Source organism: Drosophila nasuta, chromosome 2L (genome assembly GCF_023558535.2).
Source record: "Drosophila nasuta strain 15112-1781.00 chromosome 2L, ASM2355853v1, whole genome shotgun sequence".
Classification (NCBI taxonomy): domain Eukaryota; kingdom Metazoa; phylum Arthropoda; class Insecta; order Diptera; family Drosophilidae; genus Drosophila; species Drosophila nasuta.
The window spans coordinates 24,373,384-24,950,099 of NC_083455.1; the positions used below are offsets into that span (position 1 = coordinate 24,373,384).

Here is a 576,716-nt window from a genome sequence, read left to right on the forward strand (position 1 = left end):
ATAATATAATATTCTCTATATTTTGTCATTTATTAATCGTTTTTCGTTTTTCATGTTTTGCTTGTTGTTGTTTCAGTATGTTTCTATAATAATATGTTATAATTAAGAATCTTCATTTCATCTAAATATTTCAGTTATAATAGTACAATATAATAATTGTTAATAATATATTGTTAAATTGTTCTCATTCATTCGGATGTTCTTGAATTTAACACTTGAATGCGCTGTTCTTTCTGTTCTACACTTTGTTTTTTTTTTTTCTGCTCTATTCGGATTTTTTGTTTTTTATGTTTTTTTGTTATATCTTTTCTTCGTCGTCGTCGTCGTCGAACATCAATGATGATGTCAGTAAATGGTAATTATGAATTATACTTAAATCATTTCAATTCGTGACTCGTTCGTAATTCTCATTTGATTAGGTTTTTTTTTCAACAAATTGTTTTTGCTTTTTTTATTTTACTTGTTTGCCATTTGTTTTGACTTTTCTTAAGCCTGGGTCAGATTGTATTTTGTTTGAGATTATTATTTAAGACTCGCTCAGCTTCCTCTTCACTATCGTTATTCATTTTCATCATCGTCTTCATATATATGAATGTATGTATGTTAATTATTGATGTATTTATGTGTTGTCCGTAAGTAAATAAAAAACAAAACTCTAGGAAAGCTAAAATCAATTGTGTTTGTGAGTGTCTGAAGTATTTGCTTTATATAAATCATGATTATGTCTTAGCCCATGATGATCATCGTTGTCGTCAAAACATAATCTCAGAAACAAAGTTTTACGTATTTAAGGGTACAAACTTATCTCGTAATATTCTCTTCACTTCCGTCACGTGATGAAAACCTTTTAAATGCATTTTCTGTCATTCATCTGACGAAACTTGTGCGTAAGTACATTCATATATTATAAGTATTCAAAATAAATAAAGAAATGCCGAAGTTCCATTTTTCTGGGGTATTTGGGTTAATTGGACAAATCTACAAAGAGTGATTCATATTCATTTTCGAATGCAACACTTAAATGCATTTTTCGGTTTTAGGAACTTCTTAACAAACAATTGCATTTCAACAAATTATTAATTATTTAGCTTCTTACAATAAATATACAAGTTTTGTAGAAAATCATTATAAAGTGAGCTCAACTAAATCGGAGAAAAAACTCGTTTCGACAAAAAGTAAATACCTCATTTAATATAATTTCTCATTTTCGTATGTTTTTGTTTTTCTTCTTTTTATGTTTTATGTTTTTGTAGCTCAGTCTTTTTACTAACATTTTTGTTTTGCTTTTGTTTAATTAATTTGTTTGGAAAGTGTGTGTGTGTGTGTGTAGAGTATAATAATATATATAATTTGTAAGCGTTTGACGAACTAAAGAGTGTCTGTCTTCTTATAGAGTGCGAGAACCGACTCATTCAAGTGGTTTCTTGGTTTTTGGGCTATGATATCGAACTGCAACCCGAGATCCACTAAATCGTATCGTTTATATATATATAATGGTAGTTAAATATCTTTATGTATCATACAAAGTACAACTCAAGAGAGGGATTCCGAGTAAGTTGAGTGTGTGTGTGAGTGTGTATTGTAGCTCTATAGTTGCTTGGAAGTACCGTTCATGTGTCGTCTGTTGTCTACTCGTAAATATCGTAACTTATTTTGGTTTGGTTTGGTTTTGGTTAAATACAATATTTATATGCAGGTTATTCTATTACTCGTTTTTTCATTTTGTTTTTTGCGCTACATATTCAACAATTTGAATTTAAATTCTCAATTTAATTTCAATCTCAATGTGTCAAATTTAAATGTACCTTAAATAGTTTTGTGTTATAATTCATAACTTGTCGCTTCTTCTACGTATTTATCCTTGCAGTTGTGTTTGTGTCTGTGTTATGGCCAAAATATATATATTGATTGATAGAGAAAATCGATTTTGTGTTGTGTTTTGCTTGGAATGAAAGGTTATTTATTTGATCATTGCATGTCGAGTATTTACAAAGTCTCATTTATAGAGTAGTTATGTTTGTTTCTGTATGAGTTCGAATATCGTTTTTTGGTTTTTTGCTTTTGTTGCGTTATAAAATCTTAACATAATTATAGAAATTGATTTCTCGCAAGTGTGTTCGACGAAGTAAAATGCATTGATTACGATTGCAAGTTTTAATTAGCAGGCTACTTACAAATTAAAAAACCAAACGCTGTCGCATTCCACTCGATTACCTGAGTGGAAATTGTAATCGTAGTCTAATTTAAAAAACGATTCGATTAGGCATTTCACACAATCTCTACAATAGTTTCGCTTGTCATGTGTCAATAAATAATATATAGTAAATTTAATGCTTAAACCCTAATTAGTAGGTATTTCTCTTCCTTTTATAATTATGTTTATCCGTATGTAATGCCTGTTAATAATACTATATACTATATGTAATTAAATATATATATATATATATTATGTATGTATATATATATTTTTGTTTTGTTTTTATTTATTTTATGTAAGAAGCACTTGAATATATATCGTTTTTAATGATAAATGAAAACTTGAGTGTGATCATAATAATAATAATAATAATAATGTTCATTTTGTTTGACATTTTGTTGTAACTCTAATTTGTTAATGCCTTTTTTTCTTTAGTATTTCTTTTGTTTGCTAAATTTGCAATATGCGCTCGCTACAATTGATTTCAATACATACATAATTAGTTAATAATCATTTTCATTTTCCTTTTTCTGTGTGTTTATCAGAGAGTTAAAAATCTTGTCCATTATCTTAGATTGTAATCTTTAAAGTATTTCATTCATCATCATCATCGTAATCATTTGCTGCTGCGCTTCTAAAAGTTGCTGAGTTGATTTTATGATTTGTAGTATTATTATTATTACTATTATTATATTTGTTTTTTTTTTCTTTTGTTATAGTTCTTTATGGCTGCTGTCTCAAGCTGCGTTTCTTCTCACTTTCGTTTTCATTTTGTTGTTGTTTAAAAAGCATTGCGAGACTTTGTTTTGTTGACTACTAAAGTATCTAATTAGTTAATTAATTATGTACTTAGTATATGCATCATCTATGTATGTATGTATATGTTTTTTTGTTTGTTTGTATATATAGTTAATTACTCTTTTTCCATTTGCTTCTCTCGGCTGCAGGCATACTCTGTAAAACCTTTTTTTTGTTTTGTTTAATTGTAGCTTGAGTCTAAATTACACCACACACAGCAAACATATGTGTGTGTGTGTGTGTGTGCGTGTGTGTGTATATGGTATGAAAATGTAAAGTGTATAAAAGTTAATGATCTGATTTTTAGTTCGTATATATGTACTTAGTATGCCGTTATATCGTAATCGTAATCGTAATCGTAAATGTAAATGTTTTGTAATGTAAATGTAGTTCTAGAATTCAGTAGAGTCGCTAGTTAATATTCTAAGTGTTGTTTTCTCTTCTTCTTTTTCATTTTTTCTTTTTTAACTGTTGCTGTTTGCTTATTTCATATTAGATTTACGTGTTTGTATTGCTTTTGAAGTACTCGACACATGATTTGATTCAAAGAATGTGAAATGAAAAGTTGAAATCTGGAAAATCAAAAAAAAAACTCGGAATTTGTCGACGTCAATTTATTTATTGCAATATAGAATTAAATAATATTCAACTTAAATGTAAATATTCTCTATTTACAGTAATAATAAAGTAATTAATTTATTCAACTTAAAATGTGTCTTTGGCTCTCGTAAATGCAAATCATTTTGAATTATATATTTACTCGTATGCTTTTGTTTTTTTTTTTTGCCAGAAGAAATGTTTGCTTAATATTTTCGAGTTTACTGGATTTTGTTTTTATTCTAGTATTAGTTGATTTTTGTTTTCATTTCTTTATACATTTGCTTTGATTTAGATATTACTACGCTTTCGTTTTCGTTTTCATTTTGCCTTAATATGTGCAATGCAAAATCTTGTCTCTTTAGCTTATTGCTGCTCTATTCTGTATTCTGTTTACCGGGTGTTCCTCCTCCTCCTCCTCCTCCTGCTTCTCCTTCTCATCCTCAAGCTTTATACAAAAGGTCCTTCGTTCACCCCTCTTCACACTTCGAAAGAGAAACGTAATATTAACGCCCTAAATGCTAACGATTACTATATTTGTATATATATATATATCGATTACTTGTAAAGTCTCTATAGCTAATGTTACGTTATGATTTTCACTACGTTTTGATCGATCACTTTATAAGAAATTTCTCGCTTTTCTTCAAACAACAAAATCGTGAACAAAACGTGTTTTTTTTTTGTTTTCTTTTGCAAATCTCCCTCTCTTTATGTACACTCAAAAAGTTAAAAAAGCCAATTGCTTTCATCTCAAATAAGAGTGAGGGAAATGAAAAAGAGATATTTCTGAGTAATATATCGGATGCTATATAGACTGGGTATATAGTCTTCGGTTAACCTTTTCGTTTTTATGGCACATTTCGCACATACACATTGATCTGTACAGTTGCTGCTATAAACACTCTGCTGTACAAGTTTTTCTTTTTCTTTTTTTTACAAGTTGTATACTTAGCTAGTTCAAATGTTTATCTATGTATATAAGTAGAGTGATTAATAAGGGGATTAAGTGTTAAGCATTATCAAATCGAAGGCTGCAAATCAAATTGACAAATATTCCTATAATATATATTCTTGTTCCTTGAGAACTTTCAAACAAAACAAAGCCTGGCCACTACCAACACAGTTAAAGAGATAGAGATAGAGAGGGAGAGTGGGATTATTCCTATTCGGTCTGCTATATATGCTATATAGGTATCATGTGTGGATCATCTACTTCTCTTTTGGATTTTGGGTTTCAGTTTCTAATAAAGTCAAGCAATGTGTTGTAGTTAATAATGATGATGAGTAAGCTGTTGGCAGTTCCATATAAGCTTAGGCATAATATCGTAAATCGTTAATCGGTAATCGTAAATCGATATCGAAATCGAACGTGAAATCGAAATCAAAGCAAAACAGGAGCAATATTTCTCTGTCTCTCAACTATAAATGGATTGTATTGTAATTTCATATCTTAGTAATTTTACAACTAATTTGTTTGCTTTCTTATTTTTTGTTCTTACTATTTTGGTATTTTACTTATTTGTAAATCAGTAATAAGCGTTTCGTTTTTTTTTTGTTCTTTTCTTTGTTTTTGTATTTTCTTAACTTTTGCTTTTTTGTATATTTTTACTATTTTTTTTTTGTTTGTTTGTCGTCGTTTTGTTAAATGCAAAAAATTGTATGTATGTCTTGTATAATATTTTGTATTACGAGTATGTTGTGTTTTTCTTCTTATTTCTTTCTTTCTTTTTAATATATTTTCTATTTACAAATTGCATTTTTCGAAATCCCTAATGTTTCTCGTTCAAAAACTGTACAATAAGTGTAAGTGTATGTGTTCTAGTTGTATGTATATAGAGTAATATCGTGTAAAATATGCATGCCATCTCCGATCAGACCATTCCTATAATGTCCTTTAACAATATAATGCCCTTTTTTTTGCGTTCCTACTTAGCTGTCTCGAGTTGATCTCTTCGCTTCTTAGTTTTCGCGTATAATTAGCAGCTCTCTCGGTATATATAAGTATATATAATATAATATAACTATTTTTATAAATCCTGTGTATAATTCTCATTGTTATTAATTGTTTTTGCAGTTTTTTCTTGGTTTTCTTATTGTTTTCTTCTTCTGCTGGTTGTGTAGATATATCATAAATCTGTAATAATTTCAAAAATTTGCAAACTATTCCCTTTCGATTGTGACTAAATGTTTAGTTTTGCCTGCCGTATGGGGCGTATGCGCGATATTATATTATCAAGTATTGTATAAGTATTGGGAAACACCTACACACAGCGATAAACAGCTACAAATGCATGTAAGTGTGCAAGTGTGTGTGTATATTTGTGTGAGTTGTCTATTAGCCAACAAAATGAATAAAAACTGTAACTTGCACTTGTATATGCACCTAGATCTCATGTTGTTGTTGTCAGCGAGCCATTCCAGCAATTTGATTTTATACTTTCCCTTTTTTTGAATTTCCCCCAAAGGATTGCTACCTTGAATCGAACTTAAAAGTGTGACCAGATGTAATGATTATCGGACAGGTATTTATGAATTTGATTTATACTTCCCCATTTTTAGATTTTCAAAGAGTTGATACTCAAATTTATCCGATAAGTGTGACCAAATTTCATGATTATCGGACAATTATTTATGAAATGCATGCATACCTTTCTCTTGGAGTTTTCTTCAAATTTAACCAAAAAGTGTGACCAGATTTCATGATTATCAGACAATTATTTATGAATTTGATTTCCTGCAAATCGAACCAAAAAGTGTGACCAGATTTCACGATTATCGGACAAGTATTTATGAATTCCATTTATATATTTCTTTTTGGATTCATCCCCAAAAGATTGCTTCTCAAATTGAACCAAAAAGTGTGTCCAGAGTTCATGATTATCGGACAACTGTTTATGAATTTGATTTATATCTTTCTTTTTGGAGTTCCTTCCGATCCAACCAAAAAATGTGACCAGATTTTATGATTATCGGACAAGTACATATTCATAAAATACTAAAATATTGCAAAATAATTCAAAAGTTGGTAATATATCGATCCAATTGAGACAACCCCCAGCTATAACTAAGAATGTTATATAGTACTGTATATAAGTTTGCTTGTTCCTGTACAATTCTAAATGTTGTTTGGCTTGCGTGCTAAGTTTGCTCCTGCCTAATAATTGCCGTATTTTGTAAAGTCGCATCTAAAATTGGCAAAAAATGAACAATGCTCTCGTATTAACTGCAAATTTGGATGGCTATCAAAAATCGTGTTTCAATGTGTGTGGGGGAGAGGGGGACTAAGAGTGTGTATCGCAGGCTAATGTTAATTTACAGAAAGTACAATCTTCACAGACGATTGTTACTATCGATATTTACTATCGATACATTTGTTTGTTATGCATAGTTATTCTATAGGTTTTGCTGTTCTTGCTACGATTGGAGTTAGTTGCTGTAGTAGTTGTAGTAGTAGTTACTATTTAGGAGTGAGTAAAATGAAATGCGCTTATTTACCGATTTTAATACATCTCATTCTCATCCCAGTCGACGGATTGCAGGACGAGCTTATCGAGTTCCTTTGAGTCGCCGTTGCTGCTGTTCCTTCGCCTCCGCTTCCGCTGCAGATGCGCCCACTTGCGATTGAGCTGTGCCATTTGGGGCGTGGCAAACATGGCCGCAGCCGCAGCACTGAGCTTTGTGGGCGTTATGGCATTGGATTTGGGTGTGCCCGGACTCATGCTGAACAGCTCGCGATTGCCAAAGCGAAATTTGCGTGGCGGTGGCAACGGCGGTGGTGCCGCAGAACTGGAGGCAGCACCCAGAGGAGTGTCATACGGCGGCGGCGGTGTAATCATGGCCAACGATGAAGTGTCCTCGACATCGTCATCCAATTCACCTTCATCCACATCCTCATCCTCTTCACCGTCATCGTCATCGTCGTCGTAGTCCTCGTAGTGTTGTTGCTGCAGGCGGAAGGCGGCGGCATCGGACTGCGAGTGAGCGTGACGAAAGAGCGGAGGATGAGGAGGACGCGATGTTGCAGCGTCGTACAACTCGTAGGAGGGAGAACGTGGCATGGCCATGAAATGATGCTGGACAGCGGTTGTTGAATCTGTGGGCGACTGCGGCTGAATGGGTGTAACAGGCATGGACTTGGCTAGCTGTTTGCTGGTAGAAGAAGCCTTTGCGTGTTGCTGTTGTTGCTTTTGCTGCTGTAGCTGGAAGTGTTGCTGATGTTGTTGCTGTTGCTGTTGGGGAGGTGAACCAAGGGGAGGTGGAGGAGTTGGCGCCTGGATGAGTGGCATCGATTTGGTGTTACATATCAATCAATCACGGTAAATGTAGCTGCAATTCTTGGGGCTCTCCTGCGGACTGGGACTGCTGGATGGCGGCGCTGGACTGGAGCTGCTGTTCGACATTACGGGCGATGAGCCGGAGCTGGAATGCGGCTGCTGCTGTTGTTGCTGTTGCTGCTGCTGTGGGCTATTTGAACGGTGCTGAGTTACTGCAATATCGAGAAACGAGAGAGAGACGGTCAATTGAGTTCGCTTGCCACACACACACACACACACACACACACACACACACACACACACTCAGGCATGTTGCAACAAAACACAAATACAATATTTTGTAGCATATGCAAATACACAAAGTCTATACAGATACAGATACATAATGCTAAGACAGATAAGATACACAGATACATTTAATGTGTAATCTATTTCAAACATTGAGCTTGTTGCAACATGCACAACACACACACACACGCACACGTACGCACGCATACACTGCAATACTCGTTAAAAAATATAAATTTAATAATGTAAATTAACTTTAATTGGAATGGTTTAGAATTTGGACTTTGAAATTGAATGCAAAATGAAAGAGTATTCAAATTTCGTTTCTTTCGTTGATCAAATACATATAAAGAGCAACAGTCAAAGACAGAGAGAGAGAGAGGCAGAGAAAAAGACAGAGAGAGTGAGTGAGAGAGAGAAAGAGATGCCGAATTGTAGAACAGAGCAAAAGGATCGTGATTGATCGGGTTCTCAATTTCAGCCGTGTGTCTTTGTGTGTGTATGCGTGTGTTACACCACTTTACAATAAATAATTCAAGAAATTAAAATGAAATTGAAGAAAGAACAGAAAAACTTACCGATACCATGACGGGGCGGCTGTCTTCTTGCGCGACCAAGACTTCTGTTACGTGTGTTTGTGTTGTTTACAGCCTAGGAGTAATTTGTGATACAATCGTTTATACGCTTTTAATATGTATTTTACGCACTAAACTTAAAACGAGGCAAAGTTTAAATATAAAACAAAACATGTTTTTTTTTTCTTGCAATTTTGCTCTAATTTCGGTTGCACTCTAAGTAACCAGCTTTAAAGATCGGAATCGGAATTGGAATCCAATTTTTTTTGAGTTAAGTCAGCCCAGTTTATCGGACGGACTTGAAGAGTAATTTAGTTTCGTGATATTCTGATCTTTAAATTGTGAGTTTGATTTTATCGAATTATTAAGGTGTGTGTGTGGATTGGATTTCGTGTGTGTGTAGTTCGAAACGTTTCTCTCTTAAGGTGAGTAGCAAGCAATAAACTGATAACTGAATAGCATTACAAATGAATACGAGTATTACGAATAGTATTTAGTAGTAGTAACTAAGTAGGTAGTAAGTTGTTTAGTAGTTGATCTATGCATCATTGTTGTGGAAGTACAATTATCATTTTAATCATATCATATCTAAGTTCAAATGCACACACACACATTCGCTTATACTCTGGCTAGTGGTGGGAGGAAGAAGGTGATGAGTTATCGCAACAATTATCGGATGTATCGAGTGTATCGAGAGTGGGCGCCCATGCAGAAGAAGAGACAACCTAAAAGAGTCCCAGACACGCACAGCTCACACACGCGAAAAGTGAGACAGAGAGAAAGAGAGAGGAGGAAGGAGAGACAGAGACAGAGAGAGATACATTCGCGCACATCGTGAGGCAGCAACGCAGCGTCGAGTTGGGCGCGGGATGGCTGACGGACTGGGCTGACTGATCGATAACATTGCTATCGATAACAATTCAAATCGAACTGTTGTTGTTTGTTAAACGCGCTCGCTAAGTAAAATGCAAATCATAAGAAGGCATTCCAAAAAACGTAATTTACAAGAAACTCGTGAGAGGCAGAGAGAGAGAGAGAGAAATCAAATCAATTCGTTAACTGTGCTGGGTGTCGATTAGAAGTAGTAGAAGTTGAATAAATTAGCTAGATTCGTGGGTGATCAAACTCAATTTGCAGATTATCATAATAGTTAAAAATTTTTGAAGCAAAATGGTTTTTTGTTTTGCAAAATTACTTTTGAGTTTCGAATTTCAGTTGATCTCGAAATCGAGGGTATCCACATTGCAGCTATCGAGCAAATTGTTGTTTTTTTTTTTAGCCGTATTTTTTCGTTAAATGAATAAATAAAATGGAATAAATCAAAATAGAATAAATAAAAACAGTAGTAGAAGGAGAAAAGGAAAAGAAAATTAACTAAATTTGCTTTAGTTATGCGTAAGTATTTACCATATTTTGGGTAATTAGTCCCTGACTGGTTTCAGCCGCCCCACTCCCGTCTCAAAGGTAAACCTAATGGAAAAAGGGAAGAAGAAGAAAAGATAGATAGAGTTTTTCGGTATTTGTTGTCCACGCGACAGTTGACAGGTTTGTTTCTTGTGTAATGAGAGTTCAGCAATAGTTCAGAGGTTAGTAACAAAAGTTGAGTGAGTGAGCAAAAAGTTGAGGTGTATCTTTATACAGCACAGATTTATTCGAAACTATACAAAATGCTTAGAGAAACGCCTGCAGAGATTTACAAATCAATCGAAGAATTGGTGTATTTCTAGACCTTCAGCCGAACAACGTACGAGAATTAATTTAACGAGTACAACAAGTAAATGGAATAAAACCCCAGACAAAATTCAATTACGAGTTATCAATCAGCGAATCAGTTATATATGGAATATGATTTGTATATACAAAATGGTTGACGAGTATTAGGTTTAATTTCATGGACATGCGAATGGAGAATGTTTGGTTAATGGTGGAATTTTAATACACACAGAGTTACATTTAGACACAAATTTGAAATAAGTGAAGTTTTGCTTACGTTTACATTTTACATTTAGAATTAAAAATAATTTGATAACAATAATTGAAAGTTGAAGAAAATGAATAAGATTGTATAAAAGTTTAAGATAAATTTAAAGATTTTTGAAAATTGCCTTCCAATATTCAATAAAGATTTAATGAAACTAAATCTCGAAAAAATTATGAAATAAGAAAGAAATAAATAAGATTGTAATCTAAATTGTATATGAATTAAAAAATTTCAAGAAATCATTTTAAATAATTCAGTAAGGTTTCTTTGAAAATGAAAGTTGGAAAACAAGAAAAAAATAAAACTATAGAAAAATTTAAGATGAATTTAAAAGTTTTACAAATTCCCTCTCAAAAAAATGGAAATATTCACTTTAATACGAAAAAAATAAATAAGATTGTAGAAAAATGTTGGATGGATTTCAAAATCTTTAAAATCCTCCCTCAAAATTCAACTTAATGTGTTTGAAAATAAAATGAATTTTAAAATTTTAAAAATAAGAGAGAACTAAATAGGATTGTACAAAAAATTAAAGATGAATTTACAAATTTTAAAAATTCCCTTTTAAAATTCAATAAATTTTCTTTAAAAATCAAAATACGAACTGGAAGTGGTTTTAATTTTTTAAACTGGGTAAAAAACATTTAAAATTTAGCTAGCATACATGATAAATTTATCATTTAACTTTACACAAATGTTAACAATAAAGAAACTTAGCTTAGTTGAAAATGGAAGATATGAAAAGTGAGAATTTACTGAGAATTTTAGAGAAGCATGCAACTAAAATACAAATGAATGACATGATTTTAGCGACTGGTGATGAGTGCGACTTAAGACTAAGATAGACAGTTAGTTAGACAGATATACTAATAGATCAGATACTTTAGTAGACAGACACTCCAACATACAGATAGAGAGAGACACACACACACGCACACGTAGAGCACAACAAACACAGTTGAAATGTGAGTCTAAGAAATACACCAATCGACGATTTAGTGAGAGATTTCAATCAAATACAAGCGCACCACAAGGATTCGTTATTTTGTTTTTTTTTTGTTTTTTGTTTTATACTAAATGTCAAAATGTCAACAACATCGAAAAGAGCTCAATGGATACGTTAAGATTAGATTAGTTTAGTTAATAGATTTGATTAGAGATTAGTATACATAAGTAGTACGATAAACAAAGGAAATGATAAATGAGAATAGTTGAGAATTGAGGAACAGGCAACAATGGAAAATTCACGACTCACCTTCTTGACGCTGCGAGTGGTCGAAAAGCCATCGCCGCGTCTATAGTTGTCGCCCTGCAAATGAAAGTTGATTAATAAACAGTTCTCGAAAGTGGATTTTGTGGCAACTTGTTGTTGTTGTTGTTGGACTCACCATCACCTGGTGCGAGCGCAACGTGCCAAAGTTGTCGCGTCCGCGATATGTTTGCTGTGTGTTGTAGCCATCGGGTTGGAACTGGAAGAGCGTCTCCGAGTTGGGTCCCTGATGCATCTGGTGCATCGGTGGCTTCCTTAGCGTGTTCTTTGGCGAGTGCATCTTGTTCTGCGGCGGCGGCTGTGGCAGCAACACCGGCTCCGCATACGTCACCTCCTCCACCTGGGGCAGCAGCTTTGGCTCCTGTTGAATGCGGCACGAAGATGGGAAACTGAAAGAGATGGCAATCATGAGTATTGAGTTCTCTTGAAACTTGTTCTCAAAGTGTTTACCTGTTCACATTCTGACGCTGCTCAAAGTATTCGTATTCAGTGTCGGGATAAGGCAGATTGTCGTCTTCGTCCTTGTGGCAACGACGGCCACAGAAGTAGCCTGTAAAGAAGCCCACAAGCAGCGAGAATATCGAACCAGCCAAGACGGCCATGACGAGAGTTTCCACCGTGTACTGTGCATTGATAATATCTGCAGAGATTTGTGGACCTTCGATTAGTAAATGCGCCAAGACCAGAGATCGAATTGATCAAACACAGCGAGATAAAGTTGGTTTCAGGGATTGAACAGCGAACCACAAATGTTGGATAAGGTGTGTCCATATGTGTGTGTGTGTGTGTGGGAGTGTGTGTAGTTATGTGTGTGTACATATAAGATCCATTTTGTAATGACATCAATAAACATCCAAACATCGAAAATATTTAGAATGGTTTTTGTATTGGTTTTTTTTTTTTAAATGAAATGAAACAAGAAGAAGAGAAACAACATCAACGAATTAATACGAGGAACAACAACAATGTTTTCTTTATTTATATAATAAATATAGAGTTTATTATGTACAGAATGGTATTAAAGTGTGGAAAAGTGTGTGAAAAAGCTAATTAGAAATGTGCAGAGTGAGTTTAAATTGAATAGATTGAAAATATATAGTTTAAAGAATAAATAATTATGAAAGTAATGAATGAAATTCAAATGGAAATTGCATAATTCAAAGCCACGTTTAAAATACAATCAGCAAATAAAAACAGAGTTCAAGATAAATATAGTTATGGTCGAAGTAAGGAGAGTGAGTGCAATAAAAAATGTAAGCTGCATAAAATGTAAATATGTTTACTGTGTAGCTGCTGCATTCAAGATGATAACAGAGCAGACGGACTAAAGTGCAAGGTAAATGTTGATTGAAATTGCAAAGCATAAAGTGGCAATATGCAAAGAGACAGAGACAGAGAGATAGAAAGAGAGGACACTCGAGGTAGCACCTGGTGTTATGTTGCTGTCTGCAGCGAGTTAAATGAAAATGTGATTTACAAAATGACAACAGACTTGGTGAGCATGATAAAAATACGAGTATTTACAACAAGAAGACAAAGTGAAGCTCATGCAAAAGAGAGATAGAAAGAGAGACATGCAAAACGAAATTGTTTTGAACTTACCTTCAAAGTTCTTATCGATGTTGTCAATGATTTCCTGATCCTTGCTCTGACGCCTCGAATCGAGCAAGTCCATGTCATTGCGGAAACCTTTTTGTTCCCCCACATTAGCATCCTTCGAGTTGATTTTACCTGAGCGGAGAGAGAGAGAGAGAACGTCATGAGTTAGTGCTTTAATTTCGATGGCTGGCAGTTGAATTGGCCATTTAACTCACCTGAGGGGCATGCGGCATGCTGACCCGTTGCCACATTCTGATAGAAATAGTTCTCCTCGAGCCAACGTGGCGCGCCATGCGAGCGACACTTGCCAGCAATTTTATCCCAGGCACAATACGGATCCTGCAATGCGACGCATTCACTGTAGGGAGAGAGAAATCAGAGTGTGTGAGGAGGTGTAAACATATTGCAAATTGTGAAATGTAAAACGCCATAAATGCACATCAAGTGAGGAGAGAAAGCGGGAGGCAGACGGAAAGCTCTTCAGTCGACGCATGAAAGTCACGCAAATTGTTACATGAAATAAAAATGGCATTGTCTGCTGCAATCTGTGCCTCTTCTTCACTCTTCACTCTTCACTCTTTCCTCTTAGTTACGTTACTTACCTGCAGCTGGTGATTTTGTCATTGTGACATCGATGCAGTTGTATGGCTATCACTTGACTATCTGTCACAATGATTAATTTGCCATCGTCGTAGCTGCCATCTTTCGGTTGATCTGCAAAATTGCGAATTCATTTTACAATGCCAGCTCGTTACACGTTTTTCTTTTTAATTGAGTTCACCAACAGCAACTGCAACTGGCTTTGTTAACTCCCTCTTCCACTTACCGTATTGCATGGTGCGCACAATTTCCAAATTGCGAATCGGTTCGCTCTTGGGCAGCACATCGATCTCCTCGATGACCACTGAGGTCACTTTTTCCGCCGAGTCTGCTGACTCGGCATTCACTGACTTGATGATTTTGCCATGATCTGTAAATGTGAAATGCACAATTCAATTATCAAGTAAGTGCTGTTTAAACACTTTTCACTTTCGTTACAATGATGGAATGGAATCAATATTGAATTATCATATGTACTTAGAACATAAATATTAAGTAAATTAGAAATTCACTTATCAAGTATTCGCAAATGCATTTCAAGCGCTTTAAACTTTCAATTCAATAATGGAATTAAAGTTAATCGAATTCAACATTTAATTATAAAGTAGACTTTCGTCTATAAATATTAAGAATACGCGAGGTAAATGGATTTCTAAGTCTTGTAGCTTTGACTACAATGATGCAATGGAAGTTAATAGAAACTAATATTGGCTAATCAAGTATACTTTCGTCTATAAATATATCGTCATGTAAATTTGACTTAAACGCTTTTTCGGAAATGACCAGAATTTAACATTCAATTCTGAAGTATTCTTTACTATACAAATATCATGTATACGCCACTTTAATGCAGCCTAAAATCTTTTTGGAAATGAATAGAATTTAACATTCAATTATCAAGTATGCATGAGAATATAAATCTTTAAAATCTTTTAATTTCTACTACGATGGAAATTAAAAGAAATTAACAATGAATTATTAAGTATTCGTTAGTTTACAAATATTAAGTATACGCCAGTGTAGTCTTCACAACAATAATGAAATGGAAGTTAACAGAATTTAACTTTCAATTAGACTTAAGTTTACAAATATTAAGTATACGCCATGTAAGTTTCATTTCATATATCTTTGCAAATTAATAGAACTTCACATTGACTTTTATATTGACACATTGACAAATATAATATTAAGTATACCTATATTGAATGCAATTCAAGCATTTTTCGGAATCTAAAAGAATCTAACATAGACTTATCAATACTAAAAATATCAAGTATACGCCAATTAAACCCAACATAAACTCTTTTCAGCACACACTGCTGATTTCACAGAGTATGCCAGGTTTATGATGCCTGGCGGATAACGAACGCATCCACAACAATTGATATCGCGCGCTCTGCGCTGTCAGAGCAGATTGCCTCGTGCAGCCCTTTGGGCCCATAAAGCTGTCTGTCTGCCTGAGTTTGATAGCATTGAATGCAACTCACCTGTGCCAACGAAAATCACATCATATGTCTTGCCGCCGGGCGTTTTGATCTGGGCATCGACAGCGATTTGTGTGAAGCGATAGCTGCAAAAAGAAATAAAACAGGTTAAAAATGTTTAAGAGTTAAAGTCAGTTAAAAGATAAATAAGACTCAGCGGAGTGATTAGTAAAATAAATCATCTTGAGCGAAGAGATTGGCTTATAAGAGCTGAAGCTGCGGATTAGCTATCAAAAGAACTCATCGCCAGCAGCAACTCGAAGTGGAATGGAAAAGGGAATTGGATGTGGATGTGGAAGTGGAACCACAAACAACATGTCAATGCTGCTGCCAGCTGAACGACATAACAGGACATTCTCGATGGGCGGCTGGTTTTTTGGTTAGACACCATTAATAATGGACAGATACCGAGAATGGCAGCAAAGCGAGGCGAATGGCAGCAAACCACAACAGCGGTAGCAACAACTGCGGCAGCAGCAACAACCAGAGAGAGAGAGAGAGAGCTGCAACAACAATCGCATTTATATGTAAAAACATATTTGAACGAACAGCAGCAGCAGCAGCAACAACAGAAACAACAGCAAAAACATGTGAAATAAAAACGGAAATTTCTCTCTGATTTCACCACAAAAATGTTGGACGTTTGCCTCGTTGCTGTTGCTGCTGTTGCTGTTGTCCTTGTTGCAGGCAACATTTGTGGCTGTGCGCTTGGCTGCCCTGTCTATTGTTGCTTCCATGTTGGTTTTTGTGCAACTGTTTTGTGTCCGTCTCCGTCTCTGACTCTCTCTGTGTGTGTAAGTTGCTGCCTCGATTTAAATGCAAATGCCCGCAATGGACGCAGCAACAGCAACTCCAACAGCAACAGCAGCTGGATCTCCCTCGTTCTCTTGCTCGTTGTTTTATTGTTAATTAACAAATCTCGTTTTTTGAGTTTTAGTTATGTTGCTCAATTTTCTAAATGGCAAAAGAATCGCATCGCTTTTTGCTTTTGTCCCTCCCGGGTCGGAGACTCAGTTTAAATGGCCTCCGCTTTGTGATGACTCTTTGCGGTTGCCCTCGACAGCAGCAACAGCAACAGCAACAACATCAACAAAATATATGTACAATAACTATATGAACAATATGTGAAATGTAAAACAAAAGCAGATAACGGATTGAGCGCAGCACGAAAGTTGCATTTGTTTTAGCCAACAATGAGCTCACATCACAAACACTTTTGATTAGTTTTCACATTTAGTTTTAGATTATTAAATTTATAATCGGTGGCAGCCTAAACAATTTCACACAAATAAATGTCATTTTAATGTATTTGAAAACGTTTTAAACACAATTTAAAACTAAACATTGAAGGTGCAAAAGTTATTTTCAAAATCAAATTTAGCAAGAAAGAAAGGTATAGTCGAGTTTTGTGTGCTCGACTGTGAGATACCCGGTATCCATTTTCTACAAACACACCAACTTTTAATATCGCAAAGTACCGAAAAAATACTGATACCCACTATCCCACTATTCACTAAAACCATATAAAATATACTAAATCAAAATACCGAAAATATACTGAATGCCCGAAAATACTGAATACCGAAAAAATACTGTGATCCGCTACCCATTTAAAAAAAAACATATTCTAAAAAATAATCAAATTAATACCGAAAAGTATTGAAATATGCCGAGGCTGTATTTGGTATATCGACTTACTATTACATTCAAATATACCAAAGGGTACAAAAAATACCGAATTAACAGACAAAATAATCCACAAAAATTACTGAAATATGTCAATGGCTATATTTGGTATACCGATGTAATACTACATTCAAGTATATCTTGAATGCATAAAGTTCCAAAAATACTAAATTAAGAGACTATGCAACAAATGTATTTCCTTGATAACTTCTACAATTTTTATGCAATTATAACCAAATTTTCTATAGTAATTATTGTATGTACCAAAAATCGATTTACGGAGAGACGCATAATACCCTTCTACTCCATGAGTTCCGGGTATAATAAATATTAACCCGACAAAAGTTACCCCAAAATCATGTTTAAAAATCTTTCACATATTGCTGACTTGAAATAATGCAATGCGCTTAAATGAACAAATAAAATCTGGCAAATAACATTTCCAAGTGCTAAGCTTAAGAAATATGTGTCTGGTTTTATGAAATATGAAAATTTAGCTTGAGCAGCTTATTTTTTTGAATATTGTAAAAGTTTAATTTGATTTGCAATTATGTTTGTGGTAAATAATAACCGAGTTGATGTGAGCTTCAGTAGCATTTAAAACAATGCAATTGAGTAAAGAAAAAAGAATGAAAGAAGAAGTTAAGCTGGCAACAAAAAGACACACTTTTCTAATTGCTTATGTCTTATGTGAATCGCTGATGTTGATGCGACAGAGACAATGACAGAGAGAGAGAGAAATGCAGCAATTATGTCTGGCAATGACGATGATAAATAAAATATTTAATACAATGAGAAAGAGAGAGAGAAAGAGAGCTCTGAAAGCAAAGTTGAGTCGGCTTATAAATTAATTCTCGGAGACAGAAAGTTTGCTGGCCGAAAATTACAAAATGCTAAAGGCCAGCACACAAAATGGAATTGGATGGAGTCGAGACACATGAAAGATACAAAAAACAAACAAAACTAAAGAAAAGGGAAATAAAAATAAGCATACACAGAAAGGGACACTTTTTGAGGGAGAGTGAAGTTGGCCAGTTGTCAGTTGGCAGTTCGCAGTTCTCGGTTCTCGGTTCTTGGGTTCAGCTTTCTAACAGCTGGCAATTGAAACTTGCACAATTTTTGCCAAGTTTTGTGTGTCGCTCCGATGAGTTTGGCCAGCGACAATAGCAACAACAGCAGCAACAATAAAATAGTCTAGGGACATGGGTCAGAAGTGGAAGTCAACTCTATTCGCTGTGGAATGAAATTAGTAAGGCAGTCAAAGAGAAAGAGCTGAAGCTGAAGTGGAAGTTGGAACTGAAGCTAAAGCTGTGGCTGCAGCTGGAGGGCAAGGACATGCATGATAAAGGCCATGACAGTAAAAGTGGCAGAGAGAGGTAGAAAAAGTTGACCGATAAGATAAGCGCAGCGAACAACACAATTGTGGCTGGCACCTTGGTCAACCAGCTGGCAGAAATCTGCTGAGTATGGATACTTCCGGGTCGACCAGGAAACAATTTGTTACAGAGCCGAAACCCGGAGTCGAGTCTGGAGACTGGAGTCTGGAAGTAGGAGCTTCTTGTGACCCCGGCGACTTGCAACTTGAAGCATTTAACTTTTGTCGAGATGCTGAAACTTTCAAGTTTCCCTTCGGAAAACTTTGTTAGCGGTGGCAACTCTAGGCCAACCAGCCAGCTTTAGTCTCGCCATCTCGCTTGGTCTGCCATATGCAAATGAGTATCCTGCGGTGTGTGTGTGTGAGTGTGTGAGAGTGTGAGCAACTGCCAGCAGCTACTTCTGCTGTCCCTCTCTCTCTCTCTCTCTCTTCGCAGCTCGTTTCTGTGATTTATTTATTCCCTCAAACACACATTCATACAAAATGGCTGCCGGAAGTGGCTGCTGATTCTTCTTCTTCTTCCCTCTGTTACTGCCAAGCTTTTGCTCAAATAAAATTATAATAAATTTATGCTTCAGCAAAATGCCATAAATTTTGTGCATTTTTGATTTGATTTTGGCATTTGCGTTCAATAATGCCAGAAACAGGCGACCAAAAACCCCAAACTCAAACTGAAATTCGACTCCAAATCGAAGTCGAATTGGAAATACAAACTGAAACAACAACAACAACAACAAGAACAACTACAACAACTATGGCAACGACAGCTTCTCAACCTCGAATCAGTTGCCAACAATGTTGGTCGCTTTGTGGTCTTCTTCTGTGCTTTTGGGGGCGGACTTTAACCTTGATTAATTTATGTACATTATTTAAATTGCAATATAATATTTGATAAATGAATTTGCAATTGTTCAATGACGAGCTTAAAGGCTTTCGGCTCGTCAAACTACATTTAAATTATGAACAAAGCCTTAAAACATAGATAGCAACAATGTTTAAAAGCTTACTTTACAAAAGATTAGCGACAATAGCGCAAATTGAGGGTGAAATTGTCAATAAGAGAGGTATTTGTTGAATTGAATGAAATAAAGCTACTAATCAAACATAATAACAAATGATTTGTAGCTCAATAGTTTATTGACACCTCCAAGAACCCAAAGTTTATTCTTGGAAAGTTTTAAAAGAACTGAGGAAGCATTGTCTAAAGAATACTTTTTAGTAATCATACTCATTAATTGATATACATATAAATTTAAATACTCTTTTCTGCCAAATTTAGCTAAGAATATTTTAGTATTTTAGTTAGCAGTTAACAGTTACTGCAAAGAGTTGACTGTTAACAGTTGACTGTTAATACAAATATACTAAAATGTTAACTATCTGTTAAGTGCTGCATTGTCCTTTGCTGATAGCAAAATTCCTTTAAAGTCCCACAAATTCAGTTGCTGAACTACAAATTTTGTTCGTTTATTCGTAGAATTCTTGGAAAGCTGTTAATAAAATTGTACTAAATACTTACAAATTTTTCTTGATATACATATCTCCCATTAGAGTCTAGCAAATTGGTCTGTTATACTACAAATTAAATCTAAATTTAATACCTATATAAGAAATACTTTACTATGATACTATGATATAAAAACAATGCTTTGTGGATAGCCATTAATAATCAGTTGATAAGAATTGTACTGCAACATTCCTGTTTTAAATTCCCTATTAAAGCCTCTCAAATTCGTCAAATTAAATTTTAATTTAGTATCTATTGAATGAGGAATACTTTAATTTATAAAAATGAAGAACAGTTGTTAAGAATTGCATTCAAATACTTTCACACTCACTTCAGAAATTCCCTCATACATTAAGACAAATTCGTGTGCTATACCACAAGTTAAATTTTAATTTAGTATCTATTGATTGAGGAAAACCTTACTTTATAAAAATGAAGAACAGTGGTTAAGAATCACACTAAATACTTTCAAACTCCCTTTATAAATTCCTTCATACATGCACTGAAATTCATCTGCTGTACTACAAATTAAATTTTAATTTAGTATTTATTGAGTTAGAAAGATTTTACTTTATAAAAATGAAGAACAGTTGTTAAGAATCGCACTAAACACTTTTACATTCCCTTCTCATATTCCCCCTTTAAAAGCCCCACAAATTCGTCTGATGCGCAAATGCTTGGAACAACTGTTTTTGCAGTTGTAACTACATCTTGTGCTCGTTGCAGTAACTGCTACTGTCACAGTTAACAGTTAACAGTGCGCAGTCTGGTAGTTACTGTAGTCACAATTTAGTTCTTCATGTTGTTGTTGCTGCTGTGCATGACCGACTTACGATTCTGGCTTGCCAAATGCAGCAAGTGGGTTGACATATAAATTTCAACAAAAAAAGTCAAGTCTGTCGTAACTTTTATGCACAATTTTTGGTGCTCTTCAATTGTGTTTGGCATGATTAAATTCGGATGCGTGATGTGCGTTTCCCGCTTGCCAAATAGCCACAATGAAAAAAAAAAGGAAAAAGCACGCAATGAGTCAGCTGCAGCATGAATAAGTGGTCATATACACAATGAAAACCCCGAAGCTGTGAAACTTCCCTCTCTCTCTCTCTGCTCTTCTACCCGCAACCACTTCGCTAATGTTGCTCTCGTCTGCACTTGCATTTTGTTGTGGCTGAATGTGTGTGCTCATGTGGAGAGAGGGAAGGGGGAGAGGATGCTCTCCCTACGTGTTCCATATTTCATTCTAATTTATTCAGTTGTGCATACATATTTTCGTTACGGGTTGCGACTCTCTCTCTCTCTCTCTCTCTCTCTCTCTCTCGCTTGGCGCATCCATGCGATTCCTTCTGGCTGGCTCGGTTCGTTTGGTTCAAACTATCGCTTGACTGCAGCAACTGTAGCAGGTGGCTGCTCTCCTCTCCCCTCTCCCCTCCTCTATCATCATCCTCTTTCTAGTATGATTTACTCTTTAAAGATGCCCTCTCAAGTCATCGCCCTCAACTCCCCGTAATTGTGGCTCAATTACATGGAAAAGTTGCCAAATTGAATTTTTAAATTTCCACATGTCTGCCTTGAAAATAATTTATGAGCATGCAGAAAAAGCCTCGACTGAGGAGCAGCTGGGCAATTTCTGATGGCTATCAGCAGGTTGCCCTTGCTTTAAGCTCTTCAGCATCAGACTCGATTGTCTGGCCAAGGCAATTTGATAGACTCGCAGACAGACGGACAGACACGGACATGGACCCAAAGTCTGGCATTGCACAAAGAGAATTGTTGTTGAAAAATTAATGCAAATGCTTTTTCACTTTGCATATTGATTGCTAATTGATTTGTTAATGCCAAATGCGGTGGACCACACAAAAAGCACAAAGACTAAACAACCTTTGATTGCATTACTTTCTACAGCAACACGAAATTTCACAAAATATAATATGCGCAGCAATTTATCACTTAATAACATCAATAATAACAGAAAAACTTTAACTCCAAACGAAATGTGGTTAATTTCCTAAACTTGAAATTTTCTACCATAAAATTTGGTTTGGTTTGAAAAAACTTTAACATTAACTTAGGCAATAGTTATGCTTTCTTGTTATTGGTTAAAATAAGATTTAAGAGTTCTTTGTAAATACTTTTTCCTCTACAAAATGTTGTATTATGTTCCTCACAATGATTTTTTTAGTGCATTAATTAGAAAAGTCAAAATTAGTCTATGCTTTCTTTTGTAAGATAAAACACATTCACTTGTTAACTTCATATTCTTACTATTCTAATAAAGTGTTCCTTCCACCTATCATTATTATTAATATTTAAATAGGTTTATACACCATCTTGGCCATTCTATTAATTTCTTTGCTGTCACTTCTTTTTAAAAATAATTCATATGCTTTCTGTTGTGTAATGTCTTTATTTGTTTCCTCTTGCTTCTCTTTAAATTTTCAAATGATTCAAAATAGTTGTTATTGATTTAATGTTGCTATCAAAATACTGTTATTAATATTCTTAATTGTTGTTCTTACTTCTTTTTTTAATTTCCAAAAACTTTATATTTTCATGTCTTCTCTTTAAATTTTGATAATTCATATGATTTGTAGTTGATTTCAGTAGCTATCAAAATCTTACTATTCACTGCCTTAATTTTGTTGTTCTTACATCTTTTGATACCCTAAAATATTAGGGTAATAACTCCATTTTGTAACTCCCGCCAGCTATCGCATGGCAACAAATTTGTTATTTAAATGAAATTAGTTGGATTGGTTCGTCACGTACTCACTCGGCAAAATGCTGTGCAACATAAGCCGCAGTTGCAGTCGCAACTTTTTGCAGCGCACACTCACAAAATTTGCGCCCCCTCTTTTGCCACGCCCACACTTGGCCCCGACTATAGACTGCAGATAGACTACAGACTGTGGCTTTGGCTTTGTGCAATAATATTTACATTGCCGCAACATTATTCGGGGCAACAGTTTTGGGCTACTTTGCGACGTGACCGTGCAGCAAAGCAACAAAACAAGTCGCACCCAAGGAGCACAGAGTAGAGAGGGAAGTAGGTGGTGGGGGAGTAGTGAAGTAAGTACTTACATTGTGCTCGTCCGCACGAGAATCGGCTGACCGAAAAATGCCGGAACATTCTCGTCCATTAGTGAATGTGTTTTGATGAAATTTAATGTGGGATCCGGAAGTGTTCGTGAATCATTGTGACAGGAGCCGGGTCGCGGTTCAGGAACCTGCAAAAAGACAACAGACAGAGAGAGACATAGAAAGGGAGAGAGAAAGAGAAGACATATATTAGTGTTTTGGCTATACACAGAGATATCGTGACTGCAATATGGTTATAGTTATGGTTATATGCATGGTCAGTTCGCAGTTCCCTCCGTTCCCTTTCCTTGTCTTTGTTTCCTTTCCTCTTCGCTGTCTTCCCCTGCTTCCCATCCATTCCTTTCCCTTGCCTTTCCGTTCCTTCTTTTCCCTTGCCTTCCCTTCCATATGCTTCCCTACCCTTCCCTTCGCTTTCCTTTCGTTTCATTCCCTATACTTCCCTCCCCTTTAGTTCCGTATCCTTCCCTATCCTTCCTTTTCCTTCTGTATCCTTCAGTTCCCTTCCCTATCCTTCCCATCCTTCCCTATAGTTCCCTTCCCTATCCTTCCCTTCGCTATCCTTCCCTTCCCTATCCTTCCCTTCCTTTCCCTTTCCTTTCCCTTCTCTGGCTTTGTAATGTGAGCTGCAAAGAGTGTGTATAAATTGCATTTACTGCTTGCTCACTAGACCCGTAACAAATACCCGTACACAACGTTCCGGAAATTGCACAGCACGGCCAAGTGCAGCCGGACAAAAGCAGCGAGTGTCCTTTGTGTGTGTTGGTATGTGTGTTGTCCGTCTCGGTCTCCGTCTGTGTGAGCTTGCTGTTTTGGCAATGATTTGGTTTATGAATCGCCAGCGGAAAGTGCGCGCTCAACTGTTGACTTGGCAGCTGTCTCTGTCTCTCTGTGTATGTGTGTGTTGTGTGTGTGTAAAATATAAAGTCAGCATTCATACGTGCAACTCGCGCAAGGATATCCACGCTCCTTTCCTCCTCCACCTCTTCCCTTCTACCGCTGTCTGTGGCTTCAAATGGGCAGCAAAAAGGGCAAAAGGTTCTGATTTCTGCACTGTAATTTGACTCTACACATTTTGACAGTAATTGGACTCGACGCTTTTCGCTCTCATACACATAACTGAGCTACCAAGAAGCGTCTGAAAAACTTTACAGACTTAAAGTATTCAGCTGAAAAATGTCATTTGAATATGTTTCTAATTTTGTTTGCTAGTCTGTTAAATTGTTGAATTTAATGTGTTAATGAAATTACTTCTATATTACAAATTTACTTTGGTCTCCTTTTAGCTTTACCTTTATTTCATTTCATTGAGAATTTCATTATATCTACAATGTTTTACTATTTGCCTACGCAAAATTTTCTATTTATATTGCTATAGAACTGAAAATTATGTAGACTGACTTAGGTAAACAAAGAACCCAAATTAATAAGGAATTTGTATATTGAACAAAATGCCAAATTGAGTATTACTACATTATCGAATCAGTCATTGTTTGGTATAGTTAAAAGTAGTAAAAGTGTGCTCAACTATAAGATACCTATTTCTAATAAAGTATTAATATTAAAATATACCAAATTAAGATACCGCAAAAACCAAAAAAAATACAAAAGGTTATATTTTGTATATTGATGTAGTACTACATTCAAAATATACCATAGACTACTAAAAGATACCAGTACTAAAGTCCGTAGTTGTTATTCATACAAAAGTATTTCTTAAATAACTTTTACAATTTCTATCTAATCGCAACCAGGATTCTTAAATACTATAGTATTGTATGTACCAATTTTAGCTATAAAATTACGCTATATAGCTTTAAGATATTCAATATATTGAAAGTCTATGCTTAACGGTCAAAGTACCTCAATAAATAAATTCTTTCTTTAATAAATTAAATTCAAAACTAAGTATTACAAACTCAGCTTTACCTATGTATTTTAAATCCTGTTGAGTGTATACATAATTGGCATTAACCTAACAAGATTTTCATATTAATTTGTAGTCTATTCTATTCCCCTTTCTTACAACACTTCTCTTAAATCATTCCCTCTTTAACATTTCACTTGAAGAGCAATTCTTTTAAAGTTCCCTCAACTCGAATCGCAACTCTTTAAAAAGCTCAAATGTATTTATAAATGTACTCGTTGCTTTAAAATCTCTTTCCTTTTGAGTTGAAGTTTCATTCAAATGGCATTCAAACAGCTTGGCTCTAGTGCAGTTTAAGTGTGATATTAAAAGTTTTATACATTCTTTTTCGTGTTCGTCTTGTGTTGTGTGTATAAGAACAATTGTATTTTTTTTGTTTTTGGCCAGAATGATATTCAATTTCTAATTTGGCTTCTGCCCCGTCAAGTAGTTGGCCACAAAACGGAAAAGCAGAAAGCAAATCGCTGGCAACATGTGCAACACTCACATCCAGACAGCAATCAACTCACAGACGTCGCTAACTGCCGTTGAGAGCATTCAGTGTTCGGTTCGGTTTTCGGTTTTTGTGTGTTTAGGTTGGCATTCGTAATTCAAATGCAAATTTTTGGCAAAAGAAAAGTTCTTTCATTCCGGCCAAGGCCAGAACAAATTCGTGTGGCCATAAATTGTGGCACAGCTGCGTTCAAGTGTTGTTCCTTGCTCCCTCTTCATTCACCCTCTTCCTCGCATTAACCGTAACCACATATGAGTTTGAAGTAGAAACGTAGTCGTTACTCACCTTGGCGTTATTCACTGGCAGCCAGTTGGAATTGATGCCGCTTTGCTCCTTGAACTGTCCCTCGAATGTGTCGGCAATGTCCTGTAGATTACAAAATGGGAAGACAGAAAGTAGAGTTTAAGATGATGGCCCGCTGAGAAGGAGAAGGAAAGTAAATCGTAATTGTGCACTCACCTGCAAGGCGAAAGCACAAACCGCTGAGCCGGGAATTGAATTTGTTGGCGTATTAAAAACGCCGTAAATCAATTTGGAGCTCATGGAGCCGTACTGTCCCTCGACGAGATTGCTTGCCGATTCTATAAGAAAGAGAGAGAGAGAATAAAATGTAGTATATATATAGTAAAAGGTAAGGTATATACACAGCAAATCAAGGCCACTTACGTATCTCATTAAAGTAGAACGGATAGTCGCCCGGTATGGAGCAATTCAGGCGAGACTTGAGGAACGAGGTCCAGCGATTGCGGAAACGATGCGGGCCGCCTTTATCCCATTTGCAGACGCGTGCGACGCGCGAATAAATCGCCTGAAATAGCATAAAAGATAAATATTAATGCGCAGCAGGAGATGGAATGTGGAAGGTGGGTGGAATATCCATTGATGTGGTCGTTGGTCGTTGGTCGTTGTTGGCCGGGTTTTCCCTTTTCGGCCCATAAACAAATAGCCGGCCAAAATCCAAAACCGATAACTGTATTTGGCGACGGACCAAAGCCAAAGCCAAAGCCGGAAGTGTGCGCACGAACGCAACGCAAACACAGGCAAAATGGCTGCCCAATATGGCGGCATTAGAGCGGCTTTCCTCCCTCCCTCTCCCCTTCTCTCTCGCTCGCTCTTGCCCAATTATAACCACATGCATTTGTTGTGTGTAGAAATTGGTTTTGGTTTCATATTTTACATATTCAAAAGAGCGAGCGAGACAGAGAGAGAGAGAGAGAGTTCGATTTGATATCGATTGATTCCAACACTCACCTTGCCGCAGTTGATGAATTCCACCGCCGTTTCCCGAAAGAAGAAATACACGAAATCTCCCTGCGTAAATGAGCTCACAAAATTCGGCGCTAGAGAAACGAAAAAAAGACAAATGTGTAAATTGTTAAAAAAGTTTAGTCATAAATCGCATTTATAGTACTCGTTGGCTGTAAACATTTTATAGACCCGCTTCGGTTTTTGTTTGTTTGGAATTGGGATAGATTTATGAGCAACTCGTGCCGATGACAAGACAATCGATAACAAGCCAAGCATATCGAATGCCAGTTTACGATTCAAACATGTGCCATAAAGTTGAGTTATAGATTTCAGGATTAACATATTATGCGCCATCGTAACTATAAAGTTCCAACTTTCGGTAATCTAATCAGCGAACGATATGCGAGATTCGATAAACAAATTTACGCACGCATCGCGCATTTGAAATTTAAATGAATTTAAATGAAAGTGTGAAGTTTAATCACGAAAGACTCCAGAGACATTTTCTTTGATTTTGCTGGCTTTAAAGTTCTTAATTTCCCGGTACACGCAACACGTCGCAAGGCTTCTTCATAAAGTATTCAGGAAGCGCGTAACGAAGAGACAGACGGGGAAGGGGAAGGGGATTGGGACGGGATGGGGGAATAGCAAAGGACTGGCTGGCATCGGATCGGACAAGCAGTCGAAGCTGTCATGTCTATTCAGTTAATGGACGTCTGCCATATGAAAATCGAGGCAACGCGGCGAGCACTTGAAATATGCAAAAGGCAACCGCACTTTGCCTCTCACCTCACCTCACCTCACCTCACACGCAATACGGCATCATCGTCCACGTCCTGATTGCAGGACACACCGATACACTCGGAGAGAAACAGCACAACACAATCAGACTTAATTCAATTCGCAGTCAAGGCATTTCCAACTAATATATAGAAACCACACACACACACACACACACACAGAGAGAGAGAGAGAGAGAGAGAACAGACAATACTCTCACAACAATAATCATAACAGAGCTCTGACATTTTCAATTACCAGAAGTGCTTCACTACAAGCTGTAAAAGGAAGGAATAATGGATGGAGAGAACTTCTTCAGCAACAACTTACCATTGAGACTGAGGCTATCATATTGTTCCGTCTGGAGAGGCTCACGATAGATAATCGGATCACTGCCACTGAAATCGGCTACAGTGCCTGAGTATAGTTCGTTGTCTGTAAGCAGAAGAAGAAACGAAAAAGACAAGTTTTTAATAAGTACTGTGAATAGTTAAACAACTTAAGCTTAAATGTAAACAAGCAACACGTCAAATATAATATATATTAAATATAGATTGTGACGTGCGACACTAAAATAGTAAGAAAGCTGCAGTCGAGCGTACCCGCTACAGTATGGTATTATTCTTTGAATATACCGAATTATTATACCGCAAAAATGCCAAAACATAGAAAACTCTAAATTTGGTATATTGATATAGTAATACAATCAAAATATATCCTAGAGTGTGGTATTATTCTTTGAATATACCAAATCAATATTCCCCAAAAATACCAAAATCTGTATTTGGTATATTTATATAGTACCACATTCAAAATATGCCATAGTATATTGTATTATTCTTTAAATATGCCAAATTAATATACCACAAAAATACTAAAAGCTATATTTGGTATATGGGTGTGTTACTACGTTCTAAATATACCATAGATTGTGGTATTGTTATTTAAATATACCAAAATCTATATTTGGCATATTGATATAGTACTACAATCAAAACATTTCCTAGAGTGATAAAATTCGTTGAATATACCAAATCAAAATTTCGCAAAAAATACCAAAATCTATATTTGGTATATGGATATAGTACTACGTTCAAGACATACCATAGTATGCAGTATTATTCTTTAAGATTGTCAAAATAATATACCACAAATATACCAAAATATAGTAAAAATCTATATTTGGTATATTGGTATATTACTACGTTCTAAATATACCGTATATTGTGGTATTATTATTTAAATATAGCAAATTAATACCGAAATCTATATTTGACATATTGATATAGGACATTGAAAATATACCATATGGTACGAAATATACCAGATTGTTAATCAAAGCTACTAAGGGCCGTAGTAAGAAGGCGTTTTACTTTATGCAAAAGAATTTCTTAAATAAATTCTAGTTTTTTTTAGAAATTATAAACGCTATAGGTATTATTGTAATCAAAATCCAAAATTCTGTTTTACGCTAAAAATATATAAATTGGTTGATCATTTGGTTCAATTATCTTAAAAAAGAAAAATGACTCCAAAATCATTGTTAGCTCTACTTAAAGTGCTTATCAAGATTCATAAGATTCATCTTTACTCATCTTTATTTAATCTCATCTTAACTTAGCAAATTTGTTTCGCTTAATTGAAAACGCAATCAATAAAGCTACGCTTCCATTTCCATTTTATGGCACAAACAAATTGCTGCTTAAATTATTTATGCATAATCTAAACGCCACGTTATATTGGCTAATAAATGTCAATTATGCATCGCATTTTATTAACTGTAAATGATGTTTTTTTATGCGCACTTTTTGTATCACATTTGCAATGCAATAAACAATTTTCGTTTTTCGTACGCTTTTTTGCTTTTTTGCGTGTCAAGAAACTTGTTTTTTAAGAGCAATTTGTGTGTAACTAAAATATGCAAAAGACTGAATGAAATTACTTATTGCTGGGCACATTTGCTGAAACAATAAAATTTTAATCAATTTGTTGCACATACGCACCGTTGTGCGGCCTACGAAAGATGAGAAAATGAGAAATTTGTGCGCAAATTTAATTAAGTTAAACGACAAACACAACAGCCAGAGCAACAACAGCAGCAACAATAATAACAACAGCGAAACTTTTGACATGTCTCCGGCGACATTGAATTGCCTTGCGGCCAACAGGGAACAGTGAAGACTTCTCCCGCCTCCTTTTGGTTGCCGCCCTCAGCCCAGACATAAGATAAATGAGTTTTTTTCAGCCTCAACTTTTTTACTTGCCTGTCTCAACTGCTGTTGGCTTTGGCTTTGGCATTGTCAAACTTCAATTCCAAGAGCCAAAGAAATATCAAAAAAAAGAAGGAAAAAAACGAAACACAGCAACAGCAGGCAGTAGCAAGTAGATCGCGAGGCCGGAAATGCCAAGCAAGCTGGCAACGTTGCCCGCTTATTGTCTGGCCGGAAATGGCTTTGCCTTTGGCTCGAAACAACAGCAACCACGCCCCCGCCTTCCTCACCTACTATGTACATCGTCGAGTCACAGTCAGTGTCCAATGGAGCTCATTGCGAGCCCAGCGGCTCAATGACAGAATCGATTTCTGTTGTTGGCTTTGTGCGCTCTGTGTGCCTTCAGGGCGTTTTTGGGCAAAAGTTCGAGAGCAAGCCAAGTACACAGCATTATCGCTGCATCTAAAACTCGAAGAGAGAGGGAGAGTGACGGCAAATGACACAAACAGAGACAGTGACAGCGACAGATGTAAGCAAGCAGATGTACAATAAACAAATCTTGCAGCATTCTATACACATTCTATACACACATTTTTGCATATCGTTTTCGTTTTGGTTTTTTCGTGCGCAGTCAGTCGTTAGACATTTGCTGTCATTGCTAACCATCAAAAGTAATTTCAAATCCCCCCCTCCTATTCTATAAAATTTGTGTAATTACTCACACTCAGAGATGCGAAAGCAACAGAGAAGAGAGAAAAATAAAGAAAACTTTGACAATAAATTATCTTTTTAATTTATCAACGTTGTTAAATACAAAACAAAACGTTGCTTATTATCATCACTAGAAACATTCTCTCTAATGTGGAAAACGTATTAGAAGCGTATAGAAGTTTGGTATTTTTCAACCCGATGATCAACATCCTCGATAGTATAGTGGTTAGTATCCCCGCCTGTCACGCGGGAGACCGGGGTTCAATTCCCCGTCGGGGAGATGTTCACAACATTCTTTTTGTCCACTTTTTTTTAATTTTTAAATTTGCATTTTATAAGTATTTAGTTTTTATGAATATTTATTAATTGAATATAATCTAGTATTCTAATTGGCTATGCTAATATTGGTTTTACAGTTCGGCAAAGCACACTTTTCTGCATAATTAAGTATAATTTGTGCCACAATGCATGCCAAGCATTTAAAATTTCAATAATATATTCAAAATCCAATTAAAAATGTTAATATTAATTTAAAAAAGTAAAAAAAAAAGATTCGAAACATCTCTCCCCGACGGGGAATTGAACCCCGGTCTCCCGCGTGACAGGCGGGGATACTAACCACTATACTATCGAGGATGTTGTACTCTAGTTGGCGTAATAGATAATTTACGATAAGACTGTGAAAAAGTAGAATTCTAAAAGCGAAGAATAAAGCAAGAACTACTAGAAATAATAGATTTGCATTATCAAATCTAAATTTAATCTTATCGAACTTTCAGACAAGCTGTTGTTGAAGCAGCTCAACAATAATATTCATTACCTTTTCTTTTCTCCCGACTATTATCGGATAATCAAACAATTTTCCATTAGGATAAACATATCAGAAATTGTTAAAAAGGCCCCACAAATGTGAAATACTGACAGGAGATAGAGAAGGGCGTTAAGCCACATGGATCAGAGCGTGGATTTGGACACATAAATGCCGCAAACTGTCCGACAATTTATGCAAAACTGTGAAAATTGCATAATTATGAAAAGCTTACATGAATTTGAATTTGATGCGTGCATTATAATTTCATGTTAATTTTCGCGTGTACACACATTCCACACACACTTTGACACATACACAGGTGGAAGCAGGGCTGGATTTTGTGGTGATTGTGGGCGTGAAATCTGTGTGCGGCAATCGATAAAATTTACAACATCGCAATTCTCACGCACGCAGCTTTGCCACGTGTACACAGCAGGGGACGGGAGGTAGTGGCTAGAGAGGAATGAGACGTACTCGAAAGTGAATATAAAATTTGAATTACGTGACAAGAACGCAACAGAAAGAGGAAACTAAAAACGCCAACTCTCTCAAATCCAAAATGCAAAGCGACAGCGAGGCACATTAAAAATGTCGTCTGCTACAAATTAATTTTGCCACTACCGCACCGCCCCCCCAAGGTGGCCATAACGCACCCGAGATCCGGCCCCTTCTTAATGCAACAGCGACTGTTTAAATTAAGAGGCTGTAAAAGTCACGCGGTGAGTGAAAAGTAAAAGTAAAAGCGGCTCCAACTTTGCCGCCCGCGGCATTTTCTATAGAATTTTCCCATTCGTGTGGTGGTGATAAATAACGAATGCTAATTTTCTATCATGGCGCAATCTGTGTGTGAGGGAGGGGGCATCTAACATGGGCCAGGTGAAGCTAACGGCCAATAAAAACATTTGCTAAATATGCGCAAAGGAAAAGGCGGCTCACAAAGAGAGAGAGAGAGAGAGAGGGAGAGACGTCACTGCTTTAAGCTATGCTTAGAACTTTAAGTTTAGTCATTAAACTTTTTTTCGTCGTTCTTGAAAATGGTCAGAATATGCAAATTTCACAAATGAAATTATGAAACGAGCCATAACAATGCCCCAACTCAAATCTCATGAATTCATTTCGAAATGGAAATTATCTTGAAAATGTAAGAATTTTTTATATAAAGATTTGACTAATTACAATTGTGGGAATACATAGGGAAATTCAGCATAGAAATATGTTGGGAATATTTATGTTGAAAACATAAGAAATTTTCTAAAGAATAGGAAAAAAATATGTCGTAAATATTTATGTTGAAATTCTAAGAACTTTTCCAAATATTTTGCTAGTTACTGAAGTGAAATTTTGAGAAGTCAAGAAGAAATAAAATAAAATTTATGTTGATTTCAATATATTGGGGTAATATTTCGTAAACATCAGGCTGGAAATGTATTGGAAACATAAATGTTGAATATACAAGAACTTTATCTAGTGATTTAACTATTTTTATGTATTTAATTTTCTTTAAAATTAGTATAGAAATATGTCGTAAATATTCACGTAATTATTTAATATATTGTGATAAAATTTCATAAACATCAAGATAGAAATATGTCGCAATCATGTATGTTGGAAACTTAAAAACTTTTAAAAAATATTTAGCTAATTACAGAAGTAAAATTGTGGGAAGTTAAAAAAGAAATATAAAAAAATGAATGTTGATATCTTTTATATCAGGACTTTTTGCTGAGGATTTAACTATTATTTATGTATCTATTTTCTTAAAACTTATTGTCGTAATATGTCGTAAATATTCACGTAATTATTTAGTATTTTATGATAAAATTTCATCACAATCAAGATAGAAATATGTTGCAATCACTTAATGTGAGGCCGAATCAGAAATGTGATTTAACATTCCAGCTAGTAGATTTATGCAATAATTGCAATGTTGTGCATGCTCAATTGCTGTCTTGCGGCAGGCGACAACCCTGACAACCCTGGCTGACGTGCGTGTCAAAGGCCAATGGCAACCCTTGCCGCTGGGGCCAACTCGTTGAGCTCGTTGAGGTCAAAGGGCAATGCAAAATTTATGAATCGCAGGTAATTAACAATGGAAATGCAATTTACATCGCGGCCCAAGTTGCCATTGTTGCTGTCGTTGTTGCTGTCGTTGTTGTTGTTGTTGGCAGCTAACGAGGCGCACAATAAACACAACTACCCCACTCTTCATCTCTCCCTATCCCTCTTCCTTTCCCTCTCACTCTGTTTCTCTCTTTACACTGTGCTGCCAAAGTTTCGCTGGCAATGTCATAGTTGGGGCGCTTGTCGCTGTCGCTTGTCACAACATCGACAGAACACGAAAAGTTGTGCAACTCTCTCTCTTGCTGTCTCCCTCTCTCTATCGCTCTCTTTGCTGCGCTATCTCTGTCTGCTGCCCACGTGCAGCTTTTCAGTTTGGATCTAATTGGTTTTTCTTCTTGTTGTCGTTGGCGTGTCCTCGTTGACGTTGTTGTTGTTGCTTTTTCCTTTTACTTGTCGCCATTGTTTCGTGCAGCGCCGTTTGCTTTTATTGTTTGCTCATTACCTGGGCGACCAGCAGCAGCAGAAGAAGAAGCAGTAGGAGGAGGAGCACAAGCAAGAGGAGGAGGAGCAAGAGCAAGAGGAGGAGCAGCTGCAGGCTGGCAGCGTTGCCACCTTGTCCGCATTGCAGCAATTGCAGCGCTTAACTCATTTTAAATGACAATCTAGCGTGCAAAAATTATGCACACTTCCCTTTCCCCTTCTTCATCTTCTCTATACATAAAAGTCACTTTGACTAGGTTTTGTGCAAATATTTGACCGACTTTGTGTCTGTGTTTGAGTCTGCTGCAAGTTCGATAAACCCTTAAAGCATGTTAATCGATAACGAGCATGGATAGCAAGAGCGGAAAATGCTCTTTAAACTGTCGACTGGCATCGAAGAAGGCGCAACACGAAACGAAGGCTCATCGCGTTGACTGCGGCAATTTGCATATTTTTGCATGTTCTAACATGCAGCACAGACACACACACACACACACTCACACATACACAAGGCAAACTAATACATAAATTACACTCATTTTCAATGACAGTCAGGCGAGTGTTTAAGCACGCGTAACTTTATTACATGCCACATGCCGCAACGTTCGCGCCACCAACCGACCAAAAAATATGTGAGAAAGGTGCAGTTGAGTGTGCTCGACTGTGAGATACCCGACAAAGCATTCTTAATAAACGCAGAACAGTCAAAAAATGGTATTATCGTTAAAATATACAAAATGTATATAAAGATATAATACTAGAATATACCACGAGGCATATTTGGTATAACTGTACAGCATTATCATGAACATATACTGAATTAATATATCGGCAAAATACCAAAATATAAAGATATGCAAATTTGGTATAAAAGAATACTTCATCATTCAAATTATACCATAGAGTTCAAAATATGTGGTATAACAATATACCAAAACATTCAAATTATGCCATAGAGTTCAAAAATATGTGGTATAACAATATACCATAACATTTAAATTATACCATAGAGTACAAAATATACTATATAGTATAACAAATATACCAAAACATTCAAATTATACAATAGAGTGAAAAATATTCTATATACATATTTATGTTTTCTCCTTCTTGTAAGCATTTTCTGTCGGCAGTATTTCGAAAATACCAAAAAGTTTACAAATATGCATATTTGGCTTAACAACTTACCAAAACATTAAAATTATACCATGGATATAATTGGTAAAACAGTATAACACATCATTGAAATTATAGAAAATAGACTAGATATTATAACAATATACTACAAAATTTAAAATAGACCATATAATTAAAAATATTTGGTATACAAATATACTAAAATATTAAAATTTTACCATACAAACTAACAAAAAAGCTACTTATAAGCATTGTCTTTCGTCAGAACGTCATAATACCCCTTTACTCCCATTGCTTAACGGGTATAAAAACCCCGAACCACGAACCAAAAACTAAAACCTGAACATGGAACGGAGAACTGAGAACCGGAGCAAGCAACGCCAAAAGGTTAGGCCCAGGATATGCTTTGGCCGTGTTTTTGGGACTTGTAACTCGCCGCGCTCGCGTTTTAAATATTTTATGTAAACATATTTTTCGGACAGGTTTTTGTCGTTGTGCAAGTCAGAGGGAGAGGGGGGAGGAGGTGGAGGAGTCGAGGGGTTGCTTTATGCCACTTTAATTACGGGACCTGCGTGTGTGTCGAGTGTAAAGCCGTTAGTTAAATAGCTCGTTTAGGAATAATTATGTACACACACACACACACATACACTTACACACATTCGTCTGGCACAAGTGCAACCTTAGTCCTTCCCTCCCTCCTCCTCCCCTCACACACACTTCAGCACAATATCCATTTTAAATGGCAAAGCAGGTGGCAGATACCAAGAGGCAAGATTGAGGGGCAAAGAGAGGAAGTGAAGGCAGCTCAATGTACTGCAAATTACTTCATTCGCAGTCGGCACACTTAAGGGGCGGGGCGGGGCGGGGCGGAGCGGTGGCGAGGCAGTGACTAATTGATGGGCTGCTCAACGACAACATTAAGCTGAAGAGACACCAGCATATTATGGCTTTAAAATTACATCTAAATAAACTCGCGAATATTATTCACTTGAGTTGGGTTTTCCCTCCATATTAAGATCGACTTATTTAAAAACTCAACAACAAATTTATTGCGAAGCAATTAAAGTGAATGAAAAACAACATTTCACTGGCATTTGAAAACGGTCTGTAAATTAATACGAAATTCAAAAGGTCAGATTGGAAATTAAATAGAATTTACATTTCTTAAAAATATATAAAAAGTATCTAATATACTGCAGCTCTTCGGACTTTCCTTAAATAAAAAGTATCTAATATTCCGTCATTTGAATTCATCTCTTTTTTACTGAAGAACTTTTCCAAAATCTCTCTAAAGTAAAATGCCAAAGTACTTTTTTTCATTTAACTATTTCTATTTCTAAACACTCTATCGCACTTTTTCTCATCTAACTATTTCCATTTCTATTTATTTAAATATTTGCCAAGTCTACTTGCTATTGAACTATCAAGCGTTGCTTTTCAATTTAACTTCCCAGACTGTTTTTGCATGTGTCTTTGAGCTTTGTTTGCTTTTCTTTCAGTTGATGCTAGTTTTTGCTCTGCCAGAGTTTTATTGTCCTTGTGGCTATGAATCCTTGTCAAAATTTAGGCCTGCATCCTTCATCATATGTCAGAATCTAAGCCGCAGTCGGAGACTCTTTCTCTTTCAGTCTGGCACAATTTGTTTAAGGATTTAATGATTGCATCATGTCTAGCCTTGATCCAGTTTGTTTTTAGGCTTCGACTACGAATTGAGGCTAAGGCTTTCTCTAATTAATCGCAAATAAACTTGTGTGCTTCGATATTAATTACGATGGCCTAAATTTTCATTTCGCATGCCTTAAGTATACACAAAAATATATTTGAAGAGTCGGAGATTGGCTTGAGTCCAGTTCTTTGGCTTGTTTCTGGGTCGCAAGGCCAATTTCGGTATTGGGTGTTATCATTTTTTTTGGTTTTTTGGCTCTAATTACATTTCACTTTGGCAGCGATAAAAATGTGCAGCCCAAAATGGAATTATCAAAGCGCTGCAGCAGCTGCCAACTAAGTTGGGAGAAGAGAGGGAATTTTGTGGCGTGGTCGCAACTTTTGGCAACATGTCTTCGGTTGCCGCATAATTACCGACTTATGCCTTGGACAGAACTTTCTTTTGGCTTATTGTTCGTTCCAGTTCTTCGTTGGATCGTTTATGGGGGGATTTTGCAAATTTTGCAATTAGCTTAATTTGCTTTTTATTGGCGCACCACAATTATCAGCTGTTGGCTTTTTCTGTGTGTGTGTGTGTGTGTGTGTGTGTGTGTGTGCGAAAATCTGTTCCACTTTTTGCGACAATTTCCCAAACCAAAAACGGACAAAATTGCGTCTCAACTGCAGCTGTCTCTCTTGCTATCTCTCTCTTGCTATCTGTATCTCCATCTCCCTCTAGAGCTACTTCTTCGACGTTCGTTGCTTAGAAATGATCAAATTAAAAGTTAATGTCTTGGCTTCTTGCCGTTGTCGAGCATAAAACAAATCGTTTCAGATTTTCAAGCTAATGCCCAATGTTTTCTAGCTTAAGCAATGAAAATGGACTTTCTGGATTCACTTTATTTTCGGATGCTATTTGCTTCAATTGGCCAACAACAACAAAACAATAATAACTGCGATGTTTTTATCGATTTGATGGATGCCAGAGAGACGTCCAGAGTTAAGCTAGAGTCAAGCAATTAAGATATTGCATTTATTTATTGCCCCCCAATTTAATCTTTTTCTAGTTGGCAAAACTTGCAGTTTTTCAGTTATGGAATAAATCCAAAGATATGGTTGATGCATTGAAGTATTTTGTGCACTTGTTTTTTAGATTCATTTCTTTTCTACACAGAAAAAACAAATGTTCTAAAATTAAGATTTAGTACTAAGAATTTTGGTCTCAAAAGTGCGTCAGGAACATGAAAATTCTAATGTTAGAAAAGACAACTTGATTTAAAGACAATTTTATATAAGACCCAAGTTCTTGTTAATAATACAAAAAAGAATCTTATAGTTTTAGGATCAAAAATAATAATATATAATATTATTGCTTTTTTTTTTAATCATTTTTATACTTTGCCATTTTATGATGCTTTAAAATATTGAAATTTAGTTTTGCTCCCATTAATTAAAAACCCTTCATTGCTTTAAACAGCTAAAGAGCTTCTCAAACTTGGGGATTCTTTTAGTTGAAATGTTATTTTCAATTGATTTTATACTTTTATTGATGCAAACACTATTTCACTTCGTGTTTTGTTTAACAAAGTTTTAGTTTAAGTAATTCTTATATATTTAATTTCTTCTTTTCCTTATCAAACTTTTACTATAAATGTTTTTATATACTTTATGCTTAAACCTTTTTAAAACACCGCCTAATGCTAACTATATAAGCGCGGTTAAAGCGCTCGTCTAATACGCTAAGTAGCTAAAGTTATGGCCATAGACAGCGACAGCGGCAACGACCGCAAATCCCGCATAGACAAATGATATGGTGTGGCAGCCCTGCCACAGTTCTGCAACCCTGCAACAGTCCCGTAGCATCCCTGTCTGCGGTCCCTTAAACAAATGACTCCACTTACACCGAACAGAGCTTATGCCACTCATTTATTTTGAAATCATTGTGTTTGTTTATCATTAGGCTCGCTAAATTGTGGAGCTCAACCCTGTACGGCGTTCTTCTTCTTCTTTTCTCCTTTATCCCCCAAAAAAAAAGAGAAGAAAAAGGCAACACTTTTGCGCTGTTGTTGTACCTTTCTCTATGGGAGCATCAACTGGTTTATGGCGCACAGTTTGATGCTCATTAAGGTTAAGTCGCAGCGCAACAACCCTCAGAATGTTGTGCCACACTCAACGGCAGCAGCATCCACTTGACTCCCCTCCTCCTCCTCTCTCTTCTACACACTCTTTTGGCTTGCCTCTTGAGAGGCAACGAATAATGTGCAACATTAAAAGTTGAGCAACTTGTTTACGCGACAGTTGCGGCTGTGTTTCATTTCTCTGCTGTTCCCTTTTAAAAGCCACCCTTCTCTAGTTCAATTTCGGCAATACACACACACACGCACACATACACAGCGAGACCACACACGAAATTTGCAGCATACATTGCGGCGCTGCAAAGTGAATGCTCTGACTTCGACTTTGACTTTGACTGCGGCGCCTGTCTGACTCGTGTTTTTGTGTTTTCCAGCATTTTCACCATTTTGCTGCGCATTTCATAAATTATGAATTAGTTTCTTTCATAACATAGTTTCGCCTTTCCTTCTTCTCTTCTCTTCATCTATTCCCATCGTCATCGATATTGATGTTTTCCTTGAGCCTTTTTTGCTTCGATATTAAGTTAACCTCTCTTTTTGTTATTCTTGCCCTCAAGCTTGGGTTGACTGAACCCGAAAACTTTGCTGTGTCTGTCATCTCAATCAGTTGACATGCTGAAGGTTATTGTGTTAGATGATTTTCAAGGAGCAGCTTACAAAACGCTTAGATTAATGCGATAAGCACAAGATGCCACAACAAAAGTTGTGCTAAAACATATTTCATATCGTTTATGTTTATCTATTCAATTTTGTATACTTTTAAGCTGTCGCATAATGAGACTGAGCGAAACTTTTTCGCTAAACTGACCTGATTCAATTGCAAAATTCTTGGCATTCACTTTGCTTTCTCTCTTCTCTCTTTAGACATTTCGAAATTGACCCAAATTGATGCGTCAATCATCAGTTGAGAGAAGAGTCGTTAGTTGTCTGCTCTTCTTTACTGCTGCTTTGTATTCTGTTTATCTAGCACTCATTGCCACTGCCAATTAGCTGAGCAAGCACATGAATCGTGAGACATTCGAAATCCTTTTAGCTCGAACATCAGTCCATTTATCCTTTGTTATTGCTATTTCAACTCTGAGTTTCTGATGTGTTGTTTCTTTTTTCGCTTTTTTCTCTCTCTCTCTTTTTTTTGGGAGGGGGGAAATCTAACATAATTCATATGCCACAAGCAGGATAACACACGGTGGAAGAAGCAGGTGAAGCTGCTGTCTCAGCTGCCTGAATTGGTTTCACAGAGTTCTTGCCGCATTGTTGCTGTGTACTAAAGTTTAGTGTTGGCAAGCGGACAATACAGGATTCAAGTGTGAAGCACTCGAAGATACCCTGTACTTAAATGAACGAATGAATGGAAGGAAGAGGTTCTGAGGTTGAAATAATGCTGTTGAATGTAAACTCACTTTGCTTCAAGAAATGAGGTATCTATGTATTATATAGCACTACTTTCCTTAAAAATGTTTGTCGAATGAGTCTTAAAAGAGGGAGTTTAAAAATGGCTTTCGAAAGAATAGAGGAATAGAGATTCAAAGAATAGAGATTTGTATAGAGAGAATAGAATAGACGTGTATTGAAAGGTCCTTTATGATAGAAGCCAAAAGAGTGTCCAAATTGTTATTATAGTTTTCTATTGAACTGCTTTTCGAATATGAACACTTTGCCTTAATAAAAGTGTACCAAAAGGTCCTATAAGTCAAAAACTAAATATTACAGAAGAGATATAAAAATGTATAAGAAACACTCCAGCACTGAATAACAGAGAGTTAAGTCTAGATATAGACAATTATTATAGAAATATTTATAGGAAATACTCTAAAACATAACAAAAGCCAAGTGAAGACATATTTCTAAAGATGAAGAAAGTGGTTTGAGTGTCTAGCAGAGTACTAAAGAAAGATAGTTCAGTATAGGGACCAAATTAGAAAGAAGAAAAGGTATAAAAAAGTGAGTAAGAGTACTGAAGAAAGATCGTTCAGGATAGAGACCAAATTACAAAGAAGAAATGAATGAAAAGGTACAAAAAAGTGAGAGAATAAAGTCAAGACACTTTGCTTAAGAAAAAGCATAGAAAGTGGTTACTAAAAGTTTACTTTAAGTATTCAACAATATCTCGCCATTAGCTTGAAATACTTTAAAGAAGAAGTTTTATACTTCACCTTATTTAACAGCTAATACACCCCAACTTGAGTTGTGCTTTAATTTACGTGTTTGCAGGGTATAAAAATATGAGGCAAGACAAACATAAAGCAGAGCAGAGCAGAGCAAAGCTGAGTTGCCTGCTGTGTCGCCTGCCTAAACATACTATAAATTACAAGCGGGTTGCCATAAACACACTCACACATACTTTGGCACACACCCGCACACACAGACACGGGAGTACACACACTTTGACACACACTTGAACGCACATCCTGTTGAAACAATGCGGGGCAAGGAGCTGCCACGGCAACACACAGAGAAAGAGAGAGAGAGAGAGAGAAGACACGTTTCTTGAGCCTGGCTGATGCTGCGTGTTGCTTCCTTCCGTGCGTCCTTCCTTCCTGCACACACGCAGGACACACACAACCAGAGAGAGGCGAGCTTGTTAATCCATCTCCTACTTCCCCCCTCCACTCTCCACCCTCCTCCTTTACCACATTTCCCTTGGCTACTGTTTGCTTTACAGCTTACGCTTTTAATACCCATTTCTTCGACATATGTAAAGCGACCAGAGCCATTGCTCAAAGCGTTCCTTTCTCACAGACTTCAGACTTCAGGCTTCAGGCTTCTCCCAACTCTTCACTCTTGAATGTCCTTTTTGAATGCTCATCTGTGTTTTGTTTGTGGAGAATGCGTCTATGAATCATGAAGACCCAAACTCCTCTTCTCTCCTCTCCTCTGTTGCCTCTGGTTACTGTAACAAATGTTTGCCATGAAAGTTTACGAACCGAATGTAATTAGCCCCAAAGTTACAAAGGATACTCGAACATAATAGCTGAACTACAACTATAGATAGCATCAAAATAATAGTTAATATGCTCTAGATCATAATTAGAGCGAACCAAACACTTTATGACCTCCTTGACCTGATTTCTCGACATCGATTTGATTATTAAATGCAGCAATTATAAAATGGGCAATTTCTAATGATAATTACTTTAGTTCTAACTGATCTTTTGTGTGTTTTCTTATAGTCCAGGTCCCGTTTGCTATTGTTTTATTTAGTGTTTCATAAGCTTTCTACCCAAGTTCAACTTGTCTTATGCTGTTCTTATTCTATTGTCCTTAGCTGTGCTCATTTCAAGAGCTAATTGTTCTTGTTAATGTTTTTGCTTCAAATTAAAAATACAAAAAAAAAAAAATACATTAAAAAAAGGATAGAAGAGAGTAAGAGAGAGGGAGGTACATTCGTGCATTGTCCGTAAAAAGGGTCACAAGATGTGCTTATTTTTGTCCTTTGCACTTTGTGCCGCATTTTCGTTTCGATGCTGTTGTTTGTGTTTTTTCCGCCATTTTGTTTATTGTGTTTAGACTTTGTTTTCCAGTTGATATTTTACAGCAGCCGCATTTGGCTTTTTTCCACCAGCAAACAGCGGTCACTCTCTATGTGTATGTGTGTGTTTCTGTATTCTTTTTATGCTTTTACTCGGCGCAGTTAGCCGCTCGTTTAAACTCTCGGCTCTTAGCTGATTTCATTGTTTTTAATGAAACTGGCAGTACTTTCCCCTTCTCCTTCCCTCATCCACGCCCTCACATACTGTTGTTTGTTTTTAGCACTCGCTTTGCATCGTATCTCTCTCTTTTTCTCTGGTTTTGCAGATAACGCGCCATTTGTTTTCCTCTGGTTATTCGCTTAAGCCAATTTAAGTTGGCTCAAATAAATTAGCTGTATTTTACTCTTAACGAGCTCAAAAACAACAACACCCACAGTAATGTCTACAGCACAAAAAAAAAACGAACAACTTTAAAGCAAATGTTGAGGAAAAATTACGCTTAATTATTATCTAAATATGACTTTGGGACTCGTTCTATGTCGGCTACTTATGCACCTCATAATGATCTCAGTGCCCGGAAACAAATTGGCTATTTGGCTGCCAAGCGAACAACATCCTCGATAGTATAGTGGTTAGTATCCCCGCCTGTCACGCGGGAGACCGGGGTTCAATTCCCCGTCGGGGAGAGATGTTCAATCACTTTTTTTAAATTTTTAAATGAATTTTAATACCTTTTTTTTTTAATTTTAATTTGTTATTCAAGTGTTAAATGTTTAAAATTCGTTATTTCTAGCATTAATTATATTTAAAAATTTCATTTTGCAGCAAAGCATGATTTCCTATGCTATTACAGAGTATCAAATTAAATATTTTACTAGTTGATTAAATAAATTATTTTATATTTATATAATATTATATATAATTTATGAAATGCAATTACAAATTTAGAAAATTTCAAACAAAATATAAATTTAAAAATTGTAAAAAGTAAAAAAAAAAGATTTGAACATCTCTCCCCGACGGGGAATTGAACCCCGGTCTCCCGCGTGACAGGCGGGGATACTAACCACTATACTATCGAGGATGTTGAACTTGGTTGGTCAAACTGCCTTCTTATAACAAAGCAGTTCGAATTCTCACCCCGCACAAACAGAATTCAACATTCAACTGCTTTACATATATGACTCAGAGCAAAAGAATTTCCCAACATATGAAACTAGGCAAACATTCCGATTACTCCAATGAATTTACCCAAAATATAAATTAGAATCAAGAAAGTGAAATATAATGTGAAAAGTGCCTAAAACGATCTAGTAGATATTTAGAAAAATTAAAAAAAAGTGAATCTAACATTCTCCCCGACGGGGAATTGAACCCCGGTCTCCCGCGTGACAGGCGGGGATACTAACCACTATACTATCGAGGACGTTGAACACTGTATGTCAAATTGCGTTCTCATACTCATCCCGTTCTGGTTCTAATGCTGATCATATCAGATTTAACAGCAATAGCAACAACAACATTGCAGCTTTTGTTCTTCCGGGGCTGTTGTTATTTCCGTGCTCATTTAGCAAAAGTTAATGAGTTTCTGCAGCAGCACAAATACAAATACAAGCACACACATACGAAAACACAGATATACAGATACGGATACACATGGTACAACAGACAAGCGCTGGGATATCATTTATTTAACTGCTGCGAGCGTTGTCCCAGTTTTCACAAATGCCTCTCTTTCACTCCCCCCACCCAACCCCTCTTCGTGTATCGCGTCAGTGCATATTCTTTGTATGTTGCTACGTCGTTTTTTCGTTTCGTTACGTTAAGTTCTTTTTTTTTTTGCATTTTATTGTTTTCTTTCGCTCTTGCAGTTCATTGATATTCATTTTGTATGCCGTTTGTGCCACGCCCATATGTTATCTGTTGCAAAGCATTTGCATGCTACGAGTCGTCGCACTCGCTTTACTTTAAACTTGGGGCGTTGTTTGTTTGTGCACTTGAACGCATTTGCAGTGCAATTAATTGCCAACAAAAATAACAGTTAATGCGATTTGCGTTTCAATGTTTGTTCAGCAATTTACAAAATAATAGAACGCAAATGTGCTGCATACTTTTGGGGGTATACAAATAAAACAGCAAATAGCAAGCGCGTTTTGTTAAAATGTGTTGCATACTTTTAAGCGGAGTATAAAATAATTGAGTGGGAACAATTTTTGGTGGTGAACCTAGCTATTAAAGTGAGGTGAGAAGTGAGAACAGTTGCCTGCAAAACTGATTTAATGCGTTGCATACTTTTGGGGTGAATAGTTAAATCGAAAATAGTTATTTCAAATATTCAATATTTCAACTCAACAAGTATTTATATGTGAAATCTTTACATAATTCATGCTGCTTTTAATCTCAATTTCCTATTAAAATGTTGCATGTGCTGAGGGATTTTGTTGGCATGTGTGTGCTGAATAAGTTTTGCCTCTAGGCACATGACGAAAAAGGTCAAGTTGCTGCCACAAATACACAAGCACACACACATACATATAACCTTTCCGGTCATATGCAAATGCGATAATGCGCCATATTCCCTCACGGGCTTCAGCCTCCGAGTTGTCGGGCTTTAAAATGCCAAACAACGGCGACGCGTCCAAAATTGGACCAATTCTGGTTTTTTGTTGTTGTCCCTGTCACTCTTATTGTTGTTGTTGCTGTATATGCAAATAGCCAAATGGCAAAATGGTTTGTTGGCCCATCACATTTTTTTTCTTCTTTTTTTTGGGAACTTGTCCTTGTCCAGACGTACGTTCAGTTTCAATGTCCTTCTGGCCCTTGACATTTTCGGACAGCCTTCCCCCTCTGCTCTCCTCCCCTCCCCACACCGCATGTCGCCTACGACAACGTCGCCATTCGTCAGCGTTTTAATCGCGTCTGTGCATTTGCTTGGAAAAGTCTAAAATTGAACGCAAGTGATGGCAATTTGTACGCTTCGCCAGCGCCTCCCCAACGAAAAGGGGCGAGAAGTGCGGGTAGGGGGGAAGGGAGGGGTTTGAGAATACCCTCCGGGGGCTTGTGCCGAAATTAATATGCGTCGCCTCTCGACCAGAGAGGGGGAGGAGGGGACACAGAAGAGAGGACACCGAGGAATGGGTGGAAAACTTTTTGCCAAGGGATTTTCCCGTTAGCTCTTTTCGCAGCTTTCGCTTTTCCAGGCGGCAGCGTCGGCTCGTGATTAATGTGGCAAATGCGCACTTATAAATTATTTATTACTATTGTTCGCATTGTTCTGTGGGGCGTGCACGAATCGGTAAGACATTTAAGCCAATATTTTTTTGAAGTGAACCCAGAAAAGTACAAAACAGAAACAGAAAGAAGAAGAGATACTCGACAAAAGCTGCTGGCAAGTGATGTTTGATGTTTTAATAAACGTGGCGTATACTTAATATGCAAGACACGTAAACTAGATTTGCATAGGAAACGCAGCGAAAACTGTGTCAACGATAAATTTCGATAACTTCGATAACACAACAAGATGCCATCACTAACTGAGTTATAACAGCTAATTGTTATGGCAGCAGTGAGAGTGTTGTTGAGAGAGAGAGAGCGCGCGACAGTGAGAGTGTTGTTATTGTTCCCCAATGAAAACTGCGCCAGCGATAAACTTCGATAGTTTCGATAACACTAAAAGCTATCATCACTTAGTTATAGCTGCAAATCGTTGCACATTTAGTGTGTATAATCAATCAATATCAATGAAAGTAATTTCAATGAACACTGTATAATCGATAAATTTCGATAACTTCGATAACATTTAGTCAGCTCTTTCATAAACCAATATCAAGAGATTCGAGTTGAGTCCGTTTCCCTCATTGAAAACTGTATCAACAATAAACTTAGATAAATTTCGATAACCTCGATAACACGAGCTGTCATCACTAAGTGAGTTCTTTCAGCTAATTATTGTAGCTAAAAATGGTCGAACATTTAGTCAGCTCATTCATAATTAAATATCGAGAGAAACCCGTTGTTCCTCAATGGAAATTCTCTGAGCAATAAGCATCGATAACTCCGATAACACTTGTTGTCAACACTAACAGTGTTCTTTTAGCTAATTTTCGCCCATTTAGTCATCTCATTCATAATGCAACATCGAGAGAGAACGAGTCGCGTCCCTCAATGAAAACATTAAGCCAATTAGGCGACAAAAGCGAACAAATTGTCCTTTTTTCTCCCATCACCAAATGGACAATCGGCAATCGGCAATCGGCAATTTCAATCTCTATTTCTATTTTCGTTGACTGACAGTCGAAAGGACAAAAAACGAAAAGAAAGTTTAGCTTAATTCTTTATTGGCAAAGTTTTTGTATTATTCTCAATGTCTATCTCTTTCCTCTTCCCTCTACTTTTTCTCTTTCTGGCTGGCGCAATTGAAATTTATTTCGCATGCAGTTTTTTAAATCGAACAAAAATAAGTGCCTTCCGCCAATATTGTAACGATGGCCGATTGAATGCGCCTCTGAATACAATTGTGTGAATGTGAATACGAATGGAGAATTGGGACTGAGACTGAGAATGGGAGTGGGAGGGGGAAAAGAGACTGAGGCTGGACAGCTGTATTGCTGGGGAAAAGCAATTGAAAACTTCATCATGGTTACAACAATATTTTCACAGCGAAATTGGCACAAAAATGTTGTCCACGAACTTTTGCGCTAGCGTTAGAAAAACTGTCCTCCCCCTTAGCAACAACAACCTGTGCACAAAAGAGTGAAAAAGATGTTGAATGATAGAAAGTACCCATCAAGTGCCACGCCCACAAATGTCACGAACGAACGAACGAAATGAAAAAAGTAAACCGAAAAAACCGAATTGATAACATTTTCATTCAGTTTAGCTGCTGCTTTCTTTTCACTTTGTTTCGCTTCGCTTTTTTTATGGCTGCTCCGCTTGGGCCAATTTGTAATCTAAACAAGATGGCGGTTGCCACAATCTTCCCCCTCTCCACTGCTAAATAACCAAATCCTGGGCGATAAATCGACAGGCGAAAAGCAAAAAAATGTCGATTTAATATTAACGCCATAAAACGCAATCAAAGTGAAATCAAAACAAAAGAGAGAGCCTGCGACTTCAGCTTCAGGTTGCACAGGACGCCGGATGTGGCAGCTTGTTGATGATAAACTCTTATGACCCACATTGAACCGAACGAGCAGAAACAGCAGATGAAAAACAACAACGAGAGCAACAACAACGAGAGCAACTGCCTCAATGGACGTGGCACACATGTCGGTTGCATCCGCCGGAAGTTTGCCGCAACACTTGCCCCCACACACACACACACGCACAGATACATACACACACACACCCACTCCCACACTCGCTGCTGTAAACATATGACCACAAACACTTTGAAGTTAGTTATAAACGTTTATCGATATTATGGCACAAGAGGCGCCAGCTTGTATTTGGCCCTGGCGCAAAACTTTTCGCTGGCAGCCCCTTCCCCTCTTGTACTTCCCTCCTCCCCCCACCACACTCTAAGCTAAACTTGTGTGCAGACAATGAAATGCAAACAAATCACGTTGGCGAAACTTCAACAAGCCGCGAAGAGCGTCGATTTATGGGCGCCAAGTGGAAATATTATCACAACCAAAAGCAGCGTCAGCTGCAGCTAACGCTAGAGATAGCAATGGAGAGGGGGGGGAGAGAGATGGGGAGGGGAAGCACTGAGTGGCAAGAAGCCAAGCACACACACAGTAGAGTTAACAATGTTTGCCGTCAGTTGGCAGTTGCCAAAATTGCATGTTTACTGCTTGATTTTGCCAGCTTCAAAAACTTGCATAATTCTGCATCAAATTTTGCAGAGGAGAAAAAGAGAGAGCGAGAAATACATAGAGATATATCCATATATTTAAAGAGAGAGAGAAAACACTCATATAGTTGCAGTTATTTAGTGATATTTTTAAGCAATAAATACTAAAAAAAAAACTGCCAAGCCAAAAGTGCATGAAACTAAGCTAAAATAAGTTGCTAATATATCGGGAAATTCTCTGGCGAAAAATGTCGCATGCAACACTTTTCACCATGAAAAAAAGTAAGTAAGAAAACTACAGTCAATAAAAAGTAAAATAGTGTGGAATTAATTTAAAAACATACCAAATTAACATACTGCTAAAATACTAAGAATATATCAAAGGCTATATTTGACTTATTGGTATTTATTTTCAAATATACCAAATTGATATACCTCAAATATACTAAAAATATACCGAAGGGCGTGGTAATACATTAAAAATATACCATAGAGTAAAAAATATACCATACTGCCAGCCAAAGTAATTCATATCCGTTGTAAGTGCGGTATTATTTTTAAAATATACCGAACAATATACCACAAAATACTAAAAATATACCAAATGCTATATCTCATACATATATGTATGTAGTACTATATTCAAAATATACCAAAGCGAGCAAAATATACCAAAATTATTGTTAGCCATCTACCTTTTTTTCTTCCAATTCTTCTTCTATATCTTGCCTTCTTCTCACACCTCTTTCCCCTCTATATCTTCCCCTTCTTCACCTGAATTTATACCTGCCCAATTTGCCCTCAATTTCATTTGTTGACTTATGCAAACAATTGAAAATTTAGTGGCAAGGAAAAAAATGTCGCGGTTTGTTTGGCTGTCATCTTCGCAAACAAATAATGCAAATGCCACGCCCACTTCTCACGCAGTCTTCCCCACACAAAATGTTATTGCTGGCAAATACTGTCATAAATTTCAATAAAACGCTAAATAAACACAGCAAAATCAACGTCAACAGCGACGCCCCGAACAGTATGCAAAACGAATTCAAAAGCCACAACGCTTTCCCTTCCTCGATTTCCCCTCTCGATCTAGAATCTACTTCGAGTTTAAAGCGTTGCCAAGCAGCTCCTCAAACAAATATTCAAAATTGTTACAATAGAAAAAACACAAAGAATAGAGTAGAATTGAGTGTGCTCGACATGCAGATACGCTGCTTAAAGAGAAAAGTGGGAACTGAAGTGAAGTCAAGTAAACTTTTTAAGAAGGTATTTCCAAAAGCAGCAAAGATGAAGCTTAGTCTTAGAATTTAAGTACAGGGTGTTTAAAGTAATTAAGAAAATTATAATTGAGAGATATATAACATAAAATACATTAGTATTTAATGTGCTTTACAGTAGAGTAAAAGAAAGCTGTTTAAACTGATAACTCTGCAAAAGATGTGACAGAAATAGTCTCAATGTTAGATAAAAAAAAGTATTTCATAATAAGTATAAATTGTTCGAATAATCTTCAAATGAATGAACGAACTTTGGAGGTCAAAATGAGCACACCAAAAAAATCTATTTTCAGTTATCAAAGTTCTTGATTTCAAAGCTGTTTTTCTAAGTTAGCTTTACAATTGAATTCACAAGGTAATACAAACTAAAATCCTTATATTTTGAGCTCTAGCTTTCGCATTTCTAGATATATTTTTGCAATATGAAAAGTGGGTATAAAAATAAATAAAGTTTGTTCTAATAGCTCTTCATTATCACTATATGTATTTAAAGCTAACTTTTTCTGCTTTACGATAAATTGTATAAATTCGTTTCTAAGTTAACTTTTGAATTTCAAATCAGATTCAACATACCCTTCGTTGCTTTACTGCACTTACAGGGTATGCAGTCAGTGTGAAGTGAATATAAAATATGATTTTATTGTGGCATATATTTTGCATTCAACACATTATTCAGCGCGTTGCTGTCAAACAATAGCACTACAAAATCTATGGCACCCCTCAGCGTAAACAAAGGAAGAAGGAGCAAGGACAACAGCTAACTAGAGTGGAGGGAGAAGCGAAGGGTGCAACTTCCTCCATTCCCCTCTCAAAATAGGTTGACGCATGACAATTTATATATGCGATTGCAAATCGAATGCAGCAAACAAATACTCGCATTCACATTCAAAATATTCCACATATTCAGCACTTTTGCGGTTGCTAATTGCATTTTTGCATAGTCAGACTATATATAAACAATAGGTAAAGGGAGAAGGAGAAAATTATCACTCACCCGCCAGCACTGAGGTGGAATTGTGTCGTGGATCGTAGGGACACACAGCCTGTCCATTCTTGGTGGCCTCCAGCGTGTAGTTGCTGTCGTTGATCACATACGTGTTGCACATCGGCCGAAACGAGTTCGTGCCACACACAAACAGACGACCTGGCGACGGCACCACCATGATCCGAATGTAGTTCTGACAGGCCTCCTGCAAAGGTACAAGAAAATTAAAGAAAAGGCATTAGTATTGGTAGAGAAAAGAGGAGTGAGAGCTAGCCAGGTAATTTAAAGAGATATCTTAATATTATCTTAGTATTAAATATTGTAAAACTTAAATTAGTTACAACTATTATATTCCGAGGAGAATCAATACTTTAAATTGTGTTTTCTTCCTGCTAATTGTTACACTTGTAATGAAAATACTCAAATACTTGTAGTTAACAAAGAATTTTTTATAAACTGTATTTCAACTAAACAACAAGGAAGAAAACCACAGTCTGGTATGCTCGATTGTGGGGATACCCGCTACTCATTTTCAACAGAAGCAATAACAGTGCGACGTTGTTCCCAAAATATACAAAACAAATGCTAAAATATACCAAGTTATACCAAACAAATAATCAAATAAACCAAATATATTTACCAAACAAATAATAAAATGTGCTAGATCAATATACCAAACAGATACTAGAATATAATCAATCAACATACCAATGAAATACTAAAATATATCAACTTAATATACCAAACAAATACTGAAATATACCAAATCCATATTCGGTATATTTTGTTGTGTGTGGTATATGAATTTGTGTATTTGAGTATATGGATACTCAACATATTCTGAAATATACCAGATCAATATACCGAAAAATACTAAAATATATGCCAAACGAAAACTTAAATATACCAACTATATATACCAAACAAATACTAAAATGTGCTAAATCAATATACCAAACAGATACTAAAATATACCGAATATATATACCAACCAAATACTGAAAATACAGTACTAAAATATGCCAAATCAATATACCAAACAGATACTAAAATATACCGAATATATATACCAACCAAATACTGAAAATACAGTACTAAAATATGCCAAATCAATATACCGAACAAATACTGAAATATACCAACACTATATACCACAAACAATAAATTATACCGAATCCATATACTCAACATATTCTGAAATATACCAGATCAACATTCCAAAAAATACTGAAATATACCAAACAGATATACCAAACAAATACTAAAATATACCCAAACCATTCTTGCCATTCTCTTACTTTTACCCTATGGGCAGCGCATTGAATTAATACCTAAAATATTTAACTATGTTGTATTAAATTTTATGAAAATAAAATTGAAATATATATTTCAAATATATATCCAATCACAATCACAATAACTTCGAATAGAAAGCAGACTCTTTTGTCTTTTAATATTACATCTTTAAAATGTAAGAAATCAATAAAATAGTTTCCAGCTGCTCATATTGTTATATTAATATAAATTGAATTTCCTTCATTCTTTTTCTTACACCAAATCTCATGTTCAGAGATGAGAAATCAAAGTTTTTATCACTTTGAGAGCTAATAAAAATGTGTAAAACTGTTTTGTTGCACAATATTAATAATTTGTGTTGTGGTTGAGTAAAACGGCGATCTAATTTCGCAAGGAAATGGGAAATGCTACTGCAAATGAGAAGAAAGTGAGAGAGAGAGAGAAAAGAGGGAGAGAGAGATGGGGGAGAGAGAGAGCTAGCATATGCATGTGTTCATCAAAAACGTGCACTTCCACTTCCGTTTGCCATTTGCCATTTGCCATTTGGCCTAAATATTGCAACTGCTGCTGTAGTTTGGCCTGCTAACGAGGCCGGAAAGCATCCGCCAGAACTAGCTGGCAACAATCTCAGCATGTGTGTGTGTGTGTTTAGCATAAATGTTTTGCAAATTGAAATATTTAATGCGTAACAAATACACTTAAAAAGCAGGAAACAGCAGAGAAGAGAGTGGAGAAAGGAGAAAGGAGAAAAGAGGCAGGCAACTAACCAACTTGCAACTCAATAAATATTAAAAGGCAATGCTCCCAGTTGCAGTTCACCTTTTGCACTTTGCCATAAAATACGCATACGCAGCGTGCGTCTCTCGTTGGCAAAACTTTTGCCAGCTGAAAGTGCACCTCTCTTTTCCTCCTCTCTCTCTCTATCTATCTCTTGCTCTCTTCGCACACAACGGAAGTGCAGTGCACTGTGTCATGACAAATGATTTGAAATATTCCCCGGCACAGAAGCATTTTCCATTTAACTTCTCTCTCTCTCTCTCTCTGTCTGAGTTCCTGCTGCTCTTTCTGTCTGTGCTAAAATATTTAAATATTTCGTTTGTTTGCCTACTAATTTTGCACAATTTACCCTAGGCACAACACAGAAATAGAAATAGAAAACTGAATACAATTCATGCGCATATTTAGTGACGTTCGGTTTCAGTTCTTGGCATTTATTTGTTGTTGCACAAAGCCCCAACTCCCATCCCCAACTCCCATCCCCAACTCCCATCCCAACCCCAAACTCTATGCCACATTCCCTTTTCACTATGTACCACATTAGTTTTCCCTTAGTTTTTGTAGCTACAATTCGCAAATTTAACACAAGTCTTTAACTTGAATTGAAAGCACAAAAAGTGAGAAAAGAAATGTGCAAAGCATAGTTTAATAATTAAAGAAATTGCAAATAAGTTTTATGAATGGCTCAACGTTAATATTTTGCTATTTTTTTCTATTGAATTGTTAATTGAATAAAACATTAAAATTTCACATAACATAACTTAATTGATTTTAAATTTCAGTTATTCATTCATTTAAAAAATAAACCAAAAATATTTGATGTTTTTGTTAAAGTAATTCTTGATTGAATAATATATTAATGTTGCACATAATTAGTTCACTTTTTGATGTGAAACTAAGAGTAAATAAATAATGTTTTTAGTAAGCATATTAATTGCAAATAACTAGCTCAGTTTTTTAATAAAAATAGAATCAGATTAGCGCAACTAAATATATTTTACTTTACTTCCCCTTAAAGTAATGTAATTGAAAAGTTTATTGATACAAAAACGTGGTTGAATTTTAAAATCAGAGCAAATAAATATTGTTTGAGAAATTCATTAAGTTTTGTTATTTAATGGTTTTATATATTATTCAATAAAGAATTATTAAAAAAAACTTGTATAAATCTTAATCATTTGCCTTACATTACAAAATCAAAACAAAGCTACTCATGGTCAATATTAACTAATTATTTAATGTGGAAACATTTTAAGTAAAAGACATATTTTCAAATCAAAAATAGAGCTATTCAAATTAAATCTTAACAAATTGTTTAATGTAGAATCATTTTCCGAATAAGCCTCTATTTATACCCAATCAAAAACTAAGCTAGTTATGCGCAATTTTAACATTTTAATCAATTAAGAATTATTTTATGAATGACCTACGAACAACCATATAAATTTGCTCTATTTCTTTAAAGCAATGTAGAATCATTTTAAGAAAAAACCCCAATCAAAAACAAAGCTATTTATGTGCAATAATAATCAGCTATTAAGTTACAAGTGGCAAACAGCAAATTGCAACCTAATAAAAACAAATCTTGTGCAACATTTGTAATTTGTAATTTCAAATTTCTCTCGCTTTTTTGGTTGGTGCAGAAAATTGTATTAAAATTGTTAGCTAGAAATAATATATTTATGCAGTTAGTTGGAAAGTAGTTTCACTTTTTGTCTCTTTCTCTTCTAAGCTTTTGCATTTTATTTGGTAATTTCGAAATTTACTCTCAAATGATTTCATAATTTCAGCTCTGGGCTGCTGCCTTTGGGAACTGAGCTGAGTTGAGTCAGAGTCAGACAGACAACACATTCCATTTCATTTTGTTTATTGTTTTAAATATTTAAACTGTTTGCGTTGCTGCTTTGTCGAGTTCTCGTTGTTCTCGTTGTTGTTGTCGTTGCTTAGTTTGCGGTTTTGCTGTTGCCAGGCTGTTAGTTATAGAGTTGTTGTCATTGTTGTCCTAGTTGTTGTTGCTGTTGCTGCCTTGGCTTGTGCAGCGTTTGCGCATAAATTTAAATAAATTAACAAAACACATTTTACAACAATTACACAGGCATGCGGCAATTTGGAATGGGGTCGATTGTCTCTGTCTCTGTGTCTGTGTGTGGAAAGCAAACTAGGAACTCGGGACTGAGGACTGGGGAATGTCACTTGTGCTTTTGTTTGTTGTACTTTTCATTATTGCTGCTGTTGTAATTAACACAGAAGCAGCAGCGGAGAGGACCAAGAGAGGGGAAGAGGAGAAGGAGGCGCTTTTAGCATTCCTGCGAGAGGAGATTGCAATTAAGTGTACAATTTATTAATTTGCTCTCTTTTGGTAGCTGCTGCTGCTGCTGTTTATTGTTTTAGCAGCTCTCTTTTGTTTTTTGCTTTACCTCATAATTCATTTTACTGTTAGTTGCACCATTTTTTTAATGCATTGTTCTATGCAAATTTATGCGCATTTTATTTAATTTCATATACTGCAATAAACTGCAATTTATGTACATTTTATTACATATAAATACTGTTGAGTATTTGAATAAATTGTAATGAAAAAAGATAGAACATTGAGCTTTGAAATAATATCTAAAGAGTGCGGTATTCATTTTAAAATATACCAAATTAATATACCATAAAATACTGAAAATATACCAAAGTCAATAATTGGTATATTTTGAATGTAGTATTATATTATTATACAAATTATTCTAAATATCTAAAGAGTGCGGTATTAATTTGAAAATATACCAAATCAATATATTGTAAAAATACTGAAAATATACCAAATGCAATGATTGGTATATTGATATAATACTAGATTCAAAATATACAAGATTGTCAAACAATGCAATTGCACTAAAGAGTCTGGTATTTATTTGAAAATATACCAAATTAATATACCGTAAAATACTGAAAATATACCAAAACAATAATTGGTATATTGATATAATACTACATTCAAAATATACCATAGAGAGCAGAATATATACCAGATTGTCAACTAAAGCAATTAATTGCCATTCAAAAATAGTTTTTATATATTTTCTACAAATTTTATAATTAAATACAAATACCAAACAATATTTGAATTAAACTACTTTATTAACATTTAAAATGTTTTATAAATATTTAGTATATATAAATACTGCCCTGCAGGCAACTATTTTATTCAAAATCAAATTTGAAAGCAGCAAAGAGAAAAGAAAAGCTTTCAACATGACATAATCTCAGTTGTAGCAAGCAAATAAAGTAAATTTGGCATTAATCACGTCGACAATGGAAATTTGTTTGTCAGCTTAAAGTGTACCAAGAAATGAGAAGTAAGAGGTAAGGGAGAAGGGGCAAGAGGTAAGAGGCAAGGGCTAGAGGCAAATGGAAAATGTGGCAAGCAGATATGGCAAGAAGGTGGACAAATGTTGTCCAATTTGGCAGGCAAACGTTTTGGAAAATGATCGGAAAATGTTTCGAGTGTGCTGTCAGAGAGCAAAAGGACAGGACAGAACAGGACGAAACAGGACACATCAATTTGAAGGCATACGCCTACGGTTAGCCGGCTTGAAATGCGACTTATGTAACTTTTGACAGCAGTCTCTGCTCTGTCTTTCTCTTTGCAGGTGGGCAACAAATTTTGTTAATGATACGCAAACAGAGAGACAAGTTGGAACAGAACTTTGGGGCCCTTCTTTTTTGGCAAATGAGTTGCGCAAAATTGGAAAGCATTTGCATTTAATAATTTGACGGGCAACATGAAGAATGAATGACAGGCAAGTTTTTCATTCGTTTTGCAAACTCAAACTTGTGTAAAGTCTCTAGCAAATGAGCAAAAGCCAAGCACATTTTGTGGCTCATTTATTGAACCAAAATAATTAGAATGCCTTGCAGTCAATTCAGTGGTTGACCAAATGTTGAATTGTTCTTCCTTTATGGCTTCATCATTAAGCTGGCCAGAAATACAATTTCTCATTCGAGGCATTGTTCATTTCATTTGCGAGTGCGGAAGTGCTTTTAATTTATGCACAGGTGACCGGCCAACAACACTTTCGACTCGCATTCAGATCGACATCCTAGTCGGAGAATCGACCACAAAAGTGCTTCGACTTCCATTCATCCATCCATTCATCCATCCATTCATCCATCTAACCAACCATTCAACTATCTGTACTACAGTTAAAGGGGGGGTCAAATCACTCATTTCGTTTTGACATTCTGCTCTGGTATTTGGAATTTCATTAATTCTGCTAAAGCCGTTTTCCCGTTTTCCCGTTTCCCCTTCTCCTTTCTTTGCTTGTGCGTAATCTGTTGACCTCGGCAACGATTCCATTTTTCCTATCCACACACACTTTGTTTATTTACTTTTTTTTCTCCTTTTTCGTTTCTTTTGGCCGTAGGCTTGACCAAAAATTTCGCCTGCCATTCAAAATTAATCGTCTGTTTGTCTTTCATTTGTGCATCGGGGGAAAAATGCTTGGCCAAAACACAAAACAACAACAACATCGAGAATATTGTTTGGCCTAAAAGGTATTTTATTTTTACTCTTCTCGCCCACCGCCGATTGACATTTCGAATGATTGATTTTAGTTTCCTGCGGGATTGCAATGCCCCACAAGTAAATATACTGACTGGCTGGCTAGAAAACTAGTTCAACTATATTAATTGAGCTCTTAATATGCAAAGAATGCTGAGTAAATAAAATACTAGAAAAGAGGCGGTAAATAAAGACAAGCATGAAAGCTACAGCTGAGTGTGCTAGCCTGTGAAATACTCGCTACACATTTTCAATAAAACCTTATTCTATAAAATATACCAAAATAATATACCGAAAAAATGCTACAAAAATGAGTGGGGTCGACTGTAAGATACCCATTTTCAATAAAACATGTTCTGCAAATAATAAATAAAATATACCAAAAATACTAATATACTAAAATACCGGAAAATACCAAAATATACTGCATTATATATCGATAGTATATTGATATTCCATCTTATAATCAGATAGTCGGCAAAAACAACTAAGAATAATAATATACAAAAAATACTCAAATATACCGCAGGATATATTGGTATATCGATATATTTCTGTCTTCTATACCGTAGAAGAGAAAATATATCAGATTGTCAGCCAAACCAATTAAGGAATTATAAATTCCCTAGTTGTCATTACACAAATATACCGAAAATATACTGCAAAAATACTAAACTATATGGAAATTTATTTATGGTATATCAATATAGTTTTATCATCAAAATATACCAGATTTTCAGCCAAAGCAACTAAAGAATCATAAATATAAAACTCTTTTTCCTTTTGGGGGTATAAAAATGTGGCATACGCAACGTATACGCAATAAACGAATGAATGAAGCACATTAAGTATACGCCACATACACTTTAAAGTTGCCCACACGAAAATGTAGTGATTATATAATATTTTACCAACCAGCAGCAGATAATTGTCATCAGTTTTTTTTGTCGCATTTCGATTTTTGTCGAAACACAATTAAAATTCTACGCAAATATTTTGCAGCATGCAAAGTTTGCGTGCAAATATTTTGCTGGTGGTTCAGCGTGTCGCTTGGCTTAAATAATTTGATCAAATATTTTAACTTGGTTTCATTAATTAATTCGCACCATGTGCACACATACACACCCACCGACACACATACAGAATTCACACAGTAGATTGTTCTGGATAAATGGCTGACCGCATTTAATGTTCATTTTATTTGACCATTTCAGGATTTTTGGTTGTGGAGGTGGAAGTTGCCTCGGTTTGACTCGAAGCTCTCTTCTCTCCTCTCCCCTCATCGATTGCTCATTTCGAGGAGTGGAGTGGCGGCTGGGGGCGTGGCCCGAGGCTGCTGTGGATTGAGAGAGTGTCAAGCGGTTGCTTTTTACCGCTGTTTACGCAAGTTTAATAAAACATTGCGGCAAATAATAAATCAATTAAAAATTTAAAACAAGGTTTCAGTGGCGACACCGACAACGACAATGCAAATATGTGTGTGTGTGTGTGTGAGTGCTCAGTGGTGCAGCTATAATCACACTTACATACATATATTCGATTCTGAGAGTGGAAAATCCATAACCGTAACCGTGATACGGCCAATGTATAAAGCGCTTTGATAGCACAACTTTGCAGCATCCGGCGCTCATTTTTTTCTTCTTTTTTGTGTAAAATGACTGCCATTATGGGTTTAAAATAAACAAGGAAAGTCTACTTGATATTATAAACTATGCCATACCCTAAAGAAAGCCTTCGTAACTGAACAAAGTAGGTAAATAAAGACTTAGCTTTAAGACATCCTATTGTTAAAAAAGCAAAGAAGCTGATTTAAAGTTAACTTTTTCTTTAATAAAATTATATGGTATTTAAAAAGCTTTACACTTTAAACATATAAGTAACTATCTCTAGTAGTTAGAAACCCACTAAGATTTAAGTAAAAGTTCATTATAAAAATGTTTCAGATTTACATTTAACTAAGAACTTACTGAGATTTGTCTTTAAGTTCGAAAAATATAACAGAATAATATAGAAATTTGTTATTAGTAAAGTATATTTATATATTGCATAGTTACTTGATTTAATCATTAATTTCTGATGAATACTTGAAGAGATTCAGAGATTTTGTAGTAATTTTTTCTAATGTAAAAGGAAATAACAACAAATGTTGAGCAAAATCTTTAGCAATTTTAGATCCGATAAGATATATTTCTGAGTTCGTTTTTAATAAAGATATTACATTATTTTCTACCAAATATGTACATAGATATCCCTAGTTTTTATATTTTTAAACCGCTTATTTAAGCTATCGTCATTCTTTTATATGAACTCATTAAGTGTTTTTTCTTTAACAAAATGTTTTACTATTAATTTTTTAAAGTGACCAAAAACTTTACAAACTTATCTATTATATCGTTATCTTGTCAGTTCAGCATCTCCTTTGTGCTCCAACAAAGTTTACAGGGTATTGAAAGGAAAACAACACGAGAGTTCGTTCATTTTGAAGGCGCGTTATTAAATGAACAGTTTCTTCTTCTTCTTGCTATGTGGATATTTCTTTTTTTTCCACGCTCAACAAATTTTACAACCATGAATTTTTGTTGTTTTTGCTGTAGCAACACCGGTCAAACAATTGGGCCTTAAAATATTCAGCGTAAATGAGAAAAGTTTTTTTTTCGGGGCGTTTTGTTTGTTTGCATGTTTTCGTGTTACGGTCGAAATTATTTGCAGTGTTGCGTAACGCGACGCATTTAAATGAAATGAAATGAAATGATGGCGGCCAACAGATTGTTTAATAAATTGCCAGAGAGAGAGTCTTAAATTAGACTTGCAACTTGCAACGCAGTCTGTAATTTGGAAAAACATTCAACTAAGCTGCAGTTGCAGGCATAAATCAAAGTTTTTTGGCGGTCAGTGTTGGATAACGCATCGCGTGAGTTGTTGTTATAGTATTTATGGAGGAATCGTAATTGCATAGTGTGTGTGTGTGTTTGTGTTTGTGGAATGCTTTTAGGCAGTCGCCCAAAAATCGCTTTGCGATTAGCTTCGTATCTCTATTAGAGGCCTAGTTGCAGCTGAAATTAGCCAAATGCCAGCTAATTAAAATTGTAAATTTTGAACTTTTCATTAGAGGCAAGCAGAAAGGCAAATGCCAAATGACCAGCGTGCACGTCATGCCCCACACAAGAAGGTGGCAAGGTGGCAAGGTTGCAAGGTGGCACCCTCTCACTCTCTAAGGCTAATTCTTTCCTTTTAGGTTGCTATAAATAACAAGGCAAAGAAGGGGGGAGAAAGGAACCAAGTCAAGTGAAGCAAATTGAGTTCAACAAATTACACCTGCTACGAAAAGTGTTTGCAGCAAATGTTGCAGCGAGAGTGTACGTTGTTGTGTTGTGTGTGTGGCAACAACAAGTGTTGCTTAATTACGTCAGCGGCAGCCAGAAGTGCACTTGAGCATGCAACGCGAGAAGAAGAAGCAGAAGAAGAGGCGGGGCACAAGAAATGCCAGCATGTCCTTCATTTCTCCTTGCCATTTTGCTTAGTTGACCGGAAACGGAAGGCGCAAGCCAACAACAACAACAACAACAACAATAGAAAGTAGCTGCTGCCAAATTAAACCCGAAATCGTTTGGTATTTCCATTAACCAAGATAGTCAACAAAACAGAAAAGAAAAACAAGAAAAAGAAAAACTCTTCTAAGCAACTTCTTTTTGTGTCGCTTTTAGCACTTTTCCTAATGGGTCAAAAAACTGGGCTAACAATGCAAACAATAAATTTATTTCGATTTCTCACAAAAAGAACTTGCATAAATCAATTTCCCACAGAGAGAGAAAGAGAAGAAGTAGAGAAATGCAACGGAAAACATTTTATTGCTTTGTTTTTCTTTTAGTTCGCTTTCTTGGCTCACAACGGAAGCATTTTGCCCCCAAAACAACTTTCAACAAGAAAAACAAAAGCAACAACAACAACCACAACAACAAAAAAGAGAAGAGACACGCAAAATACAAATTGCATTGGAAATTGAAATGAAAATTGAAATTACCATAAAGCCAAATGCCGAAGCTGAAAACTTTATCGATATTTGCAAATATTATACAACACTTTTTTATTGCAGCTGCCAAATTGAATGATGAGCTCTGATTTATAGCCACGTTTTAGTTTTGGAAAATGTTAAATCGCAATCGATTTCTGCTCTATTTAAATCTGATTGATGGAAAAAATAATTGGTATTCGGTTAAGTGCAATTGATTTTTGATACATTTGACCAAATGCTAAAAATTCAACTTTTAAAATAATCTATGAAATCAATCATTTAAATATAAAATCTTTGTTAAATTTATCCATGATTTTGGCATTTTATGGATTGTTTTCATACTTTATTAAAAGAGGAAATATAGATAACTTGTATCTTAAACCTTTAACCAAGTTTATTGGTGTGTCTCTGGTATTAAAAATACCACAAAGAAAATATCTTTACACCATTATGCATAATCTTTAGAAAATATACATTGAGAAATTAAGTGAAATCTGATTAGTATTTGAAAATAAACCAGAAAACTAACATAAGTTCTACGAAATATTTGAATTGCGAATTTCACTTTACTAAACCAATTACTATTTTCTTTTTTAATACCAAAAATACCAAATCGCGAATTTCTTTCTTTATGTCATTACTTTTTCTAGTATACCAAATATACCAAATCCCACATTTCACTATACAAATCAATAGAAATACTATTTCCATCTTTTTTTAATGCCAAAAATACCAAATCAATTTACTAAAAAATCAATCGAAATACTATTTCCACTTAATTTTAATACCAAATATACCAAATCGCGAATTTCACTTTAATGAGTACACTTTTAATACCAAATATACCAACAAATCAATAGAAATACTATTTCCATATCTTTTTTAATACGAAAAATACCAAATCCCGAATTTCACTTTACTAAACAAATCAATTGAAATAGTATTTCCAATTAATTTTAATACTAAATATACTAAATCGCGTATTTCACTCTAATGATTATATTTTTAATACGAAATATACCAAATCGCAGTTTCACTTTTCTGAACAAATCAATTGCATTTCTTTTTTATTACCAAATATACCAAATACCGAACTTCACTTTACTAAACAATTTAATAGAATTATCACATCGTTATATATTTTAATACCAAATATACCAAATCGCGAATTCCACTACACTAAATCTATTGAAATACTAATCATTTACCTTCTTTTAATATCAAATATACCAAATCGATAGAAATTCTATTTTCATATATATTAAACTCATCTATACAGTTTTATGACTTTCTGAACCATTCATTACTAAATAGATTTAACAAATCTATTTAATTATATTCTGTTTATAGATATGCTTTGAATTCACTCACCTCATCTTTGCCCTTGACGAGACACATTTTGGTATCATCCTCCGGCGACGTCCATATCAGACGTTGCTGTTCCGCTAGATCGTGTATGCTTAAATTAAATACGGTATTTCTGAAACATAGAGAGAGAAAGAGAGAGATAGGTATATAAGTAATAGATATAGCTATTTATACAGCATTATTGTGAAATTAATTTTAGCAAAAATGCACGTAAAACGTTTTGAGTGGTTGAGCGAACGCTTGGTTCAGCTTGCGGTTTTGTTAATTAAAATATTAATTAAAATTCATTTGACCTTTGAGCCACAATCAAACACGCCTCATGCTGGGTCAGCTTGTGCTTCTTGTGCTAGAAACTCAACCTGAACCCTGTGAACCAGTAATGCGAAAATGTATGCAAAAAATTCCAAAATTCTCGTTAATACAATTTTGCCCCACACACAGACACACACACAGGCAAACGAGCTTAACGAGTGTACGTGTGTGTGTGTGTGTGTTTGTGAGTTTTAAACCAAAATATTGTGGCACAAGGGGCGGCAAGGCGAGACATATGAGGTAAACAGAAATTTCATAAAATCAACTCATTGATTATTGAAACCACAACTACGTGAGTGTGTGTATGTGTATGTATGTGTGTATGTGTGGACAGGAGAGACTGTGTGCATGTGTGAGTGCACTTTGGTCGAATATTTTATGGCTGCCGTGTCATGCGGCAAAATGAGACTGAGAGGCAATCGAAGTCAGGCCACCTACGAACTGGGTAACAGAGAAAAAGAGAGGGGAGAGAAGAGTAGGAGGAGAGGCAACGACAGCAACCTTATCGAAACTTCCGGCGCTTTTTGGGTTGAATGCAGCAAAGAGTGCGGAAAATTTAAAATAAATATGTAGTTAACTTTGCATAGAAGCAAAGGCAAATTGGCAGAGAGGGAGAGTGGGGCCAAATGATGCGGTTAAATGTGAATCTCTCCCTCTCTCTCTCTCTATTTTTTGCTTCTATCGGTAACAAAGTTCCGTTATGCCAAGCAGTTGTGATAATATTAAGAGACCCTTTTCGCTCTTCAAGTTTCAATTTGAAAACAGCAAAGCGAAGTACAGCAAAAGATAGGGAAAAAAGGGAATGAATCATAGCGTGTGTGCTAGAGCGAGATGAAGTGAAAGTAATTAGAGTGGCTTGCTCGCCGCATTTAAAAGTCTCTCAAGCAGCTTCTGATTGCACTTTGCACTCTTTCTGTCTCTCTTTCTCCATCGTGCTTACCTTTGGCAATTTAGTGCTGTGCACATGTTTATTGAAGCGCCCTCTATGTGTGACAAGCAGAGAAACAATGTTTAAGAGCTTTGTTGGCGCTCTGCCATTGCAATGTTATCCACTGACGTTCCCAAAATGTGACACTCCATGTGTGTGTGTGTGTGTATGCGTGTTTGCGTGAATATGTGGTGGCGTGACCAATGCAAACAGCGTGTGGAGAAAAAAATTGCACATTGTCCACTTTGTTAGGTAGTCGAATAAATGCATGTGATTGCAATGCGCCCAATGTACCAACCCGGCCGCAGGGGAAAAAGCACACACTGCACATCACAGCACAGCACAGCACAACATAGCACAACACAAACTCTCTTTCTCGCACTCACTCTTTTCACTTGCCATTGTTTGGCAATTATGCAGCGCGTTTTAATTATGACAACAGCGAAACAAGAACAACAACTACGATGCAAACGACAGCAACCACTGGCGACAGCAAAAGCCAGCTTCAAACGATGCGAGCTCGAATGCAACCCTGTGGTTTTACAGTTAAGTTTGTTCGCTGCAGTTTACACTTTTGTTGTTGTCAGCTGCGTATAAATATAAAATGTGCTGAGCGAAATTAGCATACAAGTGGAGTGGTAACGAAAGCACGCTGCAGGTGGCGCTTTAACGTTGAGTGCCAAAAAAGCATTAAACGAAAAAAAAAAGTGGAAGCGAAAGGGAAGCAACGACAAACACACACATAGTAGAGCTTAAAATGGTTTTACTGCTTTTCAACTTAAAGAGAATACTTGTAGATAACAACATGAGTCAACCACTCTTTTGAATTTGTAATAAGATTTTTATATAGCAGCGACATTGTTTGACAAGTTTAATCAATAGAATATAAATGATAAGATCAAGCTAATAGATAGTTGTTGACAGACTTTTAATTGTTAAGACTAAAATAAATATTAAGCTACAATTTTAAGAGATTATTGCTGCGGTTTCATTATGGAAATTACTTGCAGCAGACTTTCCCAGTTCTCCGTCCAACCAGGCACAACTCTCTTTGCATTTGTATACCATTTATCTACGTTAGGATATTCACTAATCTTAAAATCCATAGCTTCGAAAGTGGACACAGTAGCCAGCAATGATATATCAGCAATAGTTAGAAGGTCACCAGCGGCATAAAGCTGATTCTCCAAGAAAGTGTTGAGAAAACCAAAGGCCGCTTCCACTTTCTTGTATTGCTCGGGATCAGCGGGCTGCTTAAATCGGAATTGAGGCACGTAATAGTCGGTGAAGGATTTCATCAAGACACTACAATCGAAATGCAATCGCTGATTGACCAACGCCTGCTGATGAAGATCTTTGGGGTACAGCGAATCATCTTTGCCGTACTTTTGCACCAGATAAACGAGAATTGCACGCGATTCCCATAGAACAAAACCATTGTCCACCAAAGTGGGAATGGTGTGTTGTGGATTGATCGCTAAGAACTCTGGTTTAAGAGTGTCACCAGCTGTGAGACTTATGCGCTTTAAGTTAAACTCAATGCCCAGAGCTTTGGCTGCCATAAGAACAGCTCGGCAAGGCGGCGAAGCAGGTGCGTAGTGCAAATTCATAATGTTTCACTTGCAAGTTAAGAGCGTCGACTAAGTTTAAGAGATAACCCTAGCGTCTTTTTATAGCAGCGGTTTGTCAGGCATTTTTGCTGGTCATCATTAGTTGCAACTCTCTTCGCATATTGTGAAATTCATACTCTTAAACTGTGTGAAGACAAAACTACGCTAGAGCGATAAAAGCTGTTAACTTATCGCCAGAATTAAACATCACAACCAAGTTCATAATAAATAGTGAATGTAGTAATACTAATAATTCTACTCTACTAATTTTTGTAACATAACTAAATACATATATGCTATTATCGACATTACTCTTTAAAACGGACCAGCAGAACAAACACAACTAGAAGTGCACATTGTGCCCCAGTTGGGAAGACTGCTTAACGCACACAAACATACTAATGCAATGATATTTACGCACTTGCGAGAAGAGCACAGCTAAACAGCAGCCCAAGGGCAGAGCAGTGCAGCGATAAAGATAAATGCAGGCAGGCAAAGAGAGTGTGTGGAATAAACCCTACAGCGAATGAACGGGTGAACGAGCGCCATAGAGGTGAATAAGAGTGAGAGGGAGGTGTGGAGTGCATGGTACATACATATATAGAACGCATTTGGCGTAAAAACCGCGCTCATAAATATTTTACACACGGCAGGCAGCGGTGCATTGTAGTGGCTGTAGTTGTTGTTGTTGCTGTGCCTGCAAGCAGTGCAACGAGGCAACGATTATGTAGGATTTTCACTGCTTTGCACATGTTGTGTTGTTGTTGTTGATGATGCTGTTAGTGATGCGCATTTAGCTGCATTGCAGTTGTTCAACTTTTGTAACTTAAACGCAATTCACGTATACGTAAAGAAGTTTACGTTAGTGACTACACACGTAAGCCAACTAAAGCAGAGTTGTCGATAGCTGCAATAGCATTAGAGTTTATAGACTGCATTTAATTGAATTTCATCCACTCTTTTCCATATTTTATTTGGCGAAGCAATTAATCCGTTTAGCTGGCGAGTGTTATGCAAATGCTCTTTATGCATTCGAATAAAATGTGCAAAATATCGGACGATTTATTCATGGTCCACAGAAAACCACGAATCATCGACAGACCGCAGAAATATTTGCAACATCAAATGCCTCGTTGCATTTCGATGGTCGAAGTGCTCACAGTATTTGCCTGATTTGCCTAGTTATCGCACACACACACACTTGCAAACACATACGAACACTTTTTGCAATCATGTGAATTCAAGTATATATGGATCTATTATGGGGAAATGGGCGCAATTCACATTTTTAAATATTTAAATTGGAATGTTTGCGCCAAGTGGCATTTCAAAAGCCAACTTTAACAATTTTTATAAAAATGAAGAAATGAAGAATATAAATATATATTTTATTCCGACACATTTTGTGACCCATTCACATGATTTTGCCATAATTTTGAAATAATGTGAAGCAAGTCATCGTTTTCATTACTTTGTTTTCGCGTTTCGAAACATTTCTTGGACCCTTTTCATGTTTGAAATGTTTGCAAAGAGCAGCAAAACAAAAGCCACATGCACATAAATAACGGCATTGTGGTTGACGGGCTTTCAAAGACGTTAAAACTGCACGAAGGAGAGAGGAAGAGTGAGCAAGCGAAGTAAAGGCAATGAAAGATGCCATAAAATAGATTGAGGCAACCTTGCGGCATCCCAAAAACAAATAAAATACGCCGCCATTTTGTGGTTTGACCCACAAAAAAAAAAAAATAAAAGTATCAAGTAGACAAAACACAGCATCGAACAACAAAGAGAGTGAAAAGTGAAGAGAGGAGATAGAAGAGAGAAGCAACAGTCATAGCGAAACATGCAAATTGCTCTTACGACGCGTTGACGTCGCAAATCTAGTCACAGCCTCCCTCAAGGCGAATGAAGCGAAATCGAAAGAAGAAGAAGGAGAAGAATAAGAAGAAGCACCCTCGAATATAGAATGACCTTGGAAATGTATCCAACGCGTTTTGCTCATCATTATCCCAACACAGAGTTATCTGCCTCTGCTCCTGCTTTTGCTTCGCGTGTGGCCAATAAAATGCGAAATTTATTATGCACTGCCATATTTATTACACTCTGCGTCTGTGTCTGTGCATGGCATCCAAATACGATGAATATAAATTATGCATTTTTTCTTCGCCCTCCAAATCTGATTAATTTTCATATTTTTTCATTTTTTTTGCTCTGCTGTTGCTTTCGCTTTTGCTTCTGCCATTGTCACATTTTGAGGAGCGCAAAAAAAAATGGCACATTATATGTGTGTGTGTGTGTGTGTTTTTCTTTCTTGAGAGAGAAATTTAAGCATCATTAGCGCCATTTGAATAATGTTGATAATTTATTTGTTATGCCACTTATAGATTATTTATTAGCCACAGGCCAATAAAAAAAATAAGCACTGCATTATGTACTATATAAAATACATTTTTTAACAGCATGCTCAGCAATTTGTTTGTAACCTAAACTTAACAAATAATTGCATATTTGAGTTACTGAAAAAATGGCATTTCAATTACGATTTTCTTTGACATATTTTACTGTAATTCGAGTGTAAACTTCATTGAGTAAATGCCGTGTCAAAGTCAGCAAAGAAAATCTCAGTAATATTGATGTAAGTTTAACACGCACATGCATATTCGCTTTACGCTCTCTCGGTTATTCTAACAACTCTCTCTCTCTCTCTCTCTCTATTTCATGATGTTAGTTTTGCTCTCTTTGTTACTCTCTCATCTCTGTACTTCCTAAAACAAAATTTGAGCGAAGCGTTCAATGTTGATTATAGGTGGGAAACTATCGATAATGGCTGTCGATATTCGACGATAGTCAATTTTGAGCCATCGATAGTGTCATCAATTAACACTGATAATATCGCTCGACATATAAATTTTGACGTAGTACTGCTTATATTACAAGTTTTTTGTAGTTTGAACTTTTGAAATACCTTCAGTACTCGCATATTTGGAATAGAATCCTCAATAGCACCATCGATTGTGCTTGGGCCACTATCGAAAGTGTCTGCTTCTATCGATTGTGGGTCGATAGTATCGTCTATATTATTCTCCTTCTCTAGTCTTGATCGATAAGCAAAATAAAACGGACGTTCGAGTTACGAAAAGACATTTCAAACACTTTTATTCAATCCTGTGCCTCCCACAATATGTTTGAAATTTCTGCTTCTGCTTTTATTTCATTAACAATTCACATTGTTCTTTAAAATATTTCCCGCATTTTGAGCTTACTTTTCTTTTGGCTAATTATAAAAGCCACACAGATTAGCTACGCTTCGCAAACTAAAGTTTTGTTGACCAAAATTTGAAAGTTGAAATCTTGCTCGCAATTCGATTAGTAAAAGTTTTTTTTTGCAAACAAAATAACTCCGAATGCAGTTGCCAAACTCAGTGACAAATCTCGCTCACAGAGTTGCTTGCCACTTGCCACAAAAGCCAAGTTGCAAGTTGTGTTTGCCTGCCATGAATTTCTCACCTATTTTTTTTTCGTTCGTTTGATGCACGTGTTGCAATCGATTCGCTTGCAATTGAGATGGCAAATTGCGGCACTTTGCGAATGTGATTCATGGCGAACTGTGAGAAGCAAGCTGAAAGCTGAAAGCTGGCAGTCAATGCCAATCCCAATCCCGGTCTGAAACTCAACTCTGCCATTGCCAGTCAACTTTCAATGTCACACGTCATCAAACTTTGCGCTACTTTGGCAGCAGTTGCACACACAGGCTGAAAGCATTTCAGCTTCAACATCCCAAACACCTCGCTTTCTCCTTCTTCTTCCCTCTTTCGACTTGAAAAGAAGTTGACTTTGGTCGGGCACATGCGATTTGACAACCTTTGTTCGATTTGTTCCCTGCTGAATTGTTCCCTTCCCCACTGCTTCCCTTTTCCTGCACTGCTTGCTCTTTCCACACGTTTGACGACCAACTCCAACTCCAACTCGATCTCGAGGCGCTTGCCTCAGGCTGACATAACGGTAAATGGCTTTTCTGCATTGCCAAAAGCTAAGCAAATCAAGCATAATTTTTGCCTCCATATGGCAACGCCTCATGTGCTTTGCCTCATGTGTTGCTCGGCAACTGGACAAAGTAAAATGTGACTTGGCACTGACTCCTTTTGTTTCCTTCACTCTTCACTCTTCCTTCTTCTGTCTGCTTCTCCTTCGTGCCGTTGCAGTCAATGCACAAACATTTCTGGCTTGCCTAGCTGACATATCCATTTCCCGTTTTTATTAGCAGCGATTAGTCAACAGTGTTCCCACCTTTTTTAATATCCCAAAGCTATTTTCCTAAATTTCTTTTCTTTTTAATGTTGATTCCTATCTAGTAAAATCTCTAGGAATGTGATCAATAAATATACTTTTTGTAAATTGACTTTTGGATATTAGTTAAAAAATTAATTGTACTATTAGCCTTGCCACTTTTTTATTATTCCATCTTTATAACATATACATTTCCCGTTCTTATTAGCAGCGAATAGTCAAGAGTGTTTTTTAGCTTTTCTAATATCCGAAAGCAATTTCACTTCATTTCCTTTCTTTTCAGTCTTGTTCCTTATCTAGTAAAATCTCTAAGAATGTTTTTTAAATGATATAGTTTCTGTACAATGACTTTTAAGTATTTGTTAGAAAGAGCAATCTTGTTATTAGGGTTGCCACCTTTTTATTGTTCCAACCGTATAATTTTTTTTATTTTCTATTCAATTTTAACGTCTAAATATCTAATTCATCAGCAGTAATTATTACATTTACTCTAAATATATTGGCCAACCAATTTTAGGTAAAGCGTTGCCACTTAATTTAGTCCATTGTCATCCTAAAGTACACTTCTACAACTTTTGCATATTAATACATATTATTCCTCATCTAAAAGCTTATGCATTTCATTTCTAGCAACAAATTGCAGGGTATCTGCTTGTCATGTCTGTTGGTCTGTCGCATTCTTGGGCAGTGTTGCCACTTAATCTCTGTCCATTTCTAACACAGCGTTGCCACTAAATTTACTCCTTGTCATTCTAAATTACGTTTCATTTGCTTTCTAAAAAAATATAAATTATTCCTTAACTGCAAGTTTATGCATTTCATATACCAACTAACTCCAGGGTATCTCCCAGTCAGTCACATCCCTCTCATTCTAGAGCAGCGTTGCCACTTGCACCCAACTGATGCATTCATTCGCCTAGCTGTCAGTACCATTGGTCACCTTCCCTCTGATCCCGTCTCTCCCACCGAGTTGGAATGCTTCTGTTTTGGCATGCATCGAATTGACGGTTTGAATTTCATGTTATTGACCGACGTTTTTCTTTTGAGCCTCCCTCTGCTCTCCCCCCTCTGCTCTACCTTTGCTCTCTCTCTGCTCTCCCTCTGCTCTCCCTCTGCTCTCCCTCTGCTCTACCTTTGCTCTCTCCTCTCACGTATTTTGCCTTTGCTTTCCCATTCCATTTGTGATTCCCTCGTCAGCACTCAATGCAAGCAGAAAATGTCCAAACTGTCAAATGCCAAAAAGCAAAATGTGAATGCGAGGAGTTTCCAGCTTCAGCTTCAGCTCCAGTCTGGACAGAGAATGCAGCTCTGAGCTGGAGGTTGAGATGTGAACATTTGGCATTCGGCATCGGGCATCGGGCATCGCCAGCATGCTCCAAGCTCACCTCTGGCCATATGTGTCACCATCTCTCTCTCTCTCTCTCTCTCCTCGACTGACCGCCGGCAACATGACAAAGCGAATTGCTTTTGCCTCGAGTCCAGTCCAGCATTCAGTTGCCTGTTACTCTCCTATTCCCATTCCTATTCCCTTTCCTATTCCTATTCCGATTCCCATTCCCATTCCCTTTCCTATTCCTATTCCGATTCATAAGCATGATTAAAAGTCCAAGTACAGCGCACTCAGTGACTCAATTACCCCAAACTCTTCTCTAAACTCTGTCCTCTCTTTTGGCTACATAAAATATTAGCTACAGGTCACTCATTTCCAATTTGTCAGGCTTTGCTCGCATTTCCCGCCCCAAAAAGAGAGCTTTTAGTCGCATCAAAGACTGCTTTCCAGCTTCACCTCTGCTAGATTTCTGATTTCTCGTATCATTTGCAAAACGTTTGCATATTTTAAGCATCAAAATTCGGCACCAGTTAAAAGAGAGACAAAGAACTTGTCCCTTTTGCTCGTCGTCGTCGTCGCAAATTCAATTTGCCTAATGAATGCAATATTAATTACTTACAACAATGAAGCTCAATTCAGTCTCTGATGATGCTCTTTTCTCCCCTTTTGTGCTATGCTAAGTAATGCCTCAAGCTGCTATTATTATTATTATTATTATTACCAAAAAGTTTTGCTGGCATTTGCATAAAACGACAAAGGAAATTTTGAGCCCAGCATGCGAATAATTCATCATCTCTCGGATGTGACTGCAAACCACACTAATTAGTTTAACATGTTCAATCGACTTTTTCGCCAACAACATAACGAGTTGTTGTTTTTCACAAATCGATTGACAAGTTGAAGAAAACTGCATCCTCATTCAAGTGATTCAAAATTCTCTCTGACATTTTACGATCTTGAGAGAGTAGTGTAAGAGGAAGTGCATAGGAGAGAGAGGGACAGCTATTGTATCAGTGAAAAAAGAAGACAACGATAGCTAAAGAAAATGAGAACCTTGGATAGTAATTTTTTATCTAAATCCAATATGAAGTTATCTACAAAATCACAAATCAACATTATAATAAATTCCATTTCTTTAAGTCTTGATATAAAAAGTATGACTATCTTGAGAGAGATTAATTTATGATGTAGTGCACAGGAGAGAGCAAGACAACTATTATAGCACAGAAAGAAAGCTAAAGAAAATGAGAACCTTTGTTAGGAAATGATTGATTATGGATAGAAATTATATACCTAAATCAATAATAACAAGTGAATCACAAATCAGCATTATAATAAATGTTATTTGTTCGCTTCTTCACTAAAGATATATCATATTAGAATAAGAAAAATGTAACTTTAATAGGTTATAATTTTTTCTAAAGAAAAAGATAACTGCAGTTAAGAAAACTGAACTATAATTAGTTATAATTTATCTAAAGTAAAACTATCCTTTCAGTAAAAGTAGTAATCTTTCAGCCTATTATAATTAACAAAAGATTTTATTGAAGTTCAAGAAAAAGAAAGAAGATTACGTCTTTGTTATTAGTGTTTGAAAATATCAGCTAAATTTCATAAAATCGTAACTTAGAAATCCTTTGACAAAGTAATATCGATTCAACACTAATTTCTCAGCTGCAATTTGCAATATTTTTCAAGGATCAAAGCCATCTACACAAATTTGCTGTTGTGAAAAGAAGACAGCTATATGAGCTGCTAGAGATGACAGTAATTGTTAGCTAGAGATGGCAAAGTAATTGCATGACACAGAGTTGCCAAGGCAGCCATAGAAAATTGTATTCCACACATTGTGCTGCTTTTATATACAATATATATATTATATATTACTATAAACATGAACTGGCATTATCTAGGATGCTTTAAGAGGCCCCACTGACATCATTGATGCTCCATTGTGCTGACACTTTCGTCTAAAAATTGCCATCGTCCTCTCTCTCTCTCTCTCTCTCTCTTTCTGTCATTCGCTTTCAGCTGTCGAGTGGCAAGGTATCAGAGAATGAATAAAGCTAAACAATGCCCAGTAGGCAATAGCGCATAGTGTGGCAACAATGGAAGCCTCTTCTTGCAACGCCTGCTATTGTTAGTCTAGATGGAGAAGAAGGTGGAAGAGGAGAAGAGGGGAAAGAGGAAGAGAAGCGGTAGCGTGTGGAAGGACATTTGTTTCACAATTCAATCTACAATCTGCAATCAAGACGAGAGCGAGCAAAAAAGCGAGAAAGAAAGAGAAAGAGAGAGAGAGAGAGAGAGAGAGAGAGAGAAGCAGAGTGTGCATTGCGTTGCAGATTAAAATCAGCCAAGGCCCGAGGAGAAAACTCAGCGAGTGGAGGCGCCTTGATAAAATTCCACTAAAAATTCATTTTGGCTAGCCGCGAGTTCCATGAGGTATGCAACACACACAGAGAGAGAGAGAGAGAGAGAGAGAAAGAGAGAGAGAGAGAGAGAGAGAGAGAAAGAGTCACATAAAAGCGCGTATAAATCGCTGCAAATTAGCTGGCGATTGTTGTGCACACACACTAACACACACACACACATACAGAGGCGAACGGAAATGAATTTGTGGCGCAAAAATGATTGTTGCACAGTTGCACAAAGGCAAGCGAACGAAAGAACGAATGAAATGAAAATGAAATAAAAGATGGACGCAACAAAATCGAGCATACGACGTGTGTGCCACTTTCCCTCTGTCTCTGTATCTGTGTGTGTGTGTGTAAACGAATTTGCGCCACGCCAAAGGAAAATTGCATGCAGCAAATTGAATTGCCCAAAACACTGCACAGTGGATCGCAAGAGGAAATTAAAAATATATTGCATACAAAGTGATATTTCCAATTTGAAGTTTAATTTTGTCGTGTTGAATTTTGAGTACATCATGTTTTATACACAGAGAAAAAATGTAGAATGAAAAGTGCATTGCAAATCCTGATTTCAAACTTTTTTGATCTTACAAAAAACAGCAATCTTCAATTAACATTTATATGCCAAATTTGCATTTTAAGATTAAAAACTTATTCGAGAATGTTTTATTCTAAATTGAAAAGTAAATTTCAAATCCTATTTTATGATTTTTTCGATTTTAAAAACAAAAATTAATCTTGAAATAAGATTTTTAGGTTGCAAAAATCTTAAATTTTAAAATTCTAAAATTTTTTTTAAAGATTTTATGCTAAATTTCAATTTAAAGATTAAAGTGGTCATATTTGAAGATTAAAACGTTGATTTAGGAATGTTTTGATTCTAAATTAAAATAATGATTGCAAATCTAGATTATAAAAATGTTTAATCTTGAAAAAAAAAAGAATTTTTTTGTTGGTCTCTTCAAGTTTGAAATTCCCTTCGTTTGAAATTAGAATCTACTTTCTTGAATATTTTATTTTAAACAATTTAATTGATTTAAGATTTTACTTTCTTGGTTCAATTTTGAAATTTTTACACTCTTGCAACAATATTATAATCTTGAAAGTTTCAATGTTGGGCAATCTACAAATTTTGTAGAATTTAGATCTTGATTCAAAGCTAAAATATTTTAATTCAATTTTAATATCAAACAATTTTCATTAAAAATTTTATTCTTAATTTTTGCACGTTTTTTCTTTCAGTGTAGGTGAGTTATCTAGAGACTGTAAATGAATCAATATTGTGCAATTTGGTTCCACTGTGCAGCAGGCTCGTTGCATGCTGAAAAAGACGTTAAAAGCCAAAAAGATAGGCCGACATATGCCATAGAGAAAGAGACACGGAGAAGAGGGAGAGAGAGAGAGAGAGTGACTAACGTTGAAATGGGTTTTTTTTTCGTTTAGCCATTTTATTTCCGCCTTTGTCGCCATTCATTCGATTGCCAACTGAAAGTGGAGGGAAGAAGGGGAAAGGGGGAACGACAACAGCTGGCGGCACATTGCGGCAGACACACACAACACACACACACACACTCGCACATAGAATATGTCGACTTAATGTGTTAACCCAATTTCCATGTGGCAAAGCCCTCGAAAATAGATCAGATAAAGACAAACGACGAAATCCGTGAATAACAAATTTAACGCTGAATTACGATTACGATTACGATTACGACTCGATAGCGATTACTTGCCAGCTAGTCAAGTTAGTCGAGTGGCTTCCAGGTCGAAGTCAAGTGGCAGGAAAATGAGAAAATCTTTTTCCTTTTTCTATTTTTGGACAGGAAAAAGCCTTCTTCAACTGATTTGCATAAGTGAGTGAGACGGGAAATGAAGGATTAAAGCGACTACTGCAAAATGCTGATGACAACGACAAGGACAACGATGATACTTAGCACTGAGACGTTGTCGTTGACGTCGACAATTAGATTGCATTTCCTTGCCCGAAAAACTTTTGCCATTCCAACTCGAGTTTGACATTGCGCAGCAGAAGTTTTGCCCATAATTAAAAAGTGCAGTTCCAGCTATAATATCAAAATGAGCTCGTTATGTTTGTCACTCAATTTATATTTGATATTTCAACAGTTTGCGACGACTCAATTACTCTCTGTGTGGTTTGTAAGAGAAAATATTGCTAAGCAATTGAAAGCAATTTTGATACCAATTCTGAATCGCATAGCATTCCAATTAGAATATATTTTACATACAACGCTAGCTGACCATGAACGCTAGGTGGCGTTAGCTCGGCATCAATAACTATGAAACTGGAAATTGTGGAAATAGTGGCAAATAATGCAATGTTTGTTTTATAGTAAGGAAAAATTAGTATTGAAAAACTAAGAATTGCGTATTGTGACGAATTTTATGATAGTGCTATGCAAAATTGTAAATTAACAGCTTATTGTCAGCAACCAAAAATATTCTAAGAAGAATCTATCCACATACAATGCTAACTGAATATGAACGCTAGATGGCGCTAGTGTAGCATCAAAAGCTACAAATTCAGTGGAAATGGTATAAATTAATTCAATGTTTGTTCTAATGTGATAAAAAATTAATAAGATACTACAATGCTTGTTCTGTAGTGATAAAAAATTAATAATGCATAAACAAATTTAACAAAAATAAAAAGTTAAGTGTTGCACATTCGAAGAATTCCGTATTACGTCGAAATTTTATTATTAGAAATACTAAGTAAAATGAATTTACGTTTTAGATTAGCAGCATAAACCGAAAAAAGTTATAAATAAACAAATTCATTCTAATTTCAGTTTAGAATGAAGTAGAATGCTAGCTACATTTAGAAGTTTGCTTTTAGACGAGGCGTTGATCAACATCCTCGATAGTATAGTGGTTAGTATCCCCGCCTGTCACGCGGGAGACCGGGGTTCAATTCCCCGTCGGGGAGAGATGTTTCAAACCTTTTTTTTACTTTTTTAAAATTTGTATTGATTGCTAAATACTTTTTTTAAATTTTTGAAATAGTTTTATTCAAAATAAACTCAATTTGTAGTTGGCAAAATATATTACTTCACATTTATGTTAGTATTGCTTTTTTAGTTACTTTGTCATAGCTATTTTACTAAAATTTGTAAATTTTGCAAAAGTTTCTCCTTTTAAATTTGCATTTTGAACATCTAAAGATTCCTTACTTAACTCTTTCCACTTGTGCTGCGTATTCAATCAATTTGGGCATGATTAAATTGGACTCAATGTACAAATAGAAATGTGTGGGAGATGGCAAAAACCTGATTACCTGCACAAATTTGTGGCCTGTTTTCTCAGCCATTCTGCTTTTGAGAACATTGCTCCCTATCGCGTTAGCTGCTGTTTTTGGCAACTTAACAAATTCACTTTGACTTTGCATAGCGAGAGCAGAGAAAGAGTGAATGCTGCTGCTGCCTGGGTTACCTGACAGACTCGAGTGTGTGTGTGTGTGTGAATGTGAATATGTTAAAGGTAGGGCAACTTATTCGTTCGTTCGTTTGCTTATTTTGCTTTTCTTTTACTTTCCGTTTTCCCATCATTTCATTTCTACTGTTGCTGTTGCTCTGTTTTTTTTTTTTGCTGCTGTTGCTGTTGCTTTTGCCTCTACACTCTCTTTCCTCTCTGTTCCCTCGGTTGCCAACATTGTTCATGACGTTTCACATGCAAAACGCGTGTCACATTCGCATTTCCGCCCTGTCATGCTAGTTTAGTAGGGTGTGCTGTCCTGCTCCCACCCATACGCATACGTATGTGAGTAGGTGAGTGTGCAACCCTCGCTTTTTGGCTTTGCCCCCCGCTCTTGTGTTGCCTGCCTGCCTCTTTGGTTACTTTGACGCTCTTTCTCTCAGAGTTCGCCTAAGTGGACCTGTGTGCGTGTGTGTGTGTGCGTGCACGTATGCGTGCCTGTGTGTGTGTGTTTGCGTATAGTTGGGTCTCCTTTCGGAATGTGTAACTTGTTAAAAATCCATTAATCACGTAAGTGGCAACTCTGGCAAACGACAAAGCCAGCATACAAATGCGTTCATGCGTGCAAAAACTCAGCTAGCAAAAAGCCGACAAGCTCTCCCCCCACACACTCTCTTCCTCTTTTGCTCTTCCTCACTCTCTGCTGCTGCTGCTGCTTTGCTCACCAATACTAGTACAACACTAATTTGTATGCGTGTGTTTGGCGCTCACTTAATTTTTTCTGGTTTGCTTGCGTTTCTGTTGTGTTTGCATTTTGCTGGCTCATTATGCTCCTCACCCCCCGCTCCCCCTCTCCCATACTCTTGCTCTCTCCCGCTCTCTCTCTCTCATTATGGCATCACTCACACATTACACTGCCTCGCTACACACTTCGTTCATTACGTTTATCCAACGAAATAAGCAAGCCGGAAATTATGCATGTAATTAAATTTACAACAACAAGTAAATGGGAGGGAAATGGCAAAAAGAAAATCATAAATGTTTTAGTTGGCTGTCGTAAATTGCATTCTCGTTGTTGCTGTTGCTCGACAAGCGTTCAAGGAGTAAACATTAAACATTCGAGAGACACACAAAAAAAAAAGAAGAGAAATGACATAAATGAATTATGTGTGAACAAAAAGCGTAGCAAACACTGCAAAAGCAAATCCCGTTAGACAGTGGCTGCATTTTTAATTGCCAAATGCGTTTTTCTCGCGCTTTTCCTTTTCTGCCTAATTCATTAAACAGCAAAAAATAATCGAGTAGAAGGAAAATAATAGATGAGGGAAGTGGCAAACTGAATGATTAAGTCAAAGTAAATTGAATGTAAATTGAAGATTATAATAAAGAAAATATTCTTAAAAATATTTATTATATTTTTTATTATTATTATCTTTACTTTACATTCAACTAGCTTTGAAATAATTGTTCTGTCGTTCTTGGATATTGATTGGATTAAAACTTTTCCCTTTGTAAAATCTAAGAACTGTCTTTATATATATTTTTCATAATCTATCAATTTCATTTAAATCCATTTTTAATAGTTTAACATAATTTCAACAAAATTTTAATTTATAGAATCGAATAATCGCCATCTCTTTTGTATAACATTTTTTTTAATGGGTTTTTAATAATCTGTTCTAATCTATAATCTATAATATCATTCAAAGCAAACTTTGCTATACTCAAGTAACTTTTTGAGCAAACAAAATAAATTGAAAAATCAAGCAAAAGCTGTGCCAAATTTAATTCCATTAGCCAGAAATCAAGTTGAATTTTAAAATATATATTTTTTCCCACTCAAATTATTAATTGTGTTTGCAGTATTTTGTGCTCTTAATTTGCGAAAATGGAATTATTATTTGTATTAAGAGCAGCTCGCCACAAGCTGTGGCTTAGTTGTGTTTGGTGTGATACTTTTTAGTCGAGTTAAGAGGGAGAAAAGGGTAAAGGGGGGCAATGGGAAATATTAAATGCAACGATGGCACAAAACCGCACTAATTGCGAAAACCAAACCAAACATTTTCCCTCAGCGCCTTTGAAATTTCATTTTGTGCCACATTTCCAAAAATGCAACGAGTGTGCGTGTGTGTACGTGCGTGTGTGTGTGTAAGTGTGTGTGGCTTGAGCGAAAGCCGCAACAAACACAAAGCAAAGAGAGCAAGAGAAGAGAGCGAGAGAGAGAGCGAGAGAGACAGAGTTGAACATAGTCGAAGTGGACTGCCAACTCGTGTTAATATTAAATTACCAAAAACTATTTGCAATTTTTGAAAGTTTTGCACTGTCTGCTGCATCTGTGATGGAGGGGAGAAGAGAGGAGAGAGAGAGAGAGAAGTGTGTGGCGACGTCTTGTCTTACAAGCTGCACGCATTCCTTTGGCACAAATTCCTAGGGTTCTTTTTCCATGCACAGACACAAGAACAAGACGAAAGAGAGAAGAGGTAGAGAAGAGGAAGAGTAGAAAAGCGAGACACACACAAGTTTATTATGTCTGGTGCTGGGCAAGCGAGCCGGAAAGTATGCAACATTTTAATATGTGTGTCAGCTGGCGCACATTTGCATGTGTGTGTGTGGAGAGTGTGGAGACTGAAAAGTCTACTCCCCTAGTCAGCCGGGTTTTCCATTGTCTATGTCTGCATATAATAAACCTGGCAAGCAACAACATTCGCAGCAAGCATCTTTTGCGGTTTTTCGTGCCCAACGACAGAATTTACAATACGCTCCTACACTTTGTCAGCTATCCCTTTCCCTCACTACCTCCTTTTAACCTCCCCCTCACCCCTGTTCATTACTTTTGTGTTGTTGCTGCTGCTTCTTGTGGCAACCCTTTAAGTTTACCACTTGAGGCTCAGCCCGGCTTCAAACTTTAGCAGCCCCATTTTCTTCTCGCTTTCATCCCCCCTTTCACTCACTCCCTCCTTCTCCCTCCTTCTCTCTACCTCTCTCTCTCTCGCTCTGTCAACCTTTCATATCTTGGGGGCACCTGCTGCAAAGTTTTCGCTCAACGTTTTTCTTGTTTTTCTTTTGCCAGCACTGCAAAATCAAAGTTACCACACGCACACGTTAGCTTCTGGCTCTGACTACCTCCTTACCCTTCCCCTTACTCCCCCCCTTACTCCATGTTGAGTTGCTGTCTGGCCTTGCGAACTTTTCATATACTTAAATTAAATACAATGTGTGCGAAAAGTAAATTGAAGTTTGCTTTATGTGGATTTTGCCTTCGTCTCCGCTGCATTTTCGGAGTTTCATTTAAAACATGTTAAACAAATGCTGACGACGAGGCTTACACAAACACACAAACACATTACCTACATATATACGCCCAAAAAAGTTGACATTACGAAAGTCCCAGGTAGAAGGTAGAAAGAGAGAGGGCGGTTAACTTGTTAAAGGCTTCAACTTTGAACTTTCAACTGTTGCCTGCCTGTCAAGACTTTCTGCTTTCACCCCACCCACTCCTTCGGTGTGATTGCAACGCGCAGCTTAATGCCAAATTCAGAAAATTCTTACGCATAAAATCCTTATATGGGAACGCCAAAACTTTTTCGGTATGGTGTTCAAGGTTTCCTGGTTACCTATTAAGTCTACGTAATGACTTCTTTCGCTCCCTCTCTTTTCTCTACAATGTTTCGCCAAGCAAATCGCAGTTGCTCAAAAAGTTGAAAACGCCTTTTGCTTATGTGGTTGTCGCATAGGAAAATATGTTAAGCAGCCCTTAATTTCATTAGAACAAACTAAGGCACCTGCTAAGTAAGCGTATCCATTTGTGGTTATCAAAGTGACTTTGTTGCTTAGAGTTCTAGAGCTTAGAGTTTGAAGTGCCGAGAGCTTCCTCGCCTATTGAAATCCTTCTTTTAACTCCTTTTGAGGGACACATTTTGTATTTGTGTATTCATATTACTCGTAATTGCTTACTTAATATTCAAATGAATTGAAAGAGAATCATTGAACAACTTCGTGTGTGAAGGAAAGTAATTCAGCATAAAAAAAAATTGATTCTAGGGAGAGTGTTCTTTATGAGTTCAAGAGATACTCTTAGAATATTTACTAATGATTCTCACAAATTAATTTTTAGTAAATCAAAACTTTCTTCAATATATTCTTCAAGAGTTTAAGAGATCTTCTTAAAACGAGTTCAAAAAAAAACTTATGCAATTTTTTCAAATATTTTTCAAGAGTTAAGAGCTCTTCTTAGAATATTTACTAAAGATTACTTGGAGGGATGGCTGGCAACAATGCTTTACTGAACCCTCTATGAGTGGGATGACTGAGTAGGATATGATAACATAATTTTCAACGGGTAGCAGATCTCAGGTACTAGCGATCCTATCTGGGGGCTTTGTTCCTTGTTTTACAGGTTCAGTGGAGACAAGAAGCAAAGTCCATAGTATGAGCGGTGAAGGATCAATAAACTTTCTTAGTTTCTTAAACACATTTTAAAGAAATTGTTTCGTCTATAAACTATTATTATATTATAATAATGTAAACTATGATACCGTCTTCATCAATAGATGAAATAGATGAATATCTAAAGTGGAATATTTTTTAGCTATATAAATTCCCATAGTACCTCCTCAACTTTTTCACTTATTATTTTAAGATTAATCAACAAGTTTGTTTCCTAAACTTCTTCAACTATAACTTTTAGATTAATCAACAAGTTTGTTTCCTCAACTATAACTTTTACATTAATTCACAAGTTTGTTTTATTTTTGAGCAATAAATATTTCTCTTTCTATGAAAAGTGAACGAATTTTCCATACCTTTTATTGATCTCCCAAAAATATAATTTTCACATTGCCACCTTCCAATTCCTTTCTTCAAATTTAATACTAATTGGTCCACCACTAAAGCTTAAACCGTTTTATTTGTTCAACAATTTACAAACAAACTGCCCGTAGCATAGAAAACAATTCAAGTTTTGAGACAGCCACCATGGCGTATGAGCAATGCAATTATAAAAAAAAACTTTAATCAGAGTCTAAACCACTTTCTATAAAAGCATAAAACTCATAAAGTGCAGCGCCAAAGCAAACTTTGACTCATATTCGCGGCGCCTTCTCTGATGAACAACACAAAAAAAATGGGGCAGCGGAAAACAGAGAACTTTCCTTTTGGGTCCTTTGCCGACGCCCTCTCGACATGGAACAAAGGCGTCGCAGGAAGCAACAACAAAGCGGAATTAAAAGTGAAAAAGTAGGCGGCCAGTTTTGCAGTTTTGCAGGCCAAAAGGCCTCTTGAGAGTCCGCAGCTCAGACGCAGCGCTTGCGATTTGGGTTGAGTGGAGCACCCAAAGATGGAGAGAGGGGAAGAGGAAGACACACCCCTGGTTGCAAGACGTTTCCAGTTGCAAAAGACAAAAAGTAAACTCACCTGGCACCGATGAGCAGGCTGTTGCCATCCTTGGTGACGAGCTTGAAGTGATCCACGACACTCTCGTTGCCCAGAAATTTCAGTATATCATCGGGACCTGCAAAGAGAAGAAAGTGCAAATTATTAAAAGCTTGTAACAAGTAAGAAATTTACAGTCGAGTGTGCTCGACTGTGAGATACCCGCTACCCATTTTGAATAAAAGCAACATATTGCGGTATTTTTTCAAAATACACCAATAATACAAATGTACTAAAAATATACCAAACGGTATATTTGTTATATCGATATAGTACCACATTCAAAATATACCATAGACGGCACAATATACCAGATTGTCGACCAAAGCAACTCAGACCCCTAGTAAGTAGGCGTTTTTGCCCATACAAAAGTATTTCTTTAATAACTTCCACAATTTTTATCTGATCGCAATTTTCAGAAATAGATATTATACTATAGATATTATTGTATACACCGAAATTCGCAGCTGTAGCTTGACAAATTACGCTTGTTATTCGAATTTATTTATTTCTGAGGGCGGAGGTGGGCGTGGCAAAAATTTGAAACAAACTTGATCTGCGTGCAAACATAACAAATGCTGTCGAAAAAAGATTATAGCTCTATCTCTTATAGTCTCTGAGATCTAGGTGTTCATAGGGATAGACGGACAGACACACAGACGGACAGACGGACATGGCTAGATCCTCTCGGCTGTTGACGCTGATCAAGAATATATATACTTTATAGGGTCGGAGATGTCTCGTTCTGCCTGTTACATACATTTCCTGTCGGCACAAAGTTATAATACCCTTCTACCCTATGGGTAGCGGGTATAAAAAGTACTGAGAGTTGGAAGGGGAACATTTTGAAAGGGAGGGGCGACGACAAGTAAATGCCTAATTAGGCAATTAGGCGGCGTTAAAGGCGACAAAAAAAAGGCAGCTGCAAAAAAACAGAACAGAAAATGAAAAACGAAATGCTAAAGAGCTGAAAATGGCGCAGAGCAGGAAAACAATGCAGCTGCCTGGCAGTTTCCTGACGAGTTGAAGTCGAGAGTTGAGAGTTTGCCTCCCAGAGTCCTGTTCCTGATATGCAAATGCGGGCGAGCTGCACAAAGGATTGCCCGTTTAGCAGCGAGGAAAAACAACAACAACAGCAGCGAGAAGAAGAACTTGCAAAGTTTTTATCATTTGTTTACTTTAGCCAAGAGAGAGTCGCATTTGAGTTTTTTAGCGTCTGGGAAAACGCAACCAACCGCTGATAGTTGTCAAGCTGTCACAAGCTGAGCCACTCTCTGATAAACTAACTCACAAAGGGTGATAGCGAGGGGGAAGACCCGAAGCAAGGGGAAAGCGACTTAACAACAAGTGCTGCTTCGCTTAAATCTCCCTGGGAGTTGTGTCGGTAATTATACTTATGCCAAGGTGTTTGTTTGGCCAAGGGATACTCATTACTAAAATAATGGCATTTTGCATTCAGCGACAACGACAACGACAACGAATGCTTTTAGTCTAACCAAGTTTTTCGCTTTCCCTTCCAGGTTCTATTTGTGCTTTTCTTGCCACAACATCTTTCCTTCTGATATCTTTAACCTTTTTCCCTAAACTGAAACTGTTTTCCCTTTTTTTAGTTAATCTAAATTAGTTCTGCCTTTCTTTCAGTTGACCAAGTAAATACTTTTAATTATGAAAATTTCTGAGGAAACCTGTGTCCAAGTAAATTCTTTTAATTATTAAAATTTCTTGAGGAAGCCTTTTCTCTTAATTATTGAAATTTCTTGGGGAACCCTTTTCCCTCTTTTGTTTGGAGGATATCTTAATTAATTTTTGCATTTTTGAAAACGTTTTCTTTCAGGTAAACCAAATATTGAGTTTTCCGGGAAGGTTCTTTAAATAAAAAAAAATAAATATAACGCATTGGAAATATATATTTTTAACTCTCCATGAATTTTTTGGTATGAAGTTTTTAAATAAAATAAATGTATATACTAAAGTGGAAATATTAATGGATTTTTTGTATTCTGTTCTTGAAATAAAATAAATAAATATACCAAATTGAAAATAATAATTGATTTTTTTTTGTATTTTGTTCTTTAAATTAAGTAAATAAATGTATTACAATGAATATATATTTCGTATTCATATTCAATATTCATTCTTAAATATTGTGATACAAACATTTTTTAGTATTATTTAATATCTTTTTGAGGTTAACTTGCTTCCTTTGTTCTAACAGTATTTGTTTCTTAAATTTCAGAGATATTTTTTTAAATAAACTGCTCTAGCTGTTCTTTAAATAATATACTTCAATATATCACAATTGAAATAAGAATAATGTTGGTATTTAAATTCCTTTATATGTTTAAAGCAACAAATTGTGTTTTAGTATATTTTTGGTATCTGAATTCATTGATGCGTAAAATACTACATGTATTTGTTTCTTTGCTAAAGAACTATAATTTGAGTATTTAATTTGATTGTTGTGTTAAATACTTCAAATATATTTTTGTATTAAATTCCCTTGATATGTTAAATACTACATTTATTTGTTTCTTTGCCAAATAGGTATATTTTTAGTATTTCATTTACTTGACTTGTTAAATACTACAAATTTATGGTTTTCCTTTGCTTACAATACTTTGAAATAATATTTCTGCTTCTTTCTTTTTATATTCTTCTTCCCCTTTTCTTTCTTCAACATTTCCTTGACAACATCGCGAAAAGTTTTAGCATTAGTGCAAGTGAATTTCTTGGATATACACAAAGATTTCTTCTTTAACCATTTGCTTGCTTTATTTTATCAACTCGAAAAGTCTTTAGCTTCTGCTTTTATTCCTTTATTCTTTGCTTTCATCCTGTTTCTCAGACAATAACCCTTAGACAAAGAAGAAAGAGAGAGAGAGAGAGAGAGAGAAAAACCCGCATCGCAGTGTTGTGGAATCATTACGGATAAAGTAACACGCCCTTTGTCAGTCCCCTCATTTGATCAATGATGTCGCAGCGAACTTTTTTAACCCAGCTTTTAACTTTGACTGCAAGCGGTCAACCACAAAGAGCGAAAAAGTTTTTAGCGTTCCTTTTTTGCAAATGTTTGTGTGTGTGTGTGTTAATGCCTGAACCTTTCACAGCGATATATGCGCTTTTTTGGGGGATTAAGGAGAGAGGGGGAAAGGGTTACATGGTCAGCTAGATGCAACCTGGTTATAGAGAAAGAGAGAGAGAGAAGGAGAGACTGAGCTCGTTCCCTTTTCACACTTTTCATTTCAATGGATGCGCCGAAAAAAAAGAAACGAAAAAGAGAACAACAAACGAAAAACAGAAAAACAAACTTGAAATTAATGGGCGGAAAAAAAGCTTTTATTCAGCGAGCTTTTCAAATAGGACAGGCCTTTTGTTTGCATGACGTTTAACGTGACACGTGGGACGACGTGTGCACAACTGTCTGCCCGATAAGCAGAGGGAGAGAGCGGGATGGAAGAGGTTGGAGAAGGGGAAGAGAGGGTCAGAGAGTTGCTCAAAAGTACAGCGAAACTTTCAACACACACACACACATGCAGTGGAGATAAAGCGACATTTTTAATTTGGTGCTTTAATTAAAAGCAACAAAGCTTTGTAACAAAAAGCGAGCAACGGGAAGTTGCGACAACAACAACAAAAACGAGACAGCTGCAATCGTAATGAAACATGCAAAAAACACCGACACACACACACACAGGTGGGAATACAAATTGGGAGATGGGAAGTAAGAGAAAATCTAGATAATGCTGGGATTACTAGCGAAATCAGCTTGTGGAATTGCAGCCACAAATATGAGTAGCACTCGAGTGTTTACACATGGAATTGATATTTTTTGGGAGAGCAAAAGGAGCAAGAAAAATTAATGTGGGAATGTGAAAATGTGCTAGGAATTGACCCAGACTAAAGGAAAGCTAAAGAATGGAAGAGAAATAAGAAGCTAAAAGCTAAAAATACTGAAGTTATTACTTTACTACAAAATTTAGTAATAGAATAAACTTGTGTCATATTTCTGAAGTAACCAGCGATCAAATGAAAATTGTAGAAGTTATTAAAGAAATACTTTACATACATGGCAAACAATCTGGTATATTTTGCACTCTACTTTGAATGTAGTACTTACTATATCAATATACTAAATTCAGATTTTGATAAGAATTGTGGTATATTTTTACTCGATGGCATTTTTTGAATGTAGTACTTACTATATAAATATACTAAATTCAGACTTTGATAGACAATCTGGTATATTTTGCATTCTATGGTATATTTTGAATGTAGTACTTACTATATAAATATACTGAATTCAGACTTTGATATACAATCTGGTATATTTTTACTATATGGTATTTTTTGGATGCACTAGATCAATCTACCAAATATAGAACTCGGTATATTTTTAGTATTCTTGTGGTTTATTAATTTGGTATATTTTTAAAATTAATACCACACTGTTGAGCAACCTCGACTGTTACTTTCTTACTTGTTTTATACATTAAGTGAAAAATAAATACTTTAAAAATAAATTGTTTTCCAATTTTAATTTATAATTTACTTTCATAAAATACTCAATGATTTTTATTACAACAAATATTTCTATGAAATAGAAAACTTGAAATAAATATTCAGTAATTTGTTAGGCAAATAAAATGCTGTGTGGTATTTTATGCCATGTAAAGTTTATTTTTCTAGAGCACTGTTGCTGAACAAGTTTCAGTTGGTTTGCTATTAAAATTCAATCATTTGATAACTATTTAAGTAAACACACACTTTTTGTGACCACTCTCTGTCTCACTCTCTTTCTAGCTATCTCTTTTGCCCTAGTTATCTCCCTCTCGCTTGCTCTACAAACTTTGTGTGTAGGCCACGCTGCAGCTAACTTATGTTTAATGCCACCGCGGGCCTTTTGACCGACCCCGGCAAACTATGTAAGCCCACAAATTGTAAGCTAATATTTGTTTTACCTACATCTACAACACGGCAACGCACACACACTAATACACACACACTAGCACACATAGAGAAGGACTCTGCTGGGCAGTAGCAAACAGCCAAAAATTTCCACAACCCAAAATCTAATATTTACCTTGACTTTCAAAATGTATGCGAGACGGCAAAGTAAACTGCAACTCGACACGTTCCCATCCCGAGGCAGCATCGGGAGTAGAAGTTATTCCCCAACTCGCCCCATGTTGCATGCCCCCAACCTCGGTTTCATAAAGCAAGCACTATGTATATATATATATAGTATGCTATATGTATTTGAACAAAGGCGCAGCAGACCGTACTGAATCCGCCAGACGATTCACAAAAGCAGCGGAGCGGATTCCGAAACGCAAAAAAAAGAAAGAAAAAAAGGGAACAGAAAGGAGGACAAAAAAGAACCGTTGTAAAGAATATAACCCGACGAGAGAGAGTCTATCACTTTAATCAACTGACTGTCGGGCCTCTTTTTCTCTGTCTGCCTCTCCAAATTATGCAAATTCAACGAAAATAACGTAAATTCTGGCATTCGAAATCTACAAATGCCGGACAGCGTTCGCTCTTCCTCTTCCTCTCCTCCTCTTCTTCCTCGGAAGGATTTTACACTGCGGTGACAACGTGTCCATGTTTGACTTTGTTCGCAGTTCAAGGAACGTGACAACGCAAGCATCCGGCGACTTATGATGGACCAGAGGAATTTCCATAGCTGTTGTCCTGCTTAAGCACAAATTACCGACTCTCTCTCTCTCTCGCTTTATATGAAAGCTGATTATTAAATATTTCTTAATGAATTTCACAAATATTTCTCGACATCTTTTTTTGCACTCGCAACCGCAACATTTGCAAGCGGAAGAGGAAATATTTACCCAACAACAAAAGGAATGAGTGACCAAGCACAACATAAATAAGGTGGACACTCGAGGGAGTTTGCAACCTGTCTGCCTGCCACACCTTTAAGAGGCTGATAGGGGAGAGAGGATGGAAGCAGGAGAAAACAGACAGTGTTTATTAAAAATGCAAATACTTTATAAATGCAAGCAAAATGCTGCACTCCTCCGGAGAGACAGTGAAAGCAGTATGGACGAAAAAAAAATGTATACTAAATAATGAAAGTCGCACTAATGGAAGCAAAAGGCAACTTGAAAATAAACTACAACAACTTGCTGCACAAGCCAAACAGGATGCGACATCATTTCTCCCAAGGCAACAGCTCCTCAAGTTCCATGAGAGCTGCTCATGTTTTCGCCGGAGAGAGAGAGAGAGATTGTAATATTTCTTTTATTGCATACTTCAAGAGTAGCGCATTTAATGCCATAATCCAAATATTACGTATACGTCAACTGGTGACGAACTGAATGCATCAAAATGTGCAAAAGATTTTACTCTTTCTTCTGACAAAGTTAATAAAGCATTTAACTTGAATTGAATTCGGAGAAATTTAACTAAATTTTAGCATATTTTGATAGTAATAAATGTCGGAAAGATTTGATTTTTATTAAGGCAAAAGTAATAAAGTATTCAAACTGGATTGAATTCGGAGAAATTTAACTAATTTTTAGCAACTTTTGCTAGTTATTAATATAATAAAAAGAACAAAAGATTTTACTCTTTCTTTTGACAAAGCTAAAAAAGCATTTAGCTTGAATTGAATTGACAGAAATTTAACTAATTTTTAGGATTCTTTGAGGTAGTAAATGTGGAAATGATTTGCTTTTTCTTAAGGCAAAAGTAATAAAGCATTGAATTCGGAGATATTTAACTTATTTTTAGAAACTTTTTTTAGTTATTAACAACCGGTGACGAAAGGAATCCATAAAAAATGTAAAGATTTTACTCTTTTTTTGACAAAGTTAAATAAAGGGTTTAAGTTTTGTTGAATTGGCGAAATTTAACTAACTTTTAGAAGATTTCATTATTTATTAATAACTGGTGACGAAAGGAATCTATAAAAATAACAAAGCTAAAAAAGCATTAACCTTTGATTGAGTTTACAGTAATATTATTAGTTTTCATCAGCTTTTTGATGGTATAAATAATGCAGCTTTTTGCTAACAGCCTAATAATATCTAAAGTAATAAAAAGGTAATATATATTTTTAAAACTATTTTAAATTATTAATAAGTACGTTCATCTTAAGAAAAATATGTTGTGAAGTGTTTTGATTTTGAAGAATCATTTTTGTTATGAGAAAAAGTTGACTTTACAAACAATTACAATATTATTATTATTGTGATTAAATTCATTCAACTGTTTACATCTTGGAGTATTATTTTTTTTCAGAAATAAGTCCTCCTCAAAACCCAAAATTTTCTGTAATACTAAGAGCTTCAATTGCGATTAATATTTGTGATTGACTTAATCGAAACTTAAGCTGCAGCTGTTCATATTTCTTTTTCAAAATCATAATAGCTGCCTTTAATATTTTTTCTACTTGCTTATCCGATTAAAGATTCTTGCAAGTAAATCCATTTATTTGGACTTGAGCAAAAGCAATTTGGTAAGCCGCTCTTGAAGTGCGGTTATGCCCAGCGAGAGATAGAGAGAAATGCATGACATGGAAATTGTATAGTCGAAAAGCAGAGAGGAAAAAAAGAAAAACACTGACACACACAGGGAAAAAAGAAAATCAAGAAGAGGACTTCGCATGCCGGAAAACAAAACGCAGCGATGCGTGAAAAACATTCCACGACTTTTGCAACGCCATCCAGGGAACATCAGAGGAGCAACTTCCTGTCTCTCTCTCTCTCTCTCTCTCTATCTATCTATCTCTGTCTCTCTGTGTGTTTACTGTCCGTGTTGTGTCCATGTCCATATCCTTGGACACCATCCCTCTCATCTGCCACTTTTTGGGACCGCGTTCAATGGGAAAAATCCCCAGCCGAGATTTGCATTTAATTGAAATGAACGCCGAACGTCAGCGACGGCGGCGGCTGCCATCAAAAGGCAAAACGAAAGCCAAACAGCAAAGTGGAAGGGAGAAGGGAAAAACGGCATCATTTAGAGACGAAATGAAATCAGAAATCGACGCCGTTCCACTCGTCCTTATCTCTGGAAGCGGTATTGGCCGCAGGCTTATCACAGCTCTCTCTCTCTCTCTCTCTCTCTCTCTCTCTCTCTCTCTCTCTCTCTCTCTCTCTCTCTCTCTTTTTACATCTCTTTCTCCTTCTCTTTTCCATTGGCAGTTTGTTGCACTGTTTGTTTGATTTGGTTTTGGTTTTTTGGCTTTAGCTTTTCATTTGTTTTGTTTGCGTGTTTTGCTTTTTCTTTTATTCTTTTGCTGTTGTTGTTATTTCCCTTTCCAATTGCCAGACTCATTCTCATCATCTGTGAGAATCCTCCACTTTTGGTTGCTTCCATTTGCATCTTGATAGCACACAGCTTCAGGATTTACTTGCAACACCTTTATGGCACTCGGACTCGGTGGCTCTTCACTCTCCACTTGGTAATTGTCTGCTTACATTTGTGCTAACTGATGGAATGCTCAAGGATAAGCCGCAATATGACAGCGACTAATGAAGAGAGTTATTGGAAGAACTAATTGGGATCACAAAGCAAGAGGAAGAGCAGGCTAGCAAATCGAGATTTGTCAGGGATATTGAAGTTGGGAGAAAGGGAAAGTTTTTTAGTTCAATATTGAACTTATGGTAAAATTATTCTTCAGAGAAAAATATTACGAAAAACTGAATGAACACTAAACTCACCAGTTCGGTATTCAACATGAATGTAGAATACAAAATTGAATACAGTATTAAATCAAATGAAAACGCTACAGTCGAATGTGGAGTGTTGAATTATTTTTATAATATACCAAATTTATTAATTTAATAATTTAATATATCAAAAAAAAAAAAAACTAAAATATACTAAGAGCTATATTTGGTATTTTAATATACTACCACATGGAGAATATAGACAATTGTATTTAAAATATACCATACTCTAGATATAAAAAATACTAAAAATAAACAGAAAGCTATATTTGGAATATTGATATTGAATTATTGTTTGAATATACCAAATTAAAATACCAACAAAAAATACTGGAAATATATCGAAAACTGTATTTTCTATGGAACATTTTATAATATACCAAATTAAAATACCAATATAATATACCAAATTACACCGAAAGCTATGTTTAATATATTTATACACCAAAATAAATATAAATATATATTATAAAATATACCAAGTTAATATACCAAAAAATATTACAACTAAGCCGAAAGCTACATTTGGTATATTGAAATACTACTGCATTCAAAATATATCATAGAGTACAATATTTGCTAGTAAATCAAAATTATATTATTGTTGTAATACGTATAAGTCAACTTCCTTCGTAAATAAATCTCTGATTCTTTTCACAAATCACAATTTTCCATAACAAGTGCGATAAATTTAGTGAAATTAGCCCCGTCAGTCACATCAGTGGCAGGAAATGCAGCACACAAGCATGAAAGTTAACTCAATCACAAATCATCAATATCAAAACGATATTTTATTTTATTCGCCAGAGCATACAAACAATTGGAGCAAATCGAATTTATGCCCTGAGTGATGAAATGTTTGCAAGATTCGTTAATATTTCAAATAGTTGCCAATTAAATGCACTTTTGCATTACAATTGCAATGTAATTGAAAATGAAAAAAAAGATAATTTTATAGAAAAACTACTGTAAAAATAGGCATAAAAAAGTGATAGAACTTAAATGAGAATCAAATCGAATTATTTATGTAATTGCATTGAATTTGCGGTTTCCGGTGCTTGTTGCACATAAAAATACATGATTGCAATAATTAAGAATGCTCATTTATAAAAATTTGCACAGAAGAGCGAAAATTTTGAAGTAGTATATTATATATATTTATTTTCTATCTTTTTATCGATAAGTTTAATTAAAAATGTAAAGTGAAAATAGGTTTTTATGTATCAGTTAAAGAAAATATTCGAAGCTAAATATATAGTATACTTTTTAGGGCTTTTTTTTGCATGTTCAATTATAAATTCAAAGCAAATGTTTATTGACTGTATGTGCTCTATAAAGTTTTTATTGACAAGTTAAAAATTCACTCTAGGAATTTCATCGTGAAGCTAATTTAAAACTGTAAAATAAACATATATAATATAAAATGTACTCAATATGATTTTTATCTGCAAGTTAATCATAAAATGTAAATCAAATAAATATATTGTTTTTTTTATGTATAAATTTAATTGGAAATGCAAAGCAAAATATATAGTTTACTTTAAAAGGCTTTTATCTGTAAGTTAAATTACAAATTTAAAGCAAATGCTTATGGATTGTACTCTATTACTTTTTTGATATTAACAAAGAAAGTTGAAAATGTAAACCAACTACATAAATAAAGTTGAATGAAAAATGTAAGGTTAATAATTTCAAGGATTTTCTCCAAGTTAAATTAAAAATGTAAAGCAAATATATATTGAATGTAGTCTTCAACTATTTTATCGTTAAGTTAAATGCAAAATGTAAGATAAAGAATTTCAAGGATTTATCTGCAAGTTAAATTACAATTGTAAAGAAGTTATATAGTTTGCTCTATAATTAAATTCAAAATTTAATGACAATATTTAAATATACTTTGGAAGGTTTTCAGTTCAAAAAGTAAAGTAAATATATATCTCTATAAGGTAATTCGAAACTTAACTCGACATCATTGATGATGCATTTTCAGTGGCGCGCAACACGCCATCTGGCGGTCATTTGCTGCAGCATAACCTTATTGCGAACGTGCCTTGTGTAAAATGAAATTAATCGGCATACGTTAAGGAAAAGCCATAAAAGCCTTTAAATTCATTTAGGCTGAAAGTGATAAGGGAGCGAGAGGGAAGAGTGAGACAGAGAGAGAGAGAGAGAGAGGGAGAAAACGCCACAGCGAGTATTCGGGTCTGCCGCATGTACTGCGGTTGCCACACGAAATGTGACAGGATATGGACTACACGCCATTTATGCAGCAATTAACGCAACTTACGTCAAGTGGTAACAGGCGCAAGGAGCGTAACGAAGTCAGAGAGAGTCCTCTCGTTGTCCTGCTGCTTCGTATTTTATGCACTTTTAATTATTATTGTATTATTTTGCATTTATTTACGCTCAGTGCAATCATCTACAACCCTTTGTAAAGGCGATCCGCCTTCACTCGCAACCCAGTTAATGATGAACAACTTCTGTCAACTGTGGCAATGGCAAAGAGCGAGAAAAAGAAGTGAAAAAGAGCTCTCGCTCTCTCACTCCCGTAATGACAACAAATTGTCGTAACCAATTGCCAGGTGTTTTATTTAAGAGCCAAGTTAAGTTGCTGGAATTTCTCAAGCGCAATGCGTAATGCGAAACACGGTTGCCAAAGGCCAAAGACGCAAAAAAAAAAAAACGATATTATATTGATGTTAAAAAGTAAATTTAATTACATTTCGCTCTCGTTCTTGTTCTCGATCAAATGCGAGTAAGTTTCACAAGAGTGTCAATATGCTGTTAAGTGTGCTTAATGCTGTTTTCTTTGTGCTTATCCCTGTCAACTCTCTCAATCGCTTTCCTTTTTGTGCCCCAACATTATCCTCATCCGATTGCATGACGCTGCAAAGGTCAACCAGCAGCAGCGGGCGAACAACTTTTATTGTAGGATAATTGATTGTAATACTTAATTCGCATGCTGGGTTAATTGCTTTTGCATTTTGCGACACTGACAACTAGAGAAAAGTTTCTTTAAATTCAAGGTTTTTTTTGGAGCTGCCAACTTACTGCTCTTAAGGGGCTGACAACTTGCTAAGTGTTCTTATTAAATTTGAATTTTACAACTCACGTAAGTTAAGCAATTATTAAGGTTTATATAATATATATATTTTTTTTGGAGCTGCCAAGTTGATGCTTATGAGGGGCTGACAACTTGTTAAATGTTCTTAATAAATTTTGAGTTATGCAATTATTAAGGTTAATCTAATCTATAATTAAATGTATTTGGAGCTGCCAACTTACTGTTTGTAAGGGGTTGACAACTTGCTAAGTTTTCTTATCAAATTGTACAACTGAAGTAAGTTAAGCAATTATTAGGGTTTACATAATATAGAATTCAATGTTTTTTTGGAGCTGCCAACTTGTTGCTTATGAGGGGCTGACAACTTGTTAAATGTTCTTATTAAATTTTGAGCAATTATGCAATTATTAAGGTTAATCTAATCTAGAATTGAATGTATTTGGAGCCAAATTGCTGGTTGTAAGGGGCTGACCATGCGATATTAAAGCTATAAAATAATAATATTTTTCTTCAATTTAACAGAATTTAGTATGTTAAAGAAATCACACAATGTAATATAATATTTAGTTCGTTGGAGCTGCCAACTTGGTGCTTATGAAGAGCTGGCAACTTGCAGCCATAATTTACTTTTATTTAACACCAACAAATACTCAAATTGTATTCTGCCTTTTAATGCATATTTTCATTCTCGTTTCGTTGTTTCTCTTTTACAAAAATATTCAGACAAAATGCTTGAAACACCTTCTGCTAATAGCTGCCTTTAAATTTGAATAATTCCTCAGCACGTTCCTCACTTTTGACATTTTAGTTCTTAGCTTTACTCGGACTGACCTTCAGTTGTTCAGTTGTTAGAAGCCTCTTTTGATAAGTGCTGTTACATAACACTTTTGCGCCTCACTGGCAAAATGCATATATAATATATACGTATTTCTTTTATTCAAGCTGTGTGTGCTTCATTAGGAGCTCACGCCTGTATGACTTGCTCTTCAAACACAAGAGAGGGAGAGACGAAGAGAGAGAGAGAGGGAGAGAAACTAAATGATATTTTCGGCATGAGCTGGCTGAAAAGTCTGCTTCCAAAATATCTATGGCGAAAGGTATTTTTTCGGTAGGGACAAGCGAGGAAGGAAGGGAGGGAGGAAGGTAGCGAATGTCCTCTGAGTTGTGCCTGCGTTTGTCTGCTGTCTGTGCATAATCCAGAGCAGTAGCAGCAGCATTTACACGACGCAGATAAGATGCTTTACATGTGCCTAAACAAACACATCACACAGAAGAAGGTAGAGGAGCCTCTGCTGCTGCTGTCTGCTCTGTCAGGTGCACGCAGGCAGCCAGTGTGTGTGTGTAGTCACAACTGGGCCAGTGAGGCATGCATGAATGAATCGCAAACAGGCAGACGAGATAGATGGCAGCAGCACAAGCAGACGAGATACGACTGAGAGACTAAGAGACTGAGACTGCGACTGCGAATGAGAGCCAGGATATGCCAGAATGGACGCAGGTGTGTGTGCATTAAGCACACGCGTCACTTATTACACTGACAATGATATGCGGCCCCAGTCGAGGCAAATATGAGTAGCAAAAGAGCCCGGGTTCGAGTCCCGTCCCGGGTTTGGGTTCGGGTTAACAGTGTCAGTGGGTGTAATTGATCAAGCTCAGGCACTTGAGCCGTACCTCACACACACACGCAGACACACACGCAATCAGACAATGACTTGCATTGCCTTATAAATTGGCGCAACTTTAGAGAAGGCAGAGGAGTTGGGTGTAGTTAAAGGACCAGGAGGCATGTGTGCCGCTTTATGAGCAAGAGATGCACAGCACGATATACAACATATGCTCATAATGAGTTGCACTGCACTGCGAGAAATTAAAAGTAAAGATTTTCGAAGCAACGCCCAAACAACAATAGAATCTTTAACTAAAACGAAGTTTATAAAATGAAAAAAGGAAGCATTTTCTATAGCTGTACTTGCTATAATTAAAAGCAACAATAACAGCTGGAATTTCATGCAAATAAATTTATAATTTTACATTTCTTTTTAATTATTTATTATATTAAAAAGAGTAAACGCTGCTAGTTCATTGCTCTTCAAAATGTACTATTTGTGACAAAAATGTACCACATTTATCAAGCAGTTCAAAGGCTTCAACTCAAGTGAGAGCGTACAATTTTTTAAGAAAACCGAAACTTTTAAATTGTTAGCAATTAATAGGAATACAAATGCCAACATGAGTATAATTTTCTAACAAAAAGTAAAAATCACTTACAATAATTTAAGGCAGTAATATTAATAACTATAAGAATATTCAAACACGTTATATTCTCAACAAAACAAATGTATCACTCATGACATATGTATGTATGAATATGTCCCATGTTAAGCAGTTCAACTGCTTCAATGCTGATCAGCTCAAGTGACAGCGCAAGCAGATCAAGCAAAACTGTCAAGCAGTGTGCACTACAATACAAAGCTGCCTGCTATGAGTGTAGCTCGTTGTTTGTCACTTTTGCAACTAATCAATTAAAATGCAACTAAACTGAAGTCTGCACTTGATTAACAATTATTGAAAGCAGCCATATATGCAGCTTTACGAGTTTCTCTCAGTGTGGTCGTGGCTGTGGCACGTGCTAAAGTTTATGCTGCTACTGCTGCTGCTGCAGATGATGAGTATGACGATGATACTTTGTTCGTGTTTAATGATGCCGTTTGCCTGTCAACCCGCAGCAACAGCAGCAACAACAAGAAGAGAGCTTCCAGCAGCGCCTTAACTCGTGTCTTCCCACTGACATGAACATTATCATGTAGGTTATGTCGCAGCACGCTCTCTGGCTTTTCATCAACTCGAACCCAATGATTGCCTCAACAGCAGCCCGAAGCACGTCACTTTGCTGTTGTCGTTGCTGTTGCCGTTGCTGTGTTGCAACTGCTGCTGATGCTACTGATGCTACTGCTGCTCCAATGACCCATAAAACGAACCCCCATTCCCATTCCGTGTGTCCGGACGTGAACAACACTCGCTCTGCTTTTGTGGTTCACGTGGCACGCGCTCGAAAAATAAAGCGGGTCATGTCAAATCGAGCGATGCTTCTCTCTCTTTTTCTCTTTACCTGGTTGCTAGCTTAGTCGATTGAGTTGACCCTAATGAAATTGAGCATGGAACGGGATTATAACCCAAAGGATTACATTCTCAAATAGTTGCACTTTAAGTTGACCAAACACAACAAACACATTTCAATTTAAATCATGTTTAGTTTCGTGCTGTTCAAACACAACACAAATCCTCGATTTGTCTAAACATCACAACATTGAAAAGCCTCGGCTCTTAACTTGTTTAGTGACAAGAGAATAAAAGAATGAGGAAAAGGTTTCATCGCTTTGTGGCCACAATTGAAATCGTCAATGTCATCATTATTATCATTATTTTGCGCAGCTACTTTTGACTTTTCTCCACTCAATCTGCAGATTCATAGTCAAACAAAACTTCCTCTCAATCTGTTTGGCTTTGCCTGAACGACTTTGGTTTTGATGCTGGGTTTTATTTATTTAAAGGCACAAACGAAAAGAAAGAAAAGGGGGCGAGTGAAAACCCGATGAAGCCCAAAGTCTTAAGTGCTGAAAAAGCGTTCGCTTTGAGTTCTCTCTCTCTCTCTCGCTCTGTGTGTAACGCTATTCAACGGATCCTTTCATAATTTTCTGTGTGATGCCGCCGCCGTCGTCGACATTTTAATGCTGAACGAGGGGGGCAAGGACTTGTGGCAGGTTTTCACAAGGTTGAAGGCCTTTACACACACACAAAAGACTTGACTTGGAGGGAGGGGAAAAAAAAGAAATAAAGTAAACTGAATGTAAAGATAAAAGCGCTCGCGGCAATGAAACGGAACAAAGACAATGATGAAGATGCTGATGCTGGTGCTGTGGCCAAAGCAACATTTCCTACCAAATGGAAAATGGAAAATCATACAAGAAACGCAATACGCGAAAAAGCAAAAAGAATTCACTGCTGTGGTTATTTATCATCGCTGACAAGCAACGGAAGTTCAAGTACATTCATTATTTGCATACAGAACTCTACTTTCCTTTCTTTTTTTCACTCTTAAAAGAGCTACTAAATAAACTAGGAAAACAAATTTTAAGTTATACTTATCGCCAGTCAAGCAAAAGGGAAATATTTCATCTAAATATCAAGTATACGCACCTGCAAAGATAGGAAAAGGAAATTGCGAAATTAGTTAAAGACGTAGTCATAAATTAAATTAATAGACAAACTTTAAATACTGTTATTAAGCAAAGTTTAAAAAATTGTCAACATTTTTATAAATCATCAATAAAATAAATTCAAATTATGCTATTAAAAAATGTTTAATGAATTGTCAATATTTTCATAAGTTTCTATTAAGAAATGTTTAATAAATTGTCAACAATTGCTTTGAAAACCTTTATCAATTTGCTATTTCTATTCTTATTTATTTACTTGCCGCAAATTGAATTTGTGTTGCAGCAATGTATTCATTGCTTACGCATATATCATTCGTTGTTTTATTGCACAGCTTAAAATAATCGAATTGTCAGCTTTAAATGGGGAAAAGGCAAAAGGAAAAGAAAATGCGACGTTCCTCCATTTGATGCAGTTGCTTTTCTTCTCCTCTCTTTTTTTATCACTGTGGCAATTTATTTGCTAGTTGCAACAGCAAAGCAAACATGCAACAACAACACGAATTGTTGCAACATTTTGAGAATGCCAACGACGAGGACGAAAAATGGCAATAAAGAAGCCAAAATCAATGGAAATATTCGCGTTTGGCATAAATTCACTTTGGCCCCGGCTGCATGATAGTCCGCCTCCTGCTCTTCTGCCTCCTCCCTGTGGACCACGCCCCCCTCACAGTGTGCTACACCCACAAAAGCAACATTTGAAAATAAAACTTTGTAACCCAGATTCGGGTATTTTTTTCTCTGTGTGTGTGAAAAGGGGAAGAGAACATTCCAAATGCTGCTCTTCAACACATTTTTGCAGCTCAGTTTTTGGTGTTCGATATTTTCCAGCAGCAGGTGTGTGTGAGTGTGTGTGTGTGTGTGTGTCGTTTGCATTTCAACACAGCTGCAAATGGCGGAAAATGAGAAGCCAAAGGAAACGCACAACCAACAACCAACAACAACAACAACCAAAAGAAAAAGGGCTCGGAGAAGTTTCATTGTTAGCGAGCCAAACGAGAGAAAATACTGTGAAAAAGAAACATTTTTCGGACGCACTTTTTTGCAATTCTACGATTTCAAACGACCCTTTCGGACATGTGTGTGTGTGTGTGTGTGTGTGTGTGTGCAGTTAAATATTTTATGAGCTTTTGGCGAGTGTGTGTTGTGTGTTGTGTTCCGTTTGCTGGTCGTCATGTTGCACTCGCTGTTGCCATCTATAAAACAAAAAATGAGAAAAAAAGGAAAACAGAGCGGAGAAAAACAAAAAACAAGCAACAGCAGAAAAACCTGCACAAAACTTTTCTGTTGCCGTTTCCTGTGTTTTTCTGTTATTGCCGCCGTCGCTGACTCTTTTCCACCTTTTGCTCATTTCGGGGCAACTCTCGCAACTGTTCCAAAACATGACCCACGGCAAATTTATTGAATTCTCACAGAACCACACAGCCACAGCAGCCAGAGCAAAAGCAACTTAATTTTCAAGTGAAACTTTGTTAATGTTCGCCATGTGCTCCCAAAAAACAAACTCGCAGACATTTTCAAGTGCCGAAGGGCGCAGCGACAACAACAATTGCAATAAAGTTGCTTTATATATTTATGTTGTTGTTATGCTTTGCCAAAAGTCAAGCGAAACTTTATTGCAATAACACAAAAAAATATTAAATAAATTAAAAAAACGAATGAAAAAAAATTCTTGTCAGAAGTGGGATTCGAACCCACGCCTACAGAGTAGACTGCGACCTGAACGCAGCGCCTTAGACCACTCGGCCATCCTGACTCTTGTCACTTCAGCGTCAAATGCACAACAACAGCACAACGCTAACGTTTCGATTCTCAGCAGAGAACACATCATAACGCACGCTAAGCCAATTACGTATGCGCAGGCAGTGACGTCAGACGACGTAAGCAGCATAAGCGACATGGGACATGGGAAAAGAAGCAGTGCTGAGAGTTATTTTTAGACCAGGGGCGATGTTAAGAATTTTTAATGAAAACAACAGCACAATATAAATTAGCTGCTGGGATTGTAATTAATAAGTTTTAAAGAAAATTTGTGGGGGATTTTGTATTTCAATTAATGAATGAGACGGGAAAAAGAACGAAATTATTAATATGAGTGAAATATGTAGATGCAAATTTGAGAGTAACTTTCAGAAATTTAGAAAAATTTAGTTTCTTTTCAAAGCTTTGCTGCAATTTATTAAAGATTTAGCACTCTTGAAGACTTTTAAAGTGCCGTCAACTAAACAAACTACAATATAAAGTATGATAAAGAGGGAGGAGGGAGGATGTGCGAGTGAGAGGACAAATCAAAGTCAGTTGCGCAGCCAAATGGGTTACATTGTTCTAAAACAATGAAATACACACCCACACACATACACATACGTACACATAGACTTTTCCGTATCCTGGAGACGCAATAGCGGAGGCTAAGCAACAACATGCAATAAAAGGCAAAAGTGGGAATATGTGCCACAGCGTTGAACAGATGCCAACGACCAACATATATATGAGAGAGTGCCACACACACACACAAACACACACCTACACACACACATGCCACCCACAAGGGAGTCCACTTGAAACTTTTGCGCTATTGTGCCCCCAAGCGTCATGTACTGCGATTTTTTTCTATATACATATATTACTCTCTGCTCTCTGCTCAGTGTGTAGACGTTTTTTGTGTTTCAGGCTCAGTGAATCTTGGCCAGAAACAGAACAGAACAGAACAGGCAGCCAGAGTTCCAATGGCCACTCCACAATACAAAAGGCCTCAAAAAAAAAGAAAAAAAAAGCAGCAAGCAAAAATGTGTGTATATGAAAAATGAAAAGCCATAAAGAACTTTTTAAATATAATTGCTGTTGTTGATTCTCTGTTTTTTCGTTTTTGTTAAACCCCATTAAATTTATAAAGTGCTTAACAAAGTTCCTTTGTTCTTATTGTATTAATTTCAGTTCAGTCCCTGGTTCCCAGTCTCAATTACATTCTCTTGATTAATAGTTTTATTGTGTTACTATATAAAAAGCAAACTCAATTAGTTGTATTTTATAAGTGGGTCATTCATTTGGTGCGAAAAATTCATCAATTTCATATTGTCGCCGCCCCGAACAAAAGGAAATCGATTTAAGCCGCTTTTTTTGTTGCTCAATTCGATTAGATTGGACATTTTTTTTTTGTTTTGGTTGTTGTTTTGGAAATTTTGAAATCAGCTTATGCGCTAAATGCAATTTAATTAGGCAAATATATATTTAATTGGTTTTAGTTCTGAATTTAAATTGGCATCGCATGCAAAAACAACAGAATTAATACGACTGTGCTGACCTCATCGCATAAATCCATTTAGTATACGAATATATATATATATTCTTGATGATGATAAGTATCAACTGTCGCGACATATCTCGCTTGATGCATGACAATGCGGAATATCTCGCAATGAAAGCAATAAACTTGTGCATAGGTCTAATGACATTGGCAAATGCACTGCTTGCATACGTGTGTGGACTGCTTGACGCGATCGACACGTGCAGTGCACTGCTTACGAGCAGCACTAACGAACTGCTCAGTTTATAAGACTTTTCAAGAAGAAAGAAAAGGAAAGAAAGAAAGATTTAATCACTTTAAATAATATACCCCATCATAGCTTCATTTTACAGGGTACATTCTCCGCATTAACAATCATATTTAAACACTTTCTTTTTACGTATTTATGAGCGCTAAGTTATTGATGCTGCTGTCAAAAATATGTATAAAAACTATATGAGTCAGCTATGGAAACTCTGCAAGTTTTGTGAATTTCGCAAACTATGCGAACGCTTATCATCAACATGAATAATGTCGTCTTCAAGACTAAACACGCTGTCTGCTTGGACCAACGAAGGTCAGCTGTCAGATTAGAATGTATTTATTTATAGAGGGCATGTTTGAACAGACGTTTCTTTTGTGTGTGTTCGTTCTATGCTCGCAAAAATTTCCAATTGGCAATTTAATCAAATGTCCCAACTTAGTGCGGCCCCCCTAACAAAATACACACAAGAAAACTTTGACCAGGCGTCAAAATTGCTCAGATGATGTTGGGGGGAAGGGAAGGAGAAAAATAGAAGAGACCGAAACCTGAATGGAATACTTAAAAACGGTTCTCCATTTTCCATTTTCATTTCATTTTCATAATTTTGCCATTTGGAAAATATCTCACGCATTTGCAATTATGTGCGGATTTTTCATTTCATTTCATTTCATTCGCTCATTTCTTCATTTCATTTCATTTACGTTGCGGCCTCGCGGCTTTCGACCCATTCAGAGACCACACAGCACAGCTTGTTACAGGACCAACAACAACAACAAGAACAACAACTACATCAGACATATTTTGTTTACTTCTTTTTTTTTGGGGGGGGCAGCTGTTTTGTTGTTGCACATTTATGCGCAACCGCATTTCAAAAGCAATAAATTCAGCTGCTTTGCACCGAAAGTTGCACCCAGCAAAGTTTGCTCATTTGCGCGATTTTGATTTTTTCCTCGCCCAAGAGAGAGAAAGAGATGAAATAAATTAAGAATTGCACACACACAACACAACAAAACAACAAATTAAAAGTATAGTAAACTTTTCATTGCTGCAGGCAACAGCAGACGAAGGGAATAGAAGCACAGAGGGGGAGGGGCGAAGTAGTAACGCCCAAGTAAAAACATTCAATATTTTAATAAAAAAACTTTTTAGCAAAACATCGCGCATACAATATAAAGTAACTAAGCTGAAGCAATTAATGATGCGAGACTAAGAAAATACCCTGTAAAGGCAGAAAAAATATAAATTTCAAACTATCTATTTCATTTATAATATAAGCAATTTTCAAAGAAATTGTGTTATTATAACTTTAGAATAATGTATATCTTATGGTTTATTTTTATAAGACCTTCTTTGATTTTCATTTTTATATTTTATCAATATTTCTCATTTATAATGTAAGCACTTTTTTGTGAAATTGTGTGATTAGAACTTTAGATCAATATGCCGATTAAGGGATATTTTTTCTATTTCCTATTATGTTTTCAAATAAATTGATTTTTGAAAATTAGTATTCTTTGTCTTTTCTATACTACTACTTCCTCGTTTTCTAATTTCAAAGAAGCTTTTAGCATTTAAGCTTTGAGTTATTTTGAGTAATGAATGTTTAATGAGTTTTAAAGAATTATTGTAGAGAATTTGTATTTCAACTAATTAATGACAATGAGACTATTTATATGATTAAAAAGAAAAATTATTAAAAAGTACTCAAAATTATAGAGAAAGATTAATTCTAGCTTATAATTTTTCTACCTTTGCTTCTTAATTTTCTAAATTTAATAAGACTTTGCATAGCTATTTTTTTACAGGGTATCTGGCACACATTTTTACAATGTTCTTTGGTAAAAAATACATAAATATTTCACACGCTTGTTTTTATTGAAAAACAACCTAAATAACAAAAACAACAACAAAAATGTGTTGTTCCTGTAGAGTTTTTCTCGAAGCTCTCGTATTTCTTTGGTTTTGTATTTGTTTTTTTTCTAATCTCTCTCTCTCTCTCTCTCTCTCTCTCTAGACCCCTTGACAGCTTGCTTGTTGTCGTGGTTCAACTTGCTGTTTGCTGTTGATTTTTTTCACATTGAAGTTGTAGAAACAATTTTCATCGTTTGCTTCCGAAAACGAAAATTCCTTTTCCGAGTTTTGCCATGAAAATTAATTGCGCATTTATTGTGAGAGTGCAAAGGCAAGCAGCCGAGTTCTTTACAACTCGCTGAGTTTTGTTCTACGCTTTGTTATGCATTTTCCCTGTGCTATTCTTTTTTCTTTTCTTATTTTACTCATAGTCTATTTTCGCCCCTTGGCTTTTCCTTTTCCACCACCCCCTTTCGCTGTTATTGCGTGCTCAATAGTTACGTGTAACTGTAAATAAACGTGCCCCCAGCTGTCGTTGGACTTTGCTATTTTATGCGTGTTGCGTACACGTGAAAAGCTGTTAACGATCATGAGAATGTCCGATCGTAAACTGTCTATAAAATTAGCTGTTCTTAAGACAATAATTTGACTAAGGCAAAAGCTAAACAACGCGTTGGCTTAAAAGCTTAGCAAATCAGCGAAATAATTTCGTATCTATTATAAAATGAATTCTAATACTATTGTTTTGCAGCCTCAAGGTCGAATTGTTTTGACTAAGCTTTGTACTATGGAATTTAGGAAAAAATATAGAGCTGAAAATATAATTAAAAGCAACTTTTAAATGTAAATACTAAATAAATATAAAATATATTATGGAAAAGCGACTTTCAAGTTAAGAAAAAAGAATTTGAAATTGAAAATAATAGCAAACTTTTCAACTGTCGAACTTAGCATACAGCGGAAATCTTTTGGAACTTTACGTTGATCAGTTTTTGTCCGTTCAAAAGATCGGAAATCGCTCTGCAAACAATTTGTGTAATGGTCTAAGGAAGTTGCTAATGATCTAAGAAAGTTCTTCATCCGCGAAAATACATGAAGCCTTGAAGTTCAATGCCAAATATGCAATAGCAAGCCTATAGCTAAAATTAACTTAATGAAATACACTTTTCGGCAGCACATGAGGCGCAACATGACCATGATGATGATCATATCAGAAGCCGGCATCCGAAAGTCAACGACGTCGTCGGCAAACGCGCGATGTCATTGTCAGTTCAAAAACATTATGATACGTATACGTATTATCGGAGGAAGCATAGAAACAGCAACGCTTCAGCTGCTGCTGCAAGCGAGTATTACACAATATGAATTTTGGCTTCTGGACTGTTGCACTTATCACAAATTCAATTTTGAAGGCCAGGTGGGAGAAGAGAGAGCAAGCGGAGAAAGCAACTGATAAGCTGTTCGGACAGTGTCAACTGCACATTGCGAATTAGAATTTCTTTTTTCTTTTTGTTGGGTATTGGCTATTTTTGGACACTCGGCTGATATGAAGATTGCACTGGAGCAGCCAGCGACAGTTTTGTGTATAAAAACCCGAGATGCAGCCTGATCAAATCAACAGTCTTTAGGTGTTTGGATCTTGAGCAGTAGCAGCAGAGCCAAAGCAAAAAACCGGAGCAGTCAACGAAATTACTCAAAATGAAATTGACAATTGTCCTGCTAGCCCTTGTGGGCTGCGTGGCGGCCTTCAGTGTGCCGACCTCGTCGAAGGTGAAGGTGGCCGATGCTGCGTTCCTGGCCAAGCAGAAGTTCCTCTTTGAGATCGTGCACCGCATCGAGGATCCTCTGATGTTCGAGGAGTACATCAAGCTGGGCGGCAATCTGATTGTCAACAAGTCTGCATACACCGTGAGTCCACACAAATAATACTTCCTTTCTTGCCTTCCCCCTCTAAAGTGAGGACTTCTCCCCTCATTTCCACTAGGAATTCGACTACTACATGGAGAAATTCTGGGAGGCCTACAAGGTGGGCGCCCTGCTGCCTAAGGGAGAGTTCTTCGGTGCTCTGGTCAAGACCCATCACAAGCAGGCCTGGGGTCTGTTCAACTTCTTCTACTACGCCAAGGACTTCGAGACCTTCCAGCACAACGTCGCATGGGCCCGTATCAATGTCAACGAGGGCATGTTTGTCTACGCTTTGACTTTGGCCGTCATCCACAAGCCTGAATTCGAGGGCATCACTTTGCCCATGATCTACGAGATCTTCCCTCAGTACTTCTTCAACAGCAAATTCGTGTACGCCGCTGAGAAATTCGACTATGATGTGTGGAGCAAGTACGTCATGTACGAGAAGGAATACAAGGACATCTTCTACAAGGACTTCACCCAATACCACAACTCGCCATACTTCTACACCAAGGACTGGAAGACCTGGCAGTGGTGGAAGATGATGGGTCTGGATGAGGAATTCTATGTCAACGACAAGTTCTTCCTGCGCGAAAACTACGCTCAGTTCAACAAGGATCCCAAGTACGCCGAAATCCTTAAGGGAGTGCAGGCCTTCTACATGCCCGTCGACTACACCCGTGACATTGACTTCTTCAATTCCGAGAGCAAACTGAGCTACTTCACCGAGGATTTGGGCTGGAACGCTTACTGGTACTACCTGAACATGGACTACGCCTTCTTCCTTGATGGCAAACAGTTCGGTCTGAACAAGGATCGTCGCGGCGAATGGTGGATCTACAATGTGCAACAGATTCTGGCCCGTTACTACCAGGAGCGTTTGGCCAACGGCTTTGGTGACATTCCCGAATACTTCTGGTACAAACAGGTCGAGTACGGCTACGATCCTCAGCTGATCTACTACAACGGCATTGGCTACAGCTACCGCAAGAACTACTTCGAATACGAGTCATACGGCAAATTCGACATGCTCTACCAGATCCAGAACTTCTTCGACCGCATCTACAATGTGCTCGAGACCGGCTACTACAAGACCGCTGACGGTGTTGTCTTCGATCTGCACAAACCCGAGGCTGTGAAATTCATTGGCAACTACCTGCAAGGCAATGTTGATACCTACGACAAGTACTTCTTCAACTACTACTACGTGCTGTCGCACATGTACTTCGCCGATGTCGACTACTACGATTACGAGGTGTTCCCCAACGTCTTCCTCAACTTCGAGACCATGATGCGCGATCCCTTCTTCTACACTTTCTATCAGAAGTTCACCGATGTCTTCTACAAGTTCAAATACTACCTGGGTCCCTACACTCATCAGGAACTCTTCTACGAGGGCATCAACATCAAGAACGTTGAGGTCAGCGAGCTGGTCACCTACTTCGATTTCGTGGACTTTGATGCCACCAATCTGCTGAACGACAAGATGACCTTCGTCGAGGGCAAATACGTCTGGGACAAGGCTCTGCTCGCTCGTCAGGCTCGCCTCAACCACAAGCCCTTCAACTTCGAGTTCAACATCGTGTCCGACAAGGTGCAAAAGGGTGTTGTCCGCATCTTCCTGGGTCCCAAATTCGACGAGTTCGGCCGCACCATTCCACTGAAGTACAACAGCCAGAACTTTGTGCAAATCGACAGCTTTGTCTATCCCTTCGTTGCCGGCGAGAACAGCTTCAAGCGCAGCTCCAAGGAGTTCACCTGGACCGCCGAGGATCGCATCACCTACACCGAACTGTACAAGTACGTCATGTTGGCCAGCGAGGGTCACTACGAATTCCCCCTGGACATCAGCGAGCCCCACAACGCCTTCCCCGACCGTTTGGTCCTGCCCCGTGGTTGGGAGTCCGGTATGCCCATGCAGTTCTACTTCTTTGTCTCGCCCTATGCCGAGGACTACGAGCAGTTCTCCAACTTCGACTACACCTACTCCTCTGGTGTCGGATCTGGCACTCGCTTCGTGGACAGCAAACCATTCGGTTATCCCTTCGATCGCTCTGTGGATGAGTACAGCTTCTTTGTGCCCAACGGTTACTTCAAGGATGTCAAGATCTACTATCACGACACCTTTGCCAAGTACTTTGAGCAGAAGTACGCCAACTACGGCTACTTCGACTACTCGGTTGAGTACTAAATGTCGCCCCCGCCTGCGTCTTAGCTCCTAAGTTCTCTTTAAAATGTTTCAAAGCAAACTCAGAAAATCAAACCAAAAAAATCAAACGACCTAAAAACGAAACGATGAAGACCACAACTTAAAAATAAATAAAAAAAAAAAACAAATTTCCAAGTGTTTTTAATAATCCCAGAATCATTTTCGTCTAAGGAATTACAACCATGGCCTTCAGTATAATAATTCAATAATCCTACATTTACATTGCCGAATAGTCAGTTGAGGAAAAACATGGAGAAAACTTTCAAAAATAAGAAAGATGTTTTGATTACTTCACAAGAATCTTTTTCAAAGCAAAAAAGATGAAGCTCAAGATTTCAGCAAAAATAGTCCAAGGTAAGAATCAATGTATTCTAAAAGGTTTTACAAAATTATGGAGAAGACTATCAAAAAGTTTTGCGAATGCTTTAAGCAAATGTTCTAAGAAAAAAAAAATGATACTTAAGATCAAAAATAAACAAAATATGTTATCATATACTTATTGCCAGTCCAAATTAATATTTTAAAATATAAGAAAAAAATTGCTAAGATTTTAATTGAAATGAAAATATAGAAAATAAAAGTAAAAAGCTTCCCCTTTTATGATTGAATTTTGAAGATTGTACTCAAATTAAAAATTCATAATATACTTCTTTTTCCAAATTAGGCTCTTAAACTTGAACCCATTAGTAAAATATACTAATTTTCTTATTATCAAATCCAAATCTCTTTAAGCTTGTTAATATTTGGTTCACTATAAATATTCCTTCAACTTGCGTTGCATTTAATAGAGCTGCAGTTGTTGCAGTGGAGAACGTGCCATAAAAACCAATTGAGAAAGCTCTTGTGGATTGACAAGTCGCGTGGTGGCAGCCACTTGCTGCTGTCGTTGCTCCCCAACTTCCCTGCTCTCCCCCTTCCCCTCCTCCACTCTCTACTGTAACTGTCTCGCTGGTTGGGTGGATGTTGGTTAATGTGTCATTCGTACCGCAAACTGTGGCAACGTCGCTCTGATTGCATTCGAATTGAAATCAACCGCAAAAACTAATAATAAAGTTCAAATGTTAAATGTGGCCGCTCGAAAGGAGCCAGCGGGGAGATGTGGAGGGGGAAGAAACGCAGTTATTACGCAGCCAAAATGGATTGCATCCCCCTGCTGGCAGACAACCCCGCTTGAAAATTGAAGCATCCCCATTGGCAGTTCGATAACAATGCGGGCGCGATACTCGATACTCTCCCAGTTGAGGGAGAGGAGGGGAGCGATAGGCAATTGCCCATTGCGATTGCCATGCAAATGAAGTTATGCTCTGTGGCTTTGATGTGGCACCCTCCTCTCCTCACTCCCTCCCCCTTCTGTCTCTCCACCACACAACGCAATTAAATCACACAAGACAGAGGCCGCCGCCAAAGCGTTATCTGAGTCGATGTGGCAACCTGATTTGGTAACGATAATTTACAGTTATGCCAGCGCTGCCAGCCCGTTTACTGATGCCTATCGCATCACTATCATCCTCCCCCTTACTCTCCCTTCTGTCCATGCTGTGCAATCGCATTTCGTATACGCATTTGCATTTGCAGTTCTCGTTGCAGTTGGCAAAACCAGCAGCTGATTACAGAGATTGCACATTTGGTCGGTCGATGCCATGAGTTTGGGTTTTGGTTTCTCTTCTATTTTGGGTTTTAGGACTTCCCCCCTCTCTCTCTCTTTCTCCCTCTCTCTCTTTACTCATGAGCCTAATGTTGTTTGCTGTGTGTGAAGCTTTGTTTATGTGATTTGGGTACTTCACTTCCCCTCCCTCCATTCCCTAACGTAGTCGTCCTTTTGTAACTGACGCCCAATTAAAATGCAAGAAGGGCTGCATAAGTTTGCTTTATAAGTCGAGCTGAGATACGCTGTAGGGCATATTTCATTTGAAATGTGAAGACTTGCAACAAAATGTGAGACACAAATGTGACAGCAACGCAAAAACAAGCTAATAGAGGAAGAAGCTGATAATCTTTTAGACATTATTTTAAGTAGAATAATATAAGAATTAAAAATAATTAGATGTGTTGAAAAAAAAGCAAATATTTCTCTTTTATGTTCGTAATAAGAGCATCGAGTTATTTGGTTAAAAACATGCAGAATTTTTCAATATTTCAATGAATAAATTTGGCAACCATTTATATATAAATGTTTACAAGAAAAAGTGGGAATATTTCTTATTGAAATTGTCACTAAATATTAGATGAAGAAGAGAAAATGAAATGGCAACCTGTACTATCCAAGAAGTAACTTCATACAAAAGGTGTAAAAATTCTTGATTGATCAAAACTTGACTTGCAATGGGTTGAAGAAAAAGTAGTACTTTTCTGATTAAAAATATGAAAAAATGGTTGCCAAAAAATCAAAGTTATTTGACACCTTTGCAGTCTAAAAACTGATTAAATATGGCAGAAATTAGGGTTAAAATTTATGGAAATTTTGAGTTAAAACTTCGAAGAAGCAACTCAGTTTTATACCCCACAAATTCAAGATTTGAAATTTAATATAAATTGAGAAAATGTGTTGCATCAAAATGAATTACAATTACACATCAATTCTGACTGTCTGGTTATCCATACACGCATTAATTACAAAACTAGAGAGAGATAATGGCTTTTCTGTAAGCAAGCAATTGTAACTCAAAACTTCTGCTCTGTTTAGTTTAATGTTTGATTGCCACTAAAGTTGGCATTTAATGGAAACGTAATAATATCAATAGCAAATTAACTATGAAGATGGAAACATCAAGTTGTCGCACATTGTTAAAGTTAGAGATGGCATTGAATTTCCTCAAATGGGAAATAATGTGACCACACACTACTGAGCAAGGCATATTTTATGGGCCCAGTTTCATTTTCATTTCCCCAGGAGAAGGAAAACCAACAGCAGCAGCAGCAGCCGCCTGGCAACGACGCTAATCAGAAATAGTTCCCCGATGCACGCTCGGTTGTTGGACATGTACTTTGTGTCTACAATTTATTTGCTTCATTTTAATTGATATCGTCGAAGCACAGACAGAGCGAATGGAAGAGAGAAAGAGAATCGAGTTGGCTGCTGCCTAGTTGCAAGCTTCTTCGCTTGTTATTTGTAACAATTAATATCCAATATCTGTGCGTTGCCATCATTAGTTTTTAGCAGCGCCCAGCGCCCAACTGTCTGACTGCTGTGCTCCTCTGGATATTTCACTTAAAGCGAAGGCAAAAAAGAAAGAAAGCTAAAAGTAGAGTGTGCTCGACAGTGAGATACCAGATACCCATTTTTGAAAATATACTATACCACAAAAATACTAAAAATATACTGTATTTAGTATATCCGCTACGTATTTTGAACAAAACAAAAATAGTGCGGTATTCATTTTGAAAATATACCAAATTAATATACCACAAAAATACTGAAAATATACCTAAGGCCGTATTTAGTATATCCGCTACAAATTTTAAATAAAAGAAAAATAGTGCGGTATTCATTTTAAAAATATACCAAATTAATATACCACAAATATACTGAAAATGTACCTAAGGCTGTATTTAGTATATCCGCTACGTATTTTGAATAAAAGAAAAATAGTGTGGTATTCATTTTGAAAATATACCAAATTAATATACCACAAAAATAGTGAAAATATACCTAAGGTTGTATATGATATATCCGCCACCCATTTGATTAAAAGCAAAATACTGCGGTATTAATTTTGAAAATATTCGAATTTAATATTCCCCAAAAATACTGAAAATATACCAAATATTCTTTTAGGTATATCGATACAGTACTAAATTCAAAAGATATTATATACCAAATATACATAGAATTCGCCTGTTACGTACATTTCCAGGAGTCACAAAGTTATAATACCCTTCTTCCCTCTCGGTAGCGGGTATAAAAAGAAAGCTAAACTACGATACGACAACAAAGTCAAGGGAGAGATAAAAATATATATGTATGTATGTACTATAGAAAAATGGCAGTCTCCTTGTTGTGTCAGCCATTGATGCTGCATTTGACAGACCATTTATCATCGCACTAATTGTGTATCATTAAAAAAAAGGCGCTGCTCTCGCTGTTCGTTGCACGCTGCGATGCTCGCTCCTCGCTGTTCGCTGCTGATGTTAATCCATTGGAAAAACAGCGTCAGTCGGGAGAGATGACGACGACGCCCTATCGATGAGCCAAACCCAAACCCAAACCCAAACTCCAACTGCAAAGTGAAAACCCAGACCTTAGCTGACAATGGCAGCGACAGCGACAACAGCCAGTGACAGTGATAGAAATCTGTGGCAAGCAGATTAAACGTGTTCGCCAGTCAGCGAAAGGAGGCATTGCCGACTAATGGCACTCTACACACAACAACAACAATACACAACAGCAGTGGGCGAAGTAGCTGCTGCTGCTGGAAGGAGGAAGCAGCAAACAGAAGGAGGAGGAGGAAGGAGCAGAAGCAGTAGACTTGTATTTGTCGCTGGCAGGCGGGCATTGTAAAAGTCAGTCATGATTATCGCCACTTTGCCATCCGATACAAAAAGCGAACTCAGCGGTGTCCCCTTCCTCCCCTTCCCATTTCCCCTATAACTACAATGGACAACAAACTAATTCTGGTGAGTAAAGTTTATGGCAAAATAAAAAAATTGAGGGAGCAAGAAAATATTTGCTTTTGATCACTTTAAACTTGGCGGTTAAACAAATACAGATTAATATGCACAACTGTCATATTAGAGGTTGATTTCATTAAAAATTTAGCATTAGAATTGCTTTTGCTGCACTTCGATAAATTACTGCATATTAATAATCAGAATATATTACTGTGTATTGTACTATTTCATAGTCTTCGCTTAATACAATTTACAACATCTCTACCTAGGAAATGAAAAGTTCTAGACTTTAATATATGAAACTGAATTTGCTCTATCAATTTATAATATATAATATCGAAGTTACAGATTTCCAAAAATAGACGATCTAAACATTGATGTGAAAATGTTTGTATTGAATTAATTAATTTCTTTGAATTAATCACAAAGTTAATATATTGGATATGCATCTGGCAACCTCTCTAGTGTTTATCTGGGTAATCTGTTCATAAGTATCGATAATTCAATATCAGACTTTTCGAAGTTATAATCTCTTCTAATGTAGAACACACATAAACACCTAAAATTTTGTATCTTTAGTTAAATGAATTAAATATTCAATTTTACGCAAGTTCCTCCAAATGTTCTCTATGTGATTTTTATAGAGTAAAGGCGGTGTTCAAACTTTCTACAAGCTATACCCAGTACAGTACGTAATCTCCCCGATTCCTCTCGTATATTAAGAACAGAATTCAACACAAATCCGATAACTTAAATGCCTTCAATTTCCTATTACTAAAAGTTCTTTCTAGTTGTTAAAAATTAGAGTTTTCCTCTCATCAACTTTCGTTGACAAATCCCTCAACTTCACTTTCTTTAAAGGCTTTTGTGACTTGTTTTGCTGCCTAAACTTGCAGTTAGTCATAACTATTTAAAGTGCTCCCCCGAGTGGAGTGTGGAGTGTTGTCACAGCTGACACAGAAATGTATCGATAATTTGTTAGCTGTCAGAGCATCTGTCATCTCTATATCCGGCCAGCTTGAAAACGAGAGAATTGAGGGCAACAGATGAGAGCGAATAAGCAGAACAGAGAGAGAGAGAGAGAGAGAGAGAGAGAGAGCACTAATGAGAAACGTGCACGATGAGTTGGCGATAAATGGCCTAAGAGTACACAAGCGAAATCGCTGATAGTAGCACTCGTTTACAGTTATCCACTCCACTGCCATTGTTGCCGCCTCCATGCACAAATACAACAAAAGAAAAAGAGTGAGAGAGAGAGAGTGGGAAAAAAGAATGCACATAAACATAATAATAATAAAAATTCAAAGCCTTCCAAACTGGCAATGATGATGGATTACAAGCCGTCAACTGGCGCTCACCCTTTCCCCTTTCCTCACTCCCACTGTCCCCTCACCCTGTGCTTGACTTCTCTCTTGCCATCATTTCTCAAATGCTCTGACTCATTCATTGTGTGCGCCTGATGAAAATGTTAATGTCGTTGCCAATCACTTTGTTAATCCGTCCAGTGTGGCTTAGTTGATTTAGCCACCCGAAAAACTCTCTCTCCACCTTCCTCTTTAGTAGAAAATCGAAAACAATTAAGCACAGCTTTCCACTCTCTCTTTCTCTCTGCTTTCTTTCTCTCCTCGTTGATGAATCGCCAAATTACAGCAGCAAATCAAACTTGGGAGTCGCAGTCTCAGTCTAACTAAAACGCAAGTTGTCACGTAATACATACTAATTAATATTGATATTTGGCTCGGCAGAGTTGCCGCGTAATGAGCCCCGCCCACCGCCACCGCCCCCGTCCCAGCTCTCATTATATTCTAGTTTTGTGCTTAGTAATGACTTTTTGATAGCATTCGCAGCAAGTCGAGTCAGTGAGTTAACTTTTACTCTATGCTTTATGCCAGTTATGAAATTGGAGCGCATAAACTCGCTGTTAATTGAAAGTTCGTTGCGGAGGCAAATTAAGATTTAATGAGCTGAATGACAGCAGTAGTTGAAAGGATTAATTGATTGCAAATGTAGAGCACAACACAACATACAACGCCCAGCACAATTATTATTGATTCCACATCGCATTACGGATTTGTATCACAATTTCCATTATAATTTAGCATATGAAAATTGTCGGCGAAATATGAAATTCATTTACACATTGTTATTACATTTTCAAGTTAATTCCAAATGTTGATCAATGATTTAAGGATAACAAATCTTCATTTCAGGCGATTTCAATTGAGGCAAAAGAGAAGTTATAATTGGTCTATCGAAATAATGGATTTGAATTACAATTTCCAATATTAGTTTGGCACTTAAAATCTTACAACGAAATATAAATTTAATTTACACTTTGTTGTAAGTAAAGTATTGAATTTACAAGTAAATTCTCCCAGCTTAATTTTGCTTTAATAAAATTGTAAATTACATGCAAAAACTTTGGTAGAAAAGAGAAGCAAGAACTTATCCATCCATCTAAATCAGGCCATCACAAAATATTCTAAACATTGTTTGTATTAATTTACTCATTGCTGTATATTGTTAAATTACCGAGAAATTTCTCAATTCCCTATTATTAATTAAGGAAAACATATTATTAGAATCGTCATCACAATTTCCATTCTACTAAATAGTTAATTCATTTATGCACTGTTGCTAAATTTTTAATTGACTTTTTATTGGTTTAAAAAGTTGTTGATTTAATCTTAGAATGAAAGAAAAGCCATTAATAGGCCAACAAATAATACCCTAAGGAATGTGTTAATGAATTTATATGGTTTAAATCTAATCCTTTTAATTTTTGGCAAAAGAAATCTTTATTTTATGCAAGAATATAGAAACGAAAACTATTAATATTTTCAACTGTTTTATATGTCATCAACTAATATCATTAGGGTAAATATATCAAGTATTTTTATTGGCAAAAGAAATTTGTAATACATACAACACTTTTTGGAATAAAAACTAGGAAATCATTTTCATCGATTTTGTAGGCCATCTAACTAATAATGTTTCAAACAATGTTTCGTGCTGACGAAAAATTCGACAACATTTGCCAATAATTTTGTGTGCTCTTCATTTGAGTGCAGCAGTCATAAATAGCTGTGATTTATCACGCAAAATGTTTCGACAGCTCTTGCAATTAGTTTGAGTTTCAGTCAGTTTGTCTGTCCTTCTGTCTTTCAGTGTGTCTCTCCTCCAGTCGACGTTGCTCCATTTTAATTAGTTATGTTTCGAGCATTTGGCCATAAAGCGAATGACAGATCAAAAGGAAATTCCCCATGTCAGGAGGTCATAATTACATTATGACTGTGTGTGTGCAAGTGTGTGTGTGTGTTTCTATGTTGCAAGTGTGTTGCAAATTAAAAAGCCCAACACGTTCCACAACAAGCACAGCAGCATGTTGCTAAAGCAAAACAAGAGAGCGAGGGAAATAAAATCGAATCGTTCTCGTTCTCATTCCCATTCTCGTTCCGTCTGAAGTTGTTTGTGTAACACGCTCGTAAAATGTTGAAGCAAATGTGCCGAAGGATGCGTGCTGGCAGAATGCATTTGATTGTGGCAACACGCCCCAAAGTCGATAACCATGTCTATGGCTACGGCTAAGGATTGTCTCTCTGGGTCACACAGTCATAAAAGCCAAAGAGGGACAAGGGCAATAAAAGCATGAAATGTGCCGAGTATCCTTTTTGTGTATACTGATGCAAAACAATTTGAGAGACAACAACAACAAAAAACAACAAAAACTGATAACTGCTACAAATATTTAATGAAATCAGCAACCGTAGAAGAGACGCAAAAACGAGCATAACAAAATGCAATTGTTGCATTATTAATTTATATTATGCGCAATTGTTCAGAGAGAGAGAGAGAGAGACAAGACTCTGCTGTGTAAAAGTCTGCTGCTGTTCATGCGGAAAATCGGTAAGGAAATGAATGGCAAAACATATATGTATGTGTGTGCGGAGGTGGGCGCACACACAACAACAACAACAAAGAAGATAAGCAGCAGGACGTAGCAAAAGAGCCAACCAATTTTGCCAGCCGCAGAGCGAACAATTTTCCAGGCACACAAGGTGAAAGAAATGCGGTAATAAAAACAACAATTGAACACAGTTATGATTGAAGTGGAAGTAAAACACACACACACACACAAAGGAGAGAGAGAGAGAGAGAGAGGAAGGCAGGAAAAAGTCGGAACAAAGTGGCAGGCGTCGTCATCAATGCGGAACTATGCTGAAGCAGAAGCAGCAGAAAGGGGATGAGTTCATGCCCCATGTGACTGAAATTGTGGGATAACCACTTCACCACTTCACCACCACCACCAACAGCAGCAGCAGCAACAGCAGCAACATCGACAGGACCTTCTAAAAGGACACGCAGCAGCAGCAGCATCCCTTGAAAAGAAATGCTGAAAGCTGCTGACGTTGCTTTTGTAATTTGTATCGATCGATTTTGATGTTTTGCTTCTTCATTGAGACTGAGCAACGAGACAAAAGAGACAGACAGCTGAAGCTGAAGCTGAACCGAAGCTAAACTGAAGCTGAATTGAACTGCGTTCAGTTAACAATTCGTACGTGTTTACACGCTAAAAAAAACTTGCTAGCTACAAACTGAAATGTTCTTAGCACTTCATATCGATTAGCATAACGAATTAGATGCTTAATTCACAGTGTATCACATCTCTGACAAGAATCACTTGAGATATTGACTTCGTCAATGGCACTCGAGAATTGTGCAATCAATAACTAGCATTACACAATATCGATTGCTTATGGGCTGTGAATATGTTACTTGCTTTTTATTTGAGCAATATTTGAGCTGCTGTTTGTGTTGGCAAAACAGCAATTTGAAATCATTTGAATGATGTTAAAAAGCTGCAACTTTGGGCAACAAATAAGGTGCATTTTTAAATGTAATTTTAGTACAAACAAGTTTTCAATAAGAACAACATAAATGCTGTGAAAATATAGAAGAATTTTGGGAATATTTTGTATAAACAGGTTTTCAATAAGAACTTCATCAATGTTGCAAAGTAGATCTCAGGGAATATTATGTACACAAAACAAAAGAGGAAAGAAAAATTAGTTTCCATTAAAAAGGAAACTGAGTTGACGATCATCCTATTTATGTTCATATATGTTTTCCTTATTCACTGAATTGCGATTGCATATAAAATAAAACAAAATAATTGAACAACCTGAAGTAAAAGTTTTATATTCCGCTTACTGTTTGGTAATAAACATTGTTAGAACTAAATGGTGTTTTTCTACAAACACGAAGCTTGAAATTTTTTATAAAAGAATTGCTATTTCAGAGATATGGTTGAATGGATAATTAAACTAATTGAAAGAAAGAGTTTTAATTAAACGAATAATCAAACTATTTGAAAGAAGATAGCATATATGTTATATATAAATGTGTCGGAAATTCGTAGGCAAGCAACGAAACAAATTCAGTGTTATACAAAATTCGATTCATTTTCTAAAGATGTGGAAAACCATCAAAGGTAGTTTCTGGTAGATAGTTGAAAGACTGTTGTGTTGCTTTTCTATACTGTACTGTACTATACTATACTATACTATACTATACTATACTATACTATACTATACTATACTATACTATACTATAATATTACTATATTTATCTATATTATAACTGTTATAGCTTTCTTTTCTAGAGTAATTTCATTCATTCATATAGCTTTTAACAATTTGTAGCAGCGCTTTAAGCTTGGTTTTTAATAGTGTACTATATCTACACTTATCTATATTAAAGCTTCTCGAACTTCCTTTTCTATACTAACTACATCTATAATTATTTATATTATAACTTCTAAAACTTTCTTTTCTAGAGTAATTTTATTCATTCATTTAGTTTTTAACAAATTGTAGCAGCGCTTTAAGCTTGGTTTTTTTATGGTGTACGATATCTGTACTTATCTATATTATAGCTTTTCCTTTTCTATACTAACTACATCTATTCTTATTTATATTATAACTTCTATAACTTTCTTTTCTCGAGTATTGAATTTCTAAAAATTGCTTAACTAAACTAAAACTTCTTTTACAATTTCGTGCAGTGTATGTGCTGTAACACACAGGAAATGTAACTTTCCGACAATTATGAGAATTCCCCTTTTCCTCTCTATCTCTTTGTCTGTCTTTGTGTGCGTCACGTGCGTGTGTGTATTTCAGATTAAACTAAGCGCGCCCCCCTTGAAAACAACAGAGCGAACGAAAAAGTTTTGTGGCCTTTGGGGAAAGGCTGTCCAAAATTTCGAGGGTTAGACTGAGACTTTGATTATGTTGCTTTACCATTTTGTTGCTGTTGCTGTTGTTGTTGTTAGTGATAGTGTTGTATGGCCTGCGTCATTGTTGTTATTGGTGCAGAGCTGCAGAGGCGGCTTACAGTGCGCAGCAACATTATGCGTACGCATTGAATGAACGCATTTTGCCTGCCCCCAAGCAGCACCTTTTCCCCCCTTTCCCTTTTCCCTTTGTCCTGGGTTTCTGTTTCTATTTCTGTGTTTGCATTTGCAACTAAAGCTCGGCGAGAGGCAGGCAGCCAAATTGCGGTTTACTATTTCAATGGGACACATCATCATCATCATCATCATCGATATCTGCGTGTGTATGTGTGTGTGTGTGTGTGTGGTCAAAATAATTGTTATTGTTACTTGAGCAGCGTCGTCGTCGTCATCGCATTTGAAGCGCTGCAAACTCTGAAACATTATAACGTTTTGCGGTAATGTGATTAACATGCAGCCAAATCTCCCTAATGACCACCTTGTCGACTTAACAGCAATGCCAGACCCCAAAAAGGGGGCGTGGCAGCCCGCTATTGTGTGTGTGTGCCAGAGGCGGAGCAATAAGCAAAGTTATTAAACTTATATATGAATGAGCAGACAGAAGTATGTGTGTGTGTGTGTGTGTGGGAGTTCCTATGTGTGTGTGTGAGTGTGTGTGTTTGTGTGGGTGTATGTCCCTCTTTGGATGTGTGTTGTGGCATCATTGATTGGCATTTGTGGCCGCTGCAATCATCATTGGCAGCAGCATCGACGTTGTTTGTGCAACGCCTCGTATGCGTAATATGTTTGCATGCGCATTTTCATTAAAAATAATTTCACTGCACTTTTCCTCACTACACTGCTCGAGTAATTGCAAATTAAAAATTGCTTATTAAAGCAGAAACCTTCCCCATTCTCCCTCTCTCTCTTTCTCTGTTTATTTCTGCCGTATAATTTGCTCGGCTGCGGTTCAAGTTCCGTGTCCCTGTCCGTGTTCGTTGTCCTTTGGTCGCCTGGCTGTCTACAGCCGTATAAAATGGCATGGCATTTTGCTGCTTAATGGCCATTAATTAAAGTTGTAACAATGGCATTTCTTATTAGCCCATTGTGTGAGCGCCAGGCATGTTTCTAATTTAATTTCTTACTCAATTTCTGGGGCGATTGTGCATTTCGGATTTCATTTTGACATATTTACGGAACACTTTTGTACATACCTGCAACGATAAGAGCACATAGTAAATTTGATTAGAATTACAATTGTTTAATAAATTGCAAATGCCGTCGCATTTCGCCACAAGCGATTACGAATTAATGAAAAGCCTAAATTCTATTGCAAAATATATTATATGTATATCGAAGAGCGAGAACAAGAATGAGAACGAGAAAATTCATTGCATTTGAGCGGCTTTTCATAAATATTTACATACAATTTAATTGAAGCGCAATATGTTCTTTGTGGCTTTTGTGTAACATAATACACTTGTATATATAGTATAATGGCTAATTCGCTCTGTTCTCTCAAATATGACACAAGTAATAAATTTTCAATTGGCATTTCAATGAGCGCACTTCGAATACGAATTACTTTGATTACTCGCAATCATATTAAGCGGCTTTCACAAATGTTTCTCTGCCTTGATGATAATAATAACGCTGGAGTGAGCAGCATTTATAATTTTTACTTTGCTTTTCTTAGTATTTTCCGTTCCTTTTATGCTGTCAATTGCACAAGACATTTGTAATTGAATTGAAATATAAATAAAAATAAATAAATTCAATATGTATAAGTGGAAACTTTAAATAGAATAAATGCGATTTAATTATTTTAAAAATTTAAATGTAGTCGAAACTTTTACTAAGCTGTTAGTTACATTGTTAACTCTTACATTTCAAATTAAATTAAAATAGGATTTGAAATCACTTAATTTAAAACAAAACAAAGTATGCAGTGCTCAACTATTTCAAAATACTACAATTTTCGTTACTTTTTCTGAGCTTTATGTTAGTTTACAGTGCATTCAACAGACTGTTACAAAAATGTAAAATAATACATTATGTTATGTTAAGCTGCTCCTGTTTAAACTCTCAATCCATTTACGACTACTAAGAGTTATTGCATCAAATGGTTTTAGTTGATGCGTTGAATTTCTCTTCACAATTGTCTAAAAATGTTAACAACATCATTCATTTCTCCACTGTCTGTTAGTTTACAGTGGCAAAACTGTTTAAACATGATGTTAAGCTTATGTTAAACTGTATGTAAACTGTATGTTAAAACTGTCTAATGATGTTAAGCTGCTGTAAGTTAAACTTGGAGTACTTTCACGACTTCTAGGCGCTACTTTATCAATTCACTATTATTTAAAAATGTTGATAACTTTTTTTTGTTAGTTTACAGTGGAAAAACTGTTACATATAATAATCAACATTATGTTAAGCTGCTGTAAGTTAAACTTTAAGCACTTCTACGACTTCTAGGCGCTTCTTTATCAAATAATTCACTATTGTTTAAAAAGGTTGACAACATTTTCTTGTTAGTTTACAGTGGAAAAACTGTTACATACAATTATCAACATTATGTTAAGCTGCTGAAAGTTAACTTTTAAGTACTTCTACGACTTTTATATGCTTCTTTATCAAATAGTTCTACTTAAAGAACTTCAATATTGTATTTCTTAAAATGTATTTGATATCAAAATGTTAGTAGCCAGCATATTTTCGTCACTTGGACATTTGCTGTGCGCTGTAAAGCGCAATTAGTGCAGTTTTGATGCAAATCCCTCAACACCAAAGCCCTTTAGACTTATGAGCATGTCACGAACTTGCCAACTACCAACAGCCAACAGCCTGCTGACTTGGCCTCGTTTTCGCAGTTGCTGTCCGGGGCGTGGTCGGTGCGCTTGTTGGCTTTGATTAGGCTGCTTAGCCTGATTTGGAAGCGCAAAAGAAGCTCAAGCTGAGTGCGATCCTGATGACTAACTGCTGTGGCCAGCAGCTTGCAACACACACAGCACAGATGCTGCCACAACACAGATGCGTTTGGGGCAACTGTGTGTACACTTTGCTGCACACACACACAAGTCAGTCTTGGCCAGGCTAACGAGCAGTCGAGGGTCAACATTAATATTTGAACAACGTACGTTGGCTACGCTCGAGTCATTTTTTTTGCCCTTCTCTCTCTCTGCTTGGTTGTCTTGCTGCTGTTGTTGATTATTCAAGGATCAGCCAAACAAAGCACATGGCATGCCATCTCTCTCTCTCTCTCTCTCTCTCTCGCTGCTCTACTCTGCGGGTCTTCTCTCGCTTTGGCTTCAAGCATTTTTGGAAAGCTGCCAAATCAGCAAAAAAATGTTGTACTCTAAAACAAAAAACATTGGCGCAGCTGTGCATCAGGGCGAGAAGGCGTGGCAAAATATGCGGCGTACGTGTTAAGTGGCAAACGTTTTTCAGCCCCAGCAAAACGCAGAAACGCAGCATCGCAGCTTCAGCTTCAACTTCAACTTCATCTCACCATCCATCTGTCTGTCTGTTGGCTTCTTCTTCAGCAGCCAGTTTGTCAGTGAGTCGAAGTCAAGTCACGGGCTTTTTGCCACGCATTTGTAAACTTTATAAATCAGTTCGTGTCGAAGAGAAGCTGCAACAGCATCAGCAGCCAAAAATATTTCGAGAGCATTCCCTTAAATTGCATACTTTGCGGCATGCCACGCTGATTTGATGGCCAGCGTGTGCCGTTGCATTAAATTTCCTGACTGATTGATATGAGACAACATACGAAGCTAACAAACCAGATGTGGCAAACTGAAGAGAGGGTGGAAAACAACACAAACATGGGACTACATAAATATTGTGCAAAGATGACAAGTCAAAATCGAATCATCATCAAGAAAAGAGTAGAGTAAAGAAAGCTAACATAAAGTAGTGGAAACGAAATTTATTTCAATGATTTATGGTTTGAGTTTGCTTATTTTTAATTTAGATAAACTAGCGAATTTCAAAATGTATTACCAAAATTTGAAAATGTATTAGATATGCTTGGCTTACTTTAGTTAATAAATTTATACTGCATAAAACGTGGCTCTTAATTTATATAATAGAATACGAAAGCAATTGAATTGCTTCTAAATGTATTTCCAGGTTTCATTACTTTTGAATTTGTTTTGCTTACTTTAGTTAATAGATTTATATTGTTGAATATGAATCGATGCATATGATAGAATATGAAAACAATGGGAAGTTTTTTAATATATGCCTACTCTAAGACATGCTGCACTTAATTTATATAATATAATTGGAAAGCAAACGAATTCTTTTCAAATGTATTTCCATGCTTCACAGATTCAAATGTTTTGCATTCTTTAGTTATCAGATTTTGTATTCTAGCATATGAATTGTTTTTAAAAATATTTCCCTGCTTCATAGTTTATTAAGTAGTTATGTAAAGGAAACTACACTAAACTAATAAGAAAGATATATATATCCATGATTTCTGGTTTAAGTTAGCTTGCTCTTAATTTAGATGAAATAGAAAATTCGAAATGTATTTCCTGGCAACACAGTTTCTTATATCTTTGGCTTACTTCAGTTAATAAATTCATACTTTTAGATATATTGAATAGAATAGGAAAGCAAATGAATTGTTTTTAAAAATATTTCCCTGCTTCATAGATTATTAAGTAGTTAATAGAGTAAAGTAAAGGAAGCTAGACTGAACTAATGAATAAAAATTATATATCCATGGTTTCTGGTCTAAGTTAGATTGCTCTTAATTTAGATAAAATAGTAAATTCGAAATGTATTTCCTAGCAACACAGTTTCTTATATTTTTGGCTTACTTTAGTTAATAAATTCATATTTTTGAATATGTTGCTCTGAATAGAATAGGAAGGCATTATTGATTCCAAATATATTTCCAGGATTCCTTCTTACTCTTGTTGATATATTTCCACTCTAAAATATGTTATTCTTAATTTGTATAATAGAGTAGTATAAGAAAACATATGAATCTGGTTCACGATCTGTTCTATTTTCCATTATATGGTATGTTTTAAATGTAGTACTATATACTAAATATATATAAATTTATTCAAAATATGTAGTGGGTACCTCATAGTCGAGCATACTCTACTGTAGCTTTCTTACTTATTAATTGAATGCTTGTTTACCTGACTTCGAAGTTCAAGCAATTACATCTAGCTCATTTTAAATGCTCAAGCATTTTTTTAACTTCAAGTGTCGTTTACTTGACGGCCAGAGAACTTTTTCGCAAACTGCTGTCAACTTATTCAATAACAAAACGTATTTCTTTTGCAGAACAGAACAGAGAACAGAGCAACTGCCAATCGTGCAAATCTCAATAGCAAAATGACGAACAGCAACAAGAAAAAAAAAAAAAACTGAAAAAACTTTGCTGCAGGATGCGAGATGCAAGAGATGCCGCCACAAAACACAGAACACAGAACGCGCAACTGTTGTGCAATCGTGTCAAATATTAAAACATGAAATAAATATTAAACGTGCTGCAGAGTCAGAAACAGAAACAGAAACAACAACAGAAACTGAGAAACTGCCGAGCACAAGAACAAGAAATCAACAACAAGTTTTTTCTTGTTGCACAATAAGTTGCAAAATATTTACAATATTTTTTATTTCTGTTGCAGCAGCAGCAGTAGCAGCAAAACATTGTGAATCAGAAAAGCAACAGCACAAAAAACATAGCTAGAAAAAAAAACACTGAAAACGACTGTTAGAAAATATGGCAAGAGATGCAACGATGCGGCAGAGTGTGAGAAATGAGCATAGCAGCAAAAAACTGTAAACTTATTTTCTTTTGCCTTTGCCTTCTAATGGCCAAAACATAAAATGGCTAACGAAGGAACCGAAATACAACTGTTGGCAGTAAAATAATAAAAAATCATATACTGAAAGAGAATTTAAATGTTTAAATAAAATTTGACGTATAGATGCAATTTTAATATATAAATTTTATGCCTATAAAACTTAAACTTGAATTCAGTATTTATTTTATGTTATACTTTTTCTTGTGGTTTATTTTATGTTGTTCATTACTGTTTATCTCATTCGATTTTCTTTGCTCGTTTTTCTTAATTAAATTTGCTGCACAAAATAGAATTTAGAATTTTTTGGAATATATTCCAAATATTGACTACATTTTTAAGCTTAAACTCAGTATTTACTTATACCATATTTTGTGTTGGTAATTCAACCGTTTACCTGAAGGCAGTTTAAAATTATGCACAAAAATTTGTATTCTTAAAATATATTTCAAATGGAAACGACATTTTAATAAAGAAGAGTACAAATTTAAACTAAAATTCAGTATTTATTTATACTTTATTTTGTGTTGGCGATTCAACTGTTTATATAATTTCAGTTTTCTTTTGAAACATTGCTGGTTTTCTTAAATAAATTTGCTGCACAAAATAGAATTGAGAATTTTTAGAATATAATATATTCCAAATACAGACTACATTTTTAGCCTTGAACTCAGTATTTACTTATACCAAGGCAGTTCAAAATGATGCACAAAATTGTGTTTATATTTAAAAAAAAAATATTTCAAATTGAAACGACATTTTAATAGAGACGTCTACAATTTTAAACTAAAATTCAGTATTTATTTATACCATATTTTGTGTTGGTGATTCGAAAGTTTATCTAATTTCAGTTTTTTTTTGCTAGTTTTCTTAATTAAATAAATAAATATAAAATTATGTTTGTATTCTAAAAAATATATCAAAGATAGACATAGACATTTTAATCTTCAATTCAGTATTTATTTGTACCAAATTCTATGCTGTTGATTAAGCTGGCAATATGTAAATTTCATTTTTATTTGAATTTGCTGCACAAAATTGTCTTGGAATTATAAAAAAATATTTCAAATGTAGACGATATTTTAAATTTCAATATGAATTTAAAGTCAGTATTTATTTATACCATATTCTGTGCTGCAGATTAGAGCGTTTTTCTAATGCCAGTTTTTTTTGCTTGAATTGAACATTTTTATTATAGCTCTGCTCAATTTCTACCGCCCATCACTGATTTGTAGTCGAGGTGGAAACTCTTACTTGAGTTGACTTCAGCTTAGATGTCGGATTTAAGTGTTATTGTGGGCAATTTGATACTTTCGATTGAGCAACAACATTTGCTTGTGCGTTCAACTGAAGCGTGCAACAAATACGCAAAAATGGCTGCCACAACACACATATAAATTGTGTATCTACGAGTGTGTGTGTGTGTGTGTGCGGTCGCCGTCCTCAAAGTTTTCCAGACGCCTCGAAAACAAGTTGAATATAAATGATGTTGTGTGAACTAAACTCTGAGTAGAGGAAGAAGAGGCATGTAGAGCCGGACCTGCTCTGATAAACACCAAAGCTAAAAGAGCTGTCTTGTCTTTCCTTCTCCTTCTCCATCTCCCATCTTTATCTCCTTCTTTGTGTATAGGGTTATTTATTTGTATGCGTGCCAGCTAAGCTGCTGCATATAAAATATCCAATATAAATGGGGCTAGGCAAACTTGAGCCAATAAAAAATAATGCTCACAAACGCTACAGCATTTATAACATGCTAAAAAACACAGAGCAGAGAGTAAAATCTGAGCAAGAAACAGCTTCAACTATTTGTTGACAATTCTGTGTGCGGCATTTGCTAATAAAAGTTAATGTGCGATTATTTGCTATAAACGAGAAAAACTGCGTAAACACATAAATAAATGTGGCGCTTTAAAGTGCGATTTTATCCACCACTGCGTATACGTAATATTAATGCGTATGGATTATGCGAGTAATTCACAATTGACATTAAAGCCTGTCAAAGTTGATTAGTGAAATGTGTAATCCATGTTTGAAAAGTAGTGTAAAAGCGAGTAAATTGACACAACAGCTGTTTATCGCACATATCACGTATACGCACCTTCGTCACACATTAAAACTACCCTTGTCTGGGCTGATGATGTAGTGGCTAACCTTTTGTGCTCATACAATATAAAGGAGTTAAGCCCTTGCCTTCGACCATTAAATAAATTAAAAGCCAAACAACATCGATTTCAGAGAAGGGAAATAAAAGTAAAATATTGAATTGCCTTCGCACAGACTGCTATTGATTAAAGTTTCGCCTAGACAAAGTGGGCAGAGAAATCTCATTCAAGCAGCCACTCGATAGCTATGCAAATAGTCTTCTGCACCTGCAGTGGAAAGAAAGTTTTATGCTACGTTTTAGAATTTCATTAGAGAGCTCGCGCGATGCAGACAGCGAGTGACCAAGGTCCATGGTCATCCATCAAGCTGAGTTCGGGTTCGGGTTCGCTGACCAAAAGTCAGCAAGGAGTCCTGCTTGGGGCATGCATTAGCAATAACTCTCATTATGCCACACACTCTCACAGAATCGTGTTGTTGTTGTTGTTGTTGTTGGCCAGTCTGGCGACCCATTCAATCACGCTATCGCGCCCCAGCATTTCAGCCACCGACAAATTGCAAATACGTATGGGGATTTTCAATGAAAGTCCTCGGCAACTTTTCCTTCCTTCCTTCCACATACATTTCTACGCTCTCTCTTTCTCTCTCTCTCTCGCTGGGAATTGGATTTTGCAGGAGGCGCAACATTATTCGTTGGGCTGCAGCAAAATGGATAAGTGAACTGGGACTCTGGGACAAAACTTCGCTCGCTTTCTATCTCTCTTTCTCCCTTTCGCACTTTGCCATTGCATTTCGTGATGAATGCGCAAAAGGCAACTCGCAACTAGAGCTTCAACTTCGCTGCAGATTCAGATTCAGAGTCAGCTTCAGCTTCAGCTTCTCTCTGGCGCCAGCTGTTGCCCAGGTGGCCTCGGTTCAGCAGAGTTAGAGTCACACCCATGATGCTTTGCGAGTTAGAGCCAGATTAGCTTTGCTTTTGCCCCAAAAAAAAAAACCGAGAAACCAAAAAAAAATCACAAAAACCAAGTGAGAACTTTTTGCGTTGCAGCTGTGTGTGCAAATTTGCAGCTGCAACGTCATACTAAAGTTGAGTGGCATGTGGCAAACACACACACACATACACACACTGAAATCGCTAATCAAGTTTTGCAATTTTTCAAAAATGCATTTTGACTTTGCTCCCTTTCTCACCCCAAAGGCCATCCACAAAAACTGGGTTAGCGTGTAAAACTATTAAAGTTACTCAGCACTTTTCCCCCAAACGCAGCAGCAGCAGCAGCAGCAGCGACTTAATTAAGTTTCTACAAATGCAATCACAGCGCAACAGAATCAGCATCTAAATCGGAATAAGTATCAAAATGCGCCGCAAACTTTGTGCCAGCTCATTTCAAGGCTGGCATTTATTAGGCGTATCAAACAATAAGTCCTGATTAAGTATGAACTTCAAACTTAACAGAGAGAGGAAGAGTGAGAGAAAATTGTTGAGAAACTTGTAAAAATAAAGCAGGAATTGAACAGCGGCTAAGCTATCAATCAAAGTGTGACAAAATTAATCATTTAAAACGAATTTTCGAAATGATAATGCTAATTATAATTGCTATTACTATATTCTATAATGTATTTTGAAATGTATTGAGCAAGTATTTAACTACACTTGAGCTTTTTTATAGCTCATTACTGAGAATTTGAGAAAGGCATTAACTACACTTCAACAATAATCCATAACTCATTACTAAGTAAGTAAATATGAATATTTATAATTGAGTGCAATAACCAATAAATTTGATGTTTACTACAAATATTTGGCTGTCACTTTCGCATTTTTTAGGAATGAAAAAAACAGAATTTCACCAGTTTGTAATCAGCATTGGAATTCTTATTGTACAAGTAAGGAAAAGAATTTATTAAGAAATTAACTACACTTAAAATAACCAAAATTTATCAAAATATATTATTCAATTTCTGCTTTAATCCATAGATTTTCTTTGCTTTAATAGTAATCTTCAATTTAACGATTTGCTCTTTAATTTGTCAGCTTATTAAACATGCTTGACAGTTTCCTTTTCTCTTTATCTACTAGCTTAATAAATTTATAATTATTAAATAGTATTGATTTACTTCTTTGCTAAAACTTTGTTTGAATATCTCTTCCCTTCATTGTTAACTACCACAAATTTTTAACTCTGAACTGCCATCGATTTACTCTTTACACATACATGATTGTCTGTTTTTTTTTGTTGTTGAATATTAACGAGTAGAAACCTTTAATTATTAAATGATAGCCATGTAGTATAATCTCTTTCTTCTTTTAAAATATGAACCATCAGAAAACTTGAATTATGAAATGCTCTCGATTTACATTTTAAAATAAATGATTGTCTTTTTTTGTTGTTGAATATAGAAATAGAAACCTTTAATTATTAAATACAATCGATTTACTCTATTCTCATTTTAAAATATTAACCATTAGAAATCATTTGTTATTAAATGCTACCGATTTGCTCTTTAAAACTTTCCGTTTATTAAAAATTCTCAGCTGTTTCTCCTCATCTCCGCTCAGTTCACTTTCACGCTTTTCGCTTTTTTTAAATTAAATTTTCATATTGAGCAAATTCAAATGCTTCGCTTGTCTTTGCCAGCTGAATTCAAATGAATGTATCCGTTTCTCGTTCTCATTTTCATTCTCGTTGTTGTGCTCAATATCTATGCTGCTGCCACATGCGCCTAAAAGTCTGCAACATATTTGTGTTGTGCTGCACAAACCTCGTATAACGTTTACCTGATGCCTCGCATTCTCATATCTCTACGCTTTGCTTTCTTTGCTTGGCTCGTCTCTTGCCTTATCTGCGTTTTCTTTCTTTTGCTTTTTTTGCCAGCACTTAAATGTGTTTGGTTTTTGCTCAACGCAGCAACTGAAGCTGAAGTGTTGTGCTTGCCACGCCCCGTTCCTCTTCTCTGCTGCTTTGTTTTCATAAAAAATTTTCCATCGAAATGAGCAGCATGTGTTGTGCCTGGCATCTCTTTTTTTTTTGCTTTCTCTCTGTTTATACCCGCTACCCATAGGGCAGAAGGGTATTATAACTTTGTGCCGGCAGGAAATGTATGTAACAGGTAGAAGGAGGCATCTCCGACCCTATAAAGTATATATATTCTTGATCAGCGTCAACAGCCGAGACGATATAGCCATGTCCGTCTGTCCGTCTGTGTGTCTGTCCGTCTGTGTGTCTGTCCGTCTGTCCGTATGAACACCTAGATCTCAGAGACTATAAGAGATAGAGGTATAATTTTTTGTCGATAACATTTGTTATGTTTGCACGCAGATCAAGTTTGTTTCAAATTTTTGCCACGCCCACTTCCGCCCCCGCAAATCAAAAAAAACGAATAACAAGCGCAATTTTAAAGCTAAAGTTTGGTATATACTATAATTACTATAGTAGTTATGATTTTTGAAAATTTGGTTCCGATCAGATAAAAATTGTCGAAGTTATTAAAGAAATACTTTTGTATGGGCAAAAACGCCTACTTACTAGGGGTCTGAGTTGCTTTGGCCGACAATCTGGCACATTGTACCGTTTATGGTATATTTTGAATGGTGTCCTGTATCGATATACCAAACATATCATTTGGTATATTTTTAGTATTTTTTAGTATTTTCGGTATATTTTGAAAATAATACCACAATATTTGGCCCTTATTAAAAATAGGTAGCGGGTATCTCACAGTCGAGCACACTCGACTGTAACTTTCTTACTTGTTTTTATTTTAAAAACAATTTTATATTTATTTTTTTTTTTTTTGTGTTTTTTGTGTGCTGTGTGGCGCACGGCTACTTGACTTTTGTGTTGCCGGTAAAGTTTGAACTTTTCTTGTTGCTGGCTGAAGCTGGCTTTGTTTTTATTTTTGCTGTTGCTGTTGCTGCTGGCTTTCGCTCTGTTGGCCTTTTACGAAATCAGCCAAAAGTCGTTGAACGCTCAGCCCCGAAAAATGGCGCAAGCCTCGTCGTCCGACATTTATGCGACGTTCCAACCAACAACAACAACAACAACAAAAATACAGAACACAGTGCCAGCCAGGACACAGGACGAGAAAAGAGAGAGAGAGAGAGAGAGACGGAGACGAGACCAGCAGAGGCAGCTGTCAAATATTAGTTCTTGTTAGTGGTTGTGTGTGTGTGTTGGGGCCACTTGCTGCCAGTGTGTCTGTGTGTGTGTGTGTGTGTGTTGTGACCAACATTGTTGGTCAACACACTGTGTGTGTCCCCTCTCCGCTCCCTCTCGCCTCTTCCAGCTTGTCCTTGTCCATTCATGCCGTTATATCCGCAGTCGGCTCTGTTGTAATTTTTTTCTGCTCTCTGCTGTTCGCTCTCTTCTTTCTCCCTCTCTTTGCCCGCACTTGTTATAATTGTGTTTGCGTTTTTCAGTTTCTTGCTTGCCTCGTGTCGACTGCCCTTCCTCTTTCCCCCTCTTGGCTGGACACACTCTGGGGCACTCATCACTTGTTCGCAATGTCATAAAATTTTTGCTTGTTCAGCAGCATTCTTCTGTCTACTCGACATTATGCCACGCTCCCTTCTATGTTATAGAGTGGAGAGTGGAGAGAAGAGAGGACAGTGGAGAGTGAAGAGTGGAGAGTGTGCACTACACTACACTACACACTCTACACTGTGCCACAGTGTTTGTGCTGTGTCGCTCTTTTGGCTCAACATCTTTGGCATTTGGCTTGCGGTACTTACAACACAGCTGCCCTGCCACGCCCCCCTTCCTTCTACTCCCCTCCCCGACGACCATTCACTTTACTAGATTGAACGTGGAATGTTTGCTGTAGTTAGCTGCTGCTTCTGCTGGACACATTGTGATAGCCTGTCTCGATTCTGAGCTGTCGATGTCGATGTCGAGATGTCGTTGTCAATGTCGCTTCTAGGGGGCAAGGGAGGTGACATCAAGCTGCCATGCTGCCAATCGGCCAATCTGCCAATTCACACAACCTCTGCGTTTATATCTGCATCTGCTGCATGGACAGCTTTAAGCAGCATATATTCCGCCAACTCTGTTTGCATAATGAAACTAGAACTCAGATGTGAACTAAGTCAACATTGGCGACCTTTAGATTGCACCACTTAATTAAGCTTATCAAACAAAACAGTCAAAGCAATGCTACACAGTTCAATTTCTAAGTCTTTTTTTAATGGAAAATTTGTCTTTATATTTTCTTCTCAACTTTAGATTACCTTATTTAAATATAATCTATAAGAAGTTTTGATTTTTTCTTAAATAAACAACAATCCTTTTCCTATTAGTTAAAACTCAAATTCAATCAAGATTTTAAATAAACCTATAAAATAGTTCGTTTTTTAACCAGTTAGTATGCACAGCAAAGAATATGAAATTTGAGTTCTTAAAGCTTTTTTCATATCATTCATAATAATAATATTAAGTCTATGAAAATAAATACAATATGAATTCCAAGTTACTTTTCCCTTCCTTCACATATTATTATTCCCTCTACTTACTAGCAGTAAATCTATGCAAATAAAGCAATCACAATAATATATTTAAGACTTCTAAAATTTACATACAAATTTGAATTTTAAATTCACAAACTTTTCTTTTATTTCAACAGCTTCAACGTCTGCAATTAAATCATCCAAAAAAATGAGAAAATATAATGTAAAATTTATATAAAATTTGAATGCTAAATTCTTATTAACAATTTGAACTCTTTCCCATCATTTACTTTCTATTATTTCTTCTGCTCGAGACAATTTCTAGACTATAAAAGACATGTGACAAATTGAACTTTAGCATTTGCTATTAATTGAATGCCACATTGCTATTTTGAAAGCCTCATAAAAATTGTATTACGACCTAACGAACTTGATTGCGTCTCGAAAACAAACTTTACAATTTGTATTATTCATGTGGAAAGCGTTTTGGCAGCATTCAATTTAGCTAACATGTCGTTTGCTTTAATAAAGCATAAATGTGATATAAATATTTGACACAAGTGACCTTAAAACTTCCCAACAAACATTGCAAAAATGTCAATAATAACAACCGCAAAGCAACTTTGAAGGTTGAGAGCAACAGGAGAGAGAAGTAAGAGATAGAGATAAAGAAGAAGAAGGAACACATCTGTGAGGATTGGTCAGTGCATACTTAATACACATTTCATTAGTCATTTGTCCGCATGGATCTCATACTTTGTGTGTGTGTGTGTGTGTGCTCAAACAAATAACTTAATGAACCAAACACACACAGAGGCAAAGTGGCCCTCAAACTCCAGAGACAAGCCCACATCAAACAGTTAGTGTTATGTTAACCCTTTTTTTTTTGGACAGTGAACAGAGCAACGAAAAAATACACAAAAAAAAAAACACCCTTGTCATGGGCGCTTTAATCAGCAAATGGAAAAATATATATGAAAAGGGGGCACAAAAGTACAGAAATAAATGCTGCATAATTTCGGTTGAAGAAGAAAAAAAACAAAATGTATGCAACCCAAGCCATCAAATTTAACAATTCCTTTTGCTGGTGAGTGAATGTCCTTCGCTTATCAGCGTCGCAGCAGCAGCAGCAGAAGCAGAAATATATATTTTCGCCCTTGTCTGTTGTCGCTTAAAAATCTAATTTGAAATAAATGAACTAAATATGCTTAACACGCGCAGCGCACACCCACACATACACACACACAGACGCAGTTCCCTTGTCTCTTGCAATTGTTGTAGGACGAGTCCTGTGAGCTTCCTTCCTGCTGCTCGCATATGAAATAACTTTTGGTTAGGTTTTCACTTTTTGCGCAATTCAGCCAGCGAAACAATTGTTGCCGCAAACTCAACCCCAACACAACACACACACACACCCGCACACACACAGCTAAAGTGTTTTGCTGAATTGTATGGCCAGGCTGATGAGCATGTTGAGGATTTTTAGGGCGTGCGCGTGTCTCGGCTCCAAGTGGCCAACATTAAGCGCAGCCAAGCGAGAGGAGAGAGTGGAGTGGAGAGTGTGTGTGTGTGGAGAGTGGAGAGACAGTGCAGACATATAAGAACGCCCACTTTGGGTGCGCTGGGCCGCAGGGCCACATAAGCGCATTTGCATGGAATTTTAATAAGGCAACACAAAAATATACTATATGAAATGTTCTTCGCTTTCTTTTTTATTTGGCAGCCATGTTTATTTCTTTCTTTCATTCTTTCTGTGTGAGCGGCAACAATAAGTGAAATATGAATACTGATGACAGACCATCATCATAGACAGACAATCAAAGAAATGTAACCATTCATGCTTAACAGATAAGTGCTTTAAAAATGCGCAACGCTGATTTACGTCAACAGCGGAAAGAACATTGTAAAATAATGTCGAAAAATATTGATTCTCTTTTGAAAACCTAAAGTGTTCAATTCTGCACAAGTGTACTCGACTGTGAGATACCTGATACCCATTTTCAATAAACGATATTCTAAAAATATACTACAATTATACCACAAAAACACTAAAACATACCGATTACAATATTAGGTATATCGAAAATGTACTACATTCAAAATTATATTCTACATATAATATATGTACACCAAGAATATACCACAAAAATACCATTGACTATATTTGGTATTTCGATATTGTACTCTACAAATATACCAAAAATATGCCACAAAAGAACTAAAACACACCGCTGGCTATATTTGGTATATATACACTATTCCAAAAAACACAAAATATACCAGATTTGTCAATCAAAGCAACTAAGATCTGATTGAAGTAGACAATTTTTGAAATATAAAAGTATTTCTTAAATAACTTCTACAATTTTTATCCAAATTTTCAGAAAAAATCATCTAGTTCTAGCTTTAAAATTACACTTGATTATTCTATACTAAGACAAGTGCTTTAAAAATTTGCTTCGCTAATATACTCAGTGGAAATAAGATTGCAAAATAATGCCAAAAATATCGATACCCATTTTATAACTTAAAGTCGGCAATTCAAAAACAAGACAAAGCCATTAATTGGCCATAAATTAAAGTTAATGTGCTGCTGTTCAGCCCAATAAAAGCAAACTTAATGCCAATAATGTTCACAGAATGAAACTACATACAGCTTAGCTGAAACTAACTCCGATAAAGGCCATAAAAACCAAGAAGCAGCAATACGAGTAGTAAATCAGCAATATTTAAAGCGATTCAAGCGCCATAACACTTGATGCTAATTTATTGCACACCCATGAATACACTCACATACACTCACTCACAGATTGTCACGCTCAAGGCAGCAAGCAAAAAGTGTGCAAAGGCTTTAAAGAAATTTTCATACAATTTTTTTGCAGAGCGTAAAAACAAAACAGAACTGAACCTGATTACCAAATGGAAGCACAACAACAATAACGTCAACTGAACAAATATTCAGTCATTGTACAAAAAGAAGCAGGTTACCAAGGGAGGGAGGGAGTAGGGAGGGAGACCAGCAAAAAAACGTGTTGACAATGGCCAATGGCGAATGGTTTTTCAGCTGGCAAATATTTTCGGTAACAACGTCAGAGAGATGTCAATTGTTTTTTTGGCCAGCCATACCCTGGCTTTGTAAATATGCCGAAAGCACCGCAATGAAGTTGTCCTCTGACAGTCAGAGACAGCTACGACAGCTAAAGACTATTTACAATGCAATGAAAAAAAAAAAGAGTAGAAGGGATTTCAATTGTAAGTAAACAGTGAGCTAAATATTTTTATATAGGTTTATAGAATGTTTTAAAATAAATGAGTGAAGAGTATTGATTATGTCAAAATGAGGTCATTGAAAACATTCCGTACAGGACAAAAATCGAAAAGATTTCAATTAAGATTTGCATTTTCATGACCAGAACTGCTTTAATGACGACAGATTTATAGAAAATTAAAAAAAAAAAATTACTGAAGAATACTGATAACTTACAAATTCTTAGGAAGTCATTGCAATCAATAACTTCGTATAAAAGAAATCTAAAAGAATATATTTTGATTTGTTAAATCTTTAATAAAAATATCTTGTTTTCATGACCAGATCTGTATTTTTGATAAAGCTCTAGAATGCATTCTTTATATAAATTTTAAAGTAGCTAAATACTTATATAAATATACTATATGTAAAAAGTTCATTCTGGAACTTAGTTGAAGAGATTAGAATTAAGACAACTAAAAAGATGCTGTAGAACAACTATTAGAACAACGTAATGATCGTTAACTCAATGTCATCTTCGATTAAGTTTTCTAATTTATACATCTTAAAGATTATATTTTAATTTGTTAAGTCTGACATCTTGACTGACGACTCTTATACAAATTTGATTCAATTTTTAAGTAGTTGACTATTATAGGGTTAACCAATTTTGAGAATAATAAAAGCAACTTTTAAAACAACGAATCGATTTGTATTCCTTTAATGTCATTATTTATAGAGATTTCATAAAATTTTTGTTAAAACTTTAATCGACCAGTAGATAGTATATCTAAGTCCATCACACTCATCTAATTCTAAGGGCGTTGCCTGTTGTTGTTTTGCAATTTGGTCAAAAACATGAAACGGAACGCGACAAGGGCACAAAACACAACGAAATGTTGATGCAGGCGCCACCATATAGGTTCTTCCTTTGCCCTTCTCCCTCTGTCTCTCTTTACAGTTATTTTCACGTATTTAGGCTCAATACAAAAGGGCAGAGCTTGTTACATTTCCGGCCTGTAGAGAGGAAGAGGAGAGAGAGAGCTGATTCTGTTCTGTTCAACAGGCACCACAAAAGCCACTCCACACACACACATACAAAAGTCTCGCATGAATATCTGTCATGAGCTTGGTTTGTCGTCTATCTCTGCCTCTGACCTGTAAATCACCTTGCTTACTGACCACAACTAAGTTCACTCTTTTCCCTCCTCTCTCTCTTAGGCATTTTGCAAGTTGTCAGCAATGTTACCCAAAAAAAAAGAGGCCATAGATTAAGCGCCCAGTGCCCAACTCCAGCCACATGCAACTAATAGTTTTTCATTCATATTTATACAAAGTTCTCTCTCTCTGGTATTTCGCATACACAGGGTCATCAGCTTTTGTCTGCAATATTTCAAAATAATTTCCAGCCAACTCTGTGTCTCCTTCTCTCTCTCTCTTTCTGTGCCATAAATTGCACAAAACGGAAATGCTAGCAGAACAAAGTCAGCCGCAATGACAACAGCAGCAACAGCAGTAGAAGAAGAAGAACAGAACATTCAGTCAGTCAGTCAGTCGAGTGGCTGAAGTGGACATAAAGCAGTTGGAACATCAGCCGTAATAACCCCGATCTCCCTCTTTTTGTGGCTCTCTACTCATAATTTCCCAAAAACTTTATTGACGACCATTCACCAGAGGCTTTGGCTCTCCATTGTGGCCTGACTTGTTGAGGCTATCATTCTTCGTTCTCGCTCTCCTTCTGAGTGTGTTTACTGTACTATATATTTTCGAGTTGTTTTTCTGGCACTTTAATTGCAGTATGCAATGCTTGACATTGCTTAGCATAAGTTAATCTGCATTCAGCAAGTGCAAATTACATTTACTATAAGGAAAAGTTTGAATACTACAAATATTTGTTACAATTTGCATTATTCTATTTTATTAACTTTTCAATGTTTCACTTTAAAATCCTTTGCTTAGAAAGTATGAAATTATTTTCATTAAAAGTTTGACATAGTTTAATTTATGGCAAATTGTTTTGTTACACAATTTAGTATTAAAAAATACTAAAAATATTATGTACTATATGCAAACTAGTAATGTATTTATTTATTTTATTAACTTTGCAGCCAATTCACAGTTGACACTTTAAAAACTATTTTAATACTTTTTCATACTTTACTTCAGCCCAAATATTTGTGTTAAACAATTTAGTATGCAAAAATACTAAAAAATATAATTTAATATATGAAATCTTGTTTTCTATTTTTCTATATTGTCAGACAACTTGAATTTCTTTTCATTAAGAAAGATTGTTCTAGCTTACTTCATCACAAATATTTTGGCTACACAATTTAGTATTAAAAAATACTAAAAATATGATTTACATTTTGCATTTTTCTATTTGATTAACTTTGCAATATTGTCAGCCAATTCACAACTGACACTTTACATATTGCCACATAATCAACATTTTTCGCCTGCACGTAAATATTATATTTTACTTTTGTTATCGCATCGAAGTGTTGATGCATTTCAATGTTTTTCTTTTTTTACTTGAAAATGCAAATATTTATTTAATATCAAAATGCAAACACATTAAAGGCAGCTGCTGAAATGCAACTCAAAGATATTTTGCTATGCAAGTTATTTTGCGAGCTCAATTAAAAAATTGACTAGCTTTTGCATTCTTACGCAAATTGAATAGTTCATCAATCATGCTCAAGAGAGAAGAAACTCACATACCTTTAACACTCTAGAGTAAATACCAAATGAAAAAGCAGCAAAACATTTACAAGAGTTACAAATTTCCAATGCTGCAACATTTCTGTGGCTTTGCCGTGTGCAGACAAAAGGCGAAAGGCATTTCCAATATCCAACACAGCCATCAATTATATGCAAGCAAATGTATCTTTTGCTTTTTATTTCTTTCAAGAATTTAAAGCACAGTTTGACAAATATTATTTTTTTCTAGTTTGCTAGTTTGCAACAGCTGTGCAAACATTTGGCAAACATTTTGCCGTACACTCGTGTACGAATTTCTGACACAATAAAAATAAATTCTAGCTGCACAGTCATCGCAATTAAAAGTTAGTAGACCCTTGAATTTTCAGATTTGCATTTGCAATTCCCAAATAAAATCTAAATTCGTTTCACTGCTGCAACAATTGCCATTGCATGGAATTCACAAAAAAAAAGGAATATCAAATAAAATGTTTGTTACGAAACCAAATGGAAATTCAGATTTCATTCAAGGTATTATTTCGGCACAATCTGATAATATTAGCTGTTAATTACAAGCCAAAATCAACATTCAACACAAAACAAAACAAAAGAAATGAAAGCTCAACAACACAACTACAAGATAAGAAAGTAATAAATATTGTTGAGCAGAGAATTTCAAATAAATTTTGCTGCATACTTTTAGGCAACCAGACTCTAAGGTGTCATTTATTATCGATTTTAATGACAGCTCATAACTCTTTCAAATAAATGTATTGTTTATAGAAATAAATATATTTAAGCCAAAAGACTGCAGATCTGAGAATGTGAATGAATGGATGACAATTCGCTTCCCATATTCCGAAAATATAGCAATTAAATATATACAGCAAAAATATTATATAAAAATACTGAAGCCTTTATTTTGTATATCGATATAGTCGAGGTCGGAGATGCAAACTATGTTTCAAAAATATGCCTAATAAATAATAATATATTCAATAAAACTATATTCCGAAAATATACCAAATTAATATACCACAAAAAATATAAAAATACTGAAGGCTATATTTTCAATATCGCTATAGTACTATGTTCAAAATCGAGGTCGGAGATGCAGATTAAAAAAACCTAATTAATATACCGAAAAAATACTGAAATATACTGTATGCGAATGTGCTCGATTTTGAGATATCCGCTTTCCATTTTAAATAAAACCATATTCCGAAAATATACCGAATTAATATACCGCAAAAATACTAAATATACTGACAACTATATTTGGTATATCGATATAATACTAAACTCGGAGATGCGAACTATATTCTACAAATAAACCGAAAAAATACTAACATATACTGAGGTTAATATTTGGTATATGTGTATGTTACAAATATGTTTTGCGTTCATAAAGTTATAATACCTTCCTAACCAATTGGTAGCCCTTATATAAACACTAATAAATAATACATACAAATTTAAAAGAATTCAGTTTTAACTACCAAGTTTTATAGTGTTAACTCTGCTATTTTAATGAATAACCATTTAACAAACAACTCAACTATTTCAGTTCACATATTGCTTTGATTTTCAATTGCCACTTCAACTGCTGTTTTGCTGCCATTTTCTTTGCCAGCTTCCACTTTAATCACTACCTTTTGCTACCACTTTTATTCAACTGGTTTTAGTTGCTCACGTTACCAGTAATGCGGTCATTAATTATTAATGAAGCACATGCCACATCGTGTGTGTGTGTGTGTGTGAGTGTGTGTGCACTTCAGGCACAATTAAAGCTGCTTCAGATTTCTTCTTTGCCACAATTGAAAGCCGAATTTCCTAATTGGCAGCGCGTTAACTTAAGTCTCTCAATATCAAAGTGTAATTGAAGCAGACTTGTAACATTAAGTAGCTTTCAATTAAGTATAATATTTTTAAATGAAATTATAAAATAAGAAAAGATACAGCCGAATTTGCAAATGTGACATGTATTAGAAAAAAAGATGAAGAGGCAGCGTTTGTTGCCCCCAAAAAAAGCAATTGGTTGGATTGTTGCAGCTGCTGTTGCCGATGTCATGCAAAAACTCAATAAATTTTGTGCAAACGATTTATCATGAGGTTGATTACGAAAATGCAGACACACACACACACACACACACACAGGATAGGACATAAGACTCTCTCGCTCACTCGCTGGTTGCATGCATAAAATAATATAGGAATATTATAATAGACATGGCATACAAAAGCGCCATTGCCATTTTTCACATGTCAGCGCATTGATTTGCAGTTGTTACACAAAATGGCGTCACGGGGCAGCACGGGGTACCGTTAGTAACCCACTAATGGATTGTTGCCAGTCATTGTACGTATACTTAATGGATGCTTTTGGGATCACTCGGGATGAAACGCCTCTCTCGACTCTCTTTATGAGTTAACCTCAACCTCAACTCGAACTCGGCATCGAAAAGGTTACAACAGAATTAACATAAATTGTGGCGTGAAAATTGACAACAGCGCGTTCGATATGAATTTCAAATGAGTGGGGGGAGAATTTTGAAGTTTTGTGCTTCCATCTTAAATGAAGCCATTAACAGCAACAGCACGTGAATGCCATCGTCGTTGTCGTGATAACAATTTGAATATAAATTAATTTATTAATATTTTATAATCAAGTTGTGTGATGCTACAATTCAAATCGCATTGCATCGACTTCAACTTTGAGTCGTGATTTGCATATTTAGTTGAGCAGAAATTGATGGAAGCATTTGGCACAATCTCCGGCCGTATTATTAACTGCATATTGTCAAGAGTGCGAGTGCGAGAGCGAATGAAACTCGGCAATGTTCTTTGAAATTTAATTTACTGTGTGCAGCAGCAGCAGACACACATTTCCTTTTACCTCACTTTTGGCCAGTCAGACAGACAGACATTCCGACAGCTGTCGGCCATGTTAAGTGTAAGCCATGGCAAGTAAATTAATTAACTTTATTGTCCGCATGCTTCAGAGACGCTTCACAGTTTAATTTGATTAAAGAGCTAACAGCATTTTATACATTTCATTATCAATTTGATAAGAGCATTTATCATTTTTCGGCTGTCACAAGCTTCAGCTTCAGCTTCAGCTTCCTTCCGCCTCGAGCGAACAGCAAAAAAGACTTTCCTTTTGCATATGCTTTTGCAATTCATAATTTAATAGTCTTTTGGCTAATGGAGTGATGCACAATGCTCGAGGAGTTGGCTTAAAATAATAACTGATTGTCTGTCAATGTGTATAACTAAGTTCAATTAAGAAATGCAACCAACAGAAAACAGAACACACATTGCGTATACGCAATGTCTGTCAATTTGCACTATTATTAAGCCGTTTTTAATGCACGAAGAGTATATATAAATTAATGAATGGATGATAATGTTTATCTGGTTTTCATTATCGCAGTTAATGCTGATTTCGCACCCACTTAATTGGATGTAAATACTTAGTATATATACGACAAAAGAGTATATTGTATATACTGAATACGTATATAGACTGCATGGAAATGCATTTTCGAAAGCTTCGTGCAGCTATCTCATTTGTATGCACATAAATTGCATTACGAATTGACGCTTTTGCAAAACGCAAGAAAAAAAAACTAAGGATAAAACGAAAATGTCGCACAAAATAAAATAAATTAAAAAACGCGCGAGAGTGCAAAGCGAACAAAAAAATTCGCTGAGCAACGCGTGTCCTTGCCACAGCTCCTGTCGCAGCAAATAATAACAAAAGGTACACGAACAAAAATTAAATAAAAAATGCACTACCCCAGAGCACCTGAAGCTAACTCGTCCTGATTTTGATGTTGGTAAATTTTTGTGCATTTATCATTTTGGCCATCTGCCCACTCTCATTCCCAGGCATCTCTACCATTTGATTTACTCTATCCGCCACGTTTTTTCCTTCAGTTTCTTTCTTTCGTTTCCATTCTGCTGTCGTACACTTCCCGCTTGATTTTCACGAATTATGTTTATTGCTGCATACAGAGAGAGACTGAGAGCGAAAGAAGTCTGGGATAAGAAAAGAAACGAATGCAAGGGAAGGCGACGTCGACGCCGGAAAATTGAAAAATGCTCCAAGTTCACTTGGCAAACAAACAGAACAGCAGCAAGAGGAATTGTCGATACGTTTGCGAAAACAGAACAGAACATCCAATTGATGATGAATTGATTTATGTTTGCGTATTCTCTTCGTCGCACTTTGCAACACCTTCTTCACAACCACTTCCATTCTCATTCCAATTCTCATTCTCATTTCCATTTTTGCATTGCAAACTTTCAATTCTTTTACCTTTTTTTCTATTTCGCTTTTTTCCACTTTATTCAATTTTACCTGCAGCTCCCCTGATTGCATGCTGCATTGCAACGCGCTGAGAATTATTTGGAAATTGATTCGCCCTTAAATAAGCCAAAAACTCGGAACGCTCAGCTTTCTGCTGAACTACGCAAAAAGTTTCAAGGCTGCGAGTCGAGTTTCTTTGCTCTGGCTTAAGAATCAAATTTGATTAATTCCTAATTGGTTTTAAAGTTTCTTAACGTGCAAATTGCATCAACCAATTAGTCGACAGCTGACCAGAGAAAAAGAGAGAGAGAGAGAGAGAAATCCCTCACTTTATATTTTTAAATTCCATTCTGGGGAATGCTATTTACGTCAAAGCTCGAAATATTTTATTTCCCAAACTGCGCTGCTTACAAATACAAATCTAATACGTAACATTGTAAAATTTGCAGTCATGAATTCTAAATACTCTTCAAGTTTTATATCAGAAAATTTTGTAATGCTTCAAAGGGTTGAAAAAACAGAGTTTTCAAATATTATATAAATATTTCCGAACTAAATGGCAAACAGAAAATATTGAATAAGAGTAAGAATTTATAAATTATTATATTGTATAAGAATTGTCATAAGAAATGTTTGTAGCTTCGGTTTGATGCTATATGTATATATTTAAAAATTGTTATGTATTTGATTTGTAAACGGATGTTGGCAATCAAATAATAATGAAATAAAGAATATTGACTAAGAAGAGAGAATTTTGAATTAATTATGTGAATTGAACAATTTGAAAATATAAAATTAACCTTGGAGATCGAAGTGCTTTTAATACTTCTCATAAATATAATAATACTATTAACATTATTATATTTTAAAAAGTTCTATAAATATTGCCTTTATAACAAAACTGATTAAAAATTCGATAACACCTTCCATAAAAAGTTCAGCAAGAAAGCAAACAAACTCATTGGAAATCATTTAACTAATGAATTGCTGTCGGGCTGCTGGCATTAATACTTATGACAGAAGTTAAGCAGAGAGTATACTATGGACCGATGATGTAAAAAGTATGTTTTGAATTCCAGCTTGAAGTCAGCACGTTGCATTGACAAGTGCAAAGACTAACTAAGAACTTATGCAAATTTATTTTACGCAGCGCAACGTGTGGCGAGTTGTTAATTGAAAATGTTTATAGCGCAGAGAACAAGTTTGAATTCTGAAGAAATCGTCAGCCAGACTAAGTTGATTGCCCCGGCTTGGCTTGGCTTGATTGAAAGCCAGTTTTAATTCAGGTAATTTTGTTGTTATATTATTGAATTGAATGCAAAACGTCATTAAACTGCGAAGCTTATCGTTAGCTGCGGTGTTTTCCCAACCTGCCGAAGTGCATGGGGAAATTCTAGTTGTAATCTGTAATCCGTTCAGTGTGCGCTCTGAGGGTAATTCCCTATGATAATAGTTGCACTTGATAGACGATGCTTGTAAGTCGTCGTCGTCTATCGTATAAAAGCATCGAGCACTCAACTCAAAGGCATCAGTTCAACTGCAACAGTTCTACAAATCAATCTACAAAGAAATCCAAACAAACCAAACACCCAAGCAAAATGAAATTCCTATCGGTTGCTTTCCTGCTCGGTCTCTTGGCTCTGGCCAGTGGTGAGTCTCAACTACGCTCTGGATTATAACTCAAGGAATAGCTCACTAAACTTTTCACATTTCTCTCTCTTCCTTGGCAGCCACTCCTCTGAATCCTGGCAATGTGATCATCAACGGTGATTGCCGAGTGTGCAACGTGCACGGTGGCAAATAAAAGACGCAAATATCATTTTCAACTATACAACTAACTAGAAAGGAATACTACCTACACCAATATGTTCAAGATCAACGATATATAACATGTACATACTATTTTGACTAACAATTTGATTGATTAAACAATAAAAACTCATCATGTAATTTATACTGCAGCCCAAAAATCGAATTCTTTTATAACTATTTCTCTTTATTTTTATTTTTTTTTATTCCCACTTTAAAATGAAGCTGATCTTACTAAGTAAAAGTATTTTATTTAGTATTCATATAGGCAACTTAAAGCGCATCTGCTCATCTAAAAATAGCAACAAAGTTGCTGTTGAAAATGACTAACTTGCAGCTAATCAATCAATAGACAAACGATCTATTGATCAAGTTTCAAACCAGCTACAAATTGTACTGCGACTGATCTTAGAGTCTGCTGATAATGATAGCTGAGAAGAGAGCATTTGAATAACAAGTGAGCAATTCTATAATAAGCATTGTTAGCAGAGAGAACTTGAGAAGACTTTGTAGCTTATACGAATAGCTCAACAGACAAAGGCAGCCTTGACATTTGATTGATAATCTGCGATGCTACAACTACAAATAATATAAATTAAAGGGGCGACTTGTTGCCCTGCAAATTAATTGACTCAGACAACTGTAACTATAGTCGATTTCATAGAAAATTTTAAAAACAATTAAAAAATGATGCTGCATGTAAATGCTTTGGAAATTGGCTCAAACAATTGCAACTAAAGTTTATATTATAGAGAATAGTAAAAGAAGGAATGAAATTTGTAAGAGTATAACTCAGAGTAGAATAATACGATTGCTAAATAGTGAAATTCTTCTCTCTAAAAGAAGGAATGACATTTTAGAATCATAATAACTCAGAGTAGAATAGTTCGACAGCTTATATAACATATATTATATTCTTCTTTCTTTGCAAATTCATTCCCTAAGATGAAAAGTAACTACAATATTTTAACAGAATGAATGAAATTTGAGGAGTAAAATAACTCAGAATACAATAATTCGACAGCCAAATTGTTAAACTTTTCTATAAACCAAAATTCATACTCTACTGCTCTTTTCTGTATTTCTCAATGAAGTTTGTTAAATGAATATTGGCATTTGGAACTATATTCGGCATAAAAGTGTATACTTGTTCTCTTAATAAATGCATTAAGCTCTATGCTCTTGTGCATAACTCGCAGATATTATTAACAAGTTTAATTGAAAATATGCGCTGTCATTTTCGGCCATAACTGACAAGTGAGATACGTTTGCAATAATCGATATGAAAATGCAATATGAATGCTACTTGATTTGTCTGGCACTTTACATAGATACATTGTTCCCCGCCACGAAAATGCAATTTTATTGTCTGCATTATAATACATAATGTGCACTTATTATGCCACAGACAAAACTACGCAACACGCGAGAGTCATTTATGACAATTTTTACCATTCATTTCATTTCATTTCATTTGTGTTGATTTATTAGCCTTTTTTTGGCTGGCTTAATGTTGTCTCCCTCTCCTTTGCACCTTTTCAAGCAGCGACACATTTTAAATATTCCGTTTTAAATATATATATAATATTAATTATATATGTATGCTATATTGTGTGGCACAAAAAATTTAATTTCATTATGTGTGCACACAGAATTCCAACTTATTTAAGTGCACATAAATCTTAATTTATTTTTGCGGTGGCGACAAATTTATTTACAAATGCGTAATGAAATCAAAAAGGCTGCCGCCAATACTTGTGAAATGAAATGAATGCATTATGTTGAAAATTCGAGTGCAAATTGGCAAAAATTTAAATACCTTTTAGTTGTAATCAATAGTAATTGAACAATTGTATTTACCTGCAAAGAGAAGAAGAGAAGAATTTTTGTTAGTTTTATAATATTTCTAGTAAATCATTTGTCATTGAACTTAAGTTCCCTTTTGCCTTTGTGCCAGCCACAGCGTGAAACCGCAAAAGGGTTTTGTGCCAAAAAAAAAAAAGAACTAAAAGAGAAGCAAGTTGGATGAGCAGCCATCCATTGCAAATGCCAAGTTGGAAATCCCGAAAATTTCAATACCAAAAGAAGCCCAATGCGCATAATTTTGCTGCGGCTGTCGTCGCAGTCGTTGCTGCAGCCCCCTCTAGCGGGCAGCAGCGGAAGCTACCTACTACTGCGATTGCATTTCATTTTTAGTTGTGCAAAGAAAGCAGTGCAAAAAAAAATGCAAAGCAAATGGCTGCAAACAAAATGGCGGCAGGCACAGCAGGCTGGCTGCCAAAATGTTCAAAGAACGAGAGAGAGCGAAAGAGAGAGGGAGATAGAGAAGTAAGAGAAAGAGACGGATAGCGAGAGAGCATGGCATAAATTTCATTTTAGCCACGTCGCTTGTCCATTTCTCTGGTGCATTTCACGTTGTGCTTTATCGCGTAATCTCGACAGCGCGTTGGCAACTCTGGCTTGCCCATTTTTTATGGCCCGATGATGATGTTAATGATGAACGTACAACGCAACGGCTGCTGCAAGAGATGTGCGAACTGTGCGAACTGCTGTTGCTACTGCTGATGCTGCTGCTGTGGCAGCTTTGATGGTGCATGCAATTTACGCTGCAATTGTTTATGTGACGATGACGATGACGATGAGGATGAGGTCGACGTCGGTCAAAGGACGCTGTAAAAAGGTCCCAAAAGCAGTTTGTAAGCAAATTTTTGGTGCACTAATTACAGCGTATGCGAAAATGCTTTAACTCTGCTTCCTTCCAGCTCTCTTCCCTCTTTAGTTCTGTTACCAACTACCCATAGAGAAGAAGGGTATTATAACTTTGTGCTTGAAGGAAATGTTTTTAACATATGGCATATTTTGAATGTCGTACTTTATCAATATTCCTAAAAAAAAAAGCCCTCGGTATATTTTTGGTATTTTGCGGTATATTATTTTGATATATTTTACAATTAATACTGCACTATTCTGCTATATTATTCATCATTGTCAATAGCTGAGACATTCGATTTGCCCATGGTGACAATTCGGTATATTTTGTGCTTTGTGGTATATTTCGAATGAAGTATAATAACGACATGCCAAATACAGACTTTGGTATATCTTAGTATTTTTGTGGTATAATTTTAGTATATTTAAAGAATATGATTTTAATTGAATATAAGTAGCGGGTATCTCACAGTCGAGTATTCTTCACTGTTGTTTACTGTTTTTTTTGTTGCACGCGCCGGAAATGCTGCCAAAGGCAGCTGCAGACAAAAGGCATTTATGCACTCTCTCTCTCTCTTTCCCGCTGCCTCTGTCCATTATTGTTGTCTCTTTTAAATGGCGGCGCGTCGCCATTTTGTGTTTAGAATTACAATGGCGCACGGCGAAAGCGTCTCTGCGTTTTGCGGCAGCTTTGACGTTGACGCTCGAGAATCGCTTAGTGCCTGCATATGCTTGACTCTTTTACCCAACTCTCTCTCTCTGCTTTTGCTTTTTGTATTCCCCATTGCCTCGTTGTCTGTTTTGTGCACTTCCGCTTTTGCCTGTCGCGCAGACACACACACACACACACAGAGACAGACAAAGTTATTCACACACACAGCGCCATAAAGTATGCAATAACATTTTATTGTAACAACTCGTTAAACGTAACAAAACAAAGCAAGCAAAAAAGAAAGAAAGGCAAGCGAAGAAGAAAGAGAAAGAGGCATAAAGTTACTCACACTTTTTTGCCCACTGTTAAGCCTCAACCTCAATCCTTCGGGCCTTTTGCCTCGCATTTTCATTTCTTGTCCCTGTTTAGCATAAAATTTACTGCACCACGAACATTTGACGTTTACGTTTGCCGTCTGCCCGTAAATCCTACTAATCAAATTTATTACCCAGACACACACACATGAGAGAGAGAGAGAGAAGGAGGGAGAGAGAGAGTGGAAGGGAGAAAGGCAACCACAAGCTCATTTCACAGCAGGTAAGGCAACTGACAAGCTCTGGCCGCTTTTCCAGCCAGCGGGCAAACCTGGACAGAGAGAGAGAGAGAGGGAAAGAGACGGACGAACGGACAGCTGGCCACTTCAAATGCCTCAGCAATATGCATATTAAATTTAATTAGAGCGACGGTAAACATAAATTCAGCCACTGGAGTACAGCAACAACAACAACAACAATAAGAACAACGTTCGTTTCGTTCATTGCACGGCAAAATGCAACAACAGCAGCAACAGCAGCAAGAAGAACAAGAGCGAACAAAAGGAGAACAAGCAGCAGCAACTACAGCAAAGAATAAGAAGAGCTACAGCAGCAGCAGCAGCAGAGTCTGGCACCTTTTCATTTTATACAACTAACAGATTGTGTCCTACTCCAGCTGCTGCTCTTGCTCCTGCTCCCAGCTCCTATTTCACCTTTTTGCTGCCAGAAGCAATTTTTAGCCAAGCGCCAAAGCATTTGCCTTTTGCCTTCAAGAGGCGCCCTGAAGTGTTCAACTGGACTTGAGATGGGTTATTTTAAGTTGCGAGTTATGAGTTACTATTCAAAAATTTAAGGCATATATTCTTTATATACCCTGTTGTTGAAACGAAGGGTTCATTAGCTGGAGAGTATAACTTTTAAAGAGGATAATTAATTAACAAAATGTGAACAGAATGTAAAAAAGAGCTCAGTACATTAAAAAGAGTTCTAATCACTAGTAACTTATGATTTTATAATATCACAAATTAGATTATTCAGAAAGTAAAGAAATGCTCAATACATTTAGAAGAGTTAGTATACCGCTAAAATACTAAAATATACCACTCGCTATATTTCGTATATTGACATAGTGCTTCATTCCGAATATACCATAAATAAAAGCAAAAGTGTGCGGTATTAATATTCAAATATACCAAATTAATATACTACAAAAATACTAAAATATACTAAAGGCTATATTTGGTATATTGATATAGTGCTGCATTCCGAATATACCATAAATGAAAGCAAAACTGAGCGGTATTAATATTCAAATATACCAAATTAATATACTGCAAAAATACTAAAAATATACCGAATGTTAATTTAGTATATTGATATAATGTTATGTTCGAAGTATACCATAAATGAAATAAATATATGAAAATTATATACCGCACAAATACTAAAAATATACCGAATGTTATATTTGGTATATTGATATAGTGTAACATTCGAAATATTCCATACATGAAAGAAATATATCAAATTAATATACCGCACAAATACTAAAAAAATACCAAATGCTATATTTGGTATATTGATATAGTACTACATTTCAAATATAACATAAAAAGCATAACAAAGTAGTATTAATTTTACCGCAAAAATACTAAAATATACCAAAGACTGTATTTGATATAGTGATATAGTACTACATAAAGTGAATAATATACCAGACAGAATTAACTTGCTTGCGGTTTTAAATTATTGCAAATTGCACAATTTCCACACAATATAAATTTAATGAGCTTAAAACAGCATTTAGTTGCCCTCACTATTGAATCATCTCCTTATCGAGCTTTGCACCTAATAAAAATAATCCTCTGCCCTAGTTTATTTCATTTCAATAGCTTACAGTCTCTTCTCTCCCTCTTTGGCTTATCCTATTAGAGCTCTTTGCAGTGCATCTTCTCCATTCAGTGCTGAAGTGTGTACTCCAGTTGATTTGATTTAAGTAATTTGAATAACTTTTTAATTTAGTTGAAGTTTGCTTGCTTTCCTTGACCAGCTGCAGATTGTTATGACACCTAAGAAAGCTGTGCACAAATTTCGTACAATAAACAATCAAATTAAATGTGCACGCATTTTATACGGAGGAGGGGAGAAAAATGATGTTAATGAAATTAATGCCAAGTTTGAGTCAACTTGACTTACCTGGCGGATTATGTTTAACTTTTGTTGCAAAATCGAAACTTTTACAGCGGTCGAAGGGGAAGTTTTCTTCTTTTCGGTTTTATTATGAATGAAGTGACCACTAAAAGACGCAATGAAAGGCATTTCATTTGGCGCATAAAGTAATACTTTAATCCATAGTCGAGTCGAGATGTTTATGACAAGGGTAAATGAGAGAAAAAAGAATGAGAAATGACCTTTCATAACCTCCAAATGAGCAGGCAGTTTAGCATTCTGTCTAAATAACAATTTAATTATGAACATTCTCTCTCTCTCGAGCTCGAGGACAATGCGCCAGTTAAATTCAAGGACAAATTATGGCATAAACTTTATGCTGCCCATCGACTGTGCCTGTGGGATAAGCTAAGAGCTCATTAATGTCACATTCATGGCAAAGCCCGTAAAAAGCATAAACCCGCCCCTCAAAACAAATTCTATCAGAGCTCAGCCCAGGGACCCAAAAACGCTCACATACCATTTTAATAGAGTGCATAAAACAACACACAAGCTCACACTGTGCATGTGTGTGTGTGTGTATTAGTGTGTTTCTGTGTGTGTTTCGATGTTGTTGGTAATTAACAAAAATCCCCAAAAGCGGCAGTAAAATAATCAAAATTAGCCAAATTTTCCCCATTGCCGTTGGGATCATGTTTTGAGGGCCTCAAATATGACTTTCTCCCTCTCTCTGTTTTATACAACAATTCATTTTAGTGCTGATATGGATTATATATACAGCATGCATACATACTTATTCATATATTATATATGGAGATTTGATTGAAACGCTTTTTAATCTAGCAATATGTTGTGTGCATTATGATTATGCATTAACTGCGGGGGAATTAGCTGTAGCTGCAAATAATTTTATTTCGTGTCGGAAATATTCCACAACAATTTCAAATAATGCATAAATTACAATGCATATGATTCAATGAAAGTAGTTTAGTTCGAGTTTTCAATGGGCATTGAAAATGTTGAAAAATGAATATGAGAATAAGTTGTATTCGCACACAGAGAAAAAAAAATGTAGATTGTAAATCTTGATTTAAGATTTTTCAAATCTTAAGAAAAAACCATCTTGAAATAAGATTTTCAAGTAAAAAAAATATTAAATCAAAATTTCTGTTGTAAATTTTCATTTTAAGATTCAAGAATGTTGTATTCTAGATTGAGATGAAGATTGCAAATTTTAATGTAAGAACTTTCCGATTTAAAATCTTGGAATTCCCTTTCATTAAAATTAGAATCGATTTTTTGTTTGTTTATCTAAATTTACGAATGTTTGATCATGATTTAAAATTTCTTTTTGGTTCAATTTTGAGATTTTTCGATTCTATATAATCTTTTCCATTCCATTATAATCTTGAATTTCAAGATTCTTTTTTTTAAACTCACATCTTAAGAAACCTCTTGGTTCAATTCATTTTAGACCGATTTTTCTTTCTGTGTAATTAATGTTGGAAATTTCCTTTAAAACTTTCAGTATTTACTTTTTGTCATAATAAATTATCAAAGAATTCAGCTAACAAAGCTACCAAAAATAAAAAAAAAAACTTTCCCAATCTGATCAACTGTTATGCCTTAATTAATTCTTTTCACACTTCTTGATATTTCTCCGAAATCGCAGTTTTATTTTGAACGTCAAATAAATCTTTTGTCATACCCAGTTCTCCATTAATTTATCAGGCATTTAAAGGCATTCTCCATTCACACAGGTCGAAGGCACAAATTGTGACCGTTTTGTCATAATTAAGTTGCATTCGAATGCTACAATGGACGGCATTTCGTTTGTAATTATTGTCAACAAAAACACGATTTTATCTAAATCAATTTAATGAATGCCAAAGCCTATGCTGTAGCATGCAACATGCTGCATCAGCATCATGCTGGTGACACAAACACATCCCGCATACAGCTCTAAAAATACCACCCAAAACAACAGAATACAAAATACGGAAAACTCTCCCTCTGAAAGCAAACAGCATACAAAACATTCGAATCGACAATGCAGAGGAGAAAGAGAATCAGACAGACAGAAACGAAACGAAACGAGACGAGATAGAGACAGAGACAGAGATACAGATGAAGATAAGAGAAACAGAAACTCAAATTAAATTAAAATCTTTCAGTTTCAATTACGAGTTTTTGTGCCACTTCAATTCCAACGTACAAAACACAAATTGCATTCAAAATGCATTAAAAGCAATTTGCACGAAAATTTGCATAAAAGTAAACGATAAACGAGAGGGGAACGGACGAACCAACGAATGAACGAAGAGTGAAAAAGCAAAGCGAGAGGAGAAGATTTGTGGGGGGACAAAAGGGAAAATGTTATTTTGGTGGAAAGCAACGAAATTATACGCTATCAATTATAATGGCAATGACAAACAGCAAAGGCAACACATTGCGAACCACCAACCAAGGTGAAGATGAAGAGTTGCAAATGAAGCGACCGCCCACCTGCTGCCCTCCTTCCCCTCTCCCTCTCTGGGGAGTTGTCGCTGTCTCTGCTGCAACTCTGACAAATTGCATGTTGCATTGAAAATGCGCGCATGTGTTTACAAAAACACCAAATCGCAACACGTGTGCAATGCGGCAAGCTCAACGTCAAATTACCCTTTAAAATTAGCATTGTAATATGTAAACTAAGCAGATGTTTACCTAAACATGAAAGGTTTTTTAATTAGGTTTCAATTTAAGTAAATAATTGAAACTGATTTCCATAAATGAATTATTAACAGAGCTACAGTTTTGAAAGCAGTCTATACGAAACATTTTCCTAACAATTATATTAAGGAAAACATTAAAACGGGTATAAATTTATGTTAAGAGAATGTTAACAGCTTTATAATTTTAAGAGAATGTTAAAAGAATGTTAATAATAGTCATAGAGCAATTTATTAATTGTGATATGGAAAGCATACAATAGATGACATTTCATATTCAATAACTTTTTGAGTCAAAGCGAAATAATTTGCTAAGAGAATGTTGAAAATATCGACGTTTTTAGGATTCTGCTCATAGTATCTTTTTTTTAACCACATGATAAATGGATGTTACAATTATGTAAGAATATAATTATTGACATTTCCACTCCAAAATATGCAGTTAAGCATGTTAGTAACATATTTTTCACTTTCAATCTAAATATGCAGAATTACAGATCACTTTTAAATTACGAAACATTTAACAGTTCTTTATTATAGTGAATGATAGTTTCATATCAAAATATGCAGCTCTAAAATTAACATAATGTTAAGAGTAGTCTGTTAATGACAGTTCTATTTTACTGACAATCGGAAGAAGCAGAATTGTAGATCAGTTTTATATAAAGGTATGACATTTAACAGTTCAAATTATAATAAATATCTCACGCAGTTAAACTCAAGCCGAATCTACCAAAGTATTAAACCCTTTAGAACTCTACAAAAAATGTATTTCAAGTAGTTCAACACAGACAAAGACTACAGAGAAAGGGCGAGCTGATCGCTTGCCTTTCAGCTTATGCAATATAAATACAGAGGACACAGTCATAGATACAGCTGCAAGAAGAAAGGGAGAAAGAGAGAGAGAGAGAGTAGAAAGAGATTGTGGCTTCGACTTCAGGCCCATCATCCATATGCAATATGGGCCGGGTTGGTTGGCGATGAACAAAGGGACGCTGTTGGTGGTGCGACACGGACACGGACACGCTTCAAAGGTGCAAGCGATTGCACTCAAGGCGTCACCCAGGCGCAAATGCCTCCAACTCTAACCCCCAGACTGACAGACAGACAGAAAGACAGACAGAAGGACAGACGGAGAGCAGAGCAGACAGATTGCAGTTGCAGTCAGCAGGCGCCTGGCATGCTGCTGTCGCACCACCACCATGCAACACCACCATTCCACACCACCATGCCACACCACAATGTGTGTGTGTGTGTGTGTGCTGCATTCAGTGGCAAGCTGACAACGACAACGACAACGTCGAAGGTGTTTGGATTTTCAGTAATGTGTTGCATAGACACAGACGCCATTTACGCCTCATCCCCCTCCTCGTTGGCTGGCTGCTGCGGCGACTCTTCATAGAGCATTGAATTATTGCCTGCTGCATGCTACAAATCAGCAACAACAGAGAGAAAGAGCTTTGCTATTGCAATTCGTCGCCGGTGACCAAAATCGGTTGCAATGCAGCAAATGTGCGAATCGCTGCTTAAACAAAATGCTGAATCCACAGACGAAGCTTTAAATGAATTTACTCAGTACTTTAAATATACTGCAAGTATTACAAATATTGAGTAAAAACGGAAATTGAACTTTTAATTACCATTCATAATTTTTAGATTCCAGATATAGCTTTAAATGAATTTATATTAGAACATTTTAATTCTACTTTTGTCATTTATAATTTAAAAATTCAAGACAATGCTTTAAATGAATTCATTCAGTACTTTAAAAATACTGTAAATATTAGAAATATCTAGTAAAAAGTTAAATTTCACTATTAATTATCATTTACAATCTATTAATTATAGACAAAGCTTTAAATAAATTCAATACTCAGTTCATATAAATTATAGACGAGGCTTTAAATGAATTTACTCAGTATTTTAAATATACTGCAAATATTATAAATATCTAGTAAAAAGTTAAATCCCACTATTAATTGCCATTTATAATTTAAAAATTATAGACAAAGCTTCAAATAAATTCAATACTCAGTACTTTATAAATTATAGACGAGCCTTTAAATGAATTTACTCAGTATTTTAAATATACTGCAAATATTAGAAATATACAGTAAAAAATTAAATTTTTACTATTAATTACCATTTACAAGATTATAGACAAAGCTTAAAGTAAATTCAATACTCAGTACTTAATAAACACTGCTTTAAATAAATTTACTCAGTATTTTAAGTATACTGCAAATATTAATAATATATTGCAGAAAACTAAATTCCATTTTCTATTATAATTTATAATCTCAAGAAACTTCACCAGGCTTTAAATGAATTTACTCAGCACTTTAAATATACTGTAAATACTAAAAATATATTGTATAAAATTAAATTCCATTTTCTATTGCAATTTATAATCTCTAGAATCTTCACGAGGCTTTAAATGAATTTACTCAGTACTTTAAATATACTGTTAATATTGAAAATATTTAGTAGATCATAAAATTCCACTTTTAATTACCAATTACGTTAAATTACTGAATTACGATTAAATGGTATTTCTACAAATTTTGCACCTGTAAATAATAGATTTCGTTCGAAGCGAAAATACCATAATTTTGTTTAAAATTGGGCCCCCAAAATGTCATTCACCTAATTGCCAATTAACCCAATTATCCAACTAGAAAATGTTCAATTTCGCATTCATGATTAACACTCACAATAAATGTCATTTAATGTGCGCAAAATAAATATTATTTACTATTTCTGCAATCTACGTTTTCCACTCCCCTGATTTAATGTTATTCTCCATGTTAGTTGCTCAAATGGAATAAAAGCAAAACAACAATTGGATTTGCTCAAGACCTTCGCCTTTGTTCAAGTTTATTCCTTGCTTCTTTTCCGCCCCACGTTGAGGCGAGACAGAGAGAGAGAGAATAATCTGTTAATTGGAGCGTGAAATTAGCAATTTTATTGATTCGCTGCAGAAGATTTATTTGTTTCAGGCGGAAGAAAACACGCAGTTGTGTTTTAACTTTCAGCAGTGGAGAAGCAAATTGTAAAGTTTTTGCACGAGAGAGAGAGAGAAGAGTTTGGAGAAGTTTTCGATTAGCAAAAAAATGTATTTTGAATAGCTTGCAAAATGCGGATGTGCACTTCAATTGATTATCTAATCAGAGCTGATGCATTCATGCATAATTTCTGCATACGAATAAAATATATAAAAATAAAATAAGAAAAGGAAAAGCTTTTTCCAATGAATCCACAAAAATGACCAACATATTTTTTGTACATTTCGGTATTCACCCACATAAATCAAACTGCAGTAGCTTTACTTTTTTTTTTTTTTTTTTCATTATTTTAAAAGCGGATTACAAAACAACTCACAGATGTGTGTCCCTTCGGGCCTGTCGCTCCGAACAACATGAAAATGCCTCCCAGCGATATTGAATTAAAAAAAAAAAATACAACGAAAAACAACCCCCAAATAAAAAACAAAAATAAATCGTTCATATTACGTATACGCCACGTATGTGTATTGAGTCTCCCATCTCTCGTCTACAAATATGCAACTCAGCAACAAAATACTCGTACTACAACTTTTTTGTTGCTAAGTATTATGTATTTCATTTTGGCATTGCCGCAAACACTCCAAATGCATTTGCCATTCCTCCATGGAGCTGAAGCTGCTTCAGCTCCGGAATGAGGTTGAGGCTGAGAGGATACGAATAGTAGAAGTATAGCCAGCCAGCTATTGTGGGGGAAGCTTGCAAGCCGGAAGCGTGGATTTTTAATGTACGGTTGCTGCTGTTGCTGCTGCTTGAGAGTTTCGCTTCGCCAATGCGAATTTAGACACATGTTTCTCGCATCGCATCGCAGTTTGCCACACCCAAGGAACAGAGCTGAACAGGGCAGAGCAGAGAGTGAGGGCGTGTTCCACATATCAAACGTCAACATTACAACGAAGCTCTCTGCCATGTTGTATTCATGTAAACGAGTTTTATTGCAATTCTTCTTTCTGCACTTCTACTTCTTTTTTGTTCTTGTCTTCTAAATTAAAACAAACTGCTACAAACAACGCAACAAGCAACATTCTAAAGTTGCAAGTAAACAAAATGCTCGAGTCAATATTGGGAAAAGTAGTGGTGGAAATCGATATGGCAAATATTGAATGAAATGCAGTGAATCAACAAAATGTATTTCGAAGAAATAGGAAATGCGAATAAAATGAATATTTGTAAATTTCAAAATATATGTAATATCAATTTTCAATTAGAGAATATTTCTAAATGCAATTTATTGTGTGAATAAATTGGAGCTCATTTATTTGCAATTTGAGAATAGAAAAGATAAATAATAATAAAGATAAATAATAGAAAAGATTATAGTTCTATTATTTTAACAAGCAAGATTTTCGCTGTTAAAAAGAGTATTTCATTTTAAAATAGATTTTAAAGTTTAACCTACAATTTTGTATTTATACTTTAAAGTTGAAAAACGAATTCTGAAAACTATTAAAAATGTATTCCGAAGTATTTTTGTTTTTCGTTTCTTTTCTTTTCGATTGTATTTCACATGACTTGCTAATGAAATCTTAAATATATTTACAACTATTAAAATTTTTTAATTTTCGAACTTTAAATACATTTGCAGAACATTTTTTTAAGAAATGCTCAAAATAAAATTGTTTAACTGAGCAAACTTTGTTGATTAAAATATGTAAATTCCATTCCCGTATTTCATTTCATATCTCTAGCTAAATTAGTCCCTAATTTATACATAGCTATCGCATATCTTGCATGCTTATTAGAAGCAACGAGCTTAGGGAGGAGATTTGCTCCCCTTTATTTTGTATCTGTGCCGCATTAAATTACGTGTACTTAACGTTGCTTAGTCAAAATGTCGTGCAAGTAAATTAACTTGGGAAAAGTTTCACCACTTGATTGGCTGCTTCAACTCTGATTTGCAACTGAGTGCGGTAATTGCAACCGAACACTCGCAGGTGAAACATGCAACTCTGCAACTCAGCTGCTGCTGCCTGCCGCATGCGGCAACTGCCACTCAATTGACACTATTACTCTTATCACGACCACGTTTCTTTCCTCTTCCCCTTTCGCTTTGCTTATTTTTGTTTAAATTAAATTCTTTATTTTCTGTGCGCTGTGCTGTGCGTAAATCTGGGATGCAGCACAGCGCAGAAGCATTTTGCGCAGGAGCGAGCGTGAACTTAATCCCAGCGATGAAGGAATGTCGTGACAAATAGTTTTCCTGCCACGTTGTATGCCTCGCTGGCTGTCAGGACGTTGCCACAGACGAACTTCCCCGAACATATGTAGCAAAAATTGCAACAAAAGCTTTTTCGACACACGTAGCCAGGCAGCTCGCGATTTTGTCGCCGGCAACTCGAAACAAGATAGCAGGCAGACACGTCGGATGCGTTTGCATCTTCAGTCGCTTTTGTATCTCTTTTAAATGTGCCAGAAGCGGCAAAAGATCTACCGGTAGGCAGGGCCACAATGCCATTTACATCAGACAGACAGACAGCGAGACAGACAGGCGAAGAGTCGGATAGCTGCTGTAGCTGGCGGATACAAATGTATCTGTAACTGCTGTCGGTCTGTGTAGCTACGGGTAGATACATTTACCTCTACCTCAAACTCTGTGTGTGTGTGTGTGGCATGCAACAACGCCCCAAAACACTTTTGTGGCGCCACGTCACAGTGTGAGCGTGTTTACACTCAAAAAATTGTTCGTTTTATAGCAATGCATGCGGTTGCCTTCGGTCTTCGGCTTCGGTCCACGCCCCTTTACACAAAAAGATTTTCAGGCACTCGTCGTTGTTAAAGTTTCTAGTAAAAGTGTAATTAGTCTTTTATACACCAAACAAAACAACACGAGATTCAAAATTCAAATGGAAATGGAATTAAAAACAAATAAAACACATTTTTGTAAAAGATATTTTAATGGACTCACAGAGATAATGATCGACTGGAGACCTATCGAATTACAGAGCTTACTTAAAACACACTTTTGTGTTTGTCTCACATCAAAACAAATAAGACAGCTGAGTGTGCTCAACTGTGAGATACCCATAGTGAATAAAAGCCAAACAGTGCGGTCTTAATTTTAAAATATACGAAATTAATATACCACAAAATTACTAAAAAAAAATATATATATATATACCAACAAGTATATTTAGTATATAGATATATTAGTATATTAACAATTTACGTGCGACATTATTTCTAAAATATACCAAATTAATATACCACAAAATTACTAAAAATATACCAACAGGTATATTTACTATATCGATACAGCAATATATTCGCAATATACTATAAATTACGACATCGTTCCTAAAATATACCATATTAATGTACCACAAAATTACTAAAAATATACCAACAGGTATATTAAGTATATAGATACAGTAGTATATTCACAATATACTATAAAGTGCGGTATTACTCATAAATATACCACAAAAATACTAAAAATGCACCAAATGTCACATTTTTGGTATATTGATATAGTACTATATTCGAGATGAACCACAAAAATACCAAGAATATACCAAAAGCTATATTTGGTATATTGGACTGCATTCAAAATATTCCACAGAATGCAAGATATATACAAAAGTATTTCTAACTTCTTCTTATCTAATCGCAACCAAATATTCAGGAATCATAAAGAGTATAGTTATTATTGTAAATACAAAAAATCCTTCTGTCTGTTTCATATACATATTTTCTTCTACCCTATATGAAGCAGGCATAAATATCTTGAGATATTTTTGTATCTTTTACAGAACAGCAAACAATTTGCTTTTACACTCTCCAAATGGCAATTGCAATTGAATTCAATTACTTAAACGCAACTTGTGTGTCAAATTTCGAACAAAACAAATATAGATATCAATTTTTTGTTCTTATGTTCTCTATCAGCAAAGTTGAAACAAAGACAAAGGCTTAGAACAATGCAGCAGCAGCAGAAGAAGCGGTGGCAAAGTCAAAGGGCATTTTGCAGTTGAAAGCGTAGAAATGCGCTTAAGAAAACTGTCAATAAACTTTTCATATTCGCTTCATTGCACTTGGCAGCCAGCGAGAGCGTTATGTATGAATGTATCTGCAAGATAAAGCAGACGGAGAGACGAACAGACAGTTGCACATGGTGCCACAAATGGATACACAATGCAACACACACACACACACACGCACACATATGCACACACAATGTGTGTAACATAAAACTTTGCTGGTAATTATTTATACAGCACCAGAAGAGAGCATCATGCACCCGCATGCTATTCCCACATGGGATGCGCCATAAATTGAAATACGCTGTGAAGCTGTGAGCGGGGGGAGGCAAAAGTGGGGGGAAAGTATGGTATCTGATGTGAAGTTGGTGTGAAAAATGGAAAGCATCCATAATCTAATTTAATCATTATCACAGTTGTCTGCGCTAAGTGACGTCACATGCTGCAAGAGGCAAAAGAAAGAAAGGGGCGAAAAAAATGCAGACAAGAAAACTGCAATCGAGTGAACTTGACTGTAAGATGCCTGTTAATAATGTAAGCATATAACTTAGGAGCGCTGTCTGTGAACTAGGTTAAGCTAGCTGTGTGGGGTTTGCGAGATTTGTGGGTTTTTGTAATGAAGGACAGTCAAAAGACAACTACGAACAATAGGAGTTGCATGTTTAGAAATTAAATAGGTACAAAATAGATGCATACTTTTTATTTCAATTATCTATAAAGAGATTTAATTAGTACAAGTAACAAATAGTTTCATAAAAACCCTTCTAGAATATAGTATATTAGAATCAAATCATTTAGATGTGACGATTATTTTGAATATTTTAGGTAATAGAAAGATTAGTCTCACAGAAACTAGAAAGTTTGGCTTATTTAAAGAAATATTCATATTTATAAAGCTAGATAAACATAACTCTAACTGGAAATATAAACAAAATATAAACAGTAGCTTATTTGCTAAAGATCAAATACAAAATATTCTATTTCTTTTACAAAACAAAGAAAAGGGTTTTATTTTAAAGAAATCTGAAAAAACAGAATAGATTGGCAAATAAACCGTACTTCAATAACAACTTATCAGACTATGAAAAAATACACACTTCAAGAGTTCAAATCAGCAATCTTTTAATATGTGGAAAGTCTTACTCTTTTAGTCAACAAATTATACATACTTTAAAAATAGACAGCAATCACAAACATGACTTTAATGTCAACTTATCAGACAGAGAGGCTTATTTTGAAATAGAGTACGCTCAAAATTGAAGATTATTGTCTCCTCATGTCAAGAAAAGCATTACTTTTTTTAAAGCTGAACAGACGGCGATAGAAAGACGACTTTAATAACAAATTTTCAAACAGAGAGACAGATATAAACAATAAGAGTTGCTTATTTAGAAATGAAGTACGCACAAAATAGAAAAAGTATTGCCACAAAACGTCTAATAACTTGTCTGTGTAGCCTCGGAAATCTTTACTTTATTTAAAGCCAAACAGACGTCAACACAAACTCGACTTTAATAATAATTTAGCATACAGCTTTCGCCACTTGCAAAAGCCGGGTATAAAAACCTGTCTGCAAAATAGGAAAAGTGTATTATTGTGTAAGAAAAATCGCCTGGTACTTGACTTTTCCAGCAACTACAGCTACAGAAGAATAGGAAGTCAGATGGAGTAAAAGGAGAGGTAACTGCAGCTATTTCATGCTACTTTCATGCAACTTTTGTTTTTGTCAGCAACGAACACACACACGGATACACACAGAGAGAGAGGGAGACACACACCATTGCCATTGCTTAACTGTTGTCGTTGTCGTTGTTGTCATTGTCGTTGTCCTTGTGCTTATTGTGCCACCATGCACACACAGCTCACAGCTCAGAGCTCAGAGCTGAGAGCTGAGAGTGTGGTGCTCGGTGCTCGGTGCAGCTCGACTTTCCTGTGTCTGAAGTTAAGTGCAACTCTAACATTGTGCACCAGAGATAGCACAGCTTTTCATTGTTGCGCTGACTGCTTGAAAGACTTAATTCAGCGCTCGCTTACACAGGGGCCAATTGCCAACCAACCTCCTCCCTGCATCCCCCCATTGTCATCCTCAAATGTCCAACCCCTGGCCCAAAAAAAAAAAAAAATGATGGAAAATAGTAGAAAAGCGCCCTTAGTTCAACTAACCGACTCTATTACGCAGTGTGCTTGCTATTTGTTGCTGCCGCATTCAACGCAAATGGCGGCAACAACAACAACAACAGCGAGTACAAAAAGTGAGTGCACTTCTTCTTCACCAAAAAAAAAAAAACGAAATCCTGCCGCGTTGCGAGTCAACTTTTCATGACGTCCAAAAAGGTTAAGCTGCCACAAAAAGCGTTCGCTACGTGCAACGGTTGCAGTTGCAGCAATGAAAGATCCCGTCAAACTTTAACTTGATAAGCTCTTGAAATAAATTGCAGCATAAGGTGAAGTTTTCTTTATAAGGTCACCTAGGTCCACACATAAAAAAAAAATACACACACACATCTCAAGCGGATGGCTTAACTTTTCACCCATGAAATGCGATACGACAGCTAAAACTCAACAGCTTACTAATCGTTGGCAAAAAATCAAATCGTTTACTTCCTTAATTGACCAGTTGAATGCGCTGAAAATTTCACAAGGGTTGCAATGAAATTTTTAATGGGAACTAAAACATTAATTAGACTAATCCCTAATGAAGAAATTGTGAGCTGTAACGAATTGAATTTAGCATGGGAATAAAAGACTACACAAATTACCTATTCTCCGCATGAAACTTTCTAGAATAACCAATTCGTTTCAACTGCTCAATTCCTTCTTTAATTTAAGATTACAAAAAATGTATCTACTTTACCAACACGTAAGCTTCTCACTTCTCAAGTCAAGTTTTTACATACCTGTAAATAAAGAAAAGGTAAATAAATAATTAGTTAAGGTCTTTTCACTCAATAAGCAATTAAAGTATTACAATTAAAGTAATTTAAGCTGTCTATAAAAAAAAGACGCAGCTACTTCATTTGTTCAACTCGTTTTCGAAAAATCACAGCCTTAGGCCAATTAAAAGATTCGTTGCCCAGGCAAACTCCCCATTTCCAACTCAAACTAAACCCTATAATTTACCACACAATGGGGTGCACAATAAAAAAAAGAAAAACGAAACAAAGAAGAAAAAGAGCCACAACAAGCTCAAGCAACCGGAGACCGCAGTCAAGGTAGAATGCTAACAACAATTGTGAGCTATAATTACGAGTAAGTATGCCTTCAGAAAGAGGTAAGAAATCAATTATGCACATTGACTGTTTACGCACTGCGTTAGGAGGAGGAAGAAGAAGTGAACATCGTAAAGGGGCACAACAAACAACAAGACATGCACAATGACCGAGAGAGGCGCGTCGTTGACCTCGACCCTTTTGTGGCTAGACCCTAGAATGACCCCAGACAGCGTTCGCATACGCCTCCGCATTAAATGCTAGCGTCAATAAAGTGCTGTCTCTAGTAATTTACGCATCATTAAGCAAGAGAAATTAAAAGAGGAGCACAGAGGAGAACACACAAATGCCATGCACCATTACGACCAATAATAAAACAATAATAACAACACAACAGCAAAGCAACAACAGCAGCAGCAAAATGTTGTAATTAGGCTTATGAAAATTACAGAATGTTAGCAAAAATGTACAGCGTCAGCAGACTAATAAAATGTTCCACACACAAAGAGCGAGAGAGGAAGAGAGATGTCCAGACAATGCTGTGAAAGCAACACTTTGCCATGTCCGACACGTGTCCAATTAAACGCCAATGGCGTTTGACTCCATTGTGTGAGCTCTATTTAACTATCGATAAGTTTTTATACCTTCTCTTTACGATTGGGTAGTTTTATTATTCGGCAAGGTTGCACATTTCATTATTAATAATGGTCTTTGGGGTCAGCAAATGAATACTTATTGTGCCTTTATTTTAGTAGGTTCTTTGAGCAATAGTTTGAGAGTGATTCTTTTCAACTATCGATAGTAAATAACGTAAATTTATTCAAACAGTTTTCAAACAAATTTCACCTGAACTTCACACTACATTTTTTTCTACATTCAAATCTCAAAAATTCGCAGGCTTCAAAAGAATGTAATAGCTTTTAACTCAACGTTTCTCCTGTTTACTATCGATAAATTATCGACTTGCATAAACTAGTCTATTCCAGTGTAGCACACATATTTTCTTACACGCAAATCTAATAAATTCTCAGACTTCAAAAGAATGAAAAATAATTTAATTGATCATTAACTCAGCGTTTCTCATGTTTACTATCGATAAATTATCGACTAGAAAATTCCAGTGTCACACCTCATATTTTTCTACATTGAAAACCTAAAAATTCCTAGAATTTAAAAGAAATTAATATATTTGTATTTATCATTAGCTTTTCTTTCTTCTGTCTTTTCTTTTACTATCGATAAATTATCGACTCGCACAATCTAGTCTACTCCACAGTGCTTTTTTCAGCTGACTCATCAAGAAGAGACTTGTTCGTAGTGTAACTAGAGGCAGCTCAATGGACGATTAATGTTATCGTCTTGTCTCACACATGCCACAATTATTCATCCACTCACACTCTGGCCCCCTTCCCCATCCCTTCGGCTTGTACTTGTTTAATTTGTATGTATGGACGTGTGTGTGCGCGCTTGTTGTGTGTAAGTCAAATGTTTACTTGGGTAATTATGATTTATTCGGAAAAACATTTCTTTCAAAAGCCGTCAGCAGCATCTCGCTTCGCTTCGCTTTCTGCACTCTCATTCATTCATTCGTTCATTGAGAGTGTGGGTGTGGTTAATGAAGCGGCTTTCTTACGCAGTAGTCGTAGTAGTAAACAAACGCATGTGGCAGCCACACACACTTCACGCACACACACATACACTCGAATGTCTTTTTGGGCCAACAGCAAGTGGGCTTGGTACGACAAAAGGCTAATGTCCCTTGGTCGGTTGCTCTGTCGTCGGCTGCTTCGTGTTTATCTAAGTTAATTACAGCAAAACATTTTTAGGATCGTCGCGTCGCCGTCGCCCTCTCTTTGTCCTCCCATTTTCCTCACTCCGAGTGCAGCTGCTGTGTGCAGGCTGAATAACAGCCTTGTTTAAGGGTCCACTAGCTACCACTTTACGCATGTGTGTACACATATACATACATATGTATGTACTTTAAGGGTGTATATATCGGTTGATATATGCGTGCATGTGTGTTGGTGTTTACGCATGTTCGGGCGCGGACAGTTCCGCTGATTAATTGCTGCTAAACACACACAAAGTGCTGCTCAGACACCGTCCGCAATGCATAAACAAGTGCGAGTCAACTCGACAGCCAAAGACCCCGTAGGCAACAAGTTATGAGATGTAAGAAGATCCATAAACCATCTCTCATAAATTTGCATATTTTTGTTTGCAACTTGAATTCCTCTCTCTTCTTTCTTTCTTTTCTAATCTCATTATATTGCAAATTTTGTAGTCTTCTGATTGTTTTGTCTTCTTTATTTTTTAGTCTGAACATTTCTTAAACAATTAGTTTATCATATTCTAAGATATATATTTTTAGTGGCAAATTCTTCTCAAATTTCTTGAATTAAAATAAATTCTTACACTCTATCTCACTCTCAAATTCTTTTCTAATTTACAGTCCTTCAGAAATTTGTAGTCACAGTTTCCTCCTCTCTTACTATCAAATTCTTCTGTCTTACTTACAGTCTGCAAATTTATATTTACAGGCACAGTTTGCTAATAATTTAGTTCTCTAAATTCTTAACTAAAATTCATAGTCTTCCCTAGTTTGCAAACTTCTTAAATTTGTAGTTATAATCTACCAATTTAATTCACTTCTTAATTTCATATTCTTCAAATTTGTAGTCTGCTAAGTTCTGAATTTTCCAGTCATAGTTTCAGCAATTGCCAAGACTCTTATTATCATATTCTCTTCTGCTCTAATTCCCTCGCATAGTCGATTTCCCATGGTGTCTGCGTCAGTCATTTGCCAATTAATTTGTGTCTAGGGACTAATTGTATTCCCCAGTTGTTGTTTGGTGGTAACTAATTAGTAAATTATAGAACTAAAAATAGAACTAATGAAACCATAATTAAAGACACTTGTTAAACACGTGGTCGAGAAATAACATCTAAAAAAAACTTATCAAAATAAATTAGGAAAAGCAACCAATATTAAAAGCAAACAACTTTTGCTTTTTTCGGTGCATGAATCATGTTGACACACGAATGTTGACTGTAATGGATTGGCCGTGAGTGCAAATCAAATTCGATCAATCATCAATCGATCCAAAAAGGTTACACAAATGAACCATTGAACTCTTAACACAAACATAACAAATGAGAATATCAAACCAAATCAAGCAGCTGCAACTAGAAATCTAGTTTATTGGAGATGGGTACAAAAAAAAAGCAAGAAAAAAAAAAGAAATGTCAAATGGACAAATCAATTTCCCGAACGAAACTCATTGCTTGATTTAATCAAGAAGTAAATTAAATAGTTTGGCTTTAATTGAATGCCCAAGTGGCAGCTATTATTATGTGGTAACAATGTGTTGCAAGTGTGTGTGGCACGCACCAAAGTCTGACAAACACGACTACCTCTCATCAGCAAACGTCGACAAGTTGTCTGGCGGCGCCATTTTCGCTGTTTTAGCTTTGAACTGCAACTCAAAGAAGAAAAAAACGGCAACATTCAAATGCAAGTTGGAGGCAAGGCAACGCCTGAATAATTTCCGCCTCTCACTCGATGCGAATTGATTGTCGAATGACGACGTAGCAGAACAGACGGCAGCCAAGACAGTAGTCAGACAGAGAGACAGACGGACAGACGGACGGACAGTTTCTCGCCCGGTTTGGCTTCAATTGTTTGCTAGTTTGTTAGTTGGCTGAACGATAAGTATCTGGCTGTGGCAAAGGGAGAAGCAGAAGGAGGAGAAGGTCTGGACCTTGGGCATTGGGCATCGCGCAATGGCATCCACAATCCGGCTGTGCTTCCTCGCTCAATGAATAAAGAAACAAACAAACAAGAATTTTGTACGCTTGACTGCATGTTTGCATGAATGAATGAATGAATGGTTGGGCGAGTGAGTGAGCGAGTGAGTGAATGACTGCTTGGTGGTGCAAATGGCTGAATGAATTGTCGGTGGGTTGTATAAATCAACTTGGCGTTTATCTCAAAGCAAATAAGTCAACAGTGAAGACGGATAGCGAATGCAACGCCATGTGAATATCGTCATCATTCCGAATGTGCGGCATCTTGCCACAAACTCAACTCAACTCGAGACTCGACTCGACTGAACTCTGACTGGACTGGGCTAAAATGTTGTCCGCTTTTGGCGCTGACATGTGCGATTTAGTTACGCTCGCCAGCCAACTTCAACTTCAACTCCCACTTCCACAACTCGCTTTCAATGTCTGATTGCATTGCAGACAGACTGGAGCCGAAATGGCTAACAATGACTAATTCCATACACATGTTACTCGACGAACAAACCAACAAAAAAAACCAAGAATACAGTGAGTGAATTAATTTTTCAGACGTTGCCCAAGTTAAGCAAACAATGCAAATGAGCGTGTTACGGTCTGCTGCTGCGACAAACACAAAAAAATTGTGGAGCTGCCAAATTACATTTCACATTGCTCAGAAAAAGTGTGTGAAAAATTTACATGTTCATGTTCAGCTGACAAGTTGCAGAGCTCAAGACATCTGTTAAATTGTAGCAAATTGTGGTCAAATTGTAGTAAAATTGTTTTGAATCAGTTGTATAAAGTATAACGAATGTTTTTTTTGGTATATTTTAGTATTTCTGGAATATTACGTAGATAAATTGTTAGAATAGAATAAACATTTGTAGAAAAGAACAGAATATTATATCGATATACCAAATATAACATATGGTATATTTTAGTATTTTTGGTATAATAATGTGGTATATTTATGGCATAATTTTCCAATTTTTAAAGTTGTTTTAGATCAGTTTTTTATATAAAAAAATATAACAGAGCAGAATAATATATCGATATACCAAAAACAACATATGGTATATTTTAGTATTTTTGGTATTTAAATTTAGTATATTCTTGCCTTTTCTATTTTCCGGATTTATGATAATCAAATAAAGAATTTTCTCATTTAATTGAATATAAATATATATAAATATATTTTTCGTTCTTCTATAACGTCTCACAAAATCTCCATCTCTCCGTATATCGATATACCAAATATAACATTAGGTATAATTTAGTATTCTTGGTATTTTAATTTAGTATATTCGTGCCTTTTCTATTTAAAGGATTTTTGATAATTAAATAAAGAATTTTCTCATTTTATTTAATAAATATATATATATTTTTCGTTCTTCTATAATGTCTTACAAAATCTTCATCTCACAAAGCTTCGTTGTGCGTTTAAAACTGCCAAGTGCATGCAATCAGTAGTGCAAGTACATAATGTTATTTCAATATACAAATTACCGAAATTTTGCATTTGGGCTTAACCGATATTTGCCTTTTGCAAAGGCTGTGTAAAATGAGGCGACAAGTGAAATGAGGGAGAAACCAGCAGCTTAAGCATCAATCGACAGACGTCTGTGCTGCACACACAACAAGTAAGAAGAAGGAGGAGAAGATAGAGATACAGATAGACAGACAGACAGAGAACAGCCAGGATATGGATGCAGAATGTAGCTACAATTATTTGCAACAATTTGACAGCTTATGTTGTATAATTGAAATGTGATGATTCAGGTGCACACGACTGAGTGCGTCGTCAGCTGCTGCTGCATCTACCTTAGATTGAATATAGCTAAAGACGAGAGAGAGAGAGAGTGGGATTATGTAGAGAGGAGAGTAGTCTATTGAGTGTGTGTTTGGTTTGGTTTTGTAGCAAGACCGCAAAGCTCGCTCGCTGGCATGTCGGCAGTAGATACAGATGGAAGTATCTTGCAGATACACACTCCACACTCTATACTCTATATATTGAAGTGGCAAGCAAATGCAACAGTAATTCATCAATTAAACTCTGCCCTTATAAAATTACCGATATTGCTCACACACACACAGACACTCAGGAGTACACAAAATATGCAAATGCTGCCACGTTTTCGAGGTCAGGTAAGGCTTTTAGCTGTTGCTGATGCTGCGGCTGTTGTTGATGCTGCCTTCTCTGCTCTCATCTCATCGATGAACTGTAACTGCTGCCAAATGTGCGGCTTTGGCAATTTGGCAGCACAAACTAATCGATGGCTCAACATTTGACCAGACACAAAGCGAACAAACTGCATCTCCATCGAACATCCAACATACATAGAAACCTGCACGCATGTCATAAATGATGCACACTGTATCTGAGAGTATGCATTTCTCCAGCATTCTCTGCTCTCTCTCTCTCTCTCCTAGACTTCGACCACTGCCACTTCCCTTTGCCACTTCCACTTGCTACTGGCTGCTTCGGCTGCTGTTGCACCATGTCCAACTATTGCACATGGCCAAACGGCTTACTTTGCGGCCGGTGTTCGTTTGTGCTGCTCTTAATGCGCTTTTGCATTTGCATTTGCATTAAAAGCAGAGCCACAAGCCGGGACCAGGCCTAAAATGATGTACAGTGGGGAAGGCGTAACCAAAAAATGGACAGTCTAAGGAAGTTACACTAAGTGCAGTAAAAAGCTGCAGAATATCAAATTATTAAAGTTGATTTCAACAAAGTGAATAAATAACATAATAATTACTTCTGTATTATAGATTTCAGTTTGAAAACATAATTTGATTAATGTTGAAACAATGTGTTGAAGGTTAAAATATTGTTTTACAAATTATATTGTAGAACGATTTGAATGTTAAAATATGTTTTTACAAATTATATTGTAGGAATGAGACATTCTCAATTTAAGTGATTTTTCCTGTTTTTAGTATATCGATATACTAAATATAACCTTTGGTATATATTAATATTTTTAATATACTAATTTTCTTGTTTTAAAAGTAAAAAAAAAAAAAATAAGCAAGTATTTAATGAAGCAAATGCTGTCTATAATGCATTGATAAAGTATAAGAAATATACCAAATAAAAATATTAGAGAAATTATACTAAGCGATTAAATGATGTCAGCCAAAATTTAGTCACAAATGGAAAATAATTTGATGTGTGATGTGATGAAATAGAAATTGTACTGAATGATATTTACTAAATAAAAGCATGATATTATAGATGTGTTATGACTGCTTTTTCTGTTAAGACATTTTCATTAATTATCATAAAAAAGTGTTAAGTAAAGAATTAAAGTTTATTCTACAGCATTAATTATGAAGCATATAAAATATGTGACTCATTTAACTACCCAAAAACTACAGCAGCTGTTTTGTATCAACGTTGTCAAAATAACACATAATTTCCAGCTTATGCCCACTGTAATTCAAAGAATCTGACAATTTAGCACAGACACGCACACACACATAGAGACAGTCTAACACACCGAGACACACACACAGGGAAAAGGCGCCTCGTTGTGCACCACATTGCTTATTTAATGAGATTAACGTCCAAAGACAAACGTCATGTGCATGTTAACAGTAGCGCTTGGACGGTCCATAGCCACAGCAAAGTATCTTTCGGATACGGAACGTTGCGGTTCGCAATGTTCTCAACTCAGAAAATGTCCATGGACAGTTGGCAGCTGCCTCTGCTGCTGTTGCTGCTGCTGTTGTTGTCAATTGTGCTGGCCATAAAAAGGCAGAAGGCGGCACATTAAAATTCTAAAATGTTTTTGCCTGCCTACTGAATGGAGGAGACTGAGTTTGGGGCTGAGGATGAGGCTGAGGTTGAGGCAGCGCACCATAAACGGGTCGGGTCACTGCCAGTCGAATCATGGCCAGAACAGAACACCGAACCACAGACAGAAATGTCATCGCTTTTTATATTCCCTTCTTTTCTTTTTGGGAAGACCCATTGAAACTTGACTTCAAAGCAAAAGACCATAACGACGATGCTCTCCAACGATAATGTCTTTCGAGGCTGTCGTGAAAATATCAGCAGCATTTGATGCACCGCAACAACAACACAAAAAAAGGAAATAAACGACGCATCCTTGACCGAGGTGAAAAGTGAAAAGCTGTCAGCATCGCTGCTAGAAAAAACTGACTCGCTGTCAAATATATATATTTCTATAAGCATTCATCCATAAAAGCTAACGAGCTGTAAATTATGAAAACGCTTCGAGTTCTGCTTTGGCCGTTGAAATTAAGCAATTTCTGAGCTCTTTTTTTTTAGTTCTGTTAACGCATAAGAATATAAGTGAACTAACGAGGTGATTTCTCGATTTTAGCGGTTGCTATAAATATGAAATAGTTTGGGGCGAAAAAAAGAGCTGCTCTTAATGCACTGCAAAATGTCATGGGCAAAGAAGTAATTAAAAGAGCTGAAAGACAAAAAGTTGGAAACAAAAGCTGCAATTTGTGAGAGAAAAATGTGTAGTAATTTTTAATTATTATTGCAGATATTTTACTTTAAGAATTAATGGAATGGAAGCTAAAAAAAAATATAATATTAAATTCAATTTGAAAAAAGATTTGAATTAAAAAAAATTTATGAAAATATTTGAATGGTTGAAATAACCAAGAAAATAGTGTGTAATTATTTCAAGGATTTCTACTACAAAAATGATTTCCTTAACTATAAAATATCGAAATTATCAAACTCATTTTGCTGCCTCACAAATTTCAACGCTTAAAAGAAGGAAAATGCAAAGACACCACATTTAATTTACATTACAAGATACGATTAAAGCTTAAATGGAATTGAATTAAGTTGGGCTTTCATATAGAGCCCAAACGCAGTTTAGTTTAGCACGCGTTGCGTGAAACGTGTTTTTCAAGTAAATTGAAATGAAATGAAATTGCAATACGCCAAATGAATTAGCCATGTTTCGCAGTTTCAATGGCTGTTGTGTTGTGTGGAGTTTATGTGGTGTTGTTTTGCTGTTGCTCTTGCTGATGCTGTTGCTGATGCTGTTGCTGTTGCTGCTGCTTCTGTCGACCCAGTTCGTAGCCACAAACAAACAAACTCAATTACTGGAACAACTATTCTTTTTATAATGCCACCCACAAAAGCTTTTGCGCTTTAAGCAGTGCAAATGGCATCCTCTCATTTCCCCGACGAACACAGCAAATTGTAAAACGTTTTCATGAAGTGCTTTGGGAGAAAGGCAAAGGCGAAGGAAGGGGATGAGGATGAGGACGAGCTAAGAGCTTTTCATTAACAGCGGAGCAGGACATAAGCCCGCAAATTAATGTAATGACACAAGCCACCCACACACACACACTCACACTCACTCACACACACATGGGCAAACACTTGAATGGGACTGTGGACATTCTAAGCGGCTTAGGTCAAAACTCGTAAATGACTTTCAAATCTAATCTACTTTAAAACGAATGCTGAGATGCTCCTTCCTTCCTTCCTTTTAGGTAAGGTAGTTCCTCATGTCACATCCCTTCAGTTTGATGTCCTTTCAGGAATCATCAGTCACACACACACACACACACTCGAAGGGCAGCCATATTGAAAAGCTTCTGCTGATTTGCCGATTGTCAGTGCGACATGCGTACCAATAATTCATCAAAACAGAAGGCGCCTCCCAGACATGAGGACATCAATGCTTCAGTTGGGAGAGAGAGAGTAAGACTTCTTCCCCAAGATTTCGAGACGCGTTAGCTTTCAAGCATATTTTTTTGAAGGCCTTCGACGTGGCGGCAAATTGCGTTGCGAAACGTTCTTCGTTCGACGCGCGGTTTCACGTCGTCGCCGCAAAAACAACGCCTGACTGACAATGATGAATAAAAGGCGATAAATCTGGCCCAGAAGAACACCAACAACAACAGTAGCAAGAAAAATAAACCAACAACAACAGCTGACTAGAAGAAGAAACTGCGCGACGGATTTGCGCCAAGCCAAAACAGAAGGTACGAAAACGGGAACGGAAAGAAAGATATGAACGAAAAGGGGCAGGGGCAGAGGGGGAAAGGAAACGTGCCACTGTTCGTTGCACGACGGAAGTTGGCAAGACGGAAGACATTTGTTTCAAGCCGAGCTAGACTAGGCTTCACTTCGCTCCGCTTCGAGATGCGATGCGATGCGATGAGCTGTGTTTGTTTTTGGGCCACATGCCACATGAGGGGGCAAGCATAAAGCGGAGAAAGGGGAAATGGGGAGCCGCCTGATGACGTGCGCTGATTTGTACAAAGTGAACGCGGCATGCATGGGTTGTTGCCACTGCCACTGCCACCGCTGCTGCTGCTTTTCCTGCCTGCTGCTGCTGCTGTTGCTGTTGCTGATGACAGCAATGACGACTTTGACAGCGAGGGTTGGCTCAACAATTCCTTTGTCGTGGCTTCTGTTACAACAATGATGAATGAATCGCGACCCCAAAAGACGTTTCAATTACGCACATGTCTTCATACAAAGCGACACACTAACGATGCTATTTGCTATAAAAGGCTTTAACGATAGGCAACTACTTGATAGCTACGACTTTTTAGATATTTAGATAGGCAAGAGAATTTTTGGATAATATATATAATTCAAAACAACAAACTGATAAGTCAATTAAGTAAATTTCATTCTATAAAGATAGCTAAGAGGTAAAGGTAAATTTCTGGATTCATTCATTCGATATTTCTTAAGAGAAACATACAAATTGAATAGTAATCTGATTATACGATTGAATGAGACTCTTTTTGAACAATCGTAACTATCTTCAAAAGAATTACCCTAGATCTGTTGATTTGTTCATTTATATTAAGATTAGATATGGTTCAATTAACCGTAAACATTTAGGGTACTTCATAGCATTATTATCAAAATCTTGCTTATGAAACCAAGAAATAAATCCATTGCTAAGCCAGTCTTTCAAAATTTCTTAAAGAAACTGTAATTTTTCTTAATTGGGAATGTCACCCAATATTGTTTTGTGACTATTATCTCTTTTAGCAATAAGTTACTTCATACATTACTACCAACTTTTATACCCTACACAATTTCTGAGTCACACCCCGTTTGCAATCAGCACTTGGTTCGCTACAATTGAAAATGCGAATCGCAAACGAGCTGCAGATCATCAACAACAACAAAAACGACAACCGCAGCAACAAAAAAGTATCGCCTAATGTCCATCATTGGTATGCTGGCAATAAACCGAAGCTCAACAATCATAGAGAGTGGCAACACAATAGCATTGGATTAGGCCAACGTTGAAAAGGCATCGACAACAATTGATGCCACAAGGAGGCGCAGCGACTGAGTCAGAGAGAGAGAGAGAGAGAGAGAGAGAGAGAGAGAGAGTCAGAGTCAGTGAAGGAAGTGGATGACGATGTCTTTGGCTTGGTGTGACGTGGGCGCCAATGGTGCAGATCATTAGCGTGGCTGCCACAACAGCGTGTGGCACATAACAACAACAGCAGCGCCTGGAGGCAAAGTAACCAAAACAGCGACTAAGACAAAGCTTGATTTATGTTTTATGGTCAGTCAACATTAAAAATGTTATTGCTGTCGCCAAGTGTTTATTATTTTAATGTGTCACTGTGTGGACGAAGAGTGGCAGGAGTGAAGTGGCAGCAGAGCGAACTTCAACTAGCTGCCCCAAGCTCGACTGTGAGATACCCGGTACTCATTGTGAATAAAAGTAAAACATTGTGGTATTAATTGTAAAATATATCGAATTGATATACCGCAGAAATACTAAAAATATACCAAAGTCTGTGAATGGTATATTGATACATACCAAATTAAAACATACCAAATTAATATACCGCAGAAATACTAAAAATATACCAAATTATATATTTGGTATATTTATATAGTAGTACGTTCAAACAAGAAAGCTACATTCGAGTATTATTTTGAGATATACTAAATTATTATACCAAAAAATACTACAAATATACCGAATTACATTTTTGGTATATTTGTGAAGTACTACATTTTTTGAGATATACTAAATTATTATACCAAAAAACACTACAAATATACCAAATTATATTTTTGGTATATTAATTCAGTACTACATTGAAAATAATACTCTTCTACCCTATGAATAGTGGATATAAAAAAAGTTTCCTCTAGTTTACTCCTCCAAGAACTTTGCCTCACTGTGCGTCACTGTTAACTGGGCTAACTCTAGGCCAAAGTGAGAAGAGTCGGTGTCAACGATATGCGGCAAAGCAATAAAAAGCAGCAGCAAGCGTGGGCCTCAGTCCACGGCAATTGAAAGCGTTGCCTGTTATTAACTTTAGTTTAAGCTGACCACAACACAAACACACACACACATAGACATATTAATGGGCTCAATTGAGCAACCAATAAAATAGATGACCAAATGTGTGTATAATGCTGTTCCTCTTCGTTGTTGCTGTTGTTGTTGTTGTGGTGTTTTACTTCATGGAATTTATATCGCTCAATTTGTTAGGGCGCATTACAAATGACGAAGGCATCGTTGCTATTTCAGCTCGGTATCAGATGCCACAATGTCGATACCACAAAATTTACGACACCAAAATGCAGCAGTCTAGTTTGCTACACATGAAACATATGCCACATATAGCTTCCAATCTTATCCCCCAATTGTTTTATGAGTTCTCTAATAGAAAAAACTTTGATTTTTTCGAATGGATTGGAATGCAGTAGAAAAGCTGGCATTAAAATTTATAAGAAAAATGTATACTATAAACCATTAATTGAATTAAAATATCAAAAGCAAATTAAATTAATTTAGAGAACTTTATTATAAATGAAAAGGTAAAGTTTCAGACTTTTCGAAAGACTAGAATTAATAGCTACAAAAGTACACAGTTTTACACTTGAAATAATAAATTAGGAATATAAAAAATAATTATAAATTTAAATACAAACTTCTTATATTGTTTGAGATAATTTATCTAGAAATGTAGATTTCTAAATAAAGATTATCAATCAATAGAAAAGCTAAGCTTAATACTTATTTATTGTAAGAGTTATTTTCTTAATACTTTACTAAGTCAATCAATCAATTAGTTTTCCAAAATATTAGGAAACCTTTTTGGTAAATATGTTATTAAAAGCGTCTGCTATGATATACTTTAATCGGATTGTACATGGCTTATAGCTAATTGCATGATAATAAGACTTCAGCACTGCCAATTAATTGTGCATACACTCATCCTTATAGACAACATCAAAAGAGACAGAAATGCAACAGCTAGAGCAGGAGAAAGCTAGCATAATGGAAGCAGGATTTGCCTGTTGGCAATACGAGCTTGTTGCATGCAGCTTGTGTGTGCAACAGACTCATGCAAATCTTTCACCTGCAGCAGCAACATCAAACCAGCATTGATGGCGACAACAGCGACAACAGTTAAGCAACTCATTTTCCTGTTAATTAATTTAATTAGAACATTTGCCCCAACCTTTATATAAATATATTTTGAAAAAAGAGAGCAAACATGCCACGTTGCAAGTAACCACTTAACCCACTACGAAAGAAAGTTGCAACCTCTCCAAAAAGCAGCGTCGAGTTAAACTTTTTTAATTGCATTCAATGTAGCTGCCAACGCTGAATGAATAGTGGAACTTTGAACGAGAGAGTGAAGGAAAAACGAAGCCCAACAGATGATGACATTGCCAAAGTTCAGGCTAAGGACAACTGCAGATTGTGTTGTAGGTCTCGCGTTGAATTCCTTGCTGTCATTTAATGACATTTTCATCAACTTCACACAAGAATAAGAAGAAGAAGAAGAAATTGCCACCCGAAAACATTCCTTTACCACTCCTCATTATCATTATAATTGTCATGCTGATTTTGCCCTCTCGAAAACTATTTGCCAACACATCGCGCTCTCTCTATTTTTTTTTTGCACTTTTGTTTTGCAAAGTTGGAGCCAAAAGTTCTTCACTATTGTGATTTGTATGCGAGTTGTTCGCAGTGTCGTCGTCGTCTTCACATGGCACATCTCAAGTAAATATTCCTTCGGCGTGACTTCATTTTTAATGAGCAATGCCAGGCGCAAGTGTAAGTAATAAAAAGAGTGCCCAGAGAGTGGAAGCCAAGGAATGTCGAAGTTGATGTACGAATGACATGCATAATTACATTTCAATGCTTAATGGCACTCAAGCGCATCTCACTCAAAACACACCAGAAACATCGCAATAACAGTCACTTTAACACTTCAAAATTGTCTCTCTAGTCTGTTTACAATTCAAAAGGCATTTCAATCGCACACACACACTGAGATACATTAAATGATATTAAAGTGCAATCAATTAAGTATTCCTCAAACAATTCCTCAATCACTTCGATGGGAATAAAAGAAATCAACTTTCAATGCAAGTAACTAAGCGACAACTAAGCAAATTAATAAAAGGAATAATGAGATTGAGGATAGAGATTAGGGAAAATATTATGTATTAAAGAAATAATGAAGTAATATCAAAGAGTAAAACAATGATTTCCAAAAAAGATTAATTAATTCAAATTATTATTCAATGGAATAAGTAAACGGTTGAAGGATGGAATTAAATATCACTAGAAATTAATTAGAATTAATATTAGCTTTAAGCACTTTAAAGTTTATATGTAATAATGAATATAGAATATAATATTGATATGGAATAAATTGGCAACCAATTCTGAATAGTAATATTGCTTTAAAATAATATATATGAGAGAAAATATTTAAATAACTGCCAAAGTAAAGTAACAAAGATTCAAAAAGCAAACAAATGATTTCAAGAAAAGAAAAATGATTGAATAGAATATGCATATTCAATAGATTTGTAAATTGTTATTGAATTGAAAAGTTGTGAAGACTTCAACAAATGTAAATGCAAGAAATTTATAAAGCAATGAATGATAATGCTGAATATATTCTGAAATAGTTGTAGAGAATGCAAATGTTGAATGCATTATGATAAATAAATGTAGATAAATGTAAAGATAGATAAAGATAGATTCATTGAAAAGTGTAATTAAAGATTCCACATTTTTCAATTTATTGTAGCTTTTACAAACCATTGAATATTTTATCATCGCTTTCATTTAGACTCCACAATCTTTGAATTTGTTGTATGTATTTTACAAACAATAGCATATTTAATATTCCCCATCGATTCAACTTAAATACCGACTTGTCAGTGGCAACCTCGTTTGGAGTCCACACTAAAATGCAAACAACTTTGTTTAATTGCAGTCATCGATAACAACGCTGCTAACCAGCTGCACATATTGTCAATCGATCCATAGTAACAATTACAAAGTCAAAAAGTAATGGAGAGGGAAGTAAGGGAAGTAAGGAAAAAAATTGGAACACCAGGCATGAGTTGCACACTGGCAATTAATTTTTAATTTGGCGAGCTAAAACAAACTTTTGCGTGGCGAGACAATAAGTTTTGATGATAGACTGACTCCTCTTGCTTTGGAGGGGGGAAACTAATCAGCAACAGAGTGCTGAGGCGCGCACGTGAAAGGCCAAAAACAAAATGTACAATTATTAAACTTTTAATCAATTTATCAATATTAACTTTTTACTTGTGAGCGCAAAAACTTTGCCATAGCGCACACAACGTTTTTTTTTTTTTTTTTTTTGTTCTATGAAGGTCTTTAACTTTTTCATTAGAACAAAGCAGAGACGTAAAGAGAGAGAGAGAGAGAAAAGTGTAAAAATGGAAGGAAATTCGCTTCAATTTTTGTCGTTACGCCATTTCAATTACTGGCCAGGCGCCAAGCCAGGACGATCAGTGGCAAAATTTATAGAGACAAAAAGCTGGAGACGTCGTCGTCGAACCAGAACAAAGAGAATAAGTAAAATGTGCGCAGTGTGTGTGTGTTTGTGTGTGAGTGTGGACGATGGCGACATGCAACTCATTTGTCGAAAAGGGTCCAGAGCAGAAGCAAGAGCAGGAGAGGAAGGAGAGGAAGTTGAAACTCTGCTGCACTTGTCGTATTACTAATTTCCCTGGTGACCATGGGGCACGAGCCGTTGCCCGTTGCCTCGTTGCCTCGTTGCTTGACTGCTGGCAGAGCCATTGAACTCGACGTCAGTGTGCATCTTTTGGCGTCATCGTTAAACGTTCAATCTAGCAGGCAATGCGGCAGGTTGCCAGGACGCTGCTGCTGCTGTTGCTGTTGCAACCGATGTTGCTGCTGTTGCTGCTGCTGCATCAGCAACATTGCAGTTGCAACTTTTTGATTAACGCTATTATGAGCTGATTGTTCAGTTGACCCAGGTTAATGCTCCAGCGCCTGCTGCTCCTTTTTCTCCCTCACTTACACACACACACACATCATGTCGCCGCCTGCTGCATGGAATGTCCTTTTGCTCGAGGACGAGAACGGGAGTCTACCAAATTGCACTCATGTGTGTAATTTATTTTCTCGGCATAAAAACTTCCTAACCGGAAAATGAGCACTCAATTAAGAAAGCCGTTTAATCCATGAAATGCTCCAATTGCACCACGAGTGCGAAATCCCAAGCAAGCCAAGTATACTCTTCCCTTTCCCTTTCCCTTATCCTTTACCCTTACTCTGATGTCCTTCCCTGCTGTGCCCAACGACAACTACGACGACGACTGGTCTGTAAAATTGCTGTGTCTGGTAATTGATAGGGTGCGCCTTTGGATTTATTTAAAGCACATTGCAGCGATTTGGAATTCCCAGCTCAAATTACATGCCAAATGCTTCAAATTCTACAAGTATTTTAAACACAAAATACTCTACGAAAAAGTGCTTTCAAAGTGAGTGCGAATTTATGCGGGCTTTAACGCTATTTAACTGCATGTCATTTGTGGGAAAGGGTATTGAAAGTGTACCCACATAATAACAACATTCTTTATGAACCCTAAAAACTTGATTGCGAACAGATGAAAATAGTAAAAGTTATTCAAGAAATCATTTTGGTTAAAAATGTGGTATATTCTGTACTTTATGGTATATTTGAAGTGTTATAGTATATCGATATACCAATCATTATACCAAATATATACTTTGGTATGTTTGAAATGTAATAGTATGCCGATATACCATATATACACTTTAGTATATTTGAAATGAAATAGTATTTCGATATACCAAATATAATCTTCGGTATATTTGAAATATGGTATTATATTGATATACCAAATAAAGTTTTCAGTGTATTTGAAATGTAGTTGTATATTGATATATCAATTATATACTTTGGTATATTTTAATATATTAATTTGGTATATTTTTAGAACAACATCGTACTGTTTTGTTAGTTTTTCGAAATGGGTAGCGATATATTTTGTACTATATGGTATATTTAAAATATAATAGTATATCAATATACCAAATATATACTTTGACATATTTTAGTATATTAACTTGGTATATTTTAAAAACATTACCGCTTTATTTCGCTTATTTTTGAAAATGGGTAGAAAGCACACTCGACTTGTTTTATTTCTTTTACTTTTAATATAACAGCAACTAACTGAACTGTTTATCAGTGTTTCCGCATCTCTACTGCACACTTCAAGTTCTTCTTTCTACCACTGCTCACAGTTCAGCTGTCTTTTCCACTTCGGTACTTCTTTCACCTACTTCCACCTGCTTCTCTCTAATCTAAGTATATCTAAAAAGTAAAAAAAACTATCACGCATAATTCAACAGGCAATGACACTGACTAGACTATATAATATGGGCAGTGTGCGTGCATCGTGTATCGATGATCTTCCGCGCAATTTAACTTGAAATTGAGCAAGGTGGAGGTGGCGAGGGAGAAGGGAGAAGAGGGCGACTTGAAATTACGTGAACTTCCGTTGCAGCCAATTAAGCGAGCAAAACGTTGGTCAGACCCCCAAAGGGAGGCCACACTGTACTTTGACTTTGGACAGCCCGAGTTCATTGCGACAATCGCTTCCTGCCTGCCAGCCAGCCAGTTAAGTTGGCCATGGCCACAGAGAGAATATAGTTCCAATGATTCTGAAGCTGTTTCTGCTGAATGTTCTTTACTTATTATTTTTTTTCCAACGTTTCCATCGAAGAGTTGTCTAAAAATAGTTTTGCGACGCGGCGACGCCATCATTAAAACTGTCTGCAACGTGTCGGAACAGCAAACATAACTGTTAATTGCCATTTTCTGTGGAGCTATTCCAAGTTCCCATTTTCCTCCGCTACGTGTGTGTGTGTGTTGCTGCTACTCATTTTCATATTTCGCCGCATGCGCCTCATTACAATTTAATTCACAATGTAATTGCAGTTGTGCGCGTTTGCCGAAGCTCTGAACTGAAGATTGTGGAACTTTTGTCGTCGTCGTCGACGTCGTTGTCGTTGTCGACGGCACTTGACACGCGCCTCACATAATTTCCCTTCACATGCGTCTTATGTGTGGCACACAGTTTCAGATACTTGTACTTATATGTAGCTTCCTTCCCCCATTCTCTCCCTCTCTTTCTACATATAGTAGTATATCATGCCTTCTTCCTTCCGTGAATTTGCATATGCATTTTTGGTAGTCGACGGAAATGCGACAACTAAAAATATTACGTCTGACATTGGATTTCTTGGCTCCGTTGTTTCCTCTTCTCCACCCTCTTCTTTCCTCTCTCCCACTCTCTTTCTTTTGCTCTGCCCATTTGCATATTACTTTTATTCAAATTATATTAAGTAGGCACAGTTGAGACCGTTATGGAATGGCATCTTGAGAAAATTGTGAATTCATAATTCCTTTGGCGGCAGCGGAATTTCGTTGGACTTATGAAAATACAACTCGAGTGTGTGCCGCACACTCAACTATAGTGCTATATCAACGTGTACTTGATATATTAATGTATATATAGTGATGACATTTTGTAAGTCGCTTTTGCTTGTCGAAAATAAAAAGCAATTTAAATTGCAAGAGATCCACAAAGCAAATTTCAACTTTAGCTCATCAAAATTGACAAATCTTGTTTGGGTTTATGTTTAAGAATGCAATAGACGTTAATTCTAGTAATAGAGCTTTGAAATTTATTAATTTGAAATATGAAATCTAAAAGATCTGGTTCAGTATTTGGTTTCGAATAGGAGTACGAATTTGTTTCTGAATTTGATATATAAAAACTTTCAGAACGATCTCAAAAGTTTGACAATTCTGTTCAAATAATAGAACTATTCCGTTTATTCATTTTAGCTATTAAATGTAATATTTCTTGTTTAGCATTAGACTTAAGAAACTTGTTCGAATAATGTAACTGTTATATTTAGTAATCTTAGATATACAAATTGACAGATCTTGATTTGTATTACACTTCGAAAAATATTAGAAACCTGCGCGAACAATATTAGTATTTTATTTCTGAATTTTATATATTAAAACTGGCAGTTCTTTTTCGGCATTTCGCATTAAGAAAGACTGCGCAAATATTCTATTTCTTCATTTTAGCTATGAGAACTGATAGATCTTGTTCAGTTGTTATTTAAGCTGAAAGATCTTTTTCGGTATTGGGCTTAAGAAATTTAACAAGACTCCTCATTCATTTACCTATAAAAACTGATGTCTTTTCCAACATTAGTCTTAAAAAAAACTAATACAACTATAGTCTACAAATAAAGCTCAAAAATTCATAAATCTATCTCTTATACCTCCCCAAATTTCTTATTCAATTGGAACTCCTTTTTTTCTTGAGCTGCATTAAGTTGGCATTACATTATGCCAAAATTCGAGTAATTTTCTTGGCCAGCAATATTTTTGTGAAGCATGTCGCATCGTTAACTCAATCAAGCACTCTAATGCACAGCGAAGTTTTCTTCGCTAAGAATACTTGGCATTACCCTAATCGAAACTGTCTGAATTTTCCGCACGTAGCGAAAGGAGAAAATCAGCATAAGCAGCGCAATGTCTCCAAAATGAAGTAGCCCCCAAACAAGTTTGTGTGTGTGGATGTGGATGTGGATGGGTGGCAAAATGCAGCGCCAAAGTGCCACAAAACGATCAACGCTCAACCGCCCACTTGATAGAAGTAATTTCGGAGTCTAGATGTGGAAGAGTATTTCTGTCTCTCTCCCCTCTCTCCCTCTACTCGACTGCTGCTCCTCTCGACTGTTTTGGCCAAGTGCTGTGCATTTAAATGGTCGTTTTGTTGCTTCGCCTAATGACAACCACTTGCGGCTGTCAAATGCAACTCTGGGGCGTGCCACGCAGCGTTGTAATATTTTATGCGTGTGCGGTTTAAAGTGCCAAGCAAGCAACGTCGCAACGTCGCAACTGTGGCAGCTTTTTTGCTCTTGCTTTTGTTTTGGTTTTTGCGCGCTGGCCGCCAACAATGGCATATGAATGCATTACCAGGACACACACACATTCCCTCCCACTCTCATCTCTCCTTGCTGCACTTTCATTTTACTTGGTCACAAATGTCCTTGTCGTCGTCTTCACAGTTGCAACAGCAGCAGCGTATTGTGTCCCTGGCACCTTCTTTCCTTCTTCTTCTTCTTCTTCTGCTCATTTGGCAGCATTTCTGTTGTTCGCTGTTATTCTCGTCCTGCTGCTGCTGTTGCCACTCGGCGCATTCATAATTTGCACATTAACCTTATTTTCCTGTTATGCATGAGTGCGAAAAAATTGTCACCAAGCCCGAAGGTTTTTACGACTCGCCTCTGATGGATTTTAAATGAACTTTAACACATGCCACGCGCTCAAGTCCTCGCCCTACTTCCTCTTCCTCTCCCGCCTCTCCCTCCTCCACATTCTTCTTTATTTTTTTCAACAAAATGGGCGTTGGCTAAGTAATTGGTTTTTCAGGGGGCAGTCCGCACACACACACACACACACACACACACTCACAGATTACCTTGAGTTGGCTCTGATAAAGCAGCTCAAGGAAACCTTCACTCAACCAAATGCAACTAATCAACAAGCGTATTTTCTCTACTTAGAAGCGCGTCCCAATGAAATACCGAATGAGTACTAAACTCGAGTTATTTAGTGATTTAGGGAGTGCACCGTTTATGGCTAAACTTTAGAGTAGAAGACTAACATAATATAGAAGAAAGTGAATAAAGTTTATAAAGAGAAATATAGCAAAGAAAGGTATTAAATATCATTATACAAAATGTTTCCAATTTCTCTTTAAATATTGCAGTTTATATAGAAAGATATTGCTTAACAAATAAGCAAGTATAAAAATGACAAATTTGTTGAGCTACTCTTTGAAAATTTGAGTTTATCCAGAGAAATATCCCAATGAACATAAGAGTAACTAACATAACATGTATAAAACAACATCTTTTTCAATATTAGAGTTTATATAGAGAAATATCACGGAACATAATCAAAAACAAGTGAGAAAGCTACAGTCGAGTGCGGTATTATTCTTGAAATATACCAAATAATATACGGCAAAAATAATAATATATACCGAAAGTCATACTTGGTATATTCCCTATACTAGTACTACATTAAAATTTCCTATTTTCCCTTCTTTACATTCTCAAAAGAATTTATAAAGAGTAATAAAGAGCTTCGAATTGTAGAAATATCACAATCGAAAATAACCGAACAATTTATGAATTATTAAAAAAAAACTTTTCTTTGAACATTTATATATAGAAATATCGGAAAAGAACATAAGAATATCAGAATCAAACTTGATATGAAAGATTGGTTGAAAAGATCTATAAATAAGATCTCAAGTATCACAGTTCAAACTCATAATAAACACAATGCCTTAATTGTAATAAAATGAAGAAATCTTTTGTTATAACTTCCACATTTTATGCTTTAAGAATCAGACATAAAATTCCAAAAATATAATCATATTTTAATTGTTAAATTTGGGCATTAAAGTTCCAAAAATAATATGCTTTTGCAGCTTAATATAAGTCTATAAAAATTTCTTCTCTAGCAACACCTAATGAACCACTTTTCACAAACAAAATATCAGAAAATTCTTCATCATTATCATCAAAGTATTCCTTCCACCTATTTTAACGCTGTCATTATTTCTACAATATTAGAATACTTGTATTTCTTGACTAACATTATGAACAGCCTAGTTTTCTCGGTTGAGTGCGGCATATTTGAGAGGCCATCATTTGAATGTGCTGCGATTGCTTTCACCATAAAAGCTTTCTCCGCTTTGGCCATATCCTAAGTGTTTCCTTACTTTGGCGCACGTTTTCTTCTTCTTCTTCGGCTTATCTATTGTTGCCAAAAACTGACTGGCCCACATTAGCAATTGTGTCAGAGCCTGAAAGACCGAAGCACGAAGACATTTGCAGTCTGCAGTTTGTTGTCTTGGTATGTATGTATGTGAATATCTTGTTATGCATTCATTGGTATCTCTTGCATTTTCTTTATGCATTTCTTTAGCAGTGACACATTCATTTGAATTACTTCCTGCCCGGGCAATGAGTGGGACCACCCAACAAAAAAAACGAAGGAAAAGACGCTTGACTCCATTTCGTTGGCTCATTTATAAGCAGCACATTTGCGCCTGATGTGACTTGTCTCAAACCAAAAAAAAAGAATGAAAATAAGGCTCAGGCTGAGAGCTGCAAGAGAATGCAACGCCTGCCAGAAAGTAGGCGTGGCTTGCGGGTGGGTGGATGTTGTGCACATTTTTAGTGTGTGCCAAATGCACATTTAATAACGTAATTTCTGAAGCGTGCAAAAGATATTTTTAGAATTTAGTTCTTTTCTTCTTCGTCTTCTTCTTCTTCTACCGGCAACTTTTCTGCTTCATCTTGCAACCCAAACTGCAAACAAAGTCATATATACATACATATATAGACTTATTTATGTGTGTGAGTGTCGCAGCAACTCGACGTGAGGATGTCGCACAACTTTTTAGCCAAATTTGCATATGCAACTGACGACGATGATGACGTAGCCTGAAGCAGCAGGAATTACCGAGTGGATGGCACTAGAAATAGCTGCCAGCCAGTTCTCAACTGTCCCCCTTCCCCCTCGCTCCCCTCGATCCCTGCTGCCCTCGATCCCTTACTGTATATAAAAAGCTTCGCCACTTTTATGCAAATAATGTCTTCCAGGAATTTTTGCTATTTATAGTTAAGATACCAAACGTGTGGATGCCTGATATCTGTGAAACTGTGCACTAGTAGTAGTGTCATATGTGTGTGAGTGTGTGTGTGTGTATCTTCTTTACAAGTTATTGCTTCATTTATTCAGCAAGTTCTTCACCTTCGCCTCCGTTCTGACTTTGGCAACTATCTATCTATCTATTTATATACTACATAGAGCAAGGTTAGTCATCTATGTATCCTTGCGCTTTCATTCACTCCCAGCCAAATTACATTCTGCAGCAAACTATTAAAGTTTTTGGCAGTTGATTTCGCTATTTTTTTGGCTCTGCTTGATTAGTCATAATTTAGATTGGCATTTCCATTAGTCGAGCTTGGAATTTATTACTGCATACCATATCATAATTTTGAGTGTAACTTACCTAATTCCACATAGAGTTTTGGTCGTATATTCTCCTGCCAGGCACTTTGATTACCAATCACGAAGAGTGTCAGTAGTAGGAAGACTTGCATCCATCCGAAACTTTGGCTCAGTGTTTTTGCACTTTGCAGATGCATTTTGTGGCTTATATATTTGTTGTTGTTATTATTGTTATTATTATTTATTTTGTTGTTGTGGTTACTGTTGTTATTTTGCTTGCTTTTATTTACCGAGTTGTGGAAATGAAACATTTCTATTTTTGCATAAATTTTTACTTAATTTCCTTGCTATAAATATTTTGTTGTTGCGGTTTTTGTTTTGTTTGCTTCTGTTTCTGTTTGTTTGCTTGTGTGTTTGTGTAACGTAGGGATTATATTTAATTTATTTACTGCCTCTTATTTACTTACTATTTAAATGCTATTCATTTGTGTCAAATATTAAGTATTTATTTTAATTTTTTTGTTATTATTTTGTTGTTATCCGTTTCTTATTTAACAATTTATTTCCTTTTAACAAAGTTGATAAAAACTGAGCGCCGTTTTTTTACTTTTTTGTTTACTTTACTTTTTTGAATTATTGTGTATAACTTTTAAACAACTGACTGCGGGAGTTTTAAGTCATTACTGAAAAGAGAGAAAGAAAGAAGGGGAAATTAGTTCCGGATATATTTTAAAGATTATTTAATAAATTATGATCCAGAAAAAATACTTATATGAATAATTTTGATATTTACTACTTAAAAAAGTTCGCATCTTTTTATACTAAAAATTTGTAGAAAAATAAGCGGTTATCTTAAAAATAAGATGTGGTTAAGAATTATTTAACAGTAGTATTTTATACCCGCTGCCCAATTATTGCTTTTGGTATAATTTAGTGTTTTGTAGTATATTAATTTAGTATATTTTTAAGAGCGAAGTCGAGCATACTCGATTTTAGCTTTGTTAGGTTTTCAATGTGAATTAAATTAAATTAAATTCTACTCATACCATATTTCATAAATGTAAAATCATAAAATACTTTCTATAATTTACAAATAGTTTAATATTTTTATAAACCCTCTAAAATATTTATTATAAATTATGGTAGAAAAAAGTCTTCAAATCAAAATCTCCAAAAAGTCTACAAATTTTAGAAAGTATTGGATGAATATTTTAATGATAATTAAATTGAACTCTTCCTTGAACATAAAGAATTGATTTTTTCAAGAGTACTTCTATTAGAAAGATATTTACTAGCAGTCATATATTTTATTAAATCGATTGTTTAATAAGAGAGAAGTACTCCGCTTAAAAATCATTTAGAAATACAGTTGAATTACTAGTTTTTTGATTGTGCATTAAATTGAAGTCTCTCCACTTGAAGCTGGTTAAAAATGCGATTCTTTGGCTGATGTTGATGTTGTTGCATGTTAAATTCAGCGTGCCTACTTTCAGGCACTTTGCACTAAACTAACAATGCAACAAAAACAAGCCAGAAATGAATGCGGCAAACACACGGCAAGTGGTGAGTCAAGTGGACACTCTACTTTAACACTTGCTGTTCCACTTGGCTTTCTCCTCGTCTCCCCCTCTCTGTCTATCTCTCTTCTTACGCCTACTCGCATTGTTGACATCATAATTAGAACGCACCTGCCTCAGACACACACACACACACACAGAGACAAACATACACACGCACACACTTACAGTTGAGTTGAAAACAAATTGCGCTGCACTTTTGTGCCCTGCTGCACAGATTTATGACACCGCCACCGCCACCGCCACCGCCACAGCATAACCCCGTTTTCCTATGCCACAGACCCCAAACTGTTGCACCACCTTTCCCCTCCCCCTCTTCCTCCCCCACACTCTTTCTTTTTGCAATGTATGTGCCACATTTCTTCATTTCGTGCCACATTTTAATTCGCTTTGGGGTGGGAGAATGTTGAAAAACTCATTAACTGTGCACGCTACTTGGCACCTTTTTTTATTTTTCTCTGCTTTTTTTGCCAGTTGCTTTTTTTTCCTTACAATTTGTTCTCACTTTGCCTCATTCGCTCGCTTTGTTCGCTTTGCTTGGCTTGCTTTCTTTACTCTGCTTTGCTTTCCTTCTGCTTTTTTTATACATTTTTTTAAACAATTTTCTCTCTACTTCACAAACCCCCCTCCCCAATCTCATTTCCCCCCACACAATTTGTGGGCTAAGGTCGACAACTTATCTGCATGGCAGACATTTGTGAGGCATTCTAAATGCCCCAACGAGTGTGTGTTTGTGTGTGTGTGTGGTAGTGTGTGTGTGCACACACATGATTGCACAATAAGCCGATTGGTTGCCACATTAAATCGAGCACAAAATTTATGCCAGACACATTGGCATAATGCGCAATGCAATAAAGTTAATTAAAAAAGAGTTTCAGGCACACAAAATCCCAATAACTGTACATACATTATGCAGCGCATTTAAATCAATACAACAAAAAATAGTAAACAATCGAAATGTAAATGCAAAAATGTGCACAAAAATATTACACATAGAATCTTGAAGTTTTTACATTTTACAATGTATTTAAATCAATGCAAATATAAAATGCAACAATTGACAATTACAAAGAATGTGAAAGTTTCTGCATTTTACATTCCATCTAAATCAATACAAAAAAGAATTAAGCAAACTCTTGATTTAAATGTTGTAATCAAATTACTAAAATTCAGAATTAAAAAAGAAAGTTACAGGTAAGATTACTCGACTGTGAAATACCCGCTGCACACTTTCAATAAAAGCAAAACAATGCGGTATTATTCTTAAAATATACCAAATTAATATACTAAAAATACTTCAAATTTTTTATATCGGATGCTATAATTGGTATATCGATATACTTTTGCATTTAGAATATACCATAGAGTACAAAATATACCAAATTGGTATATCGATATACTAAATTTGGAATATACCAAAGAGTACGTAATATACCATATTGGTATATCGATATACTGCTACATTTGGAATATACCATATAGTACACAATATACCAGATTGGTATATCGATATACTATGTCATTTAGAATATACCATAGAGTACAAAATATACCAAATTGGTATATCGATATACTAAATTTGGAATATACCGAAGAGTACGTAATATACCAGATGGGTATATCGGTATACTGCTGCATTTGGAATATACCACACAGTACACAATATACCAGATTGGTATATCGAAATACTATTTAATTTAAAATACAACATAAAGTAATGAATATACCAGATTATCAATTCACACAATTATTTCTTCAATAACTTTTAAAATTTTTATCTCATCGCAATCTTCTACTTTATGAATAACTTTCAACTTTTAACTTGCATTTAAATGAATGCATAAATGTACAATCAAAAAATGCACAAAATTAAACATCAAATCTTAAAGTTTTTTGTGCAAAATTAAAATATATATATGTATGTGCATATTTTTATTACATGCTCGTATTATAAGATTATGCATTGAGTGTTTCTCTCTGCACAGCACAAAATAAAACAAAAAAAAAGCGAAAGAGAAATGCAGAAATGCAGTTGAAATTGCGAAAGCATAGCAAACATTTCAGAGATGGCATTAAAACGGCGAGCCAGGCATTTAAAATGCTGCCTGCAAATAAAGCAACAACAAACAAGCAGACAGCAGTCCCCCCTCTCCCCTCTCCCCCCTCTGTTAACAATTGCACTCGTTGCAGTCTGCGGTTCTTTTTGGTCAGCAGCATTTTCTATCTGTGTTTGTTTGTGTGCTTGTGTTTGTGTGTTTGTGGACTTAGTCCCGGGTGCTGTGCAAATGGTAACCCAAAATAAATGCAGCAGGAATATGTCAAGTGTGGCAAGCACACACACACACACCTACACATTGCTGAGGCTCAGCTCATTGCGGGAAACAACAACAATAACAATGGCTCGAGCTTCTGTCTCACAGTCTGAGCCTGATGCATTGCAGCATATTACTCAAAAATAATGAAAAACAGCTGAAAACTGTGGAAAACTGTGAAAAACTTCAGTTCGGTTGATGGCAATTTTGTGATTTCACCACTGTTAACACTCATCATCAGCGGCGCCATTTGTTTTGCGGCCGCCATTTTGTTGCAGTTTACAAAATGGCCGCTGCGGCGCTTTTGCCTTGTTTCGGCTACTCTTCTCTCTGTCTCTCTGTCTCTTTCTACGTGCAGAAATCAACTCTTAATACACAAATAAATGCCGCATTTCCATATATAAATACAAGCATGTTTATATCGTTTGCATTTTGCCCCCCTCTTCTGTCTGTCTACAAAAATATTTATGTTGCAAATCTTTGCGGCTTTAACTTGTTGTTGTTCCCTCTATCTCTCTCTCTGTCGCAGTCTCTTGTTTTATTTTTTTTGTTGTCTTGTTTTGTCTTCGTCGTTTCTCAGTGTTTCGTGACTTGTTTGTCTTGTCTGCATATCCTGCAGCGATTTTTTCGCCCCTCTCTCTCTCTCTCGCTTTGTTCTCAAGTTTGGGGCTGCAGTCAAGCGACGACAAGGAGCGCCTCTCTCTCGCTGTCTCCCTCTATCTCTGTATATCCTTGTAAATGGGATTTGTTGCCTGGGCCGTCGCGTAAACTTCTCATTTATTAGCTTTATTTCTCTTTCTCTCTCTGTGTGTGTGTAAAAATATTTTACAATTTTTGTAAGCTTCATATGTGTGTGTGTTTGTGTGTTTGTGCGAGATCCTGGCACCAGGACAAACAGATTTATTCGTTTAGAAAACGTTGTTTCCTTATCTTTCTTTGTGTTTGTGTTTTATGTCTCTCTCCACAAATTTTTTTTTTTGCCTTGCTTTTTCGGCTAGGTAAGGCTGAGAAAAAGGGGCCGCTGGTACTTGAGTAAATAATCATAATGGAATTTTTAAGGCTTATGACAATTTAACATGTAACCTGTATATATATTTCTTTCTATGTGTGTTTGTGTGGGTGGGCCCCCCTTGATACGCTTGGCTGCCTAAGGGTTAACAATGAGTTATGTGGTTTTATCAAAACATCATTTCATATGAACTGCAGCCACTTAATTGGAATTTATGTCATAAATAAAGTAAACTCTGAACTCTTCGGCTTCCAAATGGAAATAAATGACTTGCAGCCTGCACATTTCGTATCTAACACTCACATATATATTCATTCATTCATTCATTCACATCTTCAAAGTTTTCTGCACATTTCAACGAATTATCTCTGAACGTTACTCACACAACTTGCGCTGATTGAAGCTCCCTACAATTAAAAATAAAAATGAAAACAATAACTGATAAGTCTATATGTCTTCATTGCACTCAAAGATACGCAAATTATTCACAATTTATGAGCAATTACGGAAAGTTATGACTATCATCAATGATGCTTAAAGGCTTAAGGCTATAAGTAATTTGAGCAAAGCTAGTTCATGATAGTTATCTGAAGAGCACTAAGGGAAGATTGTACTTCTATGATATTTTATTCTACTGAATATAAAGTTCACAATAAATACTTGAAATACTCTGCTATTTTTGAGATACCAATGGAAGAAGCTATGTATTTGCTTTGCTTTTATAAGTATAGGAATTATTAAAAATCTCTTGTTATTATAAAATATTTGCTGACAGTTTTTATGACTTAGATCTGTCCTTATTTAAAGTGAACTGCGAAACAAATCAATTGACAAATGTTTCACAATTAGCAGTCTAATTCATGAGAATATTCTTAAAGATGTGCATTTAAAAATACATCAAATATTTGCGTTAATTTTCTTCATCTAAACTCATATTTGTAAACTTTTTTAAAGCAAATATTTGCATAGATTTTATTAGAATTTAATATTAAATATATTTTATTTCTTTAATCACTTTTAAATAATAATGTAAGAGAATACGTAACATTTTTTGACTTGTTAAATAACTTTCAAAATGTTTATATTATATTGGCCAATGCATTTCTTCTTTCTCAGTTTATTTGTATTATTAGCTTATATATGTCTTTTATTCCCTCTTTTCACGATCTCAAATCACTGATTCCTTAAAAGCAAAAGCCATAGATAAATATAAAATAAACAATATTTCAGTAAATAAAAATTTTTCTAAATTAGTAGAGTCAAATAAATAATATTTCAATAAGTTAACATATTTTTAAAATTATATTCCTTTGCAGAGTGTTTCTCTGTTCTCCGACTCCCCAAAAGACAACTTTCTAATCATGTTCACTTTACGTATTTCTGCAGTTTTTTTTTGCGCATTTCCAGCTAAAAACTAAGGGCATCAATGTAGCAAAGAGTGGGAGTTCAAGTTGTGTAGGAGAGAGGAGAGAGAGAGGACGAAAAAAAAGCGTAAGCAGTTTTCTATTGTGTTGGTAAACCAATTGCAAATGCTGCTTTTCTAGCTGCTGCTGTTGTTGGCCATGGTAACTGGGGTTATAGCCATTTGCTGCAGATTCTCGCCCACTTAACTGAAGTACTTCAATCCAATTTTGTTTATGCAGCTCGATTCGAGTTTGTATTTTGCAGTATTGCAACTGCAACTACTTGAAGAAGAACTTCTTTATGCGGAGAAGGGAAAATTGTAGTTGTTGGTGGGTTGGTCTTCAATTTGCATGTTCATAAAGTGTAAATTGGAAATTTGAGCTCTGTTGCCAGTTGCGCTGTGGCGGAATTATTAATGAATTGAGAATCAGCAACAAACTTTGTCATAACATTGAGAGAGAGAGTGAGTTGAGAGAAAGCCTAACAAGCAAATGCATATTCTAGAGTGAAGAAAGAACAGTTGCCAGTTGGCAGCAGTTGCAATGCGGAAGTTGAGAATTTATTTACATAACCACAAAAGAAAAGAAATACAAGTAGCTGGGAACAACATTAACTGAAAACCAGCAACAACAACAGCGAACAGCAATGGCAATGACAACGAAAGCACAACAATAAATAGCATTATGCTAATCCAGGCCAAACAAAATGGCGAAAGCAAAGAAAAGACCAATCTCTCTGTCTCTCTCTCTCTCGCTGCTGATTCTTCCTTGTTGCAGGAAGCATTAGCCAAGGCAGGCAGCAGCTGCCATTTGCCACCGCAGGAATAATAATTATGAAGGAAAACAGCAAAACGGAGCTAGGCAAATAAAAATAAATAAAACCTCAACTAACTAACTATTATTTACTAAAAATAAGTCACAACAACAACAAGAACAACATTGAGGCAAAACTTTTACTCTCAACTTCTGCGCAAAAGCAGTTGAGAGAAAGGATATCAAAGGGATGAGACGAAAGGGGGGGGGGAAAGAGGGACTGCTCGAGGACTGCGCTGCGGCGTGAACGTGACATGGCATAAGAAATATGTAAATCCCCGAACGTTAGTCAGGTTTAAATCTTAAGCCTTCGCTTGGCTGAAAGCAAGCAAATTGAGAGTTGAAAAGTATTCAAGATAAATTAGCCAAGTGGATAAATGCTTCTTCTTCTTTCTTCTTTTCTTTGCTGCACAACAGTACATTCATTTTCTCATATCATAAAAAAGGCTCTAAGGAAAGCATGAAATTTGCCATCAAGCAGCAGTTTATTAATGCGGCCAATGAACCCACAAGAAAATGCCAACATAAAAATAAAGGAAAATTGCCTGTGTTTAGCTAAGAAAATATATGTGAGCTCAGGCACAAAATAATATATTTGTAGTATTAATTTCAGGCTGTGGGAATATTTATTGAAAATAAAGAATAGATTGATTTTAAATTCAAATTGAATTTAATTCAGCATCACATTAAATATTTAATAACAACAAAAGCAGATTTCATTTTTGTATATTACTTAAACAAAATGCATTCTATTTAAATACCCAAAATTAGAAATTCTCTCTAGCTCATTGCAAATATTAACTTTAGAGCCCAGCCAAAGCAATTTGAATTCCCCATCAATGTTTTAAAGTTTGCAACAAATTTATTTTAATATGATTTTAATATAATGTCTAGTAATTTAAAATCATTTTTATTTGTTGCAAACACATTCGTATACTTAATATTTCATTCATTTTAAATATTGATTTTGCAACCAAATTAAATTGAATTCACCAAAGTGATCTAATAGTAATATTTTAACGATTGCTACAAATACAATTGATTTTAATACACTGAATATTTCATTCATATGCTGAATATTTCATTTATATACTGAGTATTTCATTTATATACTGAATATTTCATTCACATACTGAATATTTCATTTAAATATACTAAACATTTCATCCATACACTAAATATTTCATTCATATGCTGAATACTTCCTTCATATACCAAATATTTCATTTATATACTAAGTATTTCATTCACATGCTAAATATTGCATTTAAATATACAAAACATTTCGTCCATATACTAAATATTTCATTTATATACTGAGTATTTCTTTCACAAGCTGAATATTTCCTTAATATACTAAATATTTCATTTATATACTGAATATTTCATTTAAATATACTAAACATTTCGTCCATATACTAAATAGTCCATATATATGCTGAATACTTCCTTCATATATTAAATATTTCATTTATATACTGAGTATTTCATTCACATACTGAATCTTTCATTTAAATATACTAAATATCTCTTCCATATACTAAATATCTCATTCATATACTGAATATTTCATGAAGTAAATTTAAATCAGTTTTATATTTAAATATGTCTTGAAAACTGCAAGCAAATAAAATGTTCAGCTGCAATCAATAAAAGCATCTTTAGTTATATAACATGTGTTATATTTTCTATTTTGAAGAAGAAAATTGAAAAATTGTCTAACCCCAAGTAAATATTGATTTCAAACTGAAATTGAATTGAATTTTTTATAATAAAATTCATCTACAAAAGCACCTTTTTAAAATATCAAATATCAAATTCTTGAGCTGAAGTTTTTGCCAATTATAAATGTTTGTTTTCTTTGAGCATTTTCCATATTAGAAATTTGTAATTCTAATGTCGCCTGGGCATATGTTTGTGCCACGTCTGCGCATCATCAGATTTTTGTTGCCTCACTCCCCGCTCCCAGCTCCCCGCATCCCCGCTCCATGGTCTGCATTTCATTTTGTCGCCCTTTTCTGCATATTTACTACGTGTTATGCCTCATCCAAAGAGCTTAACGCTTAGTCCGACGTGGCATTTTGATTCCATGATTTATGGGATTCAAGAAACCCTCTCAGCGGCAAACGCGACCTCGAGGGCTCTTTTGCATTTGATAATCCTTTAAATTTGCGTATGTTCGTCGTCGTTTCTTTTTCTCACTTTCTCTCTCTCTCTCTGTCTTTTTCTCTCTAAGCGTGTCACAATGCTGACGGACATTTGACTTTGTTTGGCTTGCATTAAAAAACACATAAATTATGTGGATCTAAAGCCAGAGCAAAACCCCGAACCCGAAACAACGGGAAAAAAACACTTAAAAAATACAAACTTTTAATTGTGTTGAATCTCAAATAGTTGTAAGAGACTCGAGCAATTCATTCAAGCTTTTATCTGGCTGCTTTAATCGTATATTTATCAATACACATAAATGTTATGAGTATCATTAAACAAAGTTGACATTTACAAAGCGTCTGCTGGCCAGCAAACGATCAATCAATGAAACCTTTCCGGGGAAAACGCGATATGAATTTACAGCAGAGAGATGTTATTAATGAGAGTCTCAAGAGAAGAAAGAGAACCTGAGAGTGGGCAGGTTTAGGCAGTCAATTGGCTGCTCAACAGTCAAACATATTCACAAATTAGTGAGCACTTAACCTCCCAAGTTCTCTCTCAAGTAGCACTTAAAAATGCCACACGCGTACTAATTCCGTTTTGTGGCAATAAATCAGCGGGAAATGGATACTTCAGATAGTATAATGCATCAATCAAGCCATCAATTAAATCGAACCAAATCATATTTCAAAGTGTAGCAACGTCTCTGGAGAAGAGCCACAAAAATTCGAACAAACAAACTAAACGAGCCGCATAAAAGTAACCAAAGAGCAAACAATTTTCTGTGAGTGAAGAGAAGACGAAGGCGACGTGTGACTTTCAGAAATTGAGAAACTAGAATATGCTTAGGGTAGTTTGAGTTTGAGTTTGAGTTAGAGTTTTGGGTAACATTGTCACATCATAAATGTCAGGGACACATCTCTGTGCGTTTTACTGCGACCATAAAAATTGTTTGTTTGCGTCGAGTGCAAACAACAAACAACAATATGAAATACGAAGCAAAATGTAGAGCAATATCAATGTTTTTTTGTCGCTGTCTGAGCTGGGTCAACAATCCCAAACTGAGAAGACGAGAGATGAGAGAACGAGGGGAGATGAGAGCTAGAGAATCTCCCTCTCTATGTGATGTGGGGAGAGCGAGACACATTCGCTACGCTGACCATAAAATGTGTGGCACGCAAAATACATAGCGAGGGGCAAGGTGTGCGCTCTCTCTCTCTCTCTTTCTGTCTCGCTCTACGCTTGCCACCGGGTGGCGCGCAGTCAACAACACAAAAAGGTCATAAATCACTTAATCACATAATTAGAATGTATAAAAATTGATTTACGAGATTTTGAATGCGAATGTTGTTGTTGCAACGTCGCGTGTTTACGATTATTTACTTACCGCCACAGCGCGATAACGAAGGGGTCGCAACAACCGACGCAGGACATCACAGGACCACACAGGACAACAGGACAGAGAGCCATAACACATGTCCGTGATTGCATAATAGCGCTTTATATAATCCATGCAAATTAAATTTTTGGTGGGGAGGCCCCCCAAAAATTTATGCATCTTTCTCGAGTGTCGAAAACTTTTAGTGTTTGGGGTCTGAGGCGCACTATCGACATTATTATTAAAGTAACAAAGGCGACTTTAAGATAGACAAACAAACAGAAATCTCACAAACTATTGTTGTTCATTTTGCAGGAAGGGAGAGAGCAAAGTTTACACAATAATTAAATTTAATGAAGCGGCGGCGAATTGTGAAAAGATTAAGTTCGAATTCAATTTAATCAGCTTCTTTTAGAGAATATAAAAGAAATTTTTGGTTCGCTAAAATCTGAATTCAATTTAATCAGTTTGCTTAGCACAATTTTTCAAGTAGTTGAAGAGAAAATAAAAATCTTCTTTAGTTCTTTAAAGATTAGACGAACTATTTTGTACTAAGTGCGTATTTGTTTTTTATATTAGTCTAAAAATAATTTGCCACTTTAACCTCTAAGTTTGATAATATAGTCTAAAGATTTAGTTCCTTTTGTTTCGCATAGAATTAATATATTAATTTCTTTTCTTAATTCTATTTGTAGTTAGGCTCTATTTTCGCATTATAAATCAATATATTTATTTCTTCTCTTAACTCTATAAGTAATTCTGGTCTTCTAGTTGTATTATAACATTGACAGATTCGAAACAATTCTTTCTACTAACTTCAATCTATAATTTACACTTCTTTCAATAAAGATTAGTCAAACTACTTTGCTCAAATTTATTTTTATATTATATTATTCTAAAAATACTTTGCCAATCTATTTCGCACACACTGCGTTAAAGTTTGACACTCTAATCAAAACTAAACAATAGAGCATTCTTCTTGTCAATCAAACCATTTATTTCTGTTATTAATTCTATTTGTAACTCTGTTCTACTTTCACGCTATAATATTGATAGATTCAGCACAATATGTAATATTAGCAACAATCTTTAATTTCGATATCGCAATTTCTATTGTATTTATGTCAGTTTTTTCCCCTTTAACTAAATGACAAGAAATAACCAAAAGTCAATTGTTTTTCGCCCCTTTTTCGTGTGCTCTTAGCTCACTGAATTTGATTATATGGTATTAGAGAGAATAATGAAAAATTTTTGCAAACCAATCAAATTGATGACGCTTTTGCAGTTGTGTCTGGCACGTGCTCTCATATCCATATATATAATTCTGACTGAGACGGATACAGAAGCAAATGGTGGAACATGAATTTGCACAACTTTTCGGGGCTGTCAAAAGTCAAAGTAAGCCGACGGCGTGTGACAGTTTTTGCCTAAAAGCAGACACATCAGACACACACACAGATAGACACACACACATATTCGAGTGGTACGTGAGAGAGAGAAACGCGTGTGTCTCTTAGAGAAAAACCCCGACCAGAAGCTACCCACAAAAACCCTTAGAAAAAGTATAGTCTGCCATCCCCTTTTATTATCATTGACGTGCTAAAAACATTTGACATCGATATTGTTATGAAAGAAAGAAAGATCGTTTACACGCAGGGTGTTGAACCGGTCAGTCGAGATCATTCTTTATATATACGATACGTTGAGGGTCGTTTTTGTACCGTCTGATGTATGGAAATGTTTGCTCTTTACTGCGGCACGCTTTCTGTGTCCAATTTTCATTATGCGCGTTTTCTTTAATTCGTTTCCACTTTTCCCAGCAGGCCCATAGCCAAAGAAGAACATCCCGAAACCAGCTCCCAGGAAACTCAAACTCAAACCCAAAACCGAAAACTCAAACCCAAGCTCAAGTCACGTACCCTTCCAACACGCATGCTGGCATCGCTCCCTCTCTCTTTCTCTCTCTCTCTGTCTCCCTTTTAACACTCTTTTTTTATTGCATCATAAATTTAATATTTTTATGTAATGTTTGTATAACGGTACGCTTTTACTACCCTTCCTCTTCCTTCTCTCTTTCTCTCTGCAAAAAAATGTCCATAACATGCACAAGATTCGTGCGTCTTGTGTCCTTGCCCCAAACCCCACTTCACCTCCCTTCCTCCCTCCTCCTTTGAGCTTGTCCTGGCAAATTTTTGCTTCTTGGAAGTGTCGCCGCCGCGTGCCAAGGGGATTATTTTTTCTTCCTACGTTCGTTCGTTCGTCTTCTTGGCAAAATCTGAGCGTGCGAGAGACGAAGGAAGGGAACATTTCTGTTGTCATTTCTTGAATGCTTGGGTTTTGGTTTTCGGTTTTTCGGTTTGCTGCTTATTTCATGCTGAGTCCTGAGTCTTGAGTTCTGAGTCTCTCCAATCACACACGAAATCATTTTCAATACACAAACACACACGCAGTTGTGAATTTCATGAATTTCTTTAGAATGTGTTTTTTACCTACTTACAGATTGTACGCATGTGTAATCAATCAGCAGTCTAGTTATATATATATATATGATAATCAATGTGGGAAGAAAGGGATAACATCTGTCTGTCTGCAGACATTCATCCCTAATGTCCAGGGAGATTTTCTAGAAAAAGATTCGCATATTGAAAATCTAAATTTTACTGAATATTAAATGTATTCTATTCTAAAACAGATACGCATATTGAAAATCAAAGTCGAATTGAACATAAAATATAAAACTTGACTAACCACACTAAATAAATATGTCTGGTTTTCAATTGGCATCCATTTTCAAATTGACTCACTCAACGCACAATTCCCACATTAAATATGCACTCCTTATTTCCATAATCAAAGCAGCATATTTACCTGTAAAGAGAAAACAAAAAGTGTCACATAAATGTGAAAACAATTTCGCATATTTGAAAATTAAAAATAAAATGTTATTCGAAATGTTATTTGGAAATGGATTTGCTGCAGCTATTTAATTTGATTTAACGTATTGCAATTTAGCTAATGGCTCACGCAAAACCTTTAAAAAGAAATTACCCATCATATTTACTTAGGATACCAAGGGTAACCCAAAAAGAAGAAGAAGAGACACCACCACCACCAAACACAATGTGCATACGAAATTACAAATTCCCACGGCAAATCCATCAGCAGATAACTCAAAAAAAAAGAGTCTCAAGTCTCAAGTTGAGGCCGTGTCAATGGTAAATGTTTCTAGCAGAGTCGCTAACACACTCATCAATGAACGTACGGAGAAACATCTTCTAAACGTCATCGTCGTGAACCTTTCGCCCTGTCTGATCCATTTCCCCAATCGAACCTAACTCAACTCCGCTGCCATTAGCGATAAAAAATTGATTCTCTGGCAGGCAACAAAAGTGCGAGCAAATCAATAAATCACGTGCCACTGCAAAGAGTTCAATAAAAATAAAGGAGAACAAACGAGAAGAGAAGAGAAAAAACCCGCCCACTGGGCATTAAAAAAAACAACCAGCAAGTGAAATAAAAAACCCAAGTATAAAACACAAATAATTGCCGAGTTGTAATAGCTGCTGCAATGCAGCTAAAGAAATCAAATAAAATGTGAGGAAGTTTGGCTTGGAAATATCCCAAAATAAAGCATATTGAAAATAAGAATCAAAAACTTGTAATGGGAAATAATTAAAGCTCGCTTTCAGTTATTTATGATACCCTTATCTCGAATTTTACAGGGTAACAAAGCAAAGTATTATGTGTGTTATCTGAATGTCGTGCAGCCATCGTCAATGGTGAAATGGAACTCGGTTTGAAGCTCAATCCCCAAAATCCAGTCAACAATGACGATGGGCAACCAACTGGTTTTCAACTGAAGGAGGCAGCTTATCAGCAGAGTTTGAGGAGAGGGGAGGGGGAGGAGACTGCGGCTGGTGCAGTGGACAACAACAAAAGCCTCTTAGTATGCAAATCGAGAGTCAGTCGTTAAGTGAATCAATGTGAATCATGCAGAGCGGCAAGCCGCCAACGCATCTCAAGATGCAGCCCCACGACGCTGCTGCTGAGTGAGCTCAGATAATTTATGCTGTAATAATTAAGCAGCAGAGCAGCAAGCAGCAGACCAACCCAAGACCAAGACCAAGAGAGGCAAACCAAGCCAGGCAGCCAACAATGACAGGCAAATGTCGCTGGGGAACGGAAATTGTGGCCAGACTGACAGACAGATGGAGGCACACACACATATCACATGACGCACGCCACACACACACTAACACACACCCTCTAACACACACACACACACACACACAGATGACAATTTACGGGCTGGGAGACGCCATGCGGTGCAACGCAGCATCAACTGGGGGCACATCACTTGACCACAGCTTGACAGTTTGCGACTGAAAATTGGTAAGGAGCGCGCAGCTCTAACTGTGGGGGAGGCTGGAGTATAGATAAATGAGGGGGGAGGGAGTGAAAAAGGGGAAAGAGTGTGGACTGCAGGAAAATTAGAAGGGAGGAGTGATACTTCGAACCACATTCAAACTATCATGGAGAATATATATAGTAGCTTGATTTCTGGTTCAGTTTTCGATTTGGAAATCGATGCACGAAATGGAATTGCAAATTAAATAATTGCTCAAGTTCCGTAATTTGTGCAAGTCAAATATGCTTTGCATAATTTACTAAGATTAGGATTTGCTATTACATTATAAAGTGCTTCCAAAGCTAATGACAATTTAGCTACCTACACTTTTGTCTTGTAAATCTATCGCAAAACTCAGTATATTTTATAAATGATGATAATTTTAAAGCCAAACATGTTTTGCATAATTTATTGAGAGGGGAAGTTAATGCTGAAGAAGTATATACTCTATAAGGTCCCTCAAAAGTTAATCAAGATTTTTCTTCCAGCACTTTTTACTGGTTTATTACAATATTGTTAATAATGTAAGGCATTAGCAAAACTCAGTATATTTTATTCACGATAGTATTTAAAATTTTACAACTTAAAAGAAAAACGTAATAAATAAAAATATAAATAAATAAATAATAATTCTAAATGAATAATAAAAAATAAATAATAAAAACATAAATACTAAAAAATAAATAATACTAAAAATAAATACTAAAAAATAATTAATACTAAAAAATAAATGATAATATTAAACTGTATATTATTAAAATTTAATGCCACTTTTTCACTCTATAAAAAGTATACCAATTTTTATACAAAAAATTGCTTTTTCTCTAAATTACTAATTTTCATACATTTATTATTCTATTTTATATTATTTGGAAAATAATATAAAAATATAAGTGAATTAATTTGAATTTTTCTATTTAATCAGATTAATATATCTATAGAATAATAAGTGTAAGTAATACAAAATCAAAGCAAATAAATTCAAAGTTTTAAACAGATACAGAAAAATAAGAGTTATGAACAAACTATAATAGTTTGTTCGTATGAAAAGAGATTTACAGAAAGTGACATCTACATTTATTTTCTAAATTCACAGATCTCTTTTACTGCTTCTGATGCTATATATTTTCCACTACAACTTTACTGTATAGCAAACATTTATCTTCATATCGCTGCCTTGTCATTGTGTTCTTCTAAAATACCCAAAACCCTTACCCTTAAGCTGCTTTCATTTCAAATCTCATGCCAAAAGAACTATTTCCACACACACACACTTGCATAACATATAACATATAGCATATAGAGGGGCAATTAAGCAACAAAATGTGAATGTTGCGAAATTTGTAACTAAAGCTTAAACAAAATGTTGTCTGGCGCCGAAGCCAACTTGATGTTGATGGAGCAAAATTTTTGGGTTCAACTTTTGGCATGCAGTTCTCACTGACAGCACACAAAATGAATGAACCAGACTCTGAACTGAGAACTGAGAGCTGACTGAATGACTGAATGACTGACTGAGGACTGATGATGTAGGAGAAATGCAGTGAATGTGACTTGAGACTGGGCAAAAGTTGACTTGATGTACTTAGTAGTTGCAGTTGTAATTGAAATTTAGCAACAAAACATTGCCGAGAGGAAGGGGTCATCAAACGAGTGCTCTCTGGAATTGAATTGAGTTGAGTTCAGTTGAGTTGAGTGACTGCGTCAGTCGGCAGTGGGAGTTCTTCTAGTTGATTGATGAAGACATTTTCCGTTTTACAAATTTTGCAGTGGACACTTTGCGGCCAGACTTTAGAGTCTCTGCGATCTCTCTGATACTCGTATCGCTGCCAGAGTTGTCAATGCAAGTAGAAGCAGCAAGTAGCAATTGCAGTTGCAGTTGCAGTTTGCCACCACAAGAGTCACAACACAAAGCACACAGCTGACAGCAGTTTGCTATCCAGAGCTCATTACGGGATACCAAACTCCGGCCGCAGTTCAAATGAATTTAATTGAAATTTCAAAGTTGTCAAGTAGCCGCTGCCACTCGGAGTCGGAGTCGGAGTCGAAGTCGGACTGAAATAAGACAAAACGAAGACACATGCGTCCAGTCCAAGAGGAAAATGCGAAAAAGACTAAATAAGTTTTCACACAGTTGTTGCCACCCTCGCTGCCAGCATTGCACTTTTGACGTTGCAACATCTGCAAAAGCATCGAAGACGACCATCTTCATTCATGGCACACAAAAAAAAAACAACTGAAAAAAACTCAAAATACTAAGAAAAGGGCCGCAAACAGAAGTGTCATCCAGTGTACGTAACTTTTTAAAAGAAAAGTTTCCCTTAAAAAACTCAAACTCCTTCCACTCACTGCAAAAGCAAAAGCAAGTCCAAAAATTTCTCGGACTTTTGTATATATTTTGAGTTATTTAATGCGGGCGAAATGCACTTCGTTTCCCCTTTCCCCCCTCTCCTCCTCTCCCTCTCTCCACCATCCGTTTCAAACAAGAAAAAAAGTCAATGGTTCTTCTTAGCCAACTGTTTGCGTGGGAGTGTCAAGTGCCTGCAGTGGCTTTAAGCCTTGGCAGTTGACAAGAGCGAAAGCGACAGACTGACAAAGAGAGAGATAGACAGAGGGGGAGGGAAAGAGAGACAGATGCGAAACAGGAAGTTGCCTTGGGTTGTTGAAGTGAGTTCATACGTTGCCACAAAGATTTCAGACAACATCTGCATAATTTTTGCTCAACTAAAAAGTTGACTAAGCAACACTTTACATTTATTATTATTTTATGCATTAAGATCAAGATTTTATTATAATAGTATGTCAAGGAACTCAAGAGCTAATATGAGGCGTTGAATTATGAATGAAAATATGAATATGATAAATTAAATGAATAACAAAATATGACCAAAACGATAAAGTAATTTTTACAAAGACTTCTTTTCAAAGAATTTAGTTCTATGTCATTATACCAAATATAGTTTTAAGGATGTCTCTTATACTATTTGTATTCATTTGGTATATTTTAAGAATAATACTGCACTGGTTTATTTTTATTTAAAATGTGTTGCGGGCAATAATGAGAAAGTAATCTTTACAAATCTTTTTGAGATTGTGAAAGCAGAAAATGTGAATTTAGAATGTAGTTCTATATCAATATACCAAATATAGCTTTCTGTATATTCTAGTGGTATATAAATTTGGTATATTTTAAGAATTATACTGCACTGGTTTTAATCTTCATAAAGAGTTCTTTTGAGATTGTAAAAACAGAAAATGTAAATTTAGAATGTAGTTCTATATCAATATACCAAATATAACTTTAGGTATATTCTAGTAGTATATAAATTTAATATATTTTAAGAATAATATCACACTGTAGCAGGTATCTCATTGTCGAGCACACTCGACAGTAGCTTTCTTTCTTGTTTTGTTTACAAACTACCTCAATAACAATACGCAAATATCTGTATTATATTATTTAACAGAAAGAGTAAACTTTCAGAAAAACTATCCAAGAAGAAAGGCAAATGATACATTGGATATCATAAAATTAAAAGTAATGATAAATAAATCTTTACAAATAAATTTGTTAAGCATATTTAAACGAAGAAATGAGTAATCATTAAATGTTGCTAAAGCAACATGTGAACTTTGACTCTCAACTCGAAATAATATACCCTCACTCCATATGCACTGATACAGGGTATATACAAGCATGAGCTGCTTAAGTAAACAGAGCAAAATATTGCACATCAATAAGTTTGCAAGCTGCAAAGAAAACAATGCAAAGCTAAACAATTTATTGAATGATATTTGTAACAAATATACGCTGCATATTTATTTGTTTCCAATAAATAAATAGCAAAGTTTTGCTAGTTTTACTATCGACAAATTGAAGCGACTTATGGATGAAATTAGCACACACACAAAATAAGTTGACAAGTGTGTCTAAGAAATTGGCCAAGCAATTTATTTTTATTAGCAGCAGTTTGCATTCTCACAGAGAGAAAAGCTCTGCATAAGACAACATCTGTTAGCATTTAAGTGTGTTAATGTGCAGCTCCATTAGCAAGGACAACAACAGATCGCTTAGAAAAAGATGTGAAATTTGCATTTTCAATTAGAATTCGAATTGAAATTCGATTTGTGCTGCAAGTTGACATTTGTGCTTATGCTCGTCGAACTCAATTACGCTCCAATTACAACCTTTACTTTGGGTGCCCGAGGGTTAAATGGATTCGCCTGAAGGCTTGAAAAATGCTAAGCAATTCTTTTACTGATCCATTTTTGGCAGCTGTCGCTGTTCGCTGTTCGCTGTGCTCAATTTCCATTCCTTGCCTCATCATCGACGACGACGACGAGTGCACTTTATTAATAATGTCGACGTTCCACATTTTCGGGGGTTGTTCAACAAAAAACGGGAACAACTACAACGAGCTGAACAACCAAAAAACCACTATGCAGATATTACAAAAACTTTTTTTAAGAGTTTTTTTTTGGGGTTGCACCCTTTAATGCTTTTTTTTCGGTTCGTTAATGATGCTTCTTGCAAAATGCAAAATGCCAAATTCGTCTCGAGAGCACTCTACAAACCGTATCCATTCAACATTTTCCGTTGATCATTTCGAGAGGGATAAATTGCTAAAGTTTTCCCCTAACGACTGAACTTGAAACTCGATTTGAGCAATGATCCATGTGAGCAATAAAACTATCATTTTTACAGGGCAATAAAAACTCATTAAATTACGCAAAACTTTCACTAAGAAAATATTTACTTTTTTTGTGGAACATTTTTTGTGTAATTATGCGTAAATTAATATAAATCAATGCTAGCTGAAATTGTTAATCATCCAGAAAAAAAAGCAAAATGTATGCCATCAACAACGAGAAAAAACAAAATTGGTGGCATATTGAAAATCCAATTAAAATTGCTGCACTTAAAACTAAAATCGGTGGAATCATGAGTGCACATGACTGTGTAATTAAAATATTAATTAAATTATAGTTAAAGTTTTTAAAAAACAGCTGCAGGAAGTGTTCTGCATATTGTGCTATCCACAAAGCCGCGTGTGAAGTTAATTGCACAGCAAACAACACTTGAAAAAGAGCGAATAAATGCGAATCATCATCGATTTTGAAAAGCAACAAAAAAATGAGAATTAATAAAAGAACTTGTGTAAAACCTATTTAACAAATTTATTAAATAATGTAGTCCTTACATGTTGAAGCAAAAAATAAAAACAGTCGACTGTTTGATGCTCTGCTTTGTTCATTTATACAAAATCATTTTTAAACATAATAAATACAGCTGTGAACTTTGAAATAGCAGTGCTAAGAATTGAAAAATACGATTATAAACACAATTTCCAGACAAAATTTAGTTATGTATGTACATTAAAAGTGCTGATTTGTTAATTTTTTAAAAACATATAAAAAAAACACAAAATAAATATAAACTAAAATATATGTAAAATCCAAAAAGAGTATTAAAAGCGACAGCATTAAATATTTATGCAAATCGAGTTGCTAATTAAACATGAACAACAAAAACTGGGCGGTAAATTAAAATGACAAATTACATAAAAGCGGCCTGAACATAATCAAGCCATTTGGCCACGCCCCCTGCAGTTACGCCCCAAGTGCTGTCCGAAAAATCATTCCAATTCGCCACAGGCTACAGGTAAAACTAACTGAATAAGTGAGAGCCACAAAAAAAAGGGATAACAAAATAAAAGAGGAGGTGGAAACAAAATCAACCACGAAGCTGGTTTCAAATTACAAAATTTCTGCCATGCATTTGTAATGTTGTTTAATTTTATTTGAATGCTCTAATGGAATTTGATTTTGTTGTTAACATCGTTTGTTTTATTTATTTTACGGTTCAAATGATTAACAATTCACCCCCGAAAAATGCATGGAAAATATTTTTCTTTTGCTGCATAAATTGTACAAATATTTAAGCTCAACAAATTAGCAATTTGTTGGCAAATATTATATATATTTTTGCTGATTGCAAAAAGTGTGCAAAATTTTAAATGTAAATCAATTTCAATTATTTATCAATATTCAAATGCAAGAAATTTGTTGCAAAATCAGCCTGAAATTCGCGTTCGCAATTCGCATATTTCTAATCATAAATTTGCAACGCAAAATATCTTATCTATTAGAAAATGTGCTGGGCATAAAAACCTCAAACCAAAAATTTGTTCGTATTTATATTTAATGCAATTTTCATCGCTGCATTCACAGCAGCAAATTGGCCAACAAAAGCAAACTAACGCCATTCAAATGCAGCTTTCCATTGAGCCGCGAAAAATTCATATTTCCCCCTCGTATAGAAAAAATACAATAATAAAATATATATATATTTGTACAGTTATGCTGAATGATTTCAGCACGAACAATTTAGATTTCATACAATATTTCGTGCACGTATAAATTGTGCATGCTGCAATTTCACGTAGAAAAATACAAGTGCAAAAAATAAAATATAGAAAAAACGATGAAGGATGAAAAACAAGGCCCGAGATGAAAAGCAGTTAATATTTTGAATGCCTGTGCTGTGGCAGGACGTGGAAAAAAAGTGCGATAAAAAGCTTGAAAATAAATAAACGCAAATGCACAAATACGCTTAACGCTAACCACACACAAGCATACAATAAATACGTGCCACAATTACATAGATATGCACATACTTTTCACATACATATGAACAATTATATATAGTAGAATGCGAAACCGTAAAAACCAAAGAACACAAATTTCCAGCAATTAAAAATTCAATGTTTGCAATTTCAACACCCTGCACATATTTTAAATATATTCAATGGGGTATGATAAAATTGCACTTAAAGTCAGAGTTGGAAAAATCCGAAAAAAAATACTAAAATTTGTGGAAAATAAGTAAGAATATTGTTTGCGAAATATCTTCTAAAATGCCAAACTCTTTATCATATATTCTCTAGCAATCTTCCAGAGTATCTTCAATTCCAACTTCTGCTCTTCAAATTTTATTTTACTGCGCTCTACACAAATTTTCATGCCATTTGTTTTATGCTGGTATTATTTTTATTCAGCGAATATTTCTACCATTTATTGATATTATAAATTATGGTTTTTGCGAGTTATGAACATATTTCTATTTTTTTCCATTTTGTTGCTGCATTTTTGCATATTAACAACAACACTTTTTGGTATTTAATTTAATCGCATCAAGCATGTAAAATGTGTTTTCAGTGCAAATAAAGCGATAAGAGCCCATGCATTAGTATTTTATAAATACTGAATGCAAATAAAAACAGTATTTGGCAATTCAATTGGGATTAAAGTGTGCGAGCTATGCGATAAAAGTGCACTTTATCATTTCGAGTCACTTTAAATTAGTTGAAAGTCATTTCAAGTGCTAAAAATTAAAAACCAAACCGAAGTATTAGTATTTTTTAAATACTGGAATCAAATAAGAAGAGTATTTTGCACATCAATTGAAATTTAAGTGTTTTAAAAGTATCATTTGAGCATAATTTAGTGGAAATTCCGGTTCAGGTGCTCAAAATTGAAAAATTAAACCTAAGTATTAGTATTTTTTAAATACTGGAATCAAATAAGAAGAGTATTTTGAACATCAATTGAAATTAAAGTGCGTTAAAAGTGTCACTTGAGCATAATTGTGTGGGAGTTCTTTTTCGAGTGCTCAAAATTGAAAAACCAAAACATAAGTATTAGTATTTTATAAATACTGAAAACAAATAAGAAGAGTATTTTGCACATCAATTGAAATTAAAGTGCGATAAAAGTGTCATTCGGGATAATTTAGTGGAAATTCCGTGTCAAGTGCTCAAAATTGAAAAACCAAACCCAAGTATTAGTATTTTATAAATACTGAATACAAATAAGAACCGTATTTTGCACATCAATTGAAATTAGTGCCATAAAAGTGTCATTTGAGTATAATTCAGTGGAAAATTCGTTTCAAGTGCCCAAAATTGAAAAACCAAAACATAAGTTTTAGTATTTTATAAATACTGAATATAAATAAAACTGTATTTTGCACTTCAATTGAAATTAAAGTCCAATAAGAGTTATGCGAGCATAATTTAATGGAAATTCCGTTTCAAGTGCCCAAAAATTAAAAAACCAAATATAAGTATTAGTATTTTATAAATACTGAAAACAAAAATGAAGCGTATTTTGCACTTCAATTGAAATAAAAGTGCGATAAAAGTGTCATTTGAGTATAATTCAGTGGAAATTCGGTTTCAAGTGCTCAAAATTTGAAAAACCAATCCCTAAAAGCGAAAGTTAGTGTAGTAATTAGTTTTCTACATGTCCGCATATATTTTCCACCCGCACAACACATGACACCAAAGTGTTTATTGTCCAATTTTAATAGACATTCACAATTTGTATTTGCCGCATTGTTCGGGGCTCATTTTCGGGGTGTTTGTTGGCTGCCTAGTTTTGCTGCTTGCTGCTGGGGCCACGAAGCGGGTCACTTGCGTGTTATTTAATGGTTTCTGGCCACGCAAGGACATAGTCAACTTTTTCGCCTAATTGTTTATGGCATAATAAACTGGATCACCGAAAAAACAACTAGGAAACAACAACAAACAGCAAACGAACTAACAACAAAAAATTGTTGTTTCGTGTGCGTAAAGTTTGCCACATGCAATTCGAGAAATTGTTTTAAGGTCATTTTAGTACATTTTGATAAATAGTTAATGAAACTGTGTAACTAATATAATAAGAACTTCAGTTATTTGATCACATGTCGCTGCTTTTTGGTGCTTTGAACTCTTCCCCAAATGTGTCTCAAGGTCTTAAATCGCTGTCTAATCTCTGAAGCTTTGGGTGTGGCACGCTCCACGTGCAAAGTGTCAATGATAGCCTCATTAAATCAATCATTTTTGGGCAGTCAGCCACTTGCAACTTAATTTGGTCAAACACCGCATGAGACGAATGAATATTGGCATTTGGCCTATTGAATATCGTTGCCTGTTCGTTGGCCATTTTCTTTTATTTTCTTTGGCTTTATTGCTTGTTCTCCTTTGTTGTTTACTTTTGCCATTTCTGCGCTGCGCTGACAAGTAAAAATGATTATAATTAAACTAATGAAGGTGCCGCCTGTCACTCTCACACACACAACAACAACAACAAAAGCGACAACAACATCATCGTGTTGGGTCTCCTAAGTTTAGCCAATAAATTGTGTCTGGATTTGGGTTTGGTTGCCTATATAGGCAAAAAACCATTTAGTTGGCTGAAGTGTAGATTTATGTGTGTAGAAACATTTGGGAAAGAACTTTATAAATTCAGCAGCAACTTCAGGTGAACTTGAAAACTTACTACAGAAAGATTTCTGCAAAAGTAAGATTTGTAAAAGAATGATTTCTATAAAAGAAATATTTCTATTAAAGAATTCTACTCTATTAGAACATAATTGAATCAAAGATTCAAGTTAATTTGAAAAACAGAAATGTAAATTGAGCCTTATAAATTAAGCAAAGACTTCAAATGGAAATGTGAACTGGAGAATTTCAGAAAGATTTATACAAATAAAAGATTTTTCTATAAGAAAAATGTATATATAAAAGAAATTTCTATAAAGAAAAGATTTCTATATATGAAAGATTACTCCAAAAGAAAGATTTGTATTAAAAAGAGATTTCTATGAAAGAAATATTAGTCCTAGAGAACATTTAGTTGACAGAAATGGGGATTGATATGTGTACAAACATTAAGATAAAAACTTTATTATAACAGCGAAAACTTCAAATGGAAATATGAATTTGAAAACTTACTTCAGAAAGATTCGTAGAAATGAGAGAATTCTATAAAAGAAAGATTTCTGTTAAAGAAAGATTTCTATAAAAGAAACATTTCTGTTAAAGAAAAAAATCCATAAATAAAAGATTACTCTAAAAGAAAGATTTGTATGAAAGAAAGATTACTCTAAGAGAACGATTTCTATATTCAGAAAGATTTCATTACTCATAACTACACTTAAATAGCCAGCATATTCAATATCTTTTGGTTTCTTGCTACACTTCAACATTTATCTCACAATTTTTCCCATCAGCTTTTCTACAACCAGCATATTATTAAATGCTCTTAGCTTTTCTCGCCCACTTGCATTAAAATATAGAATATAGAAGCAAAGACACTTTTCTGTAGATATATGACAAATATCATATATCAGCAGGGAATCAAGCCAATAACTCGCACATAAATCTGTGCAAAATAAAAATGATTGCCAAGTTTAGAGATGGCACAATCTCTAGCTCTGGTTCTAGCTCAATTTGTGTTTCGCAGTCGGTGCAATAATGCTCTTGGACACACCCATTTGGGTAATTGAAATAAAAATGTTGCTAGGCACATAAATCGAATGCTACCTACGAGTGAAATAGAAATACAAAATGAAAAAAAAGATACACGTACTCAACTCGACTCTTTGGCTATCTGTTTTGGCCTTTTGCCTGATGTTGTTGCTGCTGACTGCAGGCAGTGCATAAACAAATAACAATAATATTTTAGAGCAGAACGGGGAGAAGTCGTGTATCTTGATTAAAAACGCCCACGAGGCAACAGAGTCGGAAGAGCTAAAAAGCAATCGATTCCTTCTTCTGTTGTGACTATAAATTGTGGGATACAAGTCCACAAAAAAAAAAGAAGAAAATAATACTAACTGTGCTGCTGCGTATTAGTGGGGATTAGAGCAACAATAACAACAACAACGACAACAACATCGAGTTGGGAAAGCGGGCCTAAAATGCTTTAGCTTCTAAATAGCATGCAAAATAATTCATGAATTTATTGAAATTTATAAGCATTGAGAATGTATCTCATGGCTGCAGCTTTTACTCTCCCTCTCCCTCTTTCTCCCTCCCTCTCTCTCTCTCTCAGGCTCTCTCTACATTTCTTTTTCAACTCTTTGTGTCGCTTTTTTCTGTGTGTGTGTGTGTTACTTGCAAGTGGCTAACAAACGTTTGGCCAAAAGACTTTTTGCCAAGATGAAATCGTACAAAATTGAATTGAAGTGAATTGTGGGGTGGGGGTCAGGCAGCAAGGGGGCAAGAAGTAGCTTGGCAAATGGCAAACGATATGCGTATCAATAGAAAAACAGAGCATCAGCAGACAACTTATACAAATAGCACATAAAAACTAAGACTCGACTCGAGAATTGAGAGTCGGGGAGTCAGGGAGTCGCATGTTGAGGCATGTGTACATACCAGCACACACACACACATACACATATAATACACATATACATATATATCTTGAGTAGTGATAACTTCTTTCACGACTTTTGCCTCCTACTGGGCACCCGCACACGAGGCGCAAGTTTAATGTAACTTTTCTTACATTTGTTGTAGCGCTTTTCCTTGCTTTTCCCCTGCCCCTTCTCTTCCGCTCTCTCTCTATTTGTATATCTTAAACGCGTTTCGCTGTATCTACTTAAGGCAGCTTAAATATTTGTGTAACATAATACAAAACATACGGGCTTCTTTGGTTATACTTAGATACATAGCTTAGATACTTGCACTTGGCCAGACTTTTCTTCCACAGCTGGAGACGGAGACGGAGACAGAGACAGACAGCAAGAGACGAAAAACAGTCGTTGCTTTTACTGTTGCCATGTTGCCACTTAGACTGCGAAACACGCCGACTCCTGCCACACAATGTTGCACATTGGGTTTTGCCACCATTCAACATTTATTGGCCAATTATCAAAAAAACGAAACGAAACGAAACGAAAATACGAACGAGACAACCACACATTTAAGATAATGGATGAAAATGTAAATAATGCTAAACAGGAAATTAAACTGGAAATCTTAATTCTCAATCCATTTGGCAGTTGAATACATAAATACATTTAATGAATCATTTAAAGTCAGATATAAATGCAAATTGAATAAAGCATGAAATTAAGTACATATTTATTTTTACTTGATTTGGTAAAGTTTATGATTCAGAATGCAGTGAAATAAAGTCAAGAAATATAACTCTTCATAAAGCGAAATTACTTGTATTATAAAAATAACGAAACTAATGACTGCAAATAATGAGAGAAAAGTTCGAAATATTTATAATAAATATTTATAGTAAGGGCAGAGCAAAACAACAATGGAAAAGGAATGCAAAAAACATTTGTATTTGTTATTGAAAACTCTCAAAAAATTTAAAATAAATCATCTAAAATTTGCTTCATATTTCTAAGGTCTCTCTGTACTTGACTAAAAATAAACAAGTAACAAAGCTAAGGATAAAAACACTGCGGTATTAATTTTAAAAAATACCGAAATAATATACTGCAAAATACTAAAATATATTCCAAATGCTGCATTTGGTATATTGATATATTAGTATACTCCACATATATCATAGAGTGCAAAATATACCAAGAATACGTTTGGTATATTGGTATAGTATTACACTCAAAATATACCATAGAGTTAAAAATATACCTAAGGCTACATTTGGTATATTGATATAGTAGTACACTCAAAATATACCATACAGTGCAAAATATACTAAAGGCTACATTTGGTATTTAGATACAGTAGTACACTCAAATTATACCATAGAGTGTAAAATATACTAAAGGCTACATTTGGTATATTGATATAGCAGTATACTCCAAATATACCAAAGAGTGTCAAATATATCAATGACTATATTTGGTATCTTGATATACTACTACCCTCAAAATATACTATATCGTGCAAAATATACAAGATTGTCAACGAAAGCAACTGCGACCCGTAGCAAGTAGGCGTTTTTTCCATTTGTAGGTATAAAGATACTTTTTCTACATCATTTTATCAGCCAAGCGAACGTATGTATTTACAAAACAATATTCTCAGAAATTTCAAGCTGATTAAACACATCTTACAAGAGCAGTTCATATCACATTATGTTGAAGAAGAAAAAGAAGAACGCACAAACGTAATATAAAAAAAAACCTAATGAGGCGACAGGCTTTTGAAATTGAAAGCACCAAGAAAATGCGAGATGAAAATAAAGTGAAAAATAAATTCCTGTATTCCTGTGCTGTATTTATTTCGAGGGATATTTTTAATCGTGTGCAAACATACTTAAATGCATTTAGAGCGAAGCCTCATTAATTTAACAACGTCGCCCATGTGTGGCCACTGTGCAGCAGACCGAGGATATTCAGGATATTGGAATTTCAAATGTGAAGCGTTGGACGTGACGTGTTCTATGGCTCTTTCTCTCTGACGTCCTGCTGATTGTCTCATGTGTGTTTTTTGCTTGTGCGTCTTGTGTCAAACGCTAATGCGTTCAACAGCAGAGAGATAAAGAGAGAGAAAGAGAGAGAGAGAGAGACAGAGAATCTTTATTTGCGGCACGTTGTGTCCTTTTGCCGAAAAACACAGACACCGAGCTGGATAATGGCACTGAGAAGTCGTCTTCGATATTTGCCTACTGTCACACGATATGCACAATGGCATTTTGTCTCATTAGAGAGAGAAAGAGAGCGAAATGCATTTTGCAGATACATCCTCAGAGGCGAACACAGATATCAGATAGCAGAACAATTTCCATTTGAAATGTAAACAAACAACATGCTGCCCGCACATTTCGGGGCCAACAACAAAAACAAAAGCAAAAGCAAATGCCGCCCGCAAAGCCATTTAGAAAAGATGCAGATAAAACTAGAAGGCAGCCATGTATCTGTATCTGTATCTCGAGTTGTGTGTTCAGTGCACAAGGCACTTCAACAGCGACCCCAAGCAACGTGTATCTTTAGCTTTAGTTTCATTCAACATCTATTTAGTTGCTTTTTGATTGCATTTATGTCTAAATTAAGTTAACCGATTTCACAGTCCAATATATGCAAATGCATTCCATTAGATACCAAAATGTGTATCTTGTAGTTTGACAAACGCTTATTGTCATCATTTCTGATGTGCCTAATCTGTTAATGGACCTAAGCGGCTCGTGAGCATTAACTGAAGAGATGTAAATGATTAGCTTCTATTTCGTTCTTTCTTTCTCTTCTGTTCTCTGTCTTTTCTTTTTCGAAATTCCCTTTGTGTTGTTATGTTAATCCATTGTGGTTATTGATTATGCAGTTTGTGTAAGAAACAGATAAGATCTGAGAAGTGATGGACAGCCAATTTTCTTATCTATAATATCATGTCTATTTTGAAAGAACCCCTGTTAATATTCTAAAGGAAAGCAAGTGAATCTTTTGAAAACAATAAAATAGTAAATGAGGAAACCTTCAGGAACATTTAGATATCAAAAAACCTCATTAATATAAAAACTCGAAGTTGAACAAATATGAGGAAACTAAATTTAGATATCAAAAAACTTCATTAATATATAAAAAATCGAAAACAATTTTGAATAAATCTGAGGAAACTTGCAGACAAATTTAGATATCAAAAATAAATGTTAAATAATTCTGTCATGAAAACTTCAGAAGTATCCGTAACATATTTCTTAACAGCTTTTTAAATGTAATCCATTATTTTTTGAGTCTTTCAAACAACTGTATAAAAAACTTCATACTTTCTTTCATCAACAATAAAATAAAAATTTGATTCTAAGACTTCTAAAACAATGTTATTTTATAAGGAATAAAATACTAAAAAAGCTGAAGTAGTATTAGTATTAATTTTTATTATATCTAACCTTTTGGAAAAAAATTAAATACTAAAAGGTTTTCACATATTCACTGTACTATAAGTTCACAACTTTCTATAGCAGCTTTAATTGAACACTAAAGAAAATTAAATGCTGTCGCCCAATTCATAAAAAAATAAATAAATTTGGAAAAAGTTTTTCACGCTCACCTTTTTAAAAGTCCAACAAACGTTGATAGCCTTGTGTGTTGACAAATTCCCACTGGGTGTTTTTTTTTTTGCTTTGTTTTGTTTTGTTTGTTTTGGGGGGGGAATCACACAATGTTTGCCACAAATTTCAGGCTGCTAGGCGTTTCCAGCTGCAACTTGTTTTTGTGTTGTTGATGCTTGAGATGCAAATCGATGAGCGCACAATTGTAAAATATTTGCCATATCTTTGGAAAAGTGTTGTTGTTGTTGCTGATGATGGTTGTTGTTGCTTTTTTTTTTTTGGTCTTCCGCTTGGGTTTAGCGCTTGATCGCTTGTCGTATTTGAACAAATTATAGACACTGACACGAGACAACACCGAAGAACACAAATGATTTATATTTTTATATTTGATACGAAATGCCGAGCAAATAACAACAACAACAGCAACAATAACGATGACGATGATGACGATGAAGACGATGACGATTAATATTGTACATATGTACAGCAGAGCAGCATAAAATATACACAAACACACAGACACAGACGACACGCACACGGAGATTTATTATATATTATGATGGTTGGAGAGCGAATGATTAACGCGAATTATGTGGGAGACGGAATCGGAAACACACAAAAATATATAACTGAGACACACGCGAACGCGAAACGCGAAAAGTATGCAACACTTTCTCAATGCAAATTGCGGCGATTCATGACGACGATTTTTATTAGATCTCTGCAATTGTAGTTGTTGTTATTATTGTTGTTAAACAGCTTTGTGCATTAATTAGCCGTCTTGGCTCTGCTGCAGAACACTGTGGATGAAATATATAAAACATACATTTGATTAAGACAACAGCAGTGGCAAATTTTATTTTTTCACAACACACACACGGCAAATTTCAGTTGGCAACGCGCAACGCACGGCCAAAGGACAACGACTGCAGCTCAGCGCAGTCACAGCGAGCAAAAGAGAGCCAGAGAGAGCGCAAGCAGCGGCGCCAGTTTGAACAGCGGCGCCAGAGCTACGATGCGAATGGGCGAGCAAAGCAGAGCCCGAAATACACACACTGAGGGGGGTAACAAAAAAAACTCCAGCCAAGAGAGAACACAGAGCAGCGCAGCAGCGAGAGAGCGATTGAGAGCGCAAGAAATTTACATAGGGCAGCTGCCGACACAAACACACACACACAAACACACACGTATTTGACTGTTCTATTGTGTTGAAACGCGGCGAGAATGAAATGCAGCGAAACGAATGGACAGCACAAAATGTGCGCAACAAAATGGAAACAGGCACTTGAAAATAAACAAAATGCGATATAAAAAAGGATAAGCCACACAACACACACACACACACACATACACGTACAGTGTTCCATTGCCGAAATGTGCACAAAACACAAGGCGGCATGGCAACGTTCGCTCTCTCTGTCTCTCTTATTTGCTCTGCCACCTCCTCCCCACTACTTGCTCTACTCTCTCGTTCACACGCTGGAGGGAGTTAGGTGAATGAATGTACGGGTGTTTGTATGCGTGTGTGTGTGTGTGGCGCGCCAGTAGAAAAATCAATGAAAAATATCTGGAAAAATTGCCCAAAAAATGTTTGCATTATTTTTGTTGCCGTTTTATTGCCGCTGCAGTATTTTTATTTTTATGCTAATTTAAGGCAATTTACGTGCCAATTGATTGCTTTATTATGATTATTATTGTTTAGCAGCGCACCCGCACACACACGCACACACATACACACACCCGCACACACAAAAGCGACATAAGATTTACAAGTTAAAGGCAAATTGATGGCAACGATTTAAAGAACACAACACGCACTTTTCACACACTTAAGCGGCGAGAAATTCTTGATTCTTCTTCTTGTAGTCGTTGTTGTTGTTGTTGTTGTTTATCTCTGCTGTCAGTCAGTCAGTCAGTTGCTAAACTGCTGCATTGCGGCGGCGGCGGCGAACCAGAGACAAAAGCCCGTGGCAACATCAGAAACGCGACACGCGACGACGACCAAAAAACATGAACACACGCGACTCTCTCGACGACGTAACAACAACTCAACTCTCAGGCTGGAGTTCAATTTGCTGAAGCACCAAACGGACAACGTTCAATGCTTGTCTGCATGTTTAGACACAATGTTGCCAAACATTCAGACCAGAGAGCGAGAGAGAGCACATTTTTGCCTTGAAAAGTGCTATCAACCCCTCAACTGATAGCTCGCATGTTTAGACACATGTTGCTGCACTTTGCGCAGTCACATTTGTTATTGTTTCTCGCGCTCTCTCCAAAGGAAGAAGCGTTTCATTGCCGCTCCGTTTCAACCGCTCTTTTGGGGCGGGCGAGTGTGCGCCAAAGCCACTTTCAAAGAGCACGAATTTGTTATTGACAAATAATTCAACAAATTGTTTTTACTCAGTATCTCAGATTGCATAGATTAATTAAAAAATATTTCAATGAAAACAAATAGCCTATTGCATTGGCTGCCCAATAAGTCGTTTTGAAAAACACAGCTGACAACTCTAGCACCATGAACTCGGGCTCTTTGCTCTTTTTTGGCGCTCTTTTGACATGTTTGCACTTGCTCAATTGACGCCGCTCTCTGTTTTTGCCGGCGGTGCATGTGTATTGGTTTATTTATAATTTACAATATTGTTTAATAACATGCAAAATTCACAGCAATGCGCTTTTGTCATTCGTTATTTGTAACTTTCTACTGTGTTGCACACATTGGAAGGCGCAAAAAAAAAGCGCAAAGCAGACAAAAAAATGCGATGCACAAATGTTTGCAATTTTTGCTAGAGAGTTATTTAAACGTTTTCGCATCTTTTTTCAACGAATTTTTAGCACACTTTGCAACTTACACATCTTGGGCACTCCGTTTGCACATTTTTCGTTAATTAAGAACACTTTTTAACGCAAATTTACGCGACTGAAAACCCGACGAACCGCACTTTTAAAAAAAAACTCATTTCTTATTGGAAACACCTGAGCTGAAGTGTGACCGCGAGTCAAATTTTCCAAAAAGACAGCAATATACCAAAATACAAGGCACTGCACATGCAGCTGGTAACATCTCATACTGTGCAATGGCGCACTTATTTGAAAAGCTGTTGCGCCACTGTTGAAAAGTTAAATTTAAAACTGGATTTTTCTTTTAAGCAATTAAATTTTTATTAATTAACAACAAGTAATTCAGTCTTTCAGCTGCACCACGACCTTCCCACGCAAGTGTCCCTGCTTCATGCGCTCGAATGCTTTTGGCAGTTCCGCAAAATCAAAGCTGCTGTCGATTTGTGGCATTAACTAAAATTTAAATGTTTTCGGTTTACATGTGATTTTAGAGACTTGTTGAAAATTAACTTACCTTACGCCGCTCAACGAGGCGTTGCAAGAACTCAATGCCATGTGCCGCTGGGTAGAAATAACCCCACTTGACCAATCCTTCTCGTTGCGTTGCTGCCCGCACATTTGTCTGCAGCAGATCGGAGATGTTTTGCAAGGCACCCAAGCAGATGCCCTGCTTATCAATGTTGGCCAACATGGGCGACGAGAAGGTGATATACTGCCTAAAGTCGAACTTGAGTTCCGAAGCCTGCTGGCCACCTTGTCCCGCACAATCCAGCACAATATCATATGGGGCATAGGTCGAAAGCTGTTCCATCTGGGCGGGATTTGTGTAATCCACCACAATATCAGCTCCCAGGCAACGAACCATTTCAACGGCATTCTCACTGCATGTGGCCAGCACCTGAACGCCTTGAGCGTGCAGCATTTGAATAGCCAACGAACCGACGCCTCCTGATCCGCCCAAGACGAGCACGCGTTTGTTTGCCCCTCCACCAGCTGCTGTCGTGGCGCCACATGGTCCTCCAAGGAAGCCACTTACATAGAGACCCGACCAGGCGGTTAAGCCGGCATAAAGCACGCTGGCAGCCTCATTATCATCAAGTTCCTTGGGAGCGGGAGCAAGCTAGAGAAGAATAAGTAAGAATAATAAATAGTCACCAAGTCCAGACACAACCCGTATACAATTGTTACTCACACAGGATTGAGGCACTACAACGTATTGAGCATGAGCTCCGGCTGTGTTGGAGATGGGCACAACGCCCCACACTCGGCTGCCTAGCTGCAGTTGTTTATTGCCTGCCACGCCCATTCCCTTCTGAACCAGTTCACCGCAAAATTCGCGACCTAGTGTCAAGGGGAACTCGATGGAATCGCCGGGTTTGCAGCGCACTGTGTTCAACAAGGTGGCGCCGTAACCTCGCAACATGGCCAAATCAATGGGATTGACGGCTGTGGTACGAACACGCACCAAGCACTCGTCGGAGCTGCGTATTTGGGGCAGCTTTAGTTTATCGGAATACTGCAGTTCATCAATATCGCCATAGCTATGAAATTGCCATCCTCCCATTTTGTTAACGTTACGTTTAGGTGGCGAGGGGGGGCGCAGGCGGCGTCGCCTGTTGCGTTTCAGCTACGGCGGCATAGCTGCGACTGAGCTGAGCTGCCAGACGCGTTGCCGCCACCCTCAACGGAGTGCCAGACGACAGCATTATCACTTATTTTAATTAAATAACTTAAACTGCAGCGCCGAAAATAAAAAATCAGCTGTCGTGTTTACAAAACTAACTTGCGCAACGTAAAGCTTCGATAACACTGTTCGTTATCGATACTCAGGTTGCGCGCAACGTAACGGCAACAACGTAATACAAACGGTATGTTGAAAACGAAAGAAAGTACACTTTTGCTAGCTTGCTTTGTGCAGAAATAATAAATACGAATATAATTGTCTGTTCTAGTGCATACATCTTGCTCATCTACTTGGCTCATTTGCAAAATAAACATTGTTTCGCTAACAAAGTGTAACCAGGCGAAGGTATATAACGTATTTACGGTATATTCGCCGATAACAAATGGCAGTTGCACATATCGGTCACACTGCACACACACACACACACTCACAAACACTATTTCAATTTTTGCCGACGCCGGTGCAGAAAAATTTGTGCAAAGTCAGTGAAATAAGTAAATTGAAAATGGAGCCAACACTAGATAAATATAAATTAAGCTGCGAGCTGCTTGGACACAGTCTCGATGTGCGTGCTGTGGCGGTGGGCGGCAAAACAAATGAGGGACAAATGTTGCTAAGCGGCTCGCGCGACAAAACCACCAAAATCTGGAAGCCAATTGGGTGCGTAGAACAACAGCAACAATAACAACAACAACGACAACAAATAGTAACAAAGAAAGAAAAACACAGATGTCGGCGACTGATTAAAGAACAAGTGACTAACATATTCTTTAATTATATAGATTTCAGAAATTGATATTTACTCAATTTGCATAAACAAAACCTTTGCACAGAATCTTGCAATTTGTAACTGATAAATACTCGCTCGTTACAGCAACGAATACATTGAGAGCGTCACGCTCAAGGATCACAAGAATTTCATAGCAAGCGTCTGCTACTTGCCACAGGAGCAATGGATTTGCACCTCGAGCAACGATGCCACCATTTGCATCTATCAACAGGATGCTTTCGTGCCTCTCCTCACGCTTAAAGGACACGAATCGACGGTTTGCGCCTTGGCCGGTGGATTAAAGCCGCGCAGCTTAATCAGCGGCAGCTGGGATAAAACTGCACGCGTCTGGTTGATCAGTGAAACTGGCGACGTGACGCACATTGCGTTGCAAGGACACGAGGCAGCTGTTTGGGCCGTGGCCACGTTGCAGGAGCAACAGAAATACGTCACTGGTGGAGCCGACAAATGCATCTACTATTGGAACGCACAGGGCGAGAAGTTGCGACTGCTCAAAGGACACACGGATTGTGTGCGTGGCCTGATCCCGTTGCCTTCGAATTCCCTGTTGTCCTGTGGCAACGATGCTGTGCTGCGCTACTGGAACGAGGATGGCGAATGTGTGCGCGAGCTGAGCGGACACACCAACTATATTTATGCCATGGCACGCAACCAGCAGCTGGGCGAACAAATCGTTTTGTCCTGTGGCGAGGACAGCACCTTGCGCATGTGGAATGTGTCAACGGGAAAGGAACTCGGTGCTCCGCTTCTGCATCCAGCAATCTCGGTGTGGTCGGTGGCTTGTTTGGCCAATGGCGACATTGTCACCGGCTGCAGCGATGGCGTTGTGCGCGTCTTTAGTCAGGATCCTGCACGACAGGGCAAGCAGCAGCTGGTTCAGTCCTTTGAGATGGCGGTGGCGACGCACAAGTCGCAGCTCAACGAGGAAATCGGTGGCGTCAAGAAGACTGAGTAAGCTACACTTTTTAGACACTTCTAAATATGTGAAAAGGTTTCTTTAAATTTTATGAAGAAGATATCTTCGAGTCCATAAATTGTATGTACTCTAAATCAGCGTTAAGAAAAGAGTATATTATAGTCAATACTTGATTGTATTTATTTTTGAATATTATACTTAAATCATTCACTATTTGACCTCTTTGAATTCTCCGGTTCTATAAATTGTATATACTCTAAATCAGCGTTAAGAAAAGGGTCTATTACAGTCAATACTTGATTGTAGCTTTCTTTAAAGTGCTAAAGTATTTTATTGTGTCTCTGCTTTAAATTCCGATTCCATAAATTAAATATACTCTAAATAAGCATCAAGAAAAGGGTCTATAATAGTCAATACTTAGATGTAGCTTTCCTTTAAATTCTCCGATTTCATAAATCAGCATCAAAAAAAAGGGTCTATTACAGTCAATACTTGATTGTAGCCTTCTTTAAAATACTTACATCATTCGCTATTGAGTCTCTTCGTTAAATTGATAAAAAATCTCTATTAATCTTTGATTTTTCTTGCAGTTTACCTGGTCCTGAAGCTTTGCTCACAAATGGCACACGCGAAGGCCAAACAAAAATGGTCCGTGAAACGGATGGCAGTGTCAAGTGCTACAGCTGGGAACTGGGCAAATGGAATCTGGTGGGCGATGTCACTGGCGCCACGGGCGGCACTCAAAGTAACTCCGGAAAGAAGCTGCACGATGGCAAGGAGTATGATTTTGTGTTCAATGTGGATATCTCCGACACGGAGCCGCCCATCAAATTGCCTTACAACCGGGGCGAGGATCCCTGGCAAGCAGCTCAGTCGTTCATACATCGCCACAATCTGCCGCAGGCCTATCTCGATCAGGTGGCAAACTTTATAGTGAAGAACTCAAAGGGAGGCGCGACAGTAACAAGTCAAGCCAATAGGTAAGATAGTTTTAGACCCGTTCACTTTTGAGGAATGTGAAAAGGACAGTCAGACTTTACCATATGAGAACTATATTTCAAAGAGTTCATTCGGTTTTTAGTCACATTCTTAGAGACCCTATTTACTTTCTTCAAAAGTGAAAGGGTCTCTAAGAATGTGTCTAAGAAGGAACTTTTTGAGATATAGATTTCATATGCTAAACTCTCATTCTAAGCAATTAATTTGATATTTGAGATCGTACTGTAATTTAAAGCAAATAATATTGGACTAACAATTAACGAAATTATATTCTAAAAACTGTTATTTAATTTCATTTTTGTTTTAAGAAGTTAATATACAATTTGTCAATTATATCCTTTAATAATGCTTTCTCCTTTTTTGCAGTGGCTATCAGGATCCTTTCACTGGCGGCGCACGCTATGTGCCCGGCTCCAGCCAGAGCAATGTTCAAGGCGGAGGCAACATGGATCCCTTCACTGGCGGATCCAGCTACTCGACGGCCGCAAGCAAGCAATCCTCGAATGTGGACGTGAACTTTGTGCGCGGCAGTGATAAACATTTCCCTGTGAGCAGCTATCGCACTTTCGACACTTGTGATGCCGGCAAAGTGCTCGACAAGATGAAGTAAGAGTATTACACTGGCATATTCACAAAAGTATTTCTAATCTCATCCAATGCAATCTTGCAGAGAATTCAATAACAAACTAACTAGCACCGAGGGCAAAGTGGGCGATGAGCTGCTGCAAGCTGTTATTCGCTTGACGGACAAATCTCTTGCGCTGGATCCAACCACTTTGGAAGCACTGATGCTGTTGCTCAAGTGGCCAGCGGGCATGCTCTTCCCGGTGCTCGATATACTCCGCCTGGCCGTGCGTCACGAGGCCGTCTTTAGTCTGCTGCAGAACAGTCACAACATTTTGAGTCACATTGTGCCGCAGTTGAATGGTGCAGCAGCCAATCAGTTGATGGTCTGTCGGTGTCTAGCCAATGCTTTGACTCATGCGGCGGGCAGACAGCAAATTCAGGCGCAGCTGCCACAGCTGGTGGAACTTGTGGCTGGGATACGCGCTGGCAGCCCAAATCTGCAGATCGCCATTGCAACGTTCTATTTGAATGTGACCATTGCGCAGACACAGAGCGTGGCCAGCTCGGAGGTGTGTCACTCGGTCACCAGCGGTGTGCTGGAGCTGCTCAAGTGGGCCAAGGATCTGGAGGCGTGGTACCGTGCCATGCAGGCCATTGGCAATCTCACCACAACCGCTTGTGGCCAGGAAACCATCGCCCAAGTGGTCTCCGTGGACAGTGTGATGGATAAATTGCGTGAGCTTACAAATACGCCGCAGGACGAGAACTTTGCCAAGGTGAATGTGCTGGGACAGGCGCTGCTCGCTGCCTTTTGAGTTGCCCACGTTTAAACTTTACAACATACACGTTTATTTGGGAAAGTATTTTTTGTGGAGTGCACCGCGTTGTGGATCTTAAAAATAAATATATCATTGCTTAGTCTATTGGCTTGTGTTTGCCTTATTCGATTCGCTTGTGGTTGCCTCTGGTGCTGTCGTCTGCTGGCGCGTTTGTATGCGCTCCAGCAGCTCGTGCTTCCACCGTTCCTCGGGCACGCCTTTGGCCCAATCGGGAACTGTGATGTTGGGCAGCGTTATCTTCGACATGGCCTTCAGTATCTGCATGGAACCCATATTAAACACTAGCTGCTACCTTCTCTTCAAACTTCCTCACCTGCTCCGTGCGTGTCTTGTCTAGCTCCAGCTGCAGTTCCTGTGGTCTTGGCTCGTTCCACACCTGACGTTCAATTTCCGCATCCGCACTTTCAATGGGCGGCATATTGGGATCGCCGTGTGTCACCTCTGCTGTCATTAGATCAATATCCTCATCAGCAACGTCTTCTGCGTCGTCCGCAAGTGTTTCTGGTGCTGCGCCCGCATCTTCCAGATCCGTGGCCAGCGGCTGATAGCCATCGTAGGCATCGGAGCCATCGCTGTCTTCGCTCGCTTCTCCCACATGTGGATGCTCTATGGCAGGTGCCACAAACTGTTGTTCATCTCCTGGATCTGTCGGTAATTCCGGGCCGCCCATTGTTTATTTTTCTTTGCGCTTGATAAATCTTTAGCAATAACAATAACAATTGCTCGATGATTAATCGCTGACACAGCCGTTAATGTGCGATAACAAGAACTCCAACGCGATAAAAGCAGCTGTTACTGTCGTTATCGATAATGACTTCAGTGTTGCGAATTATCGACCGTTTTGGAAATATTAAGCAGTTGCTTATAAATAATTAATTTATTTAAAAATATATTGAGCATTCATTAAATAAAATAGTTCGATTAAATTGAATAAATTATTTAATGTAATTTACTGACATTAATTACTGTTGACTGCATCAATCTCTTCCAACCGTTCGATATCGATAACTGCCGATTTAGTGTTGCAAAACTGCAATTGTATTGCACTTTAGCCGTTAAATGTAAAACCAGTTGCTCTACTTTGAAAACTTATTTAATGCATTTTAAAAATATGTATGTATGTATAATAATTAATCAATTGTAGAGATACCCCGCTGGAGCTGCTGCTGCTGGCGTCGCCGCCGTCGCTGTGCTGCCCTCCACTGCCGCTGCTGTTGCTGCCTTCTGGAGCGGCACAATCGTTGACTTGATGTCACGATTCGATGTCTTGCGCAGCTCGGTGGCTGCATGTTGCAGCTGCAACGTGCACTCGCTGCTCACGCTGCCATTCAACGTCAACTGCGCACACTCCTTCTCCAGCAGCAGCGCCAACGCCTCCAGCAGCTCCACAAAACCCAAAGCCAGCGCCGCACGTCGAATACGATTCAATTCCTTGTAGAAATGTTGTGTCTTGTCGGGCATCTTCTTGGCATGTCGCAGCACCTTCTGCACATCCGACTGCAGACTCGCCTGTCGTATCCACACCACACTGCTCTGCGAATACGAACGACGCTCGGCGCGCACCGGAAAACTCGCCGTCTCGCCTGGCGCCAAATCCTCAGGGAATCCCAGCAGCTCTAGATCCCCCCAGCCAGGGTATAACATGCGAGCCAGGTGGCAGAATGTTTAGCACGAAATTGGATTTCTTTTTGACATCGTTATACGCATACATAAAGCCAAACCACTTCTCGCCCAGCAGCACCAAAGCAGCCATGCTCTCCAGTTTTAAGGCGCCATGCAATAGCACACACAGCGTATCCTTTTGCTGCTCCTGCTGTGCGGGCGTCTGCTGGGGCTTCACAACCACCACATCAGCATCGTCGCCGCTCTCCTCGGCCGCCTCCTTGGATGGCTCCTTGGTGTAAAACTCCCGTATATCCTGCTCCAGCTTCTCAAGCTCAAAGTTTGGATTATTGCCAGTATCTAAGGTAAGCTTAGGTGACTTGGCAGCTGCTGTTAAGATGCCCGAGCGTCTGCCTGGCGGCTTCTCGCGCTCCACCTTCGCCAACACCCAGTGTCGACTGAACGTGGCCGGTGAACCAATGTCCCCCCAATGCCAGGAAACCGCAGACATCGATGCGTTGTTCAATGTGCCGCATCGTCGATTCGCCACCATAAAGCGCTGGCTGCTCGTATGGCTTGGGCGGTGGCCAGAGAAGCACCTGACTCTCCAGACGAAAGTAATGACCACACTTCAGCGTCACCTCTGTGGCCGTGTAGCTGCTCTCGCAGAGCCTCTCGATCAGCTCAAACAAGGCTGTGCGTCCCAATTCGCTTTTGTGGCTAACACCGCTGTTAGCGTCTCCATTCTCTGTGGCCGTTTTCAGTGGCTTGGGCATAAACAGTTGTCCTTTGAGCCCGGCATTGTCCAGCAGCTGTTGATGCAATGCTACGCCGCGTGTAAAATGCAAATCTCCATGCACGCCCAAGCAAATAAAATTGAGTTGATAGTGTGCCAAAGTTTTGAGCCAAGCGAATTCCGTTTCTGCCGCTGACTTGTTCGCATAATTCTCCAGGAAGCCAGCAATTGAGGTGCTGCCAAAGCCGGCGCCACAATCCGTGAACACCACAAGTTGCAACAGATTCTGGGTGCCCCAAGTGGCCATCAAGCTGACGCTTGTCTTGAGCATTGTCAGCAAACATGCCTTGTCCATGGGTTCGATTTTCTTAATGGCCTGTCGTATCTGATCGTAATCCCTTGTAAAATCCACTTTTAGCTCGCAAACTGTGCTGTAGGCAACCAAAGCCAAGTGCTCCAATTTTCCGGCTGCCGTCAAGTTGTCCAGCAGATGTTGTATGCCCTTTAGGGCGAGCGATTGATAGGTGTGCTCATTGCGTCCGGGCACAGGACGCAGCATCGATAGCGATGCATCTAATGCAATAATTGTCGGCATTTTAACGAAGAAAAACAATAACACAAACTAAGTGCGCGACTCTGCAACATAAACAAACGCCAGCAACAGCTGTTTGGTGCAAGCTTATCGATTGCATACAAATTAACGGTGGGTGTTATCGGTAGCCACCACACTCTCTCGGTTTCCTTTTTTCAAATTCTTCGGTATATTTTTTCAGCCTCGCGATATTTTATCGAAAAAAGTTGACAGCTCTCTTTCTTTGGTGTGCTACATTTTTGTTTAGCGCAGCATTTTAAAATTAATTAACAAATTGCGCATTCGCAGCAATTACAGTTTCTTCAACGATTTGTGGTAGAATTTCTCAATAAAAAAAATGGACGATTTAAATGTGCAACTTAAAAGCGAGTTGCCTGTTGCTAATGACGACGACGATCAAGTGAATACTCCTTTGCGCAGAGAAAAACCATTGACACCTGATCCACCAACTGATTGTGTCGGCGGTGTTGGATGGAATAGCGACGATGATGGAGAAAATGCGATGCCAACCCAAGAAGTGGTGATCAAAAAGTTCAGTCCACGTTTTGACCCTAATGAAGACGATGCAACGCCACCAAGAACCTCGAATACCACAAATGAAAATGTAGAGGAAGCCGCTGTTGAGGATGTGAAGATCAAATATGAGCCGCCACGAGGAATGGATTTCGGTGGATTACTGGATGAACTGGACGATATGGATTTGGAGGGCGTAGTAAATGCGATTCGAAGTCGCAGAGCCGAAATGGATAACATGGACTTGAAGCCGCTTAAAACTGAAGAGGAAATTAGTGAGACTGTTGCCGATGCGGAAGTAGATGCTGCAGTCGATGATGCTAGTGCTGATGCTGATGATGAAGAAATGAGGTTGCTCACCGAAGAGCATGATAAAATACTTGAAATATTGAGGCGCAGAGAGGCTGAGAAACAACAGAACCCAACGAAGCAGGAAACCACAAAGAAAAGAAAGCACAAAAAGGAGAAGAAACACAAGAAACGTCGCAGTTCAAGCCCGGAATGCAGTTCTCGTAAAAAACTGCGACGGACGCATAAAACTAGCAACAGCAAAGATGATGACATAGAACTGGATTATGTTCCAGTGCGTGATTCCGAAAGATCCCTTAAAATTATCAGCATCAAGAAGCTATTGCCAGGTGACACAGCCACTACTGCTACTGCTGCGGGTCCAAAATTGGGCATCAAAGAGAAGCGCCAACTGGCTGTGGAACGTGTGAAAGCCACACTTAAATTGCTGGCTCTCGAAAGATCGGAAACACCGCCAACCGAATATCTGGTAGTGGACACCATTAAGAAACTGCCAGGCCGCTCGTCAGTGTTGTGTGGAGCCAACTTTGAGAATCCCTCACCATTGTGCAACAACTTCAATGTGTCATATCAATTCAATTCAACCACGCCAAACATCAGCATAGCCAAGTGGGGTTTGGAGGCATTGCCAAGGGCAACAGTTGCTCTGCTCCGCCTCACGGGCATTAGCGTGAACCGCTTAACACAATTGCTCCAACATTCGAAGATGCCATTGCAAAAGCTGCGCCAGCAGGAGAAGGCATCCAAGGGCAATGAAGAGGATGAGAACATGTGCACCGGCCTCTTTCGCAGCCTTGCAACCCAAACGGATCCAAATATTGGCAATCGAACACAAGATGTTGGCACTCAGGCAATGCCATCAGGATCGTCATCGAGTCAGGGTATCTTTTGGCTGGAGTCGGATTACTGTGAGACAAACTTGTCGCAGCAACATGCCAATGTTGTGTTTGCATTAAAAGAATTGTGTGCCACAATGCCTAGTTCCACATATTGGGCTGATTCGATATTTAAAGGACTGCAAATCGCTTTGAATGCTAAACGTGCAGAAGCTAAGGAACTGCGCAGTCGCCATTTATATTCGCGTGTTTAGTAGTAACATGTTACCAAAATACTTCATTATTACACTCTTTGAAAAGGAGCTCAGGGAGTAGCTTTCGTTTCATCATTATTTATAATAATATTATAATAATACATATTTCCTTTATTCCTTTAAATTACCTTCAAAACTCATATCATAAATATTTAATTTTTTAAATAAATGTACGTGCCTTATAATAAAGTTTTTCAAATAATATTTGCATGCTACAAATTTGAAATATCGATTACCGATTGCATGCAAATGATCGTTCTTGCGTGTTATCGGTAACCACCAGACGCATTGGCCATTCACTACAAGTCATTTATTTTATTTGTAAATGGCGCCAACGCGGAAATTAAAATAATTTCATGAATATATTTGAAAAGTACATTGAAAATAAAAATGAAAAAGGCATTTAAATGTAAATATAGTAAATTTTTCGTTATTTACTCTGTCAGCTATTGAAACTGCTTAGAACAATAATTTTTCCTTGATATCACACATGTTTTAAAGTTGCCATTCACCATTAATTTGCATTTCATATAATATTTTGCCAATGGCGCCAAGTGTAATTTTTGAATTAGCGTATGACGCAGGCCTTTCAATTAATATATTGGCAAAGTGCAGTTCTAATAAAAGTGTGAAATGCATTTGAATTTCAATTTAATTGACTTCATATACGCCGACAGCTGCCACTTCGATTGATTGCCCTCAGTATTATATATATATGAATTGAATAGTTTTGTATTAAAACAAATTGGATTTTAATTCAATTGCGCAGACTTATTCGAATGCGGGACTGCACACATCACAGTTTTGCCGGCGCTCTTTTGAATGACACTTAATTAGAAACATCTGAGCATGATTTTTCTGCCGATGCGCTCTCATCATCGACGCTCTGCAACCAGCATCAGCATCAGCTTCAGAGCAGAACCAAAGACGATTATCAGAATCGGAAAAGAATGCTTCGTAGCTGGCGCCAGCATCTTGTACTCATTCATCATTCGCTGCTCGTGCAGTGAGGACGTCTGCTCGCTCTTCAAATAGTAAAACCGTTGTCTAGTGCTTCACATTTCCATAAAGTGTTCTCGGTACTCGTGAGTTGTGATTCTCATTAATCTGAACGCGAGGGAAACTATAAACTTTTAAGTCTGCGTATGTATGTATAGTATTTCTTATATTTGCTTTTATTTTGTTTGAATATATAGTATTATTGAATGTTCTATCATAGGCGCAGTCACACAATTTATCAACCTTTAACCCAATTAAAATGTGCGATAAGGAGACATTGTTTCCATTAAGAAAAACAAAAACAAATAATTAAAATTCTGCTTATACAATTTCCAGTTATTTTTTGCCATTAAGACATTTCCCTTGCATATTTCTGACCCAATTAATGCAAAATGCATTTTACTACCATGCATAAAAGAAAGATTTGCGTCATTTGGCGATGTTATTTAGCTTTGTTGCACAGCTCCCATCTATATATCCGCATATAGACAGATATTTTATATACATATATACACAATTATAAACAATGGCATTTTGCAAACAAGGAACAAAATTGGCACATTGTTTGATAAATTCCAATCATTCATCCATCTTCGAGTATAAATTGCATTCCACATTTGTTTATAACATCCTGTTGTAAACATTATTTCGCTGCAATTTCTCAAAAACCAAACAACCCAAATTATTCAATCATTTAACAAGCTAATTTCCAAACGGCGCCATTGCAATTTACATCTCAAATTGATTCAGTTTCCTCTCCCCTCAGACCTCACGCACTTCAATAATTAATTGCAATCTGCATAGAAGTCGCTAATTGAGGATCAGCGGAAACGTCGATCGGCACGCACCAAAATGGCAAACACAATCCAACGATCTATAGCTTTGCTATTCCTAACACTAATTGGTCTGGTTCTACAAATTGAAGCATCGCCAGTCACGTAAGTACTTTACAATAAAAACTAGAAAGAATTTAAACATTGTTTATTTTCTAAACAAAAGTGAAGTTTAAGAGTCTTTTTTTGTAAAACAAAATTTAACTATGAAGTAAATAAATTGTGGAACAAATTTACTTTAAATAAATCGATTTAAATTTGGAAAACTATAAAATAAAATATTACCGGTTTCATAAAAAGAATAAATATAAATAAGTTTTTAAATCGATTTGTAAAAAGAACAGAAGAATAATAATGATTATAAAATATTGAAATCGTGACAAAAAATTTACATTAAATAAATCAATTTAAATGAAAAACAACTTTTATAAACGAAGAATAATGATGTTATGATAACTATAATTATTATTATAGAAATTCTTGAAACAATTTTGAATTATTTTAAATGAATTTAGAAAAAGCGCAGAAGAATAATGATCATGAATATATTTGATACTATATTTTAATAAGAAAGGTTTTTGAATTTTTTTCTTATAATTTATTAAATGAGATATCTCAAGTATAACAAAATTAATGAGTGGCTTTTATACCTTTGTATTGGAATTATTAAAATCGTTTAGTTAAAGAATTGATAGGTGTTTGTTTTAAATTATCATGATATTTTCTTTAAACAATATATTTAAATTGATAAATTATTTAGTTCAACATTTCTTTAGGTAATAATGAAGATTTTTTTGATACTTTAATAGAATATAATGAGAAAGAATAATATAAATAATAGAATATCGTTTAATAAATTCCTTTGATCATAAAATACAAAAATTCTCCATTTTAAATATAAAATATTTGAATAAATCTTTTAAATGTTTGTTGATCGAAATCTTTGCTTGATTATTTTGATACTTATTTTTATGATGCACTGTGAAATCACTCAGTACTCGAAGACCATCAAAAGATTCTAAAAACAATGTTGTAGAACCCATAGATTTTTGTTACTTTTGAGACCTATTTGGATGCGTCTTTTTATGAGGCATCTATAAAAAACGAGACTCGTGAAGCAAATGTAGCAAAGATAATTCTCCACTCTATTCCCAGACTAGTCTCGCATTTTGACACATGTCAAACAAGCGTTCACACTTTGCTTCGGATTTCTCTCCCCCGTTCTGCCTTTCCCCCCTCCTAGATGCCATGTCGAATTTTGAAATATAATGCACTAGAAATATGTTCGCAAAACGTGGAAAACATCAGAGAGAGAGAGAGAGAGAGCGGCGCCAGGACGTCAGCGATCTCGACATGCAACACTCAACTAGTCCCCGACTCCTAGACACAGACACGTCTCTCTCCCCTCCCCTTTTGCCATATGCTGCTGTGAAGGGGGCACTAAGCGCTCTGTCAGTTCCGATACCGAAACTCCCGAGAACTGCCAAAACTAATCACTGTTGCCTTCAAAAGAAAGGAAAAGAAACAGAGACAGAGAGTGAGATCTGTTCCGCCTGCGTTTGTTTGTTTGTTTATTTTTGGCCCAGAGCTGGATGCACACACTTCATGCCAAATGCAGATGGGATGCATGGGAAAACGTAATGGAATGGGGAAGGGAAGAGATCAGCAGGCGTACCCACACACATATCTACATATGTTGCCACGCTGTTTATGCGCAACTCTCCATCTCCCTCTCCATCTCCCTCTCCATCTCCATCTGCATATCTATCAACATCAATGCATTTCCCACACACACAGCACAAACAGAACACTCGCCCCATAAACTAAAAGGGTTTCTGACCCTGAGAGATGAGCGATGAAAATTATTAGCTGTCAGGGTGGGCCATGCAAAGTTTACGAGAATTGATCTCGATCTTAACAACAACTCATTTATAGTCCTCCCCTCCCACTCTCTCTCTCTCACTCTCTCTTAATCGTCCCTCTTCAACCCCTTAACTCAGTCTGCGATCTCTACGATCCGAGCTGTCGATAGACTGAGCCATAAATGGCCAGTGGTGGTCTCTCCCTCCCTCTCACTCTCTCCCTCCCTCTACCTCTCTCTCAGTGCCAGTTCCCTGCCCCCCGATACTTAATGGAGATTAATCTAATTCCCTCAATTCATTGAGATGTTCTTGCACATTATACAGATGTCTAAGTATTATACATTTTTAGCATATCATTGAAAATTCTAATTTATTTCACATACTTTAGAAATATCGTAATGAACTATTGAGATGCATTTGAAAATTTTAAGAAATTTTTAACTTTTGCTGCACTTTTAAGTGGATTATTATATTTTCACTTGGATTAAGAACAATAAAGTAAATCAAAATTGAATATTTAGTTTTTTTAAGTATAAAATCCTATTCAAATCAAATTTAAAAAAAAATAAATAAAAAATCAAAGGAAATAATAAAATAAAGATCTTCGAAAAATTCCTTAAATGTTGTTTGAAAATTTTAAAAATTTATTAACTTTTCCTGCACTTTTAAGTGGATTTTATTTTACAATCTTTCACTTGGTTTAAGAACTGCAGAATAAATAGAAATTTAACATTAATTTAAAGTGAAAATATTTTATAATAAATAAAGACCAAAAATACCATGCAAATTATAGTTTTTTGATTAATTTTTTTTAACTTTTATTAAAAATAGAACTTGTGAATTTAAACACATAAAATAAAATTAAAAAAATAAGTAAAATATGTATAGTTTTTTTTTAGCTCCTTTAAACTTGTCAAATTAAATAATAAAAATATTAAAATAAATAATTTTGGAAGGAAATATTTCAATGTAGATTATATATTTTTGTTAATAAGATTCTATTTATTTTAAATGGAATATTTAAATGTAATATTTTAAGTAGATATGTATATGGATTACGTTTTTCAAAAAATGAGAAGAGAATCAGATCATGATTACTAAGGGTAAATTGTAATACAAAAAATAAAATAAGTACCAATTACTATATTTAAAATAAAAAAGATAAATATTCGATTAAATTTAAATGGACATGGACACATTGAAATATGTATATTTTATAATATTTTAATGTGTTTTACCGAATCAAGAACAAAATAAGTATTTCGGATATATTTTCGTTCATTTTAATCCATTATGCCAAAGGCCAAAGCAGCCAGCGCTAGTAAATTTACGCTAGGTTATAAATTAATTTACAATCTAAGCCTAATAATAAATAAATAATCCTTGAATATGATTTAAATATTTGATGAATAACTTTTTTAACTTTCATCTTCCTTGCAGTAATGATCAGCTCGACGAGTCGATAAAGTATCTGATCCGAATGTACCACCAGCTGGACAATAAACTGGAACGTCACGAGCATCGCGAACGTGCTGCCGCTGAGATCATGAAGAAGGCGATGCAGGTGCTCCAAAAGGGTCAAAAGAACATGGAGCCGATCAACGGCATCTTTGGGCGACTCGACGAACGTGTCAGTCAAATAGAAACAATGTTGATTACAGTGAGTACAATAATGAATATATAAAAGATGTAAATTATATAATATATACATGCGCAGCAAGAGGAGAAATCCAATACGCAGTCGGAGAAATTCAATCAGGCCATCGATCACATGTTCAAATGGATGCGAGAGAACGACGAATGCTTCAAGCGTCCGCCAGTTGCTCCAGTCGCAGCTGCTCCAGCTTTACCCAATGCCTTTGTGAGCGAAAAGCAGCAGATCAACAAACAGTTGCTGGAGGAGCTGAAGAAACTCTCGAGCTCGGTGACAGATTTGCTGAGCAGCAGCAAAGAGGCAGCCAAGCAGACAGCAAGCAACTTTGAACACATGCCACGCACAGACGAATTGTTGCAGCAAATCGAAGCGAAGTTGCAACAACACACAGCAGTTGCTGTGACCACGGTGTCGCCTCCGAAGAACGATGAATTCGAACAGCAATTGTTGGAGCGTCTCGGTGCCTTGAGCAGCGATGTGGCGCAGTTGCGAAGCGTTCCCGTGACGACGCCAGCGCCTCAGGTGGCCAAGGGACTCAATGAGCAGGACAAGGCGTACATCCAAGAGCTGAACAATGAGACACTCAATGCGTTGGCAGCGTTGAAAACTGAAGCGCAGTCTGCACAGCAAGCAGGTGGGATTAGAACTCTCCACTTTTATTTCTCATTCCTAAAACTTCTTTCCTTTCGACAGCTTTGCGTCAGGCCACCGAGCAGCTGCAGCAAACAGAGGCCAACATCCAAGGCGAACTCAAGCAGCTGACCACAGATGTGGGTCAACTGCAGCAGTTCAATAAACAGATCAATGCCAGTCATAATAAACTCAATGATGGCTTCGATGCGCTGGGCAAATTCAACAGCATTATGATGACAAATTCCGAGGTGGTGCTCGATACGCAGCGCAAAGTGGAGTTTGGCACACTGCAGATTGTGCAGAAGGTGAGTCTGCTCGTCGAGCAGCAGCTGGCGGAGTTGACAACACTGGTGAAGTCACGTTTTGCTGAACTGGATGCCAGTGTGGTGAACACACAGCAGGAGGCGAATCGCAACATCAGTGGACAGTTGGACACGGCGCTCACTCAGGTCTGGCATCGCATTGAGATCATGAATGGAGAGCTGGGCAAGAGTCGGGAGCTGTTGATGTTGATGCAGTCTGGCCATGATGGCTATGTGAACAGCACGTTTGCCACGATGATGGGACTGAGTGCCAAGGTGGAGGAGACAAAGAAGCACATGATTGATATGGACGATAATCTCAACTATTTGCTGGGCAAGCTGTCGTTGATGTCCAGCGAGTTTGCCAACATCAAGAAGGGTTTGGCCGACTCGTTGATGGATCTGCGCAACTCCTTCCAGATGATACACGAGCGCATGCCCAGCAACTCGGGTTCGCAGCAGAAGAATCAGTATCTGACCGATGTGAATCTGCTGTCCAAGCGCCATGTGCAGCAATGAGAGAGAGAGAGAGAGAGCGTTCACTTCACCCAAAAAATACATAAAATATAAATATAAATACAATAAAAATAGCTAACACTAGCGTCTAAGCGAATCGAACTTACCCTCAAATATTTATGCTTAACAACAACAAACTTACAAATCCATTTTGTTTGTGAATCTCCTTGGCAAAATACAGCAAATATTTCGTTTATGAACAAATTCTTTAATCTTGTTTCTCGTTTCACTCTCAGCTTAACGCTTTCGCTATAGCTTAACTTAAATTAAATTACATATGTATTAACCTAACCAACTACAAAACAGAACGTAGTTGGGAGAACATTGCGCTTTAAAGGATCTTTTGTTGTTGAAGTTCTTTTATATTAAGGATTATTTGCCCCAACGCTGCTCACAGCGCGCATATTTGTACAGCAGCTGGGCAAAGCATGTGGCATCAAAGTGCCGCCCACTCGGATGCGTGTGGAACTCGGTGAATCGTGCATGCCACGGCAACAGGCCAAAGGTGCACGTCACTCCCGAGAACACAATTCCCAGTTCGGGTTCTGGCACCGGGATTCCCAGCTCTTGGTTGAGGCGCTCGTTCAGCTTATCGCTGAGCAGCTCACGCTTCGTCAGCAGCTGCTGCACCTCGGTTGTGCCACGATTCACGTACAGTTCGCGGCACAGTTTGGCAATCAGCGCATGGCCATCCAACAACGCGTTGATTTGAAAGACCTGGAAACAAACACAAAATAATTAACTCGTAAATAAGATAAGCGTACAACAAGGGAATATGTTAGGTAGAGTTTGCCTGACTTTGCGATACCCGTTTGCCCTATCACACTTAAAGGCACTTAAAGAATTTGCTGTTAAGCAATTATTACATTTTCTATATTTATAAAATACTTTCAGTTTTTCTATTTCAATTTCAACAAACTTAGTAGACCCTTTTCCACTTTTTCAAAGTAAAGGTTCTATTATAGTCAACTTTACTTTCGCGTTAAGCGTTACTTTCTCATTATTACGCTTAACAGCACTGAACGAATGTGCTTTTCTTCTTATATTTCCATTTTATCAAACTTAGTTTGCCCTTTTTCACTTAAACTTAAAGTTCTATTACAGTCAACTTTCTTTTACTCACTATTTTCTTATCACACTTAACGGCACTGCATGAATGTGCTCTCATGGTATTCTTTAATGTTTTCTATGCTTATCTTCTTATATTTCGACAAACTTAGTAGTCTTTCTTCCACTTTTTCAAAGAATCTATTAAAGTCAACTGTAGCGTTAAGCGTCACTTTTTTATTAACTAAAGTGTGACGGCTAAGTGATACGATACGTTTGCCCCATCACACTTAACGGCACTGAAAGAATGTGCTCTCATAGTATTCTTTTATGTTTTCTATGTTTCTTTCCTTATATTTTTTTATCCCAACAAAAGTAGTAAACCATTTCTCCACTTGTTTAAAGTAAAGGGTCTATTACACTCTACTTAACTCTTAGCCTTAAGCGCAATCGTTAAGCGTTACTTTTTCATTACGTGAAATTATGTAAGATTAAGCATCTGTATTCAAAGCTAATTAAAAACGCTGCAACTGAAAGTGACCTTTAAAAATTATTGCTTGCTTTATAACAATAATTTAATAAGTACAGTAATGAGCTTAATAAGTTTTAATGTTTTCAATGGAATGTTCTAAATTATAAAAAATAATATAATATACATTAATGAGTTTATTAAATTTCAATGAAATGTAATACATTTAATAAAAACAAAACATTAAATAAAGGATCTATATAATCCCATTAATTATTATTTATTAATATTCGCATTCCACACTAAAAAAATACTACGTATTTAACATTTAATTTTTAAGAATGTGCTAATGATCTTCTAATCTACAAATTTCTTTGGAACGTGTAATTTTTATAATTGTTCATTTTCTTGTTGTTTTAACACTCGCATAGAAACTACGAGAGCAATGCGGGTTTCAATTAAATTTTGTCGGATTTTGGGAATGCAAAAGGTCGTTAATAAATTCAAAAACAAGCTACGACGTTTGTTGACCCCTCAGAGAAAACATAAAAAAAGTTACTGAAATTAGGATCTCAACCTCTTTTAATCTCCTTTTAGATCTTGTTATTCAATTAATCAGACAGAAAGACAGTTATGTTTAAATTGTTTAATCTTTGAAGAGAATCAGTCATTAAAGAAAACTATATTCAAAACAAGAATGATTTAACTATTTAAGAACAATTTAAACCTTAATAAATTTTAAATGACGATTTTTGAGATCATTTAAAGTACTCACAGAATACATTTTAAATATATTGATAGAAAATTTCTCGATAAAATTAATTGTCACAATTACTAAAATAAACACTAAGTAAACCATGAAACTTTTTGAACACACACAAAATTTTAAAAGTTGGCTTGCCACAAACTGAACATAAACTTCTACCACACTGTCTACCGGGTATTATGATGAATTGTAACAGTTTATAGTTTGAACTTTGATAACACGATTCACGCTTTTGGGTTTGCTGCTTATCAAGACGAGACTGTTTCCGCTGAATGAACTCACCTGCAATTCGCCAATAGTTCTTCCGTTGGCATTAACACATTTATTATTGCCATTTTGTTCTAGTATTTGTTGTTTGTTTTGCTTTTGTGATGGCCAGTAATACAATCTGTCTTTGGACCACTGACAGAATCGCCCGATGTCCACATAACCATTTTTAACACTACGCGCATCGTAGACACTCAGATAGGGTATGCCAACTAGTTGGGCATACCCGAAAATGCGTTGCAACTGCGACGCATCAACATAACGTTCGTCGGCACCAATCACAAGCACCAAATGTTTTGGCAGCTTTTCCAGTTCGCGAATCGTGCGTTCAAACAACAAACGATTATTCTGCTGCCGTCGATCACATTGCCAGTAGTCATATGACCTGTGTGCGAAAGCTTGCAATCGATGCCACAGTAGCTGCAGCAGCTCGTATGTTGCAACGAGCAGCAAGAGAAGTTGGCCAATCCATAGGCACAATAACTGCATCATCATGTTGCTGTTGTTACTGTTCTTGTTGTCTTCGTTCTGAATGGAATGTGGCTGCTGTTGTCTATTTCTAATTGGTCTTTTAGCCGCAACGTCGTTGGGCCGCCGGCGAACGTCGCTGCTCCTGTTGCTTGTTTTGTTCTCGTGCTGCTGCTGCCGTTTCCAACCATAACCTGTAAACGATATGGATAAAGTGCATTGTTTATGTTGTGTTCAACTACTTACGTATGTTAAGCGGTAATTGTTCGATTTGTACTACGGCTGACAAGCAACATGTTTTCAACTTTTAATTTTTCATCATCTTTTTTGCCGCACACATTCGCACATTTACACGAACATACGTGTTCTACGTTGGGCGTGAATGGCAGTTCTAACAATTGGCACCGTTATCGACCGGCCGCCACACTGATGTGCTGTTAGCTAACATTAAGCGCTTCAAATGTAGTTTTCAAAAGGCGAATGCAAGATTATCGTTTTCAATTATTTTTTTGAGTGAATGCATTTGAAATTTATATTTATTTTTAAATATAGGTACACGACAGTTCCATGTTGATAAATAAATATTCTTGACGACATCTAACTTTTTTGTAAACCACTGCACTAAACATTTGTTTAAATCACGCGCCTATATGCCACCGCGCAGCTAATATACCAATTTACTTTTGCACTGTAACCGGCTCGTATTTGTTTTTGGTATATTTGCCAATTTAGCTTGATGGTCACACTCGCCTTCAGGTGTTAACGAGAATAATCGTTCGCTCATTTTATTTTGCTACAGACAGCCTGCTTCAAACGAATAAAACGGGTCCGCCGAACTCTCTCAATTGAAAACATAATTATTCAATAATAATTGTAATTTCTAAATACCTAATAACTTTGACATTTGTCATCAAAAATTAATGTTAAAGTAATTAAACAAAAAAAAACACAGTGGAGCGCGGATTGACAAAAAACATAATCAATTCGAAGAAAAAAGTGTAGTGTAAATCTATATTATTATTTACATCAGTTTGTTAAACGCTTTTTTCCTGAATCGCGGTCTTGTTTTACACAGCGGCAATTGCCGCTAAATTGCGCGTGTGTTTGTGTGTTTGATTGAGTGCGCTCGCGTGTGTGCGTTGATTTTATTTGGCAGTGGCTGCCACGCCCCGTCCGCCCAACAGAAAATTCGTGAAACGCAACAATAAGTTGCAACTGGCCACAAGGTTAAAGGACGCATCATCAGTTGCTGTCGAGGTCAACCAAACGTCATCTACAGGTCCCCAAAGGAGAAGCTACTGCAGAGCGAAAGAGAAAGATGTCCACCGCGTTTTTAACACTTATTGCCGTCATTGTGTGCATTCTATTTCGCATTCTCAATGTGCACAGTCAACCGCTTAAGCCCAGTGTTTGGTGTCTGGATGAACAGTTTCTAGATTGTTTGTATAAAATTGCGCCGGTGCTGCGAGAGCCGTAAGTAGAGCAAAAAAAAAAGCCAAAGCTAAGGCATACATATTGTACACACACACATATACACAAACCCCACATACCTAGTACATTAGTGTATATGGGAATTATCGATATCGATATGCAATCGCCATTTGTTGTGTTTTGGTTTTGCTGCCCACACGCGCATTACTCCTACACACAAACATATGTACATATGTACATACGTAAGTGTTATCCAGCATCTGTATGTATGTATGTGCATGGGTGTGTTGAGGCTCACGCCACACGCTCAGCTGTTTCATGGATGGCGTGTGGCATCCACATTACAGCCAAATCAAAATGTTAGCTAACAGTCGATGCATTAAACTAATGAGCAACGCAATTCAATGACACGAGCTGAAAATCTATTGAAAATGATTAACCAATTTTAGTTCATTTCAAACTGTTGACAACAAATTGTATTATTATAAATACATTTATGATTATTTTCTTTTTTTCTACTTTAAAATATTACTTTCAACTTGTTGAACATTGACTACTTCTATTACATTGTTTACTTAAAAATACCGCAAGTGGCCAGTGTCATTTTACACGCTTACTTTGTTATGAAATACCAACAAAAAAAATGTTCAATTGCCATAATTACAAATCGCTAATCAGTTTACAAGCAAAACGTAATCTCACTTGCACTATTCAGTTTCCATTCCACCATCGGCGTCACACTTATTTTTTCACATGCACAAAGTTCAAGTAATCGTCGAACACAGCTGTGGCAACCAGAAGCAGATGAATCATTAGCCGCAATTAGTAATAGCAACCAATCGAAAGGCACTACGCGATATTTAAAATAATGAATATATAATTATAATTAGCGCTGATGGATTGACAGCTGATCCATTAAGCAATTTGATCAGCACCTGAGATTTGCATTGAATTGTCGAATTTGCGAGGCTCCAAAGACCATGACTTTTGTCATGGGAAACTTTTAATTTGCGCAATTCATATTTACAATTTGTTATCTAATGGCAAAAGAACCCTATCAGTTGCCTAACCGCCAAAGCCGTCTGACTATTTAGTTTGCTATCTTCGGTTCGGAACTGGCTGACTTTATAGCTATGGGCATTATCAGCAGGAAGAAAAGTCAATACACCGCTAAATATAGTAAATAGTGGGTTATTGAGTCAAGCGTTCATTTCAGTGCAGATTAAGTGCAAACATGTGTGTACGGGGTACTTTAATCTTTTAATTTAAAACATAAACAAACTGTATACATTTCAAAATTTAAATAGGGAATTAAGTGATTTTATAATAAACACTATTTTCGGTCTCTTCAAATTCAATTTTAAATTTAATCGGCGTACCTTAAATGCTCGGAAAATTCTTAGAAACAAAAACCAAAAAACTAATGCCAAAGATTAGATTATGTTTATGTACAGAAAAAAACCTAATTAGATCCCTAGTGTAAACTGGAATTGAGCAGATAGACCCAACGGATATTGTTCATAAAAATCGGCACAATCTGAAAGTGTTTTATATACTTTTTGAGAGTTCATAAAATTTCATCAATAATTGCGTGACCAAAAGGTTATCAAAAATGCTCTGTGACGTTGCCAAAAACTTTGCAAGCTCGCTGTACTAACATTTTCTCGAGGTCGTATAAACGCGCCTGGAAAATTTTCACTCATTTTTATTACAAAATCCATATAAAATACTTGTGTGTGTGTGTGTGTGTAAAAGTGTGTGTATAGATAGATTTCTTTTGGTTTCTTATTGGCAAAATATTTGTGAAATGAATAATCTTTGAATTGTTGGTTCGGTGGCGATTTTTGTGTTTATTTTATTGTCTCTCTCACTGCTGCTGTTTTGCTGTCTGCTGTCCGCCGGTCAAATGGTGATAAGCGTCAACGGTGCAAAGTGCTAAACATAATTAATTACGCAGCAAGCAAAAGCAAAAGCGACTAACGCCTAGCAACCAACCATTTTCAAATGGAACGAAGCAGAAGGCACTGTAAAATTTAATTCCATAAGCACATACAGTAATAAAATTGTATCGTATGTACAGTGTGTGATTGTCTTTGTGTAGAATGATAAAAGTAAGAAAGCCGGCAAAAACAAATTGCCACGTTCCTTTGCTTTGTTATTCACCATCTCTCTTATTCAAATGGCAAAGCAGCCGGCAGGCTGGCTACCTGTTTGTGTTGTGTTTTGTTTTTGTTTTTGGCGTTTTGCCCACTCTCGTGCTTCGCTGCTTTTGTTTGACAACAAAGATTGCGTAAGCGCAAAGAGCGCGAACGCTGCTCATCAAAAACAGCAACAACAACAATGCAGTTGCTGCTGCTGCTTCTGCTCTGCTCTCTTTCTCACACATTCTGCTTTGGTACACAAAACGAGCTTAAGAAAGTTCTATCGCATTTGCTTTGCCTACGCAATGGGTTACACTGCATGAGTCAGCTGCACACACTCATGCATTTGCATACACAGACGCTTGCACATGTATGTGTGAATTTGCACTGCTCTTGAAATTGTACAAAAATTGTATTGTATTTTATCGCGACAAGGGAATGGTAGCAGCTGTTGAACTACTTAAATATTTAATGGCCATTGATCTACATACACACATATTTTCACCCACGTTAATTAATTATTAATACTCAGCGATTAACAATTGATATGCGTATCATTTGCTCTTTGTACAAATTTGTCCCCAATCCTGCTTTTGATTGATACTAATTGAACTAGTTTGGGAAGTGAGAGCAAAGAGAATGAGAGGAATGCATAGTAAAAGTGCTTTTGTGCACGTTTTTGCACGCCTGACAACAACAAGAACAACAACCAGAACATTTGTTAGTCGCGGCGCTGATTTTGTCAGCTCAATTGATTTCAATTGAATTCTAAGAGTTGCTTTATTCGTCATTCGTTTTTTGTGGGCATTGTGCAAAACTTTTGGCATTGCTTTTCAGCTCTTTTGTCGCATACAATTAGTTAAATTTGTTAGAAAACTTGATTGCAGTATATGTATGTATGTATATAATCATTATTTAGTATATCTTTGCTGCTTTACCGCTTTGCTAGTCAAGTTCAAGGTCGTAAAATTATTCATTACTTCTGAGAATTCTTTTTGCTAGCAAAAAGAACAAGCGTATATTTAAAACAAGCAAATAAGAAAATTAATTTGCATTTAAAAAAAAACTAGAAGAATTCTTCAGTATTAAATAAAAAAAAAGCAAAAAGTTATTTTTGCATCGGCCGGGAATCGAACCCGGGCCGCCCGCGTGGCAGGCGAGCATTCTACCACTGAACCACCGATGCTTGTGTCTGTTGGACAGCGATATGCGTATTTCAATGCGACACTCGCTGGAAGCAACAGTTTGTGGTGTTTAGTTAATTTGTTAAGCTGTTTGAATTATGCATAGAAGTTTTACTTTTTTGACACAGCTGTCTGGCTCTCAGACAAATTAACAGCACGCGATTGGAAATTACTAAATTACATTTTTTTTCAAATTCTCCTTTGTAGCTATGTTCCGCCGAGACTGTGGGGTTTCAGTGGCCATGTGCAGACCGTCTTGCATAGCATTGTGGGTCGTGTCCGTTGCCCCTGGCCTTTGGGTGAACGTGTCTATCTCTCGTTGGGCGATGGCTCCACGTTAACCTACGATTTGTATCAACCCCTCAAGGAGCAGGAGGGTAAGTTGCCTTTAAAAAGTAGTTTAACTACACTTGACTCACACTTCTCTCTTTTTTTTAGATGACATTACTGTGGCCATTTGTCCGGGCATTGCGAATAGTTCGGAATCGGTTTATATTCGCACATTTGTGCACCTGGCCCAGTGCAATGGTTATCGCTGTGCCGTCATGAATCACATTGGAGCACTGCGAACCGTTCAGGTGACCTCGACACGCATCTTTACCTATGGACACACTGATGATTTCGCTGCCATGGTCGAGCATTTGCATCAGAAGTATCAACAGAGTCGCATGGTTGCCGTTGGCTTCAGTTTGGGTGGCAATCTGGTTACCAAATACATGGGTGAAGAGCAGAAGACTAAGCCGAATAGCGTCATTGGAGGCATCTCCATATGCCAGGGCTACAATGCTGTCGAGTGAGCATACGCAACCCTAATCTCAGCACTCTATGAATGCGCTCTTAATTGAATATGTTTTATGCTATATTTCAGGGGCACTAAATGGCTGCTCAACTGGCAGAACTTCCGCCGTTTCTATTTGTACATCATGACGGAGAATGTAAAGAGCATTATACTGCGACATCGACATGTGTTGCTCTCCGACGAGGTGAAGGCACGTCACAACCTCAACGAACGTGAGATTATTGCCGCTGCCACATTGCCGGAACTCGATGAGGCTTACACTCGGCGTGTTTACAACTTTTCATCAACCCAAGAGCTGTACAAATGGAGTTCGTCGCTCTTTTATTTCGATACTATTGAGAAACCCATGATATTTATTAATGCCAAGGATGATCCATTGGTGCCCGTTGATTTGCTGCATCCCATCAAGGAGTATGCAAGTAAGTAAAGCAAACTGTTTCGCTTACAGCGGCCTAACATTGCAGTTGCCTGTATTTGTATTCTGTTATGTTAACATAACAGCATCAATTGCTGCTTAACATAACAGCGCCAAATGCTGCTTAACATAACAGTGTAAATAGCTATTCTGCTAAGTTCTGCAGTTCTGTTAGGCTAACAGACGCCAGCAAGCAGCATAAGTTGACTCATGGCGTAACTCAACCAACAAGCAGCCGTGGCCGAGCGGTTAAGGCGTCTGACTAGAAATCAGATTCCCTCTGGGAGCGTAGGTTCGAATCCTACCGGCTGCGAAAGTTGGAAGAATTTTTTTTTACTTTTTTTAAATTGAATTCAAATAGTTTTTTTCACTTTTTTAAATTTAAACATTTTTATAATTATGTTTTTATTTTTTTTTAATTACAGCTACCCGCGATAAGTCCGCCTATGTGGAGGTGGCTCACGGCGGACATTTGGGCTTCTATGAGGGCGGATTTTTCTACCCGAATCCAGTTACCTGGTTAGATCGCACACTTGTTGCCATGGTTGGATCGCTGGTGATGATGCATGCCGGCGGCAGCAAAGTGGCGACATAAGGAGGCTACTTTCACATGCTCTCTCTCACACTGAATATGAACTATTAATGCCGCAGACCTATATAAAATTGAAAGAAATGAAATTGCTTTTTATTTTTGCCAAAATTCCAAGTTGCTGTCAAAACAAAAGAATCTTATACGAATTAGAACACAAAATACATACATATAAAACTCGATATATATCATAAAAAAAAACAAAAAGAAAAAAAGAATAATAATTGGTGTACGTATGACGCGAATAGTCCCCATATATTCAAATTGATGTAAACTTTGAAAAGTGCATTTAAAACAGAGCATTGAATTGTGTGTATTTTGCATTACGTTAACAAGAACAACAACACTTCTTTTGGACCTCACGATACCATAGACCTTTAGTTTGTATTTTGTAGTTAGTAACGCACATACCATGTACTTATTTCTAAGAAGCCGATTATAATTTAAACCAAATACAGCTTTATAATTACGATGATAAACACACACACACACAGTCCGACAACATTGCCGAGTCACATTCATTTAAATAAGTTAATACAAATTATGAAATTACAGCAAAAACAAAGAAAGAACAAACAAAAAACAAAAATTGCCTTATTGTAGATTTTTTGATATGTGTATATGATTTGTAACTCCCGAGATTTTTTTATATAAATATTTATATTTATATAAATGTATACTAAAGAAATATATATATGTATAGATGTGTGTATTTTACGATAAAGCATTTCCAAATATCAAATTGAGAAACGAAACAATATTGCCAGCAATGGCCAAATTTTTGTACGTATTAAACTTTTTCCGATGTGTTTTTATTAATCGTAATCGAATATCAAAATGAATATGAATATGAATATGAATGAGAAATTGTTGTACCAATGAAATGAAATGAAAACTGTTTTGTGTAGCATGTGCTTAAGTGTCCACAGTCGTAACACAAATATATATACTATGTATGTACATATATGCGTGTTTATATGTAAATTAAATAAAACTATTAACAAAAAACCCAAGTACTTGGATTATCTGGATCGTTTTCAGCCTTAGCTCATGACATATTTCAATTATCAAGCGATTAACCAGCGATTATGTTCCTTACTCTCAAGTGGGAGACTATAAGTAATTCAGTTAAGAGCAACGGAAATTAGTCGAGTTATTGATTTTGAGTGTTGAACATGCAGCTTCTTGGTTGGATTATTCCTTTTTTGGCTTTCATAGTCTTAACAAAAGCAGGAAGTCTGGCAAAGGATGAAAAAGTGCGGTACGATAATCATGTTGTCTATAAGATCAAGTTAAGTAATGTTCTTCAAAGACAACTCTTGCTGCAGCTGGCCAAAAGACATCAAAGTGTGAGTATTGTGTTCAGTGTTCAATTATTATAAATACTTAATATAATCCTTTAATCCTTTAGTACAATGTTTGGAATGAATCCCCCTCGTAACTTCATTTAATGGTCAGTCCAAAAGCCATTTCGGAATTTGAGAAAACATTAAACAGAGCAAATGCCACAGCTGAAATATTTATTCCTAATGTTCAAGTGTAAGTTTAATTGCAGTAATTTAATAGTATTTTAAATTGCGGCAATTCAATTATAGAATAATCAAGATAAGCTAAAGTTTTATTATCAATGGTTATTAAATTAATCTATTTTATATTTGCAGTTTAATCGATAATGAGCATATGGAAAACTCAAAGGCAACTAGCATATTTGGCTGGAAACGTTATAATAACTTAGCTGAGATCGAAGCTTGGTTGGATGGAATACTCGAGAAATATTCGGATGTTACTGAAGGATTTGTGGTGGGAACATCCTACGAAGGACGCACTATAAGAGGCATAAAGATCTCCTATAAAGAAGGCAATCCTGGTTTGTTTATTGAGAGCAATATTCATGCTAGAGAATGGATCACTTCGGCTACAGCGACGTGGTTAATCAATGAATTGTTGAGTTCAGAGGATGAATTGATAAGAGAACTTGCTGAAAATCATGATTGGTATTTTGTGCCTGTGTTGAATGTGGATGGATTTGTTTACACACATGAGAAGGTAAGTGTTTATAAATGCTTGATTAAATATAAATACTAAAAACTTTTCTTTAGGATCGCATGTGGCGCAAGACGCGACAACCTGTTAATCACTCAACTTGCATTGGCACCGATCCCAATCGCAACTTTGATGTGCATTGGATGGAGAATGGCGGCGCTTCCGATGATCCGTGTCAATATGATTATGCTGGAACACATCCTTTTTCAGAGCCAGAAGTCAAAGGCTTGGCGGAATATCTGGGAACTGTTAAAGATAAAGTGAATGTTCTACTGGCTTTCCATTCCTACAGCCAAGTGTTGCTCTCTCCCTATGGCCACACAGATGAAGAGGTTCCTGATAATTTCAACGATCTCCTGCAAGTGGCCAAAGCTTATGCTGATGCATGGAAGCTTTGCCCTATGGCACCAACTATCTCTATGGCTCAACAGCCAAATTACTTTGTGAGTAATTGGATATTTGTAATATATCACAATTGTTTAACAAGATACATTTAGACATGTCATCGGGTGCCACCAACGATTATGCTTATCAGGAGGGCATCAAGATAGCTTACACTGTGGAGATGCGGGATAGAGGAACCTTTGCTTTTGTCCTGCCACCTGCTTTCATTATTCCCAATGCGGAGGAGACATTGATTGGCATTATAGCTTTGCTGGCTGAGTGCAAAAAGCTGGGCTATTTGGCTCTTAAATAAATGGTGTTTTAAATTAATTAAGCTGTATTCAAGCTGAAATTCAACTAATTTAAGATGTGATTTCAATGTTTTAAATTATAAACTGCTTAAGCAGTAACAACTAAGCAAAATGTTGGAATTTTAGTATTCGGTAATTGTTTAAGATGATATTTAAAAACAAAACTTTTTGTCGTTTATTAAAAAAAATCAAATTTAAAATTGGCGCTGAAATATTAATTTTTAATAGCATACTTTTAGGGTGCGCCAAATTTGAAACTGGCTCTGAAAAGTTTAATTTTTATAGCATACTTTTAGGGTGCACTAAGAATATATTTTCGTAAACAAGCTATATCTCGGTCATATCCTGGCGCATTTTCAAAGGACACATATTGCTAGGATCACAAGGACCAACTCTATCGATTGGCATCAAAAAATTATGGGGTTATCTAAGAATCCAACACTTGTAATTTTTTTGTCCGCGGCTCATGAGGAAAAGGTAAAATTTGCAAGTTTCAGGATATCTGGAAAACTACAAGGACGATTTGGATGTCCTTTCGCAGGATCATAGGCCTCACTAAGAGATTGTGTTTGACACATGGCCCGCAAGGATCGGACAGGATACGTCCGAGATATACGCTATTTTCTGTATACAAAAAAGTCCTTGTAACATGGCTCCTTACAGGACATTCGTCCTTTTTAGTATGTCAATCGACTTCTATTGAAAAGAGCTATCCTTTTGCCAAAGGACATCCCAATCGTCCTTCAAATGGCCTAGATACGGCGGAATTTTGGATTTTTTGCCAAATTTTCTATGCCTACCCCTTGAAAAAATTTGAGGTCCCTTTTTTTGAAAAATCTTTAATAGCCTTGAATGCCAATCGATAGTCCTAGTTACTCTGATTACAAAAAGGTATGTCCTTGCCAGATCCTTAAGGATTTCGCCGAGTTATGGCTAAAAAACGAATACTGTATAAGCATTATTCGTTTTGTATTGCATACTTTTAGGGGCAGCCATGCAAAGTATTTCCACCAAATAAAATTCAGTCATAACTTGGACATATCCTGCCGCATTTTTTAAGGACACATATTGTTAGGATCGCAAGGACCAAAACCATCGATCAACCAGCACAATTTTGATTTTTCGATAATTTATTTATAAGGTCAGATATAATTAAAATTAAGACTAACTTATTTCTAAGGCCCTGGCTGCAGAGGCCTCTTCGGCTTTTTGAACAATAGTTTATAATAATAGTTGTAAAGAACCATTTTTAGTTAACTTTGTAAGCAATGCCATGATTTTTTTACAGAATTGAATAATGTAATTTAAAATCATCATTTAAAAAACATATTAGTACATTTCTCTTTACATAGAAACTAGGATTTTAACTATTTAATAGATCTCGTTGGGTTTTTGTTAAAAATAGTGTATCTCACATTTAATTACTTTGAGATGATGAGTTTATTAACATGTGTTTCTAGTTGGCGCCTCCATTTGGAAACCCCCTCTTGGTGTAATCTATCCATAACAGAGCAGAGAAGAGTGCTGCTCCTTGGGCCTTGAGTAGCTCTTAGCATCTCCAGGCTGCCTTTCAAGTGGCCTTCCTTCGATGTGTGCAACTGTGCCGTTTTATAAATGTTTAATGGCTGATTAAAATGTAAATCATTTGCAAGAAGAATCCATGTTAAGTGTGCTTCTTCTGGTTGGCAGACAATGAATCTGAAATTTCAGAAATTCTCAGAAATTTTAATACTCTGTATAATGGTAATATGATGAGGTTGAGGGTGGTTATGGGGGTTTAACGTGAAACAGACTGCAGAAAAGTGTATAAATAGAATCCGGCAATAGTCTAAGCCAAGTGTAAAGTCAAGTATAGTGTAAGCAGAACTTTTAGCTCATTGAGATTTAAGGATTATTTAGTACACTTGGGAGATAAGGAATCAGGAAATCTTTTGGGAGTCTGACTAATTTATTATAGTTTATTAATTAATAATCATTTATTAATACTTATTATAGTGCAGATTGTAAAAAAAAGTAGTCAAATATGTATGCTCTCAAATAAACTACATATATAAATTATAATTATTTAAAGTTACAACCTCGCTTCATTTAAAATTCATTCATATCTCAATGAGTTTTATATTGCCAACTGTCAAAGCGTTTAACAATTTTACTGGCAATATTGCTCAGCAAAAAAATGACGCCAAGGTATTAAGTTTATCAATGATTAAGTCAATGTTTGGCTGACAAGTAGTTCCATATCAATTGATTAGTTGGCCTTTATCTTTACAATCCAACAGTTTGGTTTAGGTAACTTGCTTACTTTATTAATTGGCCATCGACAATTAGTCGAGCTATTAATTTCGTCGAGCATTCAACATGCGTCTGAACTTGTTAATTTCCTTTTTAACTTGTTTGGTTTTTGCTCAAGCAGCAACTTTGCCAAAGGATGAAAAAGTGCGCTACGATAATCATGTTGTCTATAAAATCAACTACAGCAATGCACTGCAAAGAGAATTAATTCTAAAGCTTGTTGAGAGACATCAAAGTGTGAGTATTTTAATGATAAATATTATAAATTAAATTCTAATTTAAATATCTGATTCAACAGTTCAGCCTTTGGAGTGAAACTGCAACAGAACTCGATTTAATGGTTAGTCCAAATGCAATTGAGGAATTTAAAAAACAATTAAGTATTGCAAATACCACTGCTGAAATCTTCATTCCCAATGTGCAAGCGTAAGTCATAGTTTCATTACAATACACTTTTTAATCTCTAGAGAATGGAAATTCAGAAATTCCCGATAAGCACGATTTATTCAATTAATCTAAGATCTACGATTATTTACGCAGTTTAATCGATACTGAAACTGTGGCAAATACGAGAGCTGCTGAATCATTTGGCTGGACACGTTACAACACTTTGGCTGAAATCGAAGAATGGCTGGATGAAATTTTTATCATTTACCCAGCTGTAACTGAGGAAATTATCATTGGACAATCCTACGAAGGACGCACTATAAGAGGCATAAAGATCTCCTATAAGGAAGGCAATCCTGGAGTGTTTATTGAAAGCAATATTCATGCTAGAGAATGGATTACTTCAGCCACAGCGACGTGGTTTATTAATGAATTGCTCAGCTCAGATGATGAATTGATAAGAGAAATAGCTGAAAATTATGATTGGTATATTGTGCCTGTGTTGAATGTGGATGGATTTACGTACACGCATGAGAAGGTTAGAAATATTATCTCTATTAAGTATTACTTATTTCATGAACTCCCTTATAGGATCGCCTTTGGCGCAAAACTCGCCAACCCATCAGCACTTCGAGCTGCATTGGAACTGATCCCAATCGCAACTTTGATGTGCATTGGATGGAGAATGGCGGCGCCTCTTCGAATCCTTGTGCCGAAGACTATGCTGGACCAAATCCATACTCTGAACCCGAAATCAAAGCCATGTCCGATTATTTGAACAGTGTTAGCAGTAAAGTGAATGTGTTGCTCGCTTTTCACTCTTACAGCCAGTTGCTGCTTTCTCCCTATGGCCACACACCTGATGAATTCCCTGATAACTACAATGATCTATTGCAAGTGGCCAAAGCTTATGCCGATGCAGTGGAAGCTTTGCCTTATGGCACTGTCTATCGCTATGGCTCAGCAGCGAGTGTGCTTTGTAAGTATTTGAAATATTTACTCATTGAAAGTCTAATTCAATGCTTTATTCTCCTTTTAGATACCGCTTCGGGAGCCACCAACGATTATGCTTATCAGCAGGGCATCGAGATAGCTTACACTGTGGAGATGCGGGATCGAGGAGCCTTTGGCTTTGTGTTGCCGCCTGCTTTCATTATTCCCAATGCCGAGGAAACATTGGTTGGCATTATTGCTCTGCTGTCGGAGTGTGAAAAATTGGGCTATCTGGCTCTCAAATAAAATTGTCTAATAAATTAATTAAGATTATTTCACGATAAAAAGCGTTTTCCCCATTTCCCGTCTAGCATTGTCGATTTGTTCAGCAGTTGATTTTAGATATGCGTTGCTTTTGGTTGTTGGCTTGTTTTGTGGTCCTGTCAAGTGCCAGGACATCTCAGGACTCTGAGAAAATGCGTTTTGATAATTATAGTGTGTATGAGTTGAATATCAGCAATAAAATGCAATTAAAGTTAATAAATCGACTTTGTGATGCGAGTGAAAAGGTGAGATTGTGTAGAGTGAAAAGGAAATTTTATGAAATTAAAGTGTTTACTTTTTAAAGTACAACATTTGGAAGTATTATGATAATCAATCGAGGAAGATGCATGTTATGGTTGATCCAACTGAAGTTAAACGCTTTCTGCTATTGCTTAAACTCTACGGCATCAGTCATGAAGTACTTATTGCTAATGTGCAAAGGTAAGTTTAAAAAAAGAAGATTTAAATGTTTTATATTCCATATTTCAATTAATTTATACAACTGCTTAGAGAAAAGTATAAAAAATTAGATTATCTAATCTTTTTTTGCACTAATTAAGTTCAACTAAAATATTTAACTATTGATTTCAACAAAGTATTTTATGTTTTTATTTGATAATTTTCTACAATCGAGTTTACGATAAAAAAAAGAGACCAACTTTGATAAGAACAAACAATCAGTTAGCCTTAAACATTGTCATTAAGATTGTTTGAATTACTGTTTGAATTGTTTTATAATTATGAAATTTGTGATAATCGCATTTATATTGGACGGAAGTTCAAAATTTTGGCAGATATAAACTTTTGAGTTCATATAAAATTCGGTATAAAATTTGATATTTATTTTATAATGAAAAAATAATTTATTTAAAATATTCTTGATTGAAATTTCTCAGTTTAATTGATACTGAGACAGAGGCGAATTCCAGATACTCAAATACTTTTGGTTGGAAGCGTTACAATACTTTGGCTGAGATTGAAACTTGGTTGGATGGCATTCTAGAGAAATACTCAAATGTGACTGAAGAATTTGTCGTAGGAACATCCTACGAAGGACGCACTATAAGAGGCATAAAGATCTCCTACAAAGAGGGCAATCCAGGAGTCATTATTGAGTCGAATATTCATGCCAATGAATGGATCACTTCGGCCACAGCAACTTGGTTCATCAATGAGCTGTTGAGCTCGGAGAATCAAGTAGTCAGAGAACTGGCTGAGAATCACGATTGGTATATTGTGCCTGTGTTGAATGTGGACGGGTTTGTTTACAGTCACGAGAAGGCAAGTCAATGTAATAACAGAAAATATTTAAAATATTTAATATACATTCTTTAGAATCGCATGTGGCGCAAGACGCGTCAACCTTCGAATTTCTCGAGCTGCATTGGCGTTGATCCCAATCGCAATTACGATTCGCATTGGATGCAAAACGATGGCGCCTCTGATGATCCCTGCTCTCAGGTTTATGGAGGATCTCATGCTTACTCTGAGCCAGAGATAAAAGCCATGTCTGAGTTTATACTTAGTATCAAGGATAAAGTGAATGTTTTGCTAGCTTTTCATTCATACGGTCAAGTCCTGCTCTCTCCCTATGGTCACACGGCAGAGGAATTCCCCGAGAACTACGCAGATCTAATGCAGGTGGCCAAAGCTTATGCCGATGCAGTTGGAACTCTTTCCTATGGCAGTGTATTTCAATATGGTTCCGTAGCCAGCGTTCTTTGTGAGTTTATATACCATAAATAATATTTAGTATATTTATTTAGTATATTCTCCATTTTATAACCAGATCAAGCAACTGGCGCCACAAATGATTGGGCTTATGAACAGGGTATTTTAATATCCTATACAATTGAGTTTCGGGATTCTGGCAATTTTGGTTTTGTGCTTCCGCCCGCTTTTATTTTACCCAATTGTGAGGAAACTTTGACTGGCATTATTGCGTTGCTTGGCGAGTGCCAAAAATTGGGCTATCTAGATGCTAAATAAATAAATTGCTCAATAAATTCATTAAGATTGCTTTCACGATAATAAAAAACTAGAGTTTGTTTCAACATGATTTAGTTATCGAGTTGGCGTTTTGATTTGGATATAAATCAGTTGATTTTTGCTATGCATTTGATTTGGTTGTTTGCTTCGCTGGTGGTCCTGGCGAGTGCTGGGACTTCACAGGATTCCGAGCAGAAGCGCTACGATAATTACAGGGTATATGAGCTAAAGATCAGCAATAATATACAACTGAAAATCATCAATAAACTCACTGAACTGAGTCAGAAGGTGGGTGGCATTAAGAGAGCATACTTTGTGGAACTTTTTATTAATAATATTTCTGTTTTAGTATGATATCTGGAAGGAATATAATGCGCACACAAAGCAAATGCATGTCATGGTGAATCCCAGTGAAGAAAAACGTTTTCAGCTCTTCTTGAGATTGTTTAATATCAACAATGAACTGCTTATTCCAAATTTACAAAGGTGAGTTAAAGAGAAAGATTTCCTCTACAAAATATTTAAGAAATCTAAAGTTGCAGCTCTTTGAGATCTTTAAAACTTTCCTTAAAGAAATTGTTGCAAAAAGGAAAAAATCTTACTTTAAATGCAACTATATTCTTTAATAACTCAGATATTCAGATATTTCTTTTAGTAAAATTTGAGTAAATAAGTGCGAATGATTCACAACTAAATACTTTAACAAATATTGAAAAAGTTTTGGAGTTCACAGCTCTTTGTAATGTTCAGAACTTCTTTTAAAGAAAAGCTTCACTTTTCTTGTACTTATTTTGTTTAGCAACTTAGAGCTCTTTGAGATCTTGAAATATTCAATTGTAAAAAGAATTGGAGTGATTCATAACAATCAATCAATAATCATAAACTAAACTTTTAATTTCTATATATCCAAATGTTATAAAATCTTTATGATTATCTTATCTTGAGCAAGTTGAATATTTCGATAAATATTATAGAACTCGGTGATAAGAAAGCCTTCAAAGTTAAGGTTAATGGTGTGCATTTTATAGCCCTCGATTTCATGTTCATTAACACTCAATTTATTATATTCCCCTAGTTTGATCGATAATGAAAGTGTGGCTAATGCAAGATATAGCACAACTTTTGGCTGGACGCGCTACAACAGCTTGGCAGAGATTTACACTTGGCTGGATGGCATCTTAGCCGCATATCCTGAGGTTACTGAAGGATCTGTCATAGGACAATCCTACGAAGGACGCGATATACGAGCCATAAAGATATCTTACAAGGAAGGCAATCCGGGAGTTGTCATTGAATCTAATATACACGGTTGTGAGTGGATTACATCAGCTACGGTTACTTATTTCATCAACCAACTGCTGACCTCGGAGGATGAACAAGTTAGAGCGCTGGCTGAGAATCACGATTGGTATATTGTGCCGGTGCTTAATGTGGATGGATTTGTCTACAGTCATGAAAAGGTTTGTATGTTAAACTCTCGATTATAGAATACCTATTTAATATATTTCCTTTCTAGGATCGTTTGTGGCGCAAGAATCGCCAACCCTCGAACACCTCGAGCTGCATTGGCGCTGATCCCAATCGCAACTATGATTCCCACTGGATGGAACAAGGTGGCTCAAGTGATCCTTGTGCCTCGAACTATGCGGGAGCTTATGCTTTCTCCGAACCAGAAATCAAAGCCATGTCGGACTACATCATAAGCATCAAGGACAGGTTGAATATCTTCCTTGGCTTCCACTCTTACAGTCAGTTGGTGCTTTCACCTTATGGACACACTGATCTGGAATTCCCGGACAACTATGATGACATGATGCAGGTGGCCAAGGCGTATGCGGATGCCGTTGAAGCCATGCCCTATGGCAGTGTCTATCAAATTGGCTCCTCAGCCACTGTACTTTGTGAGTTAGAACTCTCTTAATGCTAAGGCAGTTACATTTTCATACAAAATCTTTCAGACTTCACCTCGGGCGGTGCCAAGGAATGGGCCTACAATGAGATGGACATTCAGCTGTCGTATACCATCGAGTTTAGGGATACAGGACGTTATGGTTTCGTGTTGCCTCCGGCGTTTATTCTACCCAACTGTGAGGAGGCAATGACGGGACTGTTGGCCATGATGGCCGAGAGCGACAAGTTGGGCTATCTGAAACCCAAATACGTGTTGTAAATGCCTGGAAAGTTGTGTTGAGCAATAAAGCAATTAAGATTGCCTCAAGTACTAGTGTTTTTTTATATCTAGCTTGACCATCAAATTTAGCTAGTTAGTCGTCGTTCGTCATGCGTTTCATTTGGTTGTTCGCTTCGCTCGTGGTCCTGGCCAGTGCCGCCACAATTAAGGATACGGCAAAATTGCGATTCGATAATCACAGTGTCTATAAATTGAAAATTAGCAATAAACTACAATTGGCTATCGTCAATAAACTGTGTTCACTAAGCGAAAAGGTGGGTGTTGAGTTCAAGTGTGTTTGCTGTTTTGGATACCCTTTAATTTGCCTTGCTTTAGTATGACATCTGGAAGGATTACGAGGAGTACTCTAAGGAAGTGCACGTCATGGTGAATCCTACTGAGCTGAATCGCTTTCAAATATTATTAAAACTCGCCGGCATTAGTAATGAAGTGCTTATTCCCAATGTGCAAAAGTGAGTATGAAGAAAGTGAAAATTTGTTTTGTGTAAAATATTATTTGTGAATATTTGATTTATTGAGCAAAGTTGAGTTAAAGTTGCAAGCAAATATTTCGCATAGCACTGGCCAAGCCAAGCATACCCCGAACGCTAGATGGCGCTAAATTTGCTAGCAAATATATCGAATCGCGCTAAGCCAAGTGTGCCACGACCGCTAGATGGCGCTAAAGCTGTTTCTTGGCTTTTCGTTTAGCTTATTCAATAAAGTATATGTAAGTTATGTAATTGCGATGAAATATTAAAGATAGATAAAATATATCAAGTTTTAAAGCAGGCAAAATAAAGGCCATATAAAATATAAAACATAGGCAGCTGAAAAGACAGACGGATGGCTGAAGAATGACGGATTGAAAGAGAATACTCATACAAATTAAAGTCTCTGTAAGCAAAGAGGCGGATGGACAAAAGGTTTGACGTAACAGACAGAAAGACAGTTTGATTGATTGCTAGATGAACTGGGAGACAGACTCACTGAGATAACTAGAGATTATTGCTAATATATTTAAGTATACCTCAGCAAATATTAAAGGCAGTTCTTGACCACATCAGCTTGTACTTCTCATATTGATAGAGGGATTGAGGACACTAAGGTACAATATACCTTTTATATTAAAGGTCATTCCTAACAATAGTTTATACTTCCGTTAAAAGAAAACTTTTCTAATTCGTATCTTGCTTTTTTAAGTGATTAAAGATATTTAAGGTATCAGGTATGAGCAAGTTTTCTAGAGTATTTAAGAAATAAGTTGTACCTTACCTTAGAGCTTCTGCAAAATATTTCCCCTGTTGAACAACGACCTTTGAAGGATAATCTTTTGCTAAAATCGTAAGCTTTATCTGCAGTTGAGCAGTTCTTCTTCTCCTATGCCCGATAAGATTGTGGGAAATGCCAAATGGATATTGTAAACGTGATAATGATATTGTGTTTTTTGTTGTGTTGTGTTGCTTCAGGCTTATCGACGACGAGCAAGTGCCAAGTGGCCGAGATAGCAGCACCTTTGGCTGGACACGCTACTACGAGCTGGACGAGATTGAGGCGTGGCTCGATAGCATCTTTGCTGCGTATCCAAGTGTCACCGAGGAGTTCACAGTGGGACAATCCTATGAAGGACGCCGCATTCGTGGCATCAAGATCTCGCATGGCACCAACAAGCGAGGCATCTTCATTGAGTCAAACATTCATGCACGTGAATGGATCACATCGGCGAGTGCCACGTACTTCATCAACGAGCTGTTGACGTCCCAGGATACAGAGGTGCGCAATCTGGCCGAGAGTTACGATTGGTACATTGTGCCCGTGTTCAATGTGGATGGCTTTGAGTACTCGCATACCAAGGTAAGTGGTGTGAATGAATGAATGTGATTCGATTCGATGATTTACAACTATTTTTTGTGTGTGGAGTAGAATCGCATGTGGCGCAAGACGCGTCAACCACATGCCACCAACTCGTGCATTGGCGTCGATGGCAACCGCAACTTTGATTCCCATTGGATGGAGAACAACGGCGCCTCTAGCAATCCTTGCAGCGAAACTTTTGCCGGTGATGTTGCCTTTTCCGAACCGGAAGCGAAGTCGCTGTCTGAGTATTTGATCAGCATTCAGGATAAGTTTGATGTTTACCTTTCGTTCCACTCTTACGGCCAGTGGCTGTTGTCACCTTACGGTCACACGGCGGAAGATTTTCCTGAGAACTACGACGACCTGCAGGAGATTGGCACAGCCTTCGTTGATGCCATACAAAACATGGTCTACGGCACAACTTATGTACGCGGCTCCACAGCAACCACGCTCTGTAAGATGAAGATTTCGATGGCGTTGCTTAGGTTAATGAATTTAATGTTTATGTTTTCCTTTTAGATGTTGCCTCGGGCAGCAGCGTGGACTGGGTCTTCAATGAGCTGGACAAGAAGGTGGCCTACACCATCGAGTACCGCGACACCGGACGCTATGGATTTGTGCTGCCCCCGGCACAGATTAAACCAAACTGCGAGGAGCTGATGACCGGCATGATTGCATTGATTAAGAAGACCAACGAGCTGGGTTACATAGTGTAGATGATGATGACATTGCTTTTGTATATTTCTTGTTGTCGCGTTAACGATTAAAGTACCTCATGTAGGAGGCCAGCAGATCGTCCATTTTGTAGCCTTGATTTGTGCTGCACAGCAGCTTCGAGGCACCAATCATGTTGCCGAAACGTATATGAAAATGATTTTTGCCCGAACTCCAGATTCCAAGCTCCGCATAGCTATAACTATGCAGCAGTTGCTTCGTCTGTGCATCGAGTAGCTGCAACCCGTCGCAGTTGATGGCAATCAACAGCTGTTCGGGCAGCGATGAATCATTCAGCTGCTTCACCGCAAAGAAAGTGGAGCCATAGCAAGGCTGCTTGGCCAGCTGCTGGAGCAGCAAAAGCTTCGCCTGATCCTCTTCGAGTTGCTCGCTTTGCTCCAACAGCGGCAGCAACTGTTGCTGCCACTCGGCCAGCGTCCGCTGTGGCAACAAATCCTCCGGGACCAGCTCTTGAAGTTGCAAAGCCTCATCACGCTGCTGATCGGCGCTGTAGATGAGCTGCGCCAATTGCAGCGATTGCTCCAAGTCCACCGCGTAGTAACCTTTAAGATATTTGTGCAACTCTTGGGGATAGCTAAAGATCAGATCCGCATTGATGTCGTTGCCCGGCTGCGAGTCCAGCCAGAGTTTGCGCATGAAATGCAGTTGATAATGCGCATCGCAGCTGGCGCGAATGCTTTTCTGTTGACGCACAAAGTGCAGCAGCTCCGTGATGTAATCGAACACAAATTCCTCCTCGGGCATGGCATAAACTTTCTCGCCAATCTTCAAGAATATGCTGTAGCCCAGCTGCGATTTCAATTCCAAGCGCTGCGCAACATCCGAGATGAGTGCAGCGCCTCGAGTATGCGACTCTATCTCAAAGGCTTCCACAGTGTCGTCGGGGAAATAGATCTTGTGATAGATGTGCATGCAACGCTGTTGAATGCCTTCTACTTCAATCAAATGCGGCGGCTGCTTGCGTTGTCCATGCTGCAAGCTGCGCTTCAGACGCTTCAAACAAGCATCTGCCAAGGCATCCGAACGCAGACGGAGCAACAGAATCAGTTCACGCATGATCAACACACTCGGAACCATTATCCCAGTGGCCAAATAGAGTAGATCCCAGCCACGTTGCTCGCTCTCGACGTTTGTGTTGCCGGTGAGTTGCTTCATCAGCTGGCAGAAGAGTTCGTCACAGAGCAGTGGCTGATGCAAAGCTGCTTGGAAGATTAAATCCGTGTTTACAGCCAGCTGACCGCGGGGAATGTCGCCCATGTACTGGGGGAAAGAGTGGAGAGATTAAAAAGGGAACGTGAGGAAAGTAAAGATTGTTTATCTTCTTACCTTTTGTATGTGATGGTAGATGACTAACGCTTGCTGATAGAGTTGCGGTTGCGAATGAAGGGATTTGAGTAGAGGAGCCTTTAGTGGCTCGGGGGAATATCGCCAAAGTGGAGCCAATTCAGAGCTGTAAAGAAAATAGAATATTAATATGTGCTAAGCTAGAGAAATAGTACCAAGAAGTACGAAAACTTGACTGTGGAAGACCCTTCATTTTTTTAGTAGCCTACTTAAAATCTAAGCAGCTACAAATTCATTTTTTGATTACCAATTATAATATAAGAATATAAAAAAAGTAAGTGAACTACAGCCATGTTTTGACTGTAATAGACCCTTTACTTCTCATTCGTCTGCTTAAAATCTGGACTGATTCCAATTCATATTTGACTAACAACTTTTATAAATTAATTTATGAAAACTCAGTTTCACATTCTGCCGCGCTAAATTCATTTTTGATTAACAAACTTTAATAAAAATAACTTTTTGAAGTTGAAGAAGTTTCATACCATTGTTTAATAGACTGTTTTTCACCTTTCCAAAATCAGTCAAGTTTGTTATGTTGAGATATTGCCAAGAAGTTTATCAGTTACGTTATTAGAGTATCTTCTTCTCTGCGTCAAGCTGCTTATACAGACTGACAGGCAGATCAACCGACAAAAGTATCTCTATATGGTTATAATTTTAATAATTTTTTTACTTCATAAAGAATACGAATACTATTTCCTTTGCTATATAAAGTTATCTCCCTTAAAGCTATCGAGTATCAAAATTGTCACTTACTCCAAGTTTTCTCTGAACTGTTGCTCCGCAAACTGTGCCAAGCTGTGCTGACGTCGCTTAGGCGCCACGGGTTGTTCCAGCTCCTGCTTAATCGACGCCACTTTAGCACCCGCTGTGTGCTCCTTGAACACCTGTTGCAAGGCGACACTGGGTCGTGTTAATGTGGCCAACACACGCACATTGCCAGCGGCGAATTCACCCGTCTGTCCATTGGCAGAACCGCGCCAAGGACGTCGCACATCATCCGCAAGCAGCTGACCACCTGTGACTCCTGCCTCAAACTGAACCAAGTCACCAGGCGAGAGTAGCAACTGCTCCTCTAGATGTTGTTCTGCTTCACAACCCTCAATGGCCACCGCATAGCTCGAACGTTGCTGCAGATTGAGCAGCATGTAATTGATGAGCTCCGCTGCGTCCAAGGCTTCGCTGCACTGCAGCACAAAGTTCTCATGCTGCACGGTGCGCACATGCAACTGATCTTGCGCCTCGAACTGCACTTTGACGAGCTCCGCATATGTGCAGGAGGCGAGCACTTGCTCGGTCTCATCGATGAGCGAGAGTCCCGATGCATTCACGGCCAGCATGAGTTCATCGCTCTGTAGCTTTGGTCCGGAAAGACGTTGCACTTCATAGAGACGCGAATGTCGCATGGGCCACGAGAGATGCGCAAAGAGGCAAATGTCTTCCTTGGCACGCTGTTGGGACAACGCATCCTGTCCCTTCTTGACGTAGGCGCTGCGCTCGTAAGTCGCCGCAATGAGACGACTCCAATTCTGCACCGCACGCTCACCGGGAGCCAACAGATCTCTGGGCACAAACTCGGTCAATTGCTGCTCATTCAAAGTATTTGCAACTCCTGCGCCATGTTCAATGTAACAAGCCAAGGCACAGACCATGGCAATGTCCTTTTCGGAGCGACAACGATATTCGCCACACTTCAGACCAAGCACAACTTGTTTGTAGATCAAATGCGTGGCCTTTGGATCCACTGCAGGATCGTACCAGGCATCAAAGAGCTCCTTTCGCAAATAAAGTTTCCAAGGTGAATCCAAATCTCGTTGCTCGCAGCTGGAAATGGCATCGAGCACATGCTCACGTCCCGCTCCGAGAGGCATAAGTTTCTCTTGGAAGGACAACACCAAACCGAAGCCAAAGCTATCGCTTAAGCCGAGTCCATCGCACAGCTGCTGCACTGCCTCCCTTGCTGTGCTGGCGGCATCCACTTGCAGCTTACGCGCCTCGCCATCCATCAGATAAATGGCCAACTTCAGCGGCTCCTTGTTGCGTATTGCCTGGAGTTCTAACAACGATGGAGGCTGTGATCTCGCTCCGTTCGCTAAAGTGTGTTCCAGATGTTGTAGGGAGGAAGACGAATGCAACTTGGCGGTGCCCAGCTTCATGTAGCTGCGCAGATAGGGCTCAAAGTTGCTGCTGGGCGGAAAGCAACTCAGACAAATGGAGAGCAGCAGCCAACCACGAGCATAGGAGCCACGACTGGGATTCAAATAGAGCTGCTTGCAAATCTGAGCGAGGATTTCATCCCTGAAAGGGGAAAGGAGAAAAAGGTTTGAAAATGTGAATAAGAATTGAATTGGGTATATAAATAAAATAAATATAATATTATAAGTAGGAATGTGAGGGACAAACTTAAATGGGATAAATTAATATACTAAATTAATTATACGATTTAGGATATTAATGTAGCCTAAATAGGATAATCCTAAATAGTAGAAATTAAGTTAAGTCCTATTTTAGTTTGTAAGTAAATTAAATATATTACGTAGTGTGTAGTGTAAGAATATTATTAATAGAAATATATATATTTATATTTATATGGGAAATTAAATGTTATATTCTTGAATTGGGAATATAACATATATAGAATATAAATAAAGATACATTAACTTTTCACAGTAATAGAAAATATGCACGAAAATATCAAATAGTAAATTCAAAGGAAAAGGTTCAGGAATAAGATATTCAACTTCACATTCCTATTCATTTTGCTTTGATACAAATTTATGAAAATGTAATTTAAGTATTTAAAAGTTCCTGCCCCGCTTACCTCAAGCTCTCTTTGAGAATTCCATGCCCTATAATAAACTGCAGCTTGTCCAGATGACTGCTGCCTGCATTCAGCCAGAGCTGATAGAAATCCTCAGCTTCGCGTTGGCCATTGCCAATTAATTTCGGTTGCCTTCGCAGAGTCTGGCGAATGAAGCGACGTGGCTTAGAGCCAAGAATGCGAGCCATGTCCTGCATGAGTTGAGAATGGCGCAGCGAGTGATCTTTCGGAGTAGGAGCAGCTTCTGGAAGATCCTCCATGAAGCGCAGTATCAGCATCCAAATGGCCTAAAATATACAGAAATTTATTATAAATAAAATTAGTTTACTTTTAGAGTAAACCATTTCCTACCTTGGCTGCCATTTGCTCAACAGGCAGATCATGCTTCAGCAAAGGTTGCTTTAGAAGTTTCCTTTCATGCTGAGAAGTGTTGCCGCTGCAGAAGTAAGTGGATGCATATTTCTGGAAGCTAAAGTCTGAGGTGTCAACATGGTTGGGCACAGGTTTCGGTAATCGAATTGTGCCCACAGAAGTAATACTGCTCGACTTCTTCAGGGTGATCTAAAAGGATAGAGTATACAATTATCAATATCAATTTTCATTTCAACTTTACAGTTCATTTCTCTTATACGCTTCGATTGATACTATTTTTAATTTAGTATTTATTGTACCTGCCCCGTACTTAGTCAACCGTAATCTATGTGTAGCTGCCAGTTATCTATAGTAAGCTTTTTTCTTTAAGATATGCCCATGGCGATAAGACTCTGGAAACTCTGCCGATTATTTACGATCGCATTTTTATGTCATTTATCATTTTGGTAGGCATTTGTGTATTTACTCTTTCAACGCCTTCCGTTGCCGATAACTGAGCTGATTGAGCTCTTTGACTAACATAGAACTTATTTCAAACTTAGTCGCTGACAATCGACCGAACCGTGTGCATCTCTGGACTTGGACGTGGACTTCGCTTTGGACTTCGATTCGGACTCTGAATCATTTGAAAATATTGTTTTTGAATAAATTTAAAAATTTGTGTTGTGTTGTTTGTTGTTTCATTTCAAGGAAAGTTATGAGGTGGATTTTTGTGAAAAATTTGAAAAACTTTGAAATTCAAAAGAAATTTTAGTTTAGGATTAAAACTTAAATTTATATTAAAAGTTGAACTTTGTTTCTAATGGTTAATCAAAATTAACCGCAATTGCCTGAACAGTTAAGGAAATTTTGTTCTGGCTTTTTGTGAAACATTTAAAAAAGTTCGAAATTATAAAGGGTACTTAGTTTAAGAAAACTAAACGCTACACTTATATTAAAGGTTGAACTCTATCTCTAGCGATTCAATACAATGACCTAAAGCTGCCGTAACAAATTTAAATCTTTAAAATTCCAAAGGAAATTGTACGAGTTTAAAAGGAAACTGAGTTGAAATTTATATTTAAAGTTGAAATTTATCCATAATGATTCTTCAGAATTAACTAAAGTTCTACAGATTTTGGTGAAGAAAACATTTTAAATTAAAAAAATGTGGAAACTGAACTTTTGTCTCTGATGATTCATTGCAAATAGTCAAAGTTGTCTTTTAAATAATGGTATTAAAATAATAGATTATTTTTAGTACTAAAAAAGAAATTTAAATAAAATTGAAAATGGTAATTTCTAAACCTAAAAGCATTAAATATTTAGTTAAAAGTTGTTTTCTCAAAAAGTAAGATTTCTTTAGAGTATTTTGAAGATTTGTTTTTTGTATTACTTGACGATTTTTCAGAATGCATTTTTTCCTATTACTCACAACATTTTTTTAATTAAAATTTTGTGAACTTTGACAATTTTACAGCATTCATGATAATAAAATTGGTTTAGCTCTGATATCTATATTTATGTAGAGATTTTGTAATATTTCTCGCCTTATTAACAGAAGGCCAAACCGAAGGTAAGTGTAGGATAAGATAACCACGTAATGGCATTTAAAAATATTTGTTTAAATAAAATATAAAAATAGCAAATAAAAAGAAGCAATAACTTTATGGATTGCCAATCAAATGTTGAAAGATTAAAGAGCTCTAATCAGTTGGACTGTTTATGTAAATAACGCCCAAGTGTGGCGCAATTGAAATTGCGTTATCAATAACTTGAATAGAAGTGTAAGAAAACAAAATTAAATATGGTCAAAATTTCCGTAGATAATAAAAACAAGTTCAAATTAAATTGCGATCCGAAATCGTCACTCAACTAATTTTAGCTATGGACTCAATAAGATAGCAATCGAAGATGATATTCAGTTGACATTGATTGGAAAAGCGCCTGCTTAGGATGACTATATAATTTACTACTTATATAAATATATATATTATATATATAGAACAAATGTGAGATAAGCGCGATGAGAGCAAAGCAACAAGAACAAAGAACAGAACACACAATCAATCCATAATCTACACCACAAACCACAACGAAAAGACAAATGAGATTTGCATATAGATAAATATATGTGTGGGGATATCTCTGAATTCTTAAGATATCACCGAAGCGCGTTTTATTTACAAATACAAAATAAATTAAATTACATATGTAACATTATCAAACAATCACAAGGAACAAAGCTTTGTTTTTCTATTATTTTTTATATATACATGCCGACATTTATATAACAACATTTTGTACAAAGACAAGTCCCATATTTTTCATTTGTTTCTTTTTTCCCAGTTGACAACACAAGTCGAGCAATTGAGGAAGCCAAAAAGTTAGCTCCACTTTCAACTGCTCTTTTGTAATATCAGCTACTAATATTCGTAACATATATATAGACTTAAATACACTAAAATAAAACTATGTTTCTTTTTGTTCAGGGCTGTCCCAGCACACGCAACTGCTAGAGACGCGTCTGATTGACAATTGGGCGTGGCGTCGCCTCATAGTAGTTGACGGGTCGGGACAACAGCTTTGTGGGAATGTCTTTGCGCAATCGCAACTCGCGCTCGAAGAGCAATGACTTCTCCTTCACATTCGGCCCCAGTGGCCCACTCACATCGGGCTCATCGTTGAGGAAGCCAAACACATCGTCCACAATCTGCTTGGAGGCATCGTAACCAGGTGTCTCCACAGCCAAACCGTTTGTCTTTGCCGCACTGCTATTCGGCCGTGCTGCCATCGGTGTGATGATGATGGGTGACATCGGGGGCGGCGGGGGCAGCGACATGCGTGCTTGCAACGTGGGGGCAGGCAGCACAGGTTGCTCGTTCCGCTTGATGGACTTTGTGCGCTTCGGCTGATGCACTGCAGCCATGGCAGCCGCATTTCTCGCTGCGATTTGTTCCTTGAGTCGCTGTTGTTGCTCTTGTTCTTGCTTCAGACGCAGCTGCTCCGCTTCAGCCTGCTGCTGCTTGAGTCGCTGCTGTTGAAGCAGTTCTTGCTCCGCTTTCAGACGCAACAACTCTTGCTCCTTGACGCGTTTCCTTTCCTTGTGCTGTTGGCGTCGCGATGTCAACTCCAAAGCGAAACGCTTTCGGGCCAAATAACCGCGACTCCGTGCCTGCAATTTGATTGTACGACTGCGCACCATCGTGAACTTCGTGGTCAGCTGCTGGGCAGCAATGCATGCCCCCAGTCTGTGGAAGCCACGTCGCATGGTCAGATAACGACGACGCTGCATGCGTCCTCGCCAATAGCGCTGCACTGTGATGATGGCCTGACGATATCGCTTGAGGTAGCGACGGAAGAGCACGCGACGAAAACCTCGCTGAATAGTCACAATGTACTTGAGCATCACGCGAGAGCGTTCCGCCTCCAGCAGCGCATCGTCCTCATCGCGCAGAAACAGCTTCGTGCGTCCGAATTGACGATCCGAGTCCGCAGGCAACGCTGCCTCGCAAATCTGTCGCGCCAACAGCCGACAATCACATTCATCCAACGGTCCAGTGCGTGGCACCAGCAATCGATAACGTTCCACAAAGGCGCGGTAGGCGTGGCGTATCGGATAACCAGCACGACGTATCCTGGCAGTCTCCATCATGCCCGAGTAGCGCAATTGGCGCACGCACAGCTCCTTATCAAAGTTCTGCAGAGGCAGAGATAAACGGGATTAGTAAGGCAACGTTTAAAGAAGCGATGATGATGAAATGATAGAAGCATCTGATGAGTGGTTTCTTAATGATGATGTGAAGAAGATGAAGATGAGATGAGGTTTGCTCAATGATGAAGATGTTGAAGATAGAGATGTAAAGTTGAATGTAGAGTTGGAGCTGATGCACTGCTCTTTTTTATATTCACATGGTTGTTGTGGAATTAAACGTAGAATGGTGATGAATTTCATGCTATTGTCATAATGTCTTCTTAATAAAACAATGCGTTGATTATGCGATCATCTTAATATAAATTTCACTTTCTGATTATCCCTGTACACTTTTGTTGCCCTTTTTTTTAGTAAGAGCAATTGCACAATTATTATCTTGAAAATTGCATATTTCAATCGTTGCAGTTTTTCCATAAAATAGTTCTAGATAATGTGTTTATAATTGCGTTGATGCCTTAAATGATTTCACATTAATTTCAAAGCATATCCTCTAATTAAATGATGAGTAAGTTCAATCCCTGCATATCCTCTGATTTAATGATGAGTGATATCAATAGTTGCACTTTTAATAACGTTAACTGACACATTCACATATATTTTCACTTGCACTGCATTGCTTAAAAACTTAGCACTTCTATGCCAAAAACTGTAAAAGTTATTTCTTAAGATAAGAACAAAGAAAATTTCTCAAGAAATCCGGCTGTAAAATAAACGACTTCCTAAGTAAAGCACTCTAATCAGAGAGCTAAGCCACAAAATTAAGTTCTGGTGCTTTAAAAATATTTTTAGTAGATATAAAATACTACGAGTAGAAGATTGATTTTCATTCTAGAACAAGGCAATTGCATTTTTATAAAATGCTAACCAAGAAGCTTATTAAACTGCCAATATAACGCGTATTAAATTTAAAAAAAAATTCTGTAGCATACTTTTAAGCGCTCATATGAATTCAAGAATTTGTGAGCAGAAAAGATACCTCAATTTCAAGTTAAATGAAGTGAAGTGAAACAAAAATAAAAACATTATTTACTCACATTTGGTTCCTTGAACTCGTTGGGCTTAATGCAGCGTATGAAGTAAGGATGAGCCTGCGACAAAGTGCGCATTAGCATGTCCAGCGAATTGCGGAACTTGACGCTTAGCGTTGGCTGCTTCTTTGTTGTGTCCATGGGGAGTTCATGCGGGAAAATATCCACCAGATACTTGTTGCTGGCGCGTTGAACCAAATTACGCAAATCACTGCTGAAAGAATCGCGATTCTTCTCCAAGAAACCCAGAGGATTATACATGACAATGCCAGCATAATGACGAATGCCAAAGAGCGAAGTCTGTGTGGTTTTTCCTTTGACATACATCGAACGATTGCCATGCTGCACATGGAGTTTCTCCAGCAGCGTTTGATCTGTACCCTTTGGGAACTTTGATTCCTCATCGATCAACGACATAATATTCACAGGTTTCATGCCAATCAAATCGAGAATGTCCTGATTGTCCTGGAACTCAATGTGCTGCCAGTTGATGTGCTCCAGCTGGTACTCGGCTTGTTCCATCTGTGAAGGTAGAATATGATAAGTATTCTTATAGAGTAAAGGAAGATGTATAGTCCAAACTTACCTTGAATATGTGACCGACAAAGAACTGCTGCAGATTCTCGTTGGCATAGTTGATGCACAGCTGCTCGAAGCTGTTGTTGTCAAAGTTCTCAAAGCCAAAGATATCCAGCACTCCGATGCTGTTCACCGGCGCCTCTGGCTTCTTGTCGATGGTGTCGTTAATGCGTCGCACGATGCGCACAAAGATGCCATCGTAGAGAGACTTCACAAACGCATCGCGTCCCTCAATGGCCGCTTCTTTGGACAGACTGGTCACCACATGCTCACCATGCACAAAGATAGTCCGCTGCGTGAGAGCGGTGTTCAGTGATGCCTCTGGCAAACCCAAAAGCTGTGCCACACGCTGCAAATTGAGGTTGTCATCCACCTCGGCAGTGTCCAAGTTAGCCACTTCGATGGCCTTGAAACGCAAATTGCCCAGATGCAGAATGGCAGCCAACAAACTGAGTATGGACCACAGTTCATCCGGTTTGAAGGAGAGCACTTTGAGTGCCGCACGTATGTCCGCAAAATCCTTGGCATCCTGTTTGCCCGGCAGCGTAAAGCAGCCGCCTTGTGCCAAATAATGATACTGACTCGGCGATTGCTCCTCCAGCTGGAGGCGAGCACGTTCCGCGGCGCTTAAGCCCGCCAGCATTGCGTAGAAGATGTGATAGTTGCGCTCGTCGCGACTCTGGAACACAATACGTGATTTCTCGAGCAAATACTGCTGAATGCGAGCACCTTGAATCGCGCCGTCGGGTGTGAAGCGTATGTCAATGTATTTGCCAAAGCGCGACGAGTTGTCGTTGCGCACCGTTTTGGCATTGCCAAAGGCCTCCATAATGGGATTCGATTCAATTATTTGCTGCTCGATCCACGAGTGTTTCCCACTGATTGCAGCCAAATACTGCAGTATCAACTTGGTGCTCTCCGTTTTCCCAGCTCCCGACTCGCCGCTGATGACAACGCATTGATTCTCCTTGTGTCGCTGCAATCGCTGAAAGGCATTGTCGCTGATGGCGAAGATGTGCGGCGGCAGCTCGTTCAGTTTCTTGTTGCGATACAGCTGAATCTCGCGGTGTGTGTAGATGGGCAGTATCTGGTACGGGTTGATGGCCACCAGCATGGAGCCTGTGTAGGTCTGCAAACAGTAAAAATGTTCCATTAGTTAGAGGAGTTAGCATTTAGAGAACTTTTTAGTATTTTAAGAATACTTATACCTAAAATTTATTACATATTCAAATTAAATAAGAGTGGAATTTATGCTTAGAATTTATGCATATAGGTAATTCTCTGAGGGATGTCGCGTGCCATCACCTTTTCAGTGAACAAAAAAAAACATAACCTGAAACAATTTTAAAATAAGAAAAGGTTATTTTTATAGCTCTAGATTAGTACTTTAATTAGAGCTAAGAATGGTTTTGGAATTTTCTGTTTTGTTTTCTGTTCTGATAATTGCAAAAATTAACAATTAACGCAAAACCAAAAAATTAACGAATTTATATATTTTATCGTAAAACAGAACAAGTTCCTAAAATCAATCTTAGCTCTAAAAATAGTGCTAATCCTATTTAAGAATAACCTATACTGATTTTTAAAATTGTTTTAGTTTATGTTTTTTTTTTGTTACTGTAAAGCTGGTCGCATGCGACATTTACTAGAGAATTACCCATATTTAAATTGAAGATTGAACGAAATTAAATTTAAATTATATTTCAATAGTATTTTAACTTATTAAATAAGAAGTAGTAAAAACTAAAATGAAATACATAAGATTTTGGCTTAATATACAAAATAAAATAAATACTTCAAGACGTTAACTGACTATACTTAAGAAAATGAATATTAAAATGAAGTTAAAGTGAAATTTGTTTTAGTAATTTTGATAGGCAGTAAAAACAACATTTTAACATAGAATAAAGTTTAATTTAAATTAAATTTGGTGTGACAATAAGCTAACTTATTAAAAGCTAGGCTACATGTTTTTTTAGCTTTGTACTTTATAATACTTGTGTATTAAAGTTTTCACTTTACTTCTACATTAAAGTTAACAGTATCTTTAACTTGAAATATATACAATCGTAGGATTCAATATACATATATTAATAATAATGTGAAATAAAAATCTGTTAAATAAACTATTTTGAACTTAAAATAATTTATAAATTCACAATTTTGATTACTCAGTTTTACGTATACAAATTAAAATTAAGTGTGTATAGTAATAACATAATTCAAGAACTAAACTATAATTCAAAACAAAGCTTTACAAAACTTAAGTTATATTTATATTAATATATATGAAAAGTTCGGATTTCTACTTACATAAATCAACTGTTTGGCATAGCGTGTCTGCAGATTGCGCAATATCGTGTATTCCTGCAGATCACCGAGTGTGATCATATCCTCGACATCCTCATGTGAGGTGAGATGCATCGACTTGAGCACATCGCCAGCTGGCACCCAGAACTGTTTGTTCGCATCATCGCAGACCAAAGTTTGTGTCTTCTCCGTGCGCACGATGCGTGCTCCAAATGGCACTGCGAATTCCGATGTTGTGTTCTGTGGCTTAACCCACACATATTCGCCCTGCAATTTGAAATAAATCGTGAGAGATCTTATCGATTTTATAATAGTCTGGTTGATGTACACGCGCACGCATACTTCAAATCGATAAGATATAGATATATAACTTGAAGACAAGTAGTTTTGAAATACGCATAGAGTATTTCTCAATGCGAGGCAAACTGATTATTTTTTACTTCAGTTGTAATGAGTGTTGTAAATGGTATCGTTACTTCGATTGCTATGGCTACAAGCTACCTAAATTATAGACTCCCCCGAAAAGTTGTAAATAGATAAGGGCTCTATATAAGTGATCTCACTATAAATTTAGAAATTTATTGATAAACAAGTAAAAAAGTTAGAGTCGAGTGTGCTCGACTGTGAGATTCCAGATATCTATTTTGAATGAAAGCAAACTAGTGCGGTATTTACCTTTACTACAAAAATACTAAAATATACTAAAAATATAGTATATATAATTCGGTATATTTTCCAGAATAATACTACACAGTTTTGCATTCATTTAAAATGGGTAACGGGCATTTATCTTAAAATATACCAAATTAATATACTACAAAATACTAAAATATACTAAAAAATAGGGTATATATAATTTGGTATATTTTCAGAATAGTACCACACTATTTTGCATTCATTCAATATGGGTATCGCGTATATACCAAATACAGCCTTTGGTATATTGGTATATTACAACATTTAAGATATACCATAGAGTGCAAAATATACCAGATTGTCAGCCAAAGGATCTAATAAATCGGTGTTTTTGCTCATACGAAAGTATTTTTTTAATAACTTTTCAAACAATTTTGAAAATCTCTCTATATTTCTCTATATCTTACAGTCTATGAGATCTAGGTGTTGATAAGAACAGATGGATATGACTACATATATTGTCTTTATAGTGTCGGAGTCGCCTTTTTCTGGCTGTTGCATACATTTCCTAGAGGTTATAATACTCTTCTACTCTATGGCTATTGGGTATAAAAAGTGGCGACAATAATTCCACGGCAAGTTCCAAGTTAATCAGCTGCTGTTGTCTGTTGTTAATGCCCTTAAAGCACAAAAGTAGAGACTTTCGCAGACATTGATAGTAAATAAATAATAATAGACAGAGATAAAGTGTGCTAACTTCTTAAATATAACATCCGTTCATTCGATAACCAAACAAAGAGATAGAGCCTTATACTATATGCAGAAATTGTCTATACTTTTTGCACTTTAAAATAAAACCATTTCATTATTTAAAGATTAATGCATACAAAGAGATAATGAGTTATATACAAAAATTGTCAGTCTTTCTTTGAAGTAGAAAAGCATTTCATTGAGCGATTGTTTCCATATCTTTGCATATGACAACGAAGGTGAGTTGTAGCCTGGGGTTCTCGATAAGAAATCAGCTGAGATGTTAAAACCATTCATAGATTAATCCAATTGCTTGCAATAAAGTAAAACCGCATTGTTTTATTATCGAAATTCCTGGCATAATCATTTAATAACCGCAGATTAAACGCGTGGCACGATTTTAAAAGAAATATTCGCAACTTCCTCAGAAACTTATTTGAATAAGGGAAAGCAAAACAGTAGCTGCTAGGCAAACATTCACTACTAGAGTATGTTTTGGAGCTTATCTTATCAGTGGAATGCCGATATACGAAAAGCTCTTATCACTATTTTACAATCAGCGACGCCAAATCGAACACAGCAACAAACAGTCAATAATTGCACCCCCCCAAAAAAGAAGAAGATCAATACCGAAAACTATAATTAAAATAGTAGACTCTGCTACCAAATTCAGGAAACAACTTTAAGTGCATTTCCAATATATTATATATTTTTCGGCCTTTTTGAACGACCTTGTTTATCTATGATAAGCGAAGACCCAGCTGTGCCTAATTGATAAGATTATGACAAATGGCTACTGTTCAAAAACAACACCTAAAGTAAATAAATAATGCACAATAATCCATTAAATGATTTGTTTAATTTAAATACAATTCATGGAAATGCATTAGACTTGTTTTAATTCTTAACGAATGACTCAGAGATGAAGTCATTGCTTTCGATTTGAACTTTAATCGAATATGGTTGAATTAACTTTTAATTGAAAAATAATTTTTTACGATGATCTAATCATCAGATTGCGGCGGACAAGTCAAGTCACCAATCAAGTGGACAGCAAATTTTAGCTGGCTAGTCAAAAATTAAATCGAAATTATTATTTATGCCCTTGACATGACGTAATTATCAATTATCAATTTTAGTCGGTCGAAATGATATTTCAATTTGTTTTCTTTTTGATGTTGGCTTAATCGAATTGATTCAATGGAATTTTTCCTGTAGTTCTTGTAGGCCTTTTTTTTAGACTACATTAAATGAGTTGACTGAATAAAGAAAAAACATAGAACGAATTGAAAAGATGTTGATTCCTTTACATTAACTAAATTAATAATATTTATCTGAAATACTCTAATAGATATATAGAAATATTTCTTTACTTCAATTGCAGCAACATTATTGAAGGCTAAAGTAAAACTATTTGTACGAAATACTCTGATAGATAAAAAAATAGAAACAATCTTTCTACAACTTCTAGAAACATGTTCAGCTAGTCAATGAGTCATTTGCTCTATTTACCCTTGTAATGAAATAAAGCTCCGTAAGTCTCCTTTCCAGGGTATGTTTTAGACTCTCAATTTTCAACTAATGTCTGCTTACTTTTGCTATTGATAAGAAAATTGCCCAGCTTTATCACGTGCTATCACAGCTATCAATACAACTCTGCACAGAAAAAATTGGCACGCTAAAAATTCGTCTAGAAAAGACACCTGACACCACTTCCATGAAGTTCCTTAAGTTTTCAGTTCAGGGTGAATTATGATCGGGATCGCTGACCCGTTGAGGTCTTTATAAATGCGGAAGTCTTTGGTGGCACGCGTGGCAAATGATGAGCGACGACAGTTCGAACACAGCACACAAAAAATTCTTCACACTCGGTAATTTAGTTTTTCGTGTTATCTTTGAGCAATGTTGTGATAAGCTCCGCTGAAATGAGATCCCCTCATTTGATAACTTACATGTTCCCGCAGAAATTCGGACATGTCTATGAAATTGCTTTGCTTAATTGCGTTTCGGTTTCGGTTTTTTTTTCTACGTTTTTTCAGTTTCAGTCGCGACACACGCGCGGTGAATTCTTATTGATTGTCTTAGCAAATATTTGCTGTACAATTGGGGTTTTATTTTCACAGCCGTTTTGCAGAAATTGTTCTCTTCTTAGTTGTAATTCTAACGACCGTTGAGAGTTCCGCTCGGCACGGCGACTCTTTCACTTATGAGCTGAATTGTGGTCTGGAGGCATAGTTGACATTTCATTTCTTATCTTGCGACGGCGCTGTGTTCATATATTGATAATGAATATTGAATGCTTTTTTGGCAGCCGCTTTCCCACTTATCGCCCCCTTCTTCGCATATGTTTTCGATCAGGTGTTGAAAATCGCATTCTCATTCGTTCTCTCTCTCTCTCTCTCTGACCGAGAACTTGACCCGTTGATTGACTCTGTTGTCTGTGTTGTCTATAATGACAATACGTCATGTTTAATATGCCTGTCTTAGTTGTAAGCTTATCGATCGTTTTCTTATCTAACGATGAGCTGTTGCCGAATTATATATGTAGTATAACTTTTTTTTGAAGTATTATCGTCTCGTATAACTGACCACCCCACATGAGTCATCGACGTTGTCATCTATTTGTTCGCAATAATCTACAAAATGCTGACTATCGATAAGTCCCCAGGCGTTGTGTCTGCCAATCGCTGAACACTCTTTGCATAATAACAAATACATATCATGATGAACTGGCTCAATAACTAATGGTATCTTATAACAGCTACTCATATGATCAAGTACGAGTACATGTGAAATGATTTGTTCGCCTTTTGTGTTGTTAATATATAATATAATAGCACAAAGTCTATTGTTACTAATGTTGAATGGAAAAGTTCTATTCATTAAAAAAGATAGTACAAGAAACATTTAATTAGAACAACATTTGTTTAATAAAGTACTATCTAAAGGGTTTAAAAAGGTTGATAAATGAAATCAAATGATATACACATATCATAATTAATATTTTATATAATTAATGCAGTTTTTATCTATGCAAATTTCGAAGATTGATGGGAGTTTCTAATTGACTTAAATTCTTCAAGCGATAGAATATTATTGCACTTTAAATTAATAACAAATTGGCAAAGATAAATTTCATAAAATGGAATAAATGTAATACACTACATTTTATTGAAATATCTACAAAATGTGAAATAATCATCGAATTACCCCGAACTATAATAAACGTACAATTCAACAATAAAATCGATGCAGTTTTTAGCTATGCAAATTTTAAAGATTGAATGTTAATGAACATTAAATTAATAACAAATTGGCATACATAAATTCCAAAGTCTATACTCAATACTTCATTGAAATATCTAAAGGAAACTGTGAAATAAACATCAATTACCCCCTAACAAAATAAAATCGAAGAGGGCTGGGCAAATGATTTATTGTGGAACTGACAACAAGACTAATCAGTGGAGCCAAAATTTGACAGGCGCTTAATTAATAAATTGTTTGTTAACTACGCAGTGAAATTTTGTGATTTTCTGACAATACTCGATACTCAAGATAAGCGCTTTCTTTTTGTGTCATTACTAATCAATGTTCATAAATGAACGCACTAACACTTCGAGCGAATTATATCTTTATAGTTATTGATCGATAGAGTATTAATTGCGAATTTCCTTAGCTCACACGCAATGTTTTTGGTTCGGCTCGAAATACGATAAAGTATTAGGTACACAAAGTTCAACGCGTTGAGTTTCGGTTTCATTCGATTTGTCATCGGAGCGGCTGCTTCGATTTTGTTATCGAAAACCCCAAATGACATTATCATAATGAGCTTGTAATCTATAAAAATCGTATTTAAACAGTTTACATTGCTCTTTACACTTGCTCTCTGCACTCTCTTTAAACATGATAAATCGTGGGTAAACAAATATTCAGGTGCAACAATTATGTTTACTATTTGTTTATTATATCTTTTAAGGCCGTAAAGTGCATCACAAAAATAACTAAGCCAAATTGTTTGAAGTAGTAATTAGACAATTGCAGATAAGCTGACATTTAATTGTAATTGCTTGTCAACATTGCGTATACGTATTAAATACGCTTCCTTGGTGGTAATAATAATACAATATCAGAGCATTATCAATTGCTTCCCAGAAATAACGTATACGACTGGCGGATTTCAAGCTAATCGGTATTTTGCTTTAAAATTTACTGTTGAATTTATTGAACTGCTTTCTGCGAAATTACGTATACGCAAGGAAGTCAATACTCAATAGCTTCGACCACTTCCCTATTTTACTTGCGATAATTTATACTTCACTTAACCCATTGACACAAGCTGCACTCATATTATTTTCCTCTCTCTCTCTTGCTTAATTTATTGCAAAAATTAAACGCGTAATTCGATTTTAATTTCGCTGTCGGAAAGCTTCGCTTTTGTCAGTCTTAGACAATGCTTTATTTTATTTTCTCATTGATTTATTATTACGTATTCATGCCAAAACAGCCCTGGCAACAAGATAGCTACAAGAAATAGCTGAGTGGAAAAAAGGGCACAGAGCCGGAAGGAAGCGAAGAAGGAAGCTGACCATAAGACCGAGCAGCACTCATTTTGTTGGCCCGTTTTTATGGCCATTGAGCTTGGGCTAAAGTGGCCGTTAGACAACAATTTCATTCATCGTTTCCACATAGATAATTTGGCTGAAAGAGTGCTGTACTGTGTTTGCCATTGGTCAAACAGCCAAACACACAGCAAATTGTTTAGCGATAAGCATAGGCTAGGGGATTTTCGATTTTCAAGTGGATGAAATAAAATTGTTCGTAGCATGGATTTGAGTAAGTGCGTCTCGAGGGGGCGATTAAAATAGAAAACGTTGCGTTGGGTTGGCAGTTGGCAGTTGGGTTTCTTTGCTGCCTGCCAGCCTGCGGGGCCATTGGAACGAATGCACGTGAGCAGCGCAAAAGTAAAAGAGCTTGAGCTTGAGGCAGCCACAGCCACAGTCAGAGCCAGAGTCAGAGCAGGAGGGCAACGTGCTTTGAAATCCTTGAGGTCCTTTGCGCTGCCTTCTTGCACATTCAGCGAGGCGTCAAACACGCCGACATGAACAAGCTTTTGCTTTATCCCTTAAGCAAGTCCTTGGCGTAATGCAACGAACTCGCTGCGGATTCCGGGCGGAATGATGAAAGACGGAGGTGAAGGGGAAGAAGGAGGAGCAGGAGGACGAAGTATTAAAAGCGCAATTAAGATTATCCTGAAAATGTGCTTAGCTAGAGCAACAATCGTTGGGACCAGCAGCAGTTCAACTTTTGACCCAATTTAGGGCGCAAAAATAGAGAAGCAGAAAGCGAGAATGAAGCAAAACGCGTTGCGAAATAACAAAAAGCAAAAATTGCAGCAAACACACACAAAAGGCAAAATGTGTTGTCAGCTGTCGGCGCATAAAATTCAATTACTGCAACACAAAACTGTGACGGAGACGTCGCCATGACAAATGCACCAAATATTTGTGAATGCCGACACAAGGCCGGTCATAAATTCAGTCATTGATGATAACGGGGCGTATACGCTATGCGATGCGTTGCGTTGTGTCGCGATGTCGTGCAAATTGTTTTTGCGAACTCACTGCTTCAAATGGCGGCCGCAACTGCGGTAATGTCAGCGGCATCGAACAACGACAACGACAACGACAATGGTAACAACAACAACAACGGCGACAACAACAACGACAACTATGGCCATCTAAGCAATTCACAATATTTGTACACACATTCACACACTCACACACACACACACATGCCAGAGATGTAGACATGTACACAAAGTGGCATCAGCATCGTTTCCATTGCACTGATAAACCCATAAACGACGTCTTTTTCGCTGCCTTCGTCTTCGACTGCCTTCCCTTTCACTCTTTCTGCCCCTCTCCTTCTCCCTCTCTCTCTCTCTCTCTCTCTCCTCCGCGACTGCAACGCAGCACGTTGTTGACCTATATTTGGGCATCAATGAAACGCGCTGCGCTGCCGAAGCGTTTGCTTGCCGAGTAAAAGCTTCGCATAGCCGCCTGTTTCTTTCTCGACTGGAGCAAAAGCTTCGCCTGCTTCCTCTCTCTCTCTCTCTCTCAGTCTCTCACGCAACAAAGACAGTAAAAGCTCGCCAACTGGAAGTGCACAACATTGTCGAATGTCGTCAGAGTTTGACTCCCTCTCCCTCTCTCTTTCTTTTGATACCGTAAGAATGTCTAGAACTTATATACTTAAGTTAACTTAAATAGAGTTCTATTATATATAAAACATTTCAATTTGTGTTATATAATTAAGAAATATCAAATATTTTGTATAGAAAAGAAATTAAATTTCCTATCGCATTTTCAATTTCAAATATTAAAAAAAAAAAAAATCATTCTTCTTTTTTGCTTTTATTACTATAAAATCAAATTTTTAATGAAATAATTTGTATTAGAAAAAAATATAGTTCCCCTATAAATTTATCAATTTCAAAAGTAAAATATAAAATATTTATTTTATGCTGAATTTCTTAAAAATTCATTTAAGTTGATTAATAGTTCAAAAAATTCTTTTGTATAAAAAACTTTTATAAAAACTTGAATTTTCTTTTTGAAGTATGGAAAAATATTTATTGAATGTTTAAAAAATTAATATTTATATGACGTTCAAAAAGTGAAATATATAATGATATATTCGTTTATTTATTTATTTATTTCTGAAAGAATTACAAAAATTTAATTTGCTACAATATTTCGCTTTAATAAATTTGCTGCTGCATTTTTGGAATAATTGCCTCGAATTTGATGCACTCAAATGAATGTCAAGATCGTAGCCATTAAAATTACTTCTGATCTAGTCCATATCTATATGCTATAGCTTTTAAAAAGCTTCAGTTGAAGCATGGCCAGCTCAGCTGTAAAATGCCGAAGCGTAAACAGCTGAGTGCGTAAAGCAATGCAAAAGTTTAGTCACAATATGAGAAAGCTACACATGTTGTTATTATTATTGTGCAATCTGGAAAGCGCAATGCAAACAGCTGAAACAGGTGAGCAATGAGTAAAAGAGAGAGCGAGAGAGAGAGAGAAAGCTTTGGCAAGCTCACAGGTTGAGACGAAATGGAAATGAAACTCGCACGTTGGGCCAAAGCCACATGCTGAACACTTGGGGAAAGGGTGTCAATGGAAATATAAACTTTATAGATACGAAACGAAACATGAACACACACACACACACACACAGAGACACGAAGAGGACCGTCGACGAAGCTGGCGGCACTTGAGAAAATTGTGAGAAGAATTTTTCCATCAGTGAAAACTCTGAACGCTCTGCAACTCGAGGTTGGCCAAAAACGCTTTTCAATTCAGTTCGAGTCACGCAGCGGAGTGGACGTATTTTTTTACTCGCTCGCTCTCGTTCACTCTTCGTTCTCTCTCTCTCTCTTTTGACAGTCGCGCGGGCTCAACGTGTGTCCTGGCGCCTCAACGGTTAGTTTGTTAATCAAATAACAATAAGAAAAGTAAAAATATATGTACTTTAATTGAAGATTACAAAAAAAAGACCGTGTTACAAGTGACTTGTAGCTGAAGCTTTCTGGCGCTTTTCTCTGTACATTGTGTTCATTACTTTTTTGTTGTTGATGAAAAATGCAATAAATTATTTAAGGCATTTTTGGTTTCGTTTCGTTTTCGCTTTCCTCTTGTTGTTGTTGTTGTTACTGTGCTTTCGCTGCGCTCGCACTTGGCCCATTGGCCCAGTAGTCGCCGAGCCGAATTGAAATTGTTTGGCTGTGCCTCCAGCAAAAGCAAAAGCAAAACAACAATATTAACCTCTCACGCATACACTGAATAGAACCGAATACACTCAGTGAATACCGAGAGTAACGGAACACACACGAGCAGAAAGAAGACCGACCTCAACGAGCAGCGAACTCATTCATCAGTCAGTCGCGCGAGAGCAACTGACCGCATCTGTCGCATTGCATTGCGCTCCTCCTTCAGCCGCAGGACCAACAAAAATAAACTAAAAAACAAATATACAATACAACATTAAACTGTGTGAGTGTGTGTCTGTGTGTGTGTGAGATACTCGCGAGTTTCTGCAACTGCAATTTAATATCAATTCAATTAACTCGAGTGAGAGAAATCAATCAGCGCAAAGTAAACGCAAAAAAAAACACAGCAAAGAAAACGCCGCCTTTCATCACTCCTGCCTCTTGCCACACACGCCACCTGTCACTTGCCGCACACGCCGCACGCCACACGCGTTGCCTGCAGCTGCTGTAGTTTCATTTTCCTGTTTGGTTACAGGTGAGTTTTCTTTTTTTCCTTTCTACTGTCACTGTGTTTTACCGAATTGCAGCGCCATCGGGAGTGCTTGACTCTTGACTAACTCTGACCCAATTGCATTGTGCTTCAAGCCACAAAATCAATTTTCAGGTTCACCCTGACACTACCTTTGTTCTTAAGTCCTATTAAGCTCGAACTATGAATATTTAAAGCGCACTTCTATAGCATTATATCGCAAAAGCACAAAAACAAATAACACAAAACTATGAATCCATAAAACTGTATTAGCTTCGAGTGCGTAGCAGCTGCTCGCTTTACTATTTGACCTAAATATAGAATGCGTGTTATTGCTTTGCAGTTTATGTTAGGATTGAGGTTCCAGGAAAAAATACAAAATACCATTTGGCCTATGGATTTGTGCAAAGCTATTTTAAATATTCTTAACCTGGGCTAATAGATAATCACAGAAATTTCAATTATGGTTTAATGAACTCTCAACTTGGTTTGACCCTAATGAGAAATATTTTGTTTTAGTGAAATTATTTTTAAGCAGACAATAAATATAATGTGTTTTCAATAGTTAAGAAGAAAACATGGTATAATTTGTACTGTGTAGTATATTTTGAATGTAATTGTATACTGATATACTAGCTTTCAGTATATTATAGTATTTTTGGGTATACGTTGTAATATGTTGTACATTTTAAATGCATCAGTATAGCAATATACCAGAAATAGCGTTCAGTATATTATAGTATAATAGTCTAATAATTCGATTTATTTTAGTTTATTTTGTATCATATTCTAAATTTTTGAATGGACTAGTTAAGTGATATACCAGAAATAGCTTTATGTATATTTTGGTATTTTTTTGTATGCTTCAAAGTATATTTTGGAAAATATTGTATTCAATGGTATTTTAAATGCCTCATTATAGATATACCAGAAATAGCGTTCAGTATATTATAGTTTTTTTTTGGTATAAGTTGTACTTTGTTGTACATTTTAAATGCATCAGTATAGTAATATACCAGAAATAGCGTTCAGTATATTATAGTATTTTGTAGTATAACAATTTGATATTTTTTAGTATATTTTGAATGGACTAGTATATTGATATGCCAGAAATAGCTTTACGTATATTTTAGTATATTTTGAAAAATTTTGTATTCTATGGTTTTTTTTTCTTATGGATGTACTAGTATATTCATATACCACAAATAGTCTTTGGTATAATAATTTGGTATACTTTAAGAATAATACCGCACTGTTTTGTTTTTATTAAAAATGTGTAGCAGGCATCTTAAATAAGAACTCGACTGCAGATTTCGTACTATTTATTTAAAATGTATTACTTTAAATGGAACTTTTAATTATTTAACTAAACATTTCATTACTTTAATTTATTTATTATTTGTATATTTGCTTTCGTAATACATTTTTGAAAACTTCTTCTCTTCTATTTTTGCTTTCCCTTTACTTAATTCCCTTTGGTTATATTTTGGGAAATCGGTCAAATCCCGGCGTATTTATTTCTGGCAGAGCACAAAAATAAATACGCTTGTATATGACATTCAATAAAATCTCATCTCATGGCAAATTGAATTTTCCACAGACAATCGCTCAATAGAAAGTGCTTTTGAAAGTGCTACAAAGCGAACTTTAATAACAATAATATCGAGAAGAATGCGTATTTAATATAATATTTATCAAATTCCCCAGATTATTGTTGTAGTAGCAGTAGTTGCAGTAACCCAGCTCAATTTCTTAGCAAACACACAGAATTTTATGTGTAGCTCAAGTCTGCTTGCAAAAGTATTACGACTGCACATTACGTATACGCCCCGATGCACACAAAGCAAAAGCACAGCACACGCAGTTGGTAAATGTCATTTGTGTGCAAGAGTTCAATGTAGTTTAGAGAGCGAAGCACAACAGTAGTGAAAATGCTTGAATTACGTCTAATGAGACAGTCAAATCGTCTGTCGCAATCGTCCAAGGCGCCTGGCAGCTTCGACTCGATTCGACTCGAGTGGAGTTCAGAGCCCTTGAGTTTTGCTTTGGTTTGGTGTGTGTGCTTGAAATGCTTTGAATGCCATTTGCTGGCTGTTACTTTAATGGAAGCAATGCATGAGACGATGCCCAAGGACACACACACAGCACGAAGACACGCCTCGGTTTTAGTTTTAGCCGCTGGCCGAAAGGCATCGGAGGCAAGCCCTTTAGCCAAATGTGCGCTTCGAAATACATTTTAGTTTTTACGCACTTTGTTTGCTACGGCACGGCGAATGGGAAAACGGCACGCGGCCAATGACGAAATACAAATTTGTTTTTGTGGGGCCTGGCCTTTTGTGTTTCCTGTTGTCCTGTGTGCTTGGTCCTTGCTTAACTTTTTGCACAACGTTTTGCGATTTGCTTTCTTTTTGTTGTTTTGTTGTTTTGTGTTTCTCGCCTTTTTGTTTGCGCAAACATTTTTATTTGATTTCACTTTGTTTCATTTGTTGATTTGATTTCCATGTTAATTTCGGATGGCAAAGTTGTGCCTAAAGTTGGATCGATATTCTTCTTGTTCAAGAGGCGCAAAAACAAAAAACAGAAAAAAACGGAAAAAAAATAAATGAAAAGATGCCGAAAACCAAACCCATTACGACTACACTCAAAGCGTCGTTTTGTTGCGGGTTTCGGAACGAAGCAAAGCAAAGCGAAGAGAAGGCACCAGAGTATTTATGACATTTATGCTAATTATGCGAACGCCTAACAATCCCAAGTGGGCGGCACCCTCAAAAAAACACCCAATGCCATAGAGAGCATTGTTTTAACAACATAAAAGTTGGTGTAGTATGAGTCTTGCTCCTTGGCGACGCTGCGTATGCGTAATATTTGGTATTTCACTTTATTTTTAGACATAAAACAGCAAATGTTCCTGTTTGTTGTTGTCCTGCTGACAGATACATGCTGAATAGAGATTTCCTGTCAGCGCAGAGATTTTGGCTGTGGCGTGAAAATCTAGCTGAGAAATCTTGTAATTGATTTTCTTGCTATGCGAATTCAATACGTTTTACTTGCAAGAGATTACAGCGTAATTACACATAATTAATTATGAAATATGTGCGACACAATGAAGAGTTACTCGCCGCTATTCAAACTACATCGAGTTGAGCTGAGCTTTAATAACAAATTGCTTGACAGCATACTTGTTGTGTGAGATATTTCGACCTCCGCACAAAAATTGTTATCTTAGTCCTGGCTTGAGAATTAGTTCGTGTTACAGACTCCGCCTTCGTCTTGGTTTTCAGGGCACGCCCAAGCATTTAGGCGCCAAGACAAACAAAAACATACACACACAATCCTTTACTTCTCTCTCTCTCTTTTTCCCAACTGTGACGTCTGCTAACCAAAAGACGACCCCGATCAGTGAGGCATTTTGTTTTGCTTTAGAGGCGGCTTTATTTTATGTTTGCTTTAATTTGTTTGTTTATTTCACTTTTTCGCCTAGTCGCAAAGGTCAAAGTTTTGCCAGCCACATTTTTGCTTTGGCATTCACTTTGGGCTTTGTGTGTGTGTGTGTGGGCGAAACTCTTTGTGTGGCTTTAGTTACTCTCTCTAAATTTTGTTTATGAACTAAATGAAAATTGAAGGCTACAGTTTGTTGAGGACTCAAAGTGTTACAAAGCCAAAAACGTTATTAATTAGAAATTAATAACGATGCGCATATCTTTTAGTTTGGCAAACAAAACTTTCGAAAGTAGATTATCGCAAAAATATTTATGAGACCAAGCAGAAAAGCTTTCAGCTTTTGGTTGAAAAGGTCGTCGAAAGTTTCACCTGCTTGAAGTTGAACTCATAATTACGCTTTTGCGGCACATTAATCAAAGGACTTTGCCAATATTTTGTGCTGACATTGTACAAATGTCGGCAATAAAATATGAACTTAAATAACGTTTATCGCATATCGAGTTACACAGCAAAATTGAAAACGAAAAACGAAAGAAAAAAACCTCATTCAATTTGATACATGATTTATGTGTACGCAAATTAATTGGATTTTGATTCAAGTGCATATCAAGATCCATGACTTATCGCTGTGATATGTGACAGGATCTGAGTGCGTGTGTCTAAAGCTTATTATGACCTCCAAGTCGAAATGCTGTCAACGTAAAAGCCTCGCACACGAATATGCTAATATATGTGTCAACATATTGACGGGATATTTGTTGTCACAAGCGAAGTGCGAGAACATTTCTCTCCTCCCATCACTTCACTTCTTTTATAATTTATGCAAACCTTAAAACTAAATGTCCTCAACTAACTAACTAATTGTGGAACTATTCCTCGGACTAACTAAGCTTAGCTGATGCTGCTTCTGCTACATGTTAGAAAAGTTAATGAGAAAAATTTCCAATAAGTATTGTTTGCTTTGACAGAAGTGCTTTACATACACGGTGCTGTGAATGTTACACGAACTCATCGACTGCTTTATTATGTTTGCCCTTCGGAATGAGCTAGAATGTGGCAAATAAAAGTTGACTAGACTATGAGTTACGCTGTGACTAAAATGTAATATAACTTAATAGTGTTATAAATGCTGTAAGCAATTTATAACGATTTATTTCTCATATTTTTCTCTATTTACTTAGCATAGGAAAGAGAAGCAATTATTTTGTTTAAGCACGTTACAGAGGAAACTATTTATTTTACAGACAACAGACAACGAGGGGCGAATATGTTGCCAAATATTGCAGACTTGCTGGAGTCGAAATATTTATTTATTTTTTTTTTGCGCCAAGTCATAGTGCAAAGTTTTCAGCTTGCAGGGAAGCGTTAAAAAATGCACACAACACTTTTTTGTGCAGTGTTGATTAAATGCCAAGCTGTGACAGTAACAAATGACAAAGGAGTTGACTTGGCAAGTGCTCAAGAGTCTTAGAGAAGCATTTAAACTACTTTGCACACAAAGAATTTTAAGCTGCAATAAACAGTATTAATATTTGAGCAGTGAAATCCACAAAGCAAATATACTTTTATTGCAGTCGTAATTGCAAGCAACGATTATCCGACAAGCTCAACAATAATGTCAATCCAATCAACTGTGTGCTGTTTAGACATTACACCACCAATTGGAAATTTAATTAATATTTGCTTGCATTTGCATAACAAATAAACAAACAAAATGCTAAGCACTTAAATATTGATTGAATTATGTATAAGGGAGAGTTTTGAACTGTTTACAACTCATGTGTCAATACAATATTAATGAGAGAGACTGTTTTCGACAGACTTGCGTTGATCGACAAGCAGGCAAGCAACTTCCGCTTCCGCTGCTCAAAACTGCTGCAAAATACAAATTGCATTTCCGCTTCACAAATTTGGCAGGAACTCGAACAGATTTGCTTAAATTCACATCAATTACTCAGAGGAGGACTAAAAACTAATACACAGTAGTTGCAGTAGTTGTGATTATCGAAATTAAACATGCGAATTGAGAATTTCCGCTTCAAAGCACGCACCTGAGGGAGGAGGAAGCGAAAGGGGGTAAAACTTTCATTTATTTATTGGCTAGCAGAGGGCAATCAGCATGACCAGCGAGTAATATTGTTTAGCAACCCGCTGGGAGCAAAAACCTTTTTCGCTCTCTGCGCCATCAACAGTTGCTGGACGTTGAAATGGAGGATTGCCACAGTAGTTGGAGTCCATTAAATGGCTCAGTTTGCAGGTGCACACACACAGTGGACGACATTATTAGCTTGTGCGGTTTTGCTGCTGCTGTGGTGTCGCTTACTCTGCTTCTTCTTGTTGTTCGTGTTGTTGTTTTTCGGCCTGTCGTTTTGGCTTAACAGCTAATGGACTCAAATTGTCCTCGTTGCTTCCGCTTTGCATATTCGGCCCTCTTTGTTTTCCTTTCTCTCGTTCGTCTCTGATTTTCATCACCTGCTGGTTTCTGTTTTCAGTCTTTCACTCTCTCTCTGTTTTCTCTCTAGCGTGCTGGGTCAATCAACGTTTATCGTTTGTTTTGCGATTTTCTTGGGATTTTGTTTTGGCTTTCACAACAAAACATAATTAAAATGGCAGCTCGGTTCCTGTCCAACAGGTCAACACATTGTTCGGTATGAAATATTGCCAGATTAGCTTTTAATAGGCATTTTGATGAATGCAGTTGGATTTCTTTTTATATTTATATCAAAACAAAGATTCTTTAAAGCAAATTTAGCTTTATTTAAGAACTCAATACGTTGCGTATACTTGATTTTTTTGTTTAAAATGCTGTCAGCTTGCGTCTGCTGTCAGCACATTGTGTTTACTTAATATGGGCAATTCTCTAGAAAGTGCAACCGGCGCCAAAAAATTCAAACTCTATAAAAGCATGTTTTCTTCACATTTGTTTATAGGGAAAATATTACATTTAACTAATATAAACGATTTTTCCATTTACTCATAACACATTTTGAAAAATTTCAATGCAAAGTCGAAGATGAGCAAAAGTTCTGTTTTGAAGATTTCTACTGCAAGTTTTGTTTTGATTCATTTCCTTAAAGGGAGTCAGTATGCATTGATACCCTTAGTTTAATATCTTGTTTAATATCCAAGGAATATACAAAATATATAAAAGAAATGATGCAATAGCTAATAACGGTAAATTTCTTTTCAGCTAATCAGCTTCTATTTTTGTCGCGTGCGACAGTGAAAAACAGCATTTGTTATGAGTGCATCTAAAGTTTTTGTCCATTGAGCATGCAAAATTGTGTCCAAACACATCTTTTGCTACCAAATATAATAAAATAAAATTTGAATGAATATAAGCACAACTTCATTTTTAAGAATTTTTGAAAGTTTGTCGCGTGCGACATGGCAAAAAAAAAATTTTTTTTTTTTTTCGTTAAATTATTTTTTTTTTTAGTGTAGATGATGCATACTCTTTTTATGTGCAAAAAATAATATAAATTTCATGTCATAAGCGCCAATTGAGACTTTGTCATTAAAAACAATGATAGAATGAATGTGCACAGTATACCGGTTATAAACCAAATGAATTTCTTTTGCTGAAATGGCCAACAAACGAAATCTACTAGAACAGTATATTCATAAAAAAATTTTTTTTGACATTAATGATGTAATTTAAGATAGGTAATTATGTTTCTTATGTATATGTTATGAATATATTTCGTTTTGTTTACCTTTATTAAAGTTATTTTTTAAAGTATGAAATTCCAGTTGAAAATAAAACAAGTAAGAAAGCTACAGTCGAGTGCACTCGACTGTGAGATACCCGCTACCCATTTTGAATAAAAGAAATATATTTTGCGATAATTTTCTCAAAATATACCGAATATACTGCAAAAATACTAAAAATATACCAAATAGTATATTTGGTATATTGATATAGTACCGCATTCAAAATATACCATAGACGGCACAATATACCAGATTGTCATCTAAAGCAACTAAGACCCCTAGTAAGTAGGCGTGTTTGCCCATACAAAAGTATTTCTTTAATAACTTCGACAATTTTCATCTGATCGCAACCAAATTTTCAGGAATCATAACTACTATAGTTATTATTATATATACCAAAATTCGCAACTCTAACTTTAAAATTACGCTTGTTATTCGATTTTTTTGATTTGCGGGGGCGGAAGTGGGCGTGGCAAAAATTTGAAACAAACTTGATCTGCGTGCAAACATAACAAATGCTGTCGAAAAAAAATTATAGCTCTATCTCTTATAGTCTCTGAGATCTAGGTGTTCATACGGACGGACGGACAGACACACAGACACACAGACGGACAGACGGACAGACGGACATGGCTAGATCGTCTCGGCTGTTAAAGCTGATCAAGAATATATATACTTTATAGGGTCGGAGATGCCTCCTTCTACCTGTTACATACATTTCCTGCCGGCACAAAGTTATAATACCCTTCTACCCTATGGGTAGCGGGTATAAATATATATTGAATATATTAAAAAACTATGAAAATGCTTCATATGCTCTTCAAATTAACTTAAAAAGTAAAAAAAAACAGCATAAAAGTATGATGGAAAAATGTCGCGTGCGACATGTCGCGTGCGACAGTGATTAAAATTTAATTTAAAAAAAGACAACTTAATATTTTTAAGTCAAACCAAATACACTATTTAGATAAATATATGCATAATACATTAAAATTAATTGCATTAAAATCTTTCATCACGTTTCGCTGAAATAAGTGCTTGAACTGGTTTTGGAAAAAGTAACTTCTGTTTTTGTCGCGTGCGAATGCGCAACATTTTTGCAATTTTCTTGAAAACGAACAATTGCCCAAAATCCATCTTAGCACCAATTATAGTGCTAACCGAGAGCTATAAGTTTCAATTTTTACAAAATTAAAATAATGTCGTGGCACATGTTTTTTTTCAGTTTGAATGCGTACAAATGTCGCATTCGACATCAGAGAATTGCCCATATTATAAGCAATTTAATATGTTTGGGAGGTCAACACATTACGCATACGTAACATTGGAGGTTTTAAATAGACAAAGCCTAGCTTTACAATTGATTTTTTTTAAAGCCTAAATACGTTCAAAACGTACAACGATGCGTATTTCTAGCTGTCAACACATTGCGTATACTTAATATTAGATGCAATTTAATATGTTTGAGCTGGGACTTTGGAGGTGAACACATTGCGTATACGTAATATTGGGGTTTCAAATATACTACATTAGGGTAAATTAAGTTTATTTGTATTTAAAAATGTAAGATATGTTTGAGCTGTGAATATGAAAGTCAACACGTTGCGTATACTTAATGTCAGGATTTGAAGTAAGGACAGCATTATTTTCAAATTAAGTCTGTATGTGTTGGAAAATTGATCACATTGCGTATACGCAACTTTTTGTTGTCCCTACTATTAACACACTGCGTATACGTAATATCGGGATTAGACATAAGGATATTTTAGCTTGTTTTTAATGTGTTTAATGCAGTTGAATTTTGAAGCTTTACTTGAAAAATTAAGTTCAACGGCGCTAAAAATTACGTTGCGTATACGTAATTTCTTGTCACTGCTGTTAACATATTGCGTATACGTCATATTGGCATTTAATATAAAGATTAGTTTAGACATTGACTTAATTCTTTTTAAATTAAGTTCAGCAGTGCTTAAAAATGTAATACATTGCGTATACGTTACGTTCTTATTGTCTACGCTGTCAACACATTGCGTATACGTAGTACAATATGCATTTTAATATATTTGCAGCTACTGCTAAGTTGAATCTCTCAGGTCAACACATTGCGTATACTTAATCTGGTCAGCTCATAAATGAGAAATTGCACCATTAGCTTGTTATAGTTAGAGAGGAATTAGCAAAGAACTTTCTGCACTTGCTGCAGCGGCATTTATGAACTTTGCTTGCTTGCTTACAACTGACAGACTCGTCATAAACTAAGCCTCAGGTGGAAATCAGATTTTGCACTGCGCTATATGCGCTTCAAGGTTGAAGCGAAGCAAGCGAGGCAAGTGAACCGCAAACCGCAACTGTGCTCATCCTACTTGACTAAGTACGAGCGTAATCTGAGAGCACATTCGCCCAACAAAAGCATCAAACTGAGCTCCACTGCTGGCCACAAAGGCAAAACTGGAAAGCCAAAGGCGACCGGATGCCAGGCGAAAAGCGCATTTAGGCCATATATGCAGAGAGATAAAAGATGCAAAAGGAGGATGAGAGGAACATCATAACTGCCTGGTTGAATTGGTCAACGATGCATGGCCGAACTAAAAGCGACGGGTCGAGCATTGATATGTGTTTCTAGTGAGGTCAGTTTCAAAGCTAGAATAAGAGAGAGAGTGAAAATGGCAAATGCTTGTGACATGCATATGCAAATGGCTTTAGGTTATTGTAATTTCTGGCATAATTACTTATACGCAAGATAATAGAAACTGGAGCACAGGCAAAAAGAGTAGAGCCAACGTCTCTTGCATTTGCATAATCCTCCAGCTCACAGCTTTGGGGCGCTCTGACTTTCTACATCGAGTTGTGTGTCCTGTGCAGCAGGATTAGCAGGTGCTTCCCACTTCGTTTGTGCTGTTGCATTTGCAATTGTGCATTTAATTTTGCATTTTTATTTCGCTTTTATGAGCGCCAACGACTTTCCACTTGCCACTTGCCACTTTTATGGCCGGCCATTAAAACAGTTTAAGTCCTTCGCATAAACAATTTAAATATATTTAATTGACTTGGCCAAATCGTAAAAGGCTTAAATGTTCATAGAGTTCTTCGCTTATTTGCTAATAAATTCAGCTAGAATCTTGATGAAATCAAAACACAACAAGCCTGGCAAATTAAATGCCTTTGTGGCCAACTATTGTTAGTTCTTTGTGTGTGTATTTTAATTATGCATACGCCATGTGGAACGGACAGCTTAAACAATCCATTGCCCTTTGACCAATAGACGGTCAATCATTAATCATTTACATATGCGACCTTATTAATTGGATACGTTGCTCACGTGTGTATTCAAATATGTGTGCGTTGCGTGTGTTGTGTCTGCCGAGTGATTTTCGTGCAACGCTTTGAGCGCTTATCCAGGCACAAATTGAATGCATACACAATCAGCTCTTTAATCATATGTAAATCGTTGTAATTTACGACGAGTGTGAAGCTCTCAAGCATTCCTCTCGTTGCCTGTGACGAAAGGAGTAATCTCTGCATATATAAAATAGTCTATACATACATATATATATATGTAAAGCTTGTTGCCTTTGCTGTGCTGGCAAGCAAGTTAAATTACTTGCAGCACTCTTCATTTGCGACATTAATGAGAGGGAACTTTGATAAATTTCAGGCTTAAGTGCAGTACTATATATACAAATACGATTTTAGAAACACAATCACAATATAATTTATGCAGCTTGTTGGCGAAAGATAGTTAAATAGTTAAGTAAATCCTATTTAAAGTAAAAATATGACAAATTTTCAAGTGACTGACTGTTGTTGAAACAGAGATCTATGCAATAATAAAGAAGTAAATCTTCTTGATTATAAATTTTGAAGAAAGCTAGAAATCCAGACAAACTTTTGTTAACATTTGACACCAAAATTAAAAAGAAAATGTTCTCTGATCAAAGCTAGAAATTACAATAAACATTTATTAATATTTTACTTTAAATTTGAATATTTTTTTTAGTGCTATTGAAAGTTGACTCAACTATATATAAAAACTGAAAATTGCAAGAAACTTTTGTTAACACTTGACGCCAAATTGAAATAGTTTTATGCACCTCCAAAAAGCAAATCTTTTTGATAATGAAAGGTGGTGAAAACTATAAATTACAATCAACTTTTGTTAACATTTCACGTCAAAGTTTACTCCACTAAAATACTTTTTTAAACCACTAGCTGTTATAGACAACTAAGCAACTAAGCAAAACATAAACATAAACATATTTTAAAAGCTGACCAAAACTGGAAATAACATTAAACTTTTATTAACATTTGACGCCAAATTTCAACAGTTTAATGCACCTCTAAACAAGTAAGAAAGCTACAGTCGAGTGTGCTCGACTGTGAGATACCCGCTACCCATTTTGAATAAAAGCAATATATTTTGCGGTATTATTCTCAAAATATACCAAATATACCGCAAAAATACTAAAAATATACCAAATGGTATATATGGTATATCGATATAGTACCGCATTCAAAATATACCATAGACGGCACAATATACCAGATTGTCAGCCAAAGCAACTCAGACCCTAGTAAGTAGGCGTTTTTGCCCATAGAAAAGTATTTCTTAAATAGCTTCCACAATTTTTTTCTGATCGCAACCAAATTTTCAGGGATCATAACTATTATAGTTATTACTGTATATACGAAAATTCGTAAATCTAGCTTTAAAATTACGCTTGTTATTCGATTTTTTTTATTTGCAGGGGCGGAAGTGGGCGTGGCAAAAATTTGAAACAAACTTGATCTGCGTGCAAACATAACAAATGCTGTCGAAAAAAAATTATAGCTCTATCTTTTATAGTCTCTGAGATCTAGGTGTTCATACGGACAGACGGACGGACGGACAGACGGACATGGCTATATCGTCTCGGCTGTTGACGCTGATCAAGAATATATATACTTTATAGGGTCGGAGATGCCTCCTTCTACCTGTTACATACATTTCCTGCCGGCACAAAGTTATAATACCCTTCTACCCTATGGGTAGCGGGTATAAAAACAGTGGAAACTTGTTCGTTTTCATTTGACAAACATCGCTTGCATCATTCGCCAAGGACACCGCTGTCAGCTAAACAGCAGATGCAACCAATCACAAACGAAAAACAAACAAAAGACGAAGTGAAATTCTCATTTTGCATTTGCGCGCCCGAGAGAGAGAGAGAGAGAAAAAAAAAGAGTCTGTGACAATTTTCGCCGTATGTTTGATGATTGATTCCTGCTAATCTTGAGCCTGAATTGTTGACATGTGAAACAAAAGCGCTGACAACTGTCGACGGCTTTTATCTGACAGTTGCACATAAATAATCACAGTCGTAGTCACAATCTCTTTCCTTTCCTCATTCTGCATTTCCTCGCTGTGTGTGTGTTTGCGGTTGACCATAATAGCGAAACGAACGCGAACGAATGCGGCGCGTGTAATTGACCATTGTGTTCTCTATAGGCTCCAAGTGTCCTGCGGATGCTGTGCGTCGATTGACGTCAGCAGTTTTGTTTAGTTCGCCACACACTCGCTTTCTCTTTCTCCCAAACTCTGCTGCTATCTCACTCCCCCTTCCCTCTCTCTTTTCTTTGGGTCGCGCCCCGGCTCCCAGCTAATTAACTGTGCGCGGTTCTGACAGGAAATGTGCTAACTGTCAGCCGGATTCGGGTAATTAATCTCTTTACCGGCCATGCCCAAGAAAACTGAGAACGAGCGTCGAGCGTTGAGCGCGCGTTTTGATGCGAAAATTTCGCCGGGTTTCCTCAATTTTGTTGTCGGTCTTAAATGCGAAATGTGTGTCAGGGCCGGTTAGCATTCTTCCAGCGTTGTCCTTGGAGTGCAACACTCGCAAATTAAATAAAAAATATATATACCATATACAGTATATATTCAGTACATACAGTATTCAAATGCCGGTCGGACAATATTTTTCAGTGGAAATCAAAAGCCGTCGGGCACGAAAATATATAAAAATATTATATACGAAATGCAAAGCAAAACTGGGCCACAACATTTCAAATGCGAAACGAGAGGATAACAAACAGCAAACACTGAGCACAGGAGCGTAAACATGTGGGAAGCATCCCAAAAAAATCAGCAAAAATCATCTGCGAAAACTAAGTTTGCATATACCCTGTACACTTGCTTCAAGTGCAAAGTGATAGATAGAAAGTACACAGAGCAAAACGACGTGGTAAAATCCAAAATAAAATATTTAATCAAGAATGTATGATGTCAAAATTTGTCCAAGATAGTCTAATCTTAAATAAAGATCGAAAATCTACAAAACTCTAGATTGCTCAATACTGAAATTAAAGATTATAATCTTATTTCACAGCTAACGCCAAAAAACAACCGAAATTAAGCTCTAATTTTAAAAGAAGGAACATTTTAGGAAACATATTTAAGATCGAAAATTTGTTAAATCAAAATTTGCAGTCTTCTTTTCAATCTACAATAAAATATTCTTGCAGACAGATTTCAATCTCAAAATAAGTTGTTTTAAATCCTAAAAAGCTAATTTAGCTTACAAATCATGATTTCAGATTTTTTTCAAACCAAAAATATTATTTGAAGATTGTTTTTTTAGGCTCGAAAATTTCCTTAATGTAGAGTCGATGTCTAGACTTTTTTCTCTCTGTGTAGAAAGAATTAAATGTCATATTTCTTAGAAGCTGCAATAAACCTAAAAGTTTGTATACATAAATTGCCATTTCTCCACAGAAATCTTTAGTTCTTGTTGGTCAGCTTTTGCTTTTGTAAGTTTTGAATTCTCTGAAGCAGACTTTTGGCTTCGTACTTGTTCTTATTGCTGCTCACATGCCACAAGCAACTTTTCAATTTTGACAATAACAAAATAACACTAAAGTTTGCCGAAGGCTTGCTGCCAGGAGATTTCTGTTTTTTTTTTTTTTTTTATTCACCGTGGCTATAAAATAATAAAAATGTGTGAGAGGCAACTCAAAGAGATTTCTGCTGAATTCAATTTGGTGTGTCGACTACAACAACCACAAAAAAAATAAAAACGAAACCCACACACATGTACCGTCGAAAACCGTCAACAAGGACATGTGGCGCCAAGGCCCAGGACACAAGACACAGAACAAGCAAAGGGAATGAATGAGGGGGGAGAGGGGGGAAAGCAGCGTTGACAGCACGAAGCTGACATTTTAATAAAATTAAATTTGATCAACACTTTGTTTGCTCTGTGTGAATTCGCGCTGTTATCCGATATCTATACGCCCATTCGTATTTACTTATTTGTGGCATGAATTCCGTATGTGATATCGAATATAAATATGATTTATTCCACTCCCACACACACACACACACACACACACACACACAGGATATACTCTCGAATCCTGCATACTGCATGAGTGGGCAGCCCCGAAAATTCAATTGCATATTATACAAAAAGATTTTTCAATTAAAATGTGAATATTGAGCCCTAGAGAATGCAATTTGTGAAACAAATTTACAATAGCAACTAATATGATTTGTGCCTCAATACTTCTAAACTTTTTTTCTGCTACTTTCTCTGCTATTGATTTATTAGTTGTTATTGTTCTTTGGTTAGTAAACAATAAAGCATAATTGAAATTTATTTAATATTTTTGTTTAACACTTTTTCTCTGATTTATTGATTTAAATTAAACGATTTTAAATTGCATAAATTTATATAATTTGATGTTTATAAAATTTAGTTCATCCGAATTAATTTCATAACTCAATTACTGGCATAACACCGAAATTAAGTTATTAAATTGTATTATAAAGTGTTGCTTTAAATTTATGTTATGTTTGGTTATTCAAAAATTCTCCCTCTCATTTCAAAAGTCAACAACAGTGTCAAGTGCTTGACAGCTAGTTAAATTTTGCTATAAAAACTGTGGCAGCGCCAGCTTGACAAGTTGGCAACACCTCCGAAAAGTGAGTTGGCAGCACTCGAAACTTGCTTAAAGTTCTTACGAGTTAAGTTGGGTGCAGGCAGGCAGCTTTAACAATTTGGCCTTGGCAGCTTGTGTTTGCTTTGACTGTGGGCAAATATGTTAAGCAACGACAAGCCAAAAAGCGCACCACATCCCACACACAATGCAACCTTCCTCTCTTGCTGCTGGCAATTATATATGCCACCTGCTATATATAAACACATAGTTGTGCAATCAAACAGACCGTAAATAATCAACAAAAAAGAGAAAGAGCTGAAACATCGCGGACAGCTTGTCACGAGCGACAGCAGCTGGAGCCAAAAAATTTACGAGTGCCACATAAAGTATATCGACACAAAGGCAACGACAACGAGGAAAACACAAACAATACTCAACAGCGAAAGCGTAGTTCATTCCATGTTCATGACGGACAATGGTCAATGGTTCGTTGGAGCGCGCGGTTGCCATAAGGTTTTCGTCCTTTTCGTCCTGTTAGCTCTGCTGATGTTGCTGATGAGTCAGGGGACACGGTTACCGCCTGCACTTCCGATGCATGCGATTCCCTCTCTCTCTCTCTCTCTTTCTCTCTCCTCGCTTCGTGCTTTTATTACATCCGGCAGCTGTTGCGGTTTGCGGACACGAACATTGTGAGCGAGGAGTCCGTTGATGTCACGGCAAATGAAATCGAGTTCAGACACAAACGAATATGTGATTAGCACTTTGCCATTACACACGGCACACGGCAAAAGCGCGTTCGACAATAAAAAATTGTATTTGAAAGCGAGCATTTTACGAGATGTACTCACAGCTCTTATCGAATGGAGGAAGCAAGCCAAGTCATGCTTCCTTGGTCAACGAGTGGCCATCTTGGCTGACACGCCCCCAAAGAACGCCCAAACACACACACACATACACAGATAGAGAGAAGAGCACTTGCCTTGGTCTCGATAACAACATTCTTGACCTGCCCCACACTCGAAGTGATTTCGTTTTTCAATTCCGTTCTCGCAGGAAGCTTTCTCATGGAGAAAGTCATTGGAGATGGGTTTGAGTTCGTGTTGTTAGAGGAAAGTGAGAGTGAAATAGAGAGGAAAAACTGTAACAGATGGGGTCACGAAGGGCGAACACGACATGTGTGCAACTCTAGAAGTTATGGTAATTGAAGTTGTGCTTATCGTAAACATGAACACATGGAAAAAGAAAGAGTGGACAGCATGATAAAAATCTCAACTCACATCACTAGAATTTGTATAAAACTTGGCCAAACAAAGTAATAGCTCAGAACAAGTAATATTACTATTAAAATAAAGGAAGTTGATGCCAAAAGAAGAATTAAACATGTTCTCAAGACATCACTAAGATTCTTAGCGACTCACGATAAGCGACTATCTCTATCATTTAGTTGAATTTATTTCTATTTATTTTTCTATAGCAATATTTAAATAAAACCAGTAGCTATCCCAAAAAGTAGAAGCACTTAAAGAACTCTTCACTCTTTACAATGTTCAACGTTATTTAACATACTCACGACTCACGCACTCATCTCTAGAACTCACGATGGATAAGCATTTTATTGTATGGTAGTATTTTATTTATTTTTCCATAATAAAAATTAAAATAAACGCAGTTCCTATCCAAAGAAGTAGAAGCAGTTAAAGAAGCCTTCAACTCTTCACAAAGCTTGGTGTTATTTGACGCACTCACGACTCACGACACGAGCTCATCTCTAGCACTCACTGCGTAGAAACATTTTGCTTTTGTGTTCTAGCTGCGTTTGTTTATTTCTCTTTTATTTTGTGCACCTGCCACACACTGCGTTTTGAGTGGTGTTTTCTGTGTTTTTTTGATTTTTTTTTTGGTCTTTTGACTCCTAGCAGAGCAATCAATTTTATTGATTGCATTTTCATTTTCATTTTCGATTTCGATTGCAATTGCAAGTGCTGCTGTTGCTGCTGCGTTTAAGGAATGTCAGAAATGCATTTCATTAATCTCAGATTTTGCCATTTGCAATTCGCAATCGCATTGAAGAGCCTGCCACAAACTCACACACACACACACATACACTCTCTTATTTTTATCACTCTATTTAATTATGCTTCTTGTTGCGTGAATAACTCGATTGCATAAAAAAAAGCGTACATACGTTTCTATGGCAATTGCCGGCGTCCATTTTCAGTGCAGACTTGTGCGGAACTGAGCAACGACTAGCCGAGGTTTATTTATTTCATTTACATTTCACATTATTCTCTCTCTCTCTCTCTCTTTTTCTCTGCTCGTGCAAAGAATCCCAAATGCAACCAAATGCTTCTGGCCATTTCTTTATTTCGCTTTTGCCATGGCCATTACCATTGCCATTTAGCAGCAGGCGGAAATGCTCGTTGTTGTAGAATACAGTCTGAGGCAAACTAAACTCAATATTTGCACTCAATAAGACAAAGTGCACTAATTGTCTACAGCATAATATTATCATTTGCTTTGCAAACATTTGATTAGATGCGAAACTAATGCAGCAAAGCTATCAAAGATAGCATCACAATGTTCAACAATACGATTGCATAACACAAATTTCATCAGCTTTGTAGGCAGAGAATAGAGCAAATATTATCACAGTTTAATTCTATACAATCCTAATATTATTTGAACTAGAATAAATCAGCGAAATGTGTACAATACATTTTAAAACAATTAAGGAAGTTACAGACGAGTGTGGTCGGGAGATATTTCAAATATTTCCATTTTCAATTAATGCAAAACTGTGCGGTATTATTCCTTAAATATACCAAAATAATATACTGGAAAATACTAAAATATACCAAATGAATAAACTTACTAGAAACAAAACTGTGCCGTCTTGTTCTTGAAATAAACCAAGTTAATATACTGAAAATACTAAAATGAATATACTGAAAATACTAGAATACACCAAATTAAAAAAAAGGAAAAATATGCCGAATGAATATACTGGTAAAATATTAAAATGTGCAATATTAATATGCTGGAAACACACTACAATATACCAAATTAATATACTGAATAAATATTAAGATATACAAAATGAATATACTGAAAATGCTAGAATATACTCGAAAATAGTAAAAATATACCGAATGAATATACTGGTAAAACATTAAAATGTGCCAGATCAATATGCTGGAAACACTCTTCAATATACCAAATTAATATACTGAAAAGTTACTAAGATATACCAAAGTTTTAATACCCTCTAAGCTGTGAACAGCAAAGTTATAATACCTTTTTACCCCATGGCTAGCGAATATAATCTGTCTTTTTTCTGTATTCTAATAAATCATTTCTTATATCAATTTTTTTTTTAGTGTCTACATTTATCTTCAGCACTTTTAATTGTTTAGTATACAAAATTTAATGGCTTACGCTTAAGAATTTATTTCATTTCAAGAAATTTGCATGATTTAATTTAAAAACCGTTTGATCACTTTAAAATTGAACAGTTCAAATGAATATTGAACACTTTAAATACTTGAATAGACACAATTATTATAAATGCTTGCTCAATTTCTTGAGTACAATTCAAATTCAAATACGTAATTGGCATCAAATTTCCACTCTTGGCTACAATTCACTTACCCTAAGTGTCATGAAATTTGATGTGCGAAGTCAGAGTCAGAGTCAGAGAATTTTGATGGGCGTTTATCAGCAGCGCATTGGGCAAGTTTGGGGAGCGCGTTAATTAATGTTATTAACTAATCACTCAAGTGTAATGTCCTTCTAATTTATGTCGTAAATGGCTGGCAGGCAAACCAACGGCAAATGGCAACGCCCCGCAGCGTGAGCACACGAAATTGAGCGCTTTGTTGGGACAAAAAGTTTTTCGCCATCAAAATTATGACCTTACACGCAACGACAACAAGAACAAGCTAGAAAGTATGCCACAAAAAAAGCAGAAAGAAGAAAACTTTGAACGCTAGCTAGTGAAGCCATCAAAAGTAGTTGTTGTTATAGACTCGGTGAGGAAAGTTGAATCGACTTTGGCGTTGGGACAAATCACGCTGACTGGCTCAACATGACAGGCAGCAAGTGATGATAAATGAACACACACACACGCGTTGCACAGTTTGTTCGGTCAGTTGCACTTGCTGCCAACAACAATCGAAAATTTCAAGCACATACGCTGCGTATGAGTAATTTACTCGCTTCGCCCGCATTTGTGGTTTGTATGTGTGTGTGTGTTGAGTGTTTGTTATGTCGCATTATTGACATTTTTATTAGGCCACTTTTCGCCCATAAAGCAAACTTGTTAATTCGCGGCATATGCTTCACATTTTCTCCCCTCCCCCGCCCATTCAATTGTCGAACTCATGCGGCGGCTACTCAAGTCACATTCACACTCACATTCATTTACACTCATTTGTGGTGTGGTGTGAATAACGGCGCACATAACTTGATGCAAATGGCCAACTGGGGAATTATTGTTTTGTTCTTGTTCTTGGTCTCGTTATTGTTTTGAAGCCTGTTTTATTTGTTGTTGTTGCTGCTGCTGTTGTTAATATTGCTGTCGGTGTGGTTCACAATTTGATTACAATTTGGCGTTTGTAATTTTTCGTGTTATGCACGACAATTTGCAATTGCTTCTTCGCTGCTTTGCATTCCATTTCCATGTTAAATTTGCTTAATTGCTTCGCGGCAAAACGCACAAAGGAAAACGTTAATTACTTTATGCTAACTGAAAGTAATTGAAGTGCGATACGATCCGCTAGCTAGCTGTCAGGCAGCTGTCTAAACGAAACAAAATGCTTTCAAGATTGCATTACTTCATTCCTTTTATAGACTTTAATAAAACAAGTGTAATTAAAGAGAGTGAAAAACAATTGTCAACTAACAGATAGTTCACGCTATATTAAGTTTTGAATTTACATAACATTTATTAAACAATTCAAAGCTTTAAATTACCAGCTACCCATTTTCAAGGAGAGCTTAAAATATACCACACAAAATATACTGAAAAATACTATTATATACTAAAATATATATTTGGTATACGTTATACTTTCCAAATATACTAAAATTACGCTTTCTATTCGATTTTCGGGAAGGTATAAAAATGCTAATTTGCCGCCACTATTTTTGGCTTCTTAAGCCGCGCGCTTAGTGTGCTGGAAATTAAATTAATTCTGTGCTCAGATTCTGCACGAAAAGTTAAATGTTAATTCCCCAACTATATATAGTAGTTCATAGAGTGGAAAATTCCGCTGCGTTGTCGCAACAAGTTTCGTGCTAAATGTTAATACTCTTTTCTGGCCTGGGCTTAGTCTAGTGGAAATTAATTTAATGCCAAAAGCTTAACAGCCAATTGAGTGATACAATCTTTTTTGAATTTTCCCGTTGAAATTTCAAAAAAGGTAGACAATCGTATTTGATATGCGTGAAAAGTATAGACTATCCTTTCCTCTCTTTCTATCGCTTAAATTATGCGTAAGCTGCCGTGAAATTAAACAAAATAAGTTAAGAAACTTGACAAGAGTTTGGCATATCTGCATACTCCCTTAGTGAATTATCCGAGACTTGGTTGTGGGTTGACTAAAATCGACTCTCAAGACGGCATGACAGCAGCTCCTTTAACGGATGGAACGTGTGTCCAACTGGCGAAAGTTCAAAGTTCAGGCGCGTGCCGAACGAGAGGCGACACGAAACCGAGAACATGACTGGCATTTCCGAGACTAAATCAACAGTTTGCCATTTGCTCATCTCATCTCATCTCCTGCCCACGTTGTGTAAATGCCAAAAGCGTGCAAAAGCCAAAAAAAAAAGAATCCCTTCCTTCTCTGTCTCTCTCTCTGTACAGCATCCACATTCTGTCAAATTTGCACTGCGTTGCTTTCATGGTCATAATGATAATTGCGCAGCGCAGGCAACGCACTGGAACATTTTTCGAAACACACACACTCCATTGAGCAAGTTCTCGTAAATCAAACGCAGTGATTCGCTCTCCTTCCCCTTAAAAACCTCAAACTCCAAAAACCACCCAGAACACACTAGAACACATCCAGTGGGACGTCCAGCTGAGCAGAGACGAGAGTCTTCTCCTCTCTGGCTCTGCTACCGAAATTAAGTGCTCTTGAAATTCGATGAGGGAAGCTAATCTGTCGGCTCACTCAATCAGAGAGCAGAGCTCAGAGAGAGAGAGAGAGAGAGAGAGAGAGAGAGCATCAAATGTTAACGCCATTGTTTGCATTCGGGCAATTATATTTAGTAAAACAAATCAATGAAATGTAATGAGCCGGATATTGATGTACACATTACCTCATAACATATATATATATAAATAGTTAACGCACTAACTGAGACATTATGTGTGCTGCACATTAAATCTCAATCACTTGGAAGGGGATTAAATGGCCAGCACAAATTGACAAGATGTCAGATAAGAGAAGTCTACAGCAGACAACTAAATTTAGTAACAAAGGAAGTCATTTCACTTACCACATTTTAGAGAGAAGAACGTGTCACATATTTTAACTGAAATATACAAAGAGATTGCATTATAGATATAGATATTCATTTATAGAAATGTTAACAACATTGTTTAGAAACTAATAATAAGATAAAGCACACAACGTAGTCAACATTTATATCCCAAACTTAGTAGTAAATGATTGCTTGATTCCGTTAGCGTGCTTATAACAATTGAAAGAACTAAGTGGTTGCAACATTTAACATTTAAATGTCAATCACGTTTTATTATAATTTAAATAACTAATCGAAATCTGATATCTAAACAAACAGGAAATTATTGTGGCCGATTAAAATAATAATAGTAAATAAACGAGCTCACAACATTTAACTAAAGGACATCAATGCTTTATTATAATTTAAATATTAAATCACAATATGAAATTAGTGTTGTTTATTTATGATAGTTTTATTTGAACTTAAATACTAAAATTATAGTATATTCTGTATATTAAAAGTCCCATGCATACTAAGACTAACTTATTGCTGCATCAACAAAGAACTGAAAGTCAATTAAGTTTGATTAGAACCTAAATATAAAATAACTTTCTGACACAATACTGAAAATCACATAAATTTTATTATATCTTAAATATCAACCAGAAAATCGAAATCTTAGATACTAACAATATACTAACTTCTATTTATGATACCAAGTCTTACAACACTAAACTAAAAGCCAATTAAGTTTTATGATATCAAATCGAACTCTAACACCAAAAACCACACAGAATTTATTGTGTTGATTTAAGCAAAGTTGTGGAAACTTAAATTAAATAAAAAGCCATATGCAGTATGCGAGTATTTAATAAAAAGTTAATAAAGCATTTATTGGGCTTCAACTTTGGACTTTGTTGTTGATGTTTGGCATCAAAACTTTTCCATTAATCAAAGTTTGTATTTTCATTCGTTTCATTTTCTCGATTTTCCGTTTCTCCGACATTTCCAGCAGACCCACTGTGACGTGCATAAATGAAAGGAACGTGCGATGCAACTGAATCCAAGCAAACATACTGAAACGCACTACTGGATTGTGAGTATATTGCGTTGAACTTTACACCAACATTTTATTTCCTTACGGTTTTTATTATAATATTCACGCGACAACGTCGCGACGAATCGTAAACTTTATTGCTGGGCCAACTTTAAGACTCTCTCCCTCAACATTCCCCGCAATTATGGTGCCATTAATATTTGAGAGAAAAAAAAGAAAAGGCAGGAAAGGAAAAGTGAATCGTTGCCAAAAGTGCAGATGGCAGAATGGCAGGATGCAAGCCAGGATCATATAGTCGAAAAAGGCTAACGTTGCACATTGTTCGTGATTGGCAGCCTGCCAGTTTCACTCAGAACTTCGCTTCTAACAGCAGCTGCTGCAGCTGCAGCTGATGTTAGGGGAAGGAATCAAAAGACAAAAGCCGACTAGCAAAATGTCTGCACACAAAACTGGCGATAGAATTTTATTGTGCTGAAATTGTTGGAAAATTACAAATTGCCGAGCACAAAAACTCCGTGTCCCGTGCTCTCCTCTCCTCACCTCGCCCCATCTCGATGACATGTGCCAGGCAAGACCGCCTTTTGATGGTTTCATTTAGCGGCTTTTCACAATGGCGAAAATCTCTGCTAAACACACATACACACAGAGAGATGGAAACTTGTCTGATGGTTATTTTAGAGGCCAATGCACTTAATTAACTGTTTCAAGATTGTTCCGGTTTCCGGTTTCCGTTTTCCTATTCCTATTGCAATTTATTAGACGAACATCGCCAGTGACACATTTATCTTGCTCTGGACTCAATTTAATAAATCATCTGTGTGTGTTTTTCTCTTTGAGTTGGGGTCAGTGATGCGACAGATTCGTAAAACTGATTTCTATGGCCATGTCACACAGTTGGCCTGGCTTCGATCCAAAAATGCCAATGCAATTGACATTTGGGTTTGCAAAATTGATGATGTGCCAGCCAGCTTATAATCCAAAAGGTTTCTCAAACACTCACACACAATGACTTGTGTTGGCGTCAAAAAAGCTATAGCGAAACCCTTTTAAATAGAAAGAAATGAAAGAAACTTTGGCAAACTTAATGAAGCCCATAACTTTTGGGCATAAAGCTGTTAAGTGATTCCTCCTCCAACATGACATTTCACTCTAAAGACAATCAATCAAGCGTATTCAATTAAATTGATGAAGCCACTAAAGCGGATGACAATTAATGGAAAGTGAAAAAAGTGCATCTTATTAAAATATGTTTTTTTTTTTCTCTGCTTTTTTTCAGACCCTTTTTTGGTGTGCCTTGGGAGGTTTAATATTGGGTGGAATCGTTGTCATTTCTTACTGGATACGACGATGCAGGTATGTAAAGCGTACTATAAAAATCATCAGTTACATCATTTGGCAACAATGTTATCCAATTAGCGGCAGACACGTCTGCGAATTCTTACGCATTTTTTCCAGGAAACTTTTGAGAACTAAACTAAACATAGTTTACTTTGTGTGTTATGGTTGTGATTTTTTTTTTACTTTTTTGTTGAAATTGTCAACGCACTAAGTCTCGCAGCACGTGACTGTCAAAGCGCAGACAACGTGCAGCAAGACGAGACTGTGGTCGGGGTTTAAAAGAGGCCTATGACTATGACTATGACTAGTATGACAATGAGCCAACCCCACGTGAAGCAACTGAGCGACTCAGTCTGAGGCATTCCAATGCATTCAAAGGCTGCCAACAGACAGCTGGCGCCAGACAGAGACAGAATGAGAGAGCGAGTAGCATTAGCAAAAGACAAAAGCTGCCACTCTCGGTGGACGGACAGAAAGCCAACTGAATAATTCAAGTCGGCAATTGGACTTGGCTGCGAGCAATTAAGTTAATGATGCAAGGTCACTGGAAGTGGTAGCCACAGCTCTCTCCTCCTCCTCCTTCCAATTCCAAACAAAATAAACAAAAAACAAAACGAACTGCCAAGAGAAAGGGGCGAAGCTAGTGTACTCGCTGCTTTTAATACCCGCTACCCATAGGGTAGAAGAGTATTATGACTTTGTGCCCCCAGGAAATGTATGTAACAGGCAGAAGAAGTCATCTCTGACTCTATAAAGTCTGTCCGTATGAAACTCGGTATCTCAGACTGACAAACTGGTATATTTTTTACTCTATGGTATACTTTCTGAATGTGGTACGATTTCGATATACCGAAAATACAGTCTTTGGTATATTTTTGTTATCTTAGTGGTATATTTTCGGTATATTTGTAGAATGCAATACTGGGTGTCAGACTGACAAACTGGTATATTTTATTCTCTATGGTATATTTTGAATGTAGTGTAATAGTGATATACCAAATATAGAATTCGGCATATTTCAGTATTTTCGGTATATTTTTGGAATGTTTGTAGAATGAAATACTCCGATATATTTTAAATGTAGTGCAATATCGATATACCAAATATAAGCGTTGGTATATTTTAGTATTTTTGTGGTATATTTTTGGTATACTGTAGAAGTAAATACTCTGATATATTGAATGTAGTGTAATATCGATATACCAATTTTAAACTTCGGTATATTTTAGTATTTTTGTGGTATATTTTTGGTATTTTTCTAGAATGTGCTTTTATTGAAAATGCCTAGCGGGTGTCTCACAGTCTATCACACTTTAGTTATTTTTTTGCTACTGCTGCCACCCAAAGAATGACGCAGTTGACATTCCAAGGCGCCCGAGGCGTCGAGAGGATGGGTGTGGTGACCACTAAGAGCACCGCCGAGGGGCCTATTACGATGGTTGGCGCCAGTTCGTCCCTACACTAGCACTCACTCACACACACTCACTCACTCACACACCCATCAATTTATTAAAGGACAAACGCACAAAAGGACAACTGGCATGGCCCAGAGAAAGAAATGTAGTTTGTGCGTTTGTGTTTAGTTTCCCTTCGGCTGCGTTTTATTTCGTTTCGTGTCTTTCACGCGAAACCTAAAGGCCAACGCTTCGTATACGTAATATACATATAAACACAATGTGTGTTTGTGTGTGTGTATGAAAAACTTTTCCAATTTCCATATGGAACTCACAAATAGGAAACAGCAAACAGTAAGCGAACAAACAAACTGAAATATTTGCATACAAACGAATGTCCTGCGACCAAAATGTGTGCCCAGTGTGCACACACAAACACATACATATATGTGTATGTACGTATATTTGTGTGAAGCTCAGGTCGGTAGCATCAAAGGGAGTGAGTAAAAGGGCAGCAGCAGCAAAGGTAAACAGTCGTTGAGCGGGTCATGATTAATGTGTCACGAAGTGGACATCGCGATTCTTTGCGGCTGACATGGCACAGTGGTCCAAAAAGGTTTACCCAAAAAGTACCCTAAACGATTATTAATTGCCTCGACTAATGGGTAAAGGAGTCGACTAGACTTTGGCAAATATCAAAAGACTGCTTTAACGAGTTCAATGTTGCAGAAATTTGCAGCTGATGCCAAAGGCTGCTTGGACAGTCAGTATAATATTATTTTAAAGAAAAATAGTTTGCCTAAATAAAATTGAAATAAATTCAGGTTTTTGCAATATGCCTTGAGGCTTGCATAAAATTTGTTTGAAAGCAATGCAAATAAGTTGATGTTTGGCTAGCAAAGAATAAAAAAAATAGTTGAATTCATTTACTCACTCAAAAGAAATATTTATATTGAATAATATGTGATTCAAATAAATCAATAAGTAAGAAATTGTTTTATTGAACAACATAATATTAAAATACATAAATAAAAAATTAAGTCTTTATACTGTTTAATATATAGTATGATTTAAATAAATCCACATTGATTTTACCAAAGTATGAACTACTTCTAATGAAGAGAAACTTTTATATTAGAAAACTTTTGAATTTACATTACTTAAACATGGATGGAGTTTACACATAAATTCAGAATACTTAAACTTACATTACGAAATCGTAAAAAAGAAATTACCCATAAATTCAGAATATTTGAATTAACCTTACTTAAACATAAATTCAAATTGCTTATAAATTGTTGACGTCTTCAGAATTCCTATGAATGAATTTGCATTACTAAATCATACATAAAAAAATTGTATAAATTCAGAATACTTAAAATTGCCTTACTAAAACATAAATAGAAATTAGAATTAAATTCGTAATAACTTAATTTACATTACTAAATCATAAACAGAAATTACGCATAAATTAAAAAAAAGCCTTTTGCATTACTAAAAACATAAATAGAAATTACGCATACAATAATTCCGCCTTAAATCAATTGGTAAATATTTACATAACAAAAATCGAAGTTCTCCCCGAAGATAACCCAACTCTTTTAGTTAATCGATCAACTAGCTAAGCACCTCTTCCCTAGACATTGTCTGACTAATATTCATTGTGCTTTAATCGCTTCAACAAAACTAACATTTGATGGCAACATGCATCCATAGAAACTATACTCAAAGAGTTTGTAATTCCCAGTGAATACAATGAAGCAGCGTGCAGCGATCGATCAAAACAATTAAATCTGATTAAGCCGCCAGTTATGTCCCTTTCCCCAATGATGTGTAACCACGGTAAATTGTACATTGTTAAACCATTGTCAAGAGAAACAAGCTGACATGCCGAGTTCAGCATGAAAGCCATGTGTTTGCTGTCGCCAGCGAAAGAGAGAGAGGGAGAGAGAGAGTGGGAGAAAGGAGAAGTGCTAGACGTTGGGGGTCAAATGAAGACGAGCAAATATAAAATGGAATGGCGACATAGAGCGAACAACAATATGAGTCAGTTGGAAATTGTCATAAAAATTAAAAATCAATTTTTATAATCCAGTTAGAAGGGGGCAACAACAACTAAGAGAGAGAGAGACAGAGAGAGAGCTAGAGACTTGGCTGATATGAGGCACGCAAACATATCGTAGAAAACCACCCACAACAAACACGCACACACAACGAACGAGCTAGACACACACACACAGAGAGACGTTGGTTGGACGACGTCGGGACGACTGGAATAAAGAAATTTCATAGTTTTCGCTTTAACCGAAACGATGTTCGAAATTTACCTTCATTAACAGACGACTCGACGAACCGCGTGGCCGCGTTTTTATTTTGTCGCTCTAGCTTCAAACTCAGCAAAAAAAAAGAAACCAAAAAAAAAAACGGGCTAACATTCTCGTGCGTGTCGTGCGACAAAAACACACAAAAAAAAGTTTCAAGTTGTGGAAAAAAGTTTTGCGAAGCAAGTGTTAATCCGTTGAGACAGCCTATGAAAACAAAACTCTGGCGTTAATTAAAAATTAATTTCGATTTTCGCGTAATTTTCATATGAAATGACTTCTATGCTAATGAAGCGATCGTTAACTGCGCCCATCAACATCATCATCGTGTTAACAACCGCGCCTTAAAGATGATTACCACGAAGTAAACTTTGTCCGCAGGTGCATTTCTCTCTTCCAAGTGTCAAGCGTGCTTTTTTGGCTTTTCCTCCTTCACTTCCCCCTCACACGTTAAACGAAACAGCAAACTTCATTATTTTTTATGTGCAATTGAATTTTTGGCCTTTTGGCATTTTCGCTCTCGCTGGCTTGATTAAGCGTGGCGCGACTTGTGGCGGCAATGAAAGTTGTTCTTTAAGTGCCTGACGGGCGTTTCCGGTTAACGTAAAAAAAGCGTACAATATAAAGAAGAAAGTACGAAAGTTTTATGGGACAGCGAGCAGAAAAATGGCAAGATTTATAGCTGAGAAAGAACTAAAGTTTAAAGTTGACTAATTTAGTGGCGCAGATAATAGAGAAATTCGACTTTGCAATAAGAAATCGCATAATAAATATTTGGGAGTTACTAAGAATCAAATAGCAAAAGAATTTATGGGTACATTAAGAAAGAGTTTATGTAGCAGCAAACTCATTTCAAAGTCCAATTAAATAAAGAAGGAATTTGTAAAGAAATTGAAATAATATTAAATATTGAAATATAATTTCATTCGAAGTTTCTTAACATAAGTATTGGTTGGCCAAAAAGTCTTGCGGTATTTTTATTGAATTTTCAATTGTTCATAAAATTGGTTAGAATAATGCGATTTAAGTCAAATATGCGCCGTTTTGTTCGATGACGAGTTCCCAACGAGATGCCAACTTCATAATGCCCCTCTTATAGAAGCTCGCTTTTCTATTGGCAAAAAACTCGGAGAGCCAATTTTCACAGGACTCTCTTGTGGCCAATTTCCGACTACCAAGGTCGTTCGCCATGGACAGAAATAGGTGGTAATCACTTGGTGCGAGATCCGGACTATACGGTGGATGCAATAGAACCTCCCATCCGAACTCCCGGAGCTTCTGGCGCGTCACCAAAGATGTGTGTGGCCTGGCGTTGTCCTGATGGAAGACAATTCGGCCTCTGTTGACCAAAGATGGCCTCTTCTGCTTGAGTGCTGCATTCAAGCGGTCCAGTTGTTGGCAGTACAGGTCCGAATTGAGCGTTTGGCCATAGGAGAGCAGCTCATAGTGGATGATTCCCTGCCAATCCCACCAAACACACAGATGACCTTCCTGGCCGTCAATCCAGGCTTGGCCACCGCTTCACCGCTTTTCGACCACAACTGTTTGCGCTTCACGTTGTCGTAAGTGATCCACTTTTCATCGCCAGTCACCATCCGCTTCAAAATCGGTTCGATTTTGTTGCGATTCAGAAGCGATTCGCATGCATCCATACGGTCAAAAATGTTTTTTTGCGTCAAGTCGTGTGGCACCCATACATCGAGCTTTTTTTTTAATCCAAGCTTCTTTAAATGGTTTAAAACGGTTTGATGACTCATGCCCAGCTCTTGGCCGATGCTACGGCGCTACTATGCCGATCTCTTTCGATCAATTCAGCGATTTTATCGCAATTTTCGACGACAGGCCTTCCGGACCGTGGCGCATCTTCGACCACCTCCGCACCAGAACGAAAACGTTGAAACCATCGTTGTGCGGTGGAAATGGAAACTGTATCGGGTCCATAAACTGCACAAATTTTATTGGCAGCATGAGTTGCATTTTTGCCTTTATCGTAGTAGTACTGTAAAATATGCCGTATTTTCTCTTTATTTTGCTCCATGTTTGTGACGCTATAACTCACGAACGACTCAAAACAAACAACAATAAATCAAACACGTGTTAGCGCGTGGAAAGAGCTTTCCAAAAAGGTATAGCATGAACCGATGCGACGAATAGAACTAGAACTACGCGCCTGCAAAGACACCTATCGGAAATACCGCAAGACTTTTTGGCCAACCTAATATATTGAGTTGAACAGTTTTATATGTAGTAAAAACTTTTAACTGCAAAACAAATCCAAAAGAATTAAAAATATTGAAACAATAAATAAAATTTCGTTAATTACATTTGTTTTCAGAAATTATCAGGTCTTAAGAGTAAAACAAAATAGTTTGGAGAATAGAAACTTTTAGCTGGTAAGCAAAAGCAAATGAACAAAAAATATACACGCTATGTCAAGAAATGAAATAAATTTCAACTCTATTTTCTTAGATGATATTGAGTCAGTTTATAAACGAAAGGCAAAATAGTTTGAAGAGTTGAAAATAATGGACACTAGCGAGCTAGATACTAAGGAAAATCAATGCAATTCAAAGAAGTCGAATAATCTTGAGCCGATTGTCTCAGAAAATATTGACTCGAGTCTTAAATGAATGATAAAATAGTGTGTGTGTTTAAGTAGTAAGTAAAAAACCTTATGATTGCAATTTAAGTAAATAAATACATCTTTCGATGTAACAAATTTCTAAGAAAATATTGAGTCAGGTCTAAGGCGAAGAGCCCAACGAAAAAGTTTACTATAGACAGCACGGAAGCGCATAAAAATATTTATCACAAAGTAGGCGCGATTTTATCGCAAAACTATTGCTATTAATAAACTTGATATATGACTAAGGTCGCTAATATATCGTAAGCCTCAACAAAGCCAGACCAAAAAGTTAAAGACCAAATAATCCCGATTAATGCGCCGAGTGTGTGTGTGTGTGTGTGTTTGTGTGTGATGAGTAGACTAACACAATGGCGAAAGGGCAGAAAAGAATACAACAGACAATTGTGAATAATTTGCGATTGGCGATAGCAATCTACACACAAGTGGTAGAGCAATAAAAACACACACACACGCAGTGAGAGAGTTGATCAGAATACTATATATGAATACTTCCAATGATATAACGAACACGTACGGATTATGAAATATGAAAAGCTCGTTAATTTCATAGCTCTTTGGTCGCCTACTCAGCTGTGTGTTGTGTGTGTGTGTTTGTTGGTGGAGAGCGCAACGTTCGTGCCACAAACAAATTGACAATTTAATTTGCAATGGTACAATAAAAGTGACAGGATAATGCAATAATCGAAATGGCTATAAACTCGTATATATCACTGACACATTGCCTTTGACTTTTACCATTTCACATACTCGTCTGAGCAATTACAAAAGAAATGGCAGCCAAAATGCGGGGAACGGAGGAAGGAGGGCGGGGGAATCAATTCAAGGGTGCAGCAGTCGGCCTGGAAAAACGTAGAAATTGATTCGAAAATTTGCTTGCTTTTATGCCAGGCCAAGCCAAGCCAAACATGACAACCAAACTTGGCAAATTGGAATGCGAGCGACTCACGACGCACACCTGGCGCAAAATGAAAGCAAAGCACAGAAAAGAAAAGAAAAGAAAAGAAAAGACAACACACACTAGACAAGACAGCACAAAAGAAAAATCAATAAGCCTCAAAAGCGAAATGCCAAAATAAAAACAAGTAAGAAAGGTAGAGTAGAGTGTACTTGACTTTAAGTTACCCGCTACCTATTTTTAATGAAAACAAAACAGAGCGTTTTTCATTTTTAAATATTCCGTATTAATATATAGCAAAAATACTTAAGTACTTCATTCAAAATATACCAGATATACCAAAGCAACTAAGACCAGATTAATAGACCACAAAAATAAAAATATACCATATGCCATATTTGATATATTATAAAATGCATTCAGAACATACCATAGAGTGTAAAATATAATAGATTGTTAGCCAAAGCAGCTAAGAAATGATCGTAGTAGGCGTAATTTGGCAAACAGAAGAATTTATTAAATAACTTCTACAAATTCAAATTCTCAGGAATTGTAAATATGTAGTATAATTATTATTGTCTGTTCCAAAATTCGCGAAAGTGGGCGAGATAAATAAATAAACTTTATCTACATGCAAACATTAAAAATGCTGTTGGAAAAAAATTATATCTCTATTGTTTAGAGATCTATGTGTTCATTTAGACGGACAGACAGACAGCCGGCTGTTAACACTGATCAAGAATATACTTTATTAAATTAAGGAAAAGAGATGTCTATACATTTTCAGCAGGCACAAAGTTATAATACCCTTCTATCCAATGAATTGCAGGTATTAAAAGAAAAAATAAAAAGAATAATAGTAGCAAAGGCATTGCGAATGTCGAGCATTTCGCGCGCCTGATTAGATAAATGTTGTTGTTGTTGTTGCTGTTGGGCGCAGGTGGCGGAGCTTGCAACTAAAATGAAGAAAATCAAATACGATTAAATCCACAGACAGCCACAGCAACAACAACAACAAGAACGTTGCGAATATGCAAGTAAAAAGTGGGGGAGAAAAAAAATAAAATGTAAAATTAGAATCAGAATTAGACAATTAGACAAATGGCGAAGACGCCTCGGGGCTGAGACACGTGCAAAGCGGCACATGTTGAAGGGCCGTGCCACAGCTCGTGATGGGCAGGGCCAGGAGGAAGAAGAATGGGGGAAGGGGGCATAGTATATGTGTGGCATATAGTGCTCAATGTCACAGCACACGCACACCAACAACAGCAAGAAGAAGAACAACAATTGGAGGCACGGTGCGGCAAACGGGGCGTATGATTTATTTAAGCGTCCATTAAAGTTCTTGTCATTGTGTGTTGTTGCCGCCATTTTGTAGTTGTTGTTGTTGTTGTTGTTGTTACTGTGGTTTCGTTTCGTGTGAAGGACATTCGTTGAACTGCACGCGTTGACTTTGTTGCCACAACATTCGAGCAAAAGCGAGAGAAATGTTTAGCTTGTATAAAACTTTTGCCAGTATTTTGGTTTTGACTCGCGTACTTTTCAATTAACACGCAGTGCCACACACACACACAAAGCAAACATAATAATTCCCTATACACACAAATCGCATACCAATTTTAATTACAAATATTGAATTTGAAGTCCCAATGTCGAGTCTTTAATTGATAAAACAGCCAAGCGGCAGATGTTTCGCTCTTCACACACAAATCCCTTTTGTAATTACAGATGCGTGCTTTTCGGTTCAATTTATCTATTTTCAAACTAATTGCAAAATCATTTGAAATATCAAATAATATTTTGAGGTCGGTCATTAAGCGATTATTAATTAAAAGATATTTGTTTAAACATGTGTTTAAGCCGGGACATTCAATGGGATTATGGCGATTTATACTCGTAAAGCAGTAAAATGTGCTTAAATTGAATACAAACAAAAATTGCCAGCAACTAGTTTCATAAATTATTTCAAATTGGATATTGATTATATTCAAATACTAAATTAAAGTTGTTCGTCCGTTTAATATACAAAACTAATTACAATGAGTAAGAGCAAATGGCTTCTAATAAATTTTTAATGTTATCATTTATAAAAAGAAATACATGAATTATTTATTTGAAAAATTAATCATTTATTGCGACATTCATAAAATTGTTTTGCTTTTTTTTTTAATATATTTTTATGTATTTAAAATGTATTAGAATAACTTTTTTTTGCTATCTGTTAGACTTAGCCGAGTTGAATAAGAGCATAATAGTACGGCTTTATACTTAAAATATACCTAATAATATACCACAAAAATACTAAAATATACTGAGAACGATATTGTAGTATATCAATGAAGTACTACATTGGAAATATGTGACTGAGGATTTGGTATATTTCAATACTCGATGGTATATTTTGAACGTAGTACTAAATGCGAATATACTAAATATAGTCAACGGTATATTCACATTATTTTTGGTATACATATGATATAGGTATATTTTAAAATTAATACTGCACTGTTTTGCTTTTATTCAAAATGGATAGCGAGTATCAGCATTAAAAATTTGTTAGCTGTCTGATAGTCTTTTTTACAATCTACATTTATTCCATTCCTTATATTAGAATGGGTATTGGGTTACGAAAAAGCTGTTCTAAATTATCAAAAATTTCATTATTATAATATATTCTTTACATATGAATACAACAAATAAAAAATATCGCATACAACAGAATTCAATGCCATGAAAAAAGTTAAAATTGAGAACTTCATTATAAACGTATTTAAGTGAAATGAACGCTCATCTTCCCCCCACTATATTTTATTCCTATTATTGAACTACCCAACTATTGTCAACCAATTCGATAACATTGTAATCGAACTTCAGATTTAGGTGTCGCGCATTGGACTGTTGCTTGAGCGATCGGTAGGTAAATTCGCAAAACAAAACCAAAAACCAAAAACAAAAAATCAATCTCTGCTTAAAGCCAAACAAAATGCCAAATGCCAATGCCAAATGTCAATGAAGCAAATTATTCAGTAAATCACCTCAAAAAAACCAAATAAAAGAAACAAATTATAAATGAAAAACAACAAATCACCAAAAACCAAAAAAAGCAAAGACAAAAGCAATTTTTCAGTTTTCTCAACACAATTCCAAAAGCAATTGGCTTATCACAAAACTACACAAAAGACACACACAGATGAAAGTCTGATTTATAATTTGCTTACACGCAATTTTGAATCTTAGCAAAATGCATCAATTTGAAACGCTTTTCTTATAAATATATACAAGTATTGGCTGCAATTAGTTTAGTTGAAGAAATTGAATCGCATGTTTTTATTTACATATCAATCGCTTAACATTTTGTTCACCAAATTTTATTCGAAACGAATTTCCATTTTTTTTGGATTTACTTTGATTTACGATTTTTCCATTTCGCTTTTCGGTTTTTATCAATGGCTGTCGATGCACAGCACGGCACAAGGCATAAATTGAACGAACAACCCAAAAAAAAAAAAGAGGAAAAGCAAAAGAAAAAGCCTTCGCAAAATGCTTTTGTGATTGTCATTCTCTTCCCCTTCATATATCTAGTTGAACGCAAGCAAATGTTTCATTTACAGCAAATTAATTACACACACACATACACACACAGAGAGACACAAGCGCACTCGTTATCGATTGCAGTGCAATTGAACTGTGCATATTGTGACGTCAGCAAAAAAACACAAATACAACAGAAGGCGTTGTCTTGAATTTAAATTGCAACTGCAACTGCAACTGCTACTCGTAAACTTGCAACTTGCAACTTGCAACAGCAGCAAAATATTTGATTTTACTTTTCACGAATCGCTTTACTCAGTTCTCGTTTATTGTAATTCCCCTTTTGTTGCTGTGTTTCATACCGCGTGCAATGAACGAAAACAACTTTTATTAAAACTATTATTGCATATTTCTTTCCATTTCAAATTCAACTTTTGTTACCAAAACTAAAAAACAAATAACACACGCCCACACACTTGATATCGTTTGATCGTTACTCGCGCCTTTTTGCTGTTGTCGATATCCAGGACACTTGCAGCGAAGTCGCCCCGCCAACGCTCCAAAACCCGGAGCCGGAGCTCATCATCAGCTGCCGCCGGCAGCAACAACAGCAGCAGCAACTCATCCAGCAGCAGCATCAACAGCATCCGCAGCAGTCGAAGCCAATACAGCCCGCAGTACAGAAAGTCATCACCAGATCACAATCATCGACGTCGTCGTCGACGCATGCTGCAGTGCATCAACTGAAGCAACAGCAATCCCTGCCCACCCCACTGCCCCAACAACAGCAACAACAGCAACCAAGTGGAGAGTCGCATCTGCACTCGCATTCACACCATCATCACAACCACAATCCGCACGCCTCCAAATCCGTCTCGATACTCGTCTATAAAACGTTGAATACGGTCTTCAAGAGCAGCCGCAAGATCATCGTTCGGGTCTGTGAAGTGGCCAGCGCCAAAAAGTCATTCACCATGTTCAAGTTCAACAAAGCTGCCCAGCAGCAGCGACTCGATAATCGCGCCAGCGCCGTCACCGGACACGATCCCTTCGTCAGGCCGCCGGTGCCGGAAAAGTGAGTTCTCAACCAACGATCTCCCTCCCCAGAACAAAAAACAACATCAAATATAGTGCAACCAAAGAAACTTCTCTTAAGCAAGACTATAACTATTTGCAAGTGTCGAAAAGGCAGAAATTCAATTTGAATTTAAATAATAATGTTAAACTACAATATATTTGAAAGATTGCTAGAAGTATTCTTTTGAAAATACTCATTTTTATTAGTATTTCTTAGCATTAGTATTTCTTCAGTACTTATTTAGTATTCTTTTAGAAAAAAATTATAAAAATATGAATTTGAATTAGTATTTCTTCGTGTTAGTATTTTTCAGTATTTATTTAGTATTCTTTCAGAGAAAACTTTTGAAAATAATAATTTAAATTAGTATTTCTTCGTGTTAGTATTTTTTCATTATTTATTTAGTATTCTTTCAGAAAAAAACGTTTAATAATAATAATTTGAATTAGTATTTCTTTCCGTTAGTATTTCTTCAGTACTTATTTAGTATTATTTCAGAAAAAAACTTTTAATAATAATAATTTGAATTAGTATTTCTTCGTGTTAGTATTTTTTCAGGACTTATTTAGTATTCTTTCAGAAAAAACTTTTAAAAATAATTATTTGAATTAGTATTTCTTCTTGTTAGTATTTTTTCAGTATTTATAATAATATAATAATAATAATAATAATAATAATAATATATAATAATTTGAATTAGTATTTCTTCGTATTAGTATTTTTTCAGTATTTATTTAGTATTCTTTCAGAAAAAAAAACTTTTGAAAATAATAATTTGAATTAGTATTTCTTCGTGTTAGTATTTTTTCAGTATTTATTTAGTATTCTTTCAGAGAAAACTTACAAAAAATAAATCATTTTAAATTTAGTATTTTATTTTATTTTAGTATTTAATGGCAAACAGTTTTAAAGAGTGTCAAAAATTTGATTTGAGTATAAAGAAAAAATAGTCCAAAAATATTGAGAGTATACAAAATATAAATCTTCTTATTAGCAGTAATGTAAACAGCAGACTTTAAGCTTCATAAATATGATTATTTAAGTATTTGTTGTTAATTGAAATGAAAAATAGTATTTAAAATTCACTTAGAGTAATTATAAGATAGAACTTGTTAAAAGTTTTTACTTACGAGTTTAATAAAGAACTTACTGAAAGTTTTCACATGCAAGTTTGAAAGTCAATGAACTTTATTCAAAAGGCAGCTTAATAACTATTAAGCTTTTGCAGTTAAAGTATAGTTTTAAGAACCTAACTCGAACCCCAAACTTTAATTTTAAACTTTAAATACTAGAAAACTTTTAGAAGAAATCTATTAGCAACTGAATGAATATTTTATGCGCCTTTTCGACACTTGAGCAAATAGAAATGTTTCGTTTTCTTTGTTGTTACTTGTAAATCAATCCACACACATTCTTACACACATCTCACACTCGTATATTCCCAACACTGCCACCATCAACAATCGAAATCGAAAATCAAATCTATAACAAAATGCAAACACATTAGGAAAGTGAAACACATTATGAAGAAGCTGCACAAGGCGAATGGACTGAAGCGCTCCAATTCGGCGATAGAATTTGATGTCTCAGCGCTGACAGCTGCCAATCGACGCCAAATCTACAGTAGGTGAGTACAACAACTGACTGTCAGACAAAACACACACACACATACACACACTCAGAAACTCACTCACACGCAAAACAATGCAAAGTGCAAAAATGTAAAATGCAAAACTGCTAAATAGATCAGAGTCCAGAACAACACACAATCGATTGCGATGTGGGACGTGTGCACAAGCTGTACGCCAAAAAAACAATATAAAAGAAACACAAAAAAAGAAAAGAAAAGAAATCTCATAATGCCACACACAATAAATGCACAGGTTTCTCATATATGATATTATTATGATTTGTTAGTTATGCTTTTGTTTTCTTCTTACATTCCAAAATTTGTGCAAAAATCAACATCAAAAACGTGAAAATGTGAAATCACAAAATTATACTTTAACAATTGTTTTTTCCTTTTTTTCCCCAAACAAATTTGTTTAACTTCTACTCCAAAAACAAAAACAAAAAACACTTCCACGTTACGTCCTTCTATTTGCAGCAACCGATCGGCCAGCTCGGACCAAGATAACTCAGATCAATCCGAGCACTCGGAGAAATCGCCATTGGTTAGCGCGAGGTTAGACAATCTTGCTAGGCTCTTTTTTAGCAAATCGATGCCAGCGGAAACCGGAAGTAGAGATACCATAGATTCAGTACTAACAACAAGGTTGCCTATTCAACTATTTATGTGTATCAACTTTGAACTTTACATATATAATCCTCTCTCTCTCTCTCGCATATATATTGTATTTTATTTCCTAACCTTCTTCCCCTCTTCAACAAAACTAATTTCCGTATTTTTTCACAACACACACGCACACACCGAAAAAAAAGAGATCTCAAGCATTTGTATATCTCATATACTTAGTATTTAAATAATACCATATATCCACACAATCAATTGGCATATTTATCACATTTATCTTTTCTTTGACTGCATTTCAAGTGTTGAGTTTTCGATTTGATTTCTGTTTCATTTAACATTTTGATTCGTTTTCGATTCGTTTCGTTCTCTAGCCCAAAAAGCACTTTGCATGCTCAATAACTAGCGGCTAATGGCGTTCGCAATGCTTTTTCACGTAGATCTAGATCTAGCGCACAAAAACAACAATTAAAAACCACCACAAAATATAATAGAAATATATATTTATACACTGTACAATTTGAACTTGGAAGAGCAAACACGTTGTGAATGCTTTTGCTTTGAAAAACGAACAACGAAACAAAACCAAAACAGATACAAACAACTTGATAATCAACCAATAATAATATTATTAATATTTTGCTTTTACGTTATCATGGGTGAATAATGAACAAAGAGAAAAACTCTTTGACCAGCATCAAAATTATGTTAAAAAAGGGGGTAAAAACCACATGGCGCAAAATAAAAACCAAACCAAAGTCACTCTTTTTTTATGTATAGAAATTAAATATGATGATAAAATGCAGTGAAAAGTTGCCAAGGTGAAATTCCTCAAATTAGACGCAAAGCACAAAAATTGCAAATTAAATTATCAACTTGGAAAATTTCACTCGCGAAAAAAAACGAAGAGGAAATGTTGCCGCGCATTGATGAAAGTCCCTGCCCTGTGTATGTGTTGAGTGTGCTGTTGAATACCTGTCTGTCTATGTATTGGTGTGTGTGTGTTTGGCACTCGACTGCCGCGTGCTGAGCCGTGTGATGAATGTGCAAGCGAGCGTAAGTCTCTGTTCGCGTGCGTCTGCTGGAACGGCATCTATTTGTGTGTTGTGTGCGCGAATTCAACTCGACTCGATGCGATGCGATGTGTTTCTCATATGTATGTGTGTGTGTGCGGGTGCCTAACGAGCATCGATACACACACACACATACACTAACAAACACACACATTCAAAATACCCCTATACCCAAATGCGGCGCTGCTAAGTATGCAATAAAAAATTTCACACTCGAGCACGTTAATTATGGAGCTGAGCTGCAAGAGCAGCAGCTGAAAGAGAGCAAAGCGAAAGTGTGGCAGCATCTGCTGCGTGTTCACGTATTGCCATAGCAATATATACTTGTACACACACATATTTTTATAGATTCAGCTCTGTTTTCGTTCCGTTTTAGAAGGTTGTTGCCGCCACACGCGCCACACAAGGTCGCAAAGCAACCGAACTTTGCTGGCTTCAGTTGCAGTTTCGAAAAAGATATTTATGAGTTTCACATATCAAAAGATAATATTCGTATGTGTGTGTGTGTGTGTGTGTGTGTGTATTCCCTTGGCATACATTTGCGCTTATAATTTGCCACTTGTCCCCGACATAAATCGATTTCAATGGAAATTAATTGGCCACTTAATAAAATAAATTTCATTTTCTTTCAATTATTTTGCCATTTAATACTATTTTATCAACTACTTTTTTACCAAAAGCCTTGACTCTCTTTTTCACTTAATAAGTTGTATTTTTAATCGCACTTTTTGGCTTTGTTGCGCAGCTCAATTTCATTGTTCTGCCAATATTTTGGCTTGCCTAACGAGCCAAGTCTTCTCCCTTACACAAACACACACACAGCCAAAACACACACACACACCTAACGCAAGTGTGTCGAGTGTTGTGCAAATATTTGTCGAGCAATGCGCCCTTCGCTCCCCTTTTTGTACGGGATGAGCAAAACAAAAAAATTTACTTTAATGGCTTTCGGCAGCTGCAGCAAAAAAGAGGTTTGCTAAAATTAGCTTAAATAAATACGAGTATAAACTGCATTTATGTACAAGTTTGTACATCGTACATATTGCACACATACATTCATATATTATATGCTGTAGTTGTCAAGGTTGAGGCACTTAACGGGCAAAAGCAAAAACAAACAACAACAAAGTGCGGAGCACAATAAACTGTAGAGTGCAACAAAAAAGTGTTACTCATACGCACCGTTGGCCAAAGCGCAAGCGATGCATTTAAAAGGCGCACATGACCAAAAAAAAAAGTCAGTGAAAGTGCTGCGCTATGTTTTGTCAGCCTTGCAATGGCTTTACACATTTTTGTTTCCCTCTCTCTCTCTCTCTCTCTCTCTCTTTGACGCAATAAACTTTCGACCACATGCCGCATACGCCACGTTGGCCGCAGCTATGAAAGCCATGTAGCTCTGTCTCTTTGGCCAACTTTTATAACAGAGAGTAAGAGAAAGAGAGAGAGAGAGAGAGAGACAGACAAAGGCAGCTTGCTGCTGCTGCTTTTGCTGCTGTTGTTGCCTTATTAAATTTTCAAACACATGCTAAACTTAACCCGAGGATGTGCTTAACCTTCGCTCTGTTTTGATTGAGTGGCCTGTAAGTGTTTGTTCATGAGCCTGCCTCTTCTCTATGTATACGTGTGTGAGTGAATGTGCCACTTGAGTTTGTCTGTGTGTGTGTGGGTGTGTTTTTGTTAACGTTCCTTCTTTTATTTGTCACTTCTTTTTAGCCTCTTTACTACACAATTAAGCCGCAGCAACTCGAGACACTGCAGTTGCTTTCGTTTTGACACGCTTTCCTTTTCCTTTTCAGTTTCAGTTTATCCACTTTGCATTTGCATTTGCAAAACAGAAAAAACAAACCCCTCCACAGACCCTCACTTACAATTTTTTCTTCGTGTTTTTATGCTCTTCTGCAAAAAAAAAACAAATAATAAATTGTGCACAACAACACAACAAGAACAGAGAAAACATGCTAAACTCTTGCTTCCGTTTCCGCTGCGCCATTGTGCAGGCAGGTTTTGTCTCTATCTTCGTCTCCAATTCCCTATCGCTGTCGCTGTCGCTGTCGACAGCTCAACTTAGTTTTTTGGCAAGCTTCAGTCTTTCACTCTTTGGATTTTTGGCAACTCTATTTGGCCAACTTTTCTACTCTTATCCACTCGACCTTCATTCGCCCCCCTTTCGTTTGTTACTTGTTTGAATTTGAGGCTTTTCTCACCTGCTGCTCTGTGAAAATTATTTTTCAACAAGTTTTTATTATATTTCGGTGTTCAATTTGAATGCGGCTTGCATGTCAATGGCATGCCAAATGCTCGCTTGCTTGCTTGCCTGCTTGCCAGCTTGTTTATGGCCAAAAAAAAACTTTGCAAATTGTGCAACAATTGTCGTGTGGCCTTTGACAATGTTCTATGTGGTCAAGTGAAAATGGTTTAGACATGTGTTGTGCATGCTGATAAAGCATCAGCTATTACCATATTTTGGTCAAACCTTTGTCCCTGACGAATCTACTACACAACAAATTTATGCTATCGGAATTTCATGTTATTCTCGAATTTTCATTGAAAACAACTTGTAGTTGACTAGGAGGAAGTTGAGAAAATGTAAAGCACAAATTTATGTTTTAAAATTTGGAAAATTTCTGTAGAGAATAGTGGTTAAAACAGGAAAATTATTATCATTGTGGCATAAATATAATCAGACTTGCAAACTATCTTTAATGTTGTGCTTTAGTAGACAAAGATTATTTGAAATTTTTGAAACTTGAATTGAAAATGAAAAGATAAAGAAGAATAGTTTTAAATTTCTTTATTGAATACTTGATTTTAAGATGAACAGATGACGGACATTATTAAAATTACAACTTCTTTCTATTTTTGTTTAATTTTTATATAAATTTGGAATCAATCTATACAAAAAATGGTTTTCCTTCCTTCGTGGTTAAAATAGGAAAATTATTATCATTGTGGCATTATAATCGGACTTGCAAACTTTATTTAATGTTGTGCTCTCTTAATTTGATATTTCAGTATATAAAACTGGATTTGAAGATGAAAGCATAAAAAATAGTTCAAAATTTTTTATTCAACACTTATTTGAAGAATATAAAATTTCCAAATTCCTTCTACTTTTGTTTTATATTTATAATTTGGAATCAATGTATACAAAAAGTGATTTTCTTTCCCAGAAATCGTAGTTAATCTCTTTAGAGTTATCTAAATTAAATCTATTCTATAATTTGATAAAATCAATCTAAATTCAGCCAAGCTCGCCTGATTTTCTCCACCTATGAACACAGTACAAGGCTAACCGCACTTTGTCAACCATGCTGTCAAAATCATATTCGAAACTTCCAAACAAGTGCAATTAAATTAAATTGGAAATTCGACCAAACACACGCAGAGAGACTGGCTTTAAAGGCTTTTTACAATTATTTATGCAGGCATCAGATAATGCATTACTAAATAAATTAAACAAAAAGGGGAGCGAGAATTGTGCGTAAGCAATCAAACCGAAGCGAAGCGAACGGGTCAAGTGGGGACATTACAAATTGAAATGCTTTATCTTCGCTTTATTTTGTTGAATTTTTAAGTGCGGTCGTTTTATGTAAATTAGTTGACCAATTCCAAAAAAACACGATGCGCATTAAATACAACAAAACAACAAAACAGAAAAGGGGTAAATTTATGTGGAGCTTTCATTAAAAACTCATTGAATTTAATGAGCGCTTAAATAATGTACATAAATCATAATAATAATAATAACAGTATCATGAATGTCGAAAATGATGATTAGTACAACTTAGTTCCTCTTTGAATTTTCATAGTTTGAATTCCTTTTCCAAATAAAACTGAAAATGAAATCAATTTGCAAGAGAGGAAAAACTAATTGAGCGTTCATAATATTGCAGACCCAACAACATCAAGTATCAATATTCGGCACTGGACAGCGGCAATGGCATTGTGGAGCGCAGTCCCCGAGAGCGAGCACAACGGGAAAGAGCCCTGAATGCCACACAGGAGTGGATACAGAGCGCCAATGGGCGTTACGAGGTGATTGCACATCTGGATGAGATTGGCTCAAGGCACGGCAAGAACTGGTTTCTGGTCAACGATGCATCGGTAAGTCATAGTCTCTAAGTTCTTAATCCATAATCATTACAAGCTATACTATTAACATTACATTGTTGAAAGTAATTAGGAAAGTTACAGTCTAGCCTTGACTGCAAAAGACCCTTTGATTCATCTATAGATGCTGAGTAAGAATAGATAGCTGTATGATCCACAATCATTACAAGCTATACTATAAAAATTGCCTTGATATTGTAAGCAATAAAGAAAGTTACAGTCTAGTCTTGACTGCACATGACCCTTTACTACATTATTTAAAAAGTGAAAGCTAAAAAAATCGATTCAAATATTTTTTGATGAATAAGAAAAGTCAGCTTTATGATCTACAATCATTACAAGCTATACTATAAATTGTTATTGTAAACAATTAAGAAAGTTACAGTCTAGTTTTGACTGCACAAGACCCTTTCCTACATTATTTAAAATGTGAAGGTTTAAAAAAAATCGACTCAAATATTGTTTGATGGCTAAAAAAAGTTAGCATTATGATCCACAATGTAAACTATTAAAAAAGTTACAATCTATCTTTGACTGCAATAGACCCTTTACAATTTTTTGTTAAAAAGTGAAAGCTTGATAAAAATCGACTTAAATAATGATTGATGATTAAGAATAGTAAGCTTTCTAGCTTAGGAAATATCTCATTTTGTTTGGTTTGCATATTTGAATTTTGACAAATTTAAAGACCCTTTTTAATTTTCTAAAAGAAAAGGGTATAATATTCTTCTAAATTCAATCTTTCATTCAATTCTTTCAAAACTCTTTAACATTCTAAAAGTAAAGGGTCTAATGTTTTTCTAAATTCAATCTTCTATTCAATTCCTACAAAACTCTTTCTTTATAAATATACAGCTCACCTATATTTGACTAAGTTCAAGAACCCTAATTAATTTTCTAAAAGTAAAGGGTCTAATGTTCTTCTAAATTCAATCTTCTTATGAATTCTTCCCTCTTTATAATGCTACTTCTCATTTCTATTTTACCAAGCTATAAGCAAGGGATCTTATACTCTCCTAACTTCCATATTTTAATCAATTCCTACAAAACTCCCCCATTATATGACTTTCCATCTTTTTTTAAAGATCCCTTTTAAAGAAAAAAGTCTAATGTTCTTCTAAATGCAATCTTCATACAATTATTCCCTCATTATAATGCTACTTTCCATCTTCATTTTAGGTACGCACGGATCGGCTGCTGACGCTGTTGCCGCTGCCCACAGATTGCGTGGCCTTTGAGGATCTGCCGCCGAATGAGAGTGCACGTGATATACTTATGGAGCTGCTCGGTTCACTGCATCATCCGTATATCTATCCCGTGCTCGATTTGGGCTTCTTGCGCAACAGCTCGCATAACTATGCCTGCCTGGTGACGCCCTTCAATTCGCGCGGCAGTCTCAAGGATCTCATCTACAAGGTGGGATTTAATCATTTAATAAAGTCTTCTCTTTTAATAACCCTTCTATTCCTCAAATATCAGGCCCAATGGAATGAGCCTTGGGCGCGCAAGTATACACGCAAACCGAATGGTCTGCCCGTTAGCCAAGTGCAGCGTTTGGGCCGCCAGATACTGGAGGCGTTGCTCTTCCTGAAGGAGCGCGGCTTTCCACTTCATGGCCATCTACACAGCGGCAATGTCATACTACAGAATGGTGCAGCCAGGTGAGTTCACAGCAATCACTAGACTGTAAATTAATTTGCCTAATGGCTGTTGCTACGCAGCGAGACCCAAAAAAAAAAGAGTATAGAAAATAAAATCGATTTCTCCATCATTGAATTCCTCTTTTTTTTGATCGGAAACAATGCAGTGCAATCAAGGTATTGCTATCGCATATTCTTTGGCATAATCATTTCACTAAAGGCAGCCTATCAAATACTATAAATGCCAAATTAAAAGCAATTCAAACGAAATCGCTGCCTATTTTCAAGGCATTATAAATGCATCTAAAATTACCTTTTTGTTGTTGCTGTTGCTGTCCCTCGCACAGTTTTACTATATTCAGGGCGATTCAAAGCAGGCGACAATCCGTACACAACCCAAAACACCCACTTGCGATGTGCGAGTGTGTGTGGCAAAAAATAAAATATATAAAACGCTCTCAGCGTTTTGCCATTTTATTACATAAATGCTGCAAAATATTCCTCCAACGATGTGGGCGTGTGTGTGTGTTTTTTTGGGGGCCGGACGACGACACACTCGACACGAATAGAAAAAGGATATTTTATAGAAGTCGATTAAAGTTGAAAGTTCAGGCGACCCAATTTACATAGTTGGCATTTAGAAATGACATTTAAATAATCATTTGCCTATGAATTACAATGCCAAGCTAAAGCTATTATAGTTTCAGGATAATTGGGCTACGGCTAAGGAAAAGGCAAAATACAAACACACAACCGAGCGAAAATGCTCATTTAATGCTCATGTAATGTTCGCTCTTTAGGCTTGACTAAGTAACATATCGCATACTGCTCGCTTTTGCTTTTATTTTTTTATGTCATTGTCGACCCGAAGGCTCTCTTAATCCGCAACGGCGTGAGAATTGTAATATATTAACATATTAAGTTTGAGCCATGTGACAACGGCACACACATTTTGCCGGCTCATAAAACCTGGCACACATGTTGGCCAAAAACAAAAAAAGAGTAGAACGTGGCGAATAGTAATGAGCGTTATCATTATGGGCGGGTTCAACATTTAATTATGCATTTTCTTCTTTCCCTTTTGGACTATCTTAATGGTTGGTTTTTGCCTTTTTGTTTCTCATTCTCGCTCAAAAAAGGTTATCGGGCCTTGAGAATGGCCTGCTGGGGCTCAGTTCGCGCAACAATGCCGTGACGTGGTCGCGTTCCGTAACGGAAATCGAGAATGTCGACATCATTTGCTTTGGCCATCTGCTCTACGAAATGTGCACCGGCCAGGAGCTGACCACACCGAAACCGTCCATGCGGGTGCTCGAAATGGAGCTGCAGCATTATCCACAAATTGGCCAGGTGAGCAGAGGCACATTAAATACCACTTTCTAGAAGAGCAGCTTAATTTATGCGCATCTCTTTTACAGGTTCTGGACATATTAGGTATTATCTTTGAGCCGCCTAGCGGCGTTTGTCCCTCCGTTGAGGACCTAGTCCTATGCGATCTATTTCGCAGCATCGATTTGCGCGAGCTGCGTGGTCCCTGTTTCAGTGTAAGTAAATTAAATTTCCTTCCCTTGATTATCCAATAAACATTACATAAAAATATTTTTATTAAAATTCATTAATTTCTTAATTAGTTATATAATTATGCAAGCTGTAAATAGCTTGACTGAAAATTTGATTAAAAAATCATACTTAGACTGGGAATTCATTTAAAACCCAGCCCTTTTGCACTGTGAACTGTTTTAGTCTCAATAATTACATTAGCTCTATAATTATGCAAGCTATCAATGGATTGACTAAAAATTTATTTAATAAATAATAATAAACTAATAATAGTTAAACGGACAATTTATTAAAACCCAGCCTTTTTCACTGTGAAATATCTTAGTCTCAAAAACTACATTAGTTCTCTTAATTGTCAAGCTTTCAATACATTCTCTGAAAATTTGTTGGAAAAATAATCATAAATCATAGGCTTAGTCTCAAAAACTATATTACTGACTAAAAATTTGTTTAAAAAATAATCATAAATCATATTTAGACTGGGAATTCATTAAAAACCCAGCATCTTTGCACTGTGAAATGTTTTAGTCTCAAAAACTACATTAGCTCTATGAATATGCAAGCTGTTAATAACTTGACTGAAAATTGATTTAATATAATAATGTTAATAATATAATAATAATACTTAGACGGACAATTAGACTCAAAACAACATTAGTTCTCTTAATTTTCAGGCTTTCAATAGATTTTCTGAAAATTTGTTTAAAAAATAATCATAACACATAATCATGGTCATACTTAGACTGGGAATTCATTAAAAACCCAGCCTTTTTGAACTGTGAAATGTTTTAGACTCAATAAATACATTAGCTGTATAGTTATGCAAGCTGCCAATGGCTTGACTGAAAATTGATTTAATAAAAATTAATAAATAAATAATAATTAGACGGACACTTTATTAAAATCCCGCATTTTTTTCACTATGAAATATCTTAGTCTCTGAAAATTTGTTTAAAAAATAATCATAAATCATATATAGACTGTGAATTCATTAAAACCCCAGCCTTTGTGAAATGTTCACTATTCTCTCATCTCTCTCCTTTGCAGACAATCAAGCCGAGCCTCAGCCGTTCTACGCTGAATTTGCTGCACGCTGTTAAGAAGCGACAATGCGCCTCTCTGGGCAACTCGTTCAGTGAGGCAAGTTCACCCTGTACGCCACCCTCGACGCCGCATGATCGACGCACTGGGTAAGTGTTCACAACAAACCTTGTTTTCTGGTATTTTTTTTATCGTCTCACTGCCATAGCAAAATGCAGCTCACCAAAACAAAACAAGACACTCGACACACTCACACACACATACACTCACACTAGCACACAAGCAATTACATACTCGTATTACACAAAATCTCTTCATCAACGCATTAAAACAGTTCTCGGCAAATGGTCATCGTCGTACTCTCTGTTATATGTCATTGCTCAGGATTTTTTGTTTGGCCTATAAAAAAAAGAAGAAGTAATGTGTCTGTCCACTCACCAAATCTGTGAGGGCGCTTTAAAGACGGATTATAAAGGTTTATATAGTCTAGTGATATGTTGGCAGTGACTGTTTTAGAAATGTGCATGACATAGTTAGAAATTTTTGAGTTAACATAAATGTAGTTGCAGTTTTTAGTTTAGATGAATTAAGACTGGAATCTATACATATTTTAAAGTTTGTTTAGGAAGGCTCATGAATTTAAATAAAATGCATATTTGAAGAAATATTTATATAGAAAAAAACTTGTCTTTCTCCTTTAAGCTGAAGACCATATCTAACATACTTATAGAATCCTTTTATTTTTGGAGCAAATTTAAAATAAAACGTAAAGAAAGTTTCACAAATAATTATTTTAAAATCTAGCGACAAATCTTAGGCACTTCATGATGTATAAAGAATTTTAAATATCATTCAATTCAATTCAATTCATATCTAAACTCCTGCTTATACATAGGACAGCCTAGAATATAAATACTGTAGCCATAATAGTATCATTTTATTAATTTAGAAGAGCCCTTGTTGAGGATGGCCTTTTTTAGAGTAGCTTAGCCGCAAGAGCGAGAATCCAACGGAAATTCCTGCTTTTAGAAAATGTTTAGAATTGCGCTTTTGCAGAGTTAAATTTGTATGCGGAATAATGCCTTTTTTTTTAAGAGGTCTACGTTGGAGACCTTTGTTTAGCTGAGAGCGCGCCTGCAGGTTGCTTAGTGCATTTTCAGGTTAATAAAGAAGCACACTGTGACGCACAAACACACACACAACACACATACATGTACTGTGGCATACACAAATGCTGCCCAAATGAGTGTGTAACTTAGAATGATGTGTTGAATAAAACGAGCAAAAAATTAAAAAAAAAAAGAAGACAACAGAAAGGTGAACACAAGCGGGCAACTAACACAAAATGAGAGCACAAAAAAATGGCGTCATAAACTACATAAATGTGAGTGTGTGTGTGTATGTGTGTTGTGCATATATAAGTTTAAATGTGCGTCTGTGTGTGTGTGTGTGTGTCTGTCCGTTATGTCTGTGTACTTTGCTGTGCGTGCCTGCGGTAATTATGGTAATGCTCTGGCCAACAGAAAGAGAGAGAGTGAAAGGGACGGAGACAGAGACAGGGACAGAAGAGCGATGCCAGCTCTCGACTGAGACAATATGCGAGTGTCTGCGCTGTCAGTATTAAGTGCTTGAAAATTATGCATACAAGACAAGAATGTAATTAAGTAATAAGCAGGAGGCGAGGAGGAAAAGGCAAACTACCATGCAATATATACAAGTATATATATATATATATATATATAAATAATATATGTATATATGTATATGTATCAAATGTCCAATTCACATCGTCGTTGCTCATGTATATTTTAAGCATCTTTCTCTCTCTATCTCTATTCTCTCAGTGTAAATTTATCTTTTTGCTGCCTAAATCAAAAAAAAAAATCGCATGTCTTTATATAAAATATCATATATACTATATATATACATATATAAATAATAACTTCTTTGTAGTAGAGGAATTTTTCAACTAAAGTATATTTTGTATGCAATGTTTACTCTCTCTTTCTCTCTACCAAAAAAAAAAAAACTCAACTCTACATACTACTACTACTTATAAATATGTTTATATACTTTATATATGTCTTAGTGTTGCGAACCCAACAAAAATGATAAATAAAATGAACCAGTTGCAGTTACACAAGCCTCATCTATACATCATCGATACATACAGATCAGCTCTTGAATGTCTATCAACGTTCATTTTTGTTTATCTTACATACGTGTGTGTTTTATTTATGATTTACAAATTGTTGCATTTCTGCATTTGTTTATTTACATAACCCGTTCGAACTAACTACTACAGTGTTCCGCCTGCGCCCTATGAAGTCTTTCGTATGTACTAAACTCTAACAACCTCAACAACCAAACCAAAACCAAAAAAAAAAAAACCAACTCAAAAAAACAAACTAAAAAAAACAACCCAACAAAAGATGCAAATAATATAGAGAAATGAAAAAAAAAAACAAAAAACAAAACTCTCACAACAAATCACTCACAATTACAAATTACAAAAGTGTAAAACTCTCTCGATCAACCAAAACAAAATGACAAAATGAAATGAATAAAACATGAAATTACCTTATATATATATACGAAAAGCCGTATCAATCACAACAACTTTTTGTACTCAAAATGCAATTTTTGTACCCAAAAAAAGGAAAAAAGTCAGAAAAAAAAAAGAGAAAGAGAAATGCAAAAAACACATAAACAAAGCAAACTAATTTGTTGTTGTGTTTTGCAATAAAAAATGAAAAACAATGTGGTAAGTGGCAAATTTTTGTATGCTAAAAACCACCAGCGGCCTCCACACAACACCACCGCCCACCACCACCGCCCACCTCAGCAAAATGCACCACACTTAGCCAGCAAAGAAACCAAAAAAAAAAACACAACACAAAATACATTTCAATCGAATAATCCCTGCTAACATTTCTGACCCCGATTCACACTCCAAGCAAGGCCACACTTTTTTCTCAATTTAGTTTTTCGATTATCAATTTGTAACTTTTTCCATTATGCTGCTTAAATGTTTTTAGTCAATATGCACGTTTGTCTAACGCATAAGTATATTATTTTACTTAGTCAATAAAGGAGCATGGAAGGCTTTTTTAAGTGTTCTTTTTAATACGTTTTCTTTAAACTCTTTGGTCACACTATTCGAAGTGTGCTTCTTCGTTTAATTATGTATTTAATTGTTATAAAGCTTAACTCACCGCATTTCATTGTAAGATACAAATCTATGTGTAAAATCCTTTTTAGAGTTGTAAAGAACAAAGCAGAATTCCCGTTGTCAACTAACTGAAATGAGCAAAAGAAATATTATATAGCAAATGCAGTTGGAACTTAAACTTAAAGTATTTATTGCTAGCTTTTTCTTGAATTTGAAAATAAAGAATTGATAAAGAAACTCGAGCAAGTAATTTAATTGTGAAGTAGAGAATACAGTACACAAGCTAGTTGCATATTTAACCAGCTCTGCTTTGAAATGTCAGCACCACAAAACTCTCTGGTATTTCAACAAGAGTCTAAGGTTAATCAGATTTTAGGAACAAAGCAAATTGCACGTGGTACATGGTATTATAATTGATGCTTCAACTGCAGCACGCCCAACTTCATGCATTCATAAACACCCAACATACACATTCACACAAACACTCAAACTCACACTCGCATTCACATGCATATTCACAGCGCATATTTACTATTGAATGGCCCAAAAACACTCACACGCAGAGAGCAAGAGAGGGAACAATAGAATCAGGTGCCATAGGCATCCAATATCGATGCTGATCCACAACCACATCGAACAACGGCATCGTGACCTGCATCGAAGCCAAGTCAAGTCATGCTGGAAGCTACACAGCGAGAAAAATGCGTTCTAAAAGCAAGATTTATATGCTTAATTAAAAAATGCAAAAGTATCGAAATTATATTGATTTTAAATTGTTTCTTAAGAAGGAAAATAAAATATTATTTTATGAATTCAAATTGGGTTTTATAAATTGGAATTATTATCCTTTAAAAAGCAAATAAATTATTATTTTTTAAATTGAAATTGGTTTTTAGAAATTTTGCAAATTTAAGTTATTCTTTTTTTTAATATTACTTTTAAAGTTTTTTAATTTGAGCAAAGATTGAAACTCTCGATTTGCAAAATTCTAGTTTCGAAAACGTAAAACAAAAATTTCTTATATAAAAAACACGTTTTTAAGAACATACAATTAAAAATAGAAAATATTAAAATTCAAATTATATTCAAGAATGGTGTTCTTCAATTTTAAAGCCAAAAAACAATAACTATTTTTTGAAGAACTTAAACTTCAAATTATATTCAAGAATTGCATACTTCAATTTTGAACGCGTAAATTTCTCTCTGTGTATAGTTCTCAAGCACTACTCTATAAGCTCTACTATTGTTGTTTTTTTTTTTGTTTTGGCTTTTTGATTGTTATTCTCGCCTTGCACACACAGCATCAGCCGAACAATGGACTCATTTGACATATCAAGCGACTCGGAGGAGGGATTGCTCGAAGAGATTGTCGTAGGTGGCAGCGGCAGCGGCAGCAGTTGCCACATGAAGCGGCTGCAACGATACCAGCACTGGCATTCCGCCTCTGCCTCGTCATCGTTTACACGCACCCAGCACAGGCAGCAGTATGAGGCAAGTGAATCTCCCATACACTACTGTGACCACGCCACACTCTACTCGGATGACAACAGCGTCGCCCAAGAGCTGCCGCCCACCACACAGCCGACGATACGGTGCAGCACCAGCAGCCAAAGCAATTTGAATGTGTTGCTCGCCGAGGGCCGAGACACCGAAGAGGACGAGGTGGACGTTGAGGAAGTCGAGGTGGCTGTCGAGGAGGAGCTACAGTTGACAGCGATGCCAGATGATGCCTCGGCTGCTGCTGTTGCTGCTGCTGCTGTCGTTGCCAGTGGCTCAAGTGGCAACGGGCAACGTTTGCAGGCAACATCAACGGCTGCGGCGGCGGCCTCCTTCAATCATCAGTTGACAGCCGACATGTGCAACTACAAGAACTCGAAGAGTCGACGTCTGGAATACTCGCTCAAGTGTTTGAAATACGGCCGTAGCAATCCATCGCAGGACTCGGCCTTTGGCTCGCTGACCGACAATGATTTGTCCATCGGTTCGTCGAGCATACGTCTCAGCAGCTTTCAGTCCATCTCCTCGCCCATCGACGAGGGCGTCGAGGACATCATCATTGCCACCACATCCGGTAATGGCAATGAGACCTGCTTGGAGCTGGCCACCATACCCCGGAGCATGGTCTCTCAGGACTCGGCGATTTCGTCGCCTTGTCGCGAAAGTTCCCCTAGCAATTTTCTGCATATTGATGATGCCATGTCCGGTACTGGTTCGACTTCATCGGGCTCCGGTTGCGGTTCGTTGGGCAATATGCGACCACAGCATTTTCCTGTTTCCCTCTCGCCCAAAATACTCGTGACTGCGACGAGTAATTCTAGCAATTCCTCCATAGCCTCCACATCACAGCAACAGCCACAGCAGCAACAACTGCAGCAACAGCAACAGCAACAATTTGATCCGCCCAAAATACTTGTGAATGATCAGAATTCCATCTATACCACATCGCCTTCTAAGCGCTCCAGCATGATTGAGGTCTTCTCGCAAAAGTATCGTGTCAGCTCCTTCGAGGACATGTCACCCAAGCGCAGTTCCAACGCGGACAAACAGCATCTGAAGCACGTGAATCGTTTGGCCTTTCGCTCGCTCGAGGAGGAGCGACGCATTGATAATGCCTTTCTACCGATGTCCGATCGCACGCATTCCGACAATCGCGTCAATATGCAGAGCGAGAAGTATAAGAAATTGACGCATGCCTCGTTTCGCATAAGCAAAACTTCATCGAGTGGCTGCTGTCAAGAGACTTCGCCCACAAATTATCCCAATTCCAGTGGCGGCAGCATGGAATTGCAGCGCACAGGCAGCGCAGCAGCAGCGGTAGTTGGCAGCGGTTCCAGTCAACGTCAAACTTTATGGCGTGATAGTAAATTCTATCGCAAGAATCGCATTGCCAAAAGCAACGATTCGCTGCTCGAACATTCGCCGAATCATTCGCCACATTCGCCGCACTCAACGCACTCGGCACATTCGCCGCACTCTTCGCACTCGCCGCATTCGTCGGCTCGGCTTTCGCCGAGTTCGCTGCGTGACAATCACTACGAAAGCAGCGGCTGCTGTTCGACGCAGGGCAGTCGACGTTCGCTTAGCGGCAGCCAGCAAATGTTGAGTGTGACCACAAGCTTCTGTGGCTCGGGTGGCTCTGGTCACACTTCGCGACGCTATTGCAGCTCCAAGAGCGAAGATCTGGGTGAATCATCCGACTATTTGCGTGTCATGGATGCGCGTAAATCGTATTCTGAGCGCCATTTGGTGCGACTCAAGCAGACGGCTATCAATAATACACATAGCGGCAGTGAAGATGAAATGAGCTTCAATGATGACAATAATCAACAGCAACAGCAACAACAACAACATCATCATCATCATCAGCAGCAGCTGCTGCAGCAGCAGCAACAACACCACCAGCAACAGCAGCAGCAGCTGCAGCCGCCAAAGCGCAGCAGCAAACTGAGCTGGAGCAGCTGTTCCATAAATCACCTGAAGACGACCAATATTAAGACCACAACATCCTTGGCCACGCTCACCTGCCAAACGAATTTAAGCTCCCACAATGCTCCAGCAACTGCCAACAACAATAAGACGCCCAGCTATCGCACACCCTCCAAATCTCTCGATCAGGCGCTTAACATTAGCAGCAGCAACAGCAGCGCTGCCAACACGAGCAGCACCAGCAGCAGCAGCACCAGTAGCAGCAACAGCGGCAGCGCTGCCGCCGAGGATAACAGTTCTTTGGATGAGTCACCATCGCGACGCACGCTAAGCGGCGCTGAATTGTCACGCATCTTTGTCATGGACATGGACGATGCGCCAGGGGGCAGCAGCTGCTGCAGCGAGGAGAAAACGCCGCTGCTCGACAGCGTTGAAATGTCGCCTATAAGTCCAACTGAACCACCAACGGAACTTGACAAGCTGTAAACCTAGACTCACTTTTAGGAGCGCCAAAAAAAAATACACACCCATACACTCACACACATAGACACGTATTAAGCAGCCGGTAAAATGCAAAGCATGTGATACGATATGAGATGTAAAAGTAATGCTTACCAATATTAGCAAATCGAAGCGAGATCGGGAACCATCAAATTATTGAATTTTAGGCTTTAAACAATTACAAAACGGATTAAAAAGGCTTATTGCGCGCGGACACCAAAACACTTTCACTTTTTCACTTCACACACACTTAACAACACTGATCGCGCGAGTTGCGAAAAGCTGCTAGAGTCGATTATTTCCTTTTGCAAGGTGATGGTTATCGATAGATACATTTTTGCTGTTTAGCAATACACTTTCCAATTGAAATTCGATAATTTATATACCAATTGAAATTCAAATATTTTGATTGTTGGTGTCCCAGCTATATTTAAATTGGCTAAAAGGTCGTGGGGTCTGCTGTCGCCTTCTTCGCAAAAACCACACTGAAAGCTTTCTTCTGGTAACAATAATAGTTTCTTTATATGTATGTATTGTATTTTACGCTTACAACAAAAAACCAAATAACGCTTTTACAGCAATTAAAAATCTCTACTGATGCTTTTCAACTCTTTAGACTGCTAAGCAAGAAACCAAAAAAATTATGAATAACTAAATAAATAACACAAAACTATACTTACGAGCATCTCTGAAAACACCAGCATTCTTCTGATGAGTTTTTTTTAGCAAATGCAAAAGAAAAACTTTATGCAAAAAGTTTTCGAATTCGAAATTATACACATTAATTGTAGCTAATTACACACAGTTAAGACTTAAGCTTCGCAGCGAGTATTGAAAATATTTTACTGTAGCCTAAAATCGTTTTATGGCCCAATAAATAAATATATATTAAAAAAAACAAAAACCAATAGAGTGTTAACTCATTAAAATAATATAAAGTGGGTCATGTTTTAAATACAAACATAATTATATGTATATTTAGGGAATAACAAGCCAAAAAACCAAAAAAGAAAAAGAAGAAAACCAAAACAAATTGAAATTACATATTAATTAAAATCAAATACAACTAAATGCAATTTAGTATAAATGTATACCGCAAAATCCAATTCTAATGTTTTAGCAGGGGCTTTATTTTCAGTTTCGATGGACAGCGGAAAGTTTGAATAAATCAAGGATCACATGCACATCTGAGAGAGAGTATACGAAAATATGTTATATATACAAAAATAGTAATCAAAACACAAATGTTCAAAAAATAAAAATGAATGAATAAAGTTAATCTTTGTTTATATTAATTTCTTTCGAATCGTACAACAGATGAATGCAACATTCTAGCATTAAATGTAAGGATGCACTTGAAGATCGAAAAAATGAAAACCCATAGCTGATAAGTCATTAAAATGCCGTTAAAAATGATATACAAATCGGGAAAATTACTCTCTAACGATAACGAATAATACAATAAAATGCAATCAAATTTACATATATCACAAAAACTCACAAAACAAAAAGAAAAATGATACAAATATATATATACAATATATACCAGATATAAAAAGGAAAAATATAACTATACATTTAGATGCACGCACCTAGCGAAAAGCACTTTCATGGAAAGTTCCCCCCCCTCAAACAATACAAATACAAAACATTCCCAAAGTTCAAGACGTTGCAACAATTGTACACTGAAGTTGAACAGAGAGCACAGAGTTCCACATTCGTCAAGCATAAAATACATATAGCAAATGCAGTCGCTTTTAGTTGTATTTTGATTGATACTCGAAGTATGTGTAGGAAATTGTTTTCGTCAACTCGTAAGTAAAATTGCATTACAGAGCTTATGTAAGTTAATTTAATAAGTATTACCAACAGAAACAAACAAATAAATAACAACGTTTCATTATTCTTGTGTGCCCCTATAAAACGTGTTGCCCATTTGCTGTTCACAAGCGAATGCGGCACAAGTCGCCCAAAACAAATAAATAAAAACAAAATACAAAAACAAACAATTTTAAAACTAACAATGTACATTTATTTATAGAATCAGTGATATTAAGTGAATATTTTTATTATTTTAAAGTTTTGAAATAAAGAACTTAAGTCTAGAAAAAAACATGGCTTTTATTTAATTCGATTAAAAGATGCTACGAGCAATCGTACTAGGATCAGTGATATTCAATGAATTTTAACTTAAGAGTTTGGAAAGCGAACTGTTTTTTATTTAATAACATATTAGGCTACAAATTTTTTAGATACTATTATATTAAATGTTAATTTTTATTAGTGGGCATCCAAATTTTCATTTAATAATTTGAATATTACAACTGCGCGCCAATTGTATGCGTTCAACAACACTGTTTGTGCTGCGATATATCGTGCAAGCAGGAACGTGCTTGTGTCTTGCGATATATCGTGCATGCAGGAACGTATTTGTATCGTGCAATATATCGCCAAAGCAATAATTCTATGCGATAGCCAACAGCTGACATGCTGAGACATCGATAGCAAATTAATCGCGTCGGCAAACGTATGAAAACGTAGAGGCGGCAAATAATTTTTGCAATTTACAAGTGAAAATGGCAACTTTTAAGCCTAAATTTATAAAACCGGACACCGACGACGCTATTAATGAAAGTGCAGGCATCGAGGAACCCCAAAGTTCCACATTTGTATTCAACGCCCATCATAATCTGGGTTTAAGCGAGCAACGCGAACGTTTGCCCATACGAAAGTATCGCGATCAAATACTTTATTGCCTCGAGCAGCATCAAGTGGTCATATTGGTTGGTGAAACAGGCAGTGGCAAAAGCACCCAAGTGCCGCAATATCTCTATGAATGGGGCTGGCATAGCAAGGGGACCATTGGCATCACCGAACCACGTCGCGTGGCCACCGTGACGCTGGCAAATCGTGTGGCTCAAGAACGTGGAGAACTTGTGGGTGACACTGTGGGCTACGCGGTGCGTTTCCAGGAGCGTATCTCACCAGAGACGCGCATTAAGTATCTCACCGAGGGCATATTGCTGCGTGAGTTGCTCGCTGATCCGCTGCTTACACAATACAGCGTCATCATTGTGGACGAGGCGCATGAACGCAACATGTTGACGGACATGTTGCTGGGGCTGCTCAAGAAGATCTTGCGCAAGCGCAGCCAGCTCAAACTGATCATCTCTTCAGCCACCATTGATGCTAGCTTCTTCAGTGAGTTCTTTAGCTGGCCGGGAGCCGGAGAAGTGAGTGTGAAGCTCTCCATTGAGGGACGCATGCATGCTGTGCAACATTTCTATCTGAATGAACCCTGTGCCGACTATGTGCGCGAAACGGTGGCCACCATCTGGAAGCTGCATCACAAGGAGCCACCTGGCGACATCTTGGCCTTTCTCACCGGCCAGGAGGAGGTGCTGGAGGCCTTGGACTTGATCAAAGAGTACATAGCTAGTGAGGAATGCACGACGCTCAAAGCGCTGCCCATGTACGGCAGCATGAGCAGTCAGGATCAGCTCGCTGTGTTCTTTACACCAGCCAAGGGTGTACGCAAAGTAGTGTTGGCCACCAACATAGCAGAGACCTCGATTACCATACCAGGCATTGTCTACGTTATTGATTGTGGCTACGCCAAAGTCAAATGGTTTAATCCCGCCACCTGTAGCGACAGCTTAATGATTGTGCCCGTGAGCAAAGCTTCGGCTATACAGCGAGCTGGACGCGCTGGTCGTGTGCGTCCTGGTAAAGTTTATAGATTGTATACCAAGCAGGATTACGAAGGATTGGCTCCCAGGCAGCCGCCAGAGCTGCGTCGCAGCGAGCTAAGTGGCGCTGTGTTGCAGTTGAAAGCACTGGGCATTGGAAACATTCTACGCTTTGATTTTCCCTCACCGCCACCTGCAAAGAATCTACTCTCCGCTCTCGAGACACTTTACGCCTTGGATGCCCTTGATGAGCAGGGACAGCTGACGAAACCGGTGGGATTTCTGCTTGCTGAGCTACCCTTTACTGCCATGCTCTCCAAGATGTTGCATGTGTCGGGCAAACTTGGTTGCGCTGAGGAAATTATCACTATCATTGCCATGTTGCAGGTGCAATCGATTTTCTCGCGTCCCGTTTCTGCCGCTGCTCAGCAAAGTGGACGCATTGCTCATCGTCATTTCGAGGTAGCCGAGGGAGACTTGATAACATTGCTCAACATATATACCGCCTTCGTGGAGGAGGGCATGACGAAGGAGTTTTGTGGACAATACTATTTGATCTATCGGAATCTGAAGCGTGCCTGCGAATTGCGAGAGCAGCTCATCAATCTGGCCCGCAAGAAGTACGGTATACCCATCTTCTCCTGCAAGGGCGACGTGGAGTTGCTATGCAAATGCATCACAGCAGGATTCTTCACCCAGGTTGCGTATCTTCATCACTCGGGAGTTTATAGACAAATTAGCAGCGGCACAGAGTTGGCAATACATCCAAATTCCACGCTCTACACTTTGCCACAGGCGCAGTATGTTGTCTATGGTGAATTGCTGCAGACGACGAAGCTGTTCATGAATCATGTGACGGTCATCAAGAAGGAGTGGCTAACGGAGCTGGCACCACATTATTATCACCAGACCACAGTGCGAGATTAGCACAGTAAATAGATTACAACATTTTTATTTAACCATATATTAATGCCTCATTTTAACACTTAGAACTAAACACGTAAGGATTGTAAATGGAAAGTCATGTGGAGAGTTAGCCATGTGCCACACGGCCACGTCCCTGGAACATCATCATGGACTCGGGACCGCGTACCACACGCGACATCAGCTCCCAGCACATCTTGGCAGGTAACAAACTGCGTGAGAGATAAGGAATTTTAATTAAAATAATGCATAAATTTATAAGAGAGTATATCAGTTATGTGCTGCATTGAAAATGCAAAAAGAGTCGAGCTTATATGTAATATTTCTTGATAATGTATTAAGTACTATCTATGTGCTTTGGATTTCAAATTGTATACAATTACTTCTAAATAAGTAGATAAACTTTCATTGAACTGTTGAACTACATTTTGAAACATATTGCAAAAGCTTTTATATCATTAATTAAAAATAAGTCGATAAATGTGCACTGAACTGTTCAATATCTTAATTTCTTTTTTAAGATGCCTAAACGAAGTCGTTAAAGAGCTCAAGGAAAATGATTTGAATTTATAAGAAAAGTTTTTACTGTTTAAAAACAACGCTTAAATAGATTATGCAAAGTCAATTTAAGATTTAAGTAAAAACTTTTCTTATAAATTCAAACGACATCTTTTAGACATCTTACTTTACGATAGACCTATTTAAGTATTGTTCTTGGACAGTAAAAACTTTTAGACAATTTATAGTTCATAGTTAATAATGAGTGGTCGATTACAAATGCTCATTTAAGCTTTTGTTTTAGACAGGCTTGTCTTAATTTCACGCTAGATATTCAATTGTCTTTTGGCAAATATTAGCACCTAATTGATATACACTCTGAACAAATATTATTCCAACACTCTTTAAGTAAATCCAGAAAATAATACTTCATTTCTTCTTACCACTTTAGCGGCGTGAGGAGGCGAATGGAGTTGGGAAGCACGCACCAGACTTCGTTGCGTCGCACGGCGCCTTCGATGCGATCGGCAACGTATTGCGGCTCCAGCATGGGTTGCATGCGAGGCTTGACACCGGAGAACATGCCCGTATTAATGTAATAAGGACAAATTAAGCTCATGTTGATTTGATCATAACCATGCGTCTTGAGGTCGGTCAACAAGCTCTCGTGGAAGCCAATCGTGGCATACTTGGTGGCTGCATAATCGCTGCAGCCATAAGTGCCCAACATGCCAGTGATGGAGCTGACAGTGACAATGTGACCGCGATTGTGACGCATCATGTAGGGCAAAAAAGCCTTAACGGTCCAATAGTGCGAGATGATGTTGATGTTGTAGGTGTTTTGAATAACACGATCGTGAAGTTCCCAGAACGGTTTGCAGCACACAATGCCCGCATTATTGATCAAGATATCGACATGACCCACTTCTTCGGTGACCTGTGCAGCACGTTGATAAACCTGTTCGCGATCGGAGATGTCCACCACATAACCTTTGCAATTGTGATAGCCATGCTTGGCCAGCAGATCCACGGTTGTCTTGATGGCTGCAAAAGTGTTAGCAAAGTGTTTGTTAGCTCATCAAATTGTAAATGTAACAGCTCCGCTTTCACCACACACAGCGGAGGGTTCCTTAACCCGGCGATTGCTATACTAGCATTAAGTTGCTAATTGGAAATGCTCACGCGCTTCATGTGCTTAGCTGGTGGATGTTAATTGCCCGCAACGAATGGTAAACGAAAGCAAACCTTACCTTCTTGATTGATGTCCCAGATGACAATGCGTGCCTCCAGCTTGGCAAAGTTGAGCGCTATCAAACGTCCCACGCCCCCGCCTCCGCCAGTTATGAGCACCACTTGTCCCGATATGTTCTGTGGCATAAACGAAAGTGAAACTCAATTAACAACAGTTGCCAGACACAAAAGGTATTGTCCACTTTTTGTATTACGAAATTAGTTTATCTCGTAAATTAGGTCTGCGATATATGTAAACTCAGTAGTTTATTGAAAGTGAAGCATAAGTCTGTTTACATTATGCAAATAAATTGAACGTGCAGTAAAAATGTTTAAATACTGTCAACTCATTTGCAAAATAAATCAAAAGACTGAAAATAAGCTGATTTAACTTATGTATAAGTTAAGTAAAAAGTTAGTTAACAAAATATTATACATATACGTAATTATATTTTAATGCAGTTTTTAAAAAGACTAATTAAGTTATTCATTGACATTTTTGAACGCACTTCAGGTATTTCAATGTTATTCAATTGAAGTCTAGCTCAACTCAAGTGTCTAATGACCATGTTGCAGGTCATTTTTTATTTATTTTATTTATTTATTTATAAATATTTTAATAAAGTAAATTAGTTTAACGTGGACTGAATATTATTTTCTACAGTCAAGTTATTTACATATCTAAATCCACGCGATATTGAATTTTATTAGACACTAAATAAAACAAAAATAAATTATAATAAATGCGTTTATATAATTATATTTTATTGAAGCATACTCCAGGTATTTACATTTTATACATTTGAAATCTCATTCAACTTAGTTGAGCGTGAACTAGGTGTTATTTCCTATGGTAATTATCATATGTAAGTATACAGTAAGTATAATGAAATAAAGATTATTTGTAAGACAATTTAAATATTTTTGAATGAAGTTTTATGCTCTTATTTAATTAAAAATTTAAGTATACAATTGGCATTTGTATAGAGCTGAGCAAAATTAATTTTAAATTGCTCCGATTGAAATCATTTTTGAAATCGAGTCGAATTTCGGTAATTTATTATATATTATATTTACGATTCCTGAAATTTGGATGTTCAAGAAATATTTTTGTTTAGCTTTGCCTGATAATCTGGAATACTTATTCTTTGGTATATTTTGAATGTAGTACTATATTAAAATACAGAATATAGCTCATTACTTTAGTATATTTTAAGATTAATACCTAACTTAATTACTTCTATTTTCAATTTCAATTTTATACGAATCGCATTATCAAAAGTGTTAGCATAGCGTTTATTAGACGTAAACAATGATTAGCTTAATCTGCCAATAAAAACAAACGCGATCACTTTAAAGCATTTTTAAAGCGTCACGCAAAATTCAACGCTGCTTGGCAATTCAATTAATATTTCATTAGTTTTGTTTCAACAAAAGGAAATGCATGTTTACACATGCCCAGACTGCGTTTATTTATGCATATTTAAGACCGAAAAAAAGGTGCGACACGAATATTTAATGTGCTTAACGTTTTGAATAAGTTATGAATGAATACGGAATTATTTCAGTTCATGTTCAGTGAGTGCAAATTGCGAGATTCGTTTAGAGTTTCGATATCTACGCTGTTGCAAGTTTGTTGCCATCTTTGACATAGTCAAAGTTTATACAGCTGCAGCCAAAAGTTCAATCAAGTTTAGAGGCAGTCACTACAATGCGGCATATTAGTTAGTGCACAGCACTTGAATAATGAGAAGGGGTTTTTGTTGGTTTGCTAAGCCATTGAAGAGACTGTTGCAACATTTTGTATTATTTTACATGAGTATACCCGGTACCCATAGGGTAGAAGGGTATATTAACTTTGTTTCGGCAGAAGTATTTATGTATACTTGTTATATTAGCTGCTTTGTCTGACAATCTGGTATATTGTAGACTCAATGGATATTTTAGGTATTTTTGTGGTGTATTAATTTGGTAAAAAATTAAAATTACACCGCAATGTTTTGCATTTATAGTAGCGGGTATATCAATATACCAAATAATGCCTTTGTATATTTTTGGTATATTAGTTTGGTATATTTTAAGAATACCGTACTTTTTGTGTTTATTCAAAATGGGTAGCGGGTATATAAATATACCAAATATAATATTGGGTATATTTTATTGCAGTATATTATTTTGGTATACTTTAAATTTAATACCACACTGTTTTTCTTTTATTCAAAATGGGTAGCGGGTATATCATTACACCAAATATTTATCAATATACTAAATATAGTCTGGTATATTTTTAGTATTTGTACGGTATATTAATTTGGTATATTTTTGAAAACTAATACCGTTCTATTTTGGTTTAATTTAAAATGGGTACCCAGTATCCCATAGTCGAGCACACTCGACCGTATCTCTCTTACATGATTTTCCTTTTGCGTAGTGTATAATGCCAGGTTTGTGCTTTATGCTTTGCTGATTACGCAGCTGCAACAACAACACCGACAGAAATTCACGAAAAGTATCAACAATGACAATCACAATTGCAATTGCATGCGAAATGAAAAACCCGTTGGCTGGAAAAGCGTTTTCCTTTCCATGTTTAGATTGGTAATAAACCGAGACAAACCAACTGCTGCGTAGCTTCTTCCTTTGTTTTTCTTTGACAAAAAAATCTCAATTTCAATGTCAGAAACAAAAACCCCGAAAACAATCGTAAATATTTGCTGTGGTAGCTGGTGTTGAATGAGCACTCACTCGTATTATAAGTGACGTCCACGAGCAAATACGAAATCCAAAATCAAAGAAAGATGGACAGATGGAAAAAAAAGACGATTTCATTGATTTGGACAAATAGCAAATGTTAAGTCCATTTAACAAATCGCATCGCCGTGTGAAGCGGCGAGCGGAGATCTAAGCTTGATTACTTTTATTTTTACAGACATGCCAATGGAATCCATTGGGGCTTGTCTAAACAACGCCACCGTTTTGTTTGAGATCTTCAAGTATGTTTTTTTTTTTGGCGAAATAAATTTGATTTTTGTGTTGTTTGAGAGATCTCTTCAAGTCTGTTGGCCAAAATCAAAAAAACTTTACAACTGTAAATGAAATGGAAAGTTTTAAAGCCAACAAATTTTGCTTGTTTAGACTTGAGAGGAGAAACATAAAAAAGCAATAGTGTTTGCAAAAAGTTTGTTAGATAATTAATTACAAATTGATTGATTGTTTTCTTTTGGGAAGCTTAAAATAGCGAAGCTAGTTTGCCAATAATTTGTTAAATAAATAGTTCATTAGTTAAAAGAGAAGTTAGTGAAAAGACGTTTAAAAACAACAGATTGTTCAAAATTTGTTAAGAAATGCATTTATTTTTTCAACATATTCTATATAAATAGTTAATCAAATAAAAAAGATGTTAGAGAAGGTCAAGAAACTTTACGAAGCGAATAAGTTTGATAGATTTTTTAACCAATTGATTTATTCTTTTCAACATATATATTCTGGTTTTTTTCACATAAGTGTCAGACTGGTTTCAATCAAAAATTATTACTTGATGTTCAAATGTGTTTTTTCAGAGTTAACCTATTTAACTACTTCACCTAGTAATTCATATCTTAATTAGCCCAGACAGACAGTTTAAAGTTGAGTCCATTGTACAACTTTAAATATTTCAATATATGTTGACCAAGCGTATTTAAAAATTATTGCTTGATGTTCAAATATGTGTGTTTTTCCTCAGAGTTAACCTATTTAACTACAATACTTCACCTAGTAATTCTTATGTTAATTAGCCCACAAAGAGAGTTTTGAGTCCATTGTACAACTTTAAATATATTAAAATATGTTGGTCAAGCGTATTTAACCTTCGTCATGAAATTGGCACATTTTCTATTTTGTTGCTTGTGCAAAATATACCAGATTCTCAGACAAAGAATTTTACTCTGCGAAAAATTTAGTTTAAAATGAATAATTACAACAATATCCAAAAGTTATATATACGAAAGAGTTTCAGGAATAACTTTTACAATCAAATTCTGAGTAATCATATATACTGTAGTTATTTTTAATTTTAAGTTCAATTTTTCGCAGTGTATCTTAAGCAAACCTCACGCCTAATTAGTCTGAAATTTATGAAGGTTCGCTAAAAAAATGTCGAGTGGCATTTTAATTAAGTCTTAAGACGAACGATCGTTGAGTTGAATTGATTATGCAATTTAACGGGGGAAGATGTTTGAGTCACTTTTATTCAAGCGACTAATTTAAGTGACAAGATTCCAAAGCAGTTTACATAAAAACCACAATCCAAGTTGATACTATGAAACTAGCATTTAATTAAATCAAAATTTGAGAGTTTTATGTCAAAAATTGGTTGGTATGCAAATTGATTTTGATTTTTCCTACCTTTAGCTTTCGAAAGCGGTCGGGTAATATTGTATAATAGAGCGATTCCAATATGAAATAAATTGATTTCAGCGTGAAGACAATTAAATCCAAGAAAAATTGATAGAAAGCACGCAATGGTTTATCCATATGCAGCAAGTCACATGTTGTCGATGTCGATGTTGTCGTCATAGTTTTGCTTTTTTTTTAAGCTCTTTCCTTTCTTTTATTTTGCACAAAACTTAATGATCTATTGCTTTGGTGAACTCGAAGTTGGAGGCCTTGTAATAATTATATTCGTAAAAAAGCACGTGTATGAAGCAAAATTGAATGCGAAACGCGTTCGATCGAAGTCAGATTCAACGCACTTAGCCAAGACAATACAAATATGTGGCTTTTATTGCTTTTATGTTTTCGAGCTTGAGCCTAGTTGGCTTTGATCACTTTTGCATGCTAATGAACGTGCAGTCGATTGTATCGAAATTCAAATTCACTTGAATTTCTCCGCGTTTTTTGCTGCTTATTATTTTCGGTGTTTGCGAGGTTTCGTTTTTTTTTTATTATTGTTATTAAAATTCGTTGGCGTATCAAATCTTTTTTATATTTGCCTACGATCCACGATCACATCCGTGCACCGTCCGTTAAAGTTGAAGTCACAATACAGACTGAAGAAACCTAAAGCCAACTTTTGGTGGAATCGTCGCTCAGTTTACAGTATTTTTTTTTTCTTCTTTCTTTTCTTCTACTTCGTTGTATGTATTTTTCATTTGTGGGCGCCGCGGCTGCTGCAAGATTCACAGAAATGTTGTGTCGTGACCGCAGAAATATCAGCGAATAAACAACAACAACAACAACAACAGTAGCAACAGCGACAACATTGTAGCAAACACTTTCTTAACTTGGCTGCTTGATTGCTCGGCCGTTAGTTTTTTTTTTCTGGTTAAAATTGTATGCTTGAGAAGTTAGACAGAACCTGTTTGCTAGTCTATTTTATTAGCTCACGTGCAAGACGTATCAAAAGACTAAACTTGGACTTTTTATAGACTTCCGCAGACATTTGAATCTAAATGAGTTGTGCGACAAACAAAAGAAAGTGATTTGCTTACCACACGAGATCTTTCGGTTGGTTGATCATTTTGCCTATTTGTGAATTTGATATGCGCTTATTAATTTCATTTAGCCAAAGTTACGGCATGCTTTTAGGCATGTGCAAAAATATATTTTATATTATTTATAAACAAATTTAATTTTGTTTATTATATGCACATAAAAAAGGTAGTTATCTGCAGAAGAAGGAAATGAATTTTCAATTTTTATTTGAGTAAAATAAAAGTATTAATGGTTAATTAGGCATTTTTTCGTTAAAAATATTCATACATTTGAATCTTTTCTAAGTTAATTTGCAATTCATCTGATTAAAATACTCTCTCGCTCGCTCTCAAATACAACACAAATTTTCTTAGTCACCTCTTTCGTTCGCTATGCAGCGAGCGCAGTGTGGGTTCAAATCCCAGTGGAGACCAGGTGTTTACCAACTATTTAAAGTTCTTATAATTTAGTATTTTTAATTATATTTCACTTTTTTAATTTTTTTTAAGGCATTCTATAAATTTATTTGAACTTTATTATACATATTTTTTTCTTTATTTGTATAGTATATGAATTGTTTATCTATAAATATGTTGCAGTGCGCTTAAATTTGCTTTTGAGAGCAAGCGTATCTCATAGTAATGAAACAATTGTTTTAATTAACTATTTTTTTAATTTTTCACTTTTTTTAAATTATTCTTTATAATTTATTTAAATTTAATTCCATATATTTTGTATTTAAATATTTGTCATTGCAGTACACTAGCATGTCTTAAAGTAATAATTCAATGAATGCTTTGCATTTGCTGCCGCAGTTGCCTGGTTCGAATCCCGTTGCGTCTCAGGGTAAGTGATGATTCAATTTTCTTTAAATAGTATATATTTTACTTTTTTAAAATTGTATTATTTTTATTATATTATTTTCTATACCCAACTTCACATTTATATTATTGTGAACTTCACACATTTCATTTAAAACAACACATGCACCATTCAAGGCATGCGCAGTGCGCACTAACGAAAACCACCCCGATTTGCTTGCTGTTTATACATCGCTTACTGCTTGTAATTCCCAAGTGCGCGTTCGGCATGTGCCGCTTATAAATAGGAACGAATGTGTAGCGTACTTCGGAAGTGTCTTCTGTGATTGTTCTCTGTGCATTGATCGATACATAGATACCATCTGTTTATCAGATCTGCTCAGTGCCGACCCTCCGTCACACTTTGTTTCCCAGTAATTCTGCCTGGCATTGCTGTGGCAACAGGTTTCGATTGGCTTTCCGCTGCCTTTGCTACCGACGACGGGTCGATTAGCAACAGACGCACGGTCACGCATTCGCATACCCCGCCGCCCAATCCTTCGCCTCGCGTGCATTTCAATCATCTCGATTTGGTTGGAATGGACAAAAGGTAACGGCTTGGGCTGGAGGGCGCTAGTGTTGAAGCCAACAACAGTTGCCCAAGTCAGCCATTTTCAAAATTTCTTGGTTAAGTAACTTTGTAGCTTAGCTTCGGATTTTCGTAATAAATTTGCTGTTCAGAACACTTCCATGTACGTGGCATTGCCGAGCAATTTGCCCATTCTTTTGCAAAAATTTACAAAAACAGCAGTGCAAGAAGCAGTGCTGTTCACTTGGTAAAGGCAAGCAGTGCAGAGTTCATTTTTGTGTGTGTTCTTGGACTGCTTTAGCCAAATGACTTTGAGACGTTTTTCCCGTCTCTTGATAATGATAAGATAACTTATTGGTTTTTTGACGATTGCTGTCACATTTTTAGAATTAGTTCGCAATTTATTAATTTATGCAACTAACTTTGTTATTTATTATTCGATTGTTGACGATAATCTGACAATAATTCAAAGTGCGCAACTAGTATAAAATTGTGTATAGATTGAATCAATATAAATTAGGATTACCATGAATTCTCAAGATAGCACTTGAAAGACTAATTCTAGCACAATTTCTTTGATTATGTGTCGATCGTGGCATTTTAGAGATTCTGTTAATGATCTTAAGATCTTGATGAGCTTTTTAAGATCTTAATGAGCTTTTTAATATATTCATGAGCTTTTTAAGATCATTAGAAAAATCATTCATCTATAAATATCATCATATTTTTTAAAAAGTGCTGTTGAAATTAAAATTTTTACTACTTCGTAGAGCAATGACATGAAATTACACAATTATGATATGCATATTTATTGTTCCGTTATACGACGTTGATGATCTTTGGGCTGTATGCAACTACTTCTCAATGATTGTGGCAACAACGTCAACCACAGCAGGAAAGCGACATGCTTGGCATAAGAATGCGCTCTGGCAAAGAAATGATCGATGCCATACAACTCGAAAATGTGCAGAAAAGTGTTTCTAGACGTTAGAGCCCATTCAGCTACTTGTTGAGGCTGGTTTCCATGACGTGCAGCAAACAAGCGTCTGAAATTGTGACTGCAATTCGTAAAAGTGTTTAATAATGAAATTATATTACTTTTTTTTGCTCTTACAAACTCGAACTGTTTAACTGCCTTTCGAGTTGGTTCATCATCGAGTTCATGGCTTGAAGCTGTTCTTGCTTCTCTGTCAAGTCCAGAGTTTGTGCATTTTGCTTGCTGAGAGTATCAGCTTGCAGTTGCTTTAGTTCATCCTCCAGCTGCAACTTTTCCCCTATTAATTGCTGCGTGTAACGCTTCTCGTTTTCCAGCTGATGCTGCAGATTGCGATGCTCCAAGAGAGCAGCAAGCAATTCTTCATTATTTTTGCCAGCCTTATACTTCAATTGCTCACACTAAATATGCTAAAAGGTTAGTTATTATTTAACACTTTTTGCACTTTCCACTCACCTCTCTTTGGCACTCAGTGAGCGCGTCTTCTAGTTGCTTTTTGTCTGCCGTTAAGCTCAACACAGATGTGTTCAACATGTCGCATGAGTTACGCACTTGATTGATGCTCAGAGTGGACTTCTTTAGCTCCAGCTGCAGATCTTCACAGCGTTTCTGCTCCACGCGCATCAGCGAATTGCAAACGTGCAACTCGTTGCGGGTTTGCATGGACTGAAGGGAAGGCAATAATTAGGAATCTTTTGTCTTATTATTTGCACTTATCTGCAATGTGCATTTTAAAAATTGTTTGTGGCTTTACTTTTATATTAAAGCGATGCACACTTACTTTTGTGAGTCACAAAAATTCTGGAATATTGTTTGCTGATAAATGGTGTAACTTTTAACAACACATAACTGATACCGTTCATTAAAACCAAATTACTCATTTAATATTTTTGTCAATAATAATAACAGTTGTGTCATTAAACTGATAACATTTTCTTACAAAACAAAACATGTGATGCTAAGAAAATTAAACAAAATGCTTAAAAGTGCAGTTATATGCAATGCATTTAAGTCTAATATTCCATAGAGTGCACTTAAATGCAATAATATTTATGTTGATTGGCATCATTTTAAAGTAGTTCTGTCATGTGACAAGTACTTTTTACAAATGAAGATATGTGATGCTAAAAAATGCCTAGAACTGCAGTTATGCGCAATGCATTTAAGTTCAAAATGTGATATTCCATAATGTGCAGTTATGCGCAATGCATTTAAGTTAAAAGTCTAATATTCCATACTGTCCAAATGCGTCTAAATTAAAAGTCTAGAATTGCATTTAAGTTAAAAGTCTGACATTTCATAAAGTGCACTTAAATGCGACGTACTTAAGCTACATTGTGTTGTCCTAAAATGCCAATATTTGCATTGCATTTTATGAAATGCTTTAGAGCATTTTGTTTTACAAAGTGGTATGCAATTATCTTAAATATGCATTTATCCACATTGTGCTGCTCTTATAAAGCTAACCCAACTTCATCTTCACCCTCTTCGCTACTTACACTTGACTTGAGATTCTCCACAACGAGTTGCAAACGTTGCACATCAGCTCGTCGTCTCCGCCAAGCTCGCAACATCATCGAAGTAAAGATCTTCACGTTGCCAGAATTCGTCTCAGAATCCTGGCTAGCACTCCAATCCTGTGTGTCCAAAGCATTGTTGGCAGTGCGGATGATTTGTGTTCTAACCGTGCTCCACGATTCGGTTAAATTTATTTGTGTGGGACAAACTGCAGCTCTTCGAGGACTCGACGAAGTTTCCGATTTGCGTTGTCTTTTCATCAAATCGAAATCCATTTTATAAAAAGAAACTAAAACTATTTTTGTAAAATTCTAAAACACTCGAAATTCTTTTCACTTTTCCAACTACAATTTATAAGAATATCACGGCCAAAGATAAAACGAAATGCACTATTCAACTTGGTAATTATATCTAATGTTGTGTAAAAAGTTTAAAAAAAAAGTTCCAAAAAACTGTGAAAAATTTTCATATCGAACAGAAATGTGGCGCAGTATTTGATTTCAAGTTAAATATCAATGCATACTTTGTGACTCTTAAAAGCTTCTTAAACATTGATTAAATCGTTTATTATGCCATATAATTGCTATGAACAGGTTCGCAATATGCCGCTAAGAACATTTCTACGAATTGGCCAAGGTCCTGGCCAGGTTAACTAGCAAATTGCACGCACACTTCCGCAGCCGAAGGCAAGGGCAAAGGAAGGGAATGTCTCGGGGTAGACGATAAGTTCGCTTCGGGGTAACAACGAATACGGAATGAGCTACACTTACTAAGGGAGTATTTTCATTTTTATATCTCTGAAATTTCGAATGGGGAAAAACTTGAAAAATACTACAAAAAATGCCTTGATTTTTTTTAGTTTGGCGATTAAACGAATACTGAATGTATTTCGCAAATTAGGGACATTTTTTAAGAGGGGAAATATCTGAAATATTCATTGTTGAAATTTTGATTTTTTTCTTAGTTTGGCGCATAAATGAATAGTTGACGTGCTACACAAATTAAAGGAATATTTTATAAGGAGGAAATATCTCTGAATTATTGAATGGCGAAACATTTGAAACATACTACAAAAAATCTCTTGATTTTTTCTTTGTTTGGGGATTAAACGAATATTTGATGTGGTACAAGGTTATGGAATATTTTCAAGGGGGAAATATCTCTAAAATTTTAATTGGGGACAATATATTATCAAAAGTCTCTTGATTTGTTCTAAGTTTGGGGTATAATTGAATAGTTTTTAAGTTAAAGAAGTATCTTTAAAAGTAGAAATACAGAAATCTTAAAAGAACTTTTAAAGAAAACATTTTCAAAAAATACCGAAAAATATCTCTCAAAAAAGTTGGTTAACTTCTCTAGTCTTTTCTTTATAATGTAGAAAAAGTTAGTTACCTTCTCTAGATCTTTCTTTATAATGTAGCTCTTCTTTTACTCTCTCTAGAAACTTCTAGACCGAAATCACCGTCAATTTATTTCAGCTTAGCGTCGTCCAGATATCGCGTCTGTAATCTCAGCAAGGTTGTGCGAACTTTTACAAGGTCCTTCACCGCACTTTCACCTTCACATTGAACGCCTCAAAGTCTTAGCCTTAACTTTGTTGTACCTTTGCTTAGTCGAGGTGCCTCAAGGCCGCGAGTCGCAGGAAGTTCAAAGAGTTTAAGCCCCCTGATGTCCGAAGAAGGAAAATCAATATGTCGTGTATATAAGCGACTTCTAGCACGTGTCAGCTTTATGACTGCTGTTCTTCCACCTCAACCCCAATTGAATATTTAGTCATACCATGCTGTGAAAAACCTGGGCATTAAGTAAACATTGGACGAATATCGCGTGATTTTGCCGACAAACGTTTTCTGATTGGTCACATTGTTGAAACCGACTTGGGAGTCGGATGTTTTTCGTGTGTTTGATCGATGTGAGGCTAGCACAGGATAATTGTTGTTGTCCTTATCATGTTGGGAGTATCAAAGGTATACATTATATATTCGCATTCATTGAAGGGTTTGTTGTGAGGATTTGTTGTGAAATTTCAATACATAAAGAAACGCAGTAGCATTGACATAATTTCTATTTATTTGGGTTGAGCTCATAGGTTACATTTTTTTCGTATGTTTGTTTGGGAAATTTCGGCACTTTTGCCACTGTTGCATGCAACTCGTGTGTTTATCACGAAAATTATATAAACAAAGCTCGACTTTTTATGCCAATCAGTTAAGATAAAGTAAAGTATACAACACTTACTCTGTCTGAGTCCATTTCCTGAGTTTTAATGGTGTGAATATGAATTCTAGTTACTTGTTTAAGCACTTAATAATTCATATGTTGTAATGAAACCGACTAGATATGGAAGTTCAGTACACAATGAATAGTTAACACTAAGAAATACCAATTAAAAATTATACCTTTTTAATATAAAGAGCAAAAAAAGTTGTATTTTTAATTCTGGATTTAAATTTTCATATTAAAAAGTTTTATTTTCAATTCTGGATTTAAATTTTCATATTATGATATACGTATATTTATAAAAAAGTGTGAAAAAAGTTTTATTTTCAATTCTAAATTTTCATATTATCATATTAAATGTAAAGAGATTGAAGTTTTTATAAGTATTAATTATATTTTGTATATTTTAACATTCCAATTATAAATAAAATACTTACAAATTATCACTGAGATCAGTTTCTATAAAAAAAAGTAATTTATTTTTGAATAATTTTTGAAATCGCTATTATTAAACATTAATTTTAGTATAATGTGAGATCAGTTTTGATAAAAACATGGGATAATTACTTTTGAACAATTAAAAAAAAAGTTACATTTAATAAAATGGGTATTTCATGATCGGCGCTCAGAAAGTTTCCGGTTTTATTACTTTAATATATCGGCTTAATATCGTGTTGTGTAGTCCCCAGAGAAATTGACTACTGAAATTGTGAATAATGCAAATAATTCTAGGAATTTAACCGCTTGATTTATGAATGGTTAAAAGACTGCAGAAGTAACTTTACTACAGTAATCATAAAATACAAGTAAATGCATAAAAAACCCAAGTTTTCTTTTGCGTATGATATTAATAAGAAGAAGAAGCAGCGTATCATGTTGCTGCTGAGTCAGGCAAATAAATTTCGAAACATGTTTCCCTCAAATTCCATGGAAATTGGCATCCTGATATGTCAGAGTTCAAGCGGAAAAGCGAAAGTGTAATCCACACTCCGTACTGCGTGTATAGGCATGCTGCAAAAGCAAGTGAAATGAGTCACAATGCCAGGACACGAGTTGTGTTGAGTGCCACAACAAATGCCGGCGCATGATGATGATGATATCCTTTTTCCAGGAATCGCAGGCTGATTCAGCTGGCGCTCAATCGTTGTGGCAGACAAACAAGCGGCAGGCCAAATGCTCCCCGCGAAAAAACTCACCCACAAGGTCGCCGCAACACATTCACGTTTTCATTCATAAAAGTGAAAAAGCTTTTCCACTTGTGGTGACTCACTCACTCTCAGACACTGTGAGAAATTTTCCAGAGTCTAGCCCTAGCCAAGCACATAAAAGCCGTCGATTGTTGTTTGTTATTTTTTGCAACGTGACTCAGCTCAGCTCAACGCTTGGTCTCAGCTTTGATCTCAGCTGTATCTAGGTAGTGACGTCGCCTTTTGTTCGCTCTTTACCAACTCAGCTCTCTTAAAACGTTTCTTACGCTCTCTCTCCCTCTATCTGTCTCTCTTCGTTTGAGCTGCGCTTGCACTTGTTGTCGCGTCATGTCTTGTTTTCAGTTTTCAGCAGCTCAACTTTGATCTTTGTTTTTGTTATCGACTCGAAAAATAAAATGCGCAAAGCTCTCTTGCGCTTGCGAGGCGGCATTTTAAATGGCGTCGACAACGAAGTTACGTTTTTATTTCTTTGGCTTTCGGTTTAGTCTTCAATTCGCTGGCGTCGCGATCGGTTCGATTTCGATTCCCTCTTGTTAGTTGTCTCTCTTCTTGTGTTAGCTTTTCTGTGCTGTGTTGTTTAACTGTGTTTCTTTTTGTTTAACGTCTTTTGCGCGCGCGTGTGTGTGCTTTAAAAGCTCTTCACGCGCTCTCTGTCTCCCTTTCTCGCTCTATCTAACTCTGTTTTAGTTTGCGTATCGTCTCTCTCTCGCTCGCTCGCTCGTTGTTCGCGCGTTCGCTTCGTCGTCTGCGCACTTGTGGCGCAGTCAAGTTAAGAAAACCTGTGCATGACAAGTGTAGACAAATTGTAGATAAAAATAAAATGAAAACGTAAAAAAAGGTGCATATACCAATTGTTGTTGTTTCGCCAAGTTTCACTTGCAAGCTTCACACATTTTTAAACAAATAAAAGTACGCAACAATAAAAGAAGAAATGAAATGAAATGAAAAAAAAGCCACGCGCTAAACAAAAACACAAAAATATACATACCTATAACAACAACTTTACAACGAGCCACAGTGCACGTACAATTTGATAATTTGTATTAGAATTCGAATGATTAGATTACGCCACACAAAAACTCTTCGCTCCCGCATTGCCAAATTTTGTTTGGATCGCAAAGTCACCAAAGCTCTCATTAGCGTGTGTATGTGTGTGTGTGTATATATGTACATACAGTGAATTCAAATTAAATCCGCCGCCACCGCCAAAACACAACAACAACAACAAGCCCGCCCAGCCTGCTGCTCTGATGATGATCGCATAAGCATAAAGCCTGGAATTCCCCCCCAAAGAAAACGACGTCATTACAAAAGCTCAACCCTCTCTCTCTCTCTTTTCGTGCGATCTCTTCGCGACGTCCTCTCTTCATTTATCGTGTCGCCGTCACCTGCTCTCTTCCTAGCTTCAATATCACGCTCTCGCTTTCGACGACACTTTTTTGATTTCTTAGCTTTTCATTAGTTTTCAATTTCTGATAAATTTCTTTCTTTGCTCTCTGACTCTTGTTCTTATTGTTGTTATTATTCATTTTCTGCCTGCTTTCATCAACTTATTATCGCATAGCACAGTTCTTCAATGTGTGTGTGTGTGTGTGTGGCTCGTCTTGTGTCAGTGTGCGACAAGTTCGCAAAAAGAATTTAATAAGCATTGAAAATTATTTATATATCGAGAAAGAAAAAGATAGATGGAGAGAGAAAAAAAATAATATCATTAAAATACCGAACCGGTTTCTGTAATAGTTTTTGTGAGTGTTTGTTTGTGTGCGGATAAAATGAAATTGTGGCGCGACTATAAATATAATTAAATAAAAGTTGATTATTTTGCATACAGTCAGTTCAAATTTACATAACGTCGCCGTGAAAATTAGCCTCGTTTGCAAGTGTTTTTCTTACGTGTTTTCTCCAATTTCAGAGCTGAACCTGCATTCAAAATTTGTTTTTATTGGAGTACAACAACAACCACAACAACAACAACAAATATAGAAACCAAAGAGCAACGCTCAATGCATTTTAAGTTTCCTCCATCCGGCAACACGCATCGATTAAGGTGAGCTTAAAGCACATATCTATAACTGTCACTCTTCTTCTTCCTCCTCTTCTACTGGGTTTGTGGGGGAATTACTTTGATGTTAATGAATATGTAGAATATACTCGTATGAATACAATGAATACAATGTATCTTACATTCATTCGTTGAGTTAAATCAGTTTCGTTAGTTGCTCAAGTATTAATTAGTTATTTATTGCCATTTCATGACTTGGAAATTATTTAATCTAACGATTATACGGGTTTATATAACGAGACGTGCGTCTCACTTATTTTTAAGCTGCTCACAAATAGATATATAAATGGGAAATTTCAAATCTTATTAGCTTAATTTTAAGTCTTCCGTTTCGACAAAATTTATTACGGATTTTGGCATTGCAAAACTGTCAATTTTGATGATCCTGATGATTCACTGAAATATTGATAAGACTTGCAACGGAAATGTTTGTTCAACTATAGATAGGTTTCTTTTGAAGAATTCATATAGAATTGTTTTCAATAATTTTGTTCGTCTCTGTATGGAATAGAAGTAAATGCGGGTCGATTTACTTGACTGCTGTTCAAAAATTTGAATATTTTATAGTCCGCTTACACTTGAACTGAGTAAGCTGAGTATTTATTTAACTTTATCAATCGCTTTATGCATTATTTAATAATGTGTTTTGGAGCTTATCACTTTTGAGTATTTAAATATCAATGAGCTCAAAAAATTTGTTGATAAATAGAACATTTGTCGTATGCATGATAATAATAAGTGTTTACTTCTATACACAAATATATTTTCAGTGTAGTTACAACCCCTTGGCGAAAGCTTTTCACGCAAGCTTCTCGCTCTTTCTGCCTCATTCGCTCTGTGTCTCTCGCTGTCTCTGTCTCTCTAGTATTTTGGATTAAATAGTCTAGCATAAACGATAAATTGAAACAGCAAAAACTAAAACACCTGTGTACATGGCAGCGCAGTCGCTGTTGACGTCGCCGTCGCAGTCGCTGCAAAGCTTTGACTTTGGCGTCGAATAACGTTAGCTGCATTTTGTGCCCCAAACGGGGCAACGTTGAAAACGGTCCGAGAATTTTCAATTGTGTTTCATTCTAAGATCGACTCGATGCGTTTGCGGTTGTGTTGAACGGAACATTTTCATTCAAAACGGAAATACAAAAGAAAAAAAAGACGCTTGATAAAAAACTTGTAAACAAATTGTGCGCGAACGTTTCGAGAAGCAAGAAAATTAAAAACTGAAAGTGAATTACTGAGAAAACATAAACCTACAAAAGTATTGCAAAAAGTGTTACAAAAACATAAAAAAAAGAAGTCGTATATATCATGTCTTAAGTCGTCCTTGGCTAACACACACTGCAGGTAATTACGGGTGTGAGATGCTTTTAACTAATTCGACGTAATTTTATATTGCACAAAAACCGGCTGCTGACTCACACACCAACTTCATTGCTGTGTGTATGTGTGTGTGTTTGAGTGTGTGTGTGTGTGTGTGCGAGGTAAATAAGTGGAAACAGCTACTACACAAATATAGCAAGTCATCACGAGTATAGTTATCTCAACTGTGCGATATTTTCAAGCCAAAGCTCGAGCTTGAAGCTAAAGCTAAAGCCAAAGCCGCAGCCACGAAGCAAAGTCAATAAGCAGCGACATTTCTCGGAACTTTCGCATATGCTAAACCAAGTTTTGATTGATGCCCACGCAGAGCGGGTAAGACCCGCCATCTAACAAATATATACTATATACAACTATACCACTATATATAGGAACTATACTTTCAATGCTCTATCATCAATCATGGCTGATCAAGTGGGGTAAAGACAAAAGGTGTGACATGACTTTAGGCGGGCACTTTGATAAGAGAAATGCCAAATAATAGTTTCAAGTTGACAGTTGATGGACTAGCTGATACCCTAAGTGGAAAATGCATTTCATACCAAACTCTTCGGAACTAGTTCAAGAAGAAATTCTTTCTGTTATATATGTATTTGCAATTTTATTCAAGTTGAATATGACTATAGCAATGATATAATGACAAATAATAGTTTCAACTTGACAGTTGATGGACTAGCTGATACCCTAAGCGGAAAATGCGTGTCATACCAAACTATTCGGAACTAGATCAATAAGAAATCCTCTCAGTTATATATTTGCATTTTTATTCAAGTGGTATATGACTACAGCAATGATTTAATGGCAAATTGATGGACTAGATGATACCCTAACTGGAAAACGCATTTCATACCAAACTCTCCGGAACTCTTCAGTTATATATTTGATTTTTAATTCAAGTTATAAATGACTACAGCAATGATTTAATAGCAAATAGTAGTTTCAAGTTGACAGTTGATGGACTAGCTGATACCTTAAATAGAGAAATATCCAACGATTTATTCCTTACCGGAACTAGTTCCATAAAAAAACCTTTCTGTTATATATTTGCTTTTTTATTTAAGCTGTAAATGACGAGAGCACTTATTTAATGTCAAATAATAGTTTAGAGCTTATAATTAATGGATTAGCTGATACCCTAAATGGAAAAAACCTTATTTAAAGATTTATTCCTTACCGGAACTAGTTACATAAGTTAATTTATTTAGTTGTGTTCTTATTTGAGCTGTAAATGACACCAACAATCATTTAATACCACATTATAGTTTAAAGCTGACAGTTGATGGACTAGAAATAAATAGAAAAATATATAACAATTTATTCGTTAGCGGAACTAGTTCCATAAGAAACCCTTTGAGTAATATATTTGCATTTTTGTTGAAGTTGAAAATGACGCCAGCAATCATTTAATGCCATATAATACATTCCAAATAATATCCTAGAAATTAAAACCATTTTTAAAAATTTATTCCCTAGCGGAACTATTTCCATAAGAAACCCTTTCAGTTAAGTATTTGGATTTTTATTCCAGTTAAAAATGACGCCAGCAATCATTAATAGTATTTGTTTGCTGTTCTAAAGTTCGACTTTAACGGAATTCCCCCCACTGAAAACAAGTTCGTTCTGGCAGCGGAACTAGTTCCCTAAGATTTGTCAACATTGAAAGCCTATCGGTTATTTATTTGTATTTTTATTTTAGCTGTAAATCGCTTGACGCCAGCGATCATTAAATGTATAATCGCTGTTGTTGTGCTCCAGTGTTTAACTAAAAAATATTAAACGATTTGGCGACAAATTTCAAGCCGCCGTCTCGCCTGGCGCTCAACTAGTTTTTCGGTTCTAGTTTTGTTTTTATTTTGATCGGGTTTGGAACCCGATTGAAGAATTCGCTGGCTGCTGCTAGTTTGATGTTGATCTTAATCTTAATTTGTTGTGCCTGGCGCCAAAAGTTTTCAGCTGCTCTCTCGCGTTGCATAAAATTTGAATCTTAAATAATCAACAAATTTGTTTGATATTTGCCATTGGCTGAGCAACAATTTTAACTGCCGAATTGGCGCCGTTCAAATTCAGCGAATTCTTTCGCTCGAAAGTCTCTTCTTCATTTTTTTACTTTTGTGTTTTGCCAATCATTAATCAATTTTATGGTTTTGCAAACTTCTTTCTTTATTATTGTTTTTGTTTTTTTCGTGAATCAATTTTTGGTTTGGCTTCATGCTATTTTTGATCACAGAGTGAGAAGACGGGATCGGGAAGCGATAGATTTCGCAGTGTGCCATTAATACCAGACTCGTTTTTATATCATCGATTATTTTATTTTTATACTACACGTCGAGCGGCGGTATCAGCTCGCAACTGATACCCGGCCATATCTCAAAGTCGGCAATTCGGTAGCTTATCTACAGCATATTCTCGACTCTGCTGTGCGTCGAGGGTCGAGCGATGGCGTTACAAATAAATTGCCATATAATCATCCGTCACATGTGCCGAACTCTCCGAGCTTTGAACCAAATTAATATGGAATAGTGTTGCGCGTTAGTTAGTTAGTTGATAACAACAAAACAACACATTCTTACTATTATAGTCAGTTATAGTCACTTCATTCATTGCATTGTGTTAATTAATTGGGGAAATTTGTGAAACTATTGGAGAACTAAATGTATTCCATCATCATATTTAGGTAACTGACCTTACATCCGACGTTCAAAATGATATTGCCAAATATTGCCTGCCTCTCTTTTCATTTTAATTGTCATTCACAAACTCACAAAATGCTGAAAACAACACGCGTTTTCTGAATGATTCGCTTTTGCTGCGGCCACACGAGCCAAAAATTCCTAGCATTTTTTCGAAATTATATACATTATAGATCTGCAATATCGGAGGAACGTAATGATTATCTTTTGCTGCATGAATCATAACGTGTTTCTTGGAAATTCGTTGAATTTTCACTGTTAAGAGCAGAACAGAAACACACACGAAATTTGTGTAGCAATAAGTCGCATATTGTTTATAATTATCACATACATCTTCACATGCACATGTGCTATAGATACTACATAAAACATTTATATTATATTGGGCGGCGCTAAGTGACCCAAAAAAAAAGAAGACAAGTGAGAAAGTTGCAGTCGAGTGTGGTCGACTCTGAGATACCTGCAACTCATTTAAACATACCAAATTAAAATACTGAAAAATACAAAATAATGGCTATATATGTGTACATATTTGGTATATCGATATACTATTACTTTCAACATACACTATATATCGTCGAGTGTGCTCGACTTTAAGATACCCGAAAGCCATTTTTAGTAAAAGCAAAGCATGGCGGTATTAGTTTGAAAATATACCGAATTAATATACCGAAAAAATACGTAAGTATACCGATATATTACATTTTTCAGTATCAATATACCAAATAGTATTTTTCACTATATAAATTCGGTATATTTTACAAATAATACTGACATGCTTTAATATTAATAATGTTACTTTCAAAATACACTATATATCGTCCCAAATATTAATGCTAAAAATACTAAAGTATATCGAAAAATATATATTTGGTATATCGATATACTGTTACATTCAAAATATCCTATATAACGTCTCAGCTGTGGACACTAGCACTGCTATTTCAAAGTTCACTGCTGTATATTATAATACCTCTTTTCACTACAAGTAGTGAGTATAAAAACAAAATATAAAAAAGGCAAAGACGATTTGTTGACAAGTGTCTTTTTCTGTGGCTACTGAACGGAAATGCCAATAAACCCCATTGCCAGATGTAGTATCTCTTATACATAAATACCTGAATAGATTATTTGTTGTGAACATGAAAGATACAGCAAAAATTTGAGGCATGCGATATGCTAAAAAAGCTACAGCTGCATTCCTTTTTTTTGCGAAAAATGATTGACACAAATTAATGAGTAAAGCAGAAAATAAAATGCAAATAAGTCAATTTAAATACAATAAATTTGAGTTACTAAAAAGTGAAAATGAAAAATAAAATAAGTAATTTTGAGGTACTCAAAAGTTGCCAAAATTAACAAGAAGAGTAGAAGATAAAATTGAAATAAAGTCAATTTAAATATAATTAGCTTCAGTTACTTTTGACCTTTTGACCAATTTATTGAGCATTAAATTCGCTGTTTTGTTGTTACCATTAATGGTCAGCTGCTGCATTTCCCGCATAAATAAACAGTGAAAACTAGGCGCTGCTTGTTATTTGTGATAAACAAAATTTCGAATGAATTTCATGCTTTATTTATTTGTATATGCACTACATTTATTTCTTTTTTAATTTTCTCAATGAATTTATTTGTTGCTTGGCATTGTGACTCAGTTTTATTGGAATTTAAATATACACAGCGAGCATACCTCGAAAAGCGAACATTATGAATGTATAATATAAGTTTTGCTTATCGTTATTATGCTTATAATCAGTTTATTGAAGAGGCTTTCTAGAAAAACTGAATGATTCCTGGAAATATTTCTCGAATTAAGAACAGATTTTTGCTAGTCTCTTTTTTGTTTGAATAATGTAATCAAACAGCTGTACAATCAAAATAAAATAACAAATCTAATGCTTTATTTACACAAGGTTTATTGAGCTCTCTTATTATAGTATGTATAATTATTAATGCTATTATATATACATATATATTTTCGATGTCATCTCCTGGCTGAAAATGGAACAAAATTTACAAAATAAGCAAAAACCCGCGGAGAACAACAAAAATAAATACTCAGAGAAAACGAGCAACATTTAATTTTAACAAATTAAGAATTTAAAAGACAAAATGAAAACGAAAATAGCAGAAAAGCTTCGACAAAAATTTTATATACTTATATTTTCGAAAATATTTGCTCGCTTTTCCTCAGCACTCGCAGTGCTCAGAGTTCAGTCTTTAGCCGATGGGCAACAACTCAAGACGTGTGTGATTCGAAAAGAACATTTTCAAAAATACTCGTGTGCATACAAACATATAGTTGAACATATTCCTACATATAGATTGCATATATATATTTCTACATATATAGCCAAATTTTGTGTGCTATAATTCTGTACAATTTTCCGGACCTGTGCAAACCGCTCGAAACCGGCTACAAAAGACAAATTCGGTGTTCTGTGTTGTGCTGTGGCCTTTCATAAATTATTGTCAATTTTTGTTGGCAACATAGAAAACATTCATTTGCTGTATCGCATAATTATTGTATTGAACTTTCGGCGAACCAAGCGGAAACTTTGTATCGGGGTCAAGTGAAAGGTGATTGAAAAAATAATAATAAATAACAAATAATAATAAAATCAAGTGCTTAAATTAAATTACATTGGTTGGCTTTTGGCCAATTTTCATATTTATGACGTAATAGCTGTAATATTTCTATGTCTGTGTGTGTGTGTGTGTGAAATTAATGTACTCTCTGCTATCGTTTAATATACCACATATACTATAATATACTGAATATAGTTGTACATATGTTTTGCTAAAAGCCAAATCGAAAATGACAGGCACATTTGGTATGACGTGCGAATTGGCTTCGCTTTTTCACTTTTTTTTCTTGTGGCCGTGTTCGAGTTTATGTTTTTAAGGTTTATTTTGATTTCCTCCTCCATAAATACGATGCGTATGTTTTGGCTGCCTTCAATTAGATTTATGAGTCTAGAAATTCGATTTTCCAAAAATACATATCGTACAATATAAAACATCTGTCACATAGGCTCGTTGCTTTGATAATTTCCTAATTGATGTTCTTGATCTACAAAGCTATATTTCTTTCAATCATCTGATAATTTGTCTCTAGGGAAAATATTATGTGATACAATTTGAAGCATTAACCTATCATAAAAGGTATTGAGTCTAATGTTATTTTTATAGTTTTGTGTTGATACAAAGTTGTAATTTTAAGAAATTTTATAGATGTGTAGAAAGTAAATAGTCATTAAAGATATATATAATATTTAATTATGATTGCATTGCAAGGTACATTAGAAACTCTTAAGAGAATATGCCCAAATATAATTTTTATAGTTTTGCATAGTTGTAATATTAAGAAATTGTGTTCAAGATTAGTCATCAAATTTGAGAAATAGTATTTTAGATATATTTATAGTATTTATTTATAATTACATTGCAAGGCACATTAGAAATTCATCAAGCTGTGATTATTAATTTCGGAAAAAAAATAATCTTTAGAAAATCCCATGCAAAACTTACCCGCAATGTGTAGCAAATGGTCTTTGTATATTTAATTTGAATTTGAATTTGAATTAATTATTCAGCAGAGATTACAAAATTGGCAACACGTTAACCATTTTATTTGTTTATACGTATATCTCTTTCTCTGTCTCTGTCTGACTTTATTTCTGTTTCGTTTTTATCGAATTTACCCCATGCGGTTGCAGACCAATGGATGGCATTAATTTTTCAAATCTATTGACGTATTCTTTTAATGGCAGACCGATGTCTAGACGCCGCAAGTCTGAGGTCATAGAGCTAGTCATTAGTATATACTACCAGACACAGGTATATACTAAGTATACATAAATATACCGCAGACACCAGACACAAGAGCGAGGATCTGTCTCAGTTTGTATTGTATTGATAAACCGCAACATTGTCTCGTTTGGAGACTGTTCAGCATCTTTGAGGTGGCCAGTCGAATATATATCTATAGTTTGCTATATATACTATATATCTGTTGCTATATACCCGCTGGCACATGCTCTCAGTATATAGATCAGCAGCTAGTGGAGCATTTCTCTGTCGCGTACGCATTACGCAAAATGTTATTTTTAAATGTTAGTCCGATGCTAACTTGCCCAGAACAGCAGCAGTCTCAGCAGCCGGTTCCACGTTTAGAAAATATATAGTATAGTATATACACACACTCGCTGATCTGTGGTCAGCTGCATTTTCCGTTGCAGTTGCACAAAGTGATCTCAAGTAGCCACAACAGACGGGCGCACTCATAACATTCCAATGTACACAAACGCCCACATTTCGCATTTTATAAGGTAAACGCAATTGTCTACACCAAAGATTGCAAATTGCAAACTACAAAACGAGACACTAAACAACATTATGACTCAAATTAAATCACAAACTGTGTCCCTTTGAAATCTTCTTTATGGAACATGTGTATTCATTAGTCAGACAATATGATGCATTGAATTTAAATTTGAACATGCTAAAGATTGACCGAAAATCTCACAGTTTATGACGTCAAATATTTACTTTATAGATTAGTCCAAATGAGTCAAACTTACAGGCGGAAGATCATTTTTGACTTTAATATTTATTACATTAAATAATGTGTCGACACTTGAAATAAGAATGTAAAGGTTCTGTAAAATTATTCATTATTAATTACTTATTTATGATTTTTATGCATTATTTTTAGCCTTACTTAGAAATCTTCTTTAATTTGCAAAAATATCAGATTTGGCTGCGATCATATAAAAATTATAGAAGTTGTGTAAGAAATGGTTTTTGTATTTAACTTAGGCTGACAATCTGGTATATTTTTGCACTTTGCGGTATATTTTGAATGTCTTTTATATGTATTTTAGTATTTTACGGTATATTTTTGGCATATTTTTTAAATAATACCGCTTTGTTTTGATTTTATTCAAAATGTAGTGGTAAATGGATAAAGCTTTCAATTGAATATCTTTTTTTTTCTATATTTTCCAAAAATAATTACTACGATATTAATTCCGCTTCGTTTCTAAAGATATTAAAGCGTAAAATATTGTTTTTAATCCACTCAAAACTTCTTATTTTCATTTTAAAGACATAAGATGGTTCAAGTCCCACATTTTTTTTTCTATATTTACCAAGAGGAATTTCTCAGTTATTTATACCATATTAATTCTCTTTCCTAGTCGACTTTTATATTTATTACATCCTTAACAATCTCGTTAAGTTGCTAAACCAATCAGGACTCAAAATATGTTTTTAGTCCACTAAAAACTTATTGAGCATGAGTCTTGTTTTCAGTTGAGCATATAAATAAATAAACTTATTTGTAAATTTACCACGAAAGTGTTTGCGGAAATTGAGCCCAACAGCAAATTTGTCTCGGCGTATTATTTTTGGCTCTTGACGTCGTCATTGTCTCTTGGCTTGGCCAAAATAAAAGCTAGTAGCAGCGTCGTCATGCCTTTTGCCAAGAAATTCGCTGTCTATTGTCTCTTGATCTTTGTTCAACTGTCGAATAACTCTTGAATTGTTCACGCTCTGATCTTTGCAGTTAATATTTTGGCCTTGAAATGTTTCCAAATCAAAATAATTTGGTCGCTGCGGGTGCAGCAAACGATGCCCAACAGCAACAGAACCTCAACTACAATGGACTGCAGCAGCAACAACAACAGCAGCAACAACAACAACAGCAGCAGCAGCAACAACAACAGCAACAGCAGCAAAACCAACAATTGTCACAGTCTGCCAAGAATGTGAGGAAGAAACCGTGTGTGAAGATCACGGAGCAACCGGCTGGAAAAGCGTTGCGTTTTCGCTATGAGTGCGAGGGTCGCTCGGCGGGTTCAATACCCGGCGTCAATTCGACGGCCGAGAACAAAACCTATCCGACCATCGAGATTTTGGGCTACAAAGGACGTGCCGTTGTCGTGGTGTCCTGTGTGACCAAGGATATGCCATATCGGTAAAGTCTTGAAATATATCTTACATAGAATCTATATTAATATTGGATCTCTCTTCTTTTGCAGTCCACATCCGCACAATCTGGTGGGCAAAGAGGGCTGCAAGAAGGGCGTCTGCACGCTCGAGATCAGCAGCGAAACGATGCGCGCCGTGTTTAGCAATCTGGGCATTCAGTGTGTCAAGAAGAAGGACATCGAAGCAGCGCTCAAGGCACGCGAGGAAATACGCGTGGATCCCTTTAAGAGTACGTAATGAGGAGAGATGATGATTATAGAGTAGTATTTACACATAGTAAATAGAGTAGTTAAAGTGATTACATTTGTTGTGAAGTAGAATAGTTATTGTCACGTTTGTCGGTTTCATCAGCATCTAAAATCTAGTCTAAAATCTAGGCTGCATTATAATACTGCATTGTCCTCATTATCTGATCTCTAATTCTTAGTCAACTTAGCATAGGGATATAAAATATTATATAAATATGTCTGAAATCCTCTGACTTCATTGAGACAACTAAGTTTCCATGTTAATTTTCTATGTAGTGCATACGATGATGAATTATTTATGAATGGATTTAATTTTACAAATACAGATAATTATATAGAGATTATATTATATTATAGAGACATCTTTTGACAATTAGTTATTCGAAAGAGAATCTTCAGTTCCTTCTTAAGCTAAGACCTTTAGGGTAATCAAAAAACGGAGAGGGACATTTTAATTTCTGAGGACTTAACGTAGCATCATAAATCATAAAACAAAGTAGAAAAATTATGGATAACTTTTTGGAACTCCTTCCAAATTTTGCAGCCTAATTAAGAGGAAATTGTAATTGTTCATGGTGAAATTATATTGAATAGTTTTATTAATTTTACATTTTTAGTAATAGTTAAAAAGAATAGTTTAATTAGTTATCAATAGCCGAAACTCCTTTTTCCCTAGTTTTCAATTAACAAATCATAGTAGAAAAATAATGGGTAACATTTTGCAACCCCTTCAAAATTTTGCGTGCAATTAGGAAGAAAGTATTTATAGTGAGATTTAATGCAATAGTTTTATTATTTTGCATTTTTAGTAATAGCTAAAAAGAATAGTTTAATTAGTTATCAATAGCCAAGGTTAAACATCATTCTAATCTCTTTCTCCCTACTCTTCACAGCGGGTTTCTCGCATCGTTTCCAGCCGTCGAGCATTGATTTGAATTCGGTGCGTTTGTGCTTTCAAGTGTTTATGGAGAGCGAGCAAAAGGGACGCTTCACCTCCCCGCTACCCCCGGTGGTGTCGGAGCCAATCTACGATAAGAAAGCGATGTCCGATTTGGTGATCTGTCGTCTGTGCAGCTGCTCGGCGAGTGTGCTGGGCAACACGCAGATCATATTGCTGTGCGAGAAGGTGGCCAAAGAGGATATCACGGTGCGCTTCTATGAGGAGAAGAACGGTCAGATGGTGTGGGAGGCTTTAGGTGATTTTCAGCACACCGATGTGCACAAGCAAACTGCCATTACATTTAAAACGCCGCGTTATCGTTCCCTCGAGATCACGGAGCCCGCCAAGGTAAGTTTTTTTGGCTTCTCCTTCTTCAACTATGATTTTAAATTCGTTTGCTTTTTTTTTGCCAGGTTTTCATACAGTTGCGTCGACCATCGGACGGCGTCACAAGCGAGCCATTACCCTTCGAATATGTGCCATTGGATTCAGGTAGGCATACGTTCTGGAATCTTCATCGGCATCTCAAGCGGAAGCCGGATGAAGACATCTTTCAGCAAATTCTCTCAGTGGACACAACAACAACAACAAGTGTGGCCGCTAAACGTGAGCCACCGCCCACCATTGAGGTGATTGATTTGAATACGCCGCAGTTGGAGTGCGAGCAACCCGAGTTGCCGCTGCCCCCACTCGACTTGGCCGTCTTGGATGTGGCGGATCAAGTGCCGCAGGATATGGAAGCAGCTGTCGCAGCAGCCGAGGCTGAGGCGAAAGCTGAGGAGGCAGAACGTTTGCGCACCGAGCAGGAAATCGATACGATCATCGATGAGAAGGTGCGTGAGCTAGAGCAGCTAGAGTTGGAGCAACAGCTGGCTGGACCAGCGCAAGTGCCGCCACCGCAAGCGGAGCCTGAACCGGACCTTGAAGAGGAAGTGCAGGCAGTGAAGACAGTGGAGGAGTCTGAGCTGTTGCCCGAGTTGCGTCCGTTGACGGCCAGCGATAAGATCAACGAGTGGATGAAGTCGAATGAGTTGCGTGCCACAGTTTCGGTGGAGGATGATGGCAGCGATGCCACAGGTGAAACTCAAGTCGCAGCTGCGCCTGCAACGGATGAGGATAAAACACTAAACGAGCTGCTCGAGCAGGTGGCCGAGCTGGATGAGATCTACACCGATTTCGTGATGCAACGCGACACCTACAACAACACCATTCAGAACGAGTTGCAGAGCATGGAGCGACCGCCCATGCAGGTGGAGGAGAGCTTTGATGATGCAGCTACGTACACGAGTTTGCAGATTGCGTTCAAGAATCCCGTGATCATACCCATGGAGGATTTGATGCCACCCACGCCACCGATGTCGCAGTGTGCGCCTGAAGATGCGCCGCATTACGATGCTGTCGAGGTGAATTCACAGCAACAACAGTTGCAGCTGCAACAGCAATTGGCTCAGCACGAACACGAACAACTGCAACTGCAGCTGCAGCGCGAACATGAGTTGGAACAGGCGCAAATCGATCTCGATGCGGCAGCCATGATGCTAGCTGCCGCTGCCGAAGAGGAGAAATTGCCGCCGCTGCCGCCGAAGCGATTGCGCAAACAGGACAGCAATGCCGAGAATAGTTCGATCGCGGCGAACAACGGCGACAACAACAACGGCGGCGCAACGCGAGAGAAGGCGCGTTTGCCGCCTCCCATCATACATCCACGGATGGCCGATCTGCCAGCGGCACCAACAAAACGTTTGCCAGAGCCACCGCAGCAGGCGAACAAAGGCAACAAGTCAACAACAAAAACGCCGACGCCAACGAATCCGAACTTTAATACGTTGCCGCGACAAAAGAAACCTGGTTTCTTCTCCAAGCTATTCGCACGTCGCAAGAGCAAACCCGAGTTGATGCAGAGCAACGAGAACTGCTCGCGTCTCGAGTCGAAGAACAGCGCAGCGGCCAGCAGTGAACCCGCCTTGGATCGCTTTGCAGTGCGCGATCCTCTGCGTGCCTCGCAACGTTCCACCAAGCTGCCGCTGAAGCAACCGGGCAGCAATGGAGGCTCCGCAGTGGCTCGCAAAGCGGGCAAGACGGGCAAGCCGGTGGGACGTAGTGTGAGCAGCGTGTCGGGAAAGCGACCCTCGTATTTGAATGCGGATGTGGTGCACATACCGCTGAAGGGCGACAGCTCGAGCAGTTTGCAACCGGCGCCACATGAGGCGTACTCGAATGCCAGCACAATCACAGTGGGCGGACAGCTGGACAGACGCACTGCATCAGCGCTGCAGCTGGCCGAGATTCCCATCAGCGAGGGTGGCATGGAGTTGGTGGCGATTGCGGATCGTCAGAGTTTACACAATTTGGTCAGCTCGATTGAGGCGCATTTCAATGTGCAAATGGATCCCAATATGGATCTCACAGAAGTCGAGCATTTTGCTTTGTATACAAGTGTTCCACCCACAGCGACAGCGAGTGAATTCGATGAGACATCCGCCTATTATGCTCCAGTTGATGCGGGCGAAATCCTAACGCCCGATCAGGTGGCCAAACGTTTGGCGCTAGCGAACAGCAACAATTGAAATGCAGTAGCTGATTTTGCAGCTTGTTAACGCCTTTTTTTCTAGCCCTACGAACAATCGAAACGACTTAAACACACAAATTGTACACTTGGCAGTGGACGCCAAAGCAAGTCCGCCTCCTTTTGGACTTGGACGTCCCGACATAAAAATTTGTATTTGTTTTAGAGAAACCACCAAAGAAATGAAAGAAAAACATACCTCCAACTTTTGTTGGTATGCCATTTTGTAATCGATAGTTTGTGGTTCAATGAAAACTATCGAATCGAACAATTGTTTTGTGTGCCGCATAGATTTTCCCAAGGAAAATCTGGCTGGCTAAATTTGTTTTATCTCTTTTATAATGCGCGTGTGCAATGCGCGATCCGAATTTGTATTTAATAGAACTGTCTAAGTAATCTAAGAAAAAAGTTCCGACTTTGTCCCCCAGATTGACAGAAAAATTGGCAATCTAAAAAATGAATTTGTCCCGTATATCTTTATTGTAGATCCAGCACATTTGAGGCGAAAACGTCAAAAGACTGGCGGTGATCCCATGCACCTGTTGCTCCAGCAACAACAGAAACAACAGCAACAACAACAGCAGCAACATCAGAATGATCATCAGGATGGCAGTAAGTTGCCTTCTCATTTTATATTCTATTGGTGTTGGTTTTATTCTTGAGGCTGTTGCTCATCTTTTATCTTTGTGGTGTTGGTCTCTGTCCAGTTCGTTGTCCTTTTCTCTTTGGATCAAAGTCTCTTGACAGCATTCGACCAACGAAATTTTGTGATCGCAATGCGAATTTGTTTTTGAAGAAATTTTTTGTGTAAACTCTGCTTTGATTTTCGGCAGTAGTTTAGCTTTGACAACAAACTAGTCAACTAGTCTAGAAAATCGTCAAATCATACTGATCCTACCTATTAAAAGTACTATATATAGTATATAGTATAATGCTCGTACCAAACATAAAACAATTATTTTCGTACATAAATATTTTTTATTCTCTCGTATACCAAAGACTTGACAAGTTCTCTGATGTATTAATCGAATAGACTCTTAGAAAATATTAAAGTTATGGCAACAATCTAAACAAACAACTAAATAAATTATTTCAAAACGATGCGCAACATTAAAAACTATGCAAAAACTACAAAATATTTACAAAAAAACGATAAGTTATTAAATACGTAGTAGAAATTATATATATATATATATAAATATAGCAATATTGTTGTTGAATATTTGAAATTGTCGCTTCGCTAATCCGAAAAATCATTTGATATTTTTATACACAAAAAACACAAACAAAAAAAATACTGAATCGAAAGAAAGAGAAATTACCTAAATTTAAAAAGTAATGTTTCAAACTATTTTATAAAATATGTAGATTAATAAAAACCAAAAACGAAATGAAAAAAACAAGTTTTTTAAATTGCTAAAGATATTGATAAAAGTTAAAAAAAAATCTGAGTAAGTTTCTTTGAAAGCACGACAATTTTTGCAAGCGTTTTTTTATTAATTACTTAATAATATTTTATTAAAACTTGAGCATTTTTTGCGCATAATTAAGTTAACACATTTTTTTTTTGCTTTCTTTAATATTGACAAAGTTCTCGACGGTCAAAAACTTTACAATATATAAAATTGGAATGAATACATGTTTTTTTTTATGTTTGTTTACGTTTATTCTTTATAATTAAGTGTTTTCTTATTTTGCATTCTCTGATATTGACAAATTTCCCTAACTTTCAAAACTTTATAATATTTAATATAGGAATGAAAATATTGGTTTCTTGAATGCATGTTTAATAACGCCTTTTCTGATCCTAACAATTAAAGTTGTTTGTTTATTTTTGAATTCGATTTTATAAGCTAATTTTTTGTACTATTAACTTATTTGTTTAGTTGCGAAATTAAAAGAAATCCTCTTAATAATTTGTCCTGTTTTTCTTTGGCTAAACTTTTGTTTGTTTGATTTGATGTTTGCTTTTTAAACAATTTATTATTTGCTGAGCTATTGCTAACATATTTCTGCACCGCTTCTTTTGTAGGACAAAACAACCTTAACTGTTGGAATGCCCAGAATATACCGCCCATTAAAACGGAACCGAGAGGTAAGTCTTAAAAGAGAACTTCACATTTTGATAATGTTATTCAATTGTATATTGATTGCAGATACCTCACCGCAGCCATTTGGCATGTATCGTGCGCCGCCAGAGTTGACACCCTCTCCGCAGCCATTGTCGCCGTCGAGCAATTACAATCAGAACAGCACCCCCTCGCCCTACAACATGGCAGCGGCGGGAGCAACTGTGCCCGCCAATGGCCAACAGCAGCAGCAGCAGCTGATGTCGCCCAATCATCACCAGCAACAACAGCAGCAGCAACAGCAATATGCTGAGTTGGGCAACAATTACAATCCTTTTGCACAGCAATTGCTGGCACAACAACAGCAGCAACATCAACAGCAGCAGCAGCAACAACATCAAATGCAATACAATCCTAATGCCAATTCAAATCCTTTTGTCACGGGTGGCAATGCGGCACATTGGGACAACAAATTCTCAGTCGCTGCTGTGGCAGCTGCTGCGGTGTCGACAGCTCCTGCTGTCGGCAACAACAGCAACAATCTAAGCAATCTCAACAATCCCTTCACCATGCACAATCTGCTGACTTCTGGCGCGGGCGCACCCAGCAATCTGCAATGGAATTTGACCACAAATCATTTGGTAAATGGATTTGATTTAGAAATAGATTGGAAACTAATTGAATAACTTCGAATTCTTACAGCAAAATCAGCACACCCTGCAGCAACATCAGCAGCAACAGTTGCAGCAGCATGGCGTACAAATGCATCAGCAATACGACAATAATGTCAGCAACACCAACAATGATAACAGCAACAACAACAATAACAATGAGAACGGTCCAACGATCAGCAATCTGTTGAACTTTGACAGCGAGCAGCTGGTGCGCATTAATTCCGAGGAGCAGCAAATGTTGCGTCTCAATTCAGAAGATCTGCAAATATCAAATCTATCAATATCTACGTAATAGCTTACACAAATTCTGCAGTTATTAGTCATAAATTGCGTGTGTTTGATACAAATGTAAAATGTGTTTTTAGCCTAATGTTCTTTTTAAATACGAATAAATTAATCGTTTTAGCAATAAGTTAACAAATGTTGTTCCCAACCATGTTAAAACAACTTGTAGTTGTCTTGCGATGAATAATGAATTGAATGATTTAAGTTGTCATTGTAATTGTAACTATGATATTCTATTATTTTGAACTATGTTTGCAAAATTGTTTAACAAATGTTTTGCCAAATCTTGTTAATACTTTTGAATTGTAAACTGTTCTTTTATTGTGAACTATGTTTGCAAATATTGTTTCAATACCTTTTTTCCCCAAATCTGTTAATTTATCTATATTTTATTGCACCTATTCCTGTATACTTTTGTAAATTTTTATATATGAAAGTTTGTAATTTACAATTGACGTTGCAATAAGCATCTGTCTACAAATCCTAGATGAAGCTTTGTACTCAGTGCTCATAGTAGAAGAGCTCTTGGCAAGAATTCAATTGTACTTATATTGTTTCAACTCCTTTCAAATTCTCTGCAAACATAGAACATTTATTTCGTTAAACAACACAACTATTTAAATTTAAACCAATTTTCAAACATTGTAAAAGTAATCGCAAACAAGTAACAGACAACTAAGTAATATAACATTGTAAGAACGTAACTATTTAAATTTAGAGATTGTAGCTGAACTCTCGGTGCCATGTATAATGTCCTTGAGTTCGTCATCGTTGCTGTTGAAGATGCCTCGCAGACTTTTCACCGCAGTCGGAAGGAGTGGCAAAGCAGGCGGCGGCGTGCCCGGAAACATGTAATAAGCAAAGAAGTGCATCAGTCGGAACGTGGCATGCTGATAAGCCTGACCCTGAGCGAGGCACGTGCGAATACGCTGCCCCACTGTGGCAGCCAGACAGTTTTGCAGCGTGACCACACGCTCCTCCTTTGCTTTGAGTTCCTCTTCCAGTTCTTCGGCGTGTTTCATCAATTTACTGCAGAACAAAAGCTTTAAATCACCTGCAAATATTGTAAGTACTCTTCACTCACCTAATATGAATCTCCATTTCACATTTGTATTCCACCAGATTCGTGCCCGATTGCTGCAGTTGCTCCACAACGAGTTTAATATTCTCTCGCAACTTATCCACATACTGTTGCTTCTCGGATAGCTCCGATTTAAGTTCAAACAGCTGCCCCGTGAGTTCATCTATATCGAACTTTGCACCCTGGCACTCCAGCTGAACGCGTGTCAGCTGCTCCAACTGCTCACGCTGCAATGCGTTGGCCTTGAACAACTCTTTCTTAGTGGAAGAGAGCAGCTCTTGCAGATTATCAATTTCCTGCTGCTTGCTGACGTTCTCCTGGATTAAGCGGACCTTCTCCTTGTTGACTTGATCCAACACCAAGTTGAGCTCATTGTAGGATAACTTTGTCTTCGCGCTGTCAATGTACGATTGCTTCAGCTGATCATTGAGCGTATCATTGCGACGCTTCTCCACGGCAAAGAGCGTGTTGTACACATGCAGCTGATTGCGATTTTTAACAAACTACAGAGAAACTAGTTGATTAAGACATTCCACAAAAGGATGAATAACTTACATTTCGCTTGAAATCCTCCACCTGTTCGCTGAGATGTTGCACTTCTTCGCGTCGTCGTCGCCAGGAGCGCAGCATGATGGTGTTGAAGACGCGCAAGCTGGCGAGGCGCACATCCTGATCTCCATTGACCACAAAACGGACTTTGGCCTGCGGTGAACTGCACAGTGGTGAGGCATCCTGGAACAACAGTTGCGCCAAGTTGTCATCCTTGATGGTTAGCTGATTCTCTTGTCTGGACGTGGACACTAGCGCATTGGCGTTAGTGGGAACATGAGCCACCAGTTGATAGTTGCCTGTACGACGAGCTTCCTTGAAGTCCATTTGAGACACCGATTTGCGTGCTCGGAAGTTCAGAATGGCTGCCGTCTGCTGACGCTTTAGTGTTAAGTATGGCGGCAACACAGCAGCAGCAGCATCAGGAGGAGCAGCCGCAGGTGCTGCCTGTTTCTTTGCTTTTGGCTGCTGAACTGTGCGCGCAGAATCGCTAGAGCTAGAGACGCTGTTGCTCAGCGAGTGATCCGAGGATGATGGTGTCAGAAACATTGGTTTCGGCAGCCTTGTTAGCTGCTGCCTATTCTCAAAGCTGAAAAGATTGGCTTGAAGATTAAGAGCTCGAATTGTGGTCCTATGACTCACCTCTGTCGCTTCTTCAGCAAACGCTGGCCGGGATAGTTTTTGCCTCTTACCTGGGAGCCCATAGAACTTTTGTTATACGGCGTCCTTGGCTTTTTGGAACGCGGCGAATCGTCGCTTTGTTCATAGCTACGAATACGCGGACTCTTTGGCCACATTATGTCAAATCAAATAACGATCAAATTATTAAGGCAAAAATTATTTGTTATTCTCTATTGTTGATTATTTTTGTTACTCTGTTATTGCAATGCGTTCAGACTGTTCAGAAAATTTACAATGTTTCAACATTTACAACATGTAGAGCTCTGTCAATGCCTGCGTGGTTTGCTTTGATTTGTTTAGGATTTTACAATTGCAAAAAGGGTAAGTTATATAGGCAATTAATTATTCACATACAATACTAAAAACTAAAAAAGAAAACAAATAATAAAAACGAAATATATTTGAATTTTAACGGATTTACGTTTATTTGTCGATTACTTTCAAATTTGAATTTGGCGCTTCAAAAATTAAATTTTTGTAGCATACTTTTAGGTTGCATCAATGATACTTTTTCGAAAACTAGCTATATCTCGGCCATATCCTGCCGCATTTTCAAAGGACATCTATTGCTAAGTTCACAAGGACGATCTCTATCGATCTGCATCAAAAAAATATGGGGTCATCTAAGAATCCAACACTTGTATTTTTTTGGTCTGCGGCTTAAGAGGAAATGGTAAAATTTTCAAATTACAGGATATCTCGAGAACTACAAGGACGATTTGAATGTCCTTTGGCAGCATGGTAGACCTCGTGAATATATCACGTTTGACACAGGACTCGCAAGGATCGGACAGGATACGGCCGAGATATACGCTAATTTCTGTTAACAAAAAAGTCCTTGTAACTTGGTCGTTTGCAGGACTTTCGTCCTTTTTGATATGCCAATCAGTTTGAATTGATAAGAGAGTTCCTTGTGCCAAAGGACATCCCGATCGTCCTTCAAATGGCCGAGATACACTGCATTTTCCAAGTTTTTGCCAAATTTTCTATGCCTACCCCTTGGAAAAATTTGAGGTAATTTTTATGGCACGATCCTTAAAATCCTTGAATGCCAATCGGTAGTCCTGACTGCTACGATTACAAAAAGGTATGTCCGTACCAGATCCTTCAGGATTTGGCCAAGTTATGGCTAAAAAACCAATATAGTATAACCATTATTTGATTTTCATTGCATACTTTTAGGGGCTGCTATACAAAGTATGTACACTAAACGAAAATCAGTCATAATTTGGCCATATCCTGCCGCATTTTCAAAGGACACATATTGCTAGGTTCACAAGGACCAACTCTATCGATTGGTATCAAAAAAATATAGGGTCATCTAAGAATCCAACACTTGCAATTTTTTGGTCCGAGGCTTAAGAGGAAATGGTAAAATTGGCAAATTACAGGATATCTCGAGAACTACAAGGACGATTTGAAAGTCCTTTGGCAGGATGATAGGCCTAACTAACAGCTCACGTTTGACACAGGACTCGCAAGGATCAGACAGGATACGGCCGAAATATACGCTATTTTTTAAATTAAAAAAAGTCCTTGTAACTTGGATGTTTGCAGGATATTCGTCCTTTTTAGTATGCCAATCGGGTTCTATTAAAAAGAGCTATCTTTGTTTCAAAGGACATCCCGATCGTCCTTCAAACGGCTGAGATACGGTACATTTTCCAAGTTTTTGCCAAAATTTCTATGCCTACCCCTTGGAAAAATCTGAAATTTTTTTTGTTATAAGATCCTTAAAATCCTTGAACGCCAATCGGTAGTCCTGACTGCTACGATTACAAAAAGGTATGTCCGTGCCATATCCTGCAGGATTTGGCCGAGTAATGGCTAAAAAACCAATATAGTATAACCATTATTTGATTTTCATTGCATACTTTTAGGGGCTGCTATACAAAGTATGTACACTAAACGAAAATCAGTCATAATTTGGCCATATCCTGCCGTACTTTCAAAGGACACATATTGCTAGGATCGCAAGGAACTGTTCTATCGATTTGCATACAAATATGCGGACAATCAGTAAACCAGTAAAATATTGATGAGAGCTTGCATCTGATTAGTCAGAATTGAAAACGTTGCAAGGTGACTTTGTCTGCAGCTACTTACTGGTCACTGTTGCTCGACTGGTAGATTATAAGAAAATACAATAATAATGGAAGAATTCGTAGTAGAATACGACGTGGAACAGCTAAAAAAAACCAGGCGAACATGAAAGAGTTGCAGGTGGTTTTATCCACAGCATGTCAGAGCACTGAGATCTTCTTAAAGCGTGAGAACGCTTGCTTTCTGCTGATTTGTGTTCGCCTGGTATTTCGCCTGATGATATGACACTTTTTAGCCCGCTTGCGACGACTTATCAAAGCAGTTTACAGTTTTGTTGTTGTGTTATTAGAACCCATAATAACTTGGCCGATTTGTAATTGAAAGATACTTACTTTACTTACCTCTTCGAATAGCCATTGTATGATTTTAAGTGACTGTTAGGGTGATCAATTATCTGGTCTGACAATTAATATTTAATAAAATTAAAAATGCACTTTAAATAAATAACGTAACACTTAATATTGTTTATTTTATTTCGTAAAAAATATTATAAATGAAACAGTATGAACTGAAAACATTAAGAACAATAAATAAATATGAGTAAACAAAATTTAATTGTAATAATAAAATATTTTTGCAAAGATTCGAAAAGAAAATAAAATATTCTCATTTAGTTCTTCAATACGTCATTTAAAAAGAATCTTATCACGTAACTAATAATTTATAATTTAAGTTGTTTAGAAAAGCTTCGATCCTATAAATTTCCAAGTATTTGTGGTTCCTTCGAATATGATTACTAATCCCTTGACAATTAAAATGAGTAAGAATATTTATCAAATGTTGTTTCATTTAACATCACTGTCTGCCAGACATCAAATGTCACATCCTGCGCTGTCCGTTTAGCCAGCTCGTATTTCCTTTGTATCAATTCACACATCCGACAAATTCCCACAGACACCTCTCACTGCTCACTCCCACACACTTGTCCATTAGTAACTCAATTTCACATGGTATCCGTTCATTGATTGTGGGTCATTTGCCAATTGCGGGCAACGTTGGTCGTTGTCCTTTGGCATTTTCCCTTTTTCCCTTAAGACTGCTTCGGCTGCCGCTTACATTTCCACAACATTGAATGCCAAATGTGCGAGTGTGTTTAACGGTTAAACTCGCTTCAAAAACGTATTTAACCCCAAAACCAAAAAAAAACCCTAAAAAGAGCTTTTCCACACAACGAAAATTTCACCACACGTTGAAATTCGCGTTTGCGCCCTGTGTAAAAGCTTTCATTTTGAATTCGGTTTCGGTAGAAAAAATAAATGTTTTTGGGCCGCTTTTGTGGTGGCCAGCAAAAGTTGGCCAACCGTTGGCGGTTTCATTAACGTCGCGACGCTGCTGGTAAACGGTTGATTGGTCGGCGCAATTCGGCAAAAAAAAAAATCATCAGGTGCGACGAACGAAACGAATTCAAAATTTCAAATTTTTAAAACGAAAATGCAGTTAAAATTTAAATTTTAAATAAATCGATCGCAACGGGCATTTATTCTATTTATTTGTGTATCGGCTGTGTGTGTGTGTGTGTGTTTATGTGAGCATTACGAAAATCGAAACGAACATATTTGAAAAACGCACCTTAAATAAATATTGAACACCCCGCGAGAAATTCTTTTGGGTGAGTTCTGGAGCTATAAATAATGTCTTGTGATTTGTTGATATTGTTTTGGTATTACACCCAGCAACACCTCGCCTCCCTCTCCAATCAAAACATAGCGATTGTTTATAAATAAATGAACACACCAAGTTATGCAAAATGCTGCCTTTGGTAATCGGTAATCGAGTAGCTGGCGTATCTCAATGAAATGGGTTTTTCCTAAACTCAATTCTAACCTGTCTTAGTCAGCGACGTCTTCCCTCCTCTATTGTCTTCGCATCTCTTTTCGCTATCTTATAAAGTGTTGGGGAAAAAGTAATTAAATAAAACGTATAATTGGGACGTCATCTCTCTATAGATTGTTTAACCCAGTTGAGATCAAGCGGCACACGTCATCGACCAGCGACCAGTTTTCTGCGATTGACCATTTGAATTTAGTTTACGTTTTACGTTCGCCTTCGCGTTCACGCTTACGATACGATTTGATTTATAATATAATACGATAATCGGCGTGCGCGAGCTCACAGTTCTTAGAAGCTCGCAATCGCGCCGTGTTTATCAAGGAGAGTAGCCAAATTCTTGGAATCGTAACGAGACTTATCAAACGAAAGTTTAAAGTGCCTGAAAGGATTCCAAAATAAAACCCGAAAAGTGAAATTTCAATAGTTTGAAAGTGTTTTTATCTTGAAAATATTGGAGTAAGTTACTTTAAAGTTTATCTAAATTCCTAAAGACTGATTCACTGCCCGTTTTCTAATACCGGTTAATAATTATAATTACAACATATTGTCTTGGAATTGAGTATTACATTGAAGTTCGTGTGTCACAGTTTATAAATTTAATACATCCGTTTAATCGGATTGTCTAGCTGATTTGCTTGATAGTGTTAGAAGTTAGATGACGCTGAATAGATCGTTATGCAGAGCATTTCAATAGTGAATAAATATTTGTAAATATTCAAATCTTATTAACAGATAACAACAATCTAACTAAGTGTTGATAGCATCGAATAAACATTGTCAGGTAACAATAGCTGAATTTGTATAGCTTTTTTAATTGGCTGTCAAGAAAACTCAGCAATTTGTTATAGAATTGGTTTACAAGATCTGCGGCTGTCAAGAAAATTCTGCAATTAATTAAGAAATTGGTTTACAAGATTTGTAGAGAATAATGCACAAGTTTCATGCATTTAAAATAAACATTTATATGCGTTAGAAGTGATCAAAGGTTAATATAACCACAAAAATAGTTTGCTATTAATAAAAAAGACAAACGTAAATAGTAAAAAACCTTTGCATATTTGATTGGTTACAGCTAAACTATGCATAAAATATAAACTTAATACGTATGACTTGAATAGTTGCGAATTTCAAGAGAATATTGCGAGTTTAGTTGAAGCAAGTTTGCAACTTAATAAGCTAATGTACGTAATGCCAGCGAAATGCAATCGCAATAGCTGTCTAGCTCTAAATCCAGTTCTCGGATTCTAGCTGACCCGCCCACATTCCCTTTCGAGTGAGTTGCTGTTGATGGCACTCACAAATCGCTGTCGCATTAATTAATTAATAGTCAGAGTGTGAGTACACTCATTCGTACGAATACGAATACGAATACATATGCGAGTGTTGTCGTTGTGGCGCGAAAATAAAATAAAAGTTTACTTTGATGTGTGTTTGTCTATAAGACTGTCTGTCTGTTGGATTATGCATGTATTGTTTCTAACCAAATACGCAGCATGAAAATTGTGAAATTGTATATTAAACACATTGATCCAGATCCAGACAACCTTGAGTCCAACTACGAACAGCGTAGCGAACAGTTCGCAGTCAAAGCGTTGCATGCGGAACCCAATCAGGCAAACAAGTTGCTCCCTCTGAAGAGTGGCAGAGTGGCTTGCAGATTGCAGTTAACGCGAATGTGACGTAACTGAAAAAAGTAACTGGCATTGGAAAGTTATGTATACGCTGGAAACTCAACTGGAAAGCCAACAGCGATCGACTGTCTGGTTTCCGCATCGACGCACTCACGCTTCACTCTCTCTCTCTCAGCCTCACTCTCACTCTCAGTTGTATCTGTGAGATACAATTGAGCACAAGTAGCGCAATTGGCTCTCGGATGATTCATACGCGATTCGGGGAATCCGAAACCATAACCGAATCCACTAAAGTGCTGCAAGCAGAGGCAAACATCAACATCAGGTTGTCGACAGGTTTTTTTCTTCTTTTTGTTTTCATACAGAAACCAAAAGTTGGTCTTTGTGTTGTACCAAAAAATGCGCTGCACAAAACAAAGTCGCTCGATGTTGAGATATGTTTTGCATTAAATATAGAGTTATGTACTTGAGTAAAAGTCTAAAAATAATTAATGACGTTGTAATATTTCAATGCAGCGTCTTGGGAATAGAGCTTTGAAAACAACCCTAGAGAGCAGTTAATAATAAATTGTTTATTTCATTGTAGAACTTTTACTACAAACTTATTTGCAGCCACTTTATCGTATCGGATAAGTAAATCCGGTTGCAAAACTCCGTTTTATGGGGGCATAGCTTCAAGCTAATATTTGATAATGTTCAATCACATTAAGAATTTGTATAAATGTTTACTTTATGAGCAGAAAATATGCTTATTACTTTATTGAAATAACAAATACAATTCCTTATTGCAATGAGATGATGAACCGCACCGAAGTCATTTGTTTTCAAGTCTAAAAAACTTGTTGTAAATATGTAAAATTGTTGTTCAGAAATTCAATATAAATTGCAGAGAATAATTTCAAGCAAAGAGATGTTTTTAAAGTCACTCTACCTTAAGTTAGAGCATTAGTTAGTCGCCTATTGTGCATTTGAATTTACAATTCCAATAGCTGGCCAATATTTGAGTTCATTTTCATTTGTAATTTGCTCGTCTGGCATGTTTTATCGTCAGCTTCTTTTTTTCTTCGTTTTTTTTTTGGTTATCGATATGCTCTTCGGGGTCTCAGACTCTGTGGCTCTTGGGGTCTATAGTGAGTGTCTTGAATTTTAATGCCATACCCAACAACAAAGAGAAAAAGCGAGAGTGAGAGAGAAAAAGCTGAAGTCTTTGTCTTGAGGGCGTCGACAACGACCTTTTGCTTGACTCTTTTCCAGTGCATATGGAGTGAAGTGTTGTGTGTATTTGTTAGCCTTTGGTATGCTTTAAAAGCCAATGGCGACAACAAACACAAACAACAACAAGTGGTTGCCCAACTAGCCGCTCAATTGCTACCACTTTTTACACTCGCTGAGCTTGGCTCGTCTTGACTCGACTTCGGCTTTGTTTGCGACTCTTAAGCGTGCGACCTTGGACCAACACATGTGCCACACAGAATTGCAGATATTATTTTTTTAAGGTATTGCTGTTGCGTTTCGTGATTGGTTTTGTTTTGTTTTCGGTTTTCTGTGTTTCATGCGATAAGATACCTACAGTAAAAAATGGTACGGGTTTTCAGTGACGTAGCTTTTGTTTCATTTCTTTGCTGACGTCACAAACGAAATTAATTGATTTAACTTGGACCGTCGAAAATTGATTTGTTGCTATTTTTGGTGTGAGATTTTGCTCATGATTGTGTGGTGTAATTTGTGTGTGCAAACATTTTGGCTGACATGCATTCTGCTTGCCAAAATGCATTCGTTGCCCACGCGGCGTATACTTGATTGTTGTTTAAACTTTGTTTTTAGTTACAACACATACAAGCAGTAAATAAATAAGAAAATGCATGCATATATCTATTTGCTACATGTATTTGCAAAATATTTCTGCATCGTTTGTGAACAACAATTTTGTTCTCCAGCCAAATTATTTAGTTTAGTACAGTTCAGTTGCGTTCAGCTTTTGATATTTTTGTTCGGTGTTTGTTTAAATGACTTCAAATCAGCGTTGATGGAATGGCGGGCGAGAAATTAAGTCAATAACTGATCAGACGCCTGACCTTAGATGTTGTGTCCGCTTCTGGCTGGCCAAATACATTTCGAATGTATTTACAGACATACTACATACTAAGACCAAACTATATATGCAGATACATAAATATGGAATTTTTGTGTTTAAATTAGCGTCAGTTTATAGATTTTCTAATTTACGTTTTTACCGAGGGTCATAGTCACAGTCACAGTGACTGGAAACAAAGCATTCGAATGAATTCACTAAGCGAATAGGACCTAGACTAAGTATGGCTAACATTTAGGGATGATTAGTTAAAAAGCGAGGAAAATAAATGAATTTTTCCAAGGTTTTCTTTCTAAGGAATCTCCTAACTTTAGCTTTGTCTTTAGTTAAGACTATATTGACTAAATATGAGAATGAATCAGAAAACACGTTGTAGATGGTTGACAAAGAAGAAGTTTAAAATGTCTGGTCAAGGTCGCCCGAAAGGCGCTAAATTGCTAATCGTCTTAGCAGATTGAAATTCTTAGAAAACTACTAAATTGCCGAACTATTATTTACTAAGATAACCATAATCTCATACTTATTTCGTAGATGCAAACTAAATATACAGAGATGGCAAGGAAATTTCAAGATGCATTAAACTAGTTTCTCAATGTTTTGTTCTTCTTGTTGAGTGGAGACTTTAAGTATTTTGTGTAATTCCTGGATTTTAGAATGCTTGCTTTGTGCCTCACTGACATTTTAAAGCATTAGTAATCAAAAACTCAACTATGAATACGGGTTCAACCGTTCGATACAATGCATATCACCTTTTGTTCCTTTTCCCAAGAGAACGGGATTTGCACAATGTTCCTTTGTCTAGACCATAGAAAAATTTTAAGATTTACATATTCTTTGCGGGATTTTCTGCAGCGATTCCCTCCTGAATTTGGGTAAAATTCCTCGAACTATATTTAAGTTAACGATTTGCCACTGGTTTTGGTATTTGAAATGGAAAACCAGAACAACATTTCAATGTTGCACTTGTGTCGTCATAAATTACAATGAGAGAATCAAGAAATAAACAAGCACAACACACGCCGCATATATCAATAAACAAATAACCCAACAAAAATTATATCTTGATCAACAATAGAAGAAAAAAACAAGTAAGAAAGCTACAGTCGAGTGTACTCGACTGTGAGATACCCGCTACCCATTTTGAATAAAATAAATATAATTTGCGGTATTTTCTCAAAATATACCGAATATACAGCAAAAATACTAAAAATATACCAAATGGTATATTTGGTATATCGACATAGTACCGCATTCAAAATATACCATAGACGGCACAATATACCAGATTGTCAGCCAAAGCAACTAAGACCCCTAGTAAGTAGGCGTTTTTGCCCATACAAAAGTATTTTTTTAATAACTTCGACAATTTTTATCTGATCGCAACCAAATTTTCAGAAATTATAACTACTATAGTAGTTATTATATATACCAAAATTCGGAACTCTAGCTTTAAAATTACGCTTGTTATTCGATTTTTTTGTTTTGCGGGGGCGGAAGTGGGCGTGGCAAAAATTTGAAACAAACTTGATCTGCGTGCAAACATAACAAATGTTGTCGAAAAAAAACTATAGCTCTATCTCTTATAGTCTCTGAGATCTAGGTGTTCATACGGACGGACGGACAGACACACAGACGGACAGACGGACAGACGGACAGACGGACAGACGGACATGGCTATATCGTCTCGGCTGTTGACGCTGATCAAGAATATATATACTTTATAGGGTCGGAGATGCCTCCTTCTACCTGTTACATACATTTCCTGCCGGCACAAAGTTATAATACCCTTCTACCCTATGGGTAGCGGGTATAAAAAACTATTAATGAAAACAAAAGTATGCTTGTAAATGAGAGAATGTGAAATTCAATGGCTGCCAAACGATCGGCGATAACGTTGTCATTACATTACACTATATCAAGTATACGCAACGTACAATAATGTAAACGTACATTTGTTTTCTCTCTTTGCTCTCAGCTCTCAGAGCATCAAGTGAGCTGCCTATCTCGAAATTGTTTGTGCAAATAGCGCTGTCTCAATTTATTTACATTACAAACAAACCAGAAATGGCGTTGATGTAAAGACAGGCGTTTTTAAAAAGATTGAACTCATTTGTTGGGGTTAAAAGTTCTCAATTATTGTATGCACATTCGTTCTTATACATTCACATCTTCACATCTAAAATTTCTTATCTAAAAGTTCAGTTCAAACTTCTAAGCAGTAATCGAGAGGTTTCTCTACAATGATGAATAACAGAATTCAAAAACTGTTTCCAATTGATAGATGCAATTTAATCGCTTCTAGTAAATCAATAAGTCGTTTTTTGGGTAATTGTTTATCGATCAGTGAAGCGGGAACCAAAATAAATATTCAAGATACAGCGACACAATTCGCATATAGAAATCAAACACACAAAACGCAACGTCTATCGCAAAGACGCTGATAGCTTGGCTGATGAAGAAGAGAAGTTCACTATCAGTTGAAAACCCCAATGACAACAACAAACACACACAACGAAAACGAAGCCAGACTATGAGACGCTCAGTGTATGAAATAACTGATATACATAAATGGTTCGATTGGCTATAATTAGTGCTATAACAAGTAATAAGCACACTCTGTAAGAATTTCGCTATGAAAATATACCAAATTCAAATACCGAAAAAATACTAAAAATATACCAAAGGCTACAAATAAAGCTCTATCTCCTATAGTCTCTGAAATTATACTCTCAACAAATTGAGGTATTATTCTAAAAATATACCAAACTAATATACCGATAAAATACTAAAAATATACCGAAGGCTATAAATAAAGCTTTATATCTTATAGTCTCTAAAATTACAGTCTCAACAAATTGAGATATTATTCTCAAAATATACCAAACTAATATACCAAAAAATACTAAAATATACCGAAGACTAAAAATAAAGCTCTAAATCTAATAGTCTCTGAAATTACAGTCTCAACAAATTGAGGTAAAAATATACCAAACTAATATACCGAAAAACTACAAAAATATATCGAAGGCTCTATCTTTTATAGTCTTTGAGATTTAAAACATTGGAGTATCAATTTCAGAATATAGCGCAAAAATACTAAAATATACCGAGGGCTATATTTACAGCCCTATCTCCTTTAGTCCATAAGATATTGTGTTTCATACGCACAGCCAGACAGACAGATTCGAATATACATACATACATACATTAAACGTCAAATACATAAATACGCTTTGCAACAACAATCGAAAATACCCGCTGGCCACGCTTTAATAGGTACAACGGAGCAACAACAACAAAAAATTGTTCAAATAGTGGGTAACTCGGTGCTCCAGCGCTCAGTTTGCAACGAATCGTTGTCGGTAACGGACGTGATTGGTATGGTATATTTTTTAGCGGCTGAATTGTTTAGCTAAGATCGCACTAAGAGCGTCGACTGAGAGTGAGTTTGTGTGTCGAAGTGTGTGTGTGTGTGTTTGTGCTTTGTGTATATTTGTTAATTATACTCGACACGACAACGAGACAGCCAGTTAAACTTTTATACAATAAAAACAAAGTTACTCTTATAAATAATAATAACTGCAGTGCCGTAGCAATAACATCAAAATGAACATCAACAAGTTGAGCTTGTCTCATAACTTGTCGTGGAATCTAACGCTTTTGATTTTTTTGGCGGTTAGTTTTGTGTTGCTGTTTTATTGTGGGCATGATTCAGTGTGTCACAGTCCCAGTCCCAGTCCCCAGCCATGCGATAAGCCGCGCAATCTATGAAAACTTTCAGCAGAAAGCAATGCGTGTAAATATATAAATTAAAAAACAGAAACAACAATGTCAGAATAAACACACGTGTCATCGCCGACGTCGCAGCAAGAAAGAAAGAAAATGCAATCGAACGGAAAATTGAAATCAAATCCAATCGAAATCAACAACAAATACAAATACTTGTTGTGTGTATATTGAAAGCATTGTCTCGCGCCTGGTTATAATCAAGTTTTAAAGCATATACAATAACAATAACAACTACAACTACAACTACAACGCCATAAAGGTTAACAGTAATAAATTAAATAAACAAATTCAACAAATCTATCGCGCAGTTTGTCCCACACGCTGCGCAACTATCTAAAAGCCGGCTTTATTAACTACTCCTCTACTATATATAGTATTCCTATATATGTATGTATGGTATATATATCAGCATCAACTGGTATCTCGCGACTCGCTTGTTAATCTCTCGGTGGTTGTAAATAATGCGAATTTGTGAAAACAACTATTACAAAATGCAAATTCATATTTATGTCAATCGAACACAAATTTATAGCTACTTGTATTTGATTGTCGGAAGTATTGTGGCTTTAACTTTAAGTTGATTCTGATAAGGTCGTGGTTGAATTGTTGCTTTCCGGTGACTTTGAACAGCATTTTTATTTAGGGACATTTGCACTAATCGACCGATTAGGCTGTGATTATAGCCTTTGGTATTTTTTGGTATTTGTTTAGTATATTAATTTGGTTTATTTTTAGAATAACACCGACTCAGAGACTATAAGAGATAGAACTCTAAATATAGCCTTCGGTATATTTTAGTATATTTTCGGTATATTAATTTGGTATACTTTTAGAATAACACAGACTCAGAGACTATAAGAGATATAACTCTAATTATAACCTTCGGTATATTTTAGTATATTTTTAGTATATTAATTTGGTATACTTTCAGAATAATACTAACTCAGAGATAGATTTATACATATAACCTTTGGTATATTTTAGTATATTTTCGGTATAATAATTTGGTATACTTTTAGAATAATACTATATTTGAGTATATTTTGGGTATATTAATCGTTTCTTAGCAACGAGATTTGCAATCGTGAAATTCCTCAAATGAATGCATTTAGCTTTGAGTTGAGCTTCTTCATTATTAACTTTGTATTCTCTCATCATTTCTAAACCAGCTACAGTTGCTCCTCAATTAATTACAACGAGATTAGCTGCATTTTGATTGCAGTTGCCTAGACAAGTTGTTACAAAGCAACAACTGAATTCAAAACTAAAGAAGCAAGTTGTTAGAATAGAATTTAGAAACCTTTAAACGTTATTATTGGCGATTTAATGAGAGTGTAGTTGTTGTGTGCTCTGCACTTCGTATATAATTATGGCATAAATTGCCAACAAATTGCATGGCAATTTATTTTTACATTTCTTGGAAAGGGTGTGCGAGTTTCGTTTATCGATCGGTTAATTTTGTGACAAGAGTGATTTACATTTTCCAATTTTTGCAGGCAACTTCTCTGATAAGCAGAGCAACAAAGCAACCCTAATTGCTGATAACCAACAAGAAATATAATAATATTTGAAAGAAAAATAGCACAATCGTCGCGTGTGTGTTGTTGTGTGTGTGCGGTTGAATGTGCAAATCGAGTGTGCGAGAAGAGTGAATTTCACAAGGAAGCAGCAGCTTATCAAATCAAGAGGCAAAAGGCAAAAGGAATGGCGGAAAATACTGGCAATGATGGTAAGTTCAACAAAATCATAGAAAATATTAAATTTTACTTATTTTTTTGGAGGTGGGTTTTTGATTACTGCAAACAATTGTATTTCAAGGCTTCATCAGAGCAGATATTTAGATAATCAGTTTGTAAATATTTTTACAAATGCAAAAAAAGAAGAAACGAAAAAAGCAAAAAGTTTATAAAAATTGGTTGTGGCATCTGGAACATTTCGTTTATTTCATTTGCAATCAAAGCAATTCACGTAATACTTGTGCACGCACAAACTGTGTTCAAGCCAATTGAAATTCGAAAAAAAGTGAAATGATATGAAATAAAATAAGAGAACTAAGGAACCAACAAAGCCAATAAAAGACTTTAAGGCGCTGTTCTGCTCTGCTCTGTTGGCCATGGCTAATACACAAAAATAGTGCACGTTTCGTGTTCTGGCGGACAGTCATGGTCAAAGCAACTTGAATATCGATTTATCTGGCCAGTATGCCAGATCAAACTTGTACCTTCCGCCTCCCCCCTACCCCTTCACAAAGTACAATGGGAGCATGAACTCTTCTGCATGGAATTGTTTTCAGCAATTGACGAAAGCAAACAAACAAAAACAACACAAAATTTCACACCTTTCGCACGCACAACGTGTTCTGCTTGAATACATATAGTATAAAAACGGGCAGATCAATGGCACATATATATATGTACTATATACGATATGTGTATAACAGATGTAGAGATGTAGGAATGTAGGAGGTGCACGTGTAGAAGAACGCGCGTAGATTTAAATTTCACGCATTTAACGCACAAAGTTTCCTTTTGGTAATTAAGTAAATGCTAAGGCAAAAGAACAACAGCTTCTACAAAAATAAACAACGACAAGAAAAAAGCAGTTAAATCCAGTAGCAAAATGCCAAATAGAATAGGCTATTAAATACCCTGTTATACGTCTTCATTAATGAGCTATTGAAAGTGAAATTTTCAGAATTTGAAATAAATCATTTTATTCTAATGAAACTAAGAGCTGAAAAGTTGAATTTTCGAACTATTTTGAAGTAAAGGGAAACAGTCATTTTATTCTTAGAAAACAAAGAAATAAATAGCTTAAGAATTTGTAATAAAATTAAACAGTCATTGAAGTTAAAGTTTAACATTTTGATGGTTATTAAAAATTTGGAGAAATTGGGAAAAAATTTCTATTGATGAAATAAAACTTTCCATATCCATTAAGAGCATATTCCATTTTTAGGCAATTAGTAGATATCAATCACAAATTTGAAAAGAAAATCAATTACTTTTTGAAATCTTAAATATAAAAAGTTCAACTGTCCTTTCTTATAATTCCAAATTGAAGTTTATCACATTGTTGATTTGGGGTAACAAAACAAAGTTTCTGAAAGCTGCTTTTCCTATTTAATAATTGAGTCTCACTTGCCACAGGCAAACATTTCGCCATTTTACTTGAGTTTTATGCACTAGATCAATTAAGAGCCACCACAAAAAAAAAGAGAAGCAGACGCACATTTACCGCTATAAACGGATTTCCAAATTGACTTCTGTGCCCCCGAAAATGACCCTTGTTGAGGGTGCAAACTGTTTTCGGTTCCGCCTGAAGCTTGCAACTTTTTTCTTCTTTTTGTTATTATGCGAGGAGGCATTGTCCTTTTTGCCTAAACTTAAACTAGGAGAGCCTTGGGAACGATCGACCCATAGGCCGGACGTCATTATGGCCAAGCTGGGCAAACACGAAGCGAATAGCACGCATACGCCACGTTGTGCGGCATACCCCAAAAACGAAAACGAAAAAAAATATATCGCACAGAGGGCGCTGTCAAGTTGAATTGATTGAATTGTGAAAAGTTTTATCGCAATACAATCAAAATGCTGCGGCTTTTGCGGGCATCGCGTGTGAATTTTCCACAGCTATCTCCGCGCTTCTGCCATTTCGAATAATGAACATTTTTCTAGCTGAACAAATTTTGGTTAGCTGCCGTCTGGCATATTGAAAATGCTTTCTGGTTTTCTCGGTTTTCGGTTTTTCGTTAATTTTTGATGTTCGAAAACTTGTAAGGTGTTTGCGTTTTGTATTTTCTGCTTGGGCACAATTTTCTTTTTTTTTTTGATTGCCTGGCAGCGACATGAAAATCGATTTTGCGTTAATTGTATTTGATGTGGAACTCGTACACTTTAATGTTATTTCATCTTTTCTTCTGACACCTTTCGTTCTCGGTCTCGGTCTCGTTCTCTTTTGTAATACAGCGAAAAAGCAAAGTTTAATGCTTCCGAAAATTCACTCCATATTGTATACTCGAGTCTCATACGAGCCGATGAATTAATTGCTTTTTAATTAGTTGCCCACACACAAGCAAAATAACACATCGTTCTTACACGAGAGGGGGAAATGTTCTAAATAATTGAGCAAAAACTTTTCACGATGTTTGGCATTCGATAATGCACAAACACACATTCGAGAGTTTTATGCAGTTTATTTATAAATTTCAACACCTCTATAGCAACAGATTCACTCGCAAAATTAGCACGTTTTGAATTGGGCTATTCCAAAAACACAAAATAAGAACCTTTAACGGGCCAGTAAAGCCCGTTTAATTTATGTGGGAGATTCAAGCACATGAAATTTTTTGGTAGTCAATCTCATTAGAAAACTCGCAAAATTTATGATATCTACTTAGCGGTACTTTTACAGCATTCTCGACGTAATCATGTCTCGAGGCATGATTTTGGTAATGCGTTTATGGGAATTTTGAGGCAAACAAGTGGGACATAAATTGGTTTGGACTGCTGCTGTCTGTGCTAATTAAATGTCAATTTGCGACATGCAAAATGCTAATGAAATCAATGTGCGACCTTAAGCTCAGCTTCAGCTTTTAATATGCCTGGCTTAACGAATTTAAACAGAATGTAATTTATAAGAGAAGGATGAATTTTAGGAAAAAGTTTTTGTATTAATTTCAAAGTAGAATGTTGCCATAATTTGTTACACAAACTATGTTAAAAAGGCAAAATGACTTTGTGTAAACTAATAACTGATGTTATTTTTTGGATTGTGGAAAGTTGTGTCATAACAATATTACTTGAAAGAAGTGGCTTTCAATTTGTCTTCTAATGGATTTGCTGTAAGCGACAGGCTAAAAGCAAACACAAACACCACAAAGAAAGAAACTAACCAGAAAGAAACTAACTGTGGCGACGTCATCGATAGTCAGACAAACAATATCATCAATTCTACAACTATTGATTTTCATACACACAAACACACACACAGACAAACAAATATACCCTATATATATGTATGTTTGTTAGATGGGCACTTAAAAAACGTCGGCGAAAATCGAGCAATTTTTTTGTGACAGCCTGTTGGAACTTTTCACGCACAGATTTTTGAGTGCTTCAATTTAATTTTTGATCCACATAGAAAAATGTATATGTATAAATATATATATGGATGAAAAGTGGCCCACACACATACGCTGACACGCTCGCATGCACACACACACACGCACTTGTGAGCTTAGGACAAACTTTCGTTTAAGTACTTGAGGTGCAAATGGGAATGGCAAGTGTTCAACTCCAGCTCCATCTCATTCTCCTGCTCCTGCTTCCGTTCATGCTCTAGCTCATGCTCATGTTGTGTGTCTGTGTTTGATGTAAAGCGCAACCGGTGTGTGTGTGTTGGGTGTGATTAGGCCATCATCATAGAGTAGAGCTAAGAACTGAGAGTTGGCAGCTGCCAGCTCGGGTGTGACGTGTGGAGTTCGCATTCTGTTTTTATGCCCTTTACCCATTGGGTAGAAGGGTATTATAACATTGTGCCGGAAGGAAATGTATGTAACACTAGAAAGAAGGCAACTCCGACACTATAAAGTATATATTGTCTTCTTTCTTAGTTGCTTTAGCTAACAATTTGGTATATTTTTCACTCTATGATATATTTTCAATGTACTACTATATCAATATACCGAAAATAGTATTAAGTATTGTTTAGTATTTTTGCTGTTTATTAATCTTAGTTACTTTAGCTAAAAATCTAGCATATTTTAGTACCACATGGTATATTTTTAATGTAGTATTATATCAATATACCAAATATTTGGTATGATCTAGTATTTTTGGGGTATATTAATCTTAGTTTTTAAATATTTGTTGATTTATATTTTACATTCTATGGTCTATATTCAATGTACTACTATATCAATATACCAAAAATAGTATTCAGTATTGTTTACTATTTTAGTACCATGTGGTATATTTTGAATATAGTATTATATCAATATACCAAATATAGCATTAGGTATGATATATTATATTAATCTTACTTTCTGTATATTTGTGGTATATTTTCAATGTAGTACTATTTCGTCTTCGGCATATTTTTAGTATTTATGCTCTTACTCAAATTTAGTAGCGGGTATCTCGCAGTCACACTTGAATGTAGCTTTCGTAACAAACTGTTTTTTCGGGTGTTCGAGTCCATTGCCAGAGTGAGGAGAAGAGTCTGCCTCGGGTGGTGTCCACACTGCTTTCATTTTCATTTTCTCTATTTAGCTGTGTTTATTTTCGCTTCAGAACGCGATTTTCCAATCGATTGAACACATGACAACCTACACACACTCGCACACTCGCTCGCATACCTTTGTGTATTTGTCCTCTGGCACACATATGGCACCGACTGTGTGTGTATTGTTGTTGTTGTTGTTTGTAGCCTTCGACCGACCGATTTCGAATGACATTTTCGCCAAGTAATTCAAAACTCTGCGGTAAATGGAAACCGTCTTGAACGTGCTCCACACACACCGTTGCCATTAGAAATGTCCTCTGTCTGTCGTCTGTCGTCTGCCTTCTGTTCATATCTTTCTATTTTTGATCATATTTAATTAACATTTTATTTTCCTTTTATTCTCGTTTTATTTTATATTCTTGTGTGTGAGTGCTCGCTTTTCTTTCTTTTTTGTTGTCGGCTTTGCTATCGACATCCTTTTTGTTGTTGCCAGCCAGCTCCATTTATTTACGCATCAATTTGTAGCGCTGATTTATGTCGCCGGCGCCCAAAAAAACGATAGACTAAAACCCCAAGAACAAAAAACACACGCACAAAAACAACTAACTAACTGAGTCGAGCATTGTATACTCTAACTAAGATTTGCAGGAAGTGATTGATAAGCACTTTTTTTTTGGGTTGGACTCTTTGTTTTTGTGTGCAGATATCAAAATAATTCCCAACTGCAAAACTCGTGTCATTTCACTGACCTTCTGAGAGAGTATTTAGAAAACCCAAAAAGGAATGAAAACTAAGAACAACAAGACAGTTTGCTCGACTGTGAAATACTCTCTACCCATTTTAAATGAAAGCAAAAGAGTGCCATATTATTTCAAAAATATACCATAATCATATACCGCAATATACTGGCGATATATCGTGACATTTGGTATATTGATGTGTATTTAAAATATACCATAAAGTCCTCAAATAAACTCCTATACAAAAAAAAAATTTTCTTAAATAAATTCTACAATTTTTATCTGATTGCAACCAAATTTTCAGGAATCACAGAAACTATAGTTATAATTGTAAGTACCACAAATCTCTCGGCTCTACAACAGAACTCTTGTCATTTCATTGACCTTCTGAGAGAGTATTTAGAAAACCCAAAAAGGAATAAAAACCAAGCATAACAATAAAGTTTGTTCGACTGTGAAATACTCTCTACCCATTTTTAATGGAAGCAAAACAGGGCTATATTATTTCAAAAATATACCATAATCATATACCGCAAAGTACTGAAGATATATCCTGACTACATTTGGTATATTGATGTATATTTAAAAAAAACTCCCATACAACAAACAATTTCTTAAATAAATTCTACAATTTTTACCTGATTGCAACCAAATTTTCAGGAATCACAGAAACTGTAGTTATTCTAAGTACTACAAATCTCTTGGCTCTAAAACATAACTCGTGTCATTTCACTGACCTTCTGAGAGAGTATTTAGAAAACCCAAAAAGGAATAAAAACCGAGAAAAAAAGTGGAAGTTGTTGTTTTGCCTAAATGCGAATTAAATTTGTGTCTCCCTCACTCTGCTGCTCGCTGAGTGCCATGCCGAGGCTGTCTTAAAGTATTAGTAGCTCAGTCAATGCTCACAGGCAAAAGAGGCGTCTGTTTTTTTTTCCAGCTGGGGGATGATTTAAAGGGCAGGGCATTGGCCGGCGTATTGCGAGGCGGCTGGCTGGATGAGCCGAAGCAATTGCGCAATTTTAAAGCGCTTTTCCGTTGGGCGTTTAATTAAATATAAAATTTACACTGACTAACACGACACATTTTTAATTGAAATTTAAAAATCGAGCTTCAATAGCAATTAGCTATCCGATGAGCAACTAATCATGCAGCACAAAATACACAACAAAATCCCTTGCGATTTATGCGCTTAAATTATGCATAGGCCAATTGAAACAACTCTATTTATAACCAAATGGGAATTAAAGTGAAATCAAAGCGTTTACCTAAGACTTCGTAAAAGTAATTGATATTGTTGTGGCGCTTTCGTTGTGCGTTTCTATTTATAGTTGAAAGAAATATGTAGCATGGCAAACAGAATAATTACGTGGAAGTCTGAAGACGTAAGCGAGATGGACTTGTCAATAAATGACACAAATATGATAAGCTTACAGCTTGATTGAGAAATGCTACACATAAAACTTGTGTCAAACTATTCGACATATATCTGACAGGCCAAAGCACATTTAATGAAGCGGGGCAACTGAGGTGGAACAAATGGATTTTGACTGCCGAATAATGAAGAAGTTCTTTATAAGAGAAGTTACTACTTCAACTAGTTCAAAGTAAGGAAGATTCTTCGTAAGAATAATTGATTATGCTTTAAAAGTGAATACAAAGAAAAGTATTTGGAATACCAAGAAAATAAACTAAACTTCACATATTCGAAGGTGGAAGTAATGCCTAAGGAAGGAAGTTCTTTATAAGCGACTTGTTTAACTAGTTTAAAGATAGGGAACATAATCGATTATTGCACCAAAATTTTTGCTTTTGAAAAGGCTAATAGAAATTTAAGAAAAATATTTTGAATCACTTTGGGAAAAGCTTGATATTATGAAAATCCAAAAATCGAACCATTAAGACTTGTTTACACTTTAACAAAGGCTAAGCCATTTCAATGTTGTGGCAAAGATAAATAGTCCTCAGCCGAGACATTGTATAATAAACTATCGATAACACATGTAAAAGATACAAGAATTCAAAGAAAAGTTCTTTGAAACACTGCAGACAAAGCTAATATTCATATATAACGAAAATCCTAAAAACAAGCCATTAAATCGTGAAACACACCGTGTCAAAGTTGAGTCAAAGATAAATAGTTGTGTCACTTATTGATTGAAATATACAGTGTAATAAACTTATCTATAGCACTGAATTCCCTTTAAACAATAGTCAGCTGAATAATTCAGTGTCTCCGTCTGAATTCTGTGTGCACCTTTAGTATCGATCTAACAAAAGGTGAATGCTTTCCTTGACTGACATGCGTGGCAATTTAGTTGCCTGCACCTGCCACAATAAAGTACGTTGCCGCACAGTTGAATTACATAAGCAAACTACTATGCAGATAATCAGTTGATATAACCAAAAATGGAGTTAACCCCTTTTTTTGTTGTTGTGTTGTGCAGTGTCATTAGCTGTAAGCTGAACAAAGGGCCGACGGGCGAATGCCAAGGATGATCTACTTAAAAGTTCCCGATGTTGTCGTCGACCCACATTTCACTTATTACACTGTTCAGATGTTTGCCACAATGCGGCAATGCAGAAGCCGAAACCCGGCAGCTGGTTGCCCAAAAAAGCAAAGCCGTAAAACGTGTTGTCCGTAAACACACGCCTCTTACTATATATATGTATATATATGTAGATGGTGTGAATTGCGAGCAGAAATGAAAAGAAAAACGAGTAGAAGACAGCAAAGACTTGTGTACAAATTGTTTTTGCAATGTTATAAATGTAAACAAAATTAACATATGCAAATTTTTCATGTGCCCACGTGTGTCCATGTGAATCTGACTCAGTTTCAACAGCCAAGCACACACACACTTACATGCATTCATACTCACATTCACATTCACTACTCAGACTCGCACTCACACTCATTCTATAGACAAATAGCCTGTCTGAGAGTTGCGTCGCGTGCTGACTACAGAACACAGAAGAGGGGAGAGAGGGAGGAGAGAGAGGTGGACAGGCTGCTTTTGTTCATTTGATTTGCTGCTGAAAATATTCAAGTATGCATCGGAAAATGCAAATTGCTCGAGTGCCATATGCTAGCTGCACTTTTCCACGCGTTTTCCCATCATTCTCTCTCCTTCTTCCGACTGTCTTTTAATGCTATTAAATATGCATTATTATACGACAACGACAACGAAAAAAAAAGAGGAATGATAACCTTGATAAGTAACCGGTTACACTACTCTACTCAACAATATTACGTATACGGCATGTAACACATGTGCAGAGCACTTCTAGCGAAAATACAAAAGAGAAAAAAAAACGGAAGTTGTTATTGCCATTTGCATAATATTTGCATATTTCTTCAGGTGCCAAGGACTACAGCTAATAAACTAATGCAAGCGTTTTATGAGTTTGTCTGAAGTTTATGAAAAATAAGTGCGATTACCTCAAAGACAGCGAAAGAGAATTTTGCTGAGTTTTTACGGCAAACTCGAGAATTACTAAAGGCGAGAATGTGTAAGTGAATTTACGGTACAATGTTCTCTAATTGATTAATTGTACAGCACTGCGTATACATAATCAGTTTAATGCGATAACTGATTCGGTTCATTAGAATTATTTACATATAAAAATATAGACTTTAATCAATATTTAAATACCTATTGGAAAACAAAAACAAATGCTCTACCCCAAACGATTATCAATTGTGAAATCGAACCACATTTTCAAGTTCAATAATCTAATCAGAAGAGGCAGACATTGTGGGGTTTCCTATTGTAATTTTCTGTTATTTATAATAGTTATTTCGGGTAGCTAATCTGCTTAAGAACTTGAGTGTCTTTAATTGTTGTCAAATGTGTTGTGAAAAACCCGAAAAAACGAGCCCCAAATTGATTAAAACTGGGTTCACTATTGTGGGAATTCTCCGAGGAAACCTCGAAAAATCAGTTAATAAATATTGTTTGTTGCTAATGGGCCGGAATTGACCATTCAAAATGTTTATCAGGGAATATCGCTACTTAAATAGGTTACTTGACGTAGGCAAAATGATAAGAGAACTGAAGAGAGTTTGCTATGAAATTTCCCATGAAATGCGATGCTTTAATCGCCATGCTGTGATAAAATATTCAAATGATATGTTTAACGCTGTGTAATCTATCATTATTTTAATTTGCAGGCAATCGATCTCCTTCAATGGACGAGGACGAGTCGACGCTGGATGACTTGCGTATGTATAATAATAATAATAATGAAATGGGGAAACTGTTAACAAATACGACTAATTAATAACCGAGCTGAAGCTGAAGCAAACGCTGTGATTATGCCACCAACACACAGAGACTATAGATGGCAATTAACATGTGAAAAACATGTGGTTCCCAGTGTAGTTGGTTACTGCTGATGAATATTTAGCCAGCAATAAGTCAATCGTCAGTGAGGTTCATTAGATGTGCAATTTGTTTGGTCAGTTTAGTGTCTGGAATTTTTAGTGGCCACATTAAATATATGTCGGCTAAAAGCCAATTGTAGTTGTAGTTGTAGTAGTGCTGCTACCAAGGAATATTCTGAGGCAGCAATGAAAGAAAATATATGTGCTTGTTTGTGCTTCTATCTCAGCTACTCGCTGCTTTTGACGTCAGACGTTAACATCTGGCCAACGCGGTGGCGGCGGCCTACAATTGCCTCCCCCCCCCCTTCCATCACCAACCATCTCCCTCCCTCAAGTTCGTGCTACTTCTAGAGCATAACAATAGCTTTGATAGATGGCACACTGCAATTTAATGCCACACAGATGCATAATTCATAAATACGTAGACATGTTTCTTACACGCCGATCCACGTACTCTCAAGAATTTCGTGCCGTCGCCTTTTTTGCCAAATTGTTTTTGCCATTTAACTCAAATTGTGCTGCCCACCCATAACATATTGATTTTCTCGCATATTGACAAACATTTCTGTTCTTTGTTCTCATGGTAGAGAAAATATTCAATCCTGTGCGATCGTCCGCCTCAGAGCCGGCCATGTCTTCGATGATGCCACTGCCGATGCACGTGCCAACTTCGGCTGCCTTTACACGCATTGTTGTGGAGCCCACGAATCACATTATAAGATTTCGTTATAAATGCGAGGGTCGCACAGCGGGTTCGATACCCGGCAACAATTCAAAGCCCGAAGCTAAGACGTATCCCACCATCGAGATTGTCAACTACAATGGACCCGCTCATGTCTTTGTCTCTTGCGTCACCGCCGATCCGCCATATCGTCAGCATCCTCACGAGCTGGTCAGCAAGGATGAGGCCGATAAGTGCAAAGCTGGTGCGTATATCAAACGCTTGAAGCCCGGAGAGCAGCGACTGGAGCTGCAGAAAGTTGGCATTCAGTGCACCAAAAAGACGGAAGTGGCCGAGGCGCTAAAGAAGCGCAAAGAGAAGAATATTGATCCATTTCGTGGTAAGTCGAATTCTCTCTTATTCTTAAAGTATAATCCAAACTGTTAATTTCATGTCTTGTTAGCTGGCTTTGAGCACGCCAAAGATGTGTCCAGCATTAATCTGAGCCAGTTGCGTCTTTGCTATCACGTTGTCATTATGGATGAAAAAACCAAATCCAATATTGCCCTCGAGCCAGTTGTTTCGTCCCCTATCTACGGCAAGAGCAACGATTTGACCATCACCAAGATGTGCAAATGCTCCTCAAAGTCCAGCGGCGGGGATGAGATCATTCTGCTCTGCGAGAAGGTCAACAGGAATGATATCAAGATCCGTTTCTTTGAGACAAATGCCGATGATGTTGTCGTGTGGGAAGCCTACGGCATCTTTGGCAATCACAATGTGTACAAACAGACGGCGATTGCGTTCAAAACACCGAGTTATCACAACAAAAACATTCAGAACTGCGTCGATGTAAGTTACTAAACCATTTTACAACTTTTTTAAGGAAATAATCCAATGTGTTGGAACGGAGTTGATTTTGAATTCAATTTCAATCTTTAACGAATTGGAGTTCCTATTAGAAAAGTCTCAACGCCCCTTTTGGTTGGCATTACAAATTATTACTAACTCATTCATTTCCACAAATAGCAGTCAAAAGAATCCTCGCATAATTTGCACTTAGCGGCCACATTTTGTTTGAGCCCCTTTTCACTTAACGTCCCATTTTAATGCCTTGCAAACAAAACGAAGACAAACCAAGTTGATGCTTCATTTAACTGCAAATTATTACAGTTCTAATTAACTTAGCCATTAAGCGAGATTTGGTTATATGCACTTAGCAGCATATATTATCCCCCAAGTCAATAAATCATATAACAAAATAAAGCATAGAAAACAGAAAAAATTCAGATGCTTCATTAATTTGAGACAGCTAAGCGAGGAATATGTTAAAGAAAAAGAAAACGCTCAATTCGAGGCCGTTATGTGAGGCATATTTGCACTTATCTGAAAATTTTCTAATACATTAGTTGTTAACAAGTTAAAATAAAGAAAAGTGCATAGAAAACACTTGAATTTCTTTTGCTAATCATTCCACATCTCGTTTCCAGGTGGAAGTGCAGCTGGTGCGTCCCTCGGATGGTGCGACGAGTGCCCCGCGTGTCTTCACCTACAAACCCAACCCAGGTATGCTAACATTTGCGCGTCTGCAGCACAAGCTGAAGCGTAAGCAGGAGCTGGACGTGTTCCAGCAGATACTTTCGATAGATAGCGAGACGACGGCCACGAAATATTCGTGTTCGCCGCTCGACATCAACGAGGATGAGAATACGGTTTCATCGGATGAACAGCAAAGTTCGGGCACTTTGAATGATTTTGAGATTGCGGTAAAGAAATTGCAAATGCGGCATCGCATCGAATCGGAGGCGAATGAAGCGGATGCCACGGTGACCGATTACACTGACGGACTCGACAATGACAATGATGCCGAACAGGACGGGGAAGAGGAGGACATGGGCATTGAGTTGGAGGTGCCGCAATTGTTGCCCCAACTAGCTGACGATTGCACACAGACCTCGACGCCCATGGAGGAGATATTGCAGCAGCCGCAACTACAATCGCGACCACTGAGCAATGTGGACAAGATCAATGAGTGGATGAAGAGCAGCGAATTCGAGCGCACCGACAGCTTGACCGTGGAGAACGGCGATACGCCAACGCTCTCGCACAGCACAGCGCAAACAGCTTTTACTAACGTGAGCAGCCTGACTGCGAATACAACCATCACAAATCAGCTGGACGATGAGGCCAACGGCGGCTCACGACGCGACACTCTTGAGAATGCAGCGCTTAAGGAGTTGCCTGCGGGAGAGGAACTCGAACCGGAGCCAGAGCCAGAAATGGTCAGCGCTAGTGCTCAGGCTTCAGTGGATATCGATGAGAACTTCGATGAGACAGCCACCTATACGAGTCTGCAGATTGCCTACAATCACCCAGTGGAAATGCCGCAAAAGTCAAAAGTCGAAACTCAAGCATCGTATCATGCCACGAATCCGTTTAGTCAGCTGGACGAAGCTGAGTTGGTGGTGCTCACAAATCCTCCTGCGCCACGCATTAAAGTGAATGCAGCTCAGACGCCAGCAACACCGCCATCGCCACCGCTTCCCTTGCCACCGCGCACTCCCTCGCCTGTCGATTGCGAACATCGTTTGCCCCCGCTGCCGCCGAAGCCGCGTCACTCGCAGGATCTAAGTGTCAGCGAGCACAGCGTCTCGAATTCGGTGTCGTTGAGTCGCTCACGCAATGGCAGCGTCAGCTCCACGCGGACCACGCCCTCGCCCATCATCATTATGCGAACTCCCGATCAGAGTCCCACCAAACGTTTGCCGCAAATGCTCCCTCCCAGCTCCACCGGCTCCAATTCGGCAGCTGCCTCTCCCAAGAAGCGTCAGGGCTTCTTTTCACGTCTCTTCTCGCGTCGTCGCAGTCGTGCCGAAGATGCCGATGAAACGCATTCGGTGAACTCACGCGCCACCACGCCCACCGGCAGCCGGGAGCCTAGTGTCAATCATTTCGCAGTCGGTGATCCTAATCGCAGTTCGGTGCGTTCGTTGCAGCCACCGGGCTTGAGTCCTCAGAACAGCGTCTCCCGGGGAGGTCGTCCGGTGGGTCGCAGCTCCAGCAGTGTCTCAGGCAAGCGGCCGGCGCATCTGGATGCCGATGTCATTCACATACCGCTCAAGGGTGGTGATAGTGAGAACAGTTTGCTGCGTCCCGAGAGCTACTCCACGGCCAGCACCTTGTCCTATGGTCGACCCTTGGATCGCAAGACGTTGAGCACGCTGCAGCTGGCCGATATACCGATAAGTGATGGCAACATGGAGCTGGTGGCCATTGCCGACCGGCAGAGCATTAAGAATTTGTGTGAGGGCGCCTATGGAGTGATGCTTGATCCCAGCGTCGATCTCTCTGAGGCCGAACACTTTGCGCTCTACACGAGCAAATCTCCCGAACCGGAGCGTGAACTTGACGGCGGTGGCGAGGCGGTGGATGCGGGTGATTTCTTGAGCGCCGATGAGATTGCCAGACGCTTGGCAGAGGCAAATGGATTGCAATAGAAGGCAGCTACCAAGCACATAGTGAAACAAAAAAAAGGGGCTGCAAAGTCGCATCAACTATTTTTTTGTTTTCAGCAGTAAAGAATTTGCAGCCCTGATTTTAATAGTTAGACACAAAGTTTTTTCTAGTCGTCTTTTCTTTCAGTATTATCTATATGGCATACTATAAATCTAGTCAACACACGCACACACACACACAACATACACACACACACAGCTTGATCCTGCTAACCGAAATACCAAATTGTCTTTGTAGAAACCATGAGCGAACAGTTCCATCAAAATGCGATCGAATCCACCGAATTAGTTAAGCGCAAATTAGCTGGTCTTGCTTCCAATAGCAAACAGCGGCGATTGCAACGTAAGTGCCCCTCAATTCGATATTTCTCTCTGGTGTTGGGTCTCTCTCTCTCTTCTCATAACCTCACTTCCATAAACCAACAAAATATAAAAATCGTTGCCTACTTTTAGGCGGCAATTCCTTACACACACATTCACACAGTCACAAATTTGTCTCTCAGTGTTCTAGTTGAAGAATCTTATTCGTATTGTTAGCATATTATAGTGTAAAACATAAACCCCTTGTGGACCAAATAGGTCAGTTCAATTTTGGCCAGTATTGTTATTTGAAATTCATAGAATTACACACACACAAAATCGATCGATCGGTATTCTCTTAATCTTTTTTGCTGTTGCCTCGTATTATACACAAACCAACTGGAAACAAATTCGAATAAACAAAAAACCAAACAAATCTGTGTAATTCTAATCGATGAATAAAAGTTTTTGGTAACAAAGCAAACAAAATTGCTTTCTCTTATTCTACGAAATGGTTATTCTAAAGTGTAGAACAAGCTATAATTTTTATGTGACAATTGCAATAGTTTAATGTCCGTTTGTCTGCTCAAAGATAATTTTCTAAGTTTTCCCTTATTGTCTTTTAAAACAAAGAAAATATTCTGCTCAAAGTTAAGTCAAATTTTATTTAAAACTAAAACTTATTTTCCAAAATATTTTCCTTGTTCTCATTCAAAACAAAAAAAAATATTCAACACAAATGTTTCTCTATTTCTTTCAATCTGATAAACAAAACCTGTTGATAGCTTTTATATCAACTATTTTAATTACCATTTACAAATCTATTAGAAAATGTTTGATACCATCACAAAATGTACAATTACAACAGTAACTAAATTAATACTTCCTTATACAAACACAAAATGTAGAATTACGAAAGTTACTAAACGAATCAAATTTTTGAGCAACCTTTCCAAATAATATCTAATATATTTTTGTCAAGAAATTCAACTGCTAATATCAGATGAAGTTATTCCCAACCTTTCTTCAATTAGTTGTACAGTTCAATTCACAAATCGAATACATTCTCCAGCTATAAGCTATTCGCTAACCTAATCCCTTTAGAAATACCATTGAGCTTCGGTGCGCCGAGGATTTGTTGTCATCTCCTTTCCCCCCAAATTTAGTTTTTCTTCGAATTTAGCTAAGTCAATGTGACCGCAACAGCAGCCCAAGTATGGTAACTAATTGTTGACCAGTAAGTTATTAAGTATATATGATAATGATGTTGTAACCATTGTTATTGTATCTTTTCTTTTTACTTGTTGTTGTTTTGTGACCTTTTCTGTTTCTGTTGAGTTGATTAGCAAGCTTTATTTCTACTATGTACTCATGCTTCGTTTCCATAGCGCTCATTAACTTAGCTTGTAAGCGACAAAAGTTTCATGACATCGACAGTTTTGCTAATCAACTTTTCCCAATACTTTTGCAGCAGCAACCAACGCACAGGAGATGTCGAATTATTTTGGACAGACGACACCGTTTTTGCACTCATACCAAACGAAGCCAAGTCCGACGGGCAGCACATTTGAAACGGACGTCAAGTTTGAAATGCAATTTGATGTGGACAACATTCCCTCGACGAGCAACCAGGAATTCCTCACGAATTTCCCGCTGTCGCCCGTTTCAAGTTACAGCACTGCCGATAGCATTTCACCGGTGCAACAGCAGCAGCAGCAGCAACCACAAATGCAACAGCAACTGCCACAACAGCAGCAGCAGCAAATGTATCTGGGGAGCAGTCCAAGTCCATCGTTTGGCTCCGAGATGAAGTATGAAGTACCGCAAATGCAAATCGATAGCATTCCCACGACGTGCGTCCAAAATATTTGCACGGATTTTTCAATGTCGCCCGGATCCAGTTACAGCACAACCGATGGCATTGCTCCCATGATGACGGTGCAACAACAACAGATACAACAGCAACAGCAGCAGCAGCAGCAGCAATTCCAACAGCAGCAACAACAGCTTCCACTGCAAAACTGTCCCAACGAGCTGGAGATGACGAATGCTCTCAATCACATGACCATGCAGGACAATTCGTATCCATCCAAGATGATGCAGTTGTCCAATCAAGTGCATACCAAAACCAGCTTCAACGGTGGCAGCTTCATAGCCACGAATTCACTTGATGTGCAAATGAATAACAACAACAATGCCTTCAGTCCCAACATGAATACCACGAACTTGTCTTTTTCACCACAGAATTGTATGCCATATGAATTGAATCCACAGCAATCGCAGTCTCCTTCGCAGTTCCAACAAGTGCAATATCAGCAACAGCAGCAACAACAACAGCAGCAACTGATGCAGCAATCCCAGCAACAGCAGCAATTACAGCAACAACAGCTGCAGCAACATCAACAGCAACTTGCACAGCAACAACAGCAGCATCAACAACAGCAACAGCAACAACAACTGGTGCAGCAGGAGGCTCTGGATTTCCTTGGCGACTTGGGCTTTGATAATACCAACATCACAGAGAGTGCAGAGATACGTTATATTAATGATTTACAAAAAACAATTGCTACTCTCGACAGCCAATCGCCAACATAATGTGAAGCCAACAAAAGGCAGAAGGAATTGAAGAAGCCCATAAAGTGTGTATATGAGCATATGATCAGCGTTCACAGCAGAGACGATATAGACTGTCGATCTACTTATTATGAACAACTCGATCTCAGAGACTATGAAAGCTAGCTGCTTAATATTTAAGCTACAGCTTAGTTGTTGTAAAGAACAATGAAAATTTAACTACGATCGAACAATAAACTTGAAAGTTAACATGGAGAAACATTGACAACCCCAAAAATATTAGATATTTCCGAAGATAACAGACTTTGATTTAAAAACGCGATTGTACAAATAATTTTCACGTTTAGTTCTTGTTGTACGAACAGAGTAACTTGTTTTTTAATTTAGATCATAGACTATGTATGTATATAAAGTATGTTTTGTATGTAATTTAAGAGGCGATTTTTTTTCTTTTGGCCAATTAGTGGAGAGTGGCAAATAGCTCGAATCCCATCAAATAAAGTGAAATTTGCAAATCTTCTTTTTTGAAATATAATAAACAAAAAACTTGATCAAAAAAGAACATTGCTGTAAATAGTGTTGAATTGTGTTTATGTACTGTTTGCGATAACAAATAAGCGAAGAGAAACTTTCCTTCCAAATTTTGATGATACGATGAATGTATATAAATATGTTTTTATATGTTAGTAATGAGGCCTTTGCTTCTTTTGGCTAATTAGTTGTTAGGTTTGTAGCAAGTAACTCGGAATCTCATCTAATATTATTGTACACTTCAACTGTATTTGATTTTTTGTTAACATTCAATAAATGAAATCCAATTCTGCTTCTCGTGATAAATTTTGGGAATGTGTGTAAAACATAAGAATACGAATACGAATAATAATAATACTGTGTTTAACGGCAAAAATAGGGCTGCTGGGCTGTTGAGCTATTATTGGCATTGTTCTCATCACGCATGCCGGCAAAGAAACGCTTAATATCATCCTCGGTGACAACCTTCTTGCTGGTAGCAAATGACTGCAGATAATCCTTGAGCTTATCCTTCATACGATTGTATTCGGTAATGGCATCGATCTGCTGCGAATGTCCCATGGAGGCCAAGGCACGTATGCCCTGCTCATAGCTGGAGTTCTCCTCGGCACGCTTCATGCCGCGCTCCTCATACGATTTGGCTGAATCCTCGGCATCTAGCAGAAACTGCACCGACTGCTCCTTGTAGAGTTCCATGCACTTGGCGCACTGGCAAAGCGATTTACGCCAATCGTTGGTCCAGAAAGCGGCGCCTGTTAATATATGTATGATATTTAGTATGCTGAGTAATCCATTTTAAAGTTTTACTATGTTGTGTGATGAGGTGTATGTGATGATAGATGAAGTAGGATCTCAGTTAGCAGCTTGACACATTTTGTAGTTACAACTCTCGGGAATTTCAATAATATACAACATTATATTTTGTGTGCCGGCAAAAACATGAATGTGGAATACTTTTCGGAGGGGCTGGAATGTCTGATGTATTCGGGTCGCAAGTTGTCCCCGGAGCAGCGCATTCTCATCGAGAACTCATTGATTGTGCTGATGCAGGAGAATCGCTTCTCGGGCATGTATTTTTGGGGTCGCATTACGGCGACTAAAAATGATTATTATATTGCCTTTGGCTACACAAATGATTGTCTCAAGGATCGCAAGTATTTCTACAGTCTGGATCAGTATCAATGGCAACTCCTGCCGTTTGTGCAGAGTCCCAAAATTTTTCAGGCCACTGTGCTGGCAGTCGAACCCTTCGTTGGTGATCCCAGTCTGCTGACCTATGTTAAGTTGGTAAGTTGTGATGGTGGGCTTTAAATTAAATGATACATTTTATGGTTGTGGCAGGATCCAACATTTACTATTGTGGCCAATCAAGTGGTGAACATCAGTCGACCAGAGGTGGTCAAGTTGAAGGAAGAGGAACGTTTGGCAGCAATTGTGTTTATCATAAGTGAGGAGTGCGCAATTTGTCCTCGCGGTGCTCTTTATAAGATGGTGGATGGTCGTGTTATACCAAATCAAATGTTTCGCGGCCTCAATGATCTGCAGATCGATAATCTATCCTACTATCAGCTCTATCGTCTGCCTCGTAACGACCTCAAAACGAATCTATCGAAGCGGAGCGACTACAATTATGCCATTGACTTTTTGGATACCATCGATGGTGTTATACCCCTGAATCAGGCGTTTGCCTTGAATATGCAGAGCAATGAACGCATTGCAGTGATCAAGTCCTGTGTTTGGTTGGGCATGACTTTCTTCCACAAGCTCAACTCACGCAAACATGGATTTCTCTATCTGGGCGATGGTCGCAAGAACTTTGATTTGCTCTTTATGTATTAAGAATGAAATTAAATTATCAACAATAAAAGTTTTAGTTTGCTTTGCAAAAAGAAATGCAACCTAGCCCATTATCATTATTGTCACAACAAAAATCAATCGTATTCAAAACATTTGAAAATTCCTACTAATTCTTCGCTAAGACAAAAACCGAGACACGAACCTATTCTCGAACTTTTTATAAAATGCTAACTGGCAAAATCGTATACATCAAAATCCTATTTCAACACCTCGTTTTCGATTTATGAATATATGATATAAGAAAGTAACTTTATGCTTCACTTACCCTTGTGCTCCTTCTTCGGTTTGGGACGCTTGCAGTCGTCATCCTCTTGTTTGCTCCGTTTCTGTAGCGGCTCCTCGTTTGCTTCCTCCACTTTGGCTTCATTCTCCTGCTCCTCCTTTGCTTCAACTGGTTGTAAAGCAAGTCCAGTGTAATCCCTAAGAAACTCATGACTTTTCATGCAGCCGTCGCATATCATTTCACTACAGGCATCGAGCCACTTTTCGTTGGCAGCTGGTGGCGCTTCCATATGTGCCAAATGGAACCAATCCTCGCAAATGGCGCACTGTAGCATTATCTCCTCTGTAGTGCGCTCTGGATCGGGATACGGACGCTTGCACTTGCAGTACAAGCCCTGGAAATTCTGATTGTATTGATTGTCCGCATTCGCCGGCTGCACTTCATCCAGCTGAGCGTTGAGAGCACAACGCTTCTCGCTGCCCATTTTCATCGTTGGACAATCGCAACGAAAGTTGCGCTTTGTGTAGAGTTCAATCAATTCGTGGTGCTCATGACAGCGATAGGAGCAAGCAAGACAAATGCCAGCACTCTTAGAAACATCGTTGCGTGCCTCGGGGCAGCAGGTTAAGCAGGAATATAGCGCCTGTCGTTGTATTGCGCCCTTACCATATGTGCAAGCTTTTTCATCGGAGGCTCCAAGTACGGCCGCATATTCTTCCTCCATTTCTTTTTCCTCTTCCAGCACGTCGAGCATTGTAATTGTAGATTGCTCCAATGGATTCACTTCGCCAGTTTCTGCTGCATTTGCAGCGCTGCTTGCGTCGCTCATTGTGTGTGCAATAATTTGTATTTTCTTAATTACGACGAAATAGCAGACGCTAGTGTGTTTGGCGCAAAAAAAAATTGCAATGTAGCGTTCGCTTATTTGACGCCAGCTGGTTCGTGTTAATGAACTAAACTTGTTCGCGAACGCCGATTATTCCGATGAGTACTATTGAATGCGCACTGGTTCGTGCTATCGTGAAAGTTAATAGTGTTTGGCAGCAACACACAGCTCAGCTGTTTTACAGCAAGCAATCATCGAAGCTCCAAACCAGCTGCATACATATGTAAAATTTTTTTTACTTCGAGCTAATCCAACATTGCAATTGCTGATTGCTCTAATGCACACATTATGCCATATTGCATAGTACTATCTGATACACTTTATATAATTATAAACTATTAAAATTCACTTTTTCAAAGAACTTTGGCGCACTACCAGTGTTGAGTTAGCAAATTTGCAAGTGAACTGAACTTGCTCACGCACGCTGTGCATCGCGATGATTGCTATCGACTACAAAGTGAGAATGCTATCGATACAGTATGTAGTGTTGTGAATTGGGCATCAACGCAGCTGTTTTACGAATAAATTTTACAACACGCGATTATCGCATTTTTGTATGTGCGGCATTTTTCACAATATTGTGTTTTTGTAAAAATTAATAATAAAACCTCAAAATGAATGCGCCACCAACATTCGAATCGTTTCTGCTGTATGAAGGCGAAAAAAAGTAAGTGCAATTATGGGAATAAATGTTGATTGAAGTAAATAACGCTACCACTTGTTTGCACACAGAATCATCAAAGAGCTGGACACAAAAGTGACAAATGCGGCAATATTCACCATCAACAAGGAAGATCACACGCTGGGCAACATGATTCGCAAGTAAGTAAAGTTCAATAGCTTTGTTTAAATACTAAATACTAATGTAATGCGCTTGTGGTTATAGCCAACTGTTGAAGGATCCTAATGTGCTGTTTGCCGGCTACAAAGTTCCACATCCGCTGGAGCACAAGTTCGTCATCCGCATCCAGACGACAGCGGATTATTCACCTCAGGAGGCATTCATGAATGCCATTACCGATCTGCTGGCCGAGCTCTCGCTCTTCGAGGAGCGCTTTAAAGTGAGTTTTCATTTCCAAACGTTAAATACCTATGATTAATTTCCCATTCCTGTTTTGCAGGACGCCATTAAGGAGAAAAAGGAGGGTGGTGATTAAATTTAGTTACTCATATTTCTTTTTACATGAAATTTACGAAAACAATAGCATTAATTTCACTATTCATATAAATAAATAAAAAACAATTTAAAAAAAGGCCAATCCGCAAGATTAGTTAAGACTTCCTTGGTCACCGCTGAGGTATTTGGCATGATGCATGATGTACATCAAATTATCCAACTGGCAATTAAAATATCGTTACAAATTTGTGTCTAAACAACCAAGTAATTATTGTGTATTAAATCTAGTAGGTCTCATCGTCGGCGCATTCGCTGGTATCGTGTCCAAAGACTGAAAAGAAAATATCCATTTTATAATCGAGAATATATGGATATAATCTTTTATTACCTTCACAGGAATCGCAATATTTGCGTGGTGCTGGCAGCTTGCGCTCCTTCTTTTCATTATTGTTGGCCTCGGCTGGTGGTGGTGGCGAATAGTCGCGATCTTCGCTAGCTTGTAGAGGACAATCTTCCGTTTCATGCTTGTCAAACTCATCGCAAATATCGCAGAACAAACGTGGCGCCGGTTTGCGCTTGCTCAGCAGATCAAAAGCTTGCGGTCTAGAGGAGAATATAATTAAGATAAAGATATGTGTATATCATAATTGTAGAATTTTAGGTATATTAAGCTACTCACTTGGTAAAGTCCATGGGCAACGTTTCCAGCGTCTGCACCTTGGCCTTGAGTGCATCGTTCTTCTGCTGCATGTCCGCTATGATGGAGTTGAGGAAGTTGATCTTGGCCAGACTGGTTTCCGTATCCAGTTGCTGCAAGAGAAGTAAAGAAGTTAGCTAGGTTTTCAAATGGGTTAAGCTGTAATTTCACCTCTTGTGTCTGTGGTTTGCTGGACGAAGAACCATTGGCACGCAGCGCCATAATCTCACGTGCTTCCTCTAGCTCCAGAGCTTGCAATTGGCGAGTCAATTGCTGGCACTCGATCTGCACCATTTGCTCCGATTGCTGTGCTTGATGCACCGCCAATTCCAGCTCAGAGATGCGTTTTTGCAGCTGTATCAGTTGCGCTGACTTGGCGCTGGAAGCTTCATCCATTTCATCGATGACCTTTTGATACTCGGCGAGTTGAGCGTCAAATTCGTTGCCCTTCTCCAGCTGTTGTTGCTGCTGCTGCAGCGTTTGTTGCAGCTGCCCTTGGTCAGTTTGCAACTTCTGCAATTGCTGCTCTAATTGCTGCTTGTTTTCCTTCAATTGTTGCACACTTTGCTGTAGTAGCTGCAATTGTTGCTGCAACTCTGAGCTGCTGCTTTCTTGGGCTGACAATTGGCTTTTCTGCTGCTGCAATTGTTGCTCGACTTCGTCAAGCTTTGATTGCTTTTGTTGCACCGTTTCCTGAAGTTCGGCATTCGCCTGCTGCAGCTGACGCAGTTGCTCAGCAGCCTCGACAGCTGAGCCCTGCAAAGTCTGCTCGGTTTGCTGCTGCTGCTGCAGCGTTTGTTGCAGCTGCCCTTGGTCGGTTGTCAACTTCTGCAATTGCTGCTCCAACTGCAGTTTATTTTCATTCAATTGCTGCACGCTTTTCTGTAGTAGTTGCAGTTGTTGTTGCAACTCTGAGCTGCTGCTTTCCTGCTCCTTCAATTGGCTTTGTTGCTGCTGCAACTGTTGCTCGACTTCGTCAAGCTTTGATTGCTTCTGTTGCACAGTTTCCTGTAGCTCACCATTTGCCTGTTGCAGCTGACGCAGTTGCTCAGCAGCCTCGACAGCTGTACCCTGCAAGGTCTGCTCGGTTTGCTGCAGCTTCTGCAGTTGCTCCTCCAACTGTTTGTTGCTGCTCTGTTGCAACTCGAGTGCGCTGTGCGTTTGCTGCAACTCCTGCTTCATGCCCTGCAGCTTCTCGATCAGTCTTTCAGCATTCATATCCGCCTCCATCTCGAACAACTCAAAGATGTGCGCCGTTTCGCTCTTCTCTGCCTGCAATACTTCCAGCACCGTGGAGAGCTCTGCATTTGTGGTCGATATATTGGCATTGGCCACCTGAATGGCCTCGACTAGTGTCTTCAAGTCGGCGATCTTTTGTGCATCCTCCCGTGCCAACTGATCCTTGTGCTGCAGCTCGGTGTTGGTGATCTCGAGTCGCTCTTGCAGCTCCTTGATGGCCACCTCGTTGCCGCTGCTTTGTTGCTGCTGCTCCAGCTGCAATTTGGCCAAGTCCTGTTGCAACTTTTCCTCACGCTGCTGCGCCTCCGCTTGCAGCTTCTCACGCTGCGCTGCTTCACTCAGTTGCGCCTCACTCATGTTTGCCTGACTGGCCTGCAGTTGTTGACGCATCTCCTGCAGCTCATGCTCCAGCTGCAAGCGTTCCTTGCTGCTGGCATCCTGCTGCGCACTCTGTTCCTTTTGAGCTTGACTCAATTGCTCCGTCAGCTGCGTCAACTTGACAGTCAGTTCGCTGTGCTCGCCACGCACGCTGCTCAGCTCCTGCTGCAGCTTCTCCTGCTGCTGCTCCAGCTGAGAACTCTTGCTGCTAGCTGCCTCCAACTTTCTGTTGGCATCGCTCAACTCCAACGTTTGCTTCTCTGCCAGTTCCTGCTCTGCTTTCAGTTTGCTCTGCAGCTGCTGACTTTGTGTTGTGCTGCTCGACAGCTCTTGGGTTAGCAGCTCCACTTGCGCACACAGAGCATCCAAACGCTGTTGTCCTGACTGCAGCTGACGCTCCAGAGCCGCACGCTCCTCGTTGCCTTTGCTCGACAGCTGCTCGTTGGCCTGCTGTTGTTCTAGAAGTTGCTGCGAAAGTTTCACCAACTCTGCATTGGAATCGGTGGAGCTGCTTTGCAAATTTGTGAGTTGCTGTTGCAACGTTTCGTTCTGTTGCTGCAACGCTTGACTGCGCGCTTGGGAGCTGCTCCTGTTGACGACTTGCATCGCCCAAAGCCAACTCACGCTCGGTGGCCAGCTGCTCCTGTTCAACTAGTTGTGTTTGCTTCAGCGTCGCCTCCGCTTGGAGTTTTTCGTGCTGCTGCTGCAACTCTTGCAGCTCACGTTGCAAGCGAGCATTCGTCTGTTGCAACAACTCATTGTCGCTGGCCAACTCGAGTTGTTGGCCGCTGCTCTTACTCTCCAGCGTTGCGTAGCTCTGCTGCTTAGCCAGCAGCTCCTCGTTCAGCTGCTTCAGCGTTGCCTGGAGCTGTGTAACGTTGCCACGTGTTGCAAGCAGCTCCGCTTGCAGCGTTTCCTCATGCTGCTGCTGTGATTCGCTTTTGTGTTGCAACGCCTCAAGCTGACGACGCACATCGCCCAGCTGCAGCTCGTCTTGAGCGCGCTGTTCCAGGCTGCCTTTAAGTTGCGACTCCAATTGCAACTGCTGCTGCTTTGTGGACTCCAATTCAATTGCTTGCTGCTCCAATTTGGACTGCGTTGCTTGCGTCAATTGCTTGGCTTCGTTCAGCTCTTTGTTGCTTGTTTCCAAAGCACTTTGTGTGAGCTTCTCTTGAGACTGCAATGCACTCAACTCCGCCTGCAACTTGGCCAACTGCTGTGTGCTCTGCTCGCCGCTTAAGTTCGCCTGTTGCTGCAGTTGCTCCAGCTGTTGTTGAGCTGCCTTTAAAGCTGTTTCCAGCTCTGTTGATTTTGCCTGCTCTTTAGTGAGCTGCTCTGCTTGCTGCAAACGCTGTTGCTCTTCAGCTTGCTTCAACTCCACTTGCTTTGCTTCCAACTCTGCTTTGGCTTTGTTCACCTCCTCTAACTGCTGTTGCACTTTCTGCAGCTGCTCGCGTTCCGCTTTGAGCTGCGTTTCCTTTTCGCTGCTTTCTGCTTTGCTTTCCTCCAGTTGCTTTTGTTGAGTCTGCTGAAGCAACTCGAATTCTTTGCGCAACTTCTCCAACTCCGCTTGCTGCGCTTCCTTCTCCAACTTGAGCTGCGCATTTGCTTCCCTCTGCTGCTCCAGCTGCGTCTTGTGATCACCGCTGGCCAACAGTTGCTCTTGCGCCGTCTGCTGCAACCCACTCAGCTGCTGCTCCAACGCTAACTTTGCCAGTGCCAAACTTTCATGAGCTGCTCGCACTTCTTTCAGTTCCTTTTCTAGCTGCTCTAATTGCGACTTGCTCTCCACATTGTTCGACTGCTGCGCCTTGAGCATCTCATCCAGCGCTGAGCTGTCTGCCTTCTGCACATTCAGCTGCGTTGTCAGCTCATCTAGCTGCTGACTTAGCTCCTTGATTTGCTCATCGCGCATTCGAATTTCCGTCTGCAATATTTCGCATTCATCGGTGACATTTGCACGTTCGCTTTCCAAAGTATCTGAGCTGGATTTGAGCTGCTGCAACTCGTTGTTCACCAGCTTTAGTTGCTCCTCTTTAGCTGTCAGTTTCTGTTCGAAATCTGTCTTCGTTTGCTGCGCCTGCTTCTCGTTCTCCTCCTTGAGGAGTGCGAGTTCACGTCGCAGATTCTCAATGCCGCACTGCGACAGCGAGAACTTCTCCAGACTTTCGTCCTTGGCCACCAGCTCCGTTTGCAACGTTGCATTCTGACTCTGCAGATACACAATGTTCTCGCGCAAACGTTTCTCCTCCTCCAGGGAATCGGCCAGACGCGCCTCGCTTAGCTTCTCCTGCTCACCCAACTTCTCCTGCAGTTGAGTGATTTCCAACTGAGCCGCTGTCAACGTGACGTTGTCCTCCACAGGCGGCACGCTCTGCAAACTGGGCGTGGCTATCGAAAGAGGCATAATTTAGTTCACTTGCTACAGAATTTATTTAAGCAAGCACTTACCTGAGACCAGCTGCGTTATCTTCTTCTCCAGATCGTGTATCTTTTCCTTATAGACCTGCGATTGGGCCTGTTGAATTGTGTCGTGGAATAAACACAGGAATTAGTAGGAAGTTGACAAATGGATTTGGGTTGTTTTTAGAGACTGTGCATTGACTTGATTGCTTTGGTAGTTAATTAATAAAGTACTCTAGTTACTTCTTAGATTAATAGCAAATGATATTAGCTAACCCCTTTCAAAGAAATGACTTTTCATATTAATTTGTAATATTTTCAATATTAAGGAAAGTTAGAAATTAAAACATTGAAGGACTAACATAAAGAATTGACGTGTTAAAGACGTTGATCGCTAACTAGACTAATCATTGTTTGTTTCGTTTGATTTTCAATGAAATACTCGAGGTACTTATTAAATTAATAAGGAATTATATTCCATTTACTAGTAAGTGTTTTCAAATTAATTTGGAGTATTGGATAAAGTTAGAAATTCAAATATTGAAGGACTAAGGAAAACAACATAAGGTGTTTAAGTGATAAGATTTTAATTGAATTTTATTCAAGTTCCTAAAAAATCTTTAGCAAATAAATGAGTTATTTGTACCACAACTACAAATTGTTTAGTTTATAGTTATATGCGTTAAAAACTCACGACAGCTAAACAAATATTTTCATTGCTTTGTGATATTGCGAGGCTTTGTCAAAATATATTAAAGAACATTTAACTGTGTTGGTAGTGGAAACGAGTAAATTAAGAGACAACTCATACAATTTATTGTTAAGCATTGAATTCTAGGCTACAAAGTGCAGAGCCATTGCAAATGATGCATTCAGGCTGAATTTATTATTTAATTACTACATATAGAACTTGAGCACCTTTACAATATTTATTACCTTGAAAATTATCTGACAGACACGAAAGAATATTTTCAGATTTCTTTCACACTTATTATTTTCAAAGTATAAAGACAAATATTAAATGTAGTTTACTGCATTACAATATATATATAAAACGCTACTAAATTATGTACATTGTTGCAGATATTTTCAACAATGTTTTACACAATGTATTGCCTGTATATATATATACATATATATTAATATATGTATGTACATATGTTATATAATATATTATAATACAATAAATTATATATAATAGTTGTCGTTCTACATATAATCATACTATGAAAATAATAAGAATGAAAGAAATCTAAAATATATGATCATATATCTTTGATCCTATATAGTTTGACATTTCTTTCATGCTTCGAAAGTAGAATTGTAGAAAGGCAACTTAGGTAATACATTATATAAAACTTTGTTTCTAATCATATATCATATGATACTGTATATTTTCAGATTTCTATCATGCAAATCTCTACAAAAATGTAGATATTTTAGTAGCGTTTCTCTATATATATTATATATTTTTTGTGCTGTCGTAAAATCTATTTTTACAATATTGCTAAAGATAAGAGATCGTTAATTTTGATTACTGCCTTGAATAGAAACATAAAACATATATGCAAAACTAGATCTATTAAAAATAGTATACTTTAGCAAACAATGCAATCTTTTTAAAAATCTATTTCTTCTTCATGTTTTCTAGATCAATCCAGTAAATAAAGTAGTCTTCTAATCCCTAAAATCTATATCCGAAATTCTTCAAGTCAATGCACATCTCCTAGTTATACAAAAATCTATCTTACATTCATCTCATCGCCACAGAACTGTGCCTCATCGATAGAGAATTGCAATTCTTCGGATTTCTTACGCTCATCACCCAACTGCGCTTCCAATTGTAAAACGCGTGCCTTCAGCTGAGATTCAGAATTGTTTGGTGGGGGGAAAAAGAACAGAGAGCAGGGTAAAGGTAGAGATTAGATACAGATATTCCAGTTGTGATTAAATAAAACAAAATTTGTAACGCAAATTGCTTTGCAAATAATATTTTTATATCGTATATTTTTGATATATCGTTAATGTATGTATTTTTGTTTTTTTTTTTTTTATATCGTAAATAGTTAAGTATTTGTATTTGTTTTTTTATCGTAGGATCGTACAACTAAACCAACAGCAAGAAAATTCGCTTTCATACAAAATAAATTTATACAGGTTTTCCAATTTCCATATTAAGTATATATTATATATGTATGTATATTCATCAATATATATTCATTCATTCAATCCAAATTCTTTCGTATCAATGGCCAAATAAAAAATTCAACCATTTAAATTTGAAATTCAATTTGAATTTTGTGGCTCTTTTTTTTCATTCTTTTCTTTTGTTTTCAAATCTTTTTTTTTTGTGATAGAAGATATGGTAAATATTTTTTGGTTGTTTCAGCATAAAACGCTGTGCAGACTTCCGCTTCAAACATCAAATTCATCTTCAACTTTAACTTCATCGCGATCTTCAACATCTTGGTTGCCAGGCGAATAAAAATCAATCAAAGTTTTTTCTTTTCTTTTGTAAACAACTTTGAGCACGTGTGGAGAGAGAGAGAGAGAGAGAGGGGTATCCAAACTTCTACTTGATGCGCAACGGTGTCAGGACACTGTGCAGTATACAGTGCCTCTCATGTTTGCCCGACCAGCCACGGAACTCGCGTCGCAGATCGCTCAGACGAATGCTATGGCGGGCTATCAGCTGCCTCCAGCGATCGGCCTCGATCAGCAGTTGCTATAAGAATGACAGGTAACAGTGGTACAGTGGTGCGTAAAAGTCGTTGCTCGCTATCTAAACTAATCATTTTTGTTTTCTTTTTCGTTTGATTTTGCGTTAAAAAGTTGAGCCAGGGATTAGAGAACTGAGTGAGTGAGGTGGATGGAGGGTTTTCTTTTTGGTTGGTTTTCTGGATGGGTTTCGTGATTAAATGTTGCCAATTAAAAAAAATGTGTGTTTAAACGAAAAAACTTACAACTCAAAGTGCGCACGACATTCACAAAAAAATAATAATAAAGATAAGATAAAATGGAATAGCACAACTTGAAATTTATTTAAGAACAACAAAAACTAAACAAAAAGCAGTACAGAAGAGCAAAAGATATTTCAGATTCAGTCCCCCCTTCGAAAAATAATCAAGCTGTGCAATTGTGCTAAAAATATGCTGCAAATATTTGTAGATTTTTGGCACCCAGTGTATAATTTGTATGTAAATAGAAGAGTGTGTGTATTAAATGATATCATAGCTAGAGAGAGAAATGGCTTTGACCATGAGCTTGAAAATTTTTAGGGTTATCTTAAATGCAATTGAGAATTAGATTGAAATAGATGATAATACTTTTTTCCTTTTTCTTTTTTGGTAGTCAATCAGATCAAATCAAATCGTTTAACACCATGTCGAAAGATTAATAAGATGAAGAATTTCTGGTGCTAGTTTCTTTTCTGTTGGCCAATTATCGCTTTTGGGTTAAGATGCTGAACCCACATGAACCTTGGCCGACTAAGAAATGGAAAAAAAACGATGGTAGTTAGAGTATTTATTTATGCCTAGTTAAACTTATGAAATTTGTACTTGTTTCTCGGTGTAGCCAATTGAGTAAATTGGTGTGAATCACTTGCAAGTGACTCGAGCCCCAAAAATATTATATAAAAAAAACGAAAACAAAAAAATGAACGTGCGCAAATTAAGTGTGTAAACAACAATAACAAAAAAGAGGAGGAGACAGTGAGTGAGGCAACAGCAAAAAACATAAAATGGTTAAAAAACACAAAGACAATGTAAAAAAAAAAAACCAACCAAGTGTGGAGCTGTGTGTGTGTGTGAGTGGGTGTTTTGCATTATTTGCAGTTGCAACAACAGCTAAAAACATAAAAAAATCAAAACCCAAAACTAAAGCAGCATGTAACATTTTGGCAGCCAACTATGTCGAATTTTGTTTTTTTTTTCTTTTAGCCAACTGGAAATAATTTCTTTTTATCGCAAAACCAAACTTTCTTTGGCTGCTGTTGTCTAGCTGTTGTCGATGTCGTTGTAGATTTCTTCAATGCTGCTGTTGGCGTTGCTGTGATCGTTGTTGTTGTGATGGATTTGCTGCTGCTGCTGCTGCTCGTGATGCGGCTGCTGCTGTGATTTGTGGCACGCAATCGATATGGGCGACTGCGATCTGCATAGGGCAGCGGCATGTACATTGTGTCGGTGAAGATAATTACCTCATTGATGTTCTTTTGCAGCTGCAGCGCCTGATTTTGGGCATCCTCGCGATCCAGATCACGCTCCACCATCAGCTGCTCCACATGATTCTGCTTCTCACGGAGCAAGTCCTGTGTATGGACAACAAAAAAAGGATGATGTGTGGCACAACATTCGCATGAGTGAAGAGTTGCACAAAAATAATAAGAAGAGAGAGCGAGAAAGATAGCGTGTGTGTGTGTGTGTGGTGTATATGTACAGTGTATGTGTGTGGGAGGGGAGATAATAACATTTAAAAAAGAAAAAAACCCAGATACAAAACAATTTCGAGTGCGCATGCGTAACTAGAAACAATAATAAAAACAATAACACAAATCAACGAAGAAGCGTGCGATACAAACAAAATAAGTAATAAAAAGGAAATTTGCAACAACGTTTTTTATTATGCACAAGCACACATAAAGTAAAAATAAAAAATACCATTAAAAAACGAGGCAGAGATATGTACACATAAAAAGAGATATATAGATAATACACAGAGAGTTAACCAAAAAAGACAGTGCAAAAAAAAAAAAGTAAACTGTATTGTCGTATATTTGAATATATAGATATAGATATATATATATAGATTATTTGTACATCAGTTAGGTGGTGTGTGTTGCTGTGTGTGTGTGTGCAATGTGGCATATGTGTTAGTGTAAGCCTAAGATTAGCTTTTTTTTTCGGGTTTTTGGGGTGTTAGTCAAAAAATTACTGAAGGATAAAAAGACACGCTCAAGCGACTTTTAACAGCGTGCTGTTAATTAACAGCGCGTTAACATTGCAATGTTGATTTTTGCATACCTGCATGGAAAATTGATTTTTTTGGCGTCGTTACAATTGGCCTTAGGGGCGTGCTCGATTTGCGCTGCATTTTTGGTTGGTTTTGTTGGTTGGGAGAAGGCGGGCAGATTAAAATAGATTAAAACGCGTTAGTACAATTAACAATAAACAGAGCACGACTAAAATAAAAACGATTAACGATTAATGCTGAACGATAACAGCTAACAGTTAACAGTTAAGAGCAGCTCTTGTAATAAGGTAAGTTAAGTAGTTTTGTGTGTAACAGTTAAAAGATAACTCGTAACTCGTAACTAGGTGTAATACAGTGTGTGCTGCACATATTCTGTCGTATATTTTGTCGTTGTCGTTGTCGCTATTAAGGCGTCTTCTTATACCTGAGCATTCATGCGCATGCGCGACGTGTTTGTGGTGGCAATGCTGTTCATGGTGCCAATCGAGGTTAGAGATTCGCGCGAACCGGTGCGCGACAGACGCGTCTTCTTAGTGGATGGCGATAGCGACACCTTCGCAATCGGCACAAAAACCCCAAACTTCGGTTTGCACTCAAAGTATCTGCAAAAAAGATACGCACACACGTGGGAAGAACAGTTGATAAAAATTGAATATACATGAATGTTGCATTACGCTAATCGCAATTAGAATGAGGTTTTTGCTAATGTTATGCTCAAATGTTAGATTGCTTAATTGCCAAATTATCTCTTGACTTCTGACATTTTGAACTATTTCAAGTGTAGAAAATTGTACGAAACAATATTGGTTGCATAAACAGATCAATAAACTTGTTCATAGTTGAATGACATTTAAATAGAGATAAGATTAAAATGTTTTGTACTACTTCAAAAATAGCGAGTTGTATAAAAATGTACATAATTCCTACAAAAAAATAATGATTGCATAAACAGATCAATCAACTTATATAAAGTTCAATTAATTTTAAATAGAAGATAACATTGAAATGTTTTGTACTATTTCAAATTTAGCAAAGTGTATGAATAAATTTTCACAGGTTGCCTACAAAACAATATTGATTGCATGAATAAATTAATTGACTGATTTAAAGTTGAATGAAATTTAAGTAGAACATAAATTTGAAATCTTTTGTACTATTTTAAACTTAGCAAATTGTACGAAAAGAATTTACAGTATTCGTACCAAATAATATTGATTCCATGAACAGATCAATTGATTGTCTAATTCAAAGTTGGAATAGAAATTAAAATGTAATTTTTGTACATGAATTTCAATATATAACTCAAGTGTTAAATACTTCTTTCTCGTTGTTCTAAATAAGAACTAATAATGGGTTTAACTGTAGTCATTATAAAAATGGTTTTGCGATATGCAATTAAGTATTGAATCACTCAAGTACATTATACAGAATTTGTAAATCAATTGATATAATATATCAAAAGTAAGATACTTTTAGGATATGCAATAATGTATTGAATCACTCAAACACTCTATACAGTATTTGTAAACCAATTGACTTTTTATTTGGCAATTGGATTATATCAAAAAGAAGAAACTTTTAGAAATGTTGATAAAATATTATCTATAAAAGGGAAATTGGATTAAATGGCAATCAATATCAATTATTTCAATTTCAATTTAACTGAATTTGAATGTAGTATACTCAAGTATTCCTCAAAATGTTTTAAAAATTCAACAAAAATTAGTAATCTTTGAATATAGTGTTCTCAAGTCATCCTCAAATAGTTGTTGAAACTAAAAATAATTAAGAACTAAAAATAATTCAATTAGTTTTTAAAACTAATCACAAATAGGAATCTTTGAATGTGACATTCTTCCTCTAATAGTTTTCAAAACTAAATAGAAAGAATGAATCTTAAATATATTGAAGAGATTGAATGACTTTTAAAAACATCTAATACAGAGAAGAATCTTCAATATGAGACTTTCAATAAGTAGCAAGAGATCTAATAGAAATAAGGATATTCGATATATTAGAGAGATTTAATGATTAGAAAAGCATCTGATAGAGAGAAGAATCTGCAATATACATATATGGGACTTTCAATGACTATCAAAACATCGAATAGAAATAAGCATTTTCGATATATTAGAGAGATTCTATGACTCGGAAAACATCTAATAGAGAGGAGAATCTTCAATATGAGACTTTCAATGACTAGCAAAACTTCGAATAGAAATAGGCATCTTCGATAAATATATCGAATATATTCTCTATAATAAGAGAGATTCTATGACTCGGAAAACATCTAATAGAGAGAAGAATCTTCAATATGAGACTTTCAATGACTAGCAAAACATGTGAGCATTTCAAATAGAAACCGTATCGCACCTAATGCCATCAACGGCACCATCATTCTTGCCGCTGCCTTCGTCCAATTCGACGCCGCACCAATTGCCAGGTGCGAACTGTGTTTCGCCCAGATAACGCAAGATGCCAGGTCGACTGCCAAAGCCCGAGGAGACAATAACGCGATCGCCAACTGTCAAACCGTTTTCTGAAAAGATCACAATTAATAAAAGATGAAAGATGCATAAGGAGTTGAGCAATCGATGCACTTACTGCCAATGCCAGGGCTGCGCAACATGGAGCTGCGCACACTCGCTGTGGGTGAGACGGTGCGAGAACGTTCCGGGGGAGTTCTTGGCCAGGGGCGAGGTGGGTGTGATGGCGCCCGACATCGGATATGTGGTGAGACGTGTGAGACGCGAGAAGATGCCACGCTTGGGCTCACACTGAAAGTAACGTTTGCCCGAGACGCAACCATCGTTTTTGCCTGCAAATCGAGAAGAAACAAAAAAAAAAAAAACAGTTATTGAAGGTCAAGTGTTGAGTTGATCGGCTGTCACTTACCATTTGGTTCATCGAGCACAATGCCCGCCCAGTCGCCGGGGGCAAAGTGTGTTTCGCCAATGTAGGCTATTTGGCCAGAACGAAGTCCGCCCACCCACACACGTTGGCCAATTATAAACTGCTCTGTGTTGGCTGTCAGCACGGCGCTGTTGTGATCTGAGAGAAATAAAGGTTACAAATGAGCATCTTGCTATGTTTTGCTATACTATATAGAATATATATGATATATATGATGTCATATGCAATAGACTCGGTAATTGTTCTAGTGCAATTTGCATATGTCTCGCTCAGTCAATGAAAACCATTTGAAGCTGTCATATATATAAAAATGACTACAAACACGAACCCCCGCATAGAACGGATATTGACTATTAAATACCATATGAACACAGCAGATTATCTTGAAAGATCGTCTGTTTCTGTTTCTGGTTCTGGCAACGCCTTAAAATAATTGAGAGAGATTTGATTAAACAAATTACTTGTTGATGTTTGATAAATTGTTTTCAAAATGCATTCAATGGAAAATTGCATGGCATGAAGTCACAGTTTTTTCTATGTTATTCTTGCTCAACTTTACGCCCACGTATTATATGCTAATATTGGGCTATAGAAAACATTTTCATTTTCGCACAAGTATTAATGGATTTTGCCGCCGAGCTACGCAAGACGTGTTTCACTCGGCCTCTTGCATCAAAAAAACAAAAGGTGTCAAGTTGCCCAAAATAACAATCTTATGCATATGCATTAGCCGATTACGAGCAGCATTAGCTTGTCTATCTCTATGTGGGACGCGGGATGAGCTATTATATACATGTATTTCTAAAATACATTTGCATAAATTAAATTTAACTGCTGACAAGTTTGCTGGCAGCGATAAATGTTAAGTGTCATCCCAACTGATTGCTAACTAGAATAAATTTCGACTTTATTCCAATTTATTATAATTTTTTCCGGAATGAACCTACAAGCATAGAAGACGTTAAGGTTGTCGAGAGTGTGACATTGAGAATTTATGCGCTCTCGTGAGAGTAAATGCAGCTACAAGAATTGAAATATTGTTTACGAATAGAGCGCAAACAGAACTGAAAATAGTATTTGCTCTTGCGAACGTTTGCGAATATTATATGAAAAGGATAGAAGAAAGTGAATCTTTCGTATATACATTCTATGTAAAATGATGTGACTTAAAATGTTCGAGACTGAAATATTGTTTACGAATAGAGCGCAAAGCAGAACTGGCAAAAGCTGTTGCTCTTGCGAACATTTCGAATATGGCACAATAAAGAATATGTCAATAGAAATACGCTATTGAGATTAATGTTGTAATTGCACTCGATGTTAGACCTTTTTTGCATCACAAATAATTAAAACAAATAAATAGAGAATATTGAGCATTCGAAATTGTAACGTGGAATGAATGAATGAATGAATGTGAATATCACACAGTTCACATAGAAACTGAGTTGTATATAGTAATATAGTAATAATGAACATTTTTTAAATTTAAGCCTGAATTTTGTTTCTCAATAGCTCATTTACTTTTTGTATCACTTAATTATTAGTTCACAAAAACTGACTGATTTACCTCTACAAAATTTATTACGGACCAAACTGATTTTTTCAATTACTCATTAAATTTTTATATTTCTAAGCAATTATAAATATTTATAAGTTGAAGAATTTCACACAGTTCACATGGAATCTGATTTATAACATTTCTAAAGTGTGAATAACTTTTCTCATTTTCGCGACTTCTATGTTAATTATTGCTTCTCAAAGCTAGTCTATATACTATGATAAATATATAATGTATTAATATCTGAACCTGTTTCCTGATTTTCTAATTAATTTCTTTAGTTTTCTAAAATATTAAACTCACTTTCAACCCCCACAAATTCTCACTTATATTTTTATTTTCTTTGAAATTTATTAACACCTGCTTTGTTTTCCTTAAATATTCATTCTCTTTTTAAAATGGCTATTTAAACTTTTTATTAGTTCACAAAAAAGTTTCAATAAGTATTGCTGTACATTTTATAAAGTTTTTTTTGTAAAACCTGAACTGAACTAAACTGTATTTCTCAATTGCCTACTCGCTTTTTAAATGTCTTAATTACTATGTTGCTCTACTCGCTTTACAAATTGAATAATTTGCAGCAGCTTGAGGGTCATTAAAGTGTATAAATAGCTTCACTATTTACACCATGTTGCCCCTTTAATAATACACTTCACACCTCAAAAAAAAGCATGTCAAATATTTATATTTTTTGTACACATATTGCAGCAGCTTTTATATAAATGCGACAGTGAGACAATCATTGAACAAACAGATCCACAGATTAGCTGTCTCATTATGCGATCAGCACCCACATAAAACACACACACAATATTATAGATGATGGCTCATTAGGTTTTGTTAATTTGACAATATTTTGGGCTGCTTGTGTTACAGGTAACAACAACATCAAACAGATCTTTCTGCTCAGAGTAATGACAACAAAATCTACATACGAGTAATCATAAATCGTGTCCGTTTAAGGTGCGAGCAACTGACATAGATACGAAAACCACCTGCGCAAATACTTAACTGACATCTAGTGCAAATGTGTATGTGTGTGTGAGTGTTAAGAGTGTGTGTGTTTTAAGATAGAAATAACACACTCAAAGTTCGAGTTTAGTTTGGCTCTTTGACGCTTACCTGAGCTGCGACGTCGACCTGTGGCCTCTAGATAATAATCGTCTATAGAAAAATAACAGCAAAAAAACAAACAAAAACAAAACACATTTTACAGTTACATGCACGAGACTCGGAGGGAACGAGAGAGAGAGGTGAGAGGGGGGGAAGAGACAACTTACAAGATGTGCGACGTCCATTGTCGGACAGCGTTGGCGTTGTTCGAGATTTAAGCGATCCGCGGCCGGACGAGAAGCGTTCCCAATCGGATGTGGGGGAGAGCGAGGAGCGCGTAAAGCGCTTTACAGTCTCTTGATAGAGATCTACGAGTATATAGACATGTATGGACACGTTTCGTTTTGCAGTTGCATGCAATTTACATAAATGTTATATTCATTGATTTTAGCATCGGTTTTTTATTACTTTTTTTATGTTGTTGCTGTGGGTGTGTTAACCAAGCTGTGGCAAATTATTTTTTGTTTTCAGCTTTTTTTGGATTTCGGTTTTAGTCTTTGATTTTAGGGTGGAGCTCTGTTTACACTCGAGCTGGTTATTAGTTAATCATTAATAATTAGCGAATTTGTGTTAATCTCATACAACGGCATTATTATTATGTGAAAGTTTCATCTCTCTCTCTTTCTCTCTCTCTGTGTGTTCTCTGCTTGATTATTATTGTTTAATCAGTTAGTTAGCCCGCAAGCCAAAAGCAAACTTGAAAGTCTTCAAAGAACCTGAACAGGTGTCTAGCTCAAAAGCTGAACAAATCAGCTCAAAGAGGAGACAGCAAAATGAAACTAAAGAACTCTAAAGAATTTTAAACGAATATGCTTAAACATTTCTTTGGCAGAAGATGAAAATCTTCCATTATTTATAGCAATTTCATTGCTAATTAAAAACCGCGAATCAATCAAGAATCGCCAGGAAATCATTAAGCAAAAGTTGCACACAAAAGCAACTTTATTTTTTTGCAATTAAATTTCATAGCTTAAGTCATAAACTTAACTCCGTTAGTCGACATTCTCTCTCTCTCTCTATTGCTCTGCTGTTAACTTTCAAAAATCAATTGTCGTAAATTTTCCAGAGTCCGAAATTTGAAAAGCATAAATCAATTAAACTGTCGACAGTTTGGTAACGCTTGTCAGCGACGAAGAGCTACAGCTGCACCAAAAATAAAACATTCAAAAAGCATTTTTCTTTCGTTTCAATTTCGATTTGAAATTGCACGATTTTCGACGTCTTCCGCTTAATTTACAGCTCTGGCCACATAACGTATACGCCACCGTGTAGTTAATTGTGTGTTTTTTGTCAGCTCCAAATTGCCGCTTTTTATTCAATTAAGTTTTCTTTTATATACATACATATATATAAGAAAGAAAGATGCATGCCTCAGGCCTATGCTTGAGACTGACGTTTGCTAATCAAGCCGTCTTTTTTCTGGGCTCAAACGGTAGCCAAGCATGACTTGGCCGAACAGCAAATAGTAAACTTCAAGGTTCAATTGTTGCTTAAAAGATACATACATTGATCTCCCTCCTCTCTGAGTGTCTGTCTGTCTGTCTGTCTGTCTGCTGTCTAGCTTAATACTTTGCGTGTACGGTCAAGACAATTTGTTATTATTTGCTATTATATTTCGTGACGCTGGAAATTTTTTAATTATCGCAACAGTCTTGTTGTTGTTGTTTGCTGTCTTGTGTATCTGTATCTAGCTCTATTTGGCTCCCTTCAATTTTACTTTTTCAAACTTTCACTGTGTGCCCAGGCAGGCGAAACTCTTGAGTGCTTCAATTGGCTTTTAGCCAACAAATAACTAGCTGAGCGTCTGTTTATTATTATTGTATTGAATTGTAGTAGTAAATACTACGATAAAAAGCAGACACCTTCAATGTCACAAACGAATGCGTGCTAATAGATCACATAGAACCTTCGGTTAGAATACTATCTGAATTGTTAATTTCAGTTTTTTTTTCAGTTGTGAACTGTGAAACGTCATGCGAGTGGCTAAAAATACACATTTGTGTGTTGACAATTTCCTTGCAGTTGACATTCAGTGTCTACACTAATGAACTCATGTATCTGACAGATACGCAATGAATCATCAAAGCGCTTGCGCCGCAGCGTTTGCAGTTGCAGCCAAGTTGTGTGGCGCCCCAAGTCTATGCCTGGCCTATAGCCTAATGTTGTTTTGGCCAAAACAAAACACACACCAAAGCCGACCCACTTTGCGCACGATTCTGTTTCTGGCCAAATGGATGGACGCGTCCATTTATGGATTCCCGTCTCAGCTCGAAATCGAATTGCATCGACGTCGACGTCGCCCGATAAATCATTGCGCCACGTCAGTGGCTCATTATCTATTGAAATGATTAAACAACATTTAATTAAACTAAACAGTGTGTTGGTTGCACCACTTGCAGATACAGATACATTTGTATCTCAACGTTCAACGACTTTCGTCCCACAGTTTTGCTGGACACACTGTGCATGACTCTTACATGACTTTTTCGCATGTAAATGCAAATCTCTGTTTTTGCCGATTGTTGCTTTGCTTTTGCCGACAGCAGCTTTTGTTGTCCGACTGTGGGCAGAAATTTATGAAGCACAGTGAAGCTTAGCTAAGTATAGATAGGTGTTTTACATCATTGAATATTTGTCCAAACTTTAGCCAGAATTTAAACTACTCAATTTGATATATTTTTCATATTTTTCACATAAGAACTTTTGAGTACAAAGTAAGCTATTAATTTCTAATATTCGTTCGGTACAAAACTTTGAGTATAAGCCAAACTTTAACTAGAATTTTATTCTACTTAGTATTTATCTAATTTGAGTATAAGCTGAACTTTTAACTATAAATCTAATCTACACATTTTACCCATTTTAAAATTTTGATGTATAAAATATAGTATTAATTTCTATACATTTCTCTACAGAGTTTAAGCTAAATTTTAGCAAGAGTTTCAAACTACAAATTTAGCAGAATTTTACATATTTTTACGACAAAGCTTTATAGTACAAAATAAACTATTATTTTCTAATATTCTTCCTATGCAAAACTTGGAATATGAGCTAAACCTTAACCAGAATTTTAAGCTGCACATTTCGAAGTATTTTGCTTATTTTTCACAACAAAACTTTTGAGTATAAAATCAACTAAAAATTTGTATACATTTCCTCTACAGAATTTGAGCTAAACTTTAGCTAGAATTTTAATCTACAGAATTAGAAATAAGTAGAATTAGAAAATAGTATAAATAAGCTATTATTTACGTATTTCTACGTATAAGCTAAACTCTAACTAAAATGTAATCTCTTCGTATTTCATATTTCTTAGATCCCATCTTTTGAGTATAAAATAAACCATTGATTTCACATATTTGTCTTATAAAAACCTTTGAGTATGAACTAAACTTCAACTAGAACCTTTATCTACATCTAGTATTTTACTTATTATTCACATCAAAATTTTTGAGTACAACAAAAAATCTTAATTTCTTTACATTTTATCTGCACAGTTTGAAGTAAGCTTCAACTACAACTTTAATCTTCACAATTTTATACCTAAAACTTCAACAAGAGTTTTAATCTACACAGTTTTAATACCTGAAAACATTTTCTCTTTTAGCCAATCTTCACGCTGCTCTCATCTCAAAATGCCAATTGCTTTTTTATTTAGCAATTGATTTAATTATCTTTATTGGGCACACAATTATAATTGCACTTGATCTGATGCATTGATAAACTTTTGATATTTTCAACACCCGCCCAAACGCTGAAGTGTTTTTGAGAATTTCGCCAAATGGAAAACTGGTTTCTAATATTTATAGTTACGATATATTTGTTTTGTTTTGTTTTGTTTGTTGTGGGATACTTTGATGTGGAATTTGGCTGCTTACGTGACACGCGGGTGCTGCGTAGTTGTTGGACAAAAACAAAAAAACCCGCTTAGAAGGCGTTTTACTTATGAATAATATCTAGTATAAGTTTGAGTTTGAGGTTTGAGCTTCGCGACAGCTTCACAACAATAAAGCCCAAAAAATATTGTCTATACCGGTATAGAAAAGTCCCGCCTCAACCTCTCTCCCTCTCTCTCTTTCCGCTTCCCTCTCAAAGTCTGTCAAGCTGTCGCGTATTTTACATTACAATTTAAATTGTATAATTTTGCGTATGCTTAGAACGTGTTTAGCATTTGAAACACACAACACAACTGGAAAGACCTCAGCTGAGAAGGGCAAACCAGGTTGCATAGTTTTATAAATTTTAAATTGATTGAAACGCTCACTTTTCAGGGCGATAAGCGATTAAAATTATAGCTAAACGCATAGCTATTTTTATGGTTAATGTCGTAAACCAAACTAGGCAACTATTAAAGACATTTGTAGATTGATTTTACGTTTGCTAGCTGCATACTTAAGTACAGAAGTCGATGAACTATATTGCACACAAATTAGTTATAAATTACTGCAGATATCAATCGAATGTTGCGCTAAGAATCTAGAAACTAGAGTCGCGAATTTTGGTATATAGAATAATAAGTATAGTTTTTATGATTTCTGAAAATTGTAGATCTTATTTAAAAAATACTTTTGTATGGGAAAAAACTAGGGACACTCTGGCATATTTTGCGCTCTATGGAATATTTTTAATGTAGTACTATATCAATATACCACATATTGGTATATTTTTGAGTATTTTATCGGTATATTAACTTGATATATTTTGAGAATAATACCGCACCGTTACATTGGCTGACAATTTGGTATATTTTGCGCTCTAGGGTATATTTTTAATGTAGTACTATATCAATATACCACATATTGGTATATTTTTGAGTATTTTATCGGTATATTAACTTGATATATTTTGAGAATAATACCGCACCGTTACATTGGCTGACAATTTGGTATATTTTGCGCTCTAGGGTATATTTTTAATGTAGTACTATATCAATATACCACATATTGGTATATTTTTGAGTATTTTATCGGTATATTAACTTGATATATTTTGAGAATAATACCGCACCGTTACATTGGCTGACAATTTGGTATATTTTGCGCTCTAGGGTATATTTTTAATGTAGTACTATATCAATATACCACATATTGGTATATTTTTTGAGTATTTTATCACTATATTAATCTGGTATATTTTGAGAATAATACCGCACTGTTACATTGGCTGACAATCTGGTATATTTTTCGCTCTATGGTATATTTTTAATGTAGTACTATATCAATATACCACATATTGGTATATTTTTGAGTATTTTATAGGTAACTTGGTATATTTTAAGAATAATACCGCACTGTTACATTGGCTGACAATCTGGTATATTTTGCACTCTATAGTATATTTTTAGTCTAGTACTCTATAGTATATTTTTAATGTAGTACTATATCAATATACCATATATTGGTATATTTATAAGTATTTTATGGGTATATTAACTTGGTATATTTTCAGAATAATACCGCACTGTTTTACTTCTATTTAAAATGCGTACCGGGTATCTCACAGTCGATCACTGTAGCTTTCTTGTTATGGTTAATGTCGTAAGACAAACTAGATAACAATTTAAAACATTGGTAGATTAAAGTTAACTTTGCTAGCTGCATACATAAGCAAATAAATGATTTAGATAGATCAATGAACTATATTAAATGACTGCAGATATCGATCAAATGATGCGCTGGTTAAACTTTTATTAATTTGCCAGAGTTAAGAGTTGTTTTATTCGTTTTGAATGTGACAAATATAAAACTGCGTTTTACGACAGTACCCCAGTTTAAGTTGTTTTCAGTAGAGAGTTGTTAATTGACCCATCATAAGCAGTTAATTGATGGCGTGTCATGAATTAAACAAAATACGCATTTCCAACAAAAGTGTGTGTGTGGAAAAGATGATGATCGAGACGATAAAATGCAAATAACATTTAAATGGATTACACTTACCTGTATACGCTGAATTGATCGAACTCAAATTGTCATCGCTTTCACGACTCATGCTGTTTGTGTCTAAATATAAAACCACGCGTATAACGGAAGCAAAGAAAAATGAAAGAAAAAAACAAAATATAAAAATATATATATGAATGAGAAAAGAAAAATATACAAGAAATCAGGCATTACACAAAAATAACAAATAACATAAATAACGAGCATGCAAGAGGCGCCCAAATGAGCTGAAATTAAATTAAAATTAAAGCTACTTACGCACAACAAAAGGGCGTCAATACAAAAGATACAAATAGTATTCAAGAGAAGAGGCAAAGAGAGGGGGAAGAACACACTCAAAGGTTCATTATATTGAGGCCAAAACGGGGGCAGACAACGGGGCAGCTAATTGGCCAAGAAAGCGGCAGCAACAAATGTGCAAATAGCAATTAGTTGCCCGGCAAAAAAGTTACCGACTCGACTTCAATATACAATATATGCATACGAGTTCGAGTATAGATAAATATCTATAGAGTGGGCTGGGACAAGCGCAGTTAACAAATTGCACAGTTAAGCGTAAGTTATATAAACAACGCGCTGAGATAACAAGAGCCAAGTCAAACAGTTTAACAGGTGAATGTATTGCCGAGTTACTCATTCACTCACTCAAAAGATACTTTCCGAAGATACTAAACAGACACATTCGACACGCGCAGCATCTTCATCTTTCAGCCGTAATAATCCATCAACCTTTAACTATCCGTAAGAGTTTAAAACCCGTTTGCAAACACCGCCCAAACGAAACTAGACACCATTTTAATGACCTATAAACTACCAACGGCGACGTCAATGCGCGATTTTTTTTTGTAAAATTAACTCAAATCTCAGGCATCAGTTTGTTTTGTGACTTCTGACTTTTTGCCGGCAATCTTAGCGAAATTTCGTCTGGAATACGAGTTTATATACATACTCGTGATGGCACTCAAAAAATGCCGCGCGATTGCAAATTGTCTACGTCCACACAATTCACATATATACCCAGGCACAATTACGCCCCGACTTAATGAGCAAATAACTGAAAGGGGGAATTCACTGATCTGCTGTAATAAGTTGATTCTCAGAAAAGTTACTCAAGGATTTTGTATCTCTCTTTTACTACGAGAAAAGAGTTTAACGCTTTTTCTTAGTTTTTTAATAAGAATTTACATTCATTTTAGCTACGCTTTTCTTCTTTATTAACACTCATCAAAATATACTCAGAATTTTTAAAATATTTCCTATGCTTTTCTTAAATTTTTCAGAATTCCTTTTCATGCATCGTACGAATGATATTTAATCAGACATTATTAAAATATTTGCTACGCAATTTTTGGGAAAATTCTTTTTCATCGCATTTGAACTTCAATAACAATTGAAATATAATTAGAATTGATTGTCTACGCTTTTTCTACTTACTAAAGAATTATTTTGGAGCATTGTTGGTTGAAGTTTAGTATTGACTAAAATATAATCATTTTTTGTTCAAATATTTTATGCGGCTTTAACCCAAAATTTATTAAAAATGTTTTCAGCGTTTTTCATATATTTGGAAGAATTCTTTTTCATCGCATTTCAACTTTGATATCAATAAAAAGGAATCAAAATTTATCAAATTCTTTTCTGCGTTTTCTAGAAATTATAAAAATATTATGTGGATATGTTTAGGAGAATTCTTTTCTTGCAACGTTTTTTAAAGTTTAGTAGCAACTAAATTAAAACCAGAATTTATTCAAATATTTCTTGCTAATCACACTTTGAAAGGTTAATAGTTTAATTATATGTTTCTGCTGACGCATTTTGATGCGCTAATTTAAGTTGCGTCAAAAGTTTGATAACGTTTCCTACTAAGAGAAAAGTATATACTTTTTTTCGAAGTATGTTAATTAATATCCAAAATATTTTACTAGTAATCCATCATTTTGAAAACTTGGAGCATAACATTATTTGTTTTTAGATAACAAAAAATATGCAAACCCTAAAAGTTTATTCATCTTTTATCTATCAACTTGGTAGCACATGTAAAAATGGTATAAATTATAGTATCCCTTAGTCGATCAATGCATTGTTTTTATCGTTTATTTTGCTGAATAATTAACAACAAAATGAGGCACGACAACTGAGAGTTCGCTGAGTAAACAAACGTGCAAAGCAACAGCTGAATTTAGAATTTAGCATTCTTTTTTTTTTTTCGTTGTCAATGTTGTCTGCTTAAACTGATTGAACATTAATAATATATTTATGTACAACTCAATAAGATAGGCAAACACTTGCCGCGTGTCTCTCGAAGACGAAAAACCGAAGAAAAAAAAACTTAATTACTTTTTTCGCTTTATGCCAAAAATATGAAAAGAGCCTTCATATTTGGCCAAATACAATTAAGAGCTGAAGTAATTTGTTGCTTGTGGCCGCCGGTAGCCATAAATAATGCCGCAAATATATTATTATTATTTTTATATGCGTTGTTGTTGTTGTTTTCATTTATCTACTAAATATTACTGTAACAAAATTATGCAACCCACACGAAGTTTGAAAGTTGCTATTTTTGGGGGGGCTGGGCTGTGGCATTCAATCAATAAACTGTGGGCGATCGACACACAAATTGTTTAACTGTTTTTGGAGTAAAATGCAGACAAAACGGGGCAATAATTAATAATAATGATTAGAAGTACTAGATACAAAAGCGAGATTATTAAAAACGTTTTTTGCTGTACTTTTTCTGCGAAAGCAAATAGTTCGACAACAGTCTTTGTTTGCCTCGAGGGGGTCGGGGGGAGAAGAGAGAACACTTAACAATATGTTAAATGAAACTTTGAAGTGCCACGTTTAATAATTACAAAGCAATGCGAGTCTCTCGTCAGTATTTTGTCTGTTTTGTGTTTAGTACCGGTAAGTGACACGTTAATTTATTTGCCTTTAGCTTTAGAACAATATCGCATGCAAAATAATTAAAAGCACTCAACTGTGAGCGCACACACAAAACAAACACACAAAAAAAGCATTTGCCAGTGATTAAAATTGTTGCTTAATTGTTGACGCTTCGTAGGCAGTTTTAGCAATGTTAGTTTTGAACTTGAGCAACAGGCGAAGCATGAAGAGAAGAAGTGAAATGTCTGGAGTATTTTAAGTCCACGAGTTCTCACTTAATGGTTGGGTGGCCCACATCCTCTGGGAAGCCCATAAACATAATGAACTCTCTCATTAGGCGCACATTACAAAAGCTCAAAAGGTTAATAATTCATTGAGAGAACCACAAAAACTGGACAGACAACTATTTTCTTGTCAAATCAGCGCAAGAAAAGAAGCAAAATATAATGGGTTTGTTTACGCTCAAATTCGAAGACGGGAAAAAGCGGCTTAGAACAATTTTTTGTGTGCAAAGCGCAAAAGATGACCGAAGACGTCAGTTCAAAGTTGTGAAATTAAATGACAAAATACATAAAAATTAATTAACCAAAATGTGGCAACACCTTAAAAGAAACTGCAAGTGAATTACAGCTGGCAAAAAAACAAAAAGAAAAAAGTAAAAGTCTGGCGGAAAAACAAGAGAAAAAGGTGTGTGTGTGGAAATGCAATTAGCAAGCGATTTGATTGCCATAATGTGTTGTCGTCGAAGCAATTAAAGAGTCGTAATAATTCAGATGCATGCCGGCTAATGGTGCGTATGCGTAACACATCAGCACAAATATTACTCATACGCCACCTACACGGATGCGCGTTCTCGTGTTCTAGAACAAATAGCAACTTTGTGTTGAGCTGAGCTCATTGCGCGCCACACAATAATAATAATAAACAAATGTGTAAACAAACCGCTCGACGCCGAATGACGCCAGAATCTATTGTTAATGCTTTTGGGAGAAACAGTCCAAAAAATGTGTCTCATTGGCTAGCAGATGGACCCAAGCACGCGCTGAGACTGAGTTTAATGGGCTCGCTTGAGGTGCCACACAACAACAACAACAACAAAGGCATATATGGCTTGGCGTCGTAACATTTTGCGCCCACAAACTAAACACAGCAGCTGCCACCGCGATAGAACAAAATGTGGTTGATAGAAATTTATATAGATTTCAAATTGTTTCGATTCAGTTGTGTAAGCGCGGGAGGCGTTGGCGACGTCGTCTCTTCATAAGGGAATCCCAATCTGTATTCTCAGTATATTCTGTAAGTGTTGCTAAAACAACATTTGCGTCTTATATGTTTTTATTATTTCAAAACAGAGATCGCTGATCTAGCCACTAAATCTGGTATAAAAGTTGAAATTTACGATATGAAAAACTTCAAACTTAAATGCAATTAAAATTTGAATGTGCCAAATTATGCTCTATAAATAAATAAATTTCAATCAGTAATTCGAACCTTCTTTTCAACAATTTGGTATATTTTGCACTCTATGGTATATCAATATACCAAATAAAGTCTATGGTATTTTAAAAAATAACTTTGCTGTATATTTTAGAAATAATACCACAAAGATTTGCTTTTATTCTTTCCTTCTTACTTATTTTTGATTACGTAATAAAACGTCTTATAGGTTTTTATTATATAAAAACAGAGATCGCTGATCTAGCCACAAAACCTGGCATCAAAGTTCATAATTTGCGATGCGCAAAACTTAAACAGTAATGCAATTAAAATTTGAATGTGCCAAATTATGCTCTATAAATAAATAAATTACAATCAGTAATTCGAAACTTCTTATTCAAGAATAACTTTAAGCTAGCTTTAGGTGACCATTTGGTATATTTAGTACTCTATGGTATATTTTGAATGCGATACTATATCAAAATATACCAAATATAGACCTTGGTATTTTTAAAAAATATGTTTGCGGTATATTTTAGAAATAATGCCACATTGATTTGCTTTTATTCTTTCTTTCTTACTTATTTTTGATGAAGTTCTAAAACTGCGTCTTATGTTATATGTTTTTATTATATGTAAACAGTGATCGCTGATCTACCCACAAAACCTGGCATCTAAGTTCATAATTTGCGATATACAAAACTTAAAACTTTAATGCAATTAAAAATTGAATTTGCCAAGTTATGCTCTATAAAGAAATTCCAATCAGTAATTTGAAATTTCTTTTTCAACCATTACTTTAAGTTAGCCTTAGCTGACAATCTGGTATATTTTGCATTCTTTGATATATTTTGAATATGATACTATATCAATATATACTTTGGTATTTTTAAAAAATATGTTTGCGGTATATTTTAGAAATAATACCACATAGATTTGCTTTTATTCTTTCTTTCTGACTTATTTTTGATTAAGTACTAAAACAGCATTTGTTTTTATTATTTCCAAACAACGATCGCTGATCTAGCCACAAAACCTGGCATCAAAGTTCATAATTTGCGATGTACAAAACTTTAAACTTAACTGCAATTAAAATTTGCTTTTAAACTGACAGAAAAAGTTGAACAAATTCCCCCAATCAATGCTCTAGATAATGGAGCAATTCAAAGTTTTCATTTCTAATAATTCACTTTCGGAATGCAAGATCTTGATGACATGAATCACGCACACAATAGTCTAAATTCTAATTCACATGCATACATGATAAAAAAAAACTTTATGATAACAACCTTCAAAAGCTAAACAAGTTTACCCAAAAACCATTTGATGTTGATCATTTATTGTTTGGCTTAAGAATTAACTCTGCTCATTTACATTTTACAACTTCTGACAGTTGTAATTGAAGGTAAAATGTCTGTGCTACTTGAAGGCTTTCCATGTTTACCTTTATGTATAACTAGTAAAATTTTTGAAGCTGGCAATGCTCTCGACTGATTCTCCGACTGTTTATGCGGGTCTCGTTATCGCAGCCGGTGCGATAGTAACGAACCAAAAAAAAGCAAAAGAAAAAAAAAATGCTGATAAAATACCATTGGCAATAACAACAAAATGCCAAAAGCAATTGTCTCCGTTCAATGTTTATACTTGTACACAAAAATTGCCCAAAAATTGCGATGTGTTGTAGTTTTGTGTATTGTATTTTGTTGTGTATTGTGCTATGCGATCTTCTCTCTATCTTTCTTCTTTTTTTTGACGTCCGGCCAGCCGAAAAGAAAGCCTCACAGTGTGTAGAAAGTTGTCGATTGTCGGCGGCCGGCTAATTTGCATTAAGTATTAGCAAGTAAAACGATTTGGCTATAAGACGTCACACTCACTCACACACATAACCAAATTAACAATTTACGGCTTTTTGGTTGACAACAAATGCAAAACATTTGCGCAATATGTTAATAACTTGAAAAAAGAGTGCAAAGTTTTGCAAGTTGAAAGTTTGCATACAAATGTATGCATACCCTATTATACCCTGTAATTGACTAGATGAATGTGAGCCACAGAACACAGTATGACGCATCTTTTTTTTTCATGCCATTTGAACCTCCCGCATTTGCCCTCATTGTGCAATTGTGACCTTCAATATGTGTGTTTGCCATTTTCCCAGTAAACTCTTGATATTATATTTTTTGCACACAAAACTGATTCTTTTGTTGCGAGTATTAAAAAACCTTTTATGCATATCAACTGTCTTCATGCTGATTTCTTGGCAATTAATAACTTGATTTTTCTTCAATTATTGAGATCTTTTTTGCAGCTAAAAAACCATATATGCATGTCAGCTGTCCAGGGAATAGTTTCATGCTGATTCTTTCATTAATTTTCTTGGTAATTAATAATATTACTTTTCTACAATGTTTATGATTTTTTGTTTAACCTAGTTTTGTGCAATTACAAAGCAAATTTGCAACTAAAAAACTACATAAACTTATCAGCTGTCTAACATTTATTTGTGTGCTCTTTTTTGGTCATTAATAACTTGATTTGTTGAACAATTATTTCGATTCTTTTAAAGCTATTTCTTGCATTGAATGTGAGTGCAATTATTAGCCCGTAAATCTGCTAAATTTCAAATGAAATCGGTAATTATTAACTTGTTTTTTCTACAATTTTGCAGACTAATTTTAAGCTATTTTTTTGTGTCGAATTTGCTAATTAATGTTCAATAAATAAACAAATTCCAATCAGTAACTAACGATTTCTTTTTCCACAATTTTTTACACTACTTGCCCATTATTATTAACCAGTAAATCTGTTTAATTTAAAATCAATTTATGCTCAATAAATAAACAAATTTCACTCGATAATTAATAACTTGTTCAACCCGCAATTATTTAGACTATTTTTAAGCTTATTCTTTGTATTGAATTTGCCAAATTATGCTCTATAAATAAATTAATTCCAATGAGTACTTAGAAACTTAGTTTTCAACAATTACTTTAAAATATCTTTGGTTTATAATCTGGTATATTTTTCACCTTATATACATATATACATATTAAGAATGCGCTACTGCATCAATATACCAAATATAAATTTGGTATATTTTTAGTATTTTTCGGTATATTAATTTTGTATATTTTAAAACTAATACAGCACTGTTTTACTTTTTTTATACTTTTTTTTGATTAAATTTGCCCCGTAATAATTAGCCAGCAAATTTGCTAAATTTAAAACCAATTAAAAGTCAATAAATTAATAAATTCCTTTTCGAAATTTATCAATATTTATTGAACTCCAATTTTGATATAGGGTATCTGTCATTGTTAGCAGATTTTCACTACTGTTTTTCTGATTTTGCGCTTTCAACCTTTTGCATTTCGTGTCTATTTTGATGCAGTCAAAAGATAAATAAACAATAATACATTTTTATACCTAATTAGCGGTAAACCGCAAATTTCAATACAGCGAGAGGAAAAAAATCCGGCTCGTGTTGACGTTATTGTTATTGTTGTTGCTGAGCTTTTACTTGAGATGCGGCGACAACTTTGTTGTAGTTTTGAATTTTATTCGCTGAGCTAACTAAGGTTAGATATTGTGGCCAAAATCAAATACGACGATTATTATTATTATTAACTCGGATGATTGTCAATGCTCGAGACAAACTGGAGACAGCTGCTATTCATTTAGTTGGCCTATTTAGCCAATGTATAGAAAAGACTTAAGACATAAATAACTAACTAATTGTAATCACTGCGATTAGCAAAAGCAATTCTGAAGTGGTCATAAAAGTCAGAGAAACGTGTTGGCAATCTAACAACTCGCAATTAGCGATAAAAGTAGTTAAAGTCAGGGTTAAAATTAATCAACACAGAATGCCAGCTCATACTTTAGAAGCGGGGAAAACAAACTATCGATAGCTGCAGGGAATAACCTTCAATTTGAAATAAATAAATAATAATTAAAATGGAAACTTTTTTCCCTTGAGAACTGTGCCAAGCCTAAATCTGTGCTTGCCAACAGATAACATAAATATTGCTCACAAAAAATTGATTATAGATAACGGAAACAGTAACTAAGTGTTGCCCATTCACAATTATCTTATCACTAATGCAATAAAAAAAAATTGAAAATGTTGAGTACTATTTTAAAACTTTAGACAACTTTGTGAAATACACAAAAATATTTAAACATATTGTTTAAAAATATAAAAGTGGAGTATGAAGACAGCTGCTGTTAAAGAATTAACACGTCAAGGTCAGAAGGCTATGGAAAATCAACCGAAACAGATGCAAGATACAAGATACAAGATACAAAACACAGCGATCGATTTTCGAAGTTGTAAAGTATCTTTAAAGCAAACCGGCGACGACGGCAACAAGACAAATTCACAGCACAAGTTAGAGAGCACAGAGTTTCGTATATCCCATTTAGGGCAACATTGAGGGACAACAACAAATGATAATAACTTGGTCCAAAGGGCCACAACTTTTACTTTCAGAGTCTATGTTATTTATTGTTTTTTGTGTTTTTTGCATTTTGTATTTCGTTTGTCTTTCACGCTTATCAAGAAATTCACCTTTTGAAATTGTTGCGATTGAAATTGTTAAATTTTTTTTTGTTAATTTGCAGTTGTTGCGTATTCACTATATGGAAGTATATAGCCGTATCGTTCAGTTGGAGCCAGTGCTCGCCAGATCTGTTGCCCGCATCTATCGAGCTGATGCCAAATGAAACGCGTCCGTCTCGCGAAAAGTCGTTGAAGTTACTGAAAAGCCAAAGTTTTGCAAAACTTGCCAAGAGCAGCGATTGCTCGACGAGCTTTGCAAGAGAGAGAGAGCGAGCAGACTGAGAGAGCGCAAACAAAGAGCGTAAAAGCGAGAGAGCGCTTTCGAACCAAGCTTTGTAGCACAGTGTAATTCGTCTCTCTCTCTCTCTCTCGCTGTGTGTGTGGAGCAACGTTGTTTTTATTGAATAAACGTCGACACGAAAAACCGTAAACTTATATATATTTTTTTTTTATTTTGCTCGTTACACGGACGCGTACTTTAATAATTTTCGCAAACAAAAGCGGAGCGCTGATCGTCTCTTAATGGCAGGGCAAAGCTCTGCTAGGGTTGCCACACAATACGTTTTTTTGTATACCCAGCAAAAGGGCAACAAAGATCGGTATAATAAGCTGAATATATAGTATAAATATATACTAATACTGTTGAAGAAGCTGTTCATCTATTACTGGAAATACTTTTTATACCTTCTACCCTTTTAACCAAGTCCGTCTATCCATATGAACACCTAGATCTCTAAGAGATATGTAAAAGCGATTGAACGATATACTAAATATGGCCCTCGGTATATTTCAGTATTTTTGTAGTCGATACTGTGGAATATATTTTCAAAAATTTGTAAATCAATGCGGTATTATTCAAAAAATATAACAAATAATATATTTTATGAATAATACCAGAGTATCGCAAAGTCAAGTATCTTGAAATTTCACTTTCTTTAGAACAAAACAATTGCTTTTAAATTAACTTTCGTTTTTCAGCTATAATATCTGCAAACAATCTTATACTATTATGTTCTATGGTTTGCCTATGGTTAATTTGCTTCAATCAACAAACTAATTGAGTAAAGAAAAACATATATTATAGACACTGATTCAAAGTGATGATAATAGCAATTGAAGCTCATTTGAAAATGTTGCTATGCAGATAGAATAACTTAAAGCGACAAAAAGATTTAAATTACTTTTAAAATGCCCAAAGTAAATTAAATATTCTAAAGATTTAAATATAAAAAAAGATAAAGTACATTTTTTTCTAAGAAAACCTTCAAAAGACATTGTAAGTATTTCAGAACATCCTATGAGAAAGTTGATTAATATTCAAAATAATACTCAATTGTCAAATAAATTAATATAATAAACTTCAAATTGTAAAAGAAAAGTTATGTTCCCTCTTTAACTTTTAAAAAATATGAATATATATATTTTATATTTTCTATTACAAATCTAAAGAAATTGTGAGTATGTCTTAGTCTATCACTCCCTCAACTCTTTGACAATTCCAAATGGGTGCGTGCACTGATTGATGATCATGGCGCCTATATAATGCCATCGTCTGAGGCTGAAGTTGAGAAACTGAATTGCGTTTGGCTTTTTAGCACTTTAGCGCGTCCAGCAAGGCAAAAAGTGAATGTTGCCGTCTGCCAGATTCTAAAGAAAGGGATCTACGCAACATATAGTACGCGATTTATTCGCTATAAACAATTACTACTATAAATAAATGCTGCAATGAGTAATTCGAATCATGAAAGTCTCATTAAAGGTCAACATCAGCTGAAGTTGTAAGCGAATCACGGATGTATCCACCCATTAGAGGCTTACAGAGATCTCATCTTAAGCCCAAAACAAATGAGCTTTCAGTTTTGTGGTGTGTGTGTGTGTGTTTGTGTGGCACACACATTTTGCACATTTATAATGTTCGAGAGCACGCTCGTTTCCGATCAAGATCAATAAAATGACATAAGCTCATCCACGAGCGGCTCAGGCTAGAAAGTAAGTGAGAGAGATGAAACGGCGAGAAGTCATGAACATGTCACCTCGCTCTCTCTATCTCTATCTCTGTTGTCAAATGCGCAGTGCAAAAACTTGACAAAAATAAAAGCAACAACAACAAGTATAACTTGTGTGTCATCATCGCCTCGCCTGACAGCCACAATATAGAATACAGAATACAGAACACAAATTCAATTATGAGTGCTACATTTTATAAGCAGACTTAGTCCCCAGTTTCCCCATCTCCGCTGTAAATGATGTGCGCCACTGTGCGGTGATTGAAGATCGGTGATCGTATAGTCTGGCTCGGTCTGCTCGGGTTTGACATTGAGTGCGATGAGAGATAAATGACAGGTACACGCAAGTGTTTCACTTCAAAGTGGCATTTATATGCCCTTTTTTTGTGTGTTGAACACATTGCGCGGCGATCACTTCATTAGAAAGTCTACGATTTATTGCGACTAGATGCGACGAGAATGTGTGTCAAAATATTTCCAAGTGAATTCCCCCCCCAAAAGATACTTCACACATTTCTATGTGGATCACGAAATTTTGAAGAATCTTTAGAATTGTAACATAACTATTTATCAAGTTCACGCTGCAATTTGTTAAGAACTTTCTTCACACCCAGAAACGGTTCTATAACACTACAATTATTTATAGTGCTCAATCAAAGAGTATTTTCAGCCATCTCAATTGAATATTCTACAACTTTTTCTCAATTACATTCGCTATAATTGTCTAATGAATTCATCAATCAATTCTGAGAAATAATCATAAATCATGATCGTTGTAGATCCGCAGAATAAACAAAGCTTACGAGAATCTTAAATAAATACAAATTGCAACTCCTTAAAAGTAAAATAATTAATTTTAAAAATGAAATATTATTAATTTGTTGCTTAACTGATCGTCAATTAATTTTAAAAAATACAAAACGTTTCTTAAGTAACCTTTTAGTTCTAATTTTGTATTTTTATTCTATATTATGTGTTATTTAAAGAGTATCTTAAATTCACTCTCAAAATCTCCGTTGCATTTTTGGGATTAGAGAGGGAGAGCTTTTGGAATTGGAAACTCGATACTGTCGCGGGGCTTTTGCGCTTTGCGGTTGCAATGAAATATCAATTGAATGGAACGAGGTGTAATGGAAGACGACGCGAGAGGATTGATCGGGGCTCGATCGACTAACATAAATAAAACTACGCGTGAATATATATGGGCTATTAGGTCGATCAATGTACGTATGACGATCGTATATGGAGCTGCGGTTTGGCACAATTACGTGAATGAAATGTGTCTGTAGGCGCCTCCATGTGGAGCATGGCTTAATTAAATTGGTAGCCGCATTATTTAATTGGCCGCAATGAATTGAACTCTACTCTGCAATCATGATGAGTTAAGCATGCTGCGTGGGCGGCGATAATTGCTCTCAACTGTCAGACAATCAAACAGAAAACAGACGAAGAGACAAGCCGTCTGGCAAGAGAGGTAAACAATTCAAATTTGTGTTTATTTGTTTGCTTATCATCGTCTGCTGTGAGATTTAATGGGTAAATGAGCGGATTCATTTGTTTACAAATAAAACAGTTGAAGTGCCAATTGCTGTTGGTCAACTTTTCAATTGAAATGAAGTTGACGTGCCTCCTGATTTCATTTTGTTATTTCTTTATAATTGCAATTTGCATTACAGTCTCTTTTTGTTTGCACTTTTTTTTATAGCTGCAAGTTCATTGAAGTCCAATTTACTTGGCAATTGTGTGAGTGGCTTTTGCTTTATGAAAGGGGAGAAAACAATTGCCGCGAAAAGTGTGGGTGCGTCATCGTTCGGATTAGATCGTTGCATTTGCAGCTGTCGTCTAGTGGGTGTTATAGCTAAAACCAGACTAACAGCACTTGGGCTAGCTGAAACCGGAATTATGGGCAACTAGTGACTGAGCATGAGTTTTTAGAGATGGGCAAACTTTGCACCCTTACAAAATAGATAAAAGTAGAAGGTTTAAGTTCGAAAGAAATTAGATATTGTAATCCAATTGTATTTCCATGGAGTTAACAATAAGACAGAACATTATTCAATACCAAATTTAGCAGCACAATATTTTCTAAGAAACAAAATTTAGTACGATAGGGCAAAATATTTCGACAATAAGATTTACAAAGTATTATGATCGTACTTTGTAAATCTAGTATTAATAGCAGACAAAACCAGATAGTCCAAAAGAGTTATGAGAGTACTAAATAGTTCGACAATAAGAGACACAATTCAGTATTGTAATCAAATTTAAAAAAAAGCTGATTGACAATACGATTTACTATACTATTAATAGTATAAAGAAGCAGATAGTCTAAAATAAATATGAGAGTTCTTAAGAATTCGACAATAAGAAAAGAAATACAGTAATGTAATACAATTGTAACCAAATCTTATTGACAATAAGATTTGCAAGACTAAAGTAAGTTAATAATAATCTAGTATTAATAGTATAAAAGATCTCCATATTAGTATAACACCGAGAGACAGAAATACGGTCTTCTCTATATTCTGTTAAAATTCTCTGCTGTTAAAACTCAGTGCTAAAAACTAGTTCACCCCTTTTTTCAATTTCTCACGCCACATTATTACACACTTCAACCCCTTAACCTTAAAATATTATCCTTCACCATCTGCATTTATCACGTGTTTAAGTAAGTTGAAATAATTGAAAGTGTGAACTCACCTCTGGGTGGAGGGCCTGACTTGGGTGTTGTGTGTGTACAACAAGGTCGCCCGATTTTCGATATTGAATTGCTGGATCCAAAATTCGAGGGCGGTCTTTGCTTGATGACGGGTATACCCGTCACTGATGCTGCCGGCGTAGGAATATTGGAGCGATTTGGTCCTTTGGGTATTTTCGATGCTGTTCCAGGTTCCGTATCCGCTTCTGTTGCAGCTTTCCCAGCTGGAACTGGAGTTGCCTGGAACTGTGGCAGCATCGCCGCCTGCTTCATTTGCTGCTGTTTCACTCATTTTTGCACTTTAACTTTTTTTTGTATTTTGTATAACACTTTTTATAACACACGCGTATTAAAAATGTAAAGCGATAGGAAAATTTTGGAATTTTTTTTTTTTGCAACTGGCAAAATAAATGCGAAGAAAAATATAAGTAATTTGAATGCTGATCACTTACCTTTCAAAACGTCGTCTACTCAAATAAAGTAATTATATTTTTCGGTAATTTTTCGTTGGATTTTCGTCGCACATAGACACACTGTGCAGCCAATTGACGTTTTGGCGCGTACACAGGCTATCTCATTCGCACTCGCGACGGCTTGCGCACACACAACAAACAGCTGATTGCGAGCTCTTTTTCTTCTCTCTTATTTTCTGCAGCTTGAAAAAAAAAAACAAACAATAACCGCTGCTTGGCCACCGCTGTTGTTGTTGTTATTTTTGTCGAATTGGTTTTGATTGGTTTTCGGTGTGACCGCGCTTTAAAGATACAATTTGAAAAATGCGGAACTGATGCTGGCAGCGTTATGACGCCTTGAATTAATTATTTATGCATATTTTACACAGCCACAAAACTCGCACACAAACACACAAACGCACACTAAATCACTAAATGACCAATTATTGAATCTAATGCTTGTTGTTGTAAGATCACACGAATGCACACCGAGCGTATTGGGAGCAGAACGTTTCTCGTTTTTTTTTTTTTATTGGTGGTTGTTGTTGTATGCAGCCCGTTTGCTTGACACAGTTTCGAACGCGTCGACAACGCTACTGCTCTGCTGTCGTTGTTTAGGCGACGTGAATGCGAAACACTGCACTACTGCGTACCGAGAGCGTTACGAAAACGAATTGAAAAACGCGTTTAAATTAATTTAAACAATTTTCGATTTACTATGAAATTTTTTTATTGTTGCCTGCGTTGGAATTTTTTGTTGTTGTTGCACTGGTTAGGGTGAAGACCGCAAACGTCATTGGCTAAAAATGCCTAAGGTCGAAAAATATACCAAATATACCACAGAGTTCTTGTTCAAGGGCTGGTTACACATTGCTAGGGATGGGTACATTTTCGAAAAAAAAAACATGAGAATGCCGCAACCTTTGAATAGCAGACTTTTTGGTAACAATAATAACAAAAATCTTTTAAAACGAAAACTGTTAGGATATTTGAAAATTTTAATAATATTTTAATCATACGAATTTAGAAGGCGAATGCTGGCTTTTAATGCCAGAAAGTTTACTAAGGGAGTAAACTAAAAGTATTCGTCTATCAATAAAAAGCTTCTTATTTTCTTTACCGATTTCTAAAATAAAAATGCAAACAAAAACTTACCTGTTTATGCTGAAAGAAAAAACAAAATAAAATTTATTAGTAATTTTTTAAATTTTAAATTAACGAAATAATAGCCTCTTTCCACCTCACTCAGTTTTTCTACGTTTTTTAAAGTCCCGTTTCGGGGTTTCCATCTGCACGAACCGAGAAATATGGGCAACGGTAAAATTCTCAATATGGCCGCTCTGAAATGTCAGCTGTTCAAATGTAAACACGAGTTGGCGAACAATTCAAAAAACAGCACGCGCATTTTAAAATGGAAAATTTTATTAAATTGCAGGATTTTTATGAGGATTTTGACGAAGTGGAGGGAAAATTAGCGGAGTATAGAGTATAGGCCATTGCCAATAGTAAAGAAATCGCCATCAGTTTGGGGCTATGTACATAAGTAGATTTGCTGGCAGCAATGTAATATTTACATAAATACATTTACTTTTAGCAACAGCATGGGTGTTTTTGGGAGCGCGATGTTCCTGGAAACAACGAATCATTTTTTTAAGATAATTTTCGAATTAATAGGGAGGAGTTTGGCACCCTTGTGGAGCCTTTGTGGATTGGCCAAAAAAGGCACTACATATATCCTCCCATAACTCGAACAACATAGCCTCGTGGATGCCACTCCACGATATTGACGGCTTTCGAGTTTTTTGGCTCATCTAAAATATACAAAATTTGCTTTAAAAAGCAAAATAAAATTTTAATTTTTCTATTTTCATACCTTGGCGCACTTTAATGTCAGCTGTTTTCTTAGTGGTGAGCTCTTTTTCGTTGTCATATCGATCAAAATATCGATAATTACCCAAAAAGTGCGTTCGCTATTTCTACGTAGCTCGCGAACGTAGAAAAACCGACGTTTTTTTCTTATGGGTTTTTACATGGGGCGAACGTAACATTCGGCCTGAACGTGAAAAAACCAAAGAAAACCAAAGAAAACCGTGCGGTGGAAAGAGGCTATAAGTTTTAAAATAAAGAAAACAGCTGTTATAGAAAATACCATCGAAAAATACCTAGTAAAATGCTTGGCGTTTTGTCACAATGTCTAGCTGGTCACTCAGTTGCTACAAGCAGTTAGTATTTTTTTGATTTCGTGCCGTGCGTTTGCGTTTTTGGTGCTACACTCCGCTCGCTTTTTGGTGTTTTGTGTTTGTGTATGAGCGCGCTCGCGTGTGTGTGTGTGAGCAGCGAAGAAAGAAGCCGCACAGGAAAATCCAATTCTTGGAAATCAATCTATCGTTATCAATGAGTTTTTAGAGCTCTGTTCAGTTGGGAAAATGACAACAACTTTAACGCGTCTCGCACGTCTGTGAGAGTTCGAAAAAGCCGTTGGCTTGTTGTTTTGTTGTCGTCTGCTTGTTTGTTTGTTTGTGTGCGTGACGCGCTACCGCCAGCGTCGCTGCTACCACGCCCACACCTACACACTTACACACTTAAGCAGACACACTCACATACACCAGCATGGCAGCCATGGTGTATAAACGCCTACAGATAGCCAGCATTGGTGGCGGAGGCGCCGGCAGCGGCGGTGGCCTGACGGTTTCCACCAACTCACCCGCCTCGATGGCCGGCTCATCACCCATGCTGGGGCATTCGCAGCTGACGCGCTCGCTGGAGCGTATCCTGGAGGAAGCGCATTTCAGCGGCGAACTTATACTGACCAATCGCAAGCTGAAGGACTTTCCCAAAATGGGCAGCAAATTCAGTTTAACGGATACCGTCATTGCAGGTGCGTGTATGCTAATTAATCTACCACTCTTCTGCTGCCCCTGCTCTGGTCACACTTGGGACAGCTGTGGGCGCGGCTGTCGTTCAGCATAATTTGAATTTCTCCTTTTGTCTTTCTTTGTACCAAAAAATAAAATAATCAATAATTTGCAGCAGCCCAGCCGCATGTGCATGCTCACTGCTGCGCTCTCTCTCACTCACTCTCACTGAGCAGCAGGCGGCTCTCCCTTTTTAGCCGGCTGCGTGTGAGTCGAGTTATTACCGTTTATTGCGTTCGCACGCACTTGCTGTGTGGCTAGCTGCATCTCGCTCGCTCTACGCTTGACTCCCTTTGGCATATGCCAAGGACAGCAATAATTATTGCAGCTGTTTTCCGTTTCGCTTTTGCCATTTTTGCAGTTTGCACTATTTCGTCTGCTGTTGTTGTTTTTTTTTCTTCGCTCCTTTTTTTTGGGTGGGTTTTTGGTCTGCGTTTTCACTGTGTCTGTGTGTGTGGCGTGTTTCAAGTTCAGCCAACTTTCGTTTTTGTTGTGCCCGAAAAATGCACTCTACACACACACACAGTAAGAGAGACACACACACAGACAGACTCACACGTATAATTTATCACCCACACACACACCCCACAGTTAACCACCCTGCTGAATGAAGCATCTGTTTTAATAGACGTGCCGCATCGATTTTCAGCTGTGTGTTCAGCCTACCTTTTGCTCCCATTTCCTTTTTAAGCTGTTATTCTTCATTTTAGAAATCAGATTATGGATTATGAAAATGTATTTCTGTGTATTACAAATTATCGAAAAGTATGATTTAAAAAAAAACTAAGAAAATCATCAAAATATGTATAAATAATCATTAAATTTCAACTAAACAAAAGAAATCAGAAAATAAATCTTTTTTTTTTTTGTTGGTTTCTTCAATAAAATTAATAATCTTTACATTACTAAGCTATTAATTGTTGAAAGAAATGAAATAAAAACTTGAATATATAAAATTGAAGAATTTATCGTATTTATGGGGAAACCTCAATGGTTTTTTCTATATAAACAATTTACTTGTGGCGTATAATAAAAACTGATAAGACTTATTTAGCTAAGGAATGCAAATTACTGGTATTTTATCGCTACTTTTTCTAGTTCTTTTTGTGGTTTATTTCTTTGCTAGTTTTCTATTATAGAATTATTGCTTTTTGTTGGTCCTGTTTCACCAACAGTTCGTGAGAAAGTTGAGCCACAGTGGCTCTCGAAATCAATTTGCTATGCGAAGCTGAAATCGTGACTTATTTTCTCGAGATTCTTTTTAGCGCCTCCCCCACATTTCGTTTTTTTTGTTGTTTACTGTTTGCTTCCGGCATTTTCCCAATTAAGTTTTTGTTTGTGGTTCAATGCGTTTTAGCAGCACTTCAATTGAGTCATCAACGTTGAAGAAGAGAGCTCAAAGAGCTGTTTGTGAAGGCGTGACTAATTAGCAATTAAACGAGTTGCCCCCTTTTTGATTTCGTTGTTGGTGTGAAGAGCACAGCACATCATTAAGATGCCATATTTGGATATGACTAAAATATTTGTATGAATTTATTGCAAACAAGGCAAAGTCAAAGACTGCAACCCCAAAATAAAATGGGAGAAAATGGCCAAGAGACCAAAACACCGGGCGGGTTTTTGTTCAAGTTGCTGCGAAAAGAAATCAATGAGAGCGCTCTATAAGGAAGGTAATTTTTTTTCTTCTTTCTTTCGCTTTCGCAACCCCCAAGGCGGCTGTTGTTGTTGGGTGTTGAATGAAGGTTTTTACTTTTTGGTGGGGGGGAGCCATTACTTATTTGGCAGACTGTCAACGTTTCCTAAAACCATTTGTTGTTGTGGTCTCCCCCTTCTCTTCTCTCACTCTCTCCTATTCCTGCTGCTGCTGGGCTGTCGCACGTGATTGAGACGCACGTCACGTAAATCAAACAAAGCCATGAGAAATGAGAAGACTGCATCAACTTGGCGACGTGCAGGAAATTGTTTAAAATAATTGCAAGTTCCAAACTGGAAGTCAAATGCAGCTGCCAATGCAACAATGAAACCTGCAGCAGCAGCAGCAGCAACTAAAAGTAATGGTAGTAGCTGCCAGTGTTGCTGTGCTGCAACAATGTCATTGACAGATGCGCAGAAGTAACTATGCAAATAGTAGCATCATAAAAGAGTAGCAGCAGCTTTTGGCGTTGACGGCTGTGCAGAGATGCTGCTGCCAGTGTTGCTGCGCTGCCAAAACTAGGAATTTACAACTACTAAGAGAGTTTGGCAAACAAAGCAGCTGAGTGTGTGTGTTGTGAAGAAGGAGAAGACGGAGAAGGAGATGGGGACAGCAAATAAGACAACTGTCGTTTGTTTGTGTATGTGTGTCTGTATCTGTCATAGTTGTTGTTCCCCTTTTTCTTGCTGTTGTAATGTGTAAATCTCAAACGACAGCTTTGTTGCTGTTTTTATTATTATTTGTTGCTACACCATAAACGCAGGCAGAACGACGCCATGCCAGAGAGAGAGAGCGAGATGGAGTCAGAGAGGAAGCGACGCCGTCACGTAGTCTGTCTGTCCAGACAGTGAATGTCAAACTGTGACGGCATGTTTTGCATGCGCAATGAATGAGAATGAAGAACTAGAGATGACACATTGTGAGCACTGATCGCAGTTCGTGCGTGACTTTTTCAATTTTTCATTTTGTTTATTGAATTTTGATTATGTTTTCGTTTTTAAAGTGAAACGATCCTTGTTCGCTCATCGTTTTGTTTATCTCAAGTTAATTGGGCATTATGCGCGAAATGATTGATATAAATTTAGATAATTCGCGCACTCTGACGGCATTTCTATCTATAGCGCATTTCTCAGAGATTGAGGGCATTGCATGGTTACGAATGCAAACTTGACACACAAAAAGAGCATTCATCGAGTCAATTTCATTAATTCATAGCAATGTAAGTGTAAGCAATATTTAATGCCACAGCCAAAGTGTGGCAACCAAAAAGCAGCAACAGCAGCAATGCCGAGGCATAAACAATTTATGTAGTTTAATTGCTGAGCATAGCACGCGCACACCAATACAAACACACTCACCAACACACACACACTCGCCTCTTTGGCACAAAACAATTACGTTTATGCGATGAAATTGATGAATTTCGCAATCAATAAAAGCTGAATATAAAATGGGAGCTGCCAACAATAATTTATATTGCTCGTTAAACATTTACGAGCTAAAGGCTTAAGAAAACTATTTGGAAATGTAGTAAAAAATGAAGATTAACCTTAATTGTTTATAATTCAGATTGAAAAGTTAATGAATTCAGCTTTTCAATCTTTTTTTAGGTAATGAATTCAACTTTTCAATTTGAATTATAAATATTTAAGCTTCTTACGAATAAAACTGATAAGCAACAGATCATTTTATATAGCATTTTATAGTTGACAGAGATTAAATATGAATTTTTGATTTTAAAAACTATTAAATTTAGTAATTCATGCGCCATTCCAATTCATTGAGTAAACGAATAATACTGATAATAAAAGTATTTAGTTTGCTAATTGAAAAACATTTATAGCATCAGAGATTTATTAATCATAATTCTAATCATGTAAACGAAGAGCTCATTAATATTTAAGCCACAAATGTAAGTCGTCAAACGAAAAGTTGAATTTATTATTCAAAAGATTACTGATAATAAAAAAATTATTTTGAATTATGAATTATGAATAGCTTCATTTAGACGTTTGCTCGCTATTATGACAAATAGTAATGTCAGCCATTATTTATAGAAAGATAACATTTGCCATTAATATTGAACTTTTAACATTTTGTGTTCATCGCATAAACATTAGAAGTGCTCAACGAGAGACTTGAGCTACAGCAGCTGGTATCAGCTTACAGCGACTGCAAATAAATTAAGGGCAATAGCCACAACAACAAAAATAACAACAATAACAAGAATAATAATAGCAACAACTACAACATCGAATTAAAAGCGCGCCAGACATTTTGTGTGTTTGTTTGCCTATGGAAAATTGTAAACTTGGCACAGCTGTTCCAGTTTGTTGGCTGGAAAATGCTGCTGGCTAAGCGGAAAAGCCACTCGGACCAAAAAGTGGGGAAAATTCATCATCCACAACAGCAAAACAACGCTATCGGATATGCCTCAATTGTTTAAATATTTACTTTGTTAGTTGTTTAATGTAGGCAAACAAAAAATTGTTGTTGCTGTTGTTGTAGTTGCTTTTTAAGTTTACATTTTGATTAAATGGGAAATATGCGAGAAATTGCAGAGCACCAAAATAAACAGAGAGAGAGAGAGAATGTGTTGAGTGGCAGCTAAGTGGAAACAGCGGAGGGAGAAAAAAGAGAATCAAGTAAAAAGGGGCTGGGCTTCAATTGCAGCGATTTCTTTCATGAGAAATCGAAGCGGGAATTATTGATGATGAAGTTGTTGTTGTTGTTGTTTCGATTGAAGAGCATATGTGTGTGTGTGTGTGTGTGTATTCTCAGCTGCCTATTTGCAATTCAATTTAACGCTGAGATAAGCAATGAGTCCAAAGCTCTCTCGCATAGAATATTGACAAGAGCCTCAAAGAAAACTGTTGTCAGTTGATTTCTTTGTCGAATGTTGAAATGTAATAAAAACAATTCATAATCTTGCCTATAAACTTGCAAATAAAACATTCATTTATAGATAGTTGTAGTAAATTGCAGCTTGATTTAAGTCATATTCATACTAAGCCGGTTCAAGGATAAAGTAATTTGCTACTGCTTAAATTAGGTCACTGAACCGTTTTCCTATTCATGCTAAACCGGTTCAAGGATAGTTGAAAACACAAACATCAGCGATGTTGAGCTTAATATGCTGCTAAACCGATTTGCAAGCTTCAACGGAAATTTCTTCTGAAAGCAAATCGGATTATATACGAAACGCTTCTGAACCACTGCTGAACCGGTTCGAAATGTAAAAGCTACATGCTCTTTACGCTTCGTTGGAAGAAATTAACCTAATTATTATTGTGTTTATATTATTATTATAGACAGCTGACACTTTTTTAATTCAATTTTATAGAAATGCAAATTAGATGAAAGAAGCAAATAATGGTTCAGAAATATATGCTGCTTATGCACAGAGAAAAAATCTTGTAAAATCAAGAAAACAAACTTGTATTGTATTAAACCAAAAACAAGCTCAATATTGAAAACAATAAATTAACACCTAAATAAAGTACTCAACAAAGACTATAATTTCAGAAAAATTCTATATTTTCCCGTCTTTAAATTAGAAGCTTTTAAGGTTCAGAAAAGATTATGAATACAAAAATATAAGTTTAATTAAACAATCAAAAATATTACAGAACACTAAATACTCATATATATTTCCCATTTCTTTTAAGATCAACATGTTTTCATTCCAGTTCTTATCAAGTAATTTTTCGTTGTGTTTATTTGGAAGAAATTGCAAAATAAATTCTTTGATAAAAACACAATATATATTGTCACTTTTCTGAAATAAATATGTATAAATAAGTATACAAAATATGTATATTTAGTGTTCACTTCTCAGCTATGACATTTTTTCGTGGTTTAATTAAGCATAAATTTTTTAAATCAAATTTTTCTCTTATCCTAAAGTATAAAAGTTTTCTATCTAATGATTTCTATTCTAGTTGTTAGCATGTAATTTTTCTCTCTGTAAAGTTAGCAGACAGCTGTCTTCAAGAAGTTTCCTGCAGTTAAGCCACAAAGGAAGTTAAATGAACTAGCTGGAATTTCAGTCACTTTGTTAGGTTTACCTCAACTACATTCATCATCGGTTCAATACTCTGATAGGTCGCCTTATTTAGACTAATTGCTGGATGTGACCATATGCAATTCTTGGCCTTATCTATTAGGCAAGTCACTTGGCGAATGCGCCTTAAAAGGTTACGACTGAGCAACGGGAAACTTGGCATGTGGCCCTTCATTGTTTCGCTCTTTTTTTTATATGTATTTTGTGTAGCATTATGAATCATAATGCGAAGCGTGCGTCGCGTCAACAGCGAAAGCAATAAAATTGAGTAAATTAATTTCAATAAATCCATCAATAGCCACAGCAAGAAACTGCCTGGAGGGTAGGGGGCAGACAGGGAGTAGTGACGGAGTAGTTCCAAATTGAGAGACCCCCTTGCGACATATAAACTGTGTGTGTGTGTGTATTGAGTGGAGTGCGGAATGTGGCGCCGTCAATTTAATTTTTTGTTGCTTCCGTTGACGCCCCTTAAAAGAGTCTCCCCGTCCCCCCTCTCCTCTCTCCCTTTCTAGTCTGTCCTTTGCGTGTGGCTTTATCCTGGGCTGCACCCTTGTGTCTTGTGTATATATATGAGTAATTCGGGGTAATTGCCGTTTGCCTCACTCTGTGGCAACTATGCAATATTTATGAGCTCTGTGGCTGCGCAGGTGTGGTTACTCTATATTGCTCTCTCGCTCTCGCTCTCTCTCTCTCAGCGATCCAATTTCCCATTTTGTTTGTCGCGTCAGACACTCAACAACAAAAAAGTGTGTGCATAAAATTGTGATTTATTTTACACATTTCATTTTTTTGCAAATTGTTTTGTGGCGCATTGCGTTGTTGGCCAACAGCCAAATCAAAGCCCCAGAGAGAGAAAGAGATAGCGAAGTGCCTTGCCCGGGGCATAAAACAAAGTCTGTGGCCCAGTTAGTTGTTTTAGTCCGTGTCTCTGTGCTCGGATGCTGCTGCGAGAATCCAATTTCCGCAATAGAAAAAAAAAGAGTTTGTCTGCATTGAAACTGATAACTTGCCTGCCTCGAGGGTTGATAATGAAGTCCTTGACACATCCTGTTGCCAGGCAAAAGTTTATTCAACCTGTGGGTGCAGCACACACATAAAATGCAACAGCAGCAACAACTGCAAACAAAAAGCAACAAGCAGTCAGGCAAATGCAGCCATTGCCATCTTAAGCGTTGCCTTTGTCTGACTTTGTTCCTTTTGTATATCAAAGGGGGGGACTTAGGAGGGGGTTGGAGGAGGGGAAGACGGAACTTCCAACTAATGCGAAGCCATAGCGAGAATCTACACAAGCCGCACCCCATATGCGACAACGTTTTTTTGTTGCACCGAGAAAACATAAAGCAATCTTCACTTAACGTAGGTTGAGGAGTCACTGAATGTGTGCGTAAATCCCAACAACAACAACAACAACAAACAACGGCTGTCGTCAGCCTGTTTTAATGTTCCGAGTTGCTGTTGTTGTTGTTGCTGTTGTGAGTGCCTCGCGAGTGAAGTCTTCAAGTGGCGACTCGCTGATGGATTGTGATTGGGGCTTTTTTGAAATACACGCTTTTACTTCTGGTTTTCAGCGTGTGTGTTGCATAAGACTCGACTCGAGTTGAGTGTCTAATGAATATTTGCAATTTGCCGAACCGAGTGGTTCCAAAGTGGTTCCAAACGCGAACTAGTTCAATCGAACACTCTTAACTCGACTACTCTATCGAAATTCAAATTCCATTTAGTTGCACAAAACTCTTTTGTTGATAGCATCGCCAGCAGAACTTTTTATGAGCGCCTGTTTTATAGGCTCTGAAATAGTTTAAAAGGTCACTAAACAGACACCCAACACTTTTAATTACATACTTGACTAAACTAAAAACATTTGTAAGGTTGATATAATAAAATTCAACAAGGTTTTTTTCTGAAAGAGGTTTGTAAAGAGAATAGCTTTTGATTGCGAAGCACTTATTGAAGAAATAGAATAGAAAGCCTAAATAAAACGTAGTTTTAACTTTTTTACTATTAACATATTATTTAAATATCAAAATATATTAAGTTATTTTGAAAATATTGTTAACAGTATAACAGTTAAATCAACGTTTTAGTTAGGCTTTCTTTTCTTCAAAAGGGGTTTTCTTTCTGTGATAAATTTTATGTGGTTTGGTCAGAAATAAAAACTGTGTATAATAATGATTTTTTTTTTAAGTAAGGAAGATCGATTACAACAATATGAAATAGTATGTAGTAATAACTCTTTTTTTTATAATCAATTATTATGATTATTGCTATATTTCATAAAATATAATAATAAAAACAATATGAAATATAGTAAGCAATATTTTGATTATCATTTATTTTGAGTATTACTATATTTCATATTATTTTTATTGATCTAGTTTATTTCTACACAACTACAAATTAAAAAAAAAACATTAAACTATCCTTTCCAATAAAATTTCATTTAACTATTTTGCTTATAAAATGTATTTTGCATTATTCTATTATTTAAATAGTTACCTTTAACTTCTCACATAATTTTTCAATTATATTCCAAACTATTCTCTCGAGACAATTTGTTTAGTCGAGGTTTAAACACATGCTTTATTTGTTTAAGCAAATTCGGACAATTGCTCCCAAAGGTGGGAACTGTAATTAATTTCACATAGTAGGTATATTATTATGCTGTGTTAATTTAGTTTACTTTTGCTACGTTGATAATTTCCTACTCCAACGACCTTTAAAGAATTGTTTGTTAGGTTTAGCTTTAGCCAACTTTCTTGGCATTCTATAAATATGTATCCTAGTAAACCTTTATTTTTGTTTGCTTCATTGTTTGCTTGCACATTCCTCCACTTGCTCAAATTAGAGTGGCCTGTAGCTCCCACTCGACTGTTTGTTTTATGGCACTTGAATTACATAATTTTATGATGCTGCACCTAAACACGTAGTTGCCCATTTTCCTCTTGTTTTTCCCATTGCCCATTCGCATTCGCATTCCCACTCTCAGTTTACTCCAATTGTTTGCACTATTGTAGCAGCAAACTTTACGCACAATTTCGTGTATACAATAAATTTTGGTTGAGTATAATTTTTATACCCGCCCATCATAGGAATAAAGGGTATTATAAGTTTGTGCCAGGACCTAATCGTATATGTGGTATATTTTGTACTCTATGGTATATTTTGAATGTTGTGGTATATTGTTATACCGAATATACTTTATCGTATATAAATTTGGTATATTAATTGAGTATATTTCAATAATATGGCAAGTTTTGGACGTTGCGGAAGATTGTTATACCAAATATACCTTATCGTATATGCGGTATATTTTCTATTATTTAATATATTTTGAATGTTGTGGTATATTGTCATACCAATTATACTTTATTGTATATGCGGTATATTTTCTACTCTATAGTATATTTTGAATGTTGTGGTATATATTGTAATACCAAATATTCCTAACTTATAGGTGGTACTCTTATGGCATATTTTGAATGTTGTGGTTTATTTTTATTCCGAATATACCTAATCACAAATTTCAGTATAAATTTGGTACATTAATAGAATTGTTGTGGTTTATTTTTATACCAAATATACAAATTTCAGTATAAATTCGGTATATTAATTGAGTATATTTCAATTATATTACCGCTTTCACAGTTTTGCTTCCAATGAAAATAAGCACCGGGTATCTCACAGTCGATCACACTTAACTGAAGCTTCCTCTCTTGGTTTTTTGCGTTGCCGCTTAACCGCTTGTCGGCCACATTGTCTGCTTTTGGGGCACACTCTTTAGTGGCTCCCTCGTTTTGTTGTTTGCGCTCATTTTGCATGCAAATTCATTTAGTAAATTAATTGCCCATTCCACGGCGCTTGTTCCCACTTGCTCCACCGGGCAATTGCCGAGCAGATTGAGGTCATGCGCTCCAGTGTGCGTGGCAAATGAAACGCCCCAAGGCGGGAGTAAGCCGCTCCACATATATAGTACACAAATGTATTTACTCTCTCTCCCCCAAAAGAAATAAGAATACAAAGCAGGGGTGCGTTTTGGTTCCCCAATTAATGTCACAGTTTTTTCTCTCTGTTTTACAGATCTGTCCCGAAATAGATTCTGTGAGTTGCCCGAGGAGATCACAACGTTTGCGTTTCTGGAAACATTGCTGCTCTATCACAATGCCATACGCAGCATACCGGAGTCGGTGAAGCAGCTGTCCTCGCTGACATATTTGGATCTGCGCAGCAATCAGCTGAGCTCATTGCCACGCGAAATCTGTTTCCTACCACTGCAAGTGCTGCTCGTCTCCAACAATCGCTTGGCCACACTGCCCGATGAGCTGGGACGCTTGGATCAAACCCTAACCGATCTCGATGCCTCATACAATCAATTGTCTGCTTTACCTGTGCGTCTCGGGGAACTTCGCACACTGCGATCGCTTTCGCTGCGAAGCAATCAACTCTTGTATCTGCCCAGGGAGATCACCTGCCTGAGTCTGGTGTCGCTGGATGTGAGCAACAATCGCATCGCCAGTCTGCCGCTGGAGATCAGGCACATGAGCACTTTGGTCGAACTGCAGCTGGAGAACAATCCATTAACTGCGCCCCCCCGCTAGCGTAAGTACAAAGGCAGACAATAGTTGTGATAAACAAACAGTAAAACGTTGACCAGGCTAACCAGACTAGATAAGATAAGCTATCAACTTGAAGTGCAGCAAAAATAGCTCAACTCATGTCGTCATATTTCAACGTTGCTTTTCTATTCTTTTCCCTGCAATTACATTGTAATTTATTGTTATTGGTACTCAGTTTACCAAACAAGCATCTTGTTTGTTTGAGTTTGTAATGTGATCTTTTTACAGCATGCAGTGACTTGTGAAGAAATCAATCTAGTTTGGCTGCAGATCAATTACATTCAGTTTGTGTGTGTAAAAATACATTCTTACAACTGCAAGAGTAGATTTGGGTTTATTTTAGAATGAAACCTTGAAATTTAGATTGATTTCTGATATCGAATGCAAAATAAGGTTGGCATAAAAAGAGTTCTCATAACAAACTAGAAATATTTAATTACTAAATTGTTATGACTGAAAAAATAGCTTTGGGTATATTTTAAAATGTTTCCATTATCAAATTTAGATTGTTTGATCACACTCAAAGTGTTAAAATTGATTACAGAGGCATTGAAATTAGTATTCCAACACTAATAATAATAATGCTAAATACAACTAATAAAACGTTGCATCTTCATTTTACTAAAATTTTCTTATTTATCAGAATTCAAAAATAAATTCAAATACTTTACTATCATGATTGATTTTTAAACCCTCTCTCTATAGAAGATAACTTTAGTATGGCCTATTTGGCTTCTTTGGTATATTTTAATATCTATGGTATATTTCTAATGTAGCACATAAACGATATACCAAATATTATATCGTTTATAACGAATTTCAATAGAAAGATGCTTAAAAAAGATTGCTCTTCGAAGTTTACAATAAACCATGGCCAACGAGAGATCTTTAGCTATAATAAGCTGCTAAGAAACACAGACAGACTACAGAAAAATGGAGATTGTAATAAAATGCCTTGAAGAATGCCCGAAAAATTTGATCGATGCATTTCGGAAACTCTACTTTCGTCTTTTAAAAATAGATGTAGACAAATAACTATAAATAATAATTCATTAGTGCTTACCTTGATGCACAATTCGAAGCTGTCACTAATCCTCAATTGATGCGTTTTGATGTTGCAGCTCTGCATGCGTGGTTTGGTGCACGTGTTCAAGTTTCTGGAGACGCAGGCGACGCGGGAGGAGAAGGGCGCGCGTGCTGGCGGCAATTACGATGGCTACACGACGCTGCGACGTGCACCACGTCACAATTCCAGTGGCAATATGCTCGAGACGACGTCATCATCGAGTCAACGTCACGCGGCGCGACATCAAATCGATTCGGGCTACAGCACAAGCGATGGATTGGACAAACGTTGGTCGCACGATGCGCCCGGAAAATCGAAAACTGATTCTCCACTGCATTGTGTCACGTTGCCACGAGCATTGACTTCAAGTGGGAGCAGCAGCAGCAACACTCATCAGCAGCAACAGCAACAACAGTTGCCGCTGAGCGCGGATTTGATGGATGCTTCATTGACGTCGAGCACCAGCACAATTGTGGATGAGAGTTTGACACTGAGTGCGGGAATTTCGCCACTTGCTTCCCCTTGCAAGCGTGCTTCGTCGGAGCATCTGAGCTATGCGCATTCGAATAGCTCGAGCAACAACAGCAACAGCTCGTCGCCGGATCAGGATGAGGATCTGATGCTGGATCATCAGGAGCGCAGCGTTCACGGCAGCAATGGCAAGCTCAACAAGAGTCTGAACAACATTCAGACCTACAAGTAAATGAATTTCATTAAAATTGAATTGTATAGTATTTCATTTTCAATTCTAACTTACCTTCTTTTCTTGCTTTGCAGGGAGTACAAGGAAGCGTTGAAGCAGCAACGAAATCAGGAGATCAACAGCGTCTACAAGCAGAAGCATGCCAATGCCAATGACGAGGAGCAGCTGCCACGTTTGACCAACGGCTCAACGGTCACCACGTTGCCCAAGTCCATTATGAAACAGCCGAGCAGCAATGGCCACAATGGAAATAGCAACAGCAACAGCAATGGCAATGGCCAAAGCATCGGCAATGGCATCGATGATGTTGTCATACCAAAGAAACCCATACAAAAAGTGATACCGTCACGCAACACCGAACTGATGAAGTCATCAGCATCCTCACCCACATCCTCGCCAGAAGCCAACAACGCTGCCAATTGTTTGGGCTATGTCAAGCCTCACAGTCCCATGAAGAATGGCCTCGGTGCCGTGCTCACCAACAATAATAGTAACGGGAGCAATGGTAAATTTAATTCGTCCAATGGTTCGTCAGCTGCCTCGAGCAGCGTCATCAAGTCACCTGTGAGTGCCACCAGTAAAATGGGTACGGTGAAAACACATCGCACTGTCACTTGGAATCATGATATTCCCGCTGAGAAGTTGAGCTTCACCATGCGACGCGAATTCGATCGACAGCGCGAAGAAACCGAACTCATGTCACAGCTGCGCAGCGTAAATATTTGAAATCACATTCTGTTTTGTCATTTGTTGACATCTTTTTGCTTGCAGATCATTGAGACGCGTCTGAAGATGACGCTCCCAGAGGACATTGCATCGGCTCTGACGGATGGCGTCATTTTGTGCCATTTGGCCAACTATGTGCGACCTCGCTCTGTGGCCAGCATCCATGTGCCATCGCCGGGTGTGGTGAGTTCTTAGACGAAGCAAGACAAGAAAACTGTGGTGCAAGGCAGTCTAAAAAAGAAATGGAAAAATTTGAATTAGAAATGTGACAATTTCGGAATATATTGTTAATATATGTATGATTTAAGTATAGAGGAATAATCAATTAATGATTTCAATGGATTACTCTTTCGTAGTGATTAACAAAGGCAGCAAAGTTTTACTTTTAACTTCTTTAATGAAAATTGTTAATATGTATACATTCACATTCCAAATTCACATTCACATTCAGAATTCTGTAGATAATTAAAATACATTGGTCGCAATTGCAGAAGATCAGACAATTAAGGATTATTAGTAATGTAAAGAAACATTAGAACGACCATAAAGAACTTTTCCTAAATTGTTCATTTTCAAAATATTTCAACCCATTTATACTTTATTTATAACGTTATTTATTTACTTAATTTGGAATAATACTTCTTTATGAAATGAAGTTTGTTTTAAGGGGCAATTGCTTCATAAAGAAATACTGTAAAATATATTCTATTAACTTCATCAATGCCCACTTTGTAGAGACAGCTTAACCGTTGATACTTATCCAAAATTTAAGAGCATTAGGGTCTCCGAGCTTGGCTACGAGTTTGGTTTTCCAACCTTTTACAAAGGCCTTCAAAGGAAAACAATAATTTCATAGTAAAAAGTAAATTTAATTTATGATAAGCATAGTTATTTTCGATTCGAAGACCCTAGCAGCCAGCAATCTCTTTTCTCTAAATTTAGTATTTAATACTAGATTTAATATAACAAATAAACAACTATTCTTTTTTTCACTTTCAATCATATGCTATGTTACTATTCAATTAGTCATCAAGACAAATCTAATACAAATTCAATCAAATATCCAAATGTATTTAAGTTGCCAAGCACCACAAATGTTTTCTTTGCTACGCTCTAAATTGTTATATTTAAAATTCAATTAAACTAATTCCCATTTCTTTTTAGAACAAACTTTCGATGGCGCGCTGTCGACGCAATGTGGATAACTTTTTGGAGGCGTGTCGTCGCATTGGTGTGGATGAGGTGCGTATACGTGATATATTACCCTAAGTTTAAGTTGACGAGTCGAGTCGAGTTAATTGAGAATACTTTAAACAATATCAAAACGGTTGTGGAACAATTTTGAAAATGCTTAAGCTTTCCCGCCTTTGCTTATCGTAGACTGTTTAATCGTAGTAATTAGTTTGTAAGTGACCCTTGAACCCATTTGTCATTTACCCCTTCCCTTCCCCCTTCCCTCTACCCAATACATACACTACTTTGATGAATGATGCATAAAAATCTGTTATTGGTGTTGGTTGCAGGAGTTGATTTGCTCCTGTGCAGATGTTGTGCCACAACAAAGCAGCAACGGCAGCAGCGAGCAGCAACGCGCTGACGATGACTATGATGCTGATGTGTATGTCAACGGCAGCGACAGTAGCAACAGCAACAGCAGCAACAGTAGTAACAACAACAACGTTGATAACACGTTGGCCAATGGCCAAGTGCCAAATGCGGTGGCTTTGCTGCGCACAGTTGCCGCACTGATTGCCCTCGATGCGAATCCACATCATCAGCATATGCGCTACCTGCAGCAGCAGGAAGAGTTGCAGCTGAAGTTGCAACAATTGCAGCAACAGCAGCAGCCGCAGCCAAATTTGCATGTGGCGCAACATTTTGAGCCAGAGCAAATACACAAAGTAAATGCACAAAACTCCTCCTCCTGCACCAAACAGCCAGAACAGATGCAGCAGCAAGTAGAAAATGTATTGTATGAGAATTGTGAGTTTATCAATGGCAAGGAAGCGCATATGTCTGATGATGCAACGACAGTAGCAGCAACAACAATCAAGAGTTGGCTCTATGAGCCACAGCAATACCATCAACAACAACGTCAACAACTGGGCACAGTGGGGCAATTGTTGCGCACAGCGAAGCAAAAGACATTCGAGAAGATCAAACAGAATTTGATCAGTCCGCATGGCCAGCATAGTTTTCAATTGAACAACAACACGCATCGCACGCTGCAGACAATCATTGAGCATGAGCACGATGTGGCTGCCGCTGGACCGGCAGGACACTATCAGCTAATAGACGAGAAGCAGCAACAACAACAGCAGCAGCAGCAGCAGCAGCAACATCAACAACAACAACTGGAAACATCTTTGAATGTGGTTAAACCGCTGGCGAAGCGCATTGAATTCTTCGAACAGAAACCCAAGCTGGAGGTGTTTAGCATTTGTCGCCTGGACGAACAGTCGCAACATCATCAACAGCAGCAGCCAAAACTGGAGAAGCTAAAGCAACATGAAGCTGGAACTTTGTTGCTTAAACACGATTCACACACGCTGACAATTATATTATCCTGCGTCTTCATTGCCACATTTTTGTGGCTTGTCTTCTTCCCATTGCCCGGCTAGCAATGGCGACAACAACAACAACAATAATCATAGTTCCCATTAGCTTTTACTGCCTTTATGTATTGCCAATAGTTTTTATTTTGTATTTGCAGCTTTTATTGCCGCTTATACTAATCGATACACACACATTATTTAACTCTAGTAGTGAGTTCTTTTGAGGCTGCTATCAACAATTGTATTATACCCTAGGCTTTAGCTGTAGTCTTTTCGCACACACATTTTTGGAGGCATTTATACAACAAAAAACAACCCAAAGACTAAGAAACATATTCCCCCATATATTCATAAAAATCATTCATTATTCACTATTAAGTTACAACGAACTATATAACATACTATATACATACATATATTGACTTGATTTGAGTTCCATTTTGTGCTAGTGAAAGAAAGGAAAGTGAGAGAGAGAAAGTTAACCAGTTACCAGTGAAAGAATTTAGTTGTTAAGCAAGGTGAACAGGCAAGAACGTTGTACGGTTTTAACTGAGGCAGGGACACAAACAAAATAGTTTATAGCTATAAACAATTCTAGATAACAAATCCATTCTCTTCAATAGCGCACAAAATACATTTTTAAGCAAAGTTCTTCTCAACGCACAAACACACAACTAAAAAGAAAAACCAATTCACAAAAATAGTGCCTTTGACTTGCGACGATAGTTGTCAGTCCTAATCAGCTATATAATATAAATATATACACACATTCATCACACATCTCTAAAGCAATATTTCATGACTAAAAAACAAAAAGGTTATATATAATTTATACTAATTGAAACAAAACTGAGTGTGAAACCGAGTGCTTCTTTTTTGCAATGACTATAAAACCAAAAAAAACCATGTATTATGAAATTAACTGAGAAATTACATTCCTAACATACAATATAACATACATATTTAATTTACCTAAGTCTATATTCAAATGTATATTCATATGCTGCATAAGTACTTAATGAATTCTCGACGACAAAGCTAATCAAATTTCTATAAGAAACATCGCATTTATATATTGTACTTAAAACGAGAAACGAAAATGAATAATCATATATGTATACACACACATATTTATATTTTGTCTAACAAAATTGAGAAAACAACATTCAGGCAGACCTATAAGAAATGCATTAAAAATATACAAAATACACTTAGTTCGCATAGATCATTAATTTTTATAAACAACATTTAAACATGAAAGACCAGATATTTATGCCCTAATATAATACTAAAAACTTTTCGATACTGTAAACCGAAATGAAAAACAATCAAAATATTTGAATCTACATACATAACATATTTATTATGAGCCAAACAACAAGCAAAGTTGCATTTATTGTAAGAGAAGAGCACTAAATAATAATGCTAAAAATGCGGCCCAATCATTGAAACCAAAACGAAAAAAAAAACTGTTGCATTTATTGTAAGCACAAAGAACAAACACTATATATATACATATATGAGAATCAAAGAAATATATATGCGTAAATACTATATATCAACCAAATGTGCGCTGAAAACGTATTTTCCTTTGCTGTGCAGTTTGATAGTCACTGTGCTGAGCTAAGTCAAGACACGTATCGAAGGCATTTGTGACAGTGGCTGTCAAACTGTCGACAGTTGTAAACTAGTTGAATTTTCTTCGCTTTGCATCATTAATAATGTCTTTCATCTATTCTATTTGATACACAGAATCTAATTTGCTGCGCTGCCGATGTGCTAGAGGGCAAAGGAGCTGTCCAGGTATCCATCACGGTGGGTGAACTCTTTCGATTGCATGGCAGTGGCTTGGTGGCCAGCGGTAACAATGGCAGCGGCAGTGGCAGTGGCAACAGCAGCGGGGCAGCCACACCAACCAAATCACCGACCAGAACAACACGTGCCACACTGTCACCCACACCTCTAGTCTAGAATTGAGAAAGAGAGAGCGAGAGAGAGGAATGCAGCAAGGAAGAAGGAACGTGAACCAAATGGATAATACTTGCTAAACTACTTATATCGAGGGTTTCCTGCACAGAATGTTGTGAACAAGTTAAACACAAGTTGGCCCACACATTTATTTTGTTGTATTTGTAGACAAGTTACTTATAGCTATGTCATTTGCTTTGTTAAAACTTCATTTAGGCATGTAGTTTATTTATTTATGTAAATACACATACACACACACACACAATGAAACCAAAACAACACAAACAAACACACACATTCAATACCAACGAATTTGAGTTACGAGTCACAAGGAAAAAGAGAAAAGTATTTATTAAATTTGTCATATTATGTATTAGTTAATTACATAGACTGGGTTGTGCGAGCACTGCATCTCAAACTGTATGTTAACATCCAGCCATTTGTTTCTGTTATAATTGTACTTTTAGCTAACCCATACACACACACATACATACACTCATACAATTTGGCCAAAATTCGATAGACATCAAAGTAAAGTGAATATGAAAATACTGTTTTAAGTATGAAGCGATCAATCTACACATATTTTTAGTACGTACAACACACATTATATACCATTTTGTCATATAATATACCATATACGAGTATTTATACCATAATTGATTATGTAGCTTAGTCCCTAAACTAGTATTTAGCCTGTGGGAAAAACTTCACATTTTTCTACGCGCCAAAACATTTATATACCGAATACGAAGCGAAATATATATGCATTAAATATTGTAAGTCTTCGATTATATCAAATAAAAATGAAATTGTCAAACGTATGATGCGACTTTTGTTTCCTTTTCAAAGTTGTCACCCCCTCAGAAAGAAATTGTTGCACATGTGCTAAGAAAAACAAACTAGCGCCCTCTTGCAATTTGTCTCTCATTTTTCCACTGTTTTTTTTTAGATGACTTTGCCAAGGATTTTCATTTGCTGCCTACGCCGACTTTTTACTTCGACTTCGGCAGCAGCAGCTGTGCAAAAAATTGTAAGAAAAGCCACAGGAAAAGAAAAGTTTCTTGCCTTCACATAGTTTCGAAATTTGCATAATGCGCTACGCAAGCAATTGATGAAATTTATTGTTGCCGCTGGCAAGGACTCGCAAATTCATAACTAACCGACAAAAATATATTATATTAACTAAGGATGGTAACAAATTTGTAAGAGTTAGCCTTTAAATGAAACTAGTTCTTTTTCTAATCTGTTTCTATATTCTAAAGTGAGTTTCTTTGTATTTATTTTGAATTATAATCGAGATAAAGATATTCTGTTTGAAGGATTTGCAATTTAATAACTAACCGCCAAAAACATATTAACTAAGAATAGTAACAAATTTGTAAGAGTTATCTTTCAATTGGATCATGTTATTTTTCTAATTTAAATCTATTTTCGATTGTACATTTCTTTTTACTTACTTAGAATTATGATTGAGATAAAGATGTTCTGTTTAAAAGACTCGCAAATTCATAACTAACTAAGAAAAATATATTAACTAAGGATGGCAACAAATTTGTAAGAGTTAGCTTTTAGATGAAACTAGTTCTTTTTCTAAATTATTTCCATCTTCAGTTGTAAATTTCCTTTTATTAATTTATAATTATTACAGAGATAAAGATTTTCTGCTATATCTTTTATTTCCTATTTAGAATTACAAACGACATATAGCAGAAAGTATGTATATATCTCGATTATAATTCGAACTAAGTAAAAACAAACTTTCTATTAAAGAATTTCAAAACTACCCGAAATTTATTTTATAATAATATTTGAACACCTCTAATCTATTTAAAAGCGGCCGCTGAACTCAATTCAAACAGCTTTTGCTTAGTCACATTCATAACACATCAAACAAACGATTATCTATAAATCTAATGAATATGTAAGAATTAAAGCGATTTTGTGGTTGGACTCAAATAGAATTCATTAAGTGTGAATCATTTCTGTTTACAGCTATTTGAATTATGAATTCATTGACTGGCATTACTATTTAATGTATCTATTATAAAGTAGTATAGTAAACATGTGATTAAGTTATAAATAAATTATATCACACTGTATCTAAGATGCATACTAATTATAAGTTTCAATTTATAGTCTGATGTGAATCATTAACTCACCTTTTCTTCGCTTTGATGTTGTTCTTCTGTGGCTGATTCTAAAAAAAAGAAGAAATTTGAAAAATATTAATTTTAATAAAAGTTACTAAAGAACCTAACAAAGCGTATAAACTTCTATAAGGTAGTAAATAAGGGCAAATTAAAACTGGCGCCAGTGAATTCTAATAAAACAAACAAGAAAGCCTCAGTCGAGTGTGATCGACTGGTAGATACCCGGTGACCATTTCGAATAAAAGGAAAACAGTGCAGAATTACTTTTTTAAATATACCAAATAATATACCGCAAAAATACTGAAGGTCATATTTGGTACATCGATGAAGTACCCGAAAATTATACCAAATTGTCCCATTTCGAATAAAAGGAAAACAGTGCTGTTTTTTTTAAATATACCAAAAAATATACCGCAAAAATACTGAAGGTCATATTTGGTACATTAATGAACTACTCGAAAATTATACCAAATTGTCAGCCAAAATAGCTGAGACCCGCAAAAAGACTAAAATATACCAAAGGCCATATTTCGTATAACGATGAAGTACTACATTCGAAATATACCATTAAGGTCACAATATACCAGATTGTCAGCTAAGAACTGAGGATCGAAGATGCCTCTAAGCAACACACAGTTATAATACTCTTCATCGCTATGGATACAGAGTAAAATTATCTATTAAGCTAGTTAAGTGTTCGACTTACTCATAATGCAATTAAAAAACAATAACTTGATAAATAATTCATTATTGCAGTAGAGAATACTTTACGAGTTATCGAATTTCTACTCAAATGACAAAACTTTTTCAATGAAACCCACAGAAACACGAATGAATAAATCTCAATTAACGTCTTAGTGGCTACATTTCAGAATAAAAATCAGAACGAACAGCAAAAGAAACCTTAAAGTAATTTCACTTATAGAAAACTTTCAATTGAAAGTGATTCCGTAATAATCGAAATCAAACACTCGCAAAAGTCATTCAAATAAAAGTCGTTGAATGTCCAAGCGAAACTGATCCGTCTGTCGACTGGCAGATTTGATTGCGTTCAGGTGGCAGAATTTGGGCGTCGCCTTTAAGGAAATCCCATTGAGTGAAAGAGAGCAAATCAAGTAAAAAAGAGACAGAGAGAGTGTGTGAGAGAGAGAGAGAGAAATGGTCATAAAATAGTTGCGAAAAATATTTTCGAATGAAAACAATGCATTCAATTTTTGGGTAACAAAAAGAACAGCATCCGGAAAAACAAACGAAAAAAAAAGAAATCGAAACCAATCTGGCATTCGCATTGAAATTGAATTAATAGGATTAGAGCTCGATGGCTTTGGCAACTAAATTAAAGTGCTTTTTACCATAAAATTAAACGCAAATGTTGATTTACCAGGAGAGCGCTTCTTGCTTTCCAGGTGGAAGAGATTCAAGGACATGTTTAAAGAAAGGTTGGACTTGGTTCCTTTTTTGTTGTTGGTGTTGCTCTTATTTGAAATAGGAGCAATCTGATTAGTTGAGAGATGTGGCAGCTAAAAAATATTGCCGCATACAGCAGCATTTTAATTATCACAATTCCCCAGGGCGCTGTTGAACTAATTGTCCTTCTCTTAATCCCGCCCTCTGGCCTCCACACTCCACTCCGCTTCGCTCATAAGTTAAACAGGTCCGACACGCGCTACAATTAAACTATGCCCAAGCAAGGAGGACACAAAGGACGAAAAACCACACACACACACACACACACACACACACACATAGCAGCCTTATCAGCAGGAATTGCCAAAAGCTGTTGTCTTTCCTAAGGCGCTAGAGGCAGGAGGCAGGAGGCAAGTGACAGCAGCCTCTAATAAGTAACCAAGTGCAATTTGTGGCAAGCCAAAAAAGAAAGAAAAACACGATAGAGAAAGAGAGAGAGAGAGAGAGAGAGATTGAAGGGGACTCCCATCAAGTGACAAAAATTACGCATTCCGTGCGAAATGTACATCGAGATACGAGATAATCATTTTAATAAATTTCAGCGTGACAAATGAGTCGGTTACGCTGCTGTTTTGCCACTGAGAAGTGACTTCATGACCTGCATTATTAATAAGCGATAGCATTACCTTTAGGCCAAAGCTTCTTCTCTAATTGATGACTGACTTACTACAATAGTAAGTAAGTACTAATTGTGCTTAGTTTATTTGTTGTGTTGCCATCGTTTTGTTTATGATGCGCAAATTGTCCAAACAAGACACTTTTGTCTTTCGTGACTAATGCTAATGTACCGGAGACTAAAATACGACACAGTTCAAAGGGTAAATTGTACAATTTATTGTTCAATGCGTGTCGTTAAATATTCAAACAACATTCGCTTATCTATCAAGCTTTGTTTTTGAAAACAGTCTGAAAATATTTTTCATAATTAATTTGTTTGTTTTTTGGGGTTTACCAATCATTTTGTTTATTATTATTGTGATTATTTGTTATGAAAAAAACAATGACAAACATCTACGCAGTTCTATTTTTAATCTGTTGATGAATGTGCTTATTGTATGCGTTATGTACAGTATAACGTCGATAATGGCGCTCTCAACTTTGGCACAAAACAAGTAAGAAAGCTGTAGTTGAGTATGCTTGACTGGGAGATACCCGCAACCCATATAATTGTTAAAATATACCGAAAAAATATACTAATAATACCAAATTATACTGAATAATCCTTAAAAGATAACAAACGGAAAAATACTTAAATATTCCGAATTATCTTTAAAATATACTAAGTTAATATACTACAAAAATACTGAATATACTTATTTTTTAAAGATATATATTAATATACTGAAAAATACTAAGATATACCAAATGTTATGTTTGATATATCGATATACTTTTACATTTAAAATATACCACAGAGTACAACATATGCCTAAAATGTATGTATACTAAAATACTTAAGTATCCTGAAAGATTCCAGAATACTTAAATAAATCCAATGATATATTTGGTATTCCGATATACTATTACTTTTGAAATATATTATATATAAAGTAAAAAATATACCTTCTACCCAAAAGTATTTAAAAACATTCTTCATACAAAACTAAAAGTCAGTTGCTTGAAAATAATGAAAATAATTATATAACGATTTATCTGCAATGCATTTAAGTTAAAAATTATCTCATCGAGATTGTATGATGAAGTTTTAGATGCCATTATCGACATTTCACTGTATTCTTTGAATGAATGTTGCTGGAGAATAAACACTAAGAAAAGCATTTCTAAATCGTTTGTCGAAATATTCCGATTTTAGTTACAAACACAGATGCAAAGCCTCTCAGAAATGTAGACAATATACTTAAGATAGAGAGCCTTTTAGACGATGCTATACAAATATTATTTTATTCAAAAAATATGAAAATTTTATTTAATTTAGCCCAAGCATTTGGAACCAGAGAGCCCGAGAGACAGACGTTGTGCAAAATTTCACAGCAAATTCTTTTCCATTGGCTTCATTTTGTTGTTATGCCACCCGCTTACTCTTCCATTCCCTTCGTCGTGCATTTGGGTACGCAGTGAAACCCCTTTTGAAAAGTTTCTTCCGCTTGCTGAAACTCATTTGAATGCATTTTCGTAATGAAGATGAATTTGGAGATTGTGTATTTTTCCAGTTCGCGGCACATTTTTTGGAAAATTGTTTGGCCAAAGTTTCAGTTTGGTGTTTTAACTTGGCTCGCAACTCTCTCACTCTTCTCTCTCTCTTTCTCTCTCTGTCTATCTATAGCCTAAAGCAATGTATGCCGAGTCAGTTAGTCATCTTTAAAGCACAGAGTACAAACATTTAATATTCCGTAGACATTCTAAAACACGTATCAGATTTCAGATATCCGACCAGAGACGCAAAGCACTTTCATTGCGCTAAATGAGTTTCAGCTGCAAAATTAAAAACTTTATCAGTGTGAAGGCACAAATATACCTACACATACATACAATATAAAAAAAGGGGCGTTCGCACGTGTGTTCAGGGGGTGTGACCGCGCATATGTATGAGTGTGTGTGTGTGTGAAAAAACTTGAAACTTTTTCATGAAGTTAAAGCAAAGTAAAATCAAATTATTGTGGTTGGGCTTGGTTCGGGGCGCTGGCTGGCAAAAGGATTACGCGCCGACGTTCTCTGTTCTCTGTTTACTGCTACCTGTAACTTGTCGCCACTGCAGTTGGGGCACAAAAACCGTGCCACAAGCCGGTGACGGAGACGGAGACAGAGGCGAGTAGAGCGCTGACTGGTTGCCGTCGGGTAACAGAACCAGACAGTTAGAGCCGCCTCGGCTGCCAGTCGAGCTTGTTCACATGAAGTTGGCGCATTCTAATTGAATTTTCACTCTTTTTTTTTTACCTCTCGCACAACTCTTTCGCCCCGCCCCCACTCACTTACTGTGCTCTTGCTGTTGCAGGGAGCTTACACGGCGGCTACGTGATGGCGCGACGCGGCACAAAAATTGCAATAATTATTTTTAATCTTAAGTACGACTTTCGCGTAATGAGATTTGGATTATCTTCACAGCCTTCCCCCATCTAACACACACACACACACACACCACAATCGCAGACACACACACACTCGTCCACACATGCAAAGTCGTCGAAATTTACATGCATTAAAAAAGTTTTGGTCTACCAAATTATGTGACTACTGCAAAAATGGGGCTAAAGCTTTAATAAAAAGCATTCCAACTTTAATTCTCTACAATTTCACCTAGCAACTGCAATTAAAAACAGAAGCTTCATATCAGCGCAGTTTGCTTTTGATTTTTCGGTGATTATGCTTCGATTAGAACTGAGTTCAAGTCTCTCAAAAGTTGTCTCCCGCACTAAACAAAAACAAATATGTATTTTAAATACGATGTGATTATGTAATACTTGTCAGCTGAAAGACAATTGAGGGCAGCAATCAAAATGCAAACAGTTTTCTCTTTTCAAAAGGTGCACTTTATTAACGTATCATTCACACCACCCGAGACATGTCTTTATTGCTCTAAAGGCAACTGTGTACCAAGGATCAGTTATCGAAATCTCTCGACATGCCATATGAGGACTCAATGTCCCGGAGAGCGTCCCGGAGCGTCTGTATCTCCCATGGTATTCCAGCGAAGTATTCTCGTCAAAGTTTCGATGCCAAGCAATGGTCACAGTCAGCAGGCACAATATGATAAGCAACAAGTGGAAAGTTCTCATCTTGATCAATGTATTCGTTAAACTGAATTGTTCACTGAAGTATTCGCTTCTTTTATATTTTTGCTCAACCGTTGGCTTTCAATGACAACTGCGAATTATTTGGTTCGTTTCAAAATCGAGATGATGCTGATGTTTAACAGAGTGCTAACATCCCAATGATTATGTTAATCTAAACCTATCGATATGTCTATGCTAATAATGATACTATATATATCGGAATGCTACATTTATGTGAGTTGTCTTGCTTTCTTATCTACGTTCCATTCTCATTATTAGGTACTTACTCAGAGAGAAATAAATTATTCTCAAATTAAGAGTACAACATATATCTTGAAACCCACTATGAAGTAGAATTTATAAGGTGACAACACAAAATATAAGTCGATATAGCAATGTCCTTATATCTGTCTGTCCCCACAAATGAGCTTATCCTAACAGATACTGCAGATATTAACGACATATGCAGTTGTAGCTTAGCTACAGTTGAAATACTAATATGTCTTGCAACTTGTTTTTATTGATGCTGGGTAGCGAGTATTTCACAGTCGATCAGCATACTAGACTTTAGCTTTCTTTTCGATTCAATTTTAAGAAACCGAAAAGCTGCAAATAATTAGAATTGCGAGACATAATTTGAGATCATTTTGCGCTTGGCGCTCTCAGTGATTATGCTCCTATTAAATCTAAATAAGTCTCTCTTCTGCTAGTCGAGTTGTTTAGCATAAGTTGTCTCTTTAACTGAACGAATTAGGTTACATACAATGAGAATTGATAGCTTCAATAAAAAATAAATTCAAGGGTTTCACTGTTAAAAAATTGAATTTTATTCAACAACGACTTGTGCACATCCAATTTTAATTCCAATTATCCAAGCTGAGCTTCATCTTGTTAGCATCTGTCAATTATTATTATATATTCTTAATATATAGGATATTATAATAGTGGCAATAGTGGAAAGCTACAATTAAATCATAGTGATAACATTTGTTTTTGTTTACTTTTATGTCTTTGCCTACGCTCCCTGTTATTATGTTGTGAGTAAAATTAAACTAAAAGCTCTTGCTTGTCGAGAACAGAGAGAACAAAATCTAAGAAGAACAATCTTAAATCAAGATTTGTATGATACTAGATATGCATTTAAAGATTAAAGATTGGGCAACGTAGATTTTGTGTAGACTTTCGGTTCATATTTTTTATTATGAAGTAATTCGAAAACTATAATCTCTGTCTCTGTCTGTCATTATTCATATAAACCCCTCCCGATCACCATTGTTTGCATCTGCGATTTCCATTGTATCTCAAATCATGCAGTTTGAGTAACAAATGAACAAATCTCGATGAATATTTTTTGTATGACTGAATGTAGATCATTTACAGATTTGTAAGAAATACTTCTTTTCTTATCTTTCATTCTACAGTATAGAAGCTATACTTATTGCTAAGCGCTTGCTCTGAGAGAAAAAGTGACTATTGAAACAAAACTAAAGTAATCTCAAAATAACAAAATATTTGAGAACTTTTTTCTCTCACAGTAATCACATTGACAATATTTTTAATATATATATATGGTCTTGTTTTCGCTCTCTGAAATTATGTTTTGAATAGAACTGAATCAGACTCTCTCGCTTGTCGAGTTTATTGGCGGACAAACATAAATATGTGAGTAGCCTCTTTTGCTAATATTAATAGTTGGCATACGATGTATTATCTATTTGCTATAGATATTACAGATATTATTATATTTCTGAGCTGTAAAATAATTGATGGCAGCAATAAAAACGCAATAACTTTTAATGAAACTTCAAAATTTACATTTTATTATTCAATGAGACTCCTTTCCATTTTCAGATTATCCAAATGTTTGTTTAAACCAATCGATAGGATAGGAAAACCATTTTTTATTTTTGTTGAATATCAATTCCTGTTCAACACCATTTATTTTGGAAGCGGCAGCCGAAAGTACAATACCTCTCTTCATTCGACGCTGATGTTGATTCATTAGCTCACAGAATGCATAGTTGTCGTAAGAGCCTGGTCCCTCTTTAGAACATTCCAGAACTAGTTCATTCATGTGCTCATGCCAATAACGAATGCGCCCTTTGAAGTTTTCCAAATCCGACTGATCGACCAACCAACAGTTGTCATCCGACGCAAAGCTTACAATCGCCAAGGACAATATAATGAGCGTCAAGTAAAATGCTCTCATCTTGATGAATATTTTTGTATGACTGAATGTAGATCATTTTCTGATTTTGAAGTGAGGCTTCTATTCTTATCGTGCGGTCTATAGTATAGAAGCTGTACTTATTGCTAAGTGCTTGCTCTGAGAGAAAAAGTGAAAAACAACTAAAGTAATCTTAAAATAACAAAATATTTAAGAACTCTCTTCTCTCCCAATAATCACATTGATTATATTTTTTATATATTTATGGGCTTGGTCTCGCTCTCTGAAATTATGTTTCGAATAGAACAGAATCAGACTCTCTCGCTTGTCGCTTGTTTATTGGCAGACAAACATAAATATGTGAGTAGCCTCTTTTGCTAATATCAATAGTTGGCATACGATGTATTATCTATGTACTATAGATATTACGGATATTATTGTCCTCCTCAGCTGAAAAAAATTGATGGCAGCAATAAAAACGCAATAACTTTTAATGAAATTTGAAGATTTACATTTTATTGCTGAAGGAAAATCCTTTCCATTTTCACATTAAACTTGAAATTTTTTCTTTGACCCATTTGAAAAGAAAAGAAAACCCTTTCTCTTTTTTATTGAATTTAATTTTTTGAGCTTTACCATTTTTCATTTCAAGGGCAGGTCTAAGTGCACTTCCCCTATGTCGTGTGGGATTTCTCTTCATTCGACGCTGATGTTGATTCATTAGCTCACAGAATGCATAGTTGTCGTTAGAGCCTGGTCCCTCTTTAGAACATTCCAGAGCTAGTTCATTCATGTGCTCATACCAATAACGAATTCGCCCTTTGAACTCTTCCAAATGCGACTGATCGACCAACCAACAGTTGTCATCCGATGCAAAGCTTACAATCGCCAAGGACAATATAATGAGCGTCAAGTAAAATGCTCTCATCTTGATGAATATTTTTGTATGACTGAATGTAGATCATTTTCTGATTTTGAAGTGAGGCTTCTATTCTTATCTTGCGGTATAGAAGCTGTACTTATTGCTAAGTGCTTGCTCTGAGAGAAAAAGTGAAAAACAACTAAAGTAATCTTAAAATAACAAAATATTTAAGAACTCTCTTCTCTCCCAATAATCACATTGATTATATTTTTTATATATTTATGGGCTTATTCTCGCTCTCTGAAATTATGTTTCGAATAGAACTGAATCAGACTCTCTTACTCGATGAGTTTATAGGCAGAAATACATATGTTAAATATGTGAGTAGCCTCTTTTGTTAATATCAATAGTTGGCATACGATGAATTTTCTATGAACTATAGATATTACAGATATTATTGTCCTTCTCAGCTGAAAAAAATTGATGGCAGCAATAAAAACGCAATAACTTTTAATGAAATTTGAAAATTTACATTTTATTGCTCAATGAGGACTCCTTTCCATTTTCAGATTATCCAAATTTTTTTTTAAACCAATCGATAACAATGGAAAACCCTTTCGTTTCATTATCGAATTTTATTTTTTGAGGTTTACCATTTATCAATGTAGGGGTAGGTGTAAGTGAACTACCCCAGATATAGGCTACTGAACTCGTAGGATATGGATTCGTTAGCTCGCAGAATTCATTGTTGTCGTTAGAGCCTGGTCCCTCTTTAGAACATTCCAGAACTAGTTCATTCATGTGCTTATACCAATAACGAATGCGCCATTTGAATTTTTCCAAATCCGACTGATCGACCAACCAACAGTTGTCATTCGATGCAAAGCTTACAATCGCCAAGGACAATATTGTAAGTGCCAAGTAAAAAGTTCTCATCTTGATGAATGTTGTCACACAACTGAATTGTTCGAATTTGCGATTTAAAAAGTGCGCTGTTTGGTGAGCTTATCGCACTTACAAATTTCGTTCTAAATTAAAGATTTTTTGGTGACGAATGAAATTTGACCCTTTTGTATTCGCAAATTAAGAACATATTTGCGTAGTACTAGAAACAAGTCCGACTGCGAGATACTTTATTACTTTTATTATTCGCCAACCAAATAGTGTTATGAAACAAGTAAGAAGTCGAAGAGTGTTCGACTATGAGATACCTGCAACCCATTTTTATTTTAAAATATACCAAATTAAAAGCAATATTTGATATATTGATAAAGTATTACATTCAAAATATATCATAAAGTCCAAAATATACCATATTTTCAGCCTAATACAAAAGAATTTCTTTAATAACTTTTACAATTTTTACTTGATCGTCACCAAATTTAAAGAAATCATAAAGATAGGTGTTATAGTTGTGGTATATATCTATTGTAGTCTATGAGATCTAGGTATTCATACAGACGGACGGACATGGCTATATAGTCACGGCTGTTGACGCTGATCACAAATATATATACCACTTGGGCACTAAGTTATAATACCCATCTTCCCTATTTGTAGCGGATATAATTATAGGTCAACGCATCAGACGTCCTCACGTCATACGCTGATAATGGGAGCTGAAAACAATCTTATTTCTACAAATTTGGTCATGATTTAAAAATATATTTATACCCGCTACTCGTTGGGTAAAAGGGTGTTATAACTTTGTGCTTACTGGAAATGTTTGTAACAGGCTCCTATCCTATAAAGTATATATATTCTTGAACAGTGTCAGCAGTCAATACGATATAGTTAACCCGTCTACAGCCTTTAATATTCTTAAAAATTTCTAAAGCTATTTTGGAGATAATTTTATTTGACAAAAAACGACTTCTGCAGTGGGATGTTTAATGTTTCGAGCAGTAATCGGATAAATTTTCTTCTCTATAAGGTATATTTAAGTATTATATTACTTTCTGCTTTTGCTAAAAATGGGTGTGTAGTATTTCACAGTCGAGCACACTCAACTTATTTGTTTTTAAACGTGTCAGCCTTGATTCAAGACTGTCTGCTTGATTTTTAACTCGTTATATAATGCATAAACTAATTGACACAAATCAAAACTAAAATACAATTAATGCAGATAATGAGAATGGAAATTTTTTGTCTAGTGCCCATTTCCTCTTTAAAATAAAAAATGTATTATTTGAATTCAAATTAAGAATTGATGCTGAATTTGAAATGAAATTATGTACTTTGATTTTAGCTCAGCTACGTTTCAATTACAGAATCAACATGCATAAATTTGCGTCAGGCTGGCGAAAAGTTTTTTAAAGCAAATATTGCATTTTCATTAAGTTAAAGTTTGATTTTTAGTTTTGCGGTCTGCGATCTGGGCGGGATTTAAGCCTTGAGCACCTCTTGCCCCTCCGCCCATCGCCTTCGCCTTGTCATCAGCCTCGTCCTGATGTTGCGCGTTTACTTAAAAACTTTTTGGCGTTTTCCTGCCAACTTTTTCCATGGCAAACTTTGATGTCTGTCTATCTGTCTATCTGCTCGCCTGTCTACCTATTTGTATATGTAGATGTGTGAGTAATAATCATGTGGAGCACTGATTGAGAAGATGATAGCATTGACGATGCCGAGACCGAAAACTTTTGACTGGCAGCTGCTTGTGGAACAACAGTTGTCAGTTTCAGTCAAAAACAAATTCGCGAAAATTTATTTGCCATCAACTCAAGGCACTTTAATTACGAGCGTGCGATCTTTGACATCATATGTGGAATTTGCGTAGCGAAAACAATGTATTTAAATTATTCATTTTCACTATTACTTTTTGTATTAAACTTTCTTCAAAGTGACAGAGTGATTCTACTGAAAATTGCAATAGAAAATCTCTTGTCGTTTTCTCATTTTTATGAATCATTGCTGGTGGCGATAAAAAAGATAAAAGCCAATGGCATAACTTTGAGCCATTTTCACACTTCAACAATTTCATACAATTGCAAAAATTGCTGTATTTTGATTGCGTTTTTGGGCAATGGCGATTTTATTGCATTGCGTGCAAACGAAAATGAATAAAATATTAGCTGGCTCTGACATCACCACCGACTATGACGACTTTCCGAGTTTTTAATAAAGTTCGCCATCACAAAGGCAACTTCATCAAAATCTTTCGTTAACAATGCGTCGCAAAAAAAAAAAAAATTTTGAAATTGCATTTCCTTTACACTTTTTTTTTTTATATTTAATACTCGTAGTTGGGAAACACAAGCAGAGCAATTGAAAGTTTTTTTGAGGTTCATCATATTCTTTTATGCGTTTTAGCTCGAGCATTTTTATTGAACAATAAATGGAATGCAATCAAATTCAATGCCACTTCCTTTTGGCATATTGAATGCACTTTGCGGTCGAATGTGTTGCAAAGGCAATTGATAGCAACTTTTACATTGACAACTCTTCAAATGAATAAATCATTTCGATTCTTAATCGAAAGAAGTTTTGCACAAATTCTCAGTTATTTTATATGTTTTGTTTCGTTTTTCATTATTTGCTGTGATAATCAGTTGTTTATGTCTAGTAGAAAATAGAACAAAACATTGTCTCTGAGTGATATTTTTGAGCTGCGACTAAAAGAGATTACTGAAAGGCAGTGCGAATTTGAGCTGAGAGAATTTCTCGAATATGTATTCTATTTCTTTCTAAAGCAAGCCAACACTTAACATTCGATTTAAGAAAAGATCAGTCGTGTGAAAACATTCATCAAGATGAGAACTTCTAACTTGCAATACATTGCTGTGTGCCTACTGATTGCCAGTTTTGCATCCGGGTCCAACGTCCTTCCAAACAGTTATAGTTATACGAACCCCCGGGATTTAATTTTCGGGAAAACTAAAAATTCTATTGACCCTATTAGAGAGATTGCAAAATTAAATTGGGATTCCCACAACTTGAGTGAAAATCATTATGCTCCTCGTAATTCGGATTCCGATTACTTGAAAGCCTTCAAGGATCATCTACGCTACTTGCATGACAATTTGGGCAACCTAACTCTGGAATGTTGTAGAGAAAATCGGAACGACAAAGCGGCGATCTGTGATCCAAAGATCGTTAAACCCAGTGAAGAGGTCAAAATCAAGGATGAATCAAAGAATCGTCGGAAAGAAACTGGACTACTAGGAACAGACGGATTAGACGTGCATTGTGGTGGTGTTGCGCTGGGTGATCCCTGCAATAGAATAGACGGACGTTGTAAAAAGCCTAAATGTGGAAGAAATTTCCACAATAATTTATTTTGGCCTATTGGTTGGTTTGAAAATACACTTGGTTAGTGCGATTAAAGAAACTCTTCACCCATAACGTAAAAACATTTGCAAAGTGAAAGTGTATTTCGATTAAATTGTGGAAATAAAAACTACTGTTACATATTCAAAGCTTAGAGTAACTTTAACAAAGTGAGATTGATAGCAAAATTTTTTTATGTTAATTCCTTCCATAACAAATCAAATAGAAAAATCTCTTCTCTTAACTAACGCAACTAGCAAATAAAAAATTGCAAAAAATGTCCACGCAATTATAAATTATACTTATGTAATAGTTAAACATACATAGTGTGAATAAAACTGCGAATCGAGATACATTGTTGCAAATTTAAACTGATAACGCATAAATTTCATACACTTTTATAACCGCATAAATGTGGTTCGATTGCTGTTTGCTTTTCCTTTCAATATTAAATTGTTTTTTGTATAATTTATTAATATAAATCAAATACATTCAAAGTAAATAAATGTCAGCGGAGCTTGTTAATATTTTTTAGTTTTTGTTTAGTGTTACAATGAAAATATTCACGACGCTGCTCAAAGAGGAGTCAAGTTCTAATGAGATCACCGATCCTGAAGGAATACAGTAAGCTGCTCCGGACACCCATGTGTAGCATGCATAGAAAATTATAGCAATAAAAAGAAAAGGCTCTACATGTACATATATGAAAATACTTTGTGGAGATTTTAATATTTCAGAATGTACAGAGAGAATCATTTCTAGACTCGTGAAAAAATTCTTTCAAATCTTTGCTGATAATCCAAAACAGCCGTTTTAATACAAAATAAAAGCGTGTATATTTTTGTTGTATGTTTATATTATTTTATTATTCTCAAAATCACAGCACTCAGCGGACAGCGACAACAAGGGAAGCGATGAGCTCATGAAACTTAAGAGAATCGAGAATAATTCATAGGTACAAAATTGTAGGGTAAGAGCATTGCTGAGAGCCCATAAAACAATGACATTTCAATGACAGAGTGGTTTAATTTAATTCTGAATTTAAAGAATGTATTGAATGTGAGAAACATTTCACAGCTTGTTGGATTTCCACTCGTTATTAAAACGCAACTTGTTTCAGGAATGTTTTGACCAATGACGAGATATTAAAACTTAATTGTTTGTTGCGATTTGTAAGAATGGAATGGTAAGACTGGAATTAAAGGAAGTTGTGCACAATTTCTCAACTTCTACATGTTTTTTTGATTTTAATTATTTGCTGAGGTTGAGTAATGTAGTTGCTCATAGTTCACTTCTAATTGGTTTTGTTTTGTCAAATTTGTTTTTAATTGAAATCCCTTATTCTGATTATCAATATCAACTCGCAAGCTAGAATATTATGATGTATTTAAAGTTGGGAGCCAATTCATTAAAATTGAATAAACAAACATTGCCGCTAAGTGATATTTTCCAGCTGCGACTAAAAGAGAGAGGGAAATCGAGGTGAGAGTATTTCTCGAATATTCTATTTCTCTCCAAAGTCTGATGCTTCGTTCTGCTGCGATGTATTTGCGAGATAAGACATCAAGCAAGCCAACATTGAACATTCGATTTGAGAAGAGATCATTCGTTCGAAAACATTCATCAAGATGAGATCTTCTAACTTGCGACACATTATTGTGTGCCTGCTGATTGTGAGCTTTGCATCCCAGTCCTTGGCTCGTTATGCGCTTCGTAACTCGGATTCGTACTACTTGGCTGCCTTCAAGGATCATCTACGCAACTTGCATGCCAATTTGGACAACCTAACTATGAAGTGTTGTAGACAAAATTGGTACGACAAATCGGCGATCTGTGATCCAATTATCAATTTACCAGCAACTAGCAATATAAAACAGCCAAGTTGTGAGTGTTTGTATAGTGCACTCGCATTGGTGGGATATCAAATATTTCAAGGTATTGCTGTGATTTTTGGCTCACAGCAATAATGTTTAGATTTTGAAAAGTGAAAGTGTTTGCCTTTTTGATTGTTACTAAAAGTTCTCTTTCAACAAATATTATTAATACGACAGATGAAATAAATAAAATTTAAAAACAGAGACAATAAATTCTAGACGCAAGAAAAAATTCTTTCAAGAGTTTTACTGATAACCCAAAATAGCTTTTTTAATAAAAAATAAAAGTATGTACAGTCTTGTTGTACTATAACATATATTGATATTATTTTATTATTCTCAAAATCACAGCTCTCAGCGGACAGCGACAATATTATAAGTGCTCATGATAGCAATCGATAGCAATCCATAACTGAACAAGTAAGAAACGTTCAGTCGAGTGTGCTCGACTGTGAGATACCCGCTACCCATTTCGAATAATAGTAAAATAGTGATGTGACCAAATATTATACCGCGAAAATTCTAAAGAATACCATACACCATATTTAGTTTGTCGATGAACTAATAAATTCGAAATATACCATAGAGGTTGACAATGTGGTATATTTTACGGTATATTTTGAATGTAGTACTATATCAACATACCAAATATATCCTTTTAGTATTTTTTAGTATTTATGTGTTATATTAATTCGGTATATTTTCAATTAAATGCCACACTGTTTTGCTTTTAGACATAATGAGTAGCGGGTATCTCACAGACAGTCAGTTAAAGAATTTATTGAATGGGTCAAACATTTCGCTGTTTGTTGGACTTTACACTAGCTATTGAAACGACCGCAACATGTTTCAGGAATGTTTCGAACAATGACGAGCCATTAAAGCTATTAATATTGCGATCTGTGAGAATGACAAGCCCATAATAGAAATAGACCAGTTCATTTACTTATAAATATGTGCTAATATTTTATACATAAAGTGCACCCTTATATTATGTATATTTTAATAATAGAAATAGAAATAATAAAAAACGAATACTTTTTTCGAGTATAAATATCAGTGAAAATCGATATTATTGCTTTAGTTTCTCCCTGACATTACAATGAAGATTTACACGGTTTTATGTGCTCTGATATCGCTGACGCTGCTCAAAGCAGAGCCAAGTTGCAATGAGATCACTGATCCTGAGGAGTATAAGGAATGTAGTAAACTTCTCCGAAAATGGTTCATCGTCAAGGATGAAAACTTTGTGCAATGCTGCGAAGCTTTGATCTCGATTGGACAACAAGATCTCTGCGAGCATTGTGAATCACAGGCTCGACGGAATGCAACGAAATCTCTACAATTAGACGAAATTGACGTAGAGGATAGAAGTGGTTCGCTGGGTAATCCGTGCAACACGAAAAATGACAAATGCCAAAAGTTGGATTTTAAAGAGAAAAGTGGCGGAGTTATCAATACTGTCAAAGGTTGGTTGGATGATTTTTTTGGGTAGTGCGGGAAGATAAACCCTTCTTTAAGAACAACACAATATTAGCAAAATAAACGTGTGTTTCGATTTTAATGTGGAAATAAAGAAGAAGAATAAATTTATGAATCCCGACACAATGTTTCAATTGTGAGCTAATAAAGCGTAAATTTAATATATTTTTTTAACCGCATGAATGTGGTTTGATTTCTATTTACTGTGTGCTTTAAATATAAATTATAAATACTAGTTTAAATAGCAGAGTAAGATCTTTACTCTCTTGTGCAATTTATTAATATAAATCAAATACATACGAAGTAAATAAATTTCAGCGGAGGTTGGTTATATTTTGTTAGTTTCTGTTTGGTGCTACAATGAAAATATACACGGTTTTATGTGCTCTGATATTGTTGAGAGTGCTCAAAGCGGAGCCAAGCTGCAATGAGATCACTGATCCTGAGGAGTATAAGGAATGCAGTAAGCTGTTGCGGAAATGGTTCATCAACAAGGATGACAACTTTGTGCAATGCTGCGAAGCTTTGATCTCGATCGGGCAAAAAGATCTCTGCGAGCATTGCGAATCACAGGCTCGAAGGAATGCAACGAAATCTCTACAATTAGACGAAATTGACGTAGATGATAGAACGGTTGCGCTCGGTAATAAATGCAATACAGTAAATGGCAAATGTATTCCTCTGGAGCATAAAGATAGTGGCGGCCTTGTCAACTGGTTTGTAGGTCTCTTTGGATAATGCAAGGAAAGAAAACTTCTTTAATAACGTAACAAACTTTTCAAGGGAAAGTGTGTTTTTGGATTTTATTGTTAAATTAAAAAAAATACAATTGCATAGTCACAGCTCGGAGAAACTTGGAGAGAATAAAATTGATAACAAAATTTCGATATGTTAATTTACTGAACAAAAAAACAAGTAGAAGAGCATCTTGGGAACTTAACTAACTAATAAAAAAAAAAACACAATTGTAAAAGACACTCATGTAAAAAGGAAAAAATTGTGAATCGAGGCAAATTGATTCAAATTTTAATTGAAATTTCGGTGACAATTTTATTTACTTTTACAACTTCACAGGCGTGGTTTGATTTATATGAACTTTTCCGCTCAATACTATATTGCTTTAAGTACATTTCATTATAATCATTAGGTAATTATTGTATTACCACATAGTATTTACCATCAGTTATATGTTTGTTCAATATAATGCGAGTTACATTGGAAGCGCATAAATATCAGGGTAGGTTGTTACTAATGTTTTAGTTTCTGTTTGTTGCCACAATGAAAATATACACGGTTCTTTGTGTTCTGATACTGCTGAGAGTGATCAAAGCGGAACCAAGTTGCAATGAGATCACTGATCCTGGGGATTATAAGAAATGTAGTAAACTCCTCCGAAAATGGTTCATCGACAAGGATAAAAACTTTGTGCAATGCTGCGAAGCTTTGATCTCGATTGGGCAACAAGATCTCTGCGAGCATTGCGAATCACAGGCTCGATGGAAAGCAACGAAATCTCTACAATTAGACGATATTGACGTAGAGGATAGAAGTGGTACGCTGGGTAATAAATGCAACACGAAAGATGGCAAATGTGTAGAGCTACCATTTAACAAGAAAAAACACGGAGTTATAGATACATTCAAAAATGTAATTAGTGCTTTAAGCGGTTGGTTTAGATGGTGACTGACATATGGAAACTTTTGTAATAAAGTGTAATATTTTCAGAGTAAAAGTGAATTGAATTTGCATTGCTTTGACATAAATTAATTTTTGGAAGAGAAGTAGTAAAAATGTTGATAAGAAGAACGTAAGCATACGGAGAGCATTGAAGAAACCATAATAAGAAAGTGATCTGTCCAATTCACATATTCCTTATATGTTACATATATGTATGTTAAACATTTTACCAAAATGTAAAAAGTAAAGTTAAAGTTCGAAGTGTGCAATTCTGAATATTTGCTCAAAAGTTGGCTCAAAAATGAAATAATGTTAATGTTAATGTTAAAATAATGTAAATAATGTAAAGTAACGTAGTCAAAGTGTATGACGATTCTATGACAGCATCACACCCATTATTGTAGAGAGAAACTTTGAGTGAATGATTAAGAAAGTGTGCTAATCAACTCGACAAACCTAAGAGTCTGAATCAGCTCTTATCGAAGCATAAGCTCAGAGAGCGAGAGAGCAGTAATAAGAGAAATCACTGCGAACTGAAACATAATATTTAAAAATAAAAGAGAATGAGCAAGTTTAACCGCAGCTTGGTAAAAATCATTATATATTTCATGCGGTACTGCAAGACGATGACAACCAAGCTCTCGACAATCTCTAATAATATAATAACTTCAAATATTATTAATTGGGTTATTATTAGTACTTTAGGTGAGTAAGTTAAATTTGGTTGAATTTTTTTTATAGTTTATGTTTTTTTATGTTTTGAACATTATTTTATAGTTCCAAGTATATAATTATCAAATAGGTGTTTTATATAATATACTTTATATATAAAAGTGTGTGAACTTATTTTTTTGACTGTGAGATACCCGGTTATTCTTAATCAATACCGCAAAAATACCTAAATATACCTAAAATATATTAGGTATATTTATATAGTACTAAATTGAATTGATTGTCAGCCAAAGCAGTAGGCGAAATTTGTCAAAATAAGAAATAAATATAAAATGAGAAAATAAAATATTATGCTCTACCTTATAATTTTAAGTTTGTATAAATTTATTTTCGTAATTGGTATCAAAAATTAAAAACTAATGCACATCTGATGGCATATTTAATTGTAGCTGCCTTATGCTTTCTTTTCGAGTATCCAATTTCGTATTAATGTCAAATACCTAAATATACCTAAAATATATTAAGTATATTTAAATTCAAAATATATCCTAGAGGTCAAAATGTACCAGATTGTCAGCCAAAGCAGTAGGCGAAATTTGTAAAAATAAGAAATAAATATTAAATGAGAAAATCATATATTAAGCTCTTCCTTATAATTTTAAGTTTGTATAAATTTCTTTTCGTAATGGGTGAAAGATTAAAAACTAATACCCTTTTGATGACATATTAAATTGTATCTGCTTTATGCTTTCTTTTCAAGTATCCAATTTCGAATTAATGTCAAATGAGATGTTACGAGTCCATGGTCGAACTAATTGATAAGTCATCTAAATGGGCAATAAGCTGCTGTTAAGTGACTTATAATCATCGTTTTCAACAAGTTGTCAGTTATGCTTTTGTCCGAACGAACACGCTTGTCTGCATTGCTAAGGACATTTGGCATGCTGAGCTGCCGCAATATGTCCGTCTCGCCTAATTCCCCCTCCCCACCGTGTGTGTCTCTGCCCCAAAGCCACGGCATATTGTGCGCATCGTTGTTGCTGTTGTTGCGCTTTAATTTATGCCATGCAAGTGCCAGGACACAAGGAGCTGCTTCTTGTACAGCTACTGACACGAGCAGTCTTTACATGCTCGTTGACTGGGTTGGCTGGCAACTTGCAACTTGCAACTGGTAGCTTGTGGCAGGTGAAGCAAAACCCATTTTCTTTGCAGCTGATTGCATTTTATAGCATTTGCGCTCTGCCAACTGCCACGCTAACAGCATCAGCTGTACTGTGTGCACTCCAATCCCTTATCCTCGTTTTCGTTTCCTCACTTGTTTGCTTTGTGCTTTGAATGAATTTTTTAAAATGGCCCACAACACAGCTAACACAGTTGCTTTTGCATTGCCTTATTTTTCTATTTTGGCTAAATGCGAGAAATAAAAATAAATAGAAATTTATTTAGCTCTCCGTCGTTCTGTCTCCCTTCAATTTATTGGCACAAATCATAAAAGCAAATGGTGTTGAAAGTGGGCGTGGCAAGTGCAATTCATAGCCATAAATTAGTCGCGAGTTTTATTTGCATTTCGCTTTCGTTTTTGGCTCTGTGTCCGTGGGCGTTGCGCTGACACCAATTTTTGTGCCGAGCACACTTTTCGTTTTATTTGTTTCGCATTTGTTGCATGCCGCTTGCTCGCTTATGCTCTCGCGCTTCGCTGCTGTAACGATGCCCATTATGCAATATAAGTTGCGTTTAATAGTTAATGCAAAGCTTTTAAGCAGCAGCCGCCGGCAGGCAACGCCTCGTAAGCGCAATGCAATGCAACGCCTGAAACTGGCTGGCAACAAGCTGTTGAATTTAATTTGTAGTTGGCGTAACAAGCACTGGACGTAATTACATTAGCTTTTATTTCTATTATGCGCTCATAACATATTTTTTATTAATGCGCTCTCTGCCTCTGCCTCTCTCCTTCTCTCTCTCTCTCTCTCGCTCTCTTCCATTAAAGCAATTAATGACAGAGAAGAGCGTGAAAAAAAAACAACTAGCAACTTTCCAGTGAGGTACAAGTAATTAAACCAGACTTTTAGTATACCAAATTCTGAATACCCTTTTACAAACTACTTCAACTGTAAGCTGACAAAATGTTTATACCTAGCGAGAGAGTAAAATTATTGAAAAGTTGTGGCTACATAATGATGTGCCTGCTGTGTCGTGCATTTAAGCTGAGCTGAGCCAGCCAACCAGGAGCTGAGTGCCGGACAAGTGTGGCGTGTGGAAACACTCTGGGTTTATTGGGTCTAGAAGTGGGAGACAGTGATGAATGTTGGTTGCCCAGCAACTGGGTCAATCACTTCACTCAACATTTGCAATTTGTTTATGCAAATGCTGATTAGATGGCCGCAACTCTTTAACTACAGGTATTAAACCTGAGTTGTGGATTGAAGCGCAAGCTACAAATTAAATACTTAAAGAATATGAATTTTTAGTGCAAAATATCAATATTTTTTTAATGATGGGTCAATGATTTTCTTGTTATTCAATAGAATTTATACAAAAATTGTTTAATTTATTTAAGAAATAATTTTATGTGGCAAAAAAGATAAAGATTCTGGTATTTTGTAAATAGTAGTATATAAATATACCAATTTCAGCCTTTGGTATATTTTCATATTTGTTCGGTATATTAATTTGGTATATTTATACCCGCTACCCATAGGGTAGAAGGGTATTATAACTTTGTGCCGGAAGGAAATGTATGTAACAGGTAGAACGAGGCATCTTCGACCCTATAAAGTATATATATTCTTGATCAGCGTCAACAGCCGAGACGATATAGCTATGTCCGTCTGTCCGTCTGTGTGTCTGTCCGTCCATCCGTATGAAACACTGGATCTCAGAGACTATAAGAGATAGAGCTATAATTTTCGACAGCATTTGTTATGTTGCCACGCCCACTTCCGCCCCCGCAAATCAAAAAAATCGAATAACAAGCGTAATTTTAAAGCTAGAGTTGCGAATTTTAGTATATACAATAATTACTATAGTAGTTATGATTTCTGAAAATTTGGTTGCGATCAGATAGAAATTGTCGAAGTTATTAAAGAAATACTTTTGTATGGGCAGTAACGCCTACTTACTAGGGGTCTTAGTTGCTTTGGCTGACAATCTGGTGTTTTGTGCCGTCTATGGTATATTTTGAGTGCGGCACTATGTCGATATACCAAACATACCATTTGGTATATTTTTAGTATTTTTTCAGTATATTCAGTATATTTTGAGAAAAATACCGCAAAATATATTTCTTTTATTCAAAATGGGTAGCGGGTATCTCACAGTCGAGCACACTCGACTGTAGCTTTCTTACTTGTTTTTTATAATAATACTGCATTATTTTGAATTTTCTGAAAATGGGTAGCGGGTATTTCACAGTCGAGCCTACTTGAATGTAGCTTTCTTACTTGTCTCACATATTTTAGCATTAAAGAACTAAGCGAGCATTGATATCAATCCTAAATTGTTTCTGTTAACAATCTAATATAATTTGAATATTGTAGTATATAAATATACTAAGTATAGCCTTTTGTATACTATAGTATTTTGCGATGTATTAGTTTAGTATATTACTGCACCGTCTGGCATTTATTAAAAGTGGGTATCGGGTATCCCACAGTCGAGCACATGCGACTCTAGCTCTCTTACTTGTTTTTTCATATTTTAGCATTCAACAACGCACATTTAAAACTAAACTGTAAATTAAACTATAAAAAAATGCACAATAGATTTCAATAGATGATAAAATGTTTGCAACGTCAATTGCATTTGAAGAAAGTAAACATTTTATCTGTTTTTGGGATCAGCAATTGAAATGAAATTCAAATTCGAAATTGAAAGTGACTGACAATTAAATAAAATGCTGAAGAAGTTATCTGCAAACGTACAATGTGCAAATGAAAATGTAGCCGAGCATGACGCCGAAAAGCGAGAAATAGTTGAGAGAGATAATCAAAAAAAAAAAAAATATCAAATGCCATTGGCAACAGAAATTGCATCTAGTTCGATTTAATTGCATTTTCGGCGCAAGTCAACAAAAATGAACTAAAAAAGTTGTGTGCGCAACTTTAACATGAACAAAATTTGCAATTACGTTTAATTTTTCAAAACGCTAAATCAGCTGAGCAGAAATAGCAGAAATTTGTTTACATTTAGTATTTAGTACTTGGTACTTAGTCACAAACAGCTGCTAAGAGCTCGCTGAGAACATTCATCTATCAATCGAACGAACTAGAGAGCCCAAAAGCAATGTAAATAATTTGCGTAGAAGAAATCACATCAACACGTTGATAGCCTGGACACGCGGACACAAAAGGGGCCGGAGCCATTTATCAGCTCGCAAGTCCCATAAATAAAACAAATAATACAAAAATATGCAAAATAAAAAGTATAAAAAGCATTGAAATATAACCGGCACAACAATATCCACAACAACAACGATGAGACAGGCAAAAAGGGTCCAGGGCCAGAATACATTTGGCCTAATAGATGTGCTGAATGAAATGGTCCTTGCCGAGGCCTCAGACCCTCAGGCCTCCCATTTCTTAGTATGTGTGTGCGTGTGTGCGTGTGTGTTGCGTTAAACAAATGGCCGATGACCCATAATAAAAATTATTATGAATGAACAAGAACAAGAAAAACCCATTGGCCCCCATTGCCTAAGCCCTTGAGCGAATGAATTGGGCAGCATTTCTATTTTTTTTTTGTTTTTAGGGGAAATGAAAGTGGAAGCAAGGCAACTAACGACTCCTGGCTGCTGCCCCTTGGTCGAGTGGCTTGCACCCCTTTGGGAACTGTTCCTCGGCGATTCGACAATGGAATGGACACACACAGAAACACACACACAATTCTATTGGGCTTTGTGCCTTGGCATGGCACGTGCATCAAGATTCAATTGAGAGCTACCAAAAGGGAAAATGAAAAATATTTCCACTTACGCTGTGTAAGTAACGAGACGACAATGTAAGTTGAAGTAAGAGTTTAATAGAAATTCAGCTATGCAACTCCAATATTAAGAAGCAACACTTTCTAGTTAAACCAAGTAAAGAATTTTGAAACTAATTACCAAAATGAGCTACTAAAAAACTTTTTATGCACACCAACAAAAAAACTCTTAAATCAAAGTTAAGCCAAGCCAAAATTGTAGCTAGAAAACTAAATAATGCAATTATAGATTAAGCATTATCGTAACACTTTATTGGTATAATAGTAACTGAAATTTATAGAAGTCCACGCGTCTTAAATATAGAAAAGAGAGTGTTCATTACTATTTGAAATTTACTATTTCAATAAATTCATTTGAAAAAAAAACAATAAAAAAAAAACCCAAGAAATTTCACGAACAAATTTTTTAGATAAGAAACATTCTTAATTCATGATTCATGTCAAAATTTTACTGAGAACGCAAATTCTAGCAAATGAATCAAATGGATTTTAGTGCCAGCCGTCATTATATTTTTAGTTTCTACTTGACTGCCAACATACAATGAAGCTATTTACGATTTTATGCGTTTTGATAACGCTGGCATTGCTCAAAGCAGAGCCAAGTTGCAATGGTATCACCGATTCTGAGGACTATAACGAATGCAATAAGCTCTTGCGAAAGTGGTTTACGCTCAAGGATGAACACTTTGTGAAATGCTGCCAAGCTTTGATCGCCATTGGCCAACAAAATCGTTGCGGAAATTGTGAGTCACAGGCTCGTCGAGAAGCAATAGAAGTACTGCGATTAGAAGTAGAAGGCGTGGACGATCGAAGTGCGTTGGGTAATCGCTGCAACACTTTAAATAATGATTGTATAGAGCTGAATTTTGACAAGAAAAGTCGCGGAATTATAAATACTGTTATAAGTTGGTGGAGTGACATTTTTGGGTAGTGCGGAAAGAAAAACGCTTTTCCCAGAGAATAAGATGTTCAAAAATCAACCAAAAATAAAAGCGAAGCCAAGTTTAAATTAAACTAAAAATAAAAAATTCGATATATAAAAATTGTATAATGACCATTATGATAATTGATTTTCAAATTTAGAATGCACTTAAGTAAAATATTATAATAAATTTGTACAAGTTAACGTGTTTTCGTTTTACTACCTAAATAAAAAAGTAGCAAAATCAAAAATATTTCTTAAAATCCGCCTGTTTGCCATACATAAAAAAATATTTCTATACGATAAGAAACATTAGCAACTCAAAGTTAGAAATATTTCTAATGTAATCCACAACGGAAATGAATCAATACAAACGCAAACATAACATATTTTGTATATAAAGCTCAGAGCTGACCGTCATTATATGTTTAGTTTCTTCTCGGCGCTACAATGAAGACATACACGCTTTTGTGCGTTCTAATATCGCTGACGCTGCTCAAAGCGGAGCCAAGTTGCAATGAGATCACTGATCCTGACGAATATGAGATATGCAACCAACGACTTCGCGATTGGATCAACATCAAGGACGAATACTTTGCGCAATGCTGTGAAGCTGTGAATGGTCAACGAGATTTGTGCGACAAATGCGAAGAGGAGGCACAAAACAATGCAACACAATCACTAAATGAAATGGTAGCAGACAATGAGTTAACGTTGGGTAATAAATGCAACACGGTCAATGGCAAATGTATACCGAGAAAAAATAACCCGAATGAATGCGGATTAGTTGATAAGGTATTGAACTTTTTTTGGTGGAAAAAAAAATTGCACCAATTCGTAATAAATTGCAATTTTTTTCTAATGTGAAAGTAAATCGTGTTATTAATTATTTTTCAGTTTCAACTAAAATTCTCAACAAAAGCGAACAATGAAAGGAAGTGAGCTTTCGCTAATTTTAGATCTTATCAAACGAATTGAGCGACATTTAAAATATTCAAAATTAGAAACAATTAAGAAAGCTACTCGACCGTGAGATACCCGCAAAACCATTTTTACTGAAAGTAAAACAGTGCGGTATTAATTTTAAAATATACAACATTAATGTACCGCAAAAATACTAAAACTATACCAATAGAGTGTGCTCTACTGCGAAATATTCGCTAACCATTTTCAATGAAAGCAGTGTGGTATTAATTTTAAAATATACCAACTTAATATACCTTAAAAATACTGAAAATATACCAATAGAGTGCGCTCGACCTCGAGATACCCAATCAAAGCAGTGTGGTATTACGTTTAAAATATACCAAATTAATATATCGCAAAAATACTAAAATATACCAAAGGCTTTATTGACGTAGTACTACATTCAAAACTGAGATTTACATAGGTGCTCATACGGACAGACATAGCTATATCGTCTCGGCTCTTGACGCTGATCAAGAATATATATATATTTTATAGGATCGGAGATGTGTCTGTTACATATGTTTTATATATATATATCCTATGGCTAGCTGGTATGGAAATTTAAATTGTACAAATTCAAGTTGAAATTCGTGCATTATTCTGTGTCTATGCAATGCACACTCGATGCTTTAAAGCTCTCGCCTTATATGCATTCCATTTCGACACGAGCAAAAGTAGACTGACCCTGGCACAGTCACACACACGCACACACACATCCCTTTTGGTCCTTTTGTCCAGCCACCTGCCCCTGGTCGGAGTACATGGATAAAATATGAAAAATATACAATACCAAAATATTCTCTAAGCACATTCCATTCGCATCATTGAGTTCAACATGCGAGCACAAAGAAGTGCGACTAAATAAATAATAGAAATATTTTTTTCACAGCTATTTTGCATATTTTTTCTATACCCACGTTGTGTGTGTGTGTGTGTGTGTGTTTTTTACCGTGGCTCGAATGCGATGCTTGTGTTGTTAAACAACAGTGTTTGAGCATGGACAACATTTTAAAGTACTTGGGCGCTAAGTAAAAATAAATAAATAAATATACATATAAATAAAAATATGCGGCGTGGCGAGTGCATTGAGTGAGAGTAGGCGAATGGATCGAAATCCATTAGTTACTGCTCCGGCTGCTCTCGATGCTGTTGCTACTCGAGAGCTTCTGCCGTGTCCCAGGAGCAATGATAGCTGGCGAACCTAATAGCCTCGCCTCGACGTGTTGTCCCTTTCAATTATGCCCGACCAGGGCAGAGCAGAGCAGTGTAGAGCAGCGCTGAACGTAGCGAAGACCATGGCAAAAGGCGTCTTAGTGCTGCGGTATTTGGGCTACTCAAGCATTTTTCAATTTTACACGTTTTCCACAAAGGAACGAAAGAAAAACCATCGACGAGTGGCTGTTCATTGTTATTTTTTCTCTCTCTGTGTGTGTGTTTGTGTGCGATCCCGCGGGCAGTCGAGAAGGATGAGTGTGCCAAGGCAAAAGCTTCGTCTATTTGGCGCGTGGAATTTATTGGCAATGGAATAATGCCAGGCACGTTCATTTGATTACATTAAAACGAAAGTGGCTAAAAAGGTTGGACCCCCCATCCATCGACAACAGCAAGAACAACAATCCCCATTCCTGGTTGCAGCATAATTGAGCTGCGGCCAGGCGGCGTTTTTAAATAAATAAATAATGCACGTGGCAATGGAACGCTGCTGCTTATTATGCGCCTGATAATGCGTATACGCCTAGTAGTACGTCGTTTCATATGTATGCCCAGCAAAAACAATATAACCACACACACACACACACACACATCGTAATGGGAGGGAACATTCTATTGTGCTTGGATTTTCAATTGTTCTCCGTCTGTGTGTGGCTAGAGATTTTATAGTTCTGTACGCAGTCAGATTTTCCAAGTATTTTTGTGCCGTTTCCAGCTTATTGAATTACGATTCCAAAAGTCCATTCTAACGGGATACTTTACGATTGAGAGTTGAAATGCTTCATATTTCTGCCACAATTTTGTTCAGCTAATTGAATCATCTGCAACTCACATTAGGTTTAAATGCATAATTACATTGTTTTGTTTGTAGATTTAAAAAAAAACCCAAACGTTTAGTTGTAAATAATAGGCAGAAAAAAAATTAAACATTTTATGCGACTAATTGTTGCTCTTTTAAGTAGTTAGTAAATGCAAAAACTGTAGCGTATTTCGCTAGTTTTCTAGCATAGAGAGAACTGTATCTAATTACGCACAAATCAAGCACTCGACTTAATTGCATTTAAATGAAATTAGCATTAAATGTTTACACATTTTGTGGGCACATTCGCGTTTTGTGTGTGTGTGTGTTTGTGTGCGAGAGTCCATTTATTATTGAACTAATTTGTGAATTTTGTGTGCTTCGTTTTATGCACAAATAATATTATATGATTTTTAAATTGCGGTCTAGCTGGTGCTGTTAATGCTGATATATTAACGCCACACTTTGTTTATATATATGTGTTTTTTTTTTATTACTCATTTGTAACAAGAGCATTAAAGTAATTCAACAAAGTGCATAAATTAACAATAATATAAAAAATACAACAACAACATCATGCACGCCTGCGTAAATAATAAATTATGTCACTGCCCAAGCCAATCCATGCAGAAGCCCATTACCCATTGCCATTGCCAACATTTGCACATTCCGCTTATTACAATATTATTATTACATGGCCGGTTAATTTATCTATGTGCAGTTTGTCGAGTCTCACAAAAAAAAAAAAAACAACGATGAGTAAAGAATGCAACGCGTAGTAAATTTAATAAATTCATTATCAGCTCATTAACGGCGGACTCATGGGGCGTATGCGCAATATTGTGCTGCAGCGCAATTAAAGACCAAACAAAAAAAAAAAAAAAAAAAATACGAAATTTGCTGACATGACAGCAAAGAGCAAATTAATAATGCGCGTAAGCGAAAAACTTCAACAGCCAATGTGAAAAGCCTTAAAGCCAAACAATTTTGTGCATAGCAAAATTGAAAAGGCGTGGCTGGCAGCCCACAAGCATGGCCGGCAGTCTAATTGCAAAATAATACACATAGCCAAGGGAGAGTTAGGAAGAGAGAATAGCACAGCATTTGGGTCTTTCATCAATGCCACACACACTGAACAGAAACACAGAAGCACAGAAACAGGAAGCAACAACAAAGAAAGTGGCAAAGGAAGGCGTAACTACAAGGAGCGCGTGTTTCGGTTAATTAGTAACAACAACAACGAATATAGAACACAAAAAAAAAAGCAAGAAAACTTCAGTCTAGTGTGCTCGACTATAAGATACCCGTTACTCATTTTAAATAAAAGCATATTTTAAAAATATACTAAACTAATATACCAAAAAAAGTATTAAAATATACCAACAGCTGTATTTGGTATATTTATACCCGCTGCCAATTTTTAATAAAAACATATTTTTTTAAAAAAAAACCAAATTAATATACCAAAAATACTAAATTATCCCTCTACACATTTTTAATTCAAACATATTCCACAAATATACCAAATTAATATACCAAAAAAAAAAAACTAAAGTATATCGGAAGCTATATTTGGTATATCTATACCCTCTAAAAAATTAATTAAAACATATTCCACAAATATACCAAATTAATATACCAAAAAAATACTACAGCTTTACTTGGTACACATTTTTAATAAAACCACATTCAACAATATATATATATATTAATGTATCAAAAAAAAGTACAAAAATATACCAAGAGCAATATAAATTTATAGTACTACACTTAAAATTTACTATAGACTACAAAATATACCCTCCTACCATATTCGTAGCGGGTATAAGAGTAATAGCGAGAAGAAAAACGAAACTAAAAGAAATGAACAAGCTACCAAATAGTAAAAGGAGTAACAAACAGCAAATATGTGTGTGTAGCTGTCTTTATGTTACACTTACACAAGAGAAAACTAGTCTTCTCTTTATATATATAGGGTAACAGGTTGGCTGATAAGTCCCCGGTCTGACACATAGATGGCGTCGTTAGTATTGAATTCATATTATTTTTATATAGTACTAACTTTCAAATGATTCGTGTCAAAATTTGACGTCTGTCAGTCAATTAGTTTGTGAGATAGAGCGTCTTTTGTGAAGCAACTTTTGTTATTGTGAAAAAAATGGAAAAAAAGGAATTTCGTGTTTTGATAAAATACTGTTTTCTGAAGGGAAAAAATACAGTGGAAGCGAAAACTTGGCTTGATAATAAGTTTCCGTAGTCTCCCTTAGGGAAATCAACAATAATTGATTGGTATGCAAAATTCAAGCGTGGTGAAATGAGCACGGAGGACGGTGAACGCAGTGGACGCGCGAAAGAGGTGGTTACCGTCGAAAACATCAAAAAAATCCACAAAATGATTTTGAATGACCGTAAAATAAAGTTGATCGAGATAGCAGAGACCTTAAAGATATCAAAGGAACGTGTTGGTCATATCATTCATCAACATTTGATATGCGGAAGCTCTGTGCAAAATGGGTGCCGCGCGAGCTCACATTTGACCAAAAACCACCGTGCCACAAGTCATTGAGAACGATGGCAAAAATTCATGAATTGGACTTCGAATTGCTTCCCCACCCACCGTATTCTCCAGATCTGGCCCCCAGCGACTTTTTCTTGTTCTCAGACCTCAAAAGGATGCTCGCAGGGAAAAAATTTGGCTGCAATGAAGAGGTGATCGCCGAAACTGAGGCCTATTTTGAGGCAATTCGAAGGAGTACTACCAAAATGGTATCAAAAAATTAGAAGGTCGTTATAATCGTTGTATCGCTCTTGAAGGGAACTATGTTGAATAATAAAAACGAATTTTGACAAAAAAATGTGTTTTTCTTTGTTAGACCGGGGACTTATCAGCCGACCTGTTATTTAAAGGTAACAACATCGTGTGTGTGGAGCTTCAACTGCTACTTAAAGTGCCATTGTATTTGTCTCCCTGCCTTTGGCCATGTCCAGCATCAAGCAGTCAATGCTTAATTTGTTGGCATAGCTGCTTGCCAAAAACCTTTCATGCCCATTCCTTTGTCTCCGCCTTTGAATAACACATGTCCAACGAGTCTGTGTGTGAGCGTATTTGCAGCAGTTTTATTAAAGCATTAAGCATTGTATTTTATGCTAGCTTCCGGCTCATTTGCCATTTAGAGGCAGCCTTTAAGCTGTTTAACTTTTCGTTCGTACTTGCAAACGCAAATTTCGTTATTTAACCTAGCAGCGAAGTGAGGCAAATTAAACACTTGCAGCATTCAATTAAGTAGCTATCTGAAACTATAAATGGCTAAAATATTGCGACTCTTTATTATAAGAATATAAGTATTTAATAATAATTAAACAAAAAGAATAAGAATACGAAATTTTATTAATACTTCTTAAAAACTCATAGATTTTATGACTCTTCTAAAAAAGAATCTTTCTAATAATCGTTGTTATTATTAATACTTCTACACTTCTTCTTAGTGTAGCGTAATTTTTAATATTTAATTTTTCTTTATAAATGCATAAACTACATTCTCTATTCTATTTTTCTTTAAACTGTTTAAAAAGGCTTTTATTATATTTGAAAGTTTTTTGTTTTTAAAGTAAAAATAGTCTGTTCTCTTTTTTTATACTTTAAAGCACGTTCACGTTTTACAAATTTTGTTTTCTATTTTCTTAACAAAGCGTTCGAATTATCAACTTCATTATCTTCTAACATACCATAGAAAAAAACATAAATACAATCATTATTTTGCTTTTGCCAAACTACAATCTTAACAACTACAGTTTAATAGAAAATAAATTTATAACTAAATGATAATACAGTTAAACATTTTTGTTTTCACTGATAACATTCAGTTTGCTTGCTATTTCCGTATTAATGCTCCACAATTTATAAACGTTATGGAATTACCGAATGCAACTTGTAGCATTGCCACTTCATTGGCCATTCAATCAAGCAACACACTCAGCTCAGCTCAGCTGCCGTGGCATGAAGATGAGACAGCAATCTGTCTGCAGGATGAACGGCCAATGCACTCATGTCCAACTAGTTTTTTTTTTTTTGCCCATTTTATGTTTTCCTGCCATCATACACGTATCTCTTAATACGCGGCAGCCACAGCGAAGTGCAAAAAAAAACGTAGAAAGTGTGTACGTAACAAATAGGAAAGGAGGCGAATGTGAATGTGAATGAGCATACGTAGCGGACATATATGCATAAATTGCGGCCAACGTGGCGTATACACAACGTGGAACGTGGGGAACGTAGAGCGACGCACACAACTTGCAACAACACCGCATACTCTGGCGCATATTTTTCGCCTTATGAATTCGTAGTTTATATGAAATTTGCTTGTTGGGCGCCGCAACTGCGTGTGTATGAGTGTGTGAGTGTGTGTGTGTGGCGTGAAGTTGCCGCGCTGCTTGTGGCATGGGTAATTTCAGCAGCGTTGCAACACAGCAATGCATAAAAATGCTATATTTCAAAATGCAAATATATTCTTTTAGCTTTTTTGATAAATGACACCGCGGTGGTCTGATGAAAATGCTTCTATGCTATGTAAGCAATATGAAGCGTGCCACCAGCCAAGTGCAAGTTGAAGCCTTGCAGCTGCTGCTGTTGCTGCTGCTGTGCAACAAACCTTTTTGAGTTTGTGTTGCGTGTTGGCATTTTAATTTAATTCGCCCACACAGAGGCATTGATAAGGCGCCACAATCTGTTTGCTTTCTTTCTACTCTGCCGATTATCAACACACAAAAACAAGGCAACGAGTGTCAAGTGCATGCCCTTAAATAAATAACACAATCCTTTCAGTTTTTTATGGAAATAAATTCGAATTTTCTTCGTACTTATTTTAAATTTAAATTCGTGTGTGTGTGACACGTTTAAAATATTATTAAACACATTTCTGTGACGTATGCGCAATTTATTAATTAACCATACGCACCGTACGACGCGTTAATTTCGCATTTTTTTGATGACGATGAGCTGCCTTTTGTTGGCTTCATTAAGCTTGGTGGCGGCAAAACCCGAGTCTTTGGCAACCTGCATAGCATTTATTTAATGATTCGCCGATGCCGATGCCGACAGACAGCAAAGCACCGAAAGCCTCGTCGGAGTTTGACATTTTTGACGTGGCTGCAATTGCAGCACGTAACGGCACGGGAAATTGCGTGGCTCAGCGGAAAAACGGAAAACAGCAGCCAAAAGCGAATAACTAAAAAATGAGAAACACACACACACACATGCACGCACAAAATATGACAGCAACAATAACCGAGCGGATGTAAGAAAATGTAGAATGCTGCGTTCAACTAACAAACACTCTGCTTTAAATATTCGATACACAGCTTTAAATTGTTGTTTTGAATTATACAAAAGACTGCAAACGGGAACTTTATTGTATAATATTTAAGCAAATAAATTATATATCAGCTACTTATATGTATTGCGACTTCCTGGTGTGATTAAAAGGCGAAACTAACATTACTTGTACATTTTATTTTCATTGCTTTATTTTCGGCTTGTTTCGAAAGGGACTTTGGACTCTGTTGCTTGTTGATTAGCAAGTCTTTGCACTCTGCTAATAAAACAAATACTATATCGAGGCAATTTAAATAATAACAACAATATTAACACAATTTTATTGAAGTAAGTTACATTTAATGACCTATTAATATTAGCTTTTATAGTAATCTATTAATGCATTATTGATTGTAGAAAAGCATTTGACTGATTTTAGATATTTCTGGCTATCTTTATCTCATGGTATTGATTTTAAGACATGGTAATCGAATACTTTTATTACAATAGAATATTCTCTGATTGTAAGATAAAGCAGATATATCACTGATTTCCTCTTTCTCTTACAGTTCGCCCTGAGAAGAGATCTCTGTGTTTAACATTCATGAAGTAAGTTGCCATTGTTTTCGATCTTTGCGACTGCTGAACTGTCGATTTATTTTATTTTATTTTCTTATCTTGCACTAAATACTCTTTACTCTGAGCGAAAACTGAGGACAATAGCAACTATTTTATTTAAAGCGAACTTTTCATACGATTTATATTTATATTTTATTCCAATGCATATTTTTTATATGTTCTTTTGATGATTACTTTTGGTTATTGTCAAAAATATTCCAAAATCTTACTTTTAATACATCATTTAGTTATATAGTAAATGTTAAATTGTGTGTAGTGTATTTCTTTTTAACGGAAGAAGTTTGCTGTTGAGGTTTAAAAAGTCGCAAACTTATTTTCCCACTTAATTTAGCAATTTTTCGTTGAAATTGAATCTCTGTTTTTAACATACATACTCAAATGAACATTTTAAAGGGTAAAAAGCAAACATTCTGCGTTTTTAAAGTCGCTATGCGAACGTTGTCGTCTTTACCAACAACAGCAACAGCGACAGCAACAACAAAATGTCATATTTTTGTAGTCAAATAAACTGTCGCCTGTCCATCCCTTCCAAAAGCTGGCAGATGATGCACGAGCTGAGATTTCTTAGCCAAGAACAACATCAAGAACAAGAACAAGACTAAGACCCGACTAAGACGAAGCCACAAAAGCAGCCGCATCGCAAAGAAAAGCACAAATACAAATTCATGCGAAATGACATAAGTCACCGCAAAAGTAATTTTTCACTAATGAGCTTGCCGCAGTCAACCTTGCTAGGTAAACTCCAGCACAGTGGGTCAAAGTGGCTAATTCACCAGTAAAATAAATATAGCGGAGAAATTCAATATCCTTGTTCAATAAAAACAAAACAGAGCGGCATTATTTGGTATATTCATATACTAAATATACCATAAAGTATAAAATATACCAGATATAAAAACATTTATATTATATATGACAACACAATTAAATTTTTATTACATTAAACAAAAAGATAGTAACTTTCTAAATTAAATTACACAATGTTTTTATTGATCTGCAGCTCTAATTATTCTCATGATCTTTAACTCCATTGAAATTAAGAAAATAATGACGTTTACCGCTGGTATTTGTACACAATAACTTTATTCGCACTTGACTTATTAATTGCCTCACATTTTTCTACGATTTTTGGTTTCTTTGCCATTTTAATCGTATGAGTTTCTTATCAATGGTTCTCACTGGAGCACTAAACGTAGATTTAAAAACGATCTCTTGCTTTTCAGCCTGTATTCTTTCAGATTCCTCACGATCCTGAAACTCTTGAGTGGCCTGCGTTTCAGCCTTTAGATTACAATACACGCTGTTGTCTCGTTCCTGTGCATAACATTTCTGGAATAAGTAGTCCTTGCGTTCGTACCAAGAGCGAAGTAATTCATTGCAGGCAGCCAAATATTCGTCATCGCCTGTCTCACAGCTGGGATCCGATGCCAGACTCCCAATCAGGAGGCACAACACAATGCTCCACAAGTACAGAGTTCTCATCTCGATGAACGTCGTCGTATTACTAAACACATAGATTATTTTGTCATGAAATTATTCCATTGCCTCGGCTTTATCTCTCCCGAAACTATTTTTCATGGAGAGAAAAAAACAAGAATTAGTTTAATCTCAAGTTAAGAATGTGATTTATTAAAACAAAACGAATTTAACTTTACTTGAACGAAGCGAAAATGTATTACATTCAATTAATTTCAGTTCAAAACTTTAATCCAAAATATCCTTTTCGACGCAATGGTTCTGGACGGTTATCAAAAGTTCTTAGATCAGGACCAAAAACTATTTTAGAGACACTATTATCATTATCAGCATCATCATCATCATTATCATCTTCGTGTCGCTCTTCAGACTGCATTCGTTCAATTCCTTCACGTTTTTGTAACTCTCTAGTAGCTCGTCTTTCGGCATGTAAATTACAGAGTTTTGTGTCATTTGGATTCCGATCCAAACATTGCTGATACAGAAAATCCTTGCGTTCGTACCAAGAGCGAGATAAGCAAGCACTGTCACCTTCCTCACATCTGGGTACCGATGCCAGACTCCCAATCAGGAGGCCCAATACAATGCTCCACAAGTACAGAGTTCTCATCTCGATGAACGTCGTCGTATTACTAAATACATAAATTATTTTGCCATGAAATTATTCCATTGCCTCTGCTTTATCTCTTCCGAAACAATTTTTCTCGGAGAGAAAAAACAAAAGTTAGTTTAATCTCAAGTTAAGAATGTTATTTATTAAAACAAAACGAATTTAACTTTACTTGAACGCAGCGAAAATTTATTACATTCAATTAATTTCAGTTCCAAACTTTAAATCTTAATGGAAAATATGTATCCCTTCGTGTGGGATTGCCATCAATTCTTGTTAGATCAGGACCAAGAATTACCTTAGAGACACTATGATCATCATCACCATCACCATCATTATCATCTTCGTGTCGCTCTTCAGACTGCATGCGTTCAATTCCTTCACGTTTCTGTAACTCTCTAGTAGCTCGTCTTTCGGCATATAAACCACAGTATTCTGTGTCATCTGGATTCCGTTTCAAACATTCCTGATACACAGTATCCTTGCGTTCATACCAAGAGCGAATTAATTTATTGCAGGCACGATCGCCGTCCTCACATCTAGGATCCGATGCAAGACTCCCAATCAGGAGGCCCAACACAATGCTCCACAAGTACAGAGTTCTCATCTCGATGAACGTCTTCGTAACACTGAACTCTTGACATAGTCGATTTTTATATAAATTTCGTCAAGTTGTTTTCTTGTCTTTCACCAAGCGAGAAAAACAAGAATTTGTTTTATCTTCACTTACACAAAATGTTAAAAAAAAACCCGCTAAAAATAACTTTTCACTTTACCTTGTATTTTACTGAGTGATAATTAAACATTTATTACAAGAAATGATCAATAAAAAAAATTAAGTAGCGAAAAAACAGGATTGCTTTTAAGAATACAAAAATAAACGGCTGAATATAAGTTCAATTAAACTTTTATTATACAAAATGATACTATACATATATATTACAAGACCTTACCAACAATAAAGGAGAAAGAGTTTCAGTCAAGTGGGCTCGACTGTGAGTGGAGTATTATTCTAAAAATATATCAAATCAATATACCGAAAAATACTTCAACATAGTGAAAACTACATTTAATGTAAAAATTAATTATTATAGAACACAAAGTAGATCAGATTGTCAACAAAAACAACTTAAACTCGACAATATTTGGTATATCAATATACTATTGCGTTCAAAATATACCAGATTGTCATACAAAAACTTTTTTTAAATAACTTTAACAAATTTTAGCTGAACGCAAATAAATTTTCAAACATTTTAAATAAAAATTTGATATTTTAATTATAAGTATTGAGTGTATGCAAATTGTTCGAAATTCTGAACTAACTTTACTAACTAACTAATTAACTTACTCATTTGCTTAATTACAGTTCATAAAACTTAATCTTTTAACCACTGTGCAGTAAACTCCCGCGGCACACGTTGCTTTACAGACTTTGTCTTTAGAGCTCGCGTTGTATCATTCTATTTAATCTAATGATGTATCTCAGGTGTTTGTTTGTGAAATTTATCGTGAAAATGTTATGCGTATTCTTTGGCTTAAGGCGTTTCACATTCCCCACTTCCCCCTCCTCCATTCCGAGACAATTTCCTTCCGCTTCCTTGTCTGCGATTTATATTCAGCTATTAGTTTGGATAAGAAAAAAAAAAGCGGCCAAATTGTTGTAGGATCTATTTGTTTTATTTGCCGAGAGTAAGAGAATGGAAAGTGGATGAGTGGGAGTGTATTTTTGGGGATTTTTGGGGGCTATAATTAGCTGGCTGGTTGGCGCATGCAATTACCAAAATATCCGCAACAAGCGTTCGCTGCTCTAATTACTGCAGCTGTACAACGAGAGAGAGAGAGCCACACACCTAATGCAGAAATTACAAAATGAATATTCATATTTGTGCTGGAGTGGCATCAACATCAGAGCATGATGCCGCAATCGTCGCCACAGCTTATTGCAAATGAAAGCCGGATAGTTTTTCATTATTTCGCATTTGCAGCAAAACTTGTTTGTAGCTCCTCTTCTCATTGTTCTTGTTGTTGTTGTTGGTGTTGTGCCTCAAAATACAAATCTGCATGCAGTTGGAATTTTTTTTTTCCAAAGGTTTTTCCCTCATATTGTGTTGTCTGTTTGTTGTTTATTTGTTTTTTGGGTGCCTGGACCTACTACAAGAGACGACCTCTGTGCCCAGCGAGGAATGGACTGTTGTTTGGCTCTTTTGCATAGCTTTACAGTGCGCTTAACAATGAAATTTGCGCATAACCACATGCAAATTGCCAACCCACAACATCACACACACACACATACAGAGACACACGGGGCAGATTGGAAAATTTACAAATAATAATCTACGCGCCAGGCAAAAGAGAGGTTTGCCTGGGATTGGAATGTCAAAACGAAATTTGCAGCAAGCCACACAAACATGCAAAAAAATAATGCATATAAATAAAATAATAAGTGCATAGCTCTATACGAACAGCAAATGCTCTTTTTATTAAAAAAAATACAAAAAAGAGAACAACGGAAATCAGCAAACAATGCAAACAGTTTTGAAATTACATGCTAAAAGGAAATTAAATAGCAAACCATGTTTTTTATGCAAGTTTGTTGACCATTTGCAGAGCACATAACTTTGGCTGTACGCCTGGGGCACATTTAGTTGAGGTAGAACATAACATACATATTGAAACATATTACATGTCGTGGCTGTTGGCTGGTTGCACACTCTTTTGGCCAGCGATTAATCGATAAACGGTATTATAATTGGCGTTGTGCTGCTTGCTGCATTACGCATACGCCATGTTGTCGAGCATAATATTTCATTTTCGACAACGCACAACATTTTTGTTGTATTTATCAGTTAATTAGAATTTGTGCCTAGTTACAAAAGTCTGTGAAGCTGTCTCTGTCTACCCGGAAATGGCCAAAAATTGTTAGCAACATTTTGCACATCCGTTTCAATTTAACTTTCGCTTGATGTGATGCAGCAGAAGGAAAGAAAGAAAGCAGCAAAAAAAAAAAACTGCAAACAATTCGTAAATGCAAACCGAACTACAGCTTGTTACTTTTTTGTTAAAAACTCCACACACACACACACACACACACACACACACACACACACACACACACACAGAGTCACACACATATACATGCTCATAAATTTAAAAAATGTAATATCCCTCTTACGGAAATGACAATTTATTGGTGGTTTTTACTATTCGCAATTTATTTCAACTCCGCAAGGAAATGCATTGCGGATGTAACGCCCCGACGTTCCACAAACGTACTCCCAACCTCCCCCTTCCTCTTCCCTCCCCGCTTTCCACAGTTTGCAGTTTGCCGTGACCATTGCCATTTGCTCGGGCTGGCAAAAGTTGACGCTGCAAACAAACAGAGCGACAGAGCGAAAGACAGACAGACAGACGGACGGGCAGACGGACGATGCACGGGACAAGCAAACATGTACGACAGTGTAAATATAAAAATAAAATAAAAATAAATATAAATATCGGCTGCAAAGTGGCCAAGGCAGCCACAGGAAGAGGAGGGAGGGAGGCGTGGCAGCAACCACAGCAGCCCACAGCTGCTGCTGCCGGACACCAAACGTTGCCCGGGACGCGGCTGAGATTGAAAATCCGTTAAGTCATCGCCACTGCTAACCGCTGTGGCCATTGCTCCTTGCTCTTTTTTTTTTATCCCACACACATTTCCCTGCTGCTGCTATTTTTCTGTTCTTTTACTGGCTGTCAATGTACGTTGTATTTGTTTGTACTGTTGCTTTGCTGCTGTTGCTGTTGCTGTTGCTACTGTGGCCAAATCCTATGACAAATAAACGCTTCTCTTGCAATTTGTCGTTGCTGCGTTGCTGCTGCAACTTTGCTTTTAATTTAAGCGCCTCTCGCATGCCCAAGGGATTTGACATGGCGGTCATTGAGATTCGCAAAATCCTGCTGCCAATACAAGATTGAGCCAACCAATTTCATACACTGGAAGATACATCACAAAACTGGGCTACAAACTGAAGCAAATTGCTGTTAACGTATTCGGAATGAAACACGAGCGAATCTTAAAATGTTTTTAAAAAGTATCAAAAACTAAGAACTCAGAATTAATCACAAAATAATTAAAATGAAATACGAGCGAAAAATAAAATTTATAAAAACTCTGAAAATAATTAAACTTAACATTTCAATTGGCGGAAAAGTAAAAATTACATTTATAAATAATGTAAAATAATATCGTTTAATAGAAAATGAACTAGAAAATAAATGTGTATTACTTGTATGCTAAGGGCTTAAATGAAACTTTTATTTGTATAGTAATTTCGCATATTTAGAACAGGAAATAAACTCATTAGTCCCAAAAATAATGTCTAATGTCACGGCTAAGCTAAACTTTGGTAAGTTCTTAATGATATAACTCAAATAACTTGTGAAAAATGTATAAAAAAAAACTTGGGAGTGAATAAGCCGATTCTTTATACACGGAATACAGAGAAATTATAAAACTTTAACTTTCTTGAGACTTGATTCATTCTGTTCTGCGATTCTTACAATGAATAATATGTAATGTATCCATTAGATGTTCTTCATTATATCACCTAATACATGGTAAATGTTGTTATCATTGTACAGAGGAAAGTTTTGAATGTTCTCGGAAATATTACTTTGAGCTTCAGAATCTTAATCAAACTGAAAATTTCAATTTAATATCAATAAATTAAAAGAGCGGGCTTTCGGATACATACAATGCGATTGATTAACCTATGAAAAAGTGTATACAAAGCATGGGAGTGATTAAATTCTCTGGAAAATTAACCACTCAAAATACAGAGAAAGAGTATTAACCTAAACTGCTTTTGTTTTTTAGAGACTTGATTTTTTCAGCGTGTTATGCGGGATATATAATAAATAATGTGACATATTTCATTGAAGAAATTCTTGAATGACCTCGAAATTATTACTTTAAGTTTTAAAATAATCAACGAACTGAATATTACAATTTAATACTAAAATTGCAAAGCTCAAAAGACGAGAAGGGAACTCAGAAGACTTTGTGCAAGTAATTCCATTCTATTTCAAAAGTCACGCTAAAACAAATCTAATAAATTTCCAAATTTCTCTAATACTTATTCTCTCTAATCTCTTAAAAAATCGGTGGAATCTTGTCAATTTAAATAGATTTCTTACAACATTTGTTCGTATTTCAATACACTACTATCACAAGACAAACAATCTCAACTCATTTGCATATGCAGCTCAAGCAAACAGTTGTAGCAAGCATTTAAATAATTGAATGATTACAAAATTAATAAAACAAGTATGTGCTCTACACTTCAAACAGTTCATTTATCAGTTGGGTATTCCACAATTTTACTCTTAATCTCATGCATTTTGAATAACGTATTTACCCACAAAATTTGCATATGTAAAACTTCCAGATAACTAGAACATTTTCTTGCTCAGATCAACTCAAGAGCCTACGCAAAGCTCGGCTCATTGAGAGCGTAAATGTAGATTGGGAAAAGCTTCTGTCCGAGCGTGAGTTGTAAGCTTCGTGCTGTGACTTTATTGATAATTTCATTTTCGATTTCACTTTAGTCGCAAAGTAACGCAACGCCTGTCAACATGAATACAAGCACTTTGCTCTGTCTCGCAATCTGTGGCTTTATGCTGATCAACTACAGTTCATCGTTGCCGGCCTGCGATCGTGTTCACCCGGAGCGGATGAAGGATTGCCAGATTTTAGTGCGTCGGTGGTATGAGCTCAAAGATCAATACTTTAAAAAGTGCTGTGAGGAGAGTAAAGCGACCGGTTGTCCCGACTGTGAAGCAGCCGCTAAACGTGATGCAACCGCAAAAATTAAGGCCGAAAAGAAGGCAGCAAGAGATGCGGAAAAATTGAAAACCAAAAACGTGGATGCAATTGTGCCAGTTTCTATTGACGATCGCATTGCCTTGGGCTTTGGTAATCGCCGAACCAATGTCTTCAGAAATACCAGACATTAAGAGAATTTAAAACTCGATTAACTTTAAGAACTTCAACGTGAAGTGGAAAATATTGTATTGAGAAACAGGTTTATATTCATTATCAATATAACACATTATTTTTAAATTTAACTATAAGTGAAGTGCAATGAAAATTTGTGACGGAATGTGGAAAATATTGTATTAAGAAACAGGTTTATATTCATCATCAATAAAATACATTATTATAACTGTATAATCTTGTTTTACCAGCTGCTAAGCGAGAGGTGTGAAGCGCAAGTTCAAGCACTAGATAACTAGTTTTTGTTTTGACGTCGCGAGCTTTGTAATTATTATGATTATACTATAAAATGAGCGTCGCACGCTTTGAATTCTTGTGGTTTCTTCGTTATTGTGCTCCGCTGATTCATTCATTTTGTATATTGAGAAAGACGATAACACATTTCAATCGCGCTTGAGATAAGCGATGCCCGAGCTTAAAATAAGCATTAGTTTTTTTTCAAGCGCTCGCTTATCAGCACGTTGTTTTTTCGGCTTGAGCAAACTGCGATCGTTCATTCTGAAATCAACAGCGAAGCGATGAAGTTTTACTTGGCTTCAATCCTACTAATTTTACTGCTGGAAGCTAGCTTCGTGGTGACAGAGCCTGATTGCGATCTGAACCTAGAAGCATGTGGAAGGGAAGTGCGTCGCTTTTACGAGCTGAAGGATGAATACTTTGTGGCATGTCTTGAGACGCATCGCAATGTGGCAGAGTGCACTCAATCTGCCATTCAAAAGGCAATGGAAAAACTAAAAGAAACTGCAAGTCAATCGCCACAACAAAAAAAAATAGTTCCTCAGGATGGTGACTATAAACGTACTGTAGGGTTTGACCAAAACTTTAAAAATAACGCAGTGTTGAGAAATTTTCACAACAAATAACAATAAAAAGCATTGAATAAAACTAAATCTCATATCATCTTCTAAGGAAATCTGTGAAATATTTATCAATTAGTGACATGGAATTTAACGTAAACATTTCGGTTAAACTCTTTAGTGGTTGAGTCATTGAGAATTTTGTTTAAAATTTAAAATTTCGCTGGCGCACGCAAAATTTATAATAACAAGCAATTAGTTTAATGGACTCTAATCAGGTTTATCTGGATCTAAATTTTATGCGACTGTCATGACTGGCTTCGCTTCCAATACTTTCGAGTCTTCCCCATGTTATTGAGTTTATTTTCACTGAAGTGTTTCATGGGCCAACGTGTTTTGTATTTGATCTACTCGGAGAAACAAATATGTTAAATTATATCATTAAAATGATCTGCTGTTAAAAGAGTGAAATTATTACACAATTCAATGTCAAGACGAGACAAGAATTTTATCATGATACAATCAATGATTTTTCCCCAGTTAAACTCGTGTTTCTCCCGGCAAGTATTAAACGTTTTTTTTTTTTTCATTGCTTTTTATTGTCTTGCTGACCCAATGCAAGGCGGCGGCAAATTCAATTCACACATTCACTCGCAAAACTTCGCAAAACAAATGGCATAATAATCGAATTCGCGTCGAATACAACAGGTCTAATACAAGACTAATTTGTGTGTGTTGAATATTTATACAAAATAATGTTCGTATCGAACGTCAGTATCAAATTATCTGCGAAACGATGCGAACATATCTCAAGCTCTGCATTTGGCTACTCTGCTTTATAATATTCATCACATTTGGCGATCACAGAAGCAAAAAATGGATTAAAATATTCGGCTCAACGCGGTAAGAGCAAATGTCACACGAAATCTTATAAAAATATTTCATTCTCATGGTCGTTTTCATTCAATTTCTATTTCTTACCTTACAGACCACCGAACCCAGATCGCTGAGTTGCTGTTGTCATAATGTATTCCTGTAAATAAACAAAAATAAAAACATCTGTTTTTATATATAATTTTTATGAGAAAACAAGAATTGAAAAATTAGTTAAAAATAATATATGAACGTTATGGAATAAATTAAAACATTTGCACTGTGAATTTGGTTCTTACCAAACTTTGCCCTGACCTACAACAAAACGCTTTGATAACAACGTATGTATAAATATTATAAAAATATACTAAGTCTGTGCTATGCTTTGCTATTTTAATCTTTAGTCATTCAAGCTAGCAACTCTTGAGTCTACGATTGATAATACAGTGTTTACATTCGCTTTCATTGTGTGACCTTGGAGAGCAATCACAATTATTCTAATTAGTTATAAATTAATTGAGATTCTCTAGAATATTGTTATCAGTTGCGGAAAATAAGAATTAGAATAAAATATAATTGTCAATTAGCCATGAATTAATTGCACTAGTATATACTTAGAATTTTATTATCAATCTATATGTATTTAGCTTAATGTAATGAATTATTGCATTTGAGATTACATAGAATTGTATTATCAGCAAAGGAGAATAGGTTAATATATTAAGACACATCTGGCGATAGTCTCACGTCAAAGTATTTTATAATGTTTTTGTTTACGTTTTTTAACCTGATAAGAAAGGTTGCTTGCTGATTAATACGCAAAACTAAAAGAAACAATTATTTAAAAATCACTGTTGATAGCTCAAAGATCAATTTATTAATAAACATTATAGATTGTCATATAAATACTCTGCCTGATTACCAGTTCTATGCTGTTTACATATAGCTAGTAGTTGGAAAAGTTGTCTAACAAATTTGATATTTGCCCAGCGAAATTGCATTTTCCAATTGACTTGTGATTGGGCTGCAGCTGCAGCACAGCAAACTCGATTAATTATACGCTGAACTAATTGAATTAGAATAACTTAAATTAGGTAAACACAGCGCAACGAATTGAAGATGTCGACAAGGATGCGAATGAGGGCGAAGGCCTCATGCTAATGTTATTGACAATAAAACCAAAAAAAATAAGATGAAAAAACACACACACAGAAAATGAAAATAAAACAAACATATTTTCAAAATCGAATTTGAAATGGCAAATGCCTTTTCCCTTCGAGAATTAATTAAGTGCATTAAAACTTATTGAACTGCATGAAAAGCGGAAAGTGGTGGAATATGGGATGAGGCAAACAGACGACAGACAGAGAAGTTGCAGAGGAGATGGATGTGGATGGGGATGTGGATGGGAAATGGCATGGTGCAAGGGACCAGCAGCAGCACTTTCCAGTTGCATGGAAAATTATTTAACTAGCACACGGGCTTTGCGTCTGTGCCCGTCGGAGCATTTGTGTCGTTCGCCTGGTTGACTGCAGTCAAATGCTAAATGCCGCCACAGAGGCGATGCCAACACACACACACACTTGCACACACACACATGCATACACTCTAATACATGTACATATATACAATTCTGGCACACACATAAAATCCACACTCACGTACGCGGCAGCACAGGAAAAGGAACGTGCCCCAGCACCAGGGACAGCCAACAGATACAGCTACAAATACACTAACGGACCCATATAAAAACGAGGGTCGCCTCTGCAGTTCTATCAATTAGCTAGGCAATTGAGCAAGAGATAGGCCGACACTTTAAGCAAAGATTCAGTATTTGACTACATTTTTATTATTTATTTATTTATTTATATGTTAATTATTATACAAAATACTATAATAACTAAAAGAAGGAAGTGCTAGCAACTAAGGCCATCGACTCAATATATTTTTATTATTATTATTTTATTGAAACAACGAATAAAATTCCTTATTGCAATGAGGTAAGCTACTAGACTCGGCTAGATATGTAATAAACTCATGATCATGCATTATTTATTTTATATATTTATTTTTACATTGTTTTTAAACTTTTCTTTTGTACATTCATAAATTAATGATTAAAAATTGTTTACTTTTGCTTTTGCAGAATTTACCCTTTCAGGAAGTGAACATAATACTTATACTATTGTATATTTAGAATGTAGTACTATATCCATATAAAAAACATAGATTTTGGTATATTTTGGTATTTTCAAGAATAATACCACACTGTTTTACTCGAAATAAGTATCGGGTATCTTACGTTTTATTTTCGCTTTATGTTTTTATACAACTAAGAGATCTGGAGTTCATTCCCCATTGGAGTTTATTATCTTAATTAATTTACTCATTTTTTTATTAACACTTTTGTGTATTTAATAGACCTTTCATTAATTTGAATATATTTGAAGTATATTGAAGAAAATTATATCACAATGTAGTAAGTTGTAATATGTGAATGAGAGAGAATAAATTCGTAATAATGTATAAGCAAAAAAACGTAAGTTAAATGATGTCAATGATAATCAGCCTTTCACAAAATTACAACAATTTTCGGCACTTTTCGAAGAAGAAAATCAACAGCTGCTATTTCAATGTGTGACACAATCCGTAAGCAAACCTAACGGTATATTTGTTTGTTTCTTATCCCTATAACGCATTGCTATTTCATAGTTCACACTTGTTTATATGTACAGTATGTATATTGGTAATTAATGAAAAATAGTAAAGAGTGGCAAACTTTAGTGACTGCCCTCGTTCTGCATTGCCACTGTGGATGTAATGCGTGATGGAAAAGTTGCTGCTGGCGCGTGATTCCAATCGAGTTATTACAGAAATTAATCATGTTGAACATGCATGGGAATTGCATATATCGTACAGAAAGTGAGCGAGATGGCTGCAGTGAGTGAGTGGGACAGAAAGTGTGGGAATGTATATATATACTTGTATGTATACATATGCAATCTGCTGCATTTGCATAGCACAGCGAGGACATTTGTCTGTGTGTGTGTGTGTGTATAAAAAATGGCAACCTGGCAGCTGAATGTGGAAGCAAAACGACCAAAGATTATCATTGTAAGCATTCTTTGAGTGAGTGATTAAAATGCGTACATGAAAAATGTAAAATTGCGGTACAGCGAACGCTTGAAAAACGACTATTGTCATAGCCATGCACTCACAATACACATACACATTCACACAGCACTCACAGCACTCACATAGTCAGAGTTGCACTCTCCATGTGTTAAGTTTAAAGCATTGTCAGAGCTGCGTAATTTGCATTGATTTATGTAAGGTGACCTGCAGCTTGTGTAGCTTGCAACCTGTGCAACTGGCAACCAGCAACCTGCAACCTGCAGTGGCAACTGTAAATGCAAGTGCAACTGCAATGCAATGAAACGATGTCAAGGTGCCACACACATGTAGCAGACGGCGATGCACTGTTAATGTGTCTACGGCTACGTTCCGGGGCACGTACATTCAATTAAACGCCCTTGAGTGCCAGCCACGCCTCTGGGCGTACGCCTCTCTCCCCTCTCTCTGTGTGTGTGTGTAAGGGAGTTTATTGGCATGTCAGTGGCATTGGCAAGCGACAGTGGCCGAGAGCAATGAGCTAAAGATAAATAACAAGCCATATAACGCATACGCACTGTATGGCCAAAGTGCAGGCGTGCGTTGCTTATGCAAAAAGGAAGCGCATGTGTTTGGCCATTGCCATTGCCCTACAAGTCTCCTCTGTCTCTTTCTCTTTGTCTCTCTCTGTCTCTGTCTCTGTCTCTGTATGGGTGACACAATCGCTTGCCAAAGCCCGGACAACAGTAAACAAGCACGCAGCGAGATAGAGACTACCACATGGGCTTCACTCTTCTCTTCTTCTTCTCCTCTGTCGGGGGTATAACTTTGGCGCTTGTCAACGCTGCCCACTGCCCGTCCAGCGCTTTTGTGCTTCACCCCGCTCCCTCTCCTCCGCCCGCTTCTCCTTCTCATGTACTGCTGTCCTGTTTGTCTCTCGCTCGTTTTTCGGTGGAGCAGCTTGTGTGCGTGTTGCATGCTTTCAGGCGTTGATTTCCACAACTGCCAAACGCTTGTCTTTTGATCTTACCGTGACCTCGTTGCATGCTGTCCCCTCGGGTCCACCTACCTCCCCCTAGGACTTGCAGCAAATGCAATTTCAATTAAATTTTAAATATTTATGCAGCTGCAGCAAAACAAGCAAATAAACACAAAAAAAAATTAAAAATACTTGCAACAAAACAAAACAATTGCAAAACCAAATGACTTAATCCGCTGCAGCAGCATTTCTCTCGTACTTTCTTTTTTGTAGTCGAGTCTATGGATTAGCATATGGTCTGCATTTCACATTCTGATCGGACATTCAAAACCAAAAAGAGTTGAACTGAATAAAAATTGTCATTGCCTTAAAAGTGCCAAGTTCAAATGTTATGCTTAAGCAAGTAAGACTACCGAGACTTAGGCAAAGCATTAAAGGAATGTTTGTAATAATTGGAAATATTTAAAATAATAGTTGTTACATATTGTTGAAAATTAACATAACGATTTTAAAGAATTTAAAGAAGTACAGAAACAATATAAAAAAATGTATTTCATGACAAATATGCAAAGCTTAAGTTGATAAAGAAATTTTAAGGGAATTGAAATTATCACAAAATTCTTGTTGTTTTGTCGTTGTTGTGCTCTGCTGATTCATTCAAATTGTGTTTAAAATGTTGAAAATATTTAAATTTAACTCATGCCTAAGATTAACAGACTTCTGCGTTTAAGCTAAGCATTTAGTTTGTTTCAAGTGCTTACTTATTGCTACGTTTCTTTTTTGAGAGAACAAACCGCGATCGTTCATTGTGAAGTCAACAACGAAACGATGAAGTTTTACTTGGCTTCAATTGTGCTAATTCTACTGCTGGAAGCTAGCTTCGTGGTGACAGAGCCTGATTGCGATCGGAATCTAGAAGAATGTCGAGAGAAACTGCGTCGCTTTTACGAGCTGAAGGATGAATACTTTATAGAATGTTATGAAGCGCGTGAGAATCCAGCAGAGTGCAGTCAACTTGCCACTCAAAAAGCAATGGATAAATTAAGCGACATTACAAATGAACCGCGAGTAGTAGGATTAACTTTAAAGTAAATTACCTTCAACTTTAAAGTTTCATAATGGACCAAATGCAACTTTAAAGTTAGGCCACATCGTGTAAAGAAAATGCTAAATTGAGTTACAAAATATAAAAGCATTGAATAAAACTAAATCTTATAAATAAATCTGTGAATTGTTTCATCAATTAGTGACGTGGACAAAGTGAAGGATATTATTATTATGCTAATTATGATATTTATAATATCAGTTCTCATTTTTGAAACTATATTAATGGTTGAAGTAATATTAATTAATAAATTGTTTGAGCGGAAATATAACTTTTCTAATCACTATAACAGAAAGAAATTTGATCGATTTTATGAAAGATTTGTATAATAAAGATATTAACTAGAGATAGAGCATGCATTAACTCTTTCTTGGCTTGCATTATTTGCAGAGATATAATAAGGATATAGCCAAAATAGTTCGTGAAATTAATTAGAATAGTAGTTCAAAATGTTGAAAGAGAGTATTAACTATCAGCCAGACATGTTTCCAGTAAAAGAAGTAAGTAAAAGGATTTGAATTTTATATGAAATAGTTGCAAAAACAAAATTGTTTTATCAGTATTACATATTAGGAAGAATATAAACTGTTGCCGCTTTAAATTGTACAAGACAACGTTACTTAATAAATAGTTAATAGTTTATATAGAGTATTAACTATCAGCTAGTCATCATGCTTGCAGTGAAATAAGTTGAATTTAAATTTGAACTTAAATAGTTTGAGACACAAAATTAGTTTATCAATAGTTGACAGTTTAGGAAGAAAATAAAATCTCGAACTTTTTAAAGAATGCATATGACAAAGTTACCAAATGAATAGTAAATAGTTTGGACGGAGTATTAACTCTCGGCTTGCCATTTTAGCAGTGAAGTTGCTAAAGAATGTCGCTTGGTTTATCCTTTGAAAAGTTCGCCAGGTAACCCTAGTGTGCTATGCATTGCAATGTTAGCTCAAATCAAGACAAATTGATTTCAATTACCTCCAACTGTCTTTTACATCCACGAGCATTTTCTCACTTGCTCTCGCTCTCAAGCTATCTGCTGTTGTTGTTCTTATTCGTGTACTTCTTATCAGTCGCACAGTTATGCTCTGGCTATGACTTTGAGTTTCCCGGCAAATGTCACAGTGCCCATAATTCACTGTCTCATAAGAGAGTGTGTTTTCTCTCTGTGTGTGTGTGTGGCGGAGGTAAAGCGTGTAAATCATGCCAGACGCGTGAGTTGCCTTTGCGAGTTACTTAAAACGAGCAATTGTACTGCCACGCCCCTTTACACACACACACACACACACACACACATATCGTAGCTACTTGACGGCCAAATAATGCCACAAATAAATCTAATAACGCCCCGCATAATTTGCATAATTCTCGTATTTAATAGACATGGAACGACGACGACGTCGACGACGGCAGGTAGCCAAAGCAATTGAAGTTGCCGCAGTCTCGCGGCAGGTAATCGTCAGGATCTGGCTACAGTTGCCTGCTTCCCGACTGAGCGCCAACATAAAACACTCAAAGGATATGCTGACAATGAGGCTTAACTCTCATACACTCACACACATATAAAGCGACTGCAATGTGGCACGAGGCAACGATGGAGCTGAAGCTTATGCTCCGAGTGTAGCATGTGCCTCGGCATGCGCCTAAAAGCGCGCTTAAATAAATTCAATTTAACGTGACTAATACCATTTTATCGCATTGTTTAAAGCATGAAGCGCTGCACAGGATACGAGCAGTGAGCTTCCCCTTCTCCCTCTCCCTTTCCACTCCAATTATCCCCTCTGTCCTGTGTGTTCCAGGCAGACAGACAGACAGACAGATTACCTGCCTCACGTTGTCTTTTTGCCCGTGTGTTTGTGTGTTTGTGCTCCAACAATATTGTCAAATTTCATACACAATTCTGTTTCTGTTTATGTGTCTGTCTGTGTGTCTGTTTGTTGTTTGTGTTGTTGCTCCTTTTGTCTGTGTACTCGTGTATTACTATCTGTATTTATGTTTGTCAGTCTGCATGTGTGTGTGTGTGTGTTTAACTGTTGCGATTTACGGACTAAACGGCAACCAGGACGTCGACTTCAACAACGACGAACGAACGAACGAACGTCGACGACGATGCAATGAGGAAATAATAAATACAACATTTGAGGAAATTGAATTGTATGTGCTTATATGTGTATCTTCAAAGTATACACACACATATTTGTGCACACACTCACACGCACACATATAACATATACACGAGCCTACATGCCGAGTGTTGGTTTGTATAAATATGACTGAGGCTCGTGCAGGCGACAAAATTTTGCTTTGCAAACACATTATGATGCAGAAATAATAAATAAAAAAAAAACATAAATAAAATAAAAAAATATAAACAAATAAAACCAGACAAGTAAAAAAGCATTTGATTTTAAAAATTAAATTATAAATCATTTTTGAATTGGAAAACAAAAACAAAAAACAAAAAATTTAAAAAATATATTTCATGGCAAATATGCAAAACTTAAGCTGATAGAGTAAATTCAAGGGATGTGAACTTATCACTAAATTTTTTTATTTTGTCGATGTTGTGTTGCGCTGATTCATTCAAATTGCATTTAATATGCTGATAATTTCCAAAAACATTTAAATTTAACTCATGCTTAAGATTAGCAGAATTCTGCGTTTAAGCTAAACATTTACTTTGTTTCAAGTGCTTACTTATTGCTCCGTTTCTTTTTTTGAGAGAACAAACCGCGATCGTTCATTGTGAAATCAACAACGAAACGATGAAGTTTTACTTGTCTTCAATTGTGCTAATTCTACTGCTGGAAGCTAGCTTCGTGGTGACAGGACCTGTTTGCGATGTGAATCTAGAAGGATGTCGAGAGAGACTGGTTTTATTTCAACGTCTGAAGACTGATTACTTTATCGAATGTGTAAAGGAGTTTTGCCATATAGGAGAGTGCAATCGATGTGCCATTCTAAAGGCATTGAATGCAACACATCTTGATCATGTTGATCATCTTCTTTCGCCATGTGACGATGACTGTAAAAAAAGAATAATACTTACAAATTAATTATAACAATAAAAAAAATTGAATAAAAGTAAATCTCATATCATCGTCTAAGGAAATCTGTGAATTATTTATCAATTTATTTTATGATGTGGAATTAACATTTCGGTTTAACATATGCATACAATATAATAACAAGCAATTAGTTTAATGGGCTCCTATTGACGCCATTGCACTATGGTCCAGGAGACCACTTTTCTTGATGGAAATTAATAACTCCTAGCTACATCAGATTTTTTTTATGCGGTTTTTTTAGTTGAACTATGGAAGGTCCCTAGAATAATTTGTGAAAAGTGGGCGTGTCTACTCCTACTGAATATATTTTTTTTTTAATAAAAATTTTTTTTATATGTGGATAAAAATATAAATAAACCATTAAATTGAACAAGATAAATAAAATGAAATATTGTAAATGTAAATTATATAAATAAATAAAAAACAAAACAAATAAGATAAATAAGATAATGTAACATATTTGCCTATAAAGATTTAATTAAAAATTACTTTTGAACTTAAAGTGAATCAAATAAATGTAGAATTCTCTAAATAAAAAAGAATTAATTAAGCAACTTACAAATTGTTGAAAATTAACATAACGATTTCATACAAAAAGAAGTAAAATATAAAAAATATATTTCATGAGAAATATGCAAAACTTAAGCTGATAGTGTAAATTTAAGGGAAGTGAACTTATCACCAAATTCTTGTTGTTTTGTCGATGTTGTGCTCCGCTGATTCACTCAAATTGTATTTATAAAGTTGATAATTTCCAGAAACATTTAAATTTAATTTATGTTTAAGATTAGCAGACTTCTGCGATAAAGCTAAGCATTTACTTTGTTTCATATGCTTACTTGCTACGTTTCTTTTTTGAGAGAAGAAACTGCGATCGTTTATTGTGAAATCAATAACGAAACGATGAAGTTTTACTTGTTCTCAATTGTGCTAATTCTACTGCTGGAAGCTAGCTTCGTGGTGACAGAGCCTGATTGCGACGTGAATCCAGAAGGATGTCAAGAGAAAGTGCTTCGCTATTACGAGCTGGGGTTAAAATACTATAGGGAATGTATTGGGACGCATCGCAATATGGAAAGGTGCTTTCAATATGCCAATCAAAAGGCAATGGATGGATTAATGGTAACTGCAAATCAATTGCAAAATCTAGAAAGCATAATTCGTGAGGATGATGAGGATCGTGCTAATAATCTTGTTTTTACGCCATATGACGAAGACTCTAAAAATAGAGAAACATTTACAAATAAACAAAACAAATAACAATAAAAAGCATTGAATAAAACAAATCTCATATCATCTTCTACGAAAATCTGTGAATTATTTATCAATTAGTGACGTGGAATTAATATGCTTGGAATAATATGCAGATGCATACAATATAATAACAAGCAATTAGTTTTATGGGCTCATATTGACGCCGTTGTATTAGTGCTTCTTTGTATTCATGTGAACCTCAAAAATTGTTCTAGAAACATTTCGATATTGAAATTTTTGTCGGTTAGCTGAGAGTTCTTCGCGTTGCGTCGCCTCCATTGTTGTGTTTGTGTATGTGCTTATAGGCCACTTTGTTGTCGTTGTTGTTGCTCTGCTGTGGCTGTAGCTGCAGCCAGTAAATACTACAACAACACTCTACAGTTCCCCCGCGCTCCATGCTTCAGCATGCCGCTGGAGCCCAGCGTTATTTGTATTGAAGTTAATAAAACTGCCTTTTATGGGGCGCTGCTCAATATGTTTTCATGGCCATTTGAGCGCCTGAACGTATGCAGCAATCAAATTAAATGTTATGTACGCTTTTAAAGAGAACGGAAGGGAAGTGAAGTGGAGAAAGGGAGAGAGACTGTAAGAGAGAGAGAGAGAGAGGGAGAGAGAGGAAGCTGATACATATTGGCGCATCGATGCGTTGATGGCCGACTCCCGGGGCCGATCATCGACAATGCCAATTTGGCAATTTGGCAATGCTTACTTATGCCAATCAAGTGCTCAATGAAATCACAAATTTTTGTGTCCGTCGGGCAACTCGTTTCCTTTATGCCAGAGGCTTGCTGTGATTATGATTATGCAATCATTATGGCAAAATCTTTGCTTTTATGCGAAATTTGCATTTTTCGTATGCTCTTCTGCTTCTAATTGAGTTAACAGCTTTGCTTTAGGCTGATACTCTGATGGAGCCCATAACTGAATATTAGTTAAATTTTGGAGTATTCAACACATATAAATATATATTTTTTTATATCTATCACGCACAGTTTTGCATAACAAATTTGTTCAGCTTCCAAATCCGCAAACTCAATTTGCGCTCGGTTTTTTCCCATTTTCTTTTTTTTTGGAGTGGCCATGAAAAGCAAAAGCAAAAGCAAAGACATGAAAAGTCTGTGTGAAAAATCCATGGAACATTTGTCAATTTTATTTATGGTCACGTAGCGTTTATATTTTGCTTTAGATTCCTTTCTTAATGGCTGCAACAAGAACAATGCAGATGCCACAACAGCAGCAGCAGCAGCGGGTGTTAAAGGCCACTTAAGTGCTGAAAAATGTTAGCTAGCAGGTGAAGCTTTAGACTAAGTACGCGCCTTGCAGTGTGCAGTTCACCTGGCATAATTACCTTTCGCTATTGCAACATACTCCGCACTCCGGAGCACGATCACGGGCAGCACGAAAGGTAACCAAACTGTGCAGAAGGTGTCTGGGATAATGCACAAACAAGTGGCAGCAGCAACCAGAAGTTGAGTAGAGTAGAGTGGAGGCAACAACATTCTGCTGCCATTAAATTGCAAAATATTTTCAAGGTTTATTATTAAATGCCCAAAGTCAGCGAACTGCGCTTAATGTGAAGCTAACCAACTTAAATTGATTAGCTGCAGCAACGGAAACAGCTCTGTAAATTATGTAGTCTAATACAATAAAATATGGCAACAATAACAAGCAGCTAAACAATGCAAATTCCTTGTGCTACAATTCACACTGCATAACTTCAATTTCTGAGGAAATTAACTTAAATATTTAAACAACCCACATCATTAGTATTTATTTCTAGGAATTCAACTAAACGATGAAAATAATCATGTATAACAATTTTACAATTTTACTTGGGAACGTAGTTAATGAAAGATGTTTACTTTTGAAGTTCTAAAAGAAATTCTTTTGTGTCTTATTTGCTTTGGCTAGAAATTCGGTATATTTTGAATATACTAGTATATTGATTATTTATTACACAATTTGGTATATTTTGTGCTCTGTGGTATATTTTGAATGTATAAGTATATTGATGATCTATTAGACAATTTGGTATATTTTGTACTCTGTGGTATATTTTGAATGTATAAGTATATTGATGATTTATTTGAAAATATAGTATATTTTTTACTCTATGGTATATTTTTAATGTATTAGTATATTGATTATTAATTTGGCAATTTGGTATATTTTGTACTCTATATGGTATATTTTGAATGTATAAGTATATTGATGATTTATTTGAAAATATAGTATATTTTTTACTCTATGGTATATTTTTAATGTATTAGTATATTGATTATTTATTTAGCAATTTGGTATATTTTGTACCTTATGGTATATTTTAAATGCAGTAATATATCCAAATGGCATTCAGTATATTTAAGTATTTTTGCTGTATTTTAATTTGGTATATTTTTAAAATATGGTTTTATTAAAAATAAGTAGCGATCTAAAGTAGTATTTTTATTACTGTTTGTATTTGTGCTAATTAACTATTTACTTCTTTATAATTTGTTAAAATGGAATTAAAGATTTTTAAATATTTGGCGTGCTTGTTTTTTTTAAGAAGCTTGCAGTTAAATAAAGCTTAAACTGAATCAAAAATGAACAATTATATATATTTTACTTTTTATATATTTTACTTTTTAACTATTTTTATATTTTATTTTATTTTAAATTCAAATTAATGCTACAAAAAGGTAATTAAAATCTTATTAATTTAAATTTTTTTCTGCATTTCTGCAGTATTTTTCAACTCTTACATTTTATTTGGAGCAATTTGACATTCAATTTTGCAACGCTGGCTAAGGCGCAAACAATGTCAGCAATTTTAAGCCGCAACACTTAAAGTGTGAACTTGCACCGAGGCACTGTGTGTGTGTGTGTGTTTTTTTTATTCGTAGTATAGGTTAGAAAAAGTTTACAGAGTGGAGTTATAGGAAATTATGTCTAGAGACAAGGAAGAAGAAAACCGAGTTAGCGGAGCCTGGCTCTTGTGGGACGGCCGCGAAGCAATGCTTCACAAGTGCGTCGGCGCCACTTACTCCCTCGTTCGTTGTCTTGCCTTCTCGGCCCTCCTTTGCTCGTTCATGACCGCAGCCACAAATTGGCTGATCAGTGTCCAGTTAGTGGACGATACCAGCATCAGCGGAACCAATGTCGACACGGTTAACCTCTCACCAATTGCAACTGCCAGCTCTTGTCTGAGGGTTGCGTATCTACCGCACTGGAAGATTACGTGCTCGGCGTCCTCCACCGCAGTCGGGAAACAAGCGGGGCACTCTTCGGCTGTGTCGTGTCCGAACCGGAACAAGTAGCTCCTGAAGCAGCCGTGGCCACTGATGACCTGGGTCAAGTGAAAATTCAACTGGCCGTGACTCCTTGTCGTCCATTCCTTAATGAGAGGGATAAGCCGGTGAGTCCACCGCCCTTTGGACGCCTCGTTCCACCGGGTCTGCCACCTTTCGAGGCATTCCCTCTGTGCCCTTTGTTTAATGGATCTCTTCTCGGCGTTGGGTAAGGAGCCAGTCTGGAGTTGCCGGAAGACACTTACCCTCTCCCTGACCATTTCCTCGAAGGGGGGTATGCCGGCAATGACGTGTGCAGCCTCGTCGGAAACGGTCCTGAAACCGCTTATGACTCTGATGGCGCTCAGCCGGAAGGTTGACGCCAAGCCGCCGATGTACGAGCTTTTGATAACGGCGTCTGCCCAGATAGGAGCAGCATAAAGGGCTATGGACCTTGTTACGCTCGAAATTAATGCTCGACGACACTGTTTGGGGCCCCTGGTGTTGGGCATCAGGCGAGATAACGCCCTGTTGGTGACAGCAGCCTTACGGCCAACCTCCTGCAGGTGTTCCCGAAAACTCAGCCTCGAGTCGATCGTCACTCCCAGGTACTTAAGTGTACGCTTGAGGTAATATGGGCGGCTCCGACCTTGACTACCGCTGTTTCCACTTTCTTCCTGCTACTGATCAGCACTGCTTCCGTTTTTTGGGGAGCCAACTCCAGTCCGACGGAGAGCAGCCAAGTCCCAATGCAATCGATAGCTCTGTTGCAATTTGATTCGGCGACCTCCAGCTCCTTAGCGACCACAAGTAGCGCAATGTCGTCGGCGAAACCAATTAGGTTTGCTCCTGTCGGCAGGTCCAGTCGAAGGATTCCGTCGTACATCGCGTTCCACAATAGCGGGCCAAGCACAGACCCCTGAGGAACGCCTCCAGTCACGATGTACTCTTCTGTTCGAACACTGGTATCATATTTGAGTACTCTCGACGAGAAGTAACTCCTGATAATCTTTAGCAACTGCCGTGGGACTTTGAATGCGTCTAGCGCCCGTAAGATGCAGTTCCACCGGGCCGAGTTGAAGGCGTTTCTGATGTCCAATGTCACCATCAGACAGTACTTCTTCTGGCCCCCTTTCCAGCGAGTGCCAGCAATTGCATTGGAAGCAATGCCAACTACCTTCTCGATTGCATCTACTGTCGACCTGGCCTTCCGGAATCCATATTGGTTGGGGGAAAGGTTTCCGTTCACCAATATAGCTTCCTCCAAGCGAGTGCAGATCACCTTCTCCAGCAGTTTCCCCGCCACGTCGATGAGGCAGATAGGCCTAAACGAGGATGAATTGCCAGGCGGTTTCCCGGGCTTCGGAATTAGGACCAGCTTTTGAGTTTTCCACCTATCCGGGACTACAGCTTCTTCCAGGCACTTATTCAGCATTGCTGAAAAAGCTTCTGGATGGAGGGAGCAGGCGAGCATTAGTGCCCTTGCGGGTATGCCATCCGGACCTGGAGCGCCGGTTTGTTTCATACTCCTAACGCATTTTAACACCTCCTCGCTGGTGACCAACTTCAGCGGCAGACCATCGTTGGATGCTGTATCTGGCAGCCATGCGTTGTCTTCCTCCACGCTGGGAAACAGATCCATGACAATCCCACGCAACAGATCATCCGGTGGTGGTGGCGATCTCCGTGCCCCGATTCTCTTTATAACGATCTGGTATGCCTTGCCCCATGGGTCGTCATCCAGTGTGTCACACAGGGCCAGGAAGCACCGTTTTTTTGCTCTCCTTGATCGCATTTTTGAGAGTTTTGCGACTCTCTCTAAAGAGTGTTTGCCAATATAGGAAAGAGGGTCTTCCCCGCGCTCTCTGATAGCGCCTCCTCGCGTGGTTGCAGACACGTCTTGCAGCGGCAATGGTTTCGTTCCACCAGTAAACTGGTGTATGGCGTAGCGAGGGGTTTACTCGACTCGGCATGGAGCCTACGCAAGCCGACTCTAGCCTTTCCATGACAGTCTCGACCATCTGCTCTGCGCTGCCTGAGACCTCCAGCTCTCTCAGCGAGCTTGTAAAGCGCTCGACGTTTAGCTTGCTGGCTGAGAAATTCCTCCAACGAGGTGCGGCAGAGATGCACCTGAGGCTCCGAGCTCCAATTTTGCAAAAAAATGGCCATATGGTCGCTCCCTGTATAGGAGTCACTGACTCCCCACTCCGCTGAATGAGCGAGCGAACTGCTGCAAAATGTTAAGTCAACAATTGAGCCGGTACCGGCCCTGCTAAATGTCCATTTCGAGCCTTGATTGAGGAGAGTTAGGTCCAGTGAAGCAAAGGCTTCGACCACCAATCGCCCTCTTTGGTTGGTGACCATGCTACCCCAATCGACTGCCCAAGCGTTGAAGTCGCCTGCGACGAATGCTGGTGAGTGGTCTCTCACGTCCGCAGCTAATCTGTCCAGTGTGTTAGCAAAGTCCGAAATTGACAAGCTGGGGGCTAAGTATACGCTGTACACCCAAACACTGCCCACTAGCGCCCTGACGAAGCCGCCGTCAGCCTGTTGGTGGCCAAACTGGTGTGGGTTTCTGCCACAAACCCATATAGCCGCCTTGCCGGTGTGGTCGCACGTCCAATCAGCTCCAAAACCAGGTCTGAAGGGTTCACTAAGAACGCATACATCCACCTCATTCTCCCTGATCGACTCCAGTAGGAGGTCCTGAGCCGCTGCACAATGGTTCAGGTTCAGCTGCATAATCTTCATAGTGTGTGTTTTATACTTCGCCCATTTGCCGAAGGGCAGAGTCTGCTACCCGCTGCGTGGTTGAACTCACTGATGCCTTTGGTTACGCAAAGAAAGCATCTCGCTGGTCTGTTGCATGACGCCGCTTTATGGTTTTGCTCGCCACATTTGAAGCAGCTGTTTGCTCTATCCACCGCGCTTTGGCACTTGCTCGCAATGTGCCCAAAGTCCAAGCATTTAAAACACCGAGTCCTCGGCTCCTGTTCGGCTACTCTGCATCGCGTCCAGCCGATTTTCAGCTTGCCCAGCTGTCCAATTTTTTTGGCCCAGATTGGAGGCACCAGGACCGTCGCCGCCTGAGTGTTGGCGTAAGCAGGTCTTATGCTCTTTACCTGGCACAGATTTGCCGGCATGCCAACTTGCTCCGCCATCGCTTTGACAATCTCCTCTTTGCTTGCAAGTTCGTCCAGGTCTCTGACAACCAGCTGCGTGAGTTGAGACAGAGTGCGCACCTCTGCACAGTCTCCCAACACTTTCTCGATCTCCTCTCGTAGTTTGTCTGTGTTGTCCAGACCTGTTCCTCCAAGTTCTAGCAGCAGATCGCCCTTGGCAGTTCTGCGCGCAGTTGTTACTCTGTCTGATACGTCTTTGAGTCTGCCGTCCTGCCGTCTCGTGACTAGAGAGAGCACATCGCTGTAGCTCATCTCGCCTTTCGCGCTCACTACCAGCGCGTCCGGGCGTATTTTGTTGGCCTTCTTCTTAGGACCGGTGGCGGTGATGTTGCTCCTCCTCGGCTCTACGGTTGTCCACTCGCCGCCTTGCACCTGGTTGTGAACATTTTGTTGCGCTTTGGGGAGGAGTTTTCCTCGACCCGCTCTCTATGTCTCGCGGTCTTTTGGGTGTGGCCGCTGCCTTACTTCCGGTTGTCGCCAGCTTAACTTCGCTTGGAGCTGCCTGATCTGGTGGTACTGCTTCTGCGTTGGCGGGATCTTCCGCTGGCTCGTGGCATAGTTGCTCCGCTGCCGCTCGTTGCAGCTTCATCAGCCTCATGAGCTTGCTCCTCATTTTCTCGTTAATATGCCTCTGAGAGGCGAACTGCTCCGAGAGGCCGTCCAGTTCTGTGCCCATCCGCTCCAGAAGGTCTTTGACTGACCGCCGCTTCTCGTTGGCTGGGCCAGCAACAGGCACGATGATGCGTGTGACCGCCATGTCGGGATCAGACCCAGCGACCGCCGACGAGCTTGCTTGTTCCTCGCTCCTGCTCCTGTTGTCGCCCGTTTGGTTATGGCATGCATTTTCTTCTATGCTGCTGCCACACGGGAACTTGGGCCTGTTAACTACTGCTGCTGGTGGTGGTGGTGGTGGTGTGCGCTGCATCCCGACCCACTCTTTTCGGCCAGACCACCTAATAAATTAAGTGTTGGACTTTTTCCGATCTTGGTGGATTCGAACCGTGGATCGCTGAGAAGTCCGCGCCTCTATGCACTGCGCCACTGCAGCTGCACTCTTTAAGCGGAGCTTAATGCGTATACTAATTAGCTGCTCCTGAAAGTATGCAGATATTTTTTGCACTTTTTGAGCTTTGCGCTGTGCTTTTTAAAGCTTTGCGCTGAGCTTCTGATTGGCCGACTGGCAACGCCAGAGCGCCCAGTCTGGCTACGCAGCTGATGGTAGTGCAGCCCTCGTCGTCAGCTGATCGTGGGAGTGCAGTTGCGATTGTTTACAAGTAGTTGTGGCCAATTGTACTGGAACCAACAACAATTTCCCTCGCAGCCGTCAACTCCGCCAATGCGTCTCCTGGCAACGCGGCTGTCTACGACGTCCAGCAGCAGGTGCCCCGACCGACCGTGAGTACACAAGTGTGTGTGTGTGTGTGTGTGTGTGTGTGTGTGTGAGTGCACAAGGAGATGCCACATTATGCCTTGTTAAAAATGCCCAAAGAGTGAAAGCGCCACAAAAACTGAAGCGAAATGTTATAAACTTGCGTACAGGTAAGTTGCACATATGTATATATCCTTCTCTGAGTGTGTGTGGGGGGATGTGTGTGTGTGTTGCAAAGTCTCATCATCATCGTGTTAACAAAAGAGCATACTCAAGTTTCATACGAAATGCAATTCCACTTTTGCGCACTTTATGTCAACATGTTGTACGTAAATCTTTGTGTAAGACTATGCCAAACGCTTTGGCTCTTTTTGGGTTCAGAGGGCAGTAGTTCAGCACAGAGAAGGGGGAGGGAGGCAAAGGGAAGGGGAAGGGGCTGTCACAACACAAGGGACAGTGTCCTGCGTGTGTGTGCTTTTCTTTTTTTTTTTTTGGTGGGTGGTATTGGTTACACATATGGCCTTCGTAACGCTGCTTGTAAAAGTGTCAAAAGTGCTTGAAATTTCAGCAGGCTTTACAGCCAGACAGAGACGACTACAGAGTGAGAGAGGAGTGAGGGAGACAGTAAAGTGGAGCAACTGGACAGACGAAACTTTCATTTCTGGGCTCAAATGCAGAAATCACGCTCATATGCTCAGTTGCACGCAAAGTCAAAAGTCTCTTTGAGTATGCCCCGCACATAACTCTTGCCCTCAACTAGTTTTTCTCCTGCTGGCGCAAAATTTGATATGCGTATTTGTGTTGCGCTTTTCTTTTTTGGCTGCCATCCAGAACAGAACAGCAACAACAACAACAACAAAAAAAAAGAAAACAGTGTAGAAGAAAAATCTTTTGCTCCCCGCCAAACGATGTTTAGGCGTCGTAAATAAACAAACACGCCGCTAGACATACACTGCCACGCCTACCGCCCACCCAGCGTGTGTGTGTGTGTTGATGTTCAGTTGCCATGAAATATTTGGCGCTTGTAGCGCTTTTCACTTTGAGGCGGGAAAATCAAGGGAAAGCGAGCAAAAGCGTTCGTTTGCTTTCCATCACAACCGGAAGTCGTAGAAGGAAGTTCTCAAGGAAACCAAGCATCTGGCTTTGGGATGTTGCCTGCAACGTTCTCTTCAGTGCATTGAATATGCTCTGCCAGCTGCAGTTGATGTGCTGATTAATATGCTAAGCAACTTGCTGAATGTCACTTTAATTAAATTGCCAGCAACGTTGATAGAATGGCAAATAGAATTCGAGATAGTTAAATCATTCAATGAAAATAAAAATCAAGAAGTATTCAAATTAAACCTTATCTTATAATAATTAAAGAATAATAAAGAATATTCTGCTCACTCCTTATTTTATGTTAGCAAAGATCAAAATATAAATTATTTGCAGTCAGTTTTATGTAATTTTTACCTTAATGTTTCTTTGCAGAATTATATTTTTAATGGTAAAAATGGTAGAGAATAAAAAGTTGAATTTTGTCTGAAGGCCTAAGTCGCTCTTTCGCATCTCATTGCAGTATTCGATAAAACAATAAAATACTAATAAAAAAAGATGAACAGAATGTATTGAAGAGTGAAGAACTCGCTCTGACATTTTCTAAATATAACACACTTAATATGAAACCATATTTCTGCTGTGTTCTTTATTTAATTGCATTTTCTAAATATACAGTTAATATGAAACTATATTTCTGCTGTGTTCTTTACTTTATACCTTCATAATTGGCTTAGTATTTCTTTGCCAGTATTAGTAGCAAACAATACCTAATTTCAATATATACTCTACGCTTCAAAATTTAAAAGTCTTGTTGAAGAAAATGCTAATTGCATGGCAAATTTGTGGAGCTAAACGTTAGCTTCAAAATGGCCATAATATTTACCATACTATATGCATAAATCCTTAGCGATAAAGTGCATGTTCTCTACGTGTGAAATGGCAGCGCATTGTGACACTTCAGTACAGAGAGAGAGAGAGAGAGAGAGGGAGAGAGAGAGAGAGTGAGAACCCAATCCATATTTACCACAGCCCCCGCAGCAACCTCAGCGAACAACAGAACAGGAAAGCAGCTCATGTGCAAGCACGAAGCTGGAGGCGGGAAGCAGGGGGAGGAAGAGACGGGCAATATAACTGTTATTGACACGGCATCATATTGAAAATATGCAGTTTTTCTTCTTCTTTTTTTTCGTTGCTCTGCGCTTTTCACAGTGCAACTGAGCTGACGTGGGAAATGGGAAAAGTCGAAAAGAGAGAAGGGGAGAGGGGGAGGTGGACTCATGAAGTGGTTCCAATGGTTGGGTAAATAAATGCGACAACATGGCGGCGCATACATGCTTTGATGCTATACTATATATCAAAGTGCAGTATCGTGCATATTTTATGTGCCTCACCCCACTGCAAACAGGACACTGTCAAGAGACGGGGATAAAGAGAGCGGGAGTGTGAGAGAAAGAGAGAGGGAGCTACACACAGGAGACATCATCATCATATTACACAGATAAACGCCTTAGGCAGACGCCTGTCAAATGCAGAGATAGAGATAGCACTAACTAGAGAAATAGCAAGCAAGAGGGAGAGAGAGTATGCTGACAGCTTATGATTTTGTAATTAAATGCTGTTATAAGCAAACATGGGAAGGCTTTCCTTTCCCTGCCCATCTCCTAGCAATCACGCCCATTTTCCCCAAAGGATTCCACATATATTGTGCATAACATATATATAATTCACAGTCACAGTTGCGATCAATCAATCTCCATTGACTCGAAGACCAATGCACTTGTCTATTTATTCGCACTCTAATTAAAATCTATTAATCTTAAAAATACGCACATTATTATACAGCATATTTCACTTGTTATTGTCTGAGTGTGTGTGTGTTTGGCATTTATCTAGCATACTTCCTGGCGCTCTGTCAAATTCCATTCAATATTGCATTGATTAGGTGTAAATTTATGCACAAACTTTATTGTTATTGTTGCTCTCTGCTCTCTGTTCTCTGCTATTTGCTGTTTGCATTTTGCGTAAGTCTCTATGCATAATTTATGCACGTGCCTTAAGCCAAAACTTGGAATTGCGGTTAAGTATTTGATTTGCGATTTTGGTTGCTTTTCTTGCCACTTAAAATGTCTCTCAACTTGAGGTTAAATCTGCTAAATTGCTAAATATGCTTGCCACATTGTTTAGCAGCTCTCTATCGATGCACAAAATGCATTGCAAATATTTCTATTACATATTTTTTTGATGCATTAAAAACAATTTTCGTGCTTAATGATTTACAATAATAAGTGCTAAATATCTTAAGCACATCAAGTGTTAACGTTTTGCATTAAATTTGTAAATTAAAAGATAAATTAAAGATTGGGCAGCAAAATACTCTGTAGCAAGTTAACAATTTAATTTTAATATAATTGAGATTTTAGTAAAATGCATAAAAAAATTAAAATTAACATAAAGATCAATTCGGAAGTAAGTAGTTATTATTTTTAACCTACCTTGTCAACAAGCAGCGAAAAAGTTTCTTAAACTAAGGTAATCAAGTTATTTTGAAATGATATTAGTAATATTTAATAGCCTTAAAAATTTTCCAAATTATTTTAAATTAACAATCAGCATATAATTTGTATTATGTAAAAAAAAACGAAAGGCTTTTTAATTTAATTACATTTTTAAGTTGGCCATAAGCATATGAAATTTCAAGTAATAGAAATTATATAACGAGTTCCTCAATGCACTCTTGGGTATTAAGCGGTATATATAGTAAACTTACTATTAAATAGAATAAAATGTTAAATAGAATATTGAAAGCACAATCAACTACCTTGAAGCTTGCTTAAAAATGTTCTAAATTAAGGTGGTCTACTTATTGTATAAAAATATACTGAATAATATAGTAAATTCAATTAGTAATAACACAACCAAATTTCCTGTAGCTTAAATATGTCTGAAATTAAGGTAGTCAACTTATTGTTGAAATGCGCAAAATAAAAAAAGCAAATGAAAGAAGTCATAGCATTGCAAAATACCCTGTAACAAACTCATTAATTTCTTGGTAGCATCAGTACTCCAATTATTGTCATATTTTAGTGAAGAAATTAGCACTCGAAATACTCATAAATTCTCTAAAACTAAGTTAAATATTGAATATCCATTTTATGAAATTTATTTTAATATCTCTAGCAATATTAAAGTAAGGTTTTTCGATTTCAATATTTAAATTCGGCAACTTTTTGCCCACAAAATTGAAATACCCATTGTGTTTAAAATTTAAAAAATGCCCAGCTGCATGTCAAATGTAATTGGGCAAAAAGTTGCTGGATTTCGGCGAGGTTTTAAGCACAGCACAGGACAGAAGAATACATACCACGCTCAATTGCACAGCAAACAGCAACAGTTACTCATAGAGCATGTTTCGACCAACCGCAAGAAGGCTTTTCAACTGACTCTTTCCCTCTACATATATATATATATATATCTGTATATATGTATTTATGTTCATGCATACATATAGACATAAATCCTTTAGTGACCCAAAAAATATGAACCCCTTCGGTGTGCGGCGCTAGGGACGTGACTGCATAATTTGCCGTTGTCCTTTTCCGCAACTCAACTGAACTCAACTCAACTCAACTCAACTCGACACTGGCAATTTTTGCGTTTTAATTTTCATGTCGCTCTCGCTCTCCGTTGCTCTCCGTACTTTTGTACTCAACTGACAGTCAAATAAATTATTACGCTGTCGTGTAAAAGCCGCAGAGATTAAGCAATTATGTGGCACTTAATGCTGGACCAGGCTCAGCAGCAGCCACAGTCGGAGCAACAGCAGCCAGCGGCTAACTGGTTATTTTAAGGCAGCAGCCGCCACACACTTTTCGCCTTAACATAAATTTTTGATTGCCCAAACTATTGCGCGGATGCCGGACGTTTAGCATCCGGTAAAGCTTCCCGCTTTATATGAAGTGCTCGGTTACGCACGCTTAACCGCAATTTGATTGGCTGCTGTGCGCTGCAAAAGTTTTTGGCTGCATCAGCTAAATGCAAAACACAAGAAAACCAGGTGCAGCAGCAGCCGCTCAACTTCCAAGGAAAATGAAAATGAAAACAAGAAGGAGAGCTACAGTCGAGTGTGCTCAACTGTGAAATATCTGTTAGTTCTTAAAATATACCAAATTAATATACCAATAAAATACTAAAATATATTAAAGGCTTTAATTGGTACACATCGTGAATATAAGAAAAACAGCGAGGTATCAATGTTAAAATATACCACAAAAATACTAATAATATACCAAAGGATATATTTGGTATATTGATAACGACTGTGAGATACTCGCTACAGAGCGGAATTATTCTTCAAATGTACCAAATTAATATACCACAAAAATACTAAAAATATACCAATGGCTATATTTGGTATATTGATATCGAGATGTCAGCTAGTCATTGTGGATAAAATCAAAACAGTGAGGTATTAATGTTAAAATATACCAAACTAATATACTAATAAAATACTAAAGTATATTAAACACTTTAATTGGTACCCATCGTAAATAAAAGAAAAACAGTGCGGCATTAATATACCACAAAAATACTAAAAATATACCAATGACTATATTTGGTATATTGATATCGACTGTGAGATGTCAGCTACTCATTGTGGATAAAATCAAACCAGTGCTGTATTAATGTTAAAATATACCAAATTCATATACAGTAAAAATACTAGAAATATACCGTATGTTAAATTTTGTATATTAATATACCAGATTGTCAGCCTTTATATCACTATCTCTTATAGTCCTTAAGATCTAAGTGTTCATATACCTTAGGCTAAATTTGGTATGTTGATATAGTACTTCAATCAAAATATACCATAGAGTACAAAATATACCAGATTGTCAGTCATTATATCTTACCTCTTTTTGCCTTTTACATACATTTCCTGAAGGTATAAAGCTATAATACCCTTCTACTCAATGGGTAGCAGGTATAATGAACATTTTCGTCGCTATAAACTTCTAAGACAGAGCAGAAGTTGGCTTTTGTTGTAGTTGATGTAGTTGATTCTGTTGCTGTTTTTGTCTAAAGTTTTTGGTGCGTGCGCGAAACCATAAAACCCAACGATGTGGCAAAAGCCTTTCGTTGATGTTGCCCACAAAATCGTTTTTCAATATTTCGACTTGAAGCGAATTTAATGCAAAAACACAGCACAAAAAAACAAAAACAAAACATTTGTGTTGTCACATTTAAATTGCTTTTGAATGCAATTTCTGTGATAAATATTACTTGACCCGAAAGCATTTTACAGCTGCAAGTGCTTCTTGTATATATGTTTTAATTTAAATTTTCTAATTTACGTTATTGTTATTACTAGACGAAGATGTTGCTGCAGCATCAGCAGTCAAAAAACAAAAACATTTACAAAAACTGTCGCATGCAAATCAATCTCAGCTGTCGCCCAGCCGAGTGAGAGAAAGAGCGAGACAATTTATGCATGCTGGCAAAGCATTTCGGGTCGCAATTGTCCTTTGGCTGCCAGCCAGGCAATGTTGTCAGTTGTCCTTCTGACTGACTGTCTCTCTTACTGTCTGTCTGTCTGTCTGTCTGTTGTTATCCACCATGTTTCATTACATTTTTGCAGCTCCTCACCGGTCACTTGTGAGCTAAGGCAGAAACGTTACTACAATGGCTATAGTAATCGGTGGCAATGCACAGATATAGAATGGGAATGTGCAAACTATAGAGCGTCAGTGCAGTGGCCCATGTCATTTGTCATTAAACACTTTGGAGCAGCCAAGCAGAGCTGAGCACAGCAGAGCAAAGGCGGCAGCAAGTGGCAGAAACAGCTGTTGACAACGAGGCAAGCTTATGGTTAACATGGCGTATGCGCAATATGTTTGCTTATGCACATCTGTATACCGGCTATGCATTGTAAGCTTTTGGTCATTGTTCCTGCCTTCTCATGCTGCCATTCTGTGTGTGTGTGTGTGTGTGTGTGTTTGTGTCTGCTTTGTTTGTCCTGTCTTGTGGTAGCACACTGAGATTCAGTTTCTCTTCTCTTCACTTCTCTTCTCTGGTCGGCAAACCATAAGTAAAGATTTTAAGCGCATTTTCTAAAAATTTCCATGGCAACCAAGCAACAACAACCGAAAAGCAAATCTAGCAATCACATAAAAGCTGCATACACAGACAGAGAAAATGAAACCGTACAAAAAAAAAAAGAAAAGCTACGAAATCGAAATGGAGAGAAAATATATCATCATAAATTTTCATCAGTTCTTAAATTCTTTCATTTTGCATTCGATGCATGACAAATTCCCAACGCACACACACACAAACAATTCACTTGGAACATTTTCTATTACCGTACGCAGGGATTTAGCACTCAATTCACTTACAGCTCTAGAAAATTATTTGGCCACTTAAAAAAGCCAAAAATGTGCTCAAGCAATTTTACAAATGAAAGGGCCGCAAGGCAACAAACCAAATGCCAAACACCAACAACAACTAATAAACTCGGTAAAGTAGCTTTAACCTCAGACCCAAAAAAACACAGAGCCAGACTGGCAAATACAAATTTTTATTTTTGCTCTCCACAATTAAAATGCACTTTCATCTTTTGCCAGATCATGTGTTTGCCCCTTGGTCTATTTACTATTTCAACTGCACAATGTTCGCAGTCTTCAACCACAACTGTGAAGAGCTATTTGGCTATTTGGGTTTAAGTTTAATTTTATATTACGAGCACATTGCCTGAAGCAGAACCAAAAACAGAGCGTAGTCTTAAATTTATACTGCATATTATGCTAACCTCAAAAGTGAGAAATTTGTCAATAAAATTGATGCAAAAAGTTGAAGAAATAATGAAATAATTATGCTTCTAGCAAATATCTTTCATTATGGTTAAGTAACTTTCGAATCTGTTTTGTTAAATTGCATAAGTAACAGTATAAAAACAAGAACGTAGTATAAAGTTATACTGCATTTTATGCAAGGTTAAGTAACTTTCGATACAACAATTTTATAATAACCTCAAATGTGAAGAATTTGTCAATAAAATTTAAACATAAAGGGAATGTTTAATTCAATATTAGTTTGGTTTAATTGTAATTTGCCTAAAGCAGTACAAAAAAAGAAGAGCGTAGTATTAAATTTATACTGAATTTCATACTAACCTCAAATGTGAGAAATTTGTCAATAAAATTGAAGAAAGTAAAGAAATAATAAAATAATTATGTTTCAGGCAAATATCTTTCATTATGGTGTCTTTCGAATCTGTTTTGCTAAATTTGACAAAAAGCAGTACAATAAAAAGAATGTTGTATTAAATTAATACTGAATTTTATAATAACCTCAAAAGTGAGAAATTTGTCAATAAAATTGAAGAAGTAATTCTTGCTGCAAGCAAATATCATTCATTCTGCTTAAGTAACTTTCTAAATTACACAAAGAACGTATAAAAATATATATTAATTAAATATTTTCCACTCGGCTGACTCAAACAATTCGAAATGGTATTTTACGGCAAGCGAAAGTATTTAATTTAAATATTCGTTGCATAAGAAAGGCAGCACAAAGTGTGTGTATGCTGGGCATTTAAAATGCAGCAAGCAATTTACCTTTCGCCCATCTACAACAATTTGCAGCCGCCATTCTCTACGAAAAGTGGCATTAGGTTCATGTTAGCAACAAAAAAAAAAGCAGTCTCGAGAAAGTTCAAGTGCAAAAAGTGCGGCTGAAAATGCAATTTATTCGAAAAGTACACACTTTGGCATATTGAATTTGTGATTAGGCAAATAAACTGAATGGAATTACAAGTGGCATATACAAGCGAAACAGTTTATTGTGGCCCATATGCGTGACACCTGACAAAAAAATTATCGTGTGTGTGTGTGTCGCTTAAAGTAAATATTCATTCGCATTACTTAAGCCTAACAACAACACATTAAGAGGGACAACAAAAGAGCCAAAGCATTCGCCATGCCAAATTTCACTTTTGCCAAGTGTGGCAAGTGGCAAGTGGCAAATGGCGTGTGGCAAGTGGCAAGTGGCAAGTGTCAAGGTTGCTTGGTTTGGGGCAAATAAGTAGAAATTGTTGTTCCATCAGCTCGACAAAAAAATATGTATTGATGTTGCCAGGCGGGTGGGCGGTGTTTTTTTGAATAGGGGGAGATTTCCAAAACTCAAGTTGCAGAAGTTGGGATTGAAGCCTGGATGTCTGGAGTTGGGTGAGAGTTCGACACACACTGTCATTGGCATTGTTCGTTTGGCGCTTATGTTTTCATAATAAATTCATAGATTCGATTTATTTTTCAATCAAAATAAATATTCGCATTTTGCTTGTGTGTTGTGTTGGGGAATCAAATTTTGTTGATTTCGTTTGCAAATCCATGTTATTGATTGTTTATAGAGATAACAACACGCAACACAGAGCAGCAGAGCGTCAGAGAGGCGGCATAATGTCATTTATTAAGCGTTCTATGCTAATTCCAGTTAACATATGTGCTGCGTTGAGTGCTCAACTAATTAAAATAATATTCAAACGCATCATAAAAAAAAAAATCGTTGAAGAATTTAACGTTGGCTGCTGGCAGGTGAATAACTGTGTGCTCCATGGTAATCAAATGAGAGCAGACGAGGGGGGAGCAACAAATCTGCATAGCAACAACATAAATTATGCGCAAAAATACCAGCGCCAGTGTTTTATCTTGTCTATCAAGAGTGTTTAGCAAGTTTTTGAAACACTGGAACCATTATGCAAATATGCATACGGCTGCTGCGAGTTTGCTCTGTGTGGCAAGTTGTTGCGGGTGGCGTGAGGGGCACAGCGGGTGGCAGCTTCTGGCTCGTAAGCAATCTCAGAGTAAGTACGTAATATAGTAGAGAGTATAGAGTATAAGTGAATATAGCACTCACACACACACACTCCCTCACGCATGTATTCATTTTGTGTGCCGACTTTTCACATAATTTTTAAATGCATTTCCGCAAGCGTCAAGTGACGCCCACAACTGAAATTGGCTTAAAAAGTTGGCTCTATTAGCTAGCGTACAAGTGTGTGTGCGTGTGAAGAAGATAACAGACAGCTGATTGTGTAAAGAGTGATAGCAGCAGTTAACATAACAGCAGTGGAAGTTGGCAGCAATTAACAGCAGCACGCAGCAGCAACGCACATAGTTAACAGCAGCGCACACAGTTAACAGAGCGCTCCATCGCCATTTAACATCAGCGCTGTAACGCCCCTTAACAGCACCTCTGTTAATGTTAAGCTTCGCTACGCAGTTTCCAGAAATGAACGCTGTTAAGGGTTGCCTTGCTTCCAGACTGGGGCAATAACAGTTCTCTGTTATAGCGGCCCTTGCTATGCTTTAACAGTTTGCTGTTAAAGCTGCTGCACTTACTTGGCAATAAGTAAATTGCAAAAGAGAAATAAAATGAGGCAAAATGGATGAAAATAAAAAAGAGGAAAAACTGCCGCACATAATGCAAAATAAAATCAACAATTTTTGCTTCACTTTGCGCACGGTAATTATGGAAAATGTCAACAAGCCAGCGTTGTTATTGTAGGTTAAGCGTGGCTCGAGCCTTGGCCACTGTTGGTTTTTAATTTCAAACGCGGAAACTGGCAAAAAAAACGCAAAAAGAATACGAATACAGAGAGAAAAAAGCCAGTTGGCTTGGCTTATGCCATCAGTGAGCGGCAGGAGTTACGCTGCTCAAAGGATATACGAGTGCGCACTCAAAGTTGCGTTTTCTGCATTTCATGCCGCGGCGCGGCAAGCAAGTTGACACCAGTAATTAACATAAGACAAAAGGCAGCGCGAGTCCAGTTTTAAGTGTTTTTCCCCCGCTTTGCACTTTGCAGTGATTAAAGTAAATTTACCTGCAAAACACTCACACACACACAATCGCACTATGAGTGTACTTACAAGTGTGTTTGTAAGACTCAGGTTAGCCAAACAAAGCAAACAAGCAAGCGAGCTGCGGTCATTGAGGGTCGGGGTCGGGGTCGCTTTCTCTCTCTGTCTCGCTCTCTCTCACTCTTGACGAGGTCGCTTTTCAACTTTGCACTAAATTACATTGCTGTCCTTGTGTGTGTGTGTGTGTGTGAGTTGTTGTAAGTGTTGCTGTTTGTCATTTCCGCCTGTCGCGCCCAAAAGTATGCAACAGTTAAGTGTCTGCCTTCGACACTTGCCTCTCGCCGCTTGCCTCACGCTGCTTGCCTCTCGCTGCTTGCTACTTGCCACTTGGCAATGCATCAGCGTGTCAATATTGGCACTGAACTGTCACTCGATTATGCTAAGAGGCTCCCAAAACCCGATATGAGCTTGACTATAAATAAATGTATATTGCTTCGCTGGTGTATGTGTATACGTGTGCTTGTATGTGTGTGTGTCTGCTGTAAACAGCTGCCAAGTATGTTTGTTAATATCGGTTACTTAGCGGTGGCATAAATTGACATTTTGCTTGGGCTGCCAAGAGTTGGCCACAATATTGCAGCTATGCTGATGGCTTCAAGGTGAGTTTGAACCAACGCAAACTTGCTGATTGAAACACATACAAACTAGAGCAACTTCTGAAGCGATTGAAAGTGTTTGAGGAATGGGAATATTCCATACTCAGGCAAACTTTATCTCAAAAGAAGGCTTCTCGAAGAATCCGAGTAACTAAGAAGATGGCTTCTCGAAGAATCCAAGTAACTAATCTCCCTCATAGATCTGTTTGATTATACAAACTAGAACAACTTCTTCTAAACTATTTAAAGTGTTTAAGGATTGGGAAAGTTTCATTCACAGGTAAACTTTATCTCAGACGAAGTCTTCCCGAACATCAAACTTACTAATCTGCCTAACAGATCTAATATATATTATTTTTCGCTGTTATTCTTCTAAATTATTTAAATTGTTTAATAATTGGGAAAGTTCCATTCTCAGACAAACTTTATCTCAAAAAAAGTCTTCCCGAAGATCAAACTTACTAATTTGCCTAATAGATCTAATAAAATATATTATTTTTCGCTATTATTTACGCTATCTATGATATTCTTTATTTATATTTTAATAGTATTTGACAACTTACATATCAAAATATTTATATATCCAACTAACATTACAATTGATCCTTTTCAATAATATTAGCTTCAAGTCCAAATATAATTCCATTATTCCCTTTTCAGCTGTCAGTTTTCACAAGATCTCAGCAAACATTTTTAGTCCACTTCTTGCTTTCAAACTACTTCAAAATAATAAGTTTAATAATTTAAAATTACTAAAATAAGTTAATATATAGATTATTTCATTATTTAATACTATATTTGCTTTCTTATTTCCCTGAACTACACCCAAAAATATGAGCACAAAAAAAATCTCTTTTACTTCAAAGCGAAGCAAAGCTGGCGCCATCTAGCGCTCGTTGCTTTGCAAGGTGTTTCCACACAACTTTTGCAAAACAAATGAGAAAATATAGCAAAAAATGTTAATAAATTGTGCCGTTAGCTTGTTTTACACTTGCGTGAAATACAATACAACTTTGCAAACTAAATGCTCTTGCCATTTTTAGACTAGAATTGGGAAATAATATCAAAATTAACTGGAAAAAGCAAAGTTGAAATGAATCTTTGAACCTTTGACCGAAAGTTTTCGTTTTGGTTTTGTTTTTTTTTTCGTTCCGTCGTGTGTCCTTTTCAATAAAGTGTAGTTTATGATTGCGCATTTTGTTGTTTTCAAGAGTTATTTTCGGGTAGCCAAGTTCTCATCGAGAATGGACAATTTCATATTTCAAAGGGCAGCACACAAAACAAATGCAGTTGACATCTTAACGTCTTTAAACTTTTATTGGTTTTATGTGCGAGTGTGTTTTCGATTTGTTTGCTCCCCTTGCTCCTTACACATATGTCAAACTCAATGCTTCACAAAACTCCAATCTTCAACCAAAACAAAACAAAAAGCAGAAAAAAATAAAAGGTTGCCCGTTGAACATTTCATAATGGGCAGTGAAAAGGACACTTTAGGCGTTCGAGCAGCTTCAAAGTGACAACAACAAATTCGCCTTTTGTTTTATATATTTGATCCTACCTGGAAACGTGTAAGTATGTATAGCCACTGGCTGTGGGAGGTCAAAGGTCTCTCTGCTAGGTGGGTGGCTGTAATTTAATGCCGCTTCAAGCCAGTGGGAAAACATCGAAATGGTGCGTAAAACTGGCTTTCAAATATTTTATTGCAGCTGCAAACAACAAATTTTTGTTGTACATCGTTTTAGGCAATAGCGCATAAATTATGCAAATTTCCAGGGATATTACTTTAAGCCATTTTCTCAAATTAACAAAGAAATAAACCATAAGAAAAAATGCTGCTAATATTCAAAATTCTGAATAATGAATAAAATATTTAAAATATATTTTAATGTATTTTCCAGTCTATTTTAAGGTCTAACAAATGGCCAGCTAAGCGAAAGGCCTGCGAGCAAAAAACCAAAAAAAATCGTGTGTCTTAAGCGAAGCAGAAGCACATTACGCATACGACAGGTTGCACACGCGCCCAAAAGCTGTTTCAGCTTTAGCGAAACGCGCAGCAACATTGTTGTAGTTTTTAATGGATTTTCATTAAGTAAAATGATATAGATGCAAAAAAAAAAGAAGAAAACAATGCGTGTTGGAGAGAATGGAAAGCTCTTAAGAAGTTCATTACAGCGATAGCTGAAGCATAGAGAAACTGACTGGGCAAAAGTTTATTTGGCCATTTAGTGCCAGCTGAAGATGTTTTACTTAAGAACCCCAAAAACCGTTGAGTGTGTATGTGTGTGTGTTTTGGCTGTGGCCGAGCAGCATTTATCTATCATGTTTGTAATCACTTTTCATTAGGTTTTTGTGGCTTTAGAGTCTTCCTTCGGTTCTTGGAGTCTGATTCCTTGATTCTGATACTCTTATTCTCTTTCTGCTTCTGTTGCTGTTGCTGTTACTGACTGTTGGTTGGCGTTGCCCCGTTTTGGCCGGAATGGCATTCGCATAAAAGATTTTCGCACATGCTCGAAAATTTTCAAGTGTAGAAAACTTTTTTAATTGGAAAACACATTTAAGTGGATTTTGTTCTGCCAGACTCTCACGCACACACGCACACCCTTTTTAGTATGGGAAACTTTTAATGCTGTTTATTTTACGGACCAAGCCCCTCCCCTTCTTCCCTCTTTCCTTGAAAAGTATCGCATTTAAAGTGCAAGCGCAAAACAACAAAACTTTCAATGTTGTTGTTGCTGTTGTTGCTGTTGTTGCTGTTGCATTTGACTTGTGCAATGTGCAATTGCAATTATGAGCCAGATAGTTTTCAAGCATTTCCCAGTGCATTACTAACTCATAGTTTATGCATACTGTCGACTCATTTCATTAGTTCCTCCGTTTTTTACGTTCTGCAACTGCAGCGCATAAATAAATGTTTTCGTTTTGCGTTTGCTTCCTCCTCCTTTGCTGCCAAAGTAGTAAACAACATTTTAATGTTTTTAATATTTCATAACTCCCCCATGTTGCACAGGTTCAACTCCCTCCTCCTCCCCTCTCTCTGTAGCATATTAGCCAAGTTCGAAGGCAGCTTCTGCTTCTGCTGCAGCCTATTACGAGCCAGCGACTCTCCAGTCAACGTAGCTCATTAAAACTTCGTTGCCTTCGTGTTGCCCAACGGACACTTTCACCAGCCAAGCTAACTACATCTCACACATCCTGCTCCACAACGTTCTGCTTCTCCTTTTTTTTATTCTCCGCTGGCGTTGGCACATGCCACATGCCACACGGCCACAAGACCCAGACTGACAACACACACACACACACACACACCAACGCCCAGTTTATGCACAATTTGTTGTGGGACATGTATTTCATGCATAGCCAAACATAATGGACGGCATTGCCAGCATTGAGTGCATATAAAGGAAAACATATTTATTCAAAATTGAAACTCTATACTTTCAATAAAGTCAGCTTTAAGGAAAGATTAACCTTATTAATATAAATATTATAAATATGATATCATTGACTAATTTCTTATAAGTATTTTAGATATAATATCATTGACTAATTGCTTTGGAATCTTTACAAATATTGTAGGAAAGCATATTTATTCAAAATTGAAACTATATACTTTCAATAAAGTCAGGTTTAAAAACTTTAAGGATTGTAAAAGATTAACCTTATAAATATAAATATTATAAATATGATATTATTGACTAATTTCTTATAAGTATTATAGATATAATATCATTGACTAATTTCTTATAAGTAACATTGACTAATTCCTTTGGAATCTTTACAATTATTATATTCTTTGAAAACAGAGTCTGAAATTTTTATAAAATAAGTTTTAAAGACTTTGATATTATAGATTTTCTATTTTTTAGTAAATATTCATTTCTGTAAACGTAAATCTTCTATTTCAAAATAAATAAAACATGTTTTTTTGCACTTCATAGAACTTTTTTCATTTAATTAAAATTTGTATTTACAGTTTTTATATTAAAATGAAATAAATAACATTTTTTATATAACTTTTTTCATTTAATTCAACTTTAAATTTACAATTTTTACATAAAAATGCAAAAAATGTTTTGGCTATAAAATATAAGCACACTTCAAGAAAATTAAAATGAATAGAACTATTCTTATTACATTTTTGTTTATATGAATATATCAAATATTATGCCTAAGGGGAAAAACAAAATAATTGAAAAATTTTGTCGAAATTTTAAGCCTTACAAAGCTTGCTTATTTAACTTGCTTATTGACACAATCTAAAAATATTTCTGATTTTCAATATTCATAACCTACAGCTCGATTTGTCATTGAAATTTGTTTAAATTTTTGCAACCCAGTTGCTGCATTTTCCTAAAGGTAAATAAAATATAAAAGCGTATTTCACAAACTTTATGCCCTACAGCCATATGGCAGTAAAACGCTCATACGTCATGTTGGCCAAGCGTTGAAGCTACTGCTGTTGTGGGCGTTTAGTTACCCGCAGCATAATTGCAGCAAAGCAGTCAAAATAGAGCAGACAAGGTATGTTAATGATAGCAGGCAAAAGACGAGTTTATTTAATTAATTTGCCAAGGCAACAAGGAAAAAAAGCAAAGAAAGGAAATGCAGAGACGCACAGAGAAGCAATGACATTGCTTTAAGAAAAGCAGCAACAACTTATGAGAAGGGAAGCAGGCAAAAAAAAAGCAAGGTAAAAAATTATCGCACTGCGTGACTGAGACGCAGTGAAGCAGACAAAACAAACTGCGCAGACAACGAGTAACTCAACATACTGCAGCTCAGCTGGATAAACAGACGGGTGAAGAAAGAGTGAGAGAGAGAGGGAAAGACTGCCACACATTGTGGCAAGTATATCCTTTTTACGGAGCACTGTAGTCAAGTCATTTGTCTGCCTGAATGCGAAGCCGTCTCATCAGTGCGCCAACATAAAGAAGGCACAAGAAGATGTGTAACAAACAAACTCAAAACCCAAACCAAACCAAAAGCAAAAGCAGAAAAAAAGGGTAAGAACGCATAGTTATTTATCATGTTATAAGTTATGATGTCAGCATGTCGGCATTATGTGACTGATAAGCGCCAGAAAATGAGCACAAACACATTCACACACACACATACACTCACACATGTGAATGTCTTGCTTAAATAACATAAATGGAATGAAAAATCGAGGTGTGAAAAAGTTGTGCAGTGTTTTTTCATGTGCCCTGTAATTTGTTCACTGAAGTCTAGGCCGTGTTCCTTTTGAATAATGGACGCTTCTTGTTGAGCAACAAATAAAGTCAAATTCACTCTCGCACACACACACGCACACGCACACACATGCGCATTTGCATAATAAATGAAATCAACAAACAGGCAGCTTGCTTGCTTGCATGCAACTTGCCGCAGTTGTAAATTAAAAGTTCATGCCAAGGACATGCAGCGACATGCACACACTTGTCTCTGAATGCACACTGAAGGACACACAGCAACTGAAGTCTCGAGCCCGCTAAGTGCCGTTGTCGCCCCTAGAGCTGCTTGCTGCAAGTCAAGACATCAAGGCCAAGACCTCAGCTATCAGTTTGGACTTTAAGGATAATGACAAACTGCTTCGGATGCTGCTAATTGCATGGCATACTTTAGCAAAGCTGCTGTTTGACAACTGTCCGATTGCTTGGACTTTGTGTAGAACTTTAAGCACTAACTGTCTATTAGAGGGTTGGCCGAGTCAATTAGCCAAAACACTTTTTGCCACTGCGCTGCATAATTCATGAAGATAGCAGAGTGCTGACTACAAATTAAAAGCATAAATAAATATTTGAGCTACACATTTTCTTCTTCGTTTTTTTTTTGCGTTGTGTTGTTTGAAAGCGCTCTGTAATCTGCCGCAATTTTTGGCCACTAATTTCGCCTTGAGACAAATCCGCCTACTTCTGAGTACGAGCAAAAACTTGACTTGACTTAACTTGGCCTAGGCCCGCTTCACTTCACTTGGCCCTGACTTGACTTGACTTCACTTCACTTGACTTGCGTTGAGTTGAGTTTGGTGGCTCTCGGCTGGAGGGCAGCAACAACAACAACAACCAAGGAACAGCAAGCGAATGAGACACGCGCGCAATTGAAGTCGGGGCACACAAAAATGGCGAGCGTAATTGAAATATTGGCAGCTGGAAGCGAGTTGAATTCGTAAATTATTCAAGCAAAAACAACTGCGAAAGCAGCACTCAAGCTGAAGATACTGCGTAAAGTTCAACACGATAAAAAGCAGATTAAATAATAATGTTGATTACACAAAATGAAATACAGTAAATATTATTTTAATTTAATTAAATAAATATTAATGTCTAATTTGATATTAATAATAAACACATTATTATGTAGCTTAAATAAAATAACTTTTATTAATATTTGTTAATCTCAAAAGGAGAAAAAGCAGATTAAAGAACAATTTTTAATAAATAAAATTAAATACAGTAAATATTATTTTAAACATACTTGGTTTAATTTTCTATTGATAAAAAAGAAAGAGATTAAATAAAGTAACTATTGCTAATATTTATTAATCTTAAAACAAGAAAAAACATCAAACGACAAATACTTTTTTAACTTAATTCAATAAATATGTATGTTTAATTTACTATTGATAATTATAAAAAAAGAGTATATACCCATACATATAACTGAAATAAATGAACTTTTGTTAATATTCATTTATATTTCGCATACTTACAACTTTTTTACTTTATTTACTATTAAAGAAAAAATTAAATTACTAATATTTTGTTTTCTTTTTTTATATTAAGGAAATATAATTTACTATAACATACTAAATTAAATATAAATTTCGATCATCTGTTACATAATATACTGAATAAAAAAATTGAATCAGTTAAGATACTTTTTAATAAGTAGTTTTACTTAAGAAATACATCATTTATTTCATACATTATTGTGATTACGGAGTTAAATAACAAATAATAATAAATTTAAAAATAAAAATAAAATAAAATAATTTATTATTATATAGATTAAAGTAAATACAATTTTTTATTAATATAAGTATTTATTGTATTGATTTTTAAAAAAGAATAATTATTTACATGTTTTCTTTTAACCCAAAATTAATCTTAGATGGAAGGAGTTGTCTTCTGCCATCGCACACCCCGTTTATCAATTCCCGCTTTTACAGGGTATTTTTAAAAGAAAGCTGGCCGCACTAACAGCTTTGCAAAGCCGCGCTGCACTTTCAAAAATTCACTTTAATTTATAATTTATCAGTTGAGAGCTGCGAATTGCGCTTTGAAGTTGGGCGCATTGTTTAGGGAATATGCGGCCAAAACTTTGATTGTGTTAATTAGCAAATTGGCGCCTGCTCAGGCCGCAGAATTGTGTGAGGGCCGGAGTCGACCACGCCCCCATTTTGTTGAGAGAGAGAGAGAGAGAGAGAGAGTCTCAGCTGCCCGGGAAAAGCATCTCGATTGTCAACAACAATTTGTTGGCCACATAAAATGAAGTGAAAAGGGTAACCAATTTGGTTCGCTTTTTGGTCGAAAATACGTTTTTGGCCATATAAAATGCACAATGAAATTGCCTATGTTGGCAATAGTTTCTTCTTCTTCTTTTTCAGCATAAATGTGGTTGTTGTTGATGTTGTATTCAGCTTTTATTGTTGTTACCTTGTGTATGTGTTATGCTTTCTTTTCTGTTCGTTCGTTTTATTTGCTGGCTTTTTCCCCTACTTTCCCTGCTTTTGTTCGTCAGGTATAACGTAAGCTAAGCAAACATGCAAAAAAGTGTTAGTATGCTCCACGCGGCACTCGGCTATCAAAAAATGTCCTTTTACCACACACACACACATGCACACGCACACACACACACATATGTAAAAACTCAGACGTGATGTAAATTTCTATTGAATGCTGAATGGGCAGAAAAAATATTTTTAATGGTCTTTGGGCAGCCCGAAACCAGCAGAGCCGTTGACAGTTGCCTGAATTTGCAGAAGAATGAAAGAGAGAGGGAGAGGGAAAGAACGTGAAAGAGAGAGAGGAAACGCTCTACATATGTAAAGTAATGTCATGCGTTTGGTTTAGTAAGCCAACAAATCGTGTGGCTATTTAAAGTCTAGCTGCAACCGGAAAAGAATGCTATCTTTGCGTCTTTTTTTTCAAGTTCGTTTATGACCAACAAAATGTTCAATATCAAATTGACTGAAGTCGCATAAAAAGGGCCAACTTTACTCCTAATACTGTTAACGAAATGCTGTTCAAGCTGAGCGCATTAAAATGCAAAAGAATTTCCAGCTCAAAGTAGATGCAAAAGTAGCAACTGAATGTGAAGCGAAGGACACAGAAATTGGCTGAAATTGAAACGATGGAAATATAAATTGCTTTCTATACAACTTCGAAATACATAAATATACATTTTTAATATTCATTTATATAAATTTGCTTAATTTTAAAAAAGAAAGCGATTAAGGGAATAGAGTATTTTAAAATAATAAATTACACTCACTTTAGAAAACTTTCTATGATAAGAAATGATCGAATTCAGAATTCTTGAGCTCCATCAAAACTTAAAAACGAATGCAACGTTTATCAATGTTCAATCCTTTGCATCAGCTAGAAAATAAGTAAAACGTCCGTCAATTCGAGGTCGATCTACATATTTGCACACGCTGCTGTTTCTCAGCCATCAAAAACGATTTGTCAATGTCATAATTACACATTCAAACATCAGTGTAACAATATTCAAAACACAAAACACATTGAGTCGGCAGACAGAGAGAGACGTAAACCTTTCAAATCAACCGAATTCATAACAGCAACAATGACCTTGCGAAAATACCAAAAATAACCAAATACATGCATAAATTTGTTGTATAAAATATACATCAAAACATGCACATATATGCAGTGCAAAAATAAAAATAAATAACTATGTCTGTATGTGTGCAGTTAGATGTCATTATATTGTTATGACAGGCGAATTCGAAATGCAGCATCGATTGCCTCGATAAGGCCGCAGGACGCGACAGCAACACGAATAAACATGTCGCCTGCAATCAGTGATGCTAGTTTGGCCATTTTCTGGCTAGATCTAGCTACTTGCTGAGTTTAGAAAGCTGTAGTCAAGTTCTAAGACTTTATATTTATAAACAACATTTTTGATGTGCAACAAAAATCGAATCAACAAAAATTTTAAGTAAAAATTAAAAATGTATTTGAAATTTTTTTCTTAAAAAGAATGTTATTTTAGGTTTGTTTTTTTCATTTATGTTGAATATATTGTACTACGAAATGTAAGAAAAAATTTTTCATATAAATCTAGCCGAAATCTAGCGTATTTGTCTCCAATCTTTGCTTTAAGAAATTTGGCAGCACTGCAACCAACTATCTTCATACATATTGAAAGGACATCTGTGTGTGTCTGTGTGCAAATATTTGAATATGTATTGTATTTGGAATTTTTTGCATAATTTGGCATGTAAAACATTTACAACAATGCAGCGATTGCATGTAAATATTCCATTCGATGTGCTTGGCAAAAGTTGTGCGGCTTTTCATTTTGATTGCAGCTGTTGCAGCTCGTTACCATTGTTGTTGTTGTTGTTGCACGTGCTTAGGCACATACATAATTATATGCAGTAAAATCTGTTGAATAAAATCCCTATAAATGCGTGTGTGTGTATATGTGTGAATTTTTCACGCCCACTTTACACGCCCCACGCTTGCATTGTTTATGGCCCGCTGCTGTTGACAATATTTATATAGACATTTTTTGCTGCTTACCTGTGTTTATGTTTCGGTGTCAGAGTGGAACATTTTTTCTTGCTTATGCAAATATGCCAAGTTTATTCTGCTGCAGTCTTGTCTCATTTTCACACTTGTGTATTTCGCATTTTTTGTCTCACTCGCGCGCGTGTTTTTCTTTATCGAACGAACGATGCGACAAAACTTCTTTGGCGTCGTACAAATTTCATGCATTTTTTTGCTTCACTTTGTTTTTGTGTGCATTGGTATTATTATTTATGTGAGATTTGATTTCGTTGTTCACTTGCTCTTATTATTCAAGGTTTTTGTGCTTTCACTTTAAATGACGCTTTACCTTTGCATTAGACAAATGACAAAGAGATAAAGTTGGCGACTCTTCACGTTAAAATTCTCTTTGATTCGCAATTATACGTCGCGCTCTTTACTACTGCAATGCTCTCTCTTCGCTACCGTATTCCGCGCTCTTGCTCTTTTGCTATGCAGCTTGGATCTTTTGCCCGAGCCTGTTAGCAATTATTGAATTGCAATTTGCACTTCGCGTTTACATTTAGATTTATGATTCACTTAATACTTTACATTATTTTATTATTATTACTTCACTTCACTTTGCACATCACTTTTTAATTTCACCCAAAAAAAACAAACAACAAAAAAACTAGCGCCACGCTGTCTAAGGCTGCATCTGGCAGGCTGCTTCTGGCAGGCCGCGTCTGGCAGGGATGCAGTAAACAGAGCTCCACTAACAGATCCTTCGCTGGCATTTATTGAATTGCACTTTACACTTCGCGATTACATTTAGATTTATGATTCACCTTTTATTTTATTATTATTTCACTTCACATTGCACATCACTTTTTAATTTCATATACAAAAAAAAAAGAAACGGCTAACTTGCGCCAGGCTCGTTGAGGCTGCTTCTGGCAGGCCGCGTCTGGCAGGGCTGCACTAAACAGAGCTCCACTGACTGAGCCTTCGCTGACATTTATTGAATTGCAATTTGCACTTCGCAATTATATTTAGATTTGTGATTAATATTTTAACTCATTTTTATTATTATTACTTCACTTCACTTAGCACTGCACATTTCAATTTCACCAAAAAAGAAAAAAACAAAAAAAAGCAAGCGTTCAGCTTGCACCTTTCAATTGCTTGCTCCTTCACACTCACTTCACGTCACGCACTTTTTTTATCCCGCTCGCACTTTAACACTGTGGGCTAAAAAAAAAACTTGCGCCAATTTACGCATTTGCTTAGTGGACTTTTTTCACTCACCTCACAATACACATTTTTATTTATTTTATTTTAATATTTATTTATTATTTTATTGGCATTTAAACCCACTTTACAAAAAACACTGCGCAAGAACTCTTCTTCTCACTCACTTTATTTGAGATGTCGCTGCTCCGTTCAACTGGCAAAATTGCACACTACCGAAAGTACTATTACTTTGTTGCGCAGTATGTAAAGCCTGCAGAACCATAAGTGTCCTGCTTACATTTGTCACTTAAAGAGAATTTGCTCTTCGCTGACTTCGTTTACAAATTGTCTAAGCTGCGCGCGCTTTTTTGCGTTCTCTCTTTGCTCCTTTTGCGCAACGCATTTTTTATAGTTCGCTTTGCTTTGCGTGGGAGAGAAGAGTGCAGCAATTTTTTGAAGCCGTACTTTTTTTTGCAGCTCGTCAGTTTTCAGTTGCTTAAGCTGCGTGCGCGTCGTGAAAGTGAAATTATTTTTTTTGTGGTGAAAATAAGTGCAATTAATTGTTTTGTTTGTTTGTTTAGTGCATAACGTGTGTTATATTGTTAATGCGCAGTCAAGAAAGCTGCAGAAATGTTAAGTAAATGTGCGTTGTCGTTTTTTGCTGTAGTTTTGCACGCGTCGAAAAATTTTCAGCGCGTCGGTTTTTGGTGCAACTGTTTGAAGCCGCGCTTTTTTGTGTACGTCGCGCGCGCAGCTTAAGCGTTGTGAAAGTGATTTTTTTTTGTGGTGAAAATAAGTGTAATTAATTGTTTTTTTTTTGTTTAGTGCATAAAGTGAGTAAATATTGTTAAAATGAAAGCAAGAAAATTTGCAAGCAAGCTGCAAAAGTGTTAAGCAATTGTGCGTAGTCGTCTTTTTTTCGTCCTTTTGTGTTCGTAGCTTGGCGCGAGTGGAAAAAATTACAGCGCGTCGGTTTTAAATGCAATTGTGTGTGTGAAAGTGTTTGTTGCCTTGTCTGGCCGTCATCTGATTTATTTAAGGTATTTGCATACATTTATATACGTTTATACATTTTATTATTTATTTTAATAAGCAATTTCCAAGCATAACTCTGACTGTAAGATAAAGCAGCACCCTTGACTGTCTATTAAGCAAGAGCGACGCGCTTATGTTAGACCTCTCCTTCTCTCTCATTCTCTGTCTGCCTATCTATGACCACCTGCTGTAAGTGTATGAGTGTATGTGTATTTTATGCATGCATGTATTTTATGTGTGTTTGTTGTGTGCATGCCAAGTACATTTGAGCATCGCATGCGGAAAAGAGACAGTGCATCAGCGAGTGAAAGCTCTAGAGAGCAGAGTTGCCCATAAAAGTGCTTTTATTGCTCATTTGACAATATGGTCGCTGCACCCCTTGCGTTTTGGCCCCCCTCGGGGAGTTGTTGTTGTTGCGATGTTGCCGGTAAATCTAAATAATTTGGCAATTTTGTGCTGATTTTATTACACGCCACAAAGGTACATTAAAAACGCAACTTTTGCATGGCAACAGCGCCGATAAGGCTAAATTACAATTTGGCCCAAAAAAAAACACACGTGGCTTAAACAAGAGTAAATACATAATGCTGTATACTATATAAAGTAAGCTGTGCAGTTTGGAAAAAATTGCTAATTAAGTGACGGGCTGAACCACAAGAAAAATCTCAAGTGTTTCCACTAAACTTTACTTTTAATTTTCCACACTTTTTCCCTACACTTTACTTTTGCCTTCTTTCTTTCTCTCTCTCTGTGTGTTGGCCTGCAAAAGTTATGCATTTTATGGCAAGCGTCTGATTAAACTTTACCAGCTGCACTTTCGACAACATAAATGTGCTTAACTTCATGTGAATTGCTGCGGGGGCAACAAAGAAGTTTTTAGCTTTAATTTCTTTCATGCCACGTGGCACACACAACTGAGCAACTGTCAAATTACCTGGCAACTCCCGTGAGAAAGAGAGAGAGAGGGAGTTGAATATTTCTTGGCTTTGCTTCCTGGAAATGCACTGCCAGGAAATTCATAAACATTTTTGCTTTCATTTTATGCTATGCTGGTCAAGTGGACACTCACGTTTTGGGAATACGATGACAGATTTACATAGCTTTATGGTATTCAACTCTTTTCCTTCTGTGCTTATGATAAGTGGCTTTATTTTCAAAGGTATTTTGCAAAGCTTTTGTAAAATACAAAAGTTTCGAGTAATAGCAAGTGAATACATTAAAAATGTTCACTTGACAGTTCATTAACTTGAAAAGAAGGAGAATTTTGGTTGATAAATACTTTCTGAAATAAATGTAAGATTAGAAAATGGTGTAGACCACAAAAATCTTGATTTTACGCAGTTAATTTGCAATTATTGAAAATATACAAATTAATTTAACTCACAATAAAGTTTTTTTTACAGTTTCCTAAAGACTTTTGAATCTAATATTATATTATAATAATATTTTCTTAAGCAGAAATTCAATTTATCTCACTTATTTTGAGCATCAATAACGAATTTAGGACGCTTTGAATATAATACGCGTCTCATTATGATTTCTAGCGTCTTCATTGGTGTGGAAGATCAATGAAAACGCTGATGTATTAAACTAAAGTTTCTTGAGAATTTAAACGTATAACTAGCGTAATCAAAAGCACAAGTTGAAGAGGCTTCGCAATGAAGTTGGCTGCGATCCATTCACGGGTTGCACAACTGATTCTTTTGTGTTGCCAGCATATGGGCAATAGGTGGCTGACAGTTGCCACAGTGGCGCCATCTTTGTGTCAGGCTGCTTACTTCTCAATTGGCCTGTTATTCTTAATATATGAGTATCGTAATAAAGTTATATTACATTTATGGAAAATGAATTTTGTTTAGATTACTATTGGATAGTTTTTGATTGTTCTGTAAGATATCTAAGACAAATTTCTATATACGATTTATATAAGGAAGCTTTTTTTGACCTTCTTCATGGTCGTTTTCTGAGAAGAATAACTGATATAGTTTAAACAATTATATTACTTTATACAGACTTATTCTTCTATTCGGACATATTCTTCTGTTCTTTACTTGAAATTGTGCTTTAAGCAGACATTTTATTGACTCCTTTAAATAGTTGCAGTTAAATGTAAAATACGAAGAGTGACGAAAAATGTACTCAGCAGCCGTTGGTCAACAAGTTTTTAATTATAAAATAACTTTCGACCAGTTTCACATGGCAGCAGTGAGTGTGTGTGTGTGTGTTTGTGTGTGTGTGTGTGTGTAGGAGGCCAAAGCACATATGCGAGTGCAAAAGAATTACGTATGCCGCCCCAAAAGGGCAACAACAAGAAGAACACAACATAACACTAGGCTGGCTGGCTGGTGGTGGCTTCAATTGATGGCAATGCTGTGTAATTAGCCACAAATTGTTTAGGCCTAGTTGCACACGCTGCCTGCCAGATGTTCGGCTGACCAGCCGAAATCCAAATATGCGCACATCCAAAACCAAAGATGACACAATTTGGGGCATTCGCCTAGTCTCTGCGGCTGAGTGGATGACTCTCTCTGTGTGTGTGAGTGTATGTGTGTGTGTGGTGTTTGTATTTAACTGTATTTGGCCAATTAAGTAAGCTGCTCTCGTACACAACACGGGCTCATGTCGACGCAAATTAAAATTAAATTTTTTCCTTTTAGCTGCTCGCACACAAAACTTGTCGCAATTGAACTTTTATATGCGTGTCGTATACGCAATTTTCTAGGCGTGGCAACAGCAGTGTTACGACAACACATTTTACACTTACATTGAAGAGTGAATCAAATTTGCTGGTGTAGCTTAAATTTAATTGAATTTGCTGCCAAATATTTTTATTTACACTTTTTGTAGCTTTTTTTTTCTGCCTTTGCTATTGCATAAATATTCAGATAAAACGTAGCGAAAATATGTGTATAATTAATTTGCGTACATATATTTTTTTTTTAGCGTTAGTTGGCAAAATATTAGCTTTTCATTTTGAGCTAATAAATTGCATTGCAAATGTTGTTGCGCATACGCAACGTTAGCCGCAACAGCAACAGACAGTGTAATATAAACAGCAGACATTTGCAAAGCATTTGGCAAAAGCATTTTTGGCCATTTCAATGCATTTCAAGCAGTTGTTGGCTGCTTGTCGACAACAGATGCATTGCCTTTTGCTTGAAGTTCAACTTGGTTTCTCTCCGTCTCTTTCTCTTTGTCTATTTCTTTCTCTATCTCTGAACTGTTTCCTTTGGCTGTGTAACAGGTGCAGTCTTCTGTTGTTTCGCTTGTTGTTGCTGCCACAACTCAATTTATTTCAACATGTACTTTTGAAACAATGAATTTCACTTTAGTTGCTAATGGATTTTGTACGAAGCTGGTGTGCGTGTGTATGTGTGTGTGTGTGTTTTTGTCTGTCTGGCAGGTTTACTTGTTGTGTATGTGTGGGGTCAGCTGCCAAGAAAACTGCGTGAGACAAGCCAAGCACTAGTTGAGGACTCGTCGACTCGTCGAGTTCTTTGCTTTAATGCATTTTGTTTGTTTTTTCGGGGCGACATTTTTTTTGTGCTTGCCACACACACAATGACAAATGAAAGTTGACATGCAACGCGCACATTATTGAGACAAATGGCTGCTGCTGCTGCTGATGCAAGGACATTAAAGGGCAGATAATTATGCAAATGCCAAATGATTGCAGCTAGCACAATGCGAATTAAAAATGCAACCAAATTGCTGCAGCTCAGCTTTCAACTTTCAGTCTCTGGAAGGACACTTAATTAATTTTCTTTTTGCATTACCATTTGCCCATTGCCAGTTGGCCAGTTGTATCAACAATTTTGTGGCAACCAGCAACCAGCAACGCAATTCAATTCATTGTTGACACTAAAAAGTAAATTTTTGCAGGCAGTTTGCTTGCTTCTCCGAGCTTTTTCCACTTCTTGTCTACGCAAATACTCTAAGCCATTTTGAGACTCTGCTCCTGCTCCTGCTCCTGTTCGTGCTTATGCTGTTCTGTTGTCCTGTCCTGGCTGTCCTTGCGGCCATTGTCATTGCTGCTGCTGTTGCTTTTATGCTGTGTTTATAGTTTTCATGTTATTTTGTGCCTACGGCCAGACACTGTGCCACATAATAAAAGTTGCCTCGTTGCAACCTGTCTCCCCTCCCTTCTCCCTTGTCTCTTCGTTCCCTGTAGGCTTTACATTTACATTACATCTACATGTGTCTGTGATTTAGTTAACAACTCGTATTACACGCCGTGAACTTGTAAGCCTCAATTGCTTTCTGCAACAGATACTTGTGTTATTTTTCTCCCAACAACGCCAGAAAAGTTGACACAGGTTGAGTGTCTATATACTATGTATGTGTGTGTTTTGTCTGTGTGTGTGTGTGTGTTTTTGGGCCAAGTAATTGCCTTCTGGCCTGCAGCTTTATGGTCATAAGTGTAAAGCCAAAATTATAATTAGGTCAATTTGACAGTTAATAAATTAAGTTATGTTTTGTTAGAAGTATAATCGACAATTTTACTACATTATTGGATTAGTATAAAAATTGAGCAATTCTCTTTATTTTGTTATCTAAAAATATATTAAAATTAAACGTACAATTTATTCAAAAAAATTGAAAACAAAAAGTCAGTTGAACTTTCTGAATGCTTCTCTGTTTTAGTGGCATTCTGTTCAAAATAAATTTTTCTTATATTTGGTATATACAATAATAATCAAAAACAAATAGTAGAATGATAATGGCTGACAAAATGGTATATTTTAAATCTTATAGTATATCGAATATCAAATACAGCCTTTGTGCAGTCAGGACTTAGCTGCTTTGGTTGACAGTCTGGTATATTTTTTACTCTATGGTATATTTTAAATGTAATAGTATATTAAAATACCCAATTCAGTTTTTGTGTAGTCTGGTCTTAGATGATTTTTGACAATCTGGTATATTTTATACTCTTTGGTATATTTTTAATGTAATAGTATATTAATATACCAAGTGCAGCCTTTGGGCAGTCTGGGCTTAGCTGCTTTGGTTGACAATCTGGTATATTCTATACTGTATAGTATATTTTAAATCTTATAGTGTAATATATCGAATACCAAATACAGCCTTTGTATAGTCAAGTCTTAACTGCTTTCGTTGACAATCTGGTATATTTTCTACTCTATGGTATATTTTAAATGTGATAGTAGATTAATAATCTTAGATGCTTTTTTGAAAATCTGATACATTTTACACTCTTTGGTATATTTTTAATGTAATAGTATATTAATATACCAGGCGCAGCCTTTTTACGGTTTGGTCTTAGATGTGTTGGTTGTCTCTCTGGTATATTTTGTGATTTATGTTTTATTTTTAATGTTTTAGTATATACATAGATATATCTATTTCCCAATTTGGTAAAAAATTAGCATTTTAGAGTACTAATTTGGTATATTTCAAGAATAATACAGCAATTATACCTATTTGGTTTTTGGTTAGTTTTTGTATCTTTCTTCATTTTGAGATTATGTCATTCAATGTAGATTTTTTTTCTGTCTAAGCTTCAATGTTCTTTTGGTTAAATAATACTTGTTTTCTTCACTTGTTCAACTAGTATTTAAAATGTTAACATATTGATGTGAGGATATTCAATCAATGTGCTGTGCTCTGAATTCCGTGTTCGTATGTGTTTTAGTAGATACAAACACTTTGGAGTTTGTGCTGAGGCTTAGTTACCGATGACATGTGTCAGGTGCAATCAAATACGCTTTCAAAGCTTAAACGCTTTTGCGGCACTTCGTACACAGAGAGAAAGAGAGAGAGAGTGAGAGAGTGAGAGAGAGAGAGAGAGAGAGAGAGAGAGAGGAAGTGAAAAGAGAAGAGTTGTTGCCACAGCAACTGGCAGCAAGGCAAGTGGCAAGAGGACTAGGATGAGAAATGGGTTTTTTGGTTGAGAGAAGCCATCACGTTACGTGGCCCAAAATTTAGGCTGGCAAGCGAGTGAGTGTGTGTGTCAGTGTGTGTGTGTGTGTTGGTTATGCTTTTACTTTTGTGGCATTGCTTACTAATTGAATTAATGTACACAATTTGGAAACAAAGTTTCTTACAGGAAAGCCCCCCAGAATACCAAAAAGGCAGGAGAATGTTTTAGGTATTTTCGTGTGTGTTTTTTGCCACGGCACATGTGTGCGCGATTGAAATCAGTTTTGGCAGCGCCAAGCGAATTGAATTTGCAGCCGCTACTCTCTCTTTTACACACTCTTGCTACCTCTGTCTATCTGTTGCTCTCACTGTTGTGTGTGTGCAGCAATTTTAAAACAATTTGCTCGTTTAATGCCAAAACATGTAAAGTTTTTTAATTGTCTACAAATTGGCAACATTTGTCGCTGGCAAAACACTCGAGGGAAATTGGGAGCGGGGGGAGGGGATGGGAAAGCTGGGAATTCAAAGCCAAAGACATTGAAAAGTCGTCGCCAAAAAAGTTGGCGCCGCCTTCTGCCCAGAAATTGTTTTTGGCGTCACATGTTGCACTTGGCGCCTGCTTTGCAGCCTTTTAATTATATTTAATTGAAATTCGAAACCACAAACCGGGCTCGTATCCATCTTGTGTTTAAATGGCTTTCGTTAAACACTTGCAACAGTTTGTGCCCGGGCATAAATCTAGTTTATTACCCAGATTTTTGCATTTAAAGCAGAGCAAGAGTTGTGACATTTATTTAAGGTCGTTAAGATTGAAAAGTCTTAATCGAATTTCAACTGATATTGGCTTGAATTTAAACTAATTATTTTCAAGACAAAGTCACAAACTTTTGGCTGCTTTTTTGTCTTCAAATGGATAAAATCGATTGATAAATGTTGGCTACAATTTAATAGCCTATGAAAAGACTTAAAGTGAGCAAATTCATTCAAATATTTTGACCTGGGCGTAAACTACATTTTGGCATTCAATTTGGAGCAACAATTTTGACATTGATTTAAGTTGCTTATCAATTTTATTTAATACAATTATTTTGGTCAGTAAATTGACTAAATTGGGGGCAGTTTCTTAGTTTTATTTTAATAAGAAATTTGTAGGAAAATGATTGATAAATATTGGCTTAAGTTTTGCTAAAGTGAGCGAATTCTTGCTAACAGTTTGTTTTACTAAATTAAATCAAGTTTAAGCTTCAATTTGATTTATACTTTCGAATGCTAAAATCGGTTTTCATTGCTGAAATTTTTGTCGTTGCTTTAAATCAAGTTGAATTCTGAAAATCTATTGTATTGCCAAAATTGAATCAATTTCAATTAAAGAATCTTTAATTTGGAGATAAAAATCTAGAAAATTGTTTCTTTAATTTGAAAATAAAAATTTAGGCAATAAAAGTAGATTTTAACATTCGATAGTTATCAACAAATTTAAGCTGAAACTATATTTCATTTTGTGTAATTATTTTGTAAGCAAACTGACAAAGTTTTGACACATTTTTCTGGCATATTTTCTCGCTTTGAAAAAGGATAATCAACGGAGCATAAAAGTCATTAAATTCAATCTCAAGTAAGCTAATTTTAAATCAAAATTCTAAGTCACAATCAGTAATCTTTAATCTTTACATCAGTAAGTCGATTTATCTATCCATAAATATTTATGAATCAATTGTGTTTAAATTGCTGAACAACTTAAAGAGCTCAACGCAAATGATTTGTGCTTTATTATCTCCGACTTTTCTCTTTCCACTTTATGAAATAATTGTGCATATTTACACAATATTTATATTTTATATACAATTTTGCACATATCACATGCAGACTAATTAGTTCTATTTAATTATTCATAATATCCATGCGAATGTCAGCTTTTCTTTTGTCTATGACCTCTAGGCGATGTGTTGTCATTAGAGCAAACACACACACATTAACACACACACTCACAGTAAATGCAAATTTATGTGCCATTTTTATTGTGCAATGAAATTTCACACGCTTTCGCTATCTCTTTCTCTCTGCCACATGCAACTGGAGAGCGACAGTTTTGTAGCGTGCACAAAACTAATTTGCACTTGAAACCGCAACAGCTAAAGTCACTGAAAGAGAGTGATAAAAAGAGTGTGAAGGGGAGGGGAAACGAGGCAACCGCAAAGTGTGGCGTATGCCGCATGCCTCGGCAGTTTTTGAGCTGCCGCCGGCTTGGCTCATGTGTCCTTGCCTCTTGGCTCTTGGCTTGTCCTGCCGAATGAAGTGTAAATGAGATTTTTATGCAACACCAGAACCGACCACAAGATGCAACCAAGTGCTGTTGCTTTTTGTTGCAGTTAAGTCAGACAGAGTTTTGCCCCATTCTTTCTTTCGTTTCGTGCGTTCACGTCGTTTGCCATTGTGGTTGTTGTTGTTTTGTGTTATTTTATTGCTTAAGTTGCTAGTCATAAAGCTCATTATGGCTAGGAAATTGCATATAACATTACACACAACATCATAACATGGGGAAGCAAACGCTTGGCAGCTAAGCAACCCGAAGAGGCAAAAGTGAAGCAGAGCTTAATTAATGTGCAAGTTACACACACACACACACACACACACACACATACACAGCAAGTAGTTTTGCGGCATGTGGCAGCAGCTCGTCTTGCAACACTTTTAACGCTGCCTCGGCAACTGCTACTGTTGTTGACGTTGGTAAACGAAATAGAAAATGAAAACATGTCAGGCTTCAAAAACATAATTGTGTTAAATTTGCAGCAAATATGTTTTTCTTAGACCCATCATCCAATTGTTGTTGTTATTGCCGCAGCCGCCTGTGCGAAAATATTGCTTTTTGCCATGTTGCCATTTTACATTCGTTTTGTGTGTGCGTGTGTGTGTGTATTTGCACATTTTCCTGCCTTGGCATTTACTCTAGTTTCCTTCAACTTTTGTGGCTTTTGACGTATGCGCAACGTGTGTGCATAAGATTAAGCATACGCACGGTTGGCTGCCTGACTGCCTGACTGGTTGACTGGCTGGCTGGCCCCAACTATGAATGTTACACGAATGTCATGCCATGACATTCAATGTCGCTTCCGTCCACTCACTTAGGATACACGTATCTTCATTATGCATTCCAAATACAAATACGGCAAAATGCATTTAGATTCACAAAACGCATATAAATTGCCAGACTCTAAGCTCTCAATTTAGTGCCAAGGGATGCAAAAAGATAACTCACAATTAAAACAAGCATACGACAAGTTTTGGGTCAACTAAATTTATAAATTAAACGCCATCAATCACAGTAAAAAATTTATAAAGTATTTAACCCGTTTTCTAAATTAAATTTGAGTAATCTTATTTGTTATTTTTCAATGTTGCGAGTTGTTGACGAGCTTATTGATATAGAAATCAACGCTTAATTACAGCTGGCTTCAACAGCAGCTAACTCGCTGTGGGCACTTCGTCTGACAAACTGACAGCAAATTGCTCAATCAACTCAATCTCAGCAAGTGGGGAATTAAGTTGTTCAGCTTCTTGCGAAGTGATTGTGAGTAATGTGCCATTCGAGTCTTGGACAAAGGGCAGAGATTAGCTTGGTTTAGTTTTTGTTTTATGTATGAAAACTATTCGATTTATAAAAGTCACTGTTTTAAGCTGTGGCATTTGATACGGTTGAAATATGTATTGAATTAGATATGTTTCTATTGGAAGAGCACAAAAATATAGTCAAAGTCATCAAGTATAGTTGACATTTTCATTTTTATTGTTATTTGTTATTTGTTATTTGTAGCACTTTTTGAAAGTATTTAATTTATTCAAATTGTTATTTGTAGTACTTAAATTTTATTTTTTTGAATTATGTATATCAAAAGGTAATCTTAATTGATTTACATTTTATTTATATTTGTCATTTTATATACTTTGAAGGTACTCAATTTCTTAAAATTTTAGACTTGAAGGCTTTATAATTGAAGAGAGAGATGCCTCCTTCTACGAATAACAACTACAGTCTTTATAATTTCTGGAAATTTGGTTGCGATCTAAAAAAAAATTTAAAAGTTATTTAAGAAATACTTTTTTTTTGCAAAAACGCCTGCTGTGGTATTGTATATTTTGCATTGTGCTATACATGGTATATCCCTTGGCATATTTTATTATTTTTGCGGTATATCCATTCGGTATATTTTAATACACACTCGACTGAACGTTTCTTACTTGTTATAGTTTTAATTCCATTTTAAACATACCTTGATTTAAGTAGCTCAGAGTTTCTTATGCATTGTCAAACTACTTCATTTATATTAATATTTTATTATATTTGATTCATATTCTATTATATTGATAGTTTTATTATATTTGATTTAATTAACAAAGCCTATTATTATGCATTTTCAAACAAATTGATATTAAAATTTTCCATTTTAAGCAGAGATAGTTTTCTATACAATTAAAAGCACATATCGATTTAACTAAGTTCAGAATTACAAAGTTATTTATAATTGGCATATTGTTGTATTTTGCCAATGATATTTTTTATTATTTTCTGTTACAAATTTGAAACATTTGTTGTGTAGTCTCTATGAATAAACCGTAATAACAATATCTCCCACTCACTTTGTGATGCTGATACCAATTAATTGATATCCGTTGAAACCGCCAAACTCATCTCAACTCAACAACTTGTGTGCGTGTGTGTGTGTGTGTGTGTTCGATTAATTAGGCCTGTCATCGTATAAATTTAGCTAAATTATTATCAAAACTGTTTTGCCAGCGACAACTGTAGAGGATTTGTACAGTATGTCACAAGGATAGACATGAACATGAGGAGAGACATATAAATATATATAACATACAAAGCGGGAGGGATGGGGCGGGGGCCTAGGGACACATGTTGATGGCACCAAATTGCAATTGCGATATGACAATAATGCAATCAAACAATCAATCAATTAATGTCTGCTTGAATTAATGTTGAATATTATGTATTATCATCAATGTCATCATTAGCACTAAATTCAATTATCTCTCGCTTCGCTCGTAGGCAGCCAAAGCGACGAAAGTCGCTGAAATAGCAGGGGGGGGGGAAGTCAAGGAACTGCTGCTTGACATCGCACCAACTGATGATTCATCATTGTTAGGCATTTTCCGATGGGGAGACGAAAGCCAACACAGACAGTAGACTTTGTTTTCAAATTCACAGCAAAATGAAATTTTTTTTGGGAAATTTGTGTGTGAAAATTAAATAATATTCCAGCATGGCGGGCAAGAGCCATTGTGCCGCTGTACTCAATACTCAACCGATGCTGCACATCAATCGCGATGATTATGTGGATGTCTATCGCGATGTCTATAATACCGGATACTTTTCGATTTGGTGCACAATACTCGCCTTCACAGCCTTTGTGCTTTTCCATACATTACGTTAAAGAATATTTTGCCATGCTGATGGGTAAATTTCTCTCGGTTTGTTTGTTTCTGCCTTGGAAAAGAATTGTGAGCATATGAGATTTTAAAATGACAATTAATTTAATTTTATCTTTTAAGCCGCAAATCATGGGAATCAATTGAAAATTGATCTTTAAAGCAGAATCCAAGAAAGGAATTTAAAGAAAAACATTTTCAAACTAAATATTTGAATGTAAGGTTAATTTAATTTTCAAGCATCAAATCATAGAATGAAATTTTAAAAAAGTTTAATTTTTTCAATTTTAAAATACTATCAAAATCTTTGTATAATATTGTAATGTTATTCAAATTATTAAAAAGTAAAATGTAAAAGCCGTAGATTTTTATACCAGCTTTAAGAGATTAGTATTTTTGCAGTATAATAATTCGGTATATTTTGAAACTGATCATACATCTATGGTATATTTTAAATATATATCGATATACCAAAAATTAACTTTGGTATTTTTTCAGTATTTTTGTGGTATATTATTTGGTATATTTGAAGAATAATATTGTAATGTTATTCAAATTATCAAAAAATTTAAATGTAAACGCCGTAGATTTGTATACCAGCTTTAAGAGATTAGTATTTTTTGCGGTATACTAATTTGGTATATTTTAAAACTGATCATTCATCTATGGTATATTTTGATTATATATATCGATATACCAAAAATTACCTTTGGTATTTTTTCAGGATTTTTGTGGTATATTATTTGGTATATTTGAAGAATAATGCCTTATTGGTTTACTTTTATTTTAAGTGGGTACCCGATATCTTAAAGTCGAGCACACTAGTTTTCTTACTTGTTGGTATTTCAATTGAAAAATGTAATATGGTATATTTCGATTCTAAAATTCACGTCGCACTGTTTTGCTTTTATTCAAAATAGGTACCGGGTACCTCACAGTCGAGCACACTCGACTGTAGCTATTCTACTTGTTGATGTTTCAATTTCGCAATTGAATAAAACTCTCAATTTGTTCAATAAACTTAATCTGAGCAGTCAATTGACTAACACAACACACACTCAATTTTGCTACTATTTGTTCAACAAATAAATCGAGAATGAATCAATTCAATATTCAATGATTTTATTGCAAATCTATCATAGTTTTAACTATTAAATTGTATTTTTTTCTGTGTGCATTTAAACACCTTGTCAATTTGCCAGCGCATTTGTCAAGTGATTCTTCACTTTACGCACAGCAATCGGTCAATTTGTCTGGTCGTTGCCGATTGTCAATTTTTCAGGGTTATCAATTGAGCTTGTTTATCAATCATTTGCATTTGGCATTAAGTCAATATTATAATACGCATTGCAATCGTGTAATCGACAGTTTTGTATCTTAATGTTGAGGTTTTGGTTCCCACTCCGAAAAAAAAAGAAATGCGAAGCGTTAAAAGAGGCGTTGCCGGCATCACTCATACGCCACGTATGGCCGATGTCTCACTCATGCCCTTTTTTCGCTCGCTTTGTGCGTGTGACATATGCAAATATTTATGCCCCGATGTGCTCTCTGTGTGTGTGTGTGTGTGTACAGTTGTGCATAACATTATGCAAATGCGGTGTCTGTGTGAGAAAACAAATACACACACATACAGAGACATTTACATGGAAACAAAGAGGCAATGCCATAAAAGTTAAGTAAATATATAAACACGCAGCGGCTTACGCATGCCTGACTGTCAGTTGTTGTTGTTGTTGTTATAGCTGCATGTTGATGTTGTTATTGATACAAACACACACACAGACGCACACACGCACAGCATAAATCAAAATGCTTGTAAGTCGAGTAAACATTGAAAATCAGTTATGTTTGCTGCATTATGTATCAAAAAGTCAAACGAATATTCCCAGCATTCATTCGACTATATGAATATGAATATGAATATGAAGCCTTCTACTTACATCACTCCCACCTCTCGCTCTCCCCCCCCCTCTCCATCTCTTTCTCGTTCAGTCGCTTTTCGATAAATTGCGCGTGAATGATGCATAAATCAAATAAAGTTAAAAAATTATATATATGGCAGCGAGGCATGATCCTTTGTCGACGCATTCGACTGTGCGTGTAAAAAATTTGTGTAACGCACTTTTTCTTCTTCTTTTTTTGGGCCCCGATTGTGGTAGGTATGTGTGTGCTGCTGTCAGAACTCTCATATATATATGCATACACATTTAAAGTGTAAAGCAAATTGCATTAAGGTGAATCGTTTGTTGATAAATAAACATAACTTTATTGCATCGCCACAATATATTTGTGTACAGGCAAAAGGGTATATTGACTATGGATATAAAAGATAGATTGAACTTATTTATTTCACTTAATTGAACAAGTAAAATATTATACTGTAAATAAAAAATATAATTGATTTTCTAATCTTGGTAATTTAAGCAAGAAAATCTAGCTAAAAATCAAATAAAACAAGTACGAAAGATTCAGTCGAGTGTGAAATATACCAAATTTATATACTACAAAAATACTGAAAATATACCAACAACTATATTTGTTATATTGTAAGTACTACATTCAAAATAAACCACAAAGTGCAAAATATACTAAATTCTTTGATATTTGTAGCTTGCACTTTCTAGAGAGACACTTTATAGAGAAACAAGTACGAAAGATTCAGTCGAGTGTGAAAAATACCAAATTTATATACCACAAAAATACTAAAAATATACCAAAACCTATATTTGTCATATAAGTACTATATTCAAAATATACCACATAGTGCAAAATATACTAAATTATTTGATATTTGCACACAAATACTGAAAATATACCAACAACTATTTTTGCCATATTGTAAGTACTACATTCAAAATATACCACAGAGTGCAAAATATTTTAAATTGTTTGCACTTTATAGAGTATCTCTCAGTTATCCACAATTATTTTACATTGCTTTTTCTTTGTCATATCGGGCAATATCAAAGTGTTTGGCAAGTTTTTTGTATGGCTTACAAAAATAGTTGGATATTACATATGATGACGGTTTACACATTTTTTTGCACGCTGCCTGCAAAATAAACACAATTTAATTAAAAAGTTTTTGCGTTTTTGGACATTTTAACTTCATCATTTTGGGTTTAAATTGAGATACAAATTTTTCAAGGATTGCTTAAATTGAAATGCAGATGATAAATTCTATTAACTAGCTAAAATTGCATTAAATAATGAGAGAAATGTTTTTCAGGTGATGAAGGAAATATAAAATTCCAGTTATAATTATCATTTTGTATGATATGTGTATATCTTGTATACTTCGGCGTAATTTTTATATTGAAAAATTGATAGAATATTAAAATTAACAATCCAAAATCATGGATATACTTTATTCAAAATACTCTAATGGAAGTTCCGTTTAAAAAGTGATAGAAATACTCTGTTAACAATACTTTAATGGAACTTTCGTTTATAAAATACTCTATTAACATAAAGAATACTTAAATGGATCTTTTGATTATAGGTTTTTATGATATACATATCAAATAATTGAGAAGTTCATTTTAAAGAAGCGTATCTCGCAGTCAATCATTATGCTTTCTTGTTGGGCTTTTTAATGCAATCCAATATTTACACGATGTTGCAAGCATTTGCCTAGCTGTTAGTTCTGTTTGGTTGGACGTCAGCTGCAGCAGCTTCGTAGTTGCAGATGCTCCAAGGACTTGGCTCATCTTGCTCTGCTTTGAGCTTGGCAATTTGCTAAAAGTGTTATCAACATTCATCGATTCGTATTTCGCTTTTTTGCATATGCAAAAGTCAATTTACAGCTGGTCTCTCAAGCGTTCTCATTTCCCCCTCGTAGCTAACTTTATCTATATTTCTTTTCTCCTATTCTCCTTTTTTTGTGTGCGTTTTCCCTTTTGTCTTTGGGAACTACATAGAACAGAGAGCGAGCGTCGCTCGGTGTGCCACAAAATTGAGGATGCTGCGTCAGGGTGGTTGTCAGAGTGTCAAGTTTGCTGGGGAGTCACCAGAGTCGCAGGCAGCCAACCAACTTGAGACAGCAGCCGCAGGATGTCAGCTGCTTTTGCTTCTACTACTGCTTCTACTACAGCTGCTGTCCTCACTAATGAAACAAAAACAGACAAGTTAATGTACAGTTGATGTACATTCTAATGGGCTTGGTCACTCTCGTTGTCTTTACTCTCTCTCTCTTGCTTTTGGCCACAACTGTCTGCAGATTTGCATAGAAAGTAGCGTTGGCCGTGCTAATTGAGTGACTAAGCATTTCGCTGGCTAAAAGTTTTCGACATTCTAATGCCATTGTCAAGCTTCAGCTGAAGCTGCCTCAAAAACTAAGTAGTTAACATTTCCGCTGGCACTTACCTGCAGCAATAGCAATAGAAGCTTGTGGCCTGTTCTCAATTCGCCCATGAATATGGGGCTGCCTTTTATAAATAATTCAAGCGCATGCTGATAACTGCTGCTGCCACTGCTCTTAAGTCTTTTTCTAGAGCAACGCAAATTAACAGAGCGCATTGAATGGGGCAACCCATACACACACACACACACATAGACACACAAAAGACTAAAAGCCTGCCTGCACAAATGTCACAACGAAGCTGAAAAACTTGCGGAAGTTGCTCTTTTGAAATGCAAAACTTACAAGGCTTTTCGCCTTTTGGCATTGGATGTTGTTCGACAATTTTCGGGCATTAAAATCAACTGTGCATGTTTTTTGGAATTATTCTAGCATAATTTCTCTTTCTCTCTCTGTCAACTGGCAGCAGCTGTGTGCTCAGTATTGACTTCCTTCTAGTTCTTTATATTTTGGCACAGTTTACTTAATGTGCGCACAAAAGTGTTGCCTACTTTTCAGAGCAGCACGCGCCATTGCAAATTAACAGCAGGCAGAGAGAGAGAGAGAGGAAGAGAGAGCGAAGCAAACAAAATAACACAATTTACAGTTAATCTAAATGTTGGTTTTTATTAGCCAGCAGAAGTTTCTGCGGCTGCGACTGCAACTGAACTTGATAAAAGTTAAGCCACAGTCGATGGAAGAAGAGGAGGGAAGCAAGGAGCAGGAGAGAGCGGCAGATGCTGAGCTGGAGTGCATGATATAGCTACAGCAAAAGTGACTTTATTATAATTTTCAACTTTTGATTTACTGCGCACTTTGAGCATCTCTCTTTGTGTGTGTGTTCGGCTCAAGATGCCAACGAGGCCAACTCTGGACTCCAAACCCAACACAAAAGCCAACCACACACACACACACACACACAAAATGATGCTAATTTTTACACACACAAAAACAACAACAAATACAATGGCAGCCAGCGCCAAATTGTTGCGAGAGAGAGATAACAGCGAAAGAACGGCAAGAAAACACAATTGTAAAAGTTTTGCACAAAAAGATTTACAAAATTACAATAATACAAAACAACAATAAAATTAAGCAATGTAATATGGTGACACAAAAATTTTGTGTGGAACAATGGCACAAATCAAATCAATCTGCCAGCAAAACGAATAACAAATACTCTCTGAATGTAGAGATTTATTTAATTGAGCGGAAAATGATGATGAATAGCAGACAAAAATGGAAGAAGAGGGAAGAAAGTTTAGTTCAGATTATAAAAAATGAATTGAAAATTTTCAGTGTTTTGAATATTAAAATAAAATAAAAGAAAAGCAAGACGGACTGAGAGGAAAGTTAAGATTTTAAATATTGTAATATGGAATAAAAAGTTTATTATAAATACGATAATCTATTTTGAAATTTTAATGTGAAAAGCCAAAAGTTAATTATTGAATTGTAGTATGAAAATAATAATCAATTCTTCAATGAATATAATTTGAAATTTCTCCTTCCAATATAAAATAAAAGGCAAACAAGCCTAAAATTTTAGGAAAAATATAATATATTTTTTGATTTTTAGTATAAAACTTATATTATAAAGCTTATATTTGAAGTATAAAAATGTTAGTATAATCTTTGATTTTGCAGTATACAAATTATAGTATATTATTTGATTTGTAGTATAAAAATTATAGTATATTATTTGATTTCTAGTAAAAATGTTCATTATATTCTTTGATTTTAAATTATAGCATATTCTTTGATTTCTAGTACAAATTTTTGGTATATTCTTTGATTTTAGTATAAAAATTATAGTATATTTTTTGATTTATATTACTATATTCTTTAATTTAAAATATAGTATATTCTTTGATTTCTAGTACAAATTTGTAGTATATTCTTTGATTTGTAGTATAAAATAATAGTATATTCTTTGATATGTAGTTTACAAATTATAGTATATTATTTGATTGGTAGTATGCAAATTATAGTATATTCTTTGATTTCTACTATAAATGTGTAGTATATTCTTTGATTTGTAGATTAAAAATTATTGTATATTGAGCAATAAATATAAAGCTTAATTTCTGCAAGCAAACCATAAATAATATTTATACTTTTCCTCTTTCTTTGCAGAAGCTCGACTGAAGCTGCCCGTTCAAAAGCATTCCACAAAATCGGTGAGTTATTTCTCATTTAAATTTGCAATAAATTTAAGAGTTTTCCCCAAACGAAGTATGCACTAAATATTTGACAATTTGAGTGCCGTTTGATTTGAATCAATTTGCACTTTTCGGCAAATTCGAAACAATTAACTAAATCAGGAATTATTGAGCTATCAAAAAAAAGATGATTGAACTGCATCAAAGAGCTGCAAATGACGCTCTTGAAATGTGAAATTAATTTGTGTGTAGTCAAACAGCTTGTTCAAAGTCATATGCCACTTAAATACCTCAACCTCAACATAACATTTCAAGTTTTGTGGCGAGTTGAAGAGCTTGTTAAATGGATGCTTGAGCTGAGAAATCCCAAATCGCTTTTAATTTGATGGGCGACACGGAGCCCCACATAAATTGCGCATTCTACAAAACGATTTTCGGTTTTATGTCGCGACTTAAAGCGTGGCAAAATCTATATATATATATACTCTATATATGTATTTGTAGGTGTTGATTTGTGGAGGTGAGTTTAAAGCGTTGTGCCTGGCACGTGTCATAATTGCAAATCAATGAGCTGCAATACAATGGACGCTCTGATTATGACGATGCCATAATGATGATTACGCCAATTGTGAATGTATGAGTGTGTGTGTGGGTGCTGCAAATGTACGTGCATGTATGTGTGTGTGTAGCATTTTAATAAATTACGTGACAAACTGCAATGCTCTAAGCCTTCCCATGTGACTTACACATTGGTAGAGTAGAGTAGCAAGTTGTACTGGCAAGGAAGGAAGAAAGGGGAGAGGGAGAGGGGGAGCAGCAGCAGCAGGTGGCTCTCGCGGCGTTGCGTGCCCGAATTCCCGTTAATGTAGGCTCATTAGTTGGGGCATTAAAGCAGTATTATGGGGCAACATTACGAGCTGGGATTTGACAACGCCTTTGAATCGGTCGTGTTGCATTTGCGCCTTGCACATTTGCATGCTCCGATTGTATCTTGTATTCACAGTTGTAACCCCTCTCTAGCTTCCTCGCTTTGCAGTGTAATTTGCAAAATGAAATGACAAAGTTTTGCACACAGTTAACAATATTAAATCGGATTTCAAAGGCGCACCGAGCGACCGACTCCAAATGTAATTACATTTTCTGTTTTGTGTGTTAACAAACCGTATAATTGGCCCAGCGCTTTGTCGCGCTCTCATCGCAGCAGCCAGCATTCAACTTTGTTGTTGTTGTCCTCGCATCCAACATTCAACATTCAGCATGTTGCCAGTTGTTAGCTGCCTTTGCCTTGGCCGATAAGCAACAGTTAGTACGCATTAACACACGCACACAGTTTACCTACATCTCATCTTACATCCTTGCTCTACACATGGTTAATGGCTTCGTCCAGTGACTTGCATGCAATTAATGTGAAAGCAATGCGTTGCGATTTACCTAATGGATTGCTAGAATTAAATAAATTAGTGCAAGTCCTCCGTGTCTGACTCTCTTCAACTTGATGCTGAGCTAGGGAAATATGAACAGTTGAGCACTGGACAAATGAGTGAGCTCGACTTTAGCACACTGCATTTGCTAGTTCTGAGCATAACGTTATTAGTGTAGGGATCTTATTAAATAACGTTATTAGTTTAGGGCGATGAGCGTATAAATAGATCTACATAAGTTTATTAGCAGTGCAATTTATACTGCATAAATTAGGAATATTTTGGCAGCTGATGAAAGGAAATTATATGTGTTTTTTCTATAAGTGATGTAATTTTGTTTAATTGAGAGTCTTACTGATGTTGCGTTGTAGAACTTCAAAGTCCTCTGACTTAAAAAAGGTTTATAGCGCAGTAAGTAACTAACAAGCTGCGATTATTGATATCGTTCTTAAATAAACACTAGTAAGGTTGTCAGATTCATATCCAATTAATAAGATTGTGGAATGTACTTTCAGAAATCATATCTAATTTCAGTCCTTTAAAACTGCCTTGGACACTATTACTATATAAAATCATTTAAATTGTAGTTGTTGTTTTAAAAATAAACTAACCAAATTCAAATTTGTTTGTATAAAAGAAAATGTATTTACTATTTTCAAAGTATAATTAAAAATTTATAGATGAAAACTTCATATGTGCCTGATGTGTAGATTATTGTGCCTTATTTATTTTTATAAATAATAATTTATTTTATAATTAAAAACTATTTATTTTTATAAATAAGGCATAATAATCTATAATTTTATAGAAAATGTTTTCCGTTATTATTTATTTAGGTATGAATTAATGAATAATTCGTTTGTCTTTAATCTTTAAAATAACCATAAAAGTACATACTTGAATTTCACTTAATAATTCTTGATTAGAAATTGCAAAAACTTTATTTTTATTCATATTAAAACTCTTTTGTTTACCACAAAAAAAAAAATGAAGTGCATAAAAAGTCTGAAATTTTGCTAATATTTGTGTGTTGATAAACATTTTTAAATGAAAAAATCATATATTAAAAATTCCTTTATATTCTGTATAAATTAAAAGGTTTATAAATTAATAATCACTTTGCCCTTAATCTATACAAAATGCAAACAAACATAATATAAATTCCCTTCAATTTCTTTTTTTATGAAACTACAGTCAGCGCCACAAAAAAAGCCGCACTTTTAAGGGTTACGAATTTTTAACTTTCAGGGCCTGTGGTTTCATTATACGATTTCGGATTTGCCCAATTTTTTTTTTAACAAGTTAATTGATGGTATGTTAATAAAAGTGCATACCAATTTTTATTTTAAATTTGTTTTTAATATTAAAAAAAATGTTGTTTTTGGTTTCACCCTAGTTTTAGCGACTTTTCACTATTATGGCAAACTTAATGAAAAAAATCATAAAAGTTATAATAATGAAAAAATTCAACAAAAACTATTTTTTTCCAATTGAACACCTTACTAACTATAAAAAAAATTTAAATCTAGGCAATTTAACATTAGACATATTTTTTTTAATTTAGCTTAATACTTAGAAATGCCGCCTTTGGCCTTAATTGCAGATTTTTACCCTATTGAGCATAAAATCGTAAATGGAACACAATTATTTTTTTGTTATATCGTGTATCCATATTTTTTCTATAATTTGTTTTAGCTCCTCCATAGTTTTGGGCTTTCGCTTTCTTTTTTTGGCCCCCATGTAGGCCCCAACATTCTCAATTGGATTAAGGTCTGGGCTGTTTTCTGGCCAATCTAAGGACTTAATGCCCAATTCTTTCTTCAAATTGGACTGATTCTGATTGGTCACGAGTGCTATTTTCAGATGAGTCCAAATTTAATCTCATTGGATCTGATGGAATTCTCAAGGTGCGCCGTAGACGTGGGTAACGGTTTTCTGAAAATTGCTGCATAGCCACAGTAAAGCATTCACCGTATGTTATGGTATGGGGATGCATATCCAAATATAAAACGGAATCAATTTTAATGGTTCAGGGTATGATCAATGCAGAAAAATACAAAGAAATAATTTTAAGTGGAGTTGTGCCTAGCATTGAGTCCATAAGTGAAGAAGAAGAAGAACCCATTTTTCAGGATGATTCTGCACCTTGCCATCGAGCGCGATCTGTGAGTTACTCAGTGTCCGATTGTTACCAAAACAACTTATTCAGATAAATTGAACATTTTTCTATCTAAAAATAATAAATTTTATGAAAGAATTGGGCATTAAGTCCTTAGATTGGCCAGAAAACAGCCCAGACCTTAATCCAATTGAGAATGTTGGGGCCTACATGGGGGCCCACAAAAAAGAAAGGGAAAGCCCAAAACTATGGAGGAGCTAAAACAAATTATAGAAAAAATATGGATACACGATATAACAAAAAAATAATTGTGTTCCATTTACGATTTTATGCTCAATAGGGTAAAAATCTGCAATTAAGGCCAAAGGCGGCATTTCTAAGTATTAAGCTAAATTAAAAAAATATGTCTAATGTTAAATTGCCTAGATTTAAATTTTTTTTATAGTTAGTAAGGTGTTCAATTGGAAAAAAATAGTTTTTGTTGAATTTTTTCATTATTATAACTTTTATGATTTTTTTCATTAAGTTTGCCATAATAGTGAAAAGTCGCTAAAACTAGGGTGAAACCAAAAACAACATTTTTTTTAATATTAAAAACAAATTTAAAATAAAAATTGGTATGCACTTTTATTAACATACCATCAATTAACTTGTTAAAAAAAAAATTGGGCGAATCCGAAATCGTATAATGAAACCACAGGCCCTGAAAGTTAAAAATTCGTAACCCTTAAAAGTGCGGCTTTTTTTTGTGGCGCTGACTGTACAATAAGAATAAACATATTTCTATGCATTAAAAATTCCTTTATTTACTGGCGAAAACTGAAATTGTTTTCGTTGTTGCAGCAGAAAACGGAGAACCACAACTATTGCAGTTATTAGCTAGCAACTTGGTTAATTGCAGAATTTTATTATATTAAGCATTGCAAACGTACAAAAGGGGGAAAGAAAAGAAGAGTGCATTTTGTTCCTCAACAAGATGTTAAATTCTCGTCGAGGCAACAAACTGGAATAAAGCCTTGCGAATGTGGTTTGACGCTTTTCCAATTACCAACATTTTCGAGTAGGTATGCAAGTGTGAATGTGTCTGTGTGTGTGTGTGTGAGCACCTGCGTCATTCCAAAAACGAGAGATAGAGATAGAGAGAAAGAGAGTGAGAGAGATGCGAGCGATGCGCTCGTGTGTAAATATGCAGCTGGCATATTACTTGGGTACAATTGCATAGTCCCTTTGTCATATTTTCGGCATGCCATCAAGTAAATTTAATGAAATTGTTGCGGCTTTTCCAGTTGCCAGGGAACAGAGCAAAGTCTGCGGTCTTTGGATGAGTCGCCAGTCGACTCTTCTCCTATGGTTGTTGTTGTTGTTTTTGGGCAGTCGTCAACGTCGTCGTCATCGTCATCGTCAACGACAGAGTCATCAGCGCCGTCAACGTCATCATCATCATCTTTGGCACTCGCTTGTTTGCTCAGGCGTTTGCCCAGCCGCCTTCTCCTTCCCTTTCCCTTCCCCTATTCCTTTTCCCCCTTTCGATGGTGAAAAGTGGGTCAGTTGCACAGGCAATGCGGCATGAAATTTGAGTTGCTTGGCATGTTAAACAAATTTTGTGGTCAGTTGTCAGCAACAAAAAGCGAAGCAGCCAAATATTTGCTCAACCAGCTCAATATATACCCCAGGGTCTAACCTCTGCCCCGCCTTCCGCCTCCCTTCTTGGCCAAAGCTCTCAGTAGTGTGTGTTCTTGATCTCATTATAAAGGCGAACTACACAAAAATTACCACAACAGAGACTATGTGCTGTGGCCACATCACAACTCCCTCTTTAAGGAGCTAAAGAAGAGAAGATGAAGGATGGGTTCTCTGCTTGGCCAAAATTGATTTGCTCTCTCGGGTCACAGGTTTGTTTGAGTTGCACTTGACACATGCGGAAGCCATGCGTAAATCTTTTAAAACAACTTGAAAAGGAAACAGCACATTAATTGATTTCCAGCACGCTTCAATGAACATTCAAGTTCGCACAAACACACAACTACAACTAGCTGATGGAAATTAACTGTGGAGCGACTAAAAGATGCCCTTTGAAATGAAAAAGTTTTAATGCGAAATATAGAGAAATTAGTAATGCATAATGTAATGTAAGATTTGTTCGTTTAATTAGCTTATTGAACTCGTATTGAGCATCGAATTTACTGGTTGCCAAAAGAGTACATATCAAACGATACTTTATGCCGTGGAAAATTCAAATTTTGTAATGGCAAATATAAAGAAATGAGTAATGCAAAAAGTAAAGAAAGATTTGGTGGATTTTGCGCTTAGTTTGTAAAAGTATTTATGAACATGAACAACGAGTGTTATAAGCTTATTCACCTTGTAGAATAATATTAATGATGGAATGTAGTGTTGTCAAAAAATTACTTTCTAAAGGATACTTTAAGCCCTAGAAATAATAAATTTTTAATGACAAATATAAAGAAAACAGTAATGCAGATAGTAGGGAAACACTTGGTTGATTTTGTGTTTATTTTGTGAAACCTATCATTAAAAAATAAATAAAATCAACTGGAAGAATAATATTTGTGATTGAATGCACTGTTAACTAAAAGAGGATTATACGATATTGTATAATGAATTCATATGTTCATAGCATTACTGGTAAAAATGGTCTAAAATTTAAAGGAAATTTAAATTGGATAACTTTTGATTACAAAATACTTTCTTTATAAAATGCTCTTTATAGAGAAAGTATTTTGTAATGCTGAAAAATTGCACTTTATTCAGTCGCGTTTAATTAAAATTGCTTAATGCTTGGCATATCAAAGCTTATAATACAATTTTCGATTACAATTTCTTCTATTTTTGTGAAGAAATATAAATCTTTAAATATAAGTATTAAGTATTTTGTTTTTCAAATGTTGAGAAATGTGCAAGATATTGTAATGAAATTAATTGGTTACTCAATTACTTAAGTCTACTTAAGTTTAAGCATGGAATAATAAATTATATTATATTATAAAATTTAAAATTATATTATAAAAATTAGTGATATAAGTTGGGACAATAAGTATTTCGCTTTCACACTAGTAAAAAGCAGAAATCTCGACGATTTTGAGATGAATTTTATTATTGATGTAATTTGCAAAAAGGTGTTCATCAAAAGAGTGCAAAGTTAAGTTCGGGAATTCATTATTTTTTCTATACTGCCGACAGTCTTTCATTCCCTTTTTTGACACACAAGTGTTCCAGGGTATTTGCAAAAATGAAGCTGATTTGCGGCGCGACGCATAAGCAGAGCCTAGAAGGAGCAGAAGTAGGAGAAGGAAAAGGAGGAGGAGAAAACCAGGCCTGGGCCAGGGCCAGTGAAGCGTGACAGGCGCGTGGCCAACTGACAATGGCAGCAACAAAAGCAAAAGGCAGAAAAGCAGAAAAAGCAAAGCAGAAAAAGAAAACGAAAAGAAAGAGATACGCGCAAAAAAAGCAAAACAAAAACCAAAAAAAAAAAAGCATACGTACGAAATGTTAAAATGGTTGCTTTGCATGCCAAGCGGCGCAGTGTGCCAATTTTTCAGTTAAAAGGCCGGAGAATAAACCAAAAA

General features: G+C 36.4%; 34 protein-coding genes, 1 long non-coding RNA gene, 9 other non-coding genes and 1 pseudogene across 61 annotated transcripts; 26 read left to right on the forward strand and 19 right to left on the reverse strand.

Moving 5' to 3' along the window:
* Nucleotides 1–3,764: 3,764 nt before the first annotated feature.
* Nucleotides 3,765–218,820, reverse strand: LOC132798465 (semaphorin-1A). Its single transcript, XM_060810331.1, is given in 22 exon segments — nucleotides 3,765–8,081; nucleotides 8,736–8,808; nucleotides 11,969–12,022; nucleotides 12,102–12,372; nucleotides 12,434–12,641; nucleotides 13,586–13,714; nucleotides 13,798–13,940; nucleotides 14,185–14,296; nucleotides 14,409–14,552; nucleotides 15,670–15,752; nucleotides 23,313–23,458; nucleotides 26,033–26,113; nucleotides 26,207–26,328; nucleotides 26,414–26,555; nucleotides 26,999–27,087; nucleotides 28,106–28,210; nucleotides 50,500–50,695; nucleotides 62,496–62,604; nucleotides 82,218–82,314; nucleotides 186,083–186,704; nucleotides 215,877–216,677; nucleotides 218,730–218,820. Coding segments are annotated over 20 exon segments (3,540 nt in total). The 5' UTR covers nucleotides 186,333–186,704; nucleotides 215,877–216,677; nucleotides 218,730–218,820; the 3' UTR covers nucleotides 3,765–7,095.
* Trnad-guc (transfer RNA aspartic acid (anticodon GUC)) lies at nucleotides 30,905–30,976 on the forward strand. The gene has a single exon. It is a non-coding gene; the product is annotated as a tRNA-Asp (tRNA).
* Trnad-guc (transfer RNA aspartic acid (anticodon GUC)) lies at nucleotides 31,261–31,332 on the reverse strand. Its single transcript has one exon. It is a non-coding gene; the product is annotated as a tRNA-Asp (tRNA).
* Nucleotides 43,049–43,120, forward strand: Trnad-guc (transfer RNA aspartic acid (anticodon GUC)). Its single transcript has one exon. It is a non-coding gene; the product is annotated as a tRNA-Asp (tRNA).
* Nucleotides 43,447–43,518, reverse strand: Trnad-guc (transfer RNA aspartic acid (anticodon GUC)). The gene has a single exon. It is a non-coding gene; the product is annotated as a tRNA-Asp (tRNA).
* On the reverse strand, nucleotides 43,789–43,860 carry Trnad-guc (transfer RNA aspartic acid (anticodon GUC)). Its single transcript has one exon. It is a non-coding gene; the product is annotated as a tRNA-Asp (tRNA).
* LOC132798469 (glutathione S-transferase 1-1-like) lies at nucleotides 64,674–65,349 on the reverse strand. Its single transcript, XM_060810335.1, has one exon. It carries the CDS (start codon nucleotides 65,340–65,342, stop codon nucleotides 64,707–64,709), a length of 636 nt encoding a protein of 211 aa, XP_060666318.1. The 5' UTR covers nucleotides 65,343–65,349; the 3' UTR covers nucleotides 64,674–64,706.
* Trnad-guc (transfer RNA aspartic acid (anticodon GUC)) lies at nucleotides 76,249–76,320 on the forward strand. Its single transcript has one exon. It is a non-coding gene; the product is annotated as a tRNA-Asp (tRNA).
* On the reverse strand, nucleotides 99,874–99,956 carry Trnal-cag (transfer RNA leucine (anticodon CAG)). The gene has a single exon. It is a non-coding gene; the product is annotated as a tRNA-Leu (tRNA).
* LOC132794019 (larval serum protein 1 gamma chain) lies at nucleotides 105,214–107,798 on the forward strand. The gene is made up of 2 exons (XM_060804238.1): nucleotides 105,214–105,507; nucleotides 105,584–107,798. Exons 1-2 carry the CDS (start codon nucleotides 105,298–105,300, stop codon nucleotides 107,693–107,695), a joined length of 2,322 nt encoding a protein of 773 aa, XP_060660221.1. The 5' UTR covers nucleotides 105,214–105,297; the 3' UTR covers nucleotides 107,696–107,798.
* Nucleotides 143,746–144,192, forward strand: LOC132794029 (bomanin Short 3). The gene is made up of 2 exons (XM_060804249.1): nucleotides 143,746–143,881; nucleotides 143,962–144,192. Exons 1-2 carry the CDS (start codon nucleotides 143,830–143,832, stop codon nucleotides 144,033–144,035), a joined length of 126 nt encoding a protein of 41 aa, XP_060660232.1. The 5' UTR covers nucleotides 143,746–143,829; the 3' UTR covers nucleotides 144,036–144,192.
* Nucleotides 218,821–219,021: 201 nt separating the features above from the next.
* Nucleotides 219,022–220,533, reverse strand: LOC132798468 (reticulon-4-interacting protein 1 homolog, mitochondrial). The gene is made up of 3 exons (XM_060810334.1): nucleotides 219,911–220,533; nucleotides 219,233–219,838; nucleotides 219,022–219,171 (listed from the first exon to the last, which is right to left on the reverse strand). Exons 1-3 carry the CDS (start codon nucleotides 220,280–220,282, stop codon nucleotides 219,061–219,063), a joined length of 1,089 nt encoding a protein of 362 aa, XP_060666317.1. The 5' UTR covers nucleotides 220,283–220,533; the 3' UTR covers nucleotides 219,022–219,060.
* A 283-nt stretch (nucleotides 220,534–220,816) lies between these two features.
* On the forward strand, nucleotides 220,817–224,595 carry LOC132798467 (phospholipase A-2-activating protein). Its single transcript, XM_060810333.1, has 5 exons — nucleotides 220,817–221,062; nucleotides 221,277–222,143; nucleotides 222,699–223,088; nucleotides 223,474–223,713; nucleotides 223,778–224,595. Exons 1-5 carry the CDS (start codon nucleotides 220,908–220,910, stop codon nucleotides 224,487–224,489), a joined length of 2,364 nt encoding a protein of 787 aa, XP_060666316.1. The 5' UTR covers nucleotides 220,817–220,907; the 3' UTR covers nucleotides 224,490–224,595.
* LOC132798470 (uncharacterized) lies at nucleotides 224,500–225,267 on the reverse strand. Its single transcript, XM_060810336.1, has 2 exons — nucleotides 224,827–225,267; nucleotides 224,500–224,771 (listed from the first exon to the last, which is right to left on the reverse strand). Exons 1-2 carry the CDS (start codon nucleotides 225,181–225,183, stop codon nucleotides 224,595–224,597), a joined length of 534 nt encoding a protein of 177 aa, XP_060666319.1. The 5' UTR covers nucleotides 225,184–225,267; the 3' UTR covers nucleotides 224,500–224,594.
* Nucleotides 225,268–225,616: 349 nt separating this feature from the next.
* On the reverse strand, nucleotides 225,617–227,596 carry LOC132783717 (integrator complex subunit 14). Its single transcript, XM_060789065.1, is given in 3 exon segments — nucleotides 225,617–226,139; nucleotides 226,141–226,602; nucleotides 226,604–227,596. Coding segments are annotated over 3 exon segments (1,797 nt in total). The 5' UTR covers nucleotides 227,447–227,596; the 3' UTR covers nucleotides 225,617–225,647.
* A 46-nt stretch (nucleotides 227,597–227,642) lies between these two features.
* Nucleotides 227,643–229,769, forward strand: LOC132783720 (protein panoramix). The gene has a single exon (XM_060789068.1). The coding sequence runs from the start codon at nucleotides 227,781–227,783 to the stop codon at nucleotides 229,353–229,355; it is 1,575 nt and encodes a 524-aa protein (XP_060645051.1). The 5' UTR covers nucleotides 227,643–227,780; the 3' UTR covers nucleotides 229,356–229,769.
* Nucleotides 229,770–230,339: 570 nt separating this feature from the next.
* LOC132783718 (uncharacterized) lies at nucleotides 230,340–236,358 on the forward strand. 2 transcript variants are annotated; one of them, XM_060789067.1, is made up of 5 exons: nucleotides 230,340–230,498; nucleotides 231,121–231,292; nucleotides 234,490–234,709; nucleotides 234,767–235,337; nucleotides 235,397–236,358. In XM_060789067.1, the coding sequence occupies exons 2-5, from the start codon at nucleotides 231,207–231,209 to the stop codon at nucleotides 236,155–236,157; spliced, it is 1,638 nt and encodes a 545-aa protein (XP_060645050.1). In that variant the 5' UTR covers nucleotides 230,340–230,498; nucleotides 231,121–231,206; the 3' UTR covers nucleotides 236,158–236,358. The 2 variants fall into 2 exon arrangements, with proteins under 2 accessions (XP_060645050.1, XP_060645049.1); XM_060789066.1 differs by having other exon boundaries at nucleotides 230,341–230,502.
* LOC132783723 (dehydrodolichyl diphosphate synthase complex subunit nus1) lies at nucleotides 236,342–239,571 on the reverse strand. Of its 2 annotated transcripts, none has more exons than XM_060789070.1 (3): nucleotides 239,418–239,571; nucleotides 238,719–239,365; nucleotides 236,342–236,871 (listed from the first exon to the last, which is right to left on the reverse strand). In XM_060789070.1, the coding sequence occupies exons 2-3, from the start codon at nucleotides 239,196–239,198 to the stop codon at nucleotides 236,527–236,529; spliced, it is 825 nt and encodes a 274-aa protein (XP_060645053.1). In that variant the 5' UTR covers nucleotides 239,199–239,365; nucleotides 239,418–239,571; the 3' UTR covers nucleotides 236,342–236,526. The 2 variants fall into 2 exon arrangements, with proteins under 2 accessions (XP_060645053.1, XP_060645054.1); XM_060789071.1 differs by having other exon boundaries at nucleotides 238,719–239,345; nucleotides 239,418–239,554.
* A 380-nt stretch (nucleotides 239,572–239,951) lies between these two features.
* LOC132783721 (abhydrolase domain-containing protein 2) lies at nucleotides 239,952–246,295 on the forward strand. Its single transcript, XM_060789069.1, has 5 exons — nucleotides 239,952–240,644; nucleotides 244,135–244,304; nucleotides 244,366–244,720; nucleotides 244,796–245,145; nucleotides 245,567–246,295. Exons 1-5 carry the CDS (start codon nucleotides 240,490–240,492, stop codon nucleotides 245,734–245,736), a joined length of 1,200 nt encoding a protein of 399 aa, XP_060645052.1. The 5' UTR covers nucleotides 239,952–240,489; the 3' UTR covers nucleotides 245,737–246,295.
* Trnag-gcc (transfer RNA glycine (anticodon GCC)) lies at nucleotides 243,859–243,929 on the reverse strand. The gene has a single exon. It is a non-coding gene; the product is annotated as a tRNA-Gly (tRNA).
* Trnas-aga (transfer RNA serine (anticodon AGA)) lies at nucleotides 245,373–245,454 on the forward strand. The gene has a single exon. It is a non-coding gene; the product is annotated as a tRNA-Ser (tRNA).
* Nucleotides 246,296–246,905: 610 nt separating the features above from the next.
* On the forward strand, nucleotides 246,906–248,538 carry LOC132798168 (zinc carboxypeptidase-like; annotated as a pseudogene).
* Nucleotides 248,539–250,793: 2,255 nt separating this feature from the next.
* Nucleotides 250,794–252,433, forward strand: LOC132783652 (zinc carboxypeptidase-like). The gene is made up of 5 exons (XM_060788971.1): nucleotides 250,794–250,997; nucleotides 251,059–251,186; nucleotides 251,301–251,685; nucleotides 251,739–252,126; nucleotides 252,187–252,433. Exons 1-5 carry the CDS (start codon nucleotides 250,827–250,829, stop codon nucleotides 252,384–252,386), a joined length of 1,272 nt encoding a protein of 423 aa, XP_060644954.1. The 5' UTR covers nucleotides 250,794–250,826; the 3' UTR covers nucleotides 252,387–252,433.
* LOC132783650 (zinc carboxypeptidase-like) lies at nucleotides 252,419–254,456 on the forward strand. The gene is made up of 5 exons (XM_060788969.1): nucleotides 252,419–252,649; nucleotides 252,709–252,845; nucleotides 253,301–253,685; nucleotides 253,740–254,127; nucleotides 254,194–254,456. The coding sequence occupies exons 1-5, from the start codon at nucleotides 252,485–252,487 to the stop codon at nucleotides 254,391–254,393; spliced, it is 1,275 nt and encodes a 424-aa protein (XP_060644952.1). The 5' UTR covers nucleotides 252,419–252,484; the 3' UTR covers nucleotides 254,394–254,456.
* On the forward strand, nucleotides 254,444–256,619 carry LOC132783649 (zinc carboxypeptidase-like). Its single transcript, XM_060788968.1, has 5 exons — nucleotides 254,444–254,681; nucleotides 254,743–254,879; nucleotides 255,469–255,853; nucleotides 255,910–256,294; nucleotides 256,352–256,619. The coding sequence occupies exons 1-5, from the start codon at nucleotides 254,517–254,519 to the stop codon at nucleotides 256,561–256,563; spliced, it is 1,284 nt and encodes a 427-aa protein (XP_060644951.1). The 5' UTR covers nucleotides 254,444–254,516; the 3' UTR covers nucleotides 256,564–256,619.
* A 33-nt stretch (nucleotides 256,620–256,652) lies between these two features.
* On the forward strand, nucleotides 256,653–259,218 carry LOC132783651 (zinc carboxypeptidase-like). Its single transcript, XM_060788970.1, has 5 exons — nucleotides 256,653–256,838; nucleotides 256,900–257,036; nucleotides 258,033–258,417; nucleotides 258,487–258,874; nucleotides 258,940–259,218. The coding sequence occupies exons 1-5, from the start codon at nucleotides 256,674–256,676 to the stop codon at nucleotides 259,134–259,136; spliced, it is 1,272 nt and encodes a 423-aa protein (XP_060644953.1). The 5' UTR covers nucleotides 256,653–256,673; the 3' UTR covers nucleotides 259,137–259,218.
* On the reverse strand, nucleotides 259,177–298,294 carry LOC132783646 (unconventional myosin-VIIa). Of its 2 annotated transcripts, XM_060788958.1 has the most exons (10): nucleotides 274,645–274,888; nucleotides 271,310–271,573; nucleotides 269,004–270,125; nucleotides 268,424–268,939; nucleotides 266,346–267,374; nucleotides 263,675–263,884; nucleotides 263,324–263,610; nucleotides 261,259–262,800; nucleotides 260,482–260,605; nucleotides 259,177–260,415 (listed from the first exon to the last, which is right to left on the reverse strand). In XM_060788958.1, the coding sequence occupies exons 1-10, from the start codon at nucleotides 274,666–274,668 to the stop codon at nucleotides 259,177–259,179; spliced, it is 6,357 nt and encodes a 2,118-aa protein (XP_060644941.1). In that variant the 5' UTR covers nucleotides 274,669–274,888. The 2 variants fall into 2 exon arrangements, with proteins under 2 accessions (XP_060644941.1, XP_060644940.1); XM_060788957.1 differs by lacking the exons at nucleotides 259,177–260,415; nucleotides 260,482–260,605; nucleotides 261,259–262,800; ... (1 more) ...; nucleotides 263,675–263,884; nucleotides 274,645–274,888 and adding an exon at nucleotides 298,250–298,294 and having other exon boundaries at nucleotides 265,808–267,374.
* Nucleotides 280,116–336,471, forward strand: LOC132783647 (slowpoke-binding protein). Of its 8 annotated transcripts, XM_060788965.1 has the most exons (12): nucleotides 303,624–303,628; nucleotides 304,866–304,942; nucleotides 316,243–316,790; nucleotides 318,301–318,420; nucleotides 318,901–319,068; nucleotides 324,011–324,221; nucleotides 325,407–325,643; nucleotides 325,707–325,888; nucleotides 327,007–327,217; nucleotides 327,286–327,411; nucleotides 328,475–328,617; nucleotides 330,774–331,052. In XM_060788965.1, the coding sequence occupies exons 2-12, from the start codon at nucleotides 304,937–304,939 to the stop codon at nucleotides 330,811–330,813; spliced, it is 1,992 nt and encodes a 663-aa protein (XP_060644948.1). In that variant the 5' UTR covers nucleotides 303,624–303,628; nucleotides 304,866–304,936; the 3' UTR covers nucleotides 330,814–331,052. The 8 variants fall into 8 exon arrangements, with proteins under 8 accessions (XP_060644945.1, XP_060644946.1, XP_060644948.1 ...); XM_060788962.1 differs by lacking the exons at nucleotides 316,243–316,790; nucleotides 318,301–318,420; nucleotides 318,901–319,068; nucleotides 330,774–331,052 and adding exons at nucleotides 280,116–280,182; nucleotides 280,547–281,004; nucleotides 332,942–336,471 and having other exon boundaries at nucleotides 303,545–303,628; XM_060788963.1 differs by lacking the exons at nucleotides 316,243–316,790; nucleotides 318,301–318,420; nucleotides 318,901–319,068; nucleotides 330,774–331,052 and adding exons at nucleotides 280,116–280,182; nucleotides 280,547–281,004; nucleotides 332,942–336,471 and having other exon boundaries at nucleotides 303,548–303,628.
* A 1,608-nt stretch (nucleotides 336,472–338,079) lies between these two features.
* Nucleotides 338,080–340,384, forward strand: LOC132795274 (probable ATP-dependent RNA helicase DHX35). Its single transcript, XM_060805927.1, has 2 exons — nucleotides 338,080–340,187; nucleotides 340,247–340,384. The coding sequence occupies exon 1, from the start codon at nucleotides 338,144–338,146 to the stop codon at nucleotides 340,181–340,183; it is 2,040 nt and encodes a 679-aa protein (XP_060661910.1). The 5' UTR covers nucleotides 338,080–338,143; the 3' UTR covers nucleotides 340,184–340,187; nucleotides 340,247–340,384.
* On the reverse strand, nucleotides 340,234–346,925 carry LOC132795284 (short-chain dehydrogenase/reductase family 16C member 6). The gene is made up of 4 exons (XM_060805939.1): nucleotides 346,295–346,925; nucleotides 341,929–342,046; nucleotides 341,122–341,722; nucleotides 340,234–340,392 (listed from the first exon to the last, which is right to left on the reverse strand). The coding sequence occupies exons 1-4, from the start codon at nucleotides 346,463–346,465 to the stop codon at nucleotides 340,290–340,292; spliced, it is 993 nt and encodes a 330-aa protein (XP_060661922.1). The 5' UTR covers nucleotides 346,466–346,925; the 3' UTR covers nucleotides 340,234–340,289.
* Nucleotides 346,926–349,487: 2,562 nt separating this feature from the next.
* LOC132789862 (nuclear mitotic apparatus protein 1) lies at nucleotides 349,488–351,750 on the reverse strand. 2 transcript variants are annotated; one of them, XM_060798165.1, is made up of 4 exons: nucleotides 351,245–351,748; nucleotides 350,202–350,411; nucleotides 349,866–350,146; nucleotides 349,488–349,809 (listed from the first exon to the last, which is right to left on the reverse strand). In XM_060798165.1, exons 1-4 carry the CDS (start codon nucleotides 351,536–351,538, stop codon nucleotides 349,560–349,562), a joined length of 1,035 nt encoding a protein of 344 aa, XP_060654148.1. In that variant the 5' UTR covers nucleotides 351,539–351,748; the 3' UTR covers nucleotides 349,488–349,559. The 2 variants fall into 2 exon arrangements, with proteins under 2 accessions (XP_060654148.1, XP_060654156.1); XM_060798173.1 differs by lacking the exon at nucleotides 349,488–349,809 and having other exon boundaries at nucleotides 350,028–350,155; nucleotides 351,245–351,750.
* Nucleotides 351,751–355,182: 3,432 nt separating this feature from the next.
* On the forward strand, nucleotides 355,183–376,045 carry LOC132798860 (embryonic polarity protein dorsal). Of its 3 annotated transcripts, XM_060810873.1 has the most exons (10): nucleotides 355,196–355,529; nucleotides 356,604–356,738; nucleotides 366,387–366,797; nucleotides 366,862–367,040; nucleotides 367,953–368,347; nucleotides 368,413–368,491; nucleotides 371,052–371,177; nucleotides 372,598–372,660; nucleotides 372,722–373,275; nucleotides 373,337–376,045. In XM_060810873.1, exons 3-10 carry the CDS (start codon nucleotides 366,406–366,408, stop codon nucleotides 373,598–373,600), a joined length of 2,052 nt encoding a protein of 683 aa, XP_060666856.1. In that variant the 5' UTR covers nucleotides 355,196–355,529; nucleotides 356,604–356,738; nucleotides 366,387–366,405; the 3' UTR covers nucleotides 373,601–376,045. The 3 variants fall into 3 exon arrangements, with proteins under 3 accessions (XP_060666839.1, XP_060666856.1, XP_060666848.1); XM_060810856.1 differs by lacking the exons at nucleotides 372,598–372,660; nucleotides 372,722–373,275; nucleotides 373,337–376,045 and having other exon boundaries at nucleotides 355,183–355,529; nucleotides 368,413–371,178; XM_060810865.1 differs by lacking the exons at nucleotides 355,196–355,529; nucleotides 356,604–356,738; nucleotides 372,598–372,660; nucleotides 372,722–373,275; nucleotides 373,337–376,045 and adding an exon at nucleotides 363,041–363,397 and having other exon boundaries at nucleotides 368,413–371,178.
* Nucleotides 374,165–376,020, reverse strand: LOC132798877 (uncharacterized). Its single transcript, XM_060810883.1, has 4 exons — nucleotides 375,866–376,020; nucleotides 375,230–375,812; nucleotides 374,678–375,177; nucleotides 374,165–374,622 (listed from the first exon to the last, which is right to left on the reverse strand). Exons 1-4 carry the CDS (start codon nucleotides 376,018–376,020, stop codon nucleotides 374,298–374,300), a joined length of 1,563 nt encoding a protein of 520 aa, XP_060666866.1. The 3' UTR covers nucleotides 374,165–374,297.
* Nucleotides 376,046–379,335: 3,290 nt separating the features above from the next.
* Nucleotides 379,336–402,879, forward strand: LOC132798367 (embryonic polarity protein dorsal). 2 transcript variants are annotated; one of them, XM_060810187.1, is made up of 6 exons: nucleotides 379,336–379,616; nucleotides 388,846–389,078; nucleotides 398,486–398,536; nucleotides 399,286–399,759; nucleotides 399,823–400,211; nucleotides 400,850–402,879. In XM_060810187.1, the coding sequence occupies exons 2-6, from the start codon at nucleotides 389,054–389,056 to the stop codon at nucleotides 402,854–402,856; spliced, it is 2,946 nt and encodes a 981-aa protein (XP_060666170.1). In that variant the 5' UTR covers nucleotides 379,336–379,616; nucleotides 388,846–389,053; the 3' UTR covers nucleotides 402,857–402,879. The 2 variants fall into 2 exon arrangements, with proteins under 2 accessions (XP_060666170.1, XP_060666171.1); XM_060810188.1 differs by lacking the exon at nucleotides 379,336–379,616 and adding an exon at nucleotides 386,908–386,938.
* Nucleotides 402,880–403,110: 231 nt separating this feature from the next.
* LOC132798370 (GATA zinc finger domain-containing protein 10-like) lies at nucleotides 403,111–406,571 on the forward strand. Of its 2 annotated transcripts, none has more exons than XM_060810192.1 (2): nucleotides 403,111–403,217; nucleotides 404,646–406,571. In XM_060810192.1, the coding sequence occupies exons 1-2, from the start codon at nucleotides 403,118–403,120 to the stop codon at nucleotides 405,767–405,769; spliced, it is 1,224 nt and encodes a 407-aa protein (XP_060666175.1). In that variant the 5' UTR covers nucleotides 403,111–403,117; the 3' UTR covers nucleotides 405,770–406,571. The 2 variants fall into 2 exon arrangements, with proteins under 2 accessions (XP_060666175.1, XP_060666176.1); XM_060810193.1 differs by lacking the exon at nucleotides 403,111–403,217 and adding an exon at nucleotides 404,068–404,411.
* Nucleotides 406,323–409,322, reverse strand: LOC132798371 (putative E3 ubiquitin-protein ligase UBR7). Its single transcript, XM_060810194.1, has 2 exons — nucleotides 408,402–409,322; nucleotides 406,323–407,031 (listed from the first exon to the last, which is right to left on the reverse strand). The coding sequence occupies exons 1-2, from the start codon at nucleotides 409,186–409,188 to the stop codon at nucleotides 406,643–406,645; spliced, it is 1,176 nt and encodes a 391-aa protein (XP_060666177.1). The 5' UTR covers nucleotides 409,189–409,322; the 3' UTR covers nucleotides 406,323–406,642.
* LOC132798372 (radial spoke head protein 9 homolog) lies at nucleotides 407,116–408,162 on the forward strand. The gene is made up of 2 exons (XM_060810195.1): nucleotides 407,116–407,566; nucleotides 407,621–408,162. The coding sequence occupies exons 1-2, from the start codon at nucleotides 407,219–407,221 to the stop codon at nucleotides 408,116–408,118; spliced, it is 846 nt and encodes a 281-aa protein (XP_060666178.1). The 5' UTR covers nucleotides 407,116–407,218; the 3' UTR covers nucleotides 408,119–408,162.
* Nucleotides 409,323–409,752: 430 nt separating the features above from the next.
* LOC132798373 (DNA-directed RNA polymerase II subunit RPB11) lies at nucleotides 409,753–410,497 on the forward strand. The gene is made up of 4 exons (XM_060810196.1): nucleotides 409,753–409,912; nucleotides 409,978–410,067; nucleotides 410,132–410,306; nucleotides 410,367–410,497. The coding sequence occupies exons 1-4, from the start codon at nucleotides 409,860–409,862 to the stop codon at nucleotides 410,400–410,402; spliced, it is 354 nt and encodes a 117-aa protein (XP_060666179.1). The 5' UTR covers nucleotides 409,753–409,859; the 3' UTR covers nucleotides 410,403–410,497.
* Nucleotides 410,498–410,563: 66 nt separating this feature from the next.
* On the reverse strand, nucleotides 410,564–413,426 carry LOC132798368 (restin homolog). Its single transcript, XM_060810190.1, has 4 exons — nucleotides 411,231–413,426; nucleotides 411,042–411,172; nucleotides 410,751–410,965; nucleotides 410,564–410,693 (listed from the first exon to the last, which is right to left on the reverse strand). The coding sequence occupies exons 1-4, from the start codon at nucleotides 413,280–413,282 to the stop codon at nucleotides 410,647–410,649; spliced, it is 2,445 nt and encodes an 814-aa protein (XP_060666173.1). The 5' UTR covers nucleotides 413,283–413,426; the 3' UTR covers nucleotides 410,564–410,646.
* Nucleotides 413,297–416,836, reverse strand: LOC132798169 (restin homolog). Its single transcript, XM_060809923.1, has 4 exons — nucleotides 416,831–416,836; nucleotides 415,128–415,194; nucleotides 413,400–415,067; nucleotides 413,297–413,319 (listed from the first exon to the last, which is right to left on the reverse strand). Exons 1-4 carry the CDS (start codon nucleotides 416,834–416,836, stop codon nucleotides 413,297–413,299), a joined length of 1,764 nt encoding a protein of 587 aa, XP_060665906.1.
* A 230-nt stretch (nucleotides 416,837–417,066) lies between these two features.
* On the reverse strand, nucleotides 417,067–445,533 carry LOC132798369 (restin homolog). Its single transcript, XM_060810191.1, is given in 11 exon segments — nucleotides 417,067–417,804; nucleotides 419,278–419,388; nucleotides 420,101–420,121; nucleotides 420,123–420,164; nucleotides 420,475–420,652; nucleotides 422,424–422,589; nucleotides 422,655–422,727; nucleotides 422,729–422,868; nucleotides 422,946–423,101; nucleotides 431,571–431,633; nucleotides 445,161–445,533. Coding segments are annotated over 11 exon segments (1,374 nt in total). The 5' UTR covers nucleotides 445,432–445,533; the 3' UTR covers nucleotides 417,067–417,651.
* Nucleotides 445,534–447,837: 2,304 nt separating this feature from the next.
* Nucleotides 447,838–466,341, forward strand: LOC132789182 (leucine-rich repeat and calponin homology domain-containing protein). Of its 3 annotated transcripts, XM_060797000.1 has the most exons (8): nucleotides 447,838–448,488; nucleotides 458,359–458,869; nucleotides 460,009–460,659; nucleotides 460,738–461,377; nucleotides 461,435–461,572; nucleotides 462,554–462,631; nucleotides 462,913–463,986; nucleotides 465,697–466,341. In XM_060797000.1, the coding sequence occupies exons 1-8, from the start codon at nucleotides 448,221–448,223 to the stop codon at nucleotides 465,913–465,915; spliced, it is 3,579 nt and encodes a 1,192-aa protein (XP_060652983.1). In that variant the 5' UTR covers nucleotides 447,838–448,220; the 3' UTR covers nucleotides 465,916–466,341. The 3 variants fall into 3 exon arrangements, with proteins under 3 accessions (XP_060652983.1, XP_060652994.1, XP_060652973.1); XM_060797011.1 differs by lacking the exon at nucleotides 462,913–463,986 and having other exon boundaries at nucleotides 447,841–448,488; XM_060796990.1 differs by lacking the exons at nucleotides 447,838–448,488; nucleotides 465,697–466,341 and having other exon boundaries at nucleotides 458,746–458,877; nucleotides 460,016–460,659; nucleotides 462,913–465,675.
* Nucleotides 466,342–492,612: 26,271 nt separating this feature from the next.
* LOC132798593 (uncharacterized) lies at nucleotides 492,613–493,336 on the forward strand. The gene is made up of 2 exons (XM_060810512.1): nucleotides 492,613–492,957; nucleotides 493,060–493,336. The coding sequence occupies exons 1-2, from the start codon at nucleotides 492,613–492,615 to the stop codon at nucleotides 493,102–493,104; spliced, it is 390 nt and encodes a 129-aa protein (XP_060666495.1). The 3' UTR covers nucleotides 493,105–493,336.
* Nucleotides 493,337–508,574: 15,238 nt separating this feature from the next.
* Nucleotides 508,575–509,286, forward strand: LOC132794983 (uncharacterized). Its single transcript, XM_060805359.1, has 2 exons — nucleotides 508,575–508,707; nucleotides 508,768–509,286. Exon 2 carries the CDS (start codon nucleotides 508,795–508,797, stop codon nucleotides 509,173–509,175), a length of 381 nt encoding a protein of 126 aa, XP_060661342.1. The 5' UTR covers nucleotides 508,575–508,707; nucleotides 508,768–508,794; the 3' UTR covers nucleotides 509,176–509,286.
* A 1,434-nt stretch (nucleotides 509,287–510,720) lies between these two features.
* Nucleotides 510,721–511,175, forward strand: LOC132792892 (uncharacterized). Its single transcript, XR_009633047.1, has 2 exons — nucleotides 510,721–510,915; nucleotides 511,001–511,175. It is a non-coding gene; the product is annotated as an uncharacterized LOC132792892 (long non-coding RNA).
* The last annotated feature ends 65,541 nt before the right edge of the window (nucleotides 511,176–576,716 follow it).

Coding starts and splice junctions, on each gene's coding strand:
- LOC132783723 (XM_060789070.1), bottom strand. CDS start 239,198: ATGATGATGCAGTTATTGTGCCTATGGATTGGCCAACTTCTCTTGCTG. Junction 236,872..238,718: donor GAACTATTGGCGAATTGCAG/GTGAGTTCATTC, acceptor GTTTGTTTCCAG/GTCTTTCAAATCAACGCGTT.
- LOC132789862 (XM_060798165.1), bottom strand. CDS start 351,538: ATGGATTTCGATTTGATGAAAAGACAACGCAAATCGGAAACTTCGTCG. Junction 350,412..351,244: donor TGGAGAATCTCAAGTCAAGT/GTAAGTAGCGAA, acceptor CCTTCCCTTCAG/TCCATGCAAACCCGCAACGA. Junction 349,810..349,865: donor CAGTTAAACAGTTCGAGTTT/GTAAGAGCAAAA, acceptor TACGAATTGCAG/TCACAATTTCAGACGCTTGT.
- LOC132798468 (XM_060810334.1), bottom strand. CDS start 220,282: ATGGGAGGATGGCAATTTCATAGCTATGGCGATATTGATGAACTGCAG. Junction 219,839..219,910: donor TTGTAGTGCCTCAATCCTGT/GTGAGTAACAAT, acceptor ATTCTTCTCTAG/CTTGCTCCCGCTCCCAAGGA. Junction 219,172..219,232: donor GCCTCGTTGAGCGGCGTAAG/GTAAGTTAATTT, acceptor TTTAAATTTTAG/TTAATGCCACAAATCGACAG.
- LOC132783721 (XM_060789069.1), top strand. CDS start 240,490: ATGTCCACCGCGTTTTTAACACTTATTGCCGTCATTGTGTGCATTCTA. Junction 244,721..244,795: donor CAGGGCTACAATGCTGTCGA/GTGAGCATACGC, acceptor GCTATATTTCAG/GGGCACTAAATGGCTGCTCA. Junction 245,146..245,566: donor TCCCATCAAGGAGTATGCAA/GTAAGTAAAGCA, acceptor TTTTAATTACAG/CTACCCGCGATAAGTCCGCC.
- LOC132798372 (XM_060810195.1), top strand. CDS start 407,219: ATGAATGTGGAATACTTTTCGGAGGGGCTGGAATGTCTGATGTATTCG. Junction 407,567..407,620: donor TGCTGACCTATGTTAAGTTG/GTAAGTTGTGAT, acceptor TGGTTGTGGCAG/GATCCAACATTTACTATTGT.
- LOC132794029 (XM_060804249.1), top strand. CDS start 143,830: ATGAAATTCCTATCGGTTGCTTTCCTGCTCGGTCTCTTGGCTCTGGCC. Junction 143,882..143,961: donor TCTCTTGGCTCTGGCCAGTG/GTGAGTCTCAAC, acceptor CTTCCTTGGCAG/CCACTCCTCTGAATCCTGGC.
- LOC132783649 (XM_060788968.1), top strand. CDS start 254,517: ATGCATTTGATTTGGTTGTTTGCTTCGCTGGTGGTCCTGGCGAGTGCT. Junction 254,682..254,742: donor TCACTGAACTGAGTCAGAAG/GTGGGTGGCATT, acceptor TTTCTGTTTTAG/TATGATATCTGGAAGGAATA. Junction 254,880..255,468: donor CTTATTCCAAATTTACAAAG/GTGAGTTAAAGA, acceptor ATATTCCCCTAG/TTTGATCGATAATGAAAGTG.
- LOC132798169 (XM_060809923.1), bottom strand. Junction 415,068..415,127: donor GATAACGCAGCTGGTCTCAG/GTAAGTGCTTGC, acceptor CTCTTTCGATAG/CCACGCCCAGTTTGCAGAGC. Junction 413,320..413,399: donor GACGAATGCTCGCTTGCAAC/GTGAGCTGCAAG, acceptor CTAGTTGAACAG/GAGCAGCTGGCCACCGAGCG.
- LOC132798367 (XM_060810187.1), top strand. CDS start 389,054: ATGGCGGAAAATACTGGCAATGATG. Junction 398,537..399,285: donor GTCGACGCTGGATGACTTGC/GTATGTATAATA, acceptor TTCTCATGGTAG/AGAAAATATTCAATCCTGTG. Junction 399,760..399,822: donor GAATATTGATCCATTTCGTG/GTAAGTCGAATT, acceptor ATGTCTTGTTAG/CTGGCTTTGAGCACGCCAAA.
- LOC132794019 (XM_060804238.1), top strand. CDS start 105,298: ATGAAATTGACAATTGTCCTGCTAGCCCTTGTGGGCTGCGTGGCGGCC. Junction 105,508..105,583: donor TCAACAAGTCTGCATACACC/GTGAGTCCACAC, acceptor CATTTCCACTAG/GAATTCGACTACTACATGGA.
- LOC132798470 (XM_060810336.1), bottom strand. CDS start 225,183: ATGGGCGGCCCGGAATTACCGACAGATCCAGGAGATGAACAACAGTTT. Junction 224,772..224,826: donor ACAAGACACGCACGGAGCAG/GTGAGGAAGTTT, acceptor GGTTCCATGCAG/ATACTGAAGGCCATGTCGAA.
- LOC132798467 (XM_060810333.1), top strand. CDS start 220,908: ATGGAGCCAACACTAGATAAATATAAATTAAGCTGCGAGCTGCTTGGA. Junction 221,063..221,276: donor AAAATCTGGAAGCCAATTGG/GTGCGTAGAACA, acceptor CGCTCGTTACAG/CAACGAATACATTGAGAGCG. Junction 222,144..222,698: donor GGTGGCGTCAAGAAGACTGA/GTAAGCTACACT, acceptor TTTTTCTTGCAG/TTTACCTGGTCCTGAAGCTT.
- LOC132783646 (XM_060788958.1), bottom strand. CDS start 274,668: ATGTCCGAATTTCTGCGGGAACAT. Junction 270,126..271,309: donor ATGCCAAACAGTTGATTTAT/GTAAGTAGAAAT, acceptor TACTGTTTGCAG/ACCTACACAGGCTCCATGCT. Junction 260,606..261,258: donor CAGTTCAGAGAAAACTTGGA/GTAAGTGACAAT, acceptor TTTTCTTTACAG/CTCTGAATTGGCTCCACTTT.
- LOC132783718 (XM_060789067.1), top strand. CDS start 231,207: ATGGCAAACACAATCCAACGATCTATAGCTTTGCTATTCCTAACACTA. Junction 231,293..234,489: donor ATTGAAGCATCGCCAGTCAC/GTAAGTACTTTA, acceptor TCTTCCTTGCAG/TAATGATCAGCTCGACGAGT. Junction 234,710..234,766: donor TAGAAACAATGTTGATTACA/GTGAGTACAATA, acceptor ATACATGCGCAG/CAAGAGGAGAAATCCAATAC.
- LOC132798860 (XM_060810856.1), top strand. CDS start 366,406: ATGTTTCCAAATCAAAATAATTTGGTCGCTGCGGGTGCAGCAAACGAT. Junction 366,798..366,861: donor ACCAAGGATATGCCATATCG/GTAAAGTCTTGA, acceptor CTTCTTTTGCAG/TCCACATCCGCACAATCTGG. Junction 368,348..368,412: donor AGATCACGGAGCCCGCCAAG/GTAAGTTTTTTT, acceptor TTTTTTTGCCAG/GTTTTCATACAGTTGCGTCG.
- LOC132794983 (XM_060805359.1), top strand. CDS start 508,795: ATGAATACAAGCACTTTGCTCTGTCTCGCAATCTGTGGCTTTATGCTG.
- LOC132783720 (XM_060789068.1), top strand. CDS start 227,781: ATGGACGATTTAAATGTGCAACTTAAAAGCGAGTTGCCTGTTGCTAAT.
- LOC132798371 (XM_060810194.1), bottom strand. CDS start 409,188: ATGAGCGACGCAAGCAGCGCTGCAAATGCAGCAGAAACTGGCGAAGTG. Junction 407,032..408,401: donor ACCGAAGAAGGAGCACAAGG/GTAAGTGAAGCA, acceptor ATATATTAACAG/GCGCCGCTTTCTGGACCAAC.
- LOC132795284 (XM_060805939.1), bottom strand. CDS start 346,465: ATGACGACAACATCGACATCGACAACATGTGACTTGCTGCATATGGAT. Junction 342,047..346,294: donor ACCGCTTTCGAAAGCTAAAG/GTAGGAAAAATC, acceptor TTTATGCCACAG/AACATATCGGGACAAGTGGT. Junction 340,393..341,121: donor CTCCTCACGCCGCTAAAGTG/GTAAGAAGAAAT, acceptor TCTCTCACGCAG/TTTGTTACCTGCCAAGATGT.
- LOC132783651 (XM_060788970.1), top strand. CDS start 256,674: ATGCGTTTCATTTGGTTGTTCGCTTCGCTCGTGGTCCTGGCCAGTGCC. Junction 256,839..256,899: donor TGTGTTCACTAAGCGAAAAG/GTGGGTGTTGAG, acceptor GCCTTGCTTTAG/TATGACATCTGGAAGGATTA. Junction 258,418..258,486: donor TTGAGTACTCGCATACCAAG/GTAAGTGGTGTG, acceptor TGTGTGGAGTAG/AATCGCATGTGGCGCAAGAC.
- LOC132783652 (XM_060788971.1), top strand. CDS start 250,827: ATGCGTCTGAACTTGTTAATTTCCTTTTTAACTTGTTTGGTTTTTGCT. Junction 250,998..251,058: donor TTGTTGAGAGACATCAAAGT/GTGAGTATTTTA, acceptor CTGATTCAACAG/TTCAGCCTTTGGAGTGAAAC. Junction 252,127..252,186: donor CTCAGCAGCGAGTGTGCTTT/GTAAGTATTTGA, acceptor TTCTCCTTTTAG/ATACCGCTTCGGGAGCCACC.
- LOC132798877 (XM_060810883.1), bottom strand. CDS start 376,020: ATGTGGCCAAAGAGTCCGCGTATTCGTAGCTATGAACAAAGCGACGAT. Junction 375,813..375,865: donor TTGCTGAAGAAGCGACAGAG/GTGAGTCATAGG, acceptor CAATCTTTTCAG/CTTTGAGAATAGGCAGCAGC. Junction 375,178..375,229: donor TGGAGGATTTCAAGCGAAAT/GTAAGTTATTCA, acceptor GTTTCTCTGTAG/TTTGTTAAAAATCGCAATCA.
- LOC132798370 (XM_060810192.1), top strand. CDS start 403,118: ATGAGCGAACAGTTCCATCAAAATGCGATCGAATCCACCGAATTAGTT. Junction 403,218..404,645: donor CAAACAGCGGCGATTGCAAC/GTAAGTGCCCCT, acceptor ATACTTTTGCAG/CAGCAACCAACGCACAGGAG.
- LOC132783647 (XM_060788959.1), top strand. Junction 327,412..328,474: donor TGCGTGGTCCCTGTTTCAGT/GTAAGTAAATTA, acceptor TCTCCTTTGCAG/ACAATCAAGCCGAGCCTCAG. Junction 328,618..332,941: donor CCGCATGATCGACGCACTGG/GTAAGTGTTCAC, acceptor TTGCACACACAG/CATCAGCCGAACAATGGACT.
- LOC132798469 (XM_060810335.1), bottom strand. CDS start 65,342: ATGAATTTGCACTACGCACCTGCTTCGCCGCCTTGCCGAGCTGTTCTT.
- LOC132798593 (XM_060810512.1), top strand. CDS start 492,613: ATGAAGACATACACGCTTTTGTGCGTTCTAATATCGCTGACGCTGCTC. Junction 492,958..493,059: donor AATGCGGATTAGTTGATAAG/GTATTGAACTTT, acceptor ATTATTTTTCAG/TTTCAACTAAAATTCTCAAC.
- LOC132798373 (XM_060810196.1), top strand. CDS start 409,860: ATGAATGCGCCACCAACATTCGAATCGTTTCTGCTGTATGAAGGCGAA. Junction 409,913..409,977: donor CTGTATGAAGGCGAAAAAAA/GTAAGTGCAATT, acceptor GTTTGCACACAG/AATCATCAAAGAGCTGGACA. Junction 410,307..410,366: donor TCTTCGAGGAGCGCTTTAAA/GTGAGTTTTCAT, acceptor CCTGTTTTGCAG/GACGCCATTAAGGAGAAAAA.
- LOC132783650 (XM_060788969.1), top strand. CDS start 252,485: ATGCGTTGCTTTTGGTTGTTGGCTTGTTTTGTGGTCCTGTCAAGTGCC. Junction 252,650..252,708: donor TTTGTGATGCGAGTGAAAAG/GTGAGATTGTGT, acceptor TACTTTTTAAAG/TACAACATTTGGAAGTATTA. Junction 252,846..253,300: donor CTTATTGCTAATGTGCAAAG/GTAAGTTTAAAA, acceptor GAAATTTCTCAG/TTTAATTGATACTGAGACAG.
- LOC132795274 (XM_060805927.1), top strand. CDS start 338,144: ATGGCAACTTTTAAGCCTAAATTTATAAAACCGGACACCGACGACGCT.
- LOC132798368 (XM_060810190.1), bottom strand. CDS start 413,282: ATGCAAGTCGTCAACAGGAGCAGCTCCCAAGCGCGCAGTCAAGCGTTG. Junction 411,173..411,230: donor GCAAACCACAGACACAAGAG/GTGAAATTACAG, acceptor CTTCTCTTGCAG/CAACTGGATACGGAAACCAG. Junction 410,966..411,041: donor TTGCCCATGGACTTTACCAA/GTGAGTAGCTTA, acceptor ATTCTCCTCTAG/ACCGCAAGCTTTTGATCTGC.
- LOC132789182 (XM_060797000.1), top strand. CDS start 448,221: ATGGCAGCCATGGTGTATAAACGCCTACAGATAGCCAGCATTGGTGGC. Junction 448,489..458,358: donor AACGGATACCGTCATTGCAG/GTGCGTGTATGC, acceptor TCTGTTTTACAG/ATCTGTCCCGAAATAGATTC. Junction 458,870..460,008: donor AATCCATTAACTGCGCCCCC/CCGCTAGCGTAA, acceptor ATGCGTTTTGAT/GTTGCAGCTCTGCATGCGTG.